Genomic DNA, 576,716 nt, shown 5'->3' with positions numbered 1-576,716 from the left:
ACATTTTTCTTCTGCATTTGACAATGGGCTAGCTAGAAACACCTACCAACCACTATTTGAAAATCATATGCCATATACCTCTTCCATTTGCATCAACAATGTGCCTCTCACCATTTGACATTTACACTTGGATGAAGGTACGTTGTTATTCAAAAGTACTTTGATCATTTTCCAATCTGGTGCTTATACTTTTTGTTTTAGGAATTTAGTATGGATGATGAAGTAATCAGGAATATTGACCAATCTTGACCACATTTTGTTTCTCTCACCTTACCATGGGGGTTAATCTTTATCCCTGGTCCAGCAGTACCTCCTTTGAGGCATTAGGGTTAAGGAGGGGCACTACTAGGAAAGACAATATTGATATAGTGTGTTCCATTCTTCTCTATACCATTCATAGCATTTTCCATGCCACATTATAGGCTTAATATCTCATCTCCATTATTCGGCTTCGAATTGTCACTAGTTCTTTGGAATTTGGCACTCATATGTTCACATACCTTGAGTAGGGCTGAATTTTTTTGCTTTAGTGGTTGATGCAACTAAAAGAAAAAAAATCATATCATGGCCACAATAAAAATAAATAAATAAATAAAAATCAAAAATTAGAAAATCAAAATGCAAAAGATGGTCAATACATAAGATTATCTCATGGGTAAAATCCTAGCATGAGCTCTACCCTCCTCATTATACATCATTTAATTCTTGAGCACATGATTTTCCATTACATCAAAAAGAAACATTGCATGTCTCAACCTAGATGAGCGATAAATTGTCTCATCATAAGGGATAATAAAAATGCCACATCATGTAAAGAAAGCTTTAACCTTTGAGATATATCGAGTAATACAAGGAATAATTAAGAAGTAAAAGGCACACAAGAGAGGTATAAAAATCAAGATGAGCAGGGTAACTCATGCCTCCATGAATGCTCCCTCCTTGCACATATACACTCAGGATATGAACATCCCATAAATTGGTCCCTTTGGCCCAGGAAATTAGCCATGAAGCCTTTTCCCCTTCATTATCATCATATTATACACTTACACCTATTAACTGAGGGGTGGACCCATGAATTGTCACTTCCCCTTAAGGGATAGAAACATTAAATAGGGTTGGCCATTAGCCACCCATACCAAAGGAGAAAACACCTTTGAGAGGACTTGGTCCTAATATTGGAAGGTGATCTTTGTTTGAAGTTTTAACTTTCCCTTAACATTCAATTTTGGTTCACTTAGATGCATTATTGATCTTAGTCCCTGATGGATGGTTGCTTTCACTAGAATCCATGTTGTTTGTGTTAAGTGGATCAACAACCTAGACCTTAAGGGCACCCACTCCACAGGTGCCCAAGCCTCTCAAAGAAGTACATGGCCTAAGTAGATGCAGCGTTGAGAGACTGGATCCTCCTGATAACACGAACATATGATGCATGTCCTAGAGTACCTCAAGGACTTGGGGCATTTGTCAACTTTTACCTATCTTTGAGGATTCTTCATGATGACACCATTAAACCAATATGCCCCCGGGATGGCCTTGACACAAATTTATGGGCATGAGATGATTCAGAGCCCAAATGAGTATGGTATTCCATTGAGAGACTAGGGAGGGATTTTTGTATTATAGGAATCCCTAATGTCAGAGAGGAGGAACCCTTGTATGACAGTTGGAGACCATGGAGAGCACTTGATGGTGCCCCAGTCACCCTTAGAACCCCAGAGGAGGATTTAAGGTAGATTTAAGGGCTTCCCCTCAAGTTTTAGATTATTTAGGAATATACACACATTTTGACACCTCAGCACACCTTGGCATGGAATTTGGAGCATTAATAATAGGATGATGTCAGCATTTAGAGAGGTTATGTCTCATGTGTGGGATAATTTGGTTTATTTTGACATTAGCTAATGGGTTGGATTGTAACGCAAGTTCGTTTAATATCAAACTTTTTTTAGGGGCTTCATTAGGTTAAATTAGGAGAGTTAAACCTCATATAATCATAGGTTAGTTTCATGTCATTTGTATAATCACTTGTGGATCAAGTTCAACCATATTAGAGATTTTGGCCTAGCTAAACTTCACCTTGTATCTTGTGGAGATGTGATCAATTCAAGATTTTACTTATGGATATATTATTTGGTATTGGACATGTCACTTTGGAGAAATAAAGGATTGATTTAAGCATTCTATATTGTAAGTTTTCCTTGTATTTGATAAATCTTTTTATTTTGTGGTTATTGCATGGAATGGTTAATTATCTATGGTTTATATGTGCTAGTTATTGTTGAGAATTATTCTATCAACTATTAGTAATGGTATTGTATGTATTTACCACTTAGAGGATTTCTATGACAATCCCATGAGTGAATCTTTTGACTAGCTAACATCATTTCCTATGCTCCCTCACAAAAATGATAGCTGATTGGAAAGTTGGGGTTTCGATATTCCCTTACTCTTTGTTAGGGTTTAGTATTTTCTCCTAAGTTAATAACCCCATAGACTCCATCACCCAAGGTCAAGGAACTGGCCTTGGTCAAATTTTTTATCACACCAAGAACTCAAATTAAATCACAAATTTCTTGCCCAAACCTAAATTTTGGCCTCTCGAGGAAAGTCACTAACTAGGAGGGTTGACCATATTACCTAGTGGATGGGTTCAACACTTGTTTGTGAGGTATTTTCCTCAAAATCAACTAATTTTAGTGTCTAATTCCTCTATTTTAGGGCTAAAGTCCTTTTCCTTAGGTAAACTTTTCCCTAGCTAAGCCCTAGTTTTTCCCTAAGCTTCAACTTGAGGCTTATTGAAGGCTTATGTGCCATAAATTGAGTGCATTCATCCATTTCAATCCTTTTCTTGGCCTTGTGACCCTAGACAAGCTTGTTTCCCTTGCTTATCATCTAACCCCGGGCAACATTGTGCCCTAAATAGGCATCTAGGAGAATGTGCATTGGCCAAATTGTGCTAGTTTAGCCTTGTTCCCAAGAACAACATCTCTTCTTAGCCTATTTTGTCACCTTTATCCCTTGGACTAGATATATCCTTAAGTGACCTACTATAGGGAAGCCTTCCTTGTATTGAAATTCCACTAAAGAGTCGGAGGTAGTGGTTGTGGTGATAGTGGACCACAATTCATAGTGTTGTATTTAGTGTATTTCCTCCTTGTGAGCTCCCCTCACAATACCTGCTATATTTTGAGACAACATGGATAAAGGATGTTATGCTTCCTGAATGCTCTTGAAATCTTTTTCAAATAGGCCAGTTGGGAATTTTCACTATAACTTTTGTTCTAGGATGTTTTAGATTGTGAAACTTTGAGGATATATATGTAAGATATTCATGTACCTATGGTTCAAGTTTCAAACCTTGATTCACAATAATTTCATATATATGGTCGAAGAAAGTTAGGCTTCCTGAATGCTCCTGAAATCTTCTTCAAACGGCCAAAAGAAACAAGTTTTGAGAGAAGTAGACTTGGTGAAGGAAGAAGTATCAGGTAGTCCTTATGACAGTAAAATTAATTAATAGAGCTAGTGAAGACAAAAGCAACAAGGAAACTTGGTGAAAGAAAAAGCAACTAATAAACATTGTGAAGAAGCAAGAAATCATTTTGGTGCCTACGAATATTTACAATAGAGGGGATCAGTGTCTCATGTAGGTTGGTGAATACAAAGCAATAGATGGAATCGATGTCTCTTGTAGGTTGATTCATGTTACCTGCTCAATTGTACTTAGCAAAATAATGAGGACTCCCTTGCCAAATGGACAAGGAACCTATCAATTTTTCAAGTTCAAAGGTCTAGCATGGAAAAAATTTTCCTTTCTTCTCTCTTTATTCCTCTATCTCCTTATCTCATTTTTCTCTATGCAAATTATGAACTCCCATAGGGAAGTTGAATAAAATGTCACTAGCATGATGAGCTTATGTAAAAGGCTTATACTCTTGAGACATGCTAGGAATTATTTATCTTTTTAGCGGAAATAATTAATTGGGTTTTTTCACTCACAACCTCCAAAGATGGAGCATGTCTTAATAACTAGGTCTTGAGTGTTATTTCTAAGTATAGGGTAAATGTGTATTACCATGATAGTAATTATCTTGAATCTCACGAAATTTCATTACGTTCTAATAGGATTTTTTAATAATTAAAAATTTCCCACGAGACAAAAAGTTTTAATTAATTTTTATGTAACAAATAAAAAGTGGAACTAGGAAATTTTGTATCGCATGTAAGTACTCGATTTTATCCCTAGAGTACCAACATTATCCTAGTACCCACTTTGGGGTGGAAAATATTAACTTTCTCTCGTGAAAAATCATTTTTACTAATAGAAGTGAGAAAAGACACAAAAAAATCATATATTAAATAATTGGGAACGTATTAAAAACATGTTTCCAGTTAACTAGCTCCTTAATCAATTAAATGAAGTGACTAAACGAATAATAGGGAGTTAGTATTGAGTCAAAGTCACACTTGGAGGCCAAGTTTGAGTCATCAAAGAAGGACCGATTTAGTTGATAATTAAGGAGGACGAGTTCCACCAATTGAGGGTCAAGTTACCACTCAAGAGAATGTAAGTTTGACACTCAAGTGAGTGGGAAGTTAACTAAAGGTTTAATGGAACAAAACTCCCACTCAATCCCACACTTGGCAACAAGATATATCTCATGTACTATGTTTCCCTTTCTCCTCACCTATCATAGCTCCACTTGGATTCATATGTAGCCTTGTCTTGGTTACATGTCTTGTCCACTTGGGGTTTCGTAGTTGGCATTGGGATCATCAATTCCTTGAGATATCCACCCTTTATTTTCTATAAATTAAACCTATCCTCTCTTCTTGAGTTATTATTGAAGATTGAGAGCTTGGAGGAATGTTTTTGTTTTGTAACTGTTCCATCTTTGATAAATAAAAGAAGCCTTTGGAGTCTTATGGTGTTGTGAATTCTGTTGTTCATGAGGTGGCCTTGTTGTTGTTTCAATTTCATTTTCATAGAGTTTTTAGCTCATGCCTTAATAGAGGAATTGTTGTCTAAAGGAGAACATTAGCAATTATTTGTTGTTATCTTGTTTATTTGCATTCTTAAATTGAAATTTAAATGTGTTTCTTGGTTGAATATTTTGTTTAATCAATCCATTATGCAAGGTACATCTATGGCTTCTAACTTCTTGGCAAGATCATAAGTTTTTCGTGGGTTCCTCAGGCTTGGATATTGAGGACCTCCTTGGTTAGAGCATCCATATTGTTTCGCAAACAAAGCATTATTCTCACTTAGTATCAAGTGCTTCCAAGTGCCTTTGAAGGGCCCAAACTCTCTTCTTTTCTCATATAAAGTTAAATAAATTACTTCAATAGTTCTTGGTTCTATTTATAAGTGCTTCATTGATAGATCTAGAATTGTAGAGGCTAAATAGGCTATTGTCCTAACAACAGTCAAATTAGCTAAGAAATAGCCAAATACCTTCACTTCTATTTGGTTAAATAGTTTAGAAGTTCATTTATTTAATTCCATAACTTCACTTTGTTTATTTTGGGCAAGTGTCCCAAAAGCATTTTGGGCACCTTTTGAGCTAATTTGATAGTGGATTTTTCATAGGCCTGTGAATTTGCAAGGGGAGGTTGTGATGCAGGAAAGTGTTCCCTCTGCAGACAGAGGCAACCCCTCTAGCCCTAGAGTGGGTCTAGTCACAGCAAAGACAGGACCTGAGGTGTACTCGAAGCAATAGCTGCACAGGTGGCCTCACGCTTATCGGACTTCTCCTTCTTCTTTGTCTTCTTCTTCTTCTTCTTCTTCTTCGTAGTCACCTGGTTACTGGATGTGGAACCTTCACCAGGCAAAGGAAGAGAGGAGTATGAAGAAACACAGGAAGAAGGCGAAGGCTCAACCTTGGAATCATCACGTCGTGATTCAAACGAAGGAGACGGTGGAATAGGAGTCATGACAATCAGGACCACCAAGGTTGAAAACAACCAAATAGGCAAACCGATGGTTAACCCAGGAAAAGACAATGTTGCCATGTACGGAGCACCGGCATTTCCAAAAGAAGGAAACGGACGAGGGTTCCCATCTGGGGGAAGACCTTGGCCGGTAGACTCGGGGAAAGCTGCCATTAGGAACAAGCCTTGAAAACACGCGAACTGTAATGAAGAACTCTAACTGTTACCAGGAATATTTCGTGGGCAGTAAATTTATGACGCAGGAACAAAACTTGACCTTTTCATGTTTCAAGAGTCGAGAAAAGGATGAAAAGGTGACTCTATCTCTTTTGAGGTTTAATGAGCCTGAAAGGACAAGTGCTCAGATGGACCTTTTCTTTTAGGGAGTCCGAAAAGGAATGAAAGTGACTACTCTGGAGAACTAGGCAAAAGGTTTACCAAACAACCTGTAAAACTGCATATACACCTTGGCAATCATATGAAAACCAAGGACTTTCTGTATGGCAGTCAATCTTCCCGAATGTTGTGTTCGGTGCGTTACAGTTTGCAAGGCGGTAGACATGGCTTCCTAAGGATATAGGATGATAACCTAGTGGGGTCTCCCAACATATACTCGATGGTACTGGGAGCGCAAGTCCGTGATAGCAACTATTCGATCACAGAAGGAGGAATCACCCAACCTTAAGTGAAAATAATAGAGACTAGGTTTAACGACACTGGAGCATATCTCTAGCCTAGACCTCTAAATAATGTGCATTATGTTCCAATGCGTTGTTAGGTTTGTTCAGTTTATTTTAGAGTTGATCTTGAATTATGTTTCAATTTCTAGGCCTCACCGTATGTATATCAAAACCTAGGATGCAACTAGAATGAATAAAGAATCTTTCACTTCGATGAACTCCTACTTACAAAAGGGTAGAGAGATCATTCCTAAACCAAGACAAAACCAAGATCAGCAAATGAAGTCACTCAAAAGACACAATGTATAAGCACATCAATCCCTATAGTGCATCGATACTACTAATGAGAGATTTAAAATTTGCCTTCTAATTTTTCAAACATGAAAATTTGGAATGCAAAATGTACTTTCACTTTCGTATACTAATGAATGCAATTTTTTGATTTTGATAACTTTGAATCCTAAAGAAACAAACAATCAAGCGTGAAACTGATTGATCTAAACAATTGTAATCTATATCTGGTAGTGAAACAATCGAATCAATATGGAAATTGGTTCAACAAATAACACTAAATGTTAATCAGCAAGAAACAAGCGATGGAAAAACTTCAAGCAAACCAACAGGAAGGTTGCGGATGAATCTTTGGACAGGACAAGTAACCAAGCCAAATAATTCAAAACTTGAAAAAACCAGGTCACAAAGTCAAAAAGCAAGATTCACTTCAATGAAACTGAAGAGTAAGCACCTTAACTAAAAGCAATTAAAACAAACCAATAGATAAGAGAAAGACGACAAGGGATTAACTAGACTGATGAATTCAAGAGGCAGAATTGAAAAAAACAATTCTACAGGAATCGTCACGGGTGTAAAACCAACAACTAGTGCCAATCAGCCACTAGCTATAGCAACAGAGCGATGTTGTCATGAAAGTACACGTCTTTCACTCAACAAGCTAATATCAGGAATCGTCACGACTGTGTGATAGGATTTAGCGACGCACAGACTTACAAAACAGATACAACGTGATGTCGACGCGACTGTTTAAATTTTTTCAGTGACGAACTCAAAAACAATAAATGGTAAATGAAAACTCCTAAACAAATACCAGTCTATCCTCACAGGCAATAAAGGGATTTCCCAGATTGACCTACGTAACCCAAAAGACTGATGGTTCAATCCCAAAATCCAAAAGACATTAACTCAAAATCAAGCAAAAGCAAACAAGAGAAAAACAAATGACAAACTCCCCAATGGAGTCGCCAACTTGTGATGTAGGAAAGTGTTCCCTCTGTGGATAGAGGCAACCCCTCTAGCCCTAGAGTGGGTCTAGTCACAGCAAAGATAGATCAACAATTGATTTACTTAAACAGTCATCGTTGGAGGCCTACCTCAAACCGGTGGTTGATGAAGTTCCATTGCGCTGCTCTAGCTTCCAATTCCTTCTCCTCAATGAGTGATCAACCTTGAACAATACAAAGAAAACACAACAAAGCACGCAACCGAAAAAAAACAATGATATATTTACTCACAAATTCAAGAAGTCATGAGCTATTAAGTAAATTACATACAAGACATAGGAAAACATCATTGATTGTATTAATAATAAATTAAGAGCAAACTAAAAACTGAGTCTTGAAATCGTAAGCCTTCTTAGAGGGTCCAGCCAGTATGTTTCTCAAGCACTCACTCTTCAAGGATGAATCTCCCAACATACAATGTATCTCTCTCACTCATAAGCTTTAACACAAAGTTAAGGGCACTCTACAACCTTCCACAAGCTATCAACAATCCCACACTTGTCACACCCACACCAGCTATCTATCAAACTTGAAAGCACTAGCAGCACTGCCCAACCAAAGGGACTACTTACTAGTTGATCACATCAAAGGTGAGTGCTTTAATAGGAGAAGGAGTCTCCATGAAATGTGGAAGGAAGAGCTCATCCTCAAGAAAGGTAGCACAAATGACGGAACTACCATACCAGAGGAGGAAGGGCAACCCAAACTATGCCAACAACCAGGTCTGGAGACATCCAAAAGACCGACTGTTGAAACGGATTCACCCAATCTGGATCATCGCGGGCTATAAACTAATACTGAGCAACGACATCACGAGGAGGCAATGAACGCAGACTCATCGTCGCCATATACAACTCATAACCTCACGTCAGGTCTAGAAATCCGATCGTCACGGGAAACAGATGTACACCTGCGATGGAGTCGCGATGAGACCATTATAGACATCGGAACATCATGTATATTAAGGTTTTACTTGCGATGAGGTAGAAACTTAGGGAATGAGGGTCAATTTTCAGCAGCAAAGAGCATTTGTTCAATCTTCTTATATCAGTGGGAAGATATGAACATGTTTATTTGACACATGACATAGCAGAGGGACTGAGATGAGGACAGTGACAAATTACTGTGTAACAGAGGTGCTACGAAAATTTGACCAAACTTGAAGATCTAAAGAACCTAAAGGAGACTTATAACCATCTACCTTGTAAAACAAGCATTTATTCCATCATTGTAACCTTGGAACCATCTTTTTCTCCCTTTATTCATAACAGATACCACCACTTGTCAAAGCATTGAAGTCTCTTGGGACCTAAGAGAGTCTCCTAGGAATTCCCCTACCCAGTGGGGACCTCTTGTGATCAGGAATGATCAGGAATGATCTGAATGATCTGAAATGGTCAAGGAGTGATTTGGAGGATCCAAAATATGCTCAAAGTTTTGGAAAATCCTCAAAACTCAAAGTTTTCAAATGATTTTAAAACTAGCTTGATTGCGTATATTTCGTCATTTTGAATCCAACACAACTTGAACGGCAGAAATCTGACTTCGTATGAATAAGTTATGTAAATTCAAAGTTCAAGTCAACTCAGGGTTTCGACGTTCAAGTTTCCAAGTTCATGGTTTCGGCTAACACGTGGCATATCCAAAGCTCAACAAGTGTCACTATCTAGTTGGTTGAATTTGGACCAATCTTGAGGCGACATGTGGCCCTATTGAAGGGCAACGTGGCCTCATAAGACTGGTCAAAAACGTTTTTGGATCAACCAGCGAACTGAAAAGATTCAATCCTGCAACCTACTCACCAAAAATCATGCACCTTACCACAACACCAACAAGATTACTTGTTATATATGGCAGAGAGGTTATATTAAAGTGGACATGCAGATAATGTTGGAGGAAGTTTGGCGGTGCCGGCAATTTTCGACAGCCCGCCAGCCTTAGCATTGGATATATAATATATTATGGAGGGGCACATATTATAACCAACATATATGGATAAGGCCACAGGGCCATAACTTTAAAATAACTCATTGTAGTATGGTAGGGTGGGATGGCGGGTCCATTGACCCCACCACCATATCCTTTGTGAAAATTTTAATATTTTCCAACTATGTACTATCACCTCCGAAGTATCATTTAAAAATCGTGCTCAGTGAGGATTGATCACCGAACCTCCTCTAGTATAATCAACGCACTCAACCATTGAGCCACAACCTATTTTATTGTTTGATTTACAGTGCCAAGTTCTTTTAAGTGCCGCAAATATATTTTAGAAATTTGGAGTCTGTTTTGAGCACAGAAAGAGTCGATTCAGGGATTTTGAGGCCTTCTGAATGCACTGGTGCCATTATTTTGATGAGCTAGAGCTCATATTTTGATGTACAAGCATTTGAGAATTTTAATAAAGAGGCGTCCCCACTAAAGACCGAGCCTAGAGATGTAGGCTTGAAGATAGCCATACTTTGTTATCGACATGCTGGTGTTTTTGTCTCTTGTGGTTTGTTTATTTTGCTACAATTTTCCATTCAAGTTTCCTATGTATTTTAAATTGAGCTTTTTTAATGGTGGTATTTGATTACATGTATACACTTTTAAAATTTTAATAAACCAGTATCAATTTAGATCAGGATTCATATGAATTGGTATCAGAGAAAGTTCTTGATAGTTTAGTTTAGGTGTGCATGATCACCATGAGAAAATCAAGGCGTGGTGAAGGAGAACTTGTTAAAGGAGATTTAGAAGTTGGCTTGAGAAGAAGGACAACTCAAGGAGAAGAGATGGTTGAAGAAGGAAGAGGTGATCATCCTTTTGGATCTAATGCAGACTTTGTGGATGCTTTCATGACCTTGTGATCCATGGTTGAGGAGATGTACCATGAGTTCAAAAAGGAAAAAGAGGAAGATAAGCCTAAATATGGGGAAGTTGAGGCATCACATTCCGAAAAGCCTAAAGATAAAGGATCATCTGATTCAGGTAAAAAGATAGAAATTGATGATGATAAAAAATACAATTTTTCTTCTCTTTTTGGTGGTCAACGTGAATCATATTCTCCAAAACCTTTGCTTAAATTGGATGTGAAATTTGACTTACCCATGTATAATGGTGAAATCAATGCTGAGAAACTTGATAACTAGATTAGACAAATGGAGGTGTATTGTAGTGTGCAACAGATTTTTGACGATGTGGTCAAGATTCAATTGGCTTTGCTTCATCTAGAAGGCACCGCACTCATCTAGTGGAAAAATAAGTTACAACATGGGACTCAACAAATTGGTAAGATTTTTCCATCATGGAGTGATTTTTTTTCTGCACTTAGAAAGAAATTCTACCCGTTGGGATATAAGGAGAAAGCCTTAATAGAATGGAAAAGTCTTAAAGTTAAGAAAGGACAATCAGTGCAGGAATACACAGATGAATTTTGCAAGAAAGCATTAATGCTTGATATTCCCTTACATACACAAGAAAATCTAATGAAATATATAGGAGGATTACTTAAATATATTTGTAATAGTGTATTCATGTTTAGTCCTACTAACCTAGATGAAGTAGTTGTTCAAGCAACTTACATTGAAGCAGGAAAATCTAGAGTTGGTGTATCATCGAAATCAACATCCAGAAAAGAGGGCAAAGGCAAGGGAAAAGCCAAGAGGACAAATTCCATTACGATGGAAGAGGAGAAGCTCTCTTGCAAGCATTGCAAGAAGGAAGGGCATGATGAAGAACATTGTTGGCAACTACACCCTGACAAGCGACCAAAGTGGTTTAAAGGAAATAAGGGTAAGAAAAAAGTTGCAGCAGCAATAGCACCAACAGATTTGGGTTCAGAATCAGGTGATGAGGCTCAAATTGCAATAGGTTTTCAAAATAAATATGATGATGGTAATGATTCTGATAGTTCATGTGATTTATAAAAATGCAAAATATTTCATATAAGGGTCAGTATGAAGCATATTAATATTGACACTTTGTTAGATAGCGGGTCTCAAGCTAATCTAATTTCTAAGGAAGTGGTTAAGTAGTTGGGATTAAAAACTAAAAAGCATCATAGACCTTACACACTAAATGGGATGAGAAAAAATCATAAATTGCCAGTAACTAAGCAATGTATCTTACAATTTGCAATCACATCTCAATTTGTGGATAAGGTAACATGTGATGTAGTGCTGTTAGATGCATGTGGAATGGTCTTAGGTAGCCCTTATTTATATGATTGAAAGACAATTTTCTATAGGGAACAAAATCAATATCATTTGTTTAAAAAATTAATTGAATATATTGTGCATTCTCATCCTATAAAGGCAACAAAATCTTTTCAAACAGTGGAACAGTTAAAAAGTGCATCTTATGCAAGTAAAACTATGTTTGTACCATCAATGTCACTTAAGCATAAAAATCAGAAAAATGTGCTTAAGAAATCTAATATTGTACAAGTATCATTGCATGATAAGTTGATTTATGTTCTAGTTATAGAGAGTTAACAAGGTACGATTTCATTTATGTCATTATGTTTAGTGTTGTTATTCAACTTGCTTCTTTTTAGCAGTATGTGGGTTATAACAGAAAACATGGATGTAGATATGAATGGAAAATGGAACAATGTGCTTTGAAATTTTATGTTATACTGATGATTATGTGGATGAGTATCATGTATTTATTCAGAATAGGTTGGCCCAAAGATACCAGGCAAGTGGAGAGACATTGTCCTCACCTTCAAACAATGTAGACAACCTTTTGGTGGTCCAAAAGGTCTTAGTGGGGAGAAATGATCAGGAATGATCTAAATGATCCTAAATGATCAAGGAGTGATCTGGAGGATCCAAAATATGCTCAAAGTTTGGGAAAATGCTCAAAATTAAAAGTTTTCAAATTATTTTTAAACCAACTTGATTGTGTATATTTCGTTGTCCTAAATCCAACGTAACTTGAATGGGAAAAATTTGACTTCGTATAAAGAAGTTATGCAAAGTCAAAGTTCAGGTCAAATCAGGGTTCCAACAGTTAGGGTTCCAAGCTCATGGTTCCGACTAACACGTGGCATCTCCAGAGCTCAACAATTGTCACTATCTAGTTGGTTTAATTTGGACCAATCTTGAGGCGACACATGGCCTCATAAGACTGATCAAAAATGTTTTTTTTGGATAAACTAGCAAACCTGTCAAGATTTGATCCTACAACTTGCTCACCAACAATCACACACCTTAACACTATACAATCGAGATTACTTGTTATATATGGCGGGGAGGTTATATTAAAGTGGATATGCTGATGATGTTGGAGGAAGGTTGGCAAAGCCCGCCATTTTCGATGGGCCTAAGATTTGATCCTACAACTTGCTCGCCAACAATCACACACCTTACCTCTACACCACCGAGATTACTTGTTATATATGGCGGGGAGGTTATATTAAGGTGTATATGTCAATGATGTTGGAGGAAGGTTGGCGAAGCCTGCCATTTTCAATGGCCCACCAACCTTAGCATTGGATATATGATATAGTATGGAGGGGCATGTATTATAACCAATAGATATGGATAAGGCCATGGGCCATAACTTTAACATAATTCATTGTATTATGGTATGGTGGGGTGGTGGATTCGTTGACCCCACCACCATATCCTTTGTGAAAATTTTAATATTTTCCAACTATGTACTATCACCTATGAAGTATTATTTAAAAATCACGTTCAATGAGGATTGATCAATGGACCTCCTCCATTATAACTTACAAGCTCGGCCATTGAGCCACAAACTCTTTTATTGTTTGATTTACAGTGCCAAGTTCTTTTAAGTGTAGCACATTGTGTTTTTTGCTTATTTTAGCCAATTGCAAACCGTTTTGAGCACGAAAAGAGTTGATATAGGGGTTTTGAGGCCTTCTTAATGCACTGGTTCCAATAGTTTGATGAGATGGAGCTCATATTTTAATGTATAATCATTTGATAATTTTAATAAAGAGACCTCCCCACTAAAAATCGGCCCCGGAGATGTAGTCTTTAAGATAGTCGAACTCCATTATCAACATGTTGGTGTATTTGTCTCTTGTGGTTTAGTTATTTTTCTGCAATTTTCCTTTCAAGTTTCCTATGTCTTTTCAATTGAGATCTTTCTAATGGTGGTTTTTAATTACATGTATACACTTTTAAAATTTTAATAAACCAGTATCAATTTCAATCGGGATTCATATCATCTTGTGTTGAGTCTCATCTTTTGTGGTTTGCTTTCATTGGGTTAAAATTTAACACTGCAAAACATTAGAGTAGGTTTCAATTTCATAGATTAATTTTTTTTTTATGCTCTTAGATTAGATTTAAATTTTTCAAAGAGTAACTAACCCCATTAGGCTCTATCAGTCTCTCCACCATTACGGGCCTAGCCTGATTCTTGCACGTGACTTGAAATATTTTTTCGGTGACTTAGTTTAATTATGGAAAACCAATTCTATTCTCCTTATTGTGAGAATAGGGGAAGGTAAAGGTTTACTTGTGAAATCAGGCTAGGAGCTAGATTCTCTTAGTGTTATATCTCCTTACAATTGGCCGACTTGTGAAATCTGGGGAGTCATTGAAGCTAGCTTCCTCCTTTGTTATCTCCTTTCATACCTCCGAAACCTAACGAGGATAGGGTTGGAAAAGGAACCACACCTTAGATTAGATTTATTTTTCTTTCAATCACACAAATAAATTGTGCACTCATACAGATCAACACATATCCTTCATTTCACACTCAACTAATTTATCTAAATCCAAGTAAAATATAATTCAATAAAATGTAGTAGAAGCACTCTCCAAAAAATCTCTCCAATATTCAACATTTAGGCCATTAGTTCATTTTCCGAATTTACTTTCAAGCAATATTTACTTTCAATATTTCATTTCCAAGTACAAGCATTTACTTTTTACAAGCACTCTTTATTTTGGCTTTAGTCTCCATTTTCTAGATCATTTGATTAAGATTATTTCATTCATGTGATTATCATTGTTATATCTCTTACTTAGGGATGGTTATTTGTGCGCTAATGATGATTTCATTTACTTGTGAAATTATTTACATGATTTAAAGTGATATGTTGTAATTCACATGTTGATGGTTGAATGAGATTTTGGTAATCCAATTAACTCCTAGGTCAATATTTTCTCATTTACTAAAGCTATTTAAGCCTTAGTTATGTCATTGGGTCTTCCCCCCTTCGCTCTGCTAGGAATTAGTCTAGACGAAGAAGTTGAGAATTGGGTGACTGTTACTCAACTCGAGACTTACCCCAAAGGCCACACCAAGAGGATTAAAAATTTTCTCCATGTTATCTTAGGTGTGGATTAGGTGGCAACATTTTTTGGTGTCATTACCAGGGATAAATATTTTTAGACCCGGAAATATGGCTTGTGTTTTCCCCCTTTATTTTTTGCTTTGTTTTATGCATGTAACTTTGGTTATTAGAGCTTTATTCGTGTCCTAGAGACTCCAGCGTTTGAAATATATACAAGGTATAATATGAGAAGAAGTTATCTTGTTTGATTAACCCCCTTCCTACAACTAAAAATGCTTATCAAAGGAGATTAAACAAAAAAATTTCTCATAGACTCCTTGAAAATCTTGGACATGAATCAATGCTTGATATCCATTTACTTTTTTAAGCAAAAAATTGTCAAGAACTAGAAATGGATAACTTGTTTCTGACAAAACCCTCAAGAAGTTGCCATCTTTTCAAGGACATAATGAAATAAATGTGAAAAAACACCTTAGGAACTTCAGCCTCTATGTCAGTAAGTGGTGCAACACCAACAATTGTGAAGATGTAAAGATGAAACTCTTTGTATTGCCTTTAGAAGAGGATGCCTTGGATTGGTTCATCACGCAGAATAATAACTCCTTCACAAACCTCAAGAAAATTATTGATGACTTCAATAGTAGATGGGGTAATAATAAATAGGATCATCACTTATTAGCTTCCTTGAGTGGAATTACAAAGAATGAACATGAGACCATGGAAGAGTTCAACAAAAGGTTCAATGATTTAATTAAGAGTCTTTGTGAGGATATTAAGTCTCTCAATGCTTCCATTCTCATGTACTATATTGACGCATTTAATGGTGACATGGCATATGAGCTAAGGGGTAAGGAATCAGGAACTTTATAGGTTGCACAAAGCTTGGCTGAGAAGATAGAGAAAAACATGAAAGCTTTAGGCAAGTCAAATCTTCGTAGTTTTACAATAGGAGCTTCCTCAAGGTCTCATGAGTAAAGTTAAAGCATAAATTAAGAAAGCATCATGTGACCCCATTAAAGAGTTGACGCAAATGATAAAAACTATGGAACTCAACCAGGATCAATTGATAAATACCATGGAAATCAACCATGTAAATCAGATGAATGTTATGTTGAATAAGTTGATTTCCATGGAAAGGTCACAAGAGAACAGATTCCATTCTATGCCTAACGATAGGTGGCAGAAAAAGGCTCCTCCTCAAGATTAAAGACCACCAAATCCTTTGGAATATACTAACTCAACTGATTAGGCCCTCCCTCATTGCAAGCCTTACCACAACTTCCATGAGGAATCCACTTGTCCCATATCTTGTCAAATTGTTTGAGGAGAAATGGCAGGACCTAGTTAACAAATTAACATGGTGGGTGTTGTCACTCACTGCATTATGAGTTCTCAGTTGATCGAATTTCAAAAGAGAAATTAATTTTGAAGCCATCTCCTAGGAGATAGGAGAAATTAAAGCCAAATTGAAACCTCTCCATCGCATAGTGCTTGCAACGAGCTTTCCAACAGTATAAGGAATTCCGAAAATGGACTTCTGGATCAAAGGTATGGCTTGTTACACTTCAGAGGTTTTGTTTCCTTTTAAATGGAAGGAGAGAAGGATATCGGAGGTTCGGTGCTCATCACAAATTGAAAATCAAGCTTATCAAAGCAGCACCAAAGATGAATACATCAAAAGTTGTGATCGGTCGATCATTGATATCGCAAATCGCATATCAGCGGGTTTAGTCCATCGACTTAGCAGGCATATCGGCAGGTCTGACATAGAGGACCGATATCGCATATCGGTATTCACAGGCACAAAGGGGTGGCACACAAGCACTTAGCCATGGAAATCATCAATCACTAATATCGCAAATCACATATTGATGGGACCAAGCTTATTGGTGATTGGACGTCCAGGAACTTATCCCAATTGCAAATCGGTGGGTTCTTCCGAAGTAAAATAGTGAGCGTGGTGAAATCTGCGATCAGCCAATCGCGATATCGCATACCGGCGAGTCCGATCTATTGCAATCAGAGGATCCAGGCTCCAATCTTATCAGCGACAGGTGGGCTCATCGCAATCACAATCGGCGGATCAGTGGGGGTACCACTCTAAAAACCTTGAAATATTGTGATCTTGCGATAATATTGTTAAATCACCTAGGAAGGCCAAAGTTTTATAACAAAGGAAATCCATGGAAAACCAAGGATAGGTGACCCCTTTCTCTCTCCTCGAGGAGGGGGCATGTGGTGCAATAGCATTGGCCCATGTGTATGAAATGGCAATTGACATCACAATGGCGTGGCAGTACAAAAAATGACATGGTAGTACCAAGGACACGTGTCACGTGGATTAAAAATTTTCAAGGTTCCTATGGGGGAATTTATGGGTGACACGTGTCACCACTCACAAGGTGACACATGGCATTATGACGTCACCCATCGCAATCACATATCAGCGATCACACAAGTTGATTCCCTCCTCCATCATGGTCCCTCCAAGCTTGCCATTATGATAAGGAGGGGGATTCTCCCGGGTGCGATATGTTATGTGATCTAGCCTATAAATTTTTCGCATATGGAAGAGTCAGCCAGCACTATAAAGAAAGGTAAAGGGCCTTCCCCTCCCACCATGTGATTGTGATACTTCCAGTGGGCCCAACCTCGTAGATCAGTGATTACATGGTTCAAGGGGAAATAACAGTGGCAACCCTCAGAAGCGCCAAAGTGTGGGATTTCAAGGATTAAAGGAAAAAGGCCCTAGCGAAGGCCTTAAAGGGATCTAGCACCCTCGAGCTAAGCCCCTGGTTCCATCCCTAGGTCATATAAAGAAAGTTACGAAAAGGAGCTAAAGTGAAAGGGGCTAAAGGGGATCAGGATTTTTCTATTTCGCAACATTTTTTTATAGCAAAGGGCAGCATGGGAAAGTCCTCCATATTCCCACTAAGAAAACATCACCAGGTATATCAGGGTGTCGATAGTGTAGGATAGGGCTTTAAAGGCGCGATGGGTCAGCAACTATGGATTTAAGGGAAACAAGTGGTGCATTCAAAACCAGTACGGGTTGATTCAAAAAGGCCCATTGTGACATGGAATCAGGGTCAGTGCTAAAAGTAGTGGAAAGAGACTTGGTAGTGCGGAAAGATTTAATTCTCAGGCATGGTGTTCCATAACAGAGAGAGACGAAGTACCACCTAGGGGTTTTATGTTTTAGTACAGTGGCATGGAGCTGATGGTGCCCACTCCCAGCTTTAAATAATGAATGGATTAAGGAGTAATGGAAAAAATGACAGGGTCAGCTGAGCAGCACAGGAAGCCAAACAATGAGCTAACCGCAACCTGAAGTAGAAGCGATTACAGGGATGGGCGTAGAGATATTTTACTACTACTTATTTCTGACGGTTTACTTATTTGATGTCATGTGCTTTTCCTCCCTTCAATGAGGCAATTAATTATGTAATATTTTTGGGCCACAGATCCATCCCCAGCCAAGATAGCTAGTCAATCTGACAGCTAAGACTCGGCCAAAGATATTTTTGTTGTAATGAATTTCCATGCTCCCTGTGGAGCTTAGTGAAAAGAAGTCGCCTTCACTAAGTGGGCCCGCGGACTATTTTTCGCGCAAAGTCTATTTTTAGACATATGGATCTTGGTCTATGAGTTGCAGGATGCTATTTGTGGATAATTAGTCATGTTGGTAAAAATAGATGGACTTCTATTTTTAGACATATGGGCGGAGTCTATTTTTAGACTGCCAGGCTAAAAATGGAACAGTCGAATATTATTAGCTCTTAATAACATTTGGACCATAAACATTATCTTATCCTCTTGGAGCACTTCAGTTCAAGCTACGGATGTGGCACATGCAACTGCCAGAAGGAAATACGCTTTTATTATGGGTCAGTTGAGCTATTGCATGATGGACTTCAGTTAAAACTCAAGTGATTGAGTTTGGTGGAGTTGATTGAGGAGTTGATGGAGTTGTGTTCAGTTTGACTTAGTTGAACTAGTTGTATTTAGTCTAACTGCCAAATACACTAGTGATGAGTGATGTGAATTAATTATTAATTAATTAACTAATTATTAACTCATAAATCAACTGAAGAATACATCAATTAACTCAATGCATGGACAGTTCAGTAGAGACAGGTGTTAAAGGTGGAGACTACTATCAGTTGTAACTATAGTTGTGCATGAGATTTTCACAATCAATGATTGAGATTGCCAATGAGGATTGCACAGTACAAGCCAAGGGAAAACGAGCTTGGATCATTCCTATTCTAACATTGGATTGTGTAGTAGAGGCAGGCAAACAGTGGAGGAGATTTGAACCTGTGACTTGATTCAGATCTGAGCTAGTTTGTGTGTAGCAGGTGGAGATAGTATTGAGTACTTGTGAGGAGTATTGTACTATGTATTGTTACATGTTCTCTATCATTATAATATACAGCTAGTTGGGGGTTTTCAGCTGTATGATTTCCCCAGTACATACTGTGTTGATATGTGTGATTGATGTTTCAATGTGCGCATGTGATTGTTTTTGATTCTACAAATTGATGATCAACATAGAGGAGGTTATGTATTATGCATGCATTCCGCAAATAGTGTATAATCAGGATAATCTCTATGAATAAGTGTTATATTATTCAAAATTTCTACATGGTATCAGAGCATGTTCCTAGCCCAACAGAGTGGTCAGTTGGGAGTGTTTTTGTTCCAAGTGTTGTTGGAGCAAGTGGACCGGGCAAATGTGTTGCATGCAGAACATTCCAAAGTTGCAGGATAGGGGTTGCAAATAATCCATATCTTGTTGAGAGGGAGTGTTGAAAATGAAACAAGATGATGGAGCTTAGTGAAAAGAAGTCGCCTTCACTAAGTGGGCCCACAGGCTATTTTTGGGGCAAAGTCTATTTTTAGACATATGGATCATGGTCTATGAGTTGCAGGATGCTATTTGTGGATGATTGGTCATGTTGGTAAAAATATATGGACTTATATTTTTAGACATATGGGCGGAGTCTATTTTTAGACTACCAGGCTAAAAATAAAACAGTCGAATATTATTAGCTCTTAATAAAATTTGGACTAGAAACATTATCTTATCCTCTTGGAGCACTTCAGTTCAAGCTACGGATGTGGCACATGCAACTGCCAGAAGGAAATATGCTTTTCTTATGGGTCAGTTGAGCTATTGCATGATGGACTTCAGTTAGAACTCAAGTGATTGAGTTTGGTGGAGTTGCTTGAGGAGTTGATGGAGTTGTGTTCAGTTTGACTTAGTTAAACTAGTTGTATTTAGTCTAACTGCCAAATACACTAGTGATGAGTGATGTGAATTAATTATTAATTAATTCACTAATTATTAACTCATAAATCAACTGAAGAATACATCAGTTAACTCAGTGCATGGACAGTTCAGTGGAGACAGGTGTTAGAGGTGGAGACTACTATCAATTGTGACTATAGCTGTGCATGAGATTTGCACAATCAATGATTGAGATTTCCAATGAGGATTGCACAGTACAAGCCAAGGGAAAACGAGCTTGGATCATTCCTATTCTCACATTGGATTGCGCAATAGAGGCAGGCAAACAGTGGAGGAGATTTGAACCTGTGACTTGATTCAGATCTGAGCTAGTTTGTGTGTAGCAGGTGGAGATAGTACTGAGTACTTGTGAGGAGTATTGTACTATGTATTGTTACATGTTCTCTATCATTATAATATACAGATAGTTGGGGGTTTTCAGCTGTATGCTTTCCCCAGTACATACTGTGTTGATATGTGTGATTAATGTTTCAATGTGCGCATGTGATTGTTTTTTATTCTGCAAATTGATGATCAACGTAGAGGAGGTTATGTATTATGCATGCATTCTGCAAATAGTGTATAATCAGGATAATCTCTATGAATAAGTGTTATATTATTCAAAATTTCTACACCCTCTCCAAATAAATAGGGGAAAGAAACATTTAACAAAGATTCATAAATTCTAAAGAAAACGCTACATGTAATTTTCAGACTGTATGGCTTTGTAATACAGATCCTATAGAATATCAAGGAAATGATGGTGGTTCCCCATTCAAGTATTACAGTATGTTGTCCCTCTGTTAACACCCATTTATGTTCATGTTTCTTTTTTGAATTCATGCAATCATAACTGCTAGAAATATTTCAAACTTCCTCATAGATTCATTTGTATTGATATGTTAATGCATGTGCATGTAACTTCATCACAGATTCATTTGTATCGACATTGTTAATGCATGTGCATGTATGGATCATTGAAATTATATCTTTAATAGTTGTGCTCCATGAATCGTAGCGCTCTGTCTCTCTATTGTCTATTATATCTACCTATAACTCAAATAAGTGTAGGAATTCTTAAAGCTGCAAGCTCTATGTGTTAAGCATAGAATTCTTGATGTTGTAAGCTCCATATGATGAGTTGCTCCTTCTCCTTATCCTCTATCATTTCTCTACAAAAGCTTATTAAACTATAATTCCTTGAACTACTCGGCCTCCACTGTTTTATGCATATTTCTGAGATTTGTTTATGTGAAGATGTACCAGAAATTCATGTCTTAATCCTTTAGGTGAATGAACCAACCCATTATATACACATATAGAATATAAGTGAGGTCTCCCTTTACTGAGAATCAATTAAGACACTCCAAATTTAGATGTGCCGAGGCACTGGTCTTGTAAGCAATTTGAGGCTATCTCTGGGACCTACAACATCTTCTGGCATTATTGTCAGGGAACGTATTGAAGGATTTTTCCCCTGGGATAGAGCAGACTGAGCACTCTTTGTGTAGGTGAGAAAAAAAGTTCTGATTTCATCCACATCACCTTGGTGACTACAGACACCCCATCATCATTTTATCATCTTGGATTTTAAAAGGCCTCACACTCACTCAGATACATCTCAGCAGAAAGCCCCATTTTTATCTGTCCCAGAAAGATTAATTTTTAGGAAAGTTTAGAAAGAGAAAACTCCCCCTACCTGCGCTACCATCTCAGCAGCCTTTGAAGCTTCCTCATCGATCTCTCAGCCCGCTGTTACTCACTACTCGGGATTTGTTCCTAAGGCCTTGACATACCTTGTATTCAGTTTAGCCACTCCTACCACTGTGTTTTTGGGCCAAGTTCCTTAGGGAAGTCTCAATCCCCCTCCATTAATCTAGATGGATATTCCAGGTTTCTTTCTAAAACAATTATAATTAAACATAATTAAAATAATAGGATATAAATTAAAACAACTATAACCCTAATCAAATAATAATTTTATAATAAACTTAATCAAATATAATTAAAGTAATAAGATATAAATTAAAGTAACAGAATATAAAGTAAAGCATTTATAAAATAAAGTAATAAGATATAAATTTACGACCCTAATAAAAAAATAATTCAATAATAAGTCATTTAATCCTAATATATTTCGACAATGCATCTCATATATCTATTTATTAAACTGAATAAAAAGACCAGTTTTTCATTAATCTTTCACATCCAGAAGATGAACCATCATTGCTGGTACGAAACGTCAATCAAAAGAAACCTAATGTGATGAATCTGGAAGATGATCTACACAAATATGTACCTCTTAATTTATCTCAGCCTCTAAGTGCAATTCCTTATCACTACCTAAAGCATCTGCCTAAGTTCAATGGGGAAGATGATAACACAGCACAGAGACACATTGAAACCTTTAGTGCCTTTGCTAAGAACCTAAATGTGGAACAACTGGATGTGGTCATGAGACCTTTTGTAAATCCCTCAATGGAGAGGTTAGAAAGTGGTTCAAAGCCCTACCCAATGCATCTATCACTACCTGGGAGGAACTTGAAAACTCTTTCACACAGAAATGAGGTGAAAACAGGAACCATGAGTACCTCCTCACAGATTTTAACGCCATAAAGAAGAAGATGAAAGAGGATATCTCAAAATTTATAAGAAGGTTCAATAAGCAGTACAATAACTTGCTAGCTAAGATAATGCCTCATCTAGCTGCTTCTCGAGTAGATTTTTTGGGAGCCTTTGAATCTAACTTTGGCTTTACTCTAAGGGAAAGGAAGTCTCTCACTATAGATCAACTCCAAATCGATGCGCTCGAGGTGGAAGCAAATTTTTCCTCAGCAGGAAATTCAAGAGGAAAGAAAGAACCCACTGAGAATAAAAGATGGAAAGGCATCCTCCTCTGGTCGAGATAGAGAATCATCAGACCCGAAGTGGGACAAACTGGACAAACTCATTAGGAGTTTATCACATAAGGTTGGAAAGCTTGAACTTGAGAACAAGAATCTCTCCAAATAGAATTCTCAAGCCAACAACCGGGGTTATAACCTGCAGTATAGAAAACCTCCATTGCAAATACTTCCAAGGGAAAGGAAGGAACAACTCGATCAGATCCCTCATCCACTATATTTAGAAGAGGATCCCGATGAGCAATCGTTGGATACACATGAAATGCAGGGAAATTTGTTTTTTGATTTTCCTGAAGAAGAACATGAGAATATGGCTCACCAAGAGGTCAATCATGATAGAGAAGCAACCGCAAATGAGGAATATTTTTTATTATTGTTGCAAACAGTTTGCAGATTTCATGCAAGCACAACCCCAACGTAAGTATAATCTAAGACCTTCAAATAAAAGGTCAAGATAACCAAAGAAACAAGAGGGAACTTCTCCCCAATTAAGTCCTCTAGTACCAGACAAAGGGAAAGGTAAGCTAAATCCTGACTCTTCCAAGATAAAAGTTTCTGCAAATAACGAAAGCAATAGCTCTGAGGGACACAAAGAAAAGGAGGCACTTGTTTTGCTGAAAACTTCCAGTGAGAAGGAAGAAGGAAAAGATCCAGGAGGTACAAAAAAAGTCCAACCCGCATTCGATCTCTAGAAGGAGAGATTGAAAAGGTAAAAATTATTTTTCCTCTAACTGATCTTCTGAAGAAGCCTAATTATAAAGCTCAAGTCCCTCAATTCATACGTCCACCTACCTCAGCACCAACTCGTGATAGTTTAAACCTCTAAGAGGAGAGGCCAATGGTTTTTTTTGGGCCACATGTGGAAGATTTGGATCCTTATACTTCACCCTTCTACGTGACCCTAGTAATCCATGACCTCTTACTACATAATTTCATGTTGGATTCTGGAGCCTCACACAACCTCATGCCATTAATAGTGATGGAACAACTGGGCTTGGAGATCACTAGACCATACAAGGACCTGTACTCCTTTGACTCTAAAAGAGTTAAGTGATTAGGGATGATAAAGGATCTGGTGGTAAACCTGGCTCAGATCCTTGTGAAGAGTGTGGTAATGGACATAGTGGTGGCTGATATTCCTCCTCAGTTCAGCATGCTCTTATTTAGATCTTGGGGTTCCAAGGTGGGGGGCTCTATCAAGTTAGATCTGACTTATGCCACTATTCCAACTTTTGGAGGTGAGCAAAGGAGGTTGTATAGAGAATCCAAGTTTGTAAAAACTGTGACCCCAGCTAAAGGCTTAGAAAACTCCCCAGTGCATGGGAAGGAAAGTGACATCTCCTGCCTATTCCTAGAATAAGATGAGACATTCATAGAGGAAACATCAATACACCTAACAATTTATTTAGAGCACCAGTGCACAAATGAAAATGTAGTATGGAAATTGTACTTCGATGGAGCAAACTCAAAAGAGGGAAATGAAGCTAGAATATTGTTGGTATCTTCGGAGGGTAGCCTGCTACCCCTCTCATTCAAACTAGAATTTGAGGTGACTAATAACGTGGCACAATATGAAGCATTGCCCCTTGGGTTACAAATGACAAAAAAATATGAATATTGAATTCCTAACGGTATATGGAGACTATGAGTTGGTTGTAAGGAAGATCAGAAATCAATGCTAGGTCAAACACCCTAGACTGAGGACGTACTGGAATGAAGTGTGGAATCTAATTGATAATTTCTTCTTGGCCTTTAATATCCAATTTCAGCCCAGGAAAGGAAACAGAATGGTTGGCTCTCTTGTTATAGCTGCAAGCAGTTTCAGGCCCCCTCAAAATCCACTCCTCAAGTAAAAGGCAGAAGTCAGATACAGACCTTCAATATCTAATAATGTCAAGCACTGGTAGGTATTCAAGGATGACGAGCAGGTAAAAAGATTCATAGAATTCATTGGGGAGTTCACCCACTCCACCATCAATCAATAAGAAGAAGAAGAAAATCAAGAAGCCACTTTGTGGAAAGACACAGTGGTTGGGCACAAAATTTTGCAATTGAAAGGAAATATCATCCCTCGCGCACTGGTCCCATTGAAAATGCTTTTTAATAAGGACGAGATAGTCTCCAAACCAATAGCCCCAGAGATATATGATCAAGTAGAAGACTGAAACATCATATCAGAGGAGGAACCCGAGATGATCAAGCTATCAAAAGGAATCCCTTGGAAATATAGACAAATATATTTAAATCTATTCAAAATTTACAAGGATGTATTTTCTTGGTCTTATGAGGATTTGAAAGCATTTGATACTAACATCATTCAGTATAAGATTCCTTTGAATATTGGAACAAATCCATGCAAACAAAAACTCAGGCAGATAAATCCACTCTTACTCCCCTCCATTGAAAAAGAGGTGAGAAAGATGCTACAGGAAAAGATCATAGTGCCTTTAAGGTACTCTGAATGGGTGACCAACCTAGTCCTGGTCCAGAAAAAGAGCAGAGAAATAAGGTTGTCTGTTGATTTCCAAAATCTAAATAGGGTGTTGCTGAAAGAAAATTACCCGTTGTCCAAGATGGATTATATATTGTAGAAGGTGGTTAGCTCAACCAGAATTTCCATTATGGATAGATTCTCTGGTACAACCAGGTGGTAGTCCACCTTGAGGATCAAAATAAAATTGCTTTCACCACCCCGTGGGGAACATTCATGTAAAGTCGCATGCCCTTCGGCCTTATTAATGTAGGGACCACCTTGCAAAGAGCCATGGACATAGATTTCGTAGGGGATCAAGACAAATTTGTGGTGGTCTACCTCGATGACATCAAAGTATTTTCTAAAACTGATGAAGAGAACATCCTCCACTTAAAGCTCACCTTTGAAAAATGCAGGAGGTATGGTCTCTCTCTGAATCTTAAGAAATCTCAATTCACCCTAAGTGAGGGGAAGCTACTTGGACACATAGTAGTGCAGGAAGGAGTAAAAATCGATCTCGAATGAGTCAAAGCCATCGTCCATTGTCCCCTGCCCAGAAATAAGAAATGCGTTCAAGCCTTTCTAGGGAGAATAAATTTCTTGAGGAGGTTCATACCAAAATACGTAGAAATTTTCAAGGGTATTACAAACATGCTAAAGAAGGAAAATGAAGTCAGGTGGAGCCCTACCCCCAGAAATTATTTCATCGGAATTAAAGAAGCTTTGGTCGAGGCCCTGGTACTAGTCAACCCTGACTATTCAGTTCCTTTCTACATCTTTTCTTTCGCCTCTCCACATACTATTTATGTAGTGTTGCTATAGAAAAATAAAGATGGTTACGAACAGCCCATCGCCTTCTTTAGCCAAGTCCTAAGGGATGTTGAGTTGCAATATAACATATTGGAGAAACAAGCCTATGCACTAGTCAAGGCTTTAAAGGAATTTCACATATATGTGATGCAATCAGAAATCACATCGTTTTTCCCAACGATAGCATTCAAGGACATCCTGGTGCAAGGAGAAAGTGAAGGAAGAAGGAGTAGGTGGATATCTAAGATACAAGAATATGAGCTAGAAATAAAGCCTACCAAGCTCATAAAAGGCCAAGGGTTGGCCAAGGTTTTATTTGAATCTAATTGCCAAGCTTTAGGAATAAACCTGATCACAGAGGAAGGCAGACCGGAGGATCATTAGAGTGGGATAAAAAAAATTGAGCAAAAAATCTATGCCAAATATGAGGGGTCACCCTGGTATAAGAACATCGTTCACTATCTCTTATTCCTGAGGTGCCCATTGGGGCTAGATAAATCCAAATACCTAAGTATGAGATTGCAAGCACAAAAATACATCATATCTAATGCTCTACTCTACTGGAAGGACCCGGTGGGGGTATTGCTATTATGTTTGGTGGAGGGTGAAACCCAAAAGGTGATTGAGGATTTTCACGAAGGAGTTTGTGGAGGTCACTAAATCTTTCTCCTCCCCCACTGATTCCAGTACATGTGGAAGAACCATTCAGACAGCGAGGATTAGATTTCATAGGAGAAATAAACCCACCATCCAGTGGTTGACACAAATGGGTATTGATGGCCACAAATTATTTCACCAAGTGGGTGGAGGCCATCCCAGCCAGAAATTCTATAGATGCAATGGTAATCAAATTTATGGAAGAGAACATAATGTCTCATTTTTGTTGTCCCTTCAAAATTATCACTGATAATGCTCAAGTATTGAAATCTTCCAAGTTTACCAACTTCTTCCATAAGTCTGATATCATCATTGGGCATTCCACTATCTATTATCCTCAAGGTAATGGATTGGCTAAGTCCTCCAACAAAACTATCATAAGGGTTTTGAAAAATACCATCACCGAAAATCAGAGAAACTGGGACTCCCAACTGAAGTTTTCCTTATGGACCAATGGAGTAACACCTAAACGATCCACAAGGAAATCACCTTTTGAGCTAGTGTATGGTAAGGTCGTAGTCTTCCTAATCAAATTAGCAATGCCAGTGGTGAGGTTACTACATGAAGCAGAGGAACAACTAAGTGCCTTAACACGAAGGATAAATCAGTTGATCGAGATTCATGAAAATAGACAATAGGTGGGGGGGGGGGGATTTTCAAATTACCAACAAAATATGAAATCCATGTTTGACAAGAAGGCTAAGGATCAATCGCTTCAATCAAGGGATTCAATTCTCCGTTGGGACGTCCGACGAGAAGACAAAGGCAAACATGGAAAATTTGATCGGATGTGGTTCATCCCTTTCAATATTGCAGAAGAGAGGAGAAATAACACATAAATGCTTAAAAATATGAATGGTGAATCTCTGGGACTGCTAGAAAATGGTCACTTCCTCAAACTTTATTTCCAAAACTAGAGGTACATGTCTCACACCCATTGTAAATATCAGTGTGTGTATTGTAATTGTTATATGTAATTTTCAATTTATGTTGAAAATTCCATTTGCATAGAATTATAGTTTGTTTAAAAATGACTCCATGCCCAATGGAAGGAAATCTACTGGTCTGCAGGTTCTCAGCACCTTGCCAGCACGACACCTCCCCAATTGGAGCCAATTTTGTCACTCACTCCATTATGAGTTCTCAGTTGATTAAAGTTTCCAAAGAGCAATGAATCTTGAAGCCATATTACATGCCACAAGAGCCCTTAAAGCCAAATTGGAACCTCTCCATTGCATATTTCCTGGAACGAGCTTTCCAATGATATAAGGAAGTCCGAAAATGGACTTCTGGATCAAAATATATGGCCTGTTAAAATTTAGAGGTTCTGTTACCTTTGAAAGGGAAGGAGAGAAGGATATTGAAGGTTCAGTGCTCATCGCAAATAGCAGATCAGTCTTACTAAAGTAGCGCCAAAGAGGAAGACATCAAAATTTGCGATCGGTCGATCGTTGATATCGTAAATCACATATCGGTGGGTTCAGTCCATTGGCTTATCGAGCATATCGACGAATCCGGCGTAGAGCACCGATATCGCATATTGGTAGTCGCAGGCGTGAAGGGGTGGCACACATGTACTTAGCCATGGAAATCGTCGATCATTGATATCGCAAATAGCATATTGGCGGGACCAAGGCTAGTGGTGATCGGAGGTCCAGGAACTCATCGATATCGCAAATTGGCAAGTTCTTCCGAAGTAAAATAAGGAGCGTGAAGAAATCTGTGATTAGTCGATCGTGATATCACATATTGGCAGGTCCAGTCTATCGTAATCGATGGGTCCAGGCTCCATGTATGACATGGCAGCTGACATCACAATGATGTGGCAGTATAGAAAATGATGTGGTGATACCAAGGACATGTGTCATATGGATTCGAAATTTTCAGGGCCCCTATGGGGGCATTTTTGGGTGACACATGTCACCACTGACAAGGTGACATGTGGCGGTATGATGTCACCCATCGCAATCACATATCGGTGATTTTACAAGTTGAGTCCCTCCTCCACCATGGTCCCTCCAAGCTTGCGATTGCGATAAGCAGAGGGATCCTCCCGGATGTGATATGTTATGTGATCCACCCTATAAATTTTTCACATTTGGACGAGTCGTCCAGTGCTATAAAGAAAGGTAAAGGTCTTTCCCCTCCCGTTGTGCGATTTTGATACTTTCAATGGGCCCAACTTCGCAGATCAGTGATCATAGGGTTCAAGGGGAAATATCAATGACAACTCTTGGAAGCGTCGTAGTGTGGGGTTTCATGGATTAAAGGAAAGAGGCCCCTGCAAACTCCTCAAAGGGCTTTATAACCCTCGGGTTAAGCCCCCAATCATATGAATAAATTTATGAAAAGGAGCTAAAGTGAAAGGGACTAAAGGGGATCATGATTCATCTGTTTTGAAACGTTTTTTACAACAAAGAACACCCTGGGAAATTCCTCCATATTTCCACCAAGAGAGCATCACCAGGTATATTAGGGCACCGATAATGCAGGACAGGGCTTTAAAGGTGTGATGGGCCAGCAGTTGTGGCTTTAAAGGAAATAGGTGGTGGATTCAAAACCAGTATGGGTTGATTCAGAAAGACCTATTGTGACATGGAATCAAGGTCAGCGTTGACAGCAGTGGAAAGAGACTTGGTAGCTCGGGAGGATTTAATTCTCAAGCATGGTGTTCCATAACCGAGAGAGACGAAGTACCACCCAGGAGTTTTTTGTTTCAGTACTGTGGCATGGAGCTGATGGTGCCCACTCCCATCTTTAAATAATTAATCGCTCAAGTAGTAAAGGCAGAAATGACGGGGGTCAGCTGAGCAACACAGGAAGCTAAACAATGAGCTAACTGCAACCTGAAGCAAAAGCGATTACAGGGATGGGCACATAGATAGTTTACTACTACTTCTTTCTGAAGGTTTAATTATTTGATGTCTTGTGCTTTACCTCCCTTCAGTGAGGCAATAAATTCTGTAATATTTTTGGGCCACAGATCCATCCCTAGCCAAAATAGCTAGTCAATTCGACAACTAAGACTCATCCAAAGATATTTTTTTTGTAATGAATGTCCATGCTCTGCTTTCCAAATAAATAGGGGAAAGCAACACTTAACAAAGGTTCAGAAATTCTAAAGAAAATGCTACATGTAATTTTTAGACTGTATGACTTTGTAAAACAGATCTTTCAGAATATCAAGGAAATGGTGGTGATTCCCCCATCAAGTATTACAGTATGTTCTCCCTATGTTAAAACCTATTTATGTTCATGTTTCTTCTCTGAATTCATGCAATCATAACTGCTAGAAATATTTAAAACTTCCTCATAGATTCATTTGTATTAATATGTTAATGCATGTGCCTGTAACTTCATCACAAATTCATTTGTATCGACATTCTTAATGCATGTGCCTATATGGATCATTGAAATTATATCTTTAATAGTTGAACTCCATGAATCATAGCACTCCATCTCTCTGTTTTCCATTATATCTACCTTTAACTCAAATAAGTATAGGAATTCTTAACGTTGTAAGCTCTATGTGTTAAGCATAGAATTCTTGATGTTGTAAGCTCCATATGATGAGTTTCTCCTTCTCCTTATCCTCCATCGTTGCTCTACAAAATCTTATTAAATTGTAAGTCCTTGAACTACTCGACCTCCATTGTTTTATACATATTTCTAAGATTTGTATATGTGAATAAGTACTAGAAATTCATGTCTTACTCCTTTAAGTGAATGAACCAACCCATTATATATTCATATAGAATATAAGTGAGGTCTCCCTTTAATCAGAATCAATTGAGACACTCCAAATTTAGATGTGCCCAGGCACTAGTCTTGTAAGCAATCCGAGGCTATCTTTGGGAGATATAATAGTGGGCAAGAGTTATACTCTCTCAATGGAAACTATTGAAATAAGTCAAAAAGTTAATTATGTGTTTGTTTCTTATAGTGTCAATAATATGTATAATGATTTTGATAATTTCACTAGGATTTTTGGTGAAAATCATACACGAGATGAAATCCTTGAGATGACTAGGCACAAAGGGGTGAATTATCAAAGAAAGAATAATAAATACCATGGTATAATGTAGCAAAACATTCTAGAGGATTTTAATTCTTCTACTTTAGACTTGAACTTTGATTTGGGTGGTTGGATTAGTAATGTAAAGGTTTTGGTCCCAATATCATAACTTCTAAAGATACCATCTCAAAGATCAAAATTATTAAAGGTTATATAGGTATTTGACGAAAGGGGTAGTAAGACGATTTCCAGGGATATTCCTGAAGAGGCTCCAATTATTTTGTAAAATGTGGATAGGGTCATAGGAATTATCAACATCAACCATGTTCATTTATTTGGTGGTAAATGAACACCTTGTGCATAATTGCATGCTAGATTTAGGTGCATCTTCTAATGTGATGACTAAGAGGGTCATGGAGCAATTAAACTTAAGAATATCAAGATCCTACCACAATATTTGTGCCATGGATTTAAAAAATATTGAAGTTCATGGGTTGATAAAGGATCTACAAGTACACCTAGAAACATACGTAGATATTTCAATCATTATGGATATTGTGGTAATATATGTACCTGATGCATGGGGCATGCTCTTATCAAGGAAGTGGGTCGCAGATTTGGGTGGTAGTATTCAAATGGAATTATCATATGCTATCATCCCGATAAATAATAACACCTTTTTCAATCTTAATTGGGAGCTTGAGAGAAGATATCATGTTGAAAACCCCATGGAACCAAATAATGAGATTATTTATGGATCATATGAGCATGGGAGTTATGCAGTGTTATCAAATTTTTCAGCACCTATAGAATATACAAGTAAGGAGGATAAGGTTGATAAGTTGGGCATATAATGACATACTCCAATGCATTGAATCTAATGGAAGTTAACACAGGATCAAACAATAAGGAAAATGACTTGACAGTTGCGATGTCCACACATCAACGCACAAAGGGGTCAACAAAAAATAAAATAAAGATGGAATTTATTTCCATATCATTAGTGCCTGAGAATATAGATCACGGCCATGTTTTATGTAAGGAAGAATAGATTTTGGATAAGCACGATAGAAATAAAAGGAAAAATAAAAAGAGAAATAAACTTGATGACCACATAAGAACAAGGATAAATCTAGATCCCAAACTTATCAGAATTGGAAAAGGTATATCAAAGAAATAACTGATGAATCTGTCTAGAATGGGAAACTACTCAAATTGTTCCTCACTAAAAACATATAATGCCCAAGGGGCATCCTTTGTAATGTATTTCTACCCTTTATTTCTTTCCATTTCTTGCTTTATCTTTTAACAATTTATTTCATCATTTTCATTTTGTAGAGTTCCATTATTTCTTTTTAGTTGGCAAGATGATCGTGATTTTTTATATATGGTGCATGTGCTTCTAATACTTTGCAACAAGATGTTTATGATCATTGTAGATTCTGCATTTGTTGCATGCTCTCCTAAAAATCAAGCACATGTCCCCACGTAGAGGCCAATGTTACATGCTTAATTATACTTAATAGAAAAAGGACTCCATTTTCCAATGGACAAGGCACCTATCAAATTTTCAAGTTTAGAAGTCCAATGGGGCAATTTTTTCCCCTTCTTCTCTCACTATTCTCCTATCTTCTGATCTCATCTTTCTCCATGAAAATTACATACCCCCACATGAGAGTTGTATAAAATGTCACTAGCATGATGAAATTATGTAAAAATATTAGACCCTTGGGACCTGGTTACTAAATAAGTCACTCTATAGTGTTTTTTTTCACTTAATTAATTATTTCAACTTTTTAGAGATAAAACATTAATTGAGTTTTTCACCCACAACCTCCATAGCTAGAGTGTGTCTAAATAATTGGGCCTTGAGTGTGCTTTATAAGTATGGGATCAATGTGTATTACCATTCTAGGCATTATCTTGAGTATCACAGAACTGCAGTAAGTTCTAGAAGGAATTTTTAATAATTAAAAATTTCCCTTATGATAGAAATTTTTAATTAAATTTTATGTAACAAATAAAAAAGTGGCACTAGGAAATGTTGTATGATATGTAAATACTCGATTTTCATCCTCATAGGACTAGAATTATCCTAGTACCCACTTTGGTGTGGAAAATATTATTTTTACCCCATGAAAATCATTTTCACTCATAAAAGTGAGAAAAAAGACACAAAAAATCAAAATTAAATAACTAGGAACGTATTAAAAACATCTTTCTAGTCAAATATCTCTATCAATCAGTTAAGTGAAATGACTAGGAAAATAAGAGGGATTTAGTGATGATTCAAAGGCACACATGGAGGTGAAGTTTGAGTCATCAATGGAATTTGAGTTTACTTGCCAGTTAAGGAGGACAATTTCCAACAATTGGGGGTTGAGTTACAACTCAATAGAATCTGAGTTTGACACTCAAATGAGTGGGAAATCAACTAAAGGTTTAAGGGTACACCACTCCCACTCAAGTTTCACTTTCTCCTCACCCACACAATGCAACTTGGACTCATACACAACCTTCTCTTGGTTGCTTGTCTTTGTTACTTGGGGATTCATACTTGGCATTGAGACCATCAATTCCTTGAGATATCCATCCTTTCTTTTCTATAAATTGAACTTCTACTCTCTTATTGAGGTAGTATTGAAGCTTGGGAGCTTGGGGAAGTGTTTTTGTTTTTTAATTGTTCTATTTATTCAATTCATTGTTCTTAAATTGCTTACATAAATTATCGACCGGAGTTGGTAAACTTGTGAGGTGCAAGTGCACTATATATGCTAGAAGCATTTCTGAGTTTATTAAAATAATGATTGTGGATGGTTTTAAGGATTTTCATGTTCCTATGTTCCTAATGAAAACTAAAGATTTACAATACAATCAACTCTTGAAAAGGAAAGTAAGACAATATATTATGATCCTCTTTAACTGACTACTGTTAGTTACTATGTAAAATGATAAAAACATAGCTACCTAAACTAATGTTCTAGAAAGATAATTACTTATACTCTAAAAAGAATTACTTCTATTCAAGGATAAAATTTATAAAGAAATCTATATTAAGATCTATGCACTACAATTAACAATCTTACTTGAAATAATAAAAACAAAAGCAGAAAGAATGCAATCTAAACAAACATATTTACTTATGAAAGGAAGGAGATTATGTACATAGTCCTATTTTAGAAAGCATACAAATGATTTGAAATCGACAGACAGTAAATGAAAATTTGTAAACAAGTAATTACAAAGAAATGAAACTACGATAATGCAATTCTGGAAATCAAAAATGAAATGAACTAAACTAAATAATAAGAAAATGAACCTTGACTATCTGTAGGGGCCCTCCACAAAACAACAGGTTTTATAACTTTATCTCAACAGCTAACTGTGCATGATATTCATGAGAATGCTTCTTCAATTAAAAATGAATAAAGTCATGGAACTTCAAAATGTCAATTACAAATTACATATATGTTTGTGTATTGTTTTATTTTTATAGATATATATATATAACATCCACGCTCAACAATTTTGAGACTTTCATGCCTTAAAAAGTTAAAACAATCATAATCTAATTGCTAATATCATAATGGAGATTTTAACATTTCTCGATGATTTTATATTTGGAAATAAAATCGGAGAGTCGTGATTGATTTGAACTCTCACTACTTTGTTCATCCACGTGTTGACCTTCTTCCTTGACTACGCCACTGGGCGATTACCTTGATGATTTGGCTTGGGAAAATAGGAGGAGATCAATCCCTATCTTCCCATGTAATTCTTTGCTTGGTTGGCATATTGGAATCCGTCAAACCATGAAGATAGTTGCAGAATCATAAAATAATTTCAGATTCATGTTAATTCTGTAGCTATTACAATCTTTAACTTAATAATAAGGCACATTAATAAATATGAAAAATAAGACATCTGAGTACCTTACCATGTCAAAATCTATAATTTTATTATTTATTTGATTTGATAGCAATGATAAAAAGAGGAAAAATGGATGGAAATAGTGTCAAAAACAAAAAAGTCATGAGACTCTGCATGTTCCATCTTTGATAAATAAAAGAAGCCTTTGGAGGCTTATGGTGTTGTGAATTGTGTGGTTTGATCGAAGCTTCATAAGGTAATTTTTTAGTTATTTCAATTTCATTTGTTTTGACCTTGTAGCTTAGGTCTTAATAGGGCCATTATTATTCAAAGTAGAAGATTAATTCTTTGTTGTTTTATTAGTTCGCATTCTTAAATTGAAATATACATGTGTTTCTCAATTGAATAGCATGTTTACTCATTTAATTATGCAAGCTACACCTATGACTATCAACTCCTTGGAAAGATCACAAGTTTTTCACAGGTTCATATAGCTTGGAGATTGGGGATCTCCTCGGTTGGAGCATCCATATTGCACAAATGAAGCATTATTCCTACTTAGCATCAAGTTCCTTGAAGTGCCTTTGAGGCCCCAAAACTCTATCTACTTTGTTATGCTCTTAACCTGCAAGACGATACCAAAATACCAAATATGCGAAGAAATATATCCAGAACATAGAATAATGAGAAATAACAGCAAGTATTTTATTATTCAAAAAGCAATGTTCACTTGCCTCTTCGAGGGGGCAACCTCCAATAGAGTTGAGCTCAATTAAAAAATAAGACACGATGCTCCTCGAGGGGAGTCTCTATCCTTTATATAGGATTCATACATGCAATACCATGGTTCTTACTAATACCATGGTGCATTTGCAACTAACCATGGTCCCTTCATTAAATGTGGGTTAACCACTTACAGTTATTAATATGGGATTTATTGACTCTTTACTTAACTATAACTATGACTCAATCCTATTACATAAATAAGGGGGTTAGGGTTGGACCCTAACGTGACCTTCCCCATAAGAACAGCCTTGTCCTCAAGGCTGAAGCTGCGGAAACTGCTGAAGGATAGTGGTTGGTTCTCAGGTTGCATATTCCAGAGAGGTCTATTTCCACTTGACGAGGACTTCCTTGATCGTGCAGCCACGCAGTTGTCGTTCTCGTGTGTTAAGAACCTGTTCAGGTTGGAGCCATATTAACCCTTCCTCATCCACTTCAGGTAGACCAGTTTGAATTCTGCAATGGTTCTCAATCACTTTCTTGAGGCATGAGACATGGAAGTCTGGATGGATTTTTGCAGTGGGTGGCAAAGCTAGCTTGTAGGCGACTTCTGCAATGCACTTAAGTACTTGATATGGTTCGTAGAATTTCGGAGATAATTTCTAACAACCCTTGTCTTTGAGTGATGTTTGCTTATATGGTTGCAGCCTAAAAAATACCTAATCCCCTTCTTGAAATTGGCGTTCTGAGCGATGTTGATCTTCCTGTTACTTCATGCGGTTTTGGGCTTGATGAAGATTCTCTCTAAGGTGGGCCAGCATGGTTGTGCGGTTCTGTAGGAGTTGATCCACGGCTTGTACCTTCGAGCATCCCTTGATATAAGAAGTAGGGGGAGGGAGTTGACCACAAACTGCTTCATATGGAGTCATTTTGGTGGTGGCATGACAGTTGGTGTTATACCACCATTCGGCTAGAGGTAACCACTGTACCCAGAGATGTTGCTTTTCTGAAGTGAAACACCTAAGGTAGGTCTTCAAACATTTGTTGACTGCTTCAGTTTGACCATTAGTTTGTGGATGATAGGAAGTACTGAGTTGTAGTTGGGTACCATGTAGCCAAAAGAGTTCCTGCCAAAAGTTACTGGTGAAGATTGGGTCACGATCAAACACAATGGAAGTGGGCATGCCAAATTTGAAGATCTGATCCATGAAAGATTGAGCGACTAAAGTTAGTGTAAAAGGGTGGGGTAGGGTGCAAAAATGAGCATACTTAGAAGTCTGTCCACAACCACCATGATGACTGACTTTTTTCCTAAATTTGGAAGACCCGTAATGAAATCCATAGAAACCTCCATCCAGATTGAGACCGGGATGGGAAATGGTTGTAATGTTCCTGGGGATTTGACTGTTTCTCCTTTGTGGTGCTAACAGATGTCGCATTCAGCTACAAAAGTAAGAACGTCCTTTTTCATGCCTGTCCAAAAAAATGATCTTCGAGTGCAAGCATACGTCTTCTGAAAGCCTGAATTTCCTACAGTGGGAGATGATTGCAACTCCACCAAAATGTGGCTTTTGAGGGTGGATGTTGGTGATATTACGACTCTGTCCTTGTAGTGAAGAATCTCATCCTACCACGAGTAGCCCGCTGTGGAATTTGGATCCGTCTGCAATTAATTACTGAGTTGGGAGAGCCAAGGATGTGAAAACCATTCCTTGCGAGCCTCTTTAATCCATTCTGGAATGGGAAGGCAAATTACAAGCATGGTACTTTCCTCCTCAAATTGGCGGGATAACGCATCTGCTATAATATTTTCGCGCCCTTTCTTGTAAATTATCTCATAATCATATCCCAGCATTTTGGCGAACCATTTATTTTTTTGTGGTGAGGATAAGCGTTGCTCCAAAAAATATTTAAGGCTTTGATGGTTTGTGCAGATTTGGAAACGTTGCCCCAATAAGTATGGTCGGCAGGTATCTACTGCATGTAAGATGGCCATCATCTCCTTCTCATAGGTAGATTGTCCCAGATTCTTTCCACTTAGTTGTTAGCTCGTGAATGCCAAGGGTCGACCTTCCTGGATTAAGACCTCCCCAATACTCGTACCAGAAGCATCACATTCAATCACAAAAGATTTGGTGAAGTCGAGTAGTGCTAAGACTGGAGTGGAACACATGGCATGTTTGAGAGATGTAAAGGCCTATTATGCTTCATCATTCCAGAGGAATGAATTTTTCTTGAGGGGTTGAGTGAGGGGCCTAGCAATGTGACCATAATTGTGAACAAATTTGCGATAGTAGCCTGTGAGACCCAAAAATCCTCTCAAGCTCTTTAAGGTCTTTGGTTGAGGTCAATCCTGCATTGCCTAAATCTTTTTTGGGTCCACCCTGACACCTTCACGCCCCACAATGTGGCCCAAATACTTAACTTCTTCCATGCCAAAAGAGAACTTGGACATCTTCACAAATAATTTATGCTTGCGGAGCAGTTGCAAGAGCAGATCTACATGTTGAAGATGTGTGGCCCAGGTGTGACTGTAGATGAGGATGTCACCAAAGAAAACAAGGACAAATTTTTTGAGATATGGTTTGAGCAAGTGGTTCATAAGGCTCTGAAAAGTGGATGGGGCATTACATAGACCAAATGGCATGACCAGGAACTCATAATGGCCTTCATGTGTTCGGAAATCAATCTTTGGAATGTTTACTTCTTTCATGTGAATTTGGTGGTAGCCCAAGCGAAGGTCGAGCTTAGTGAAGAATTGAGCCCCATTTAGTTCATCTAGCAAATCCTCAACACCGAGGATGGGAAATTTATCTTTGATCGTCAACTTATTGAGGGCCCTAAAGTCTAGACACATGCACCATTCCCCATATTTCTTGAGCACCATGACCACCGGCAATGAATATGGACTAATGCTGGGACGAATGACGCCTGTTTCCAAGAGTTCCATGATTATTTTTTCAATTTCATTCTTTTGGGCGAACGGATATCTATATGGGCACACATTTGGTGGTTGGGCCCCTGGGACCAAAGTAATGTTATGATCATGTTCCCCTCACGAGGGTGGGAGCTCATGAGGCTTGTCAAAGATTGGCAGATGGTTGTTTAAGATCTATTGCATCTCAGGATGAATATGAAGAGAATTGGGTTCGAAGGCCTGGATGGCATTAAATTGGACTATAACTCCATGGTGGCCCTTTTTTAACAATTTTTCCATCCGATGTGAGCTGATGATAGAGGGAGCTCCCGCTTGGTGTCCGCGGAGGGTATGTGTGTGGTTGTTCTGATTAAATCTCATATATAAATCTTGGAAATCCATTGTGATTGGGCCAAGTGTGCAAAGCCATTCAGCACTTAGGACAATGTCGCACCCTCCCATGTGTATGGCAAACATGTGGGTCTTTAACTGATAATCCCCCATTTGAAGTTTGACATTTTCACAGCGGCCTTCACATTTCATGGTCCCCCCATTAGCAATTTGGACCTGGAAGTTAGAAACTGCTCGGACAAAGCAATGCATTGCTTCTGCGACACTTTGATGGATAAAATTATGTGTACTGCCACTATCAATCAAGACTACTACTGGGCGATACTTAATAAAACCTTTGATTTTGAGAGTTTGGGGAGAAGAAATCCCTGCCAAAGCATGTAGCAAGGTAACTGGTTCTTCAAGTACATTGTCCTACTAGTTGTCCTCTTCTTCCTCCTCTGGTTCCTCAAGTGGTGGGGCTTCCTCCGATGAACTGTGATTAGTACCATCAATTTGAAAGAATTTGGGCTCCTTGCATTTATGCCCGGGGGAGTATTTCTCATCACAGTAGTAACACAATCCTTGCTTTCTTCTTTCCGCCATTTCTGCAGGTGACACCTTTTAAACCTTCAGTGTTTGGGTAGTGCTTTGAGCCTGTGTGGGGTGACCCTTGGCAATAAAATTTGGGCGATTAGACTGGGGCACTAATGCATGTTCTACTTCACGAGCTATCTTGCAAGCATGCAGCCATGAACTAGGCTGGTGCAATTGGACACGGGCTTGTATGGCTTCTTTAAGACCACTGACAAAACATTCCAGGTAGAACTCATCGTGTATACCTCTAGTGCGGAAAGCTAAGGCTTCAAATGCTATAATATATTCGTTCACTGTTCCTGTCTGTCGAAGCTTAGTGAGACAACCCAAAAAATCAGATTTATGGTCAAAGCGATCCGTAAGAGCTTTTTTGAATGTCTGCCAAGTCAAGGGCCTTCCATAGCAATGTTGATGCCATTGCCACCATTGCCATCTTTCATTGTCCAAGTACATGATGCCCACACTAAGTTGAGTCGCATCATCCAAGATGTAATTCAGTGTGAAATATTGCTCCATTTGGGCTATCCATGCAGCCGGGTGAGAGCCATCAAATTTATACATGTCCAACTTGGGTGGTCGCAGATGGGATTGTTCGTGGGTGCCAAAGAGGTGAAGAGACTGGCTAGACTTGCCCTCCATGTTTTCATTGCCAATATATGCCTCCGTGCGTTCCTCCACCTTGCCCTTAGAGAGTGTGTCATTTAAGTTCTTCAGCTGCAAAATGACATCGTTTAATTGTGATTCAAGTTTGTCAATCCTCTCATTGGCCATAGCTTGAGCTCTAGTTTGTACCATGCACAGATCCGATGTACTTGAAATTTGGGACCGCCCAAAATTTTTGGCACTAACAATTGAATGGTACCACCTTGCTCAGCTCGTCGACCTAATTCGTATGGGTTAAGTCACCAAAGGCACTTTTTCTTTTTTATTCCGAATAGAGTTTTACTCCTTGCTTAGGAATACTGCAGTAGTTGAATCCCAGAAATGTCAATGCTGCCTAAAGTCCTATGAAAATCACGCCCAGGTATAGGAACCCACACAATTAGTCAGATCTGGATGGCAGATCTTATTGTTGCGACAGCTACAAAGCCCAATCTGCTAGATCTGGATGGCAGATCTAAGAGATCTAAATGGCTGATCTGATAGATCTGAACGATGGAACTGATTGCTTCTGTGGATATGATGGATCTGATAGATCTGAATGGCTGATCTGATAGATCTGAATGGCGGAACTGATTGCTACTGTTGCGACAAAACCCCACCCGCGAGATCTAATCCGGCAAAGATTATGCGTGATCCCGAGATAGAGAAGGGAACTATGGTCGCAATATACATAAGGGTCTGATAGTAGCACTTGGCCCAATTTTTAAGGGCACTAACCAAGGAGGATTAACCATATACTTAGCCCTAAAACCTGACTACCCTATCGTACACGTGAGTAATCTCTCCGAGTGTTGTTCTCGATGTACTGTAGTAGCAAGACGGCTGACGATTTATCTATGGTGAGGTTTCAAGGGAGCTAGGGGGCTTTCGATATACCCAGAGGGTACTTGGAAGACAGTCCGTGTGCGGTTATGTCTAATGCGCTACTACTTGAAGGGGTACCCACAGGGGTTACAAGGGAGTCCAACAAGCATGACCACCTCTTATATTTCCTGCATGCATGCCTCCCCAAATCTGCAGGTTTATGCGCTCAACAACAAATCCCATGGTTTAAAGATGCCGGAACACGTCTCTAACCAAAAAACAATTTGCTAAAAACTAGGGATCCCATCGGCCCTGGAAAGTGCTCTGATACCATTTGTTATGCTCTTAACCTACAAGATGATGCCAGAATACCAAATATGCGAAGAAATATACCCAGAACATAGAACAATGAGAAATAACGGCAAGTATATTATTCAGGAAGCAATGTTCACTTGCCTCTTCGAGGGGACAACCTCCAATAGAGCTGAGCTCAATTACAAAATAAGACACGATGCTCCTCGAGGGGAGTCTCTATCCTTTATATAAGATTCATACACGCAATACCATGGGGCAATACCATAGTTCTTATTAATACCATCTACCTAATACCATGGCCCATTTGCAACTAACTGTGGTCCCTTCATTAAATGCGGGTTAACCACTTACAATTATTAATATGGGCTTTATTGACTCTTTACTTAACTATAACTCTGACTCGATCTTATTACATAAATAAGGGGGTTAGGGTTGGACCCTAACATACTTTCCCCATATAAATTTCTAAAATTTTCTTCAACAATTCTTGATTTTATTTATAAGTGTGTCATTGATAGATCTAGCATTGTAGAGGCTACATAGGTTGTTTTCCTAGAAACGGTCAAAGTAGCTAAGAAAAATCCAAATATGTTAGATTTTCCTTGGTTAAATAGTGTAGAAATTCATTTTTTTAATTCTCGCATTTCACTTGGTTTATTTTAGGTTTCATATACTAACTATTTCAAGTCATCAAAAATCATTTTGAGCACATTTTGAACTAATTTGCTTGTTGTTTTTTAGTAGGCCTGCGATTTTAGAAGGGGAGGTTCTGCCAAAATTTGACCAAAGTTGAAGATTTAAAGCACTTAAAGGATACCTATAACCATCTACCTTGTAAAACAAGCATTCTTACATCATTTTAACCTTGGAACCATCTCTTTCTCCCTTTATTCATAAGGGATGCCACCACTCATCAAAGCATTTTAATCTCTTAGTAGCTAGGAGAGTCTCCTAGGCATCCCCCCACCTAGTAGGGGAATCTTGTGTTGCGTCTCATCTTATTTTGTTTTCTTTCATTGGGTTAAAATTTATATAATACCATAAAACATTAGAGTAGGTTTCAATTTCAAATATTAAAATTATTTTACGCTCTTATATTAGATATCAATTTTGCAAATAATAATGAACCCCATCATGCTCTATGCCATTGCAGACCTAGCTTGATCCCTACGCGTGAACAAAAATAGCTTGTTGGTGACTTAGTTTAATTAGGGAAAACCAATTTTATTCTCCTTATTGTGAGATTAGGGGAAGGTAAAGGTTGACTTGTGAAATTAGGCTATGAGCTACATTCTCCTAGTGTTGGATCTCCTTGCAACTAACTAACTTGTGAAATTTAGGGATTCATTGAAACTAGTTTTCTCCTGATGGATCTCCTTGCGGCCCTTTCAAACCTAACGAGGATAAGGGTAGAAACGAAAGCACACCTAATATTAGATTTATTTTTCTTTCAACCACACATCTAAATTGTGCACTCATATGGATCACCACATATATGTCGTTTCACACTCAACTAATTTACCTAAATCCAAGTGAAATCTAATTTAATAAAACGTACCAAGAGCACTCTCCACAACCTCTCTACAACATTTAGCTTTTGTTGAATTTATTTTCAAGCAATATTTATTTTTGGAATTTCATTTCCAAGTACAAGCATTTACTTTCCACAAACATTCTTTATTTTGGCACCGGTATCCATTTGCTACATCATTTTCTTAAGCATATTTCATTCATGTGATTATCTTTGTTATATCTCTTTCTTATGTATGCACATTTGTATGCTCATGATTATTTCATTTACTTCTGAAGTTATTTACATGCTTTAAAGTGATATTATGTAATTCATGTGTTGATGGTTGAATGAACTTTTGGTAATCCAATTAACTCTTATATCAATATCTTCTCATTTACTAAAGTTGGTTAAGCCTTTGTTGTCTCATGGGGTCCACCTCCCTTGGCTTCGCTAGGAGTTAGCCTAGACAGAGGAGTTGAAAATTGAGTGCAAACTACTCAACTCAAGACTTTCCCATAAGGCCAAACCAAGTAGATTGAAGATTTTCTCCACGTTAGCCCATGTTTGGATTAGGCAGCAATAGTTCCTACAACCATGTAGAGGGTATTTTTGTCTTAGGAGTTGATTTTTCATGATTTTATATACTGGTAATTACTTCCAATGATTTATTCATTAGTTTGTCTTATGTCACATTCATGATTAAGAAATTATACATAGAAGATATTAAACATTAAAATAATAATGACAGTAATATCATGAAGAGTTAGCCAAAAACAAGAGACACAAAATTTATCTTGGGAAACTCTAACTAAGGAAAAACCCAACTACCATTTCTTAAAAAAAATTCCAATTCAACAAGAGATACAATCTAAGTTCTATAGAACAACCTAGAAATTCCTAGGGCTAGACAAACCCTTCGTCCATGAACAATAGTACAAGATTTCCTTCCAAGGTTTCCTTCCAACTAGGCCTTCTTCAAGCATAAATTTGGGCTTCTAATTTACCTTAGAAAAAACATAGATTTGTCATTTAAGTATAACATTGATTTATCCTTCAAGCCTGCCTAAGTCTCCCACAGATTCATCCTTCTGCCTTAGAAATTTCCCTTTCTCGCATGCGTGAACAGAGAAAAATGATGATCTGAATTGGTCACAAATGGAGGAGTGTGAATTTATAGTGATCGAAGATGCGCCAAAGTGATGTGTCTCTTGGGCTAGGCTAACCTATACTTTTGGGATCAACTTGATTTATATGTAGACAAATAATTTAAATTTCAATAATTGATTTTCCCTCTTTTGAAGCCAGCTTGAGATTCAAATTATTTATCATTTTCTTTCATACAAAGACCGATCATAGCTACAAAAATTCAACATCCTATAGGTTAGTGCCTATAAGATCTTTCATATTAAGATTTTTTGTGGTTTTCTTCTATAAGGGTTTCCACTTATATGTTGTGTTACTTGCTTAGTTTATGTGATTTATGCTTTATGATGATTGAATGGAATTAAATAAGTTAAAATTGTCATTATACTAATTCACCCCCTCTCTATATAATTGTGAACTCCAACAACCCTTACACTGCATATGCTTTAAGAAATATATATCCATTAAGCTCCAAGGAGGGGGAACTTCAAAATCCAACCACGATAAGTAATGAAGAAAGAAAATCCTTATATAGGTTTTAGCTCCATCTTCATCTACAATAAAATAATATATCCAATGTCAAACTCTAGATCTAACCTATGGAGGAATAAAGAAACAATATCCTCCAAACAACTAACTGACAACACATTAAATAACAAGTGGTGATCAAGACACATGTACAAATCCTTAATAAAGAATACTTCATGAAGGTGGGATGTCTTTATCAAACAAGAAATAAGATCATGGCATACTCCAATGTTCTCCATAAAATCCTCCAAGAGAAGTCGTCCCATCAATAGGTCCTTAGTAAATATGCAAACAACAACCTCCAACTAGCACATGATACTTGAAATATTCCTTCACAAAAATTTCGAAAACACCATAACTATACCCATATTTCTCAAAATTTTCTATCATAATCACAATTATGAAATGTCGTGGTCACTCTACATCTTATGCCATTGATCTAGAAAAAACCATCTAAGCATTCTATCAAAAAACAATTCCTCTAGAAGCAAGGATGCACTCCAAATATGCAAGAAAACCCTATATCTAGGGTTTGGAACCTCTATATCTCTTCTAATGTGAAACACCCTCATAATTGCATGGAAGATAGTGAAATGATAAAGTAAAACCCTCTAACAGTGGATATGTATCTCCTTAAGGTGAGATGTTCTCCTCTAATGATATATAAATGTGCAACAAGGGTTCTAAAGCGAGACATCCTCAACAATAAGCATGGATATGAGTGAGAGAAATCTCCTAAAGGTGGGTGTCTTCTCAAAATATACCATGTAAACATTCCAAATATAACAAGTGTGAGATCTTTGAATCAAACGTCCCAATGATAATAGATCTTTGAATGAAACATCCCATCAATAAAGAATGGAAAAAATTGCAATGCTACCTAAAATAGTGATGTGCACCTCAAATCAAATGCCAAGCAAGTGGATGCATGAAGCAAGTCATAACTTCGTAAAGAAAGGGGGAAGCCCCTCATTAACCAATAAAATAACACAATGCATCCACATGTGTGCATGATGCTCCTCCAAACATGGCACATGGGACCTTCCAATCCATCAAATCATCTTCAAGTATGTGGTGCTAGATCCATGAAGGAAAGAGTCAAATAAGCCATGTATCATCATCAACTATATGCCAAGCAAGGAAAAATTTAAGGGCTAATATTCATAGGTGGGTTAATTTTTCTTGCTTTTTCCAAAAAAAAAATCAACAATTTCCATTCTCTCGAAAAAAACTTTGCCCAAATTTTATAGCATAACATTATTTTAACTTAAAAATCGCCAAAATTTTATACAAACAAAAGCATTAGAAATTTGAATATTTATACAAAAATTTCACCGAACATTTTATAATTTGCATGTTAGGGACTAGTAAGATTCACCAAGGTTTCTAAACTTTATGATAAATTTGCATCCTTAAAAATCTCCCTAATGGCAACACATGTTAAAGTTGGAAACTAGGGCCAAATTCCACTTTGGACAACTCATTTGATGGAGATATTTATTGCATTGAGTTCCTCTTTTTTAGAGGACCAAAATCGACCTAAAGATCTCTAAATTTGGACAAGGGGAAATCTGTTTTTGAAGTGAATCGCACACATGTGAAAATTATCAAGGTCGACCACATCATCTTGTAGGCTCATGAAGCTCAATAGACATGTCTTTTGACCCTCAACGACTTGTATAAATAAAATAGACCTCCAACCTCATTTTCCACTTAATCAACTCATGCACTCTTCTCTCTTATCATCTGATTGGTTCGTACCCCTCATTGGGCAGCTGATATTTTCACACATGTGGCAAAAAGGAGGATGAATTTCAAGAGGCCAAATTTCAAATCTGTTGCAGGGTTTTACCAACATTGACCAAGGGCTATTCTACCTCCTTTGACTGTGATTTTTTTGGGAGAACTTCTCTTTGGGTAAGTTGAGTTTTTGGGCTTAGAAACTAAGGCAAAAGGAACACTTTAACCTGTGTTGACCACAGGCATGTTTGACCGCAAGGTTGACTTCAAGTTGAGTGAGTTTGATTGTTGATTCTTTTATTGTTTTGGGTTGACTTTAACCAGCAAGAGAGGTTGTGTTCCTCTCTCCTTTGACTGAGCTCCTTTGGAGATGTTTGACTAGACTTTGGTTGTCGTTGACTTTTTGGTTAGCATTGCTTTGATTTTTGTTGACTGAGGGAAGAATTGCAAATTTGACAGGGTTGTTTTGGACAGTGGTATTGGGTCATCAATTGGCAAGTAAATTTTGACTTTGACTTTGTATTATTGTACTATCTCTCTCTGTTGAACATTTGATATAATAATAAGAAGAATCGATCAAAGGGTTTTTCCCTGGCAGTAGCCAAAAACTGGTGTGCTCTTGTCTTGGCTTATATTCTGCATTTACTATTTATGTTCTATCTACAGTGACTGTCAATGTGATTAATGGTTTATGTGATTTCTATGTGAAATTAAGTGGAAATTATCATTGGGCTAATAAAAGGACATTGAAGTAATTATTGCAAGCATATAACATACCATTGTTATCTAAAATTAACATGGTATCAGAACCCCGATGAAGACAAATACCAAGCAAGAGAGAAAATCATTGACTAAGATATCTATTGGTCAAATATTATTAGTCAAGTCTCAATGGTTTCTACATCCTACTTCATGAGAATAACACAAATCAAGAATGGCCTACTATCTATTGGAGAATTTATTATTGGCAGGGAGCTTACTCTCATTGCACTTAGGGTTATTTCAAGACCATTCGATGTATTTACCACCACCATTCTCAACAATGACATGATACTTGGTTTCGATGAGTTATTGGCTAGATGCACTCAAGAAGAGACAAGGATGATGGAGAGATAATTCACATCCAATGGAAATGAACCAATTTCCTTCTCCGCTCGTGCAAAAAGAAAGAATAATGATGGTCCAAGGAGACAGGGTCAAGGATCTAAGAAGGGATAGAAAGAAGGAAGAAAAGGAAGGTGCTATAATTGCAACAGGTTTGGCCATTATTCTAGGGAGTCCTCACAAGAAGAATCCTCCAAGGGATGACGACAACAACAACAACAATTTCAAAGGAAATGGAAATCAAAGGAACAACAAGTTCAACAACAAAGTGTTATCAGGAGAACTAGTGCCCATTCAGAGCTGCTAGTCCCACTAAGATGGGTAGCTATCTTAGAAACAAACTAACTAAAGTCACTTGTGTTTTCCTTTGTGAGAGATAGATGAGAGAGAAGTAGAGAGTACCAACCTCAGTCTTTCTCTAGTCTCCTTGCTTGTTTCCTCTCTCCCTTGATAGAACTTTCGCCACTCCTTTCTTACTTGTTCCGCTTCAAAGAACTCTTGTAGAGTCAAAGAAGCAAAATACCATCAAAGCATAGAGATCTATAACCATAAACAATATAGGATCAGATGTATATTAACCATACAAATGCATACACAAATACAAGATTCAAAGATATACAAGTATATGGAGGAAAACTCAAATAGCTTTATTGATAGAAGTAGTAGAAGAGAGGATTAAAACCAAGTTGTTTGATCCAGTGTTGTCCTCCTAGAATGAAAGCCCTCTTCACCTCATGAAAAGCTTAGATCACCCAACAATACAATGTTTCATAGAGAAACCAACAACACTTCCTTACAAAATAAAAAATTTCAGCCTTTTCGATCTCTAGGATGAGGGATCCATATATAGATATTTGCAAGTGGGTGAGTCAGCTTCTGGGATTTTGATTAGTGTCATTTCACTGATATTTCTTGGTTCCACTTGGAGATTTCATGATCTCATACTCATCCCTGGGTGAGTTAAGAGAGGCAAGTGTCATATGAGCAGTTGTTAGAAGATTCTCTGGGTTTCCACCTAGCAAACTGCCCTTGCCATTTGTCTACTCTCGCCCATCGCACCCTACAGAAGGGCTTTTCAGTATGCATCGCACCCCCCATGTGTAATAGGTGAGATGCATTGCACCATGACCATGGAGCAAGTGAGATGGTCCAGTTTTGACCAGTTCTTAGCAATTTTTCAGGGAGAACTTCTGGGAAATGATGTAATCAGCTGACCTTGTTCCTTTAGGGTATGAAACAACACTTTTAGGGATTTGGAAGCCCTTGGTTTATGGACATATGTGATTGGGGTTGCAGTGCCCAAATATGTCTATAATAGTTGCCCCCTAAAGAATGAGGTCGCAAATCTTTTGATGTCGGGTGAAATGCTTTATCATGAGGATCCGAGGTTTTTCGAACTGGAAAGTGACCTGTAATAAGATACAATACAATAAATTATCTTCATAATATTTTCATGATCTAGCTGAGGTGGGAATTCCCATGCTCAGCTTTATAAATTCATTTTTATGTACATAGGACAGACAATCGTCTGTGTGGCAGACTGATGATTCTGGTAGAGCCATCATCCCTTAGCTTGGATGATTATTTGTGCAACTATGATGTACATTTGATGTCTTTATCTTTCCTGAATATATCGTAGCCCGAATGGATGAAACTAGATCTAGGGTCTTCAAAACTCGTTCAATCTTCGCCTGAAGTACAAGTCGATCCATGTGAAAATATGTTCTGATGTCGAACATGGAAAGACATCACCTGATTCCTAGCCAAAGATGTAAGCTGTTAACAGGTGCAAGAGAAATCACCGATAACGATAATGACCCTCAAGGTACTGCAGTACAATTCACGTGGTGTGAACAGATGAGTCGATGTTGAACACCATGCAAAATCTTTCAGTCGAAGGCCATTGATGTAAACCTGTCACCGTAACTGATAAACTTTCCATTGAGGTATGCAAGCTTCAAAGTAATGAAAGGGTTGTTCCTAAGTCGACTTCTTGGATAATGATCTGATGTCAACAAGAAGTTACCCATCGTAGGATGGCCTTAATGAATCCCACATCTACGACACGGAATGGAGCAAATGATTTTGTGGAGGTGAAAACTATCTGATGATACAAGGTTCAGGGTGGCGGTCATGGAAGAATGAAGTGTGAAGATATTGCAACGGATGAGATGTTAGCTGGGCTGGTGAATTCTCTGAGCGACTTCTCTTGAACATATCAACGACACTAAAATGGATTGGTAGCATTAACCCCAAAAATGGATGGTACAGTGAATGGAATAACCCAACCCGACTCAATCATGGTGATGGAGTGAAAGTGTCATGTTCAAGAGTGACCTGCTACCAATAAAGTTCTTCAAGTTTTCTTCCCAATTTTTCCCAGTCATTTTTGACCAGTACCTCTTTATTTTTTTCAAGCTTGAAGAGGATAACATATGCTTGTTCTATAATTTTCCCTTCGGGCAAACCTGTAGCTATGTTTTAGCGAGCCTAGCGACAGTGAAACTCACTCTTGTCTGTAATGGAAAAGTTTGTCGCTATTGTTTTAAAGAGTTTAATGACAAAGATAACTCAGTCCTTTTCAATTTTAGAGAGTCTAAAAAGAGATGGAAAGGAAACTCCAGTAATCCTTTTTCGTAGTATAATCCCTTAAGTCCGAAAAAATATAAAATAATACGAAAGGGATGACTTTTCCGATCACCTTAACAAGCCAAAAAAGACAAGCACTCAATCTTTTTGTGTAATGATCCCTCGGGTCCAAAAAGATTAAAATATAGAGGAGGGATGGCACTTCCAATCACTTTAACGAGCTGGAGAGGCCAATTGCTCGGCAATCTTTTTATATTTTACGAGTCTAAAAAGAGATTAAAAGAGACTCGTCTTTGAGGAACAAGTGATATTTTCAGGTAGCAGCTAGTTCCAAGTAAGGTTTGGAACTTTTCAATTACCGAAGTGTAAAGAAGATGGCTAACATAATCACTTGTAGTTATTCCTCAAAAGGCTAAACAATCAAGTGGAAGCGGATGATCGGCTAAAAAGTGGAGGTGATGGTAAGAACACGACCAAGGCTCAAACGCTGATAGTAATGCGATCACAAAGGTTTTTTACCAAAAGTGGGTTTATTTTTTAACGAGCTTGAACTCTAGGGGAACATATGCTCATAACTAGGTTTATTTTTTAATGAGCTTGAACTTTGAAAAAACATTACTTGTGCCAATCGTATAATAAGGATATCTCTCATCAGTAGGTTCATTTTTTGGGGAGATTTTCCCATGCGCAACTTTGCTCCGGAGCCTTTTGTGTGCAAGCTAGGAACGACCAACCTACGAGGTTAAAGGGTTGACAGCCTACAAACTAAGAAAATAAGCAACAAAATACAAAAATAAAAGGTCGTTTTTTACTTGCATTCAAAAGGTTTGCATGCCCCCAGGTATAATGAGAAGTAGAGTTTCCAGGTTACTATATGGAAGTTCTTGCATTAAAGCAAGATTGTTTCATCTGCATTTGCAGACAAAACACTTCCTTGGCTCTGTCCATCGAAATAGACAAAGGTAATGGTGGGAGCTTCCACTCACATAACGTTTGAAAAGGGAATCCTTTTCCAGTCTAATCCCATTTTCCTAAACAGATGGGTGTGTCAGACTAGTTATATATCCTACGCAGAAACCTACCTTATATCTGAGGTTTTCCTGCCGAAGCAGAGCAGGGTGCATGCCCCCTGGGTTTAGTCACATTCACCGAATCACTCGTGCTCATCAGGTGGACGGACTAGAGGTTGATGAGACATTTCTTATGCAAAAAGACCAATTAGGGGTGGTATTTGACTATTAGTCGTGTTTGGACCAGGAAATGAAAGTTGGTCAATGAGCTGAACCATTCTGCCTTCATACGGGAAACACATCACCCTAAAGAGTGAGGAAACAATAGCTCCCATGCTATAAATGTAGTCACATCCAAGGAGTATATTGTAATCTAATGGCCCTTGAACTACCATCACGTTCAGATAAACAATTTTCCTTCCCAAAGTTATAGGAAAATTTGGAAGTATCCTTAATGGTCGACTGGTTCCTTTGTTGAAGCCTGATAGATTTCGAATCTCAGGTAGAAGCGATGGCGAACCAAGCGCCTTCCAAGCAGTTGAGGAAAGGATACTCATGGAAGCCCCTTCATCTATGATAGTACCAGCCATGATCATTCTGTAAGCTTGTATTATGATTCGGAATGGTACATTAGATGGTAGGCGGGGTCTCCCTAGTAGATTCCAATCGAAGGAAATGACTAGATTGCTTAGAGGAGGGACCGAATAGGCGGCCGGATGAATATCTGACGAAATTCCTTCCTCAGTAAAGGAATGGGTAGATTGCCCCCAGGTTCATCGAATTTTGTTTTAACAAAAAGAATTTGAACGGTGTCGTTCTCATTCTCCTTGGTGACTGTATCATCCGAAGGTGGACCTTCTGAAGATAAGACTGGGTCGACTACCGTCTCGACCTGTTGAATTTGGTCTGATGTGGACTCAGAGGGTTCATCTTCAATGATAGGTGCTTCGACTGACAAAAAAGGTGTGTCAGTCAGATTTTAAACTAGCGATGGACTCGGCAAGGGTTTCTTGTATCCAGGAGGAACCGCAGCGGTGAAGTAGGACGATTATCCAAGACTCTTTTAGCTTCGTCTAGGAACGGACAACGGTGGAGGGCATGATCGCCTTCACACAGTCTATAAGGAAATTTAGATCTTCCTTTTTGTCTATTGACTCCATTTTCACTAGTTGATTGCATACTCTCAACATGATCGTCAGAGGTTGAGGACACCGGATTTTGCAAGCGGGGAGACAAGTCCCTTAAGATCCATGGGATTCCAGGACAATCTCGATGATAGTGGTCTCCTTTGCAAATGACACATGGAGATTTAGGTTTGAATGGTGCAGTGTGTGGATTTTTTCCAGATGATGCATGGTTGCCCCCTTTCTTTGTTGGCTTCTTCTTCTTCTTCTCAGTTACTTGTTTCTTAGTCTTACTAGTCACCAAGCGACGAGGAAGAATGAGAGGGAAAAACAAATGAAGTAGAAGGTTGGGGGGTAACTCTAGTATCATATGGTTGTTGATTTGATTGCTCAAGAATCATGGTGTTTTGAACGACAGAGGTCGAGAAAAGCCATACTGACAGGCCGATTGTAAGTCCTGGAAGGGACAAAGTAGCCATATGAGGTGCACCAACATCTCACCAAGAGAATAAGGGACTAGGATTTCCCCCGAGGGAAGGGACTAGGATTTCCCCTAAGGGGAAAGCCTTGGTTGGTGGACTCCATTTTCTCAACCTAAGACCAACGAGGGAATAGTGATTTTATTCCAATTAAAATAAATTTTATGACACTTTGACACAACTTGCTTTTTCAATTTTAAAGAGTCGAGAAAAAGCTAAAGATGACTCTGGTCGCCTTTGATTTTTAATGAGCTTGAAGTGACAAGTGTTCAGATGGACCTTTTCTTTTAAGGAGTCTGAAAAGGAATGAAAGTGACTACTTCAGAAATCTAGACAGAGGGATTACCAAACCAATCGCAAAACTGCAGAATTCTTTTTACGTATGGCAGTCAATCTTCCTAAATGTTGTGCTCAATGCATTGCGATCGATAGGGTGGCAAACACGGCTTCCTAAGGATAAAGGATAAAGCCTATTATGGTCTCCCAATATATACTCGACGGTATGTGGGAGCACAAGTCCATACTGGCACTTGTATCAAAGAGGAGGAATCACCCAACCTACGATGAAAACGATAGTTACCAGGTTTTACGACGTCAAAATACGTCTCTAGCCTAGACTTCTAGATGTTGTGCATTAGGTTCCAAAGCGTTTTTATGTTCATTGAAGTTTATTTTACAGTTGATCTTTCTTAAGAAGTTTTCCTTTAAGGTTCACCGTGTGATGTAGATATACAATTCCTAAATATGCAATCTAAGATGACAAATAGTCGTTTACTTTCTTATTGCAATGAAAATCCTAGCTACTAAGGAAAGAGAAGTAAAATTCTTTCAACATAGAGAAAATTGCACACACTAAGATGCACTATCCTAAATCAATTTCTGCATGCATTCTAAATGCAAATGCACATGCACGTATTTGTTTTTCAGTTTCCTTACTGTGTGAATGACAAAAGGAAACTAAGTACAGATCTGAATTATCTTTCCTCAAAGTGACACTTCAACAATTTCTTTTCAAAACGAAAGCAAGATTAAGACGACAGTTTCAATTTCGACTTGAAAACTTCTTTCGACACTTCAAAGAATTGATGATTCAAATAAAATACAATGGAAAAAGTGCAATCGACTATTTAAAGGAGGAAGACTTTACAACACTCTTTTCTTTGACTGAAAACGACACTTGCGACACTTTCAAATCAAAAGATGACAGTTCGATTAAGCTATTGTTTGCAAAGGAGAACTGTAAATGATGAAAAATACATTAAAAAAAAAACATTCAAAATTCTTTATCAATGGAGGCTGAATAATGTAAAAGAAGGGAGTTTCAACAGTGATATACTGATCATAGACAGCAAAACTACTGAATAAAGTTGAAGACAATGAAGAAAAAACCAAAATCTGGAGGCAGAAACAGTCTCACTCAATAATTGCACCTGTAACACAGGGAAATAGGGATGCATATCACCTGCAACACACGGGAGGTGCGATGCATCCAGGTTACCAATAAGAGATAGTGTGATGGTCCAGGGACGAGACTGAGCTTGGTTTTTTCTCACAGTTTGCAGCTAAGTTCAGGGGTTTAGGCTGAGCTAATGATAGGCAATAAACACAAGGTATAAGGGCTAATATAATGAGGTTATTTGAGCTACCACCAGGGCACTTAGGATGTTTGCAAGTCAGTTGTTCAGTTCATAAACAAACCCGGAGATGGACTAAAGCAGCGTTGATCCACTTTGCAGTTGCATAGCAAAAGCAGTTCGAAGGCTAGCTGGCTTAACTTCAGGCTATGTCTGTCGTTTATAAAGCAAACAAATAGAAACAAACAAACAAACTATTCACTCCCCAGCGGAGTTGCCATTTTTTTATCGAGAAAACTAGTGTCCATTCAAAGTTTCTAGTCCCACTAAGACATGTAGCTATCTTAGAAACAAACAAACTAAAGTCACTTGTGTTTTCCTTTATGAGATATAGATGAGAGAGAAGCAGAGAGTACCAACCTCAGTCTTTCGCTAGTCTCCTTGCTCGTTTCCTCTCTCCCTTGATAGAACGTTCACCACTCCTTTCTTACTTGTTCTGCTTCAAAGAACACCTGTAGAGTCAAAGCAGCAAAATACCATCAAAGCATAGAGATCTATAACCATAAACAATATAGGATCAGATGTATATTAACCATACAAATGCATACACAAATACAAGATTCAAAAATATACAAGTATATGGAGGAAAACTCAAATAGCTTTATTGATAGAAGTAGTAGAAGAGAGGATTACAATCAAGTTGTCTAATCTAGTGCCATCCTCCCAGCATGAAAGCCCTCTTCACCTCATGAAAAGCTTAGATCACCCAACAATACAATGTTTCATAGAGAAACCAACAGCACTTCCTTACGAAATAAAAAATTCTAGCCTTTTCGATCTCTAGGATGAGGGATCCATATATAGATATTTGCAGGTGGGCGAGTCAGCTTTTGGGATTTTGATTAGTGTCATTTCACTGATAGTTCTTGGTTCCACTTGGAGATTTCATGATCTCTTACTCATCCCTGGGAGAATTCAGAGAGGCAAGTGTCATATGAGTAGTTTCTAGAAGATTCTATGGGTTTCCACCTAGCAAACTGCCCCTGCCATTTGTCTACTCTCACCCATCGCACCCTACAGAAGGGCTTTTCAGTATGCACCGCACCCCCCGTGTGTAATAGGTGAGATGCATCGCACCCTGACCATGGAGCAGGTGAGCTGGTTCAGTTTTGACCAGTTCTGAGCAGTTTTTCAAGCAGAACTTCTTGGAAATGATGTAATCAGCTAACCTTGTTCCTTTAGGGTATGAAACAACACTTTTAGGGGTTTCGAAGCCCTTGGTTTATGGACATATGTGATTGGGGTTGCAGTGCCCAAATATTTCTATAACACAAAGGAAAAAGAAATGTTATGGTTGCTCGAAATAGAAATGGTCGACCTCCCAAGAGGACAAGAAATGCTAGATATGATGTCAGTAATGTTGTAGAAAAACAAGATGAGTTATATATTATTTCTACTCTATCTACTACCTCTCCTCTGAATACTTTGGATCATTGGCTGATTGATACTAGAGCCTCAAGGCACTTCACTAGATACAAGGAGGCCCTCTCAAATTTGGTTGAGAAGAAAAATAATTTAAAGATCATACTTGGAGATAATTCCACCTACCCCATGAAAGGGATAGGTATTGTCACTCTTCACTTGAATCAAGATGAAACCATGAAACTACAAGAAGTATTATATGTGTATGTGTTGTAGAGGCTACAACCAACCTCCAAAAATTTTCCTTAGCTTCGTTTTGGAGCCTCCCTATGAACCATCCTCAATAGCATGTCTTGCACTGTCAAGTACAAAAGCTTCATTGGTTTTCTAGTAGATTGCTAGCCTATGCATGATAACTTGTTGCATCCCCCTCACAGGTTGTTTCTTTGGACTTGGTCCAGCTGCAGGCTGAGAAGCCCCTCAAGAAATTGTGAAATTCTAGAGGGGAACCAGCCTTCCCTCCAGAAATTGTGCAATCCTGTCTGGCAACCTACTGGGCTTCAGAGTTGCATAATCTTGCTTGTCAACCTTCACTGGAAAAATTGCACAATCCAGCCTAGCAGGACTGCTCAGCCTAGAAATTGCGTAATTCTGGGCAGTAGTCAACTGCTCAGCCTAGAAATTGCACAATCCCTATGGGACATCCATCCCAGAAGCTAGCAAAAATTGTGCAAATCCAGCCAGGCAGCCTGCTGGGCTCAGAAATTTCGAACTATTGTCAGACATGCTTCCTTGAGAAAATTGCACAATCTGACCCAAGGCAGCTACTCAGCCCAAAAATTGCGCAATATACTATGTGAGAGTCACCTGTTCCTTCCAAGAATTGTGCAATCGCTCTGGGATAGCCATCTCTGATGAGCCCAGAAACTGTGCATATTTTCCCATCGGTCAAGTAGGTTGTTGCATGTGCCTTCAGGTAGATCGGTTACCTCTGGGACCAAGCAAAACTAATTTGCATGCATGGCCTGCTTTTCCCAAGGCAGCATGAAAAGGAATCTCTTCATTCAGGGATCTATTTTTAGCAGCTGGAGGTTACATGCAAGGATCATTTCAGAAACCTCCCGCTAAGTGTCGCTTTTCCTAGATTTGTGGCATGTGTGTCATAACCTTGATTTTATCAAAAATCACCAACTGGAAGCTGCAGAGATCATTCCTCACATAGACCTTGCAACTCTGACATCCCACATTGCATCTAGGAGTCGTCAGCACATTCAGCTCAGCTTTTTTGGGGTAAGCTCGTTTTTCATGTCTTGCGTTGTGTTTCTGTCGCTTTGTGTGTTTCACTTCATTTGAGTGTTGTCTACTTGATTTCAATGAGCACTTGTTGTCATTTCAATGTATGTTAGCTTGTAGAAGCACCATTTCAGTTTTTGTTTGCATCTCGCTATTGTCGCATGCATGACACAGTTTTGCACAGACGGTCATCATTGCGGCGACTCACTTCACACACATGCATGCTTTCCTGTTTTCTGAATGTTGCACTTGTTGTTTGCATGGATGATCATTCACCCTTGTTTCCACTTATCTCACCATGCATCCAGACTTCTCATGTTTTTAGTCGCCCATCGAGCGGTCTGGGTTGCCTTAGCCCGGACCGTAACCTGCCCGGCTAGCACTGCACATTTCCAGAAGCAAAGGCTCTGCCTTCCCTCTAGAAATTGCACAAGTCTATCCTAGCACTGACCTCTAGGATTGCATTTCACAATTCTTGGAGGCAGTGTCATGCTAGCTCCAGAAACTGCGCAATGTAGTTTGCTAGTTGCATGTCACTGCTGACTGAAATTGCACATTGCGCAGTTTTAGTCCTCAGCAGGCCATGCTGGACTATGCATTGCACAGTTCCAGCAGTCAATCAACCTCCTGACAGCCTAGGTTGTGCCTTGCATAATTATGGCAGTCAGTCTCATGACCTCCTGGCAGAAATTATGCAACCTTCACGATCAATCACACAGGTATCTTGCAAGTCAGTCCTCAAGTTTGTTTTGGTTTTCGACTAACAGATTTCTTTTCATGAGTGTTGCTATGTCTCCAGGCATCACAGGTTTTCATTTGTCTCTCAACATCACAAGTACAATGGTCTTCAGGAGAGCAAAGTCAAAGGACACCATTGAGAGCCCAACAGGTTTTGCAAGAAATCAAGTGTCTATGAGCTCGCCTACCTATGAAGACATCAAGTTGTTCGTAGACAAGGACATCAAGATAATATGGTAGCAACATTATAGCAAGCAGCACCATCAATAGCAACGGAAGGCAGCACACCTACACGCAATGAATGCAAGAATAATGTTGTTGATAACACAGAGGCAGAACAAAGTTGCAAGCTCAAGCAGATCCACTTGTGATGAAAGCAACTTTGGAAACTCAGGCTATGAGGTGATGGCGCGACATGAAGATCGCGCGAAGCCAAAGAATGGAATAGAGAAGGACTTGTATGTGCTGAAGTAGCAACTCAAGGAAGAATAAGAGATGCATAGATGAGAGAATGAGTTGTAGCGAGAACAGGTACAACAGGGGGCGCAACATGCATAGACAGATGAAACTGTGCCCGTACAAGTTATAGATCCATCCCAAAAGCTAGCACGAAGCAGACAAGGTGAGCATTATTGTTGATCACATGCAAGGGAATTCAGCAGCATGCATGTCATTGTGCGCATGCATGCGATCCCACCCATTTGGCACACTCACCAAGGCCAAGACAAGAAGCAAGTATGAATGGATCTATACGTGTATTTTGACAACTTTAGTCGCATAGTCACCAGCAGATGCTTGGAGATCAATGTATATGCTATGCATTAATATCTTGTTGGTCTGATCACACCTAGGATGACCATGTGCATGCTATCAGATGAGTTAGATGGAGGAGCCATATCAATGCACCCAGATGCAATGAAGTCAACAGTTTGCTTCAGCAAGATGTCATCATTCAGCGCACGGACACCATCACAGATGGCCAAGCTTGGCATCAGCTCACCACCTTCGACCATCACAAGGATGTCAAAGAATTTGTCTCACCACAATGGTCCAAGTGTTAGTGATGTCTCGCATGGCTTGCTTAAGCCATTTTGTCTCACATGGGCATATGTGCATTATAACGTAACATCTTGTCAATTGGAAGTTCAAGTTTCGATATTTGAATTTAACAATCGTAGAGTAGTTGAAGATTCTTGAGAATATATGAATGTTCTCAAAGGGGAATGTCAAGGGTCACCCCACCCTTTTCTATAAATAGTACCTCATAACTCATTGTATAGGCTTTTGGTTAGCCAAGATTCCAATAGGAGTATCTTAAAGAAATCTTGGATAGTATTGTAATGAGTCTTGGCTTCTCCACTGTGCAGAGCTAGTATATCTCTTTGGAGGAGCAGGCAGTTGTGGCTATAACTTTCTGTTGTCGAAACTAGTGGTTGGACATGGATGTATTGTATGACTAGAACTTACACTTATTAATATAACAGAGCCAGTGTGTTTCACGCTTATGTTGCATTGTATTTCAGCTATCTTGAGTACTCTAAATGATATATGTATATGTTTTCTTACGCATGCATGTGTAGCTATTTCTGTATATGTATGTATCAATATTTCTAAATGTGATGTTGGTTTAGCTATCACTTTGGATTGCTAGCTTACTTGCCTTCTATGTGGTGGTGAATCTTTGCTTGTGTGTCCCCTTCTTAACTCCATGTTATCACAGGTTTCCAAGGGACGCACTCACCTCATCCTCCATGTCTTAGAACCTCTCATGAACCTTCCTTCACTTACTAAACATGTCACACCCTTGCTACCAACAAGGACATCTTACTTTCCTCTGTGTGAAACCGCAGTCAAGGTATTACCGTACGACCCACTTCTAGGACTCCTACACCAAACGGTATGAGGTCTAATAGGGACTTCATACCAGGGAGATCCCCTGACATGTTGGCAGGTCCATCACCGTCAACATTTTGGCGCAAGAAGGAGGGCCAAATGACAAGCTGAGTCCTCACATCTGTTTTGAATCTCTGGATATCTATCATGACTAACTACAAAATTGCTCTTCCGGAGTATATGTCTTATGGAAACGACTTCATTATCACGGAAAATATCTCATATAATTTGTCACATAAAACATACGATGGTGAGGCCACGTAGCCTTGGTTAGGCATGTGTTCGGCGTTGTAGGCTTATGTGAAAGACATGGAATCTTTGAATAATACATGACCTGTGCATTGTTCGTCTACACACTTCAAGGGAACCCAACGCAGTGGTGTGCCACACTACCTAAAAATTCTATTCATTCTCTTGCTCATCTGGTCACAGAGATAGACCGTGCTTTCAATCACTTTAACTATAAAGCGCTCTATCAAGAAATTCTGAAATTACGAAAAGCACCCGATGAATCAGTTGAACAGTTTTACACACTCTTTTGTAATCTTGTATACCAATTTCCCGAAGATGAAATTGATTTGGAATTTCTTTATGGAAGATTTGAGTATCTTCTTCACATATTTGAAAAGCTAAAATTCTTGAAATCATTCGAACCTTGCTCAGCACACTTCGGTGATGGAGCTGCGAAATCACAGGAAGGCACAGTTGTTATCCCAAGTGACTATCTACCCTCACCTCATTAGACAGATCCACCACTGCGGAGTGATGTGCTAGATCATGCACACAAGTTTGTTGAACTGTCACATCCTCCCACCCCACCTACTCTTGATATCTTCACAGATTTGGCTTGCAAGCCTGTTGGTTGTCATGTGGATTCGTCCCTCAACCTCCGCCCCCATGTTTTGTTGATCCTCCAAATTGTATTGTCTTATGTTCTTCAATTCTAGACTCCTCACCTGTTGTGAATGAGGATCAAGTTGTCGATGGAGTTGGTGTTATTCAGCCAACATGCCCCATCATTCATGATTAGTGTGTGCAGGAATCTAAATAAGAACTTGCGTTGAAGGATGACTCCCTTCCAGAAGCACCTCGTTTTCTTTATCCTGACATCCCTTGTGATCTGTCCACTGTTGATTTCCCCTGTGAAAACTTATTTCCAGATGTTTATAATTCTGATCGTTCACAAGACACATCGAATGTCAGTCTATCATTACGTTGCAGAGAGGACACATCTTCCTCTGAGAATCCGTCCAATCTGTCATCTGTCATTTCTAAAAACACAGAGGGTGAAAATTCTTGCTTATCATCTACCCCTCTGCACAATTCATCAAATCATGAGGATGTCGACAAACATCTTGAATTTTCTAATCTTGGTTGTTGTGATCTCTCTACTTCTTCATCTGATCATGATGTTGATTCAATCATTTCTAATCTGTCTAAGACATTGGCCTGCGACAATCTATCTGTGGACGAAGTTGAAACCCCCCGAACTGTTGGAAATAATACTGAGAGGGGGGGGGTGAATCAGTATTATCAGATCAGATAAAACTTTTCAATTTCATACTCAGAAACATATACGCGACTTCAGTTAAGTGAACCCGCGTGTACACGCGACTGTGTCTAAAGCAACTAGCGTATATGCAGAGATCTTATGATTCAGTTAATCTTATCTTCAGTAAATGCATCAGGATATTATTAAGCATATTAACAGTAAACAGGTGCAGTATAACAGAATAGACCATCACACAAAAGCCACACACATGAACACCATGATATAAGGTGGAAACCCAATGTGGGTGAAAACCACCTGCTGCAATTTGTCTCTTTCTTCTTTAATGAGAAACTTCTTTTACAATGTACTGGTGCAGTCCTTTACCAGCACGCAGGCTACAACCTGCAGAGGGCTACAACCCTCTCTCGTTTTCCAACTACTTTTGGAAGGGAGCTACAACCCCCTCAGCTCTTGTACTAGCTGATCCATTTACTAGTACGTAGGTGCTGACCCTACAACCTTCAGGGACCACGTTTCATACATTTTCATACTGGATCCAAGAGTACAAAGCAAACATTACCGCAATACAATCATCAACTTATACTTGCATCATAATTCATTAAACAACCCAATACCGAATCACTGAAACCCTGTCATCAAGAACACAGAACCCAAACCAGAATCTAGAACTCTGCAACAACCACCAGAATCAGCAGCAACCTGAAATATTAACACTTATCATGCATACGCTACTTCACTGTACCAAAACCGCGTGTATACGCGCTTTCTCCAAAGGCAACCCGCGTGTAGATCTAGAAATGATTACTTCTGCCTTTGCTGTCAGATTCGACCCTTGCCAAGCGTCCCGAACAGATAACCAACAATACCAGATCTTCTCACTGCGTCAGACACCCACAATCCATACATCTTTGCCTAGTGATCTTCTCCTTATATAGCCTTAGGCCTTGTTCAATACCAAGAGCCAAAACCATAGAAACACAATACCATCAACCTCGAAACTAGGGATCAACACGTCCGTCGAGACATAATGGTCCGAAACCATAGGCACAACTTCCAAGGACTAACCGCCATGGACCAAAGGTACTTTTCCACATACACGCGCTTTTTCTGAAGCCAACCGGCGTGTACACGCGACTTGGTCTTAACAAACCTGCGTGTATGAACTTCCTTGGCAAGCTGTACTAGGATCTGTCTTCTGATTAAGTTGCCATCTCCTGTACCAACTTCTGAGCATCTGTACCAACCTCTGAGTGAGTTGCCATCAAGGACAACACTTGAATCATAATGCCAACATGAACTGTTGAGGCGCTTCAGCCCAAGCTGATGGTTATGTCAGTCCCTCGTTATCCTGAGTTTGGTTTCACTTCTGATCAGGAAATTGTTGAAACACACAAGGCTCCTCATCACTCTCTGCTTTGCATTAAAGATCAACCAAACACTTAGATTTCACTTCCTCCACTCAAACTACATGATCCCATTGCTCATGCATTGTAGGAATCTTACATAGCAAGCACACTTGCGAAATGTAAGTGGTCTACCTTTCTCACGTTTTCTTGCATGTCACAGTCAAGAGAATGCATCCACTTGACATCTGCACGCAGTGTAGCACAACACCATGGCAAGTCCATAGAGTGCATGTCATGCGCTTTCACTCATTTTTGTTATGTTGACGCTTGTAAAATCAAAGTGTCTTTGGATTCACTATTATATCTTTCTTGCTTGCTAGTTCACATAGTTGTCTTGTTCACAAACCATGCCTTCACCAACATGGGTCGACCAATGCGTCGATCGCTGCATTGGAAATATCACTTCACGTGATCAGATCCATGCATTGTTAGCTTAGGAGTAGGAGTAGTGATTTCTTTTGAGTTGTTTGCTTGCATGCATGTTTGCTTCTTTCTTTGTGTGTTATTTTGCTTACTTGCTTTTCTTTCACATTTGTTTCTGCTTCTTACATTTCCTTTTGGTTTGTTTGCTTGTTATTGTCCGTAGGTTAGCTTCGCATGAAGCGTGTGTGACTCTTGAAACAAGTTAGGTAAACTACAAGAGGACTTATACAACTATCAACATTTGGGTATCTGTTGTCCACTCTCTTATGTAAGAAATTGTTGTCTTTATTCCATGATACATCAATGGAAAATATGTACTCTTCGAAGTGAACTTTGGTGAAAACACAACGCTTGCACGCTAACTAGTATCACCTACTCTAGTCGGTTGTTTTTAGGTTAATCCTTGATAGCTGAGTAAAGCAGAGTAAGGTGATGGGGAAAACCTTAACAAGCATGTCAGAGGTATACATAAACTACTTCTCTGAAGGAACAACCTCTTCTTCTCTCAATAAGTTGGGATACCTCTTCCGCCTCTTAAATGAATAAGTGTTATGCACAGTTATGAATGTAGAAATTCTGACTGTAGATTAACCTAATTATGCAATATAACTAAAGAAAAATACTTAATCTACTTCTACAATCAAACTTGTGAAAGCTTAATAGATTTGAACAAGATCAAGAGGAACACATATAACAGAGAAGAAGAATCAATACACATGAAACACAAAAGAATACTCTAGGGAAAGCCTCAGCTAAAAACCACGCTATCTGTATTATCATACAAGTGGAAACATCTCAGGATTACACACAGCTTTAGCTTTCACAACTATCCATCTCTCAATGCAATCCCTCGCACTACTCATAGACAGAATAGACTGCTCATATGCCTTCTCCTCGACCCTCCAAACCTCCTATTTCCTTGCGTTGTTTTCCTTGGGTGATCCAGCTGTAACCTTGTGTGACACTGATCTCACACACTGCACCAACACACTGTAAAACTGTGCAAATCTCAAGGAATGAATTCCTTATGCATGCAAGAGATTTTCTTATAGGAAAATTCTTGCAACTGATAGTACACTATCCCTGCCTTTAATCTCAACTGGGTCTTTGTCTAAACTAACATGCATGAGTTATCAATGAGAAAATATTCAGTTATCTGGAGTACACTAGTTTGATGCATCCATGCATTAACTAACTGGACTCACAATTAGTTCCTCACATTGTTTGGAACTAATTTAACTGGACTTAACTTAGTTAACTGGATAGGCTGAACCATAGCTTGACTCAGTTGGTTCACCGCTTGGCAAAAATCTGGTCGTGTATTCACTAAATACATCAATGAACCCACAAGCTATCGATACACAGTAGCTTCTACTACTTCTGAGGTAGCATCCTCCTTCCTCCAGTTACCTGCTCGAGGAGTCTACATGCACTTGCACTTCTCCATGTGGAATCTCCTAAGTATCTCATTGGCATATTTTCCCTAAGACACAAACAACTCCCCATCCTTCTGCCACACTTCCATGCCAAGGAATTAGTGCATGAGACCCATGTCGTTCATCTCTTATTATCTTTCAAGTTCCTCCTTGCAAGACATGATCAACTGATCATCACCTGTCAATATGAGATCATCAACATAAAGTACAATGATCAACTGCTTACCTTCCACCATGGTGTGGTACAGGTTCGCATCCACTTCACTCTTTGTGAAGCCCAACCCGGTGAAGTAGTTGTCGATCTTGGTGTACCAAGCACGAGGTGTTTGGCTCAGCCTGTACAAAGCTCTCTTGAGTCAGCACACATGTGACTCACGATAAAAGGTCTCAAAACCTTCTGATTACTCTCAATATTGCCATTGAGGAATGCAGTCTTCACATCCATCTAATGGATCTTCCAACCCATCTGTGCTGATAGTGCCAACATTGATTTGATAGATGAGTACCTTGTTACAGGAGCAAAAGTCTCATCATAGTCGATCCCCTCAACTTGTGAGAAACCACGGGCAACAAATCTTGCCTTATGTTTCTCCACACTACCATCAACAACTTGCTTTACCTTGTAAAGCCAACGGGAACTCACAACTGACTTGTTCTCCGGTCTTGGAACCACATCCCAAACACTATTCTGAACTATGGAGTCATACTCCTCCACCATAGCATCAACCCGGATCAGCTACTACACTACTTCCTCAAAGGAAGATGACTCGGTCTCAACACATTCCCCAACAAGGGCCATGTATCCAGTGTACCTCTCAGATGACCTCCTCTGTCTGCACTGAGAAGATGGTTCTCCCACATTCTCTCTCGCATCCGATAATAATCTGTCAACTTCTCTTGTGCGCTTCTGTCCCTCTGAAATACTCTGCTTGAGTGGATGTCTCCACTCCTAGGACCTCTACATGCAGCTACTCCACATTAGTTTGAGGCTCCTCCTCCTTAGGAACCAACAGTTCCTCCACAACCTGTAGTTAGAGCTCCCTCTCAAGGGAAACTCGCATGGCCTTCTACTCATCAAACTTGAGATCTCTGTGAACCACTGTCCTCTGACTGGTAGGAAAGTACACCCAATAGTTGTGGGCTGTATCAGTGTACCCCACAAGTATCCCCAACTCTGTTGTCAGCTCAAGTTTCTTCCGGGCGTCCTTGGTCACATGGCAATATACTGATGAGCCAAAGATCTTGAAGTGACCCACATCTAGTCTCTTCCCGGAGAAAGCTTCCTTTGGTGTTTTCATCCCATGTATGCGATGCAGGTTTTTATTCTGAAAATAGACCGTTGTGTTGCATGCCTCAGCCCACAATTGAAGTGGTAGGCCTGGGTCATGCAACATCACCCGAGCTTCCCCCACAATCGTTCTGTTCTTCCTCTCGACCACCCCATTATGTTGTGGGTTATGAGGTGTCGTCAAATGTCGTTTAATTCCTTCCACTGCATAAAAGTCCTTAAACTCTTGAGAGATATACTCTCCACCATTGTCACTTCTCAAGGCCTTGATCTTCTTCCCTGACTCTTTCTCAACCAAAGCTTTGAACTCACAAAACTTTGAGAAGGTTTGGTCCTTCTTCTGCATGATATAAATCTAGCATTTATGAGAAAAATCATCAATGAAAATCACATAATACCTTTTCTTCACGGTGGATGTTGTCAAGAATGGTCCACACAATTCAATATGAACTTGCTCTAAGATTGCTTCGGCTCTACTGTCTCGATCATGAAAGGAATACTTGGCGTACTTTCCCAAGGTACAACCTTTGCATGTGTCCACTTGCTCAAGTTTACCTTTGGGAAGTCCAGTGGAGATCAGTTGCATTATCTTCAAGGCCCCATGATGCAAGTGGCCCAACCGCCTATGCCATAACTCGCCAATGTCTTGGTTTTGCACTAATTCTGCTTTTGAACTCAATGCAACATAGTCATCTACCTCTGTTTTATAGAGATTCTTCACTTGAATCCCAATCATCTTGGTCTGACCCGTGGCTATGTGTCTCAGGAATGAATTTCCTTTACTGAAGACAACATCGTAGCCTTTTTCCCCCAACATCGCAACTGATACCAAGTTCTTCTTCAGTCCAGGCACATACTTTACATCAGTCAAGGTGAGAGGAGCTCCATGCTCCCTCTGAAAAGCAATTGTGCCTTCTCCTAAAACACAGTACTTTCCATCATCACCCATCTCTATGCGCATCTTGAGGTCTTTCTCCTCCAAGGTACTGAATAAACTTTTATCACCAGTCATGTGGAATGAGGCTCCACTGTCAAGATACCAAACACAACCCACCATCGATGAAACCATGCATGTGATGAGGGTAAAATCCAATTCGAACTGAGAGGCTAATGCCTCACCTTCTGATCCTTTCAAGGATCCCTTCTTGGATTTCTTCAATGGGAAATTAGTTGCATAATGGCCCATCTCATGACAATTAAAGCATCTCACTTTAGATTTGTCAATCTTCTTCCCTCCATGAGAAGAACTAGATTTGGAATGGGAAGCCTTCCCTTTCCCTTTCCTTTCCTTACTTGCTAAGGCCGGATTTTCTTCATCGCCATGCTTAGATGAAGAACCATCTCTTGTGCTCCTCCTAATCTCCTCCCGTATTAGATCTGACCACAGTCATTCCCAATCTAGCAGTTTCTCTCTTCCATTCACAGAGTCCTGGTAGCTATTCCAACTCTTTGGAAGACCGAGGAGAGCAAGACTTTCCATATCATCATCGGCTGTAGTTATTCCCACACTACTAAGCTCATATTTGTAGGTGGTGAGCTTGTTCAGATATGTAGAAATAGTATCACCCTTCTCCATCTTGATTTTCCGAAGGCTATCCTTGAGTGCCAGTTTCCTCTGGTCGCTATTGTTCTGATAGATCTCCTTCAATGTCTTCCACATTGAAAATGGAGTCTCCTTCCCATTGAGACTCGAGACAATATGGTCTCAAACTCCATCCAAAAGAATCCATCTTGCCTTCACCACACACTTCTTCCATTCAACCAATTCTTGTGCATTAGTTGCAGCTGGCTTGGGGATTTCTTGATCAATGAAATCCTTCAAACCATTGTCTTCTAATATGGCTTCCATGCGATCTTTCCATGCTATGTAATTCGAGCTTCCATCCAAAGCATACTTGAGTCTCAAGCCATTGAATGCTATTGGTGAACTTTGAAGTATGATAAGAATTCAATTTTGTACCTGCAATTAAGAAATTTAAACTTCGAATTTCCCTTCTCAGTATACTGTTCACAACTTTGATCACCTTTGCTCTGATACCATGTAGAAATTCTAACTGTAGATTAACCTAGTCATGCAATATAACTAAAGCAAAATACTTAATCTACTTCTACAATCAAACTTGCGGAAGCTTAATAGATTTGAGCAAGATCAAGCAGAACACATATAACAAAGAATAAGAATCAATACACATGAAACACAAAAGAATACTCGAGGGAAAGCCTCAGCTAAAAACCACGCTATCTGTATTATCATAAAAGTGGAAATATCTCAGGATTACACACGGCTTTAGCTCTCACAACTATCTAGCTCTCAATACAATCCCCCACACTGCTCATAGACAGAATAGACTACTCATATGCCTTCTCCTCTGCCCTCCAAGCCTCCTATTTCCTTGTGCTCGATCAACGGTACACGTTGTTTCGTTGGATCACAGTCACATTTTCCTCAAGGTTTCTTGTGATACACTTCGTTGGCCTCCGCCGATGCGATATCGCTGATTTAATCTGGGTCGTTGATCTCATCAATCCGACGGCTCCGGTGTAACGTTACTTCAACCTTTGCTTTACTATGTTTTCTTCCATTCCTTAGTGTTTTCCTTTGCGATGGTGTTTTCCGATAGTGTGTGTGTGTGTGTGTGTGTGTGTGTATGAAGACTTAGACTTAGAGGTTTGATACAAGATCCATTTTGGATCACGCATTCCCACTAAAAAGCTTTTCGACCACCAAAAGTTGGCTTTTAGGCATCGATCAAGTGAGGGTACAGTTCCCTCACTTGTCCAGTTTCTATTCATTATGCCTTGCATGGATTTGAACCTTTGAGTCCTACTCTCAGGTACTCAACATCCCCTTGACGTGTAGTTCTTACCTTCCTATCCAAAACTGTGTCCTCTTATAACTCATTGAGATACTTAGGCAACAAATCCCCAATAGAAGGCAACTGACTTTGCTCTTCAGGATCTTCAATCAATGAAGGTTCATACAATCTCAAGTTTTTTGCATTAACGACTGAATAGATCTACATATAAGCTGGAAAATCAAGGCGAAAAGCATTTTCACCAATTTTATCAAGTATCTTGAAAAGTCCATACCTTATTGGTTTTAGCTTCTTACCTTCACCTTTCATTTTGTCTTTGTTGATGTACAACCAGACTTGATCACCAACTTGAAAACTATGCTCAACTCGATGCTTGTCATGTCTTGCCTTGTACTTGGCTTGACTTCTTTCTAGCTGTTCTTGTACTGCCTAGTGAATTTCTTGGATTTGTTCAATGAACTTGGTTGCTTTGTCCACATCACTGTGTCCATCAACTGCTATGTCTTTACCAAAGACAAAATCCAAGGGAGACTTTGGTATAAAACCAAAACAAGTCTCAAAAGGAGATCTCTGAGTAGAAGAATGCTTGGCACGGTTGTAAGCATGTTGAACATAACACAAATGCTCATCCCAAAGCTTGGGATGCTTGCTGCAATAGCCTCTGAGCAACTGGATCATTGTCCTGTTGACCACTTTTGTCTGACCATCTATTTGTGGATGAAATGTTGTGCTCTTCTTCAACCTGGTGTCCATCAACTCCCATAGATTTGACCAAAACTTCCCAACAAATCGAGAATCTCGATCAGATACAATAGAAGTGGGTAACCCAAAATGAACCCATACATTCTGAAAGAACAACTTTTCTGTTTGTTCAACTATAACCTGCTTGTTACATGGTATCAAAATACACATTTTACTGAACCTATCCACAACAACATACAAATAATAATGATGTTTCCTAGATTTTGGCAATCCCCCAACAAAATCCATGGAAACACTTTCCCAAGGACAATAAGGAATTGGAAGTAGAGTGTACAAGCCTAATTTTCTATTACATGGTTTGCTTGTAGCACACATTGTACATCCTTTGATATATCTAGAAACTGTCTCATGCATTCTTGGCCAATAACAGAACCTTTGCAATTGTGCAACTGTTTTACTTACACCAAAATGACCTGATATGATAGAAGTATGTGCTTCTCAGATTATGTTAACTCTTTCAATTTGTGGAATGCATAACTTTCCCAAATGATCTAAGAGTTGGTCCTTTACATAATAATCCAATTCTTCTACTTGCTTGCTATGACTTAAAGTTGCATATATATATATTTAAAATCTACATCTTGAGCATATTGTTCAATGTAACTTTCATGGATTACTGAGTTATGCTTAAGTATAGTAGATGCATTTATGATTGGTCTTGATAACATGTCTGCAGCCTTATTGTGTATGCCCTTCTTATATCTGATGACAAGATGAAATTGTTGTAGAAAACCCATCCACCTATAATGTCTTGATTGTTGCAATTTAGTTTGCGAGTACAAAAATTGAAGTGGTTTATGATCTGTATGTATGACTGTTTCTTTGCCCATTAGGTAATGTTTCCACTTTTTCACACTTTGTACTAATGCATATAATTATTTATCATATGTGGGATAATTAACTACCGCAAAAGTAAATGTCTCAGAATGATAACATATGGGTTTTCTGTGTTGCATCAACACTGCTCCCATGGCATAGTCACTGGCATCTATCTCAATCTCAAAGGGATGTTGAAGATCTGGCAGTGCTAGTACTGGTGTTGTACTGATTTTCTCTTTTAAGGTCTCAAAGTCTTTCTGTTGTTTGCCTCCCCACTTAAACACCTATTTCAATCTTGTTAAAGCATGTAATGGAGCTGTAATCAAAGAAAAGTTAGCAATAAACTTCCTCCAGTATTGTGCTACCCCTAGGAAACTCCTAACCTCTGTAGCAGATTTGGGTTTAGGCCAGTTCACAATGACTTCAACCTTATATGGATCTATCTTCAATTCACCACCTCCCATAATATAACCCAAATAATTTAAAGATGTTCTGCCAAATTCACATTTTGACAATTTTACATAGAGATTTTCTCTTTTTAAAACATCTAAAGTCTGCTTTACATGCTTTACATGGTCTTCCCATGTCTTACTAAAAACAAGAATTTCATCTAAATAAACAATTAGAAAGTCATCAATAAATGGTCTAAGTACATCATTCATGACTCTCATAAATGTAGCAGGAGCATTAGTTAAGCCAAAAGGCATAACCAACCATTCGTACAGTCCTTGATTTGTCTTGAAAGCAGTCTTCCATGCATCCTATTCTGCAACTCTGACCTGATGATAAGCACTTCGCAAGTCTAACTTAGAAAACTAAACTTCTTTCAATTGATCTAATAAATCATCAATAAGAGGAAGAGGATAACGATTCTTGATCGTTATTTTATTTAGTTCTCTATAATCAATGCACATTCTCCACAAACCATCTTTCTTTCTCACTAGCACGATTGGAGATCCACATGGTGATGTGCTTGGTCATATAAACCCTTTATCGAGCAACTCATGTACCTGCTTCTTTATCTCTGCATTCTCTAAAGTTGACAACCTGTACATTCCAATGTTAGGTAATGGAGCATCTTGCTATAATTAAATATCATGTACTATTTCTCGCTTGGGTGGCAGACCTTTTGGTTCTTGAAATAGAACATCATACTCTGAAACAACTTTAACTAAATCAGCTTTCTGTTTAGAATCACAGCCTTCAAATGCATTGGATTTTTTAGGATCCTTTGCCTTTACAAACATCAGTAAAAATTGCTTACTTGAATTCACAATTCTTTTCATCTGTCCTGAGTTTATGAGAGAACAGTTATCTTTGAGTTTATGAGCTCTTACAGTATATTCAATTCCATCTTTAGCAAGTTGAAACTTATTCTCAGCTCTATAGAAAATATCTTTCCTATCATACAAGTATGGGCTTCCCAAAACAATACCACATATATCCAATGGAACTATATCTAACTCAACCTCATCCACAAATGTTGATCCAATAGCAAACCTAAGTTTACATTGTCTCGTTACTTGTAGATTTGTTTTATCACACACCTAAACTAATGGATATGGCTTCTCATGATGTTTTGTTTCTAATCCCAACTTCTTTACAATTGTTTTAGAAATCAAATTTACTTGTGATCCACTATCAAATAAAGTATCAAACTTTTTGTGCTTGGAAATTACTCTAATTAGAAAAAGCTCATTTCTTTCCCTCTCATTACTTTCTTTATCAATAGATTTTGCAAAATTACTTGTGTATTCTTCAGAATCTTTACCTTTAATGCATGTGGTTGTAACTATTGTTTCATCGCCTGAATCTGATGCCAAGTCCTGCTAAATAGCAGCAACATTCTTTCTCTCCTTACCACCGAACTTCTTAGGTTTCCGTTCTGGATGAAAAAGCCAATAGTGTGCCTCATCGTGTCCTTATTTCTTGCAATTAGTGCATGAAGGTTTATCCTTCTTTATAGTGTTTTCTTTCCTCTCCTTCCATTTCAGTTTCTTCTTTTCCTTGCTCTTGCTTACAGAATATTTAGATGATCCCCCAACCTCTGGGTTTACATTCTTACCTCTAGCTTCTAGATGTGTGGCTTGAACTGATACATCATCTAAGCTAGTGGGATTAAACATGAGAATAGTATGCTTTAAATATCTATGAAGACCACCTATATACTTCAATAAAGTCTCAGGTGAATCTAATGATATACCTAGAGTTAAAGCTCTCTTTCTAGATTCCTGAGTATAACTGTGTACACTTTGACCCTTCAACTGACGAAGAGTTTGCCAACTCATCATTTCCTGTTGCATGTAAGCTAAAGGATAGATTTTCTTTTTAATAGCAGAAACAAATTCATTCCAGGTAGAAATTATTTTACCATGTTTTTGCATATCAACTTGTGTTTTGCCTTCCCACCATACTAGTGCAATTCCTCCAAGTCAAAGGCTAGCTAGTTGAATCTTCTTCCTTTCTGAATCAACGTTCTATACCCTGCAATAGACATCAATTTGTCCTATCCAATTATCTAGCTTTTCTGTATTGATTTCTCCATCATAAATTGGCAAATCAAACTTCACATCTAATTTGATTAAGGAGGTTTTGTTCTTCTTCTTAGAAGAGCTAGAAGATGATGAGGATGAGGATGATGATGGAGGAGATGGTGGAAGAGATGGTGGAGGAGTCATTCCTCCTTTTCCTTTGCCTTCTGGAGGGGCAACTAGAAAAGGTTCCTCTACTCCTTTGTCTGGTTTAGGTTTTGAAGTGCTTCCACCTCGACCCTTCTTAAATTCCAGATACATTTCTTCCACCATGGTTTGGAGTGTCTTAAAACTCTCTATAAATTGAGATTCTGATCCCAATGGAGCTTCTTCTGCCATTCTCCTCTGAGAATAGACTCTTCCAATCTCTGGATTAGCTTCAACAAGTTCTCCTTCTCCTAGTCTGAGCTTTAATCTAGTTAGCATTCAAAATCCAGCACAAGCTTGTCTAACCTTAACAAAACCAAACGCTATGATACCACTTGATATGTAAATGAGATCTTAAATCAATATTAAGGTATTACAGACTCATGTCCAGGAATGCCTATATTATTTAGTGCAATGGATCGAAAAAATTGCGAATAATAAAGACATTTAACAATTGGAAAACATAACAATTCAACACATCAACATAGTAAATAATCAAGGAGTTCACCAGACTTCCTGGCTATGTCTCCTGGTCCAAGATTTTAGCGCTGACCTCTATATTATGTCTTCAAGAGCAGATGATTACAAGTGTGAGCCCGAATAGAGTCTCAACACAATAGTGACAAAATACAGGGGATTCCCTCGAAATCCTCAAGTCTACAAGAGTACACAGCTGCTCCTTCTTGCTCTTTGTCTTCTGCTATCTCTTCAACTCTCTTCTGCCTATTTTGTCTGCCATAGAGTGGTTTTTAAGCCTCTCAGCCCTGTCTGTTCACTTCCATTTTCGGTGTGCACACGTTTTGTTAAAAATTCTTAAGGCACAAGAACATTTTCTTTTAGAAACGGAAGGATCAGCGAGTGCAGTGAAACCGACCGTTTGGTCTTCCTCCGCACAAATCCCCCGATATAATACATATTTGGGCCTTATTTCATTTTATTAGAAATACATTGAATACATTGAAAAACCCAACAAAAACATTTTATTGGAACTCAAATATCCTATGAAATGATGCTTATAATCCATGCAAGTCTCGTTACAACCCCGTTTAACGTTTGCGATGAGAATAAATCTCCGTCGTTGGTCTTCTGCCATCAGATCGATGACTGATGTCTTCCCAATCAAACAAAACTTGCTTGATAGACCTTCACCATTTATCTACAATTAGTGGATCCGACAGTCCACAGCTATTTCCAGTGAACAACTTGCCCGACACCTAACCAGCTTTACGAACCCAATGGGAGTTATAAACTCCTAATCTATTAAAGTTCGGGTCTGATTTCTTAATTAAAGTCTGATTACTTTTTCACCCAATATCCGTTGGATGATGAGATCTCTCAATCCTACAGCCTACGGGTATTTAACATACACACGTTTTAACTTCCCTTTGGTTCCATGCGATGTGATATTGGTAGTTGATCTGGATCATTGATCTGCGCGCTTGATCAATGGTTCACGTTGTTTCGTTGGATTGTAGTCGCATTTCCCTCAATGCTGCCTCTGATACACTCCGCTAGCCTCTGTCGATGAGATATGGCCGATTTAATCAGGATCGTTGATCTCACTGATCTGACAACTCCGGTGCAACATTACCTCAACCTTCGCTTTACTCTGTTTTCTGCCATTCCTTAGTGTTTTCCTCTACGATAGTGTTTTCCGATAGTATCTATATCTATATATATATATATGAAAACTTAGACTTAGAGGTTTGATACAAGATCCATTTTGGATCAGTTACATGTAAGGATCATTTCAGAAACCTCCCGCCAAGTGTCACTTTTTCCTAGATTTGTGGCATGCGAATCACAACCTAGATTTTATCAAAACTCACTAATCGGATGTTGCAGAGCTCATTCCTCACATCAACCATGTAGCTCTGACATCCCACATTGCATCTAGGAGTTGTCGAAACATTCAGCTCCGTTGTTTTGGGGTAAGCTCGCTTTTCATGTCGTGCGTTGAATTTATGTCGCTTTTTGTGTTTTGCTTCGTGTGAGTGTTGTCTACGTGATTTCAGTGAGCTCTTGTTGTCATTTTGATGTATGTTAGCTTGTGGAAGCATCTTTTCAGTTTTTGTTCACACCTCACTGTTGTCGCATGCATGACATTGTTTTTCACAGACGGTCATTGTTGCAATGACTCGCTTCACACACATGCATGCTTTATTGTTTTCTGAATCCTACACTTGTTGTTTGCATGAATGATCATTCACTCTTTATTGCACTCATCTCACCATGCATCTAGACTTCTCATGTTTTCAGTTGCCCGTTGGTCGGTCTGGGCTGCCTTGGCCTGAACCGTGCCCTTCCCGACTAGCACTGCATACTTCTGGAAGCGAAGGCTCTACCTTCCCTCCAAATATTGTGAAATTCTAGCCCAGCACTAACCTCCGGGCTTGCATTGCACAATTCTTGGAGGCAGTGTCGTGCTGGCCCCAGAAACTGCGCAATGTAATTTATTGGTTGCATGTCACTGCTGACTGAAATTGTGCATTGCGCAGTTTCAGTCCTCAGCAAGCTAGGCTGGATTATGCATTTCATAGTTCCAGTAGTCAGTCAGCCTCCTAATAGCCTAGACTATGCCTTGTGCAGTTTTGGCAGTCAGTCTCCCGACCTCCCGACAGAAATTGCAGAACCTTCACGATCAATTACACAGGTATGTTGCAAGTCAGTCCACAAGTTTGTTCTGGTTTTCGGCTAAAAGATTGCTTGCCATGAGTGTTTCTATGTCTCCAGGCATCACAGGTGTTCGTCTATCTCTCAGCCTCACAAGTATAATGGCCTTTGGGCGAGCAGAGTCAAAGGACACAGTAGAGAGCCCAACGGGGTTTGCAACCAATCAAGTGTTTATGAGCTTGCCTACCTACAAAGACATCAAGTTGTTCATAGAAAAGGACATCAAGATAATATGGAAACAACATTACACCAAGCAGCACCATCAGCATCATCTAAAGGTAGCACATCTACATGCAATGAATGCAAGAGGAAGGTTGGTGACAACACAGAGGCTGAACAAAGTTGCAAGCTTAGGCTTTGATGTAACGGTGTGACATGAAGATCGTGTGAAGGCAGAGAACGGAACATAGAAGGAGTTGCATGTGCTGAAGTAGCAACTCAAGGAAGAATAAGATCTGCATAGGCGAGAGAATGAGTTGCAGCAGGAACAGGTACAATAGGGGGCACAACATGCACAGACAGATGAAACTACGCTCGTACAAGTTATAGATCCATCCCAGTAGCCGGCACAGAGCAGACAAGGTGAGTAGTGTTGTTGATTGCATGCAAGGAAATTCAGTAGCATGCATGTCATTGTGTGCATCCATGCAATCCCATTGATTTGGCACACTCACCGAAGCGAAGACAAGAAGCAAGTCTAACTGGAGCTGTAAGTGTATTTTAACAAGTTGATGCGCACGGCCACCAACACATGCTTGGAGATCAACGTAGACAGTATGCATCAACATGTTGCTAGTCCGGTCGCACCCAAGATGACCATGTGCATGTTATCAAATGAGTTGGATGGAGGAACCATATCAGTGCACCTGGATGCAATGAAGGCAAGAGTTCGCTTTAGCAAGATGTCACCATTGAGTGCACGGACACCATCACGGATGACCAAGCTTGGCATCAGCTCACCACCTTCGACCATCACAAGGATGTCAAAGAGTTTGTCTCACCACAACGATCTGAGTGTCAGTGATGTCTTACATGGCTTGCTCAAGCCATTTTGTCTCACATGGTCACATGTGCATTGTAATGTAACTTCTTGCCAAGTGGAAGTTCAAGTGTCAATACTTGAATGTAATAGTCATAGAGTAGTTGAAGATTCTTGAGGATAGATGAATGGTCTCAAAGGGGAATTTCAAGGATCACCCCACCCTTTGCTATAAATAGTACCTCATAACTCATTGTATAGGCTTTTGGTCAACCAAGCTTCCAATAGGCGTATCTTAGAGAAATCTTGGACAGTATTGTAACAAGCCTTGGCTTCTCCACTGTGCGGAGCCAATATATCTCTTTAGAGGAGCAGGTGGTTGTGGCTGTAACGTTCCGCTGTCGTAACTAGTGGCTAGAAATTGAAGTATTGTATGAATGGAACTTACACTTCTTAATATAACAAAGCCAACATGTTTCATGCATATGTTGTATTGTCTTTCAGATATCTTGAGTACTCGAAATGATATATGTATATGTTTTGTTACGCATGCATGTGTAGCTATTTCTGTATATGTATGTATGAATCTTTCTTAAATGTGTTGTTGGTTTAACCATAACTTTGTATTTCTAGCATACTTGCCTTCCATGTTGTTGCGCATCTACGCTTGTGTGTTCCCTTTTTAACTGTCCTATCATAGGTTTCCAAAGGGCACACTCACCTCACCCTCCCTGTGTTAGAACCTCTCATGCACATTCTTTGACTTACTGCATATGTCACACCCTTGCTACCAACAGGGACATCTTACTTGCCTCTTTGGGAAACCATGGTCAACGAATTACCGTACGACCCACTACTGGGACTCCTACACCAAATGGTCTGAGGTCTAATTGGGACTTCTTACCAGGGAGGTCCCCTGACATGTTGGAGGATCCAACACCGTCAACGATATGCTTTAAAGAATAATTTGGTTTCTATTTCTGCAATGGAAGATAAAGGCTTCAAGGTAGCATTCATTGATGGAAAGCTACATATTTGGCATAGAAACCCTAAATATGCATTTACTCTTGGATTTAGGGTTGGTGGTCTCTATCTGTTGAGAAATATAGGGCATTCAAAGTTACAATATTTCTCTGCTTGATAATTACTTGTGATATACTTTTACTTCTTAACTTATAGTCTTCTCTTTATCAGCTTATTAATGTGTTCTTCTCATCAAGATAATTACCAATATGCACAATAAAAGACAACATAGTATGTAGACTTCTTAGCCAGGGAAAAAACCTCTCACCTCTTGAGAGTAAAACCCGATCAAAAATTCCTCTTCTAGATCTTTAATTGATAAGTACCAAGACCATGGCATAGACCCTTGACTCTAGTATCCTCCCAAGAACCTTGTCACTAACCTTTATGCTCTGCCTCTTCCTTTCTTATTGATCTTGAACTGCGCTCCTCAACTCCTTCTAGAGAACCTCGTGTTGAAGAATGGAGGGCAATGGTGTTTATTAATATTCTTCACACTTGATAACAATTTGTGATGCACTTTAACAATTTATCTTCTTCTTCTTATTAGTGTGTGTGTTTCATCAAACAACTACCAAAACAAAATAACAAGAACACAAAGTTTGGCTCTCTGTCAGGGACAAAACCTCTCCACTCTTGAGAGGAAAACCCTTGGTAAGTTTTCTCTTATTGAAGCTTCTTATTTGAACAACTACCAAACCCTAGATCTTTACTAGGATATCCTCCAAGGATAATTCAAATCCTTCCTCTTTCTGCACTATAACTTCCGACACAATAACCTCTTTCTTCTAGCACTTTTCTCTTTAGCACTTCTTCCTTCTTTTGTTAGTTGTCTAAGTTAGACTCTCTTCTTCTTAGGATAAACACTAGAAAATTAAGGCTTCTTTACTTCACTTTAGAGAGAACCTTCTTCGCTCTCCTTAGGAGACCTTGTAGATTTAGTTACACATCCGAATGAGGCTTCTAAATGTGTTGCCTTCAACTACTGTCAAACCCGCAAAAAGTACACTGCTGAAATCTTCGTACGCGTGGAAAGAATCCTTAAAACAATCCCCTTATCTATGTTGTCTTTTCCTTCCTTCCTCGCCGCCTTAGAAGTCTCCTTTTTATCGACTTCAGCTTCTTATATTTTCGGCTAGTTTCTAGCTCCTTTTATGCACTGAAAGAGAGATATGATTGATGTTCAAATGAGGAGTGGAAAACCTCTATAAATAGAGGTATGTCCCTCCTTTTCAGCTCGACTTGATTTTTTCATCATAATTCATCTTTTATTCATTATTTGGCTGCTTGGAGACTTCGTTGAAGCTAGGAGAGGATTTGACTTGACTTGGAGGTGTTCCCGTGACCTTGTAAATTGACATACATGATGTAACATGCCCTAAAAGGGTCTCATAATAATTACATTTTGACTTTGACTCTCTAGAATCACTTTAAAATGTGCTTGACCTATTTTCAATGAGCAAGAAACTCATTGAAAAATAATATAAAAATAATTTATCTTTTCTTGAATAAATACAAATATAAAAATTACATTTATGAAGACCTAGCCTAGCTACATTTTCTTCAAAACTCCCTCTTAACTAGGGAGGTAGGTATTCATAAACCATTACAAGGTGTTTGGCAATTTTCAATCTTGAAGAATTCACATAAGAGAAACCGAATTTGCAATCCATCTGTTATAACATCATATCCATCAGCATTGTCATACTATGAGGCCTTGACTAACAACTCCATCTCATCATGATATCATGACCTACAATGCTAGTGAGACCAATGATTTATAGACACCTTCATCATTGTCTCTCAAGGTACATACCCACCAGGGTGTTCACTAAGTATGACCTTATAGAAATATTCTTATCTTGGGTTCCCAACCCTCAAAGAATATCGGTCCTCTTGCCTATTCTTGTCTTGGTTTCCCTACACATCCTCAAAGAGTGTCAGATGCAAGATGATTACCTAATCCTCCCATTCTTTCTTCCCAAATAAAAACAAGAATTTTGTGTCTATCTTGTGTCTACATTTCCATGCATGGCCTTCATCTAGACTTATGGTTGTTAGTCCTGGTCTAGTGCATGACCCATGAAATGGAAAACAAAATTGTCGCTCCTTTGTAGTCAAGGTCGATCCAAAACTCCCTCTTGATCAAGGACCTGCCAGAGATCCCTCTTAACTATGGACTCTTTTCATTCATTAATAACTTCTTGTTTGGGGGTCCTTCAACTGCTTGATATCCTTCCATTCTTTGATGTCTTGAAGTCTTTGTTCGAACTTCTTCTAGGTAGGGCACCATCCACCGATCACTTTCCTTCCTAGTTTGTCATGTCATTGCTTCCTTCGTGGAAATTGGTTTTCATGTCATACATCAAGTTTTCTTGTCATCTTGTCCATTATTCGGAATTTTCTTCTCATGCATTCTTTTTTGTACTTTCTTGTTTACATGCTTTAACCTAGTAGCCCATTATGACTTCTTCCTGATATTGCTTCAACATTGCTTCTTCTTTTGTTGGATGGTTTCTTCATCACGACATCTTTGTAGAGTAGAATCAGTTATATGCACCTTTTATATCTCCAAGGCCTTCATAGGTGTCAAGGGTCCTTTCTTCCTTTATCAGAGTTGTATTCCCTTCTTTCGGGAGATATTTTCAAAGTATCTTGTCAGATAGTGATTCTTGGTGATCATGGTGTTCTTCCACATGCTTGATCTCTTTCTTTATTTGCTTCTTTTAAGATAGATAGGTCAACCATCTAATGCTTCTTGTGAGAGAATTCATTCATTGCTTGCTTTTAGGACTTATCAGCATTTCTTCTTGATTCTTAGTCAGCAATCTTAAGCTCCTTATGTGAGAATATTCTTTTGTTGACCTTCAATGTAGTACATGCCTTTGAGCACATGTCTATGGTGAAAGATATTCTTTCATACTTAATCATCTTATAGAACTATTACCATGACTCAATAATATACAAAAGGTAACATGACTTAGCTTTGATGCATACATACCTCATCTTGATTCTCCTTGATCATCTTAGCTTCATTTGGTTGTCCTTGGTGTGGCCCTTCTTGCTTCATCTTAGCTTGTCCGCATGTCATCCTTTTCTTGAATCCCATGAATAGGATTCCCAATGAGACACTTTGGTCCATGAACCTTCTTTTGAAGATTCCATCATAGGATCTTAAAGATCTTTTCCTTGCAAATGTTTCTTTTATTTTTGATGATGGAGGTCTTATAAGATTTTTAATGATCAATTTTTTCTTTCATCATGGATGAGGTCCTATATTAGGTATGCTTCTTGTACATGAATATCTTGAGCTATAACTGCCATGCTCCTATATTCTAGAAGATATTTCTACTCATGCATTTTTGTTCTTATCATGAATGCTACATGTTCATGAGTATCTAGAACTCTATGTACATCATGCTTTTAGATTCTAGAGGATGTTTCTAGCCATGAAATTTTATTCTATTCCTACATGCTCATATCCTACTTAAAACTTTGAAAAAAGTCCAGAATTAAATATTTTGACCTAGTCATAGTAGAGATGTCGAGGATCTTCCTTCTTTTGCTTTTTCCCTTATTCTTTCATCTCTTGAGTTATGTGAGCTTCTTCCATCTTCCTTTTGTTGTTGTTGTCCTTCTTAAGCTTAGGACAATTCCTTTTGTAGTGTCCATATTCTTGACATCCAAAACATTGGATTTTGGACATGTCTTTGTTGTTTGTTCTTCATGGACCAAACTTGCCAAATTTACCCTTTCTTTTGGCCATGGTAGCAAATTCTTGCTCCTTTGATCCCACATCTTCTTTTTCCTTAGGTCTGGTTTCATTTGTCCTGCATAGAGACCACATTTCACTAAGAGTGGTTGCTTCCTTCTTGGCATATATGCTTGATGTGAAGTTTCCCCACTCCTCAAGTAGAGCATTGAGTACTATAGTTGTCATCTCTCTATCTGACATGACTTCCCCAAGCTCTTGAAGTTGATCTCTCATTTTAGATATTTTCATGAAGTAGGGAGTTATTCCTTCCTTTTTTATCTTCATCTTATACAATTCATTCCTCGTAGATATTAATTCTCCAGTTGTGGATATCGAGAATAGATATAATATCTTATCATAGATTTCTTTCGATGTCTCAAATTTGGAGACATGGGGAATGAGAGAGTCTTTGATTGATTCTATCATAATCTTGTGATCTCTTGTCTCGTTCTTATTGTACTTGGATAAGGCTTGATTTTGTTCCTTATCAAGAATAGTGATATTCCCTTTGACATGTTCTATGGGATTCATTCTCATTGAGAAGTAGATCAGCCCTCTTCTTCCATGCAAAAAAGTTATTGGTTCCTACCAATTTATTACTTTCCTTACAAAAAGACATTGATTTATATTTGGAAGGGGACATGTACTTACTTGATAGATATTTGAGATGAAATGGATTTGCTTCTTTCTTGAAGACTTGAAGACTTTGATGGCTTGGTTTATAGTGTACGTCCTCCTTGATCTATTCTTCTTATAGTTGCCTCTGTACAAAAGGCTTCTCCTCTTGATTTGTAGTCTTCTTGTAGCTCCTTCTTGTCCTTGAGTGGATTGGATGCTTCAACCTTGTAGATGTTATTGAGTTTCCCTTCTCCTTGATGTATCACCTTAGCTCTAATACCATGTTGAAGAATGGAGGGAAATGGTGTTTATTAATATTCTTCACACTTGATAGCAATTTGTGATGCACTTTGACAATTTATCTTCTTCTTCTTATTAGTGTTTGAGTTTCATCAAATAGATGCCAAAACAATATAACAAGAACACAAATTTTGGCTCTATGTTAGTGACAAAACCTCTCCACTCTTGAGAGGAAAAACCTTGGCAAGTTTTCTCTTATTGAAGCTTCTTATTTGAACAACTGCCAAATCCTAGACCCTTGACTAGGATATCCTCCAAGCATAAGTCAAATCCTTCCTCTTTCTACACTATAACTTCTAGCACATGGACCTCTTTCTTCTGACACTTTTCTCTTTAGCACTTCGTCCTTCTTCTGTTGCTTGTCTAAGTTAGACTCTCTTCTTCTTAGGAGAAACCCTAGAAAATTAGGGCTTCTTTACTTCTCTTTAGAGAGAACCTTCTTCGCTTTACTTAGGAGACATTATAGAACTAGTTACACATCTAAATGAGGCTTCTAAATGTGTTGCCTTCAACTGCTGTCAAATCCACAAAAAGTATGTAGAATTTTCTCTACAAATCAGCTAACTCACTGATATCATATAGAAACTTCACCTGCAAATCCAACTAATATATGCAAAGTACTAAAGCATAATACTAGATCTACATCTACCATAAACTTAGCGGAAGCTAATCAACCATGAGAAACATCAAGCATGAACACATATAACTGATAAGAAGGAATCAATCACATAACACAGAATATATCATTGGGGAAAGCACCAGCATAAAACCCCAACACTGTATTATCAATCAAGTGGAAATCCTCAACAACATACAAAAAGAATCAGCTCAATAGCTATCCTACTCTCTCTGTATTCTGATGATCTATCTCATGAACCAATCTAGCCCTATATATAGAGGTTGCTCCTCTGGTCCAATCCCCTATTTCCTTGTGTAGTTTTGATTGGAATTCAATTACAAAACACATGTATATTGATCTAATCACACCTGCTGTGTCCTACTACACAATCCTTGAGGACACTAGTTCCTCCTGCATGCAAGGAATATTCCAAAGGAAGATCCAAGCATCTGATAGTACACTGTCCCACATTTGATCTCAATTGGATCTCTAACAGAACTGACATGCATCAGTTATCCATGAGTGAATACATAGTTATCTGAAATAATAGTTGTCACATGCATGCAAGAATCAACAAATTATATCTCATTAATTTAACAACCTATTAAATTAATCTAACTGAACTTGACTAGTTTAAACTATGTCAACTGATCCTCTCAATATATAACTCACCTTTAATTCCTCAATTAGTGGAGAAATTACTGCATGTTCACACAAAGACTTCAGTTTGCTTTTCCTTAACTAATTAACTCATGGAGATTAATCAGTTAATATTTTAAACTGTTGTTAAGACCAAATTTGATTTTACTTCCTATAGATAGGCCAGGAACTGCTATAAATAAGAAGGGACCCAGAAATGTTATTTTTAGAACTTTCTATTTTTAGCAGTTTCACCTCACACCTGAGGTGGCCAATGACCTCACTGGACAAACTACTATTTTTAGACATGCTATTTTTAGGACTTCTATTTATAGCACATTCTAAATTTAACATTTCTTGTTGCACATTTTTCAACAAAGTACACTGCATCTTCGCACATGTGGATAGAAACCCTAAAACAATCCCTTTATCTTCATTATATTTTCCTTCCTTCTTCCCTGCCATAGAAGGCTCCTTTTTATCGACTCGTGCTTCTTCTATTCTCAGCTAGTTTTTGGATCCTTTTCTGCGCTAAAAGAGACATATGATTGATGTTCAAATGAGGAGAGGACAACCTCTATAAATAGAGGTGTGTCCCTCCTTTTCAAGCTAACTTAACTATTCATTAGGCCGACTTGACTATTTCATCATAATTAATCTTTTATTCATTATTTAGCGGCTTCGAGACTTCATTGAAGCTAGGAGAGGATTTTACTTGACTTGGAGGTGTTCCCATGACCTTGAACATTGACATACATGATGTAACATGCCCTCAAAGGGTCTCATCATAATTACATTTTGACTTTGACTCTCTAGAAGCACTTTAAAATGTGCTTTACCTATTTTCAATGAGCAAGAAACTCATTGACAAATAATATAAAAATAATTTCTCTTTTCTTGAATAAATACAAATATCAAAATTACATTTATGAAGACCAAGCCTAGTTACATTTTCTTCAACACCTCGATCTCTATATTTTCACTGCTCCTTCTCGACTTTGCTTAGAGAATCTCAGCCTATAGGTCTTTACTGGTTTCCTCTAGAGAAACTCGGTCTCTATATATCTACTTCGACCTTTCCAGAAGAATCCCTCCTAGTTGTCGCAGAAGAAACCTTTCCTTTGCTTGCCCAGAAGAAAAACCCTTCTTCATTGCCCTAGAATAAACCCTTTCTTTGCTTCCCCGAAAGAATACTCCTTCGCTTTCCAAGAAAAATCATTTTCACATACCCAAAAGAAACTCCTTTCTTATCCTTCCTTCGTACTTCTCATTTCAACTCCTTCTTCACAACTCTTCTTCACCTTTTTCTTCGAACTTCTATTTGATCGAAGGCTTGTCAAGTGCTTGATTGAGTTATGTTCCTTTAAGTGAGGTCGAGTATGCTATATATACACTTCTTCCTATGACATTTAGGCTGGCATCATAGTTGGAGTTAGGCCATCTTAATCTAGAGAGTTCTTCCATCTTTGTAGGTTGACTTGAAGAGGATAGATGACAAGTTCTTGAAGGATACTTTACATAGACAAGATTGACCTCTTACAAAGTGTAACATGACTTCATCACATGACAATGACTCTAAAATTTTATAACTAGATGAAAAATAAATCCTAAAGACTCTCAATGGGAGTCTTGACTCAAAAATAAAATTCCTTGTTCATGAAACCCATGAAGCAAGTCAATATAATAATTTTTTTTATTACCAAAAAATTGATCATCTAGCCTAGTTTACTAGATGGATCGAAGTATAACATGTAAAGGCAATTTTACCCTAGTAAAATTGCTTTCGCTGTGAAAAATTACCTAATAAACCACCTTTATTAAGTAATTTATAGTTAAATCCATGAAAAATAATTAAATAAGTCATTATTTATTTGATTTTCTTCTAGGAATAATTAATTTAACCACTGTTTTAATATTATTCCTTGTCAAATTTGACCCAATCATGAAAATAAACAGATAAACCATTATTTTTCTTATTTTTCTCTAAGAATAATTAATTAATCACTAATTAATTACTATTCTTTGTTAAATTTGACAAAATCCCTTGGGAATAATTAAATAAATCCTTATTTGTTTATTATTCATTAACTAATTCATTGAGATAATAAATAAATCATTTATTTATTTATTATTTCTAAATAAAAGTTTAAATATTCTTTCCCTCCTAAACAAATATAATAAAATATTCCAAGTGGTTATTCCAAGAATGGGATCAATAATATTTTATTATTACTCATATTCGAGGATAACTCAATATTTTGTTATAAATAGAAGGGCTTTCCATTCATTATTCATTTTTTATTATTTTCATTGTTGCACTCACTGTTGTAACTCTGATTATTTTCATTGTCTCGCACCATATTTTTCCTGGGTTTATGCATTATAGAGGAGAGAGAATCTATAGAAGCTGAAGACATTTGATGATAGCCAAGAACCCATCCCATAGAGGGGGACTGGTAACATTTATCTGTTCTCTTCACAGGTGTTATTATAAAATTATTCTTCACATATCTGGTTTCCAATAGATGTTTTGGGGTTATTACTCTTTCTTTCACTGTTTAACTATGACTGCAGCATAGATCAAAATTTTGGCAAGTTTTGTTTCTATCAATAATTGCATATCTACAATGTTTAGCAGTCATTTCTATTGTTGAGATTGTTTTTCATCTACAATCTTAAGTGGGTTATTTTTGTACATCATTGAGAAGAAAACACTACGACAAATTGGCGACTCCACTAGGTTTTATACTTCAAATCTAGAAACCTAGGTGACCTTTGGTTTTCAGCTTAGGGTTTCTTCTTTTTTCAATTCTATTAATGTTTCCTAGTTTTTTAACCCTAGATCTGATAAATTTCTGACTTTCGTAAGCTTTCTGGTTGTTTCCGCAGGTCACAGGAACCAATCATGGCAAAGGCCACGCTTTTTTATGAAATTTGCAAACCGGGGGTCTCTGAGCAAAAACCACAGTTTTTAGCCCAAAAGGTGCGATATGGGCTCCAGAACATAGCTTTCTACCCAAAAAGTGTGATATCCTAAAACAAAAGGTAAGAACCTGTGATTTCTGGGTTTTAGGAGTTTTCTCAGATCTGTTTCTGGGTTTTGCTGAGAGTTGTCTGCTGGGTGTCTGACCTCTGTCTCGTCCTGCTTAGGCCTTGATATATTTTGTTTTACTCATCTAAGTTGAATTTAGCCTCCCCTAAGACTTCTAGTACACTTCCACCTTTCTAGGAGCAGTTTAGCTGAGTGAGAAGTCTGAGTTTTTGCATCACTTTTAGCCAAATTTTCCAGATATGTAACCTTTTGCTTCAGATCTAACAAGATAGGTTGCTACCATCCATAGTTTCACATTTAAACTTGTTTGGTCATTTGCCTCAGGGTCCCATCCGTTTCCCTGGGTGCTTCACCCATCTCCCTATCTTTTTGCAGCGATCTTCCCCTCTAGTTTTTTGTTGTTGTTGCACCACTTTCTAGCAGCTTAGAGTCACTTGATCCCAGTCACACCGACAATTAGATCTCTTAACCGTTTCAGTGTATTTTCCATTGGTTTAGCCACCAAGTAGCACAGTGTTTGTAAAACCAGTTTGGGTGGTGTTTAGTCAATTGTTTTGTTGTTTATTTTACATTATTTATTTTAGTTTATTTGCAGCAAGTTTTTTTCTTTTTTTACAAACACGATCTGGGCTTAATCAATAAATACACTTACACACACAAGCACACCTTAAGAGAATGGTGCTTGGTTTACACCGGCAAGCCAAGACTTAACATAATAAATTTATCACACCGCATCAGAGACGGAAGATATATTGTTGATCTCCCTTCACCATTTCTGTGTTCCGTGTGTCCTTCCATCATTGCGCCACAAAGGCATGAGTCGCAGAGACTATTAGGCCTTCATCCCTTGTTTCTGTTTGGGCGTATTACTCCTCCTCATTGGGTTTGAGTTCATATCCCTCTGAGTCCCCATCCCGACTCTTCTCCTAGTCCTTCTGATTCCTCATCTGATTCTGAGCCTCCTTCACCACATATCGTCACCATGTCTGAACCCGCAGCTGGTGCAGGAACCCAACCTTGTGGTGGAACCATTTCTATACTAGTGGTCACATTAGTAGGAACAGTCTCAGGAACCGTTCTGGCAACCCCCATGCTCCCCTTTATGACTGGGTTAAGTCTACCAGATCTTAACCAATTGATAAATGAACCCATACACCATGATGATAGTTGGCCCTCTATGCCGACTAAGATTCCCTCAGACATCCCAAAGTTTGAGGATATTGCTAGAGAGGATCCTACCAACCATGTCCAATCCTTCCACATTTGGTATTCGTCTAACTCCATAACCAATGACTCCATTCGTCTTTGGCTCTTCCAATGCACACTCACTAGAGATGCTAAAAAATGGTATGTAAACCAACCCTCCACCTCTCATTCCATTTTTGCGACGCTTACTAAAGAATTCTTATCATATTTCCAGTTACCTCTCTGATACGACACTGGTATGGAGCTATTGACCACATTTCGTCAGTCCTCCACCACTCGCATTTTTTACCATGTTCAAGAGTGGTGTTGAAGGAGGAGCACATGTCATGCCCCGCCTTTCGAAGAATGTGCTTATCTAGATTGGTTTCTCAATAGCATTTTATCCCCCATCACGAAAGATGTTGCATCCCATTTTCCTCAGAATGAGGAAGAAGCTCTCTAGACCGCTTTGAGATACGATCTAATCTATGCTCAATCTACTTAAGTCTATACCGTCATTCCAGACCTCCCTTGTCCTGGAAGTGTCAATGCATTGAGGGCATCTCATGCCACCGACGGTATCATTGGATCCTTTTCACACTCTTTTCCATACCCTCAACAAAGTTATGGCTACCCGCAGAGGAGCACCAATTCCTCCAACATTTATGCCCCCTTTTCTAGCAACATGTTTCCAAGGCCCCAACCCATCTACCAAACTGTTGCTCCTTCTTATGCACAGTCTGATGCTCCATCCCCTCAAGTATTAGCGTTGTAGCATCCCATGCATCCTCGGCCCCAGCAGTCACCCCCCCACCCTCAGGGAGAGGTGTTTACATAGCAGAGTGATACCAATCCCCCAAATTCGAAGAAAAAGAATAAGGGGAAGGGTAACTAAGGTAACTAGCCTTGTGAACCCCAGGGGAACCAGCCTAACACCAACAACCAACAACAAGGTGGTTAGCCCAAGCAGAACAAGTTTATTCGTACAAACAAGCCTTGTGCATGTTGTGGTGTACATGGCCATTATACACATGAGTGTCATCTTTTACCCCAGATGCGCGAAATGTGGGAAGCTCAAGCAACTTCTCGAGGTCAACAATCGCCTCAGAATCCTGCACCACCTCAACTAGTCGTGCTCACAAATCCTTTCCCTCAGCAAGGATTTGTTGCTGCTCAACCCCAACCAGGTCAAGCAGCCCACCTTCCCCAACCTTCTGGTCCTAGTGACTACCAGATCCTAATGATGAACTCTGATGAGGTTAACCCCTCCAATATCAACCTACAAACTCGATTGCATCAATATGACAAGCCCTCCACTTCGTCAACTGCCGAGTCCAAAACCAAAGTGTCCGTTGAGCCTCTTACGACACCAAATGGTCCTTTACAGATCCCTCAACCCAAAGTTGAGGCCATTCCCAAGATCCCAAAGGGACCATTACATCGTAACACGGCTTCTAACAAAGTTTCCCATACATACAGTATAGTAGACAACTTGGCGCAATCACATGTCGCCATGTCGACACTGGAAGTCCTCTAGTCATGCCCTTCCCAAAAGAAGGCTCTACTAATTTCCTTCGGTGCAGTGGATCCTTCTAACGATCGCTTGATTTTCTTCATGGTTGATACATCAGAGCACCACCCATTACCTTCATGTGTTGCTTTCCAGATACCAGTTAGATTCTATAATGCCATCATATCCAAATGCGTTATTGATGAAGGTGCATCCACCTATGTGATGTTCACTGTTGTTTGGAAACAACTCCACTCACCTGAGTTGTCCCCCTCCACCATCACTTTGTGTGTGTGGGATGGACACTCCTCCCATCCCCTCAGCATGTACCGCAACTATCCAGTGACCCTTACAAGCAAGACTGTCCATGTCGATATCGAAGTCATTTATGCCCCTTTGGATTACAACATCATCTTAGGTTGTAGCTACACATATGCCATGTCAACTGTCGCATCTATGGTGTTCTGCAAGATGTGCTTCCACCATGAAGGGAATATCATTACCATTGATCAGTTGACTTACTACGAGCCGGAATCCATGACCTCCCCCAAGTCCATCATCTCGTCGATGTCTAATAACCAGTCTTCAACTCCTTTCACAAGTGTCTCGCCCAGAGTCTATAAGGATTCCTCATTGTTGGGTGCCTTCCCTGGTCCTCCCCCTCCCATTTCTAAATCTACTTCCATGATTTTTTGCATGTTACAAGTGTCACAGGTTGCCCTTAAGCAGTCCAGGACACCTAATCAAGAGCCAGCTCCTCGGCATCCTGTTGTTGCTCTTCCAGTTGAACCCTCTGGACCCACTCCCCCAGGACCTCCTCCATTTGTGGGTGCCTCTCCAATGTTCTCACCAGGAACTATTCTTCCAGGTCTCAACCATCTAGGAGCTATTCCACTGGGACATTATCCTGTCATCCATATACCTTTCTTATTTCCCCCTTTGATAGTTTTTCCTGTACCTGTCATGGCTTCACTGGTCCTTCCTAACATGACTCTCAGGATCTTAGTATGGTACATTGATCCCCCTGCAAACATTTTGCTTGGTCAGCAAAGATCGTATCACGCTTTGACCCTGGTTCAACTGGTCCCCATGACTCCTGCCGCTACTTCAGTTTCATCACAACCTCAACAGGAACCAGCTCCTGTTGCGAAAGAATCTGGCCAGGGGGGCAAATCCAAAAGGAAATATTCGAAGGACAAGGCTCCCCAACCTCCTCCAGCCCCTAAGGCCCCAAATCCGACACCCCCATGTGCTTTGTGTGACGTTGTTGGGCACGCCACCAACAATTGTCCTGAACTTCCTCAACTTAAATCATTGGTTCATGAAGCGTTCCCTGAGTCAAAAATTCTGGAAGTCCATGATAACATATCAGTCCCATCTAAGAAACTCAAAACGCTTCGCACAAACCACAATTTTTCCCTTTGTGATCTTCATGGTCATTATTCCCATTATTTCCCTCGTCTTGATGAATTCTACGATTGTCTTGGGGTGATTCATGAATACGAGGCCACTCGTAGTGGAGCCTCTACTCCTCTACGTGTGGATTCTTGTACCAGTAGCCAACCCGAACAAGGAAACTCTGGCCCTACTATTATGATCCCTCCCCCCAATGTCGAGATGACGGACACCACAAGCCCCATTCTTTACGTGTCGTCATCCTTGAGTTCCTCGCAGGCAAACCTTTCTGAGGTTTCTACGCATGTTTCTATCGAACCTCCTTCAAAAGAATCCCATGCCTCAACATCAGTAGATCCTCCGTCTACCAGTCCGTCATCTACCATTCAAAACAATGTGTATGTGAACCTTATTTCTCAGGTTGATGCACCAGGTAATGCCGCCACATCATGTAGTCAGTCTTCCTCCCGTCCGCCCATCTCCCAACCTGATGAGGACACCATGGAAGCTATGTCTACCCCTGATTACCCCTACCCTTAAGTAAGGGGGAATTTCTTAAAGAGGATTTTAAAGGCCATCTCCTTCCTAATTCTCCCAATGCATTCTACCTCCATAAATGTTGCTCATAGCACATCCCTTTGATTTGCATGTCTTTATTTCTACCATGTAGTTGGGTAGATTCCATCATCTCATCCGTTGTCTTTTTCACCTTTCAAATGGATCCATCATCCACAATATCGGTCGTGCCGACAGTGCAAGTCGCTTCTCCTGGAATCTAGCCTCAACCATTTTTACCCCCTTGCATACGTTAGTCCTGCCAAACGGCATGTGCATTGGATTTGCCACCAATAATCAAGTCGAATATGATGTAGTGATAGGTTTGTTAGTTGATTCCCTTGCTCATCGCATCCTTCATCTTCATGTTAATTTAGATTCCTTGCTACTTGTCATGCAATTGAATGGTGTGTATCATGTGCATAACCAAGTCCTATTTAGAAAATATCTATGAGTGAAGATATTGATACGTGAATTTGAAACCATTACATTCATTCATGTGCCTAGAACCCAAAATCACTATGTAGATACCATTGCAAACAACATTCTAGATTGGCATTTATCACATGTATACCACAGAAGACAACCATAAATAAAACAAATGGTGAACCATCATCGTCATATAAAATTCATAATCATATTATGTATCATAAAAAATTTTGGAGCCATAGATCTAAATACATCCGACATACCCATAGCATGTTACAAAAATCACAATCGAAGGGACCCACATGTCCCTGCATCTAGTCACTATCCGGCGGATCTCGTCCCAAAGGCTCTGCTCCACCTGCATGTAGATCACTTACTGCTTGACTTGCCATTGCCATGTGCCGCACGATACCGCACCACTCTAAGGGAAGACTAGTACACTCATTTGTGTATCGATCCTCTAAGTCATGCCACCCGCGCTCTGAAACCCCGGTTAAGAATACATCAAACCTACAATGCAAATCAACAAGTAGCGCAGTGTCCTCTGGACCCTGCTGTGATGATGATGTCCCCTAGTCTGCAACCCCAGGTGTTGTGGCTCGGCCTACATATCATGTTGGCTTCACTGGTGCTACGTCTACATACAATATATTTCACTCCCAGTACCATATACATGTGATCAAAATATAAAATGCACCATAAAACATAGCAACTTAACACTTACCGTCTAGTCCCCATGTTCGCTCGGGCAGAAGTGGAAAGTCAAAATCCCGCTGACAGTTCATCTCGTTATAAGGGCAATCGTCAATGTAAAGGGGCATCTAGTCCTAGTGTGTGAAAAACTTGGGTCGGAATACCCGTCTGACCCCCCCTCCTCTCTGTAGTAGCTACCCCCAATAATGCATCCTAGGCTCCTATGGGCCCCCATCTCGGATCTGTACATGAGGACGGATAATGGGTATCTTCTCAAAGAAGAACGCACATAGTACTATACCAAAAGTGCAATCATGATTCACCTACCTCATACAAAGACTCAAATGTTGTTTCATCAATGACAACATCATCTGGGCCCACCCATAGTAGGTCCTAGCCAAAACACTCTCAACTAACATCATCTTCCCTCCAGTGATGTGGTGGAATGCTTGGCTTCCCAAGACCCATAGCATAGCTGCAGCAATAGCCTGTGTCTCTAGCCTCTCTAGATCAACAAGCGGGATAGTCATGCCCTTGACACGAACACCCCGTCGACAATGGCGCTCCATGAACTCAGTAATGTTCCTCCCACGAGGTAAGACGGGATGAATATCCCCCACCACTCTGAGGGGAGAAAGTATAGTCAAGAAGTAAATAACCTGTAATGTGAGCTTGATCTTATGCCCCTGCATGATAAAGACCTCCTGATCTGGATCCCAATAGCTCACAATTCTCGATAGCAAGGGCTCACCTACCCTCATTAGTGGGTTCTCTACCAACTTGAGAACCCCATAATGAGCCAATGCCCCTCGGACCGCCTAATGCCCTTGGATCTTGGATCGAAGAGCATCCAAGTCTTGTTCACGTCAGTTGATTTTCAACTCTGCCATATCTGTAGAACACCACATGTCTTGTCAATTCAGAAAAGAAAACAATAGGCTACATTGATCAACCTGCAATCCTCACCAAGCCAATAGACCAACCCTTCCTCCAGCCACAAATCACAGTTTTCATCCCAAAAAGTGCGAGCTCGCAGGTTTCTATCTGTTTCCTATGAGCCAGATAACATTTCAAGACCCAGAAAGTGTGATGCAACCATGAGTAAGGGTAAGGGTCTCTTAGGGAGCTTCCAGGTGCCATAGATCAAGAAATAAACCACTGAAATTGAAGAGATGAGTAAGGCCACCTACCTGAAAGTCTCAGATCCTGATTCTGACGGTCGGATTGTCCGCTACGATCTCCACAAGATTTAGGGTCTTTTCCTCCTCTCCAAACTCACCACAACTCACTTAGCAAATGAATCCAATTTGGACGGAAAACATCCTTTCATAGAAAAATCCCTAATTTTTCTGTCGCCCATTGCGACTAAACCGTAACTCAATTTGACGAACTGTCTAAATCGTTGGAAATCTCTCACCGAGCTCTAAAATGGGTCTTCCTCAGTTTTGATGATTTGACACTTCACTAGGAAACTATTTTTCCAAAAAAAGGTCACTTCGTCGCCCCTCAAAATCGACTTTCGTCATAAAGCGACACTTGTACTTTGAGGTCCACCTCCTCTAAATACTTTTCAAACCATAGGTCAATTATTGTCGTCAGTAACCATCATTTACTCATGTTTTCATGGTCCCCACTGGGCCTCGTCTGTGTGGCAGCGTCATCGAGTCACCTTGTTCAGAGCATCTGCAATGAGTCACCCTTCCATTCTTGGATTCTATTTCCTGTCCGATCATCTTATGTCATAGTATTCCATCCATATTTGTATCCCATTCATCCTGTGTTGCTCATTTTTTCCTTTAGTCATACTATCCCCATCCCCTCCGAAGTTGAGTCAGTTGTTGTCAGGTCAACCATGCACTTTATTCTTTGACAAGGGTAGTCCTTTGTTTGTCCCTCGGTCCCATTTCCCCATTATCCCTGGTGTCAGTCCATTAGCCACATTACTATTTTCCCTTGTGCTTTAGTTGAGGATCCCCACTACCTCATCTATCGCGGGCCCTATTTTGTCGACATCAACTCATTTATTCCAAAAGAATGGCTTAGAGGGTGGTGTATCTTGGTTCCATCTTCCATTCTGGTTCGGCGCCTTGGATCGAGCAGAGGGTCTCATTATTGCCCTTTGTCTTGGTCATTTCATGTTTGTGATCCATACACTTAACGGTCCAGTGATGTAGCAGACTATACCAGAGATTCCCGGGTGTGTGAGATGTTTTTAGACCTTAGGAGGGGGTGGCCCTTCAAGTAGCCCCCCACATGCCCAGATGCATACCTACCATGCTACAGCCTCAGATGCAGTACTACAGATTTGATGGTTTTGGTTCCTACCGATCACAGTGTTCATCGCATGCACATCTCCTCTAGATGATCCATTCAGTTTTGCAGAGCCCTTCCTTGTTTAGCAGGGCTTCTCTGGTTGTTCTACCCTCCCTCCCACCCATTTTTTGAGGGAATGGGTTGTGTATCTCATGTACTCAAATATTATTGCATTCAGTCCTGGCTCATGTTTTTACCAGGTGCATTGTGTATATGGGAGACATTGTATTGTTTTCTAGCTCTGTTATGCCAGCATGTCATGTACCATTCAGCATGTACTTTATTGCTCAGTTTCATATTTCTAGGCGAGCCATTATTTTTGTACTAAGTTATCTTGGCGGGTATGGGTATGCCTCCCCCGCCTCATTGAGGTCTGGTACCACAACATAAAAGGAGACTTGCAATAGTCTCGCCCCCTCTATCACTATTCTCTTTCAGCTTCAGCTTCATTGGTCTCTCTCTATCTCCCCTTGACTCCCTTGTGTTTTCTAAGTGATTGTGTCTTTACAACATACTTCGGTCATGCGTTTTTTTCCTAACACTCGTACGTTGGGGGGGCAATCTATTATCACCAAAAAATTGATCATCTAGCCTAATTTACTAGATGGATCGAAGTATACCATGTAAACTCAATTTTACCCTAGAAAAATTGCTTTTACTATGAGAAATTACCTAATAAACAACCTTTATTAAGTAATTTATAGTTAAATCCATGAAGAATAATTAAATAAATCATTATTTATTTGATTTTCTTCTAGGAATAATTAATTTAACCACTGTTTTAATATTATTCCTTGTCAAATTTGACCCATGAAAAATAAACAAATAAATCATTATTTTTCTTATTTTTCTCTAAGAATAATTAATTAATGACTAATTAATTATTATTCTTTGTTAAATTTGACTAAATCCCTTAAGAATAATTAAATAGATCCTTATTTTTTTATTATTCATTAACTAATTCATTGAGATAATAAATAAATCATTTATTTATTTATTATTTCTAAATAAAAGTTTAAATATTTTTTCCCTCCTAAACAAATATAATAAAATATTCCAAGTGGTTATTCCAAGAATGGGATCAATAATATTTTATTATTGCTCATTATTCGAGGATAACTCAATATTTTGTTATAAATAGAAGGGTTTTTCATTCATTATTCACTTTTGATTATTTTCATTGTTGCACTCACTGTTGTAACTTTGATTATTTTCATTGTCGCACACCATATTTTTGTTGGGTTTATGCATTATAGAGGAGAGAGACTCTACATAAGCTGAAGACATTTTAGGATAGCCAAGAACCCATCCCATAGAGGGGGACAGGTAACATTTATCTGTTCTCTTCACAATTGTTATTATAAAATTATTCTTTACATATCTGGTTTCCATTGGATGCTTTGGAGTTATCACTCTTTCTTTCACAGTTTAACTATGACTGCAACATAGATCAAAATTTTGGCAGGTTTTGTTTCTATCAATAGCTGCAGATCTACAATGTTTAGTAGTCATTTCTATTGTTGAGATTGTTTGTCATCCACAATCTTAAGTGGGTTCTTTTCGTACATCATTGAGAAGAAAACACTACAACATTTTTTTTTTTTTACATCTCATTATATAAAATTATATTTACATGTCATTATGAGGAACGAACCTAGTTACACTTTTCAACATTCCCTCTTAACTAGGGAGGTATTCATAATGGTACTTGGACTTTCTCAATCTGAAGAATCTCTTATAAGAAGAATTGTATTTGTAACTCATTTGTATAACATCATATCAACCAGCATTGTTATATAGAAAGGCCTTGACTAACAACTCTATCTCTCCACAAGATCAGAGCACAATGTTGGCGAGACCTTATAGACACACTCATCATTGTCTTTCTTGGAACATACCCCACCCAGGTTCTCTCAGGATATGCTCCATGAGGACTATTCTTTTCCTAGACTCCCTAGTCCCACAAAGAATATCTGTACTCCACGACTACTCTTACTGTTGGATGCCCTATCTCATCCTCAAAGAGCATAGGATGCCAAATGATTATGCAATCCTTAATTCTGTCTTCCTAGGTGAAGAACAAAATGACATGTCTATCTCTCCTTTTCAAACCAAGGGGACACATTCCAATAAAGGAATGTACTCATTCCCATCACAAAGGAATGTACCTAAGCACCCTGCTTAGGAATTTCCAAGTTTCTTCCAAGTAAGAAACTTCTTTTCAGGCTCCCTCTTAACCAGGGACCTATTGCAGCTCCTCATGTGGAGATCTTGAAACATACAGCTGCTTGAAGAGCTCCTTTCTTCAATGTCATCAATGTCTTCTTCATTAAGGATTCTTCATCTTTGGGAACTTCTACATAGGGCATAGATCATCCATCACTTTTATCCATGAGTTTAGTCATGTCCTTAACTCATCAGAAAGTGATCTATCAGATTTTTCATCTGGCTTTTCTTCATGTCATTCTTATTTCATGTCATATTTTCTGGAGGGACATTATATCCTTCTATATGGTCCACTTAGAAGTCATTCACAGATTTTGTTTTGGTAGTCCTACATAAGCCCATCCAGGTATCAGTTCAAAAATAATCAATGAACACTTCAAATCAAAATTACCTTTGTGACGATATTTCACCATGACATCTTCTTGTAATTATTAGCATCCTAGATGTGGATTGACACATCACCCACAAATATCCATTATCAATGGTCTCTATCTTTTTCGACTTCTATTAGAGTCTTCACATCTTTCCGAAAGATCTTCTATTCAAATATTCTTGGTCTTCAGATGTTAAATGCCTTCTACCTTTGTTGCATATCATCATGATCTATTCCCATCTTTTCACACTTCATTCCCAAGAGCTTCCAATCATATTTCCTTGATTGTTCCTCATCATTCATATGAGAACATATTATGTTGATTTCATCTAGTGTGACTTAAGCCTTTCTTCAATATTTTGGAAAAGGAGATTCCTTCTGCTCTTGAGTATATTTCCCAAGATGGAAATAGTGATCCATATTATTTGGAACCATATGACATGACTTTCATAATATCCATGTAGGCATACATGCCTCATCTTTCTTTCGATTATCCAAACTTCCTGTAGCAGCTTCTTTCAAAAAGAACTTTATCCTTTAGACCTTCTTTCATGTTATGTCATCATACCACCATCCCTTGAATCTCATGAGTTGGAATTCTTGATGAAACATTTGCTTCCTTTCTAGATCAGTGAATCCTTTGACAAGGATTCCATCAGAGAAACTTAAGGATCTTTCACATCCTTACTTGGCAGATGTTTTTTTTATTGACTATGATGATCCTAGTTGATGATGACCTCTGCTTCTTTCTATAAGTATCAATGAGGTTTCCTAAGAGCTTCTTAAAACAATTTATTCCAGACATATTTTTTTGTTTTCGTGTCATGAGTTGTTACTGCTAATGCTTCTATCACGATGTTATTTTCTAATCTGATGCATTCTATATTACTTACATTTCATCTTATCTATAGATTACAAGTGAAAGGTAACTTCTAGGGAAGAAGATCATCTCAGTCATAGTAGAGATATTTTACTTTTTCATTCTTAAGTTTCTTTGACTCGGGCTCTTTCACTTCTTCAGTAATGTGGGATTCTTCCCTATTCCTCTTGTCCTTACTATGGTTAGGACAATCTCTTTTATAGTGACCAAGTTCTTGACATCTATAGCATATTACTTTATCCATGTTACTTCTTTTCTTTTTGAAGGAAATTTAACACACTAAAATCAAATACTCACTAAAATAAACACTTAGAAATATAGAAACCATACATGGCAGAAAAGGCAGAGAGCCATCATGTGGTCTCTCATGCTCAGGTAATTCTCTGTTTTATTCAAATAATTTAATAGTACATTTAAATATATGAGTAAGTGGTCTTAAGATAGTGCATCTATCTTAGACTCACTTGGTTCAGACAATTTCTCAACTTACACACTAATTTAGGAGAGCTAGTTGGAGAGAATCTCTCATCCAAACTAGAATCCTTGGTTTGAGGAATTCTCATGATTTTATTTATTTAATTTAATAATTGGATTTATTATTGATTTTTAAGAGAGTGATTCTAACATTCCCCCCCTCAATGATAAATCCAAAATGAACAAGGAACCATCTTCCAAGTTCTCAAGTTGATCCTCAAAAAAATATTTGCCTAGAAAACCGCCAAAGTTGGATGCTGAAAAAACTCAAATCTGAAGAGAACATGAATCAATTGCATGTCTGATTCATCTCTGAATGTTGCTTGACAACTCCATCATGTGCCAAGCCACAAAAGGATCCAACTGTCCTTTTCTTGAAAATAACATCCGATGTCCACTGACACAATTTGATGAACGCCCATTGGCGTATTTGCTGATGATGATTTCCCACTGGATGATGAAGATGCCCACTGGCTGCTTCATTGATGTTGTCAAGACTTTCAGTCTAAGAACCACTTGTCAATTTCATTGACATTTCCCCCCTTTGTCAGCTGAAAGGAGAGGCAATCTTCTCCAAATTATATCTGAACTCTGAACTCCCCCCTTCAAGTGTAGGAGAGTTTCATTGTTGTACTCCCTCATTCAACTGCACGAGAGTACCATCTTCATTTGACTATTGGTTGCAATATGTGTGAGTGAATCCAATTGTAAAATTTGTACAATCTTCTGGCTGTGGATTACCATTCCCAGGGATCAATCCATGAATAATTTATCTTCAATCTGGCTGAATGTCATTAGTGGCAGCATTTCTCTGATGTATCATTAAACTTGCCACAATGGTGACAAGGAAGGAGATCAAAACATTGATCTTCCATAGGACTGGTTCTTTGACAATGAGAACATGTCGGTTTGTCTGCAACTTGAGTTTGTATAGATGTTTGTTTGTCTACAACTTGCGGAAGAACTTGTTGAGGTGATATGTTCAAGAAATATGGAACTGACAAACTGAATGGGCTTTGAATAATCAGGGATATGCAAGTTTTCGTCATCTTCGACATATCCTAAGCCGTGTCGATTTTGATTACTTTGGATTTCTTCCCATGGCTTGATGATGGGTTTGGAAGAAAGTTGCACTAGAACAACTTCAACACTTGAAGCTGGTTGGATGAATGAGCTTGAATGATCAGTTGTATCTGGAAAAGACTTGGAAGCAACACACTTCTCTTGCAACTCAATTCTCTACAGTTTTCATTCTAGTTGAAGGAACTCAATTGTTTCATGTGCATGTTGAATATGCACTTGAATGTCAGCAAGAGTGGTTTTGTTGATGTGCACCATGTCACAAGCTGATGATAACATTAAATTGTTAATAATTTGGGACAACTGAATGTGTGTTGCCATGTTGCCTTGCTTACTTTGAAGTCAGACTCGCTTGGTGAAGAAGTCGTGCTTGAAAATTGCGCACTTGAGTTGATCACTGAAATGACAGGCTTGCTTGTACTATTTGCTAATTTCTAATGCTTTAAACACTTGCTTCAATTGTTGACTTGACGCTTGCTTGATGACAATCACTTTGCTTGAAAGGAACTTTATGAATGATGTAATGAACTTTATGTTAGCCCCTTGTTGCAACAGGTGTTCATCTTTCATGATTGACAGTTGAAAGTGCCAAATATGTCATACTTTGCATGCTGCAATGCTCCATATTTCCAAAAGAGGCCAAAGAAGAGGCCATGAAAGTGTGTCAGTCTAAATGCCACTGCTGTATTCCAATTTTGATGAGTTATTCCTTTTTGAAGAATTTTATGTTAAGGGAAGGCCAAACAGCTTAATCTTGGCTTCCCTAGGTTTCAATTTCTTGTTCTAGAATGTAGAGAATGAAAATCTGTCCAAACAGTTTAATCTTGGCAGATTTGTAGATAGGTAGAGAAACAAAGGAGCCTAACTGCTTAATCTGGGCCCTTGGAAGAAATAAGTGTAGATTCAGATACGAGGACAACAAAAAGAAAAAAGGATAATCAGGGTCTGCAAGTCCAAGTGCACCCATGCAAAAAGAAGAAAAAATGTTAGGTAAGTATGTTGGGTAAGTAGTTTTGTGGTTGCAAAATCAAGCTAGGTGATCCATTTCATGCTTTTTAATGTTATAACTATTCAGATCACAGGTATAAGGCAATTCCCCTTTGGAAGAGATCAAGCGAGGCATGTCTAATTCCCCTTTCTTCTAAATCCCCAAATCACTTACTAACATCCCCTTGAGGACCTTGAGATCTGCCCAACCAGTCCTGTTATTACTTCATTTTTGTAAAAAACCAAGTCAGCCTTTGACTTTCTTCAGTGAAAAGAAGCCACATTTCTTGTGTAAACTCATTTCTCCATATCCCATTCAAGTCTCATGTCTAAGTTTCAAATCATAAACTTGGCATCATTCCCCTTACATTTTCATTTCACAAACTCATATTAACTCCTAACTCTACTATCTAGCACCCTAGATCATCTCCTTATCCCCTATTACACAAAAAAACTATATAAAAACCCCAAAAATATTACATATCCCACCCTATAGCACTATAGCTATGTACATACAGTTCTGGGATATAATAGTCCACCTGGGACTATTATGAACCCATCCGTGTCATAACTTTGGGATTGGTCAATAACCGATATCTACCCCTTCACCCTTAAAACCCCATACTTCTACCCCTCCACAGTCATTTTCCCAAGGTTAATGTTTAAATGTTTTATTAAACATTAAATTATCGTTTCCCCCCCGCTTAAACCTAACCCGCATAACACATAAAACCCCCATTTTCTAAAGTTTTGAACCCCCACGACATAATATTATTTTAAAATTTGCGCGGGCCCCGCTCCAAAGTTGCGCACTACCCCAATCCACCCACCAACCGTCCGATGCCTAGCGCTTCAGATCCAACGGTGGGTAGCTGTTTTCTTATGCCGATCCGTCGGAGGTTAACGTCCGGGGGATGGGTGGTTTCCCCATCGTACCCCCGCCACGTGGCAGCCTCCCGGTGTGTTCGGAGGCCCCTCCCCCAATACAGCCTGTGCCGAAAGGTGGTGCGGGGAAAACCGGATACTGCCTTCCGCCCTCCTACGTCAGCACCACGTCATCATGACATCGTCATCCTACGTCAGCCTCCTGCCACCGTGTCCTTGCCACGTCATTTCCACGTCGCTACCATCATACTGCCACGTCATCACCCCTACCGTACTGCCACGTCACCCAGACGTACTGCTGACGTCACCCTGCCACGTCATCGTCGTACTGGGAACCACCATTGACGTCATGCTGACGTCATCATCAAAAAGGGCGTGAAGCGCGAAATCTGCACCAACGGATGCCCGGAATGAAAAACCGAGGCAGTTTTGATGATCGCTAAGGGAAATAGGCCAAAATGGAAGCCCTCTCATGGCGCGGCTACCAACAGGGCCCGAAATTCGCAAATTCACAGGAATTTCTTCACATAGGTTTGGAAAAGGGGCAAAGACAATTCTAAAGACAACAGAGGGCCGAACAGCAGCCATAAAATGTCGATGGGACAGTTTAAAACATTCAGAAGACAACAAGGAGCTCAGGTTCAGTGAAAGTGTATCAGAGGAAGCGGCGAAGAGTATCAGTTAGTATTTTTGGTGGAAATCCGTATTTCCAAAGCAGGAGAACATTGAAGGCCCCAAGCAAAGTCAAAGAAAGTGGTGAAGCTATTTCAAAACTCTCAAATCACAGTTAATGCACATCAGAACCACTCAAGAGCAGGGGATCAAAATCCAAGGCACAGTTATGACTAAATGATCAGCACAGAGCCATAAAGACAACACATTAACTCTTTTTGATACAGCTGCCCCCAGCGTAGCTCGAAGATATTTTCTTGCATTTATTTCAGGCATATGTTAGGTTAAAGACACTTATTACAACAGATCTGTCTCAGATCTGATTCTTGTAGATATTTTGCTTATAAAACCACCCTAATTTACTATTTAAAGGGTTGGTTGGTTGATTTGCTCCACTAGAGACTTGCTCTGTATACTTGATGTTTTCATTAATCAAAGACTGCTGAAAAGCTTGGAGGATGAACTATCTGTTGTGTTATTAATGTTTTGAAGAATGAATATGGAATTCTTGTGCTGCAACACGACTCAATAAGTGATTTATACCTCTATTTTCCATTGATATATGCTCATATCATACATATGTCACCATCTAAATAGCAGATAAAAAGATTAGCTTAGAACTTGCTTGACTGCACTCTATGCTCAATTTTTGTTGTTTCTTTATGTTTTCCTATGAATTGGTAATGAATATGAATTCCCTTTGGCTCATATTTCTCCTAATTCACCCATGTTTGACAGTTATCTAGGGATTCTTTACTGCTCCTAGATAGAGCTCATTCACCTACCCACTGTTAAGCTGAAAGAGAGATTCTTCATTGCCTCTCATTCCTTAGCCTTCAATCCATCTCCATTTAGCTTGAAAGTTGTTTCATGTGTAGCTATCTCGCTCCATTTTCCTCTTGTGACCAAGAAAACGCACCAGTAGTCCTACTCCATGACTCCATGCCCAATGGTTTGAACTTATCATACTATGCATTGCCTCTCTACTTGAAAGCTTCATCCTTCCCACCAAAACTCAAACAAAACCCCTTGAACTCAATAACTAGCCTAAAATCATCATTAACAAAGCTAAATCATAAAGACAGAGCCCTCTCTGATTGCAGGTGGGCTAGAACCTGCAGTCCAAAGATTGGTTTGTAGTTACCTCGGTCGTATTCCCTTGGGAGTCAAAGGGAACAACTTGAGTGATAACATAATGGCGACTCCGCTGGGGATACCAATGAATTTTCTAATTGATGTATATTCCTTAAAACTACAGATGAAGCCTGAATGTCAGCCAGGGTGCCTTTGAAACTGTTCCTACTTTGCATTTACAGGAGTAAATAAAAGTTGCTTCAGTCAATCTTCATGCTAGTTTTAAGCTATAGATAGCTATTCCAAAACTTGATCAGTCCCTTGCTAATTCTAAAAACATTCACAGAAAATACCAAAACAAGTTCAGAATCTGGCTCCCAAAAGGAACTCATGTTATACAAGGTCAAATCCAGACCCAAATCCCCCAGCTATTTTTGAAAATCCCAATTTAATCCCAAGGAACCTCAGGAAACTAGAGCGAAGAGAAGATTTTGCTGATTCTAGTCCTGAAACAGTCCAGCCAAGCTGTGTTCCAACCCCTGTCAAAGTTTTATTTCGTTCAACCCCTACTTCCCCTTGTTCATCATCCACCTCTCAAAGCACTCCTTCCACACCTCCATTCACTGCACATACTCCCATTACCACTATTATTACCGTTGTTCCAGTCGTTCCATTAATCCCTGTTGTTCCACTTATCCCTGTGAATATGGCGAATAGATATGCTCCGTTACAGTTGCCTTCTAATCTAGGGGCTATGCCTCAGGATTACCAAACTAAAATCACATATTTCGATGGTACTGGTTCTTGCACAGCCCTTCAACATACCAAGAAAATGCAAGACTATTTTGAGAACTACAAGATAGATGATGATAGCGTGAGAATGAAGATTTTTGTCCAAAGCTTAACAGGAGATGTAAGACCCTGGTTTGGAAGCCTTGCTGCAAATTCCATAGCTAACCCAGAGGCCCTTTACCAAACATTTCTTAACAGATGGGAGAAAAATAAAGACCCCTTGCACATATTATCTTAATATGACACCATCAAAAGAGGCCCTCAAGATTCTGTCTTGGACTGTTGTGCAAGATTCAATAATTTTTATAATGCAATACCACAGAACTTAAGACCCCCACCTGATCTTGCTTTGTATAAATTCCCTGATGGTTTTGATACTGACATGGCTTATCAGTTAAGGGAAAGAGCCCCTCAAAGCCTAGCAGACATGCAAGATGTTGCTGTTATCATAGAGGCAAATCTGATTGCCAAAAGAAACAGAGCTAGAACTGAGAGAAGAACCACCTTTAAGGAAGAATCCTCAGCCATGGACCAAAAGCTGGATGTTATTATCAGTGGCATGCACAGGCTGGGAGATAGAGTGGAGAGTGTTGAGAGGAAATCATCATAGGAAGGACAACAACCTAATACCATAAGGAACCCAAATTTCCGGAAAACTCATAACACAAATGCTGGTAGGTCTAGTCCAGACCATGATATAAGGCCTCCTTTCCAAGAGAACTACACAGAAGCATCCACATCTAGTGAGCAGATAGAAGACACTCATATGAATTTAATGGATCTGAAGGGTCAGCAACAAATTTTCCTAACCAAAGAAGACCAAGATGAGCATGAATTTAATCAATTTCAAACTAAGTTTGGTGCGTCTTTTGATTTCAAGCAAGGTTATGATTCAGCTGTTTACGAGGTCCACAAACAGTATAAGCTGGGACAAGAACCATAGATGTGCCCAAAAAGGTTAAACCAAGTGATACCAAACAGCCTAAGAAGATCAAAGAAAAGGATGCCCTCATAGAAACTGTTGATAAAACAGTTCCAAATCCAAAGGATGTCACCATAGAGGATGTCACAGACATGCAGCCCTCTAATGATCACCCTCTACCACCTTCTTCCTCAAAAGAAGATTTGAACAGCTATCCTAAAAAAATTTCCAAATCAGAAATAGTTCAAGAAATCAACGAAGAACAAGAAAAAACCACTGAAAGTGCAATTGAAAAGGGAAAGTCTGCCAGTCCCAATACTAAATCACAGTCAGAAAAACCTTTTGATTTAGAGGCAGAAATAGGTCAACTGAAGATATCCATCCCTTTGTCTGAACTTGCCAAACATGACATCTACAGACAGCAGATCAAAATATCGCTGCAAATCCCAGAGAACAAGGACGATGTGAATGTTCTTGATGATCAGCCTGAACTACTATTCGGTCCAGAAGTTAATGGAAAATCAACATATGGATCTGTTCTACCCTTTTATGTCAGTTTGCACATACATGACAAAGTATTGCACAATGCTATGTTTGACTCAGGTGCCTCACACAACCTTATGCCCAAAGCTGTAATGGAGAAGCTAAACCTTGATGTTACAAGACCCTACAAAGACTTATTTTCCTTTGACTCAAGTCAGGTCAAGTGTTTAGGCTTAATCAAAGACTTATGTGTCTCCTTAGTCCAATATCCCAATAAGACAATCCTCATAGATGTGGTGGTTGCTGACATTCCACCAAAGTATGGCATGCTATTGTCAAGATCTTGGGGAGCAAAACTCCAAGGATCTCTCCAACTAGACCTCTCTTATGCCACTATATCTGTCTTTGGGCAACCAAAGAGACTGTATAGAGAAACACTGATGAAATATGTGGTAACTAGTGAGGACAAGCCCCAAAATTTTCCTATTTATTCAATCCATTCTGATATGTATTCTTTTATTTTATTTAATGGTGAAACAATTCCTCCCACTAATGATAAGCCGTTGGCTTTAGAACTGGACACACACATCAATGAAGAATTGGTTTCCCATACTTATGAAACTATCAAAACAATCAAGGCAACCAGCATACAAGAAGAACCTCCCCAAATAGAAAATTCAAATCTGCCCACTGCAAGAATGACTGAAACTCTTGATACTAACCACAAGCAAGAAATCACATGGTATTTAGAGTTTGATGGCTCTGTCAACAAGTTAGGAGCAGGGGCATGTGTATGGATTCACAATACACACAACAATCATGCAGAAGGCCATGCCTACAAACTAAACTTCAAATGCACCAACAACATGGCAGAGTATGAGGCTCTCTTTTTAGGCCTCAAACTGCTCAAAGCTCTAGGAGCTGCAAAAGTATCCATTCTAGGTGACTCAGATTTAGTCATACAGCAAATGAAAGTCAACTTTGTTACTAATGACAATAGAATGAGGGCCTATAGCACTGCTGCCACTAATATACTCAATGCATTCACTGAATCCAAGCTTGCCAAGATCTCAAGAGATCATAACATTCATGCACACAGCCTAGCCACTTTTGCTAGTACATGCAAGCTTCCCTTTGAGCCAAATCACCATTTCACTGCTGAGATAAAACATAGGCCTGCTATCCCAAATAATGTTAAAGATTGGCAAGTGTTTTAAAATGATGCCCAGATTAACAATTTCCTCACTCTTGAGCATGAGTTTTCAAATATTAACATTGACATGGATGCTATGACGGATGAACAACAGCAAACAAATGAAAATCAGCAGGCTGTAACAGCCGTAACAGCCAAACACATGCTGAACCCAACTGTTTTTGACAATGCAAACATAGAAGAGCTGAAACAGATGCATTTGGAGGAAATAGCCGAAACAGAGCCGAGATCGTTGGTCTAAAAGATAACTTTCTCCCTGCTGGCCTCACTCCGTTAGAAGATATGTTTGATGCAAATGATGTTCCCAAACAGCCAAAAATGCAGCCCTTAAACGCTGCTATAGAAGAACACAACATTGGGACAGCAGAGAAGCCCAAAATGGTCAAACTATCTCAATCTTTGCCACACGATCAAAAGCCCAAATATGTTGATTTGTTTAAAGAATTCCAAGATGTATTTGCTTGGAGTTATGAGGACTTGAAGTCCTATGACACCTCAGTGATCCAACACACCATTCCCTTAAAACCAAATCAAAAACCCTTCAAACAGAAACTAAGGAGAATCAATCCTGTGCTTCTTCCTTTGATTGAAAAGGAAGTGAAAAGAATGTTTGAAGCAGGTATCATAGCACCCATCAGATTTTCTGAATGGGTATCCAATATTGTTCCCATAAGAAAGAAGACAGGTGAGATTAGGCTATGTGTAGATCTAAGAAATTTAAACCAAGTCTCCCTAAAAGACCACTACCCATTGCCCAAAATGGACCACATCCTACAAAGAGTAGTGGGGTCATCTAGAATCTCTTTGCTAGATGGCTTTTCAGGTTTTAATCAAATACTGGTTCACCCGGATGACCAAGACAAGAAAACCTTTACCACACCGTGGGGAACATTTAAATATGTGAAGATGCCTTTCGGACTTAAAAATGATGGTGCTACCTTTCAAAGGGCAATGGATATTGCATTTGCCAAGGAAATCCATGATTTCTTGGCTGTCTATCTTGATGACCTTACCCCTTTCTCCAAATCTGATCAAGAGCACCTCAAACATCTAAGGCAGATATTCATGACATGTAGGAAATATGGCATTTCCTTGAACCCCAAGAAGTCTCTCTTTGGCCTTGAAGAAGGCAAATTACTAGGCCATATCATCTCGAAAGATGGGATTAGAATTGATCCTGAAAGAATTCAAGCCATCCTTCAAATCCCATTTCCAAGAAACATAAAAGAGTTGCAAGCATTCTTTGAAAAGATCAATTTCCTAAGGAGATTTATCCCAAATTTAGCCGAGCTGATAAGACTGTTAAGCAACATGTTAAAAATAGATGCTAAGATAAAATGGTCTCTTGAAACCAAGCAAGCCTTTTAGAGTATCAAATCTACCTTAACCCAAGCTCCAGTCCTCACAAGTCCTCAATTTGATAGGGACTTCATCATATTCTCATTTGCATCTGAGCACACCATAGCTGCTGTCCTTTTGCAAAAGGATGATCAAGGAGCTGAAAAGTCAATTGCCTTTTTCAGCCGAGCCTTAAGAGATGCCCCTTTGAAGTACCAAATCATGGAGAAGCAGGCCTATGCCCTTGTTAACACAATCAAAGACTTCAGAGTTTACATCTTATATTCACATGTGATTGCCTATGTCCCAAATGCTGTCATAAAAGACATATCAACCCAAGAGGGGTTAGAAGGCAAAAGAGGCAAGTGGATTGCTAACATCCTTGAGTATGACATAGAAATAAAACCAACCAAGCTCATAAAGGGATAAGGTTTAGCCAAACTGATGTCCGAAACAAACTTTCAAGCCTTAGACATTAACCAATTGGACAATGAACAGGAGCTGGCGACTCCACAGATCAGTGAAACCTTTTTGCAATCCCCATGGTATGCTGATATATGCTTTGTATTGTTAAACCTGTTTGCTCCCCCAGGATTGTCCAGAACCAAGAAAATATTTTTGAAGATGAAAGCTTCAAAGTTTTGTGACATAGATGGTGCTTTATTTTGGAAAAATCATGAAGGCATACTGCTTAATTGTTTAACCATGAATGAAACTAACAATGTCATGAAAGAATTCCATGCAGGGGACTGTGGAGGACATCTATATTGGAAGTCCACTACTGATAAAATTTTAAGGGTTGGTTTCTATTGGCCCTCTTTGTTTGTAGATGTAAAGAAGTTTGTTATCTCATGTCATAAATGTCAAATCTTTGAGGGCAAAAGAAAGTTGTTACCTTTGCCTCTTAAGCCCATCTCAACCGAGAAGCCTTTTCAACAATGAGGTCTTGACTTCATTGGAGAAATCCACCCCTCTTCCTCAGGCCAGCATAAGTGGATTCTGACAACCACCGACTATTTCACTAAATGGATTGAAGCCATCCCATGTAGACAGGCCAATGACTCCATCATTATCCAATTCCTTGAGACCAACATCCTTTCTAGATTTGGATGCCCTGAGAAGATCATTACTGACAACGCTGCTGCCTTCAAATCCAAAAATATGATCAATTTTTGCCATAAATTTCACATTACCTTGGGCCACTCCACAACATATTACCCTCAAGGCAATGGCTTGGCCGAATCATCCAACAAAAGCCTCATCAACATCATAAAGAAAGTGCTAGAAGAAAACAAAAAGAACGGGCATAGAAAGCTCACAAATGCCCTATGGGCAGACAGACTTTCAACAAAGAAATCCATTAGCATCAGCCCTTATGAGCTAGTGTATGGCGTGGAGGCCAGATTTCCATCTTCCTTGGGCATTCCTATCATCAAGTTGTTATAAGAGATCCAAGCTGAACCAAATGATGTTCAAAGAAGAATCAACCAGACTATTCATCTTCAGCAAACAAGAGAACAGGTCTATAACAGAGCTCAAATTTTGCAAGAGAAGCTCAAAAAGATGTTTGATAAGAGAGCTAACGCTGAAGATTTATGTGTTGGGAACAAAGTTCTAAGGTGGGACTCACGAAGAGAAGACAAGGGAAAACATGCAAAATTTGATTTTTTATGGAAAGGTCCATTTGTTATCAGCGCTGTGCAGGGCAATAACACATATTTCCTCAAATCTGTAGAGGACAACATAACTGAAGAAGGCCCTGTCAATGGCCGAATACTAAAGCATTATTATGATCCCTTTTGTTGAACACAACCCAGCTGTATTATATTTGTACATAAATACTTTTATTTTCAGCACTTTGTTTCTTTAGCAGGCTGGATAATGGAACAATGCAACAAAGTTTTTTAAAGGCAGAACCAAAGAAAGTCCTCCATTTAGATCTCTGTCATTGCATTAATCACAGCAAAAGAGCAGGCAATTTTTCAGTCAATAGTATTAAAAGAAAAGAGGATTTTCAGTTTACATCAGCACCCTTTTTCAATACAGAATCAAGGGAAGTGCTCCAGTTTTGTTCCCCTATGTTATGTCTATTTCAAAGGCAGGTTCTCAGGCAGAGGTGCACGTAATAATGGAGCACACAGAAGAAAGCAGGGAGTGCTGCTATTGTATAAGAATTCAAGCTATGAGAATGTTGTGTTCAGGTTTCAAATTTTCAAATCATTTGACAACCAGCACAAGGGAAGTTTCAGTCTACAGCAACAATAGAAGATCAAGGGAGTCTGACCTGCTGTTCTTGGCTTTTCACAAGGAAAAGCCATCCCCAAGTGGAGCCACTATGCAACAGGTGTTCATCTTTCATGATTGACAGTTGAAAGTGCCAAATATGTCATACTTTGCATGCTGCAATGCTCCATATTTCCAAAAGAGGCCAAAGAAGAGGCCATGAAAGTGTGCCAGTCTAAATGCCACTGTTGTATTCCAATTTTGATGAGTTATTCCTTTTTGAAAAATTTTCTGTTAAGGGAAGGCCAAACAGCTTAATCTTGGCTTCCCTAGGTTTCAATTTTTTGTTCTAGAATGTAGAGAATGAAAATCTGTCCAAACAGTTAATCTTGGCAGATTTGTAGATAGGTAGAGAAACAAAGGAGCCTAACTGCTTAATCTGGGCCCTTGGAAGAAATAAGTGTAGATTCAGATAGGAGGAAAACAAAAAGAAAAAATGATAATCAGGGTCTGCAAGTCCAAGTGCACCCATGCAAAAAGAAGAAAAAATGTTAGGTAAGTAGGCTGGGTAAGTAGTTTTGTGGTTGCAGAATCAAGCTAGGTGATCCATTTTATGCTTTTTAATGCTATAACTATTCAAATCACAGGTATAAGGCAATTCCCCTTTGGAAGAGCTCAAGCGAGGCATGTCTAATTCCCATTTCTTCTAAATCCCCAAATCACTTACTAACATCCCCTTGAGGACCTTGGGATCTACCCAACCAGTCTTGTTATTACTTCATTTTTGTAAAAAACCAAGTCAGCCTTTGACTTTCTTCAGTGAAAAGAAGCCACATTTCTTGTGTAAACTCATTTCTCCATATCCCATTCAAGTCTCATGTCTAAGTTTCAAATCATAAACTTGGCATCATTCCCCTTACATTTTCATTTCACAAACTCATATTAACTCCTAACTCTACTATTAGCTCCCTAGATCATCTACTTATCCCCTATTACACAAAAAAAACTATATAAAAACCCCAAAAATATTGCATATCCCACCCTATAGCACTATAGCTATGTACATACAGTTATGGGATATAATAGTCCACTTGGGACTATTATGAACCCATCCGTGTCATAACTTTTGGATTGGTCTAAACCTCTGGTTAGGTCAATAACCGATATCTACCCCTTCACCCTTAAAACCCCATACTTCTACCCCTCCGCAGTCATTTTCCCAAGGTTAATGTTTAAATGTTTTATTAAACATTAAATTATCGTTTCCCCCCTGCTTAAACCTAACCCACATAACACATAAAACCCCCATTTTCTAAAGTTTTGGACCCCCGCGGCATAATATTATTTTAAAATCCGCGCGGGCCCCGCTCCAAAGTTGCGCACTACCCCAATCCACTCGCCAACCGTCCGATGCCCAACGCTTCAAATCCAACAGTGGGCGGGTGTTTTCTTATGCCGATCCGCCGAAGGTTAACATCCAGGGGATGGGCGGTTTCCCTGTCGTACCCCCGCCACGTGGCAGCCTCCCAGTGTGTTCGGAGGCCCCTCCCCCAATACCGCCTGTGCCGAAAGGTGGTGCGGGGAAAACCGGATACCGCCTTCCGCGCTCCTACGTCAGCACCACGTCATCATCCTGCGTCGCCCTCCTACCACCGTGTCCTTGCCACGTCATTGCCACGTCGCTACCATCATACTGCCACGTCATCACCCCTACCGTACCGCCACATCACCCAGCCATACTGCTGACGTCACCCTACCACGTCACCGCCGTACTAGGACCCACCGTTGACGTCATGTTGACGTCATCATCAAAAAGGGCACGAAGCGCGAAATCTGCACCAATGGATACCCGGAATGAAAAATCGAGGTAGTTTTAATGCGCGATTAGCGCTTAGTGCTAATCACGCAACACTAAGGAAAATAGGCCCAAATGGAAGCCCTCTCATGGCGCGGCTACCAGCAGGGCCCGAAATTTGCAAATTCACAGGAATTTCTCCACATAGGTTCGGAAAAGGGGCAAAGACAGTTCTAAAGACAATAGAGGGCCAAACAGAAGCCATAAAATGTCGATGGGACAGTTTAAAACATTCAGAAGACAACAAGGAGCCCAGGTTCAGTGAAAGTGTATTAGAGGAAGCGGCGAAGAGTATCAGTTAGTATTTTTGGTGGAAATCTGTATTTCCAAAGAAGGAGAACATTGAAGGCCCCAAGTAAAGCCAAAGAAAGCGGTGAAGCTATTTCAAAACTCTCAAATCACAGTTAATGCACATCAGAACCACTCAAGAGCAGGGGATCAAAACCCAAGGCACATTTATGACTAAATGATCAGCACAGAGCCATAAAAACAACACATTAACTCTTTTTGATACAGCTGCCCCTAGCGCAGCTCGAAGATATTTTCTTGCATTTATTTCAAGCATATGTTAGGTTAAAGACACTTATTACATCAGATCTGTCTCAGATCTTATTCTTGTAGATATTTTGCTTATAAAACCACCCTAATTTACTGTTTAAAGGGTCGGTTGGTTGATTTTCTCCACTAGAGACTCGCTCTGTATACTTGATGTTTTCATTAATCAAAGACTGCTGAAAATCTTGGAGGATGAACTGTCTGTTGTGTTATTAATGTTTTGAAGAATGAATATGGAATTCTTGTGCTGCAACACGACTCAATAAGTGATTTCTACCTCTGTTTTCCATTGATATATGCTCATATCATACATATGTCGCCATCTAAATAGCAGATAAAAAGATTAGCTTAGAACTTGCTTGACTGCACTCTATGCTCAATTTCTGCTATTTCTTTATGTTTTCCTCTGAATTGGTAATGAATATGAATTCCCTTTGGCTCATATTTCTCCTAATTCACCCATGTTTGACAGTTATCTAGGGATTCTTTACTGCTCCTAGATAGAGCTCATTCACCTTCCCTCTATTAAGCTGAAAGAGAGATTCTTAATTGCCTCACATTCCTTAGCCTTCAATCCATCTCCATTTAGCTTGAAAGTTGTTTCATGTGTAGCTATCTCACTCCATTTTCCTCTTGTGACCAAGAAAATGCACCAGCAGTCCTACTCCATGACTCCATGCCCAATGGTTTGAACTTATCATACTATGCATTGCCTCTCTACTTGAAAGCTTCATCCTTCCCACCAAAACTCAAACAAAACCCCTTGAACTCAATAACTAGCCTAAAATCATCATTAACAAAGCTAAATCATAAAGAGAGAGCCCTCTCTCATTGCAGGTGGGCTAGAACCTGCAGTCCAAAGATTGGTTTGTGGTTACCTCGGCCGTATTCCCTTGGGAGTCAAAGGGAACAACCTGAGTGATAACACTTTACACAAACTCGCTTGTTGTGCGTTGACCTATCGCACTTGATTTGGTTATTTGACACGCTCACTTGATCTTAGTGCGCTTGCTGTAGACACATGTTTGTTTTGATGCTTACTTGAAGATTAGAAATCACGCTCGTTTGATGATGATTGCTTGCTTGATTGTTTTTACTTGAAATATTTGTTTGTTTGATTGTTTTTAATGACATGCTCGCTTATTGATGATTGTTTTACTTGCTTTAAACACATGTTGTCTTAAACTCTTGGTTGATTACTACACTTAGTGATGTACTGAATGTGCTGAAAAATGATGGGTGTCGAACACTGTCGAAAATGCACCCAAATGACAAATGATAAATTCAATGTTCAAGTAACAACTGACTTGAGTTACTGATGCACTTTAACAAATCAAATGAGAGTGTTGGTTACAACTGAAAATGCACCTGGACAATTCAGTGAAAACATTGCAAGTGATACAAAAAGTGTTCATAATGATGATGTCGTTTGGACTTGAAATGCTTGAGTCTGTAGCATCCTTAACTTGATGGCGTGAATTAGCTGTTGTGAAATGTTGTTGCAGAATATTACTGTTATCGAGTCGATGATGTGATGCTTTGTGCTTATGAACTTAATTGAATATGTGCATGCAAGTCGTTCATGTGTTGTATGCTACATGTGTACCATATTAGAAAGATACCACATGAAGGTTTAGTGTCAAAACCAAACACAAAGAAAAAACAATATCAAGAAGCATGCCCCATCACAAACATACACATGGTGTACCTAAGATCCCCTTATTCAATTTTGAGCGGATCTAGGACACAATCACTGCCAAAATATATATGTTTTTATTTAAGTATGGGAGTACATCAACCTTCACCTTCACAACATTGTGAATAAAATTTCTTAAACAATAAGCATGCTAAGCTCACAAATTGTTGAAGCAACTTGTCTTCAAAAATAAAAGTACACTCTGCTAAAAAACTTTCTTCAAAATACAAGAATGAGCTTCCTTTTAAAAATCATCACTTATCACTCCAAATTTAAAAAAAAAATGTTGTATCTCTCCAAAATAAAAGTTAATGCACCTGATGCACTAATCCTTTTTCTTATGTCATTGGATCTTCAATGTGTCGAGCGCATTCACTAAGTCTCCCATGCTCTCAATACGAACAATTTCATTCAGATTGAATTCAATATAGAGTATGCAATCTGATACAAAAAAACTCCATTGCTATCCCTTTGAAATCTAACAATTCAAATTCCAAGCATTTAATTACCCATCAGATCGATTTTTTCTCAACCATAAATACCCCATTACCATCGTGTTTCCAAGCTACATTTCTATTGATCCAGAGGCGCATTGCCGAGCAATGCTAGCTATGGCCCTCGGAATAGCAGCGTTGTCCATCTTTGTTCAGTGCAATTTGACAGGGCCACGTGCAGATTTTCCAAGATGTCCTGTTTGCTACTGGTTCAAGAGAAGATCCTTAATGAGAGGTCTCATTCCTTGTATGAAAAACTTCAAATGACAATGTGAGAGACTCTGAAACATTTCGGTCAAATTAAACAATGTAATTGAATATTAGGGGAACACATTAACTGAGACTGAGGCTTTAGATATAGTAGCAGCATCTAATTTAGAAACAGGCAGTCATCCACCATCAACTTCATCTTTTGCACACGACTTTCTGCATCTCCGCATTGGATCTTCTCATTTTATGCCCTTGTTCAGATCTTTGTCGCTATAGATTTTAGCAAACTGAAACTTGAAGCCAAAGCACTACAGCCTGTACGAGATTTTACAAAACTAAACTTCAAACTCGTGAGATTTTTTAGAAATTCATTGTTATAGCTTCAACAATTTGTACAATATTTTAACAAATTGACTAATTCTCTACAAAATCAGGAGGATTATCTTGAACTGGAAGCATTTCAAAGGAATAACATCACTTCTTGTAGCAAAGATTGATATCTCTGCAAATGAACATCCAAACCTCCAGGTCGATAGCTATCCTAGCCTCTTCTTTTAGGCGACCCATTTTGTAACGATCTCTTTTGTACTTAACTGTAGAAAAAAACTACATCTACCTGGTATTTTGGGATGCTCTAACACCACCATTGTGGAGTTTTGTTGGAATTCATAAGCATTGTGGGTTTGAAAACAAACATACAGTGGTTGCTAAGCGAAGTGCAAAGAACCGAGCAGGTACAGGGCAAGGCTGAGGCCATCTAAAAATGGAGTAGAGTGATGTAGCAGTAAACGATTCACTGCATCTCCTTTACGAAGTTGCCTCGTATTGTTACTAGAGTAGTAAATATGGTGACATAAAACAAACCAAAACAACTTCCAAAGAATTTTTGAACATTCTAGCAGATGTGGTAAAGTCTGTAAAAAAATGCACAAGGTAATGAAGAAATTAGCGAAACTACTTGCAAAGTCATGTGTGAGTATTTTAGTCCTCATGAAATGATGTTTGCACTCTCTGAGGCATTATCTTCCAGCCGCAACAATGAAACGTTAAGTTCTTTCCTTCCTCTTTTGCATGGTTTCACTATAGTAATTTTGTGAATTCAGCCGAGGCCTATGGAAAATATAAATGCAACATTGCCAATAGTTTTAAGCGCTAAAAAGTTGCGGTTTCGGAAGCAGCTAATGAGGACAATAAAGATGTTGTTGCAAGAATTTTTGAAAATCTGATAGCCATTTCCACATCTATGTGGGAAGTTTGTAATAAACAAGTGGTGGACGAGAAAAAAAATCAGCTCCAGTCCATCCTGGGTCTCTATGTATTTTACAAGAATGCGATTACGGATTCAGTGGCCAATGATGTCAAGGGTTCTCCATTCATGAATGCAGTAGTTAAAGTTTTTTGTGTTCATACAAAACCAAATTTTTCACTTCCATGGCAGCGCAAGCGTCAATTTAGCTCGAATAGTAGTGGGTTTATTATTGATGGACACGTAGTGCTGACAAATGTCCATTCGGTAGAAATAGAAATCTGGATCTTAATTAAAAAGCAGAGCGATAACAGTTTTATTACAATTGATGGCAAACATCTAAGCTAAATTTCTTCTGCCATTAATTTGAAAGGAAACTGCACCTTAATTTGAAATTTCATCTCAGATCGTTGATGAAGAATTTGTGGTGACCTATCGTTCTTACTTTGTTGAAGTAGCTTATGTGCCAATGGCTCCCTTTTTGCCACATACTCTTGCTACACCGTCTGACTGAATCAAATCTTTCCAAAAATATGTTATTCCTCTTATAGCTACTACAAACAAAAATGAAATTGGTGGCTACGCTGAAAGACTTTGTATTGCAGGTTACAGGTTCCACCGCAGGCCTTCCATCTTTATCTCTGCACTCTGATTCCTCACGACTGTTGGCTCTGCTGAACACTCCTTACACAGGTTCCCTCAAAAATCTCTAATACCACATGAAGGAAATTTAACACACTAAAATCAAATACTCACTAAAATAAACACTCAGAAATATAGAAACTAGACATGGCGGAAAAGGTAGAGAGCCATCATGTGGTCTCTCATGCTCATGTAATTCTCTCTTTTATTCAAATAATTTAATAATACATTTAAATACATGATTAAGTGGTCTTAAGATAGCGCATCTATCTTAGATTCACTTGGTTGAGACAATTTCTCAACTTACACACTAATTCAGGAGAGCTAGTTGGAGAGAATATCTCATCCACACTAGAATCCTTGGTTTGAAGAATTCTCATGATTTTATTTATTTAATTTAATAATTGGATTTATTATTGATTTTTAAGAGAGTAAGGCTAACACTTTTAAGGACCAAACATTCCAAATTTCCCTTTTCTTCTAGTCATAGCAGCATATTCTTGATTCTGCTCATTTAGTCCAACACCAATCTTTGCCTTTAATCTAGTTTCTTCAATCTTACAGAGTGACCATAAATCTTGAAATGAACTAGTCTCTTTCTTCCCATATAAACTTGAAATGAAGTTACCCCATTCTTCTGGTAGTTTATTTAGTACCATTGTGGTCATTTCTCTATCAGACATAACTTCTCCTAGTTCTTGTACTTGATCTCGAATTTCTGATATCCTCATGAAATATGAAGCTATTCCATCTTCCTTGGATATCTTTAGTTTGTAGAGTTCTTTTCTTAATGATATTACTTCTCCTGCAGTACTTACGGAAAACAAATCTACCAATTTGTCATATATATCTTTTCAGTATCCAACTATGATACATATGGGATTAGAGAGTCTTTTTATAGATTCTATAAGAATCCTTTAGGCTCTCACTTCTCCCTCCATGCATCTAGCATGTGCTTGAGTATCTTCCTTTGGGGGCCAGGTTACCAATCCCTTGATGTGATCCATGACCTCATTTTCAATAAGATTAATGTCTGTACTTTTCTTCCATGCAAGGTAGTTTACAACCCCAACCAATTTATTGCTTTCCTTGAAAAAAGACGTTTTGATATTATCAGATATAGTCATAGACATACTTGAGTGGTTGTTGCTTGCTTCCTCCTTAATCTCGATGTTGACAACGCATCTTCTTCTTGAGTTTTTGATGAGAGAGAGCTTGATTTGTGATCCTTCTTAAATGTTCTAGTCTTTCTTCTTTCTTGAAGATCTTCCACTCCTTTGATGATGTGATGATCTTTGAAGTGCTTCTAGGGTTTTGGTCTTTCTTCCTGCTTCCTTCTTTCAAGACTCTTGCTAGAATGTATTTCTTCGATCTAGGTTTTGCTTAGATCCCTTACTTGGTGTTCTTTGACTTGCTTTTATCTTTCTTTGAAGTTTGATTCTTGCTTTGAATTCCCCTTTTGTCTTCAGCACCTAAGCTCTGATACCATGTTGAGAAATCTAGGACATTTAAAGTTACAAGATTTCTCTGCTTGATAATTTCTTGTGATATAATTTTACTTCTTAACTTACAGTCTTCTCTTTGTTAGCTTATTAATGTGTTTTTCTCATTAAGACAATTACCAATATGCACAATAAAAGACAAGTAACACAGTACGTAGGCTTCTAAGCCAAGACCAAAATGTCTCACCCCTTGAGAGGAAAACCCGATCAAAAATTATTCTTCTAGATATTCAAATGATAAGTACCAAGACCATGACACAAACCCTTGACTCTAGTATCCTCCCAAGAACCTTGTCACTAACCTTGATGCTCTGCCTCTTCCTTTCTTCGCTTCTCTTTTTGATCTTGAACTTCTCTCCTTAGCTCTGTTAGCCTTAAAGGCGTTTGGCCCAAAAATGGATCCAAAATACTCCCAAAGTCTCCAAAGTTTACTTAAAATCATGCAAAGGGATCCAAAAATGCTCTTGAAATCTTCAAAAGTGCTTAAGATCATCCCAAGATTGAAACAAGTGAGGGACGAGAGCCCTTGGAAGGGCAGAAATGCACTATCGGGAGGCTAAAATAGTTCAAAATCAGTCAAAAACCCTTATCGCAGGCCTAAAACTCAAGAACACACAGTGGTCGTTAGATCTGGCTGATCAACGGCCTAGATCTGAGCGCCAAATCGCAAATCGGCGGTCGCAGGCAGTGACAATCAGCGCTGGACACTGTCGATCAGCGATCGCCGATGATCGAATCAGCAGGTCACAATCAGCAGAGGCAAATCGGCGGTATCGACGCAAACAATAGGGAAGTTGTGACTGCGATCGGCGATTAAATGTGGACCGTCGATCGCACGCGCGGATCAACAGCCCAAGTTACATCGTCGGATCGCTATCGGTGGAAACCAAAGGGGAGGGGCCTTTACATATATATGCATACGACTTGATAGCCGGACCCGATGACATTATATACGATATTTGATAAATTTTCAGGTCCGCGGAAAGGCCCGTTTTAATGCATTTTTCATATATTTTGTTATATAACAAAATACAAAGGGGAACAGGACAGCACTGATTGTGATGAAGCCTGGACCCGAAAGGGTCCAGAAATCGAAAAATATAATCTTTGAAGTTCGCAGGGAGGCCTGTTTTCAATACATTTTGTGTATTTTCATTGTTTAAACAATATACAAAGGATCCTTGGGGCATTGCGATAGCGATAAGCCTCGAGAAGCAAAATATATATGTTTTCAAGTCCGTAAAAGCCCAATTTTTAATGTTTTTGTGTATTTTCGTTATATAACGAAAATACGAAGGGATCATTGGCCAGCAGTGATTGCGATGAGTCCTAGACCCGAAAGGGTCCAAAAAGTGACAGATAATTATGTGAAGTTCGCCAAACCCATTTTCATGCATTTTTGAGTGTTTTCACATATTTCATAATACAAGGGAAACACACAGGAACAGGCCAAGTGCAACAGGCGACAGTGACCCAAGGGTGGACCCGATAGATAAAGAAAGCCATGTTTAAGGACTTTTTAAGGTCCTGAAAAGCAGAAATGGGTGGGTTTTTTGCTATATGCAGTGTTTTTTGTATATAACAGAAAAACACTCATTTATAAATGTTTAAAGGATTACACAGGCCCGAAGACCCTTTCCATTATCTAACAAAGGCTGAGAGACAAGGACAGAGGCCGGAAGGGGAATAGAAAGAGCCACAGCACGCGCAGCTCACCTCCAAAGCAAAAAATGATCATGGAGCATCAATAGACAGTGCAACACAGCCACATCAACCAAAAACAATCATGGAACCACAACACAACACAGCGAGAACAAATAGAATGATTGTGGGGGTATCTCTGGCATGAGAGAGCCCCCAGACAGCGCAACAAGCTATCCAAAATATCTGAAGATGGTTATTCCTCTGTCAGAAGGTGAAAACCTCTAAGCCATGCTTGCCCATAGAGGGAATCAAACAGTTAAGGGACAGATCAGACAAGATTAAGACTTCGAGCCTCTTAGAGCTCAGGAGCATTGTAAACAAGCTATAAATAGCTGAAAGAAAGATGTAATACGGGTTCAACTTCTGGAGATTATTCCTTCTATGTTCCTTCAAGCTTCTCATCTTCATTCTAGCAATATAAGCTTCTTTTGCCATTATATGTTTAATGTCCATTCTCTTTGTTGTTCTATGCTTGCACTTGAACAGTTTGTTCATGTTTTCTTTGTGTCTAAGGCCAGATAACTGTCATCTTACCTCTTCTTTGATAAATTAGATTTGCAAGATTCTTTGCTACCTATAGCTAGCCATCCATATGTGGTCATACATGCATCTACCAGTACATTCAGTATTCTCTTTTGCTGCCAGTACCTAGCCATTGATTTATGTTTATGTATGCATTCTGCTGGTATATCATTATTCTCCATCTATCAATTGAATTTATAAATTATTGACCATTAGTGGTCTACAGCCTTGTATTGGTGAGAGCATTCATGCATGCCTTGAGTGAAAACAAAGCTGAGATGGTTATCTAACTTGATCCAAACCATCATTTATTGCAATAGTTTAGAGAACAATATTGAAGATTATATGTTACCAGGCATCTCCGATCTACAACTTAGGAGAGTTTCTTGGGGAGTTAACAAGTTCCTTGTAGAGAACCTCGGTCTCTATCTTTTCACTGCTCCTTCTCGACTTCCCTTAGAGAATCTTGGTCTCTAGGTCTTTACTGGTTTCCTCTAGAAATACTTGGTCTCTAGATCTCTACTTTGACCTTTCTAAGAGAAGCCCTCCTAGCTGCCCTAGAATAAACCTTTCCTTTGCTTGCCCAGAAGAAAAACCATTCTTTGTTGCCCTAGAAGAAACCCTTTCTTCGTTGCTCCAGAATAATACTCCTTCGCTTGCCCAGAAAAATCGTTTTCAATTACCCAGAAGAAATTCTTTTCTTATCCTTCCTTCACACTTCTCTTTTCAACTCCTTCTTCGCACCTCTTCTTCACCTTTTTCTTCGAACTTCACTTTGACTGAAAGCTTGTCGAGCTGCTTGATCGAGTTATGTTGCTTTAATTGAGGCCGAATATGCTATATATACACTTATTCATATGACATTTAGGGCGACATGATAAATGGAGTTAGGCCAACTTAATCTAGAGATTTATTCCGTCTTTGTAGGTCGACTTGAAGAAGATAGATGACAAGTTCTTGGAGGATACTTTACATAGACAAGATTGACCTTTTACAAAGTGTAACATGACTTCATTACATGACAATGACTCTAACATTTTATGACTAGATGAAAAATAAATCCTAAAGACTCTCAATGGGAGTCTTGACTCGAAAACAAAATTCCTTGCTCATGAAACCCATGAAGCAAGTCAATATAATAATTTTATATTTTTTGTATCTCATTACATAAAATTATATTTACATGTCATTATGAAGACCGAACCTAGTTACACTTTTCAACACTATCGAGTTGGTGGAAGTCCTTTGGGACCTTTAGCGAGTGATACTTCTCTTCAATGTGAGCTATGGCACCAGAGATTTTCCCACTTACTTTACAAAGCCTTACCTAAGGTAAGGAAAATGGTCACAATTATGCCCGAGTTTAACATAAACCATGAAGAAGTTTGCCAGGATTTTGCAGCTGGGAAACATGCAAAGGGACCATTCCCTTCTAGTGAAAGCAAGACTACCGATATTATTCAATTGGTCAATTCCGACCTATCTGGCGCCCTTCTCGTAACCTCATTGGGAGGATACATATACTATGCAATATTTGTGGATGACTACTCACACAAAACATGGATCTATTGCTTGAAGAGGAAGGATGAAGTGTTCAAATGGTTTCATTCTTTCAAAGCATTGATGGAAAATCAAAAAGGGAAGAAGATCAAGATGTTGAGCACTGACAATGGAACCGAATATGAATCAAATGAATTATATGACTTTTGCAGAGAGGTTGGCATTAAGAGGGAAACAATTGTTCCATACACTCCTAAGCAGAATGGTGTTGTTGAAAGAAAGAATCGAATAATTATGGAAGCCACTCGTGCCATGATCTATGATTAAGGTTTATTGAAGTTCTTATGGGGACAAGTTTCCAACACTGCCATATATGTTCAAAATAGGAGCCCACATCAAGATTTGAATTTCAAGACACCCAAGGAAGTCTTCACTGGTAAGAAACCTGGTGTTTCTCATTTTAGAATATTTGGTTGTTCGGTATACTTTCATGTGCAACTACAGTTAAAATTCAAAGGCATATAGAATCTATGTACCTGGTCAAAGAGATGCAGAAGTAAGCCGAGATTTTACCATTGATGAAGACACTACCCTCGGGAAAGCCAAAGATCTCCCCATCTCAAGGAAGGATGTTCATGATGCTACCAGAAAACAAGATGAACCTCTTATGGATGACCCTATGCCCGATGTTGATGGACCTATGGATCCTATTGATCCAACTCCTGGTGATTCCTCTACCTCAAGGAAAAGACAACTATGGCTCAAAGATACTCTCGAAGATGATAAGAGACATACTTCTCCAGGAGGAACATTTCACGAAGGTAAGAAGCATAACAGGTATCAAGGGTACTTGGCTGCCATGAGTACTATTGTCCAAGCTTAACCTTGCACGTTCGAAAAAGCCGTAAAGCACCAAGTATGGAAAGATGCAATGAATGAGGAATATGAATCAATCATGAAGAATGATGTCTGGGACATTGTGCCAAGACCTAAAGACAAGTTCGTGGTTACCTCAAAATGGATTCACAAAATTAAACATGGAGCTAATGAAAGTGCTGAAAAATATAAGGCCATGTTCATTGCTCGTGGCTTCTCTCAAAAAGGAGTGGGCTATGATGAAATATTTGCCCCAGTTTCTCAATATGCCACTATCCAATCTATTATTGCTCTTGCTGCCAATCAAGTTTGGAGCCTTCCTCAAATGGACGTCGAAATTGCTTTCTTGCATGGCTCACTTAAGGAGGAAGTCTACTTGGAACAACCTTAGGAGTTTGAAGAACAAGATCGAAGGACACATGTATGCAGGTTGAAGAAATCCCTCTATGGGTTGAAGCAAGCCCCAAGGGCTTGGTATGAAAGCATTGACAGTTATCTTATAAAGTTGGGATTTACAAGGAGCTATGTTGATCCTAACCTATACTTTAAGGTTGAAAAGGACAGGCCTCTTATTTGGTCCTTTATGTTGATGATCTCGTTCAAACATGTGCAGACCTTCTCATTTATCAATGCAAGAGGGAATTGACTTCCAAGTTCAAGATGAAGGACTTAGGACTGATGCATTATAGCCTGAAGGTCTGGCAAAATCCAAGCGAGATTTTCCTTTCTCAAGGAAAACACATTGTGAAGCTACTAGAGAGATGTGGGATGAGGAATGCAAGTTTTTGTCTACTCCGATGGAACTCAACTTCAAGAAGCTATGTGGAAGTGTTGTTGGGCCCGAATTGGCAAACCCTTCCAAGTATAGACAACTTGTGGGGACCTTGGTGTTCTTAGTAAACCCTCGACCGAACATATGCTTCACTGTAAATACTTTGAGTCAATTTATGGTTGAGCCTCATCACATACATTGGATTGTTGCTACGAATCTCTTGAGATATCTTCGTGCCGCAATCAACTATGGGCTGAAATACACTATCAGGAATTTGAGGCAGCATGGATATTTTGATGCTAACTGGGCTGGCAATGTTGTGGATAAAAAGAGCACGTATGGATATTACTTATCATTGGCATCTACTTCGATTTCTTGGATTAGCAGGGAGAAAAAATCGGTTGTTGTGAGCACCATTGAGGTCGAATACAATGGGGCTAGTATGGCATGTTGTGAAGCTGTGTGGTTGAGGAAGCTCTTTAGTGAGCTATTTGAGCATGTGCTAGATACCACTGTTATCTATTGCGATAACCATAGTGTAATTTGCCTTTCATAGAATCTCGTGTTCCATAACTGCTCCAAGAACATTGATATCAAGTACAACTTTATCTGGGATATGGTACAACGAGGAGCGATAAGGCTTTAACACATCAGAACTGATACGCAGATTCTTGACATCCTCACGAAGCCCCTAGGGGAAGGTCAAATTCTTAAACTTTTGTGAGACACTTGGAGTCATGAAAGGACCCTCCCATGAGGGTCCCTCTTGAGTTGGACATTGAGCTTTGGGAGCTCCTAGGGGCTTGGGGTACTTCTTGGAGCTATGTGTGACCATAGAGTGAGTGGTTCACCTTCCCCTGTGATACCCCATGTTGATAAATGAGAGAAAATGGAGAGAGGTTCACCTTCCCCTGTGATACCCCATGTTGATAAATGAGAGCATAGGGAGAGTGGTTCACCTTTCCTTATAGCTAATGATATATGCATAGGATGAGTGGTTCACCTTCTCCTGTAGATGCCCCAGCGTACATCCTACAAATGTAGTTCGAGACTTATGGGAATGATCTGAATTAGATCCTAAATAGTAAAGAACTCTCTAAGTTTTCATAACTCGGTAAAATTCATGCCAAAGTTTCAAAGTCTTACAAAGGTCGATCTTATCAGAAATATCCTTGAACAGTTGTAATTTGTGAGCAGCGCCGAACAATGAGGACCCTCGATCAAGCATGCAGACCGTTGGCCCATGGTAATGCGCGCTACCACGAAAAAGCAAAATAGGAAGCCTTTTTTAGAAATGGGGGATGTTTCTGATATGCGATTAGTGACAAGTCGCTAATCACATATCGTCGGGCAAACTCCTCGAAGAAGAAAAAGCCCCGAGCGACCGGACCCGGAAAGTCAAAAACCATATGAAATTTGCTGATTCCATCAGAGGCAGATCCCACATGAAAACCGGTAGGATATCGGAAGGGCTTCAAGTAGTAAGCGGTTTCAACTGAGTCCTGCCCGATGCCAAACACTAAGTGCCACGCGTCCGGCGGAAGAGAGAGAAAACCACTCACATTGGACGGGTAAACGTCACGCAACTTACCCGCCCGATATGGACATAGACCGTAGGATCTGGAGGCTCTAGATCGACGGCAAACATGCAATCCGACGGATGACCGAATTCAACGAGGTAAACAGGCTGAGTTGTATAAAGTTTGAAGTCCAGCATGAATGATGAGTTGGCTGAGGAATCATGTTCGCGAGAAATCTAGGAGTTAAACGGAAATAACGACCATTCAAACATTTCCAAGAGAACTGACACTCAGTTTGTTATGAAACAAGTAGCCACCTCCATGTAAGGCATTACACAGTGATGATGACTCAGAACAGGGGAATTCAAATGGACAAACGCAGGAGAACCAGAGCGCCAGGAAGCGGAAATGAATAGTCATAAAGCAAATTGGTTTTAAAGCCACGAACCGACAGAAACAAAGCAAGCAAGGAGAGCTAGTCAAGGCAGAAAGCCAAGGGCAGAGAACAGAGAGAGGAAGTCGAGCTGACTTGAAGGCAGCATCGAGCCAACAGAGCCAGAGAGAGTCAGAGAGTCTGTGTACTCCCGAGAAGGCTTAAGAGGTTCAAGCGTCGACATAGGCCTGTCATGTATGAGTCTCAGATTGGGCTCATACTACTGTGACCCAGAGAGGTCTAGATTTCAGTAAAGAGAGTCTATGTACTCCAAAGACTTAGGGGATCCAAGTCCAGTTCTACTGATTTATATCTGTTGAGTGAGACTCAAATAGCTCACTGTTGTAAAAACTCTGCTTTGAAAACATAATAGAGAGGCCACCACTAAAGGCTGGACCAAGAGACGTAGCCCAGGAGTATTGGGTGAACTGCTTATTAAACTTGTCGTGTTTACATGTTTTCTTGTTATGTTTTCTCTAACTGCTTTAGTGTCTATTTATTTCGCAATCTTATCGATCCGTTGCATAGAGTAACATAGGCACATCCATGCACATGAGTCTGTAATACCTTTAATTCTTTGTCCTGGGTAAATTCCAGATCAAGTGGTATCAGAGATGTAGGTTACTAAGGTTAGACAAGCGTGTACTCGATTTTGTTGTCGAATGCTAACTAGATCAAAGCTCAAATTAGGAGAAGGAGAGTTGGTTGAAACTAACCCTGAAATTGGAAGAGTCTATCCTAAGGGGAAAATGTCAGAAGAAAGTCCCTTGGAATCAAACCCTTAGTTCATGGGTAGTTTCCTGACCATGAGAGCCATGGTAGAGAAAATGTATAGAGAATTTAAGTAAGGTAGAGAGGAAGATGTATCAAACTCCAAACGAGATAAAGGAGCAAAATAATCTCTCCTCCATGACCACTCTAGAGGCAAAGGGAAAGAAGAAAAACTTCCCACACCTCCTAGTAGCCCTGAAAACAAAAAGAAGACATCTTTGATTAAATTAGATGTTAAATTTGATTTACCAATATATGATGGAGAGTTGAATGTAGAGACGCTGGATAATTGGATCAGACAGATTGATGTTTATTGCAAAGTGCAGAGCATTGATTCAGACAATAGTAAGATTCAGCTGGCCAGCCTACGCCTTGGAGGCACTGCCTTGGTATGGTGGGAAGGTAAGACACAAGCTGACATGAAGAAGCATGGTAAAATTCTTTATGTCTGGAGTGAATTTGTTTCTGCAATTAAGAGGCGCGGATTGAGCGAACTGGAGGTACTGACCAGTAGAATCATAATAAAAGAGTGGACCTTGGTAATTCGGGTCCACAATGGGTTGCCCCTGGGCATCATACGGCCCCCCTCCTGGAACAGGACCAGAAGAGAGTTGAGCACTCTGTGCAGGATCGACGACTCCAGATGAAAGTTGTGGCTGGCCATTACTCACTTGACTGTGAGAAGGACCAGCACCATTGTTCGTAGATGAAGACGCTGTCACGACACTAACGACCAGAGTCGAGTACGCCACACAAACGGTTGGATTTATGGGAACCGAGGTAACAGGCGTATTATGGGGTTGTGAAACAAAGGGTTCCGTGGTGGCAATGACACTAGGATCCCATATAGTCGTAGAAGGACTCCTGGCAGCTATTCTATCCCTCATCGACTGATATCGTGGGGGGAGTGGAGAAGTAGCTGGAATGGGAGAGTCAATATTCGACACCACGGGTGTCTCACCTGCGTTGGGAGATGTCTCATCCATGTGGGAAGTGGACATCGGAGACGACATACTGGGAGGGGTAACAGGAATATCGTCCTCGTCGGGCTCCCAGATAGGGTTCCAATCTTCTTCATAATCCTCGTCGCCCGGGGCACGTACGTTGATAGGCTGGATACTCGGGATAACAGGAAGAGTATCGCTCACAACTGGTACCTCAGGAGCAACAGAAGATGGAGAACCTTGATCACTTGGACTGGGAGTTGACGAGTCAGCCAGGATGACAAGACCCCACACAAAACCTAAAGGAAACTAACGATAAAGACCCTACTCAAGCTAACGCACACAAGATCTAACCAGGTAGTGTTATCGTGGCCGAATAAATTTTTAAGACACAGGAACTAAACTTGACCTTTTCATGTTTCAAGAGTCGAGAAAAGGACGAAAAGATGACTCTAGTCTCCTTCGAATGTTTAATGAGCACGAAGTGACAAGACGCTCACTGGCACCTTTTCTTTTAGGGATTCCGAAAAGGATCAAAAGTGACTGCTCTGGAGACTCTAGGTAAAGGGTTTACCAAGCAATCCGTAAAACTGCTTATACACCTTGGCAATCGTATGAGAACCAAGGACTTTCCGTACTGCAGTCAATCTTCCCGAATGCTGTGTTCGGTGTGTTACGGTTCACAAGGCGGCAGACTCGGCTTCCTATGGATCAAGGATAAAAGCCTAGTGGGGTCTCCCTATATACGCGACGGTACGTGGGAGCACAATCCGTGTTAGACCACTATCGAGTCACAGAAGGAGGAATCACCCAACCGTAATGTGAAACAATAGTGACTATGTTTAAAGACGCCAGAACACGTCTCTAACCTAGACCTCTAGATGTTTGCGTTAAGTTCCAATGCGTTTTTAGGTTTATTCAGTTTATTTTATGGTTGATCTTGAATTTAAGTTTCGGTTTCAGGCCTTATCGTGTGATCTCTCACAATTACCTAGATGCAAACTATATGCCAAAGAACACCATTTAGTTCGATGAATTCTAACTATGAGAGGGTTAAGAGTTTTCAATCAAACAAAATGAACTCAATCAATCAAACAATCTAATGCAGCTAATGGCAAAGAAATGAGACTTTTCTTTTGAGAACACAAATCAATGAAATGCTCTTCTTTTCATTAACTATTGAATGCAAAAGATATTAGTTCGATTTCTTTTTCAATGGCACAATGCATTTAACATGAATTTTGAGAGACAGCAACACCGAGTAAAGAGAAACAAAATCACTCAATGAAAAACACAACAAGCGTGAAAAGGGCCGGTTGAACCCAAGCAATTGTGATCTATGTCTGGGTAGCGAAAAGTAATCGAAACAATCCAAAGACCGGTTCGATGACAATCACCTAAACAACCAAGCAAAGAAAGCAAAAGAGGAAGGTTTTCGCAAAAGCAAAAGCAAGTAGCAACGAATCTTTGTGAACGAGTGATAAAACAAAATCAATCTAGCGAAAACGGGATGATAACACTAGGTCACCGGACACAAAACAAGATCTGCCCGACAAGATTTCGCAAGCAAGTGTTTCACAGTTCAAACAATGAAAAACAAGTCATAAACCAAGTGGAAAGAGTAAGGGGCAGTCAAACCAACAGGTTCAGGAGGAAAATTTGAAGCAAATTGAATTCTACAGGATCAGCGCGGGTAGAACTCAGCAACAATGCGCTGACCAGAGGTCACGCGTAGCAACAAAGCGCTGTCAGCGCGGAAGCACACGACTTAGTCGCGCTGGTTCGTTTTTTAGAATCGTCGTGACTGTTTCATGTACAAGCACGATGACCACGGAGTCAAAGAGACAGCTATGCGCTGTCAGCGCGACTGTTTTGATATAAACCGCGCTGAGGCTAAAAAACAAGCACAAACAAGCCAAAAGCTCCCAAACCAAGGCAATAATTCTTTAAACAATTAAGGCACCTCCCAGATTGAACCAGGAAGGTTAAAGGCAGAGGACTAACCCCTAATCTTTGAAAAGAGAAGAACAAACAAACTCAAAACAAGAATGAACAAAAAGAGACAAAGGCCAGCTCCCCAGCGAAGTTGCCAAATTGTTGGAGAGGTAAATCCCCTCTACGGATAGAGGCGATCCCTACTAGCCCAGAACGGGTCTAGCAACAATCAGTCAATGCTACTATGCAAGTTCCTAATTGCAAGGAAAAGATAGGCAATGGACACCTACTTGGATTCCAACGCTATTGTTTGATGAAGAGATGCCGCTCTCGCTCCTTCGCTCTGGCCGGTCACGATCCTCCACGATCTCCGCGAATAGATACCTGCACACATGAAGAGAAAGACAAACACAAGCGTGAAATCTAATAAAAGCAATTATACATCAGTCAGAAAGGATGTAATTCACATTAACCATTACAAAGACAAATGAGAATGGAACCATAATAGTAGTCATCTATTATTAATCAATAACAGAGAAGAGTACAACCAAATGTTCTGACGTCGAATCCTTCTCAAGAGGGCCCAGCCAGCAAGTCTCTTAAGCATTCATCCTTAGAGATAGATCTCCCAAGACAAGAAACTCTCTCTCACACAAGCAACACTTTACAACCTTCCTTAAGCTATCTATCAATTCCACACTTATCACACCAACTACCTATTAGTAGCAGCAATCTGAGCACTATAAACTCCACACAATCCAAACTAGCTGCTCATGGCAATGGTAGAGGTTTAAATAGGAGAAGGAGTCTCCATGAAAGGTGGGAGGATGAGCTTATCTTCAAGGAAGGTGGTTTCAAATGACGAACAGACATGCCAAAGAAGGGAGGGCGATACTTACAAGGCCAACAACCAAGTCTGGAGTCATCTGGAAGGCTGGCTGTTGGAACAAATTCGCCCAAACTGGATCAGCGCGGGTGCATAACTGGACTGGAGCGCTGACAGCGCATCTGGATAACGGGACAGGCTGAGTCAGCGCGGCTTAATACAAATATGTGTTGCGCTTTCGCATGAAATTCGACCAGCGCGGAAAACCCGTGTGCTTCCGCGCTGGCAGCGCATCAGTTGTACTATCAGCCGCCAGTCAGCGCGGTTATTTTAATAACAGTCGCGCTGATCAAATAAACTTTGGCAAAGTGGTTCATTTGGCCAGATTAGGGAGCAGGAGCATGATCAAATGGAGTTCATGACACAGTAGGGAGACTGACAGGGAGACAGTGACAAATTACTGTGTAACAGATTGCCCCCTAAAGCATGAAGCCCGAGAGAGTGGGAGGGGTGAAATGCTTTACAAAACTCGCTGAACTGGAACACCACCAAGAAGGACCTGCACGTACAACTGATATCTCGATTACATGTAGTCTAGGCATGGGTGCAGCCATCCAGAAGACATACGAAGAAGGTCTGTGGTATGGACGCAGCCACCCAGCTGAAGAGACCATGATGATAATAAGGTATGGTCGCAGCCATCCTAAAAGACTCAGGCATGGGCGCAGCCATCCATCAATGAGTCATGCAATAACAATCCACAAAATCGCAACCTGGTGTGTAGCAGACAAAAACCAGGGTCTTGCGCTCCATCCCAATCCGAACAAAGTACAGGTTCAAGCATGTGAATACATGGGCTGAAGTCGAACACGCATGAACATCGTCTGATTACCAGTCAGTGATGAAAATTGTTAACAGACGCGAGAGGTACCACCAATAATGACAATGGTCCTCAAGGTACTTATAGGTACAATCCGCGGCGTGTGAATCAATGAGCTGGTGTCGAACACCCGCAGAATCATTCGATCGGAGGCCAATGATGAAAACCTCGCGTCGAACACGAAGAACCTGCCATTGAGGCATGCAGGCTCTAAGGCCCCTGAAGGGAGTCTCTAGGTCACTTTCCTGGATAATGAGTTGAAGTCGACAGGCAGTAACCTTGATCGAAGGTGGGCCATAATGTTTCCCACATCATCGACACGAGACAGAGGAAAATATTTTGTGTGAGACATCAGAGGGAGGTGGTAAGCTTGCAGAGGTCAACTTCTCTTGAACAAATCGGCGGCACGACAGCGGATTTGGCAGTATTTGACATCAAATGAGCAGAGGTCATGGTGACAAGGCAATGAGTAGATGAGAGGTCAAAACAGGGTAACCCAAACCCACGGAGGCTAGTGTGAAACAAGATGAGAAATCCCCACCCAGACACGAATGCAGACGAGTGCCATGTTCAAGAGCAACATACTGCCGACACGACCATTATTACAGTTCCATTTTCCCCACCATTTCTGGCAGGTACCCCGATTATTTTTGGATGACAAGCTTGACGGGGATAGCATATGCTTGGAAATTGTCATTTCGACGGTGTCCGATGTCATGAGGTTTTAACGAGCCTGACAAAGGAAGAGCTCGGCGTCTTTTCCTATTTAGAGAGTCTGAAAAGACAGCGAAAAAGAAAACTCCAGGGGGGGTCCTTTTTCGTAAAGTTGTGTCTCCCGAGCCCGAAAAAGTATAAAACGATGCTCGAAAGAACCGCCCGACCAGTGTGACCGAGGAGTACTTTTCGTAAGTAGTGACTTCGACCCGAAAAAGTAAAAAAGCGGTCGGAAGCACGTCGTTTTGGAGCCAATAACGAGTGCGAAACGACAAACACCCGGCAATCTTTTTAAGTTAAACGGTCGAAAAAAGAGCTTAAAAAGCGACCGCCCCTCGTTCCTCTTAACGAGTCGAGAGGAAACCCAGCAATCTTTTCTTGGTTTACGTCAGAAAAGAGCTTGAAGACGACATTTTTTGGGACCAAGTGTATATAGAACCGTCACGACACTGCTGGTTACGAGGACCTGCACAAGGAAACTACCCGCATAAACCTGTTCGATATGTTAAAAACATCTTAAAACATGCATAAAACACATAGCAAAGCGACATTGGTATCAAATACATGGTAAACATGACAAAAAACCCACATTTATGAGAAATTATAATGAATTATGAATTTTTTACCATAAATAGGGGGGTAAAAGAAAATTTTTACCATTGTTACCATTTTGAGCCGTGGAGAACGTTGTGGAGTTGTGAAGTTGACGGAGCGAATTCCATCCCGTGCGGGCACCATTCACCCAGCAGCTTGTTCCAAGTAGGTTCTCCTCCCCCTGCGCTTTATTTTGAGTCTTTTTGGGAGCAATTCCACGGTGGGAAGTGGCCCTTTGGGCAAATTCTTTGAGCTCTAATGCACTCTCGGTCAGCGCGGATATCCTCATCGGGTCCGCGCTGATCGATTTATTTTACACACACCACCACCCGGGTCAGCGCGGAAAACACGTGTGCTTCCGCGCTGACCCAGGGAAAAAAACACTGGGGCGCCATTATCAGCGCGACTGTTTTAAAAACAGCCGCGCTGACGCCGTGAAATTTGATTTTTAAAAAATTGAATGTACAAACTTCAACGGTCAGGGTCCTAATATTTTTCTATGGTCTTGCAGGACATAATGGCATTTGTTTGGCAAGAGATAGCTCACGATGACGAAGATATAGCCGCTTATGCCATTGCGGAGTGCCGAAATGCAATGCGGGCATGTGGGTTCCTTAAATTCTTCCTCACTCCGTGCCTGAGGGCGCAACCTGATCTCCTCGAGCTCTTAATCAGAGCTTGGAACCCAGTTGACGGAAAATTCACAATCCGTGGCCGAGACATTGAGTTTGACTCCACGGATATTTATTTTTTGACTGGATTGTCACGCCGGGGCGAGACGCCCATCCTGGAGGGGCAATGGCCCAGTGGCGAGACCCTTGACATACTTATGGCTCGAGTGTGCCCACAGGCACGTAAAACACGGAGTGGGAAGGTGGCCATTCCGACGGTGGACGACATCGTCCTTCGCACCATACTCTTCATGGTGACCCGGGCAGCGGGCTCTTTGGCCAATCATGAGGCCTCGAAGACCCATCTACTGCTGGCTCTCGAGTGTTTACAGCCCACCATTTTTAACTGGGCAGCAGCAGTGACGACTAGCATGAAGAGGCAACTGAGCAACTGTCGACGCGGAGAGTCGAAGCAGTTTGCTTATGGGTCGCTCTTACTTCCGCTCATGCTGGAGCAGGTGCCGGCCCTACAGCTATAGGACATGGTCGTGGATCCACCCAAAGGTCCCCGGGAGACGAGGGCCAGTCGATGGGGCCGTGTCATGCCGCGCGGAGGTGGCGGCCGCCCAGTGGCTTGGGGTGTATATTTTCGAGAGTGGCTGGATCGGCAGGTCATTTTCGTAGAGGACTGGCCATATGCCGGTATGGATTTCCGCGGCGACCCCGACATGCCACTGCCCGCAGGAGAGCATTGGGATGATGGAGGTATGACACTTGATCTCTTTTTAATGTTTTTTAATGTTTTTTATTTTTCATGTACATGTCTTGATAAATGTCATGGTGTGCAGATGTGGGACCCGTGAGACCCATTGGTCTAGCCCCGGAGGCACAGAGAGAGGGGCAAGGTGCTGGAGTCTTGGCCCTGGCTCCTTCGGGAGTTGATACGACGGAGACTATAGCTCACAACCTCGAGGGTTTACTGGCGGGGGTGCTAGATTACCAGGGGGTCGAGGAGGTCCCCATAGCTTCTCAGATCCACACAGTGGGGGTGGAACCCAGGATGCACCGCCTTTTGAGGCCGGTGGCACGGGCAGCTGTATGCTATAGAGAGCATAACCCAGCTCAGTAGTCATCTAGGTTTTATTTCCACTGATGTTTTTGAGAGACATATGTCTCAGATGTACTGAGGACACCAGCTTTACTTTAGACATATACACTTATTTTTTGAGCGCCTTGGTGCGCCGCGATATATATATATATATATATGATGTTTTTTGGATGGATCTTTTCACATGTGATGATGTTTTTATATGCTATGCAAATGTCTAATACAAATGTAATCTAATGTATCAGTTGCACAACACACGACCCATGTATTTTAATTTTTATGCAAGCTTAAAAGCACATATGCAGACACACATGCAAACTATGCTTGGAAAAAGATTGATTTATATACATATGCTTACTCTATGGTCTTATTATGCTTTCTATATCTTCTTGTATGATGTTTATCTGTTTCGCAAATGCCTGTCTAACACATGATTCGCCAATGCATCAGTTAACGTGTTTAATCGTCTCGGAATATGTTGATATGTGATATAATCAAAATTTCTTTCTAACAATCTGACACGTAGATACAACCTTAGAATGCGTTGGTCCCTGACGGAATATCGCCCGTTGAGTTGATGGACGACAAGCTGAGAGTCCAGGTTCACCACCATTGCATGAATGCCGAGATCAACTGCTTCGGCTAGTAACTCAATTACAGCACTGTATTCGGCAACATTGTTAGTGGTACGACCCAAGCACACGCCTTGAAGGTCTAGCAACTCTCCGTGAGGATCATAGATTGCCCATGCCGCAGAAGACAAATTGCAAGTACTACGGCAGGCGCCATCAGCGAAACCAACATAAGGTGCACTAGACATCTGCACAAGAAGCAGAAAACACAATAAGAGGCAAACACGCCTTCACACCAAAGCAAAACGTGAAATCATGCACACATAACACACTAAAACACGCGTATGTACAAGCTAGGTGCACGAAATCATGCATAGTATTTTTTCAAATAAAGCCCGTTGCGGGGCTTGTCGAGAGGATTTCCTTCGTAATCAATCAACTCATATGCGCCCTTCTGCAAAACTCTCTTCACGATATAGGGGCCTAGCCACATGGATTCGAGTTTGCCTGCCCCTAGCTTATCCTTAGCCTGATCGTAGAGCAGTACTAAATCTCCCTCAACAAAGGAACGAGGTTGAATGGTATTGTCGAAATGAGCCTTAACCCTTTTCTTCTGCGCTTCAATAGCTAGAGAAGCTAAGCGACGGGTCTCGTCTAGCCGCTCTAGATAAAGAAGTCGTTCCTCCACCAGAGTGGTGTTGGGAAGCAACTCGACAGCTAACTTTAACGAAGGAATCTCACATTCAATAGGAAGGGTGGCCTCCAGTCCGTAAACTAGCTGAAAAGGAGTGAAACCGGTGGCGTCCTTCACAGAGGTCCGGTAGGCCCACAAGGCAGGGAACAGCATCAGATGCCAATTAGACTTGTGTGCACCAACGGTACATTGGAGCATTGTGATCAAAACTTTGTTCACAGCTTCAACTTGGCCGTTGGATTGAGGGTAGTACGGCGTCGAACTATCTTGACGCAAGCCTAGTTGGGTCGTTAGTTCCGTCATCATGTGATTACGGAAATGTTTTCTGTGATCCGTGACGATAGCCTGAGGGACTCTGAATCGAGTAATGACATGATTAAACAAAAACTGCGCCGCTGTGTAACCGTCTTCGTTCAGTGTAGGCATTGCTTCGGCCCACTTGGTGAAATAGTCCACGACGACGATAATATACCCATGCCCCCCGGCCGAACGAGGGTTACAGGACGTATAATCGATGCCCCATTTGGCAAATGGACCTACGGTAACAACAGGGTGCAGTGGTGCAGGAGGTGCACGCATTTTCCGGTGGTAAACCTGGCATTCATGGCATGCACGGACGACAAGGATGCAATCCTTGAAGATAGAAGGCCAGAAGTAACCAGCACGGAGAATTTTCTGGGCGGTAGCATATCCGGACATGTGGCCGCCACAAGCACCGGAGTGGCAGTCATTCAACACCCGCTCAGCCTCCTCGAGAGTCAAACATCGGCGGAGAACAGAATCAGCGCCGAGGCGGTACAGGGTATCGCCCAAAATGCGATAGGGTTGAGATTGGTGACGAATCCGCCGTCGAGCATCTTTCGATACATTGGGACGGAAGGAAGACGTCTGCAAATATACTATGATGTCCCCATACCACGGGTCGAGGGTGCTGATGAGAAACAATGTTTCATCCGGGATATGCTCCTCCGAACGAGATGGTGCAGAATGAAATGGCAAGGAACAGAGCAATTCAGCAAAGACCAGAGACTTCTTAAACTTGGCCGCAGTAAATTCCAAGTCGAACTCTTGGAGGATTACGATCCATTTCGAGTATTTTCCCCCCAGTAGCTGACGCGACAAAATGTAGGTCATTGGGTTGCAGTCAGAAATCACGGTCGTGGTGCGCAACAGGATATAGTGCCGGAAACGTTGGACGGCGCAGACAGCTGCCAATGCCAACTTCTCGACATACGCGTAGCGAGTTTCCGTATCCAAAAGGTTGCGACTAAGGTAATAGATAACGTGCTCATTTCCGTCATCGTCATCCTGCACCAGAACCATGCCGATGGTGGTGTCAGCGGCGGCTAAATAGAGAATATAATCACGGTGGTAGTTCGGGGGTCTTAAGAGTGGAGCCGAGACAAGGAGGTCCTTGAGTCGCTCGAAAGACGCCTGGGCGATAGCATCCCAACGAAAGGGTGTGTCTCGCTTTAATAACCGTGTGAAACCCTTAGCCACCTCGGCATAATTCGGAATGAATCGTCTAAGGAAATTAGCTTTACCCTGCAAGCTCTGCAATTGCTGCAAAGAGGCAGGGGGAGGAAGATTCAGGATGGCCTCGACTTTGAGGGGATCCAGACGGATGCCTTCTCGGGAGACGATGAACCCGAGCAGTCGGCCTGATTCTACGCAGAAGACACACTTATGAGGATTGAGTCGAATACGGTAGTGTCGACAACGGAGAAAAATTTCGCGAAGATGAGAGGGATGGTCCTGACGCTTGACTGAATGAGCCGGAAGGTCATCCAGGTATGGTTGTACAATGTGACGAATGTCATGAAAGGCGTAAGACATTTCACATTGGAAAGTGGCGCCGGAATTCTTGAGACCGAAAGGGAGCTTCTTATAGGCAAAGGTGCCCCAAGGACAAATAAAAGCTGTCTTATGCTGGTCTGCAGGGGCTATGTTGATCTGGTTATAGCCAAAGAAGTCGTCCATAAACGAGTAAATTTCACTTCCTGCGCATTCATCAATAAGCTGATCGATGAAGGGCGTAGGGAAGTTATCCTTCGGATAGGCACGATTGATATCGCGGTAGTCAACACAGACCCGGATAGTGCCCTGCTTTTTATTCACAGGGACTATATTAGACACCCAATCCGTAAGGGGAATGGGGTAAATGAAACCGGCTTTAAGAAGCTTTTCGACTTCGGCCTTGATGGCTGCAGCCTTTCGAGGGTGCACTGGGCGTAGGCGCTGACGGACAGGCTTAGCCCCTGGGTACGTCAGTATTTCGTGCACCACGATACTAGGGTCGATGCCGGGCATTTCCTCGTAGGACCATGCGAAGACATCACGGAATTCGCGAAATAGAGCAGTATAGAGTTGAACCTCCTCTGGAGTACACGTGACTCCAATGTAAATTTATTCGACAATCCCTGGTTTGACAGAGATGTCGATGGGTTGGGTTTGCGTGATGTTGCCCATATTTCCCTCAGAAGACACTTGATACAGCTGAATAGGTGTTTGGAGGGGCGGGGATGGGACACACGAAGCAAACCGCTCGAGACATGCGACCATTTCCGAATGTGGAGGGAGAAACGAAGAGCGATGGTGGTAATCTGACCAAGGGAGCTCTTCGAGAGACATGGTCTCTATGATGGCTTCATCGGAGGGAAATATTTCCTTCAATGGATCCGAAGTAGCCTCATCTCCTAGCCAAGGGAAATGATCATATGAATCGGGAACACTGCTCGGAAGAGCAGGTTCAGCAGGGGGAGCCGATGCAGCGACAATCTCGACGTAGTTGAGCTCGGCAGGACTCAACGGCATCATATCACCCCAAGAGTCTTCCTGATTAGCGGGAGGAAGAACCCACGGATCAGAACGTACAGAGATCATGTTGATAGGGGCGAGATTCGGAGGTGGGAGAGGAAAGACTCCCATTAAAGCAGGATCTTTGAAAAGTCCAGCACCCACACTCTCTAATGACTTGGAGGTATGCTCCACAAATGGCACATTACCTTCAGAAGAAGAAGCGAAAAAAGAGAGCTGGTCCACCGTGACAATCTTCCCCTGGTGAGGGAAACGAATGACACGGAACAGGGAGGAAGCCACGGCTTGCATGGCGTATGTCCAGCTACGTCCGAGGAGGAGGTTGTAGGTGAGATTGGCGTCAACAACTTCGACCTCCACCTCTACGGTCTTCCCTTCTAAAGAGATGGGCAAGCGTTGGAGGATACCATAGGGACGAGATTCTCTTCCATCGAAGGCTTCTAACGTCGTAGGAGACTGACTCAAAGTAGGAGAACCAATAGCCTTCCAGCAAGCAACAGACATGATGCAGGTTGAGGCACCTTCATCAATAACTGTACGGTGAATCGTTTTGCTATTGATGATGACCTGTATAAGGAAAGCGACTTGGTGAGGCAGTCTCTGTGTAAAACCCTCGAGATCAAAAGAAATCAAATCTGAATCTGCCGGGTCGATGCCACCAATAGCTGATAGCAAGGACTTCCTCTGGGAGGGGCAGCTCTGGAGGACTTCTAACGCGGACATAGCAGACAGAGCCTGAGCTAAGTCCTCAACAATGCTATAATGCTGGGCAGCACGAGCATTAGGGTTATAAGATGACTTCCTGAGTACACCTTTTGGAGGGGGTCGGGGGATCGTCTTAGTGCTGGGCCGTTCGATGTGGAGAGGACCAGAACTGGACGGAGGAGCGCTGGAGGGAACCTCCAGCTCTTTCCCGGCATGAGATGGATAGTCTTTTGCTCGAGTTGAAACATGGATGGGGATCGTTCCAGCCATGAACACTTGAGAACCGAACGAGGAAGAGGGTTGAGACGGGTCTGCCACCATTTGAGTCTGCTGGGAAGGGAAAGGCTCTTTAAGCACAGCAGGAGGCCCAGGAGCACCTTTCAAAAGTCGACTAACTTCGGACCGCCTTGGGCAGTCCTTAGTGTAGTGATCCTCATCACAGATGAGACAAGGATACTTAGGTTTTCGTTTAGCTCCTTCCTCGGAGGGAGGCTTAGGGGGATCCTGCTTGGGCTGTCCAGATTTATCTTTAGCTTTCCCTTTCTTTTTCCCTTTTGAGGATTTATCCGCCGCAGTGGACTGAACGGCGTTTACCTCGGAGGTACTCCCAGAATTAGATTGGCCCTGAGAAGCATTTCCATTAGAAATGTTTTGTTTTTGCTTCCCAGGGTTCGCGGCCGATTTCTTCAATGACGAGTTTACAGAGCCAATGACTCCATCAACAGATGGTTTTGGCGGAGCCTTAGACTGTCCAGGCCTCGGGGCATCTGGCAAATAATCATATAAAGTACCCGACTGAGAGTACACTAAGTCGAGGTACTGAGCACGCGCGATCGCTTGCTCTTCAGTTACACAAGCTCCCATGGCGATGTCTCGCGCAATTGCGGGGACAAAGGAAGTTGTGAACCAATCGGTCAGGAGTTGATCAGGAATCCAGAATTTGATCAAGCGACGACGCCTTCTCCATTCATGTATATGATCAGATATGTGCGTAGCCGTGTCCTGTTTGAGAGACGTGAGGAGATGTGTCCCCGTCTCGTACCGAATGGGTAACTGAAAATGAGTTAAAAACGCCATAGCCAGCGAGTTGAAATCTTGAAACGTGCCGCGATTCAGCTCAATATACCACTTAGCGGCTGAACCAGTGAGAGTTCTCTGAAAGAGGCGGAGCCGGATAGAGTCATCAAGCCATGAGTTCGATGAACACCAAAGGTGATAGGTCATGACATGGGCTTGAGGATCTTCACCAGCTTTGCCATCAAATTTCGGACAATCACCGGGTATTTTAGTTGGAACTGGTGGCCAATACGGATTATGCAAAATAGGATCATTTGTCAACTTGGACACATCCGGAAGTTCCAACGTCGCTAAGAAAGGCAACTGAGGGTTAAAGGACATTTGTGGCTGCGGATTCGAGGCAGTATTAGGGTTCCAACCAGATGGTGGTTGCCCCCATGGACTCTGTCCAGATGGACCCGGCCCAAAAGGGCCTGGCCCATAGGGACCTTGCCCGTAGGGGTTCTGTCCATACGGATTCTGGCCATATGCGGACAGTTGTCCCTGGGTCTGCCCCCCAGCACCCCATGTATTAGCAACTTGTCCTGCAGGTGCAGCATACTGATAATTTTGGTAAGGGGTGACCTGCATCTGTTGATAATTTTGATAAGGGGTAAATTGAGTTTGCCCCTGGGGTTGCTGGTAGCCATACATTTGTTGAGCTCCATACTGAGCCTGATAAGAAGGCTGCGCTGGGTAAGAAGGTTGGGGCCGTGGCCCGCCTTGCATTTGATAACCCATTTGAGTTTGGGGCCCAGAATAATGTCCTTGAACTGGTTGTGCTTGGACCATCTGGCCGGAAGGTTGACCTGGTTGGGTTTGGGATGGACCTACTTGCCCAGAAGGACGTACTTGCTGGGTGCCAGGTTGTCCGTGAACCACCAAGGGTTGTCCTTGCGGAACAGATGGCCGAGCAGGCTGGACGGCTGGTTGACCTTGAGGTTGGCCAGCCTGTCCGGATGGATGATTAGGGCGGACAGTGGGTTGGCCTTACTGCATAGAAGGCTGGCCCACCTGCCCGGAAGGGTGCACGGGCTGAGCAGTGGGTTGGCCTTGCTGTATAGAAGGCTGCCCCCCTTGCCCAGGAGGATGCATGGATTGAGCAGTGGGTTGGCCCTGCTGTACGTAGGGTTGCCCCCCTTGCCCAGAAAGATGACCAGACTGAGCAGTAGGTTGGCCCTGCTGTATGTAGGGTTGCCCCCCCTGCCCAAGAGGATACCCCTGTTGGACTGCTGGTTGACCTTGAGGAGTATAAGCTTGCCCAGCTTGTCCAGAGGGGTAACCCTGCTGGAGACCAGGTTGGCCTTGTTGGATGTAAGGCTGCCCTGGTTGTCCAGTCGGGTAACCTTGCTGGGTACCAGGTTGCCCTGGGTAACCAGAAGGTTGACTCTGATAGGAAAACGACGGACCACCAACGGCCGAAGGTTGTCCCGGATAGGGTTGTCCTTGCGGGCCCCCAGATTGTCCTGGGTAAGACTGGCCATAAAGTGGTTGCCCTTGAGGGGCTTGCACATAAGGTGGCTGGCCTTGATTTGGCGGTCCTTGAGGCTGCCCAGGGATTGCCTGGCCCCCATGAAAAGAATGAGTACTGGCGTCCCAAGTGATGGATAACGGTACCGAGACTTCAACGAAATGTTGAAGAGGCGCGGATTGAGCGAACTGGAGGTACTGACCAGTAGAATCATAATAAAAGAGTGGACCTTGGTAATTCGGGTCCACAATGGGTTGCCCCTGGGCATCATACGGCCCCCCTCCTGGAACAGGACCAGAAGAGGGTTGAGCACTCTGTGCAGGATCGACGACTCCAGATGAAAGTTGCGGCTGGCCATTACTCACTTGACTGTGAGAAGGACCAGCACCATTGTTCGTAGATGAAGACGCTGTCACGGCACTAACGACCGGAGTCGAGTACGCTACACAAATGGTTGGATTGGTGGGAACCGAGGTAACAGGCGTATTATGGGGTTGTGAAACAAAGGGTTCCGTGGTGGCAATGACACTAGGATCCCATATAGTCGTAGAAGGACTCCTGGCAGCTATTCTATCCCTCATCGACTGATATCGTGGGGGGAGTGGAGAAGTAGCTGGAATGGGAGTGTCAATATTCGACACCACGGGTGTCTCACCTGCGCTGGGAGATGTCTCATCCATGTGGGAAGTGGACATCGGAGACGACATACCGGGAGGGGTAACAGGAATATCGTCCTCGTCGGGCTCCCAGATAGGGTTCCAATCTTCTTCGTAATCCTCGTCGCCCGGGGCACGTACGTTGATAGGCTGGATACTCGGGATAACAGGAAGAGTATCGCTTACAACTGGTACCTCAGGAGCAACAGAAGATGGAGAACCTTGATCACTTGGACCGGGAGTTGACGGGTCAGCCAGGATGACAAGACCCCACACAAAACCTAAAGGAAACTAACGATAAAGACCCTACTCAAGCTAACGCACACAAGATCTAACCAGGTAGTGTTATCGTGGCCGAATAAATTTTTAAGACACAGGAACTAAACTTGACCTTTTCATGTTTCAAGAGTCGAGAAAAGGACGAAAAGATGACTCTAGTCTCCTTCGAATGTTTAATGAGCACGAAGTGACAGGACGCTCACTGGCACCTTTTCTTTTAGGGAGTCCGAAAAGGATCAAAAGTGACTTCTCTGGAGACTCTAGGTAAAGGGTTTACCAAGCAATCCGTAAAACTGCTTATACACCTTGGCAATCGTATGAGAACCAAGGACTTTCCGTACTGCAGTCAATCTTCCCGAATGTTGTGTTCGGTGCGTTACGGTTCACAAGGCGGCAGACTCGGCTTCCTATGGATCAAGGATAAAAGCCTAGTGGGGTCTCCCTATATACGCGACGGTACGTGGGAGCACAGTCCGTGTTAGACCACTATCGAGTCACAGAAGGAGGAATCACCCAACCGTAATGTGAAACAATAGTGACTATGTTTAAAGACGCCAGAACACGTCTCTAACCTAGACCTCTAGATGTTTGCGTTAAGTTCCAATGCGTTTTTAGGTTTATTCAGTTTATTTTATGGTTGATCTTGAATTTAAGTTTCGGTTTCAGGCCTTATCGTGTGATCTCTCACAATTACCTAGATGCAAACTATATGCCAAAGAACACCATTTAGTTCGATGAATTCTAACTATGAGAGGGTTAAGAGTTTTCAATCAAACAAAACGAACTCAATCAATCAAACAATCTAATGCAGCTAATGGCAAAGAAATGAGACTTTTCTTTTGAGAACACAAATCAATGAAATGCTCTTCTTTTCATTAACTATTGAATGCGAAAGATATTAGTTCGATTTCTTTTTCAATGGCACAATGCATTTAAAATGAATTTTGAGAGACAGCAACACCGAGTAAAGAGAAACAAAAATCACTCAATGAAAAACACAACAAGCGTGAAAAGAGCCGGTTGAACCCAAGCAATTGTAATCCGTGTCTGGGTAGCGAAAAGTAATCGAAACAATCCAAAGACCGGTTCGATGACAATCACCTAAACAACCAAGCAAAGAAAGCAAAAGAGGAAGGTTTTCGCAAAAGCAAAGGCAAGTAGCAACGAATCTTTGTGAACGAGTGATAAAACAAAATCAATCCAGCGAAAACGGGATGATAACACTAGGTCACCGGACACAAAACAAGATCTGCCCGACAAGACTTCGCAAGCAAGTGTTTCACAGTTCAAACAATGAAAAACAAGTCATAAACCAAGTGGAAAGAGTAAGGGGCAGTCAAACCAACAGGTTCAGGAGGCAAATTTGAAGCAAATTGAATTCTACAGGATCAGCACGGGTAGAACTCAGCAACAATGCGCTGACCAGAGGTCACGCGTAGCAACAAAGCGCTGTCAGCGCGGAAGCACACGACTTAGTCGCGCTGGTTCGTTTTTCAGAATCGTCGCGACTGTTTCGTGTACAAGCGCGATGACCACGGAGTCAAAGAGACAGCTATGCGCTGTCAGCGCGACTGTTTTGATATAAACCGCGCTGAGGCTAAAAAACAAGCACAAACAAGCCAAAAGCTCCCAAACCAAGGCAATAACTCTTTAAACAATTAAGGCACCTCCCAGATTGAACCAGGAAGGTTAAAAGCAGAGGACTAACCCCTGATCTTTGAAAAGAGAGGAACAATCAAACTCAAAACAAGAATGAACAAAAAGAGACAAAGGCCAGCTCCCCAGCGGAGTCGCCAAATTGTTGGAGAGGTAAATCCCCTCTACGGATAGAGGCGATCCCTACTAGCCCAGAACGGGTCTAGCAACAATCAGTCAATGCTACTATGCAAGTTCCTAATTGCAAGGAAAAGATAGGCAATGGACACCTACTTGGATTCCAACGCTATTGTTTGATGAAGAGATGCCGCTCTCGCTCCTTCGCTCTGGCCGGTCACGATCCTCCACGATCTCCGCGAATAAATACCTGCACACACGAAGAGAAAGACAAACACAAGCGTGAAATCTAATAAAAGCAATTATACATCAGTCAGAAATGATGTAATTCACATTAACCATTACAAAGACAAATGAAAATGGAACCATAATAGTAGTCATCTATTATTAATCAATAACAGAGAAGAGTACAACCAAATGTTCTGACGTCGAATCCTTCTCAAGAGGGCCCAGCCAGCAAGTCTCTTAAGCATTCACCCTTAGAGATAGATCTCCCAAGACAAGAAACTCTCTCCCACACAACCAACACTTTACAACCTTCCTTAAGCTATCTATCAATTCCACACTTATCACACCAACTACCTATTAGTAGCAGCAATCTGAGCACTATAAACTCCACACAATCCAAACTAGCTGCTCATGGCAATGGTAGAGGTTTAAATAGGAGAAGGAGTCTCCATGAAAGGTGGGAGGATGAGCTTATCTTCAAGGAAGGTGGTTTCAAATGACGAACAGACATGCCAAAGAAGGGAGGACGATACTTACAAGGCCAACAACCAAGTCTGGAGTCATCTGTAAGGCTGGCTGTTGGAACAAATTCGCCCAAACTGGATCAGCGCGGGTGCATAACTGGACTGGAGCGCTGACAGCGCATCTGGATAACGGGACAGGCTGTGTCAGCGCGGCTTAATACAAATATGTGTTGCGCTGGCTCATGAAATTCGACCAGCGCGGAAAACCCGTGTGCTTCCGCGCTGGCAGCGCATCAGTTGTACTATCAGCCGCCAGTCAGCGCGGTTATTTTAATAACAGTCGCGCTGATCAAATAAACTTTGGCAAAGTGGGTCATTTGGCCAGATTAGGGAGCAAGAGCATGATCAAATGGAGTTCATGACACAGTAGGGAGACTGACAGGGAGAGAGTGACAAATTACTGTGTAACAAATACTCTAGAGGTTTAATATGCAGGATAGTAAACCGGTGAAGGTTCCTATTCCTGTAGGTGTGAGGTTATCTGCTGAACAGTGTCCCAAGACACAAGAAGAGGAAGAGGACATGTCCCGTGTTCCATATGCAAGTGCAGTGGGTAGCCTGATGTATGCAATGGTCTGTACTAGACCAGACATTGCACATGCAGTGGGAGTATTGAGCAGGTTTATGTCAAAACCTGGGAAGGAGCACTGGACAGCAGTGAAGCGGGTTTTTAGGTATTTGCGTGGCACTAGTGATTATGGTTTGTGCTACCAAGGAAGACCAGGATTGGACAGAGTGTTGGATATTCATGGCTTTTTTGATGCAGACTGGGCTGGAGATCTGGATCAGAGAAGATCTACAAGTGGGTATGTGTTTAACCTATTTGGAGGTGCAGTGAGTTGGATGAGTAAGAAACAATCTGTAGTGGCACTATCAACTACAGAGGCAGAATACATGGCAGCCACTCATGCAAGCAAGGAAGCAGTTTGGTTGCAGAGATTGTGTTCAAGTATGGGGTTAGTACAGGGAGCTATAAGAATAGACTGTGACAGCCAAAGTGCAATTTTCTTGGCAAAGAACCCTGCTTATCATTCAAAGACAAAGCACATTGATGTTCAATATCACTTTGTGAGGGATATGATAGAAGATAGAAAGGTGTTGCTGGTAAAGGTGGACACTTTGAAGAATACTGCAGATGCATTGACAAAATCTGTGAGCTCTGAGAAGTTCTCTTGGTGTAGAAGCAATGGGAATCTCAGGGCTGAAAAAATGACTAAGCTCTCCTGTGGCCCCCTGTGGAAAGAAAACAACAAGTGGGAGATTGTTGGGTTGTGTTATATTCTTTCCACGTAGTTAATAGGGGGTTTGAAGGGCACCCGTAACCCCACTTTATGGGGTCCGGGGCAGCACCCCAGAAAATTTTGGTTTTGGACCATATGTTAGGTTGGGCGGACCCACCTATGGTTTTGTGCATGATTTTCGCACATGTTTTTTGGACGCGATGGTTTTCGGTCCATGGTATTGGACGCGATGGTTTTTGGTCCATGGTATTGGATGCTTCGGCATGTATAAATATGTATTGTAACATTGAAGGAACATAATGAAAAATCAAGCTGGTAGTCCCGGTTTTGGGATCCAGGGAAAAATATCTGTGCATATGTGTTTTATGGGTTATGCTCTCGCATTGTTTATTTTCTTTGTTTAAGAATTCGTATGCAGGTAATTTCTGTACAGGGTTAAAACCTACATAATCGCATATTGTCGGGCAAACCCCTCAGAGAAGAAAAAGCCTCGAGCGACCAGACCCGGAAAGTCAAAAACCGTACGGAATTCGCCGATTCCATCAGAGGCGGGTCCCACACGAAAACCGACAGGATATCGAAAGGGCTTCAAGTGGTAAGCGGTTTCAACTGAGTCCCACCCGATGCCCCACACTGGGTGCCACGCATCCGGCGGAAGAGAGAGAAAACCTCTCACATCGGACGGGTAAACATCACGCAACTTGCCCACCCAATATGGATAGAGACCATAGGATCTGGAGGCTCCAAATTGACGGCGGACATGCAATCCGACGGATGACCGAATTCAATGGGATAAACAGGCCGAGTTGCATAAAGTTTGAAGTCCGGCATGAACAATGAGTTGGCAGAGGAATCATGTTCACGGACAATCTGGGAGTTAAACGGAAATAACGACTGTTCAAACATTTCCAAGAAAACTAACACTCAATTCGTTATGAAACAAGTGGCCACCTCCCTGTAAGGTGTTACACAGTGATTATGACGTAGAACAGGGGAATTCAAACAGACAAAGGCAGGAGAACCAGAGCGCCAAGAAGCGGAAAGGCACAATCAGAAAGCACATTGGCTTTAAAGCCACGAACCGACAGAAACAAAGCAAGAAAGGAGAGTTAGTCAAGGCAGAAAGCCAAGAGCAGAGAACAGAGAGAAGAAGCCGAGCTCACTTGAAGGCAGCATCGAGCCAAAGAGAGTCAGAGAGTCTGTGTACTCCCGAGAAGGCTTGAGAGGTTCAAGCGAACTCCTCAGCATAGGCCTGTCATGTATGAGTCTCAGATTGGGCTCATACTACTATGATCCAGAGAGGTCGAGTTTTCAGTAAAGAGAGTCTGTGTACTCTAGAGACTTGAGGGATCCAAGTCCAGTCCTACTTATTTATATCTGTTGAGTGAGACTCAAATTGAGCTCACTATTGTAAAAACTCTGCTTTGAAAACATAATAGAGAGGCCACCACTAAAGGCTGGACCAGGAGACTAGCCTAGGAGTATTGGGTGAACTCCTTATTAAACTTGCTGTTTTTACATGTTTGCCTGTTATGTTTTATCTAACTTCTTCAGCGTCTATGTATTTCACAATATTATCGATCCATTGCATAAAGTAACATAGGCACATCCATGCACATGAGTCAGTAATACCTTTAATTCTCTGTCCTAGATAAATTCCAAATCAGGGAAGTACCTCTCATCTGGCCAATGAGTTGGGAAAAATGGATAAGGACCATAGCACTACAAATGGATGCATTGTGTATTGTTGTACTCCCTATGTCTAAGATGCATGATGTTCAACAACTTGATCTGGGATCAAGTCCGATTGGGGTTCTACCCCTGGTTATGTGAACTGACTTTTATCATTGGAGAGTGGCAAGGTCTTGTTACTCTTTTGATCAATTATTCTTCATTATCTATATTGATGTTCAACATAGTTGAGACGAGATGCAGAGATGGTACATGATGACAAGATGGAATGATGATTGATGGTTTGATATTGGCAAGTGGAATTCTCCCTAGTTGAGAGGGAGTGTTAAAGTTGTTAACTAGGGCCAATTTCCACTTTGGACAACTCATTTGATGGAGATACTTATTGCATTGAATTCCTCTTTTTGAGAGCATGATGATTGATGGTTTGATATTGGCAAGTGGAATTCTCCCTAGTTGAGAGGGAGTGTTAAAGTTGTTAACTAGGGCCAAATTCCACTTTGGACAACTGATTTGATGGAGATATTTATTGCATTGAATTCTTCTTTTCGAGAGGACCAAAATCGACCTAAATATCTCTAAATTTGGACAAGGAGAATATGTTTTTGAAGTGAATCCCACACGTGCAAATTATCAGGGTCGGCCACATCATCTTGTAGGCTCATGAAGCCCAATAAACATTTATTTTCACCCTCAACGACTTGTATAAATAACAAAGACCTCCAACCTCATTTGTCATTTCATCCACTCACACATTCTTCTCTCTCTTCGTCTAATTGGTTCGTACCCTCATTGGGCAGTGGATCTTTTCACACGTGGGCCAAAAAGGAGGACAAATTTCAAGAGGCCGAATTTCAAATCTGTAGCAAGATTTGACCAGCGTTAACCAAGGGCTATTTGACCTCCTTTAACTGTGATTTTTCTAGGAGAATTTCAGTTCGGGCAAGCCGAGTTTTTGGGCACAAAAACTGAGGCAAAATGAGCACTTGACCTGCGTTGACTTTTAACAGTGAGGTTGACTTCAAGTTGACCGAGTTTGACTGTTGATCTATTGACTGTTTGGGCTTACTTTTACAAGCAAAAGAGGTTGGGTTCCTCTCTCCTTTGACCGAGCTCTTTTGGAGAAGTTTGATCAAACTTTGACTATTGTTGACTTTCTGGTTAGGGCTGATTTAACTGTTGTTGACTAAGGACAAAATTATAGATTTGACAGGATTGTTTTGGATAGTGCTATTGGGTCATCAATTAGTAAGTCAATTTTGACTTTGACTTTGTATTATTGTACTCTCTCTCTCTCTGTTGAACATTTGATATAATAATAAGAAGAATTGATCAAAGGGTTTTCCCCATCTTGGGGTTTTTCCCTAACCTTAGTTAAATACTAGTGTTGGCTTGTCTTGCCTTGTCTTTTGCATTTACTGTTTATGTTCTATCTATAATTACTATCAATGTGAATAATGATTTATGTGATTGCTATTGGAAATTAAGTGGAAAATATCATTGGTCTAATAAAAGGACATTGAAGTAATTGTTGCAAGAATAGAACATACCATTGTTATCTTAAATTAACAAAATATCTAAGTGATAAACCAACTCATCAAAGAGGGGGATGACCTCAATTAGAGGTGTAAAAATGTGTGCATGCCTCCACATATGTGTCAAGGAATAGGACTGCTTCATTTATGACCATGATCCACCTCATCATAAAACAATTTAAATGATAAACTAAGCCACATAATCTAGGGTGTTTTTATACCGAGGTTCCAATTTGCTAGAACATGTCAAATGACCCCAAATGAATGTAAGAACAAGTGAAAGCAAGGGGAAAGTGCTAAGCACCATGTACCATCATGAATCCAACCAAATCAAGATGCCAATACAATGTCAACTTAGCCCAAAGGTGCTAGCTAGGGTGTTCCATCAAGGGAGTCATATATCCTCATTTACCTATTACCATCATGTCCGAGCATAAATTAAAGCTAGAAAATCACATGACCAACTGCAATGCTATCTCTCTATGATAAATGAGTATAACAACCAAAACACCATCAAAGACACCAATGACTAGATCATCTCATCCAATTATCAACCAAGGTGTCAAAATCATTAAGTGACCTCACAACCCTTATGTCATCCAAAGCTCTATCAACCTATAAACTTGTCTTTGTAATAAAAATCACAAACATACAAAAATATTTCAATAATATAAGCCTCATGCAAAATGAGGGATAATAGAGACTAGCATAGGTGCTTCTATATTTAAATACAACTAGAGCATAGTTTTATCTTTCTCAATACATAATAACTTTAAAGAAACTTGAGCTTACTCTTTGTGATTAATCTGAATACAACTATAGCATTAGTTTTCTCTTTCTAAACGTTTAAAAGATCTTAAGCTTGCGACTGTAAAGATCAAAGATGTTTTAAGATTTTCTACAATAAAAATAAGATAAAGATCATTTTAATAATGTTTAACATATGACTAAGAAAAATATATTCATATTTCAAAAATACGCTTTCCAATATATAATATAAATCCAATTCAATCAGATTTATCCATGTTAGAGAGAAACCCAATAGCCCTAAAACTATAGGTTGCAAACAGAACTAGATACAAATAAAAGTATGTCATTTTTAATATCCAAAAAGATACGAGTATACCAATATATCACACAAGTGAATTACAAATAATTGAAAATATATATTAAAATTTCAAAATTTAAATTTTAATAAATTATAAACTTTGAATTTTTTTTATATATTACTATCTTGTGTTAATCCTAAATATTTATATTCCATAGGACTCTAAAAATATAATCTATTACAAATATAATATAAATGGTAAAACTTTAATATTCAAGTATTTCAACATTTTCACCAAATATCAATTTTACATATCTGAATTATAATTTCAATTTTTTAAACCAAATAAATAGAACACATTTTAATATAATATCAATTTCATCTAATTTCAATTCACTCTTTACATCTTCTAAATCTTTTATCAATGTATTCTCCAATAACTCATTATTATCCTGTGCTAGTTGAGGCAAATTTGTAATAGAAAGTAGATTATTAATGGTTATTAACAATTCCATTTTTTCCAAATATTATGAGTTGTGGGGCGTGCCCTAAAATAATTGAGATGTTTACCTTTATTTATTTTAAAACGAATCCAGATCAAGTTGCGTGGCTAGGGACGCCGAAAAGTCTTTAGGAATGCCTTTCCCCTGCCTCCTAGGATGTCTCCTATGTCCAATACGTGTACCCAACCTCAGGGGACGCGTCTCCTTGCTACTATTCCTAAAACAATGAGAGTGGGTTCACAAAATATATTGTTGATATGGGAGAAACTAAACAGACCAATCAGCAAATGATTTAGCAATGCGGGTGAATAAAAAAGTCACAAAAGATCTCAACTTTTAACATAAAAAATCGATGAAGTACATAGGCCTATTAGCATACCATCAATGAACAAAGCCAGATCATGCAACTCAAAAATTTATTCCGGATAGAGCTTTCTGAAAACTATAATTGAAGGAAGCTTACCTTCAGCCAAAACAAGAAGCATGAGCATTTCAACAAAACACCCACTGCTATGACTTGAAAACGAGATTTTAGATCCAAACTTTAGAATAAATCAGGCTTGCCAAAGAAGAAATGAACTTTTATTGTATGCAGCAAATTTACTCACTAACCCTGCAGATTCCAGATAATGGACCGAAAAGTAAAGGCCATCAATAAAGGTACAACAAAAAGAACAGCGCCAGTCTCATACAGGATATGTACAGACTACTTGTATTAAGCTATATAAAACACATTGAATATGTACAAATAATTGTGGATTCTACAAACATAGTAGCAGTATGTCCTTTGTCTTTATGCGAATCAATTTTCTTTAGTGAAAAGAAAAAGAAAATCAAACTGTAGGCTTTGAACTCTCCACACTAGGCAGAAATTTGTCTTGTTAGCACTAGAAAGCTACAAATTATTGAACGAAATCCATGATTTAAAGATGCCAACCTCGCAATGGTGAAATGAGAAATACAGATAAACCAGGCTTGCTTTAGAAGTCTGATCCCAATCCTAAATGCAAGGAATCTTCAGCTTTTAATCATCCTTCTGATTTTCTAACTTGCCATAATCTCAAATGAGAACTCCGAACCCTTTACTAACTCAAATCAAATCAGGAATCCTTGGCATATGTTGAGTCTTTTTGTACGGACCGAAAGTCCCACACATGGATACATCAGGAATTTTCAGATTCCATTAAACTTACAAGTTAATATGATGTAATCTCAAGCATAAATACATTCTGAGTCCTCAGCTTCGAGTAAGCCACCATTTTCTTCTAGAATGTGATAGCCTCAAGAAAGAATAGATCTAGAAGCTCCTCAAGGAGTTGCCTGCATTCATTTCTTGTGGTAAAGTAGTGACGACCATGTTATAGATGGACAAATCCTCTGCGTAATATACAGACAGCAGGCATAAGATTTGACAAAGCAGGGCTTTCCTCTTAAATGTGACAGATTAAGGAATCCATCTCCATATAACGTTGAAGCAGTCAGCATAAAATCCATGCTTGCAGGCGGAAGACAGGCACAAGAGCCATGCGTGGCTAATTCTTCTTGCCTTTATAGCTTTCAAAAGGCATGCTGAGGAAGTATAACTGACACCATAACCATTTATATGCTCCACTCCTTAGAAGGTTAAAATGTACATAGATCCACACCAATAATAACTATAACACAGCAACTTAATATTCATGTACATGCTGACGCTGAGAATATTCATATAGATGCTGGAGCTGACGATTCCATGAGGATAAGCTTAAAGGAATTACTGAATCTGGATGGTCTGTTCGTCTTCCTGCAAGCGAATAATAAGCCAATATCTGTGCTGGCTTCTCTGTAATTTCTTCTTCCAAATTAAAACCATCCGCTGTCACTTGAAAAGCTGGAGTAAACTCTATGTTCCAGAAAGGGCGCTCCATAGCTAGAAGATCAAATCCAGATGGCGTTGCATTGTAACCCTGAACCCAGATATATTTTAGAGACCTCAAGCTAAGCACTGCCACAGATAATGCATATTCACTGAAGCAACAACCCCTTAATTCAAGTTTCTCCAAATTTGGGCATCCCTTCGAGAACTCAAGAAGCCCAAAGTCAGTCTCTCCGACATAACCCAGAAGCATCCACCTCACATTGGTACTAAACTTTCCAATGTAACCAAGGCCTATGTCCGTCAATCCTCCAGGCCTTAGGTAAAATCCAAACCTCCTCAACTTTTGGCACCCAAGCAGCAGAGCCATGACACCATTGTCCAGTGGGAGGTCAGTTACTTGTTCTTTCTTGTCTAGCAAGACTAGCCGAAAATCCCTCAGATTTTTGCAAAATTTACCAACAGACTCTAAGGCTGAGTTAGTCATATCTGAAACATACACAGCAATGTACTCTAGATTGGGACAGCCTTGAGCTATAACTGAAAGCCCTTTGTGAGAAACAAAGTTTTGCTCACCCTCCAAACCAGCTTCATCTTCCCCACGCTCCACTCTAAGTCGCCTTAATTTTTTACAATTCTCAGCTGCTACTTCTAACCCTCTATCTCCAATCGCATTCGTAACCTGTTTACGTGCAAGCATTGAACAGCGGTTAGAAATTGAAGGAAGCCTTTATGTTTAAAGAGGGACAAGGATACTAAATATTCTGTGAACAAAACATTGCTCGTCAAAGGAAAAGTTAATATCAGCATATATGAATACATAATCAATAAAGCCTGAGAACTAACTGATTGAAAAAATGCTAAAGAACTGTTTCAAGACTGTTACTGTACATCAATCCCCATGGAATTCTTTAGGAGAATTTTCTTCATAGATCTATCATTTAATGAGATTAACTGTCTATCAAGAGCAGCATTTACATTATGCAAGGAGAGAGTGATCTAAACAAACATCTCTAACATCATTTTCATAGGGGCAACATGAGCCAAGGACAAGTTATTGTCAAAGAGCTTGAAAAGTTGTGCTTTTTAAAATATTGAATTGGTCACAGACACAAAACTATGTTAACTCTGGAAAATAGAAGATGATTAAACCAAGTTATTTTTCTATAAATGTTTCCAGAAGAGGGAAGAGAATTGGAAGCAATAATTTTCCTAGGGGAGCACAAGAGTTGCGGGATAAGAGAAGTGAAATACAAGTGTTTTAATTATCTATATAAAAGATGAAGTAATATGCCTTGTCGGGGATTTCTCATGATACACGCAGTGCTAATGAAGTCAAGCTGAGCTTCTCATTATCCGTAACACTAAGTTGCACGAAACGCCGAAACGTTTCGGAGTTTCCGAAACAGGTACATTTAGAAACGTCACCTCCCAAAAATGGAAACGCCGGCCGCAACGTCAGCCAAAACGCCATATATGTATATATATATAAGTGAATAACACATTATCTTGCAAGAAAAAAGGGAATAAGACCCATAGATGACAATTTAAAAAGAAAAACAAGTCTATATTAACTCTAATAGATGATTACATGATGGTCGAGTTTCGGCCAACATAGCTGTAACATTTCTTTGGCCTCTATATAGATCAATGGTACAGGAATCAGTGAGTAATATCAATACTTGCAAAAGTTAACTCGGATTGGGGCCAAAATTAGACAATTTTGCTCGTTGAAGTCGAACATGGCCAAACTTCCAAATGCACTATAAGATTTTGCCAATGTACCATGAGGACATGCCCTTGAGGGTTGGGAGCATGTCCCTATGTTCACCATGCTCTCTGGACTTGAGAACTTCATTCAGAATAGTCCGTGTTGGTAGCTCGAGTTGTTGGGAGCACCGTTTCTTCTCCCATCCACCCAGGTTCAAATTCAGCAGGCATGTTTGGCCTATTGTGAGAAGGCTCAAAGAGTTGGTGCCCCTGGCCACATGATGTCTCAATGCTTGCTAAGTCATAAGTTATCGGTATATCTTGCTCGTGGGCTGTTGGATATACTTTTGGTGATATAGTCGCAACCAAAAGATTTCACCTTGGGCCTCACCCAGATTACTCCAACATGTTACTGATTCACCATGGTTTAATAAAAAAAACAGAACTTCATTCAAAATATCCCCTATCATCCCTTGTATGCTCCCAGTGCTTGGGGAATTCAAAGGGGACTTCCCTTGCAGAGATGGGATACTCACGATAGTTGAGGGTACTTTGGGACCACCCAACAAGGTGCAGCGTTGTGGAAAAACATAAAATAAAAACAACAAAAAAGAATGTATGTTTTCATTTAAAGAAAGATAAAGAGTGGGACCCTTACCTTACCTTTTCCTTATATAGCAATCCCAAACCCTAATGTTTGTTGTTTTTCGCCTACAAAATGCTAGTTTGAGTACACTAAGGAGTTTGAAGTTGGATTTTCGTAAAAAAATGCTTTCAAAGGAAATTATGGATAACAAGGATTTTCTATGATTTCTCATGGGTGTTTCATATCCAGCAAAGCATTTTTCCAGTGAAAAAGTGGAGAAGCATCAATCCTTTTACAGTTCATTCACCAAAGAAGTCAGACCTACAGTTAGATTTGAAACTAGGGGTTGATTGTTTTAATACTCCCAGAGATGATGTTGATAATTGCCTAAAGCGCATAGATGAAGAGGCCTAATCAGAAGCAAATTGATCATGACTAGTAGTTTGAGTCTACTTCCATTTCTATTTTTTGTTATGATAGTCTTCATTCTTTACCATTTGATTTATTATGGATATAATTACATGACGTATCACTATTTTTCATTTTGATTTCAACATTGATGATTTTAAAACGAGAAATGAAACTATTTTCTTGCATTAAATACTGATTTCCGAAGTGTTAGCTGCCTATTGTTGAAATTTCTAAGTCTGACACGTTAGAAATCCTTATTGCATTATCTGATTTAATTTCTCCTACTTGTTCATTCCATTAACAAGTTATTTATAAATATTAATACTAAAATAAACACAAATGCAGCCTTAACTCATATAAAGATCAGCAACTGAAACACTGAGACAAACACACAAGGGACACCATTATTTTTGGACAATCGTCCCCAGAAAAACCCAATGCGGGAAAACCGGTGCAACAGTTCTGAGAGTTTTATTATTATGCAGATTCTTGAGTACAACTAGGGTGCCAGAAATGGCTCACCCAACAGAGATTGTTACACGGCAGTAATACCTCTTCTCAGAGACAGATATTCAGCCTCTCGGCTCTAGTCTGCCCCAAGAAAATCCTTCTGGTGTTTCCTCTTGGCCCTACGTCAGCCCTGCTCGCTTCAGCGTAGCTCCTGAAGCCTCTGCGTCAACCTCCTGGCTCTCTGCGTCAGCACTTGCCCCCTCTGCATCACCCGGGCAGGCCTCTCTACCTCTGCACAGTCCCCAACTGTCTCTGCGTAGCTCTAGCTGCCTCTGCGGCAACCTCTTCGGTCTTTGCGCTGACCTTCTGGCACTATCCCTACCTATCTGTTATGTACTCACTGCCCCTCGCTGCAACAAACCACTAGCTTGAATTTTCTCAGCAAGCAGAAAATTGAACTGACTAATCAGTTTTGGTGTGTCTCCAACTGACCCTCGAGCCTCCTCTTATACTTTTCCTATTGAGTCTTCAACAGCCAAGATTAAGTCTCTAGTCAATGGCTAAAGATTAGATTTGGCTTGATCCATGTCATTTAGAACATTCTCACACAGTTTTATATTAGTACCCATTAATATTTTAATTTTCCTAAGTTTAGACTTAGGAACCCCATTAAAAATATTAATTATTTTAATATCTCTCCAACCGGGTGGAATTTTCCCAAACCATTTCTAGGTCTTGGGGATCTTATGTGCCTTACCCTCTCCACCAATTTTCATGGCTAGAGCACATCCAATGCTACCACAAATCAACACTCCCTCTAAGTGAGGAATGTACTCTAGTAATGCTCCACCACTAAACATCACACTGATCCTTCCGCACCGATACCTGTGTTGATGCTTGGCCTGCTGCCTCACATCATCTGCACTGATGCTTCCTGTACTGTTGCCCATGACACTTCCACTGCCATTGCTACATCTGTACTGCAGCTCCCTTTCAATATGTTGCCCATGCTGCCCCTAGCACTGCCATTGCTAACTGTTGCACTGCAACTCAGTTACCGAGAAGTAAGTAATTGATCTACCCAATTACTGACATCCCAGTCAGTCTAGAAGCCTCAAGAAACTGAAGTTGCCTTTGCTGCTATCCTGTGCTCCCTCTGTTGCCAGTGCGTTGAAATGTACACCTCTGTGCCTCTCGCATTGCTGCAACTGATCCAGATTTAAACAGGAACGCAACAAATTACAGAGATAACCATACACACAAAGATGCAGCGGAACTAATACTTCATTTCATTAATGGAAAATACTGAAATATGCTTACAACAAGAAACGGAAATAAACCAGCTAGGGTGATGGTAACTTATCTCTGAGAAGAGATGTGGTGGCTACATGCCTCTGAACCGTGTTACAATGAGGCTCGAAGGCCTATTTATTGTTGAGAAACAATGGAAAACCCTAGGAGATGAAACGCCAAACTGTGGGCCCCGTTTGGGTAAATTGGTACATCAACTTCCCGGGGTCGTAACTTTGGCATACGATCTCTGTTTGACGCCTACAATAGCTCGTTAAGTCGTAACTTTGGCATACGACCTCTGTTTGACGCCTACAATAGCTCGTTAGAAAGATCTATCCGAGCACTACCACTTTGGGAAGGGCAACATCGGTCCATGGACCCATGTTGCCCCTAGATTTCCCAAAAAACATCGTTTAGGGCCTCAAAACGGCTCCAGAAGTTCAGGACCCGAAAAACTGCTAAAAATAGTAAGTTGTGCTACAATTAAGGAAACTAAAAATGCTGAGAGAAACAATGGTGGGGGTCCAGGTGGACTTGGCAGGTGGCCACCAATATCCACCTGGATCATTCCTCCCCCCTTAGGAAGCAATGGTCCCCATTGCGTTGAGTTCCTCCATGAGATGAGGAAACTTTTGTTGAACTTGTTCCCTGGTGAGCCACTTGCCCTGCTGAAAGAGTTGGCATGCTTTGACAACTCGATACAATTGGATATTCTGTGGCGAGTGTTCTTGATCTGTGTGTCCATGATCCGATCAGTTGCAGCTTGTTCCATGCAATCTGGATTTAATTCTGTGGGTTTGAGCTGTTTTGCAATGTCGGATGTGTCTAGCAATGGTGGAAAGTATGGCCGAAGGCGGTCCACATTGAACACTGGGTGCAGGCCAAGGAATGGGGGAATGCTGAGCTCAAATGCATTGTCTCCCATAGCCTTAGTAATGGTGTAAGGACCATATCGGAGTGGTCTCAATTTCCGATAGGCTCCTGTAAGGCGTTCCTTTTGCAAATGCAACCAGACTTTGTCGCCCACCTGAAACTTGTGTGGCACCCGATGTTGATCATGTCGCTGCTTGTACTTGGCATTTGATTTCTCAAGAATGTCATGGACCTGCTGGCGAATATGTTGGATGCGCTCAATGAAGCTGGTGGCCTTATCTGTTTCGGACTGGACATGAGCTGAATTTATGTGAGTAGCTGCAAGTGGCATGGCCACATCAATGGGGCATAGCGGCTGGAATCCCAAACCCACCTGAAAAGGGCTATGGCCAATGGAGCTGTGAAGAGCTCGGTTGTAGCTGTGCTGAACATAGGGGAGGCTCTCGGCCCATGTGCGTGGATGCTTTGAGTTATACATGCGCAGAATGTGCACAATCATCCTATTGACAACCTCTGTCTGGCCATCAGTTTGAGGATGGAAGGCTGTGGACTTCGTGAGTTTGGTGTCCAGCATTGACCAGAGACTGGACCAAAATGTGCTGAGAAACCGACTATCCCGATCTGAGATGATAGACTGTGGGATCCCAAAGTGCACCCACACTCGTTCAAAGAAGAGTTTAGCAGTGGCTTCTGCTATGATATTCTTCTTGCAGGGCGCCATAATGGCCATCTTCGAGAACCTGTCGACGAACACAAAAACACAGTCATTTCCATGCTTAGTGGAAGGAAGGCCTGACATGTAATCCATGGAGATGGATTCCCAAGGTCGACTAGGGGTAGGCAACGGGGTATAGAGGTCGTGCTTCTTAATGGTCGGTTTGGCAATGGCACAGGCAGTACATGATCTGATGTACTTCCCAACATCCTGTTGAAGATTCGGCCAATAGAAATAATTTTGCAGTACTGCCACTGTTTTCTCGACCCCGAAATGCCCAGCAGCCCGACTGTAGTGTGCTTCCCAAATCATCTTGGCACGCTCGCTTGAAGGAACACAAAGGTGACCCAAGTGGCATAACAGGGCATCCTGGAGGTGGAAATCTGGAACATGCCGACCCTCCAAGAGTGTCTGGTATGTGTGGCCGAATTCTGGGTCGCTTTTGTAGAGAAGTGGCCAACCAGAAGTCTCTTGCCCACAAGAGTTGAGCACTGTGGTTAACGCCATGATCGATGGTCGACTGAGGCAATCTGCAACATTATTGGTGCTGCCCTTCTTATACTTGATATTCAAGTGGAACTGTTGCAGGTATGTAGACCACTTCTGATGGCAATCATTCTGCAATTTCCCTTGGGTCTGTATGAACTGCAGGGGTCGGTGGTCTGTGTGGATGATCGTTTCCTTCCCCAAAATGTAATGCTTCCATTGTCGACAGGCCTGTACAATGGAATACATCTCTTTATCATAAGTGGGGTACTTCCGGACTGTGTCTGAAAGTGTTTCACTGTGATATGCCACTGGATGTCCATGTTGAGTAAGGACTGCCCCAATAGCATAGTCAAAGGCATCTGTCTCGACCTCAAATGGTTGTTGTAAATCTGGTAACGCGAGCACTGGTGCCGTGCAGAGGCGATTCTTCAACTTCATGAATGCCTTCTGTTGAGATTCAGACCAAAAGAATTTTGCTTTCACCCCTCCCTTGGTGACTTGACTCAAGGGCCAAGTAATATGAGAAAACCCCAACACGAACCTGCGGTAGAAGTTGGCAAGACCTAGAAAGCTGCGGAGCTCTGTTAGAGTGGTTGGAGATGGCCAATCCCGAATGACTTGGATCTTGGCTGGATCGACATGCACCCCCTGTTCATCAATGATGTATCCCAGATACTGAACCTGGGTCATGCCAAAAGTTCATTTCTCCAAATTGGAACATAGCTTGTGTTGCCGCAGTGTTTGGAGAACCTGTCGGATGTGGTGGAGGTGTTCTTCCCAACTCTGGCTGAAGATCAGAATGTCATCCAAATATACTACTACAAAGGAGTTGGTGAATGGCCGCAAGATGTCATCCATTAGCCTCATGAAGGTTGCAGGAGCATTCGTCAATCCGAAAGGCATAACCAACCATTCGAAAAGGCCCTCCTTAGATTTGAAGGCAGTGTTCCACACATCAGAGGGTTCGATTGGTACGTGGTGATATCCTGACTTCAGATCGATCTTGCTGAAATATTTCGCCCCCTTTAGTTGGTCCAGGAGGTCATCAATCCGCGGGATCGGGTACCTATTACGGACAGTGATCTTGTTCAGCGCCCGATAATCAATACAGAGTCTCCACGTCCCATCCTTCTTCTGTACCAACACGATCGAGCTCCCACAAGGCGATGAACTCGGACGGATGTGACCTTTCTGCAGGAGCTCCTGAATCTGCCTCTTGATTTCATTGTTCTCCAGAACGGAGCGCCGATAAATTGGTCCATTGGATAGCGGCACACCTGGGGTCAGATCGATGGAGTGCTTGACCTGACAGTGCAGAGGAACCCCTGCAGGGGAGGTGAAGATGTCCTCGTACTCCTCCACAACCTTGTCCATCTGTAGTTGTCGTGCAGAGGGTCCCCGTCTAGAGGCCGCGGCCACCATCTTCTTCTTTCCTTGAGGGCGTATCATCAGGAAAACAAATTTCCTGGTTTTGGAAATGATCTTACTGCATTGTTTTGCAGTAATCAAAGAGATGGCGGTAGGTGGTGCTACCTCTGGTATCCTGTACAATTTATTTCCCAATGTAATAATAACAGCACGGGGCCTTGATTCATACACAGTATGTCGCTTCCACAAGTATGGTTGTCCTAATAATACATCACAAACTTCAATGGGAGCAATGTCACACGATACCTCATCCGTGAAGGGCTTGATGTTGTATGGAAGGCGACACTGCTGGCTCACGCGAAGATCTCGTCCTTGGTGAAGCCACCCAATGGTGTATGGTTGTGGATGTGCTGTGGTCGGTAAGCCCAACCGCTTCACGACCTCTGCCGAAATGAGGTTCTTTTGACTCCCGCTATCAACAATGAACTGTATCGGGGAGCCCTTTACCCACATCTAGGAGTGGAAGAGACGCTCCTCCTCCTCTAAATCTTCGGGTTCATTTTTCTAGATCTTGGCGGTAGCAACAGTGGCGTTGGGATCCGCATCAATGATCTGCTTCCCTTTTTCATTCCCCTTATCGGGTTCTGACTCAGAGTCGGAACATGCATCTGATTTTGAAACCTTTAGCTCAGCCACCAGTGACTGCTTGGCCCGACACTCACTTGTGTTGTGAGTGGAGCTCTTATGGAACTCACACCATTTTCCAGTCCTTTTTCGGTTTCGCGGCGCTGTTCTTTGCTTGCAGCTTCAGCGGGTTGTCTGGGGCCGTCCCGCCTTGGCTTTGTCCTTTGTTCTGTGGTTTAGGGGCACCTTTCCCCTGCTTTGGATTCGCAGATCCAAAGTCTCGCTTATTTTGTTTAAACTTCTACTCGACCTTGACGGCATATCGGTATGTTGCGCCGAGCGAGGAGATGTTCAGGAATTGTATTTCTTCCTAGATGTACTTGTGCAGGCAGCCACGGTATTTGAGTATCAAATGTTGCTCCGAATCCTTGATACCCAACTTTGTGCGAAGGGTATGGAAAAGATTGGTGAACTTCGGCACGTCTTGGTCCCTTCCCTGCCGCAGCGTGGTCCACTTTATGTATTCATCCTCATAGCTTCCGACAGGGTAGTACTACTCCTTGATGGCATCCCGGAATGAATTCCAGGTGGGTGCGGCTGAAAATAGTGAGCCAGTACTTTCATCCTTCTGCTCGCAGTAGGTTTCCCACCAGACCTTGACGTGGGGGGCTGCTTTGAGAAGAGCAAAAACAATCTTTTCCCGACTCGAAAATTCATGAACAGAAAAATAACCCTCTAGCAGATTTAACCATTTATCTACAGCATCTGCGTCTATCTGACCCTCGAATATGGGGATTTCAAAATTAACTTGTACCTTAAAGGGCGTGGCGTTTCCAAAGTAGCTGCTGGAAGCCGATGCGTCGCTTCTGGGTAGCCGCTAAAGGATCTGGGCAAAGCTGTCCAGCATCGCGTTCCGTTGTCGCTCGAGGGCTTCTTCGAGCAAGATTTTGATGGGATCTCCTGCCCCCTCGTCTTTCTTCTCATCCGCCATGGGAGGCCGTCGGGATTTGCGAGGCTGGTCTTGCAATGGTTCAACCAGTTCAAGCCCTAACTCCTTATATCCCGACCTTGTTGGGGACATGCAAAGAAAAACAGAGAAAAAGCAGACCGCTCTGATACCACTGATCCGGATTTAAACAGGAACACAACAAATTACAGAGATAACCATACACACAAAGATGCAGCGGAACTAATACTTCATTTCATTAATGGAAAATACTGAAATATGCTTACAACAAGAAATGGAAATAAACCAGCTAGGGCGATGGTAGCTTATCTCTGAGAAGAGATGTGGTGGCTACATGCCTCTGAACCGTGTTACAATGAGGCTCGAAGACCTATTTATTGTTGAGAAACAATGGAAAACCCTAGGAGATGAAACGCCAAACTGTGGGCCCCGTTTGGGTAAATTGGTACATCAACTTCCCGGGGTCGTAACTTTGGCATACGATCTCTGTTTGACGCGTACAATAGCTCGTTAGAAAGATCTATCCGAGCACTACCACTTTGGGAAGGGCAACATCGGTCCATGAACCCACGGTGCCCCTAGATTTCCCAAAAAACGTCATTTAGGGCCTCAAAACGGCTCCAGAAGTTCACGACCCGAAAAACTGCTAAAAATAGTAAGTTGTGCTACAATTAAGGAAACTGAAAATGCTAAGAGAAACAATGGTGGGGGTCCAAGTGGACTTGGCAGGTGGCCACCAATATCCACCTGGATCAGCAACCTCCACTGCGATGCCTTAGATTCCTGCACCCAAGCACTGCCTTGCTGCTCCACTACACTTTTCTCCACCCGACCTCTATCATCTTGCCACTATCGTTAAGGGCTCCCGTAGCCAGATATGATCCAAGAGTTTATGCACCTCAAGGATCTTGCCCCTGGTATATAGTCCTCCTGACTACAACTCGATGTCTCCCCACCTCTTCTCTAGAGGTGCATAACACTATTCATTTGCAAGAAGTACTATATGTACCCGATATCAAGAAGAACCTGGTGTCCATTTCAGCAATGGAAGATAAAGGATTCAAGGTGGCTTTTATCGATGGAAAGGTACGTGTTTGGAAAAGAAATTTCAAGGACATTTTTACTCTTGGGTTCAGGATTGACACTTTGTATCAAGTTGGAGGAAGTCCATTAGGAGCCATGTCTTGCGACACATCTCTACAATCTGAACTATGGCACCGAAGGTTCGACCATCTTCATTATAAGGCCCTACCTGATGTGAGACAAATGGTGACAGGTATGCCCGAGTTCAAAGTAGAGCATAAAGGTGTATGTCTGAGATGTCCCAAAGGAAAACTTACAAGGGAACCATTCCCCTCAAGTAATAGCAAAACCACAGACATATTGTAATTGATCCACTCCAACATATCTGGTATGATGCCTGTAAACTCCTTGGGAGGATACTTATATAATCTCACCTTTGTGGATGATTATTCTCGCAAGACCTAGATCTACTTCTTGAAGAAGAAGGATGAAGTGTTCACCTGGTTCCGACACTTCAAAACCTTGATCAAAAACCGAGAAGAAAATCAAGATATTGAGGACTGATAATGGGACTAAGTACAAATCCAATGAATTCCAAGATTATTGCAGAGAAATTGGCATTAAGAGGGAGACTACAACGCCATACACTCCCAAGCAAAATGGTGTGGCTGAAAGGAAGAATCGCTCTATTGTAGAAGTTGTCTGTGCCATGCTTCATGATCAAGGCCTTCCGAAGTTTCTATGGGCTGAGCTACAAATACTGTCATGTATGTTCAAAACCGATTCCCTCATCAAGCATTGGACTCCAAGACTCCCGAAGAAATGTTCACTGGTAAGAAACCTGATGTCTCTCATTTTAGAATTTTTGGAAGCCCCGTATATTTTCATGTGCCAAAAGAGAAAAGAAGCAAATTAGATGCATCTGCGAAGAAAGGAATCTTTGTGGGCTATAATGAAAATTCTAAGGGATATAGAATTTATGTGGTTGGTCAAAAGGAAGTTGAGATAAGTCATGATGTCACCTTCGACAAAGATATGGCCCTCAGGAGGATCAACAACCTTCCCATCCTAAGGACAAAGAAGCTGACACCGGAAATCAAGGTGAAAAAGAGGACGAAACAATGCCTGATGTTGATGAACCTATGGATCCTATTGATCCACTCCCTCATGAGCCTTCCTCCTCCAAGAGGAGACCCTCATGGCTTAGGGAGACTCTCGAAGATGTTGAGAGGCACATTGCACCAAGGGGGACTTTCCGTGAAAGCAAGAAGTCGAACAGGTACCAAGGATATTTGACCGCCATGAGCACTATCATTCAAAATGAACCTTCATCATTCGAAGAAGCCATGAAGCAACAAGTATGGAAGGATGCTATGAATGAAGAATACAAGTCAATTATGAAGAATGATGTCTGGGATGTGGTCCCTAGACCCCAGGACAAATCAGTTGTCACTTCTAAGTGGCTCTACAAAATCAAGCATGGAGTTGATGGAAGTGCAGAAAATTTCAAGGCCCGCTTTGTTGCTCGAGGCTTCTCTCAAAAGGAAGGTGTAGATTACGATGAGATATTTGTACCTGTTGCCCAATACACCACCATCCACTCGATCATAGCCCGTGTTTTCTCGCAAGGATGGAACCTACATCAGATGGATTTCAAGACCGCTTTCTTGCATGGTTCAATCAAAGAAGCAGTCTATGTGGAACAACCCGAGGGGTTTGAGGTTCATGATCGGGAATCTCATGTATGCAGGTTGAAGAAATCTCTCTATGGGTTGAAGCGAGCACCCCGACTTAGTATGAGAGGATCGATAGCTATCTGATGAAGCTAGGATTCACTAGAAGTGAAGTCAATCTGAACCTTTACTTTAAGGTTGAAAATGATAAACCTCTCATTTTGGTACTTTATGTGGACAACATCTTTCTGATAGGTGCAGACCCTCTCATTCACAAATGTAAGAGGGAGTTGGCCTCTGAATTTGAGATGGACCTAAGATCAATGCACTATTTCTTAGGGTTGGAGGTCTGGCAAAAGCTAGGCGAAATTTTCCTCTCTCAAGGAAAATATGTTGTGAAGATATTGGAAAGATTTGGGATGGTGGACTGCAAGCCTGTGACTACTCCGATGGAACTTAACTTTAAGAAGTTATGTGGTAGTGTTGCTGGACCTGAATTGGGAAATGCTTCTGAGTATCGTCATCTCATAGGAGCACTGATGTTCTTGGTGAACTCTCGTCCGGACATATGTTTTGAAATTACCACATTGAGCCAATACATGGTTGAGCCTCATCATATGCATTGGATTGCCACCAAGAACCTTCTAAGATATCTTTGGGGCACAATCACTCATGGACTGAGATACATTGCCAGAAATGTGAGGCTGCATTGTTATTTGATCTTGATTGGGCTGGTACTGTGGTGGATCGCAAGAGCACTTCTGGATGTTGTTTTTCGTTGAGTTCTGCTTCAATATCCTAGATGAGTAGGAAGCAGAAATCGGTTGCCTTGAGCACCGCCGAGGCCGAATACATAGCTGCTAGTATGGCCTCCTGTGAAGTTGTCTGGTTGAGGAAGCTCTTCAGTGAGTTGTTTGGACGTGATGGATACCATCATGATCCTCTACAACAACTAGAGTGGGATCCTATTATTAGAGAATCCTGTGTTTCATGATCACTCCAAGCATATAGATATTAGGTACCACTTTATCCAGGATATGGTACAACAAGGAGCAATAAGGCTCCATCACATTTGGACTGATGAGCAGGTCGCTGATATTCTGACAAAGCCCCTATGGAAGGTCAAATTCTTGACCTTCCGAGAACGACTTGGAGTCATGGAGAGACCCTCATTTCCTATATGAGATGGACATTAACCTCTGGGAGCTCCGGAGGGCTTGGGGTACTTCTTGGAGCGGTGAGCAACCACGGGGTGAGTGGTTCATCCTTACCCTAGTGGTTCGCTGTGTACAGGGTGAGTGGTTCATCCTTCCCCTATGATACCCCTTGGCAACATGTAGGCAGGACGAGTGGTTCATCCTTCTCCTGCTAAGACATCCTACCCATGCAATCTGGGACTCATGGGAAGTACCTCTCATCTGGCCAATGAGTAGGGAAATGAGGATAGGGACCATAGTACTACCGATAGACGCATCGTGTATTAGCGTAATCCTTAAGCTAGGATGACCGATATTGATATGGGATCAATGGGAACTGACTTCAGGTCAGTGAGAGTAGTATGAGACACTCTCTTTTGATTGGGACTGAATTCAGGCCAATAGAGAATGGTATGATACATTCTCGATCACTTCTTCTTCTTCATAGTTCAACAAAGCAGAACAATGCAGAGCAGTGCATTGATGGTAGAGATAGTACAGATTGGCAGATGGATTAGCAGGTGGAGTTCTCCCTAGTTGAGAGGGAGTGTTAAAATTGGAAACTAGGGCCAAACCCCACATGGGTCATCTTATTTATGACAGTTGATATTTTTCTTGGATTCCTCTCTCCGAGAGGTGTAGGATTGATCAAGAGATCATCTGATTCTGACATGTACAAATGAAGTTATGAATTTATTTTGACTATAGACAAATTATCAAGGTTGGCCAGCAAACTCATGTAGGCTCAAAAACCCAACAGTCACGTCTATTCATCCTCAATGTTACCCTATAAATACATGATGCCTCATCCTCATTTGGACATACTCATCTTCACACATCTCTCTCTCTCCTCATATGACTGGGTACAGATTTCTAGGCAGCTTATCTCTCCACACGTGCGAAGGAAAGGACAACTAAATTTCTGTTTTGGACGTTGACCAAGTTTGACCGAATTTCCAAAAGAATGTTTTGGGCTGCATTGACCAAGCGTTGACCTGTTTGAGTGCGTTTTTGTGAGGATTATCTCTAATTGGGCAGGAAGCATTTCTGGGCACAGAAATCGAGGCAATCTGTTGATTGTTTGACCAACGTTTACTGTGGTTAGGGCTGGCCGCAGGTGGACTGTTTGGCCAGACTTTGACGGGGCTGAATTTGACTATTTTGAGGGTTGTTTCATCTTGTTGTTTGGAGGTCGAAGTTGACTGAAGTTGACCGAATCTTTGAGGGTCAAATTTGCCCTGTTGACCAACGTTGACTTTTATGGTTAGGGCTCTTTTGCTGCTGTTATAAATGATCAGATTTGTAAATTGTACTCTCTCTGCTGAACTATTGAAGACTAAAAGAAGAATTGATCAAGGGTTTCCCCACATTGGCGTTTGTCCCTTGCTGGTGCCACATCCTGTGTCCTCTTGTCTTGGCTTGTCTTCTACTGTTTATGTTTATCTTCTATCTACATTTTACTATCATGTTGATGTGATTGCTAAACTGCATATTGATATTGGGCTATTAAAGATATTGAGTAAAATTGCTCTATAGCATAGAACATACCATTGTTGCCTAAAATTAACAAATACAAATGATGAGATTTTATTTCTCATCATCACTTGGTTTGGACTTGTATTTCTCATGAGATTTTCGCTATTCCTTCTTGGTGGACAAAATTTTGGAGCATGGATGAATTTTGATGTATGGATTGTCTTTTCTTATCTTGGAGCTTCATGATTGACAAGTCTATTGGTGGTTGGATATATTCTCTTACATGTAAGTGCATATTTAATGCTATTATTCTTTTTCTTTGTCACATGCATTGATAATGAGATTTTTTCTATACTAGGGCTAGTAGCTGCAAGCATTTACTGCGAATTTTAAAATTATGTTTCTATATAGCATATCTCTATGTATGGGCCATGTATGTTGAACGAATTCTCCTAGGGATAATTCTATGGTTGAATTTATCTTGATAAGCCACTTCACCTTGCAAAACGAAGTATAAAAGCTTTTAAGGTCACTCTCCTTTTCCCTAATGACAAGAGAAGTTGATTTTAAGGCCTAGTTGACCTAGAAATGAAGTCTATCTTCATATTCTTCTTGACTCCAATCTGCCCAAAGGATTAGGCACTGGTCTACCACAAGGTGATCACTTAAAGAAACACTTTTCTTCACCTCTCCTTCTTTATTCTAGGTCTAAGCCACATTAGGGTCCCTAGGGCATCATTTTCCCAACAAAGTAGCCATACAAAAAGTTTGATCTCCTGGCCTCTATTGCGTTGGTGTGTCCTCAAGGTCTCCTCCAAATTTGAAGAAATTCCAACAGTGGGATTGCAAGTTATCCCAAGCCCTAGCCCTGAGATCAAACTTTTCCCTGGTGTTCCCTAGGATAGTACCTCATAAGATCAATTTGGCCCCTCTAAGTGGAAACTCTTGTTTTCATCCTTTCCAATTCCTTGTTTAGGCTAAGATCATCATTGGTTGCTAAACTCCCTCCCCTTAACCTCACCTGGGTCCACTTGGTCCCGTGTGGTCCCATACCTTTAAAAATTCAATTCTTCAAAAACCAGTCGAGAAACCAAGTTCAATAAGGATTTTAGGGTTTTGGAAGCTCCTTTACAATTCACACTCCTTGAACCTAGCCCTTAAATCCTCGTCCCCTTATACTAGAAAGCTTTGTACCTTGCTTAAGAAGCAAGCAAGTCCCATTCTTGAGCCTCCCCTAGATCACTTCACACCCATCATTACTTGATCTATCCTTTATAAGTGATTCTCTATATATCGGGTCTCCTCCCATAGGTGAAAGTCCATAAAGAGTAGGAAGCTTTAGCTATGGTGACAGTGGGCTTTAGCTTCATTGTTTCTCTTGACCTAGCAAGTGCCCCTCTAAGACCCCCTAGTAGTTTGAAAAGTAACAAGACCCTTTTCCCTAACTATATTGGCCTAGTGAGCACATTGGAGGGAATCCTCCCGTGCCTACTCATAAACCCTAGGTATCATATAGGTTTCTTTCTCGGCTTCTCTAGTGGAGCAAAAACCCTACTATGAAGAAAACTCATCTTGCAAAGTTCCTAGAGAAGCCTTGCCTCACCTTGGAAGTCTTGATCCTAGACATACTCATCATTATTGACTATCTGTAACCCTAAGTCTTAACTCTCCTCTTAGGTCTTTCTTTGAGAGCCTTTCCTTCATCGACCCATAATTGAGCCTCTCTTTTGAATGGGCCTTGGGAATCACTTCATACCTCATCATTGATACCATCATTCAAGTGATTTCCTCCATACCAAGACTCCTCCCATCAGTGAAAGTCCATAAAGAGTTGGGGCCATTGACTAAGGTGATAGTGGGTCTTTGTCCCATTATTGTCATTTGGTCTAGTAGTTGTCCCTTAAGTACCCCTGCTAAATTGAGTGGCAACATGGCCATCCTAGGTTCTTTCTTTTTCTTTTCGTTGCATCAACCTCCCAAGGTGCATTTCCAAGCCCTACCCAAGGTATGAGGATGTGTGCATGTTGAATCCCAATGAACCAGTGGTCAATTGACTCGAAGAAGGGAGGTGGAATAGGGGCTCATAATATAATATGGTAAGTGGTAAGCATGGAACAGGGATAGATGACGCTACACCTAAGTTGCAGGAAACGCAGGTACAGGGTCCGTTTCCGTACGGAAACGAAACGGAAACGCGTTTCCGCGTACCGTGGAAACGTGTTTCCTACGGACGTTTCCCGAAATGGAAACGTGCCCGTACGGAAACGCGTTTCCAGGCCGTACGGGCCCCGTTTCCCCAAAAAAAATACTTGTTTTTTAATTTTTTTTTTTTCTAATTAGTTTTTAAATTTTTTTAGGGTTTCTAAGCTGTTCTAGAAACCATTTCTAAAGTTATAAAAGAGCAGTGCCTCTCATTCTCTCATCACACAATTCAGCAAGGAGTTTCAGCACCATAGGATTCTGGCAGTGGAATTGGTGCATCATCTTCTTCAGCACCACCATCCACTGTTGAGCATTCTGCTGCTTCTATTTTTGATGAGGATTGTTATGATGAGGATTAGTCTTTTGTGACTTGTCTCTATAGTTCTTGCAGCCTTATAGTCTTTATTGTACTTGCAGCCTCATATACTAATATAAATAAAGGCTGATTTTGGATTTTCCAGTTCCTATATTTTTATTTTCATTATGTGATGACTCATGAGTAAATGTGATCATTGTGATGTAAATTTAATCTTAATCTTAAAATGTTTAAGTAAATGTATCATTAATGCTTTATGATTGCACATATATATATTAATAATTTTTAAATGTTTTTAATAATATATATATATATATATATATTATATATATTCGCGTTTCCCCGTTTCCAAAATTTGGGGAGGTCGCGTTTCGTTTCGCTTCCGCGTTTCGTTTCGCTTCCCCGTTTCCCCGTTTCGTGCAACTTAGCGCTACGCTATCTCAATCATGGCTTCCCAAGTAGTGCCCCTTCCTAAAGCCATGGGCCATTAGGGGAGGTCCCACTAGACTACGATAGAAAATTAACCCTTCATTTAAGGTGAGGGAACAAGACTACGACTAATACCCTTCTTTCTTCCAAGTCACCCCATAATCCATGTCAAAATTCCCAAATACAAACAATCATAAGCACCCGATTATATAATGAATATAGTATTGCATAACGACTATAGTATCTTTTGATCAAAAGCCCACCTTCCAACATGTGCTCTTGACAAATGGGTGAGGAAATATATGACTAATGTAGATGGCAGAGATATGAATGGCACATCGCATTGACTACAAAGTAGCTCTCAGGGGCTACAACTAGAAGAGATGAATAGGAGAAAAGTTTCTCCTAGAGGTCACCCACTTTCAGTTGTTAACAATGTTGAAGGAGGTCAAATCACACTTCTCTTTGGGATGAATTTATTCATGGTAGCTAAGTGCATTGCCAGGAAAATTATTCAATGAAGCCAAGTTCATCATTTCTCTTACAGGCCGAATTTACTTGGTATTTCTTGGGCTGAATTGCATTAACTTGAGAGGTCAGGTTGCTTGTATTTCTTGAGGGCCAAATATTCCTGAAGGAGGTCAAGTTCTTATTCCAAGGGAACGAGTTTATTGAGAAATCAAGTACCATGGAGGTTCAGATTCACCTTACACTTGAAGGTTGTTCTCTATTTCCCTTAATAGGCCAAATTCATATTTTTCTGGGGAAGCCCAAAGCCTATTTCCTTGGATGCCAAGTACGTATTCTTCTTGGAGGGTCAAGAGCACATTTCTCGAGGCCAAATTCTTCTTGCTTGGAGGACGAAATTGCTTGCCACTTCCAGATTTATTTGAGGTTGAATTAGTTCATTGGAGGGTCAAGTATATCCAGGACCGAGATCATCTTCTTGAAGGGTTGAGTTCGCTTAGAAGATGAGTTTATTCTGAGAAGGGTCGATTCATTCAGGGGATCCGAGCTAATCATATTTTGGAGGCTGGTACATTGACCAAGGAGAGAGAAATTGCTGAAGTTACAGTGCATTTGTTGGGCCAAAATCATCTTTTCCTTATAGGCTGAGTTGATCTATTATTGCTGGAATTATAATCAGGTTCAGCAAATTGATTTGTGCATTGTAAACCTTCAAATCAAGTTAATAAAAATTCTTTGTTTGCCTATCATATTTCTCTGTTGCAAATGTTTACTACTCTGTCCACAAAGTCTTTAAAGAAATGGAAGTGTTTGGCGAAATACATCAAAGAAAATTCTTAATATTCGTGGATTGTATTAGCATTTTCTAGCTTTGGTACATTACAAACACCTGGTTGAGAGGAAAAGAACCAAATTAATCTAAGAAGAATCCATCATTTAGACATTGGCTTGCTCATCAATCAAGCCCCATTAGGGGTGTTAACCAAGATGGCTACACATGTATAAATGCACGCATACCTACATATGTGCTTCCATAGCCATTCGGATGTTAACTATTTAGTTGCATGTCAGCTTGGAGGGTGTCCAATGCAATGGGAGTACTATAGGTACCCCTTCATTTGCCTCGTTTCATCATTCATGTCATGTATTGACATGTATTAGCATATTTGGCTATTCTTAGGTATTTGAAAGGAGATTGACCTCCTCGTTAAACAATAATTTCCACTGAAAAAGCATTATTGCCCATTTTTTGCACAACCACGTCTGAATTATGACATTTTAATGATACAAACCCCCATTCTCATACAACAACATGCAGTATTAATAGGTTAAGGGAGTCCAACGAGAACAATCTGCATAATTAAGGCAGCGATACAGGAGAGAAACATGCATTTATTTTATTGTTGTTTGTAACAGATTGCATATATTAGACTACAAAATAGTGTCATATTTTGGGATCAGACTACTTCCTACATATTTGGGTGAAATTGGACCGTTGCCAACTTATTTTCCAGAATGGAGATTGTGCACTACATATTTAGCAAGATTTTGGGTGGCAAAGACTCGTAACAATGCCCAAAAGAATTGATTGTTGAGCTTGACTTTATTATATTTTTCCTAGATTTCAGATTGTTATTAGTTATTTGCACTGTGACCTAATGCATGTAGAAATCATATGTTTTGGCTTCTTTCAATGTCCTTTATCTGCATAGCAATACATGTGGCTATTTAGTTGGACCCATGATTATACATTTTGGTTTTGATAATTGCATGTGTGCTTTCATCGTTGTAAATGATAGGAAATTATGCTCCATGAGTATTATTAAGTTTGAAAGCATCTTAGGCATAGATAAAACTTTGAGTCCACGTCAGTGACATGGACACAAAGCTCATGGAAATCATACATACCTGCTGATATGTTTGTATTTTTAATTGTATTTTTATGCATATGATATATGATTCCAGTATGTGTTGGCAACATGTCAGGGTAAATGAAATCCAACTAAAATGAGGGAGAATTCATACTTATAAGCCCAAGTTCCAACACTACGTTGTCTTTCCCCTTTGCGATAAGAGCTTTAAACCACAGTTGTAATCACGTGCCTGTAGCTATATGGTGAATGTAGCGACATGCTAGGTATCTTTTGCTATAAGGGAGATTGTGATGCCAATGTGCTATTGACCATTTAAGAAACTCCATAGTAGGTTAGGCATCCCATATAGCTTTCCCTACAAGTTATAGAAGATCCAATGCAAAAGGAAAACTGGAATTGATCTGCATACACCCATGGCTCATGGTTGCTTGAGTGGGGATGTATAAACACTAAAGAATAACTATCGCTATTTTTTCATTTTGTGCTTGTGGTATAGGTGTACAGAACAAGCCCTTGAACACAGTCTTCAAAAGGACGCATAAAAGCTACACTATCTGGCTACCATAATATTCTTCACATGTATGCTTGACACTCATATGTTCTATGTATAATACTTCAATTGTTCTTAATTTTCCATAGGGAGTGCGACAGAATGTTTAATCATTTAATACTTCTCCTGCACCCCATTTTCAATATTATGGATATCATGAAGTGAAATAAAAATAGTTTCCAGAATTTAAAGTCAGGAACTTGCCTCAAGAATTTCAATATTAATGCACGACTGTAACAACTGGCAATAGCTTTCTGTGCTCAAAAGTGTATACTGCAAATCCAGTTTCTTTAGTGAAGATGCTCGTGGAAATACAACTGGTAATTCAGTCTCACTCATGTAATTCAGTCCTGACAATGACATCAACTTTGTAGGGAATTTAACCATTTCATAAATATTTGGTTCTACAGCCCGCTCTTCACTGCTACTAAATGACCCACCACCAAACTCTTCCAACGCTGTGGCCTTCTTGAATACATTTCTTAAATCCAGAATATCACATTCACTTATCTTTAATGAGGTCAGAGATCGACAGTTTGTTGCTATCATCTCAAGGTCATTAACATTAACATTTTCCAAACCTGTCATGTAGAAGTTCAAAACTTCCAATGAAGAATTATGAAGAGCAAGCTCATGTAACCATTCTCCACCTTCATCTTCAATAGTACTTTCCTCTAAAAACAAGACCCTGAGAGATCTGCAAAGACAAAAGGATGTCGAGTGTAAATAATTATCTTATTCATGGGATTCAAAACCTGACTAACTTTTACAAGTCATAGATAAAATACATGCATAGAATATTTGATTCAAGTTTTCTAGCAGATATCTGAATTTGGAATTTTAGAAGTTAGGCTGTAGTCTTTGTTTCTAGTAAACAACTTATAGGAGATTCAATGATGTGCAATTTTCTCGTCAAGTTCTTACATATGATTTGCCTCATTGGATCAAATTCTGTAACTCTCAAACACAAATACACGCACAGGAAGTTCAGCACACAATTTCCACTTAAATGTAAATACAATGAAAAACAAAGTCTTAGATGTCTGACACCACAAGCACTACAATTACAAAGGATTCTTCTTTATACAGAAAATAAAATATAGAAACCTGGGCACTATCAGCATTGAGTTGAACAGTTACAAATGAATTTATGGTTGCCATAGTAGAGAAAAAATTACAAGTTGTATGGCCAGTAAACTGTCGACGACAAAAATTAAATTATGCATGTGCTTTTAGAAGCAGTATCAAGGATTGATTTGGGCATTCCTTCTCCTAGGCACTTCACTTCTTGTTGTGATGGCAATAACCTGGCTCAGATCCTATCCTGCACTTCTAGTATAAATCACTTGCCAATTTTCATTGTAAGCAGTTCTGCCTTTTCTAATTCTCTATAGATAGCATCACATCTGCTTACAACTGTTAAAATTTTGTAAGTACCTTGGTGTCTTCCTGAGAATCTTTCATCATTGTGTCAAACCCCCAAAATGTTTGCAAATCATATTTGCACTCTCATAAAGCAGAACCTGGATCAATTTGGTGTCAAAATCTGTAAGCTATCTATTACACCTCAGATTACATGAGGTTTCACCTGTTATTTTCATCACATGATAGAGACTTTACAGGATGACACAGACAGATTCATAGGGTTATGCATGCACATACTTTCCCCAGCACTTCCCTTGTGGTTTGTTCTTACCAGGGCTAATCGTAAGCGTGTGGTGTTTAGAGGGAAGTGGTTGATTACACATTACAATTTACATCTATTCATACCCCTAGAGCACATCATGGATGCACCATGTTTGATATTACAGCAATTGCTGTCTGGTATTACTATTGTGGTGAGACACTTAATGTATTAGTTTGTACTAAGGAGGTGTGTTCCATATGGATTCTATTACCCACCACCAGCGGGTGACCCTATAGGAGAATTTTTCTCCTAGATTTGTCTTCAGCCGGCAGCCGGCAGCCCCTGACAGCCACCTTTGTAGTCGATATTGTGCCAGATATCTCCGCTCCCTAATCCAGTCATATGTCCCCTGGCCCATCTGTCGAGATCGTATGTTTGAAGGTGGGACATCCAACCCTAAAGGTATGATTTTTCATTATGCAATTGGGTGTTTATGCTTGTTCTTCTTGGGCACACTTGGGTATGGATTATTGCGTGATGTGGAAGGAGGAAGAGTTTTGATTGAAGTCTTGTTCCCTTACCTTAACTGGAGGGTTAATCCTCAACCCTAATCCTGTGGGATCTCCCCTACTAGCTCATAGCTTTAGGATGGGCATTACTTGGGAAACCCATATTTTGGTAGCGGGGTCCCATTTTCCCATTCCACATTTTTCACACCCCTCTGCACATTACATGCCCTATTTTATCATCTTCCCTCTCTGGGTCTACAAGGCCATGGTATCTCCCTCCCCTTGTCCACATGTCTAGGTCGAGCCTGGAACAATGCCTCGGAGGTCGATGCATCTAAAAAAAGGATAAAAGCATAATATGGCCACATACAAAAGGAAAAATACCACAAAATACAAAAGATGGCCAGGACAATTAAATTTAGCATGTGGGAAAAAGCCAGTGTTGCGAACATCGCGATTTTTTAAGTCTGCCAATAACATCACCCGATTTTTATGAAGTTTTTTTCGAAAAAATCGTTGAAAAAATTGTGATTCGAGCAAAAAAATCGTGGCCCTCCAGGACAACGCGTTTTAAAAGCGATTTCATGAGTTTTATTTGTCATTTTTAGCAGACAACGGACTTGTTTGAGAGCTAAGGAGGAGAGGAAGGTGACTACTATGGAAGAGGAGGAAAAAAAGGGAGATTTTAGCATCCCAGGCAAGAGAAATTTGTATTTGGACCAAATTTCTTCGGCAAACCATGGTTTCCAAGTATGGGCACCAAATTTGGCCATTTTTTTTCTTGTTTTTGCTTGAGTTTTTATAACCCATTGATTATCAATTATTTTTGAGTGGATTTGATTGTTTTTTTTCATTGTTGTTGGATAGAGTGGAAAGGGTTCATTTTGGTCAAAAATGCAAAAACATGATTGTTAGATTTATTAGTTTAATTTTTTCTTGTGCTCTATTTTTTTTGCATCATTTTTTATTGGGTTTGAATATACATTTTTTCTATTATTGTTGGATTGAATTAAGGTTTTTTTTTTGTTTGTCAAAAATTCAATGTGTTGTGTCATGTACGTAATTTTTTATCTTTTTTTTTTAACTTTCAATTCTTCTTGTGCCATAGGTTCAAGTTTCAAGTTTCAACTTCAAACTTCATCTTACATTAAAACTCAAGAGTTCAACCAAGTTACAAACATGCCAAGGAAATTGGACCCTTTGTGGGAATTTGGTGAACCTGATGGAAGGTTTGATAGATCAAACTTGTTTTGCAAGTTGTGAGGGCATCATATGACGGGAGGGTTTATAGATTGAAGTATCACCTTGCACAAATCCCTGGACATGAGGTAGGGCCTTGCACCAATACAAATGTGCAAATCATCCGAAGAGCCCTAAGATAATTGGAAGAATTAGAGCAAGCCAAACTGTCCAAGTCAGATCTGAGGAAGCAACTAGCAAGGAGAGTGTTAGGAGGTGAATATGAAAGTGGCACTAGTTCTACTTCAGCATCAATATCTACAACCAACCCTGTAGCTACCTCATCATTTTTTGTTCCTAGAACCACGGCTGGTTCACAACCATCTATCTCTTCAATGCTTAAAAAAAAAGAGAAAGAAGAAGCTGACAAGTTGTTGGGCAAGTTTCTTCTTTGGAATGATATTCCTTTCAGCATTGCAAGGAATAATCCATTTTTCCAACCTGTTGTTGATGTTATTGCAATTGTTGGCCCAGGGTACAAAATCCGTTCTTACAATGACTTTAGAGGCCACATTCTTCAAGATGAAAAGGTTGATTGCACCAAAAGATTGGAGGAGTTTAGGGCATCATGGGCACAAACAGGATGCACTGTGATGTCCGATGGTTGGACCAACCAAAAGGGGAGAAGCCTTATAAACTTCATGGTTAATTTCCCCAAGGGGACAATGTTTATGAAATCCGTTGATGCATCTACACATATCAAAAATGCAAAATTATTATGTGATTTGCTAGATCTGTTTATTTTGGAGGTGGGTGCATAACGAACAATGTTGCAAATTATGTTGTTGCTGGCAAGATGCTTATGGAGAGGCATCTTACTTTATTTTGGACACCTTGTGCTGCACATTGTATTGATTTGATGTTAGAGGACATAGGAAAATTTCTTTTGTCAAAGATATTGTTGATTCATCAAAAATCATTACAAAATTTATATATGATCATGCATTTGTGCTTCATTTGATGAGAAAATTCACCAACAAGGAGTTGATGCGCCCTGCCATTACACACTTTGCCACCAGTTTCATATCTCTTCAATCCCTCTTGAGTTCTATGTGCAATGTGAAGAGAATGTTTCTTTCAGATGAGTGGCATGCTTTGACATTTAGCCGCAAACCAGAGGGAGAGACCATATGCAGATTAGTTTCATACCAAGAAAACTTATAGGCGGGAGTGCAAGAGGTGTGCAGCATGATTGAACCTTCGGTAAAGGTTCTTCGATTAGTTGATGTGACAAGCCCGCAATGGGCTACTTGTATGAGGACATGGACAGGGCCAAAGAATCCATTCGGGCCTACTATGATGATAGGGGAGATGAGGGGTTTCATAAACAACTCCTCCTATGGGAAGTGATTGATGAACTATGGAACAACACACTCCATCTTCCCATTCATGCTGCAGGGATCTACCTAAACCCCGCATTTTCTTACCCCTGTGGGTTCTTATTTGATGCTAAGATCATGGATGGATTCTTCATCTGTGTTCAGAGGATGGTGTGATCTCCAGCATGACATGCAGAAATCTCCAAAAAAATGGAGATATACAGCATGGAAGGTGGCACATTTAGCTTTGAGATGGATTTGGTTGATAGGAAGACTAAAATGCCAGGTATTTTTTAGTTTGTTTTAAATTTCTGTCTCTTCAAGTTCATAACTTCATACTTTGCTTCAACTTTCAAATTTCATTTTTTTCTTATGTTCATCTTACTTGTAATTTTGTTGTAGATGCATGGTGGAAGCTATGGTGCCAGAGTACCCCATCTGCGAAAGCTTGCCATTCAAATCCTCAACCAAACATGTAGCTCCTCAAGATGCGAGTGCAACTGGAGTGTATTTGAAAAAATACAAAACAAGAAGCGCAACACGTTAAACTTAAAACTTAAAATATTGCAAATTTTCAATTAATTTTTTGAATTCATTAAATAATATTTTTTTTTATAATTATTATTTTATGATCTTTGTACAAGATGGAGTCCCAGCGACTTAATGACATGGTCTATGTCTACTACAATCTTCGATTGTGGGTGAAGCAACTTGAGAGGATACCTGACATGGAGGCCATCTCAGTGGATGGGATTGACACCACTGTTGTATGGAGAGTTGAAGCCGAGAGGCCTCTCATGGAGTCTGCCGATGATTGGTTAGAGAAGGAGGTAGTGGAAGGCGTAGAGGGGGGGGAGGAGGAGGAGGAGGAGTAGCAACAGGAGGAGGAGGTGACACCACCTACGTAAGCTACCCCTGCCACCAGTAGAGGACGTGGTCTACCTCCTATAGCTCCCAGTTCTTCAGCTTCTAGAGCACAGCAAAGTCCACTGCCAACTCCACCGGCATCTACATTTAGAAGGAAAGGGAAAGCTATTCCATTTTCTCGCAAGAGGGGCAAAGGAAATCAGTAGTATTAGTTATTTGGTTCATTTCATTGTATATGACATTATGACTCATGATATGAGATACATTATTATATTTTTTGTTGATAATTTGAGGCTGAGTTGGGATTCAGGAGTCAAGACTTACTATTCAGGACATGATTCACTATTATGTGTGATGTAGCACTAGAATGATATTACACATCTTATATATTAGTTCTTTTATCATATTTATGTGTCAATGTATTTATTTTATGTTGTAGATGCTTTAGATATTAAAAAAAATTTAAAAAATGAATATTTTTGTATTTTCCAATTTTTTTCCGATTTTTACCGATTGTTTCCTGAGTTTTACGATTTTTTCCCCTCGTCAATTTAATCGCGATCGCGATTTTCGCAACACATAAGCTCTACCCCTTATCATTATGGCCATCACCCTGGTTCCTAGGGCCCCTATGAGTGCCCCATGTATCATTAAGGAACCCATGTATGTCCCAACCCCTGGTGGGCGATGAACTGCCCCACCTTAGGGGGGTGATCACTAATATCATATACATCATGCTCTCATCCCCTAGAGCCCCATGCAGTATAATAGAAGAAAAATCAATAAAAGGCAAAAGGCAAATGAAGAAGGGTAGAAAAACAAAGGTTGCGGTAACTCATGTACCACGATTGCTCCCTCCTACATTCATACACCCAAATATATGGACATCCCTCATCATTACCACCCTTTAGCCCATGTCATTTGGCCTTGAGACCCCTATGTCTCCATCCACCTCATCATTATCCACATGACATCTACCAGTTTTAGGATGTACCTTGGACATGTCCTTCTCTTTAGGAATTGGAAACACCTAATAGGGTGGTCTATTAATTATTCCTACCATGGAAGGTAACACCATTACATGCTCAAAGCCCCAAATCTAGAAGAGAAACCAACTATGAAGTTTCCATCTTTGCCCTTGATTAACAAGCTTATTCACTCAATTGCATTAATGAATTATTGTATCTGAAGGTGAGGATATACATTGGATCTTATACAAGACTGGCAGGGGGTTTCACTTTGGGCTTGGTCTCCCAATACAGGGTCCAAACCCACCAGAGGATCATATTGACACTTGTAGGGGAAGTGTTGAGAGGCATGGGTTTGCGTCATGTGTAGAGCATTATCACATGCCATGGGCAACCTCAGTACCTTCAGCAACTTGTTCATTGCCCCACATTATACGCAAGATTATGCACTCGGAACAGAAGTGCCCCCAGCCAATTAGCATTGTATACAAGGTTGGTAGTTGATCCAAGGCACCGAGGAGGTTTGTCTCATCCTTGAGACATGAGAGGGAAAGCACCATCTTCCATGCCCTCATTTGGAGCAATCTACAAGCTTATTTTACACGAGGAGACCCATGAGACCACTACTTTTGCCCAGAGCCAGTTTGGAGCACCACATGGTGTTTTACTTGGAGATCAAGGGGCCACCCCTTTGACCATCATTCATGGAACCCTCTTCTTCATCATGGCACTTGAGGACTAATCGGGCCTTCCAACGACCCTCCTACACAATTGCTACATCATTTCAACTTCATTTTGGATGGCTTAACTTACACTTTATGAGCTATTTGATGGGCTTGTCACCAAAGTGATGCTATTTTGCACACTAAAATATTTTTAGGGACATCTTAGGCTAATTCGAACGCTTAGAGGCTCATATAAGTAGAGTTAAGCCTCATTTGTATCAAACATCATCATCAATTGCATTTAATTCTCCTGAGGAATTTCACACTTTCCTCTTAGTTGTCTATTGGAGATCTCTTGATGCACTTCAATATATTTGGAGCTGAAATTCCGTTCTCCCTTGGAGCCATCTTCTTGATATAGGATTGGATATATCTCTTGTTATCTTGTAAGTAATCTTGTTGAAGATTTTTGCATGAAAAATGTCTAATGTGTGGAATTATTGCAACTAACTATTTCTTTTGTGCCCTAATTTATTGAATATCATAGTAAAAGTTGTTGGATTGTGAAATTGCACATGTTACTCATTGAATAACAAGTAGTGGAATGTTCCTAGTGGATTGAAATTTGATTTTCTTCCATGAAAGTCCATAGATCTTGGGTGGGTAAATGTTAAAGAGTGGTTGCTAGGGCATCGTTTAGCCTCCTTGAAGACAATTTCGACCAAATTTCGAATCACATAGACTCCTTAGCCCAAGGGCTAGGCACTGATCCAAGAAATCTGGTGATCACCCCTTTTTACCTTCTCTTTTTCTTCTACCAAAACTTTCGCCGTCCTTCGTAGATGGCTTAGCTAGGGCTGCATTTGAATTCCTTTAGAGGAAGAATTTTTCAACTCCATTTGGACAAGGTACTGCATTGGCATCTCCTCTAGGAATCCTCAAAGTTTCGGGCAATTCCCATAGTTCATTCTTGAGAAATCTCAAGCCCTAGCTCTAACTTAGAAAGCTCATATTGAGCGTCTTAGGTTGGTGATCTTCCAAGGGGTCATTTGCACATATAAGCTCAAAGAAGCTTCATCATTCTTGATCCTTTCCATTCCTTGCATGACCTAGTGTGTGCATAGGAAGAATTCCTCCCTCAATCAATCTCAAAAATCCTAGATCTCACTTGGATTTCTTTCTAGGTCTCTCTAGTTGAGCAAAAACCCTATTTGAAGAAGAATCATCTTGCAAATCCCCTAGAGAGGGTTTGCCATGTCTTGGAAGGCTTGATCCTAGGCATACTCATTATTATTGAATATCCCTAACCCTAGGTCTAGGTCTTTCTTGGAGAGCCTTTAGCTTCTCTTGAAGCATTGAGCACTAATTGAGCCTCTCCTTGAATGGACCTTGCAAATCACTTCATACTTTGTCATTGATCCCATCATTTTAGGTGATTTCCCTCATACCAGAACTCCTCCCATTGGTGAAAGTTCGTAAAGAGCAGGGGGCACTGACTGAGGTGACAGTGAGTCTTTTCCCATTGTTGTCATTTGGTCTAGTAGTTGTCCCTTAGATACCCCTGCTAGATTGTGTGGCCACAGTGCCCACTTGGTTATGATGTTTTAATCACCACACGACTATTATTAGACATGTTGGAGAGATTTGGCGGTACCTTGGCTTAGGAGATGAGTTCCCTCACATACATGGGTGTACTTTGCATATGGATTACATGTTAGCAAGATTGGCATTACACTTGTGGAGAGTGTTGGACTAATGCAACAATTTCCACATATTCCAAGGATTTCATGGGTTATATTTGGCCCGGTTTGATGTGCTTTGATGTGGTTTGAGCCTTCTTGTGGGAATGCCCTAGCCTATTTTGTTTTTTTAGACACATACATCAGTTCATTATGGCATGGACTATCAAACTTGATGAAGCACTCAACTTATTTACACATTGATGAAGTGGTTGCATCATCTCCAATGGCTACCTCAACCCTATTTTAACTAGATGGAGGCTTATTGCATCAACGCCCTATTACCTCTCTTTTAACAAGGGTACTCCAAAACTTTTTGGCCACGCCATATAAGCCCAAAGGATGTGCCTTATGACCTTGTAAATCCATGTCGGTGTGTGTTATCTTGTGAAAGTGACTCTTAGATCCCCATTTGTGTGGACAACCATGGCTACTCCCGATATTTTTTGTTTCATGATATGTTTGCCTCTGTGGCATTGTTGACTTCCCCCTGGTGGGCGGTAAGTCCCTACCTTGATGGGTATTCTTATACCCTGGGATGGAGTGCGGGTATCATGGATTAAGCATTACTAGGGCTCATGGTTTAAGGGAGCACTTCTGTCAATAAAGACTTGTATGGGTGATCACCATATGTACTTTTCCCTGACATTATCGCTTAGGATCCTGGTGCACCCTCCTAACCCACGTGTCATATATATTTTGCACTCCCCTTTGGCCTTGGCTCTAGATCCTGATAGTCTCACAATTCCCAATGCATTTGCATCTCCCGAGGCATCATGCTAAATCCTTTGAGGCAAAGAAGGTGGCAAATTGATTCTTTATGTCAAGATGAACCACTTGTCTTTTGAAGTAGTCAAAGCACCCTCACAAATCTCTAGTTACAACAGTGGACCCATTTTCAGTGCACGAGGGATTTCCCTGTGGCATTGCAAGCAACAATATTTGAAGGCAAATTATGAGGTAGGTAAAGAGAAAATATCAAGCAAGTATCATCCCCAAGCCAAATCAGCTCAATGCTCAAGCCAAAGTGACATCAAGCAAGCATTTATTCCACACGTGGGCATGATGTCATCATCTTTGGTGCTATTGGATGGAGTAAAAATAAAATTTAAGGACAAACAATGGAACGTTGAAACTTATTTTTGCAAATTAGAGCCCCCGAGAGATAATTATTCAAGTATCAACTCCAGATCACCCAAGGGAAAGGTCAAAATGTTCCAAGCCAGCCTAGTCGATATCATTCCAAGGGAGAAAAGGGAGGTCGAGCCTTCCAAGAAAGCAAAAGAGGCAGCCCCAAGCAATTCGTTGAAGGAAGAAATGAAGAAGTAAGCCCGCAAGAGGTAAATCAAGCAAAGTAATATCAAGTCAAAGACTAAATCCAAACATTTTCTCTCAAGTAAGGTAGCAGTTTGGAAGATTGACGACCAAGGAAGGAGGTTGAGTTGTCCTTAAACAAGATTAAGCCTTTTTCAAGCAAACTTAAGGAGACTTATGCGTGAAGGAGAGCCCCCAAGGGCTATTTCAAATACTTCCAAGCCAAATCAAGAGAGAATCCAAGGGAATGTTGCATCCTCAAAGAAAATTTATTTCTTCTATGTTTGACGTCACTTTATTTATTGAGGGTTTTATGACCAATTTTTGAGCTTGAAAAGTCATTCCCATGCCTCATGGAAGTGCCTTGACTTATAGTATAGGCATGGGCCTTCATTTAAGGCATATTTTGAAGGATAATAAGCATTATTTGAGCCTTTATTGGAGCTATTTTTTGAGGAGTCGTCCACCTTTCTCCTAGCCATTGGAGGGTCAATCCAAGGTCAAATCAAGTTGTTGGAGCACCAAATGAAGGACAAAAATTCAAGAAACATTACCATGCAATCACAAGTGGAATGTTTTTCATCTAGAATCAAAACAGCCCCTCTTGGCCACATCTATGTAGCATTTTGCCTATATTTGGGGTTTACTCAATTTAAATTTGAAATATATATATATATATTCTTAACTTAACCTCCAAGCATTTTTTCATCTATAGAATCAAAACGGCCCCTCTTGGCCACATCTATGTAGCATTTTGCCTATATTTGGGGTTTACTCAAATTAAACTTGAAATATATATAACTTAACCACTAAGCATTTTTTGGATGGCAAGTTACTTATTTTGTGGGAGACCAAGGAGGAAATTTTGAAGAGCCTCATCTATAAATATAGGCCTTCTCCTCCTTGGAAAATCATTGTAAACTTGTTGAGATCTATCAAAATGTGAATTTTTTCATGAGACAAAAGGGTTTACATGTGAATTTTCTTCTTTTGTTTGGTTGATCAAATATTTTTCAAAGGAAATTTTTGGAGCAGCAAAAAGTTACTACAAGGCTAAGCTAATTGATCCAAGAGGTCTAGGGTTCATCTCACACCTTCTCTTAATTCATTCAAGGTATTGTTGTTCTCTTTTGGGACATGATTCACTCTCCCCTCTAGAGGTAAATAACCTTATCTTCAATAATTGTTGATTGCTTGGTTGGAGGATTCTCTTCTTGGAAGGCCCTCCTAGTAGAATTTTGGTTCTATTACTTGTCTTGTGTTAGGGTTGTACTTTGGTGTTCCACCAATCATTCTAAAACTTCAAAGATTGAGATACCAAATCAAGAGAGGACATAATTCTTTGTCCTCGACTCTTGTGGAAGAAGGATCATATCCTTATTCTAACAATTTGCAATCATTTTATTTACAAATTTATATCTCAAAGTTTCTTGTATTTTTGTAAATTTGTAATTAGTTTTAAATATAAAAACCCTAAAAGAATCATATATTTCAAAAAATCAAAATTATTTCCTATAAAAAAAATCCCCAAAATATTTCGATAGTGAATATCTTCACTCGAGCATGGTTATTTTAAAAAATTAAATTATTTCCTATAAAAAAACTCAAAAAATATTTCAATAGTGAATACCTTCACTCATTTTTGGTTTACATTGCATTTATTGATTTATTCATTGGTAAAATCACCACAAAATTTGCAATTTTGGGAAGCCCTCGGCCCTAAATCTGTACGACCCTCATTAATTTACCTCATATTGTTGTACTAATTACATTTTCAAGTGAATTGAAGCTAATTACATGTGCTAGAAAAATTCCACACCAATTGAAGTGTTTGTAGACAAACCATGTCTTTGGGATACGTGAAAGCCAAAATAAAATCTTTTGTATGCATTCAAATTGATCTAAAGTGGTTCTTCATTGATTAATCATTATTCTTAGATCATATATTGACTATCCAAAAGGATTTGCAGGTCTATCCAAAAGGATTTGAAGGTCTAATCATTATTTTTGGCTAGGTCAATTTTCAGCCATCATGGTTGTGGGCTTATTTCTAGGAAGTTTCATTGCAGATTTAAAATCTTTCAAACTACTTGTCCAAATTTAGCGTTTTTGTACTCATTGGTAAGCTCTTTGATAGCACTAACATTTCCAACAAAGTCCCTTGAGTTTCAGGTTCACTAAAGGCTATTTTTCAAGCCCCTGAAGTGACCCTATGCTTGTTGATCTGCTACACATTTCAAAAGTACTAAATTTACAGGTCTGAACAACAAGTATTTTTTCTTCTTACAGCCATATAGAACATGTATAACAGCTCTATTTTGTCTTTGATCATGGTCAGAAGCTATCATACTCAATTGGTGGTGTTTCAAGCTCATTCTCTTAACATAATGAGTACTTTTTTCATTGTTGGTCTATGATATTAATTTGTTGTTATATCATAAATCAGATCGAAAGTTGGTTATTTAACTAACTCATATCTCTTCCCTATGTTTCATTTAGGCACGGGTCTAACATTTCTTGGTTGAGTTGTTGTGTGTAGGGATACTGCATGTGGCATTTAGTGGGAGTTGGCCTATAGCGAGAGGAATATGTTCAGGTGACATTGAGTGTACTCCTAATAGTGCTTACAGTGTAGCAATCTTGGTCAAACCTTGCCAACACTACTAATTTGAGTGGTAACACGCCCTACCTTACTGAGCTTTCTTTTCACCATTTATTGGGTTGTTGTGATATGGATTATGGTGTTAGGCAGAGTGCTCACCCTCTTGGCATATATGTTGAGGTGTTCACCTATTTTCATCATTATTTTATTACTAGAGAGGAGGCATCTCCTTACTTTATGGTATTCATTAGCCTTTTGCACATGGTTTGTTGATACTCTTAGGTGGTTGATTCCTTACTCTTGGGAGATAACCATTTGCACATGATTTCATAATTGGTTACACCTATAGGTTTTAGCCCTGTATGATTAATTGTTGCGAACAGATTCTTAAATAAACAGAAAAGATGCAATGGAAAACACATATATTATCACAGATTTTACCCTGGAAACCCAAACTGGGAAAACTAGAAAGATTTGTCAATATATTTATCTTCACATTATTACAATAGCATATATATCTATATATATATAGTGGCATCCATAAACCACCAATCCATTTACCCTAAATTAGAATACAATCATAATTCCTTAACTAAAACTACAAAACTATGGGCTAAACACCATGCACCACAAAACCACTAAAAGTTAAAACCGTGTTGAAAACCACCAAAAGTGGACACAAAAGACCACCCAAAATTGTTTTTTAGAGGATTGACCCCACTTTGCCCGATGCAACATACAACACATGGGGATACTCATGCAAACATATACAATACCCAACATTCTCCCACTTGTTTTCTTTGCACACAGGGCATCACAAGAGTACATGCTCAACAATACAGGGAAATAATGCCCATTGTTTCTTTACACCAAGAGAACTTCTCAATGCTCACAGATTTTGTTTATGGATCTACATCATTCTTCAAAGTGTCCACCTTCACCAGCAGCATCTTCTTTTATTAAATCATATCTCTCACAAAGTGACATTGAACATCAATATGCTTTGTCATAGAATGACTAGGAAGATTGTGAAATTTCCTTAAACTGCAACAACTGGAATTTATTCTCCTAACGGATTAGCAGTTTATTAATTTTTTTATTAATATCAAATAAATCACATTGGAATTCTTCAGAATAAAATTACGCAACAGAAAATAAACTAGAACTGAGAAAATAGATGCACATACAAAAAAATGACACTAATGTCCCCGGAAAAACCCCAAACGGAAAACTGGTGCAACAGATGAGGGTTTATTTTATTATATTATGCAACAGCAAAATCTGAGTAAAATAATCCGGATGCCAATCTGGCTATCCTCCAACAAAATAATCTGCCCAAATAATTTGTGAGACAATTTGTCTCACTCGACAATTGATCCGGCTCCAAGAACTGGCCCCAACTGAGCTACTCGAATGTCCCTACATTAACCCGTGCGCAGTGCTTGCGCAGGGTCTAATTGCACTGCCTGTGGAACTGCCTGAAATCCGTTATTCTACCTGACTTTGCCTCTGGAGATGACTCGCTTGACCTCCTACAAATTTTCCTAGCCTCTAGCACCTTAATCGACCTCCTCTTCAGCTGACTTGAGTTGCCCTCTGAAGCTTTTGCACTGCTTTTGCGCAACCTCGCTGAGGAAATAATGCGGCCCTCCTAGTACTGATTCTCCAGCACTAGAACTCCACTGGAAATCACTGTTGCTACTCCCTCTATCACTAATATCTAGCTCGAACTCTCTCCTGCTAAATCTCTACAACTGGATAGCCCGATCTGCCTAAGGAACTCACTCTCCCTCTCACTCGATATGTCTCTTGTGTGTCTATCTCCATCCCCGTCAACCTACTTCTATAATCTCTCTCATTGGATCACCAACAGCCATGATTAAATCATTATCAACGACTAAGATCATCTCAAACTCAATCCATGTGAGTTTCTAGAGCTTTCTCAATTTTCCTTAATTAATTCATATTAATTAACCAGTTTTAGGAAAAATTTAAATGATGGTTAATTGATTTAACTAAGGTGTTTCGCAAGCTTATCTCGTGAAACCTTTTCTAGGTTTTGAATATCTCGTGTTCTTTAGTCTCTTAGACACAAACTGAGACTAGAACACCTGTTCGATGCTACAAAACACACTCCCTCTTAGGGAGGAAGGTGTTCTCTCCCATAACATCTTCCCTCACGTTGTTGAAGTTTGACACCTGTGACAACCTATCACTATGCATCAAGCTACTGCGCAGACTCTAATTCATCTACTAACCCTATAGTTGAACCATCTTGCATCTGCATTGTTGCTGACAATGCACTATACCATCCTGCATTGCCTGCGCTGCATCTAATCTCATGTTGTTGTTGCTACTGCAACTGTTCCAACTAAGAACAATCTACTAATCCACTATGTCCCTATACTAGCTCTGCAATTGCCTCTTGAGTCTCTAACTACAACTAGCATCTACACTTTTTACCGAGTAGTTGTCTACGCCCTAACTGGTTATGCGCCCCTCTAGTAATTAACTACAACTAGCTCTACAACTATTCCTCAAGATCTGACTGCGCCTACTGACACTGATCCTCCTACTACTGAAAATTGTGGGCACCTGTAGCCAAGGTGATGATCCATGAGGAAACATTTCTCTGATGTTGTCCTCCTTGGACCCTACCCAATCCTACAACTCTGAAGTACTAGGCTCCACCTCCTTTTGGAGGTATAGTCGCTATTAATGCAAATGCCTCCAACCTAGAGGCTAACTCATCTATATCTATCGAAGTTGCGGTCTATTGCTCGCCCTTTTTGTCCAACTTTTTCTTGCGACACTGAGTGTTGTAGTGACCAAACTCACCACACTTGAAGCATGTAATCTTCAACAAATGCTCCTTCTTCTTCTCTCCTCCCTTTGAGCTTTGTCCTTGACCGGGACCTTTATTCGCCTTAACATTACTAGCAAGGGCTACATTCTACTCCTCCTTCTCGACTTTCGATCCTTTGCTACTGCTACTGGTAATGCCTTGAACAAGACTAAGCATTAGCTCCTCCTGTGTGAAATCAATCCAAAGATATTCCCAATTAGGCATTTTGTCTCATCCAGTAATTCCCTAAACGAACATGGCCCACTCTTTGGTAAACCCATCCAGATCAATTCACACTAGTTCATTATCCTCTAGTTTCTCTCCTACAACTGTTAGCTCATCTCGGACATCTCAAATTCTAGGGAGATATGGAGTTACGCCTTCACCCTTCATTATCTTTATGGTCCTCAGCTTCTCCTTGAGAACCATTTTCTGATTCTCAAATGGATCCTGGTATAACTTCACAACGGCATCCCACTTGTCCTTTGTCGTTGCTTTCTTTGCAATATGTGGAACAATATAACTCCATCCAAGGCCATCCTCTTTGCTTTAGCCATATCCTTCCTATACTCGCGGAACTGGATATGGTCTGCTGGTACAGCGACAACTGTTGTCACAAACTCCTTCAGGCCATGCACATCCAACAGGAATATCATCCTAGCCTTCCAGATACCAAAGTTTGAGGCTCTGTCAAGTCTATCCTGGTCTCTGAGACCTGTTGCGGCCATCTCTACAAAACTCAATAGTTGGGAAATAAACAGGAATCTCCTCCCTTTCATTCTCAACCTCTTTCTACTACTCCCACTCCCTTAGGAATGCGCAGATATGCTACTGATTGCCTTTGTAAGTCCTTCTCTAGTTCTCACACTACCTGCTACCTCAACTAGAAAACTCACTCAACCTTCCAAAATTCCTTCTCTAGAATCGACACACGATCTGCTGCACCTGAAGTTCACAATGGCTGACTGGAAAACTCGCACGACCTTCTGCCTCTCGAAAATTATGGATCTCCTCCTGAATCTAGATCTAAAAACCCTCTGAGACAACAAGTAGTCTCTTCCTTTGTGTGTTTTTCTCTTCCACCCAACGCTAATCTGTTGCTGCCAAACTTGTTGCAAATCAACTACGCCCAGATCTGCTCAATGAACTAACTAATCTGCTCACAGGAACCCTCTGTCCGATAAATCCACAACCTGCGTGTTGATTTGGAGTAGCATCGGATGTGCTCTAGCCATGAAAATTGGTGGAGAGGCTAAAGCACATGAGATCTCCAAGACCCAGAAATGGTTTGGGCAGATTGTACCCAGTTTGGGAGATATTAAAATAATTAATATTTTTAATGGAGTTCCTAAGTCTAAACTTAGGAAAAATAATATATTAATGGGTATTAATATAAAACTAGGTTAGAAGGTTCCAAAAGTCATGTATCAAGCCAAATCTAATCTTAGCCGTTGATTAGAGATTTAATCTCAGCTGTTGATGGACCAACGAGACAAGTATAAGAGGAGGCTTGAGATTCAGTTGGAGAATACACCAGAGTAATCAGTCATTCTATTCTCTAGAGCGGGGTTTGCTAAGAGAGAGAGAATCAGTGATCAAGAGCGAGGGGCAGTGAATACATAGCAGAGAGGCAGAGTCAGTACAGGAGAGAACGCAGAGCCCGGAGAGGCTGACGCAGAGGCAGCTGGGTGTTATGCATAGGCAGCAAGGAGCTACATAGAGCCAGGAGAGACCGGCGTGTGAGACGTAGAGTGTCTAGGGGCTGACGCAGAAGCTCCAGAAGCTGATGCAGAGGCTAGCAGAGCTGACGTAGGGCTAAGAGGCAGCACTAAGAGGATTTTCGAGGGGCAGACTGGGTGCTGGTGAGCCGGATAGGGTGACGCAGTCCCTATCAAAGTGACATAGAGCAGTGGAAGTTGCAATTGTTGTTGTGGGATCGTTCATCTAGTGATTATTCAGCCGGAATATCTGTCTCTGAAGAGAGGTACTACTGCCGAGGGCATTCTCTGTTGGGTGAGCCATTTTTGGAACCCTAGTTGTATTCTGAAAACTGCATAATAATAAAACCCTCTAAATAGCTGCACCAGTTTTCCCGCATTGGGTTTTTCCGCGGACATTGGTCCAAAAATAATGGTGTCACTTGTGTGCTTGTTTTCTTTCAGTTGATGATCTGTAGATGTTGATACTGTACTTGTGTTTATTTTCAATATTTACATGGTAAATAACTTGTCAAGTAATTAAACAAGTAGGCAAAAATAAACTAGACAGTACAGGAAGAATTTCTAAGGGGTTAAACTTAGAAACTCCAACATGGTATCAGAGCAAGGTTGCAGATCACAGTATAACTGAAGGCATCAGCTAGCAAAGTAGTAGCAGCAGATTCAGTTGTTTCGAGTGATAGAGTTGATCCGTGTAGAAGGCAACAAAGGAAGGAGTGACGCAGAGAGATTGTGTCATCATTTTGTGCCAAACAAAGGCAGCGCAGAGGCTAAGGGAGGCAGAATCAAGCTCATGCAAAGCCACTCAGAGGCCAGGAGGGCTGACGCAGTTGGCTAGGGGAGCTGATTTGCCGGTGTTGGGATTGCGTCGAGCCAAGTTGATCAATCCTTCAATTGCTAGGGTATAGGAGGCTGCAGGTAATTTGCAGAGCGAAGCTGGTGGGGCACTGTGGTCAGAACAAAACCTAATAGGGCAAGACCAAGGAGGAGGGATTTCCAGAAGGGAAATCGAGACTCAGAGGGAGTCGAACCAAGAACTTCCAGAAGGGAAGTTGAGAGACTTAACAGGAGTCGAACAGAGGACTTCCAGGAAGGAAGTAGAGAGACTTGGAGGAGTCGAAAGTAGAGCGGCATAATGGTCGTGAATGGACTGAGAGATTAGGATAGGTTGGACGGAGCATCCAACTTCGTGGTCTGGAAGGCCAGGATCTTGTCCATTCTAGACAGATATCGCATCAAGGACTTCGCCTTGAAAACAATAGCAATCCCAGTTGACCCAGCTGAAAATGAGAAGTACGAGAAGGCAATGGCCAGGGCGAACTGCATCATCCTTGATGGGGTCAAGGATCATGTGGTGCCGCATATTGCCAAGAAGGACACGTGAAATGAGATGTGGGATGCCCTGAAGAAATTGTACCAACATACTTCCGTGCAGAGGAAGATATTACTTGAAAATCAGCTACGATCATACCAAATGCAAAAGGGAGATCAGATAGATGTCTTCCTTAGTCGATTGAAGGAGATCTGTGACCAACTAACTTCCATAGGGGCCATGCCGTATCAGGAATTGATGGCAAGGACCGCACGTAATGCAGTTTCCGAGGATTGGGAGGTATTTGTCTAGAGCATACTGGGTAGGACGAGTCTTCCAGATTGGGAAGAACTGTGAGCAGCTCTTCGTTAAGAAGAGATCAGACGGCTGACCAAGGCGGGGAGTAGCGGCAAAGGGGTCAGGATCAAGAAGGAGGAAGAAGAGGATGCAGCTCTAGCATCTGCAAGAAAGCAGAAAAAGAGGAAGAAGAAGGACCTCTCCAAGGTCAAGTGCTTCCATTGTGGGGAACTGGGTCATTTTGCGAACCAGTGTCCAAGGAAGAAGAGTAAGGGCGAGGCTTCTGACTTGAAGGCAACGCCAGCAAAAGCGGAGAAAGAATTCGAGGAGGATGACGATTGTGCCATGAGTGCTCATGTGCCACTTGAGAAGAAGTGGGGAGACATCGAGTTATAGTCAGGAGGACTACAGGCGATGAGGAGCAGGATCCTTGAGGTACCCAACCTCTTGGATTATACCTTGCTATGGGAGCCCCGAAGAGGAGTAGCAGGACTGGAGGATGTCGGTAGAGACGGATGTGGATGAGGCGGCAGAGAGTGCTACAGTACAGGAGTCCCCGAGCAGCACGGGGCTAGCAGGCTGCAACAATGCGAGAGGCACGAGAGTGTTGCAACGGTGCAGGATGGCACAGAGAGGTGTGCAATAGTGCAAGATGCAGGGAGTTGTTGCAGCAGCGGAGAGGTCCGTAGAGGGAGCACTTGTTAGCGGCAGGGGGGGCTTCAGCATCGGGAGTGTTTCTACCCTGATAGGGATGTCAAAAGTTGGGTGGATCAGTTACTTACTTCTCAGTAACTAAGTTGCAGTGCAGTAGCACAATGCAGCATGATGAGAGGGGATGCAGTGCAGATGCAGTGTTGGGAGGATGGACCAACAACAGCACGGATGCAGAGGGAGTTGTTGTAAGGATGCAGCCGTGGCAGTGGCAGGGCCATGGGCAGCAGTATAGGATGCAGCAGTGCAGAGGATGTTGGGCGGGGAGGCCTAGCATCAGCACAGGTACCGGTGTCAGATAATCAGAGTGATGCTCAGTGAGGAGTATTACTAGAGCACAGTCCTCGCTAAGAGGGAGTGTTGATTTGGAGTAGCATCGGATGTACTCTAGCCATGAAAATTGGTGGAGAGGCTAAAGCACATGAGATCTCCAAGACCCAAAAATGGTTTGGGCAGATTGTACTCGGTTTGGGAGATATTAAAACAATTAATATTTTTAATGGAGTTCCTAAGTCTAAACTTAGGAAAAATAAAATATTAATGGGTAATAATATTAAACTGGGTTAGAAGGTTCCAAAAGTCATGGATCAAGCCAAATCTAATCTTAGTTGTTGATTAGAAATTTAATCTTGGTCATTGATGGACCAACGAGAAAAGTATAAGAGGAGGCTTGAGGGTTAGTTGGAGAATACACCAGAGTGATCAGTCATTCTATTCTCTAGAGCAGGGTTTTCTAAGAGAGAGAGAGAATCAGTGATCAGCAGTGAGGTGCAGTGAATACATAGCAGAGAGGCAGAGTTAGTACCAGAGGGACAGTGCAAAGCCCGGAGAGGTTGACGCAGAGGCAGTTGGGTGCTACGCAGAGGCAGTTAGGAGCTGCACAGAGCGAGGAGAGGCCAACGTGTGAGACGCAGAGGGTCTAGGGGTTGACGCAGAAGCTCCAGAAACTAGCGCAGAGTTGACGCAAGGCCAAGAGGCAGCGCTGGGAGGATTTTCATGGGGCAGACTGAGTGTTGTTGAGCCAGATAGGGTGACGCAGTCCCTATCAAAGTGACGCAGAGCAGTAGAAGCTGCAATTATTGTTGTGGGATCGTTCATCCGGTGATTATTCAGCCGGAATATCTGTCTTCGAGGAGAGGTACTACTGTCGAGGGCATTCTCTGTTAGGTGAGCCATTTCTGACACCCTAGTTGTATTTTGAAAACTGCATAATAATAAAACCCTTTGAATAGTTGCACCGGTTTTCCTGCATTGGGTTTTTCGAGAACATTGGTCCAAAAATAACGGTGTCACTTGTGTGCTTGTTTTCTTTCAGTTGATGATCTGTAGATGTTGATACTGTACTTGTGTTTATTTTCAGTATTTACATGGTAAATAACTTGTTATGTAATTAAACAAGTAGGCAGAAATAAACCAGATAGTACATGAAGAATTTTCTAACAGGTTAAACTTAGAAATTCCAACACTTCGAATTTCTAAACCTGAGGCTGATCAGCTTTTCTTGCAACCCAGATTTGGAAATTGAACCCTCTGCCTCTGCAATTCACGCTTCCTAGTGACCTGCACAAATTTGAGAAATTCGTGCTCCTTGCACAATTTCTCCTTCTTGCTACTAGGCCTTTTATCTGATCTTTAATGTTTCTCTGATACCATGTCAAATTTCCTTAAATCGCAGCAACTAAAATTTATTCTCCTAATTGATTAGCAGTTTATTAATTTTCTGATTAATATCGAATAAATCACACTACAATTCTTCACAATAAAATTACGCTACGGAAAATAAATTGGAATTGAGAAAATAGATGCACACACAAAAAAAAAAAATGAGAAAAATATTTTTGGACTAATGTCCCCGAAGAAACCCCAAAGGGAAAACCGGTGCTGCAAATGAGGGTTTATTTTATTATATTATGCAGCAGCCAAATCTGAGTACAATAATCTGGATGCCAATTTGGCTATCCACCGGCAAAATAAATCGACCAAATAATTTGTGAGACAATTTGTCTCACTCGACAAAGCCCACCCCTATGTCTTTCAACTTATCAACCAATGGGGGTTGGATCTATGGTGAGTAGCAAGGAATTTTTCACCCATAGGCAAAATTCAAATGTCATGATGACTTTTAGTGGAGACATAGGATCACCCTGAGGTAGTGGCCAAACATGTGGTTGCACCCAAAGAGATTATACTAAAAATGATCTTGTCACCTATGCACACATAAGTAAATGAAAGCCCACTTTTGTGCCTTTCAAATTGAAAAGTCCAAGGATGATTTGTAGAATATGGGGAATTCCCACACAAACCAACGCCTTTGCTCAAAATCCCAAAGATGGGTGTTGGCCTTGTGGAACTCAAGAGGTTGGCAGCTATCGCCTTATTGACTGTCCCGTGCACTTTAGACTCAAGAAAAGTTTTCTAGACAAGGGGGTTTCCTTATGGGTTTATTGGGATCACTTAATGTAGTAGGAGTGGGAGTAAAGAGATCTTAGTCACAAATGTAATGGAAAAAGGATGTAAATGTAAAAGATGGGCTTGGGTGATGAATCAACAGGAGACCAGTGCCTACTTTGCTTGGGTTATGAACTTATGGGGTAAACCTAATCTAATTTTGAGTGACATTCTTGTATCTTTAGTACTTGAAGTTACTAGCACCATGAAGGATTGCTTAATGAATTTCAAGCTTCGATACTTTAGGCAATATGATATTTTTGGGAAGATCAATCCCAAGAAGATTTAGCCAAGAACTACAACATGAAATTTAACTAAGCATAAAATAAAATAATAGAATGTTGGAAATTATATGCCCTACACAATAATTTAAGCTTAGGGTTTCACAAAAGAAAAGAGATAGGAGAAATCCATTACTCCAATGCATTTGCTTAATGTTGTGGAAGCTCCTTTTTCCTAAAAACCTACAAGAACAAACACCCTCTATTTCCGCTTTAGAACATATACTCATAATTGAGGCAAGTCTCACAAAAAAGCCTTTGTATGGCAAGCAAGTTCTTCCAATTTATTTCCAACCAATCCAATCCTCCTTTGCAAATGGAGTGAATAAATCCTTACATAGAGTTTAGCTCAGCTATCCCTTACAATAAAATATTATTATTAAAATATTTACAACTAAATAAGGGGGTGAAATAGGTCAAGAACCCATAGAAGAACACTTTGATACAATGTTCTAGTCTTCTAGATGATAGTGCCATATGTTTTTTTCTTCCATTCTTATCTTCACATAAAAGCAAAGTTTGGGTGCCAATTGCCCTCCTCATGTGCAAAAATAATAATAAAAGTCTTGCCCAAATAAGTAGGGTGAATTCCAACAAATGTGCATGATTGTCACGTGTAAATAAGAAATAACCACCTCCAAACAATAATTTTATTTGAGGTGGGAAAAATTCCATGAAAATTAGTGGTTTTCCATGTGTAAAGCTTCATTTATGAAGTTGTTCTTCTAGAAATGTATATCAATGTCAAAAGTCATGCATGAATTCACACCAAAAGAGATAGAATCTAGACTGAATGTGCCCTTGAAATGTGTCCAATTTGAGCAAGTCAACCTTGAAATTCTCACCCTAGAAGGGGTGCCCTTGACACTTCTGTAAATGGGTTTTCATCAAATCCATGAGACTTCGAAATATACCTATGTGCCCACTTTGACCAAGTCAACCTTGAAATTCTCACCCTAGAAGGGATGCCCTTTACATTTCTATAAATGGGTCTTCATCGTATCCATGAGACTTCAAAATGTGTGCATACAAGCACCCTTTGACCAAGTCAAACCATCACTAGCCATCCACATTGTGCAAGGTTAGGCAAAAAATGGATATAAACTCTTCGTAAAGCATACCACGTAGGGAGGTGTGCATGAGTGGATGAGGTGGATGGATGAAATGGAAGGTCAAAACCCTAGGGCACACGATATTAATTTCCCCTAATTAACTCAAAGCTAAACTAACTCCTCAACCCTCATACTAATGGATAAGAATAAAGCATGAATGAGGTTTAGCACAAGTGAACAAGGCTAAATTGAGGCAAAGACGAATTGGCCTTTTGTCATGTGTTTTGCCTCAACATTTGTGCCAAAGGGGGAGTATCTACTCTCATGAGAAGCACATGGACTTTAAGTTATAACCCCTAGTGACTAATTAGCAAGTAAAACTTAGGGAAAATGCCTCAATGAAGGATTGGAACAACAAAGTAATAATAGGCCAATATTAGGCACACAATCAAAGGTTTAGGTTTTAAATTTTAATTAAAATATCCTAAACCAATTAGGTGTGTGTTCACATTGGAAAAAGAGAAAATGTGAAATTTTGAGGGTTAATATGATTTAAACTTAACAAATTATAGAAAAAAGGTACCATGCACCTTATAAGAGATGAAGTGGAGTGAAATGTAGGTGTAATTGAGGATTTTACCTAGCAAAAAAGTTATGATGTGATGTGATACACAAATCACCTAGTTAAAACAGTGGAAGTGATGAAAATATATGCCAGAAGTGGATTTTACCTAAAGAAAAGTTATATTATGCTAACAATAAACAATTTTCCTAGGTAAAAATGTGGAAATGCCATGAACATGAACGGAACTAGGCAAATGTATCACCGTAATAAAAATTATCCTTGCAACACTAAGTGAAAGAGACTAGGATGTGACCCCATTATGAAGATCTAATAAAAAAAAGATGATACACCCCTGAAGCAACCTCTACCAACATTCTAACCTTTGGAAGGCTAGAATGATCCCATCAATCTACACAAGATCATGTTTACCGCTCATGTCAATATGAAGGGTAACATCACTTGCAATAACTGTTCAACTTTTTGAATCCTTGTGAATATGCCTTCAAGTGTTTTTTTTTTCAAAATAAACTGAATGCACAAACATCGTTTATTGTGAAGGACTTGCACTATAAACCACCAACTTGTGCATTTAGATTGGATTGTTGGTCCAACGATATTTTCCAGCTCAACCAAATCAAACTTGGGGTTGACCAGATTTGATTCATTCTACGCATGTTTGACTTGCAAATTGCAAGTTTAACTGGCCCCTTTGGCAGCCTATAAAACGGTGTTAATTGCAATATCAGTCATTTTTCTGCCCTCTTTCAGCAATTTTCGTCTCTGACAGTTCCCTGCAGGTGACAAAGTGAGGTCAAACAGAGCTTACAGAAGAGAAAGTGATCCTCAGAGTAATCCATCAGAGTAATCCATCTCGAGCTGCCACCAAAACAGAGGGGCTTTTCTCGAGGGTTTAGTTAACAAATCAAGCAGCCCAAGACATGGGAGAAACTCCTTCCTAGCTTCTTTTACTCTTTCGTATTCAATATTTATAAACAGACGCTTCTAAATATGGGATTACAGATAGCTATTTGTCCATCAAGTTGCTTTTACATATGGGATTACAGATAGCTATTTGTTGCTTCTATATATGGGATTACAGATACCTATTGATCTATGAAATGTTGGACATCTATTGATATTGTGCAATGTATGACAAAATATGAATGAAAAATGCTTTTCTTAATTGAATATATATATATATATATATTATTAATTATTATTTAATTTTAAGTAGTGTATAAGACTTTTTGTTTGTGAGACAAAAGGCACACCTCCGTGTAGATATTTGACTGCTAAGTCTACAAAAGTATACATATTCTACCTCTCTAATTTTAAACTTATAACCTTTTAAAAAAAACATATACTCTTAGCCATATATTTATCATTTTATATTCGCTGATTTTTGTTTGTCCATCCGATACAACTCTCCCAGATTTTGACAATTCCGAATCCCAGATTTTGACAATTCCGAATAATGATTAGCCAAGAAATAAGAACATCAATGGAAATCGGAACTTTTTACACCAGTCAATGGATCCTTAACCAAACGACTAGCCAAACCATGGTCTTTGGAATTTGGACTATCATTACTTTTGCCAATCATTCCGTTCGCTTGAAAATTACATAATAAAATCAATCTTCTAATATAATATTTTTATTTTTGAAAAATAAAAACGATATATTTCGAGATCAATAACAAATTGAGCAAGGGTTTGAGCGAACGCGCGATTTCTCTCTGGCGATGGTGAAACCCCCGAGCCCTTGACTGCACTCGGCAGCTCCGCTGCTGGGTCGCAGCTCCCGCTGCGAGCCTCCTGCTCCGCTTGCTTCCTCCCTCCCTGGGCCTTCCGCCCCGTCTCCCGCTGCTGCTCGTGCTGAGGCCGAGGGCAGCCTGCTGCTCCCTCTGCTGGGCCTCTTGCCTCTTCCCTTCTCCTGCGAACCGCCTCCGGCATGATGGGATCTCCTGATACTGGTCAGGCCGACATGGAGAAATCTTTTGCATCACTTATCCCAGAGAACAATCCAGAACGGATTCGACCCACGGCTTCAAAATTTATCAAGAAGCTTGATGAAATACCGGAGATCCCTCTCCCCCCAACCCTCCCAAGGAGATCCGCTGTTGCCTTGGCAGAACGAGGACTAGTTGGGCAGTTCACGGGGTTATGGCCGTCCTCCCGAACTGTCCAACGATGGGTGGAAAGAAATTGGAACGCTATGGTTCAGGGGAAAATTGCGATAAGATTCTGTGGAAGAGGCTTCTTCACCTTCCTCTTCGAAACTGTGGAGGACCGCAACCTAATCTTTAGGAATGGACCATACTTCATGGACACCAGAGGCCTTTACCTCAACCGCTGGACCCCGGACTTCGACCCAGAAATGGATGTCCCCAATGCAGTCCCGGTTTGGGTTCGCCTTCCGCATCTGCCGCTTCACTGCTGGGCTGATGAATCAGTTAGAGCAATCGGAAACGGAATAGGGAAATATGTGGACAGAGCGGAGCCAAAAGAGAATATGCACGCCTGCGCGAGGATCTGCGTGGAAGTGGATTTGGGCAAAGGATTACCAGAAGCTGTCAAGCTCAGAGTTGATCAGTGGACACACATACAGCAAGTGGATTACGAGCAACTTCCCTTCAAATGCAAGGTATGTCACGAATATGGTCATTTTGCTAATAGGTGCTCTAAAGCTAGAACAGAAGTCAATGCCAGCTCTGAACCCCCAGAGGAAACATGGGAAGTAGTAAAAAAAAAAAAGAAATCAAACCCTCCCCCTGAACCAGAGGTGCCCCACACTGATATCCCTCCCATCTCCGCCGTCCCATCAAGCATGGATCATTCCATTCCCTCATCCTCCAACCCTTTCGAAACCCTAGCCTCAGAAGAACCCTCATCCCCCCTCCATCCCCCAAGGGCAACAGAACCCCCCCCTCCTCCCCCCTCCAGGCTTCCCCCCCTCGCACAGTGGAAAGGATCCTAACAAGGAACAAAACAAAGGAAAATATTACAGCGACGGATCCACCAAGGAAAGTGGGAAGGAAATCGAATAAGGAAATAAGAGATGAGAATGCAGCAAAAGAGATGACCACAGGAACACAGCAACCAATAGACACATATCTTGACAAGAACAAGGGAAGCGGCGAAAAAACGAAGGAGAAAATCGGGCCTCACAACAAAATAGGTAAATGATGATTTTGGTCTCTTGGAACTGTAGGGGGATGGGCTCCTCCCTCAAATTAAACGCAGTCCGTGATCTCATGAACTCAGAACAACCAGACTTCCTCCTACTCCAGGAGACCAAAATTAGTGAACAAGAATTCCAAATCAGCACCTCAAAGTTTAGAAGGTATTCAGGAACAGCCGTGAGTGCAATAGGAGCATCAGGAGGCATAGGTGTATTATGGAAGAAAAGCAAATGGAATCTCATAAACAGCAATCCAAACAGGTGGTGGATTAGAATCGACATGCAAAGTCTAGATCTGAGGGAGGAATACACAATCTACAATGTATATGCACCACCCCACTTTAGGGACAAAGCCACTTGTTGGGAATCATTGAAAGCAGATATAGAGGCCTTACAAGGAAGGAAGATCTTTCTTGGAGGAGATTTGAATCTAATTAGGAACGCAGAAGAAAAACATGGAGGGAAGTACTTCACAGATCCATTCAGAGACAAATTGGAGGACATCATACAAGCTCACAAATTTATAGACATCCCCCCTCAAAATGGCCGCTTCACATGGTCTAACAAAAGGATAGGCAGAAACAATATCAAAGAAAGACTTGACCGAATTCTTGTTCAGGAGAGTGCAGCAATCAGCTTTCAAAGGGTCCACAGTTCAATCCTACTGGGCTTCACTTCTGATCATAGACCTGTAGCGCTGCACTTGGAAAAAGAGGAGAATTTGGGCCCCCTCCCATTCAAATATAACAAGACCTGGGATGCCATCGAGGACTTCAAATCTCTGATCAAGGAGACATGGAGGATAGAGATAACAGGCTCACCGCATTATGTCTGGGAATCAAAGATCAAACACCTAAGGATCGCCATAAAAAATTGGGCAAAAAACCACGCAAACGAGGAGAGGAGGACAAAAACCGAGTTGCAAAGAAGCTTGGAGGAATGGAATCAGGAAAGGGAGACAGTTCAAGAAACAGAAGAAGATCAAAAGGTAGAAGCGGAGATGCACAAAGCTTTATACAACCAGCATCGAAAAGAGGAGGAAGAGCTCAGGCAAAAGTCTAGATGTCTCTGGATCAAGTCGGGGGACAAAAATACCTCTTTCTTTCACAACTGCCTCAAGTTAAGGAGAGCTGGAAATAATATAGGTAAGATAAGGTTTAATGAGAAAGATTTAACAGAGAGTGAGGAAATCAAGGAGGCCGCGACAAATCACTTTCAATCCCTGCTCTCAGCTGACCCTCAGTACAAAGAAAACCCGACTTCATCAACATTATTGAAAGAAAGGTTACTGAAGTTCAAAACAGCAATCTGGATAAAGAAATCACTATAGAAGAGGTGGAGTGGTCCATCAACAGCATGCCCCTGGACAAAGCTCCAGGCCCGGACGGCTTCACGGTAAGCTTCTACAAAACCCATTGGGATATTATCAAAAAAGATTTCCTCAGAATGGTGAGAAACTTCCACCTCAAAAGCAAATTGGGAAGTAGTGTTAAATCTTCGTTCCTAGCCCTCATCCCAAAGGATCCAAGCCCCCAATCTTTTGATAGGTTCAGACCCATCTCCCTTTGCAATGTGTCTTATAAAATTATCTCAAAAATCCTAGCTAATAGGCTGAAACAAATTCTCCCTTCTATCATTTCTGACAATCAAGGTGGGTTCCTTCCCAAGAGGCACATAACCGATAATGTAATTATGATTCAAGAAGCAATTCACAGCAGTATAGCTAGAAACGAGAAAGGAATGATAATCAAGTTGGACATGGCTAGTGCCTTTGACAGGGTAAATCACGCCTTCCTGGAGACTGTGCTTGCAAAGTTTGGGGTTTCAAGGAATTTCATCAATAAGGTCATGGAATGTGTCTCTCAGAATTGGACAGCTCCGCTCATCAATGGGAGGCCTTGCAGAGCCTTCATAAGCACCCGTGGATTGAGGCAAGGTTGCCCCCTATCCCCCTTTCTCTATATTATAATGGCGGAAACACTAAGCTTGCATTTAGAAAACAAGAGAAGGCTGAAGGAAATCACTGGAGTGGACATAATCAGAGGAGCTAAAGGGATCAATCACTCCCTATTTGCAGACGACACTCTGCTAATAGGTGGAGCTTCAAGCCTTATGGCAAGGAGATTCAAGGCCATCCTTGATCTCTTCCTTCAAGCATCGGGGGGAAAACTAAACAACAACAAATGCAAAATATATACCTGGAATGTTCCAAGACATATAACTCAAAGGATTGCTATGATTCTGGAAATTCCAGCCCAATCTAGTTGGTCTCACTTCATGTATCTAGGACTCCCGCTGGCCAAAGAATCAATCAAACACGAAGTATGGGTTAATTTGATCGAGAAGCTTAGAGGCAAACTTCAAAGTTGGGGGATGCACTGGCTCAATCTAGCAGGAAGAACAATCCTTATCAAGTCCATCTTATCTGCCCTCCCTATTTATCAATTCGCCATAACGCTCGCCCCCTCAAGTATCCATAAACACATGGAGCTCATCCTTAGAAGCTTTCTCTGGAAGGGTGGAAAGCAAGAAACGAAGAAATTCAGTCTTGTAAAATGGGAAAAGGTCATCCTCCCCATAGAAAAAGGCGGGCTAGGAATTAAAGTGCCCAGATTGGCAAACTTGGCAATGGGATTCAAGTTAATATGGAGAATTCTAACTGAGAAAGACTCCTGGTGGGCAGAGGTCTTGAAAAAAAAATACCTAAGTGGAAGCAACAGCAATATCCTCTCCGACACAATCACAGAAAGACAATGCACCCCGGTCTGGAAGCTGATCAAAAAATCTTTAACTCTCCTCAAATCTCATATCTCCAAAGCGCCAGGCAATGGGAAGCAAACCAGCATATGGAAAGACAAAATAATGGGTCAGGAAGCCAAGGAAAAGCTTCCCCATCTGAGGCCGCTGCAGCAGTGGATGTCTGATAAAAATCTCACAACTCTCTTTGACATTTCAAATTGGGACCATGACAGCTGGAAAGGCTGGAAAATCAGGCATCTTCCTGATGGACTAAAGGAGCAATGGAACAACCTTAAACTCTCATTAGCAGGAGCAGCTCCCACAAGCAAGGGGAAAGAGGACAGTTTCATATGGGATCCAAATGGAGGCACCTACTCGGTTAGGGAAGGTTACAAAGCGCTCCAAAAACAAGCTGCATTGAATAATTGGCAATATCACAAGAACGCTTGGAAAATCGAAAGTATCCCGAAGATAAAACTCTTCAATTGGACCTTGCTTCATGGCAAGCTCCTAACAGCTGAGAATTTGAGAAAAAAGGGGATCCAGGGGCCTTCCATCTGTGTTATGTGCAGGAAAGAGGAAGAAAGCCTCAATCACCTCTTCATAGAATGCCCAATAGCATCGACATGCTGGAAGCTCATAACCAGCCCTCTAGAGACAGGGGAGGTTCCCAACCAGGTCTCTCTCCTTCAGAAAGGCTGGGGGAAACTCTCTCCCTTTCCAACCAAAGACACAACCCTCGCCAAGAGACTCTGGTCCAGCATTCCCTCCAACCTCTGCTGGCAGATATGGCTCGCCAGAAACGCAAGCATCTTCAAAGACAAAAAACCTAGGATCTCAAATATCCTGGCCAACACTGTTGCGCTTATAGCTGAGACTATTGAAGCCAACGGGATTCAACAAGCTGACCCGGAATACTCAACTGAGCAAGTGAAAGCATGGGTTCAAAGATTCAACTGCAAGCCAAATCCAAAATTCAAGACAATCAAGGGATCTGGACAGAGTGAATGGAAGATCAGAGGGTCAAAAGAGGAAGTTAACAACTGGATCCAAAGGCAAAAAAGGCACACACTACACTTCGACGGGGCCTCAAAGAACAATCCAGGCATAGCTGGAGCAGGGGGAGTTTTAAAGGACCCCCAAGGAAAAACGATGGTTACATATGAATGGAGCTTGGGGACTTTGTCAAACAACAAAGCAGAAGCATATAGCCTCCTTTTGGGGATCTCCATAGCGCGAAGGAGGGGAATTCATGACCTTCTAGTGATGGGAGACTCAGCAATCCTAATAGCAGCCTTAAACAAGGGGAACAACTTCAACCAATGTGCCCTGAACAGAACAAAAGACAGAATCTTTGAACAGGCCAGGGGCATGAACAACGTGACTTATAAACACGTCCTCAGAATACATAATAAGACAGCTGACGAGCTGGCCAACAAGGCCATCAAAAGACCCACGGGCCAGGTGAGGGAGAATGAGGAAATATATGATCATGATATCCCATAGATATATCTTAATCCCAATGCATCTGACTGTTAGTCACCTCAGGCATCTAACTCGAGACAACAGGCCAGCGAAAAAGAGATCTTCTGCTCTACAAATCGATCTCGACTGCCAAAACGGAGGGTACAGGACAGGGAATCGGCCTCAGGACCTGAACATGCAAGAAAACAACAGCATTTCTCTTCGACACTCTCCCGGAATCAAAGGAAGGCGTGATCATGCCCATACCTGTTACAGAATACAAGGACGGTCACAGAGCACCTCAGATCACTCGAGGACAGATATGATCAGTCACTCCGCCTCCATTCATGAGTGGGAGATCGCCCGTTGCATCCTTTTTAAACTCATCAAGAACCCAAAGGCCCTCACTACTCATCAAAACCATAGCGCGCGCAGGAGAGCCCTTCTGGATCGGAGGCAGTGCCAAGGTGGTTTTTTCTGCAGTAACAAGGCTAGCACCGGAGACCAAATACACTCTGAGATTCCCTTAATGAACGGCAATAGCTGGCTTTCCTTTGCGCACAGTGGCACCAGGCATCGAGCGCAAGCAAACTCCACGAGGGCGGACTTACCAGATCTCCATCTGAGCTGGGTAAACAATCTTCCCTTTATCTGTGTTCTTTTCAATACTAACAGTTGGTTCTGTGCTCCCAGCACTGCTCTCAATCATCAACAGGGCACTCACCTCAACTCTGCCTCACCAAAGCAATCCGGCTACACAAGCGGCAAGCCTCATAACTCCTCAGCATCTGACAAAGCCTTCACCGCTCCCAGCAAGATGGCTGACCAGAACAATCAGCAAGCTAACCAGCAGCAGCCAAGGAACCCGATGGATAACATATTCAACAACAGAGATTGCCATATGTGCAAGACACATGTCATTATGATCAACGCTCTGAAGAAGCAGGTGAAAGAACTCACTGAGGACTTTCACGCGGACAGAAACTCGAAGAGAAAGAAGCTGGAGAAGAGGAAAAAAGAAATCGAAGACCTTAAGGATCGCTGCATCCACATGGAGGCAGTCATTGACCACCTCCGCACCTTAACTGAAAGCCAGCAAGGAGAAGCTTCAACAAGAGTGAGCAAGAGGGAACCTCTCCAGGATGACTCGGTTACCCAACATCCCCCCTAACTCATGCAGTGTAGTTATAAATGGATAGGAGGATCCTTTGTAAGGCAATATAGCCGTTTAAATTCAGTATTAAGTGTAGTTAAGAAGAGCTTCGAGAACTATGGGTCTGCGAGCCCAATTTTGAATCTCAGCTCTTGGAATCTTCCTCTTATTGTAATAGTTTTCGAATCGCAAGTTTTATAATACACAAGTAGACGACTTTGTTAAAAAAAAAAAAACGATATATTTCGAGCTTTCTAAGAACTTTGTATTTATGAGCCTTCTTTTAATTCTTCATTGACCACAACATTTCTGATCCCTTGCGTCATTGTTTTGCAGGAAAATTTAAGTAATACGAGCAACCATTCTTTGAAAAAAAATATCATTTTTCAGGAAGTGAAAAAATAGAAGATGAAGAAGACGATTTTTCATTCTTTAAAAAAATATCATTTTTCAGAAAGTGAAAAAATAGAAGATGAAGACGACGATTTTTCGAGGGAGGGAAAAAGAGAGAAAATAATTTATACAGAACTTTTGGGCAGAACTCTGCATATATAATATCAGAGAATAGTCTATGGAAGTTATAAATTTGCTGGGAAATATGGAAATTCCAGTATATTTTTGACAAATTCTGGTAGAATTTTTGGTTACATCTATGAGTTATCGCTGTCAAACTTCAGGATTCTGGGTTACAGCTGTCAAACTTTAGGATTCTGGGTTACGGCTGTGAACCTTGGGAATTGATTTTTGGTTAAAGGAGATCTTTTTATTTTAATGGTACAGAATCCATTTCCATCCTAAAAACAATTGACTTTTTATTTTAATAATACTGAATCCATTTCCACCATAAAAAATAATTCATACGCTCTCATAATCTTATATACAAAACTTAAACTTAACTTATAAAAATGAAAAAATCCCCCAACTTTCTCTCTGAGTGCCTTTCTCTGAACGATACTATCATACACATAAGTGACGAAAAAGTTTTTTTTAAGCCAAAAACCAGTTGACTTGGATATTATGAGATGATTTTCATACTATAACCCGTAGCACTAAAAATAGAGGTTTTCTTTTTCCCTTTATTTAAGATAATTAACTCCGGAATTTTGCACAGAGTTTCAAAGAATCCTGGCATTCGCCTTAAAAGGAACGATTTTTTTGTAAACATGACAAAGAGCACTGAAAGATTTAATTCTTAATACTAACAGCGGCGTCATAAATCAAAACGGCGGCAGAATTTTTAGCCAAAAGAGTACCTGCTGTGAAATTATGTTGAATAATTCACAAAATCTAACTTTTGGTTTGAAGACAGATGATCCTGATCTTTTTCTTTGAAGAGAATGTGCAAATTACCTGCAGGACCGTGCGACTTCGAGAAGCCCGAGAGTCGTAAACCCCGAGCACTTCTCCAGCTTAAGAACCTGCAGAATGTGGCCGCGGGCGCGAGCCAGAGCCCTGAGATCCTCATCTGTAACGATCATTCTGCGCAAATGAAGAGCCTTTAAGCAGAGCAACGTCTGGGAAATCTCATTAATCCACGGCTCCGCGTATCCGCCCCAGTCCTGGGGAATCAAATTAAACATGGAAGCCCTGGGCTTTCCCTTCAATTTCAGCGACTCAAGCTCGGGGAACCGTGCGCCGAGATCCGAGGGGCTTATGGTGTAACAGAACGCAATGGTAACGTGCTTGCGAGTGAGCGCATCCACGCGGTACCACCTCTTGCAGACCAGGGAAACCGCACTGCGATCGCACGGCTCCTCCAGGTACCCCATCACGCACTTCAAAACCTCGTCCGGAATCGCATAGCGATTCACAGACGTCTTCGACGGCCTCTGCATTCTTCTGGCAGTTGGTTGCGTGACCCGACAGGGATCGAACGCGGGACCGAGCGTTTAAAGTATCATCCAGTATCTGCTTTGACTCAATGTATATTTAACGCTAATTTCCGAGTTCGCAAGATTCGATGTGAGAACGGCTGGATGAGATTGTTGTCTGATCATTGAGCCTTCCATTTATGGCTAACCAGAAGCGGTGGGCACTGCTTAGGCAGTGCTGTTATTACAGTAAAGAATATCTGGTATCTTGTGGTATCTTTCTCCGCCTTTATAACAGTTTATTTTTGCATTTGTCCCATTGAATTTTTTTAGTCTGGAAAAGATTTTTTTAGAAGTTTTTTCGTGGGTTTTTTTGGTCAAAATCGGGCAGCAATTTACTGGAATGGCAAGTTTGATAGCTAATTTTTACACAACCAAAGCATCCCAGGAGTTTTTCCAAAGCCCTGAATTTAAATATGTAATTAAAAAACCATTTTAAATAATACAATTTAAGATTTAACCTCAATTTTTTCACACTAAAAACAACTCCTCTGGAAGTTACTGTCTCACTCCCATGATTGTCCCTCTCTTGCCTGTCCACCTGGCTGGTTTTTTTGTCAAAGGCCATTGCTTTCGTCATCAAGATTCTCATTTTCATGCTTTTGTCGAATTAAGCCCATCAGATATGGCCATAACCATTGCCCACCCAATTTATTTAAGGGAATAAATCATGAATTGTGGATCGCACGATCGATTATTTCATTATACAATAATTTGAGAATTATCCATCCACTCTCATTGATGACAGGACAGATTATTTTGGTTAACTTGGTATATTTTGAGTGGTTGGTATTTTTGTTTTTTTTTCAATTTATAAAATCATGAAATAGATTGTTTCGTTAAAATGGTATATTTTGTGTCGTGGGTATTTTTGTTTTTTCCAGTTTATAAAATATAGGTTAGTTGGTCACTGTAGAGTTTAGTTTTATTAAATTTTAGGTTTAAATTGGGATTGGAATGAAACTTAATTTGTAAGGGATAAAAATTGTTTTAAAAGGTGTTTAAGCCTGTACACTTTTAATAATAATGTTGGTTAAGCACGTCATTTCATTAAAAGCTTTTCAATATTTAATTCATTATATTCATATTTTACATATAAAAATTTAAATTATATATGGTGAGTTTTCGGATTTTTTTGGACTCTTTTTTGTTAAAATATAATAACATTATTGCTATAAGATTATAATGTTCTAACATTAATTTTGATAAAATTATAATATTCCATCATTGTATTTTGTAAAAATAAATTAAATGTTTTATTAAGAAAAACCAATATACCTTTTGACTTAGATTTAATTATTTATATTTTATATATTTAATAATTCAAAATTATAAAATTTTTAATTTTCATTTATATTTAAAATTAAATTAAATTTCAATCACTTAAAATTGTTTCATTATCATAAGAGGTAGAGGATGAGTCTCATTAGCAAGGTGATCCAGGATCAAACTTTATAGGGGTGGTTGTGCCTTGTGTTAGGGGGAGGAGACATGCTAAAAAATCTAATCAGCTAAATGTTATAGCCCAAACCGAGTGCGCCGAGTGATTTTGACGCCTTAAATACCCCTAACTTGCAACTCTTTAAACTACAAATCAAATATAAAAGATCACAAACAACTTAATAAGAAAAATAAAAAATTATAAAATTTTCAACTTTTATTTATATTTTAAAAAATCACAATAAAAATAAAAATATAAAAAATAAAAAATAAAAAACACTCGTATACAATGACAGCGGCCTATTTCGGTACCTTGCACATGCATATTTTAGTGGTTCATATATACATCCAATATCTACTGGTTTTGTGTTTCGAAACATACCCCATTTACAATGACACATAAAACATCAAAAGTCAAATTGCCAATAAGGACAAAACATTTAACATATCTTTTTGTCCTTTCCAAATATAATAAGAAATTAAGAAAGTATGAGAGCATTTTTTTCGTGTTCTTTCTCAAATAACAATGCAAAAACCTGTCATAATAGTAAATAATAAAAAAAACAACAACTAATTTATTATATACATGTATATTGTATCAAGTTTTGGAAAATTATAACTCTCAAGTGATTTTCTAATCACATTTTGGATCAATCAACTTATTTCCACTCATATCATAGGTGAGCTAACTACTATTATTATAAATGAAAAAGTAGTTAATTTACTTATGTATAATACCATGTGAACCAGACAACACAAACAATAGAGCGAACACAAACAATGGCGCTTGTGACTTAATCCCTGCGTCGGTGCTCTTCGCGGAGTACGTCTGGTTGGGACCTCTCCGTGCCTTGATCACCATGGTTGAACCTCATCAGCGTCTTGGTGCCCAATCCTTCAAAGACATGGTAACTAGTCAGCCTCCAGACCAGGCTTCCTTCTTCAAAAAGTTTGGCTCCAACTTGGCCTTTTGCTCGCCAGGAGGAAGCTCTGACAAAGACAGAACTACACATCCACAGAAAAAATCGTTGCCTCAAAGAAATGAAAAAAAAAAAACGAAAAGGATAACTAAGGATACTCGAACAAAAAAGAGAAAGGCCTCGGACACGCCCTTCCTCATTGACTTAAAGCCTTCAAAAACTCGGGAGCAGTCACAAGAACAAAGGAAAAAGACAAAGAATAATTGCAACCCCATAGCCAAGAAAATCCTGGAACTGGAAATCCAGGATGCAAGTGTAGCAGTCTATAGAGAATACATGCAAGAACATGCAGTTATATGCAAGTTCATGGGCATCTGGCCAACTGAAAGAGCCCTGAACTGGTGGATACAAAGCAAATGGACACCCAAAGGGGAGATCAGACTTCAGCTGGGCTCCAAAGGATTCTTCACAGTCATCTTTGACCTCCTAGAAGACAGAGACAGAATATTTGAAGGAGGACCCTATTTCTACAATTCATCCAGACTATACATGAGATTTTGGAAGGACAACTTCACACCGGAAAAGGAGGATTTTACGAGAGTTCCAGTCTGGGTTCGCCTCTACTCCTTACCAACTGATTACTGGGCTCCTTCTGTCTTAAAAGGTATAGGAGACCAGCTAGGGGAGTACATCAAAATGTCTGAAGGCACTAGAACGGGTCACTATGTTTCCTACACCCAAATCTGCTTATACATAGATGTCTCTAAAGCCCTGCCAGAAGCAATAAAATTAATCTTCAAGGACAAAGTCTGGCTGCAAAGTATAGACTATGAACATATTCCCTTCTGATGCTGAAAGTGCCATGAGCACGAGCATCTCTTATGAGACTATCCTATGAACAAAACCCCTTAATCTCCAGAGCAAGCAAGTAAAACAAAAGATAGCGAAGGATATACTAAAGTCATCTCCAGGAATAAGAACAACAGGAAAAAGGCCATCCCTGTTAGAAAATTATATATTACGGAGGAATGGAACACATAAAATATTGCAGAAATATAAACACAGAAAACGCACAAAACAAGAGAGACACAGATATACGTGGTTCACCCAGTTTGGGCTACGTCCACCCCGAACAGCCAGTCCTTCCTTTCTATTATCCAGCAAAATGAAGAGACACAACCTACAGCAAATCCGTTGTAATATCCTCTGTTTTCTCTCACAGTCTCACCTCTCCGTTTCTCGCTCACAGAATACACATCTATATCTTAGCCTCCAATACAATACCCTCATACAAAGAGAGGGGTTGCCTTCTAGGGCAAAAAACCCTAAACTAAACATAAGTTCTACCGTCAGATCATCTGCCTAATGAACGGCCCAGATTGACTAGAAATTACTATACTTTTACAAGGCAATTTTACATTTGTTTTTAGCTTCGAGGGCACTGCCCCTGAGCCCCCGCCGAGGGACCGCTGGCCCCCGGACTCCCTAGCCGCCCCCCCGCCTGGAGGGGTGTACAAACTTCCTGGGGTATACATCCGGCTGAAACAAAGACCTCTGAACAATCATGCTCCACACACAACAATCTCCCACTTGGAGAATGATTGTAGAAACTCCACCGCTGCTTCATTTGCTGGACAATGACTCCTCTTTGGACCTGGCTGTTTCTCATCTTCATCGTCATCCTTGAAGACGAATTGAAATTGAGCATATTCTCAGTTTCTCCCTGGTTACAACTTTTGTTAGCATATCTGCAGGATTCTGGCTAGTGTGTATTTTTTCCAGCGTCAACTCTCCATCTTCCAACACTGATCGTATGAAATGGTACTTGAGTTGTAGGTGTTTAGTCCTAGAATGAAATGTTGAGTTCTTTGCATGATGAATGGCACTTTGACTATCACTGTATAACGTGCCCATATCATGCTCCTTACCCAATTCACCCATAAACCTTTGTAACCAAATCATTTCTTTACTAGCCTCTGTAGCAGCAACATACTCTGCTTCTGTTGTTGAAAGTGCAACAACACTTTGGATTTTTGAAACCCAACTGACAGTTGTTCCTCCAACAGTAAATACATATCCTGTAGTGCTCCTCCTGTTATCTCTGTCACCTGCCATATCTGCATCAACATATCCTTGTAGGGAGATGTTTGAACCACCAAAGCATAATGCTTTATTTGTGGTACCTTTCAAATATCTGAGAATCCATTTCACTGCCATCCAATGTTCCTTTCCTGGATTGTTCATGTACCTGCTTACAACTTCCACTGCATGTGCAATATCAGGCCTTGTGCAGACGATTGCATACATTAAGCTTCCAACTGCTGATGCATATGGAACTTTAGACATATAATCCATGTCTTCTTGGGTCTTTGGGCACATTTCCTTGCTAAGTTTGAAATGGCTAGCAAAAGGTGTACTAACTAATTTTGCATTGTGCATGTTAAATCTTTTCAGCACCTTTTGTATGTACTCATTCTGAGACAATGTTAATTTACGATTTTTCCTGTCTCTAGTTATTCTCATACCAAGGATTTGTTTTGCAGCTCCCAAATCCTTCATTGCAAATGAATTTGCCAATTTTCTTTTGAGCACATTTATTTCCTGCATGTTAGATCCTGCAACAAGCATGTCATCTACATACAATAACAATATAATATAGCTGCCATCATTTTGCTTTCTCAAATAAACACAATGATCAGAGTGACATCTAGTATAACCTTGTTCAGACATAAACTTGTCAAATTTTAGATACCATTGCCTTAGAGCCTGTTTTAAGCCATACAAGCTCTTCTTCAACCTACACACTAGTTTCTCCTTCCCTTTCACCTCATATCCTTGTGGTTGTTGCATATATATCTCTTCCTCCAAATCCCCATGGAGAAAGGTTGTCTTTACATCTAACTGCTCAAGATGCAAATCTTCAGCTGCTACAAGACTTAAAATGGTTCTGATTGAAGTCATTTTAACAACAGGAGAAAATATTTCATCAAAATCAATACCTTTCTTCTGTGCAAACCCCTTCACCAGAAGTCTAGCTTTATACCTCTGTTTTCCTCCATCTTCTTCTTTAAGCCTGTAAACCCATTTATTCTTCAATGTAGTTTTTCCTACAGGCAACCTGACTAAATCCCAAGTCTGGTTATGCATTAAGGAGTCCATCTCTTCTTCCATGGCTACCTCCCACTTCTTCCTGCTTTCAACCTGCATTGCTTCTTCATAACATTCGGGTTCACCAGAATCAGTCAACAATAAATAATATAATGAAGGAGAGTATCGTTCAGGGGGTCTACTTATCCTGGTAGATCTTCTAACACCACTTTCAGGTGTTTGTGGTGGTTGTTGTTGTTGTGGTGGTTGTTGTTGTTGTGGTTGTTGATTATTATTATTTTCAGGCACCTTTCCTTTTTCAGTGATTTCATCAAGAACTGCGTATTCCTTGTTTTCCTTTTCCTGTTTCTTTTCCTGCAACTGATTCTTATACAAGACCTTTTCATTGAATATTACATCTCTGCTCCTAATGATTTTGTGATTTTCGTAATCATATAAGCGATAACCAAAATCATTAACACCATATCCAATAAAGGTACATTTCTTTGACTTTGCCTCAAGCTTTGTTCTATTTTCTTTATCAATATGGACAAAGGCCTCACAACCAAAAGGCTTTAAAAATGAATAGTTTACCTTTTTACCTGTCCATACTTCCTCTGGAACACCACCATCCAAGGAACTTAAAGGCCCTCTGTTTATTAGATAAACAACAGTATCTACAGCATCTGGCCAAAACTGTAAAAGCAATCCTGCATGCAATCTCATGCACCTTTCACGCTCCATGATTGTTCTGTTCATCCTTTCCGACACACCATTTTCTTGTGGTGTTCTTGGAACTATCTTCTCTCTGCGAATTCCATGCTCTGAACAATACCTATCCAACTCTTTGCTGCAATATTCACCTCCATTGTCTGATCTAAGACACTTCAATTTCTTTCCTGTCTCAATCTCAACCAAAGCTTTCCATTTCTTGAAAGTATCAAATACATCAGATTTATTCTTAATACAATAAATCCAAGTTTTTCTAGTTACATCATCAATAAAAGTAACATAATAACGAGAGCCACCGAGAGATGATACCTGAGCAAGTCCCCATACATCTGTATGCACAAGCTCTAATTTTTCGCTCTTCTTTTCTTTCCCAACTCTGAGAAATCTGACTCTCTTCTGTTTTCCATAAATGCAATTCTCACAGAAATCCAAATCAACATTCTTCAAACCCGGCAACAAATTCCTTGAGTGAAGAATTTTCATCCCCTTTTCACTCATGTGTCCGAGCCTATGATGCCATAATGCTGCATCTGCTCCTTTGGAAGTTAAAGCATTAACAGAGTTAGAAATACCATTGCATAAATACAATGTACCAACCTTTTCGCCTTTTGCTATTACCAGGGCTCCTTTGGTGACCTTCCAAGCTTTATCTGTGAAAGTTGTCACACAACCTTCACTGCCTAACTGCCCTGTTGAATTCAGATTTTTTCTTTAGATCTGGACAATGCCTCACCTCCTTTAATAGCCATTGGTTTCCATTTTGCTGTTTTACAAGAACCTTACCCATTCCAACGATTTTACAGGGTTTATCATCACCCAGACAAACTTGTCCAAAATCTCCTTGAACGTAGTCATGAAAGTATTTCTTATCAGGTGTGGCATGGAATGAAGCCCCTGAATCTACCACCCAGGAATCAATAATATTTTCGAAAGAAAGAATCAAAGCATCTTGTAACACCTCACCTGTCACATTTGATTCATGATTGTTTTCTTGTTGTGCATCTCCTTCTTTTTCCTTCTGAGATCCACAGTCTTTCTTTAGGTGTCCTTTCTTTCCACATTTCCAGCACACTATCCCCAATCTGGACTTGGATTTGCCTTTCCTTGATTTATTGCGATATCCTGAGCTCTTTCCTCTTTCCATTTTTCTTCCTCTAGACTCTGCACTCAAAGCATTTCCCGATGTCTCACCGGAGCTTTTCCGTCGCATTTCCTCGCTAAGGATAGCACCGACAACATCATCAAACTTTAAAGTACTAGATCCAGAAACGGAGTTACTAATGGCCATTACCAAACCATTCCAACTTTCTGGTAATGAGCACAAGAATAACAGAGCTCTAACTTCATCATCAAAGTTTACCCCTACAGAACTTAACTGACTTGTAACTGTATTAAAATCATTTAAATGGTTTGAAACAGATCCACCTTCCGACATATTCTTATTAAATAACCGTTTCATAAGAAATACCTTGTTTGAGGCCGAGGGTTTTTCATATAGTTTTGACAACGTCTGCATCAAACCCTCTGTCGTGGTTTCCTTCGAAATGTTGAAGGTGACTGACGCAGCAAGGCACAACCGTATTGTTCCGAGTGCCTTTCTATCGAGAAGGTTCCATTCTTCGTCTTTCATACCCGTCGGCATCTTTGTTTTTCTGCCCAATGGTAGGTATAGATCTTTCTGATACAGATAATCTTCCATCTGCATCTTCCACAGCGAGAAGTTTTGGCCGTTAAATTTCTCGACCCTAAACTTACCATCTTCCGCCATTGCTCCCACTCGAACCAGGAACCCTTCTTTCCTGCGAGTTTATCAGCCAAATAGACCTTCGGCTCTGATACCAGTTGTTAGAAAATTATATATTACGGAGAAATGGAACACATAAAATATTGCAGAAATATAAACACAGAAAACGCACAAAACAAGAGAGACACAGATATACGTGGTTCACCCAGTTTGGGCTACATCCACCCCGAACAGCCAGTCCTTCCTTTCTGTTATCCAGCAAAATGAAGAGACACAACCTACAGCAAATCCGTTGTAATATCCTCTGTTTTCTCTCACAGTCTCACCTCTCTGTTTCTCGCTCACAGAATACACATCTATATCTCAGCCTCCAATACAATACCCTCATACAAAGAGAGGGGTTGCCTTCTAGGGCAAAAAACCCTAAACTAAACATAAGTTCTACCGTCAGATCATCTGCCTAATGAATAGCCAAGATTGACTAGAAATTACTATACTTTTACAAGGCAATTTTACATTTGTTTTTAGCTTCGGGGACGCTGCTCCCGAGCCCCCGCCGGGGACCGCTGGCCCTCGGACCCCCTAGCCGGGGGGGATCGGCCCCCTCGGGACCCCGCGGGGGGGACAAGTCCCCCCCGCACCCCCCCGCGTGGAGGGGTGTACAAACTTCCTGGGGTATACATCCGGCTGAAACAAAGACCTCTGAACAATCATGCTCCACACACAACAATCCCCAAGAAGAACCAATATAAAGAAGTAGGTCAGAACCAATTCAGTGCATTGAACAACACCCATGAGCAAATGGATCCCAACGACCTGATAGGAGATGAAGTAGGAGAAGACGAAACAAACCCGGCAGATAGATAATACGATGAAAGGGACACAGGCTACACCAACAGAGGGAAGGGGCATTCACAAGAGGATACAAAAATGGAGCAAATAGAGACAAAGGAAATGCCAGAGGAAAGCACCATGTAGGAAGCTTTGGAGGGAGTAGACTTAGCAACAATTGCAAAGGAATGGAAAAAAAATGGAATAAATGCCATATCAGAACACCAGCTACAAAAATTTGAAAGCGCTTATCTCCTCCAGGAAGATTTAAAACTCAAATCTCTCCAACCAGCACAAGAAAGCACAGCACCAAAGGGCATCTTATCAAATATTCCAGTAGGAGGACTCAACCTCAAAGGTTCAAGCCGAAAATGAGGTCAAAAGACTGCCAATCAGCACCTCAAGAACTGGGAGCCAAATTAATCAATGAAGGAAAGGTAAAAGCTCTGGCTCTAAACCCATCTCCATGTCAATGAATTTCATTTCTTGGAATATTAGAGGACTGAACAATCTTGGGAAGAAAAGAATCCTAAAAAACATAATCATGTCTGATCATCCTGATATCCTTCTAATTCAAGAAACTAAACTAGAGTCAGTTCACACCCCTCTCCTTCTCAACTCTTGTTTCAAGCCATACAGCTCATTAGCCAACTCGGCTACCAATTCGGCAAATGGTATAATGACCTTATGGAAAAACTCCAAGTTTGACCTCATATCCTCTCTGGCCACTCAGCATTCCATAACAGTGATCCTAAGAATCATTAGCAATAACGAGAGTATTTGTATAACTAACATTTATGCCCTGCACAAGGTGATATATTGAATAAAAATGCTCCAAAGCATCTCTAATCATCTAGATCCACTACACCTTCTTTTCAAAATCATAGCAGGTGATTTTAATATGATAACAAATTTATTTGAGAAGAAAGGTGGTATCTGGAAGCTTGACAAGGACTCTGAGGCTTTCCTTACTACCATTGAAAACCACAACCTCATCGACATTCCCACTAGCAATGGCATTTTTACTTTGAATAACAAAAGAGGAGGAGACCATCAAATTGCCTCCTGTTTAGACCACTTCCTGTTATCTGAGGCAACCTATCTTACCTGTTGGGAAACAGAGGCAAGAATCCTCCCGCAAGCAGGCTCAGATCACTGGTCAATCTCTCTCAAGATCCAAATCTCCAATGATCTAAAAAATAAGCCTTCTAGTTGCATCACCCGTACTTCATGGAAAAAATGAAATAATGGTGGACTTACCCCCCCCCCACTCCACCAGAACTGGCAACAAAATGTACAAGTTCCAACAAAAGCTAAAACATATCAAAGAGGAAATCAAAAAAATGGAACAGAGAATCATTCAACAACATCATCACGGACAAAAAAATCTTGGAGCACAAATTGGAATTTCTCCAACAAAACATAATTGAAGAAGGGCTTACGGAGAGTAGTAAACAAGAGGAACAAAGATTACAACAAAGCTAGGAGGAAAGAGCCATCCAAGAAGAGAAGTTGTGGCAACAAAAATCTAGAATCAATTGGCTGAAATGTGGGGAAAGGAACACCGCATTTTTCCATAAATCAATGATATAGCATAGGAGAAACAACAGAATCCTGGCTTTGAAGAACCAAGATCGTCATCTCATTCACTCTTGTTGGAAACAAATCTCACTCACTATTTCAGCTCTCTTCTTAAAGAGCCAAGGAATGACCAGGATCGGGACATTAAAAAGATCACCAATCACATCCCCAAAATCCTCACGGAGGAGCATAATAAAATTCTCCTTAGGAAAGTTTCCCTTTAGGAGGTGGAAGATGTGGTCATGGGAATTCCCAATGGCAAAGCCCCAGGTCTGAATGGTTTCACTGTTGACTTCTACAAAGCTTGTTGGCCCATCCTCAAATTGGATGTGCATGCCCTTGTGGAAGAATCTCGCATTCAGAAGTCTGTTCTAAAAGCCCTTAACTCCACTTTCCTAACTTTGATTCCCAAGGGAAATTCTATTGATTCCCCAGACAAATTTAGGCCCATATCCCTCTACAATGTCATTTACAAAATAGTCTCCAAAGTCCTCGCTAATTGGATTAAAGTCATCCTTCCTCTCCTTATCTCCCATCAACAATCTGGCTATGTGGAAGGAATGAAAATCATGGATAATATCATCCTTTCTCATGAGCTTATCCACTCTCTCAAATCCCAAAAAAAAAACTGGAATGATGATTCAGCTAGATATGTCCAAAGCCTTTGATAAAATTAGTTGGGATTATATGAGACAGGTCTTGGAAGCATTTGGGTTCCACAAAGACAGCATCAAGTGGATCATGGCAATGGTGTCGGGAGCCTTTTTCTCCATCCTCGTGAATGGTTCCCCTTTGCAACCCTTTAATCCTTCCAAGGGTATCAGGCAAGGGGATCCTATCTCTCCCTTCCTCTTTGTCATTATGGCTGAAGGGCTAAGCCGCTCAATCTCTGTTGCCTTGCATGCTAATAAGCTCACAGGTCTCCAGGCCCATGCCTCTGCTCCCCCCTCCACGCACTAGCAATTTGTGGATGACACCCTTCTTATGGGGCTCCCAACAATCAAAGAAGCTTCCTCTTTCATGTCCATTATGTTTGACTTCTTTGTTGCCTCTGGAACCACTATCAACCCCAATCCAAGTTGTTCTTCTTTAACACCCCACTGCCTATTTGTATGAACATCGCCAGACTCTTGGTCATTCCCATCAGCACCCTCCCCTCCATTTACCTTGGAGTACCCCTTACAGACAGACCACTCTCCCGAGCCACTTGGGAGGACCTGATCAATAAGTTGGAGAAAATAATTGCCAATTGGACCTTCAGATCTCTCAATCTGGCAGGTCACCTTGTCCTGGTCAAATATGTTTTACAGGACATCCTGCTCTACTTGTACTCGACTCTAGCAGCCCCAAAAGTGATTTCAAACAAAATGAGAAACTTGCAGAGGAATTTCTTATGGAGAGGCACAAAGGTAAAACAAAAATGGGCTCTGGTGGCATGGGAAAAAATTTGCAAGCCCAAAAAACACAGTGGCCTTGGTCTTAGAGACATAGACCTCCTGGAAAAGGCCCTGGGAGAAAAAACCTTATGGAGATGGATTGTAAACCCCAACTCCCCTTGGGGAATTCTATGGAAAGCTAAATATACCCCCCTCCCTCTCGCAGGAGCAAAGTATTAGGCTAAATGGAAATATCAAAAGTTCAGCCATCTGGAACCAAGCGTGGGAGAACAGGGATATCATTCAAAATCATAGTTTCTGGGAAATAAGCAACATAAACAAGGTTCTTTTCTGGGAGGACGTCTGGCATCAAAGGTTGGAACTTGATCAAGAACAATATCACCAAATCAAGACTGATATGCAAAATAGAGGGAAGACCAAAGTCAGCCAATACTGGAAACCAAGTGTCAAAGAGGACAGATGGATAATTTGGTTGGATCAAGAGGATTGGACTCCCCATATGAATCCTCAAGCCTGGTCACATCTCTCATCAGAACTTCAAAATAGACAAATCCTCCATGACTCTGTCGACGATCAAATCAGATGGGGTAAAAATTCAGCTGGACATTTCAATTTAAAAGAAACCTACATATACATTGCCAAGCTAGATCAACTTCAACCAGACCCGAAGTGGAACTCAATCTGGGACAGCAAGCATTGGCCAAAAATATCTATCTTTCTATGGTTAGTTGTGCACAGAAATATTTTAACGTGGGACAACCTAAGAAGAAAAGGCTTCATCGGTCCCTCAAGATGCCTTCTCTGCCAGCAAGAAGAAGAAAACCCCAATCACCTACTGAATGAATGCCCATACGCATCCAAATTGTGGGACTTGATATCATTGGTTTTCAATAGCTCAGATCGGGATCCCTCCTCCATTCAAAGCACCATCGCGAACTGGAGATCAACCTTCTCCTCACATCGTTTGGTTAACCGCGCATGGAATTTAATTCGTGGTCTGGTCTGTTGGGCACTTTGGAAGGAGAACAATGCAATAATCTTCTGTGGCATCTCCACTTAGGAGGAAATCATAATTTCGAAGATCAAAATTGCAATCCGGGGAACTGTGACTTTTCTACCACTCACACTTCCAAAGCCCCTCCCACTAACTCCGAAGCGAGAATTCTCTCAATGTTGGATCTCCTTCAGATCAAGGTACACGAAATCACCCCCCTCTCCAGGCATGAGAAACAAAAAAACATCTGGAGGTCGCCAGAGCAAGGGACTTACAAGCTCAACTACGACAGCGCTGTTAAACGTAATCGAGCCAAGCCGGTTTTGGAGGAGTCTTCAGAAACACAAAAGGAGAAATAATTTGGATTTATGAGGGCAACATAGGTTCAGCCACAAGCAATGCCGCAGAACTTCATGCCCTAGAAAATGGCATTACCATAATGCACAACCTAAAGCTCAGTCCTCTAATTGTGGAAGGAGATTCCACGCTCGCCACTCAGATAGGTGAAAAACTTCAGCAAGGCATCGAGGTGGATAAAATTAGGGAAAATTGGCACCTAAACAAAATAATACAGTGGATCAAACAGAGAATAGACAGCATGACAGGCCTCCACTTTCAAGCCATGAGAAGGAATGACAATAAACTAGCAGACAAACTGGCGAATGAGGGTACTGTAAGGACCCTACGCCTAAATTCTAGAGCTTGCTAGGATCTAGAGGATAGTGACCTCTGTCAGCACTACGCAAAAATCAATGTCGAAGATAGCCACTCCACCGAACAATAATTGTTCGCATACCCTTCATGATTTCAAGGTCGATTCCAAGTTCTGTAGGAAGGACAGAGTTGTGGCGCACACGCCCAGACCCATCCTTGGCTTGCCAGATACAAGAGCCCTCACTGCCACCTCCCTTCTCCCTTGTGCAGTCGCCGCCTCCCAATCACATCCTCTATGCTCAGCTCTTCTTCCACTGCCTCACATTCGATCTTTGCACGCTTCCCCTTCCCACCCCTACTCCTCGCTCCTGGCCTCCCTCCATCCCTCACCTCTATATATTTCCCCCTCTCCCTTCTCCCCCTCATTCTCCTCTCTGCCCTCATCTCTATTTGTTTGTCCTTCGCTCCTTTGTTCCTCTCACTCCCCAACCCTTCTGCTCTTATCATGGCCCCAAAGAATAGCTCCATCCCTGGTTCCAGTCGGGGAGGTGCACGCGGCCTCCCATTGGTAGTCATTGGGTTCAACCCCACTACTTGTGCGAAGACCTCCGCGAGGCGTGCAGCTCTGAACTACGCGACGACGATTAATCCTAGAGCTCAACAATGCATTATCGATTTAGAAGCCTAAGCTAATGTACTTCAAAGAGAGGTCACGACTGAGGAATTTGATGCTGACTTCGCCTGGATTTCGGATCCTGCCCTCACTCGAGTGTGTGAGAACCTCTACGCGTGAACTATCAAAACATGGTGGCAAATTAAAATCATCATGGGGCTAGCGATGCAGGAGCAGGAGGAGCGCACCAAGGCACTTGATACAAAGATTGACAGTGTGGCTGAGAAGTTTGTAATTTATGTCGAAGTCATCCACCACTGTTGTTTTATAACTCGGGATGCACCGCAGTACACTGATATCAGGAAAAAGTCGTTGGCGAAGGTCCATTATGCTGCTGAAGGCTCTCCGAGCATCAAGAAAGAGGTCATTGGTGCCTCTACTAGTCGTCCTAACACCACCGCACAACAGGAGGGGAGCACTCAGGGGACTCCCATTAGTCTGGATGAAGATCCGGTAACCAGCAACCAAGAATGACTTTGACTTCCTCCTTTTTGTCTCTCTTCCTCCGCAGAGGATTGTCTATCACGGAGGAAAACGACTCAAGCTTTGTCTGCTTCGCTATGGATTTTTTCTACACTCTCTGTTTCTATACTCTCTATTTTAAGAATGTTGTAAAGAGGTTTCTACACTGTTTCCACCTCAGGACTCAGAACCCATTTTTGCCTAGTCTGCATTGTAAAAAAGATAATACCATGGCCATTTCATGCATTTCTGTTGGGTCTTGTGTCGGGCTCTCTCTCCCACACAACCCAAACAATGTAATTTTTCAGTTCCTTCTGTAATATATTTTATCTTATTCACAAAAAAAACACCATGCATCCTCACCATCTCTTCGATTCATACTAAAGTGAAAATGAAAATAGATAAATCTAATCCAAAGAAAATCATTAATATTGATCCTTTGCCTTTCTAAAACAAGGACATCGCAATGAGTTTATTTGAACCCTAAGTATAATTTATCATATAGTTTGTTATAAAAGTGTTAATTAAATGAAGAGTTTGGACTACTAACCATTATGGTATTTTGTATTAATTATAGTTTATGATAATTTAATCTTTTAAATGTATTATTAAAAATAATAAATTTATTAATAAAATGTAAACTAATTTAATTTGAATGTAAATATGTGTGGCTATTTTTTATTATAAATAACTAAATATAAGATTATAACGCAATGTGAAAAAAGTAATGTTACAAAAAAATATTAAATATTTTTAAATATATCTATAAAATTAATGAAGTAATTATATTATTTATGATGTATTTTTATTAGTAATTTTATGTATTTTAGAGTGTTGGGTGTGTTATGAGCCTATAGAATTAATAAAGTAGTTATATTTTTTATAATGTAGTTTTATAAATGATTTAATCTAATGTAGTGGAGGGTTAATTGTGTTGTGAAGTGATAACAATTTGAATTTGCACGCGAAGTGCATGATATGATGGTGGGGGCTGTCGGTTGCCACGCTCCCCACCAGGTTTCGATCCCGACGCTGCGCAGCAGCATATATTTGATGTAATGTGGTTGTCCCGTTGTACATATGGTCCCGTTGTACAGACGTATATGATGTAATATGATTGTAACATGTGGCTTCTTCAGCGGGGATCCTCCCCCCCCTGAAAAAACAATTTGAATTTCACGTCATTCATTCAAATTTGGTTCTGAATAATGTTTGTATTATGTTTGTAAATTTTAAAAACATATTCTAAAAATGATAAACTCTAAATTTTAAAAGTGGTCTATTTTCTGTCACAATGGATTTTCCCGTGAGGAAAAGCCATATATTATACCAAATAAGAACATTATTTTTCATAAGTTCTTTCAAAATGATCACATCCATGTTTTTATTCATCATTTTGGACCAAACTAATGTATTCCATCACAACTATGGAGAGAATTTCAACATTGTTATGAATTAGAGACCATATATTTGATGTTTGTTTTAGAACAATTTTTTGTTTTATTTTATGTTAATTTGAGGCTAACTATTATTTGAACATCAAGAAGTAAAGTATACATTAGGAATTGAGATTGTTACAAATAAATGAAATTGAAGCTTTAACACTATTCAAAGGCGTTATATTTCTTAAAACTCAAGGGGCAATGAAAGCATCAACAATAAGAAACTCATTAATAGTTCTTGAAACAATTCAATATAAATATCAACCTAGATAGAATCTCCTTACTTGTATAGTGAACAAAATAATTTTAGAAGTGCAATTTTTTATTTTTAATCAAATTGATTTATTTTCATGTTCTACACCATCAAAAATCCTTGGTAGATTATAAAGAAAATTTGGGAATTGGTTTAAGATCTCAGGGTTAGTAATATAAATCATGGGCATTCTTTCCCCTACACTCCTAATGCATTTTTAGATATGATGGGAGATAACTTAAGTGACTTGGTAAATGTTCCCACTATCAATCAACAACATATTATTACTCCATACTGCTCCTTACCCTTATGTCAAGGATTATGAATAGAATGGCAACCCAATTAGAAATTCAATGTGGGTTGTTTAGGGCCCAAGACAAGAGTTTGCTTTAGTTTATTTCAAGAGTTTGGTTCCTCTTAATTTATGTTTTAGTTTCTTCTCTATGTTTAGAAACTCTAAGACTTGCAGAGAGCCCCTATCCCTTGGCTCTAAGTTTGTGATCCTACTTTTCTGGGTTAATATCTTGGTTGTGTTCTAGTTTCACCCCAATATTGTCCTGGTTATGTTTTGGTCGCACTTTCACCTATCTTTTAGTTGAAAGGAGGATGGCCCATTGTCACTACAACAAAGGGTGGCGTGCCCATTGCAAATTAGGAGAATTCAAGAAAGTCTCAAGTAGTGTATGAAGGATATTTGAGAAGCCCAATGTGGAATCATCAATCGAAGGATCAAATAGGAGTGATGGTAGGTAGAATTTGAACCAAAAACTTGGAAAAATAGCGTATCAAGAGATAATTGTGTCAGTAATATAACTAGACATATAGTATGTTTGAGGTGGAAAGAAGTGGATAAATTTATGGACATTTAGCTTAGTGGAAATAACGAGATCTATGTCCAAATAGATTTGGTAACATAGCACATGGAATGTGTCATGGTACACATTTGCATTTTGGATAATGTGGTGAACCAATACTTCCCATGTAAAGTCCTCCCCTACAATATAATTTTCCTAATCCTTTAGGGACCCATGTGTCACCCTAAGATGGAACTAAAACAAGGTAGTAGTCTTTCAAGTTGTTGATAACCAAGTGTACAATTCCAAGGCCTGTAATGATAATACTGCAAAAAAGTCTTAGATACAAGAAGCCCCACACATGCCAAGTACCTAGTATTCCTCTCTTTTGTGGATGTTTTAATCTATTTTTTCAATTTGTATATTTGTTACAACAACATGTATGGAAATATACCTAAAAAGGGAATAATGTTTTTTAGGGCAATATACCTAAAAAAGGAATAGGGTTTTTTAGGGCAATATACCTAAAAAAAGAATAGGGTTTTTTAGATTGTTAACCCTCTTAGGTAGAAATTTTCTCTATTTACTTTTCAAATATATAATTTTGACCTAACATTTATAATTTATCCATAACACTTACTTTTATTGTAACCGTTTTTCAATACAAACCATATCCATCATTATAAATTCAAATAAATAAATAATATAATTTATCAAACTAACTAATTTAACTAAAATAATTTAATTAAGATATTAATTGATCAAATATATCGTTCCAACTATTTATTAAAAATATATATTTGTTATTTCTTTTATTATATTTAATATGTATCCTACTAAAAACTAAATTAAAAAGAAGATTAAATAATCTATTGCACTTTATTTTATATTTAATTAAAAATCATTCAATATAAATTACATGCATGGGGTGAATGCATGGAAAGAAGGACAAGAGGGCGGGCAAGATGATTGTAATCCACAAAGCTAGACCATGAATCATCCTCTACTTAGCCCACGACATGTAGTACTAGGTGTTAATGGCAACTCATAAATCTTATAAAATGCCTCTTCCATTGGGGTGACGCACCGTTCATTTGCTTATTAACATGGTTTTCAAGGTAATTATGTGACGCAATGATTGAACAATGTGGTTGATTGACTAGTTTTGGTTACAGGGAATGTTTATTGCAGTAGGCTCGGTCCCTACATGCTATGAAGTATGGTTGTTGTCTCTTTGTAGTGATTTAGCATCTCCTCTCATATGAATTCAATTGAATTACTAAGGTGTTCTCCCTTTTCCAATGGCCCCTTGATCTAGCTACAAAGAGCGCCTTCTAATCCATAGAACTCGCACAAAGTTTATAGCCAGAGAGGATGCTCAATATTTTTTCAACTCTGCCTCCCCTTTGTTGAGAAATGAGATAAGACAACTAGAAATTGAGGTTACAATTAAGCAAGAAGTGATGGAGGATGAAGAGGTAATGAACAAGGTTACGAACATTCTCCCATAAATCAGTACTAGTCACACTCGCAACATGGAGTACCATAAAACATTTGAGCTATATTGGCATACCAAAATGTTGATTTCTCATGCCCTTTTCAGAGAGGGTGTAGAGGACATAGACCTGCAAGCGCAACTAAACAAAGTATAGAAGCAAGAGCAAGGACCTGAAAAGAATTTGAAGCAAGAGAAGACTATATCTCAGTAATGCAAGAGGTTATGATGCATAGACACTATCTCAGTAATATGAAGTTTCCTATTTTTGTGAATAGACTATTGCAATTCGAGTAGTCTTCTATCTTAGTGATGCAATAACACATGATGATGATATTGCTCTCTTATACATAATGGCATCTACCTTATTTGTACGATAGCATGGTGATGCATGATGTATGCTCTATGAGATATATAACAGTTATTACAGTACTCTTAATGGAAACTTGATAATCCTATCTCAATTTGACAATGAGGAGGCATGACTATGATCCATATATTACAATGACCTTTGATGTAACATGATCGGAACCTTCGTATAGTATTTGATTGGGTAGAAACCCTATATATGATAGTGCTCATGACTTATCTTCATGACATTACTCTAGATATGTGATAATGATGAATGACATGGTCGTAACTTAGTTCTATAAGAAGAATTGAGGAATGTGACAAAGTCTGAAAAGAATAAAGTGACAAATTTAGGTGAAGTCTTGAAAAACCATTACTCTGTGGATAGAAGTTTGGGATATGCATATAGCTTGTGCTAGAGACAGAAAATATTGTAAAAACAAACTTTGTGAACTACAGAGGAACTACACGTAGAATGATAAAGAGGAATGTGAAGGACACAATAAGCAACTTAAAGAAATATAGTTCGAAGAATCTGGAGCACCTCTAGAACAAGCCTTTGAAGAAAGAGTGACATCAATAAAGTTGACCTAAAGTTTGGAAGAAATGATGTTATCTATTTTGAATAAAGTTGATAAATGTCAACTGGAGGATCAAGACAAGATCTTTGCAAAGAAGGATAGGTAAAATTCAAAGAAGTATGTATAATCTATGTGCATTCCATGACCTATGTTAAGCCCTTTAGGTCATGGTGATGATCATAAAATGAGTCTTTATAAATATTAGAGACAGTAACATGTAAGATTTTGATGTTATGCTGCATATGAAGACTAGATCTTGTAATCTAATAAAAGGCATGTCAAACAGTATCATTACAGTTTTGCAACATTTTGCAATGTTTGGATTCCAAGTCTTGATGACTATGAAGGATCTAGGGTTTGCATAGGATTTGCAATTTCTAATGTAACAAGATTGTGAATACCTTAAAAATATGGTTTTGCAACTAACTCTCTTGTGTGATTGTAGAAATTTACAGTTTGTAAGTGATAGGTCTTGGCATCTAGGGGTTATAAACCCTAGAAAAGTATGGAATAAAAGGAGAAACCCTAGAAATAGAAACCCTAACTAATTGTTTCCGTTGTGAAAGGAAAAGGAACCTCGTTCTTAAGAATGAAAAGTATTATATCATAATGATGTGAAGACAAGGTTTGATGAAAAGGGGTCCAAGAAAAAGAGCGAGTCAACCTTCCACCAGAGATAAGTAAATTTAACATCTTCTTGATTATTACTAATGTTATTATCTTTATATTTTGTCTCCCTATTCTTTCCTAAGTCTTCTAACCAAGGTTAGAGGTCAAGGAAAGTTCTATCTAAAGCTTGACTAAGCAGATGAAAGACTTGAATGAACGTGGAAAAGAATGAAGATTGTGAGGGGAGGAGTAGTTTGATGACTATTAGATGGAAAAAAGTTTACTAACCTCAAATGGAAAGAGGGAGTTGCTAAAAACCTGATGATTATGATATTGAATCTTTTTTATTGGTTCATTCTAGATTGATTATTGAAATCTTAAGAGCATGAAGCAGAGATATGTTGCAATATGAGATAGACCATGCAAAGGAATGTTGATCTCAGAGGGAGCTAGTAACAGAATTTAACATAAAGAATCCCACACCTTGACTTGAGTCCATTATGATTTGGTAACTCCGATATTGATGATTTGTTTGAGATATGGTCTAGCTCCCTATAAAGATGTATTGTAGAAGTATATGCAAAGGTTGGAAAAATAGCAGTTGGGATAATTTGTTGGATGATATTGATGTACCTACAATTGTGTGGTTGATCATGGAACGCACGGATTGTGTGGATAACACTATGGATGGCTTGCAAGAGCATAAGGACATAATTCATATTTGGAAAGCTAATATGACCTTTTGAAGAATATGAGGCAGAACTATGTTGTGAAAAAAAGAAGGCATGTATGTGCTAGTAATTGTAAGGAAGTTTGGCTCCTTGAAGATGACAAATGAACTGCTTGATGACAATGTTGTTTGATGATTGACAACATTCAGAAAGATCAAAGTTTAATATGACATGATGTTGTTAGGAGCCGAGAAACCCTATCATAAAGATAAAATGTGAAAGAATTTAGCTTTGTAAAATGTTTGACATCCAGGAAGGTCAAAGCTCAAGTATGATGTATTGCAAGAAAGGAGCCTTGTAGCTACAACTATATCTCCACAGAAGAACAAGTAATTGATGTATATATGAAGTATGAGACAAGCTAAGGCTTGTGGTTATGTCTCTCTGGTTGAGAGGGAGTAAGGATTTCCTCCTTGGTTGAGAGGGAGTAAGGACATCCTCCCTGGTTGAAAGGGAGTCATAGAGGACGCCTTATTCTCCATATGTCATGCACTAGGGTAGAAACAATCATATGTCTAGTGAAGGCACTGGTAGGGAGAATGGAGGATTGGATAAGCATCTGGGACCAATACTTCTTGAGGATTGGGAATCCAAGATAGAAGTAGTCCCGTGGACCGACACTCTTTGAGGATTGGACAGGGTATCCAAGATAAGAGTGGTCGAAGAGGACCGATATTCTTTGAGGATTGGGAATCCAAGATAAGAATAGTCTTGTAAGGACATACCTGGTGAACATTCGGATGGGGTGTGTGCCTTTAAAGGTGGTTGTGGAGGTGTACAAATGTATTACTCTTAGCATTGTGCTCTAATCTAGTGGAGAGTTAGAGCTTGTTAGTCAAGGCCTTGCTATATTGCAATTTGACAATGTTGGTTATGATGTTGATGCTTGAAGATGGCTTATCAATCCAACTCTTCTTATGAGAATATTTCAATTTGATAGTATCCTTGTATTGGTTGTGTAATTATGAATACCTCCCTAGTTAAGATGGAGTGTTGGAAAAAGTAATTAGGTTCAGTCTTCACAATTGCACTTGTATCATTATGTATTTTATGTAAAAAAACAAAAAGAAAAAGAAGAAAAAGATTTATTATTATTATTTCAATAGTTAAGCATGTTCTTCATGCTTCTAGGAGTTTGTTGAGTCAAAGAGTCAAAGTCCTATTCGGACCTCTTGTAAAGAAAAAGGAAAAAGAATTTGAAAATGTAATTTGGGTAAATTCACCTCAAGAAGCCAAGTCGACCCTCCTGGACGACAAGTCGGCTCTCCCAAGAGATGTTGTTATGAAACCAGCTCAAGAAAAGATAGAAAAGATAGATCAACGCCTTAGAATTCAGCCTCTTCGAGGGGGCAACCTCCTTTACATTACATAAATGAACAATTCTTGGATGATACAAATGACAAAACCTCCTTTCTATATATAGGAGTCTAAGGAGTCACAATATAATCCAGCCGACCTAACAATAATAATATAAAGCCACAAAAATAACAATAGAGGGATTCTATGGGGCACAGAAATAACAATATGGGGGTAATAGGGGCACAACAATATAAATAAGGGGTATAACTACAATAGTAATGGGGTAATCACTAGTATTATAGGGACCCAACATGCCCCTCTCCTTCAAAAAAGTGTTGTCCTCAACGCTTGAGTAGTTCTGGATACTTCTGCATAAAATTCTCATCCTCCCATGTGGAATCTTCAGCGGATAAGTTCTTCCACTTGATAAGATACTCTGAAATTGATCGATTTCGTAGCTGTCGAGTTCTTGTTTCTGTGACTGCTTCCGGTTCCAATATAATTTTTCCTTCCTCGTCAAGTTCTGGCAATATTGTTTGAATTGGGAGCTTGTCACCTATAACCTTCTTTAAACATGAAACATGGAAAACTGGGTGCAATCGAGAAGCTGCAGGAAGCTCCAATTTGTATGCCATAGTACCAATCTTTTGCAACACCTTGTACGGACCATAATACTTTGGTGATAATTTATTATCCTTCTTAGCTTGCTTTAGGGACATTTGCTTATATGGTTGTAGCCGTAGGAATACCCAATCACCTACATCAAAACTTCTTTCACTGCGATGTTGATCTGCCTGTTGTTTCATTCTATTTTGTGCCAACACGAGGTTATCCTTTAAGAGTTGGAGGACTTGTTGTTGATGTTCGATGTGATGTTCCACTGCCTGAACCTTAGAATTTTCTCTTAAATATGATGTGATGGATGGTGGTTGATACCCATAAAGTGCCATAAATGGGGTCATTTTTGTTGCTGTATGGAAGGAAGTGTTATACCACCATTCAGCCAGAGGCAACCATTTGACCCATTGTGTCTGTTTATCAGATACAAAGCAACGAAGATATCCTTCCAAACATTTGTTTACTATCTCAGTTTGCCCATCAGATTGAGGATGATAAGATGAGCTATGAGCTAACTGAGTACCAAGACAAGAAAATAATTCTGTCCAAAAATTTCCAGTGAAAATGGGATCTCTGTCACTTACAATAATCTTTGGGTTTCCATGTAGCTTTTGAACTGTTTCCATAAATGCAGTAGAAACTGTACTGGCTTTAAATGGATGTGATAATGCACAAAAGTGTGCATACTTGGTAAGTCTGTCAACTACCACCATGATGACACTCTTTCCCTCAGACTTGGGTAAACCTGTGATAAAATCCATTGAAACCTCCTCCCAACGTTGGCTTGGAATGGATAAAGGTTGTAATAGACCCGGTGTCTTAATTGTTTCAACTTTATTTTGCTGGCAAACCAAACATTCCGCCACAAACTTTTGAATATCTGATTTAAGGCCATCCCAAAAAAATTCCTTCTTAACCCTGTGGTAAGTTTTTAAAAATCCTGAGTGCCCTCCTAAGGGAGAAGTGTGCAATTCCATAAGAATCTTTTGTTTTAGCTGGGAATTCTTACAGAGGTATAAGCGATCTTTGTACCATAACGAATCATTTTGCCAGCTAAATGTATCAGAAGTACTGGAATCTTGTTGTAGCTTTCGAATAAGTGCCCACACTTCTTCGTCATTCTTCCATTCCTCCCTTGCTTCGTTTATCCAATCTGGTTGGATAATAGAAATGGCACACAACAATGCTTCCACATCCTCATCCTTTCTTGAGAGTGCATCTGCCACCACATTTTGCTTCCCTTTTTTGTAGATGATTTCAAAGTCATAACCCAACATCTTTGTGACCCACTTTTGTTGCTCTTCAGAGGATAATCTTTGTTCTAAAAAGTATTTAAGGCTATCATGATCCGTTTTTACCTTGAAGTGTCTTCCCATTAGGTAGGGTCGCCATTTCTTAAGTGCATGGAGTATTGCCAACATTTCCTTCTCATAAATAGCTTTTCTTAAAAACTTTCCCTTGATTGGACGACTTTCAAAAGCAATGGGTCTTTCATCTTGCATTAGAACAACACCAATTCCATTTCCTGAAGCATCACATTCCACAATAAAGGTTTTTGTGAAGTCCGGTGTAGCTAAGACCGGTGCTTGGCACATTGCCTCTTTAAGATGTTCAAAGGCCTTTGTTGCTTCCGGAGTCCATGAAAATGAATCTTTCTTCAATAATGTTGTTAGAGGTGCTGCTATTCTCCCATAATTCTTAACAAACTTGCGATAATACCCTGTCAACCCAAGAAATCCTCGCAGATGCTTTATGGATGTGGGGATTTTCCATTCCTTAATGGCTTTAATTTTGCTAGGGTCTACCTTAACTCCTTCATGAGATACAATATGACCCAAATATTCCACCTCCTGGACTCCAAAGAAACATTTGGATCTTTTTGCATATAATTGTTTCTCCTCCAATAGTTGTAGCACCCTGTCAACATGTTCAACATGATCCTTCCAAGACTTGCTGTAGATTAGTATATCATCAAAAAATACTAACACAAATTTTCTAAGGAATGGTTTGAAAATTGAATTCATCAAACCTTGAAATGTTGAAGGTGCATTGGTAAGGCCAAAAGGCATGACCAAAAATTCATAATGACCCTCATGAGTTCTAAATGCCGTTTTCGGAATGTCTTCAATCTTCATTCTGATTTGATGATATCCCGAACGAAGATCCAACTTGGTGAAGTAAATTGATCCATGCAATTCATCCAGTAATTCATCAATAACAGGAATGGGGAACTTATCTTTAATAGTGAGCTTGTTGAGCTCCCTATAATCCGGACACATGCGCCATGATCCATCCTTCTTGTGCACCAATACTACTGGAGCTGAGAAAGAACTTTGACTTGGTTGAATTATACCAGCCTCTAGCATTTCTGCAACCATACGTTCAATTTCACTTTTTTGGACATAGGGATATCTGTACGGCCTGATGTTTGGAGGAACACTTCCTGGAATCAGATGAATAGCATGATCATGATCACGCATAGGTGGGAGACCTTTGGGAGTCTCAAATACCTTGGAATGATTGTCCAGGACTTTTTGGAGATCTGGAGAAATAGATGATTCCAATGTGGAAACATCTAGCGAACATAATTGTGCAATTACACCTCTTTGCTCCTTTTTAAGAAGCTTTGTCATGCCATTAGAGCTGATTATCTTTCCTGGTTTCCCTGCAATACCCCTTAATTCAACTTCCTTTCCTTCCGTAGAAAATTTGATGAAAAGTTCTTGAAAATTAAAAGCTATTGTACCCAAGGATTGTAGCCATTGGACTCCTAGTACAACATCAGCACCTCCCATTGGAATGGAAAGCATTGGGCTAGTCAATACATATTCTCCCATGGATAGCTTGATATTATGGCACTTTCCAGAGCAATTTATTGTTCCTCCATTTGCAATCATCACTTGACACTCTGGTGCTGGATATAGGAAGCAATTCAATTCTTTTGCTACCCTACAATGAATAAAATTGTGGGTGCTTCCTGAATCAATCAACACTATTACCTTTTTCTTCTTGATTTGTCCTTCTATCTTGATGGTTTGAGGAGTGGTAATTCCCGCCAATGCATTACAAGATATGGTCGGATTTATTTGTTCTTCATCTAGGCTTTGTTCCTGGAGTATATCTTCTTCTTTTGACCTTTCTTGCTCCTTTTCTTCTTCCTCTTCACAATCTATGTAGAATAATTTCTTCTCAGCACACTTATGACCTTTAGTGTATTTGCTATCACAACTGTAACAAAGCCCTTTTGCTCTTTTTTCTTCCAATTGTTGTGGTGTCAACCTTATAGGTTGTGGAAGACTAGGGGCAACAACACTTCCGTCTTTATAGTTGTGAGTGGTATGCTTCCTGGTTGCCATAATTTTGCTTTCCATTTTTCTTGCTAACCTGAATGCCTTCTCTAATGAATCAGGTTCCCAAAGGCGAACATCATGTTGGATATTATCCTTTAAAGACCCTATGAACACATCAATCCTATGCTCCTCTGGAATATCTTTTACCCTTATGTTCAATTTTTGGAACTCCTCAATGTGCTCCATTATTGAACCCTTTTGTTTGAGACTTATCAATTGGCTAAAAAAAGTGTTGCTTTTTGTATCTTCATAATGTGCTATCAATTCTTCCGTAAAAATTGCCCAAGTGATAAATTGTTTACGAGAGCAAAGCCATTGATACCATACAAACTGATTTGGTTCCAAATATACAATTGCCATACGTACCTTTTGTGTGTTTTGCACATTATTGAGATCGAAGAATTGCTCCATCTGTAATATCCATGTGGCGGGATCCTTGCCATCAAACTTCCTCATATCGATTTTTGGAATATGGTGATTCTTCGATCCAACATTAGCGTCTATGGAATCATGATTAACATTTCTTTTGTTCTCATCATGAGTTTCCTTTACTACCTTTTCACCATTAGTGACCCTTTCTTGTAGCAACTTCTTCAATTCTTCCATGTCTGTCTTCAAATCTATCTTCAAATCTGCCATCGAATCCTCCATCTTAGCTTCCATGCCCTTTATCTTAGATTCCACGCCATTTATCTTAGATTCCACGCCACTTATCTTAGCTTCTGTTAGCTTTTGTGAGCGTGACATTTGTTGCACTTGTTCTTGTAATTTTGATATATCATGTAGCATTTCTTCCTCTTCTTCATGAGTCATGCTAGAGCTTTCAGGTTCCTTACTAGGTGTTTGCATTTTCTTTCCTCGGGGCATCAGTTACCGATAATAATGCTTTACTATGCCCTTTGAATTCCGTTAAACCAAGCTTACACAAAAATTTAAAAAAAAAACTACACACCTTTTTTCACTTTATAGAAGCCTGATATTGAATCTGATGTATCTCTGTAATTTCGGATCATCCAGTTCTAAAATTGCTACCTGTAGTAGCCTTCTGCGTCCTCTTTCCAATGCCACAAGTCTGAGCCAAATTGGATTCTCCAAGGAAGAGTTATGTGAAATCTCCCACAGTGACTTGCTTTTAGACTGGTTCAGTAGAGCGAACTTGTACGACGTGCCACGAGTCACTGTTTCAACCTTTGAATCTGAAACACACACACAAGAAACTACAGTCCGTCCTCTTTTTGTACCTTCTTACGAAATTTCAATCCGATCCCCAGAGAGAAAGTTATGACGATTTTCCCCAGGTCACCTGTTTTGAATGTAATTCAGGAGTCTGCAAAAAGACCAACTTCCTCAGATCATATCTCCGTAAATATCGCGCGAAAAGCTCTGAAATTTGGACCCAAGGTTCAGCGCGATTTCTTCTCAAATGGGTTTTTTTGCGACTTCTGAAACGTCACAGAAAAAAAGTTATAGCGAAAATGCCACGATGACCTGTTTGGAGCAGCGAAACCCTAGAATCCAAAGCTCTGATACCAAATGTTATGAAACCAGCTCAAGAAAAGATAGAAAAGATAGATCAACGCCTTAGAATTCAGCCTCTTCGAGGGGGTAACCTCCTTTACATTACATAAATGAACAATTCTTGGATGATACAAATGACAAAACCTCCTTTCTATATATAGGAGTCTAAGGAGTCACAATATAATCCAGCCGACCTAACAATAATAATATAAAGCCACAAAAATAACAATAGAGGGATTCTATGGGGCACAGAAATAACAATATGGGGGTAATAGGGGCACAACAATATAAATAATGGGTATAACTACAATAGTAATGGGGTAATCACTAGTATTATAGGGACCCAACATATGTGACTTTTCACATATGAGAACAACTATATATTTGCATACGTCCTCATCCAATTTCGCAAGAAAATTCGGTGCTTTCTTTGATGGGTTCTGAGGTAGGAACATGCAAATTTCAAAGGAGGAGTTCTTGTAAGAGTTTCTGAGTTTTTGAGTTCATGCATATGCAAGGAAATGTGAGCTTCCTGTATCTGAGATGATGCAAGTTTTTTGTGATAATGCAATTTTCTCTGTGGGAAATTATCTAAGAATAATGTGAGCTATTGTAGCTAAATCTGATGTAATCTCATGTGAAAGAGACAGGACTAGAAATTTTTCATCGTCTTGGGTTTTGGATTTCTCACTTTAATATGATTCTATAAGAAGAGATTGATTTCTAGGTTTTCCCCATTGTGGGGTTTTTTCCCTGGCTTGGAGCCTAATCTTGTGTTCTTGTGATCTTTATGTTTTATAATTTTGGTAATTGTTTAATGAAAATAACATAATAAACATTAATAAGTAGCCAACAACATTCAAAAGCAATTATCAAAGAAGAGAAATCTACCCGAATTCTTAAGATCCCAGATTTCTCAGCAGTTATGGCTCTCTACAAGAGGACACAAAAAAGAAAGGAGGAATCCTTATCTCTGAGACCAATTTTAGTTCTAGGGAAATCCCTATTGACATACCTAAGGATGATCCTATAATCGTGGCTTACAACTAGGTTTAATTTCACTATTTACAATTTGGTCTATTTTGGGTCTAATCAAATTCTTAATTGCTAGAAATGGCAAGATCTCTACTCAAACTTTGAATTTTTGTGACAATAGTAACTATGTTAAATTTATGATGATGTTTGGTTTCCATAGGGGTAGGTTTAGAATAAAAGGTCTTGGGTTAAGACCATCTAGTTTTATAGTCTTACCTTTTAGATAGATATTGTGATGGTTATTGAGTTAGATGGGAATGATGTTGTCAGGGATTAGCACTAGCTCTATAAATTTACTTTGCTAACTATTAGAAATCTTCTAACTTACCAAAAAAGAAAAAAGAAAATCAATATAAATAAAATTTTAATAATATCATAAAAATGTTAATTTATATCATATCTTTCCCATAGAATTTTAATGGAGAATATTAAATTATTATTTTTATTTGTATTTATTTGGTTTTTATTTTGATTATAATTTATTTTATTTTATTTTATGTTGGAAGAGAATTATATTACAATTATAATTTTTTTAAATTAAATAGTAGAATCAAATTATATAAAACAATAGAAGAAAATATAGAAAAATTTGGAAATAAACAAGAAGGGGAGAATTGCAATGTCATACCCTGAATCCTATGATGGGTAACACTGGAATCCAATTCCAACTAACCTTCCAACCATCGTCTCTATTAAGGTTATTGAACACTTTTCAACCTCAATTATTTCTCTAACTTTTTGTAATAATGATGGTCAGTTTTGACCAACATTTTGGCTTCCTTAACACAAATATGATGCTTTGTCTTATTTGAGTGTTTCGCTAGTTTGGACAAACAAACCCAATTTGGCTTGATATCCATGTTGTCCTTGAATTCTAATATTGACCAGTGTCCCTCATGTAAGGTTTTACACATGAGAAAGGAATCATATAGACACCCTTTTTATTAGTTAGATAAATAGGTCCTTAACGCACTTGAGAGAGTTTCTAATTGTATTTAGGGGTTTGAAAGTTACACTAATACCTTTTTTCTTCAAAATGTTCATAATTCTATTTGCAGTCCCTTGAATGTAGGGGAAAAGGACTTTCAGAACCTCCTCAATGCATTCCTTGTTCCTAGATCCTATACAAGCATCATAGTGGCCTTTATTTGATGATGTTCCTTGTAAGTGTTTTCTTTAAAGACCTTGGAGACATGACATTTGTTTCTTCCAAATGTTCTTCATCCAAGATTCTAAGGGATTTGGTTATTAGTGTTAAGAATGCCTAGTTTCTTAGGATTGTAGTGGGACTTTGCATGAAGATATTGTTAAGTGTGAGTATTTTTCTGTAAACTGGGTGTAATGTAGACCTGTCTTGTTTTTTGCGACTCAAAAATCTAGAAAGAATATGCTACCATGAACTTCAATCTCCATTTTCAATTTTATGTGCTCAGATCATTTGTTGATGCATTCAATAAATTTGGCCAAGTTCTCACCCCCATGGAACTAAATGATAAATATATCATTAATAATCCTAATATGTAGCTTGAATTTTAGAGGGGAAGAGGCATGGGATTTACGTTCATAATCAACCATGAACATAGTAGAAATTGTAAAGGGAGAAAGGGGATATCCCATAGGCACCACATGTCTATTCATATAGTCCCCCCTTACAAACTAGAAAATGTTAATTATGTTAGACATCCCTACTACTAACTTCCATTTTTCTTTCAATATAAACTTTCATAAAGAGAGAGAGAGAACATCAAAACTAAAAAGAATATGTCATTTGTGTCTAAGTTAACATCCTTTAACTTATCAAAAATAAACGTGGAATATTTTACAAAGGAACTTGTAATAGCTAGCAATGGCTTGAGTTTATGGGCCTAATGTTTCACCCCTAGGTTGATCCCCCTATCTTGTCGACTATGGGTCCAAGGGGAGCTCCTTCCTTATGAATTTTGGGAATGCCATAAATTATTGACAGAAAGCTAACTTATTGCTTATATCACTTTACATGCTTGATTTAATTATGTTAGAAACCTCTTTTGAAATCTTATTAACGGGGTTTTTATTGAGCTTCTAATAATTCCCACTATTGTTTAGGTCGCCCAACATTTTGGCAATATAATCATTTTCTTCATAGTGACCATTACCTCAGCCTTATCAATTTTTAGAATTGTCACACCATTGTTGTTGTTAAACACCTTTAGAGCAAGGTGTTATTACTTTGTGATGTCACTCTTTGGTGTCTTTTCTTTTTGAAGAATAAGTGAACAATACTATTGAATCTCTTCAATAATGACATTATTTCATTTTCATTGTTACATAATATGTCTTTATTTGAAATCTTATGAACCGCCATTGCAAAGTTGAGCCCTTTCTCTAGAAACTTGTGGGATTATCATCTATATGGTGATTGGATAGGTTAACCACTAAATTTTTTCATTCACTAGCATTTATGGCTCTTTGGCTTTCATTAGTGGGTTGAGGCCCCTGGTATGAGTTTCCAAGTCACTATTATTAGTGCTCATAGAGCTTCCTAGCCATAAGTTTCCTTCAAGGAATTGGCTTATAGTTTGTTGGCACTAGCCTCACCTAGATGGCACCAATCAATTATCAATTCATATATATATATATAAGTAAATTATTTCCACCAAGTACATAGCTAAAATCACTCTAAAACCCTAGTTGCACAACAACTATGCTTAATACCTTTAAAATTAATTCTCGATAATTCCATGTTTTGGAAGCATTGGAATAGGTACGAAACATCCCCAAAGTGAGTCTAAACCATTCCAGAAGAGTAGGGTACTTCATGGAAACTTTTCAATTAAGTTTAAGGCATTCCATACACTAGTTCCTCACATTCCTTCAAAAGTCAATTTGGATCACATTTAATTAATGTGATTCCATTTCAATTTGAGGCTAGTTGGGTCATGTAAATGAATCCCATGAAATATATTTAGGTTGTTTAATTAAATATCCAAGCAAGCTACCCATGAATGTGATTCTTAGGTAAATTGAAAATTTAAGCCCACATCCTTGAAGTGTGACAAATTAAAAATGTGAGACAAAATGTGGTAACTTGAAGGCTATGATATCCATGAATATTGAACCATAATCTTAAACGAGAAATATCATATATGATATTTCAATTGGTTGAAGCAAATTTGAGGAGCAATTGCATAATCGATTGGATATGCAGTAGTGGAAGTAGTCTCAGACAATGGCATGAGTAATTGAGCAATGGTGGTAGGGTATCGTTAAGTGGATGCCAAATAGAAACTTAATAAGGTAGACTTTTCCTCTTAGACTGAGTTGTTTTTCCTTTTTTCATTCTTTTAATCTTTATTTTTTTTAAATCAATAAACTTGCCCCAATTTGTTATTAAATTATTTCACAATTCAAGTTTTAATATTATATATATATATATCTATATATATATATATATATATATATATATATATATAGTGAGGCTAACATATCATTTAAGAAATAATAATCCAAGTGGATAGAAACAAAGCTTTAATATAAAGGATTTTTACTTATTTATTTTTTATTTCTCCACTTAACTAAGATAAATTTCAAACCTCCAATTTTTTATAAAACAAAATCTTCAAAATAAGTAAAATTTATTTTGTTGTTCCCAACTTTTTAACATGGATGTTTTTTTAATGTCTCCACATAACTACCACAAATTTCAAACCTTAACTTTCATATAAAACAAAATCTTCAATGTAAATAAGTTAATATTATAGTAAATATTTTTAATTAATATACTTTAGGTAGAAATGTTCCCTTATTCCAAAATCTTGTACAACATGGCCTAAATAAATATCATATTCATTCATCCAAAAAAGAACTTTGTTAAAACTTTTTTCACTATTCACCTCTAATCGAACTCTTTTGTAACTTTTTTCACTATCCACCTATGTGGGATTAGAGTGTAAAGCTATAAAAGGTAATGTAAGATAAAATCTTTGTTCAAACATTGTTATTGGTTGGCAAATATTTTTTAAAGTTATGATTTTATTATGTAAATTATTTAGTCATGACTAACACCATTAAACCTCACTCTCGGAAGGAGTTTTGTTAGAGCTTGTTAGTATATTCATAAGTTAATTCCTCAAATTTTAAATATTGTTGCCTCATTGCACTCTTTAATTAAAGAATAAGACATGTTTCTTTAAGACAATGCGCAACAACAATAAATCAAAGAGTTTTGTTAGAGCTTGTTAGTATATTCATAAGTTAATTCTTGATTTTTTTAAATATTGTTGCCTCATTGCACTCTTTAATTAAAGAATAAGACATGTTTCTTTAAGACAATGTGCAAGAACAATAAATCAAAGTTCTAGAGAAAGTAAAATCTTCTTGAGATTGAAATTGATGCATCTGATTATGTCATTGGTTTTCCTCATACAAGAAAGAAGACCAACTACTTACCTTTCAAATATATTTAGTGGAACCACCATGAAGTATCACACCAACGATAAGGAGTTGATGACTTTGCATCAAGGTGTGAAACATCTAGATGGTTACATATTAGATAAGGAGACAATTAGCTGAGCCAACTAGAAGTCACTATGTGCTTATAAATATAGACAAATTGTTATCAATAAAGCATAACAACTAAATATTATATTTACAATAATTTAATCTTGTAGTTGTGAAGTATAAGAAAAGGTTACCAAAAAAAGTTTTTCTATGAAGATCTCCAAAATTAACTACTGCCCTCATTATAATTATGCAATCACAATGTAAGAAAAAGGTTAAAAAAAAAGTTTTTCATTGAAGATCTCCAAAATTAACTAGTGCCCTCATTATAATTATACAATCACAATGTTATAATGGGAAGAGAAAAAACTTCACTATCACATGTGAGACTCGTTTCTATGTCAAAATGAAAATGATAATATGTCTATTCTAAATAAAAAATGCAAAAAAAAAATATAATATGTCCTCGCTTTTGGTATTCCAAATGATTGGTGAACACAGGTGAAAGGAAATTTCACCAATCATTTTCCATTTTCCTCGAATAAATACTTGTACCTATCTCCAGGAAGGTGTTAATACTAGAGAAAATCCATCTTTGCAAGTCCAAATGATTGGTGAAATTTCCCTTCACCTGTGTTTAATTGATCAGAGGAAAATGGAAAATGCTCATAAGGACTAACATATCGTCGTTGTAGCGTTTGACTATTTTTTGGTCCAAACATAATTTGGACCCCTTAGTGTCAACCCAATGTATTACGTCGAACAATATTGAAGAAAGAGGGGGTAAGGAGTTTATTAAAAAAAATAAAAATAAAAGGAACAATGGTATTTTAATTAAAAAAATGAAAAACAGAATGTAAAAATGAAACGAAGTAGCTTGCTACTTAAACTTTTATCTCAGTGAAATATTTAAAAAGTAACTCTTATATCGTGAAGAATTTTGTAATATCATTTTATGAATCGGTAACTTTTTACTATTTTCTTAAATATTAATATTAAATTTGGAGTATTAATAATGATATTTAACTGTTTATATGACTGGTTGGATTCCAATTTTTTGTTTTTGAAAATTTTGTTGGGAAAATAAATAATATGGTTTTTAAAGTTTTGTTAGAAATAATAAATTACTCTCATATATTGCAGTTTAGAAAAAGACATGCGATTTTAGAAAAAACCACGAGTTCATGATCGTCCCAGGATTAAAGCAGGCAGCGATCGTCGCAGAATTAAAAATTAAAGGCCCGACATTTTGGGCAAAAGTTGCCACACAGTGGGTTCTGTGTCTGTGTTTTCATCGTCGGTGTCACCTACTTTGCAAAGGTCTATCAATTATAAAAAAATTCTGGTTTGTAAGTATCACAATGTTTTGGGTTTGGAAAAATTTCGGTGTATATGAATATGGTGCAGATTGTGTTTTACTTGTGTAAATATTAAAAGCATAATTTTTTTAAGAGCAATATAGAAAGAAGTTTCATGCAATAATGAAAGCAACTATAAGATAGAAGAAAGACAATAGGGTTGCAAAGCACGATTGAAGCAGATTAAGACAAGAAATCGAAAGGAAGAGCCAGCGTTCATAGAGGTTCTCACTGCAACGGAGGAATCTAAAAGACAAGAAGTTGAAGCAGAATAAATCAAGATGCATGGCTCTAGATAGATCTGGTAACATTGCCAAAATTTACTGGTAAAATTTTGATTTTGGGTGGTCAAAATGCAAAATTTTATTCCTTGTAAAGGGTTGATTGAGTACCAGTTTTATAACTTATTTGATGAAATATGTGATGCTTTAGTATTAAAACTTATGATTGAGTATCGGTTTTATAATTTATTTGATGAAATATGTGATGCTTTAGTATTAGATCTTATAAAACAGAGATTGGATGAGATTTTTTAATGTAAAGGTAGCAAAAGCTACATCTTCCCAGGAAGCATGGGAGATCCTAGAAATATAATTTGGTACAAAGGAAAGTGGCATGCAACCACAAGTTGTGTCCCAATCTGTTGAAGAATTAATAGAGAAGTTAGTTGCATATCTAAGATTAGATGAGCCAGACTCTGGGAGGACAACAGAGCTTAGAGAATCCCACTCAAAGGTGGGTGATGGTCATGAACACTGTAAAAGTGAAACCCATTATGCATTCATGCATATGGATCAAGAACACTCATCAAATGTTGTAGACAGAAGTTGAAGCCTTTGTGTGTAAAACAAAGCAAGAGCATATTCATGTGGATGGTCCCACTATGATGAGACACATATGGATGATGACTGCAAAGTGAAATGTAAATTGGTGAATTCAACAGCAATTGATGAATTTGGTGAAATTGAAATTGTTAATGAGGATCAGATATCCCATCATAGGGTGGATGAAAATTATGTTAATGACACTTTTGATATATTTTTTGAAACAAAGATTGATCGTGGCAATATGGAAAGTGCCATATTTGATGAAGAATTGAAGATTGAAGATGCCATGTAGCAGAAAATTATGAAACAGTTGGAAATGCATGAGCAGTGCGTGATCTAGTAATAGTTGATGATCAAGAAGAGGATAACGTGGTTCAAGAGTTTTTGATGAGAATATCCACTGACAACATAATAGTGGAAGATAGCCTTCATGCAGTGGAAGAACATGGAGAGTAGGAAGAGGAAGAAGAGAAAGCTCTCACTGCAGAGCATAATGAAAATGTTTTTAACATTATTTTTTAATATGCAGATGTTCAAAATAGCATGGGAGCAGAAGTTGAAAACAAAGTTGTTGATAAGTTTGATGCATATTTGAAGCTCATTGAAGAATGGATTGAGAATCCAATTGAACAAATTAATGATAGTCTTAAAGAACAATTGGAATAAAATAATTAAATGAAATGATGAATGAGGAAAAGGAGAGTGATTATGATTTTACATGTAAGCCTAATAATGATCCTGAGTGTGCAAATTACAGGAAAAAAACAACAAGGCTTGATGACGAAAGTGAAGAGAAAAACATAGAAATTTGTGGAGAAGAATAAGAAAATGTTGAAGAAATCTTTCAATTTTGGAGTTTTGAAGAAATTAAAGTTTGCTATGAGCTAATGTTATGGCAAAAGTCTAGTTATAAGGTGCATGATAGTGATCAATTGAATTTTGGTTATAAGCTTGATGATAGTGAGCATAAATGGCAGCAGTCCACAAGTAAGAAGATTATTGAAGAAGAAAATGGTGAGAATAGGTTCAAGAAGCTATGGGTAAGTCCACAAGTAAGAAGATTATTGAAGAAGAAAATGGTGAGAATAGGTTCAAGAAGCTATGGGTAAGTCCACAAGTAAGAAGATTATTGAAGAAGAAAATGGTGAGAATAGGTTCAAGAAGCTATGGGTAACTTTCAGAACGTTAACAAACAAATTCAAAGAAAAATTACAAGAGCAACAAGTAAAGAAATATGGAGCTAAGAGCAAGAAAGCTCAACTAAAAATAAAGCAGTTTCAAGGGTATATAATTTGAAAGAAATGAAAAAGAAAATCAAGCATTGTAAAGGTTTTGAGTCATTGTAAGCCTAGCTGTGACTTAGACTAGTAGGCGTGTTCAAGTTATGATTGAGACAATTTCTATTGTAAAGTATAGCGAGATTAGTTGCGTCAAGTTTGAGTTATGTTGAGTCATACGGTCGTAATTAAGGGGGAGTGTTATAAATAGTAAATTATGTAGAAATTTTGAATAATATGACACTTATTCACAGAGATTATCCCGATTATACACTATTTGCGGAATGCATGCATAATACATAACCTCCTCTACGTTGATCATCAATTTTGCAGTGTTCAGAAACAATCGCATGCGCACATTGAAGCATCAATCACACATATCAACACAATATATCACGGGGAAAGCATACAGCTAAAAACCCACACTATCTGTATATTATATTGATTGATAACATGTAACAATACATAGTACAACTCCTCACAAGTACTCAGTACTATCTCCACCTATTACACACAAACTAGCTCAGATCTGAATCAATCATAGGTTCAAATCTCCTCCACTGCTTGCCTGCCTCCACTGCGCAATCCTGCATGAGAATTGATGAGAATGGTTGATCCAAACTCGTATTTCCCTTGGCTGAACCACGCAATCCTCATTGGCAATACTCAATCCATTGATTGTGCAAATCTCATGCACAACTATAGTCACAACTAACAGCTGTCTTGCCCTTTCACTCACCTCTAACACCTGTCTCCACTGAACTGTCCATGCATTGAGTTAACTGATGTATTCTTTAGTTGCTTTATGAGTTAATAATTAGTGAATAAATTAATAATTAATTCACATCACTCATCACTAGTGTATTCTGCAGTTAGACTAAATACAACTAGTTCAACCAAGTCAAACTGAACACAACTCCATCAACTCCTCAATCAATTCCACCAAACTCAATCACTTGAGTTCTAACTGAAGTCCATCATGCAATAGCTCAACTGACCCATAAGAAAAGCGTATTTCCTTCTGGCAGTTGCATGTGCCACATCCGTAGCTCGAACTGAAGTGCTCCAAAAGGATAAGATAATGTTTATAGTCCAAATATTATTAAGAGCTAATAATATTCGACTGTTCTATTTTTAGCCTGGCAGTCTAAAAATAGACTCCGCCCATATGTCTAAAAATAGAAGTCCATCTATTTTTACCAACATGACCAATCATCCACAAATAGCATCCTGCAACTCATAGACCATGATCCATATGTCTAAAAATAGACATAGTCTAAAAATAGACTTTGCACCAAAAATAGCCTGCGGGCCCACTTAGTGAAGGCGACTTCTTTTCACTAAGCTCCATCATCTTGTTGCATTATCAACAAATTACTCCTACGTGTTGTGTAGTATATATTAGGAGTGTGAGTGAATTTGAGTCAGTGTAATATACATTTCCTAGCTGGATAGTTTGAGTTATGTTGAGTCATACCATCGTAATTAAGGGGGAGTGTTATAAATAGTAAATTACTCCTACGTGTTGTGTAGCATATATTAGGAGTGTGAGTGAATTTGAGTCAGTGTAGTATACATTTCCCAGCTGGATACTTCGACGGGGCGGCTCAGAGGGGCTTTTGTGGATGTGGGGCGTGGCTTTGGGTGGACCATGGCAGACACCACAAATGGGGTCTTGGTACTAATATGAGGGCAGAAGTATTGGCCCTGTGGGGCTCCTATGGTTCTCCAGATATCTGTCACTAGACAAAATGCATGTATTTGTAGATTCATGTGTTCTTATATATGGTTTGGCAAATGACTCAAATTTTTGCCCTCCACATCTCTCTAGATTTATTTTTAAGATAAAATTTCTCAAGTGGTCTTTCATATCCATCTCCTTTCAGCACATATTCAGGAAACAAATGTGACTGCTGACTTTGTCAAAAAAGGGTCTCTCAGTAGAAAAAGACAAATTCACTGCACTCTCCTAGAATTCGATACCATTAGAGAGGAAGGATTGATTCCATTGCCATAATTCATGGACACTACATCAGATTAGTTCAAGCTATCTTTTGTTTGAATCATAATGAAAGTTGTTATTCTGTGTTATTGGACTCAATATGTTTTTTTATTTTGGACTCAGACTACTGTATTTAGACTTACACTGTTGCTTTTTTATAATTTTTAGAGCAATCTCTTTAGAGACAATGCTGATACTTTCTTTACACAATCTATGCTGATACTTTTTTTCCACCATCTATACTGATACTTTTTCTCCACCATCTATGTAAATTTTTTTATCTGGGCTGATCTTTGACAAAATATATGAAATTATGGCAGCAAAATTTTTAGACAAATGCACTGGTATATTATATCAACCAATTTTTTTTTCTTCTAAAAAACTATGATTAATGGGCCATGTTCACTTGCTTGCTGAGCCGGAGTCTTCCATCACAGCTTTTTTCTGGGGAAATTTTAGCGGAGGTGGTAGGGGAGTCTTGCTTATTGAGCGGAAGTCTGCTGGAAATCGAAGGAAATGCTTACCTGCTGAGATGAAGTATTTTTGTTAACGTGCTAAAGCAGATCGTTTTCAAAGACCTGTGTATTCCCCCGACTCTGTTGCTACAACAAAAGTACAAGGAGTCCGTGATCTGTATGTGACGTGTATAATTAAGATTCGTATTAGGAAGCATTCGATTCATCGTTGAATCGAATTAGTTAAGCTTTGACTTTTCAATATAACTTTATTCAGTTGTAATGTTTATTATAAGGAAATCTAATAATATCATTTAATATAAATTAAAAATTATAATTTTCTAAATTTTTATTAGAGAAAAAGATTGAAAACTTATTTTAGCAAGGCTGATGTGTATTTATATTAGTATTTCGGTGGCATTGTGGACTGTAATTAAACAATTGTTTTATTTATGTGAAGAAGTTGTTTTGAATGTATACTTTAAAAATATTTCGAAATTCTACAGGGAGAATAATATATGAGTGAGACATTTTTATTTAAAATTAGAATTGATCTCACTGCTATTGGTCTATCCATTCACAAAATGATATATATATATATATATATATATAGAACCGCGTTCAGTTTTTAAATGTACATAGTTTTGTTTTTCATAAAACAGTATAGATTTATTTTAAATAGATTTAACTTGCGTGAAGAGAAATTTAATTTTTTCACTTACAATTTTCTTTATGAGTGGATATTATTTAAATATTTTATATAATTATTTATTTTATTTTTTTTAATTTTTATTTTGGTTAATATAAACATAATTTCAACTTTGATAACTACCTAACAAAATTACACATATACTGTAAAATAAACCTCTTATCTTAAATTTTTTTATCAATTATTAATATATACCTGCAAAAACAGATGTAAACTCATGATTTCTGAGAGTTCTTGACCTGCCACGCTGATGGACCAATGTACTCCGTGACTTGTGCAATCGAACCACGAGCACTCAAATCATTGTCACCCCCAATTTCATGAACGAGAACGAGTAAAAATTTACAATGGTCATACACCTGGGCGCCATGCAACGTTGAAGGGAAAAATTGATTTCTATTTTTACTGTTGGTTTGTTTTATCTTTAAAATATTTATTTTAGAAATATATATATAATTTATTTAAAAGAAATATAATTACTTAATAGAGTTAAAGTTCTATCGTAGCTGTCATATCATGTGGATGTGAGTGGATGTGATTGTTGATGTGTGTTTCTATATACCAAATCTACAAATTAAATTAATTAAAAGGGATTCATTATCCATTCTAATAATGGATTTATATTTTATTTTATTTTATATATATTAAAAAATATAATTATTTTATTACAATTTACTTAAAATAAAAAGTATATCCTATTATAGGGATTTTGTTGAGTGTGCATTAGTGTTCATGTACTAATCCCCTAATTAAATTAATTATCATAACAATATTTTATTGAATTTATAATTGTTGTTATGGATTTTATTGAATTATAATAATAGTTATGGATGTATTTGTATTTATATTTATTTTGTTAATTTAAGAGATGTTTTTTAGTTTAGTTGGAAAGAAATGTCATAAGGTTATGTTATGTAACACAAATTTGGAACTTTGCAAGCAATAATAAAGAAATTGTTAGGGATTTAGCTTTCTGGGAAATCCGTGACGGTAGTGCAGCAAACTTTTGGGATGATGGATGGCAGCAGCGGCGTAAACTAAATGAAGACCATAACCTTCATGAAGTTCAACAGTTAGGACAGAGAGCAGGTATGATACATATCAAAGATTATTGGTGCCCCGGAAATGTTCATGGTATTTGGCGAATATGGAAGCCGCCTAGGAATTGGGCTAATGGAATTAGTATGGATACAGAACATAGATATATTCGGGAAATGGATTCACGAAAAATCAGGATTCGAGGTGGTCATGATATCCTAAGGTGGGGTAAAACAACGCGGGGTATGTTCACTGTTAAAGAAGCATATCATTGGAAATCAAGGGGGGTTCGGGTTGCTGATCAACTAGAATGGAACAAGATCTGGAATGCTCAATGGTGGCCCAAAATTACGTTCTTTGTATGGCTGGTCTGTAATGGTCGGATCTTAACGTGGGAAAACATTCAAAAACGTGGTATGTATGGACCATCACGTTGCTATCTGTGCTCTCATGAGGAAGAAAATCTGGAGCATTTGCTCAATCGATGCATCTATGCTCAGAGCATATGGGAGGAAATCAGAGTATTATTTGGACAATCAAATCGGGATCCAACTAGTCTCAGAGGTACCTTTTTCCATTGGGGCAACGGAAATTTTCAGTGTAAAGTTGTTCGACGATTGTGGACTCTGGTGATTGGCTTTGCCATATGGGAAGTCTGGAAGGAGCGCAATCGGCGCATATTTAGAGGACAAGCCTCGTCACAGGCAATTGTTTGGGAAACCATATGTAGATCAATCAAGGAGACAATTCTATCTGAGGCATGGGATGAGAATGATTGGAAAGGACCCCAGGAGGAGCAACGAATCCTTGTAAGTTTGTCTCTAGATTATACATTGATTTTCCCTAATCTGGATCGGGGGGACCGACACTTAATCCACAGCCCAAATCACTTCAGATTGCCAGGGGATATGCGAATTAAACTGACATTTGATGGGGCATCCAAGGGTAATCCGGGAAATGCGGGATGGGGAGGCCTCTTCAGAGATAATGCAGGACGAACACGGTGGGTGTATGCGGAATGGGGTGGAGATATGACTAATAATCAAGCCGAACTCTGGGGCCTTTATAATGGACTTCGAATTGCAGTTCGTAATGGATATCTGAACCTTGAGGTGGAAGGGGATTCTAAAATTACAGTTGATATGATAGCTAAACTAAGGAATGGTAAAAGGTGGGAACAAGTTGCGATGAGCTGGCAAACAGCTGCGATCATACAAGACATTGCGGAATTGCTTGGTAGGATCGATTATATCATGGTTTCTCATGTTCTACGCAATGGTAATCAGGCTGCAGATTTCCTGGCTAACTGGAGTACTGAGGCATCGGGAAGAGTCATGGATGAGAGTTGGGATGTACACCGTGAGGATCCACGATGGAGCGCATTTCGGAATATCTTACAAAGGGATTATGATGAGGCTATGGCATTATAAGAAAATAATTAACTGTTTCCCTATTCTGAAAGGGGAGCGATCTGACAAGGTAGTTAATGTTCGGCAGGGGTTTAGGAACCGCGTGGAGTGTGATTATCATAAGGACGGCGATCGTGATCACCAAGCGAGTGAGATGTGTTTCCCAATGCAGGTAATGGGTACGTTGCCGAGGTCCCCAGCGCGATGTTATGAATACATTGGGTACGATTCAAATCATTCTAAATTTCATGGGGCAAGTGTTAAGGCAGGTGTCAGGCGAGTGGTGTTTATTAAGAAGGCGGGGTGGTGGATTAGGATCAGACATTCCTTCTGTAAATGCGCCAGGCATCGTCTGCACTTCCTAGTAAATTTTAGTATTCAGAGAGTGCGTGAGTGTAGCATGCAACCCACGGCCGTACCCAGTATGGATGGGCGAAGAGTACAGGAAGATGGCCGTCGGACAAGAAGCATGGGAAGGGTGGAAGACCAGCCAGTCAAAGGCCTGTCGGATGCTACAAGAAGTATGGGAAGGGTGGAAGACCAGCCAGTCAAGGGCCTGTCGGATGCTGCAAAGGGAAAAGCTATTGACGAGGAGTTCTTACCGCGCGTTTATTTGGAGATCCCTGATGGTTCGGAGGAGGAGTTTGATATTCATGAATATTTAGTAGATGACGATTTGAGGTGGGCGACAGGCGGGAAGATAGGGAAGAGAATCTGGAGGACAGACGATCCAGTAGACTCTGAGGAGGGCAGGGGTGGTCGCCGAGGAAGAGGACGGCCGCCGAAAGCTCGAGGAAGTCCACGGAGCATGGGAGTGAGTAGTGATGAAGGGGGTCGCGGAGGAAGGCAATCGCAGCGTCGGGTCCGAGGCAGGGCCAGGAGGGATATGAATAGAAAAATTAATGAAGCAGAAACAGCCTACACTCATGGCACTAGCCAACACATGAGAGCAGTTATAGATCAACTGGAAGAGGAAGCCATGCAGGCAGCTTCAGACCCAGAAATGGAGGAGTGGCAGACCTTTATCCCTGATCCAGGACATACTCGCGGAAGGTTGTCTTTATATAAACAATCTTTGCATGCTTATTGGGGCATGAAACGACTTCTGGCTAGGGCCATGGAGCAAATTGCAGCTGAAATGGTGGAATTAGTCCATGGACTCCCTACTTTTAAAAGAGAATTGAGGAATATCCAGATGACTCTCAATGTCCAAAATTACAAGTTGGACAAAATTCTGCAGTTGCTGAAGGAAAATGGTTTCGAAATCAAGGCGGAAGGTGAACCACAGATGAATACCTCAGCTCAATGATGACTGGACTATGCTGTCTACAGGTTTTCAAAGGCTTTGTTTGGCTTTTTGTCAAATTTTGTAATCTTTAATGGAATTGTCTCATACAAGATATAGGCTGTTTATGAATTTCATAGTAGACAATTTTGTATGGTTAGATAGGTTAGATATGTTCTTCTTATGGATGGCAGTTAAGAACTATAGACTGGTCCCGGTTTCCCTTCAGGGCGGGCAATGACTTTTTTATGTATCTAGCTAGTTTGTAAGTTTCACGATGTTTTTGAAGTAATAGAATTCCTTACTCAGTTTACAGAAAAAAAAAATAAAAATATTTTGATTTGTTTAAATTACATAAAAATAAAAATAAAAATAAATTAAAATGACAAAATATGATAATAAAATTAATAATTAATAATTATCAATAATTAAATCAGTTTAAATCAATTTTAAAACATCAAAATATTTTAAAAAACGCATATTTTTTTTTAAATTTTATATTAAAAAAATTTAAACTTTGATTTTTTTTTTTTTTAACTTAATAAATTCAAAATTAAAATAAATCTACACTAATCTTCAAAATATTAATATTAATAATTAAATATTTATTATTATAATTAATAATTAAATATTTATTAATTGATATTTCACTTTATAATATTATATATAGTTTTTTAAAATTTAAAATATATATTTTATATATGATATCATTTAACATAAATTAAAAATTATAATTATTTATATATTTTATTAAATAAAAAAAATTATTTTAAATTACCACACCATGTATTTATTTCTAAATCATAAATTAATTCACCAATCTAATCACAATAATACTACTCCCATGCCATCTTTTCATTGATAGTGACTCGCTCTGGCATGCATTTACTCCTAAATTTTGATTAGTCAACCAATGTCATGATGCATGTGCCCACAAACACGTTGATCATCTCACCTATGCTATATTTTCATTGATAGTTATCTTTGGAAGTAAAGTAACTCGAAAAAAATAAAACATCTGTAAAAGAGCATGATTAGTTTATTGGTGTTTAATTTATAGATAAATTGATTTTTTATGATTAATTTTAAATAAAAATTTATAAAAATTTTAAAATTTTGAATTTTAAGTTGTTTAATACATAGAATTTGAATATATTAAAGTGTTTTGAAAGTGATAAATTTATTTATTTATTTAAAAATTTATTTTGAATAATAAAAAATTATATTTTTATTTCAAATTGTATTACCAAATTTTAATAAAAAAATTATTTTATATTAAAATATACCTTAAATTATTTATTTAAATAATATTAAATTATTTAAATAATATATTAATTTACACTATTTTTTGTAATTAAATTTGGTTTAAGATATATTAAATCAAGTAAGTATTTTACTAACATATATGGGATGTTATTATTGTTATTATTTTGTTATATTTTATTACTCGTTATTTTTGTGAGATCCTGGGATCGAGAATGAACAGCCAGATTGGTGGGTAATTAATCCCACATGTAGCGGTTGGACAAAGCGGACGTGGCTTCTTAGTGTGATTACTTATCGACAAAAATGAAGCATGTATAGATCTGCTTGTATAGGTGTCCATCACCACGGAAAAATAACCAAATTCAAATTACGAAGTAATTGAACCAAAGTGAGTCCAAAATTTTCCCATTATGTTTATTTTTTTAATCAAAGTGTGTACAAAATTCTATATTATCATAAAGGTTAATTATAAAAAATTTCATTAAAATGTATATAGGTTGTTAGATTTTAATAAAGTAAGAAATTAATTAGAATTTTTTAACATTTTGTTTCTATATTCTAAAAGAGTGAGATAATTGTTTTTATATCACTATAATTTCATTGACTTAAAAGATCAAGAAGGGTGTTTGTGATAAATATTTTGAAAATTAGATCAAATGTGAGTATAAGATGGACAATCTAAGATAAAGTGTTTTTCATCTTCAACCTTCTTAGAATTACATACATGTGATAAACATTTTCATCCTCGTGGCATTTTAAGAATTGACCAATGCACAATTTCACTATAAGAATTAGTTATTATTTTAACTATGTTCATGTTATTCTTAATCCTAGTAAAGAGATAAATATAATTTTTGTTTAGGAGATTGGGGTTGATCACCTCTTGGTAATATATTAGTTTCATTTTTCTCTCTAACTCTTTTCTCCCCATAACTTCTCCTTAATTTTAGAAGAAATAATATTTTTAATATCATGCAGGTACTGCAAGATGATCTCCTCCTTATTGCTCAATGGTCCAACAAAAAACGGGTATCGATATGCCACCTTCACTTGAGTCGAAGGTGGGGGCTTTATTTTAAAATTAATAGCAATTTTAACTGACATCTTTGCATCCATGTTGCATAACTTCTTCCTATATATAAGATACCTAGTCAGGGTCATGCTTTCAATGGGGAAAAGTCTTGCTTCAATTAGGAGGATAAAGTAGCTAGTATTTTCTTTAATCTTCAGGTTGTAAGTTATAAACCGTTTTAGGATTTGTTCAATCTTTCTCCATGACACTCTAGATATACATGTTGGAATCACAATATTGGAAAATGAATTCAACTGTATTAAGAATGATGTAAATTGTACATATAAATACAACAATGAAACTGTTGGATTCAGTTTCCAGGTTTCTTGGACATGCATTAATTGTCCACTAGAACCCTGACAGATTAGGTGGCTAACATTCCCCCTCTAATCCATAGGGGTATATATGAGAGTCCAATAAGAGAGCTAAAATGCAAAAAAGCATGAAAATCAATGACTGAATAAGCTTTATGAAATGGTGCTTTTTAGAGAAAACCACAAACAAACCAAAAGGTGGGAGAACTCGAGGTCTCAACCAGTGGTGGTTTAAGGCTGACCACCAACTCTGGAACTATCAAAGCAATTCCTGGAACAATTCCTAATCTGGCTAGAAGTTGAAGTCTTCTGCTAGTGGAAGTGCTCCCTAATAAATAAACTATAGCAGAAACCAAAATCTTCTGCAAGTGGTGGTTTAAGGAAGGCCACCAATAAAAAAATCATGCTCATGAGGCATTGCTCTATCTTCGGCTACAAATCTGAATCTGGCTATGGTTATCTCTAGTTGTATGCTCAGACAACAGGTTTAGGTTATGGCTCAAGCTCACTTGATAAATCTTTGAATCATGAATCTTCGAAGCTGCTAACTGACCATCAATTCCTCCCCTATCATATAAGGTGAGAATATGAAGAAGTTTTCACTACAAGATTAGCCAATACTCGAGAACAAATTATGTGGTATGACCGATATATCTTCTTGCCTGTTGAAGACCATTTCCAAGAAGCAATCCATCCAAGGTGAATCTTCAATATTGCAAGAGTTTTGTTTTTGGAACATCTTTATGGATGATGAGTGTGCTTACCACAATGCTCACAAGGATGAAGATCAAAACACTGATCTTTCATATGGCCAACCCGATCACAATGTTGGCATTTAACAATCTATGGTTGTGGAACAGGAGCAAGTGAAGATGGATCATCCTGAAGGAATCCAACACTGTGAAACTGGATGGGCTTGGAATATTCTGAAATATGAAAGGACACATCCTTTTCATATCCGAGACCAGTTCTATTCTTGTTGTTCACAACTTCTTCCCAAGGTCTGATGAAGGTCTTGGGAAGTGCAGGTTTAACCTTCACATCTGCATGCAAATCTGCTCTTGAAATGGCTCCATTATTTTGATCGATCTTCTAAGGCTCAAACAGGTAGTTTTTCTGAACAAGAACCAATTCAGAATTACAACTCTTTTGTTGTAGCTCATCTCGTTGTAGCTGAGACTTGAGTTGAAAAAACTCAATCGTCTCCTCTGCATGACATAAATAGATTCGGATATCAACAAGAATTATTTTGTTAATATTCATTGTTTCGTTAGCAATAGAAAATATGAGATTGTTCAATAACTCTAGAACACTTTTAATTTGAGCCATTTTACAATAACTTATCTTTAGAAAATTAAGAGTATCGGCGTCAACCGAAAATTCACCCACTTACAAAGCAAATTCAAGTCAAATGTCAAATGTATGAAATGTAGAGTAGTTTTCTAGAAGCTCAACAAAACTCAAAAATTGATGTTTGACCATATTTAAATATATCCATAAGACTTTCTATTCTTGTTCCAATGAGAGACAAGTTCAATTCGATAAAAAAAAGAAGCTTTGTGCAAGAGAAAGTGTGATGGATAGAGTTCAAGGATAGTCAGACATCAATTTTTGAGTTTCGTTAAGCTTCTAGAAAACTATTCTACATTTCACACATTTGACATTTTACTTGAATTTGCTTTGTAAGTTGGTGCATATTCGGTTGAAGCTGGCACCCTCAATTAAGATTGCACTCACAGGGTTATACATTCAGAGGCAAGCAGTTCATGGCCTCACAGCGTTCAATTCAACGTTACCTACACAATCATCACTAAATGCAGAGAGGGGATCCCAACATGGATCTAATGTTTACAAGTAGGCCAATTCAAGCAAACCTTTACGATGAATATTAAACAAATGACAATGTTCTTGCACATAAAGTTGGATAAGTACGCTTGGTGAATATTCTCACAGAGCCTCGAAATGCTATAAAGATAGTGAAATCCTCATAACTCATAAAATCGTAGCTTATTCTTGACACAACCCGTTCGTTTGACAGTGCATAGATGAACAAAAACAATAGTTTGACGTCACATGTAATCAGAAAGCAGGGATGGAGTAGGCAATTTCTAACCTTTCCAATCCAAGTTTCACGCAGTGCATCACTCATTAGTCTGCAATTTCACTGCAACGACTTTAAACAATAGTTCTGAAAAATTCGTTGTGGCTGGCACACAAGATTATGCAACCTTGTCGTTCAATATATAGTTAGACGCCCACGATACCATTGCTACATTCAATTCCCTTGGCATATTGTTGTAACAAATCTGAAACATGTATGCTTAGATCTACTTCAAGCACGAATTCAATAGACAATTTTGAAAATAAAATCCAATAATCTTTACAAAAACACAACGTAAGAGTCTCCTTGACAACATGTAACAGAAATGAAAGAAACCTTTCACAACTGCACCAACCACGTACACCAACTCCCGATGCCATGGACAGACAACTAAGAAAGGAGCGCCCAAGAAGGCCACAAAATTAGTGGTTCAGTCTATTCAACATGGCCACAAAATTAATGGTTCAGTCTATTCAACATGGAAGATAAACCACTGCTCTGATACCACTATTGGAATCACAACATTGGAAAATGAATTCAACTGTATTAAGAATGATGTAAATTGTACATATAAATACAAAAATGAAACCATTGGATTTAGTTTCCAAACCTCATGCATTAACTATCCACTAGAACCCTGGGGGATTAGGTGGCTAACATGTACATTGTACATATAAATACAACAATGAAATTGTTGGATTCAGTTTCTAGGTTTCTTGGACATGCATTAACTGTCCATCAGAACCCTGATATATTAGGTGGATAACAATATTGCGACCCCAAACCTCACATCAATATAAAATAATAAGAGAGATGAGAATTTTAAAGAGGAGATTGTTCCTATCCCAGTCGACTTACAATTGTTTTCAAACCTATATTAAGCTTTTCAACCTCCAGTTATCAATTTTTCATTGTTATGATTCCACTTGAGCTTATGATGGATGTCGATTTCCATATATTTTTACAGAGAAAATTCGGCCAAACAATTGTCATAAATAAAAGTATAAAAAACTATCTTTTAAAAATTAATTATCATAACTTCTTTTTTTTGTCCATATTAATAATCATACCCATCTTGAAACAAAAATCTTAAAAGATTCTCAATTTGTTACCAAAATGGTGACAGGAAAACGAGTGTGCAAAGTTGTCCTACTCAACAATAAGTTGTGCTTTTTCTAGATGAACTTGCTAACCCATCGATTATCATCTTTCTCGTAGTAGCAAAGGGAGACAATTTGAGGTCCACTTCAAGCAGTACATTTTCTCTCTTGGACTCCATCTAACATGTATTGATACAAGAAAGTCTAAGAATCACGAGTGTCAACCATAGTTTTAAAAAACGGCCGTTTCGAAACGGAAACGGCCGAGTTGGTCCGTTCCATTGCCCTCCGGAGTGACTCGGTACAAAAAACGGCTCGGTTGGCCGAGTCAACGATGACTTGGCCAACTCGGCCGTTTCCCGTACTAACTCGGCCGAGTCACAAACAGCGGCCCGTAACCCACTAAAACAACGATTTAACATTATTTTAATGAAATTTTAAGGGGTTTGCTGATTGGTTTGGACTTCAAGGTGTTTTATGAATTAGCTAAATGTTATATGGGGTCCATTTCCCCCTCCCAAACCCTATTTAACACATTCAAATGCTCTCTACTATTGATATGCTATTCAAATTTCATTGTAATGTTAAATTCTTAAAGTAAAAGTGACATTCTCCTTAATCTTCATTTTCATCCTTTTACTTAAATTTTTAACATTACCATGAAATGACTCAGGTTGTTTGAGAGTGGTTTCGGCCTCATTGGATTTCATATGGAGAAAATAGAATTTTAGATTTCATTCAAAATCCAGCAGACTTATCAGTTTTTCAGGATTTCAGGATTGGAGGATTGCAATGTTTCCATTAAATTTTGTTATGTATTAGGGTATGGAACTCGTATTTAATCAAGAGCACCAATCCCTCTATGTACCTTGATGTTAGTGACATTGATTGTCAAACTCCTCTGGGATTCGCTCCCAAACCAGGAGCTTCTGAAAATGTCGCTCCCGTTTTCGCTCATGCTCCCAAGTAACACAAAGAAGAGAAACCGTTTGGATAAAAAACGGTTAAATGATCTAGTTTATGTCCAATACAACCTCCGGCTCAGACGAAACCATTTGCTGAACAAAAGACCTGATTCAGATCCCATTGTGTTGGAAGACATTGATCCAACATTAAATTGGGTAGTGGAGAGTCGTCCACGAGTTTGATCCCGATGAGGATCTTGATTTAGATTTAGATATCGAGACATCAGTTGAACTTGAACATGCTGTTCAGTTGAATGCAGATCCCAATCCACCAGCCTCAGTCTCACAGCCAGCAAGGACTCCAGTTGTAGGTGCTTCCTCTGCTCAGCCACAACAGAAGCACAACCGCATATCTACTCTATCTCAGCTTGCATCTGCTGTAGTTGCACAACCTGCTAGTGGTACCACTTCTACAGCTGCAGTTGGAGATGATGATGATGATGAGGAGCCATGGGGCCCTCTGTCTGACTCTGATGATGATCCAGAGATTGATCGACATGATCTTGGCTCCTCTGGCAGTAGCTACTAGCCAGTGGCTGTAGTACTAGTACTGGAGTCTGGTCACAGTTTACTTTTGTTGTAGAGGCCATTTCTAGCCTCCTTGGTTGTGTGTTTTTTGTTTTGAGTCTTTGATCATGTATGATAGTTGACTATGTATTGCCATTAGGTACCATTTTGATATAATGGATTGGTTCATGAGCCTACTTTGATCATATGTTGTCTTCCATCTATATTATAATGCTGTGTGTTTGGAAACATGAATAAAAATCTTTAAAATTATGTTTAAAATATTTAAAATTATGTTTTTTTATAAAAAAAATAAATATTTAATGTATTTTTTACAATGACGGAGTCATTGAAATCGAGCCGGCTGAGTCATTACCATTTCGGAGTCAGAGTCGGAGTCGATCCTCGGCCGAGTCGGAGTCGAAGTTGGAGTTTTAAAACTATGGTGTCAACAACCATTACACACTGGATCCGAACATATGAATTCCTGGCACGCGACACAGTCACAATTTTATTTAACCTTCTACACGTTGATCATGCTTCAAAAGTGAGTATGTATATTCTATTCCATATATGAAGTGGTTCTCTATAACTGTGCACAACATTGTTTAAGCCAAATGAAAATCATAGGAAGGACCACATTCCAACAAAGGAATGCAATGGACGAGTTCAGCTACTGAGATGCCATGTTTATTACAACGAGATTAATCTCGTTATGGAATTTCTGTTGAACTTATATGGAGTGCAAATTTCAAGAATATTTAGAAATCTGATGAATAACAACCAAATCAAATAATTGAATTGACCTCACTCGCTACAGTCTTTGAGATTCCTAAATATTTTCAAAATTTACAATAAGATCTCAAAATTTGCCATAGGAATAATCATACCCATGAATTTGAGGGACATGGATCAAGGTTGAACCAAATAAGCGAGCCCTGGAATAAAAATAACCTTCCCTATGGAGTGGATTCGGATAAGCAAATCTTTGAAGATGCAAAAAAAATTGATAAAAAATACTCATAATCAACAGTAGCTCATCTTGGAAACTCACGATGCAACGCCCAAGGATTAGCATTTAGTGCACTACTTACAAAATCATGTTGACTTCTTAGCAAAGTAATAATAGAGAACGGTATATGATTGTTCTCGACAAAAATCTTATGCTCCTTGATTATGCAAATATAAGAACTTGCTTCGTCTTCATTAGTATATCCTGTACATTGCTTTTCATCACCAAAATTTGCTTAAACTTGTTAATGTCTTTCTATTGGTACTTGCAAAGATGGATTTTCTCTAGTATTAACACCTTCCTGGAGATAGGCACAAGTATTTATTCGAGGAATTATGTCTTGCAAATTAGATGGAACCTTCACCTTTTCTTGCATATTAGGTTGATCCTTTTATTTTTCTATGTGACTAAATAAAAATCCATAATTTGATAGAGAAACTTCTTTGAAGAAAAATATGTTGATTGAGATCAGTGATACATTCGCTAGAGAGGTTGGGAAGGAGTAGCCATTGCTAAAAAAGACGTTGGAGGGACCACTCAGAAGTGCGGTGAATGAGCCATAGGGTAGCCATTGATTGGAGTGGAAGATTGAGAGGGGTTTGATATGGATTGGTCCCATATTAGAAGGAATATGAATAAACAAAAGCCCAAGTAAAGCTTGAGCTCTACCCCCAACTATGAGGTCATTTCTCCAATTTTTATGGAATGAAATACAAAACTAAAAATAAGTAAGTTAAATTATCCCAAACCCCAACGCAACGAAATGCATGTATAAGAAGAAGAGCTTTGTGAAACAAAGTTAAAAAGGAGAATACAAGAAAAAAGTAAGATAGGTGTAGTATGACACAGTGTCGAGGAAAGGGTAGCTCAATGCATAAGTGCTACATTTATAAAGATGCTCATGTGGACGAATACCTTATGTAACCTTGCATGTTAATGAAAACACCCATGAATTAAACCCCAAAACATAGTCATTACACTTACTCCTTTATGGGTTTCTCAAGAAATGATCCTCTTCTTATGTTGGCATACCTAATAGGGGTTAATGATGATTCTCACATACCTAAACTTGGAAAATTGCATAAATTCATGAGCTAGTGTAAAGTTCAAGATGATAACTAATGTGATTTGCTTCATGACTTTTACATTGACATTGTTGAACTTTCAAAATTACCATTATTTCACATCCTTTTCCTTGACTTTTAATTATTTTCCATTTGTTTGTAACTCTGTTAAAACCATTTTAATGTTTATATGTGCGATTAGGCACCATATCTTTTAATGCATTTGTTTTATTATTTTAAGTGATTTTATGATTAAATCTTAGTAAAAGAACATGTTTTCACTTATCCTTGAAAGTTGGACGAGTTTGGTGATGATTACAAGTATATTTGGAGATTCCAACAATGCACATTTTTACCACCTAGCCCCATATTCGAATTTCATCTTTAACCATTGAAGATTTGTCATGAATTTGGATCATCATCAAATATCTTGGGCGTGAAAAGAATCTTAGACCATAGGGAAATGTTGGCTTGAGGGGGCCTGACCCAGGTTCAACGTTAATTAGCAAAACAAATCCCTACACAACTTGCCCTTGCGGCATCAGCCCACGGATCGCGGACCGAAGTCTCACCTAAAGCAGTATGGGAGGATGCTGGAACCAAGTTTCTGCACCCTGAGATGGTTGTGATGTCGTTTGATTCCCTCTATCCCTGCCTTTGTGCAGGTCGCTTCACTTTAGGGCTTGCAAGACGAGCCCTCTATTCTGTCCCTCAATACATTCGCGAAAGAGTACAATCAACCTTCGCGCAGCCCTAACCTGCGACTCAGGTACTTTCGCACTGCTATGATAACGTACCATGCCGGTTCTCCAATTACTCTAAGTGACTAGCTTATCCTTATCAACAATTATAGTTAACACCGCGTAAACAGATATCCTTAACTACGTTCAGTTTTCCAATTCAATTACATTCATGCACACATCGTATAATCATAATAAAGGAGATTCATGCATAACATATCAAGATGCATAAACAGAACAAAGACACAGAAATTGCAGAATATCTCTCTTTATTAATATCTTCCAAGCGTTTACAAAATCTGTCAATTGCGCACTCAGTTGCAGACTTCTACCCTAGGCCTCTGTGCACTCAGCTGCAGAGCCTCTACCTACGCTATGACCCAAGACTTAGACTTCTAACTTCAGAGCTACGACTCTCTTACTTCATTCATCCTTGTCTTTCTTAAAACTACTTAGAGCTTAGCTCTTTTTATACAATCCCATAGTCTGTAGACCATGGGTAGATCTCTTCCAGCCAACTTTACTTTACAAAACTAAGGGCGGACTACCCTTTATGACATATGACACCTTCACGTTCCGTGACCACAAAATGCGGAGTCTTTACATTTTTATTACAACATTTGACTCAAATATGGGCTTTAAGCCTCAAAACTGCCCTTAGGGGATCCTGCTCCCAACAGGCCCCCAACACAAACATCGTGACTCGCCTTGCTGTCACTTGGTAGGCGTGGAAATTTTTGCACAAAGCCTGTCCAGCTCGACCTGGATGACTGCAACCTTGGCCATGCACTGAGTTGCCGCCTGCTTCGCATCTTCCACTGTCTTCTTGGTCACTGCTCCTGCACTGTTAACCTGAAGCTTTTGTTGCGTCGCTTGTAGAGTCGCAAGATTGCCTTCAATATTTCCTATGATTGCGTAAGCTTCCTCCAGCCAGGGCTTTAGTCTCGCCTTTAGCACTACTTCCTTGTGCAACGCTACGTCCACCTGTTCCTTCAGCTGCTTGGCCTCTTGCAGCTTGGCTAGCCTATGTGTCAGCGTGACGGTTCATGCTGTGCCCTTAACTTCATCGTAGCACTGTTGTAGCTCGCGCACTTCCGTCTCCAGCCTCTGTATATTTGGGTCCTCCTGCAAGCTTGTCAGGCCTTAAATGACTGCATGAACAACTGCGTGTAGTCTGCTATTGCACTCTCCACCACCGCTACTGCTTCTGTGACAACGGTTTCCTGCTCCATTTGGCCTCACTTCTGTTATCTTTTCATGAACAGTGACTGTAACGATCACTTTCCAGCCGACCTACGTGATTTCTCCCTGGGTAGCACAGCTCCCTCCATGCTGCCACGGACCCTGTGACACTTCCTTGCTTTGCACCATCCTCCAATCACGCAGCTCCCCAACCCGGGAAATGTAGTTTATAGTCCCGCGCCTCCTTTCAGCTGCTTGGAGCACTAAGACTATGCTACCTTCATCTAGTCACATGGCCAGACCGTCGGTGTATGGCTTCAACCCATTGCCATTCACCTTTCCTGGGAAGGGCTCTCCATTCAATTTGACCAGCTGTACCGCCCCTCCATCGGTAATTTCCTTAATGACATAGGGCCCTAACCAGTGCATCCTGAATTTCCATGGAAATTTATCAAACTTACTATCCAAAACCAGGTCATTTACCTTAAATGTGTGCAGCTTAATGTGTCGATCATGCCATGCCTTTTCGCATTGCTTTTGGACCTGTTGGTGAAATCCAGTTAAAAATATTTCTTCCTCCGGTTCATCCAACTGTGCGAGCCTCTCCTCTAGGGCTCCTCGATCCGTCATACCAGTGAGCGCTGCTATGAGCAGACTAGGCACGATATATTCCATAGGCATTACCGCTTCAACACCATAGACAAACCTAAAGGGGGTTTGCCCAGTCAACTTCTTGCATGTCGTTCGATAAGCCCATCGTACTGTAGGTATGCATAGGTCCCAATCACTTCGTTGAGCATTGCAAACCTTGGTCAACACATTTTCGAGCACTTTGTTGAACGCCTCCACTGTCCCATTAACCTGTGGCTGATAAGGTGTGCTCTTCTTATGATATACCTGAAATTCCTCTGTCAGCGCACTGATCGTCTCATTTAGGAAGTGCGTACCGCGATCACTCATCAAGATCTTTGGACAGCCAAATTGCGTTAGTACATGCTCAAAGAGGAACTTTGCAATCCTTCACAGGCTGTGCCTCCGCCTAATGAGTCAAATACTCGGTCGTGGTGATAATGTACCTTACTCCTGTCTTTCCTTGTGGCTGAATGGGTCCTACAAAATCTATCGCCCACTTCTCGAACGGTTGCAACGTCATTTGTGGATTCAAAGACATCTCATCCCTCCGCGATGGCCTACCAGTCCTTTGACACACATCACACGCCTCGCAATATGCTTTTGAATCCTGATGGAGGGTTGGCCACCACAACCCTGCGTGTAGAATCTTCTGTGTGGTTGTTCTTCCTGCATAATGTCCTCTCGCGACACCCCCATGAGCCTCCGTGAGGATGTTTCTTATTTCGAACTCAGGTACATACCATCGCAATATCTCATCAGTCCCCATCTTGTACAGATGCCCAGCAATGATAGAGAAATCTGCTGCGCGCACCACTAATTCCTTCTTTTGTTGGACAGTGTAGCCTTCCGGAGCCGTTCTTGTTGTTATGAAGTGTATTATATCCTCAAAATGACCATCCATGACGCGCACTGCAAATAGTTGCCCGTCAGGCAATCCCTCCTCCAAATTAGTGGGTTCTTCCCCCATTTCGATGCACAATATATGGTCTGGTCCCGCATTCAGTCATCCAGGCTTCATAATAACTTCAAAATCATATTCCTGGAACAATAAGAGCCACCTGCAGATTCTCCTCCCCCCCAACACAGGCTTATTGACCAGGTACTTCAGCATGGAGTGATCCGTATACATCTTAAAATGGCCTCCCAACAAGTAGTGCCTATACTTTTGGAGCACATACACCATAGCTAGCCCTTCGCGCTCAATGGTGGAATAGTTCTTCTCCGCTTTGGATAATATTCGGCTTGCGAACACGATGAGATGGTCCAAGCCTTCTCCGACAGCCTGTGTTAGTACTGCTCCCAGCGCTATACATGACTCCGTATCAATGTTCACTTGTTTCATTTTCAACAGCGTGGTTATATTAGGGTTCTCAATCTATGGTCCTTTAACCTCGCGTTGACCTTTTGTTTCCAGAATGTCACATTCCAGTGCGTTACTTAGCTGGGTAGCCCACTCAAGCTAATTCAGGTCCAAAGGATCCCATGGTATCCGAAAGATAGCTACTTTCACTTCTTGTAGCGCCTCATCAATGCAGTCAAACTTGTCTTCAAAACTGAATGTCATTACAAAGCCCTCGCGCAGAATATCCCATTCACCTGTACCATGGCGAAGCTCAGTTTCTACGTACCAATTCATTGGGACAACATCCAGGGTGTGATAGAATAAGTGCAGCCATTTAGGTTGGGACTTTTCTCCATAAGCCTGGGTCCATTTGGCCAAATGCACGCACAGATCATCTTGTCCATCATACTTGTCTGTCATTCACATCTTAGGCTTCCCAAATCGAGTTCTCATCATCCTCCTACATTCACGCTAATCATCAAAGCTCCCCTTATGTGTACCCCACCATCTTGCGGGCGTAGCACGCAGTGCCCAGTCCAATGCCTCAAAGTGCTGCTTTTCTGGCACCTCCCTTTCAAATGCATCCAAAAAGATATCTACCTCATTCAGGCCATCATAAGTAGGCAAATTTCTTACCTTTGAAAACACACAACGCAACGATCGGGTCATCATATTACAGTTTAGCGTAGTCACTTCGTGTAACCGATTCTGCTAGCGTTCTAACTCTTCATCGAAGTTCGAAGTGCAAGAACTCTCGCGATCCCATGTAATTCGTCCATCCACGGTGGGATTCACCCAATCTTGATCTCGCGCTGTTATTTTATAAATACAGTGTAGATCGTCATCACTCTCATAATCGTGGACTGGTTTCGTATAGCACGATCCTTCAGCCGGGTCTAGGGGTACTATTAGCGCAGCGATTTCTTCTCAATATAATCTTTCGCTTCTTTAGGTTGATTATCCCATTCATATCAGTAGCCCAATCAATTCCCAAGAGCGCATGATAGGGATTGTTCTCATCCAATATCTCTATTACTTCAAAATTAGTCAGCGCACTCGCACCTTCAATATCCACAGTCACCCCCTGCAGCCGCCCCATGGGGATGATCTTCTGCTGATTCGCCATCCTTAGTTGGATCGGAGACCATTGCAGCACAAGTCTCCCCATTCGTTCCCAAGTCTTCTTTGGCAAGACATTCACGTCTGACCCCAGGTCCAAAATAACCTGATCCATCTCATACTCTCTTATCTGCACGGTCATTCTCATCTCTCGTCCCGTCCTTGTCTTATGCTTGCCAATCTTTCGTACTACATGTGGCTCACCCGACGCGGTTCCAACGCATCTATTGATGAGCTCTTGTAACCCTTTCACAACCTTTCTGTCGCACAGTAACTTCATACAGGTCTCCAGGAAAGTTGTGAGCATAGAGGGGTCCATCTCCGGATCAGGCTTATCCTTACTTCCTGAGGTGGAAGCCTCAGTGAAGCTCTTCTTAGCTTCCATGAAGGTTTCACGTGCGTGCTCCAAATTGAACTTAGCCTCCTTCATCAGAGCTTTGCGGACCCACGTACTATCTTCTGGCTGTTTCCCCTTGTCATCTCCCATCGCGATTCCACTTATGAGCACTACATTTACGTTTGGATCCTCTTCGCGTGGTTTAAACCTCATCATCTGCAAGTTCTGAGTCAGCAGAGGTGGTAGTGCCCCTTTGTCACATATCCTAGCTATCAGCGTAGGACAGTCTTTCGTTTCATGATCAAATAGCGTGCAATACTTGCATGACGGACGTGTTGGGTTAGTGCAATCACGGGCATAGTGTCTGGGTCCTCCGCAATTGATGCAAATCAACTGTCCTCAACCTCTTCCAGGTTCTCCTCCGCCTCGACCTCATCCACCATCCCTGCGCTCTGGTCAAGGGGTCGCGTTTTGGTCTGAACCCTATAGGCAGGAGTTCTATCCATCATCAATTCATAACTCCTGCAATTATGCTCATCATGCCCTACCGACCTACAAAAGTTGCAAAACAGTTGTTGTGGTGTCTGTACATACTTATGCAGCAAATGACAATTATCTGTGGCATGTTTTCTTGCTACCTGACATATAGCGCGCCACAATGTAGGCCCTACACTTGGTCTTGCTTGAGCTTCTGGCCTCAAAGGCATCAGTCCTCCTCCTGCAATATAGTTCGCGTAACACTAGGCAATGGTCCTTGTCATGTCCTTGACTCTTGCATTTCAATCACCATACCTCCTCGCACACCTCGGGTCGAATCGTTCTATCCTGCTTTAGACTTTGCATCTCAAGGCACAGATTCTTCAACCGCGCATGGATATGCCAAACCCTTAGGTTTGGATCTTGCATCGAAGTTTCATGTAATCTCCAAGGCCTCTGCCTGAGTTGTTATCTTTTGTTGCAACAACGCAACCCTTAAGTGTGGTAGTAGCGAAGCCACAAACCATTCGCGATGCTGTCCGTCTGTCAAATTCATGTTGGCTTCACGGATTGCACACTTCAACCTCTGATCTAGTTCCCAAGGCATCTCGCCTGGTTGCATTGCGATCTCCTTGAATCCTACAATCGACTACGCCTCAGATTTAGGCCTATTGAACTCTCTATTTAGTGTTGTCTGGATGTCTTCCACTCCAGCATTCAGGTTATCATTAGAGTACTTGATATACCAGGTTAGCGCACAATCTTGCAGAGCACTAACCAGTGTCGCCTTCTTTATATGATCATCTGTAACCCCTTGAGCTTCCCATACAACTTTCACAACAAACCAGAATTGGTCTGGATCCTCATTTCCCAAGCCTTTGAACAAAGGAAGCTTTACTGAGTTTGCCATACTGAATTGTGGTGGAGGTGGAGGTGGTGCGGGTGAAGTTGGAGGTGATGGTGGTGAAGTTGGAGGTGGTGTGGGAGGAGGTAGTATTTGCGGGAATCCTTGTCTTATTAACTGAATAGCACTTCGTGGAGAAACCTTCGCTATCCCTTCCTTGTCACCTCGCGGATGTAAAATCAATGGACTATACTCCAGATCCTTTTCTCCTTCGTTCCTATAAGTTTTTCCGCTTCGCATAGTTATGAATATCAGGGTAGCTGCATAACCTGTTTTTCGCACAATAGCATTTTAATCCAGGTATTCAAAGATTTCATGTACTTACCTCGCGGTCCTTTGAAAAAGCGTCGCTCCACCTTGTTGTAGTTGATTGAGGTGTCGACCGCGAATTCAATCACAAATCCTTCTATGACGCAATCGAGCCAATGATCGACATTGTGGGCGATCTTGTCCTTAGATGCTTCCAATTTCTATATTAGCTCCAGGGTCCAAACAATAGGACCGTCAAGTTTCCACCTTCCTTGGCTATCTGATAGCTTCGCGATCCACTTGTATAGCTCAATTGGGAAGGAGCAGAAAAAGATCTCGTGGATCTCTGTATATAGGTATCTGTCCAACCACTGTTCCTTTGTCAGTCGCAGATTTCTGTTCTCTTGTGCTGCGAATTCATGGATCTTCCTATCCAACTAGTCTCTGATCTCCTTCTTAGTTGGATTCCAATGATACGACATCACACATCTCTTATGCAGATTCCGGTCCCAACAACGGAACCATTTGTTGACTTGTGGGGGCTTGACCCAGGTTCAACGTTATTTATCCAAACAAATCCCTACATTACTGGCTCTTTCGGCATCATCCCGTGGAGCACAGACTGAAGTCTCACCTGAAGCAGTATGGGGGGATGCTGGAACCAAGTTTCAGTATCGTGAGATGGTTGTGATGTCATTTGATTCCCTCTACCCCTGCTTTCGCACAGGTCACTTCACTCTAGGGCTTGCAAGACGAGCCCACTATTCCATCCCTCAATACCTCCGCGAAAGAGTACAATCGACCTTCGCGCAGCCCTAACCCACTGCTCAGGTACTTTCGCGCTGCTATGGCAGCGTACCATGCCAATTCCCCAATTACTCTAAGTGGTTAGCTTATCCTTATCAATTATTATAGTTAACATCGCATAAACAGATATCATTAACTGCATTTAGTTTTCCAATTCAATTACATTCATTCGCGCATCGTATAAGCATAATAAAGGAGATTCATGCATAACATAACAAGATACATAAACAGAACAAAGACACATAAATTGCAGAATATCTCTCTTTATTAATAACTTCCAAGTGTTTACAAACTTTGTCCACCCTGCACACACAGCTACAAGGATTCACGCACGCAGCTGCGGACTTCTACCCTAGGCCTCTGCGCACTCAGCGGCAGAGCCTCTACCTATGCTATGACCCAAGACCTAGACTTTTAACTTCAGAGCTACGACTCTCTTACTTCATTCATCCTTGTCTTTCTTAAAACTCCTTAGAGCTTAACTCTTTTTATACAATCCCATGGTCCGTGGACCATGGGTAGAGCTCTACCAACTGACTTTACTTTACAAAACTAAAGGCGGACTACCCTTTATGACATATGACACCTTCGCGCTCCGCGACCACAAAATGCGAAGTCTTTACACTTTTATTACAACATTTGACTCAAATATGGACTTTTAGCCTCAAAACTTCCCTTGGGGGATCCCGCTCCCAACAGGGAGATTAATTAATTTTGAATTATTGGCAAATATCTTATAATTATTTACTAATTGATTTTTTTAGTTTCAATTAATTAATAAAGGGTTGTAACCACAAGATATATTTGTTCATCTGGATAAATCATTGTTTATCTTATTCTCAAAACAACTTTATGTATATAAATAAGAGTACCCTATGCAAGCCCGAAGGGGTAGCTCAATTGGTCGAGTTCCCATTGTTAAGTACCTTTCCAAATGGGAAGTCACGGGGTCAAATCTCCTCGACACCCTTGGGGTTAGGCCTGACCAGATAAGCCAGCGGGTAGATCCCTTTGGGTGGATCTGCCTGGATTATTACCTGTGGATGTACTGACCACTCAGTGACCGTGAACCACAGTTGAAAAAGAGTATCTTATGCATTACAAAGGGCAGGACTTTTGAAGATATGTCCATGGAATAGAATAAAGGTTCTTGGTATTTCTCTTTACATAGTTTATTATTGTTTAGTTCTGTTAATGGTATGCTTTGATTTAGTTTACAATATTAATATAGAGTAGGTTTTTACCTTGCTCTTGTGAGAATTGAGTTCACTCCAAAAAGATTATGGTAGTATTTTTATTTAATGAGTGTGTTTCCTTTTACCAAAGCTTCCTAACGGTAGGAGTAATGATTCATGGAAAAAAATTCTCATCCATGTCAAAGGATAACGTGGGGACAACATGGTATGAGTAGCATGATGATATTCAAATACATGGTCATTGCTAAGATTGAATTATTTTTTTTGATGTTTATGAAGTTTGTTGTGTTTCATTTATGCAAATTGATTCTTAGCTAGAAGAACGCAAGTCCACTTAAATTGTTATTCAACGAAGTGAACATATTGTTGCATGAACACTATGATTATCAAAAGAGAAATATGGAGCCCCTAAAATTCAATCAAAAGCGAAATAGGGAGCCCCTAAAATTCACAAGGAAGGTATCCCCATTAGACCCATAGTCAATACCATTGGAGGTCCCACTTACCATCTTGCAAAACATCTTGCTAAGAAGCTTAAACCAATGGTAGGAACCACTAGCTCCTTCGTCAAGGACTCCAATCACTTCATTAATGAGATCAAACACATAAAACTAGACCAAAATGACATCTTGGTGAGATTTGATGTAAAAGCGCTCTATACCAACATTCCCATAGATGAAGCCATGGAAGTAGTCCACAAAATCATTGATCCTGACACAGCTAAATTAATAGGAATTTGTTTGAAATCCACCTTTTTCAGCTTCAGGGATGGTATATATGAACAAACTTGTGGTGTGGCCATGGGATCACCTATATCCCCCATCATTGCCAATTTGTTCATGGAACATTTTGAAGCTAAAGCCATTGAGTCTTCCCCTTTAAAACCTAGGCTCTGGAAGAGATTTGTCGATGACCCTTATGTCATTTGGCCTCATGGAAAAGAAAAATTGGACAAATTACTAAAGCACCTTAATAGCCAATCAAATTATATCAACTTCACAATGGAAGTGGAAGAGAATGGTTGTCTTCCCTTTATTGACATCCTAATCAAGAGAAACCAAGATGGCTCAATATCTCACCAGGTTTATCGCAAGAAAACCCACACAGAACACTATGTGCATGCTAACTCTCACCATCATTCTGCTCAAAAACTTAGGGTGCTCAACACTCTAGCTACCAGGGCGGTACGTATTTCAGATCATGATCATTTTGATCAAGAAAGAACCACCTCTTAGATGTTTTTGAAAAGAATGGATATAGTAGACACCAAGGAATCAAAGCTTTCAGAAAAGCAGAGAATCCTAAAAAGAAACAACCTATGGATAATTGTGCAGGCAAGGTTCACCTTCCCTACATTCTAGGCACCATTGATAAGATTTCACACATCTTAAAAAGGAATAATATAAAAACCACTTTCAAACCCTTGAATACAATTAGAAAATGTCTGAAATCGGTAAAAGATCCTATTAATCCTAAACACCATAAAGGGGTTTATTTAGTGCCATGTTCATGTGGAATATCCTACATTGGTGAGACTGGTCGTTCTATATTAACTAGGATTCAGGAACATGCCGCGAACATCAAACATAACCGATCCAAAACCTCAGCTTTGGCTGAGCACTCAAGCAAAACCAATCATCACATTTGCATCGAAAACTCTAGTGTTTTGGCCAAAATTGATCATTATCACCATAGAAAATTTAGAGAAGTTATCAAAATAGGAAAACACCCCAATAACCTCAACTGTGATGACGGTTGGAAAATAAGTGACAATTGGATTCCTACACTAATTGGGGATTCAATTGTCTCCTAGGTACTCCAGACCCCTTCATCTCTTGATAGTAGACCTATCCCTGAAATCATTAATTTAATATGTCAATAAGTTCATTTTAACCCAAATTGACCTAATCAAGAACTAAATAAAAACCAGAAACCTTTCAATTAGTAATATATAGAAAACCTAATTGGTTATATTATAAAATTAGAAGTTTTAATTATCCTGTAACAATGAAAACATTAATGTTAATACAAAATAAATTTAACATTAATAATTCAACAAACTAATCAATACTAAAACTTTTGGTTAATAGATTTATAACATTATAGTATGTAAAACATTATAACATTATAGATCATTATAATAATATTAATTAATCTCAAAATATTAATTAATAAAAAGAAATATAATAAACATTCAATTAAGTAATATATAGAATACCTAATTAGGTTATATTATAAAATTAGATGTTTTAATTATCTTGTAACAATGAAAACATTAATGTTAAAACAAAATAAATTTAACATTAATAATTCAACAATTTTTTAATATATAACATTAAGCATTATATATATAAAATTTTATGTAAGTTACCGAATCTAGTATTAATTAATAAACTAATAATCGACATAAAAATATAAACATACAAATATCAAATAAACTAATAATCATCCATAAAAATATAAACATTTAATAATAACAAAAAAAACTTAATCATAACATTTAATCAATTAGACTAAAATCTATTTATCAAACATGTCGGCTCCATTCATCATCATCCCATCCCTCTCCTATATTTATTACCGCATTATGATTTGACTTTTTCACACATCTGATCCTTCTGATCCTGATGATGAACCGCAGAGGTTGGTTCGAAATGTCGATACAATAAAATCATGAATGCGATGAATCCGGAAGACAACACCACAAAAAATGAAGATCGCAGAAGCCTCAAATCTATGATTTATAAATCTGCAATTCATGTAAATTCCTATTCAACTGAACGAAGTACTCTTGTATTGTAGATAATTTGTTGACTTGAACTTTACTTTGTAGTTTGGAGTCTTTTTCTATTAGATTGGAATTTGATTTTGCACATACAGTGTGTACATCTCACAATCTTACATGCCCTATATTGATGATTAAAATGTAACAAGATTTCTACATATAAATTGACTAACATTTTTGGATTCATTGCTGAGGATATGCTAAAGGAATTGGAGCATTCATAGCTTCATTCTTTAATTTTTCATTATGGATTTTTCATATGATTTTGTTGTGCCAACATTTACAACTTGGAGGAGGAGGAGACGTAAAAACTTATGCATTCACTTAGTGATTTTATTTGAGACCTCATCATGTTGGTAGTCTTGATAGCATGACGAGTTCAAGTATGTGAATTGCAGTGTGCTTTATTTCTCCAATATATTTCAAGTCATTTTAATTTCTTTCATTTTTGTTTTTGATGAATAAACCCCAAGGTAGAAAAGTTAAATTTGTGATAAATTTCAATCATTTCCATTCATGGCACTCTAAGAATCACTTCATCCACTAAATATTGGAAGAGCATGCATCTGAAGGAGAAAGAAAAAGTGGAGCTCAAGGAATGAGCTTAAAGAATGGTAATGTCTATTTTAATTTAATAAATTACTACAAGTTTTCTAAAGGCCAATTATAAGATTTGTGATGTGGATATTAGATATTTTTAGGGAAATGAAACCTTAACATCATAATAAACACAATCACCAAAAGCTTCATATACCCACATCACAATTTAGGAGAAAATGATCATTCTTGAATTTTTGTAGCAAATTGACTTTGAAAACCTCTTCAAAATAGAGTTTGGATAGTCAAAATTAGAGTGATGAAATGAGGGAATTTTCAGAACCTATTCCTAGGGGAGATAGCCCTTAAAATATAGTTTCCAACCCAACCTGAATCACCTAATTTGGATATCGGATGAAAAAATTATGCTCAAATTAGTAATTGCGTGTCTTAAATCTGCATTGTTAAACACAATTTTTTGGGTTTGTTCATAAGAATATTCTAGATGTCAAATGAATATATTATTAAAACTTGTTTCTAAGGGAAATAATCCTTCTAATATAGTTTCTACACCAACTTGAATCATCTCATTTGGATATCATATGAAAAAATTATTCTCAAATTAGCGACTATTATCTTAAAATATGATTGTTGAACTCTTCATTTTAGGTATGTTCATAAGGAGATTTTGTAATATATCTTATTTGCAAATATAATAAAAATAGAACAATGCCGAAGAAATAACACAATATAAGATAAGAACTTCAGATCTTTATTTATATCAAAACCCTTAAGGTAGGGAAACACCATACATTCACCCTTTAAGGAAGGAGAACACTCCATAAGCCATATGCCTGTCCATACAATACTCCTTCAAGTCTCTAGCCTCTATATATGATTCATACATACAATACCATGGGTCATTACCATGGTTTTCTCAATACCATATATCTAATACCATGGGCTTATCACATTATTGCTAACTACTTGTGATCCCTTACATGATGCGGGTTAACCACTTTATTTATTAACTATGGCCCATCCCATTACTACATTATTCCCTTGGGTACCTCCCTCTGTACCCCATACTATCCCCCCCTAGGTATACTACAGATTTGAAATACCAAATCATTCTCTTTTTAAAAATTGTTTATAAGGGGTAATATACTTGAGTTTAAATACTTTAGAATGCATGTTGTTCTATAACATATTTGACATATCACTTTAAGGAATTTGAAAAAAAAATTTATATTGGAGAGAGCCCTATGAATTCTCTTCAACCCATCTTTTGAATCACTGAAATCAGACACCAAATGAGGATTTTATCAATAAAATACCACCAAGAGGTCTAAGGTGGCCATGTAATGTCCCCAATTTTTATTTTTCCCTTTGAGGAGATCAATAGAGATTTTGTGGGTGGTGTTAAGCATAGCACAATTTTGAAATTCGGGATTTGGAGGCAATTTTGATATGGGAGACATGAAGGACTTAGGGGAATAGGAGAAATTTCAGCCTTGGTGGAATGTGGAGAACACAAAAAGAAGGCAATTTGACCCTTGAAGATAATTTTCACTTGTGGAGGAAGCGAGAGAAAGAAAGGGGGTGTGAGTTAGTGGAAAATGGGGCCCACTAAGAGAAAGATGGCCAACTTATATAAATAAGGCAAGGAGACCTCCATTTGATATCTTTTGATAATCTAACTTTGAACAAAAGTTTTCTTGAGCTGTTTAGCCAAGTAAACTAGTGTTGTTTAGTACAAGGAATTCCCAAGCAGGAATTCCACCTCTGCCTTCGGTGAAATTTGAGTGTCACCCTGGGAGAGTATTTCAAAACCTAGTCATGAGAGACTCACTGGAGTTCGTGGTACACATCAACTCTTGCTTAAGCTAGTTCGAACTTGCAGGAGGACATAGGGACAAAAATCAAACCAGTGATTTGAGGGAGTTTCAATGGAAATCCAGGCCAACGAATTTAGGATAAATTTCATTGAGGGTGGACCAACATTTGTGGAGAATTTTGGGGCTAGAAGTTGTTGCTGTTGGGAGAGCCAAACTCACCATTTTATGGCCTACGCGGAAGTATTACTAGGCAGAATTTGTGGGGCTGGATTCATCTTATTTGTGTCGGGTTTTGGAAGGAATTTCACTCACATCTTCCAGAGGAAATTTGCAAGGCAATCCTACAGCTAATTAAGAAGGAATTGGTGACATATCCAGTAGTTTGAATTGTGGGGGATGAAGAAACTGTCAAGGAGGGCGTAACACCAAATTTGGGTAATTCCAAGAGGTCGGAATTAGCCCAAAACATTTCTGGGTTTTGATGGACTAGCCTTAAGGAGTCTGGTCTTAATTTTGCATAATTTTTGGAGGAGCTTTGGTGCCCCAAAACATCAGGATTATTTAGCAGCGAGTTAGGAGGAGTGAGCTTAAATTTTGGGTCTCAAGTGATCTGTAGAATTTTCAAATAACCTTTCTGGGTTTTTCCTGGGCCTTTGGCAAGGACCTCAAATATAATTTTGTAGAATTTTCTGGGCAGATTTGAGGGGTCAAATTAGGGTCTCAACACAGGGAGTAGTGTTAAATTACTGGACCAATGCAGGTTTTCTGATAGATAAACTCCAGCAGCAGTTGAGCATTAGCATATCTGTCACCCGAGGCTTGTAGCTTGCCTTGTACAAGCCCAGGTGCACTCTCTCTGTTTCACATTGTACTCCAACAATTTATGTAGTAAAATTGCCCTTTTTTGGTGTGTTTGGGATAGTGTTGCAGGAAACGTCCCCCACCGGATCAAAACCCCGATCTCCGATCTGTACGTATGCGTGAGGGAAGCGTTGTCTGAAGCGTGTTTCAGGCTGATAAACACGCTTCCTGGAAATTTCTGAAGTGTGTGACCGAAACGCGTTTCGGATTTTCTGAAATTCACATCAGACGACGCTTCGGCCGTACGAAGCATACAGATCGCGAGCTTCCTCCATGTTTTTTTTTGTATGAATATTTTGAGCGATTCCAAGATGATGATGATCGTGTTGAGATGCCACCCCCATTTGGTCCCTTGGTTCCTAGGTTCCACAGTTCAACACCAACAACAAGGGGGTTCGTCTTCATCAGTTTCAGTGCCACAACTTCCACAGGCACCATCTTCTTCATTGCCACCACGTGGAGGCCCGCCGCCACGTTCTCTTCGTGGTGGAAGGAGGAGAGATTAGTAGATATTTTCACAATTTGCTGCTTTTGTCATAGATTAATCATTAGACTTGTAGGCTTGTGAATTTGAACCTTTTTGGTTTGGTGGTGACCAAGTGACCTATTTTGTAAACATTATTATTTGAATTTTGAACATGACAAATGTTGACAGTTGCTCACTTGCTAGATAAATCATAATATGCTCTATGTTTTATAATATGCTTAAAAATTTGATGTATGTTTGTAGTTGCTAGAATATAGATGGTTGATGCTCGAATAATTAATCATTGATGTACATACTAGTAACTACAATGGAATCATGGATGCCATATCTATCTTGATTTATGCAAAAATATGCATGTTTTCATGTCTTCTACAACTAATTTGGTATTTGAGATGTTTTTTTAAATATAAATGCAATATATATATATATATATAGATAGATATATATATATATATATATAGAGAGAGAGAGAGAGAGAGAGAGCAGACGCTTCGCTTCCTATATTTTTGGAAAATGATGCTTTCGTGTCCCCGCTTCCAAAAAAAGTCCCCGTTTCGTCCCCGCTTCGTGCAACATTGGTTTGGGAACATTTTTGGGTTGTTGTTGTTTAATGAAAACATTTATGTTATATTGTCTTGCATGTTTTTGTTATCACTGTAAATATTTCCATTAGGAATATTACAGAATACTTCTCAGCTTGTAAAAAAAATTCATGTCTTTGTTTATTTTTTCTTGAATTTGTTTCCAATGCACTATTGTATTCTTCTTTTTTTGCGTAAGTATTGGATGAAGAGAGAACACTCACCTCTATTTCTCCATTAGTTCACATTTAATTATAGGTAAGTAATATGTTTTTGCAAGTCCTAGGAGGACCAAAAAGGTCAATATATGCACGAGCAATTCTTGAAGCCAAAAATTCATGCCAAAGTGGGCATGTTCTCCATACATCCATCAAAGAAGACTTAACATTATATTTATTCCTTGCAATAGAGTTAGAATTGGTTTATGCTAAATGGTTTCCAGATTATGTAACCCCAATACAAATTTGGTAACCCTTGTCATCTAGTAACCCATATGGATTTTGTTTATACATGCTCCAAAATGGTTCTATGTTGATCAGATTAATTCAAGGCTAAACAAGGGCAATTCTATTTTGTGGTAAAACTTCATTCAACCACATTCAAAACTTCAAAATCCTTGGAGCTGCTAACAACAACAACCACAATATCCAAATTTGAAAATGGATTGAGATCAAGGCAAATGAAGATGAAAACTCGTATCAAAGAAAAGTCAAGTTCCATACCATGTCAAGTCACATCCACCATGCCATTACTATCTCAAGAATCCTTCTAAAATTCTATTGTTCATTATGTCATGGTATGCTCATATATTCCTTGAGCTTAAATACACATGCATATTGAAGTCAATAAAAATTCCTTGTTTATGTGGTTAACCTTCAAAGTCTAACATTTTTCATATGTTTTAAGATTCCCACATCATTAATTCAACATATATGTTGGGCGCAAGATCCCCCAAGGGATGTTTTGGGGCTAAAAGCCCAGATTTTGGTTAAAAGTTGTAAATATGATGTAAAGACTCCACATTTTGTGGGTGCAAAGCGCGTAGCTTGTAAATGAGTCATACGTTTGTCTGCCCTCAATTTTGTAATGTAATGTCGGCTATAGAGATCTACCCATGGTTCGCGGACCATGGGATTATATAAATAGAACGATGCTCTAAGTTGTAAAAGAATAGAATTTGAATGACCATGGAATAGAAGCATAGAGGAAGATCTAAGGGTAAAGTTGAGTCTTTGGGTCGTAGGGTAGGAGAAGGCTCTGCAGCTGAGTGTGCAGAGGCCTAGTAGTCCGTCGCTGAGTGCACTTGGGGAAATAGCGCAGATTGCTGCCATAGCAACGTGAAATCACCTCAGCCTCTGGTTAGGGCTACGCGAAGGACAATTATACTAGATCACGAAGGTATCGCAGTTCAAAACAGGGCGCGAAGTAACTTGTTCGAAAGTAGGCACAGTTGGAATAAATCGACTCCTCAGACATCTCAAGGGTGCGGAAACTTGGTTCCAATATCCCCCATACTGCTTCGGGTGAGACTTCAGTCCACGCTCCGCAGGTTGATGCCGAAAGGGCCAGTAGTGTAGGGATTTGTTTGGCTAATTAAATCTGAACTTGGGTCAGGCCCCTTCAAGCCAACTAATGGTTTCGTTGCTGGGACCGGAATCTGCATAGAGACGTTTGATGTCGTATCATTGGAATCCAACTAAGAAGGAAATTGAAGGCTGGTTGGACAGAAGAATTCATGAGTTTGCGGCAGAGGAGAATAGGAACTCGCGACAGACAAAAGAAGAGTGGTTAAACTACTACTTGTACACAGAGATCCACGAAATCTTCTTCGCATCTTTCCCTACTAAGCGTACGTGTGGATCGTGAAGCTAGCAGATAGCCAATGAAGGTGGAAACTCGACAATCCTATTGTGTGGACCCTAGAATTAGTACGAAGGTTGGAAGCATCGGAGGATAAGATCATGCGCGCCATTGATCACTAGCTCAATCGAATTATAGGAGGATTCATTACTGAGTTTGCAGTTGACACCTCAGTTCGCTACAGTGAGGTAGAGTGACGCTTTCTCAAGCAACTGCGAGGTAAGTACGTAAAGTCTCTGAATACATGGATTAAAATGTTATTGTGCGAAAAGAAGGTTATGCAATTACCTTGATGTTCGGGGCTACGCAAAGTGGAAAAACTTACATGAACGAAGGAAATAAGGGACTAGAAACTAGCCCCTTGATTTCACCTCCACGAGGGGATGAGGAAGAGCTCATGAAGGTCTCTCCGCGAAGTGCGATCCATTTGATAAGACAAAGAATTCCACGAATACCACCCCCCCCCCCCCCCCCCCCCACACTGCCACCAGCGTCACCGCCTTCACCTCCATCTTCACCCGTACCACCTCCACCACCACCGCGAGTCAATATGGCAAGCACGATAAAGTTGCTTGTGTTCAAGGGAGTGGGAAATGAAGATCCAGACCAATTTTGGTTCATCGTACGAGCCGTATGGGAAGTGTAGGGGAGTTACGGATGACAATATAAAGAAAGCGACATTGGTTAGCGCCTTGCAGGACCGCGCGTTGACCTAGTATATTAAGCACTCCAATGATAATCCAAATGCGGGAATCGCAAATATCCAAGTAGCGCTAAATAGAGAATTTAGCAGGCCAAATTCATAAGCACAATCGATCATTAGATTCAAATAAATCACAATGCTACCAGGCGAAATTCCTCGGGAGTTGGATCAGAGGTTGAAGTGTACGATTTGCGAAGCTAATATGAATATGAAGGATGAACAACATCACAAATGGTTTGTAGCGTCGCTAATGCCACATTTAAGGAGTGCACTATCGCAACAGAAGTTAACGACTCAAGTAGAGGCCTTAGAGATCGTGATGAGGCTGCATGAGACTCTGATGTAAGATCCTAACCTATGGGTTCAGCAGATCCATATCTAGCTTAAGAATTTATGCCTGGAAATGCAGTCTGAAACAGGATAGGACAGCTCAACCAGAAGTGCACGAAGAGGTGTGGTGCATAAAATGCAAAGGTCAAGGTCATGACAAGGACCACTGCCCGGTGTTCGCAAATTACCTTGCGGCAGGAGGACCAATGCTGTTAAGGTCAGAAGCACAAGCAGGACCTAGCACGATGCCTACTTTGTGGTGCACGATTTATCAAATAGGTGGAAAAGACGCTACGAATAACTTCCATTTGTTACAAAAGTATACACAAAATTCGCAACAATTGTTCTGTAACTTTTTTAGGTCAATGAGACACGATGAAAACACTTGTAGAAACTATTGGTTGATGATGGATAGAACTCCCACCTATAGAGTTCACGCTGAATCCTGGCCCTTAGACTAGAATGCAGGAGTGGTGCGAATAGGATTTCAGGGGCGCGGACGAGGCCGAGGCGGAGGAGGACCTAGAAGAGATCGTAGTCAGTTGATATGATACAATTGCAGAGGGTCAGGACATTATTCCCATGATTGTATGAATCCGACGCGGCCGTCATGTTTATATTGCACCTTGTTTGATCATGAGACAGAAGATTGTCCTATGCTGATAGCTAGGATACGCGACAAAGGAGCGCTACCGCCTCCCCTGACTCAGAACCTGCAGATGATGAGGTTTGATTCGCGCGAGGAAGATCCAAATGTGAACATTGTGCTCCGAAGTGGAATCACGACGAGAGATGACAAAAGAAAACAACCGGAAGATAGTACTTGGGTTTGCAAAGCCCCGACGAAAGAAGCAGAGTTTGACTTGGAGCGTGCTCGGGAAACCTTCATGGAAGCCAAGAAGAGCTTCGCTGAGGCCTCCACTTCAAGAAGCAAAGATAGACCGGAGCCGGAGATGGACCCATCTATGCTCACAACTTTCCTGGAAACATGCATGAAGTTACTGCGCAACAGTAAAGTTGTAAAAGGGTTTCAAGAACTCATTAACAGATGTGCTAGGACTATGCCAGGAGAATCACACGTGGTCAAAAGATTGGAAAGCATAAGACAAGGACGGGAAGAGAAATGAGGTTAACCGCACAAATTGGAGAATATGACATGGACTAAGTAATTTTGGATTCAGGATCGGATGCGAATGTTTTGCCAAAGCAGACATGGGAGCGAATGGGGAGACCTACATTACAATGGTCTCCTATTCAACTGCGAATGGCGAACAAATAGAAGATAATACCCATGGGGCGATTACAGGGAATCATTGTGGATATTGAGGGAGCGAGCGTGCTGGCAGACTTTGAAGTGATAGAGATTGTTGATGACAACAATCCCTATCTCGTGCTCTTAGGAATTTATTGGGCCACTGACATGAACGGGGTGATTAATTTGAAGAAGCGCAAGATGATTTTTGAGAAGAAGTCACTACGCATAGTTATACCTTTGGACCCTGCTAAAGGATCGCACTATACAGAGCCGATGCGCGACTATGAAAGCAATGATGATTTGGATTGCATCTATAAGATAACATCACGAAACTAGGGCTGGGTGAATCCCACTGTGAATGGACGACTTGCATGGGAGTGTGAGAGCTCCTATACTTCAGATTTGGATGAGGAAATAGAGCGATAGCAGAACCGATTACATGAGGTGACTACACTGAATTATAATATGATGACAAGGTCGTTGCGCTACGTATCGATAGAAGTAAGAGACTTGCCTACTTATAATGGCCTAAGTGAGGTAGATACTTTCTTGAATAAATTTGAAAGGGAGGTGCCAGAAAAGCAACACTTCCAGGCCTTGAATTGGGTACCGAGCGCTACCCCCGCGAGGTGGTGGGGTACGCACAAAGGGAGCTTTGACGACTGGCGCGAGTGTAGGGGAATGATGCGCTTACGATTTGGGAAGCCGAGGGTGTGGTTGATAGACAAGTACAATGGATAGGATGATCCACGTGCACATTTGACTAAATGGATGCAGGCCTATGGGGAAAAGCCACAGCCTGAGTAGGTACACTTGTTCTGTCATACCTTGGATGTTATACCATTGAACTGGTACATAGAAACAGAGCTCTGCCACGGGACAGGTGAATGGGATGTTCTGCACAAAGGGTTCGAGTGGGACAACATTGATGAAGCGCTACAAGAGGTAAAAGCAACCATCTTTAAGATACCACAGGAGCCGGTAGAATCGATTCATCCTGAATGGGCTACTTAGCTGAGCTACACGCTGGAATGTTATAATGTAATTGCTGAAGAAGAAGATGAAGATCCGCGGAAAATTAACATTCTAGAGACAGAAGGCCACCACGAGGTTCAAGGACCATAGATTGAGAACCGTGACATAACCGTGCTGATGAAGACTAGGCAGGTGAATATTGGTACGGAGGCGGAACCTAAATTTGCGAAGATTGGAGACTATTGGGATGGCCCGACGGTGGATAAGGTCGCTGAATTTCTCCGTGAATATCAGGACTTATTCCTGACCAAGTTTACGGATTTGAAGGGAATAATTGAAGATTTAGGGGTAATGAAGATCACGTTAAAACCCAACACCAAGCCAGTTAAACAGCGACTGTATCGCTTAGATCTGAAATACAAGGAGAAGGTCCGCGTAGAACTAGACAAGATTCTTGCGGCAGGCATCATCGAGCCTGTGGAGGAATTCGATTGGGTAAGCTCGATGGTGGTGCAATAAAAGAAGCAGTTGGAAGAAATAAGAATATGCGTGGATCTCAGAAAGTTGAACGATGCATGTGTACATGATCCATTCCCAACTCCGTTCACAGATGAGGTGTTGGACAATGTAGGTGGTTAGGAAGCATATTCTTTCATTGATGGGTTCTCAAGGTACCACTAGATCAAAATTGTGTCGAAGGATAGAAGCAAGACAACCTTCGCGACTGAGTGGGGTTGCTTTCAATATACTGTCATGCCATTTGGATTGAAGAATTCCCCTGCTATCTTTTCGCGCGTAGTTGTTGCGACATTCAGGGAATATATTCATAAATTCTTGGAGGTCTATTTTAACGACTGGACTGTATTTCGGTTGTTTAGGTGCCATGTAGTGAACCTGTGCTTGATGCTGGATACATGCCGAAGATACCAAATTGCGCTAAACCTCAAGAAGTGTACATCCCTTGTTCCTTTTGGGAACCTGTTGGGACATGTGCTTTGAAGACCAGGGCTGATGGTAGACCCCGTGAAAATCACGGTGATTCTGAATTTGCAAGCTCTGCGGAGTGTGAAACAGCTGCGCTCTACTCTGGGGTATACGGGGTACAACAGGAAGTTCATCAAAAGCTATGCCTAGATCACTGCGCCAATGGAAAAGCTGTTGAAAAAGGATGTCACGTTCTGCTAGAACGATGACTGTAAGAAAATCCTGGATGTATTGAAAGAAAAGATGGTCACTGCGCCGATTTTGGTCTTCCCGAGCTGGAAGAAAGAGTTTCATGTCCATGTTGACGCGTTGATTATAGCACTGGGGGCAGTACTAACACAGAAGGGTGGAGAAGGCTTGGATCACCCTATCGCGTTTGCAAGTCGCAGATTATCTAAAGCAGAAAAGAATTATTCAACCACTGAACGCGAGGCATCGGCTATGGTGTACACGCTCCAGGAATATCAACACTACTTGCTGGGGGACACTTCAAGATGTATATAGATCATTCTGCGCTGAAATACTTGGTCAATAAGCCTGTGTTGGGGGGGCGCATATGCAGATGGCTTTTATTGTTCCAAGAATATGATTTTGAAGTTGTTGTGAAGCCTGGACGATTGAATGCGGGACCGGATCACCTATCGCGCATTGAGACAGGAGAGGAACCTACTAGTTTGGAGGAAGGATTACCTGACGCACAACTCTTTGTTGTGCACATAGCAGATGGACATTTTGAAGATATAATTCACTTTCTCACGACTGGAACTGCGCCGAAAGGGTACTCCGTCCAGCAGAAGAAGGAACTAGTGGTGCGCGCGACAGATTTCTCTGTCATTGTGGGGCACCTATATAAGATGGGGAATGATGAGATACTGCGAAGGTATGTACTTGAATTTGAACGAAGAAATATCCTCGCGGACACTCATGGGGGCACTGCGGGAGGACATTATGCAGGGAGAGTGACCACGCAGAAGATTCTCCGCGCAGGGTTGTGGTGGCCGACCCTTCATCAGGATTCAAAAGCACATTGCAAGGCCTATGATGTATGTCAAAGAACAGGTAAACCATCGCAGAGGGATGAGATGCCTTTGAATCCGAAAATGACATTGTAGCCCTTTGAAAAGTGGGCGATTGACTTTGTAAGACCTATAAAACCTCAAGGAAAGATGGGCGCGAGATATATTATCACTGTGACGGAGGACCTAACTCATTGGGTAGAAGCGCAGCCGGCAAAAGATTGCACGACCGCGACGACTGCGAAGTTTCTGTTTGAACACGTCTTGATGCGATCTGGATGTCCGAAGATCTTGATGAGCGATTGCGGTACACATTTCCTGAGGAAGACGATCAACGCGCTGGCAGAAGGGTTTCAAGTGTATCATCAGAAAAGCACATCGTATCACCCACAAGCTAACGAGACAGTAGAAGCGTTTAACAAAGTATTGGAGACTGCGTTGACCAAGGTATGCAATGCGCAGCGAAGTGATTGGGACCTGCATGTACCTATAGTATTATGGGCTTATAGGACGACATGCAAGAAACTGATGAGACATACACCTTTTCGGCTTGTCTATGGAGTAGAGGCTGTAATGCCTATGGAGTATATCGTGCATAGTCTGCGCATAGCAGCACTCACAGGTATGAAGGATTGCAACGCTCTGGAGGAGAGGTTTGCACAGTTGGAGGAGCCCGAAGAAGAATGGTTTTTGGTTGGATTCCACCAGCAAGTACAAAAGTAGCAAGAAAAGGCCTGGCATGATTGACATATCAAGTTCTGCACCTTTAAGGTGAATGATTTAGTGTTGCTAAATGATATTAAGTTTGATCAATTCCTAGGGAAGCTCAGAATGCATTGGTTGGGACCGTATGTTATTAAGGAGATCACAGATGGTGGCGCGGTGCAGTTGTTAAAATAAAATGGCGAACTCTTCCCAGGAAAAGTAAATGGCAGTCGTTTAAAGCTATGCACGGGTGGTCCGGCCATTTGACTAGCCGCAGGAAACATAGTCTTAGCGCTCCAGGCAGCCGAAAGGAGGCGTGGGACTATAAACTACTCTGCCCGGGAGCTGTGCGATGACAGGACTGTGCGTAGTAGCAAAGTATCACAAGGTCCGCGACAGCACCAGAGTAGCTGCACTGCCGCGCAAGTTGGTTGGAAAGTGACTGTTACAGTCACTATTCACAATGTGATGCTTGGTTTGAGACCAAATGGAGTGGATGATAGGCATTTAAGGCGAACTTTATGGGCTAGATTTGGGAAAATCTGTCGCCAAGGGAGCATTAATGGACCGAAAGTGGGGGGAACAGTCGAATTCAAATTCAAAAGGCGCTATAAAGTGCAAAGGGCTGCCCAGCAAACAACACTTGGAAATTTGAGAATTGAGCTATTGCGCGCCCAAAGATTCATGAACCCCGATTTGTTTGATCTTTTGAAGTCGAAGGCATTGTTTAAGCACTTACCTGAGCCGTTGAGATAATCGTGGAATAACAGTATGGTCGCGCCAGAGGAAGCCATGGCTATTGGAGAGATGATCGCTGAGGAGGCCGTGCATGCCACAACAGTAGGAGAAGCTCCAGAAAGCATTGTGATAATCGCAGAAATCCCTAAATCTCCGTGCACACCGAGACCCAAGAAAGATAAGCAGTCTATGGTACCGGTGCGCGTGTCCCCAAGAATCCGTTAAGGACGAGGCTCACCATGGAAGAAAAGGGGAAGGTAATCAATTTGGAAGTCGATGACGAGGAAGAAGACTTTGAAGAAATCTTGGTAGAGGAGGAGGAGGACAAAGAAATGGAGGAAGAAACCCAGGGTGCGGACCCTCTGACCAGGCTACTTGGGTACGTTCCTCCGTGAAAGGGGAAAGCAAGGGTGCCCAAGGACCTAGATGAGAGCAAGAGCTCTCTACAAACTTTGCTGCTCCCCGATGACATCAATTTTTACAAAGCGCACTTGGGATGGGTGTCGGTTCTAAAATTTGAAGACTGGGATCTCGCGGACCACGAGAAATTCTCACATCTAGCAACCATGTAGCTAATGCGCCAAAAGAAAAACACACCGGTGGGAGTCATAGAGTTGGAACCGCACAAGTGGTTGTGAGGAGTAGAGAAAGCAAGATTGTTAAACCTGCTCTGGGTGTCGCATTACCATCACGCCCCAGTGACTATTTTTGTCATCAGGCAGCTGCTCTGCCTGGTACATGATTGATGTTTGTGGCTGGAGGAGCCCATCCCCATCACGGATCATTTGATTCACCGAATTACTCGGCTCCCTTGCAAAGGGGAGGATCCAGTGAACATATCCGAGGGTAAAAGTGATGATTTGGCCATCGCGAAGGCGATGAAGAAGAAGTTCAAGCTAGAGAAGGAAAAGAGAGGGTACGCGATCTCCAGTATCAATAATGCTGCGGTCAAAGTCGCGACACAGATATTGGCTTGGAAAGTCATGCGGAAGTGCCGCGGGGATGAGGTGCCCACGTCGGTGATTGCACTTGCCACGTAGTGCATAGAGGGGGTCCAGTTTAACTGGGCGGATTACTTGTGCAGAGAATTCCTGGAGAACTGCCGCGAGGTACAGGAGTGGGAATTTCCGTAGTGCTGGTGGCTTGGGAATTTCCCAAGGACAACTAGTTCCCAACGATTGCACAGGACCTTCTGGAGGTAGTGAAGAACGCTTCACTGTGGGCAACTAGAGATGCGCAGAGGATCAGAGACAGCAAAATATTTTGGGTGTTCATGGAGATGAACTTCAAAATGGGGATTAGCAGCAAGCCGCAGTTATCGCCCACTGTCTATAACAGTCTACAGAGCTTCACGGAGTTCAAGGCGGACTTTCATCACGTGTACATCAGCGCAAGGAAGGACCCCGCGAAGGCATGGAAGGAGCTACCTTATTTGGCGACGAACAATGTCATATTCGCCGTCCTTGAGTCGTGGCCGCCGGAGTGGCGTGCTCCAGCCAGCTCCGTGGTGGAAGCGGAGAAGTCCGCTGCACAGAGGAAAATGGAGGAGGCAAAACTATGGATGGCGCAGTTGGCAAAGAAGAGAAGGAACAAAGCAACAACATCTAAGGCGCAAGAGGCGCGCGACACTGCGAAGGCAGCAGAAGAGCAGCAGAGGGCAGTTGAGAAGGAGCACGAGGGAGAAAAGTCGCCTTTGCCCGAACAGGAGATAGATCCAGAGGAAGGTGGTGCAGACCTGCAGACAGCGTCCACACAACTAAAGTGACAACGCCCGAGAGAGCAGGTGGGGTCGTAGAAGAAGTTGAAGGCCTTAAAGACTTCTTTCGACCCGATCACCCTCACTGAGGGGGATCTCCATGATATAGGGGAGTTCGCGGAGGAAAACCAGATGGTGTTGGGGGCCCTCTAGGCACAGATACAGGAGTTGCAGGTGCGCACTCCTCAGGCTGGTACTCTGTCGACCAACCTCGCAGTAGGCATGGCCGCAGCTGAGGAAATGTTGTGTGCCCGCATGACCAACACTATAGTGCTGCCAGAGGGAGCACTGGTTATAGAAAACGAGGCCGATAGGCCTATGGTCAGTGCATTGAAGGGAGTTGGAATAAACATGGTTGCGCTCCCTCGGGAGACGCTCTATGTTCTGCAGGATGGAGTGATTGCAGAACTGCGAGCCAGGGAGGGTTGCGCACTCTAGGTCATAAGCGAGTAGCGAATCAATATGGAAAATTTGAGCTTACAGCACGATGAGGTAGTGGCGCAGAATCGACAGATTGTGCAGGTGTTTGAGGATGCCTGCCAGATGGTCCCGGAGTTGGCCATCCTAGCAGAAGACCCAGTGGAGGCACGCATCCGGAAACTCGCAGCAGGGGTGCGTGAGGTGAAGGAAGAGATGGCCAAGGTTCAGCTGGAGTTGAACCTTCAGATAGCCGAACTCCAATTGAAGGTGCAACCTTCAACTCCGCCAGAGGTGAAGGAACAATGTGCCAACGACCTTACAATAGGAATAACAGAGATCAACAATGCGGTGAAAGACTGCACCCGGCTATTTGAGGAGTCGTTCGAGGTTCTCACTACTCTGCAGGAGGACTCGAACATACAGTGCTTAGAAACAAAGGTGCGTGAGCTGTAGCAGAAGTATGACGAAGTCAAAGGGACCGCGCAGACGGTGGCCCTTACACAGAGGCTCGCGCGAATGCAGCAAGCAAAAGCGCTCAAGGAACAGGTAGACATTGCACAACATAAGGAAGTCGTTTTGAAGGTGCGCATGCAACCATGGATTGATGAGGTGTTCGTCATTACCGCCTCGATTGAAGCAAAGCTCACACAGATGTAGGGAACACAGGAACAAATTCAGGGAAGCAGTTCAGATACAACGGTTTCTGAACAACGCGTCCAGGAAGTGCTGCCGAACTTGCGCCAATCCAAGCAGAGTTGGGAGGTTTGCACGCAAAGATCTCCACACTGACAGAGTGACTTGAGGGCGAGTCACGATGTTTGTGTTGGGGGCCTGTTGGGCACAGGATCCCCCAAGGGAAGTTGTGAGGCTAAAAGCCTAGATTTTGGTTAAAAGTTGTAAATCCAATGTAAAGACCCCACATTTTGTGGGCGCGGAGCGCGTATCTTGTAAATGAGTCATAGGGTTGTTCGCCCTCAATTTTGTAATGTAATGTCGGCTATAGAGATCTACGGACCATGGGATTGTATAAATAGAGCGAGGCTCTAAGTTGTAAAAGAATATAATTTGAATGACCATGGAATAGAAGCATAGCAGAAGATCTAAGGGTAAAGTCGAGTCTTTGGGTCGTAGGGTAGGAGAAGGCTCTGCAGCTGAGTGCGCAGAGGCCTAGTAGTCCGCAGTTAAGTGCGCGGACCCCTGCAGCTAAGTGCGCAGGGCAAGTCGAGTTTGTAACTGTTGAAGCATTAATAAAGAGAAGTTTTTCATCAATTCTATGTATTTATTTCTTGTTTTCTGTATCGAATATATTGGGTATAAATTGTATTTTTGTTGTCTATATGGTGCGCAAACATAGATAATTGTGTAGGTTAAGTGAATGTGAGTTAAAGTGTCTGTTTATGTGAGGTTGACTAACATCTATAAGAGGATAAGTAAGATATGTGGTGTAACTTGGGGAAATAAAGCAGATTGTTGCCATAGCAGCGCAAAATCACCTCAACCCCTGGTTAGGGCTGCACGGAGGACAATTATAGCAGATCGCGAAGGTATCACAGGTCAAAACAGTGCGCGAAGTAACCTGTGCGAAAGTAGGCACAGTTAGACTAAATCGACCCCTCAGACATCTCAAGGGTGTGGAAACTTGGTTCCAAGACCCCCCTCATACTACTTTGGGTGAGACTTCAGTGCGCGCTCCATAGGCTGATGCCAAAAGGGCCAGTAGTGTAGGGATTTGTTTGGCTAATTAACTCCGAACCTGAGTCAGGTCCCTTCAAACTAACAATATATTTCCTTCATGAATTTGCATTCTTTCCTACTCCATCTTGCCTTGGCCCATGAATAAAATCACTCAACTCCCTTACAAAATTGTCTTACATTACATTATATCCTTTTCCAAATAAAATTTGATGGTGAAAACCCTTTTGGGTGCCACCAGACAATGGAGTGTTTGAAAACTAGCTTGCTAGCAGATAGGTTTTACAAATAGTGAAAGAAAAAACAATTTTTTTTCGAACTTATATTGCTTCTCATTTAAAAACTTATAATTCCATCAAAAGATTAATGATCTAGATCTCAATCTACCAAACATTATGTTACAAGATCCAAGTCTATAAGTATCACATGATTAAGGTTCTACAACTCATTTCAGTGTTTTGGATAGCTCAACTCTCCTTCTACACAAGAAGTCATATACTTATTATAGATCTCATGGAATTCTCAGGTAGGTGAAGATATTTTTATTTTCTAATTTTAATCAATAATTCATTGGATGCTAGAATATATGTACTTGGAAAATTCCCTGTTGCCTTTCTTGATTCCTTATGTGCTACTCTCATATGCCCTTTCCCTAATTGTCATATTTTTCTTGAAAGTGAAAAACAACTTTAGTTTTTTTTTTTTTTTTTTTTTTTTTTTTGGGGGGGGGGGTGAGGGTGTATTCATTTTTTTTTTAAATCCCATTCCTCACCTTACTCTCCTATAAACTTTTAACTCCTTCAGGAAGGATGGTGATCAACATATCTTTTCTCCATTTAAATGACGTTGTTGCAAAAAACCCAACACCTTCATTGGTTCACATAGCAACATATCTTCAAGTTCAAATCTATCACTTGGATGATGTTCTACATGATTAGGACATGTTTTAGTTCTTATTAGATCACAAGAAGCCTTAGGTTGAACTTGATGGAAAGCCATGTGTTGTTGTTGGTAAGAGTGACTTAATGGCTCTTTATGACAATCTATTTAGCCACCTTGATGTTGTGTTTTCTCAATTTCTCATAACTGGTAATGATTTCAAGGATCCAAACTTCATAAACCAACTCAAAAAAGTAGTAAACATATTTCTGAAGCATTGAGTGGTTCCTATATTAAATGGAAATGATGCAATTAGTAGAAGAAAAACTCCTTACCAAGGTTCCTATGGAATTTTCTAGGATAATGATAGTTTGGAAGCTCTCTTAGCCCTCAAGTTAAAGGTTGATCTTCTGATTCTTCTCAAAGAAGATGATGAAATTTATACTGAACCTCCAAAACTATCTAGCATATTTGCCAATAGGTGCACAACCTCTGCTCAACTTCTCTCCATATTGTTGTTGCTTTTATTCTTCTCTATTATACTTCACATTGCATCATTATTTGGTGCATCAATATTAGTTCTTATGTTCCCTGTATAGACATTTATCTTAGTAGGATGAAAAAATTATCAAGGGAAGCATTGCAGTGTACAGATAAAAGGAGTGGTCTCATGAATGAAACCTTGGATTCAATAGACAAATCAAATGCTATGTAAGGGAAAATATTTGAAGTCAAAAGTTCAAACTATTAGGAATGATGAGCTTAACTTGTTTAGGGAAGCACAATTATTGGGATTGTGCAACAACTTCCTTCTGAATAACATTCCAATCATTTTTATCATGCTTGTTTTTTGCATGTATACTTTGTTTGGTGGTGATTTGACATCTACAAAATCCTTTTCATCCCCCTCATTGCTTGCAATTTTGAGATTTCCACTCTTTATGTTCCCAAAATTGATAACTCAAGTTGTTAATGCTAATGTATCTTTGAAAAGACTAGAGTATCTATTTTTTATAGAGAAGAGAATATTGCAACCAAACCCACCCATACAGTCATCCCTACCTACTATATCAATTAAAAATGGAAATTTCTTGTGATGCAAAAGAAGAAAGAATTACACTATCCAACATTCATCTTCATATCTTAGTTGCGAGTCTTATTGTTATTTTTGGTAGTATAGGCAAGGGTAAAAATTCTTTGACATCAACAATACTTAGAGAGATACTAGTAGCAACAAGACTAATTAGGGAAATTCAGTTCTCATAAAGAAGGGAGAGTGCGAGGCAAAACTTGTGAGTTTGTTGTGAAAATTTCAATTGTTGTCACCAATTGGAAATCATTCTTCTAATTGTAAATTAATTAAAAAATTATTTTCCCACACAAACAACGAATAATTCAAAACTGCAATTTTGACCAAATTAAATTTTGCAGAAGATAAACTGAAATCTGAGAAAACACTGACACACACACACACACATAAATTTGACACAATTGTTTTTGGACAAAAGTTCCTGGAAAATCCCAACTTGGGAAAACTAGTGCACCAGTTGAGGGTTTTAATTAAGCAACAATGAGAAATTATGAGTACAATTGGATGCCAAAATCTAGCAATCCTACAGAGAAAAATACTGGCAAAAATCTAGTGACCAATTTTCCTCACCCCACGAGCAATATGGGTTTCGACTGACAACTCCAAGTGAGCCATCAAAATAGTTTATGTGTAGGCCTGCATCACCCTAGCATAGTCCCTTCCACGCTCTTCCTGAAACATCTACTATTTAAGCCATCTTGTTTGCTGCTGACTGAGAAACTATCTCTCCGACACTCTGGAAAAATCTTTCCGACCTCTGGAATTAAAACTCAGCTTCTCTCCAGCAAAATAGAATTGCCTCTAAATACCTCCGCGCAACCCCTGCATCATCCTCTTTGTGGCTACTCTCCAGTACTAGAATCTCTACTTCCGGACTCACTCTCCCTGCCCCTCTTTGTCTTTGCTTCCCTTCTCTAGCTCGAACTCTTCCAACAACCGCTGTTGCTCTCTGTAAATTTGAACTGCTAAAGGAAATTGATCTCAAGCTTATGTTCTCCATCTACCCATCGACCTCTGCTTATAATCTCCAGTTGGGATTCCAACGACCAAGCTTAAGACATAATCGATGACTGAGACCATTTCTAGATCGATATGTGTGAGTTTCTAGATGATTCACACCTTTCGCAATTAATACTGATTACTTAACCAGATTTCCTAAGTTTAGACTTAGGAAATGTTAAAAAATAGGCTAATAATCTAATTGAGACACTTCTAGGTGGAATCTCCATAAACGATTTATGGGTTATGGAGAACTCCTGTGTTTTAGCCTCTCCACAAAGTTTTGAGACTAGAACACCTTCGATGCTACAAAAACTAACATTTGCAAGTCCTTTAGGGATACAAAAGTAGATGCAAAGATAGACTCCCGCTACTTTCAGTGCCATGGAAACACTTCTAGAACACGAATATTTGGTGAATACTAGGGAACCTGACGAGCTTATTTTGGCATCACAAACAACATGTGTAAAACTCTATTTTCTGGCAGTCTCTCTTTTGAAACGCAGGAATTTCAACATTGTCAAATCTACTTTGTGGACAGTTTTTGCACATTTTTTGTAGGTAGTCGAGACATGGGTTATGTACCCAATATAACCATCAATATAACCATTTAGGTAACCATGTCTACAAAAAGAAAGTTTTGAAAATGCATAAGGATAGCTATGTCAACATGTTTGTGAGGAAGTTTTAGAATTTTTCCAATATGTGAAAAACCTAGAATTCAAGTCCTTTGAATAGTAGAAATTGATTTTCTTATATTTTACAAACTATGCATGGATGTTACGAAATTCGAGGAAGAATGCATTAAAGTAAGACAAGTAAACAAGGAAATTTTCAAGTCAATCCACTTCATATTTTTCGAGAAAATAGTCACAACCATTTTGATTATTTGTTGAGATTTGTACATTGAATAACTAAGAAATTTAGAGGATAAATGCATTAGAGTAATACGAATAAACATTAAAAATTCTAGGTCAATCCACTTCTTATTTTCAATAAAATGACCACCATCACCTATGGAATTTTGGTTATTTCTCGCCATCGGTGTATCTATCGGTTGCAGTTTTTGGTGGGAAGAAGCATAAAGGTAATACCAACAACCCCACAAAATTTACTATAAGCCTAATTGAAAAATTATGAGAAAATGGATGGCTAAATCTAGTACAGTCTACTTAAGGAGATCCTATGGCCACAAGATTCGGTAACCATTCATTATTTTGCATACTAGCCCTTCCTCAAACTAAAATATGCCACATGGGTTTCGTTTATTGATGTGATGAGAACCTATTCAAACAGTTCCAATCTAAATGAGAAGGGTGCTATCTCATGATCAAACTCAAAGTTATCTAGAAGCCACAACATTGAAATTTGGTTGAAATGTTAATTGTTGGGTTATGAATGAATGAATGCACATGGGTTTAATTTTCAAGTTTAAATTGGCTACACATAAGGTCCTTTTGTTACGGAAAGGAGGAGAATTAAAGGTAGGTGTTTCCACAAAAGAACCAACACTTACAAATTTATTGTTGTCACACAAGAACGAACAACAAGATGCTCAATTGAAATTCAAGACCAAAAGGTAAGTACTGGCACGCAAAAACTAGCACATACAAACTTGTGGTTGTCACATAAGAACCAACCACAAGAAAGCCAACTACAACTTAAGTCCTTCTAGCTTAATTTCTTAAAGGAAGAAGACCTAGTCACATAGTTCAAGAGAATCAGATGCAAGGATGCATTTAGACATGCAACATATTTAATTGGGGGAGGATGTTGAGTCCCCAAAATCACCATTATTTCACATCATTTTCCTTGACTTTTAATCATTTCTTTCTTGTCCATAATGGTCTTGTATTGAAACCACTTTAATATTTATATGTGGGATTAGGATTCATATTTTCCAATGCATTTATTTTAGTATTTTAAGTGATTTTATGATTAAATCTTAGTAAAATAGCATCTTTTCACGTATCCTTCAAAGCTAGATAAGTTTGTTGATGATTACATGTATATTTGGAAATTCCAATAATGCACATTTTCACCACCTAGCCTCAAGTTCAAATTTTATCTTCAACAATTGAATATTTGTCATTGATTTGGATCATCATCAAATATCTTGAATGTGGGAATAATCTTCGCCCATATAAAAGATTGGCTTGATCAATTTTGAATTATTAGCAAAGATCTTGAATTTATTTACTAGCTGAGTTTTAGTTTTTATTTATTAGTAAATGGTTGTAACCACAATAAGATATTTGCATATCTAAAATAACTATTATCTATTTTATTCTCAAAGCAACTTTATGTATAAATAAGAGTGTTGTCTCCATTGCGAAGGGGGTTGGGGGGATGGAGGGGGGACTCTTGGAGCATATGTCTAGAGAATGATGGAATAGAATAAAAATTCTTGGTATTTATCTTTAGATAGTTTGTCATTCTTTAGTTCTATTATTAGTCTGTATTATTTAGTTTACAATGTTATAGAGTAGGTTGTTACCTCATTATTGGGAGAATTGATCTCACCAAAAAAAACTATAGTAGGACTTTTAATTCATATATTTTCATTTGTTTTCTTTATGCATGTGTGCTTCCTTTTATCAAAGCTTACTAATGACAAAAGTAATGATTCATAGAAAGAAAAAGTCTCATCCATGTCAAAACATAACTTTGTGACATCAAAGTATGAGTAGCATGATGGTTTTTGAGTACAATCATTTGCCAAGATTGAATTAATTTTGTTTGAATTTTATGAAGTGTGTCATTTTTCAATTATGCAAGTTGATTTTAGCTATAAGAATGCATCCACTTAAATTGTTATTCAATGAATTGAATAACGTGTTGCATGAACACTCTAATTATTAAGAGTAAAAGATTGTAATGATGTATGGATATGCAATTCATGTAAATTCTAAGTCAAGTGAATGATGTACCCTTGTATTGTTAGATAATTTGTTAATTTGTAGTCTACTTTGCAATTTGGGGTCTTCCTCTACTAGAGTAGAATCTGATCCACCAACATCTCACAAGCTTCTGTAACCCAAATTGATAATTAACATTAGAGAAATTTTGAGGTCTAAAATGGGCCTTCTAAGAAATATTATGAAATAATAGTAGAAATAATAAAATAAGATTAGATTACCTCATCAATTTTTGGAGGGAAAAAAGAAAAAAGAAAAAAGAAAAAGAAAAATTCAATTTGTATTTTCAACTTATCTCCCTATGATTTTACTCAAATTTCGAGAAGGATCACTCGTTGCATGCATAATTTAATTTTGCATCTGAGAAGTACCCATGTTGAATACTTTCGATGGACCCTACTACACGAAAAATGTGAAATACATGAAAAAACATGATTCAAATCATGTTGTTCATGTATTTCACATTTTTCGTGTGGTAGGGTTCATCAAAAGTATGCAACATGGTTACTCATTGGATGCAAAAATAAATTATGCATCCAACAAGTGCTCCCGCTCGAAATTTGAGTAAGAGATAAGTTGAACAAATTAGTTGAAAAATAGTTTTTACTCCAAAAATGGTAAATCATCCCTCATGGTTGATATCATCATATTGAATCCTATTGGTTCTTATAAAGTTTATTTTTGTTGTACATTTTTATTTTGAGACCCATTTTAGACCTCAAAATTTCTCTAATGAATGCAATGAGATTTATATGTATAAATTGACTAACAAACATGACTCATTTTCTATGTTGCATTGAATTGTTTACATGCTTTAGACGATAATAGTTGGAAACCTGGAGCCCCTCTTTAGATGATGTATCTTAAATGGATTTGATAAGGACATGAGTCTTGGGTCCTTTAGAGGACATTGATGAGTCTTCTCCCACACTTGATTGAGGATGTTCCACACTTATTGGAATATGATGTGCATTATGATGATTTAGCATCAATGATGATGCATCCTAGCATCCATTGGAGATGACGCGACACCAGGGGTGGAATTTGACAGGAAAAATGCCCATCACGAGCCATTTTGCTCGTATTTACTGTATAAAAAATTGACGTGACTGTTTTTTGTGGTGTGCATTAAAGTTTATAAAACGTTATTTTGATAGTTTGTCTTTTCCCAAAATGTTATTAAGACATTATCTTAAGCTGTTGAACAATTAGACATAAGGTTTATCTTAAAATTTCGAGAAAAACTTAGAATATATTATGCTTAAGCTTTATTCAATTTTACTAATAATCAATGTTAAAAAAGTCAAAGTTTGAGTTTTATCCAATTTTGTTAATAATCAATGGTGACATACATTTTCTTTTAAAGTTTATTTTATTTTAAAAAAATTCAAAGTTTGTTTATAGTTTAAAGAATCAAATTTTATTACCCAATATTTCATTGTTATTCAATTTTGCCAATAATCATTCCTAGATATATATGTTCTTTTATGATTGACTCATAGTTCAAAATTGGCTTATAACCAACATAGACCCATTTTAACTCTGGATCTACTAAGCATCGAGGTGGTTCAAATCTCTCAAAATGCAAGTGTAAAACTTGAGGAAATATTTGCACTTCAAAGAGATTTGATTCCTCTCACTTCTTGGTAGATCTTGAATTAAAATGGATATATCTATCACACCATTAATTCAAAGTCACTAACATCGAACCAAAACTAAATGTAGATTACTGAAATAGAAGTTATGAGCAAATTAGCAATACGATAAGGATATTAATAGATGAAAGTTGAAATTTCTTCATTTGATTCGAATTTACTACCTAATTTGTCCCCCTGCGACCCACCAAAACCAAGTTGAGCTAGATAAAAACTCATTGGTGCAAAATAGACTAAGAGATGGGGCTTAAACCATAAGGAGAATGCAAACCCATGCACACCATGGTTACCAAAAGTGAAGAATTTGGAGTTTTTGAATGCGAAGGTACCAAATGTCAATGAAGATGTTTTCCAAGAGGTGAACTATAAACCCATGTAAATTTTCACGAACCCTATGTTGTGGAACAACAAACTTGCTATGTGGGGGTGGGAGCATGGTGATGTTGGTTCATTTCCTCTAGGAGATTGAGGGCGGGATGGTAGTTCTCCAGTTTTTGTTGTAGAGCTGAACTTGGTGGTCCCAACCATGAAGTGCTACAGGCCATCAATATTATGCAAGACCGAGTGAATAGACATTGTGCAAGAGTCCTCGACACCTCAACAAATGGAAGATGTGTGCATAGTGCAAGGGAAATTTGAACCCTTCACATCGAAAAGGTGCTAGGTAATTTGACCCTTTAATATTCTAACCCTCATGGCTGCCACCAAATGTGAAATGGGGTCGACAAACTTTGAATATGTTTATGGGATAAGTGTAGAGAGAGAACCAATCATTTGAAGAGAAGCCAAAGGAACCATCACTGGCCTTCTTATCTACAACATACAGTGACATGCATTTGTCAATAAATTTTAGAGAATAAGCGTGGTGGTAGCGGGAGCAGGAGGATGTAGTGGCTCGGTCCCTCGAGTGATAGGGGACACACAATGGGAGTTGTTGAGAATATGCTACTAGATTTAATTTCTGTAAATACCCTTTCTTCATCATAGGTATATATATTAATTACCTTTGTTCATCATATGTAATGTTTAAATCTATTCTTGAAAATTCACATTTTCTTATCTTCTTCCATTTGTATACCACTAATCCCTTCTCCATTCAAACTTAGCAGAGCAGAAATGAACGTTACTACATAGCAAGGCACAAAGGGTCGTCAGTTGTTGGGTTGAGTTCAATTCCATTGTACATTATTGATTTGTTTTTCCTTTTCTTATTATGCTTCTTTCTTCCATTGATGTTTTTGCTATGTCAATGGTTATTTCTCTATTCTTGTTCTTGCTTGTATGTTTTTGTGGAATTTGGGTTTTTTGTTTGGCTTTGATATTGGTGTTTTTTAAAGTTTTTTATTGTTTACATTTGGTATCCTATGGGAGAGAAGGTGATAATTTTATTGATTAAACCCTATAGTGGTGATTGATGTACATTCCACATTATGTGCAGTGGGTAAAAGATGTATGCATTGTTGCTTTTGGGTATTATTTTAATAAATAATTATGTTTATGTGTTTATTTTAGTTCATTTGTTTAATAATATTTTATGCATATGTAGGTGTAGAAAGATTGTGTAGCAGCTCCTCTACAGACGTTGGATTGTGTTAAGGAAAAAACCTATTGAGCCATTAAACGTACTTTTCCTATGATTCACACTCAACTTAATGTAGAGTCCTCAAGTTCAAGTGGTGAAAGACATTATATTATGTTTTATTAAAAGTTAGCATACTTATTATGGAAACCTAATTAGAGAAAATGAAATCCAACAACCTTACGTTATCTGATCTTCTCCTTGAAAGGCCTTTCCATTGGATAGTTATATAATTCTTAAACAAATCTTAGGTCAGCTCCCTCGCTCTTAACTAAGTTTTAAATCTCCTTTTCTCGGGTCTTGATTGTCCTCTGTAGAGACCACTACTTAACATGAACCTCTCTCTCTTTATTTTCCACAAATATGTTACATTCCATGGAGATGATGAGGATCTTCCTTTGATGGATTGATATTTCCCAATAGTGATGCCTAGTGTTGGTTTGAAGATAAAATATGGTTGGGAAGTCTATTGATTTTTGTTTTGGTCAAATTCGTGGTAAACAACCATTGAAAGAAGAAAATGTGTATTGAAAGATAAAGATATGGATGGGAGTAATACTAATATTGTTGTTGTACTAACAAAAACATACAAACAATTTGATTTCAGGGTTATGGTTATTTTATTGTGAGTGTTCCATGTAATTCCAAACCAAGATTCAGGACTCAATAAGTCATTTGTGTGTTATGGTCATTTTGTTATTATGATAAATATGTAAAAGAAAATTAACATCACTAAGTTATTGAAGCGTAATTTTTTATTCAAACTTGTATTGATGAAGGGTTAATTTATTATCAAACATCATTCTCGAAGGACAAAATTTTAAACATAACATTTCTTGACGAGAAGTATAAAGACCCAAAACGTAAAAAAGAAATTGTGTGATGGGAGAAAAGAATCCAAATTCCAACCCTGCACAACACCCTTATGATGAGACATTGCACTTTATATGATGGTTGCACAAATTTTGATGAGATGTCACACCTTTTGGGGCATGATATTGCGCTTGATGATGAAATGTTGCAACCACTAGAGCAACCACTTTACTTTTGGAGCTCATACACTTGATTTTAGAATGATCCATCCACTTATTGAGGTCATTTACGCCATACATGTGGCCTAAAAATGTATTTATGATGGATAAATTGGTGTTTGAACATCCTTACTTAATGTATAAGGAATCATTGGGAGTCTTAGTGACTTATCCATTCTTGTATAATGGATTTATGTGTTGTTTCCTTGTCTCTAGGGTTTGTGAGAGATAAAGGTGTTTATTTATGTTTTTAGAGTTTCTACTAGATGGTATAAGTGCTTAACCTATCATATAAATAAGAGGAGAAATTCTCACTTGTAAAGCAACTTACTAAGAAGATTGTTTTGAGGATGGATTTACTACATCATGGATGCTTATTCCTGGGATTTTGAAGGATGACAAATTTCTCAAGTAGTGTTCTCACTTTGTCTTGTGGTCATGTTTATGAATGAATGTAAGTAATTATACTTCTCTAGTGGTGGTGCTATATTTTCTTGGTTTCTTCTTAAATAAACTCTTATTTCCCAAAGTTTTGGAAGCTTTCTAGTGGAATACCTTCCTTGAATTGTTCTAGAAGGTACTAGGTGGATTTTTTAGGGTTTGTAGTTGACAACTTTAGATATCACCTATGTATATTTGCATCCCTTATGTAATGTACCTAGGGAAGATAATATGGGGTACCTAGGGAGGTACCCAAGGGAATAATGAATGTAATGTGACCATAATAATGGAATAGGCGCACTATATAATTAAAAGAAAATAATATAATAATAAGGGGTATTGGGCATAGGCCCTTAGCAATATTAATGAGAAAGTATAAATACACATAAGCATTGTATTATAGGTGTATTAGATTGTATTATCAGGTGTCAAGTCTGGCTTGTGGAGTGATTTTCTATAAAAAGTATTTAACGGTGTTACCTTCCTTAAGGTTTCTTCTCTCTATATTCTTGTTGTTTTTCATGGTGGATGTTTTTGTATGTTGGATGTTTGAGGGTTTATTTTGAAATTTTATGGTTTCTTCTATCTTGTATCTTTGAATTTTTAATACAAGTGGTATTAGAGTTCTTTCTTAACACTACGTGGGAGATTATTTTTTATTTTTGTTTATTTTTGATGAAAAAAGAGGAGGGAAAAATTCTGGTCAATTCATGAAACTATCTAATAACTAAATTCCTATAAAAAATACTCAATTTCAAAAAAACAAATCGTCCAAAATGACGTCCAAGAAGTGAAGTTATCCACAATTTAAAATTGGCAATTTTTAGGGATTTTCCCAATGACAACCATACATTTCACAAATTGAGTATCTATTGCTAGAGAGCACAAATTTCAATTAAAGCAATGCCAAAGGATCCAAATAAACTATGGTATTTCATAATTGGGGCCATAATATCCAATCAAAAAACTATAAATGAAGTTGTAATCATTTTACATTTTGGTTTTATTACCCACCAAAATGGTAGCCCTATGGAAGAAAACTTTTCTCCTACATTTGATAGGCATTTGGACAGCTAGATAACCAACAACCCTTGCCAGTTAGCATTCGTTGATGATATTCTATGTACCTCTGCTACTTGCAAAATCCTTTTGCTTCTCACCCATCTGGTATTAACACCTGTATAAAGGTGTGCTACCAGTCAAAAGGCACTTTGATCATTTTGCAATCAGGTGCTTATGACTACTTTTTTGGGGGCATTTCGTATGGATTATTGGGTGATATGGAATATTGACAAACTTTGACCACGATCTTGTTCTCTCACCTCACTTAGGGGGTAATTTTTTATCATAGTCTAGTGGGACCTCCCTTAAGGCCCTTTGGGTATAGGAGGGGCACTACTTGGGAATCCTTGATTGAGATAACACAATTCCTTCTTCCAATATATCATACTTAACACCTTCCATCTTACATTACAAGCCCATATCTCACCTCCATTTTTCAGGTTCAAATTGTCATTGGTTCTCAGGGATTTGGCACTCATATGTCCAAATATTTGGGTAGGGACAAAAACTTCTCTCTGGGAAGTTGATGTAGTTAAAAGAAACATAAAGAGCATATCATGGCCACAACAAAATTAAAAAAAGAAAAATTCAAATGCAGAAGTTGGCCAAGGACATAAAGTTTAGCACATGGGAAAAACCTAGCATGAGATCTACCTCACTCATATGGCCATCACCCGATTCCTGAGCACTTATTGCTCCATTACATCAAAGAAAGGAACCCTTGCATGTCCCAACCTCCATGAGTGATAAAATGACTCATCTTAAAGGGGTAATACAATTGTTATATCATACAAAGAAAGCTCTAGCCCTTGAGCTATAAGAAGTAATACAAAGAAAAATAAAGAAGTAAAAGATGCACAAGGGAGATGGAAAAAGAAAGGACGAGTTTGTAACTCATGCATCCATGAATGCTCTCTCCTCACATCTATACACTCAGAGTGTGAACACACCCATCAACTAGACCCTTTGGCCATGGCACTTGGCCATGAAGTCTTATCCCCTCAGTTACCATCATTATTATTCACCTACACCTATTAATTGAAGGGTGGACCAGGGAAATGTCACTTCCCCTTAAGGGTTAGAAGCATATAATATGGTTGACGTTTAGCCACCCCCTCCTAGGGAGAAAAAACAATTGATTAGAGTCCTAATTTTAAAAGAGATCCTTGTTTGAAGTATTAGATTTCCCATAATATTCAAGTTTGGTTCACATAGATGCATTCATGATCTTTGGCCCTAACGACTAGTTGCTTTTAGTAGAATCCATGTTACTCTTCTTAGGTGGCTCAAAAATCGAGCTCTTGGGAAACCACTCCATAAGTACCAAGCCCTTTGGAGAAGTTTATTGGCACAAACAGGTGAAACGTTGAGACTCTTTGGCCTCCCAACAACATCATTGGATGACACATGTTCCAAATCATCTCCAACATACAAGACATTGGAATACTTTGTACCATATTTGACGATTCTTTAGGATGACACAGTTGGACCCAGTATGCCCTATGCCCACAGGTCGATCTTGATACAAGTTGAGGGGCGATTCAAATCCTAGATGAGGGTGGTTTTACATAGAGATACTAGGGAGGGCTTAGTTCACTAGAGAGGCCTCTAACGTTGGAGTAAAGGAGGCCACTTTTAGTAGTTGGATACCCATGGAAACCACTTGGTGGTGCTCAAGCTAGACCTTGGGTCCCCATAGGAGGAAATGAGGTGGATTTGAGGGCCAACTATCAAATCATGGACTTGACATGCTTCTATGACACCTTGGACACCTCCTCACCCTTTGACATTACATTTGGAGCACTTGCATTGGATGACATCAACCCTAGAGAACTTACAACTCAGACGTGTGGGCTAATTATCGCATATTTTCATAAATCTAGTGGGATGGCGAAGTCTTCCTCAAACCTGGAGGAAAATTTGTCTATCTCTTGGGATGTTTCCACCTAGTTTTGCTTCTCTTTCTTGTCCTTATTTCTTTGAGGACACTGAGTACTATAGTGGCCAAACTCGCCACACCTGAAGCACTTGACCATAGATAGGTCCTTTTTCTTCTTCTTCTCCTCTCGTGAACCCTATCGTTGACTAGGACCCTTTGATGTAAGGGCCACATTATCTTCCTCCTCACCTTTCGATACCTTATTGTTGCTTCTACTGATGGAGGTATTCACTATTGCTCACTTCATCTCCTCTTGCTGCAGGTCTGACCAAATACTATCCCACCTAGGTATAGTATCTCATCCTAAGATGCCTTGGACGAAGATCTCCCAATCCTCCAAGACATTGTTCAGTGCCAAACATACAAGCTCTATGTCTTGAGGCGCCTCTCCCACGGTTGCAAGTTGATCCCAAATTTCCTGAATTCTAGTGAGAAAGGGATCAACGCCTTCACCCTTATACATCCTTATGTTTCTCAACTTCTCTTTCAAGAACATCTTCCACTACTCGGAAGGATTATGGTATAGTTGTATGAGAGCATCCCACATCTCCTTGGCAGTGTTCTTGCTAGATATATGTGAGACTATATGGTCCCAAACTCCATCCAGGATCATCTGCTTCACCTTAGCCATTTCTTTCTTGTACTCTTTCAACCGATCTGCATTGGTCGATACTACCACAACGCTCTCTACAAAGTTTTTCAGGCCATGCTCATCTAACAAGAAGGACATCTTAGCCTTCCAGATGACATAGTTGGAAGCTACCTCCAACCTAACCTAATCCCTAAGCCTAGTTGTGGCCATATCTAAAACTAGAATGGAAATATCCCTCTTTCAACTGCTCAACTACTAGCCCTGCTATTCACACTCCCTTCTAGAGTGAGAAAATCTACTTGTTTTACTGCCCACTGCAGCTGGAAATATTGGATTTATGAACTAGAAACTCTCTGAGAAAAATTCCTTTTGTGTGTGCACTTTCTCTTCCACCTGACGGTGATTTTGCTTTAGCAAAATTGTTGCAAAACCCTTCTACACCCAAACAAGGAATTTTCTCAGCGAAAATATTGATATGCTTTACCAGAATTTCTTCCTAACTTTATTACTTCCTGCTATCACTGCTTTTAGGCTGTGCGAATTTTTCCTGCCACCTGCACTAGAAAAATCAAACCCTTTGCCTAGTAGTTTGAACTGCCAAGCCAACCTTTGCGAAAATATAGAAATCAAACTACTAGACTCCCTCTAAATATAGACAATTTCTTCCTTACGCTTCTAAGCTCCTGTCTGATCAATTTTTCTCTAATACCATGTGAAAATTTCACTACTGAAATTTGTATTTCAACAACTGGAATTAATTCCTCTAACTGTAAATTAATTATGCAATTTATTCTATGATAACATCAAATTAATCATGTTACAATGTTCACAAATAATATATTACAGAAGATACACTGGAAACTAAGAAAAAACTGGCACACACACAACAAATATAACACCGTTGTTTTTTGACAAAATTCCCCGGAAAAACCCAATGTGGGAAATCTAGTGCAACAGTTGAGGGTTTTTATTATTAAGAAACATTGAGAAAATTCCGAGTATAATAAATGCCACCAAACTAGTGAATCAACCCAAGAGAACCACTGGAAAAAATATACTGAGGGATTTTACCCTCTCTCCGAGCAATCCCGACACTGTTTGACCTCTGAAAGTCCAAACTGGTCTGTGCAGGATCTGCGTCACCCCTGCGCTGCCTGCCAAATGTTGTGCGTGAATCAGCTACTAATCTAGTCATCCTGCCTACTGCTGATTGGGAAAATGCTTCTTCGGGCTTCTGGAAAATCTTCCCGGCCTCTGGAACTGAAGACGTCCTCCTCTTCAGTTGAATCGAACTGGTCACTTGAGGCTCTGCGCAGCCTCTTGGAGAATATTTTTGACCTCCTCGTTTTTACTCTTCAAACTGGAAAACTTCCTCTAGACTCACTGTCTCTTCCCCTCTCTGTCTCTGCATCTCATCTCTGGCTTGAACTCTTCCAACATAATGTTGTTGCTCCCTGGAAAGTCGAACTTCCCAAGGAAATTGATCTTAAGAGTATTTCTCCATATACCCATTGAATTCTTCTTATAACCTCCAGTTGGTACTCCAACGACCAAGATTAAGACTTAATCAATGGCTAAGATCATTTCTTAGTCCATCCATGTGAGTTTATAGAGAAATCTCACCTTCCTCAATTAATTGCTTTTAATTAATCATTTTCCCTAATTCAGACTTACGAAAATTTTAGTCACTCATTAATCAACTTAATGAAGGCATCTCTAGGTGGATTTTCCAAAACATTTTCTGGTTTCTGGAGTCCTAGTGTTTGTTAGCCTCTCTAACAACTGTCGAGACTAGAACACCATATGATGCTACAAATACTAACAAAACATTCCTCAAACCTATTAGGTAGAAGTAGTTCACACAATAGTTCATATTCTGAATAAGGCACATCTCAAAGCAAATTGTGATACGACACCATATGAATTGTGGCACGGTAAGCGAATCAATCAAACATTTTAAAGGGTTTTGAAGTAAGTGATATATCAAAAACAATGATGAAAAGTTAGGAAAGTTTGATTCAAGATCAAATGAAGGAATATTTTTGGGATATTCAAAAAAACGTAAAGGATACAAGCGTTATAATAAATGACTGCATAAGATTGTAGATTATATAGATGTAAAGTTTGATGAAGAGTTGTTTGACAAGAACAAAAGAACATGTTTTATCAACCCACGATATCATCACCATGTCAGTGAAGAAGGGAGTACAAGATGAAGAATCAGAAAAGACAGAGACTCATTCAAAAGATCCCTCAAGGCATGTACAAAAGAATCACTCTGATAGTCAAATTATTGGTGATAAAAGTGAAGGAGTTAAAACAAGGAAGCAACTTATAGAGAAAATTGATTAGGCTCAAATTTCCATGTTGTCAAAGATCGAACGAAGGAATTTTTTTGAAGCAATCCAAGACATACACTAGATGGAAGCTATGAATGAGGAGTTAGATCAAATTAAAAAAGAACAAGACCTGGGAATTGACACCAAGACCAACATGAAACAATGCCATAGGTACAAAATGGGTATTCAAAATAAGAAGAATGAACAGGAACATATTGTTGGAAATGGAGCAAGACTGGTATGCAAGGGTTACTCACAAGTAGAAATTATGGACTATGAATAAGATTTTGCACTAGTGGCGAGACTAGAGGCAATTAGAATGTTTTTTCTTTTGCATGTTATAAAGATTTCAATGTATACCATATGGAAGTGAAGTCTACATTTTTAAATGGAGAACTTGAGGAGGAAGTCCACATAGAACAACATGGGGGCTTCTTATTGTCAGATAATCCTAATAATGTATGCAGGTTAAAGAAGACATTGTATGGACTTAAACAAGAACCATGGGCATGGTACTCTAAATTGGACAAGTACCTTCAAAAGTAGGGTTTCAAGAGAGGAGTAATTGATAGTAACTTGTATATAAAGGCCAATGAAGATGAAATCCTAATTGTAGTCGTGTATGTGGAAAATATTATGTTTACAAGCAACAAAGATCATCTAGTACAATGGTTTGTTGATGAGATGAAGTCTGAGTTTGAGATGTCAATGATAGGAGAACTTACTTTTTACCCGAGGCTACAAATTTTACAAAAGTCAGAAGGCCTATTCATCTCTTAAGAGAAGTATCTAAATGATATGTTGAAGAAGTTCGAAATGGAAGATTGCAAACCTATCTCAACCCATATGACAGTTGGATGCAAGTTGTGTGTAGAAGATGAATCACTTGATGTTGACCAAAAGATTTACAGATCTATGACAGGAAATTTACTATATATAACAGCTTTTAAACCAGATAAAATGTTGGTAGTCGGATTGGTGGCAAGATATTAACCAACACCTAAATAAAGTCATTTACTAGCAACAAAGAGGATATTTAGATATTTGAAAGGGACTACAAACTATGGACTATGGTACCCAAACGAAACAAACTTCACATTGACAACATACACAAATGCATACTGGGCCAGTTGTATCGATGACATGAAGAGCACAAGTGGTGGTGCATTCTACTTAGGATTGAATCATTGGTCGTGTGGTTAAGAAAAAATAAATCCTTTGTATCTCTCTCTACAACAAAAGTCGAATACATAGCAACTGCTACTTGTTGCACACAAGTGTTGTGGATGAAATCGACTCTACAATATATGAAGGTAACTTCCAAGGAACCAATATCTATTAAGTTCGATATTACTAGTGTAATAAGCATCTCAAAAAATCTAGTGCTTCATTCAAAGACTAAACATATCCCTATAAAGTATCAATTCCTTAGAGAACATGTTGCTGAGCAAACAGTGAAGCTGGAATACATACCAAAAAAAGTGCAAATAGCAGATATATTTAATAAGCCACTTTCTAGAGAACCATTTGAATATCTAAGGAACAAATTAGGGATAGTCCCTGCTCCCTCTTCTCATTAGTTTGACTTCAAAGAGGAGCCTCAAAGGATTGTAGAGAATATGAAAAAGAATGCACTATCTAAGGGGGAGACTCTATAGAAGCCACAAAAGTATATGAACAATAGTAATGTTTATGTGTCAAGAATTTGAGGCAGTTGGAGAAGTAGCATGAAAAATACCAACTTGTATTTGCAGAACCAGGCCATCCTCATTATAAAAAGACAACATCCACTTGACCCATAATTCAAAAGTTTAACCTTTGAGACTATTTTTGTACAAAATTGTATATATGACAAAGTCAATAAGCATGTTTAGAATGCAAATGATTTATCATAGCCTATGCATACTTAATCAAAAAATCTTGAATCTGAGTCTAACTCATAGTGTATTTGTGCATCATTAGAACTCCTCAGCATTCTTCAGCCTTTGTTCACTAGACATATATGACTTATGCATCAAAATATATTGTATTACTCATGTGTTCAGTGGATATTCTCTGAACTATGAAGAAAACAAAACAAGAGATGAATATATATAAAATGAAAGCAAATGTGACGACATCAAGCCAAGAGAAGAAGAATCTATATCATCTTATTTATGTATGGTCCCTAGAAGTCTTCATCATGAAGTTTCATGTGATCAACATCTGAACCATGGTATCGATCTATTAAAGCTACAATGTACGCTGAAAAATTCTAGTTCAGAATATAACTACATACTACATGTCCATCATAGAGAATTGAAACAAGTAATGCTTGATTGAGAATAGATTATCAGGACAAACTAAATATACTGGAATTTTAGCACAATCAAGCAATTGGTCACACAAAAGAAACCATAATGTAATGGGGAGGACAACACAACATCTAATCGTGACTCAATCTTTGAATCATTGTTCAAAAGAAAAATTTCCAGATCATAGAGAAATATCAACCATCAAACACTAAAGAAATTGTGCAAGAGTCTAGTATTAAGTGTCATATGAGCTAACAAAAAAGAGAATCAACGTATGAAGAAAGAAATTCAGATGTAAAAACTTAATTCAAAATCCATCTAGTTGAAAAAACATTCCAATTCCTAACCAAGCTTTGAAGTCTAGTATCCAATGAAGTATAGCATTCAAAGATATATAAGCTAAAGAAAACCAGTGCACAAAGAAGAATATCACCAATGCATAACACTGAGATAGAGAAGCCCAGAATTATGTGACATTTCATTTGCATAATAAGCCAGCAAATCATTCAAAAAGGAGAACATTTGTAGAAGAAAATGAAACCAAGGAAACAAAAGACATTGTGTGAATCAATTATGAGCTATTCTTAGGATGCAGAGACTAGACATATACGAATACAAGAAATCGACAGACTGTTGGGAACAGGTCCCCTGGATTCAATTTTGGGGTAGAAAGCCCAGGTTTTTGTATAGGAAGGTAAAGTCTCCACATTTTGTGGCCGCAGAACGCAAAGATGTAAATAGTCATAAAGGGTTTCTGCCCTTAGTTTATGTTGTGTCGTCTTTAAGAGATCCACCCATGGTTTGCGGACCATGGGATTGTATAAAAAGGAAGTATTAGAAGAGTTTAAGGCAGTTCAATTAAGTTCAGTTGAGTCTTATTATGTTTTATGTGATGGGTTTGTGAGAGCTAAGAGCAAAGAGTCTTATCGTATGAAAGAGGCTCTGTAGCTGTGTGCACAGAGGCCTAGGGTAGAAGTTCGCAAATAAGTGCGCGGACCCCTGCAACTATGTGCGCAAGGTAGTTGGAGTCTGTAACGAGGATCTGAACATCAATAGAGAGAATTATTCTGGAATTATCTATGTATGATCTGTTTTACTTCTGCATATGATTATGTTATGATGAATATTAGGTTTATGTTTTAATGTTGTATTGATGCGCGAATCCATATGTTTTGCTTTGTTATTTGTGTGAATCAATTACGAGCTATTCTTAAGATGAAAAGACCAGACATATACGAATACAAGAAATCGACAGACCAAATAGAAATAATGGACATAGAAAATGTGTATATGTAATACTAAAGGAATGAATTGAGTGTCAAGAAAAGATTCAAAGGGAAAGGTAAGGCAAAGACAAAAATGATAGGGTCGACGGAAATAGAAAATGACATATCTGGAAGGAGATGACAGAGACATAGAGATAGGATGCCATGGTAGAATGAACAGATAACTACTAACATAGAGCAAAGGACATGTAAGGAACCATAATGTGGGTGACTGAGGATCCAGAAAAACAAATCATGCCAGAACAAAACAAAACATTGGACAAGTCGACTTAAGGAGTAATGCAATTTAGACCAAATAATGATCAAATGGATGTAACAGACAAGACTCATTTTGATTGGCCATAGGCATGTCAAGATAGAGCATCGTAGGATGTTAATATTATCAAAGGTGTGCATTGGATCTAGATGGATACCAAACAACCTATGTGTTGAAGCAAGAACAATTCATACATTGAGTTACGAGAAAACTTGAGAATGCAAGAGAAATACTCAAATCTTGTGTAGTTGTTATGTTATCGCGTGAGAAATGAAGTATAAAACAAATTTAGAATTGTTCAATAAGGTTCAAATAGGATTTTGAATATTTGGTTTCAGATGTCCTCTCTCTGGTTAACGACTGGACAATAGCACAATGAACCCCAAATTATGGCTCGAAATCTGAAGATGGGCACAAAAATCATATCACTGAAGGTGTGAAAATTTCTTTTGGAAACATTCATACTATAGGAATTAAAATCTGAAGATTAGAGGGGTAAGTCCAAGTTTGTGTATTGGAGCAAGTCTTGGCACAATGGTCACAATTTTTGAACTCCAATTCAAAAAACAAGCAATGATTACATTTCTTTCGTAAACAACAGTGGCACGGTGAATGTTCATGCTTCATAATTTGAAGATGTATAGTTGGGGTTTAGTAGCTTCGATATCAACATCATTTATCATGATATTCTCTATCTTTGGTTCGAAACCTTACATTAGTATGGATATGGTATGTGTACACTGTCTTTTGGCCTCTTGAGCAATTCATCGAAAACCATTCTTATAGTGATTACAGTGGTATTTTCATATAGAAGGAACAAGATTTGTTCAAATATAACAGTGGAATGGTATCAAAAATTTACAATAAAATAACAAAGATGTAGAGGTTGATTGCTTTCACAAGGAGCTAGTCCTTGTCAAATTCATAAGCAAAGATAAATGAAGAAAGGAAACATGAAGAGTGCTAATGGTGATGCTTGAATACTTCTTTTCTTCTCTTTAATAGCAGGCTATAAACATTATTCATATTTACTTACAAAACCCCTTGTCATTGATGTCAAAGGGGGAGGTGTTGGCAGGAGAAATGAGGACAAAAGAAAAAGTAATTCTCACGAGAAATAAGAAGGATGAATCTCAAGGGGAGGAGCATAATATTTCCATCAATGCCAAATGGGGAGAATGTTGGCAGTGTTGGCATTGATGTCAAATGATTATAGTCATGTTGAAGAGGTTGCTTGATGTTGATGAGTTTGTTAATGGTTTTCCATGTTGAAGAGGTTGCTTGATGTTGATGAGTTTGTCATATTGATAATGTTGCTTGATGTTGATGAGTTTGTTATGTTGATTGCTTGTTGTACAAAGGTTGATCAAAGTGATGTGCAACAAAAGGATGATTAAGTGATGTGATGTGCAAAGGCTTGGATGCTTGTAGTTGATGTTATAATTGATGATTGATTTGATGTTTATCCTACAAACAATATGACAAGAAAAGAGGAGAGAAACTAATTGTAGAACGGAGACAAAGACATGCATGTAACTAGAAAATTTGATTTGTAACTTTGATAAGGGGATTGTGGTCTCCTTCTAAGTTGTAGCTTGATAAAGAATAAGTTGTAGCTTGTTGAGGTAGGAGCCTCCTGTGGGTTGTAGCCTGCAGAAAATTTGTGGGAGTTGGAGATTCCTTGCAAGTTGAAGCTTGCAAAAGACTTGAGGTAGTAACCTCCTGTAGGTTGGAGCCTATAGAGAATTTGATGTAATAGGGTAGTAGGAGCTTGCCTTCACATCACTTTCAACCTAAAAATTTGTGGTTTTCTCCCTTTATGGGTGTCCTCATGTGTTGTTTGTTGAATGACTCACTTGTGTGAATGCTTTTGAATTCTGAATATATATATATAAAAATATCTCTCTCTAATAACTACAAAAGAAACAATTAATAGTTGAACATATACATAAGCCATTAGCTACAAAAGAAGATATTTGAAAAGGAAATTAAGTTGAATTGGTTAATTGAAAAGACACAATTATTGAGTCACCCCCCGTTTGTAATTGCCAAGTATTTACACCCAATGCTTTATGAGTTCACACAACATTTAGATGATTTGGCATCTACTTGTTTGAATATATCACCTTGCACACATATCTATATAATGGTTGAAGATGTCGACTTTAGTAGATGCCATATGTCTTCTGAGGAGGTTTCATGGTTCTCTCCCCTAGATTAAGGAGGAGGATGTCCAATTTTAGATGTAGCATGCACTTATGTCTATGCTTATGATAGAGGGAATCCAACTTTATTAGAGATTTGCTACATTTATATCTATGTTTGAGGAGGGTCTCTCACCTTGGAGAGCTACACATCCCACATTGGAGGAGATCTAAGAGGTTACATATCCTAGATCTATGTTTCATCACATATTTAAGAATATCCTAGGTCATTTTTGATAAAGTTCCCTGATTTGTACTAGATTGATGCCATTAGATGTAGGATGGTTGCAGGATTTTCAAATCATGGCATTAATAGAAAATTTGACAAAAAATGATGGAGCTCTAATGTTCTAAAAATTTACCATCAATTTTTTTTTTTTGGCATTTTGACCACTCATTTAGAGGAGAAACCCACCTTTATTTCTTGAGATCTTTGGTTATTTTGGGAAATTATTATTGATGTATGTCCATGGCAGAGAGCACCCTAGCTCATGAGGCCGCATGGCACACATATTTTATGAATTAATGATAAGGAGCTTTAGCCTTGAAAGCTTTATGGAGGTTGCTGCATAACCAACTGCTTTATTTTATGGTTGTTGGCTTGTCTCATGGAGTTGGTTACATGAGAGCATTATTCATTGTTTTCCTAACATTATTTAATGATTCTAATTGGAGAATAAAGTGGACCTCATCAAATCAATACTTCTAGTAATGGAGGTTGCTGAAGAGGTTATTTTATTGTATTCCTTAGACATATTAGTGGATCTAGGAAAACAATTATTATTTTATTGTAAAACGATATGGAGCTAGATTGAATTTAAAGAGTAACTCTAACTCTCTCCATTTGTAGTCATGGTTGATTTGTGAGGAGTCTTGTCTTGGAGCTTTATTGAATATATTTTCAAAGGCTTCTTGAAAGTTCAATGGTTCTCACTTATCTTATGTGAAGCTATTTATAATTTCTATTTGTTATTGATGGATGTTAGGAGTTTCTTGCAAAGACCTTGTTATGAAAGCCATAAAGAAGGGTTCATTTATCATATGTGGAAGGGATTTATTTGAGATCTTTTTCTCCTCTTAATTTCCTTTGATGTAATATTTTTGAATGCAATTTCTTGTAAATATCATCTTATTAAGAGTGATTTTTATCAATACTTCATTTTGGGAATCACTCTTGTAACATCGTTTGATTTGGATACCTTTAAGGACCCCTCCAAGTCCATTTCCTCATCATTTAGAAACAAGTTAAAGCTTTATGTGGCATGTCCAATAGTTCTATGTGCATTAATCATTCATGAATTGCTCTCTTTGGCTCCTCTTGACTCTTGGCCAATAATTGGATAGGAATTGGTCCCTTATCTTCTATCATCCTTTTATTCTCACTGTACTACAAAATGACAAAACCATTATTTTTCTAGAGTTATCTCTTCATATCACCTCTAAGCCTCATTGTTATAGTTTTAGTAATCTTGCTAGCTAGGGATATCCCCTTGAGTTGGAGAAGAGGTAACCAAAGTGCGAGCAAAGGTTTCCTTGGTGATAGTCGTGACCGTTCTAGTAGTTCCCCATTGGATTTCACCTTGTGGATTAAGAAATTTTATAATTAAGTGTGAATTGGGGAGGTAACATTTTGGTGTCATTGTTGGGGATAAGGTCCATAATCCAAAAAAAATGAGTATTGTACTTCATGACATTTTTGTGAGAGTGTTGTACTGAAGTTATTTTTCTCATGTTGCAACCCCATGAAGGGACAAAAACCTTGTTTGTTACAATTTTTTGAAGGATTTTTTGTATGTAGAGGTAAGCACACACAAAATCTTGACGACACTTTGAAAGTTAACCTTGACAACTCCACCATTTTAGTATATGGTATGAGGTATGATGATCGTGCATTGCAAATTTATTTCCAACATTATCTTGAAGAGTTAAAAATGATGTGGCCTTCATGGTTGGGTGATTGGTATGCTTTACTTTTGAAATATCCAAAGGTGTCCTAATGAGCTACTAAAGGTAGATTCAGATGTTATTCCAATGTTTCATGAACATAATGATTAAAACATATCTGACATTGCATGTTTCATGGTATTCATGTCACATCTTTATGTTATTCAGGATGATGTCGTGATAAGGTTCTTTTCACATTATTTTGAAAGAAATTCAAGGGATTGGTTTAAATATCTTGGTAAGGGATAAATATCATTTTTTGCAGGTTTTGTAAAGGCATTTTGCAAACAATGGAGCCCTATTGATCATGAGGAATTGATGCCCTACATTGAATATATCATGGTAATGTATGGTGTGATAAACAAATGAGATCATGTTGATGAGAAATGGCCTTATGATATCATTGGAGACCAAGTACAAGAAGAAAGTAATGGTGAAGAAGTAACCAAGCATTTGAACAACATATCGATGAAACACCTCATAATTTTGTTAAATATCAATAATGTGAAGAAGAACCTATTAGCAAAGAACTCATCAATCTATCTCTCCTCATGAAAATGATGATTTGGTAAGAAATGGACCTTCTCAAATTTCTAAATATGATGATCTTTATTGTAATGATGTTAGAGAAAAGCTCTTAAGTGATGATAAAATTGAGAATGTATTTGCTGGGAATGTGTTATATTCTTTGCACGACTATCCCCACGCACTGCAAAAATGTGCAATGTGCAATAGGGGGATCATAGAGGGGGTGACAACACCCCCTAAAAATAATTTGGGTGGTTTTTTGTGACTGCTTTTGGGAGTTTTCAACAAACACTTTTTGATAAAAGTGGCTTTGTGGCACATGGTGTTTTTGACCACAATTTTGTAGTTTCGGTTAATGAACTATGGTTGTATTGGAATCTAGGGTAAATGGATTGGAGATTCATGGATGCCACATGATATATATTTTACTGTAATACTATATGAAAGAATATATATCGATGAGATCTTTTTAGTTTTCCTAGTTTTGGATTTCCAAAATAAAATTTGTGTTAATATGTGCATTATCCGTTGTATCCTTTCTATTTTAATTAAGAATATATTTGCAATGATTAATTGTACAAAGTTAAATCCTACATTTGGTATTAGAGCAATTATGGCTTCAAGGGGATGCATTTGTGGCTAAGTGGCTTGGCTTGGGCCTGTGGTGGACCATGTTACAGTGGGAGATCTACGGAAGTGATTTTTGTGGTGAAAATGAAATGGCGATCATTTCAAATATAGAGATCGAGAAAAGAGCTTTGAATAATGAAAGCTCAAAATGGAGGATTTTTTGGTGAATATATATCGATGGATCATTGTGGATCCAAGTACTACACCAAGGATGTCAATCTTAAAGATTAGGCCAAGTTGGATCGAAAGGAAAAGAGAACAATACAATTGTGACTCTCAAATGTAGTATTATTGAATGTTTTAGGGGAACCTACAATAAAGGATTTGTGGGAAAAATTAGGGGCTTTGTACCAATCTAAGTCCTTAATTAACAAATTTTTCTTTTGGAAAAAGTTGTATAACCTTAGGATGAAGGATGGAGACTCAATGAGAAAACATCTAAATGCCTTCAATCTTGTAGTAAGTTAGTTATTATCTATTGATGTTAAGATTTCAAATGAAGATAAGTGCATCAACTTTTTATGTTATCTACTATAATCAGGGGATAGTCTTTTTGTTTCCATAGGTAGTAATGCAACTACTTCAAAGTTTGATGAAATAGTTTCATCCTTATTATCAGAGGAGATGAGACAACAAAACATGGAAAACTAGAACAAACATGCATTGTATATAAGAGAACACTCCCATAACAGAAAGAAAAATAAGTCCTTAAGTTGGAGATCTAAATATAGGGGAAGATCTAAATCTCTAGGAAAGTTTGAAAAGGTATGTTGGATATGTGGAAAAGAAGGGTGTTATAAGAAAGATTCTAGATATAACATTCATGAGAAAGGGAAAGGATCTGAAGATGTTCCCTCTGTAGAAGAGAAACCCACCTTAGATGAAGGAAGGGATGTGTACCTAGCTACTTCAAGTACACATATAGATCATGAGGCATGGTTGGTCGAATCAGGTGCATCCTTTTATATGAATCCTTGCAGGGAGAGGTTTTATGAGTATGAAAGATATGATGGTGGTGATTTTTTCTTAGGAGATGACTCGGCAACCAAAATCATAGGATGACGAAAATTCAAGTTGAAGCTCATGGATGGAAATATTATAATACTTCCTAGTGTTCTACACATCCCAAGATTGGCTAGAAATTTGTTTTTTTGTAAGCAAGATGAGCGATGCAGGTGTAAAAATAGTGTTCGAAAAAAATACCTACAGAATGGTTCAAGGAAAAATGGTATGGTTGAGGGGAGCTCAAGTTGAACTCTGTAAACTGTTGGGAGGCATTGTTACTGATGGGAAAAATAGTTTTGATATTCCTGAGAGTGGAGTAGAAGAAGAAAAAACTCTTACATCTTTTAGGGAAAATACTATGTTGTGGCATCAAAGACTAGGACATATCAGAGAGAAGGGCGTTCGAGTACTACACAATAATGGTATGGTAGAAGGTATGTCTAATTTATCTCTGAATATTTATTTTTGTGAACATTATTTATATGGGAAGAAAAATCCGCTAAGATTCACCTCTAGATTTGTTGAAGAAAGTGTAACTAGGTTTGGTCTTCATAAATGTAATTTTGACCTTTGTATTTATAAAAGAAAAGAAATATTTGTTATTTATATCAATGAGTTTCTTGATCATTGCATATGTCTAGCACATGTCAAAGTGCTATAGGGAAGTCAAAGAGTCAAAATAAATGTTGAAGACACTTAAGGGCATGTTACACCATGTATATTTATGTATGAGAGTCCAAGAAATACCTCCAAGCAAAGTCACAAGCCTCCTCCATGCAAAGACATCACAAAAGGAAGCAATCTGAAGCATAAAAGTCAAGTCAACCTCAAGTCATCAAGTTGGCCTCAAGTTGGCCTAAAGAAGGAGTAGACCTCTATATATAAGGGTCATTCCACCCCTCCAAAGTAACACAATTCACCTTTGAAATCAGCGAAGGAAAAGGACAAGTATAGGGTATGAAAAAGGATGAAGAAGGAGCCTCTAGTGCAGCGAAGAAGGAAGGAAGAAAATTGAAGTTAATAGGGTTTTCTTAGGGCCTATTACAATCACACATGCGAAGAAAAGGAGGCTCTCTCTGTTGTCATAACAACCCTCCTATTATAGTCATAAAAGTTCATTGGTTGGGCTAAGAAAGGAGTGCCTATTAGGCCTCTCACTCAAGCAAAGAAGAAGACCACACAAGCGAAGGAAGGAGAGAAATCTAGCATCAGTTTCTTGAAGGAATCCCCTCACACATGTGAATAAATAGGGCCACACTGCTATTACATCAGACCTGCAACTATATCTCAAGGAAGAGCTTGATTGTAAGAGGGATAAGGTACTCTTCATAAGGGAAGGAGTCTACTAAGGAACAAAGAAAAATATATCTTCTAGTGCAAGCATAACTAGGGCTGCTATCAGTTGTCGGAAGAAGAACGAAGTGCCGAAAGAAGGAGGACAAAGGCTTGACTTGTGCTTGGAGGATCTTCTTGTCAAGGGTCTAGGGTTTGGCATTTATCAATAGAAGCTTCAATAAGAGAAATTTCAAGAAGGGTTTTCCTCTCTAAGAGAGAGAGGTTTTGCCCTAGCTGAGAGCCAACATCTTGTGTTCTTGTCTCTTGTATTTTGGTAACTATTTGATGAAGTAAGAGAACATACACTAATAATAATAAGAAGAAGATTGTGTTAGAAATAAAAATAAACATACTTCACAAATTGTTATCATTGCAAGAATAATCTCATTATAACTCAAGTGCCCTAGATTATTCAACATGGGATCAAAGCTACAGTGGCACATCAAGAAAGGGAATCTCAAGCACACATACAAGGTTGAAGCATCAACTCCACAAGCTAAGGGTTTCAAATCCATCAAGGACAAGAAGGTCTATCATCTACTCTTCTAGATCCATCAAGGAAGACTATAAAGCAAGAAGAACAACCTTTCATATAAAGGCACCTAAAATAAGATCCATTAAAAGAAGAATCTACATCAAGTTACATCATCTTCAAGAAAAGAAAAGAACTCTAATTCAAAGAACTCTTCATCACCAAACAAGCAATTTGAAGATCACCAAGATCCAAGAAGGCAAATCATCAAATCTTCAAGGAAGGAGCAAGACTTCTTCATCATCAACACTATCAAGTAAGTACTTGTATGTCCTCTTCTGAACATATCACAATGTCTTTTTGCAAGGAAAGCAACAAATTGGTTGGGAGTGCTAATTTACTTGCATGGAAAAAGAGGACCGATTTACTTCTCAAGGAGAATGAACTTCTAGAACACATCAAAGGGAGTATCATTGTCCCTGCTAAGGAACAAACTCAAGCCCTAGCAAAATATAATAAGGATGAAACAAGGGCTCAAAGGATTCTAATAGAATCCATCAAGGACTCTCTCATTCCTTATGTTTCCAAACTTGAAACATCGAAAGAAATCTATGATAAATTGATAGAGCTATTCTTAGTTAGCACAGTTGGAGAAGTGATATCATTACGCAATGAATTGTACAAGATGAAGATATCCAAGGAAGGAATAGCTCCCTACTTCATGAAAATATCTGAGATGAGAGATCAACTACAAGAGCTAGGAGAAGTCATGTCTGACAGAGAAATGACAACTGTAGTACTCAATGCTCTACCTGAGGATTGGGGCAACTTCACATCAAGTATATATGCCAAGAAGGAAGCTACCCCACTAAATGAACTTTGGTCTCTATGAAAAATTGAGGAGACTAGACTCAAAGCCAAAGATGATGTGGGATCAAAGGAGCAAGCATTTGCTGCTATGGCCAAGAGAAAAGGAAAGTTTGGCAAGTTTGGTCCACGAAGGACAGGTAATAGAGATATGTCCAAAGTCCAATGCTTTGGCTGCCAAGAATATGGACACTACAAAAGGGATTGTCCCAAGTTTAAGAAGGACAACAATAAGAGGAAAAGAGAAGAAGCTCACATTACTCAAGAAGTGAAAGAAGAAGAGAAGAAGCAGAAAAAGGAGGACCCTCCAGATCTATACTATGACTAAGTCAACTTCTTTACATAAGTCTTCTTTCAAAGTTTTGGGTATCATAGGGACATGTAGAAGTAGGATAGAATGCATGGTTTAGGAAAAATGGCATCTTCAGGAATATAGGAGCATAATGTAGAGATAGCTTAGATAAAGATATTCATGTAGAAAGGATGTAGCTATTGAATGACCTCATCAATGCAGAAAGGAAATGATCATGATAAAATCTTAGAAAGCCACTATCATCAACAAAGAAGAAGCATTTGCAGGATGAGGACTACTAAGACCCCCTGTGGAATCTTCAATAGAAGATTCATAACTTTCAGAAAAAACAGATGTCTCGATAGGAATTCCACTCATGGGATTCAAGAAAGGATGATATGCAGGCAAGAAAAAATGAAGCAAAACAAAGAGGCAATCTCAAAAAGCTATCAAAGGAAGCAAAGATGATCAAGGAAATAGTCAAGATGAGGTATGTATGCATCTATGTTTTCAGTTTAAAAGTCATGTCATCATATGTATTAATGAGCATGAGGGATGGCTCTAAAAACATGGTCAAGAATAGGGAAGATCTCTTTCATTAATAACATGCTCGAAGGCATGATTTACACACCAATAAAGGTCAACATGAGAAATTCCCTCATAAGAAGTATGAGGTGGTTGACTAAACAACCTATGAAGAAGCATATGAGAAAAGAGATCAAAGATGAAAGAACACCATGGTCACTAGGAATCATCATCTGACAAATTCATTGAAGACATCTCCCGAAAGAAGGCTCGAGAACTCTGACAAAGGAAAAAAATCAAAGGACCCTTGACACTTAGAAAGGCCTTGGAGATATGAAGATATAGGATACTGATTCAAGTCAACAAGATGTCATGATGGAAAGCCATCTAGAAAAGTACTATTTCATTTAATTTTTGAGTAATATCGGGATGAAGTCATGCAGGGCTACTAGAACAAAGTATTGAAAATGAAAGTACAACTAAGAATTCATATGATGAATATTCCGGACAGAAGCATGATGAAAAAGAAGTAGCTATATGACAGAAGATCCAAACATGTATCAAGAAGGCCACTTTCCATAAAGGAATGACATGATGAACCAAGAAGGAAAGTGATCAATGGTTGATGCCCTACAAAGAAGAAGCTCAACTGAATTTCATGACATCAAGGAGAGAAGTTGATCAAGTAGCTGAAGTATTGACGAAGAAGAAGTTGCTAATGTGTAGAAGAGTCCCTAGCTAAAAGAGAGCTCTGACAAGTTCCTGATTAAAAGGGAGCTTGGGCAAGTTCCTGGTTAGAGGGAGCTTGGGTACATTCCTTCAAGGAATGGGCATATCTTCCCCAGTTGAGAGGGAGAGATAGACACAACATTATTGTCTTCACTTTGGAAGAAATAATGGAAGATTGGGTAATCATCTGGTATCTAATTCTCTTTGAGGATGTGTAGGGCATTCAAGACAAGAGTAGGCAAGAGGACCGATATTCTCTAAGGGCTGGGAACCCAAGATGAGAATAGTCCTAAGAGGTCATACTCAATGAACACCCGGGTGGTTAGGTACCTTGAGAGACAATGATGAAGGTGTCTACAGTCATTTGCCTTGCCAACATTGTGCTCTGATCTAATGAGAGATAGATCTATCAGTCAAGGCCTTGTTGTGGAAACAATGTTGGTTACTATGATGCTATAACAGATGGATTGCCAATCTGATTTCTCTTATGTGAATTCTTTAGATTGAAAATAGCCAAACACCTTGTAATGATTTATGAATACCTCCCTAGTTAAGAGGGAGTGTTGAAGAAAGTGTAACTAGGTTCGGTCTTCATAAATGTAATTTTGATCTTTGTATTTATAAAAGAAAAGAAATATTATTTTTGTTATTTATATCAATGAGTTTCTTGCTCATTGGATAGGTCTAGCACATGTCAAAGTGCTATAGGGAAGTCAAAGAGTCAAAAGAAATGTTGAAGACCCTTAAGGGCATGTTACACCATGTATATTTATGTATGAGAGTCCAAGAAATACCTCCAAGCCAAGTCACAAGCCTCCTCCATGCAATGACATCACAAAAGGAAGCAATCTGAAGCATAGAAGTCAAGTCGACCTCAAGTCGGCCTAAAGAAGGAGAAGACCTCTATATATAAGGGTCATTCCACCCCTCCAAAGTAACACAATTCACCTCTGAAATCAACAAAGGAAAAGGACAAGTATAGGGTACGAAAAAGGACGAAGAAGGAGCCTCTAGTGCAGCGAAGAAGGAAGGAAGAAAACCAAAGTTAATAGGGTTGTCTTAGGGCCTATTACAGTCACACGTGTGAAGAAAAGGAGGCTCTCTCTACTGTCATAACAACCCTCCTATTACAGTCATAAAAGTTCGTTGGTTGGGCTAAGAAAGGAGTGCCTATTAGGCCTCTCACTCAAGCGAAGAAGAATACCACACAAGTGAAGGAAGGAGAACAATATATCATCATTTTCTTGAAGGAATCCCCTCACACGTGTGAAGAAATAGGGCCACACTGTTGTTACATCAGACCTGCAACTATATCTCAAGGAAGAGCTCAATTGTAAGAGGGATAAGGTACTCTTCATAAGGGAAGGAGTCTACTAAGGAACAAAGAAAAATATCTCTTCTAGTGCAAGCATAACTAGGGTTGCTATCAGTTGTCGGAAGAAGAACAAAGTGCCGGAAGGAGGATGAAGTGTTGGAAGAAGAAGGACAAAGGCTTGACTTGTGCTTGGAGGATCTTCTTGTCAAGGGTCTAGGGTTTGGAATTTATCAATAGAAGCTTCAATAAGAGAAATTTCAAGAAGGGTTTTCCTCTCTAAGAGAGAGAGGTTTTGCTTGGCTGAGAGCCAACATCTTGTGTTCTTGTCTCTTGTATTTTGGTAATTGTTTGATGAAGTAAGAGAACATACACTAATAATAAGAAGAAGAATATTGTGTTAGCAAGAAAAGTAAAAGTACTTCACAAATTGTTATCATTGCTAGAAGAATCTCATTATAACTCAGGTGCCCTAGATTCTTCAACAAGGTCTGCAAGGAAAGAGGGAATATTACAATTGGTGAATCGTTATGTGTTTCTACTTATGTTGTTTCCATCACTTAGTAAATTTGTGTACTACGTCTTATTTATAGATGGCTTCTTGAGGAATATATGAGTTTATTTACTTAGGAAGAAATCTAAATTCAATGACAAGTTCAATGAGTTTAAGGTAGGTTTGTGGAAAATCAGATAGAGAAGAAAATTAAGGTGTTGAGAACAAATAATAGTGGAGAACTATGTGGGGATGAATTGGAAGGTTTCTATACGAAGTTTGATATAGCCATTAGGGGAATTTTGAGGTCTAAAATGCGCCTCCTAAGGAAAGTAATAAAATAAGAGTCATGAATTTTTAAAGAAAAAGAAAGGAAACTACTTTTTATCTTGAGGTAGAATAGATGGATGTGAAGACAACATTTCTACATGGGGATCTAGAAGACGAAATCTACATGAAGCACCTAGAAGGTTTTGTTGTGAAAGTAAATAAAGAGCTAATATGCAGGTTGAAAAGTCTTTGTATGGGTTAAAACAATCGCCAAGGATGTGGTATAAAAAAATTTGATACTTATATATTGGGACTTGGCTTCACAAGGAGAAAAGAATGTCACTATGTATATTTCAAATTATTTGGTGATCATGTTATTTATTTGATCTTGTATGTATATGACATGTTGCCGATTGGAAATGATAGGGAAATCATCTAGGAAGTGAAAAATTAGTTGTCCTATAAATATGACATGAAGGACCTTGGTGCTGCAAATTTTATCTTGGGCGTGGAAATTAAAGGGGATTGGGAAAACAAGAAACTATGGTTAAGTCATAGGAAGTATGTAGAGACAATATTGCATAGGTTTAATATTCAAGAATGTAAACTGGTAAAGTTGTATATTCTTGTAGGTGTAGAGTTATTTGCAAATCAATGTCCCAAGACACAAGAAGAGGAAGAGGACATCTCCTATGTTCCATATGCCAATGTGGTTGGAATATATGTATGCAATGGTATGTATTAGACCAGACATTACACAAGCAATGTAATTATTGAGCACAAGCAGTGGGAGTATTGAGTTGGTATATGAAAAACCAGGGAAGGGGCATCGGAAAACAATAAAGAAAGTTTTCATGTATTTGAATGGTACTATGAAACATGGATTTTTCTACCAACGAAGGCTAGGATTCAACATATATGGTTTTGTTGATGTAGACTGGGCCAAAGATCTAGAGCACAAAAGATCTACAAGTGGGTATGCGTTAAACCTATTTGGAGGTGCAACAAGTTGGATGAGCAAGAGACAATCTATAGTGGAAATCTCAACTACATAAGTTGAAAACATGGTATCCACTCATGCAAGAAAGGAAGCAGTATGGTTACAAAGATTGTTTTTAGGTATTGGGTTGGTACAACGATATGTAAGGATGGATTATGACACTTCGAGTGCAATCTTCTTAACAAAAAACCCAACTTATGATTTGAAGACAAAGCATATTGATGTCCAGTATCACTTCATGAATGATATTATTAAAGACAAGAAGGTGGTGTTGGAAAAAGTGGATGCTTTCATGTTGTAGATTAATTAACAATTTTTTTGACAACTGAGAATTTCTCTTGACGTAGACAAACAATGGCCATTATTTCCCTAGATTGTCGATCATGTACTCTTGTGACCCCTCAAGTGCAAAGAAAACAACAGATGGGAAAATGTTGGGTATGTGCTATATTATGTGAAAAATTATTCCCACGCACTGTAAGAATGCACAATGCATAATGGGGGGTCACAAGGGGGGCGTGGGGGGTTAACTTTTTGGGAAATTTTTTGCATCTGTTTTTGGCAATTTCAGTACACGGATTTTGCTAAAAGCAATTTTGTAGCACATGGTGGTTTTTCCCATAGTTTGGTAGTTTCAGTTATGGAACTATAGTTGTATTCTAATATAGGTTAAATGGGTTGATGGTTCATGAATTCCGTGGGATATATACTGTATTATAATACTATACAAAATATTATATATTTCAAAAATCTTGCTAGTTTTCTCAGTTTTTGGTTTATAGGATAAAATCTTTGTGTGTTTTACATTGCATATTTTTTGTTTTAATTAAGAATATGTTTGCAAAAACTATTTGTATAGGATTAAATCCTACAATATTTGCCTCTCCACTTAATGAAGATAAGGAACACCTATGTTGTTATGGTTTTGTATTTTTTAAAATTTCATCATGGATTGATAAATATTATTGGAGTTTTTTGGGAGATTATACCTATGAAACCTCTAGCGAAGAAAGTGCAATGTTTAATCCATTAGATATCTTAACGCAGTGGAGGAAAATTCACAAAATTTGCATGACAAATTCCAGCCATATACCCCTAATAATAATGCATATTTTAGACACATATAGAGCATTTTTTTATAAATTTATTTTAACCATGTACTCTCACTTATAAGACATCTTTGTTGCACAATTTTTATGGCAATTTCTAGTTATTGATTTTTTTATCTGAATTGGATGACTATATAAATTTTCATCCATCTCGATGCTTTTAGAGTGCAAAAATTGAAGGAATCAACTTACAAGAGAAACTTTTGTAGTAGGACCCAATTTTTAGAATTGGGGTCTAAAACTTTATGGGGCTAGTTTAAGGCCATAAATGAATTTTTTTGGGGTTAAAACTATGTTGCCTACATAGAGAGATATTTTCAATGGTCCAAGAAAGATATCAATCAAAGTTTAGGTGCAAAATTTATGCCTCCTGAAAGTTGACCTATTGTTATCGACCACCATAATTCGAGAGGATGCCACGCCAACCTCCGTTACTCATGGAAAGGGAGCTAGCCCCATGGAGAATATGAAGAAGACTCTAGAAGCATCAGAGTTGTAACTATAATTCAGAGTTGAAGGATTCAAACTAAACCCCTGGTTGGCTATCACGTTGTGTTATAACCGAGCCACTAGAAGGAAAAGGGGTTCCATTCTATTTACTTGCATTTTGTTCCATAATAGAGCAGAGTAATTAAGTGTGGATAGAGAGAGAGAGAATAATAGAGGGGATTTGTGTTTTTTAGCATCCCACGAGTCACATCTCTTTAGAAAATCCATAGAGAGTGCCTTGTCCTTCATATTTGCATCATTTTTATTCAATGAGAAGAGAGTAAAGTAGCCTCAACTTCCAACTAGTTTTACTACTGAAAGGGTTTTCCAAGTCATATCTTGGTGTTCACTATGATTGGTGTGTGTTTATAGTTCACTATTATTTATTTTTTGTATTTTATTTATTGCATGCATAAGCATAAAAACAATAACTAATAAATCTAGAAATCAAAGGAAAATTAACCCTCATAGTATAGATTTCATATCTACATCCATTTTTATCATATTTGATGGGACAAATTGTTCAGTAGAATATCTACGAAAATTCATAGATTAGGTTTAATGTAGGTTTTTCCTAGCATGTGGAACAAATTAGTGGTACTAAAAAGATAAAAAATCCAACCATCTTCTTCCTCATATATTGGTGAAATGATGCACGATTTTTCAATTAGAAAACACAATTTAGGAGTTGTAACTTGTATGGTACAATAGGGTTTTATTTACAATTTTTTTTAATCACCTATTTCTTTAATTACTTCTCATCTTTTGCAGATGCATTTAGTTGGAAAATGAAATTCTTATGTTGGAAATTATTTGGCGCAACAAGCATTTCATTCAAAAAGAAAGTTTCAAGCCCTAAATTTTGGGGCCATTTTTTTTTCTAAGGTTGAAATGTCATTTCATCTCTCACACATATCTTATTTGGAGGATAGTCTTGACACTTTTAGTTGTTTCATAGAGCCCCTTAATCATTTGTTGCTTGAAGGAAGTGATAATAATAGTGTAAGGGATGATGAAGAATTGTATTATGATGTTTTCAACCAAGATGATGTCTACTCTAGTGTTATCCAAGGTTGGATAAAAGAGCCTTGTGATGGTGCATTCTCTTCTTGGTATGATTTGGGTGTCCTTGGCCATCTTAAGCTAGGATGATGTTTACTTTAGTCCTATCCAGGATTGGATATAGGAGTCTTGTGATGATGCATACCCTTCCTAGCATGATTTTGGTTTCTTTGGCCATCTTCATAAGCAAATTTCAATCTTCATCCCTTATCTCGTGGAGTTCACAACTTGTATATATATACTTTCCATTTTATGTATCCTTCTTTTGGTTGGTGACCAAATACAAAAGAAGATTTCATGGCATTGATGAAATGCATAGGTGGTTGCATTGGATATATATTTTTCACCTAACATGTTCATTTTTCATATGTTATAGTAGATAGGAAAAAGAATAAGCTCACTTAAGGATTAAAATAGGAAGAATAAGATCAATAGGTGAGAATTAGATTTCTGTTCTATTTGGCATTGTTGGATTATGCATTATTTTGTAAGTAAAAATTTGAACTATTATGGATGTAATCAAATATGATGGACTTGGGTTGTGGTGTTTAGGGATTGACAAGGATCCATCATGCCGCATGTTTTTGTTTAATTTTGGTTGCATTAATAGTAGGTACATGTCGAGATATTCGGCTTCTCATGCAATCACAAGAAGAGTACATACCCCAAGTTTGGATTAAGTTGTTACCCCTCATTTTGCATGAGGCCTACACTAGTGAATTGTTTCACTATTGTTGTGATTTTTATTACAATGACAAGTTTATAAGTTGATTTTTATATGGATTAGGGGTTGTGATTGCATTTGATGAGACTATTAGTGATGTATTCATGCATGGCTTGATGAGGTGGATGCTTTGGTTGTCTTGGTGATTGCTTCCCTTTCATGTTAATAGACTTGGTTGTAAAACCCCCTTTGGTCATTGGATGGTTGATGGCACATGTTGATGTTTGACTCCTTTGATGGAACAATCCATCACTTTAGGTCTAAGCTATCATTGTGTTGGAATCTTCATTTGATTGACTTTATAATAGTGTAGAGTTCTTGTCATTCTCCCCTTAATATCACTCAATTTCATATTCATTTGGATTGATTTAACATGGTCTAATAATGATTGAAGCATTGGTACAAGAATTCCCTAGATTTCATGGGTCTATTTGGAATTGATATAGATCCTCCCTTTATTAGCAGAAAATTTCAAGAGAAAGCTTCTCACTTGTACTCTCTCCTAGGAGGATCTAGCACTTTTTAATGGCCATTTTTTTACTTGTTTGGAGCACTTTGTACTTGGATTCCCTTGATTGGTTTGAGATTCTTGGAACATGGGTTAATTATTAATGATGTGGATTACCATTACATGAGGAATGTTCCCTTGTTTCATTCCTTATGGCACATATATGGATACATAGACACACTTGACATCACATTCTAACTTGAATGATATGGTTTCTCCCCTTTCTTCATGAGTTGGCACATAACTTGGATGATTTGGCACGTGCTTGTGTGGATCTATCACCTTCCACACATGTCTATATTATGGTGGAAGACATCCACCTTAGGATAAGTCACATGTCTTTGGAGGAAGTTCCATGGTTTTATGCCCTAGATGGAAGAGGGTGTTTGCCTTTTTATGTTGCTTGCACTTATGTCTAAACTTATTATCGAGGACACAGACCTTTCATGGATATGTTTTGCATTGATATATATGTTTTATGATAACATCTCACCTTGGAGAGCTATATGTCCCACCTTGTAGTATATCTAGAAGGTTCCAAATCCTATATCTAGGATTTCATTACATATTTTGTGGATGTCCTAGCTTCAGGAGCACTCATCTTTTAGTAGGATTCCTAGATTTCCACCATATCAATGCCATTATATGAAAAGTGGCCAATAGATTTCCAAATTTTAGTCATAATAGAAATTTTGACAAAAGATGGTGGAGTTATTGTGTTTTCAAAACTTCTTGTCAAAAAGTTCTCACCATATTTTGACCACTCACTTTAAGAGGCACCCACCTTTACAACTTGAGCCATTTGGTTATTTGGGGAGATTATTGTTCATGTATTCCCATGGTGGAGAGTGCCCTAGCACTTTAGGTCGCATGACACACATTTTTATGAACTATTGATAGGGAATTTCTGCTTGGAGACATTTATGGAGGTTGTTACATACCAACGCCTCTACTTTATTACTTTTGACTTGTCTCATGGAGTTGGTTACATGAAAGCATTATTGTATTTTTTCCCCAATATATTTTACTAATTCTTTTTCAAAAAGAAAGTGGATTTCAACAAATCATTGCTTTTTTTAGTAATGAGGTCGTTGAAGAGGTTATTTTCTTGTATTCCTTGAAGAGATTACTAGATCTAGGAAACCAATTACCATTTTATTGTAAAAGGAGATGGAGCCGAACTCTATTGAAAGAGTAGTTCTCCCTATTTGTAATCATGGTTGATTTGTGAGGAGTCTCTCTTCTTAGAGATTTTTTGAATATATTTTCGAGGCTTAATGAAAGTTCAAGGGTTCTTCATTATCATATTTAAAGTCATCTTTCATTTCTAGTTATTGTTGGTGGTTTCTAGGAGTTGGTAGTGAAGACTTTAATATGAGAAACCATAAAGAAATGTTCATTTGTCATATGTTGAATTTGTGAGATATTTTTCTCCTCCTAATTCCCTTTGATGTTATTTTTTCAAAATTTACTATCTTGCATCTATCATCTTATTAAGAGTGGTTATTGGATCAATGCTTCACTCAAGGGCTTACTCTTGTAACGTTTTTTGAGTTTGGTAACTTTAAGGACCCTTCCAAATCCATTTCTTCATCATTTAGTAATAAGTTAAAGAGTATTATGGCATGTATAATAGCTCTATGTGCTTGGACCATTAATGAATTATTCTCTTTGGCTAGCCCTCTTGTTTCCATTAACTTATATTTGGATAGGAACTAGTCCCCTATTTACATCACCCTTTTATTCTCATTATTCTCATTACTTTTTTTCTAGAGATATCACTTCATATCACCTTTGAGCCTCATTGTTATGGATTTAATAATGCTAGTAGTGAGGGGTATTCCCCTTTTGTTGGATCCAACCAAAAGTGAGAAGCTAAGTTGCTTAAGTAAATAGTGGTGATTTTACTAGTAGTTCCCCCTTTGGTTGCACCTTGTGGATTATGGATTTTATCATTAACTGCAAGTTTGGGGGGGCGGGGGGGGGGGTAGCAAGGAGAAAGCGGGGATGATTTTTTCCCAAATACAAAATAATTTGTATGATTATCGGGGTGTAGTTAGCAAGCCAACCCCATTAAAGCCAATGAACAACCCACAATAAATAGCTAGACAAATCTCTGAATTATGGGCATGTAATGCTCATTTTAGTTAGTTAAATATTAGCTCTTCATCTAATTAAAGGTCTATATTAACATATAGAATAGTCAAAGGAATATTATATTCCACCTATTAAGAGTATGTTAGTTAACTATTTGTGTTTTAGTACTCACATCGTCCTTGTTGGAGACAAATATCGTCCATATTTAAAAATAGTATATTGAATCTTATATAGGTATATACAACTTGATTTATTAGCATATGTAAAGCACTGATATATATGGTGAGAAAAAAGAATATAATTCAAGGAGTTTGTGATCTTATGTGTGGTGTTGTGAATTGTTCTAGGTTTTACCTATGAAGATAGGTTGTGACCTATTTGTTCATACCAAAATCTCTCTCAAGAACCTTTCCATTGCTCCAATTGAATATTCACCTTTCATGTCTTCTCTCAAACATTTGATTATGATATCCATCTAATTTTATCCCTTTTCTTCCTCTAGACTAATGTTCTAACTTCACTAGGCATCCCCACCTTGACTATTCCAACATTTGTTGGTTGGATGCCTATTATACCTAACCACTTTCTAGTTTTCATGATTTTCTCCTTAAGGTTAGTTTTAATTTATTTAGCTCTGACTAACAACATATTCATCTCCTCAAGCTCCATTGTTTATTGGTTGGTCTGTCCTTCTAGATATAAATCCCCCTTTTGAAGTGTTTTCCCTTCAAGTTGTTTAATGCATTTTGCATTACTTAGGTTTTCCAACTCCTACTTGTCAAGGCAGAATCTAAGTGTCTAGATGGTTTCTTGTTTACTATGGACTTATGATTAAAGTTGTTGGATGTGCTGTTTGGATTTCTCCACCTTGTCTTCTATGCCCCAAATGATCTCTTCATTATTGTTGTTATCTACTTGAAGCTCTACTAATGTTGAGTTTAGTTTCTTTATTTCTTGCCAAAATGTCGAGGCTTCCACCTCAATCTAATCCTACCTCATTACGAGGATCATCGTGCAATCTATGTTTTCCCCTATCCCCTATTCAACATTTCGGTTTTCTATCACTTTTAGTTTATAAAGATTGAACAAGTCATCTTGGATTAGTCCTTCTTAGATTCCCCATTTATTTTCTACCCACATTACTAGTGCATATTCCACCTCCATAAGCTTATTTGCTATTACCATTGTGACAGGGTCTTGCTTTGTCTCCTTTATCATTGGTTATCTTGTCCTCATATCCTTCCTTATTCTCTTGTTTTTCCCAAAACCATACTATCTACTCACATAATCATATTTCTATTATGAGGCTTGTTATTGTCTATGCATAATGTTGATATGCATTCTTTAATCATTATTTTTTATTGTAGTCTTTGCATACAACATGTTATATAGAACCAAAATAGTATAGCGAAGACTACAATTTCATTTTTTCTAAAAGAAAAATGGAAATGGTTTTAATAATACCTTTTTGGACCCCTTTGTTTGTATTATGGACTCTCTTTTCTTGTGATTCAAATAGGTTTGCGGGCTCCCTCTACTTGAATTCTACACGAACTCCAACCAAAGTATGCTCGAGATTTGTTCCATCTGCTTCATTTATTAATGTCTCTGTCTTTTCACTAGTCTATATTCTGTAGTCTGTGTTCATTGTTCTATTTACATCGCTTGTGTGCAAAACCTTCTACTAGGTAATAACTAAAGACACCAACTAGTTAGGTCCTTGATGTCATTAGATTCTCTTTGCTTTGAATCCTTTATTGGTTCCAAGTTCATAGTATTTGTTGGTTCCAAGTTTCAAAATTCCATGCTAAACTAATTGCTCAATTCATTTGTTCTAAAGTTCTACTAGTTCACTCATGGATGGTTGAGAGAACACCCATAGTTCACGATATGGGTGAACATGAGGTGGACAAATCGATAACAAGTAATATTCCACTAACATAATGATGAGAGATATGGATGGCTACCTCACTAAGAAAAACAATAGACCTTTGTTTCTTAAAACATGAAGAAAAAAAAACTCACTTTGTAAGTGCAAAGCAAGCATAAAAAACCAAAGTCGAAATGGGGTATGTTATATGTAAAAGCACATTACTAATTCATATCAACTCGTTTCATCATATATCCCCACATTAAAATCCTAAATCTTTTTGTGTATTAAAAAATGCACTTGTAATTCGTCATTATACTACCATGTCATCTCATGGATATTATAACAATGTTGCAAATATCATGATACTATCATTGATAACTTGATATATCATGATTTATTCAAGCTTACAAAAACATCACAAATAAAAACCATGATTTTTAGCACCTTGATAATGCCATGATATATTTCAAAGATTATAATATTTTACTGATTTATTGTGAGTTGATTTGAGAGCCAATGGACATAATTTAGGGCATTCTAAGTGATCATGGACCCAGGTCAAGGGGTTTTCACCTCTAAAATTGGACCGATAAAGTCATGGAATACCCCAAATTGGTGCCCCAAGGGTTCAAAATTAGTGAAACTAGAAACCGACATCTAGATACCAAAGGGGAACATGGACCTAAGGAATCAACCAAAGAGCTAAACATCCTAGTGAGGTTTGGCATCTAGGATAGGGTAAAAGAAAGTCCAAGAAAGTGATCCATCATATTAGAGAAATAGTTGAGAAGTATCATATCATCATTAGGTAAGTCATGCATGAACAAGGCACAAGTGTGGACCACACAAGGTACCTTTTTGTGAGTAAAAATCACTTAGTCCACACATAGTTCACTGTAAAGCCAAGAATTTGACTTTTTAAACTTATTTTCAATATAGGTTGAAGGGATTTAGAGAAAAGGAGATATCCACCATTATCCTTCAACCTAAGGAGTCGAAATAGGGTGTTTTCATTTGCCATCAACCGTTTATTATGGAGTGGGGATGGATTTCTATCAACTATTTTGTATTTGTATGTATGTTTAACAATTTAAACATTTTTTTTAGTTTTTTGCAAATTTTGATAGATTTTACAATGTCCATTAGTTTTCCTTTTCTTGTTGATTTTTAATGGAAGTCCTACCATTAATTTAGATTTGACATTTTTTTTTTGTAGCAATTTTGTGCGTTGAATCTTGATTTCCATTTTATTTTTTATTCACCTTCCCAACATGCCAACACCCTCCTGCCCCCCAAACCCACCCAAGGTTTAATCATTGTTATTTGAAAATGACTATAGAATTGGATTTATGTGGGAATATGATGATCTAATTAGGCCTATTAATCAACAAAAGTTGAATTGCAAGTTGTGTGGGAAATACATGTTGGGAAAAATAGCCATTTGACATACCACCTTCCACACATTTTGTGGAATGAAATGGGTATCTTTCCAAATTCAACCCTAGAAATCATTCATATTGCCAATCGATCACTTCTAGATATGGAGGAGCTATAAGATCTAGGTTCATAAGAAGTGAGAGCTTATCCTCTTATCTTCGACCTCACCTACCACAATGCCCTTAACAACCTCAATTTTATTTCTTATGAGAATCATAGGTGGCACATAACCTTCTCTTATGTTAATGATTAAAATAAAAGGAAGAAATAAATAGACAAGATTGTGGATAAATGTTTTCTATAGAGTGACATTCCTTTTAGCATTGCTAAGAAAAACCGATTCTAGTAGTCTATGTTTGACATTGTTGCTGTACAAAGGCCCTAGCTATGACATGTTGAAAGGCTTATCTTCAAAATGAAAAACTCGATTTTACTCATATATTGCAAGAGATTAAGGAATTATGGGAAGTCACTAGATGCACCATGATGTTAGATGGTCTGACAAATAGGAATGGTAGAACCCTTCTTAATTTCTTGGTCAATTATCACAAGGGGGCAATGTTTATTAAATTTGTCAATGCATCTACACATGTTAAATATGTTCCATTATTATGTGAGTTGTTGGATGCGTTCATCCAAGACATAGGTTCGTAGAATGTTGTCTAAGTCATGACAAAAAATGTTGCTAATTATGTGCCATTAAAAATTTTCTTATGTTGAGGTACCCAACCTTATTTTGGAATTCTTGTATATCCATTGTATTGATTTGGTTTTTCAGAATTGGCTTTTTTATTGATTTGGCTAGGAGCATCACAAAATTAATATATAATCATGCATCAATGATTAACTTGATGAGTTAATTCACAAATAACCGGTAGAATTTCTCTTTAGCTTTTCTTGACTTATATGTGGGAGCTCAAGAGAATTTTCCTTTCAAATGTGTGGCATGATTTACCATTCAACACTAAACTAAAGTCATATACTATTCTAGGCTAGTGATCTGGATAGGATCTGTTAGAGTCGGTCTTGTCGCCCTCCATCAGCGATCAAAGCTCTTTGCATTTGCATAAGTAGGTGTCTCATCAGTGTCAATTTTTGCATCCCATTAGGCATGCCATAACCCTGATGGAGGAGCTGGTGTCTTTGTCCCCCTCTTGGCATTGCTGGATCAAGTCATTTCAGTCCTTCGTCACTTTCAAGCTTGTCTTGTCTTGTCTTGAGGTCAAATTCCTAGGTCTAGGGTTTTGGTCAAGTTTATTTACAAGGTCATGTCTCTGAAGGTCAATAAGTGCCCAGCAAGCCAGAGGGATGATTTCAAAGGTGTTTCTTCGCAAATTTCTATCTTGTACAGTAAATTTTCACCTTGGATTTAAAAACTCTGTTTTTAAAGCCAAGGTCATTTTTCAAATTTTTGTAAAAAGTGATGAAATTTCAAAAAACTTCCAAAGACAGCATGTAACCCTGGCTCCCTTGCCAAGATCCCTCAGATGATATCCCTGCAAAAAGTATCGAGCAAAAGCATTAAATGAGTCAATTTCAGGACAAAGGAAACCAAAATGGTCAATTTTATAAAGTGTCAAAGAAAAACATTAGAAAGTGGGTTTGGGCATGAAATTATTTCAAATCAAAGCTATAAAAGCCCAATCTCCCTCCATTCACCCTCATTGTGCATCTAACTCACTTGCAAGAGAGATTGGGCGAGTGTTTGAGCGAATTTGAGAGCTGGACAGGCGCGCGACCCGTCAGACCAGGTGCGCGACCCGTCAAGCGCGTTCCGGCAGTGTAATTTTTCAACAGGCGCGACCCGTTGGGTGAGGCGCGCGACCCGTCAGCGCCCTGCTTACCAAACCGACTGCAAATTTATCCAAGGACCCTCAGAAATCACCAAATTGCCTAAGGTAGGCTCTTCAACTTAAGAATGGTTGCTTGTTATGGTCAATGGGAATCTTAATTGCATTTTTAAAGGATCTCCATGTGCAAGAGAAAAGCTCCTTGTTGCTGTAGTTTGAACTTGTAAAAATTCCTAGGGTTTTATGCTGTTTTAAGAGTATTCCCTTGTAATCATTTTTTCCCCATTCCCATTTCTTTTTCCTTGATATTCCATGTAAATTTCCCTTGCTAAATTGTAAAGAAAATCCAAACCCTTCCCTTCTTCCCTAAAGAATTAAAAAATCAAGTCCTAACCCTACCTCTCATTATACCCATGTAAATAAATTTGTATAATGATGCATATGCAATGATTTTGCAATGTTTTTTCCCTAAAATCCCTGTTTTATATATTTATTCCCATTTTCCCTTTAAACGTGTCCCTCCCCTAACATTTCCCCCGTGCTCCTTGTCCCCTTGAAACAGCATCTCAAACAGTCAAAACAGCAGGGCATCCCATGGGAGGAGTTTATCTCTCGTGAGTTTTTCACAGCGCCATCATCACCCCCTGAGGTTGTTCACGAGGAGGGAGGACCATCACAGCAGCATGACATCCCCGTCACTAGACATGTCAGCTCCTCACCTTTGGTTACTTATCAGAGAGGCCAGAGGGCCTTATTTGCAGCAGCTCGGCGAGTACTTTCTCCACAGCATGTGGAAGGGGTCTCGCCTTCATCATCAGTTCAGCGAGTGTTATCTCCACATCAGGTGGAAGGGGCCTCGCTTTCTTCAGCAGCACAGGCAGCACAGAGGGGCAAGCAGCCCAAGATTGATGAGGGGCCATCAGGAGTTCCAGATATAGAGCTTGTTGATCTTGAGGTCAGTTCTCCTAGCCAAGAGTCAAAGGAGATCATTCAGCACCTTAGAGCTGAAAATGATGCATTACAGAAGAGACTAGAAGGGGCACAATGGACAATCTCATATCTGGAGCAGCGCAACAAACAGTTGGAGGATGAGAAAACTCTTGATGAGTTGTGGAGGATTCGTAGTGACCGCATCTTGAACCGAAGGAGGCCCGGTGATTTAGTGCCAGTTGAGCGGGAGACTATGCTTATCCGGGTCAATGCACACTTGGAGAGGCTGTTGGCTAAGGCCAACCAAGATAAAAAATTGCTGAGGAACATGAAGAACCATTATTGGGCGCGGATGCACGTGTGCAAGGCAAAGATGAAGGTGCTTCAAAGGCGGTTGACCAAGGCACTAAAACGGAGAAAGAGGCCTGATCCCCTCCACATCTTGGCCGAGGCTTCACTGAAGGACCAAGGCACTAAATAGCCTAGCCACAGCACAAATCCCAAGAAATTTTGAGCATTTTGAGTAAATTTTGGTTTTTTTCAGGCAATTTACAGGTTTTGTCCATTAACGGGTCTCACCCCCCGCCCGACCCTTCATCCTGGCAACTCCATTTTGCAAAAACTTAGCATTTCCAGATTTGTCATGAGAAGTTACATATGCTCATCAATGGACTTGAGATTTTATGAAGTTTTGGGCCTCCAGAAAGTCAAAAAACAAGCAAAAAACGACTTTCTGCCACATTTTTGAGACACAGAAAGCAGTCTTGGGAGATTGCAATTTTGGAGGGGCAAATGACCACCAAATTCAGAAATTTTAGTTGGGTTGGAAAGTAGACTCACAGACCTTTCCAACAAGCCTACTCTTGCTCAATTTGGACACCTGGAAGTGCCCCAAAAGTGGTCCCAAAGGCGCGCGACCCGTCAGGCAGAGGCGCGCGACTCGTCAGGCAAACTTCTGCAAATTTCATTGTACCGCTCAGAAAAACGCAGTTTGACCCTGTTTGACTTTTTGGGGTGGATTATTATGCTCTTTGATGTAATTAATGTACTTTTATGACACTTTTACTCTTATGTACCTCTTCTAGAAGATTCATTCATGAAATAGGTGAAAATTAAATGAATGAATTGGTTTCCTAGCTTATAGAGGCAAGTTGTTTTGACTGCCTAGATTTTAGTGCTCAGTTTAGAATTGGTTGAAATAGCTCCTAGAAGGATGAGCTCGACCCCTAGAGGCAAGGAAAGGTGTTAGCTTGCCTATATTATGTATTTTCTTAGTCATTTTCAAGGGTTGGAAGGTTGGACTCTTGAGGGAGAAGCTATCATTGTATTATTCATTGTATCTCTGCAATTTTTGGCTAAGGAAGACCAGGGTTTTGCAGTCTTTTTTGGGATTCTTGTGGTTACATGTATTGATGGTGTGTTTCTCTATGTACCTGTAAGTGTGTTATGTGAATCATTTCCTTTCTTTTCCTTCTGCACATTAAACAAACGAAGTGTTAAAGTAAGAATTCATGATTGTCATGCTCTGCTTTTAAGTTTGTTTAATTTCAATGTTTTCTACTGTTTAAGGAGAATTCAAAGTTATTGTTTGCTCTCCTTAGCTCCTCACCTATCATTGCTGACCATCCACCTCAATTAAAGGCATCAATACTGTCTCCTACCTCGCCCCAAAGAACCCCCTGCAGAAACTGTGTCCAATCCCCGCACCCAAAATTGCCATCCCCTCAATTTGCCACCAAAAACCCTAAAAACCCCAAATCAACCTTTTTGATCAGTTTACTAGCCTAAAATCAGTGTTACCCTATTGGTCATCTCATCCATTGAAGATTTCATCGAGATAGACCGGAGAGAGCCCTCTCCAGCCCCGTAGGGCTAGCTACGAGGCTAAGTGGTTTGATGTTGCCTTGAGGTTTACTTTTCTCAGCCTGAGGTGAAATTTCAAGCGCTAACAGGATCATTATATTATTTTTATCCATATTGATGCTTTCAGAGTGGAAAAATTAGAGGAATTCATGACCATTCCTATTGGCAGGTCCTAGTTTGTCAAACTGGGGTCTACAACCTTTCAAAGGCAATTTGAGGCATCAAATGACTTATTTTGGGATAAAACTTTAATGCTTAAGAACCACACCCACTAGGGTTATTCTATGCTCATACACCATTCCAAGGATGCAAAAAATACCTCGAACGAGGCATGTATGCAAAAGTTATGCCACCTAGAAGTTGAATTTTATGTTTTGACCACCATGATTCGAGAGGATTCCATGGCAACCCCCATTATTCATGGAAAAGGAGCTAGCCATGTGATCATGATGAAGAGGAATCTAGAAGATTCAATACTGTAACTCTAGTTAAGGGTTGAAGAAGTCAAACTTAACCACTATTAGGCTATTGGGCTTTGTTATAATTGAGCCATAAGGAGGAAAAGACACTCCATTTTATTTGTTTGCATTTTATTCCATAGGTGGGCAGAGTAGCCAAGAGTGGGTAGAGAGAGAGAAAACATATAGGGTTTGTGCATTGTAGTGGCCCATGGGCCATAGGTCTACATCCATTTCCATTCAGAGAAATAGAGAGCATATCAATTTTACCTTCCAGTTGGGTTTTCTCCTATAAGGGTTTCCCAAATCATATCTTGTATTCATTGTGCCTTGTGAGTTTTATATCATTGTTCTCTATTTTGCATATATAAGCATAACATAATAATAATGAGATCAAGAAATATAAGGAAAAATTAACCCTCATGGTGTAGGTTTTAGGTTTTTCAAATATATTTTGGTAGATATATTGTGACAAACTATCTAGTGGAATATCCATGGAAATTTACGAATCAACTAGTGTCATACCAGTAGAGTTTTTGGGTAAGAGTGGAGGAGGTGTGCACCATTAGCGAGTCTTTGGCAAGAGTTCAATTGGTTGATAGAGACAAGTGCACAATGGGCTACTTGTATGAGGCCATGGATAGGGGCAAAGTATCCATCTATACCTATTAAAGGAAAAGGAAGATGACCTATATGAGAAATGATTGCTTATATGGAGGGTTATTGATGAGGTATGGAACAAGACACTCCATATGCCTATTTTTTTACAAGGATCTACTTCAATCCCACATTCTCTTTCTCCTTTACTTCTAGATTTGATGTTGAGGCTATGGAAGGATTCCTCAAATGTGTTCAAGAATGGTGCGAAGTCCCTAGGAGTATGTGAAGATTTCTAGAGAAATGGAAATATAGAGGACAATTATTAGAACATTTAGCTTTAACATGGATGTTCAAGACATGGAAACCAAAATGCCAAGTAAGCTTCATTTTTCTTTCAAATTTCAATGTATCTTCTTCTTTTGTTTCAAATCTCAATTTAATTTCTTATGTTTCTCTTACTTGTAGATGCTTGGTGGGAAAGCCATGACATACAAATACCCATTTCACAAAAACTTTTCATTTCGGTGCTTAATCAAACGTGTAGTTATTGTGAGTGCAACTGGAGTTCGTTTGGAAAAATACACACCAAGAAGCGTAGCAAGTTTAAAAAACTCAAAATAAAATTTGAATTCATTATAAATAATAATTTATGCCCCATCACTCACTAAATTATGTATTATAATTTATGACCCTTATACATGTTGGAATCTCAAAGCCTTAATGACATGGTTTATGTATAATACAATCTCCTATTATGGGTGAGGCAACGTCAAAAAACACTTGACATGGAGGTCATTTCATCGGATGGGATTTATGTCTCTATTGCATGGAGGGTGGAAATTGAGAGGCCTATGATGGACTTGGGACTTGAGTGGTTACACGAGGATGCACAAAAGGAGGTGACAATGGGTAGTATGGTAAAGGAGAATGTTCTAGAGTAGCCACCTTTATAGTGTTAATTTTTGCAACTGCGGTAAAATTTCATCTTGGACAACTCAAAGGACCAAGATGATGATTGGATTAGATTTATCTTTTCTAGAGGACCAAAATCGACCTAAAGATCACCCAATTTGGTTAAGAAGAAGTTGAGTTATGGATTATTCTATTCATACATGTATTATGGAATGGGTCAGCCCTAACCACATGAGTAACTACTTAGGTCAGTCTTAACCCCAAGTGAATCCTCAGGAAATCCTATAAATAGAAGAGATATCAAGATCATTTAGACACATCTTCTCTTCTCTTTTGTCTTGGTTCACAAAGGTTTGACAGAAAGTGTTTGCTCAAGGGTCCAAAATCATAGGTGAAAGGTTCTCTCTGGGTTAGGGTCTTTTGGATATCAGTCGCTGCCACATAACAGGGAATTGTGGTCCCTGGATGTTGGCACATAAGCTAATGAGAGTGACTATAGACCCTTGGACGCTGACACATAGGCTTATGGGAGCGATTATGGCTTTAGAGACAGATCTGGAGATATTAGTCCCCGGTCACTCGCACAGAGTGGTCTTGAGAGCAACCAGGACATCTCGGTTGCTCGCACAACAACAATAAGGGAGAAACTTTGGGTTTTAGCTTCATTGTGCCATAGTCGCACGCATAAATACTTCTTGACAGTAACCCTGCAGTCACAGTCGCTCGCATACAGTGACCGAGAGATCAACCAAGAAGTTTGGGTCGCACACAAACAATGGTGGTGAGGGTGACCAAAATTCAGATATAGGGTTTGACATATTGGCTTCAGTTGATTTCCGTGATCTGGTATATCTGAGTTTCTCAGTACTGTTATACATATCTACAAATTTGAAGATCTGATTTGTTAGTTTTCATTGCAAACATATGTATTGGGCTCATTGAATATGACAACAATGCTCAACAGTGTTCGGCACAATGACAACAATATACATCAGTTGACATCAATTTGTGACAACACATTACAACCATTAGTATGAGGATTTTGATTGCTAATGTTAGGGTCCTATAATAATAAGATTCATAATTTTGAATTGGCTATGGTTAGTCTTGTTATATTGTACATACTTTTGCTTTTTGCAAAATGTTTTCCATATTAAAAATTAAAAAATGTAAAGAGGGTATGTCCTAAAAAAATAATTAAACGACAAAACAAAGAGAAAAGATAAAAAAAGTGAAAAATATGAACCCCAAAAAAGGAAATATAATAGATCATGAAAGTGTGCAAATTCAAATGCCACTACTTTTTACTTTACTATGCAAAATAATGTTGTGTGCAGCTTGTCAGAATTGCAACAATCCATGATGGTCAAATAGCTTAATCTTGACTTATTCATGCTTTAAATTTCATGTTGATAGATAGAGAATAAAGACCTAGCCAAAGTGTTTAACCTTGGAAAATCAGTAGTTAGGTAGAGGAATAAAAATGACCTCATCAGCTTAATCTGAGCCATTGGAAGTTATAAGGTTAGAATTAGATAGTTTGCTTGTTAAAAGAAAAGGAAATAAAGGGCCAGCAAGCTCAAATGCACCCAATAAAGTGAAAAAAAAATGTAAGGATAAATAAAGGGTAGGTAGAAGAAAGGTTGCAAATGTACAAGCTTGCCGAGTCAAAAGCATATTTATCATGCTTAATCTTATGTTTCATGTGCAGGAGCATTTATGAGAAAGAAAAGATGTTCACAAGCTGGTTTAACTAATTTCCCCTCACTTCACTATGCCCCCACATTCTTATTTTCTAATTTCCCCATTATCCCTTTATCATTTATAAATCCCCTTTTCCCATCATTTTGACCCTTACCCCTTGGTTTCACACATTTCCCTAGTAATTATCCTTCAAAAATCATTTCCCTATCCACAACCCCCTTTCACTAGTGTGAAACCCATTCTCCATTGCAAATATTAACTTCCCCCCTACTAATTTCCCTATTTCCCTTCAAAAACCCAAAAAACCCCCTTATCCTAAGTTTTTATCCCCACGCTTCATATTTCCCTGACAAACCCTTTTAACCCACCAACCCTTGGTGCAGTTAAAAAAGCCTACCACATAACCCCGGGTCCCACTTTATTAAACATGCTACTTATATCTAAATCCCTACCTTATTTACTAATTAATTACAATTTGTTGTAATTAAAACCCCGGGCCTCGCAAATCCCTTCCGCGATTCCCTCCGTGCAGCGTAACCACGCGACTGTTGTCTGATCTCCTACCCCTAGATCCGACGGTGCGCATCCATATCACGCGGGTCCACTGTTCGACCGATAACAGCCCAAGAGAACGAAAGGTTCATGGTTTTGCCTGGGCGCTTTTCTGCTACGTGGCGGCCCTAGGTTATATCGCGTGCTCACGAAAAATACTGCCTGCCCTCCAAAAGCGGTGCGATGGCCCAAAAAACCACCTCCTTGCCAGAGCTGAAAACTGCCCACTGTTCATTCATATTTTCAGCGCCAAAATGTGACTGTTACCAGTTAAAAGGCCAGAAAAGCCCCAATTCACTCTTTTCGCTTGTTTTCACTGTAACTGCTACTCAAGCCATTCTACGACACCTTGAACATCTGCGACCAAAATTGACCACTATCTGCTACATGAAGAAGCTCCGGACACCTAATTCAAGCAACCAGTTGACATTTCAAGCTACCGTACCCTCTACATTCACCGTTGAACCCAGTTTACAAGCCAGACCGCCAAATTCTAGGTATTCTTGAGAAAAAGTGGAACGACCATCTCAATTTGAAAAGTACAGTGCAATTGAAAGCTTAATTCATTCAAATTAATTAATAAACTTGCCTAAATTGAAGAGATATTTACTTGAATACCCCAAACCCCTCTTTTACAGACTGTAACTACCATCCCACTGTTCCAGGGCTTCCATACCTTACATCTACAACCACTACATGCCTAATTCATATCCATAAATTCAGTCATGACTTCCCAGACCTCTCTGGACATGAGACCTCTGTCAACCGCTCACTTGGACATTGACCACCTAGCATTAGCAGACATAGATTTTCAGATAAAGGATACTACTTCCCCAGCTTACCTTCTAAAGCTCCACTGATGGAGTAAGGACAGATTCCTAAACCAGAACGATGACATCCACCTTTGGGAATCTAATTTACCCAAGTATTTGTTCCCAGAAGTACACCCAATCCCTGACATCATCCACTTCTGTCATTCCTGTTACATTCCTAGCCAAAGGGATATTATCACCCCTAACCAACAACTATTATTGACTATCACTGCAGAGTCTATTAACCAAATGCTGCAGGTCCAACTAAGCCCTAATGAGACCCCACTGTCTATTGGAGACTTGTTAGACCTATATGTCAAGTTAGACCTGGCCAAAATAGCACAAATATTCCAGACTTTCATCATAGAAGACTGCCATACTCCCACAAATAGTCCTCTTTATGCTGCCACCATTTTTTTTCTTTAGAAAGAGGCAGACAGATTATTACTATGCTCTCTTGCATCCTAGGATATACCTCAGATGAACATGTGGATGAGGTTTCCTTGGCCTTTCTTTCCATCTTTAGCCCAGGCAAGCCTCCTACTGTCATTTACAATATGCTTAGTTCATTATAGACAGGATGCATGAACAGTTCACCAAACTACCAACTGAGAGAGTCTTCAAGTACTCCTCTGTGTTATTTTATATGTTTTTATATTATCAATTAGACAAATTCCCTGTCAGCATCTAGAAGTTGGATACCAAAGGGAATCCAATGTTAGTTATTTATTGGACACCCTTGATCAAGAAATACTCCACTGCATTCACGTATAAGGACTTCATCGATTCATTTTTCCATCCAGTCATGAACACGCTAACCAGTAGCTCTCAACGTAGAATCAGCCAAGAAATCAAAAGGGTGTTATAGTTGGCCAAGAACAGCAAGGTGGGAGACTGGTATTTCTACTAGAACCACACAGAGATTAGAATTTATGGATACCAACTTGCCCCTTACAAAATAACCAAATACCTCCCTATGAGGATATTTGCACTAGAATATTTTAGTCAGATCATCAATTCTGATGAAGTCAACTTCCTAGTAGCTAGGAAGAAAACCCAATTTAAAATGAAAATCAATTGGGCCCCTTCATTTGCAATAACAGAGAGGCTGGACCAGAGGCTGGCAAGGCAGGAAATGAAATTCAGGAACAACTTTATGTGGCAGTGTGAGTCCCATGGGGTATAAATAAGTTAAGAATCAAGGTCAAATTGGGACCTTTCATCCACCATCCTAGACCGGATATTGAGAGGTTTTCCAACCAATCAGAATGGTTGGAAAACACATTAATTGACATGGATAGCACAATAGTGGATGTAGAAAATACACTGATTGATGTAGAGAAACAAATTGATGAAAGTTCTTTCCTGCATGTTCCAAAACTAGGGGAACCCATGAATAATCCTCCTGTTTTACAGACCCCAGCAAATGAGGAGAGAAATCCAAAGAGAAACAGGGAGGAGGGTTCCAGTTCTGCTATGGAGACCACAGATGAGCATTTTGAGCTCAGGAAAAGGCCCAAGCTGAATCCTGTAACTGAACAGGAAGAAACCATTGAATCAGTGGAAATAACTGACACTGATACAATGGTGGAAAGAAGCAAAGCCACAGCTGCTTCAGGAGAAACATAACAACCATCAACATCTAATACTCAACTGATTGAGAGATAGCTCAGTGTTGAGGTTTCTTCTTTCACCAGGCCAACAGACAAGGAAAAAGATATCAAGGACAGGTAAAAGGAGATCAAGCTGAGAAATGAAAAGTTGAAGGTGAAATATATGCCCAATACTTCAAGCACACACCAGCTAATCAGAGCATGTTGATGTCAACTTTTAACATCAAAGCAGGGAAAATGCAAGTGTCTTTTATGTAGCCTACTATTCAGCAGCCAAAGACATCAATTGACTATAGGAAAACTGATTTCGAAGTGTTGGCCAGGGATGTTCATCCCATTGACCAGATAGAATTCCACAAGCAGGCTGGAGAGATGATTTACTCCACCTCGACAGGGAAGGCCATGGTTGTACATAAGCTACATAATTCATTAGATAACATTACAGCCTAATATAAATTGGAAAAGGCTTCCTCACAGGCCAAGGACAACAAGATCAAGTCATTGGAGGACTTGGTAATTGAGCTGGGACATGATCCCAGTGACATCAAAGTTGCTGAGAAGTTGATCAAGAAGAATAATGAGGACATTGCAGCTCTTAAAAAATAATTAAAACTTCCTCATTCAGAGAACCCACAGACAAAAGAGGTCCTGGAGAGCCAAACCAATCAGGAGAAGATGATGGACCTGGTGTTACAATTGAATGATCAGCTAAAGGAAATGGAAAAGGAGTTAGAAAACTTGACACAGGTGAAACAAGCTAGTCTGGAGATTGCCCCTGCCATTGTTATGCCAACAGTTACTACTATGATACCTTCCACTTTGGCAGCATCATTAGCTCCTACTGTTCGAATGGCTACAACATTGCCAGCTTCTACAACGTCTACATCAGCAACAGGGTTAACAACAACAAGGTCAACAGGTGAAGAGGCAAGTAAATTAGTCAAGGCAATGGAAGACATGTCCATTTAGACCATTGAAATGAACAAGCTCAAGAAAAAGGTGACTAGTGTAGAGACTAACTACAAGCTTTCCCAAATTAAGCACTAGGAAGAAGTGCAGAAAGCCACCAGGATGAATGAAAGAATAAAAAACTTGGAGAAGGAATTAACTTCGAAGGAACCCCTTGGATAGGATAAGGAAAAATTGTGGGCCAATATCATTGACTCTGTCAATGATATTTGGCCATCCATCCAAGTAATATTTGAGCAGATTGACTTAATAAAACAGGCTACAGAAACCATATAGAGAGTAAAAGCAGAATTATGAGACATCCCAGAGGAAGCTGCAAGGATCATTCACTTCCTCGACTCCAAAAATAAGTATGAATTGTAGGAATTAGAGATACTGACGGGATAGGTACAATATTAGAAGTAAAAAGGGTCCTCACCAAGAGGAATTTAATGTTAAACCTTGAAGATAAGTGCCAAACCATGCAACTGGCTATAGATAGATTCATGGTTAAGTTTGAAGTTTTGAGGCAAAAGGGTCTGCCCAATCCCTTGGTAATAAACGACAAATTAATGACACAGGAGGACTACAATAGAAAAATCAGAGAAGTGGCCAGAGATCAAGTGAACACATCATCTATGAAGGGGATGCCAATTGGAAAAGTCCTATACCAAACTTTTGAGAACTTGTTTTACCTCCAGCATGAGGTAAAACACCTATTTGTGAATAAGCCTACTTGTACCAAGTACACGGAGGCAAATGAGATTTATAGGAAGATGACAAATATCCAATTACCAGATGCCGAAACTTGGGAGAAATTAAATGACTCACTGTAGAAATACACAGTCAAAATGTAAAAATGTACAGTAAGATTGAAAGGCACAGCGAAAGGATAATGACATGCCACCTAGATGAAAGTGTATCAGTTGAAAGGTCAGAGTGAATAGAACATCCAGCGTGAAGACCAAATAGCAAAGCAGAGATTAAAAGGCAAAATATCAAAGATTAAAGACAACACAACCTAATAAACAGGGACATCAAACAACAGTTCAATAGCTGTCTCTATCTTCTTGCATGAAGATATTTCTTTCTCCTAGATTAATTCCCAAGACAGTTTGGGATATTTTGTAAATTATTTTTGTATAAATACTTCATAATTCGAAGTATTGAAGGTGGATTGCTATACATTTGTGGAGTTATTTTGATCATAAACCTAAGGGTTATTGTACCAATTTTTCAAGTCAGTAGACCGAACCAAGTAATAAAGAGATTGCATTACAGGATTCATGTGTTGAGCTATTACAGTGAAGTATTTTCTTTGTCAAATTTGTTATTTTTTTACGTTTTTCACAAACTTGAATGTTATCTAAAGTTGAATGAATTAACTGGAAATTTATCTCGGAATTTGTTTAAGTACACTCTGTTTTGAACAGTTGATCATTTACATGTTTTCTTCTGATATCTGGATCTCGGAATCCTTAATTTCTCTCCCATCCTGGTTGACCTCTATTACTTTTTTCATAATCCAGCCTAAGGAACCCTTAATTGCTCTTTGGATCCGATTGAAAACCACTTCACCATCCAGCCTTGAGATCTGAAGTAAGTCTGCTATCTTGCCCTGTGGACACTATTTTTAGAGCTTGATCCAACTTTGTTTGCTTGATATTTGACCCCATAGCCCAATGGTAAAAGACACCCCTCTTTTCATCTACGTAAGTGATTCCACCTCCAAATCCAAATCAAAACCCAAGTACAATCGCAACTAGCCTAAAATAAAAAAAATTAAAACAAAGTTAAATAGAAAAGAGATAGCCTTCTCTGAGAATTAGGAAGGCTAGATCATAATCTCCAAAGTTGGTTTGTGGATACCTCTAATCATTTCTTTCTTAAACAACTCAAGAGAAGTAATGGAGTGATAACATATTGGCGACCATACTGGGGACTTCAATCCTCAGTGTAATAAAACTTTAAGGAAACCTTAAATTTCATCTTGTGCCCCTTAAGGTCATTTTTAGAGTGTTGTTAAAAAGTTTCATAAAAACAATTAAAAAGTTAAAATTATGGCTCCCAAGAAGACTCACTATACCAGGGCAAATCCAGATCCAAACCCTACTACAATAGTTGACGACCCAAACAAGATTTTAAGAAAACCAAAAAAGGTAGAAACTCAAGCAAGTAGTAGCCAGTTAGTTAAAGCAAATTCACTCCCCGAGGAATTATCAACTTTAGAGGAAATTCCATTTGATTTGTCATTTGACCTCTCATTGTTTAGAACTAAATCAGAGAATGCAATTCATGAAACTGTGTTAGACCCTAATTTTATTCAATTCATTGAGTCAAAAAATGTGCCTATACATCTAGATTTAGATAAACTTGTGTTGGATACTTTTGACAAGTTAGAAGCTTTAACCTCCACATTTATATGCCATGTAGATGATGCTTACCTTCAACAATCAGTGGAATTAGCTACCCTCACTGTTGTTGCCTCTGAAATTTCTGCACAATCTTCAAATACTATAAATACACCTTCATTTACTACCACCTCACCAATTATATCCACCACAGTCCATTCTCCTAAACTAGTTATTCATCAGCTTCCTATCCAATCAAACTCCTCATCCTCATCTAGTTCATCTCCATCCATTTCAAGCCCTTCCTCAAGTGCCAACACTTTACCCCCTAGTCAAGCCAGAATCTCAGCCATGGCAGACATATATGCACCTTTGGTTTTACCAGCACAACTCCATGGCATGCCCCAAGATTATCAAAGCATAATCTTTTTGTTTGAAACTACTAGTCAGTATACTGCCCAACAGTGTGAACAAAATGACTGACTATTTTGAGTTGCATGAGATTGATGAATCTGATGTCCAAATGAGGTTGTTTGCCCAAACATTAACTGGGGATGTTAAGAAATGGTTCAAAGCTTTACCTACTAATCATATTGCAGACTTAGCTGCTTTTCATAGATTGTTTATTGATAGATGGGAGAGAAAGAAAAACCCTCTGCAAATACTTTCTGAATATGATAACATTAGAAGAGCTCCTAATGAGTCAGTTCAGGATTATTGTACTAGGTTCAATAGCATCTACAATGCAATCCCTACTAATATTAAGCCTCCACCAGACCTAGCATTAATCAAATTCCCTGATGGTTTTGACACTAATATGTCATACCAGTTAAGAGAAAGAAACTCTAAAACATTGGAACAAATGCAAAGAAATGTTGTTAGTGTAGAAGCCAATTTATTAGCTAAGAAAGCTAGAATGAAAAATGAAAATAGAGTTGTCATTAAAGAGGAAACTTCCATTTCTGATGGTAAAATAGATAGTTTAGCAAAGAGTGTAGAAAGAATAATGGATAGATTAGAAAACATGGAAAGAAAAACTCAGTGGGAAAATCAACAGCCACCCCTAATAAGAAACCCCAAATTCAGGAAGAATCCTAACACTGGAAAGAATGCAATACTAGATCAACAAATTAGACCACCCTTCTAGGAAACTATGCTGAGGGTTCACAAAATCATGAGGGAGAGGATGACACCCAGATAAACTTATTAGGGATAAAAAATGAAGATGTTGTTTTTCTTACTAAGGAAGAATAGGAGTTGTACATGTTGCAACGATTGCAATTAGAATCTGGAGAGTCCTTTGACTTTAAACAGGGCTATGAATCTGCCATATATGAGGTTCACAAACAGTATAGCCTAAGAAGTAAAAAGAAAAATGAAACTCCCACTAAGAGATCAATCCAGACCCAAACTAAAAAGATAACAGAAGCTCCTGTAACCAAAGTCCTGCAAATCCTCCCTAGGGGAACTCAAGAGACTTCTAGCCCAAAAATTGTAGATATAACTTCATCTGAAACTCAAACTGAAACTATTACTCAAATCATTCCAAATAAGAGAATTCAAAACAAACCGCTGAAACACAAACTGAAGTGCCTAATACTGAAAAAGAAGATAAAAACACACAAACCACATTCGCTAAGGAAGATCTCATCCAATCAAGCAAAACTCAATTGCCTTTCAACATTAAAACTGAGATAACAAAATTGAAAATATCAGTCCCTTTGACTGAGCTAGTGAAAAATGAATCATATAGATCACATATCACTGAAACATTGAATATAGGTGAAGGGGAGGATGCTGTGAATTTGAATGATGATCAACCTGAGTTATTGTTTGGTCCTAAAGTAAATGGCACCCATCAGCAAGGGGGCATTCCTCCTTTCTACATTAGCTTGAACATTCATGACAAAATATTACATAATGCTATGCTAGACTCAGGGGCATCCCATAACTTAATGCCAAAGGCAATCATGGAGAGACTAAACTTAGATATCACCAGACCATATAAGGACCTGTTTTCCTTTGACTCTAGCCAAGTTAAATGCCTCGGCCTGATCAAGGATTTGTGTGTAACTCTAGTCCAGTGCCCAACAAAGAGTATTGTGATGGACATAGTAGTTGCTGACATCCCACCCAAATATGGAATGTTGTTATCTCGCTCATGGGGAGAAAAATTGCAGGGATCTTTACAATTATATATGTCATATGCCACCATCTCTGTTTTTGGTCAACAAAGAAAACTTTATAGAGAGACCTTGATGAAATACATGGTGAGTAGTGCAGAAAAACCATAGAATTTCCCTATATACTCCATGCATTCTGATATGGACTCTTTTATCTTGTACAATTTAGAACATGACAAAAAGGAAATCACAGTTGTAGAAGAAAAATACAAAACACTTGATAGTGAAAACATTTTTCATGAGTCTCTATGGCATTTGGATTTTGATGGATCTGTGAATAGACTAGGAGCAGGTGCAGGAGTGTGGATTCACAACATGGAAAACAATCATTCTGAGGGTCATGCATTTAGATTAAACTTTAAATGCACAAATAACATGGCAGAATATGAAGCTCTAATCTTAGGAATACAAATGGTTAGAAAACTTGGAGCCAAGAGAGTTTCTATACTGGGATACTCGGAATTGATTATTAAACAAATCAAAGGTGAATACTTTGTAAATAATCCCAGACTGAGCCAATATAGAGAGATTGTCCTAGATTTGATCAAAGACCTTCTTGAAACAGACTTTGTTGCCATTCCTAGGAAATAGAATATGCAAGCCCATAGTCTGGCCACTTTTGCTAGTACCTGCAAACTGCCTTTTCAGCCCAACCACCAGTACACTGCAGAAGTGAGACATAGGCCTGTCATACCTAACAATTTGAAATATTGGCAGATTTTCTCATAAGATTCTCAAATTTATGATTTCATGAATGCTGAAGGTGAGTTTCAGAATTGTAATATAGATACAGATTGTACAATAGACAATGACATAGATAGTAGGATATATGTAAATATTTTAGATATAGGTAAACCCACTAATTTCGCTAAACTAGAAATATATAATTTAGAAAATGTAGAAATAGAAGAAATAATGAATGGTGATCCTGAAATTTTAAACCTTAAGAATAACTTTTTGCCTAAGGGATTAGTCCCCTTAGAGGATTTGTTTGATTCAAATGATGTAGCTAGGAAACCAAAAATAGAGCCTTTAAGAGCAGATATAGAAGAATGTAACATAGGAACTGAAGAAAGACCTAAGTTCATTAAAATATCAAAAGCCTTACCTCCATATGAAAAGGTTAAATATATAAGTCTGTTCAAAGAGTTTCAAGATGTCTTCGCCTGGAGTTCTGAAGACCTAAAGTCTTATGACACCAGCATAATTCCACACAAGATACCTATCAAAGAAGATCATAAACCTTTTAAACATAAACTTAGAAGAATTAATACAGTTCTTATGCCATCAATTGAAAAGGAAGTCAAAAGGATGTATGATGCCCAAATCATAGCTCCCATTAGATATTCAGATTGGGTCTCAAACTTAGTCACTACTAGGAAGAAAACAAAAGAAATCAGACTCTGTGTTGATTTCAGAAATCTGAACAAAGTCTCATTGAAAGATAACTATCATCTCCCAAAAATGGACCATATACTTCAGAGGGTAGTAGGTTCATCCAAAATTTCATTACTTGATGGATTTTCTGGATACAGCAAAATCTTAGTTCAACCAGAGGACCAAGCAAAAATTGCATTTACTACTCCTTGGGGTACTTTCATGTATTTGAAAATGCCTTTTGGATTAATGAATGTAGGAACAACATTTCAAAGAGCTATGGATATAGCTTTTGCTAAAGAAATCCATGAATTCCTAGTTGTTTACCAAGATGACATCACAGTCTTTTCCAAATTTGATAATGAACATCTAGATCACCTAAGAAGAGTTTTCATTAAATGTAGAAAATTTGGTATTTCATTAAATCCCAAAAAGACACTCTGGTCTAGAAGGTAAACTCTTGGGAAATATAATATCTAAAGATGGAATTAGAATAGATCCAGTGACAATAGAGGCTATCCTGACCATCACCCATCCTAAAAACATCAAAGAATTACAGTCATTTCTAGGCAAAATAATTTTTCTTAGGAGATTCATTCCAAATTTAGCAGAATTAATTAGAGAACTAAATAACATGTTAAGAAAAGATTCAACACTTAAATGGACAGTGTAAGCTAAACAATCTTTCGAGCCCATCAAACAAGCCCTTACCAAAACTCCAGTCCTCATAAGTCCTGACTTTCAAAAAGATTTTATAATTTTTCTTTTGCTTCAGAACGTACTATTGCAGCAGTCTTGTTGCAAAAGAATGATCGAGAATATGAACTACTCCTTGGGGTACTTTCATGTATTTGAAAATGCCTTTTGGATTAATGAATGTAGGAGCAACATTTCAAAGAGCTACAATATAGTTTTTGCTAAAGAAAAACATGACTTCCTAGTTGTTTACCAAGATGACATCACAATCTTTTCCAAATCTGATAATGAACATCTAGATCACCTGAGAAGAGTTTACATTAAATGCAGAAAAATTGGTATTTCCTTAAATCCCAAAAAGACACTCTTTGGCCCAGAAAATGGTAAACTCATGGGACATATAATATCTAAAGATGGAATTAGAATAGATCCAACGAGAATAAAGGTTATATTGACCATCACCCATCCTAGAAATGTCAAAGAATTACAGTCATTTTTAGGGAAAATAAATTTTCTTAAGAGATTCATTTCAAATTTAGCAGAATTAATTAGAGAACTAAATAACATGTTAAGAAAAGATTCAACACTTAAATGGATAGTGGAAGCTAAACAATATTTTGAGGCCATCAAACAAGCCCTTACCAAAACTCTAGTCCTCATAAGTCCTGACTTTCAAAAAGATTTTATAATTTTTTCTTTTGCTTCAGAACATGCTATTGTAGTGGTCTTGTTGCAAAAGATTGATCAAGGATATGAACTACTCCTTGGGGTACTTTCATGTATTTGAAAATTCCTTTCGTATTAATGAATGCAGGAGCAACATTTCAAAGAGCTATGGATATAGCTTTTTCTAAAGAAATCCATGACTTCCTTGTTGTTTACCAAGATGACATCACAGCCTTTTCCAAATCCGATAATGAACATCTAGATCACCTGAGAAGAGTTTTCATTAAATGCAGAAAATTTGGTATTTCCTTAAATCCCGAAAAGACACTCTTTGGTCTAGAAGAAGGTAAAATCTTGGGACATATAATATCTGAAGATGGAATTAGAATAGATCCAGCTAGAATAAAGGCTATCCTAGCCATCACCCATCCTAGAAACATCAAAGAATTACAGTCATTTTTAGGCAAAATAAATTTTCTTAGGAGATTCATTTCAAATTTAGAAGAGTTAATTAGATAACTAAATAACATGTTAAGAAAAGATTTAGCACTTAAATGGATAGTGAAAGCTAAACAGTATTATGAGGCCATCAAACAAGCCCTTACCAAAACTCCAGTCCTCATAAGTCCTGACTTTCAAAAAGATTTTATAATTCTTTGTTTTGCTTCAGAACATACTATTGCAGCAGTCTTGTTGCAAAAGAATGATCAAGGATATTAACAACCCATTGCATTTTTCAGTGAATCTTTAACAGATGCAACATTAAAGTACAACATAATGGAAAAACAGGCATTAGCTTTGATGAAAGCTATTAAAGATTTTAGAATGTGCATCTTGTATTCACACACCATTTCTTATGTTCCAAGTTTAGTAGTAAAGGACATTTTGACACAAAATGGGCCTGAAGGAACAGAGGCAAATGGATTGCCACTATTTTGGAATATGACATAGAAATAAAGGCTACAAAACTTATCAAATGCCAAGGTTTAGCTAAACTCATCGCTGAATCGAACTGTCAGGCCCTAGATATAAATTTCATTGGTGCCCTAGATGATCAGGAAGAGATGGTGACTCCACAGATCAGTGAACCTTTTATAGATTCACCTTGGTATGCAGAGATCATATTTGTCTTATTAAACTTACATGCTCCACCCAGTTTATCTAGAACTAAAGCTAGATTTTTTAAATGAAATCAATGAGATATTGTATCATAGATAATGCTTTATTTTGGAAAGATAATGGTGGTGTTCTATTAAACTATTTACTAAAAGATGAAGCTGATAAAATTATGCAATAATTTCATGCAAAAGATTGTGGAGGACACTTGTATTGGAAAACTACCGTTGACAAAACTCTGAGGGTTGGTTTTTACTGGCCCACTATTTTTGCAGTTGTTAAGAAACATGTGACCTCCTATCATAAATGTCAGATATTTGAGGGAAAAGGAAAGCTTTTACCTTTACCTCTCAAACCCATCTCCACAGAAAAGCCATTTCAACAATGGGGTTTAGACTTCATTGGAGAAATTCACCCAGCCTCCTCAGCCCAGCATAAATGGATTTTTACAGCCACTGATTACTTTACCAAATGGATAGAATCCATCCCTTCTAGACAAGCCATAGACTGTCATTATCTCATTCCTTGAAAACAATATTCTGTCAAGATTTGGATGCCCCCAAAATCTCATTACTGATAATGCAACTGCTTTTAAATCCAAGAAAAGGGTAGACTTTTGTAACGAATATCACATCACCCTTGGCCATTCCACTGTGTATTACCCTCAAGGTAATGGACTTGCAAAATCCTCTAACAAAAACCTTGTCAATATCATTAAGAAATTACTGGAAGACAACAAAAAGACATGGAACAAAAAGTTGGTCAATGCCTTATGGGCAGACAGACTAACTACCAAAAATTCCATTGGTACATCTCATTATCAGTTAGTAAATGGTATGGATGATGTTTTTCCATTCTCTTTAGGAGTACCAGTGATGAAGATCATCCAGGAGCTGCAGGTAGAACCAAATGATATCCAAAGGAGGATAAATCAAGCAATACACTTGCCGCAAACTAGAAAAGAAGTCTATGTCAAATCACAAGTAATCCATGATAAAATCAAAAATATTTTTGACAAAAATACTAAAGCTGATGATGTTTACATAGGTGACAAAGTGCTTAAATGGGATTCAAGAAGAGAAGATAAGAGAAAACATGGAAAATTTGATTTCCTGTGGCAAGGCCCTTATGTCATTTATGGTTACAGAGGTCACAATGCATTTTTGTTGAGAGAGTTAGATAGGAGAGATCTACCAGGAGGACCTGTCAATGGTAGAATGTTAAAGCATTACTTTTCCACAGATTAACAATAGTTCACTTTAATTTACTCATTGTATATAACATTGCAGAGTTTAGATTGGATTGGATGGTAATCTTTTGAAGTTGAAGCCCGGAGAGAAGGCCCTGAGCTTTAAAGGGTTCACCATCATATATATGAATAAAGCAGAATCACAGAAGAACAGTTTACAAGTTAACTTCAGTCAAGTTTCAAACGCTACTGATCTTAAATTTCTTGACATTTCACCACGAAATGGCATCCCCATGTGGAGCCACTATTAGGGTCTTATAATAATAGGATTCATAATTTTGAATTGGCTATGGTTAGTCTTGTAATATTGTACATACTTTTGCTTTTTGCAAAATGTTTTCATATTAAAAATTAAAAATGTAAAGAGGATATGTCCTAAAAGAATAATTAAATGACAAAAACAAAGAGAACAGATAAAAAAAGTGACAAATATGAACCCCCAAAAAAGAAATAAAACAGATCATGACAGTGTGCAAATTCAAATGCCACTACTTTTTACTTTACTATGCAAAATAAGGTTATGTGCAGCTTGTTAGAATTGCCACAATCCATGATGGTCAAATAGCTTAATCTTGACTTATTCATGCTTTAAATTTCATGTTGATAGATAGCAAATAAAGATCTAGCCAAACTGTTTAACCTTGGCAAATCAGTAGTTAGGTAGAGAATAAAAATGTGCTCATTTGCTTATAAGGTTAGAATGAGATAGTTTGTTTGTCAAAAGAAAAGGAAATAAAGGGTCAGCAAGCTCAAATGCACCCAATAAAGTGAATAAAAAATGCTAGGATAAATAAAGGGTAGGTAGAAGAAAGGTTGAAAATGTACAAGCTTGCTGAGTCAAAAGCACATTTATCATGCTTAATCCTATGTTTCATGTGCAGGAGCATTTATGAGAAAGAAAAGATGTTCACAAGCTAGTTTAACTAATTTTGTTGGGTCCCTATAATACTAGTGATTACCCCATTACTATTGTAGTTATACCCCTTATTTATATTTTTGTGCCCCTATTACCCCCATATTGTTATTTCTGTGCCCCATAGAATCCCTCTATTGTTATTTTTGTGGCTTTATATTATTATTGTTAGGTCGGCTGGATTATATTGTGACTCCTTAGACTCCTATATATAGAAAGGAGGTTTTGTCATTTGTATCATCCAAGAATTGTTCATTTATGTAATGTAAAGGAGGTTGCCCCCTCGAAGAGGCTGAATTCTAAGGCGTTGATCTATCTTTTCTATCTTTTCTTGAGCTGGTTTCATAACATTTGGTATCAGAGCTTTGGATTCTAGGGTTTCGCTGCTCCAAACAGGTCATCGTGGCATTTTCGCTATAACTTTTTTTCTGTGATGTTTCAGAAGTCGCAAAAAAAACCCATTTGAGAAGAATTGGCGCTGAACCTTGGGTCCGAATTTCAGAGCTTTTCGCGCGATATTCTCGGAGATATGATCTGAGGAAGTTGGCTTTTTGCAGACTCCTGAATTACATTCAAAACAGGTGACCTGGGGAAAATCGTCATAACTCTCTCTCTGAGGATCGGATTGAAATTTCGTAAAAAGGTACAGAAAGAGGACGGACTGTAGTTTCTTGTATGTGTGTTTCAGATTCAAAGGTTGAAACAGTGACTCGTGGCACGTCGTACAAGTTCGCTCTACTGAACCAGTCTAAAAGCAAGTCACTGTGGGAGATTTCACATAACTCTTCCTTGGAGAATCCAATTTGGCTCAGACTTGTGGCATTGGAAAGAGGACGCAGAAGGCTACTACAGGTAGCAATTTCAGAACTGGATGATCCGAAATTACAGAGATACATCAGATTCAATATCAGGCTTCTATAAAGTGAAAAAAGGTGTGTAGTTTTTTTTTTTTTTTTTTTATCTAAGCTTGGTTTAACAGAATTCAAAGGGCATAGTAAAGCATTATTATCGGTAACTGATGCCCCGAGGAAAGAAAATGCAAACACCTAGTAAGGAACCTGAAAGCTCTAGCATGACTCATGAAGAAGAGGAAGAAATGCTACATGATATATCAAAATTACAAGAACAAGTGCAACAAATGTCACGCTCACAAAAGCTAACAGAAGCTAAGATAAGTGGTGTGGAATCTAAGATAAATGACGTGGAATCTAAGATAAATGGCGTGGAATCTAAGATAAAGGGCATGGAAGCTAAGATGGAGGATTCGATGGTAAATTTGAAGATAGATTTGAAGACAGACTTTGAAGATAGATTTGAAGACAGACATGGAAGAATTAAAGAACTTGCTACAAGAAAGGGTCACTAATGGTGAAAAGGTAGTAAAGGAAACTCATGATGAGAACAAAAGAAATGTTAATCATGATTCCATAGACTCTAATGTTGGATCGAAGACTCACCATGTTCCAAAAATCGATATGAGGAAGTTTGATGGCAAGGATCCCGCCACATGGATATTACAGATGGAGCAATTCTTCGATCTCAATAATGTGCAAAACACACAAAAGGTACGTATGGCAACTTTATATTTGGAACCAAATCAGTTTGTATGGTATCAATGGCTTTGTTCTCGTAAACAATTTATCACTTGGGCAATTTTTACGGAAGAATTGATAGCACATTATGAGGATACAAAAAGCAACACTTTTTTTAGCCAATTGATAAGTCTCAAACAAAAGGGTTCAATAATGGAGCACATTGAGGAGTTCCAAAAATTGAACATAAGGGTAAAAGATATTCCAGAGGAGCATAGGATTGATGTGTTCATAGGGTCTTTAAAGGATAATATCCAACATGATGTGCGCCTTTGGGAACCTGATTCATTAGAGAAGGCATTCAGGTTAGCAAGAAAAATGGAAAGCAAAATTATGGCAACTAGGAAGCATACCATTCACAACTATAAAGATGGAAGTGTTGTTGCCCATAGTCTTCCACAACCTACAAGGTTGACACCACAACAATTGGAAGAAAAAAGAGCAAAAGGGCTTTGTTACAATTGTGATAGCAAATACACAAAAGGTCATAAGTGTGCTGAGAAGAAATTATTCTACATAGATTGTGAAGAGGAAGAAGAAAAGGAGCAAGAAAGGTCAAAAGAAGAGGATATATTCCAGGAACAAAGCCTAGATGAAGAACAAATAAATCCGACCATATCTTGTAATGCATTGGCGGGAATTACCACTCCTCAAACCATCAAGATAGAAGGACAAATCAAGAAGAAAAAGGTAATAGTGTTGATTGATTCAGGAAGCACCCACAATTTTATTCATTGTAGGGTAGCAAAAGAATTGAATTGCTTCCTATATCCAGCACCAGAGTGTCAAGTGATGATTGCAAATGGAGGAACAATAAATTGCTCTGGAAAGTGCCATAATATCAAGCTATCCATGGGAGAATATGTATTGACTAGCCCAATGCTTTCCATTCCAATGGGAGGTGCTGATGTTGTACTAGGAGTCCAATGGCTACAATCCTTGGGTACAATAGCTTTTAATTTTCAAGAACTTTTCATCAAATTTTCTTCGGAAGGAAAGGAAGTTGAATTAAGGGGTATTGCAGGGAAACCAGGAAAGATAATCAGCTCTAATGGTATGACAAAGCTTCTAAAAAAGGAGCAAAGAGGTGTAATTGCACAATTATGTTCGCTAGATGTTTCCACATTGGAATCATCTATTTCTCCAGATCTCCAAAAAGTCTTGGACAATCATTCCAAGGTATTTGAGACTCCCAAAGGTCTCCCACCTATGCGTGATCATGATCATGCTATTCATCTGATTCCAGGAAGTGTTCCTCCAAACATCAGGCCGTACAGATATCCCTATGTCCAAAAAAGTGAAATTGAACGTATGGTTGCAGAAATGCTAGAGGCTGGTATAATTCAACCGAGTCAAAGTTCTTTCTCAGCTCCAGTAGTATTGGTGCACAAGAAGGATGGATCATGGCGCATGTGTCCAGATTATAGGGAGCTCAACAAGCTCACTATTAAAGATAAGTTCCCCATTCCTGTCATTGATGAATTACTGGATGAATTGCATGGATCAATTTACTTCACCAAGTTGGATCTTCGTTCGGGATATCATCAAATCAGAATGAAGATTGAAGACATTCCAAAAACGGCATTTAGAACTCATGAGGGTCATTATGAATTTTTGGTCATGCCTTTTGGCCTTACCAATGCACCTTCAACATTTCAAGGTTTGATGAATTCAATTTTCAAACCATTCCTTAGAAAATTTGTGTTAGTATTTTTTGATGATATACTAATCTACAACAAGTCTTGGAAGGATCATGTTGAACATGTTGACAGGGTGCTACAACTATTGGAGGAGAAACAATTATATGCAAAAAGATCCAAATGTTTCTTTGGAGTCCAGGAGGTGGAATATTTGGGTCATATTGTATCTCATGAAGGAGTTAAGGTAGACCCTAGCAAAATTAAAGCCATTAAGGAATGGAAAATCCCCACATCCATAAAGCATCTGCGAGGATTTCTTGGGTTGACAGGGTATTATCGCAAGTTTGTTAAGAATTATGGGAGAATAGCAGCACCTCTAACAACATTATTGAAGAAAGATTCATTTTCATGGACTTCGGAAGCAACAAAGGCCTTTGAACATCTTAAAGAGGCAATGTGCCAAGCACCGGTCTTAGCTACACCGGACTTCACAAAAACCTTTATTGTGGAATGTGATGCTTCAGGAAATGGAATTGGTGCTGTTCTAATGCAAGATGAAAGACCCATTGCTTTTGAAAGTCGTCCAATCAAGGGAAAGTTTTTAAGCAAAGCTATTTATGAGAAGGAAATGTTGGCAATACTCCATGCACTTAAGAAATGGCGACCCTACCTAATGGGAAGACACTTCAAGGTAAAAACGGATCATGATAGCCTTAAATACTTTTTAGAACAAAGATTATCCTCTGAAGAGCAACAAAAGTGGGTCACAAAGATGTTGGGTTATGACTTTGAAATCATCTACAAAAAAGGGAAGCAAAATGTGGTGGCAGATGCACTCTCAAGAAAGGATGAGGATGTGGAAGCATTGTTGTGTGCCATTTCTATTATCCAACCAGATTGGATAAACGAAGCAAGGGAGGAATGGAAGAATGACGAAGAAGTGTGGGCACTTATTCGAAAGCTACAACAAGATTCCAGTACTTCTGATACATTTAGCTGGCAAAATGATTCGTTATGGTACAAAGATCGCTTATACCTCTGTAAGAATTCCCAGCTAAAACAAAAGATTCTTATGGAATTGCACACTTCTCCCTTAGGAGGGCACTCAGGATTTTTAAAAACTTACCACAGGGTTAAGAAGGAATTTTTTTGGGATGGCCTTAAATCAGATATTCAAAAGTTTGTGGCGGAATGTTTGGTTTGCCAACAAAATAAAGTTGAAACAATTAAGACACCGGTCTATTACAACCTTTATCCATTCCAAGCCAACGTTGGGAGGAGGTTTCAATGGATTTTATCACAGGTTTACCCAAGTCTGAGGGAAAGAGTGTCATCATGGTGGTAGTTGACAGACTTACCAAGTATGCACACTTTTGTGCATTATCACATCCATTTAAAGCCAGTACAGTTTCTACTGCATTTATGGAAACAGTTCAAAAGCTACATGGAAACCCAAAGATTATTGTAAGTGACAGAGATCCCATTTTCACTGGAAATTTTTGGACAGAATTATTTTCTTGTCTTGGTACTCAGTTAGCTCATAGCTCATCTTATCATCCTCAATCTGATGGGCAAACTGAGATAGTAAACAAATGTTTGGAAGGATATCTTCGTTGCTTTGTATCTGATAAACAGACACAATGAGTCAAATGGTTGCCTCTGGCTGAATGGTGGTATAACACTTCCTTCCATACAGAAACAAAAATGACCCCATTTATGGCACTTTATGGGTATCAACCACCATCCATCACATCATATTTAAGAGAAAATTCTAAGGTTCAGGCAGTGGAACATCACATCGAACATCAACAACAAGTCCTCCAACTCTTAAAGGATAACCTCGTGTTGGCACAAAATAGAATGAAACAACAGGCAGATCAACATCGCAGTGAAAGAAGTTTTGATGTAGGTGACTGGGTATTCCTACGGCTACAACCATATAAGCAAATGTCCCTAAAGCAAGCTAAGAAGGATAATAAATTATCACCAAAGTATTATGTCGTGTTGCAAAAGATTGGTACTATGGCATACAAATTGGAGCTTCTTGCAGCTTCTCGATTGCACCCAGTTTTCCATGTTTCATGTTTAAAGAAGGTTATAGGTGACAAGCTCCCAATTCAAACAATATTGCCAGAACTTGATGAGGAAGGAAAAATTATATTGGAACCAGAAGCAGTCACAGAAACAAGAACTCGACAGCTACGAAATCGATCAATTTCAGAGTATCTTATCAAGTGGAAGAACTTATCCGCTGAAGATTCCACATGGGAGGATGAGAATTTTATGCAGAAGTATCCAGAACTACTCAAGCGTTGAGGACAACACTTTTTTGAAGGAGAGGGGCATGTTGGGTCCCTATAATACTAGTGATTACCCCATTACTATTGTAGTTATACCCCTTATTTATATTGTTGTGCCCCTATTACCCCCATATTGTTATTTCTGTGCCCCTCTATTGTTATTTTTGTTTTTATTGTGTTAGGTCGGCTTATTATATTGTTAGGTCGGCTGGATTATATTGTGGCTCCTTAGACTCCTATATATAGAAAGGAGGTTGTGTCATTTGTATCATCCAAGAATTGTTCATTTATGTAATGTAAAGGAGGTTGCCCCCTCGAAGAGGCTGAATTCTAAGGCGTTGATCTATCTTTTCTATCTTTTCTTGAGCTGGTTTCATAACAAATTTCCCCTCACTTCACTATGACACCACATGCTTATTTGCTAATTTCCCCATTATCCCTTTATCATTTATAAATCCCCTTTTCCCCTCATTTTGACCCTTACCCCTTGGTTTCACACATTTCCCTACTAATTACCCTTCAAAAATCATTTCCCTTCCCACAACCCCCTTTCCCTAGTGTGAAACCCATTCTCCATTGCAAATAGTAACTACCCCCCTTATTAATTTCCCTATTTCCCTTCAAAAACCCAAAAAACCCCCTTATTCTAAGTTTTTACCCCCCCCGCATTATTTAATTAACTCCCCACTTCATATTTCCTTGACAAACCCTTTTAATCCACCAACTCTTGGTGCGGTTGGAAAGCCCCGCCACATAACCCTTGGTCCTACTTTATTAAACCCGTTGCTTGTATCTAAATCTTTACCTTATTTACTAATTAATTACAATTTGTTGTAATTAAAACCCCGGGCCTCGCAAATCCCTTCCCTGATTCCCTCTGTGCAACTTAACCACGCGACTGTCGTCCGATCTCCTACCCCCAGATCTAACGGTGCGCATCCATATCGTGCGGGTTCACCGTCCGACCGATAGCAGCCCGAGAGCACGCAAGATTAGCGGTTTCGCCTAGGTTCTTTTCTGCTACATGGTGGCCCTAAGCTAGATCGCATGCTCACGAAAAATACCGCTTGCCCTCCAAAAGCGGTGCGATGGCCCAGAAAACCACCTCCCTACCAAAGCTGAAAACTACCCATTGTTCATTCATATTTTCCGCGCCAAAATGTGAATGTTACCTGTTAAAAGGTTGGAAAATCCCCAATTCACTCTTTTCACTCGTTTTCACTGTAATTGTTGCTCAAGCCATTTTGCGACACCATGAACATCTGCGACCAAAACTGACCACCGTCGGTCGCCTTAAGAAGCTCCAGACACCTAATTCAAGCAATCAATTGAAAGTTCAAGCTACCGTACCCTCTGCGTTCACCATTGAATCCAGTTTACAAGCCAGATCGCCAAATTCCAGGTATTCTTGAGAAAAATGGGAAACGACCCTCTGAATTTGAAAAGTACAGTCCAATTGAAAGCTTAATTGATTAAAATTAATTAATAAACTTGCCTAAATTGAAGAGAGATTTACTTGAATACCCCAAACCCCTCTTTTACAGACTGTAACTACCATTCCACTGTTCCAGGGCTTCCAAAACTCACTTTTACAACCACTACAGGCCTAATTCATATCCATAAACTCATTCATGACTTCCCAAACCTCTCTGGACATGAGACCTCTGTCAACCCCTCACCTGGGCATCGACCACCTAGCATTAGCAGACAAAGATTTTCAGATAAAGGATATTGCTTCCCCAGCTTACCTTCTAAAGCTCCACAGTGAGAGTAAGGACAAATTCATAAACCAAAAAAATGACATGCACCTTTGGGAATCTAATTTACCCAAATATTTGTTCCCAGAAGTACACCCATTCCCTGTCATGATCCACTTCTGTCATGCTTGTTACATTCCTAGCCAAAGGGCTATTATCACCCCTAACCAGCAACTGTTATTTACCATCACTGCAAAGTCTATTAACCAAATGTTGTAGGTCCATCCAAGCCCTAATGAGACCCCATTGTTTATGGGAGACTTGTTGGACCTATATGTCAAGTTACACCTGGCCAAAATAGCACAAATATTCCAGACTTTCATCATAGAAGACCGCCATACTCCCACAGATAGTCCTCCTTATGTTGCCACCATTTTTTTCTTTAGAAAGAGGCAGACAGATTACTACTATGCTCTCTTACATCCTAGGATATACCTCAGATGAGCATGTGGATGAGGTTGTCCTGACCTTTATTTCCATCTTTAGCCCAGGCAAGTCTCCTACTGTTATTTACAACTATGCTCAGTTCATTGCAGACAGGATGCATGAACAGTTCGCCAGACTACCAACTGAGAGAGTCTTCAAGTACTCCTCTGTGTTATTTCATATGTTTTTATATTATCAATCAGACAAATTCCCTGTTAGCATCCAGAAGTTGGATACCAAAGGGAAAGGTCAGTTATTTATTGGACACCCTTGATTCAGAAATACTCCATTGCATTCACATATAAGGACTTCATCGATTCATTTGTCCATCCAGTCATGAACATGCTGACCAATAGCCCTCAGCCCATAATCAACCAAGAAATCAAAAGGGTGTTACAGTTGGCCAAGAACAACAAGGTGGGAGATTGGTACCTGTGCTAGAACCACACATAGATTAGAATTTATGGATGCTAACTTTCCCTTTACAAATTGCCCAAATACCTCCCTATGAGGATATTTGCACTAGAATATTTTAGGCAGATCATCAATTTTGATGAAGTCAACTTCCTAGCAGCTAGGAAGAAAACCCAATTTAAAATGAAAAATCAATTGGGCCCCTTCATTTGCAATAATAGAGAGGCTAGACTAGAGGCTGACAAGATATTGTAGGAAATGAAATTCAGGAACAACTTTATGTGGCAGTATGACCCTCATGGGGTCATAAATAAGTTAAGAATCAAGGTCAAATTGGGACCTTTCATCCACCATCCTAGACCAGATATTGAGAGGTTTGCCAACCAATAAGAATGGTTGGAAAACACATTAATTGACATGGATAACACAGTAGTGGATGTAGAAAATACACTGATTGATGTAGAGAAACAAATTGATGAAAGTTCTTTCCTGCAGGTTCCAGAACTAGGGGAACCCATGAATAATCCTCCTGTTTTACAGACCCTAGCAAATGAGGAGAGAAACCCAAAGAGAAACAAGGAGGAGGGTTCCAATTCTGCTATGGAGACCACATATGAGCATTTTGAGCTTAGGAAAAGGCCCAAGCTGAATCATGTAATTGAACAGGAAGAAACCATTGAATCAGTGGAAATAACTGACACTGATACAATGGTGGAGAGAAGCAAAGCCACAGTTGCTTTAGGAGAAACACAGTAGGCATCAACATCTAATACTCAACTAATTGAGAGATAGCTCAGTGTTGAGGTTTCTTCTTTTACCATGCCAAGAGACAAGGAAAAAGATATCAAGGACAGGTACAAGGAGATCAAGCTGAGAAATGAGAAGTTGAAGGCTGAAACATATGCCCAATACTTCAAGCACACACCAGCTAATCAGAGCAAGTTGATGTCAACTTTTGACATCAAAGCAGGGAAAATGCAGGTGTCTTTTATGCAGCCTACTGTTCAGTAGCCAAAGACATCAACTAACTACAAGAAAACTGATTTCGAAGTGTTGGCCAGGGATGTTCATCCCATTGACCAGATAGAATTCCACAAGCAGGCTGGAGAGATGATCTACTCCACCCTGACAGGGAAGGCCATGGCTGCACATAAGCTGCAGAATTCATTAGATAACATTACAACCCAATATAAATTGGAAAAGGCCTCCTCATAGGCCAAGGACAACAAGATCAAGTCATTGGAGGACTTGGTAATTGAGCTGGGACATGATCCCAGTGACATCAAAGCTGCTGAGAAGTTGATCAAGAAGAAGAATGAGGACATTGCAGCTCTTAAAAAATAATTAAAACTTCCTCATTCAGAGCACCCACAGACAAAAGAGGTCCTGGAGAGCCAAACAAATCAGGAGGAGATGATGGACCTGGTGCTACAATTGAATGATCAACTAAAGGAAATGGAAAAGGAGTTAGATAACTTGATACAAGTAAAACAAGCTAGTCTGGAGATTGCCCCTGCCACTGTTATCCCAACAGTTACTACTGCAGTACCTTCCACTTTGGCAACATCATTAGCTCCTACTGCTCCAATGGCTACAGCACTGCCAGCTTCTACAGTGTCTACATCAGCAACAAGGTCAATAGGTGATGAGGCAAGTAGATTGGTCAAGGCAATGGAAGACATGTCCATTCAGACCACTGAAATGAACAAGATCAAGGAAAAGGTGACCATTCTAGAGACTGACTACAAGCTTCCCAGATTATGCACAAGGAAGAAGTGCAGAAAGCCACCAGGATGAATGAAAGAATAAAAAACTTGGAGAAGGAATTAACTTTGAAGGAACCCCTTGGACAGGCTAAAGAACAATTATGGGCCAAGATCATTGACTCTGCCAATGATATTTGGCCATCCATCCAAGTAATTTTTGAGCAGATTGACTTGATAAAACAGGTTACAGAAGCCATACAAAGAGTAAAAGAAAAACTGGGAGACATGCTAGAGGAAGCTGCAAGGATCATTCACTTCCTCAACTCCAAAAATAAGTATGAATTGTAGGAATCAAAGATACTTGACGGGACAGGTACAATATTAGAAGTAAAAAGGGTCCTCACCAAGACGAATTTAATGTTAAACCTTGAAGATAAGAGCCAAACCATGCAATTGGCTAGAGACAGACTCATGGTTAAGTTTGAAGTTTTGAGGCAAAAGAGTCTGCCCAATCCCTTGGTAATAAACGACAAGTTAATGACACAGGAGGACTATAATAGAAAAATCAGAGAAGTGGCCAGAGATCAAGTGAACACATCATCTATGGATGGGATGCCAACTGGCAAGGTCCTATACCAAACTTTTGAGAACTTGTTTCACCTCCAGCATGAGGTAAAGCACCTTTTTGTGAATAAGCCTACTTTTACCAAGTACATGGAGGCAGATGAGATTTACAGGAAGATGATAAATATCCAATTACCAGATGTTGAAACATGGGAGAAATTAAATGACTTATTGTAGAAATACACAGCCAAAATGTAAAAATGTACAGTAAGATTGAAATGCACAGTAAAAGAATAATGACAGGCCACCCAGATGAAAGTGTATCAGTTGAAAGGTTAGAGTGAATAGAACATTGAGTGTGAAGACCAAACAACAAAGCAGAGATTAAAAGGAAAAATATCAAAGATTAAAGACACCATAACCTAATAAACAGGGACAACAAACATCAGTTCAATCGTTGTCTCTATCTTTTTGCATGAAGATATTTCTTTCTCCTAGATCAATTCCCAAGACAGTTTGGGATATTTTGTTAATTATTTTTGTATAAATACTTCATAATTCAAAGTATTGAAGGTGGATTGCTATACATTTGTGGAGTTATTTTGATCATAAACCTAAGGGTTATTGTGCCAATTTTTCAAGTCAACAGACTAGACCAAGTAATAAAGAGATTGCATTACAGGATTCATGTGTTGAATTATTACAGTGAAGTATTTTCTTTGTCAAATTTGGTATTTTCTTATGTTTTTCACAAACTTGAATGTTATCTAAAGTTGAATGAATTAACTAGAAATTTATCTTAGAATTTGTTTAAATACACTCTATTTTGAATAGTTGATCATTTACATGTTTTCTTCTGATATCCGGATCTGAGAATCCTTAATTTCTCTCCCATCCCAATGGACCCCTATCACTTTCTTCATAATCTGGCCTAAGGAACCCCTAATTGCTCTTTGGATCCGATTGAAAAGCACTTCACCATCCAGCCTTGAGATCTGAAGTAACTTTGCTATCTTGCCCTATGGACACTTTTTTTAGAGCTTGAACTAGTCCTGTTTGCCTGATATTTGACCCCATAGCCCAATGGTAAAAGACACCCCTCTTTTCATCTAAGTAAGTGATCCCACCACCAAATCCAAATCAAAAACCAAGTACAATCACAACTAGCCTAATATCAAAAAACTAAACAAAGTTAAATAAAAAAGAGAGAGGCCTCTCTAAGAATTAGGAAGGCTAGATCATAATCTCCAAAGTTGGTTTGTGGTTACCTCTAATCATTTCTTTCTTAAACAACTCTAGAGAAATATTGGAGTGATAACACCTAACATGATTAGATTTGTTTCATGGATATCATTATTGTTTTTCTGTATAGATAAAGTTATGGATCATTGTACTCTCTTTTGCTGCATCATTTGATGACAATCTAAGAACAAGAAGATTTGCAAGGGTTTTCCCCATAGTGGGGTTTTCCCTGGTCTTGGACCAATCCTGGTGTCTCTATGTGTGTGCATGATTTCTTCTACTATTTTGTTTATATTCCGCTGCATTGATGATGATGGTGATGTTGTTTCTTTCTATATAATTGCATGTGTTGATGTATAATGGTGTAGATATGAATAATGTAATGATGATATGGGGCGAACTTACTGTATGCAAATGTCATAGCAAAGAACAATGTCGCCCTATGAAAAATTAACGTGGTATCAGAGCTAGGCTAAAGAAAAGTCATGGAGATCACCCCGATGATGACACCTTTGATGGAAGCAAGACGAGGATGGTGGAGACCTAAAAGAATTCTAGGGTTTGAAGAAAACCCTAGGCATCTTGATAATTAGGATTTGATGGATTATATGACGAGAGAAAACCCAGGTTTATGGCTAAGACTTTAGATTTGATGTATGAAACTATAGCATGGTCTATGTAAAGATGCTCAGGCACTTGACAAAGATTCGATGAAGCCCTAGATGGGATAATCCCTAGAAGATCTGGTTTAATAGTCGAAGGCAACATTGTATATGGACCATGGATATTGATGGCTCTTCAAGATTGGTTCAAGAGGGAGAAGATCACCTCTCATTGAAGATACATATTTCTTGACTTATAATGCTTCTTACTTGTTAGATATGATGATTATGTTTATTGCTTGTACTTCTTGCATATGTATTTGAGTATATGGATGTTTCTAACCTCCTTGATGAGATGTGATGAGTAGATCCTTCTTGAGGATCACTTTGAGATGCAGATTTGGAAAGAGATAAAGAGGTGCTTGATGAAAATATGACAAAGTTCTTGAAGCAGCCTATGAATAATGAAAAGGTGCATAGGTAATACCACAAGGTATGCAAGGTATGTTTCAGTTATTGGCTCGGTAAGCCCTAAGGTATGATGAGAATGCCTCTTTCTTTAATGGCTCATACATGCATAGGAAAGTGACTTGGATATATGTCTCCTATGATGAAATTATTCACTTGGTGTTGAACATTTTAACCTTCTTGAATTCTATGAGGCTATCTAATGTTCATACATTGATACACTTGATGTTTGGCTAATATCTATGATCTATCCATTAAAGAAGGCTAGCACCTTGGCTCTAGAAAATGGTATTCTTGATACTTACCATGATGGATTTCATATAGAAGGATAGTTATTTGACTCCTATACATGAGTCTTCAGGTAATGCTTGTGATAAGTATGATGAGATCATATGAAAAGAGTGATTGAAACTCTTGTTGTTTTGATAAATCTTTGTTGAATGACCTAACTTGACCTTATTGGTCATGAGGAGCATACTAACCTTGAAATGAGAGGCATAAGTGTAAGATTGATAAGTAGATCTCTTACTAACTATGGTCATGCCTTGACAACGGATGGTTAAACTAAATTTCGTAACTTGATGAAGTGACTTGATAGAAAGTGCTATTGTGTTCATAATCATTGAGATATGATGTTGCATCTATATGTTGCTTTGAGTCTAATCTTTGATGAAATATTGGTTTCATGATGTTGATAGCCATGATATATATATATATATATATATATATATATATATATATATATATGATCTAATAAGATCTGTTGTTGCTTGACTCTAGTAGAGATAGGTTGATGATATGAATAAAGATGAATGATGCAAATCCCTAGTCAGAGGGAGAATATCTTCTTAAGACTCATGTTCATATTACTATTTGCATTCTTTGTTGCTGAAGTATGATTTATGTGCATCTAACAATGTTGATCTACAATAGAGTCTTAAATCCGAAGCACATACATAAATTAGGTTTTTTGCTCTAGTCGCATTCATAAATCTAGGAGATCTCGTCCTTGGATGCATGCATGCTAAGGCCTAGACAACGTCCAGGCAACTAAAGTCGCTCTCATGCTAACCTGAAGGGAGCAACTAGAGGTTTCACTATTGTTGACCATCATCTGAAGCTTTCTAAGCTTTGAATCATGATGTCCCTGACATATTCTGCCACTGTTAACTGATTTCTGAAGTTGTTGAGTTAAATTGTTGATCATATGATGAATTATTGTGCATGAAATTAGATGGTCACCTGGAAGATGTTAGTTCCACATATGTGTTGCAGATAGCAAGATCTGCAAGCAGGAAAAGCTTGAATGTTTTCCATAACATGAACATGCAGACTGAACTTGTGTTTGCAGGTGACTAGGACATACATATAGATATGTCACTATGTTTGTGCTACATGAGGTTGGCATGATTTGGCTTACTGATATATATGAACAATGTTTTGTCATGATGCTTGAAAAATAACTTTGAATTGGTGACTAAGATATGCTTTGATTATAGATCTCTCTATGATAGTGAATTTGGACTTGACCTGATGATTTGATTTGACGATTGTTGATTTTCCCTTATATCGATGCTATGTGGGCATGATGACCTATGTGGAGATTGGCCTCCTTATTCTTAGAAAAATGGTTGAGGTACTGATAGTTGTGATTCAACATGAAAATGGAACTTGCATGACTAATCCTTGGTGTATGCATTTGCACCTAGTGACATAAATGACTTGTATTATGATTATGAGAATGACTTGATCAAGTTCAGATTGATGATGCATGGCTGATGACAACTTGTTGGCATGATGAAGTCATGATTTGATATGAGCTCTACCTATCTCCTGGTTGAAAGTATTGATACTGTGATAATGATGACTTTGATAATGGTCTTGATCTGACTTCTAAACTCAGATGAGATGAATTTGTTGTTGTGATGATACAACATTGATTATGCTGGCTTAGTAAGATATTATGCTTAGAGCATTGCATGAAGCAAGCTCCTCGATCTTGATACATCTACATTTTATAGTTACTTGATGAAATAAGGATGATGAGTTCCAAGGTATGGCTTTGATTTTGATTATGGTTTTGGTTTTATATCCTGATGATCTACTTGTGATAGGTGATGAGCCTCCGATGATCTAAATTAGAGCGAGATGGTTTCTTAAGCCCGAAATGATGTATCAATTTCTGGAATTTGGGAAAGAAATTCCATATTGCAAAGCCATTGGAAAATGTTTTTGAATAATGAAAATGAAAATCCTTGGATACACTGATTTGAAGTTCCAGATGTTGTTGAACTTGACATGGCATCCGACAGTTGATTGAAGCATTGATGTTCTGTTTTTTTAACATATGTATATTTATGATGTGCATAGAACCTGACTAAATGATTGAGCCACTTCATTCACATAAAGTTGCCACTGAGCGTGCTTTGAAATCTCTGCATGAGGTGTTCTATTTTTGAGATATTTCTCCTATTGTATGTGTCTGCATAGATGTATTGTTGATATTTGAGATTATTGTTGATAAGCACATTTGGATGATGCTTTAGTATGAGATATGCCATGATATCTTGGATAAGAGGTCCATAGCATGACCGAGGTTGACTATGATGCTGCTAGCATGACTAGTTATGAGGCAGGCTACAGAAGATCCTTAGAGAGATGTTTGAGCATGATCTGGATATAACATGGTTATATATATATATATATATATATATATATAGTTGGGATCGAGATACTCTCATATATTGAGACAGTGCAGTTGTTCGAAACAAGCTCAAGCTTGTGGTTGGCACCTTCTTGAGAGGGAGGATGATTATGGCATCCTTTTGTGATTTATATGACTATATATGATCTGACATGATATTGGATTTGATTTTCTGTATGAAAAAGAAAAAACTGCTATTGAGACAAGCTGATGATGAGAGCAGCGTTGATCAAGAAAATTGAGCCAACTCTTCCCCCCTATTTGAGCTCCCAAGGTGAGGAATTGAGGGATAAGGGCTCTTGGGGTTGAGGGAAATTTGGACAATAGGGCATTACCCTTATTTGTTACCCATAGGGTTAAGGGCGTTACTCCCCTGTCTAGTCTTTGTAGAGTATACCCTAGTTTGCATCATACCCACAAGCAGGGCTTGTTGGGAATATCACTCCTCGTTTGGCCAATGAGTTGAGGGTGTGTTTGGGGTGTACAACCCAAGGCAATTATGATGCAAGTGTTTTACCACATGACTACCGAGATTCATTGTTGGGAAGATTGGTAGGCAATAGGATTCCAGGGTGAGGGTAAAGCTCCCCGATGAAATTCCAGGTTGAGGGTAAATTTCTCCATTGAAATTCCAGGGTCGAGGGTTTACTCCCCCGTGTGATGAGTTATCATATTGCTCAGTATGGGTGGAAGCTATTGCTCCTTGTTGTGGTTCCAGGTTGAGATGCACTCCCTGATGATATGCTCTCTGATGACAATCGATGATGATATTCCGGGTAGTAGTCTGATGCAGGAGCATGAGACTTGGAGGAAAAATCTTCAAACTTATTCCAAAAATCCAAAAAAATCTACAGGCAAAGGAATGGGGTCCTTTAGCCAATAATTTCCATGTTTTTTTAGTTTAAGATAAGGATAGAATTAAGAATAAATCATGCTGTAATAATCGCTTATGGATAAGCTATAAGAAGCTTTATGCATAATTGCTTTAAACTGATGTAAAATGCATGCTTTTGTATAGATAAGGATCGAGAGGGCTTATCTATTATTTATAAAATGAAATAACGGGACGCTTTGAGTTAGAGAGTGCCCGAAAGCATTATCATCTAGAAAAAACCTTTTTCTGTGCATCTGATTGAATGGTTCTCTGTTGACTCGTAATTATATGCGCGTATCAGTTTGATGGCTTTCTTTTGAGTCTGAATATCGATGAATTAACCTGATTTCCAATAAATATTTTGGTTGAAGTCTTTAGATTGTGTTTTCCATTCATATCAGCGAGCCTGGCTCTTTAATTGCTTTAGTTGAGTTCTGCAGGTAAAACTCTGTTTTACACAGAGAAATCGAGAAATACTTAGCCGGAACAGAGTTATGGACTTGAAGTTTTATTGCATAGAGACTATACTCTCGTCCGGTCCGAACCCTTTATCACATCGCTGAGTGGGAGCGGGACAAAACCGAACCGTTGGAACGTCGAACTTCGATAGCGCGACACTACCGGAGCCGAAACATTATAGGGAGGCTTTAATAACATATCGGGTTTGCAATTATTATCGCATCGCAAGACCAGAGCAGAGAAGCCTTGTATTAGGAGCGTTGAAATCATCGATTGCGACTTCCGATAACACTACGTGTTATCGCATCGGAAGTAGTAGCTTGAAAGGGCCGATATAAAGCATCAATAGTGTTAATTGCGTTCAAATGCATAGTTTGAAATATAAAGCGCCGATAGTTAATTGTTTAGAATTAACAATATTTTATAATAAGGCCCGATAGTGTATTTCCGGTTCCTTTGGAACGAAAGCCCTCCGCCTGTGTATATTGCGTTTTAAACGCATTTCACTTATTTTAAAGCAACGTTAGTTTATCTTTATAATTTCTATGGGATTATAATCCCAATAGAGGAAAACAAGCCTATGAGGTGATTTGTGCCCAATAACAAGGGTTGGGGTGATCAGAGGGAAAATTCATGAAGCAGTCAATCTAACATTAGATCACTGATACACCTGTTGAAGTAGAAAGAGGAATTCAGCTAGAAATTGAAGAAATTATATTAGGCTTCGGCCATTTGTCCATATCGCCTGCACCCAGGCCATCATTAGTGGTATCAAAGCAACCAGCTGACATTGAATTGAATCTTAGAAGCAGGAGAAGGAAAGTTAATATGGCTTTCAGAGTTGGAAGAGGACAAGGACGTGGTGGAAGAGGACGGCTTGTTGCAAACGCTGAAGTAATGGAAGTTGTGCAACAGATGCAAGCTAGATTGGATGCATTAACAATAGGCAGAAATATAGATGATGGAGATGTTAGTGAACATGAGGTTGAAGCTGCAGAGGAAGAAGCCGTAGCAGTTACCACTGAGATGAGATTCTTCCAGTCAGTGTTGAGATCCACAGCTAGGCCAAAGACCGAGGTTCCAATATATGAAGGAGGACTGAATCCAGAAGAACTGATAGATTGGATTAATGGTATGGAGAAATTCTTCGATTATGAAGAAACAAAAGATGAGAAGAAAGTAAAGTTTGTTATCACCAAGCTAAAAGGCCATGCAACGCTTTGGTGGGATGGTGTGCAAGCATAAAGAAAGAGACTTGGCAAGCAACCTATCAAGAATTGGAGCAGAATGGTAACAAAGCTAAGAGGTAAGTTTTTACCAAGTAACTATCAGCAAACCTTGTTCAGAAAGATGCAGAATCTTAGACAAAGGTCTTTGACAGTGAAAGAATACACAGAGGAATTCTACAAGGTAAGCATAAGAGCTAGAGAAACCCAGTATACAGATGAGAAGGTGGCTAGATATGTGAATGGCCTTAGGATGGACATTCAAGATGAGACAAGTCTACTCTCTCGTAAAACAGTAGAGAAAGCTTATTAGATAGCATTGAAAGTTGAATAAAAACTCATGAGGAAGCAGTCTACCAGAGGGAGAGGTACTTTCCGAGGAAGGGGAAGTCAAGGTGGTAGAGGGAGATCTACAACACCTAAATATGGACCTAACAGTAGCTCAACCCAACATGCACTCACAGGAGGTGATGCAAGAGGCAGAGGGAGTTTTCCTAGAGGAAGAGGAGGCAGAGGAAGAGGAAGAGAAATAAGATGTTACAGATGTAACAAGCTAGGACACAGAGCTTTTGAGTGCCCAGAGAATGCAGGAACAAGCCAAAGGAATGCAATTGTTGCTCCAGTTGAGGGAGAAGCACCAACAACAGCAGTGACAGAAGAAGAAAATATACCAGAGAGAGGAGAATCTTTGGTAGTTAATAAATTTTTGCTCAAGCCAGCAAAGGAGATAGTTGAACCATCACAAAGAAAAACTTTATTCAGAACAGTGTGTAAAGTTCAAGGGAAATGTTGTCAGATGATCATTGATAGTGGCAGCACTGATAATTTGGTCTCTACAGAAGTGGTGGAGAAATTGAAGCTGAAGACAATGAAACATCCAACACCTTACAAGGTGTCATGGTTGCAAAAGGGACATCAACTGTTAGTGAATGAACAGTGTGAAGTGGAATTTCAGGTGGGCAAGTATAAAGATAAAATTGTATGTGATGTGATGCCAATGGATGTGTGTCACATATTGCTTGGAAGACCTTGGCAATATGACAAAGGAGCCATGCATGATGGAAAAAGAAACACCTACAAGTTTGGAAAGGATGGTGTCAATCATACATTGTTGCCTCTGTAAGAAAAAGATGTACCAGGAAAGCAAACTGATCCAAAAACTCTGTTACTAGGAGGAAAGGAATACTTGAAGCAGATTGAAGAGAATGATGTAAATTTTGCTGTAATTTGCAAGCCCAAGGTAATAATGACTTCTACTAAAATTTTTGATTTACCCATTGAAATTCAAGAAATGTTGGAGAAATATTGTGATATTATTGTTGATGATTTGCCAAATGAGTTGCCACCAAGGAAAATTTTAAGGATGGAAAATTTTCTTGAAGTTTAAAACATTGGCGAATCTCACTAATCCCTAATATGCAAATTATAAATGTTTATTGATATATTTGTAAAATTAATCAAATTTATAATTATTTTATATATAGTCTCTATATAATGTTGGCGATTTTTAAGGTAAAATAATTTTATATTCTAAAATTTGGGCGAATCGTCTTTTATAAAATTGGAAATTGGCGAATCTTTTTTGTGGAAAAATCATGGAAAATTAGCCCACTGGGCGAACATTAGCCCCTAAAATTTTCCATGGTTGCCACCCATTAGAATAATTAGCCATCATATAGATCTGATTTCTGGATCAAGTCTACCTAACAAAGTAGCTTACAGAATGACTCCTATAGAAAATGAAGAGGTTAGAAAGGAGTTGCAAGAATTGTTTGACAAAGGGCTAATCAGAGAAAGCTTGAGTCCTTGTGCAGTGCCAACAATGTTGAGTCCAAAGAAAGATGGAGGTTGGAGAATGTGTATAGATTCAAGAGCCATCAATAAAATCACAATCAGTTACAGATTTCCTTTACCTAGAATTGAAGATTTAATGGATTGCTTGAGTGGAGCAAAGTATTTTTCAAAACTAGATCTTAAAAGTGGGCATAATCAAATAATGATAAGAGAAGGGGATGAGTGGAAAACCACTTTTAAGACAAATGAGGGATTGTATGAGTGGAGAGTAATGCCTTTTGGGTTGTCAAATGCACCAAGTACGTTCATGAGACTCATTAATGAAGTTTTTAAAGATTTTATTGGTAAATGTGTAATAGTATATCTGGACGATATATTAGTTTACAACAAGTCTAAGGAGGAGCACATGAGGCATCTGAATTATGTCTTACAAAGGCTGCAACAGGAGAAATTATTGTTGAATTTGAAGAAGTGATCATTCATGAAAGAGGAGCTAGTGTACTTGGGTTTTGTTATTTCTGATGAAGGGTTGAAGATGGATCCAGAGAAGATCAAGGCAATCATGGAATGGCCTTCACCTAAAAGTGTTTTTGAGGTAAGAAGTTTTCATGGTCTTGCTAGCTTTTATAGAAAATTCATTAAGAATTTTAGTAAGATTAATGCACCTATTATTGAGACCATAAAGAAGGACAAACAACCATTTAGATGGACTACTGAAGCAGAAAAAAAAAATTCAGTTGTTAAAGAAGAAAATCACTGAAAAGCCTATTTTGGTTTTACCTGATTTTAGTAAGCCTTTCTAAGTGAAGTGTGATGCCAGCGGAGAAGCAATTGGAGGTGTTTTAAGCCAGGAAGATAGACCTATAGCCTACTTTAGTGAAAAGCTAAATGATACCAAAAAGAAGTATTCTTCTTATGATAAGGAGTTCTACACAGTTATACAGTCATTAAAAAAATGGAGGCATTATCTAATGTCAAAAGAATTTATCCTTTACTCAGATAACCATGCACTACAATATATTGTGCAACAACCAAAGTTTATCCAGAAACATGCCAAATGGGTGGAGTATCTTCAAGGTTTCCATTTTGTTTTGAAGCATATAAATGGCCAATCAAACAAAGTTGCAGATGCCTTAAGTAGGAGGAATGTATTATTTCAAGAGAGTCAAATCCAAGTGTTGGGTTTTGATTTTCTTAAAGAATTATATGAAACAGATCCAGATTTTAAAGAGGCATTTGAAGCTTGTAAAAATCTTGTTTTGATGGATAGGAGTAAATAGTTGGATTACTTCTTACAAGATGGACTGTTATTTAAGAAAAATCAGCAGTGCATACCAAACTACTCAATGAGGGAGAATTTAATCAAAGAAAAACATAGTGGAGGACTTGCAAGACATTTTGGCACACAGAAGACTTTTGAACAATTGAAAAGATTTTATTTCTGGTCGAAAATGAAATCTGAAGTGGAGAAGTATGTGAAAACTTGCAAAGCCTGTCAACATGCAAAGGGAAGGAGCCAAAACACAGGTTTGTATATTCCATTACCAATTCTAGACAGGCCTTGGGATATGGTAAGTATGAATTTTGTTTTGGGCTTACCAAAGACTCAAAGAGGTAATGATTCAATTTTTGTTGTAGTGGACAGATTTCCAAAAATGGCACACTTTATTCCATGTTATAAGACTAGTGATGCTTCTCACATTGATAATTTGTTTTTTAAGGAGGTTGTATGATTGCATGGGTTGCCTAAGAGTATTGTCTCAGACAGGTATTCCAAATTTGTTGGACATTTCTGGAGGAAATTATGGAGGAAGCTAGGAACTAAATTAAGTTTCAGTTCTGCCTATCATCCACAAACTGATAGACAGACTAAAGTTGTGAACAGGAGTTCAGGCAATCTTTTAAGGAGCCTTACTGCAGAACATCCAAAGCAATGGGATCAAGTGTTAGCGCAAGCTGAATATGCATATAATGACTCACCTAACAGGAGTACAGGACAGAGTCCATTCCATATTGTTTATGGAATGCATCCAAGAGGAGTATTTGAGTTAAGAAACTTCGGAAAAGAAGAGATGAGAAGTGCAGAGGGTGAAGATTTTGCTTTAGAAATGCAAACAATACATGAACAAGTGAAATAGCAGCTACAGGATAGCAACATCAAATACAAAACTAGAGCAAACATGAGAAGAAGAGAGGTGAACTTTGAAGTTGGAGATCTGGTTTTAGCACATCTCAGAAAGGAGAGGTTTCCAAAGAGGGAGTATAACAAATTGAAGTTAAAAAAAATTGGACCATGCAGAGTGTTGAGAAAATTTTCTGCAAATGCCTATGAGATTGAGTTACCCCCTAATGTTGGAATATCACCAATTTTTAATGTTGCAGACTTGTACAAGTATGAAGGTGAAACTGCAGATGATACAACACAAGATCAAGAGACCCAAGAGATTGACTGGGTAAAACAGTTACCCACAGCAAAGAATTTGCAGCTAGAAAGAATTCTGGACAAGAAGGTGTTTAAGAAAACAAGGGGACAAGAATACTTCCAATATTTGGTAAAATGGAAGGATCAACCAACCACTGAAGCTACTTGGATTACAAAAGACATGCTACAGAAACTGGGCAGTTCTGTAGATGAAATCATGGACAGGAGCCCATGAAGAATTTTGTCCTCAGGAGTCTGATGCAAGAGCATGAGACTTGGAGGGAAAATCTTCAAACTTATTCCAAAAATCCAAAAATATCTACAGGCAAAGGAGTGGGGTCCTTTAGCCAGCAATTTCCATGTTTTTTTAGTTTAAGATAAGGATAGAATTAAGAATAAATCATGTTGTAATAATCGCTTATGGATAAGTTGTAACAAGCTTTATGCATAATTGCTTTAAATAGATGTAAAAGGCATGCTTTTGTATAGATAAGGACCGAGAGGGCTTATCTATTATTTATAGAATGAAATAACGGGACGCTTTGAGTTAGAGAGTGCATCTAATTGAATGGTTCTTTATTGACTCGTAATTATATGCGTGTATCAGTTTGATGGCTTTCTTCTGAGTCTGAATATCAATGAATTAACCTGATTTCCAATAAATATTTTCGTTAAAGTCTTTAGACTGTGTTTTCCATTCATATCAATGAGCCTGGCTCTTTAATTGCTTTAGTTGAGTTTTGCAGGTAAAACTCTGTTTTACACAGAGAAATCGAGAAATACTTCGCCGGAACAGAGTTCCAGACTTGAAGTTTTATTGCACAGAGACTATACTCTCGTCGAGTCTGAACCCTTTATCGCATCGCTGAGTGGGAGCGAGACAGAGCCGAACCGTTGGAACGCCGAACTCCGGTAGTGTGACACTTCCGGAGCCGAAACATTATAGGGAGGCTTTAATAACATATCGGGTCCGCAATTATTATCACATCGCAAAATTGGAGCGGAGGAGCCTTGTATTAGGAGTGCTGAAATCGCCGATTGCGACCTCCGATAACACTACATGTTATCACGTCGGAAGTAGTAGCTTGAAAGGGCTGATATAAAGCGCCGATAGTGTTAATTGCGTTCAAATGCATAGTTTGAAATATAAAGCGCCGATAGTTAATTGTTTAGAATTAACAATATAGTGATAATAAGGCCCGATAGTGTATTTCCGTTCCTTTGGAACGAAAGCCCTCCACCTGTGTATATTGCATTTTAAACGCATTTTCACTTGTTTTAAAGCAACCATAGTTTATCTTTATAATTTCTATGGGATTATAATCCCGATAGAGGAAAACAGGCCTATGAGGTGATTTGTGCCCGATAACAAGGGTTGGGCTGATCAGAGGGAAAATTCATGACGCAGTCAATCTAACATTAGATGACTGATACACCTGTTGAAGCAGAAAGAGGAATTCAACCAGAAATTGAAGAAATTATATCAAGCTTCGGCCGTTTGTCCATATCGCTTGCACCCAGGCCACCATAGTCCCCCAACAGAGATTCCAGATAACATCCTGATGGATAGAGGGTGTAGGTTGAGCTCCCCTTCAGTAACAAATTCTTCTTCTTCTAGATCCAAGAATGTTCAACATACAAGCAGAACAATCTAGATAAACGAAATAAGCAAAGGATAGATCGAGATGTACAATGATGATTTGTGATGGCGAGACACTTGAGATGGACATGGCACGATGACTACATGACAAAGGTGATCCATTATGATACGTGATGACACTTGAATATTCCATAATGGCATATTGATTGATGAACATATATTGGCAGGTGGAATTCTCCCTAGTTGAGAGAGAGTGTTAATTTTTTCAATTGCGGCAAAATTCCACCTTGGACAGCTCAAACGACAAAGATGATGATTGCAATAGATTCCTCTTTTCGAGAGGACCAAAATTGACCTAAAGATCACCTAATTTGGTTAAGCAGAAGTTGAGTTATGAATTATTTTATTCATACATGTATTATGGAATGGGTCAGCCCTAACCACATGAGTAACTGCTTGGGTCAGTCTTAACCCCAAGTGAACCCTTAGGAAATCCTATAAATAAAAGAGAACTCAAGATCATTTGGACACATCTTTTCTTCTCTTTTGTCTTGGTTCGCATAGGTTTGATGGAAGGAGTTCGCTCAAGGGTCCGAAATCATAGGCGAAAGGTTCGCTCTGGGTTAGGGTCTTCTGGATCTCAATCGTTGACACAAAACATGGAATTATGGTCCCTGGACGCTGGCACATAAGCCTATGAGAGTGACTATAGACCTTGGTCATTGTCACAGAGGCTTATGGGAGCGACTATGGCTTCAGAGACAGATCTAGAGGTATCAGTCCCTAGTCGCTCGCACAAAGTGGTCCTGAGAGTGACCAAGACATCTTGATCGCTCGCACAACAATAGTAAGGGAGCGACTCTGGGTTTTAGCTACATTGTGCCACAGTCGCACATATAAAGACTTCCTGAGAGCGACCGTGCAGTCACAGTCGCTCGCATACAGTGACCGAGAGAGCAACCAAGAAGTTTTGGTCGCACACAGACAATTGTGATGAGGGTGACCCGAATTTAGATCTAGGGTTTGACATCTTGGCTTCAGTTGACTTCAATGATATGGTATATCTGAGTTTCTCTCTATTGTTATACATATCAATAGATTTGAAGATTTGATTTGTTAGTTTCTGCTTACAAACATATGTATTGGGCTCATATACAGTGACAACAATGCTCAACAGTGTTCGACACAGTGACAACGCTATACAAAAGTTGACATCAATTTGTGATAGCACATTACAACCATCAGTATGAGGGTACTGATTCCTAACATGATTAGATATGTTTCATGGATATGATTTTTTTTTGCTGCATAGATAAAATTATGGATCATTGTACTCTCTTTTGCTGCATCATTTGATGACGATCTAAGAAGAAGAAGATTGCAAGGATTTTCCCCATAGTGGGTTTTGTCCTGGTCTCGGACCAATCCTGGTGTCTCTATGTGTGTGCATGCTTTCTTCTACTGTTCCTTTTATATTTCGTTGCATTGATGATGATGTTGATGTTGTTTCTTTCTATATAATTGCATATGTTGATGTATAATGGTGTAGATTTGAATAATGTAATGATGATATGGGGTGAACTTAATGTATTAATGATGAAATGCAACTATCATAGCAAGGAACAATGTCATCCTATGAAAAAATAACATATAGGAGGTGGCTATTGACACTAGAGTGCACCACCATCTTCACAAAAAAAGATAGTCACAAAGACAATGAGTTGGGATTAGCAATAGCACTAGCAAAGCACAAAAAAGTCTAGTTCCTCATTTTTCTTCTAGAAGACATCAAAGTCCAAGAATAATGCTAGGACCTTCTTTTAGAAGACATCAAAGTCCAATGCCAACCCTAAGGCCTTCTTCATATAAGAGAAAGAGTCATTTCCAAAGTCATTACCTTTTCTAGTACAAGGGGTAAAGAGAATTCTTAGTTTATTTATCTCACTTTTAAAAAATGGCTTATGATGATGATATATATTAGAACTTTAAAAATAATTTAGTATTGTTGTGATATATATTAGGACTCTGGAAATGATTCAATATTGATGTGTGATGTATCACAAGACATCTTATATATTTTATATATTAATTATTTTTTCATATTTTTATAATAATATATTTATTTAGTATTATAGTAGTTTGAGATGTTTAAAATTTTGAAAAAAATGAAACTAATATTTTTAAATATTTTCCATATCTTATTAGCAAATTATTTTCTAAACCTTCTATAATATATTTCTTCATTTATAACATTTCATTTTATCCTTATATTTCATAAAAGAAACCCATAATATTAAAAGAAATAAAAATATAAAGATTTTTCTTTCCATGAACACTATAAATACTAAAATTTCATATAAAAATTATTTAGCCTAGTGAAATCAGGAACTACCATATGAGAATCTCGCTTTTCAATTTTCAATACGGCATTTCCAAAGAATCAAGCCATCTCAGGGCTAACTGCCTAAGGAACTTTGAATGTTAGGAAAACTCCTGATAGTACGGGAAAGCCCCAGATCGAGGAAGAAACCCAATCCCCTTTTGCAACGAATCAAAAGAAAACGAAGGTAGCGGATGACGGAAAAGGACATGAATCTAATCCATCCCGCCTTCCGAACACTCCTGCCATCAAGAGGCAATGAATGAGACTCCCCAGTAGAATCTAGCCTCTATAAACTTGGATGTGGATGTCATTTCTAGTTACAGTGACTATAAACTTGGATGTGGATGTCATTTCTAGTTACAGTGACAATGTTAGGTGGATGTGGTCTAATAGTTAAGTGACAATTAGATAAAAAAAATTGGTTTCCACAAATTTTATAATCCCATTCGAAACCAAACTATAATTTCTTCCACTATAATTTCTTCCATTGAAATTTTTTTTCTGATTTCTTCGCTGAAAAAAAACTCAGATGCGATCTCTAAGACTCTTTAAGCACACTCCCCCTTTATCCGCAAAAATGGCATCCCCATCCCTCCGGGAAGTTAAGAATGCTGCTTCGCTGGAACTCTCTCTGGAGAATGAATGGCTGGAAGGTGAAAACAAAGATGGGTCAATCCATATAATCACGAATAATCATTGAAATTTTTTTTCTGATTTCTTCGCTGAAAAAAAACTCAGATGCGATCTCTAAGACTCTTTAAGCACACTCCCCCTTTATCCGCAAAAATGGCATCCCCATCCCTCCGGGAAGTTAAGAATGCTGCTTCGCTGGAACTCTCTCTGGAGAATGAATGGCAGGAAGGTGAAAACAAAGATGGGTCAATCCATATAATCACGAATAATCGGATGCTACAGGAATGCCCAGGAAAAGCCATGTTCAAGAAGACCAGCCGCGAAAAAAGTTTGCTATACAACGGGAGGAACCAGGATGATCAAAAGAAGGAAAAAGTTTGAGCCCTTAAAAAGCATGTCTTGTCGCTATTTTTTAATTCTGTTGTGAGGTACCTTAGGTTATAAATATTTACCCATTCACTTTGGAGAAAATGAAAATCATTTGGAAATCCTGAAAGCTATGAACTACCCCTGACTCTCTGAGGTTGGGGCTTACATGGATCGGAGAAGCTCAGTTCTATGTCCCCTTCGCAGGAATTATACAGTAGCCTTTAGACAAATAAGATACTGGTTCGTTAATTACTACTTGAAATTAAAAATATATAAATAATATCGGATCACTTGTTTGGAAGGTAATTTTACGTAATACCAACGATGATATAAAATAATTATTTTATTTCTTAAAACAAAATAAACAAAATTTCTCAAGAAAGATCCCTGAGCTTTGATTCCTTTTATGACTTGAACGGCTCTATTCTAAAAATAAACCAGTATAATATCAGCCATCATTTTACAAACAAACCAGTACAATATCAGCCATCACTTTAGAAACAGAATTTTCCTTATGTAAAATGAAAATGAAATCTGATATTAATATATAATTTTGTATAATAACAATGAGGTATGTTAAAATGGTTAAATTTTGTAATTCTCATGCATAATGAAAATAGAAAATGATTTAGGATTTAAAACTTATTGCCAAGGATGAAATTCTATTTTCTTGGTCCCTACTCTATGATCTTTACCGGCTCAAAAGTGGTAATAAAAAGTCAAAGTGAATGAGTTCCCCTAAAATTTTCAAAATAGAGAGAGATCTCCCTAAATTTAACCAAAAAAATACATCGCATAACACTAACAATGACACACAAAGAAAAAAAGGATTATAGGCAAACATAAAAATATCACTGAACTTTTTCTTTTAATTATTCAATGAACCTGAGCTTTTTCTCTTAATTCTTTAACGGTGGTGCTAGAAATCAAAATGGCCTGAACTGAACTTTTTTCCTTAATTCTCGACTGTAGAGTTATAATTTTTAGAATATAAATTTCTGTGATTCATAATGTTACAAGAGAATACTTTGGATAAAAAATCCACAACGACAAAAATTAAGATGTTAAGATGTAATTTAACAGAAGTATTCTCTCCCAGCAAAACTATAAATCAAAATAGCAGCAGGAATTTCAGCAGGAAGACCGTTATAAGAGAACACTTCGGATAAAAAATCCACAACAAAAATTAAGACGTTAAGATGTAATTTAACAGAAGTATTCTCTCCTGGCAAAACTATAAATCAAAATAGCAGCATGAATTTTAGCAGGAAGACTTTGGTTTAGCAAATCTCAAAGTTCAACTTTCATGGCTGAAATGCTTTTTCATTTTTGACCTTTTAAGAAAGGATTGTACAAATTACCTGCAGGAGCATGCCACTTCGAGAAGTCCGCGAGTGGAAAACCCCGAACACTTCTCCAGCTTAAGCACTTGCAGAATGTGGCCGCGCCCGCGAGACAGAACCCTGAGATCCTCATCCGCAACGATCATTCTACGCAAATGAAGAGCCTTTAAGCAGAGACATGTCTCGGAAATCTTGTTAATCCATGGCTCCGCATATCCACCCCAGTCCGGAGGAATCAAATTAAACATGGCAGCCCTGGGCTTCCCTTTCAATTTCAGAGACTCAACCCCGGAAAACCGCGCGCTTAGATCCGAAGGGCTTATGCTGTAACAGAACGCTATGGTAACGTGCTTGCGCGTTAGAGCATCTACGTGGTACCACCGCTTGCAGACCAGGGAAACCGCGCTACGATCCTGGGGTTCCTCAAGGTATCCCATCACGCATTCCAGAACCTCGTCCGGAATCCCACAGCTTGCCGAGGTCCTCCTCGGCTGCTGCATTCTTCTTCGCCTTCTAGGAATTTGTTTGCTTGACACGACGAGAATCCAACTCCGGACCAAGCGCTTAAAACCGCGTAAGTTTCAAATTAGGGTAGTTCCTGACTTAGCAGGATTCGATATGAGGGCCTCTGGATCATTATTGAGGCTTGCTTTTATGTCAACTCCAGTGGGCAGTACAGTGTCTTTCCTGCATCTGGTTTTTCGGTATTTTTGTATTATGCAAACTCAATCCTTTTTTCCCACTTTTGTGTTTGATGTTGTTGTTTTTTCTCCTGTCTATTCCGTCGTTGTCTCTCTCCTTTGTCCGTCTGATATTTTTTCAAAGGCCGTTGCTTCCGTCATTTCTCATATTTTTGTCAAATCAGATCAGCCCATTGTGAGGATAAGGCTTCACGAAATTCAATATTTAAAAGAATCGCACGATAGATTCTCTGATTTGCCAATCACCCGGTGGCCTGCCTTGCCTACAAAAGTCACTGGTCGGGCCGCTATTTTCACAGTGACCTGTCTTAAATTTGTGTTCGCATTTAGCTACAAATTACAAATTAGCATCTCGGAGAAGACCTGCGGAGATAATATTGCCGTAAAAGGGGCGAAACTTCTTGTCATTATATCACCTCGCTCCTGTCTATTTAGATCCCTTCTCACTGTATACGTGCCACGTGGTTGAACGAAGACCTATCCCTTTTAAATCAATTTCGATGCATTGAAATCCAAAATGTTACTTTTGTATTAATGGAACCTCTCCTATGCTTGTAGGATCTGTGCCTTTATCTATGGTAAAAAAATCTTAACAAAACAAAATCGACAACAATGAAAACCCATCACACAATTAGTTTTATATAGAATAATTATGAAAATTTTCGTAATATATCTATATATAAATAAAGTTGTTTGAGTTCAGAGTGTCTCTTAAAATTGTTTTTGTTTGGCTAAGAGTTTGTCTTTTTAGGACAGGTTAGGTTTAAAACCTAAAGGCATCTTGCAATAGCGAAAGCTGGTAATTCCAGGTAGCATGATTATTTTTTAATAACCCTCATGTGTTAACCTACATTCACTTACAACAACAAGTGATAATTATCACACTGTAATTACGATAAATTTTCCCACTCTAAAAAAAACATATATAAGTAAATGATTTACCATATATATATGTTTAAAAATATAAATAATTTATTTTATTACAGCATTAATTTATTATATATAATTATATATACCTTAAACTATTGAAATAATACAAAAACTTGTGTCTAAATAGATGTTTTACCTGATATATGTAATTTCTTTTAAAAATATAAATAATGTATTTTATTACAACTTATTTTATTATATAGAACTATATATACTATAAATCATCAAAATAATACAAAATATAATATATCCTAGTAAGAAAAAATATTATAAAACTTTTTTGGAGTAGCATGATCTGGATTATCCACAGTGTTGTGTTTATTCTGTGGACATTTCAAACCCCAAAGAGGGTCCATCATTAATTGATTTACTTATCAATTAGACAATTAGGGTTAAATAAAATTAAGCATTGAAAAATTTAGAAAATAATAATAATAAAATAAAAAAGAAATTATGAATAAAATTAATTAAAACTAAATTAATTAACTAATCAATTAAATTTAAATTAAAAATAATAATAATAAAATAAAAAAAAGTTTATGAATAAAATTAATTAAAACTAAATTAATTAACTATTCAATTAAATTTAAATTAATTTATATACTTAGGATTAATTAACTAAAATAAAAATAAAACAATAAGAATTTTAAATTAATTAATTAATTAAGCTATTTTATGAATTAAGTATATCAATTAAAATATTTTTAAATTCTTAGGTTAAAAAAAAAAAACTAACCTCATCTCTTTTATACATGTAATTAATTAAGTAATAAAAAAGAAAATTAATTTTAAAATAAAATAAAATAAAACTAAAAATAATAAAATTTCATCACATTATATAAATAAACTTACAATTAATCAGTTAAAGAAATCAATTCGAATAATTAAAGCATAAATAATCTAAATCAAAATAATTAACCAGAATTATTATAATAAAAAAAAAATTAAAATTAAAAATTAAAAAGAATTCATACAAGGGTTGGCTTCTTTATAAATCAAGATCTAGGTTTGTTTATTTATACTATGGTCAAAGATTCTTCTCTCAAGGAACTATCATTCATATTCTATCTTAGTCATGATGATGGATCCTCTTTGGGGTTTGAAATGTCGACAGAATAAACACAATACTGTGGATAATTCGGATCATGCTACTCCAAAAAAGAACTACCACAACAGCTTGAAATCTAACATTATAAAACTTTTGCTAGAAAACTTTGAACATGAGATTAATATCAATATATAAATGAGTTTGGTTGGGCTTGGAGTATATTTTAAAATTGTTTAATATATCAATATATAAATGAGGTTGTTTGGGTCTGGAGTATCTCTTAAAATTGCTTTTGTTTGGTTAAGAGTTTGTCTTCCTAAAACTTAAAGAAATAGGTTAATGGTCTAAGATCTAAAGACATCTTGCAAGAGTGAAAGTTGGTTCTAGGTGGCATGGTTATTTTTGACAAGTGATTATAGTCCCCACCATTATGGTTATCTTTGACAAATGATAATTGTCCCCACCATTGTTTAGACAAGTGAGTTATGATAAATTTTCCCATTATAGAAAAAGACTCATGTATGAATAATTTTCCCACTATTAATAAAATTTAATAGTTTTCAACAATTATTAAGATTCAATACCATGATAAAAATTATAAATCTTTAGACTTTATCTTTGATATGTTGAATATCTTTTTTAATTTTAGTTAATATATTTTTTTCACAATTGTATTATGTTAGGAGTGATGAAAGAATAATGTAGAATATTATCATCAAAATTATGTAAAACTTGAGGAGTTAAAACTCTATATTTTAAACAATTTCATCTCCACAATTAACTTCCATTCTCTATGAAATTTGAATTTAAAATAGTGTATAATTAATTGTCTAACTCTGCAACTACCTTTAACCCTTGTGGACATATAAAGTTTTTTAATAATTTATATACAAACAAAATAACCCTTCTGGACATATAAGTTTTTTAATAATTTATGTACAAACAAAATACCCCTTTCACATATGGATCAGTCAAACTTCAAGCAGACAATAAGGCGACAAGGTTGTACTTCAAAATTCATCGAGTTAAATGATTCTCCAGGTCACGAGATAAATTTGTCCTTTAAATTCTACTTAGTTAAATGATTCTACATGTCAAGAGAGTTTACCATTAGCACGTGCAAACAAAGCGTTCAATATATCGTCGCTAGACCATGGTATAATGGGGTGAGCCGCGGCCCTGCTCTGATTGAGGAAAGTCGCTTTAAGCCCATCAAGCTAAGACGTGGAAATAGCATGGGGCCACGCCGATGAGTCGTCATTTTTTTTAGCCCATAGGCAGAGATGTTTTTTGATAGCTCAGGACTAGCTAGATGTTTTTATATTTTTTAAGCTCATCATTATTAAATTAGGGCACGTTATACTTTGTTATGGTATTCCATCCTGTCACTTGGGAAACGAGAGCATAAAGCATAAGGTGGTCCTTCTATGTGCGTTTTAGTTAGATATTCTACAAATGCGTTTAGTTTGATTCCGGCCAATCAAAAAGTATTGAAACACATTTTTTTTTATCCCAAGCCCTCCGAGCATATATACATTAAACAGTGTTAAGCAAGAATAGATAACATCTTCAGGATAATTTTTCATTTGAGCTGAAATTATTGATGTGAATAGCATTAAATTGTGTATATAAAGAGAGGTGAATTTTATAATTTGCTAAGTGATGGTGAGCTTTAATTTATTTTTTTTTTTTTAATGCATTTTCAATGTTGAACATTAGTTTTAAATTATTAGTATAAAAAATTTCGCTGATGTATTCCCTCCACCACCGTCAAGGCTACATAGCCAGAGGAAATATATTAGCTTCTCTGCTCTTTCATCTTTCTGGTCTTGTCATATGTCAACCTCTCTACGATGGCTTTGACGAGCTCTAAAATCTGGTATTCGAAATACCTCATATCTGCATTTATGTTAATGTCGAGTATTATATGCTCTACAACTAGATGCATGTTGATCGTTGGACATATGTTTATTGTTCATCAATGGGGAGAGCCTGCTACATTCATGAGGCTTTTCCTATTTCCACTTTTATAGATTTATAAATGTTCTCTGACATGCAAGGGAAATACTGTTTTTATAGGTTTATAAATGTCTTTTGACATGTGAGGGAAATACTGTTCGTCCTCTGAGTGACAGCAAGCGAAGCACGCAAACCAATAAATAGAGCGTGGAGAGAGAGGACGAGTGATATATCCCTCACATGTCAGAGGGCATTTATAAACCTATAGAAATGGAAATAGGAACTTCCCATGATTCAACGCAGTAAAAGTGAATTCAGTAACCGATGCAAACGTCGTTGTTGAGTCCTTACTCAACTGCCACCATAAGCTTTGTAATTGAATTTCATGCCCAAAAATTAATAAATATATGAGCGAACGAATGCCACAACACCATAACGTGTGACATCATATATAAATGACAGATCTCCCTACACTATAAATGTATACACTTAAAGCATAAACACAAATCTAAAAAAATTGTAATTATTAGTACATGGTTTGGAATATTTAATTTTATTTCACATATGATGATATTTGTAAAATCATTCACCCCTCATATAATTTTATAATATTTGTAACATCATCCATGTGTCATGTAAGTGTTGATTATATATTCTTTTATGTAATCATGTAATAAGAATTCACCCTTTTCAATCCCCACAACATGGTTGGTGGAAGGAAGTGGGTAGGGGAAATGGATTCTTATCCTATAGAGTCAAAAAAAAAAATTATAATATTTGTAATTAATTTTTTTTTAAGTTTATTAAGATGGGTGGAATTGTCTAATTTTGATTAAAAGTTTTAAAATATTTAATAGTTAGACAATATCACTTTTAGCTATAACAATTTACAAATTTACTTATTTCATCTTTATGGGCTTAGTAGATTAAGAGTTAAGATAAATTTAGACTAGTACATTATTATTGTGTAGTAATTATTATATTTTTATTATTGTAATTTATGTACAATGTTACATTTTGAATTTGGTATCAAATATATTTTTACATTTTTTTGATTAAATTAAATATTATATAAAATGATTTTTGTTTTTTTTAATGACTATTTTTAATTTTTTTTAAATGTGGGTGATTCTTACACAATAAACAAAAGTCACTTAGAACCATGTGGAAAAAAAACAAAAGAAGTAACATTGTCACCTTCTTTTGTTTTCTAGAATTGCATATATATATATAAATTAAAAAAAACTAAATATAAAAAGCTTATATTAATTTTTTTATATTTAAAAAAAAATTGTAATTAAAATAAATAAATAATAATTTTAATAACAAAAATCAAAATTTTAAAATAAATAGATAACCATTTTAATAAATAAAAAATAAAAAACTAATGCATTCACATTCATGAAAAAGAATATCACACGGAACGATAAAAGTGCAAGGAATTACATGATAATACCCTACTATGCTCATCTTAGTGTCAAAACTCGATAAGAAAAGCTGAGCAAGAATATCGAACCCATGGAGTAGGATATATTTCAGACTTAATACTCAGCTAAAGAGAATGTTTTTTTTATTATAGTTTACTTCTATCCAAAAGATTTAGTTTGTTATCGATGTAAATAATTTTATCGATGCAAATAATTTTAACTTTGGTTAAGGTGTGTTTTGGTTTTTTTTTTTTTTTTTCACAAGGAAGAATTACATGTATTACTTTTTATTGAATATGTAATATTTAGTTCGGTTGTTATGGGAATTCATATGACTGTTATTATTTAAATTATATTTAAAAAAATATTTAATAGATTTTATATATATTAATAATTAAATAAAAATAAATTGTTTTAAGGGTTAGATTTAGTGGTCTAGAGTTAGAGGTAAAGTTTTTTAATATTGTTATTAATTGTTGTTGATTATAAGTTTGATTTTTTTTTTTAATTGGGGTGAGGCATTGTATTTAAGATAGACCACGAAGTATAGAATAAATTGTAATAAAATATATTATTAAGTCTTAAAAACTTCATAGCAAAAATCCAATCATATTAAAAACTAGTATGGTCAAAACTAGATACAATCCCAACTTAAATACCCTTAGATACCAATTTTCCAAACTAAAAATTAAACTTATATTCATCTCAAGATTCTCGACAACTTATTGAAGAAAAAATAAATAAAAACAAACTTAAAAATTATTTTACAAACTTATATTATTTTGAAACACTCTTTCGCTCGTGCTTAATTTTATAATGGTGTATATAAAATATAATTGTGTATATAAAAGACACTTAAAATTGAGGAAATATTTAATTATTAAAAAATATTTCATAGATTTATATTATTACTTAAAAAAGTTATTATATTATTTTATTTTTAGAAAATCGTTATTATTATATAATTTTTATTGTTATTTTATATATAGGGTATATTTTTCTATAATGTAAATTAAAATAGAAAATCTTATAAACTATACAAAGGAGATATTTCATAAGTAAATAATATTATAAAATAAGTTACAGGAAATACTTTTTCTGTCGAACAATAATTTGAGGATTCAATAAATAGAATAGTGGATGATTATAAACTGAGTGAAAATTAACTTTTAAGCAGTCATTTCGTCTATGCATTTGGTTAAGTATAAAATTACTTTATTGTTGTAGTTTAATAAAGTTATTTTATTAATAAAAAACCTATATTATTTATTATAAATTTTATATAATATGAAAAATGTTTATTAATTTGATTTAAAAAAATATTTATATGTGGATATTGTTTTAAAATCTATTATTTTATTATTAGGTTTATATTTATTCACATTTTTATCAGGTTGAATAAAGTTGCTTTTGTTAATTTTTTAATATTTTATTTATATATTATATAGTCATTAAAATTAATAATTTTTGTAAATATGGAAAATTATTTTGTGATTTATTTATAAGTTCACATGGGTATATTGTTTTATAAAAAATTATTTGATTATTATTTTTATATTTTATATCATCAACATATATATATATATTGATTTTGTTCAAAGGTAAGAGAGTTATAATTTTTTATGCTTAATATTGAGTTGACTAGTGTTTCTTTTAAAACAAAATATCTAGTTAATTTTAATTAAAAACATTATAAAATATCAAGAATCTCACTCTTAGTGTGCTTCTTTTGTTTGTTGTTTATATTACAACTAGTATGAAGCATCAATGGTTGACTAACTAACTTACAGGAACTAAAATGGCTAACAATGGTGGATTGATATTACAACCCACTATGGAAAAGTAATTGAAATTAAAAATTAAATTACTTCCGAATAAGAGTAATGTAAAGCTAATATGTGATGTAGGTAGTGATTGTGGTGAAGGCGATGAAGGCATGAACAAATGCACCAATACATTGTTCCACAGGTGGCGCTCCATAGACAAGTAACAATACTTGTTGCTTGTCCCACAAAATTTCAGTCTTACTTCCATATAATGTATTCCACGGTGGGAGGGGGAAACCCCTTCTTCTATAATGCACTGGGTGGAAGGCTTTTCCACAATGGGACGAAATCGACAGCTGAAGAAAGGCAGTAAAATCAACCCAATTACCGATCTTAGGGGACCAGTGGAAAAAGGGTATGAAGGGACAATGTATCTCCAAAGTGCCCAAGACACTAGATTCGGTATTTTGACAAAAGTGTTGGATGACCACAGAAAGTACATGAGAGATCATGCTTTCATATGCAACTTAATAGGAATATGGCCAATGGAAAAGGATCTAGAACAATGGATACAACAAAATTGGAAACCAAGAGGAGAAATTGACCTCAAATTAGGACAAAAATGATTTTTTACAGTCATATTCTCCAACCTCGAAGATAAAGCTAGGATCTTTGAGGGAGGTCCGTATTTTTACAATAATTTAGGCCTCTACATTAGACATCAGGAGGCCTGCTTCAATCCTGATAAAGATGAATTCACTGAGGTGTTAGTTTGGGTTAGACTATATTCCCTACTAGTGGACTTCTGGATACCTGAAATCCTTGAAGAAATTGGACAAGCACTAGGGCACTGTGTAAACCTCTCAGAGATAACTATCAGGGGAAAAATATGTCATATGCTCGGTTGTGTGTCTACATGAACATCCCTCAACCCTTACCAAACTCTATTGAGCTCGATTACCAAGGAGAAGTTTGGAAACAACCTCTAGATTATGAACATGTCCCATTTAGATGTCGTATATGCCATGAACATGGTCACCTAATCTGAGAATTCCCTTGGAGAAGAAAGGAAAAAACTGTAGGAGGTCTAGCTTCAACAAATGGTTTTACCAGAGTACAATCCAAAAGACAAAATAATAGAAATTGTCCCTTTAATACCCAAAGGATAATGGAGGGAAAAACCCCATTCTTTGCCTTAGATGAAATTGATGAAGATATACAAAGAGGGAAGAATAATAAAATGGAAATCCTTCAACCATAATCATCTCAAGATCAAAATGGGTTGAAACTTAAAATAGAGGAGGAAGAAACCATTCCAGCATGCTTTGATTTTAACTCACTGCCAGGTTTTGATGAGTTGGCTCCATTGTTGAAAAAGAAAGAAATCAATCTCTTCGAAGAGGAGAAAGTGTTAGTTTCCTTGGTTAATGACTGGGCTCATAAAGATCTGGGAGATTTAAGTTTAGAAAATAGAGAATTGTATGCAAGCACTTACCTCCGTTGGAAAACGAAGTAGTGAGACCTCTTAAATGAGCAAATTTCTCAAGCTTTTTAGATTTTAAGGAAAAGGGGAAGGAAATAATCAACAAAGAATCGAAGAAAAATGATAACAAACCAAAAAAAGAAGCTAGGAAAAACAGTCGTCAAAACCAGGTAAGTCAGGATACATTAGTTGTTTCGATGGATATCCCATCTACTTTACCTGACATTACAATATGAAGATATTGTCTTGGAATATGAGAAGGCTTAATAACATAGGGAAACAACATCATCTTAGGCATCGAATTAGTAAAGAGAACCCAACTATTCTCATTTTACAAGAAACCAAGTTAACATGAGATAACATGTCCAAAATTGCGGGCTTTTGCTGGAAAGGCTGTGAGATGATGTATTTGGATGCAAAATGAAATGTCGAAGGTTTAGCTATATGGTGGACCCCCAACGAAAAAGTTTTCAAAGAATGGTGGGCTAAAAATAGAACACTCATAGGAATATTTTGTTATGTAGGAACATCAACAATTGTATTCCTATCAGCAGTTTATGGGCCGACAAGCATGAAAGATAAATTGGCTTTCTTGCAACAATTATACAATACCAAACACCTCATAGGAAACTCCTTCTAGGTGGTGGGAGGTGATTTTAACGTCATCTGAATGTTAGAGGAGAAAAAAGGTGGTGTACATCGTCTAGATCAAAACTCAATGGATTTCAATGATTGTATAGAAAATATCCACCTTATAGAAATTCACACTAACAACGGTATCCATATTTGGAATAATTGTAGAGTAGGTTCAAAACATATTGCTTGTTGACTCAACCGCTTTCTACTCTCTAAAGAAATAAGGAAAAAGGATATCTATGTTGAAACTTCAATTCTGCCTTGTATGGGATCCGATCATTGGCCCATTAGATTAGAAATTGACTTGAAAGAAGCTCCTCCTAATCGGCCTTTTAGATTTGAGAGTTTTTGGTTCCATGATACTACCTTTGTGGAATCCCTTCGAAAATGGTGGATGGAAATCAAAGAAAAAGGTGTTAACAAAATGCATATGTTTCAGCTCAAATTAAGAGCTTTAAAACAAAATATTAAATCTTGGAATAAACAAGTCTTCGGTAACATATTCATGGTGAAAAAATAATTGGAGGAAAAAATATTTAGCCTCCAATACAAAATCATTCTAGAAGGTTGGTCTGAGACGTTAGCGATTGTGGAAGCTGAGACCTTACAAAAATTAGAGAGTAGAAGACAACATGAAGAGATATTGTGGAAACAAAAGTCGTGTGTCTAATGGATAACCTCTAAGTTTTTACATAATGCTATGTTACAAAGGAGACATCACAATATAATTTTTTCCCTAACAGTTCAGGATGGGGAAAGGAATCTCGAGCACTAGGAAATAGAAAAATAAATGGTTCATCATTTCCAAAATTTATTAACAGAGAAAAAAAGGGATCGTACATCTGCTATAGAAACAATGCTTCAGTATATCCCAAGAAAGATTAACCGAGCTCAGAATATACGTTGTTGATCCCTATCCCCCTGGCTGAAGTTGAGATAGTGGTGATGAGTATGCCAATGAACAAAGCACCTAGTTAGGATGGTTTCACAACAAATTTTTTCCAAAAGTGTTGGGATTTTTTGGGAAAGAATTCAGGAACTAGTGGAAGAATCTAGGTTGAGTAATTTTTTACACCCATCCCTCAATACAACTTTTCTTACTTTAGTCCCCAAGATCGCCCATTTTGAGAAACCAAAAGGTTTTCGACCTATAGCTCTTTGTAATGTTTTCTACAAGATCATTTCTTTTGTATTGGCAAATCGATTGAGACCATTCCTCCCTTCTATTATCTCCCTTTCTCAAACTGGATTTGTAGAAGGAAGGCAGATCTCTGATAGAGTCATCGTGGTTCAGGAAATATATATTCTCTAAGGTCATCCAAACGATCAGGTATGTTTATTAAATTGGATCTATCCAAAGCATATGATCGAGTAAGTTGGACATATTTGTTCTAGATTTTAAATGCCTATGGATTCTCCCAGCAATGGTTATCTTGGGTGTTCTCTCTCATTTCAATGGTATCCTTCTCTATATTGGTTAATGGATCTCCTCGCAAACATTAAAATCGTCAAGGGGCATAACACAAGGAGACTATTTGTCACCATTCCTTTTCATTATAGCAATGGAAGGACTTGGCCAACTATTTCATAAAGCTGGCAAGAGAGTTTTCATATATGGGCTTCGATTGTATAATGCAGACCTTTCAATCACTAATTTATAGTTCGTAGATGATGATATATTATTTGGGCTTCCTACCACCAAAGAGTTGAAAATAATAGGAGTAATTTTAGAAAATTTTATGGAGGCATTAGGCATGGAGGTCAATAAGGATAAAAAACAAATCTTTTATTTTATCTACCCAAAGATGGTCCAAACGCGCTTAGGAAAATTGATAGGCTATACTAGAGGTCAACTACTCGTCAAATATTTAGGTGTTCATCTCGTAATATTTTATAACCGAATTTACACATGGGAAGCTCTTCTGGAAAAGACAAGGCACAAAGTCAACAATTGGGCCTTCTAGGCATTGAATTTTCCAAGTCGCCTAGTCCTTACTAAAGCAATACTCTAAGCTATACCCAATTACCAACTTTCTGTAATGTCAATTCCATCATAAGTGTCAAATCAATTGAAATCAATTTGGATTATTTTTTTATGGAAGGGTTACGCAAATAAGTGAAAATAGGTGTTAGTGGGATGACATAAGCTATCAAATTTGAAGCTACAAGTAGGATTAGGTCTATGTGATCTTATCCATATTAATAAAGTGTATGCCATGAAATTGTGGTGGTTGTGGGTGCAAGGAGGCTCACAACTATGGAAATAGATTTGGTCCCAAAAATACCTATCTCTTTCCTTCCCAGCTGAGCAATTGCATTTTAATGCCAACATAAGAGGATTTGGGATTTGGAATTGGGCCCATTCAGACAAAAGAATTAGTTCAACAACATGCATTTTTGGAAATAAAAAAAGGAACGATGGCTAATTTTTGGGGGGACTTGTGGAACCTGTTGTCACTCCTAGAGATAGTCTCTGGGTTGATAGGAGACCAGTGCCTAGGATATCCTAATTAGTGCTATTGAATTTGTCTTAAGGACTTGTATCACCATATTTTTGCATGTAATTCAAATAAGATTGATTCATAACCATTCATAAAGATACACTGTATGAACCAACACACACGCAGGAATCCTCAGGAAATTATCCTCGATGGGTGGTAGCCAAATCAGATTGAGAGCTTGTAGCAAATTAGTTGTTAAGACAGATGTAATTGTAGAAGACAATAGAGGAGAAATCCATCATATAGATCTTAAACCTTAAGAATTTTGTATATATGGATTTAGAGAGAAACGAGAGAAAGGAAATGTTTATGGAATGCTAAGATACATGGAGCGCTTTTTAAAGACTTAATTTCCACATCCACACACACATTATCCATCAATAACTTGATTGAAATGAATCTGCATCTAATGAGAAATATATCTGGCAGCTACTTGGCAGGAAATATAAGAAAAATATTCAACATATATGAAAACACAAAGGGATATGAACAAACTACAATCCAATAAGTTGGAATCACCAAAAATCTCGCATTAATTTTCTGAGAAACATACATACATCGAGATTCATAACATTGTCTTCATGAAACCGGGAAAAGGTCCTTTACAAGAGTTCTTTCCAAAAATTATGAATCCTCTTTAAGTGTTTCTTCCCTTTTTTTATAAGGAGAGGGGGAGTTTTAAAAACAATTACAAAATATCTTAGTTGAGCTCCAGCTATCTGATCGACTAGTTGTCTCAGCGTGCGAAGGTTCTGCTACCCAAATCATTACAAAAGATTCGATTCCTTTCTTGAAAATGAAAAAAATTACAGAAGAATAGAAATAAAAAAAATTGAATGATGGTTAAGGAAAGTATCTCCGCGCCATTCTTGTGATGGCTTCTGATAAGACCACGTCTTTGCCATGGTGTCCCTCTTAAGTTACTCAATCGGTTCACCTATTACTTTCGCATTAATTGCTTGAATTCCCCACTTTCTGGAGTTGGGGGCGATCCACTGTGGTGGCCTTAGTGGTGTTCTAGAATCATAACTACTGACTCATCCATATTTTAACTCTTCTGCATTACACTATCGGAACCCAATATGTCTTGTAATATTACCATAGTGCTATATAGAATCTTCAACTCATCAGAACTTTATTTTTAAAGACATTACGAAAACATAGAGCTCTGATGTCCTTAACCTTCGATATGCCGACCTCTGATATGATGTCATCACTCCATGTGGCACCTCATGAGTGGTGACACGTGTCATCCATATTTGTCCCCATAGGCCCCTAAAAATACCAAAATTGCTTGCCATGTGTCCTGTCGTACCGCCACGTCATGCTGACATTGTATGCCACTGTAGCTTTATCAGAATCAATCATATGTTGCCATGTGTCTCGCTAGAGGAGAGAGAAAAGGGCTTGTCAACCTTTGGTTTTGCAATGAAATCCTTCGTTAATCCTTTATCAACGTTCCCCGACGCCTTCTAATATTATCGACACTTTATGATATCGCAACTTTTTAAAGGTTCTCACTTTAAGAAGTTTTGATTTTGTGATACGTCGATGTTCTGATGTGTCGATGCTCTTCCAACCTTTGATACAGCCTGCTCCGATGTATCAGACCTCCGATATTCCTCTATCACGATGTGTTGGACCTCCGATGTCATGATGCATCGATATGTCGGACCTCCAATATTGCGATCTTCGATATTCCTTCCTTCCTAAGGCTTCAAATCCTTGAAACTTTAGCAGACCATATCTTTTGATCCAGGAGTCCATTTTTGGACTTCCACATATCATTGGAAAGCTTGTTCATAACACTTTCCAATGGACAGGGTCCAATCTAGGCTTTGAGTCCTTTTGCTACTTGGAAGATGACTGCAAATGTCTCTTCTCTTTTGCACTCTTTTGACATCATTTGGCACCATTCAAACAATTTTGCACTAAGTGACAACATTGGCTCCAATTGGGACAATGCCTTGCTCGCAAGGTGTTGAGAACTTGCAAACTAGTAGCCTTCTATCCATTGGGCACGGCATCATTTTATTCAAATATATAAAAACAAAAATAGAAACATAAAGAAATGAAAGTATTACTGATATTTTACAGTGGCTCACCTGTATGTACAATGTGTGAGAAATGGACCTCTTAGTGCTGGAAGTAAAGCTTGAGGAATTGCCCATTTACAGGCAGCTCAAGCACTTCACCCTCCAAGTTTTCCAGCAAGAAAGTATTGTTTCCCCTTGCCTTAGTAATCTTGAATGGTCCAAACCATAAGGGAATCAAATTTGTCATGTTTCCCTTTGTCTTCTCTTCTTACATCCCACCTCAAAACTAGATCTACTGGTTGGAGAGGTTTGTCCTTAGCCTCCTTATCGAACAAAGATTTCATTTTCTGCTGGTAGATGATTAATGTGTGATTTACCTGCTCTCTGTTCTCCTGGAGCTCCACTAGTTGTTTTATCCTTCGAGTCAGGGAGTTTGGTTATTCTTCCACATCTTGTAATATTTTGGTAACCGGTATGGTAAATTGTATAGGAAATATAACTGCTTTCCCATAGACCAATTCAAAAAGGATATTTCCCCGTGGCTCTTTTAGGAGTGACCCTGTTAGCCCATAGGACAAATTTTAGTTGGGAGTCCCAATTTATCTGGTTTTCTACAATTTTTATCTTCAGAATACTTACTACCTTTTGGTTGGAAGACTCAGATAGTCCGTTTCCATGTGGATAGTAGGTAGTAAAGTGGCTAACTGTAATGTTGAATTTCTAACAAAAGCTGATAAATTTTGTAGACTTAAAAACCTGAGCATTATCAGTCACAATTTTCATAGGACACCCAAACCTGGCCAGGATATTTTCCTCCAAATATTTTATGACCATAGTGTTAGTTACACTTCGGGTTGGGATTGGTTCCACCCATTTTGTGAAATATTCTGTGGCTGTGAGTATCCACTTATGTTGGCTGCTGGAAGGGAGGTGTATCTCTCCAATAAAGTCTAGTCCCCATTGCCTGAAAGGATCTTCTATACAAACATGGATTAATGGGAGTGGGGCTAATTTCTGCTTCTTGGCGAACATTTGACACTGCTGGCAGGCCCGAACACGAGTGAACTTCTTTGAATAGTTTAGGCCAATAGAATCCTGCTTTCAATATCTTATGTGCAGTAGTCTTCCAGTTGTAGTGTCCCCCACAAACGCCACTATGGAAATCATCAATTACCCTTTGAGTTTTTGTTTCTACCAAACACAGAAGTAGTATTCCAACTGGGTATTTCCAATACAGTTGCCCATTGGATATAATAAACTTTTGGCCTTGTAATCTTAATGCTATATACTTGGATTTATCCATCTTCACTGGGCACCTTAAGAATAACACATAGTGGATGACATCTTTATACTAGGCAGATGTTTCGTATTTGATATGAATTTTTTGGATCAATGTTTTGATCATCGGTTGTTGTGTCCCTTCTTCGTCTTCTTCTATTAATAATTTAATCCCCAAGGCTTGGCAATTAGACTTTGATAACATTTTGGCCAATTCAGGTCCTTTGATGAGTTTAATGGGCTTGACACCCATTTTGTACTCTTGGATTTTGGTAATCCACTTACCTCTTTTTCCATCACTATCCCCTTGCACCAGGATGTCTTTAAGGGTCGATGTTGGAACATAAGCTACAATGTTAGAGTGCAAAACATAAACTCTGAATGCCTTCAAAGTTTTGACCAGGGCATACGCTTATTTTTCCAAGATATTATATTTCAATTTAGCCTCCCGCAACACTTGGCTGAAGAAGGCTATAGGCTGCTTGTGACCTTCATTATTCTTTTGCAATAACACAATGACTATAGTATGAGGGGAGGCAAAAGAAAAGATGTAAAATGGTATTGAATAATCTGGGTTGACTAACACAAGAGCCTCCGCAAAAGCTCTCTTGATCCTAGAGAAGGATTCCCGGGAATCTGGATTCCACTTCACTTCATTCTCCTTCTTCAACATCTATGTGATACCTTTCACTATCTCTATGTAGTTGGGTATAAATCTCCTTAATAAGTTAATCCTTCCCAAGAAAACTTGGACCTCTTTTTTATTTCTAGGCAGGGAAAGGTGGCTGATGGCTTCCACATGCTTGGGATCGATCTTCACCCCCTCCTGTGCTACTATATGTCCCAACAACTTACTTTAGATTAGAGTGAACTGAGATCTCTTTGGATTTAGAGACATCCCATCCTACATTTCTCAAAAATGAGTTTCAAAGGCACAATATGCTCCTCATCTATTTTAGAAAAAATCGTGATATCATCCAAGTAGACCACTACGAATTTGTCATGTTCTCCCACGAATGCTTATACATGGCCCTTTGGAAGGTTGCTCCTGCATTTATAAGGCCAATGAATGCAATTTTATTTTGATCATCAAGATGCACTGCTACCTGATTATACCCTAAAAATCTATCCATCATGGACATCCATGCTGAGCCAACTACCGTCTGTAATATATAATCCATTTTTGGCAATGAGTAGTTGCCTTTTAATGAAGCTTTGTTGAGGTTTCTGAAATCCACACGCAACCTTATCTCTCCATTCTTTTTCCTGACAGGAACCAGGTTTTCATCCTGATCTTGGCCTGAAGTAACTTCCTTACTTCCTTCTCAATGGATGGGAGTAAAAGGGGATTGATTTGTCTGAGTTTCTGCTTACAAGGCTTCATTCCATTCTTTAATGGAATCTTATGTTGAATAACATTTGTATCAAAAGTCTTTAAATCATCATATGACCAAGCAAATACATCTTTATAGGTTTTAAAGAGATTTAAGTACCTTTGTTTATATTGATGGGGGATCCCTTTTGACAACTTGATCATCCAGGGTTCGTTCTCCAAGCTGATGTTGCAATCCTCCACCTGTTCATCGACTCCCTATTCAACAGGTTTTGAGGCCACGTCGTTGGATTTGAATAATCTCTCCAAAGGAACTAGGCCACGGGGAATAATGTTTCCCTTTAGTTGCAGAACTCTATGCCTTGCTATAGTTTCCTCTCAAGCAGTTGGTTGTTCATCTATCACTTTTTCTTCTTCTTGGTCAATCAGAGAATTCGAGAATTACCCAATGACTTCCTTAAAGCGCTTGATTTTTTCATTGTCTTCGAACACCTGCCAATGTATAACATTATCAGACACTGAGGATCTGTACCTAACTTCGACTTCATATCTGAGAAGTGGATTTTGTGGTGGCTTAAAATTACTGGCAGCTATAGCCAAGGAGTCGATCATTCGATTTCCTTCCCTGGGTAAGAATTAGACATTAAAAGCTAGGAAGAAGTTGTCCATTAAATCCAAAACCTCATTTATATAAGCCCTTAACCTGGGGTTCTTAGTTTGACATTGGTTCTTGATTTTCTTTACCACTAGTTCCGAGTCTCCAAACATAGTTAAGCATTCAATGTTCAAATTCCTCGCTGCTTGTAGGCCTAGTAGTAATGCCTCATACTCTGCCACATTATTTGTTGCTTCAAATTCCAATTTGAACGAGAGAGGGACCAAGCTACCCTCTCGGATATCAACAACACCCCTGCTCCATTACCTTCCTTGGAATTAGCACCATCAAAATACAACTTCCAAAATTTGCTACAATCTTTGAGTTGCTGATCTAATTTGGCTATTGGTTGTACCTATGTTTCTTCTAAAATAAAATCATCTTCTTCTAGTAGTAAGCATGAGAGATCCATTTCTTTCCCATACACAGGAGCATTATTTGGGCAATCAACTTTCATAACTATTTTAACGAACCTTGATTCCCTATACAGTTACCTTTCTTCTCCACCAAAGATAGGGATGGTAGCATAGGTAAGATCCAGCTTGATGGAACCTCCAATCTTTGATCCCCAAGATCTGGACAAAAGCCTATCAAACCTTACAGGGATATCAACTACTACAATGTCCATTACTACACTTTTTGTTGGGATCTAGGCCAAATTCACCATTAAGTCCTTTATCATTCCCAAGCACTTTACCCTCTTAGAGTCAAAAGAGTAGAGGTCTTTGTATGGTCTGGTTACTTGCAAACCTAGTTGCTCCATTACTGATAGTGGCATCAAGTTATGGGAAGCACTTGAGTCCAACATGCAGTTATGGAGCAAGAGGTCATGTACTACTAGAGTAACATAAAAAGGTGTTGTGGATGGATCTTGTTCTTCAACATGGGGTCCAAAGACGACCATTGGCCTTTCTTCTTGGAGGTTTAAACTATCATGTGATTGGACTGAAGCAGATGAAAGCATGAACTGGGAAACTTGGGCCTTATAGGTGGGTTGTTTCAAGAGCTCAAATAATAGGACTAAGATTTTTACTTTCTCAAGCTCTTTTTGAAGATTAAAGATAGTAGGGCCTTTTTCTGCAGTGCTAACCTCTACCAGCTCTTTTTCTTTTTCACGGATGGGCCTAGAGGGGGGAGGTGACTTCTCTTCTTTGAGGACTTTGGGATTATAGAAGTTTGGATCTGAGGACTCCTTATTTTTTTGATTAATTGGATCTAAAGGCCTCTTCCTCTTGTCATCTGGTTTAGGAGGCTCTTGGGAGGAAGCACCTTCATTTTGGTCTTGTCCCCTCGATCTCTTTCTAGATGACTGAAGATCATATTTCTTATGCAACTGATCATGCATGAAATTAGTGAAATAATTGTAGCAATCATCAATCTCACCATCGTTTCGCAGTGCATCGAGATCATCCCCCTCTTCTTCATATGTTCTGACTTCTTGTTCTTCATCAGAGAAAGAGGAATATAGGTTCCCCTAAAATTTGTTGGCATCTTGTATCTGCTCCTTCGGTTCATCTTCTATATATAATGGAGGATGGATGTGGTCTTTCTATTCTTTCCTCTCCATTTGCAATATCTGTAAGGGAGGCTTTCTGTATTAGGGATTGAAACCTCGATTAACAACGTAGGAGTTCTGTCGTGGAAGGTTTTTATTTTCAAGCTCCAGTTTTATCAGTTTATTTGATAAGTTCATTATTAACTTATCCGTCTCCTCCATCTTCTGTTCTTGGGATTCTCTTCCATGACTTGAGGAAGCTGCCTCCACTTTCCCCTTTTTCTTCTCTCCAGGGTCAATTTTTCTTCTTGACTTCCTTGTTGAGGTAAAATTTTATTCTACCTCAAGAGCATCGATTTGAATCTGGTCCAAGGTACGGGATTTCCTCTCTCTGAGTGTGAAACCGAACTCTGATTCAAAGGCACCAGAAAAAACTACTCGGGCAGTGGTCTGTGGAGGTTTAATCTCAGTAGGTAAACTATTGTACAATTTATTAAACCTTTTTATAAACCCAGAGATATCCTCATTAGGTTTCTTCTTCATAGCATTGAACTTAGTAAGAATATATCCATGATCTCTCTTCTCTCCCCATTTCTGCATAAAAGAATTTTCCATCTCTTCCCAAGTGGAAATGGAAGCATCTGGAAAGGACTTGAACCATTTTCTGGCCTCCCCATCTAGAGATTGAACGAAGAGTCTTAGCACCACATCTAGGTGCTTGACGTTTAAATTTTCTACAAAGGCACATAAAGCTTTTATGTGTCTCTGCGCTAATGTGTCATCTTCTCCATTAAACCTGGGCAGGAGTTTGAGATAGTCCTATGGCATAGCACTTAAAGGTTGAGGTAGGTCTAAGGGAGCATATTTGTTTAACAGGAAACTTGGAACAACCATCTGGAGCAGAGGTGGTGGTGCTAGGTTTATTAGGGGTCTCTAAGCTATGACCAATTGCGAGACAATTGACTGGTCGTGACTTGAGAAACTATTCACACTATGGGTAGGACTACTCTTGAGGATATCTTTACTCTCCTCAACCTCAGGGAGGGGAGGAAATGGGAAAGAAGGAGTGTTGACTGAAACTTCTTCTTCTTTGACTTCTAGGGAGGTGGTATTAGTAGCAGACCAACTTTTGAAGGATATACCAAGACTCTAGGAGAAAAATTAGGGCAATGAATTATGGAATTTTGTGAGTTGGATGAGGATGTTTTAGGAAACGAGGAGACAACAACATCAATATTGGGGGATTTTTCCTTCCAAATCCTTCTGGATATTAGTCTTTTTGGATCAGATATAGATGGTGTTCTTCGTTGAGAGGTATATGAGCGGGTATGGGGCCTCCTGAAAGCCAGGGTGATGAACTTATGATTTGACAGTGGAGTCACCAAGGTGATAAATCTACAACCCACACATCTTTGCTCACCTTATCAAAGAGTATATGAATGTCGTAATCAGGGGAAGAAAATCTCTAATTCGTTCCCCGACAACAACACGAGAAAGATGTTGTCATTCCTAGAGACAGTCTCCGGGTTGATAGGAGACCAGTGCCTAAGACATTCTAATTAATGCTTTCAAATTTGTCTTAAGGACTTGTAGCACCATATTTTTTCATGTAATTCAAATAAGATTGATTCAAAACCATTCATAAAGATACAATGTATGAACCAACACACACGCAAGAATACACAGGAAATGATCCTCGATGGGTGGTGGCCAAATCAGATTGAGAACTTGCAACAAATCAGTGATTAAGACATATGTAATTGTAGAAGACAATAGAGTAGAAATCCATAATACAAAGCTTAAACCTTAAGAATTCTATATATTTGGATTTAGAAAGAAATGAGAGAAAGAAAATGTTTATGGAATGCTAAGATACATGGAACACTTTTTAAAGACTTAATTTCCACATCCATACATGCATTATCCATCAATAACTTGATCGAAATGAATCTGCATCTAATGAGAAATATATTTGGTAGCTACTTGACATGAAATCTGAGAAGAATATTCAACATATATGAAAACACAAAGGGAGATGAACATATTGCAATCCAATAAGTTGGAATCACCAAAAATCTCGCATTAATTTTCTGAGAAACATACATACATCGAGATTCATAACATTGTCTTCATGAAACCAGGAAAAGGTCCTTTACAAGAGTTCTTTCCAAAAATTATGAACCCTCTTTAAGTGTTTCTTCTCTCTTTTTATAAGGATAGGGGGAGTTTGAAAAACAATTACAAAATATCTCAGCCAAGCTCCAATTGTTTGATCAACTAGCTATCTCAACGTGCAAAGGTTTTGCTACCCAAATCATTAAAAAGGATTCGATTCCTTTCTTGAAAATGCAAAAATTACAGAATAATAGAAATAATAAAAACTAAATGATGGTTAAGGAAAGTATCTCCATGCCATTCCTATGATGGCCTCTGATCAGGGCACGTCTTTGCCATGGTGTTCCTTTTCAGTTACTCGGTCGGTTTACCTGTCATTTTCGCCTTAACTGCTTGAATTCCCCACTTTCTAGAGTTGGGAACGATCAACTGTGGTAGCCTTAGTGGTGTTCCAGAATCATAACTGTCGACTCATCCATATTTTAACTCTTCTGTGTTACACTAACGTAATCGAATATGTCTTGTAATATTACCATAGTGCTATATCGGAGTTTCAACTCATCGAAACTTTATTTTTAAAGACATTACGAAAACACATAGTTTCGATGTCATTAACCTTCGAAATGCTGACCTCCGATATGACGTCATCACTCCGTGTGGCACCTCATGAGTGGTGACATGTGTCATGCAAATTTGTCCCCTTAGGCCCCTCAAAATACCAAAATAGCCTGCCACGTATCGTGTCTTACCGCCACATCATGCTGAAGTTAGATGCCACTGTAACTTTATCAGAACCAATCATATGTTGCCACGTGTCCCACTAGAGGAGAGAGAAAAAGGGCCTGTCAACCTTTGGTTTTGTAATGAAATCCATCGTTAATCCTTTATCAGCGTTTCCCAACTCTTTCTAATACTATCGACACTTTATGATATCACAAATTTTTAAAGGTTCCCACTTTAAGAAGCTCCAATTCTGTGATATGTCGATGTTCCGCTATGCCGATGCTCTGATGTGTCGATGCTCCTCCAACCTCTGATATTCCACTATCGCAATGTGTTGGAACTCCGATGTCGTGATGTGCCGATATGTCGAACCTCCGATATTGCGATCTCTGGTATTCCTTCCTAAGGCTTCAAATCCTTGAAACTTCTGCAGACCATATATTTTGATCCAGGAGTCTATTTTTGGACTTCCACATATCGTTGGAAAGCTTGTTCAGAGCACTTTCCAATGTAGAGGGTTAGATGTAGGCTTTGAGTCCTTCTGCGGCTTGGAAGATGGTTGCCAAATTCTTTTCTCTTTTTCACTCTTTTGACATCATTGGGCACCATTCGAACAATTTTGTAAGTGACAACATAACCAATTTCCTAGATTACAAGAAGATCGAGGAACTTCAACCAATAATGAAGCTCTCTCAAACTCAACAGGGTTATAAGGTGGCACATTTTTGGAAAGGAAAAGAGAGGGATGAACTTTGGTATCAATGGAAATCTAAAAGTGATTGGGAATTAATAACTAATCTATGTATAGGACAGAACCAATGGACATAATTCCATTCGATTTTACAAAAGAGACTAATTCGGAGATAAGAGAAAATGGACATACTATGCTGGTGCAAGTAATCTTCGAGCATGTCCACGTTAAAATAATCGTATTCCATATTAACAAACACTCAATCACAAGCATGACTTAAGTTGTGGAATTATATATGGAAAGACTGTGACTAACCAAAAGTATCGAGCTTATTATGGTTGATTTCTTGGGGACGACTGCTTACGTGGGTAAGATTTCGGTCCAAAGGATTTGTAGGACCATCTATCTGTATGTTTTTCTTGCAAGGGGAAGAGACAACGCATCACATTTTATTTTCATGTCCTTTTGCACAAGATCTTTGGCTCTTCATTTTAAAGCAATTCAGGTATTCTATGCTTATCTCCCCCTCAATTATAGCATCGCTCAAAGAATGGTTTGAGAGAAAGACCAACCACCCCATGATCTCCAAAGCATGGCGACCAACACTTGGATTCACAATTTGGAATATGTGGAAAGAGAGAAATATTCGAATATTTGAAGGTAAGCAAAGGACATTACAGACCCTCCAAGATATTATTCTTCAAAATTTTAGAGAAACAGTCATGGTGTCCCCTCCGCCTATGATAGATTTGGAACCCAATGTGGAAGAGACAATTATTTAAAAAAAATTAAACATTCAAAATATTAGAGGAGTTACGCATCACAAGGCGTCAACTAGCAACAATTAATCAACTTGACATCCTTTATCCCACAACCTCAAGCTTTCATTGCCTTAAGCTTTTATGCTGCAACAAAAGGAAATCTAGGTAAAGTAGGTTATGGAAGAATCTTTCGAAAGGCAAATTCAGATCCACTGCATGGTTTCACTTATTCTTATGGTCAGGCCACACACAATATGGAGAAATTTATGGCTCTTGAGTGGGTTCTTCAAATTTCAAAGGAGAAAGGTTATAGATTGATATAGATTCATAGATATTCCCTGCTCGCCATTTCATGTATTAGGAAACTACTTCTTGGTCACCAACTGGATAGATCTATATAGAGTTAGCACCTAAAGGAGATGGTCACAAATATAAATAACATTCTAACAAATTTCAATTATATAGTCCTGTTGAAGCCCCGAAAATCGGGTCTACAACAAGGGGGATAACCACCCGGTCTAGACTTTGAAAGCAGCTCCTTTTCCATTTGGGATAGTGGCTCCGATTGGGGGTAATGGGACCAGTTTCCCAATTTTGTTTGTGATGATGCTAAGGGATGATGTTTTCCTTCCCAAAAGTTTATAAAGAGAATGCTTTTAATCTAAATCTAATCTAGCACATGCAATTTTATTCTAATGAACAAAAACATCTAATTCTAAAAAACTATCTCGGGATTAACTCTTCACTTGTGCGATCTAAAATAGTTTCCAACAGCAATCGGTAATAAAGAATATTTAATTGCTACGAGAAAAGAATCCATTAAAAGTAAATTGTTTCGTATATCAAATTAGCCGAAACAATTATGATAAGCATATCACACAATAAGTTATTCATACACTCAGCATAAAAAGAATAGTTACCACCATACAAAAGTGCAAAAATGATAACTGAACATTCAGGCCTTCATATATAAACAACTAAAAATAACATATCACTTGACGCATAAGCAGAAATCATTAAGAGATAAAAGTACCATTGATAATAAGTCCTACTCATGAGCTTTAGCAATATAGATTTATCTTCTCATAATTCAATATCTACTAAGAGTACAGAAGTGCATTTTAGTAGCATACATTAGACATAGATATAAATAAATCTCGTTCCATTCATTTATCAAAACCTCCTCAGCGGGGCAAAAGTGCACGTTCTGAAGAACTGTTTTTGATAAATTTATGGACCATTCTCTAAATACATGAGAGGGGTTTAAACACTACTAACTAAAGACTAAAAATAGTTATTACAAAAATATAGGAGGAGGTTTAAATGACCATCCTCATCTAAAGCAAAAATAAATTGAAATTAAACTGAAACTGTATCTAAAGATCAACTATACATCTGTTCTCTTAAGTCACAAGTATCCAGCATCGACTTCAGGAGTGTCGGTTGGCCGACCTCCAATTTTAATTGTCCTACGAAAATGAAATCAGCAAGCATTGGCGCTATCTTCTCGACAGAATTTGTAAGGCACTTCAAAGTCATACACTAACTATGTGGTTTCACCAAATATTGCCAGTAAGTGTCCCATTTTAACTTAGTTAACTTTTTGATTGACTCTACCTTTTCTTTAGCTTTCTGTCTCCAACTCGTTTGCAGTTGCTGCATTTTTGGAGAAATCTTGGAGCGGTTTCCGATATTAGGTTGGCTTTGTGCAGATTTTCATTGACACAGTCAATGATATTGCTTGCTGCTGTCGCCGCTTCTTCTGCTGCCTGTTCTGCTTTTTTTATCTGTGCATCCCATTTATTAAACATCATTTCTTTGTGAGATTCTTGGGCAACCCTGCTTTCTTGCCTTCCTCTGATTCCTGCCAATTCAAATAGTCAGAAAATTTCTTATAAATTAAATCATAATCAAGTCGCAAATCTACGACTTGACTTGTGATATTGTCACTCATTTCGCAGTGAGAGTTCCATTGCAATATTCTTTGGCAAAGCGTTTCTTGTTGTTGCAAGAGTTGATCATTCAGGGCAAGGTCTTTTGTGACTTTAGGGTCATCTTTGTGCATTTCTAACGTGGCCTGTAAATGCTGTTCTTTTTTAGCCAGATTGCTTTGATAACCCAGCTGTATTTGCTGGAAGTCCTGGTGTAACTTTACCAATTTTTCTTCTGCTTCCCAGCTAACGCTGGCCTGCTGTAACTGTTGCTGCAAAAATAGGATTTTATCCTCTTTATCTTTAAGCAATAGTTGAACTTTGGATGCTTTGTCAATAGTAGTAGAAGCATAAGCTCCTGCGATTTGGGATAATCTAGTCAGGTTCTCTATCAGATCAGTGGTAGGGTCTTGCCAAATGACATCCAGCGGCTCTGCTTCAGGTGAGAGCATGTTGTCTAGTTTTCGCTTCTTTCTCTGTCTCCTGATCACAGCTTTGTGCTGCAGATTGTAAAACACATCTAGAGGAGGGATTTCCTCTATCTTTAGTATAATTTCAGATGATGGAGCTATGGGAATGTGCTCGGTTTCTAGAGCATTGACAACTGTTTCAATCACCATTTGTTGGATTCTTTGGTGTCTCTATGTTTTGCTCCTCTGTGTTGATCAATTCATTAAAGTTTTCCCATTCTTTCTCCAGCTCTGTTCTTAATGGATTTGTTGGCTGGATGAGGGGAGTGGGAATTTCCACATGTTTTGGCGATAACACTTGCTGCTCAGGATTCTCCTTGGATTGGGCAGTATCCCTGACTGATCCTTCACTTTTGTTGTGATCGCTCTCTGACCGTTCAGACCTTTCTGGCGATTCTCTTTGAGACTTAGATTTAGACTTGTCTTGCCTCGAGCTTCCACTCATGCTAATGCTGGGAGTGGGTTCCCTCATTGGATCTACACGCAATTTGTCCAATGGGACATTTGCCAATCTTCATTTTCTGTATAGTTTAAACTCTTGGAGTTCTGCTGGGCCAAACTGGATTTGGGCCATGTGTAAGATGTCTCTGAGTGTGCTCTTCTGCTGGAAAACGTTGTCGAAGAGATCATCTTCCTTAGTGAACACCTTTATTTTAACTGTCATGGTAAAATTCTTTATCACATCAAAGGGATCAAACTGTCTCCCTGGGAACTTAGGCAATCGTAGACTCAACATGTTGTCTACTTCCCTAAAAGCGTGACCTAGATCAAACAATGCAAAAGCTCCACAGACCACAGGGAATTGCAGCTAGATTGCCTTTTTCTTGTCCTTAAGTTCTCTGCTCATCCCCCCAACCCCACAGGTTTGGTAGGTTATTTCCCGGGCCATCAATTTGTTAAGAACATACAAGGGAAATATATGAGGAGAGGTAATGCTTCCGAATACTCTGATATAAGTGAAAAATTCTTCGCTGAACCATCTTCCCACAGGGAGAATATCAATTTTGGCTTCAGGAGAAAATCTTGGGGCATCTGTATTATACAACATTTTGTGAATGGGTAGCATAACTCCATGGCAGATTTTATAAAAATATGGGGTGAACTTAGAATCCCACAGTTCCTTAAGGTAGACTTGAATGGGTAAGGGATTCTGTACCATCCATTTCCAACCCATGAGAGGAAATTTAGAAACAAAATAGATAACATCCATGACATAGGCAGCTAGAAAGAAGGGAGGATAAAACCTCTGAGAAAAACTTCTTTTAGTCCGATAATTCCAAATAGCAGAGGCTAAGTTATCAGACAATATTTGGGCCCAGTCCATTATTGTGGCGTTGGTGGCCACATCTAGTAGGGGTAGCCACTCGGATGAAAACTTATTGACATCAGGTTTTCTGAATAGCCTACATAACATTGTAGCAGCGAAACAATACGGAGAAGAGAGGGAACCAGTGCTGTACATACCATTTTTGTCCTTCTTTAACAATTCTTCCTTCACTGACCAACTTTTGGTGCATTCCACCAAATCTTCATTCTCCTTGGCAAATTTCTCCACGAACTGATTGTTATAGCTAGACTATGGCTCTGGTAAATGATACATGTGTCTTAAATTTTGTGGGGTAAATGACCCTATAACTTCCTGGTTCCATGACTTGAATTGCCTGTCTATTATCTCAGCATGGTCTATCACCCATTTGACCATATTTGTATAGGGAAGTATTTTTGGCCTTGCTGCGATACGGTGCAGGAATGAGCATGCAAGCTCTGTAAGTGATGCTTCGGATGACCCGCGTCCATCTGCCGTAGCTGTAACCTCCATGACTCGGGTTTTCTTCCTCTAGCAGTCTATACATGCCCTCCCAAGTAGATATCCCTACTTCTTTGGTACAGGTGGTGTCCGTGAATAATGGAGTCATCTTTGATTTTTCAGATACCGAAGCTTTTCCTTTCTTTCCCATCACGTTCTGCACACTGCTCTGTGTATTGTTCTGCGTACCGCTCCTGTAAGTTCACAAGTAGAGAACTAAGACACAATAAGAAAGATAACAAATGATGGTAAATAATAAGGTGACAGGAAAGCTCTTAATTTTAAAATCACATCAAATATATCACCTTGCGTGAAATAACCCTTTTTCTCATATCTAAATCATTTCTCATAAATAACCATCAATAAACCACTAAGTTGACATTAATGCCCATAACTCAGTATCGGATGACGAGAAATATTTCATCAAACTATGAGCCCTTTTGATCTGCGATAAAGCGATTTTGCGATTTGCTTCGCAATATCGCAGATCACAATATCGCTAATCCTTTTTCGTTAACAATCATTTGCTTCATTATGCGACTGCGAGATGCGATTTGCGAGATGCTTTATCACATTTCGCAATATCAGGACGTTTTATCTTAGGTGGCGCTGCGATATATGGGATCTACTATATGCGATGAATCTGTGTGGCTCGTGATCTCGCATCATCGTGTTTTCGCAATTCCGACAGTTTCTTTATATATGATGTCCTCCATTACCCTTTTGCGATGCGATGTTCATCATTAAGAGAACGATTTTATTTGAGACTTTTCATAATACTTAAGACTTTGCATTTGCGGATGTTTTTCCTAGCTTTTATGGTAACGTTGCAATTCTTTATAGGGAAGCTTTAATACTTAAATTTAAATGCGCACAAAGTGAGGAAAGATAAGAATCTTAAGTTTATGATAGTGTGTTTTACTAAAAGGGAATTCTAAGTGCTAGTTTTTTTATTTTAGAAGGGTCCCCATTTATTTAGTGTTATTACTAATACTAAATAAAAATGGGGGTTGATGCTCGCCACAACAATTGGCGATTCACTAGAAAGAAACAATTATCTCTAATTATCTTTTGAATTTTCTAAAACTTCCAAAACAGAAAAGTTTTCTAGAAAATCAAACTTTATTACAGAAATATAAAGTGTATAATGCTCTTTACCATTAACAATAGTTTGTTCTTTCCGTGTTAATTTTGATTATTTTCTTCCCAAAGCTAGTCATTGCATTTACATTAGTCACTACTTGGTTTATAAGGATAAAAACAAAGACATCTTTGTAGATCAGTTTTAAGTATGCTCATTTGTCATAGGTAGAGTCTCTGCTACCAGCAGGCTTTTATAGCCTCGACAGGGTTACCTATTACCCAACAATGATCCAGTATCCTACTTCAAGAAGTATACAAATTTTCAAAGATAAATCCATATTCACACTTATTTCTTTCATTTTCTTTTAGTTCTTAAAGAACAATGTCTTGGTTTGGTGGCCAAATTTTGACAGTGCCATTCACTTGATTTATAACTTTACTGAACAAGCTGGCTCGTCATGAGACCCCTTTTTTTTATTGCAACAATCTTGAGTCATTGCCTTGTTTTGGTATGCAACTTAGCAATGTCAGCTAGTTATAATCTTTATGATCATGATAAGCCAACTCTTGATGAGACCTCTTATTCTTTAAGTTTATAGTACATAGGTGGATTACTTTTTGAAACTTGTAATTCCCTAAGTGGGGAGGAAGCCATTGGTTCCTTAAGACTAGCTTTGGACAACAATTATAGAGTTTTTGAAGACAGCGTTTCTATAGAGAACCTTCGTTTTGTTATTGATGCTTTTTATGACTGATATAAAACAAATTCCCACTAAAGGTTGTTTTTAATCAAAATTTGTAAAGTTGAAATTAGTAAAATTTTCAGGCTTGTAGCACTTGACTATATTTTTCAATAATAATGATTAATTTTCCAAATCATTTCCATTTATAAAAGCGAAAAAACAAAATTTATAAGAGACACTAATATTTTTTGTGAAATCCAAAAGTAAACATTTACAACCTGTTTTATTATCAAAATAAAGCTATAAATAATAATTTACAAAAATAGAAGAGGTCATCTTCTATGGAAAGTATTTTTTAAAGATCTGTCCATTAACAGGTAAAGATTCTCTTTTCGCTGCTAAATCTTGCAACATGAAAGTCGATGGACCTATGATTTCAACAATTTGGAATGGTCCAAGCCACATCTGTTGGAATTTAGAATGTTTGCCTTTTTCTTCGTGAGCCTTATCCCATTTCAATACTAAATCTCCAATTTGAAAATCCTTCCTAGATACCATGTTTGAATCGAAAGAAGCCTTTGCTAATGATTGATGATGTGCATGGGTAATTTTGGCCTATTCTTGTTGCTCTTCTAGCTTAAGGATCTGCAATTGTCTTAGTTACAAAGATGTAGAAGGTGTTTCTTCAAGAAATTGTACTAAGGCTAAAGAAGGAATTGCTAGATGAGTTGGGAGAACTACTTCTTTCCCATAAACTAAATTAAAGAGAGAAGTGCCAATGGAAGCCTTTTGAGTTATTCGATCTGCTTAAAGAGCATACATCAAATATTTGTGCCAATTTCTATGATTCTGATCAATAGTTCGCTTAATGATTCTGATTAGGTTTTTATTTGTTGATTCAGCCAACCCGTTCCCTTGTGGGTAATAATTGGTAGAATACTTAAGTTTAAAACCTCTTTTAAGTGCAAATTCAGTCATAGCATTGCCAGAAAAATATGATGCATTATCAAACATTAAAGCAGAAGGTAAGCCAAACCTGGTAATTATGAACTGATCTATGAAATTGATGATATGTTCAGCATTAGTTGTCTTGAGAGGAACTGCTTCTACCCATTTAGTAAAATAATCTGTAGCTGTAAGGATGTACCTATGCTATTTAGAAGAGTGAGGAACAATCTCACCTATTATATCCAATCCCCATTGCTCAAATGGTTGGTCGATATTAACTGGTTGCAATGGCAATGATGGTTTCTTCTGTCTTCCAGTAGCAGTTTGACAAACTTGACATTTCCTTACATAGCTATGTGCATTTTTAAATAAAGTAGGCCAATAGTATCCTGCGGCAAAAAAATTTGTGTGCTGTTGCATCTCTTGCATAATGTCCACCTGCTGGTCCATCATGGAGTTCCTGCAACACTTTTTCAGCCTCAGATTTCTCAAGATAAATAAGAAGAACATAATCATAATTCATCCTAAAAAGTACATCGTTTACAAGTTGATATTGCTTAGCTTTCAATCTTAGAGCTCTTTTATTTGTATGATTCAGATTTGAAGGAGCATATCCATTTTTAAATAAAACATGATATCAGCATATCTTGATTCAATATCGTTTAGGCTTACCTCATACATTTGTACCTCTTGATTGGGAGATGGTATTTCTGATATAAGCGATGCTCCAGCCAACATTCTGCAAAAGCCTTGACCTTTTACAATATTTGCTGGCTTGATCTCAGCGTCGTATTCTTGTAGGGCAGTGACCCAATTTGCTCTCTTTTCACCCATGTCTTTCTGTACCAAGAGATTTCTTATTGCTGGAAATGGCACTATTATCTTTGTATGGGTCTTAAGAAGAAAGGGTCTAAAGTGTTTGATTGCTTTGAAAACAGCATAAGCTTGTTTCTCAACATCAGAATAATTTAATTCAGTCCCTTGCAAATTTGAACTAAAGAAGGCAATTGGGGCTTCCGCTTTGTCTTGATTGGCTTGCGTGAGTATTGCAGCATATGACTTCTCAGAGGCAAATGTATACAAAATGAAAGGATTAGAAAAATTTGGAGTCGCTAGGGATGGGGCATTAACAATCGCTTGCTTAATCAGATTGAACGCTTCATATTCTGCCTGACCCCATTTAAAGAGTGAATTTTTCTTGATCATTGCTTGTAATGGTGACACAATTCTTGAGAAGTCTGGGACAAATATTTTAACAAAATTAATTTGACCAAGGAAGGATTGCATTGCTTTCTTATTATGTGGTAAGGATATTTCAGAAATTTCCTTAATCCTATCTAGATCAATATGGATTCCAGATTTAGACACTATAAATCCAAGAAGTTTTCCTTCACTTAATGCAAAAAAGGACTTTTTTGGATTAAGTGAAATCCCATACCTTTGACAACGTTGAAAGATCTACTTTAAATCTCTGAGGTGATTACTACGTTTTTTAGAATATATTGTTATGTCATCTAAGTAAATCACCACTGATTTGTTTACTAATCCCTTAAATGCAATATCCATGGCTCTTTGAAATGTGGCGCCAACGTTAATTAGCCCAAAAGGCATCTTTTGATATGCATATGTACCCCATTTGGTTCTGAATGTGGTTTTTAGCTGATCATCTAGATGGACTAAGACTTGGCTGTAGCTGGAGAAACAATCTAAAAAGGACATCAATTATGATCTCGCAACTGCTTGTAATATTAGTTCCATAGGAGGCACGGGAAAATTATCCTTTTGGCAGGGTTTGTTAAGATTTTGAAAGTTAATAAAATTCGAATGTCTCTGTTTTTCTTTCTGACTAGAACCAGATTGGAAACCCATCTAGAATGTCGAATGGAAAAAATAATTTTGGCTTTCAACAATTTATTGAGCTCAGACTTAATCTGACTTTCTAGATTAGGATGGATCTTCCTCAGCTTTTGCTGGACTGGTCTTTCATCAGCTATCATTGGGATAGTATGCTGAATGATTGAAGTGTCGTAAGTCTTAAGGTCATCGTAATTCCAGGCAAAGACATTTTTATACTGCTTCAGGAGTCGAACAAAGGCTAATTTTTCTTCTGGGGCTAGACCAAGACCTAAGTTGATATTTTGCGGCTTAGTATCCGTTCCTAGATTTACTAATTCATATTTCAGAGTTGAACTCTGAAGTTTTGAATTGGTAGACCTTTTGAATTTGTCTTTTAAATCGTATAGGTCTTCTAACTTGACTACAGATTTTGGTATGGCATTATTGGTGCTCTCTTGTTGTAACTACTTGTCATGTTGGTCCTCATCAATTATCTGATTACTGTAAGATCCTTCTGAAGTCAGGAAACTTACAATATCAGGGTCATCGTTAAAAATTCTCCAGTTGGTAACATTATCAGGGATGGAGGGCCTAAAGATCAATTCGATTGAGAATCTGTCTAGGCTATAGTCTTCTAAGGGAATGAGCTTGGAAGCTACATTAGCTAGGAGGTCAGCACTAGCAATTTAGAGTTTCGGGATGGATGAAATATTGAATGCTATAAAATGTGCAGTCAGATCTTGTACTAAAGATTGATAATGCTTTAAATGACCTAATAGACAATGTATAGTATTTCGTACCTGTTTAATAAAAATCTCAGAATCTCCAAAGACTTGTAGATACTTGATGTCTAGTCCGATTGCTTTGTACAACCCTTGCACTAAAGCTTCGTATTCTGCAGTGTTGTTTGTGCAATAGAACTCGAGTCTACAGGTTAGCATGGTTTTATTCCCTTCTGGAATAATTAATACACATCCTGCTCCTGCTCCATCATTAGACTTAGAACCGTCAAAAAATAATTATCAAAACAAGGAGTTATTTACATGACTATCTACAAAATTAACGCATTTAGAACTGTCTGTTTGAGAAAAGTTTTCTACTTGAGAAAAAACATAATGTTCTAAATAAGGCGAAGTATGAGCATTAAAATTTCCTAAGAAAGAGTCAACAGAATAGTTTCCAATTATATTGTTGTTGTACGTTATAGATTCATTTTCTCCTTCCAGTTCCATCACTATGTATTTTTGGTGTCTTTCTCGCTCAACGTTTGTCTGATTTGGTTTACCATTGTAAAGGAGCCACATATGTGACCAGTCGGTTGCAAAGTATCCATAAAGCTTTTCAGACCAATCCCTGTTAAGAATTAAACCATAAAATTCATGACAGTTTGCACCTAAAATATCAATGACTTGACATACCTTTGGATTCGATGAGAGCCTTAAGGTCACTTGATTTAGTTCACCAATTACTTCAACTTGCAACCAGTCTCGCTGAACTATGCGTATTGCAGATTTTTGAGGTTGGACGTTTAACTTTTCACAAATTGTTTTAGGCAAAATATTAGATGAAGCACCTGAATCTACCAAACAATTATGCAAATTTTTATTGAAAATTTTGAAAGTAAGGAGGAATGGAGGAGTATGGGATTTTGACCTACCTCCAATTAAAGCAATATCATTTGGGTCAACTTTATTTGCCATGCTAGTTGGAGGTCTTCCCATTTCATGAGAAGCTTGTGAGATTACAGTGGCAGGAAGAGGTGCAACGGGTACTACATGCAACTCTTTCAAAAGTAGTTTCTGTTGATGCTTTAATTTACTTAGTTCATGAAAAGTAATGTTGACCCTAGTCTTCTTCATGTCTTCAACAATATTATACTCCATCTCATCGGAAACGATCAGTGTTTTAGATGGAGTTGATGACTCGGATTGGACTGGGTTTGTTTGAGTCGCTTTTGGTGATGATTTCTTACCTGCGACTTTATCCTTGGAAACCGAGCTTGCGTTCTTCTATTTAGAACTGGGTTGTGGAGGATCGAGTTGATTTCTACTTCTGGTACTGACTAGTGATGCCTCTTGATCCTCTTCATCTAGAAGAATGAAGTCCCACATTCCCTGTAGTTCTACAACCTCATCTTCATCAATAGGTTCTTCATTGGAAACTTCTTCTTCTTCTCCTTCAGATTCTGCATTTGTTATAGCATTGGGAGGATTTGGATCAGTTGAAGGGTTTTTCCTAAAAGGCTTGTAGGGTTTCTTAGAAGAAGTCTCTGCTACTTGTTTTTTAATGTTAACCATTTCGTTAGACATGGTTTTTAAAACTTTCTGTAATCCTTCCAAATCAAATGGGTCTTTTAATTGCTTTTTCTTAGGATCATCTCTAAAGGCAACCTTCTTAGATTTTCTTTCATCAATAGTGTTTTTCTTTCTAAAGCTAAGATACGCTTTTCTACCGCTATCATTTCCTTCATGTTTTCGGCCAATGTTGGCTTGGCGGCCCTATCAACAAAGATTGCTATATTCGATGGTAAAGCAGATATGTACCATTCACTTTGAACTTCTTCGCTAGGCTTGGAAGTGGTAGGGATTTTATTCAAGAGTTTTTTGAAACGCGAGTTGAAATCTTTGATAGGTTCTCTCGATTCGGTCTTAAGATTTGATAGATCATTGATCAATGTTACCGTAGACCTATCATCGCCGAACTTTGTCCAGAATTGCTCTTGGAAAATGTTCCAACTAGTAATAGATCCTGATGGTAATGAAAAATACCAGGACCCAGCCGCTCCTTGTAAAGTATATGGAAAAAGTCTAACAACAACGTCTTCTTCTGTAACTCCATTTAAATTTATTGATAACATAAAGTTATTTATGTGTTCTTCTGCTAGCATGCTTGTTTCAGGATTAAACTTGGGCAGCCATTTCTCAGGATGGGCCGGTAATTGACTCAAGGGCGCAGGCATTGAGACTGCCCCTGGATTGTTCCATGGGTTTTGAGCCATTGTTGAACTACTAACAGAGGAAAGTGCAGATGAAGTTCCTTGTGGTTGGGACGAAGATGTCGAAGTTCCAGTACTCTGTTGAACAACGATATGAAGTGGAGGAGTGGATGGTTGACTTTGCAATGGAGAAGATGAAATGGATGATGATGATGAAAGAGTCTCACTATCAGACCCTTGAGGTGTCTTCCTTGCTCTTTTCCTTTTAGGCAGAGGTAATTCGGTTGGTCCAATACCAAGTTTTTTCACTCTGTAATCTGGTAAGAGGATGACAAGGAATATATTGCGAAGTCACACTACCTTGAGATAATTCAGATTTATGCGGTGATATCGAAAATCCTTAAAGTTTATGGATCAAAGAATGAACTTCAGGGGGTTCGATAGTAGATTTATCAGAAATGTTCGGGTTTGCGGCAGTGGTTGTTGTTTTCTCAACTTGTCGCTTAAGGTTTAAAGACTCAAAATGCGATGGAGAAGTCGGGGGAGATGTTGAGGGTGATTTACTCTCAGAATGGGTTTTGCATTTAGATTTACTAGCCATTCACAGCTTGGGCCCTCCTTTTAGCGCCAAATATGTTGAAGCCCCGAAAATCAGGTCTGCAACAAGGGGGATAACCACCCGGTCCAGACCTTGAAAGCAACTCCTTTTCCGTTTGGGATAGTGGCTCCGACTGGGGGTAATGGGACCAGTTTCCCAATTTGTTTGTGATGATGCTAAGGGATGATGTTTTCCTTCCTAAAAGTTTCTAAAGAGAATGCTTTTAATCTAAATCTAATCTAACACATGCAATTTTATTCTAATGAACGGAAACATCTAATTCTAAAAAACTATCCCGGGATTAACTCTTCACTTATGTGATCTAAAATAGTTTCCAACAACAATCGGTAATAAAGATTATTCAATTGCTACGAGAAAAGAATCCATTAAAAGTAAATTGTTTCATATAACAAATTAGCCGAAACAATTATGATAAGCATATCGCATAATAAGTTATTCATACACTCAACATAAAAAGAATAGTTACCACCGTACAAAAGTGCAAAAATGATAACTGAACATTCAGGCCTTCATATATAAACAACTGAAAATAACATATCACTTGACGCATAAGCAGAAATCATTAAGAGATAAAAATACCATTGATAATAAGTCCTACTCATGAGCTTCAACAATATAGATTTATCTTCTCATAATTCAATATCTACTAAGAGTACAGAAGTGCATTTCAGTAGCAGACATTAAACATAGATATAAATAAATCTCGTTCCATTCATTTATCAAAACCTCCTCAGCGGGGCAAAAGTGCATGTTCTGAAGAACTGTTTTTGATAAATTTTTGGACCCTTCTCTAAATACATGAGAGGGGTTTAAATACTACTAACTAAAGACTAAAAATAGTTATTACAAAAATATAGGAGGAGGTTTAAATGACCATACTCATCTAAAGCAAAAATGAATTGAAATTAAACTGAAATTGTATCTAAAGATCAAATATTCCTCTGTTCTCTTAAGTCGCAAGTATCCAGCATTAGCTTCAGGAGTGTCGGTTGGCCGACTTTCGATTTTAATTGTCCTACGAAAACAAAATCAGCAAGCGTTGGTGCTATCTTCTCGGCGAAATTTGTAAGGCACTTCAGAGTCATACACTGACTGTGTGGTATTACCAAATATTGCCAATAAGTGTCCCATTTTAACTTAGTTAACTTTTTGATTTACTCTACCTTTTCTTCAGCTTTCTGTCTCCAACTCGTTTGCAGTTGCTGTGTTTTTGGAAGAAATCCTGGAGCAGTTTCCGATATTAGGTTGGCTCTGAGCATATTTTCATTGACACAGTCAATGATATTGTTTGCTGTTGTCACTGCTTCTTCCGCTGCCTGTTCTGCTTTTTTGATCTGTGCATCCCATTTATTAAACAACATTTCTTTGTGGGATTAATTGATCTTGGGAAACCCTGCTTTCTTGTCTTCCTCTGATTCCTGCCAATTCAAATAGTCAGAAACTTTCTTATAAATTAAATTATAATCAAGTCGCGAAATCTACAACTTGAATTGTGATATTGTCACTCATTTCGCAGTGAGAGTTCCATTGCGATACTCTTTGGCAAAGTGTTTCCTGCTGTTACAAGAGTTGATCATTCAGGGCAAGGGCTTCTGTGACAAATTCTGCAACTTTAGGGTCATCTTTGTGCATTTCTAACATGGCCTGTAAATGCTGTTCTTTTTCGGCCAGACTACTTTGATAACCCAGTTGCATTTGCTGGAAGTCCTATTGTAACTTTACCAATTTTTCTTCTGCTTCCCGGCTAACGCTAGCCTGTTGTAACTGTTGCTGCAAAAATAGGATTTTATCCTCTTTATCTTTAAGCAATAGTTGAACTTCAGATGCGTTGTCAATAGTAGCAGAAGCATAAGCTCCTACGATTTGGGATAATCTAGTCAAGTTCTCTATCGGATTAGTGGTAGGGTCTTGCCAAAGGACATACAGTGGCTCTACTTCAGGTGAGAGCATGCTGTTTAGTTTTCGCTTCTTTCTCTGTCTCCTGACCACAGCTTTGTGCTACAGACTGTAAAACACATCTAGAGGGATTTCCTCTATCTTTAGTATAATTTCATATGACGGAGATATGGGAATGTGCTCAATTCTTGGAGCATTGACAATTGTTTCAATCACCAGTTTTGTGGTTGTCTGTGCTGGATTCTTTGTTGTCTCTACATTTTGCTCCTCCATGTTGATCAATTCATTAAAGTTTTCCCATTCTTTCTCCAACTCTGTTCTTAATGGCTTTGTTGGCTGGATGAGGGGAGTGGGAATTTCCACCTGTTTTGGCGACAACACTTGCTGCTCAGGATTCTCCTTGGATTGGGCAGTATCCCTGACTGATCCTTCACTCTTATTGTGATTGCTCTTTGACCGTTTAGACCTTTATGGCGATTCTCTTTGAGACTTAGATTTAGACTTGTCTTGCCCCGAGCTTCCACTCATGCTAATGCTGGGAGTGGGTTCCCTCATTGGTTCTACACACAATTTGTCCAATGGGAAATTTGCAAATCTTCGTTCTCTATAGAGTTTAAACTCTTGGAATTCTGCTGGGCCAAACTGGATTTGGGCCATGTGTAAGATGTCTCTGAGTGTGCTCTTCTACTGGAAAATGTCGTCGAAGAGATCATCTTCCTTAGTGAACACCTTTATTTTAACTGTCGTGGTAAAATTCTTTATCACATCAAAGGGATCAAACTGTCTCCCTAGGAACTTAGGCAATTGTAGACTCAACATGTTGTTTACTTCTCTGAAAGCGTGACCTAGATCAAATAATGCAAAAGCTCCACAGACCACAGGGAATTGCAGCTAGATTGCCTTTTTCTTGTCCTTAAGTTCTCTGCTCATTCCCCCAACCCCACAGGTTTGGTAGGCTATTTCCCAGGCCATCAATTTGTCAGGAACATGCAAGGGAAGTATATGAGGAGAGGAAATACTTCCGAATACTCTGATCTAAGTGAAAAATTCTTCTCCAAACTATCTTCCCACAACGAGAATATCAATTTCGGCTTCAGGAGAAAATCTTGGGGCATCTGTATTATACAACATCTTGTGAATGGGTAGCATAACTCCATGGCAGATTTTATAAAAATATGGGGTGAACTTAGAATCCCACAGTTCCTTATGGTAGACTTGAATGGGTAAGGGATTCTGTACCATCCATTTCCAACCCATGAGAGGAAATTTAGAAACAAAATAGATAGCATCCATGACATAGGTAGCTAGAAAGAAGGGAGGATAAAACCTCTAAGAAAAACTCCTTTTAGTCCGATAATTCCAAATAGCAGAGGCTAAGTTATCAGACAATATTTGGGCCCAGTCCATTATAGTGGCGTTGGTGGTCACATCTAGTAGGGGTAGCCACTCGGATGAAAACTTATTGATTTCAGGTTTTCTAAATAGCCTACATAACATTGTAGCAGTGAAACAATACAGAGAAGAGAGGGAACCAGTGCTATACATACCATTTTTGTCCTTCTTTAACGACTTTTCCTTCGCTGATCAGCTTTTGGTGCATTCCGCCAAATCTTCGTTCTCCTTGGCAAATTTCTCCATGAACTGTTTGTTATAGCTAGACTAGGGCTTTGGCAAACGATACATGCGTCTTAAATTCTATGGGGTAAATGACCCTATAACTTCTTGGTTCTGCGTCTTTAATTGCTTGTCCATTATCTCAGCATAGTCTATCACCCATTTGACCATATATGTATAGGGAAGTATTTTTGGCCTTGCTGCGATACAGTGCAGGATTGAGCATGCAAGCTCTGTAAGTGATGCTTCGGATGACCTGCTTCCATCTGCCGTAGCTGTAATCTCCATGACTCTTTGGTTTTCTTTCTCCAGCAATCTATACATGCCTTCCCAAGTAAATATCCCTGCTTCTTTGGTACAGGTGATGTCTGTGAATAATGGAGTCATCTTTGATTTTTCAGATATCGGAGCTTTTCCTTTCTTCCCCATCACGTTCTGCGCACTGCTCTGTGTATTGTTCTGCGTACCGCTCATGTAAGTTCACAAGTAGAGAACTAAGACACAATAAGAAAGATAATGAATGATGGTAAATAATAAAGTGATGAGAAAGCTCTTAATTTTAAAATCACATCAAATGTATCACCTTGCGTGAAATAAACCTTTTGCTCAGATCTAAATCATTTCTCATAAATAACCATCAATAAACCACTAAGTTGACATTAATGGCCATAACTCAGTATCGGATGACGAGAAATATTTCATCGAATTGTGAGCCCTTTTGATCTGCGATAAAGCGATTTTGCGATTTGCTTCGCAATATCGCAGATCACAATATTGCTAATCCTTTTTTGTTAACAATCATTTGCTTCATTATGTGACTGCGAGATGCGATTTTCAAGATGCTTTATCGCATTTCGCAATATCGGGATGTTTTATCTTAGGTGGCGCTGCGATATATGGGATCTGTGATATGCGATGAATCTGTGTGGCTCGCGATCTTGCATCATCGCGTTTTCGCAATTCCGACAGTTTCTTTATATATGATGCCCTCCATTACCCTTTTGTGATGCGATGTTCATCATTAAGAGAACGATTTTATTTGAGACTTTTCATAATACTTAAGACTTTGCGTTTGCAGATATTTTTCCTAGCATCTATGGTAACGTTGCAATTCTTTATAGGGAAGCTTTAAGACTTAAATTTAAATGCGCACAAAGTGAGGAAAGATAAGAATCTTAAGTTTATGATAGTGTGTTTTATTAAAAGAGGATTCTAAGTGCTAGTTTTTTATTTTAGAAGGGTCCACATTTATTTAGTGTTATTACTAATACTAAATAAAAAGGGGGGTTGTTGCTGGCCACAACAATTGGCGATTCACTAGAAAGAACCAGTGATCTCTGATTATCTTTTGAATTTTCTAAAACTTCCAAAACAGAAAAGTTTTCTGAAAAATCAAACTTTATTATAGAAATATAAAGTGTATAATGCTCTTTGCCATTAACAATAGTTTGTTCTTTCCGTGCTAATTCTGATTATTTTCTTCCCAAAGCTAGTCATTGCATTTACATCAGTCACTACTTGGTTCATAAGGATAAAAACAAAGACATCTCTGTAGATTAGTTTTAAGTATGCTCATTTGTCGTAGGTAGAGCCTCTGCTGCCAACAGGCGTTTATAGCCTCGACAGGGTTACCTGTTACCCAACAATGATCCAGTATCCTACTTCAAGAAGTATACAATTTTCAAAGATAAATCCACATTCACACTTATTGCTTTCATTTTCTTTTAATTCTTAAAGAACAATGTCTTGGTTTGGTGGCCAAATTTTGACAGTGCCATTCACTTTATTTATAACTTTACTGAACAAGCTGGCTCGTGATGAGACCCCTTATCTTTTGATTGCAACAATCTTGAGTCATTTCCCTGTTTTGGTATGCAGCTTGGCAATGTCAGCTAGTTATAATCTTTATGATCATGATAAGCCAGCTCTTGATGAGACCTCTTATTCTTTAAGTTTATAGTGCATAGGTGGATTACTCTTTGAAACTTGTAATTCCCTAAGTGGGGAGGAAGTCATTGGTTCCTTAAGAATAGCTCTGGACGACAATTATAGAGTTTTTGAAGACAACCTTTCTACAGAGAACCTTTGTTTTGTTATTGATGCTTTTTATGATCGATATAAAACAAATTCCCACTAAAGGTTGTTTTTAATCACAATTTGTAAGGTTGAAACTAGTAAAATTTTTAGGCTTGTAGCACTTGACTATATTTTTCAATAATAATGATTAGTTTTCCAAATCAGTTCCATTTATACAAGCGAAAAAAACAAAATTTACAAGAGACACTAATCTTTTTTGTGAAATCCAAAAGTAACAATTTACAACATGTTTTATTATCAAAATAAAGCTATAAATAATAATTTACAAAAATAGAAGAGGTCATCTTCTATGGAAAGTATTTTTTAAGGATCTGCCCATTAATAGGTAAAAATTCTCTTTTCCCTGCTAAATATTGCAACATGAAAGTCGATGGACCTATGATTTCAACAATTTGGAATGGTCCAAGCCACATCCGTTGGAATTTAGAATGTTTGCATTTTTCTTCGTGACCCTTATCCCATTTCAATACTAAATATTTAATTTGAAAATCCTTCCTAAATACCATGTTTGAATCGAAATAAGCCTTTACTAATGCTTGATGATGTGCATGGGTAATTTTGGCCTATTCTCGTTGCTCTTCTAGCTTAAGGATCTGCAATTGTCTTAGTTGCAAAGATGAAGAAGGTGCTTCTTCAATAAATTGAACTAAAGCTAAATAAGGAATTGCTAGATGAGTTGGGAGAACTACTTCTTTCCCATAAACTAAATTAAAGGGAGAAGTGCCAATGGAAGCCTTTTGAGTTATTTGATTTGCCCAAAGAGCATACATCAAAGATTTGTGCCAATTTCTATGATTCTGATCAAGAGTTCGCTTAATGATTTTGATTAGGTTTATATTTGTTGATTCAGCCAACCCGTTTCCTTGTGGGTAATAATTGGCAGAATACTTAAGTTTAAAACCTTTTTTAAGTGCAAATTTAGTCATAGCATTGCCAGAAAAATATGATGCATTATCAAACATTAAAGCAGAAGGTAAGCCAAACATGGTAATTATGAACTGATCTATGAAATTGATGATATGTTCAGCATTAGTTGTCTTGAGAGGAACTACTTCTACCCATTTAGTAAAATAATCTGTAGCTGTAAGGATGTACCTATGTTGTTTAGAAGAGTGAGGAACGATCTCACCTATTATATCCAATCCCCATTGCTGAAATGGTTGGTCGATATTAACTAGTTGCAATGGCAATGATGGTTTCTTCTGTCTTCCAGTAGCAGTTTGACAAACTTGACATTTCCTTACATAGCTATTTGCATCTTTAAATAAAGTAGGCCAATAGTATCTTGCGTGCAAAATTTTGTGTGTTGTTGCATCTCCTGCGTAATGTCCACCTGCTGGTCTATCATGGTGTTCCTGCAACACTTTTTCAGCCTCAGATTTCTCAAAACATCGAAGAAGAACAGAATCATAATTAATCCTAAAAGGTACATCGTTTACAAGTTGATATTGCTTAGCTTTCAATCTTAGGGCTCTTTTCTTTGTATGATTCAGATTTGAAAGAGCATATCCATTTTTTAAATAAAACATGATATCAGCATATCTTGATTCAATATCGTTTAGGCTTACCTCATACATTTGTACCTCTTGAGTGGGAGATGGTATTTCTGATATAAGCAATGCTCCAACCAACATTCTGCAAAAACCTTGACCTTTTACAATATTTGCTGGTTTTATCTCAACGTCGTATTCTTGTAGGGCAGTGACCTAATTTGCTCTCTTTTCACTCACGTCTTTCTGTACTAAGAGATTTCTTACTGCTGGAAATGGCACTATTATCTTTGTATGGATTTTAAGAAGAAAGGGTCTAAAGTGTTTGATTGCTTTGAAAATAGCATAAGCTTGTTTCTCAATGTCAGAATAATTTAATTCAGCCCCTTGCAAATTTGAACTAAAGAAGGCAATTGGGGCTTCCGCTTTGTCTTGATTGGCTTGCGTGAGTATTGGAGCATATGACTTCTCAGAGGAAAATGTATAAAAAATGAAAGGATCGGAAAAATTTGGAGTCACTAGGGATGGGGCATTAACAATCGCTTGCTTAATCAGATTGAACGCTTCATATTCTGCTTGACCCCATTTAAAGAGTGAATTTTTCTTGATCATTGCTTGTAATGGTGACACAATTCTTGAGAAGTTTGGGAATACACTGTTATGTCATCTAAGTAAATCACCACTGACTTGTTTACTAATCCCTTAAATGCAATATCCATGGCTCTTTGAAATGTGGCGCCAGCGTTAATCAACCCAAAAGGCATCTTTTGATATGCATATGTACCCCATTTGGTTCTGAATGTGGTTTTTAGTTGATCATCCGGATGGACTAAGAATTGGTTGTAGCCGGAGAAACCATCTAAAAAGGACATCAATTCTGATCTCGCAACAATTTGTAATATTTGTTCCATAGGAGGCAAGGGGAAATTTTTGGTAGGGTTTGTTAAGATTTCGAAAGTCAATACAAATTCGAATGTCTCCGTTTTTCTTTTTGACTGGAACCAGATTGGAAACCCATCTAGAATGTCGAATGGGAAAAATAATTTTGGCTTTCAACAATTTATTGAGCTCAGACTTAATCTGACTTTCCAGATTAGGATGGATCTTCCTCAGCTTTTGCTGGACTAGTCTTTCATCAGCTATCATCGGGATAGTATGCTGAATGATTGAAGTGTTGTAAGTCTTAAGGTCATCGTAATTCCAAGCAAAGACATTTTTATACTGCTTCAGGAGTCGAACAAAGGCTAATTTTTCTTCTGGGGCTAGACCAAGACCTAAGTTGATATTATGTGGCTTAGTATCCGTTCCTAGATTTACTAATTCATATTTCAGAGTTGAACTCTGAAGTTTTGAATTGGTAGACCTTTTGAATCTGTCTTTTAAATCGTATAGGTCTTCTAACTTGACTATAGATTTTGGTATGGCATTATTGGTGCTCTCTTGTTGTAACTGCTTGTCATGTTGGTCCTCGTCAATTATCTAATTACTGTAAGATCCTTCTGAAGTCAAGAAACTTACAATATCAAGGTTATCATTAAAAATTCTCCAGTTGGTAACATTATCAGGGATGGAGGGCCTAAAGATCAATTCGATTGAGAATCTGTCTGGGCTATAGTCTTCTGAGGGAATGAGCTTGGAAGCTACATTAGCCAGGAGGTCAGCACTAGCATTTTGGAGTCTGGGGATGGATGAAATATTGAATGCTATAAAATGTGTAGTCAGATCTTATACTAAAGATTGATAATGCTTTAAATGACCTGAAAGACAAGGTATAGTATTTCGTACCTATTTAATAACAATCTCAGAATCTCCAAAGACTTGTAGATAATTGATGTCAAGTACGATTGCTTTGTACAGCCCTTGCACTAAAGCTTCATATTCTGCAGTGTTGTTTGTGCAATCGAACTCGAGTCTACAGGTTAGCATGGTTTTATTCCCTTCTGGACTAATTAATACACATCCTACTCCTGCTCCATCATTAGACTTAGAACCGTCAAAAAATAATTTCCAAAAAAAAGAGCTATTTACAGGATTATCTACAAAATTAACGCATTTAGAAGTGTCTGTTTGAGAAAAGCTTTCTACTTGAGACAAAACATAATGTTCTAAATAAGGCGAAGTATGAACATTAAAATTTCATAAGAAAGAGTCGACAGAATAGTTTCCAATTATATTATTGTTGTATGTTATAGGTTCATTTTCTCCTTCCAGTTCCGTCACTATGTATTTCTGGTGTCTTTTCGCTCAACCTTCGTCTGATTTGGTTTACCATTGTAAGGGAGCCACATATGTGACCAGTCAGTCGCAAAGTATTCATGAAGCTTTTCAGACCAATCCCTGTTAAGAATTAAACCATAAAATTCAGGAATGTCTGCGACTAAAATATCAATGACTTGACATACCTTTGGATTCAATGAGAGCCTTATGGTCACTTGATTTAGTTCACCAATTGCTTCAAATTGTGACCGGTCTAGCTGAACTATGCGTACTGCAGATTTTTGAGGTTGGATGTTTAACTTTGCACAAATTGTTTTAGGCAAAATATTAGATAAAGCACCTGAATCTACCAAACAATTATGCAAATTTTTATTGAAAATTTCGAAAGTAAGGAGGAATGGAGGAGTATGGGATTTTGACCTACCTCCAATTAAAGCAATATCATTTAGGTCAGCTTTATTTGCCATACTAGTTGGAGGTTTTCCCATTTCATGAGAAGCTTGCGATATTATAGCGGCAATGGGTACTGCATGCAGCTCTTTCAAAAGTAGTTTCTGTTGATGCGTTAATTTACTCAGTTCATGAAAAGTAATGTTGGCCCTAGTCTTCTTTATGTCTTCAACAATATTATACTCCATATAATCGGAAACGATCAGTGTTTTAGATGGAGTTGATGACTCGGATTGGACTGGGTTTGTTTGAGTCGCTTTTGGTGATGATTTCTTACCTGCGACTTTATCCTTGGAAACCGAGCTTGCGTTCTTCTGTTTAGAACTAGGCTGTGGAGGATTGAGTTGATTTCTACTTCTGGTACTGACTGGTGATGCCTCTTGATCCTCTTCATCTGGAAGAATGAAGTTCCACATTCCCTGTAGTTCTACAACCTCATCTTCATCAATAGGTTCTTCATTGGAAACTTCTTCTTCTTCTCCTTCAGATTCTGCATTTGTTATAGCATTGGGAGGCTTTGGATCAATTGAAGGGTTTTTTTTAAAAGGCTTGTAGGGTTTCTTAGAAGAAGTCTCTGCTACTTGTTTTTTAATGTCAACCATTTCGTTAGACATGGTTTTTAAAACTTTCTGTAATCCTTCCAAATCAAATGGGTCCTTTAATTGCTTTTTCTTAGGATCATCTCTAAAGGCAACCTTCTTAGATTTTCTTTCATCAATAGCGTTTTTCTTTCTAAAGCTAAGATACGCTTTTCTACCACTATCACTTCCTTCATGTTTTCGGCCAATGTTGGCTTGATAGCCCTATCAACAAAGATTGCTATATTCGATGGTAAAGCAGATATGTACCATTCACTTTGAACTTCTTTGCTAGGCTTGGAAGCGGTAGGGATTTTATTCAAGAGTTTGTTGAAACACGAGTTGAAATCTTTGATAGGTTCTCTTGATTCGGTCTTAAGATTTGATAGATCATTGATCAATGTTGCCGTAGACCTATCATCGCTGAACTTTGTCAAGAATTTCTCTTGGAAAATGTTCCAACTAGTAATGGATCTTGATGGTAATGAAAAATACCAGGACCTAGCCGCTCCTTGTAAAGTATATGGAAAAAGTCTAACAATAGCGTCTTCATTTGTAACTCCATTTAAATTTATTGATAACATAAAGTTATTTATGTGTTCTTCTGCTAGCATGCCTGTTTCAGGATTAAACTTGGGCAACCATTTCTCAGGATGGGCTGGTAATTGACTCAAGGGTGCAGGCATTGAGACTGCCCCTGGATTGTTCCATGGGTTTTGAGCCATTGTTGAACTACTAACAGAGGAAAGCGCAGATGAAGTTCCTTGTGGTTGGGATGAAGATGTCGAAGTTCTAGTACTCTATTGAACAACGATATGAAGTGGAGGAGTGGATGGTTGACTTTGCAATGGAGAAGATGAAATGGATGATGATGATGAAAGAGTCTCACTATCAGACCCTTGAGGTGTCTTCCTTGCTCTTTTCCTTTTAGGCAGAGGTAATTCGGTTGGTTCAATACCAAGCTTTTCACTCTGTAATCTGGTAAGAGGATGAGAAGGAATATATTGTGAAGTCACACTACCTTGAGATAATTCAGATTTCTGTGGTGATATGGAAAATCCTTGAAGTTTATGGATCAAAGACTGAACTTCAGGGGGTTCGATAGTAGATTTATTTGAAATGTTCGGGTTTGCGGCAGTGGTTGTTGTTTTCTCAACTTCTCGCTTAAGGTTTAAAGACTCAGAATGCGATGGAGAAGTTGGGGGAGATGTTGAGGGAGATTTACTCTCAGAATGGGTTTTGGTTTTAGATTTACTAGCCATTCACAGTTCGGGCCCTCCTTTTAGCACCAAATATGTTGAAGCCCCGAAAATCGGGTCTACAACAAGGGGGATAACCACCCGGTCTGTGTTAGAAAATTATATAGTACGGAGCAATGGAACACATAAAATATTGCAAAAATATAAACACAGAAAACGCATAAAAACAAGAGAGACACAGATATACGTGGTTCACCCAGTTTGGGCTACGTCCACGGAGAAACAACCAGTCCTTCCTTTTATATTATCCAGCAAACTGAAGAGATACAACCTACAACAGATCTGCTGTAACACCCTCTTCGCTCTCAATCTCCTCTCTCTTTCTCACTCAGAATACAGATCTACATAGATGCAATACAATTCCCTCATATATAATGAGGGGTTGCCTTCTAGGGCAAAAGACCCTAAATTAAACATAACTTCTACCGTCAGATCTCCGCTTAATGAACAACCCAGATTGACTAGAAATTACTATACTTTTACAAGGCAATTTTACATCCATTCTTAGCTTTGGGGGCACTGCCCCCGAAACCCCCCACCAGGGGGGGGGCTCCCCAAATGTCGTAGCCACCCCCCTGCAGCGAATATTTTACGGGCGGCGTTGCCGTTCCATTTCGAATTGGGGTCCAATGTGGCAATACCTTTGAATACATAAGATAATCAGGCTCCACACCCAACAGTCTAGACCTTGAAAGCAACTCCTTTTCCGTTTAGGATAGTGGCTTCGACTGGGGGTAATGGGACCAGTTTCCCAATTTTGTTTGTGATGATGCTAAGGGATGATGTTTTCCTTCCTAAAAGTTTCTAAAGAGAATGCTTTTAATCTAAATCTAATCTAACACGCAATTTTATTCAAATGAACAGAAACATCTAATTCTAAAAAACTATTCCGGGATTAACTCTTCACTTATGCGATCTAAAATAGTTTCCAACAACAATCGGTAATAAAGATGATTCAATTGCTACGAGAAAAGAATCCATTAAAAGTAAATTGTTTTGTATAACAAATTAGCCGAAACAATTATGATAAGCATATCGCATAATAAGTTATTCATAAACTCATCATAAAAAGAATAGTTACCACCGTACAAAATTGCAAAAATGATAACTGAACATTCAGGCCTTCATATATAAACAACTGAAAATAACATATCACTTGATGCATAAGCAGAAATCATTAAGAGATAAAAGTACCATTGATAATACGTCCTACTCATGAGCTTCAGCGATATAGATTTATCTTCTCATAATTCAATATCTACTAAGAGTACAGAAGCGCATTTTAGTAGCCATTAAACACAGATATAAATAAATCTCATTCCATTCATTTATCAAAACCTCGTCAGCGGGGCAAAAGTGCATGTTCTGAAGAACTGTTTTTGATAAATTTCTGGATACTTCTCTAAATACATGAGAGGGGTTTAAATACTACTAACTAAAGACTAAAAATAGTTATTACAAAGATATAGGAGGAGGTTTAAATGACCATCCTCATCTAAAGCAAAAATAAATTGAAATTAAACTGAAGCTGTATCTAAAGATCAACTATGCATCTGTTCTCTTAAGTCGCAAGTATCCAACATCGGCTTTAGGAGTGTCGGTTAGCCGACCTCTGATTTTAATTGTCCTACGAAACTAGAATCAGCAAGTGCTGGTGCTATCTTCTCGGCGGAATTTGTAAGGCACTTCAGAGTCATACACTGACTGTGTGGTATTACCAAATATTGCCAATAAGTGTCCCATTTTAACTTAGTTAACATTTTGATTGACTCTGCCTTTTCTTCAGCTTTTTGTCATACACTGACTGTGTGGTTTCACCAAATATTGCCAATAAGTGTCCCATTTTAACTTAGTTAACTTTTTTATTGACTTTGCCTTTTCTTCAGCTTTCTGTCTCCAACTCGTTTGTAGTTGCTGCGTTTTTGGGAGAAATCCTGGAGCGGTTTCTGATATTAGGTTGGCTCTGTGTAGATTTTCATTGACGTAGTCAATGATATTGCTTGCCGCTGTTGTTGCTTCTTCCGCTGCCTATTCTACCTTTTTGATCTGTGCATCCCATTTATTAAACAACATTTCTTTGTGGGATTCATTGATCTTGGACAACCATGCTTTCTTGCCTTCTCTGATTCCTGCCAATTCAAATAGTCAGAAACTTTCTTATAAATTAAATCATAATCAAGTCGCAAATCTATGACTTGACTTGTGATATTGTCACTCATTTCGCAGTGAGAGTTCCATTGCGATATTCTTTGGCAAAGCGTTTCCTGCTGTTGCAAGAGTTGATCATTCAGGGCAAGGGCTTCTATGACAAATTCTGTGACTTTAGGGTCATCTTTGTGCATTTCTAACGTGGCCTGTAAATTTTGTTCTTTTTCGGCCAGACTGCTTTGATAACCCAGTTGCATTTGCTGGAAGTCCTGTTGTAACTTTACCAATTTTTCTTCTGCTTCCCGGCTAACGCTAGCCTGCTGTAACTGTTGCTGCAAAAATAGGATTTTATCCTCTTTATCTTTAAGCAATAGTTGAACTTTGGATGCTTTGTCAATAGTAGAAGAAGCATAAGCTCCTGTGATTTTGGATCTAGTCAGGTTTTCTGTCAGATCAGTGGTAGGGTCTTGCCAAAGGACATCTAGCGGCTCTGCTTCAGGTGACAACATGTTGTCTAGTTTTCGCTTCTTTTTCTGTCTCCTGATCACAACTTTGTGCTATAGATTGTAAAACACATCTAGAGGAGGGATTTCCTCTATCTTTAGTATAATTTCAGATGACGGAGCTATGGGAATGTGCTCAGTTTCTGGAGCATTGACAACTATTTCAATCACCATTTATGTGGTTGTCTGTGCTAGATTCTTTGGTGTCTCTATGTTTTGCTCCTCCATGTTGATCAATTCATTAAAGTTTTCCCATTCTTTCTCCAGCTCTGTTCTTAATGGCTTTGTTGGCTGGATGAGGGGAGTGGGAATTTCCACCTGTTTTGGCGACAACACTTGCTGCTCAGGATTCTCCTTGGATTGGGCAGTATCCCTGACTGATCCTTCACTCTTGTTGTGATCACTCTCTGTTTGTCTAGACCTTTCTGGCGATTCTCTTTGAGACTTAGATTTAGACTTGTATTGCCCCGAGCTTCCACTCATGCTAATGTTGGGAGTGGTTTCCCTCATTGGTTCTACACGCAATTTGTCCAATGGGAAATTTTCCAATCTTCTTTCTCTTTAGAGTTTAAACTCTTGGAGTTCTGCTGGGCCAAACTAGATTTGGGCCATGTGCAAGATGTCTCTGAGTGTGCTCTTCTGCTGGAAAACGTCGTCGAAGAGATCATCTTCCTTAGTGAACACCTTTATTTTAACTGTCGTGGTAAAATTATTTATCACATCAAAGGGATTAAACTGTCTCGCTGGGAACTTAGGCAATCGTAGACTCAACATGTTGTCTACTTCCCTGAAAGCGTGACCTAGATCAAACAATGCAGAAGCTCCACAGACCACAGCGAATTGCGGCTAGATTGCCTTTTTCTTGTCCTTAAGTTCTTTGCTCATCCCCCCAACCCCATAGGTTTAGTAGGCTATTTCTCGGGCCATCAATTGTCAGGAACATACAAGGGAAGTATATGAGGAGAGGCAGTCTTCTGAATACTCTGATATAAGTGAAAAATTCTTCTTTGAACCATCTTTCCATAGAGAGAATATCAATTTTGGCTTCAGGAGAAAATCTTGGGGCATCTGTATTATACAATATCTTGTGAATGGGTAGCATAACTCCATGGCAGATTTTATAAAAATATGGGGTGAACTTAGAATCCCACAGTTCCTTATGGTAGACTTGAATGGGTAAGGGATTCTGTACCGTCCATTTCCAACCCATGAGAGGAAATTTAGAAACAAAATAGATAGCATCCATGACATAGGCAACTAGAAAGAAGGGAGGATAAAACCTCTGAGAAAAACTCCTTTTAGTCTGATAATTCCAAATAGCAGAGGCTAAGTTATCAGACAATATTTGGGCCCAGTCCATTATAGTGGCATTGGTGGCCGCATCCAGTAGGGGTAGCCACTCGGATGAAAACTTATTGATATCAGGTTTTCTGAATAGCCTACATAACATTGCAGCAGCGAAACAATACGGAGAAGAGAGGGAACCAGTGCTGTACATACCATTTTTGTCCTTCTTTAACGACTCTTCCTTCGCTGACCAGCTTTTGGTGCATTCCGCCAAATCTTCGTTCTCCTTGGCGAATTTCTCCACGAACTGTTTGTTATAGCTAGCCTATGACTCTGGCAAATGATACATGCATCTTAAATTTTGTGGGGTAAATGACCCTATAACTTCCTGGTTCCGCGTCTTGAATTGCCTATTCGTTATCTCAGCATGGTCTATCACCCATTTGACCATATCTGTATAGGGAAGTATTTTTGGCCTTGCTGCGATACGGTGCAGGAATGAGCATGCAAGCTCTGTAAGTGATGCTTCGGATGACCCGCGTCCATCTGCCGTAGCTGTAACCTCCATGACTCTCGGGTTTTCTTCCTCCAGCAGTCTATACATGCCTTCCCAAGTAGATATCCCTGCTTCTTTGGTACAGGTGGTGTCCGTGAATAATGGAGTCATCTCTGATTTTTCAGATACCGGAGCTTTTCCTTTCTTCCCCGTCACGTTCTGTGCATTGCTCTATGTATTGTTCTGTGTACCACTCCAGTAAGTTCACAAGTAGAGAACTAAGACACAATAAGAAAGATAACGAATGATGGTAAATAATAAGGTGACGGGAAAGCTCTTAATTTTAAAATCACATCAAATATATCACCTTGCATGAAATAACCCTTTTGCTCAGATCTAAATCATTTCTCATAAATAACCATCAATAAACCACTAAGTTGACATTAATGCCCATAACTTAGTATCGGATGACGAGAAATATTTCATCGAACTGTGAGCCCTTTTGATCTGCGATAAAGCAATTTTGCGATTTGCTTCGCAATATTGTAGATCGCAATATCGCTAATCCTTTTTCGTTAACAATCATTTGCTTCATTATGCGACTGCGAGATGCGATTTGCGAGATGCTTTATCGCATTTCGCAATATTGGGACGTTTTATCTTAGGTGGCACTATGATATATGGGATCTGCGATATGCAATGAATTTGTGTGGCTCACAATCTCGCATCATTGCGTTTTCGCAATTCCGACAGTTTCTTTATATATGATGCCCTCTGTTACCCTTTTGCGATGCGATGTTCATCATTAAGAGAATGTTTTTATTTGAGACTTTTCATAATACTTAAGACCTTGCATTTGCGGATGTTTTTTCTAGCTTTTATGATAACGTTGCAATTCTTTATAGGGAAGCTTTAATACTTAAATTTAAATGCGCACAAAGCGAGGAAAGATAAGAATATTAAGTTTATGATAGTGTGTTTTATTAAAAGGGAATTCTAAGTGCTAGTTTTTTATTTTAGAAGGGTCCCCATTTATTTAGTGTTATTACTAATACTAAATAAAAAGGGGGGTTGTTGTTGGCCACAACAAGTCCCCATACATACGAAGAGGGAAGGGAATAAGGTGGAAAGCTTGGGTAGCCAACAAGAACATGTGTACATCGACAAGCCATGGACGGAGTTGGCATAGAGAAGAGCAAGACAAGTCTAACACAAAGTCTTATACCCCCGATGGAGGTGTTTACGTGGTAACCCTTCTCTAAAGAAAAAAGTAAATGCATTTAGGTAGTTTTCCACAGTTCTGGCAACATAGACATCAATACATGGTGAGACACGTGTGTAATACAAATGGGTTGGGGTTTGGCAGTCCTCGAGGTAGGAAATTGATACCCTCGGATGTGAAGCACATGGAAACATCGCAGGCTGGTACACAACAACATAAGGCAAGGGAAAGGGAGATTAAATGCCCTCAACTACAGAGCAAAGTAATCGCATGTCCCTGGCTCTCAAGCAAGATCATTCCTTCTATCGGCCTAGATATGGAAAACCTCTAGAATGGCGGATTTGTTATCTGGTTCGATCACTCTGACAAAGGCTTTACACCGATTAATGACTTCATCGTGAAATTTTCTCTCAGGCTTGTTAAGCTCAACTTCATTTGTGACACTTTGAAAACAATGTGTAGGGTTCAAGGTTTAATCTCTTTTTATAATATCAGGTGCGTCATCCATGCAATGGTATTTATATACCCTCGAATGTTTGGGGAATTTTTTTTGTATGGTTCACACTAGAAAGCGACCCAACCGACCTTAAGAGGCATCCTACCAACTCAAGCGGGGTCGTCTCTCACCTCTTTCATTGTTCCATGGTAAAGGTTTAGGTATCCATCGTCTTCCCTTCGACTAGTTCTTTAGTGTTAACTACTCTTGTCGTCAAATTTCGTTACACACAATCCTGAATTGGGTTATTCATCAATGTTCTTTGTGTTGTTCTTACACAATACAAGAATTGGGTTGTCCTTTGAACTTGTGGTGGTCTTTTCACCAACCTCTCTGCAATTGTCTGAGCCATTTGAAGTGTTGTTTAATTGTCCAGTTCTTGTATGTGGGGTATGGTATTCTCGTTCTTTATATATCTGGTTATCTCTCTTTCTCCTTAGGGTTCTCGGGTTTTCCATTTATAATTTCCTTACTATGGCTTTCTACCCTCCAATCGTGTTCGCAGTCTCTTCATTCATGGTGGAGACAATAAACTCTCATATAGATACCACAATTGGGAAGTGTTTTGCCTTCTAGGTTTTGTTGGTAACTATAATAATTACATTTGTGTTTGAGTCAACCTACTCTCATCTAGGTACCAAAATTGGGTAATGTTTCGCCTTGTAGTTTTTTTTGTCAATTGTTTGCATTGCAGGTACACAATGGCTCCGAGACAAAGACTACTAGTGCGATGGGGTGGCTCATCGACTGTGTCTTCTTCGAGGCATAGGTGAATTCTTGCATGGGAATCTATCACCAATTTCTTCAATGCTGCCCCCCTTAAAGAGAATAAATAAATCTTAAATCTAGAAGCAAAGGAATTCAGAGACCATATATATTTATCTTATTTTGAGATAGCTAGAAGTACTGTGAAATGGGTACCAAACCCTGGTAAATTTAGAAGAAGAAGAATTCACTTTTTACACTCCATCACTCATCATCGCCAGATGGAGACACTATCAACATGGTGATATGAGACAAGCAGGTGGAAAACTACAAGCTCTTTGTAGGACAGGAGGAGATAAAACACATACTGCAAGATATCATATACAACCTTGATGATATTGTCGTTAGGTTAACCCATGTGGAGCATTTTATAGTCTCTAATTCAAACACTAATTCTAATGCTCAAAATGATGAGGAGGCAGTCATCAATGTTGTGCCTCTCAATGTCATTTCGGCCAACGTTGGTACGCCTCTGAACAATTCTCAAGTTGCAGACTCTCCTAGTTCGCCAGTGATGATCCTTGACTAGCTTTTGGTTCTCATATTTATATATAGTTTGTATTTTTTATACAATTATAGTAGCATACTTGTTGTTATGTCCTTGGTTGTAGTTTTGTTTTTTGTACACAAGTCTCCTATGGATATCTTGTATGTTGAATATTTGGAACAATTAGTCAAAGGTGCCCTTAATTGGAATGCATCTTCCACATAGTTACCTACCTTATGTATACGAGTTCGGTTTTTGAAAGCTGGTATTTGACTTATATGGTCTCATTAAGATGTAATCCGTACAAGCCAGGAATGTTGGAATTTTGGAAAAGTTCTCGTGCTAACAACAAATGTATTTCTTTTAGTTATCAATAGAACTTTGCCTATATACTTACAAAAAAAGAGAGACTAACATCAATTGGGGACTAGAACCTGTAAGTAGTGCCTTAATAATGCACCCATTCTCCATCAATCCAAGGCCCCATGAGCTAATATGTCTCATTTAAAAAGTAATAATAATAAATGTCAGTGTGGGTCATGAATCTAATATTTTAATATGCAGTGTTAATATCTATATATATATATATAAACTATTTTGTTTAATTTGTTTGTTTGTTGTTTTTTTTTTAAATAGAGGAATTGGCAACTCGTTTTTGTTTTTGTTATTTTAGGGGAATGAACAACTCGATATATATATATATATATATATATATAAACTATTTTATTTAATTTGTTTGTTTGTTGTTGTTTTTTTTAAAATAGGGGAATTGGCAACTCGTTTTTGTTTTTGTTATTTTAGGGGAATGGGCAACTCGATATGGGTAAATTTCTGTAGTGACCACTTGATATGGGTATATTCTTGCTACTACCACGAGATATAGGTCAGTTCTTGCGGCTACCACTATACCCTTAGGTGGACCATGCCATGATCCAACACAGTTCCGCACTATACCCTTAAGTGGACCATGCCATGATCCAAAACAATTCCTAGGGGTAAGCAACCTGCGATTTGAACTCGTGACCTTGAAATCATAACACTTTATATTTCTAGGGCTTTCCAAGTGGGGGGGGAGAGGGGGGAGAGGTTTATAATTACATGTATTTAAAACTATATATTTAACAAGAATGTGTACTTTTTCATTAAATCTACAAATCGGGAGATTTACATTGCAAGAGAGTTTTGAACATCATAACTAAATTGAGTTAGTTGTAGCATTGTCCAGATTACATACAAAACTACAGGACTTCCAAGTACTTTTATTTTAGTATTAGTATATATTCGAAAAAAATTAGAAAAAAAATACTAAACATTTAAAACTAGTCATCTATCATCAATCTTAAGCATGAGGGTTAAGAAGACTATTCATATCAATTTACATGCTCTCTTCTGCCTTAGGGGTGTTCAATTCATTCTTCTGGAGATAAAGATTCACCATGATGCTATTCTCTAGACTATTTCATCCCTTAAATAATTGCTAAATCTACAATTAAAATAAATCTATACTAATTTTAGGGTGATGTATTTACCATCTCTCGTGGTAATAATTTAGGGTGATGTATTTACGATCTCTCTGCGGTAATAATTTACGATCTCTTTGTGGTAATAATTTACGATCTCTGCGGTCATAATTTACGATCTCTCTACGGTAATAATTCACAATCTCTCTGCGGTAATAGAAAAACAATCTAGGGCACGTGCGTCTGCGGTCTAGCTTACTGATATTAGGTGCACACATTCCTTATATTTTTCTAATACATATCTGCTCATATATTTTCAAGTATGAATAATTCACCACAATCACCAAATATTACCAAAGGTAGACCTAACACAGTTACTCTACAGAGCCTCTATAAGTATATAGAGTCTTTAGAGAAATGTAGAGAAGAAAGAGAAGTCAAGCTACAAACAGAGTTAGTAGCCATGCTGGAAAATAAATTCACATCTCTTGAAGACAAGATCAAAAAACAAATAGAAAATAAAATAGAACTATTGGAGAATAAGATGGAGGCAATGGAGACTAGGTTGCAGGTTATAGAAAAACAAAACCAAGATATGAACCAAACATCCCAGAAAGTAGATGTTGATACTTTAGAGAGTCTTAAAATGAAGGACATGATTAAAGAGCTAGAAGAAAAAGTTAATAGTCGCCTCACCCTAAATAGTGTGGCAAGTAAACTAGATATCAAACCAATTAAAGATGAAATGAAAAAATTGATAGAATTAGACCATGAGCGTAACAAAAGGGCTTTGAACCTTATAATCTTCGGTTTGAAAGAGGAGGTAGATGAGGATACTTTAGCCATAGCCCAGACATAATTACATAACAGATTACAAAATGAAACAACGTGTCTCACAGAAGCAACAAGGTTGGGGAAAATAACCGAGAATAAAGGAAGGCTAATCCGAATAAAGGTGAGCTCTACTGACCATAAGTATGACATACTTAGTAAAACCTCAAGTCTAAGAGGAACGAGAATATTTATAAATGAAGATCTCATTCCAGAAGATCAAGCATAATTGAGAAAGGAGGTTCAAAAGGTAACGGAAGCTAGGAAGGAAGGAAAATGGGCAATAATTAGAAATAGAAAAGCCATTATTCGAGATAGAAATCAAAAAGATAATAATAAATAGCAATTCAACGTGCTCTAGATTCTTTCTTGGAACTGTCAGGGCTTTCCATGGAACAAAGGCCCCAAGCTAAGTTGGATCTTGAATGATGTTGATATTATTTTGCTTGTTGAAACTTGGGAGCACGAAGAATCTAAGGTCCCTAACATAGATGGCTTTACATTATGGTCTACCTGGAATAAGTGATCCTCCCGTAGAGGCATTGGGGGTATAGCTTGTTACATTAAGAAGAACATCTCTCCCCATGCTAGGATTTATAAAAACGACCCTTACAACCAATATAGTTGGATAGAAATTACTAACATTTATGATAAAAAGACCTACATAGCAATATGTTATCCCCCCCCATCAATTCTAACTTCTATAAGAAAAAGAATCTAGATAAAAATAGTCCTTACAATGGTTTAGAGAATGATATTTCTAGCCTAAGGAATGAAGGCAATATCCTTTTAATGGGTGACTTTAATGCTCGAACTTCAAGCAACCAAGCTATTCTTCTAAGCAATCATTCCAACCCTAATCCTCTTTGGTTAGACGAAGACCTTCCTCTGGCTAGCCGGTACAAAAGGAGCTCTAAAGACCTCAGGGAGAATTTGTTTGGGTTAGAGCTAGTCAAGCTCTGTAGTGCCCAGGATCTCATAATTTGAAACGGTCTAAAGAAGTGGTCCAATTCTAGCTAGATGACCTGCATCGATGGGCTTGGTAGTAGCGTGGTAGACTATGTTATCTCCAATCTCCCTCTATACAACGAAATAACAAATTTTGACATATTAAATGACCACAAGCCTGACTCTGATCATAGACCTTTACTTATAACTCTCAATTTTGTCATGCATAGAGATCCCATAAAAGATAATCCTTATAGCCAAAAGAAGTTAATCTTTGATAGAAATAAAAAAGATCTCTTTCTAAATGAATTAAAAACTAATTTGCTTCCTTTATCTAGTATAGACAACATAGAAGATCTCTATCATAATTTAATTACAACCCTCTCATATTCTATTAACAAGTTCCCAATTGAAGTTTCAAGTAATAAAAGAAATAACGAAACCAACCCATGGTATGACAAAGATTGTAAAAGTGCGAGGAGAGAAATTAAGGAAGTTGTTGATGAATCTCTTAAAATTGGCAAGATAAAAATATACAAAGCCTTAACTAAAAGGAAAAAAAACAGTGTATTCGTAAAAGACAAGAGAATCTCTTACACCTCTCTAAGGTAGCTCCTAAGAAATTCTGGAGGCAGATTCTAACTAGGAAAACTAAATATAATAATAAAATTGCTTTACACAAGTGGAATTCCTATCTTAAAAAGCTTTATGAATCTCCAAACGTCATGGATAACTTTGAAATCCTGCTCACAACGAAAGAAGTTTTTTCATTAGAAGACATTGATTCTGGGGTTAATTGCTTGGCTAATGGGAAAGTTAAGGACATTGAAGGTTACCAGGTGGAAATCTTAAAAATTGGAGGTCCTGTCCTCATCCCCCACATTCACAAGCTTTTCAATCAAGCGGTCAAGCAAGGGTTCCCTAAACCATGGACTCAAAGCCTCATTATCCCTATTTTTAAAAGTGGGGATACAAATAACCCCTCTAATTATCAGACAATTATGATCAACCCTCTCCTAGCCAAGTTATATGGTATTATTTTGGAAAGGAAGTTGAGCATATGGCTTGAAAGTGAAGGTAAGCGGGCTAAAGGCCAAGTGGGTTTTAGAAAGCAGCACTCAACAATAGACCACCTCGTTACGCTTAAGATCATTGTGGAGGAATGTCGTAATGATAAATCCAATCTCTTTTGTTATTTTGTTGACTTTAGAAAGGCTTTTGATACGGTTCCTAGAAACAACCTTTGGAACAAATTAGAAGAGCTCAAGGTTCCTTTTGAGTTGAGAGCTACTGCTATAAGGTTATACGAGAATGTAATTGCCAAGTTAAAGAGCAATGAGGGGTGGTCGAAAGATATTAAGTGTAATATTGGAGTTAAACAAGGTTTCCCCCTCTCCCCTACCCTATTTGGCATTTACATCGATAAGCTAGAAGGTTGTTTAGAGGAAGCAGGATGTGCTGGCACGATCTTAGCTGGGATAGTCATCATCCTTCTTCTCTACGCTGACGATATTGTTCTTCTCGCAAGGTGCCCATCTGATCTTGATAAGCAACTTATACTTCTTAAGGATTTCTACTCTACCATGGGTATGATTGTTAACACTGACAAAACAAAAGTTATGATTATCAAATCCAAGAAGGACACTTACGCTAATTTTATGTATGACAATAGTAACTTGGAGGAAGTGTCTTCCTACAAGTACCTAGGAATTGATATTCATCACAAGCTCAACTGGAACTATAGCATTGAGAAAAGGATTAATGGGGGATGGAAAGCTTATTTTGGTCTTGAAAATAATTGTAAAACGGAAAACCTCGTAATGTGGGATAGAAAGAAGTTCCTCTTTGAAACTTTAGTCACTCCGGTTATCTTATATGGATGTGAGGTTTGGGGTTGTAGCATCTCTAGAGAATCCTGGAGAAAGATTGAGCAAATTCAGAAGCGTTTTATAATGTGTAACCTCAAAATTAAAAGCAACACACCCTATCTTATTCTCCTTATAGAAGTGGGTCTTTCCCCTATCGAGAGCCTAGCTATGACTAGGATTCTATTATACAAGCACAAACTCAATAACATAGGAGACCATAGACTTCCTAAGCTAGCTTTAAATTCCAGCCAAAACCACCTAAGGCTCAAACGAGGTTGGTATAAAGACACCAGGGCCTGGTTAAACCATTGGGAGATCGACGTGAATGTTGCATTGCAAAACATTAATAACATTAAAAATATTTTTACTTCAAAGAAAAAATGTGGTGTGAGAAATATTTAGCAGCTAAAAGAAAATTAAGATATTATAAAGAGATCATCAACCCCACCCTAGAAGATCAAAAGTATCTCTCTGTTTTAACTAGCTCAAAGAAGAAAATTAATATAGTCAAGATTAGAACGAATTCTCATGAGCTCCATAGTGAAACGGGTCGTTGGGCAGTTCCTAAAACACCATGGATGGAAAGGTTCTGCCATCTCTGTGAGAATATGAACATTGAGGATGAAAATCACTTCCTCATACAGTGCCCCGCGTACAACCACATTAGATCTCAGTTTCAAAATTTTTGTTGCAATACTAACCTTCCTAGCCTTTTACGTTGTCAAAATTACAGTGAGCTCGGGAGGCTTCTCTCCAAGCTTTTTGAGCATATGAATAAAATCTTAAATCAAACTAAATAATTCGTTTCTTTAGGTCCGATATACCAAAGTTTGGTCTCAATGGACGTTAACCACCATCGCCACTATCATTATCATCATAAAAAAAATATTTTGTTATTATTTTATAATTTAATAATAAATTTACATACTTATATATCATTAAATTGGTTTGTTGAGAAGTTGAAAACATTGATAATAATACTTCACAAAAAAAGACTAAAGAAAAGCAATCTATCCCATAAACTATCTTTAATATATATATATAAAATTAGAAAAATTGAATGAATTAATTAAAAATACTAAATAAGTTCAATAATTCTAAGATGTGAGAATGCTGTAATAGGGTTTGTGATATACGTTAAAAAAAAAAAAAAAAGTTACTTGACCTGCGATTAAAGGTAACTTTTGAGGGAGCTATGTCTACATGATGGCTTTCCAATGGTCGCGAGATTATGATTGTGCCCGAGGGAACAGCTTCTCACCGGCGTGTCAGTTTCTTTAATATAAAGATAATAGTGATAAAGTGAATGGAGATAGAGTTATCTAGATTTTAGTTTAAAGTTATTAGGTAAAGAAATATTATATATATATATATTAAAAATAAAAAAGTTTTTATTTAAGGTGAAGTATATATATTAATAATTGTAAATTTGAATTATTAAATTGGTTGAAAATGAATATTAATTTTTTTTTTATTTTTAATTTTTAATATAGTAAAGGTATATTACAAATAATTAGAAATAATAATTTTATTTAAATTTATAAAAGTAATTTAATTGGTTATAATTTATTATGAAGTATATATATAAGATTTAAGGTTCAAATTTTTTGAATCAAACCAACTAAAAAATGAAAATGAATGGCCAAAATATATTTTTATTATGTAAATAAATTAATTTAAAAATAAAATAAATTTTCCACAAATAAAAATGATTTACCATAAAAATAAAATGGCTCAATATAAAAGAAATTTTTTTTTGTTTATTTGAAAATCACAAAAATTTAAAAAGAAAAAAGGGAGGAAGGGGAGGAAATAAATCACAAAAATATTAAAAAAAAAAAAAAGAAAAAAAAAGAAAAAAAAAAAAAAAAGAAGAAATTGATTTTATTTTAGAGATATCCATCAGTAAAAAGAATTGATCTTCTTTCAGAGAGTTATCCTGTCCGTGAGAACATCCTGAAATTTCAAAATTTCAATGTATATGATTCAGTCATCATTTTGCTTTCGCAAAATAATTACAGAAAATATTTTCATGAATTTTTTCCGAAACATGAACCTCTCCATTGCAACAAAAAAATTAAAAAACATTTTAACTTTTAAGGATGATCGAAAGAAATGAATCTGCATTTAGTGAAGAATCCATTCGGCCCGCAACCTAAAAAGAGAAGGAAACAGACTAATTGAGGATGAGGATGAACGAGAACCCAATCTTAGACATTGTTCTATCTACAAAAAAAACAAAGGATTTTGCCTAAGAACAAAGTCTTCACTACACCATGAGTGTGTAGAAAATTGATATGAAAACTTCAAGATTAAAAGATAATGGCGAGAAAAACAAAGCACAGGAGATTGAAAGATTGGATGAAGAAGTTAATTTTAAGGTAACATTCACCTTAATAGCAGATCTCAAAGGATCAACATGCATTCTTAAAAGGTCGTAACATATTGGTTGCAGTGGCCATGACCCAGGAAGTCTGTTTTCAATGATCTCTAACAAGATGGATGCGGCTATTCTCAAAATAGATTTGCAAAAAGCCTACGATTGCTTAGACTGGGGTTTTTTAAGAGTTATGCTGGCAAAAATTGGGCTAAAATCTCATGGCATCGACTGGATAATGTCTTGTGTAGAGAATGTCCGATATTCGGTTATCATAAATGGAATCCCCTCTTCTTTCTTTTCAGCGGAAAGGGGACTTCGACAAGGTTGTCCCCTCTCCCCACTGCTATTTATCTTGGCAATGAACTCCCTCAGCCTACAGATTAACAAGGCTGTAGTCGAAAAGAGATGCAGGCCAGTCAAGATATGCAAGGACATTGCTTTATCACACAATCTCTTTGTCGATGATGTTCTCATTTTCGCCATGCTCTGTAGGGCCTCCTGGATCTGCCTAAATGAAATTCTTGATAAATTCCAGAGAGCATCAGGGTTGGTCATAAATAAGGCAAAATCTTCTCTGTTTCATAATGACACAAACATGGAAATGATCTTATGGATTGCTGAGTTGCTGGGCATTGCTCCGATTTCGATCAGGGACGGGATGAAATATTTGGGATTTAATCTAAAGGCAAAGGGCTACTCGAAAGCAGACTGGCAATGGTTATTGGACAGATTCTATAAAAAGATATCAGGCTGGGAGTTCAAGTCTCTATCTTTGGCAGGCAGGTTCATTCTAGTTCAGGCAGTCCTATCTCAATTGGCGGTCTACTGGGCTCATATTTTCTTTCTCCCTGCAAGCGTCATAAACAAAATGAACAGTCTTGCGGCTAATTTCCTTTGGGGAGGAAAATCAATTCAGAACAAGTTTCATTTAGTAAAGATGGCAACAATTTCTAAGCCCAGGAAGCTAGGCGGATGGGGCCTTCTTGACATGCGCTCCTTTGGAAATGCGCTCCTATGTAAATCACTATACAGAGGTATTTTTGGTGATGGACTATGGAGTAAGGCTATAAGAAAGAAATACATGAAAGGTAGAAATTTAGAATTCTGGTACAGAAGAAGATCTATTGGCGCAAGAAAAGGCTCGGCTATATGGCTCAGCCTCAGGAAAATCCAGCTCTTCTTTTTGGAGAACTTAAGATGGAACCTCTTCTCTGGCTCCAGAATGCTAATTGGTATAGATCCTATTTTAAATGGACATGAGATTTTTTTTCCTCAATCCCTTTTATGCTTCCTTCATAGAAAGGGTTGTTTTACTTGGGACAAGTTGATTGAATCATGGAGAGGTCCTATTCCAGTGTGGAAGGATGCATGTGACCTGAACATGCCGGCCGCTCTGCTCCCGCTTTGGAACTCAGTCAAAGAAGATCTTTACAGCTTAGGAATTTTCCGTTCGGGGACCTGTGATCATCTCATTTGGACAGTTCCTAAGGCTAAGTCTCCTGCTCGTGTAAAGGACATTTATGCGAGCATGATTTCAACACTTTCTCCATGCTCCAACCCGCTTTTCCCTCCTTGCTTTTGGAAGGCAGGATGCCCTCTCAAAATGATAATTTTTTCATGGTTGGTCTTTTACAACAGGAACCTATCATGGGAAATCCTTCAAAGGAAAAGCTGGCAGGGGCCGAGTAGATGTGCCATGTGTCTTGCAGCTGAGGAAACAAACCTTCATATGTTCTTCCATTGTGCCTCGTCTCTCCAGATCTGGTATGATCTATCCATGTTTTTCGGTTTTCCTTACATTATTTTTCCCTCTGTACAGGCTGCGTTTCAATGGTGGAGCGAGCAAAGTCTTTCCTGGCGATCCTTGTTTATCATAACCTGTTGGTTTCTTTGGAAATGGAGAAATGCTCAAATCTTCCAAGAATCAAAGGAACCTCTCAAGTCATCCCTGCATCGCATATTGGCTTGCCATGACTCGATTCATCAGGACAATGTTCAGATTAAAAAAGTCTGTAAAAAAGTGCCGGAAGCCTCTTCTTTCCAGGTACCTGCTGCCTTCTTTGATGGAGCTGAGCAAAACTACAGCTGTGGTTGCGGAGTTCACATCATCATGGACGACAGCCTTCAATATTTTCTATCTTGGCATGGAGGGCATGGTTCAAACACTATGGCCGAGGCTCGGGCCCTTACAGGTCTGCTTGCTTTTTGTGACTTTTTTGACATCCAAGGAATTTCAACATATGGTGACTCAAAATCTTTGATAGATCATGTTAATGGGAATGGTCTCATTAGCAGTCCTCATCTTCTCGGATGGTTAAGCAGAATCAGGCATTTTCAAAACACTATGAAGCAGATTTCATTCCAACGTATTCCTCGTTCCAGGAATGTCCAGGTTGACCTTCTCTCCAAGAAAGGCCTTGCTATGAAGCCGGGATTATGGTCATTGAGAATTCTCCATGATGGATCTTCCTTTCTTATACAGGATTTCAGTATCAAGGGAATGTGACTTCTTTCTTTGGCTTATAAAGCCAGTTCATTGATCTTCAGCAACATGGGATTGTGACTTATTGTGACTTTTTGCGTTTTTAATATCTGTTCAGAATGTGTAGCTACTCATTCCTGTGTAGCTTTTTTGACTCTGATTTCCTTGGGATCGGTCAAATCCGTTCTATATGGTGTTATAGTTGGGCAGTTCTCACTGTCCCGAAACAATGTCTTGTTGATCTTTATATTATCTTAATATAAATCTATGATGATTTTTTTGTCTGAAAAAAAAAAAAAAAGAAGAAAAAGATTTAATTTTGTATAGTTGACTTTCTAGATTTTAAGGAATGGTTGATGCTCTATCGAAGAATGAACTTTCCTCTCAACATGATGTATGGATGATGAGTATTACAGTGGGCAACAAATCATGCCAGGTACATAATTCTCTCTTCACCTCGTCGTCAATGTGGTATGCATCTCGCCCCCACAATCTAGATTTTCTCTTCTTCGATCTTTTTTATCTATATTCAGCCATGTTTATTTGCTAATGCCTCATATTTTATCTTAATCTGATTCCGAACATACTGTACATTCTGATGAAGGTCTGTAATCTTGGGTTAATTAGAACACCCTCTATTTTGTTTTGATTTTGCTTATTCAGCTTTATCATGTGATCACCATATAGTCTTATGATGTACTATTTTATCACATATGATATTTAATAGAGATTTAGCTTTTTCCGTACTGAAAAGATTTTAAGGAATGGGCCGGTGAACACTCAGACAGCAGGAGTTGGACCTCCCTTAAATCATCTAATTTAGAATGGGGTAGCTTTCAATATGCTAACTATAGGAAAGTTATTTAGGTGTTGCTTTCCGATGAGTTACTGTATGTCAATTGACAGAAATTCTTATCAGACGGTGAAAAGCTTTCTGATGAGTTCTTGTATCTGTCAATCGACAGAAAGTTTTATCATTCAGTAAAAAATAATTTATCAGTAAATATATTCCGATGAGCTATTGTATCTGAAAATATTTCCGCTCAAAGAAAGCTCGAGTAAATTCTCTTCTTTTTCTCAATGTCCACGAACGGAACAATTGGGGAATAACGCACATGAAAATTTTGAGGAAATGCAGTAAAACGGAGAAGCACAGATACTGTGCAAAATGCCCTTTCAAAAAACGATTTTCCAGAGGACGACATATAAAATAAGCACGTCGAGATAACGGCTATTTTTCTAAATATAAATTAGAAGAGCAATTGAACTCGATACCGCTTACGGTTGGATCGGATCCTAGACCAGTTAAGAACATTTAATCCGGGGATTTTCGCAATTTGCTCACTAATATCCTCAATCATTCCCATTGATTCAGAATTTAACAGAATCAATCACGCTAAAATGATATTTTCACTTCTTCTAAAACAAAATAAACAAGAAGATACACTTCGAACTTTCGTACACAACTTCACATAATGTTTATCAAGATAAATTGTTCTGAACATTCTCTTCATAATTTGTTGAGGACGACAGACATTCATCCAAATAATGTGAATTACTTTTAAATAAAAAATATCTGATCACTTGCGTTGGCAGGAGATTTTAATGTAATGCTGGCAAGGATGCTAAAAGGATAATTTTTAATTTTCAAAATCAAGGGAAAAAATAATTTCTTCAAATCTTTGGCATAATACTAGCATTTGCATGAAAAATGGCAAAGATTTAGAGTAAAAATGGCAAAGATCCGTGAATTTTTTGTGTATGCCTTGAATAAATGGCATTATTATAAAATTAATTAAACTAGTTGTCTAAGGCTTCTGTAAAATGATTGGCATAAGCCTTCACTTCATAAAACACGGACATTTTATTTCATGCTCCTTTTAAAAATTAAATAAAAAATAAAAGATAAAAGAAGAAATTATTAAATTCGGACTTTGGAATACTGTGCCAAATACTGACATTCGCATTTATGGCAAGGATTCAGTAGATAAACATCACTGAATTCTTTAACCACGCATGGCCGCTGAATCTTAAGTCGAAAAGATTGGAGAAGATTACTTGCTTTGAATTTTTCTTGAGCAACTCACAGAACATGACTTTCAATTAAAGATGCAGATTTCTTTTAATCTACTAAAGATTGACATTTTCTTTCATGCTCCTTTTAAAAATTAAATAAAAAATAAAAGAAGAAATTATTAAATTCGGACTTTGGAATACTGTGCCAAATAGTGACATTCGCATTTATGGCAAGGATTTAATAGATAAACATCACTGAATTCTTTAACCACGCATGGCCGCTGAATCTTTAGTCGAAAAGATTACTTGCTTTGAATTTTTCTTGAGCAACTCACAGAACAGGACTTTCAATTAAAGATGGAGATTTCTTTTAACCTACTAGAGATTGGAAAGATGGCGAAAATTACCTGCAGAAGCGTGAGATTTCGAGGAGCCCGAGAGTTGAAAATCCGGAGCACTTCTCCAGCTTAAGCACTTGAAGAATGTTGCCGCGGCCGCGAGCCAGAACCCTGAGATCCTCATCCGTAATGATCATTCTGCGCAAATGAAGAGACTTCAAGCAGTGAAATACCCGGGAAATCTCGTTAATCCACGGCTCCACATATCCGCCCCAGTCCGGTGGAATCAAATTAAACATAGCAGCCCTTGGCTTCCCCTTCAGTTTCAGCGACTCAAGCCCTGGGAACCGAGCGCTCAGATACGAAGGGCTAACAGTGTAGCAGAACGCAATGGTAACGTGCTTGCGAGTGAGAGCATCTATGCGGTACCACCTCTTGCACACCAGGGAAACGGCGCTGCGATCGCGTGGATCCTCCAGGTTCCCTATCACGCACTCCAGAACCTCGTCGGGAATTGTATCGCTCGCAGAAATCCTCCACGACCTCTGCATTCTTCTTCTTTTATGAATTGCCTGCTAAACCCGACGGGAATCGAACTCCAGACCTGTCACTTAAAGCATTCTCCTGTGTCTGCTTCTGCTTAAGGTTAAGGTAGCTTTAGCGCTAATTTCTGACTTAGCAGATTCGATGTGAGGACTGCTCTATCATTATTTGGCTGCCATTATGCCGATCCCGAAAGCTTTGAGTGTCTTTATTACAGTTAGATATTCTCTGGTATTTCTGTCCACCTTTTTGTAGGCAACTCCACTTGTTTTCTCTCTCCTTTCTGTATGGTCTATTCCGTTGCTATTTCTCTCCTCTGTCCGCCTGATATTTTGTCGAAAGCCATTCTCGTCAGCAAATTAGTTGTCTTTCATGTATTGGTCGAATCAGATTCGCCAGACGTGGTCCGTTGGCGGAGATAATCACCGATTACATGAGGCAAAAAGTCATGGATCGTGGATCACAACCTCGATTACCTCAAATAAGCATCACCCCGCGGTCTGCCCCACCTTTATAAATGACAGCAACGGCCGCTATTTCTCTAGAAGCATATAATCTGGAATATAATCTGGAATTTGGTCTCACATAGGTTGAAGAACCATCAACAATTAAAAGGATCAAAGCCCTTCATCATCTGAAAATACAGACCTTTTACCTTTATATTTGGTATGTATCGGTCATCGTTTAGAACATCATTTCAAGAAATCAGTTTTTTTAAAATAAAGTTTGGAAAAATCTAGTAAGGTTACACTTTTGTTGGAGGGTGAAATTTGTGAAAATAAGCTTAGTGATTTTTTAAGAATTTTAATTTTAGGAGTGTTTAAATTTGTTTTTTTTAAGGGAAAAAATAGATTCAGCATGATTAAAAACTCATAAACACTAAAAATTTTGAAATTTAATTATTATAATTTAAAATTTTTAATAAATACTGAAATTTTTAATTTTTTCAAAACAAATTTTAATAAAATTATTAAATTTATTTGCTTATTAAGTTTCTTGTTTTCTAGCCTCAAGGATTAATTCAGTTGGTCAAAAACCGTGCTTGTCATTGAGAGATCACAGGATCGAAACCCTTGGGGTTAGGTCTTATCAATAAACCAAAAAGTGATTACTAATTAAAAAAAATTACATGCTCTCCTTAATTAATTATGATCTCCTTAATTATGAGATGTACATTGAAACAAAATAATTGTACTCTTAATGATTCTGTGACTCAGCACGTGCAAACAACATTCAAAATTATGGTTGCAAGCCCATCTGAATTAAAGTAACTTTTGAACAATGGGGCTAGGCAACATCCTTGTATCATGAGCAAAGTCCTTTCCGACCCATCCCTTTCACAAGGTAGGCGGTCATATTAAAACGTGGAAATAGGACGGCCAAAAAGAACCCCCTAGACATTAGGTAGAAGATGAGTTGTCATTTCTCGAGCATTGTGCACAAGCTAGTGATATGTTTTTATATTTTTAAATTTAATCCAAGAACGTTGTTATTATATTTTATGCTCACCAACTTTAGCTACAAGGTTGGTTGGTTTGTAAATAAAGTATGAGGATATAGTTGGGAATAAAGGTTTTTTTTGTTTTGTTTTGTTTTTGTTTTGTTTTGTTTTTTTTTTTTTTTTTTAAATTATAAGGATAGAGTTTGAATAGTTTTTTTTTAATGATGAAAAATAAAAATGTTTTTAATAATTAAATAAAATTTAATTGTTATAGATGTTTAATTTGAGGTTAGGGTGTATATTATTGCAATAAAATTCTTTTGTATATTTTTAAAAGAATTGGATGTATAGTTTTAAAAGAGTTGGATGTAACAGTAAAAAACAAAGAGTTTTTCATTATTGATTTTCAAGGTTCTTGAGTTGATCTAGTGGTTAAGAGCTTGTGTTTCCTCTTAAAAGGTCATCAATTCAAAACTAGAGGGGTGTGTTTTTGTAGACTTAACAAAGTAAAATATTTGATTATAGACAAAAAAAATTATTAAAAAAAACTATGTGATTGTACCCATAGATATTAAATGTTTTTGGTTGATCAAAACCTATACCTATTTTTTTCCAAATTAATTTCACCCCTACCTATATTATACAAAATTAAAATCCATCATAGACTAAATAATTGAAATTGAAATGTAAACTTTGGATGTGAAGTTATATTAACACTTCTAAGATTTTATGTGAGTTTCCTTGTTATCCAATTTTCAATTTAATTTATTAAAATAACTATATAAATTAATTTAGAATTTTTTTAAAAAAATTGAAAATTTTCCTTACTCTTATATATTTTAATTTTGTTAAAATATAAAAAATATGATAATTATGATGAGGATTAATGTCTATTGAAACCAATGAGGTCTATCTAACCTTGAGAAATTAAAAGATTAATTGAGATTTTTTAATTGTTTCTTTCTATGATCAAAGAGAAAGGAATGAAGCGTTTCTAGATCACTATAGTTTTGAAGGTTGGTAGTTGACAAATTCTTTCATCCCAATGTGTTTTGGGAATAGACTAGTTTCACTTCGAAATTCAAGAGAGCTAGTTCTTATTTTTGCAATGTTCATTTTGTTCTTAGCATTGGTAGATTCACTTAGAAGTTCAAGAGAGTTAGTTCTTATCTTTGCAATGTTCATTTTGTTCTTAGCATTGGTCAAGACAAAGAGATAATTCTCGTTAGCTAGAGTGGGGTTGATCACCTCCTTATAATATCTTTGCTTCCTTTTCCCCTCTAGCTCCTTATCATCCCACAATTTCTCCTTATCGTTCCACAATTTCTCCTTAAATTTGAAAGTAATAGTACTTTAATATTATCTTTATTCTCCAATATTATCTCTTCTTTTAACCGCCAATAATTGTGTAATAGTCGAGCCAAGAGTGGGTATCCTTGTGTCAACCTCTTGAGTTGGAGGTGGGAGTTTTGGCTAGAATTAAAAGTAATTTTGGGGAACCTCTTAGTTTCCATATTGTAAATCTTCTACTTATATATAAAATATCTAAACATAATGATAAATAAAGAAAGATAAAAAATATTATTTTTAATTTTGAGATTGTAAATTAATCTTAAAATTATAAATTTAAATATTTTAATATAAATACTAAATCTTGCATTGGACAATAAAATTGAAAATACAAAATATAATAATTTTGAACATCATGCGTCTCATAAAAATTGGTTTATTTAAATGTTTTTAATGTATAAAATTAAATCAATTTATGTCATTTTTAGATACACTATTACAATAATTCGTTTTTAATATTATATAATTAATTAAGATATGAACCCATTCTGTTATATATTTCATTTTTGTCTTGTTGTGAGTTATATATATATATATATAAAACTTTTAATAAACTATCACATTGCTTAATTCTTGTAATTAATTTCATACTTTTAATAAACTATTGCATGTTAATTCTTTAATTAATTTTTGTAATTAATTTCACACTTTTAATAAATTAGCGCACTGGTTAATTCTTTAATTAATTTTATAGATGTCATCTGATTTCAGTGTAAGTATTTATAATTTAAATCTTTAACATTCTACTATATATTGTATCTTTAATTATATTTTTAAAATTTTGTAATCCATTTTAATTTACTTTTTAAAAATGTATATGGATTTTTTTAAAAATATATATTGATTATTATTTAAATAAAAAATTATATTAATTATGAATTTAATTTTTTTCTTACTAACTTCGTATAACACAACAAATATTTTTTTAAAATAAATTTTTCATATATAATTTTAATTTTTTTTTTTTTGTAAGTTTAGGTGGGACCTTCTTATTTTCGAGTTTTTACATGTCCGTTATTCACCCCATTTCCAGGTAGGGTAGCACAAGAATCTAACCCAAAATCTCCGGTTCGGTGAGACTTCATTTCCACGGCCATTGCCACTTGAGCTACCCCATGCGGACAATTTTAAATTTATTTTTTTAATCATTTAATTATAATATAATAAATCAATTTAAAATTAATTTTAATTTTCATATATAATTTGATTTATAATTTATTTTTTAAAATTATATATTATTAAGGGTTAAACTTAATTATTTTTAAACGTGTTTGTTCGTAATAAATTAAATTTTTAATATTAAAAATTTAACTAAATATTTATTATCATAATAAAATAAAAAATAAATTAATGTAGGGTCTAATTTTATTACTAAATTATATCTTATGTAATAATATTATAATAAAATAAATTATATTGGACATATTAATAATAAAATTTGGTTATTATAAATAACTCTTATTTATATATATTTTTGAGTATAATGGGGTGGTGTTAGTACGATTAAATGATTCTATGCAATCAATATTGGTTCTCATGACACCAACAATATGTTGACCATGAGCTTGTACATGTTAGATATGGGTCATGATACCAACAATATATTGGCCATGAACTTGCACATGCTAGGCTTTGTCATAATACTCTTTCTTGTCATTATTTAATTAATCTTGTATTTTAAAAGCATAATAATCAAAATTTGTAAGTTGATACCACTTGTATTCATAGTAATTAACTTGATTCCCTGGCAAGGTGATTTTAGTTTCGTACTCTCATCTTTTTTCTACATTTTCAACTTTCCTTACATTTGCTTGGGCAATGGTTAATCTATTGGAGGTAGAGGAAGCTAAACTTAGCTTTCTTGTGTCCATTGCCACAATTTTAATTGTGAATACCGCTTTAGATTCCATGCTAATTTTTCATATTGTATGCTTTTGTTTTATTACTTGCTTCCTCTCTCTATCAATTGAAAACAATTCCAAGTCAACTACTTATCTACAAGAGTGGGAATAAGGTTATCACCTCATGTAACCATGCTTGAACTAGATAAGTACCAACAAAGTTTTTAATGGTGAAACATTCTTCCATTTGCCTTGGGTCTAGTTACTCTATGATTTCTTTATTGGTCTGCTATGCGAGTTCATTCCCTTCTCATGCGATATCCTTTGATAAACTATTATTTAGATTCTTTTTCCTTAGTTCTTCTTCAATTTTCCTACGTTCTTCAACTTCGACAATTCATTAGCATCTACATTAGCTTTGTTTTTTCTCTCCTCTTCTACTTCTTTGCTGCCAATTCATCTCTGGCTTTAACATCTACTTCCTTTTTCTTTGGCAATTCTTATTTCTTGGTAATTTTCTTTTATGATTGTTCTTTTTCTTTTGGCCTCAACTTCTACCTCGACCTTCTCTAATTCTTACAATCTTCTCTTTCCTTGTTCCTACCTTTCTCCTTGACTAGGTTATTTTTGAGCAACAACCCTTGCAACTCCTTCTTTATTTCTCCTTAGTAGTCATTTGCAAAATATTCAAAACTTTTGCATAAGTTAAGTTAATTTTCTCTTATAAGGTTTCTCACCCTCATTCTCTTAACGAAAAAAAGAAAAAACAAAAACAAAAAAACAAATGATATCCTCACCTTTAATATGTGTTTTGCAAAATCCCCAAGGGATCATGCATTTGATCTCTTTGTGAATTGAAATGATATGCTTCAATATTTTTCCTTCCATCCCAACTCAAATGGAATCTATTAGTCACTACATGCCTATATGCAGTGGATAATCTTAGAAAAACTTATTTTATATATATTTGATTATGTGGGAATTAAATCCATGTAAAGCTATTTGATATTTGATATATTAAATAACCAACCTATTTGGCACATAGGTTGGAATTGTGAGGCACTTTTGTGGCACCTTGAATCTTGATAAATGTAGTGTTTTATTCCAAATACCAGTATCTAATGTTTTCAACACCTTTAGTGTTTCTAGAGGTAATCTTGGGTGATGTTTGCAAAAAATTAGTTCATATAGTGGTGCCAAGAAACTATCATAAATAGGTGCATACTGAAATTGATACATCTTCTTCCATAAATACATGGAACAAAAATGAAGAGTTTGGTTTGGAGACCAATAGCACCCTAACCCCATGAATGTATTAGAAGCATAAATTGCATCTAATAGGTAGGAGTACATGTAGAAATATGTGGCTCCTAGGAAAGAACCCCATTAAGCTTTACGAATGGATTTTGCAACTGAATTAGAAAGGATATTAGCCTCATTGAAAATTCTAGCTCCTTCAATGATTTTATACATAATTAGGATCCAACATATCTTTACATAAGTTGAATCTCTTTCATGAAACATTATGTTGATCAATTATGTTATCACATGTACTCATTCCTAAGGTGCATGGTTGGGAAGGGTTTGCTACCTAGGGATTTGAAAGTTCACCCTTCCTCATACCCAAAATTTCATAGTAATTAGGTTCATGCATGAAAAATTTCAAAAAAAAAAATAATAAAATGAATTTAAACCTTTGATATTATAATAAAATTCAAAATGAGTGAATAATAATGATCCAATGCACCTTCCATTATCATTAAGAATTATCTTTGTGTTGACTTCTATGTGCTAGATTAGGTACTTGATTATTTTTGCACTAGGTGTAACTGGAGCACTAGTGTTGCATGGTGTATGAGGGATTTTTTAAATATTGTGTTATACAAATCTCTTTTCTTGCCTTTCATCTAAGTGTTCATCATATTTGAGCTCTTCCCTATTTTTGACTAGAATAAATAGCTCATTAACTTTTAGGCTCCATACAAAAGTATATAATGTGTCTACATAAGTGGGAAATTTAGCATTTCTAGTAGCATATGCTTCCATGACCAGTTTCTTACCTCTAGAAAACTTTCTTTCTTTTCTACTTGATGAATATACAGTTGTGGGAGCTATACTATGCTAGTTGGTTCCCGCCCCTTTAAAAACTCCATGTAACCCTTTGGTTGGATTTTAATTGATCCCTACCATTTGCCTTCCTTTTTCTCAACATACCCTTTAGTAGTCTTATAGAAATCCATACAACATAACACAATGCAAAAATGCGACATGCAAGGTGTAACTTATAAAATGCATAAATAAAAAAATTTAGAAGTTCAAACTAGAAACTTATTGAATGCACACATATATTGAGAAGGGGGGTAAATCAATATAATAATTTTTTTACTTATTTAAACATTCATGAACCATAAGAAAACAATCACACATAAGATCTATCAATTAAAAAACATGGAATACAAGATTTACATGAAAAACATTTCGAGAGAAAATAAAAAAAACTTATTTTTATAGATCTTTGTAGGCACAAAATTACTATTACAAATATTTGTAGGAACCAAACTACTAAAGACATTGATCCCCCCTACTGCAAATATCCGTTGAAAACAACCTATTGGAGATACTAATCCCCAGAATTGCAAACAATTGTAGCCACCAACCTACAAGAGGCACCAATCCCCATTGTTGTAAATATTCGTAGGCACCATCCTACTTCAGAGAGTTTGCTTTCTACTTCTGCCTTCACCAGGCCTACTAGTTGCTTTTTCCTTCACCAAGTTGTCTTGTTGCTTCTGCCTTCACTAGGTTTGCTTCTCCCAAAACTTGTTTTTTAGCCTCTTCCTAAGAACTAACTTATGCAACATGCCATGTTTCTAATTTTGAAAATATGATTATGAATTTTTTATCCGAGGAAATTTTGTATGTCTTCTTAGATCATTGAAAATTTCATAATCTGAAAAATAGGAGACAAAAAGTTAGAACAAAATTTTCATGCTGTCTTGTTTGAAGCTTATTTCCCTAAATTCCACAAGAAATATATCTGAAAGTATAGAAAAGAAAAAGTATTTTACTTGAGGTGCTACTATATGTCTCCATATGTCTAAAAAAATTTCATAGTCTAAAACATCATGGAAAAAAATTTATAGCAAAAATTCCTAACTAAATTGTTTGAAATTGCTTTCAAGACGATTCAAAAACTCTAAATTTCACAGGGAATATATATAAAATTATAATGAACCAAAGTATGAAATTTTTAGCTGAGGTACTTTCTATATCTCTATAGGTCTCTAAAACTTTCATAGTCTAAAGCATCCCAAAAAATAAGTTATAACCAAAAATCCAAATGACTTATTTGAAACTATTTAATGGTTGTCTAGAAACCCTAACTTCCATAGGGAATTTCTAAAGTATAACAAACCATTTCTTGAAATTTTTACCACATTTAAATGAATATCATCTCTCCATCTCCTTAGAGTTTCATAGTTTAAAACATCCCGAAAGAAAAAATATACTGAAAATTCCAAGATGACTCATTCGCTGCATAAGTCATTTTCTTGTTCTAGCTTTAAAACCCCAAGAGTATTCCCTAGCTTCTTTTATGCACCTCAGATTTTTTCTTTCTTAGATGGTATGCAAATGCACTAATCTATCCTTTATTTATAGTGTTTCTACATTCACTTATGGGGCTGAATTTTAAAAATGGTTAGACCATTTTGTACCTTCTAGCTCAGCCAACCTAATAGAATATTTCATATCTCCTCATTCTTGAGTTAGAAAGAGTGTCATATATTGTTCGGAAGGTCTCAAAATAAATTTTCAGCCATATATACCAAACTTCCATTTAATCTAATTATTTAGAGTAAAGATACCTTCAAAAATAGGGCGTCCAAACTTGGCATAACAAACTGGGTATCCAAACAATATTTCCAACAATATTTATAAATAATTATATTGGAACAATTAAATCTCATTCATTTCCTTATAGTCAAAACCTCATATTTGTAGGACCATAATATCACTGTGGTTCTCCTCTGGCGTGACAGCTAGGGTTCAACCTAGCCGACTTCTTCTTCCTTCTTTTTCAAACACTTAATAAATGGAGGTGTTTCTCGCTCTCTTGGCATCTGAATCCTTGATCTGTCCTGCATTCTCGACCATTGCCTCACTTCATTCTTCAATCACACCCTCCTTGAAATCTGTAATCATGTCTTTACTTCGAGTTACAAGTAAGAGTCTGCCTTTCTCCTCAACAATTGGCTCCTTATTGCCTTCGGCTTCAATTTCTAGCGCTTCCAAGGGTGTTCAAAATCCATCTGCATCTTTGTTGGATGGTTTAATCTTTCCTATGTATCTATTTGTGATGGTATACGCGTCGCTCCTCCCTCAGGCCAGGAGGGATCTCATCAGGCAGAGTCCGCCTTGTCCTTTCACAATTCATGAAATCTGCTTCTTGTAGTCTTCCCTCAGGGCCATATCCTTCCTATCATGTTGAACCTTATCTTTGGATCCTCTTCCTCTAGTATACATGTTCTTGAAGCTCCATCGATTGAGGTTCCTTTAGTGGCTGACAATTTACGTGAATAATTTTTTTCTTAGAGGTAGGCTTGATCTGTAGGTTCAATGGCTTATGGTTGAGGCTCGTAGACCTCTATTCATAGATCTTAGAGTATTGGAAGTCGTTAATCTATGATGATTTGAACATATACCCTCTGGTAAGAGGTTTCTTTATCATAATATTTGACAAAGTATAAGACTGATCATTGATTTCTGATTTTGGTCTGTGTTTTTGGGGTAGTGCAGGGCTCTCTTTGTTGTAGCTCTGATACCAATTGTTGTAGATCTGATCCAAATATATTATGATAATAGACTAAACCCAAGAAATAACAAGATAGAAATAGATAGAAATGCTTCTTGATTGATCAAACCCTTAAGGTAGGGAAACACCATACATTCACTCCTTAAGGAAGGAGAACACTCCACAAGCCATATGCCTGTTCATACAATAATACTTCTCTTCATCTTCATATCTCTCCATGTGGAGTCTCTAGCCTTTATATAGGCCTCATACATACAATACCATGCATCATTACCATGGTTCCCTCATACCATCAACTAATACCATGGGCCCATTACATTATTGTTAACTACTTGTGGTCCCTTACATGACATGGGTTAACCACCTTATTTATTACTATGGCCCATCTCATTATTACATTATTACCTTGGGTACCTCCCTTGGTACCCCATATTATCCCCCCTAGGTATATAACATTCCACCCCCCTAAACATGTTTCGTCCCCGAAACATGGGAAGAACATAAATAATAAGATCTACTCAAGAGAGTAGTCCACTGATACCATGCACGTGCATCTAGCCATCCAAGAGAAAGGTGAACCCTCGATCTTGCTGGTGCCTCGCTCGCTTGCGATGGAAGTTGACTGCGGTAGCTCTTCTGTGTGGAAGTGTAGTAGGTGGATCTTTGTTCCTCTCGATATGTCCTGCGGGGTTTGTTGTCCATGTGGCTAATTGGTTGCCATCTTGTTGGTTGTTTTCTTGCAGGGTGATGTGGGTGATGATATGTTGAAGTTTTAACCCACGGTGTCTTTTTCTTTAATTCACCTTGCTATGGTGCCTGTTGTCGTGGCTTCTTTTCTAATATGACTTCAACCACTGAACCCTCATCAGATGTGTCAGCACCTGTAACCTGTTCTACTTCAGCCTCTGTTTTTGTTTGATTGTCGACCATCAACTGCTCATCATCTGATATGTCAGTCCCTTGAACATCTTCTGCTTCAGCCTCCATGTGCTCTACCTGTTTATGGATGGAAATATCCTGTAATGTACTTTTCTTCTTTTTATACCATAGCTTCAGGAATTTCTTCTGCATATTAATATTGATAGTACCCACGGATTCCATCCAAGGGTATCCCAAAACAACATCCATGTTATCCATATCTGAAGCGTAAAAATCACCATGAAACACATACTTATCCATAGAAAGCTTCAAATCCTTGTACACTTGAACATCCTCATGATCAACCTGTGTATGTTCAATTTGTTTCGCTAGGACTTGCAATTTCTTTGCCAAGTTGACATTTATAAGATTTTGTTTGCAACTCGGATTGATAGACACAATGATTTTCTCCTTCTGAATCAATCCATGAACCTGCAATACAGAGATACCAGCCAAAGATAACCCTTTTGGTTCCTTGGTTTCCTTCTTTCTTGTAAAAATAAAAGCTTTGCTAGGCTGTGTGTCTGTCTGTGTGTGCTTATCCACAAAATTTGATTTACGGTCAAAGCGCTCTATAAGAGCTTTTTTGAAGGCATCCCAATTCTGAAAAGGTCCATTGCAACGCTGATGCCATTCCGCCCATTTGCATCTTTCAAGGTCCAAATACATTTCTCCCCTGCTCAACTGAGTATAATGATCATAGATGTATTCCGATTTGAAATATTTCTCCATTTGTTCTAGCCATTTAACTGGATGAGAGCCATCAAATTTATACAAGTCCCTCAAACTCCGATCTAGGCCCGCCATCACAAAAATATTGGTGAAAACTTGAAATGGTCACAGATCCGTCAATATTGCTCAGAATCTCTATTATAACCTGTTTTTAGAAACGGAACAACCACTCTGCATCTGCCCATGTGGTAGAAATCTTGATCCAGGCACTTGAAATTTCAGATCTGCGCTGCTACTCTCCCGCCGTCACCCAAAATTTCTGCAAAAAGAGCTGATTTTAATTCAGCGATATCTCCCTCATCCGGACTCCGATTCGACTGATTTTTTTTTTGAAATTATGTGTTTTTTCACAAAGATTCCAGATCTACAATTAGATCTGGCAGATCTTGCACCAGGACTTCTAGATCTGCGCCGCAAAATCGCTGCCCTGAAAATTGTCTGCAACCCCACTGATTTTTAAATCAGCGATATCTTCTTCATCCGGACTCCGATTTAACTGATTTTTTTTTTGAATTTGGGTATTTTTTCACAAGGAATACAGATCTGTAATTATATTCTACAGATCTTCCACCAAAACGTATAGATCTGATATGCAATTTCGCCACCCAAAAATCCCTGCAAAAAATAAAAAAAATTCTACACGGTTTGCCCAAGAAAGTGCTCTGATACCACTTGTTGTAGATCTGATCCAAAAAATATATGAGAATAGAAATAACCCAAGAATAACAAGATCTGAAATAGATAGAAATGATTCTCTTTATTAATCTCAAAACCCTTAAGGTAGGGCAACACCCTACATTCACTCCTTAAGGAAGGAGAACACTCCACAAGCCATATGCTTGTTCATACAAGAATACTTCTCTTCATCTTCATATCTCTCCATGTGGAGTCTCTAGCCTTTATATAGGCCTCATACATACAATACCATGCATCATTACCATGGTTCCCTCATACCATCGACTAATCCCATGGGCCCATTACATTATTGTTAACTACTTGTGGTCCCTTACATGACATGGGTTAACCACCTTATTTATTACTATGGCCCATCTCATTATTACATTATTACCTTGGGTACCTCCCTTGGTACCCCATATTATCCCCCCTAGGTATATAACACTCTTTGCAACCTTGGTTCCCTTCCTTTGATTCTTTCGGCATCAATATTGAATGCTCCCATTTGGGTAAGGATCCCCAACCTTCCTTTAAACATGTGGAATCTAGCTACTTTGACTACAATTAGTAACGCCCTAGGGAGATTGTATTGTTGAAGTGAAGACACAAATACTACTTGAAGCCCACATATGCTCGCATATGTGTGGAAATGAATTTCAGCAAAGGATTTCCTGCTAAAATTAAGTTAAAAGGACTTAGTTATTCATGGGTGCAAAAGTTGGATTATGAAAACATTTCTTTTCATTGTAGATCTTGCTATGAGACCAGGCATTCCCTCAAAAATTGTCCCAAAGATGGGAAGAACAAAGCAAAGAAAACCAGTCGAAACCAAGATGGTGGGAGGGTGCTAATTCTGAACATTATACAATCTCAAAGGAGGATCCTCCTCCAGTTGACTGCAATGAGGCATAGTTGCAAAAATACATAATATTATCATAGCTCAAGAATGATCCTCCTCAAGATCAAGGAGTTTCAACTATAAAACAAGTAAAGATAAGCAACAACGTGGATGTTTCCAATTCCATAGTTAAAGTTAGCAATTCAAATCTTTCTATGGAGATTTCTCTTAGAAAAAATACTATTAGGGCTAAAGACAAGGGAAATAATGTAACTTCAAATTTAAAATCCTCTAGGTGTGTTTCTTCAGAAGTCAACAATGAAAGGGCTCCATCTTGGGTTGATAAGACAGAAGCATAATATCCTTCTTTGGGTCCAAAGAAGGAAACTATTAGTAGAATTTCATCAAAGAAGGGTGATATGTTAGAATATGCAGAAATCTTGAGTTGGACCCAAGTGGGAAAAAAGATGAAAATAAATTCTCCAAGGAGAACGAGAAGTTATTCCAAGCTAGAATTTTAAGTTGTGAATGGATTGTAAATATATCTATATTTTAGGGATCTTTTGAAAAGTTTATAGCTATAATGGAATCAAATTTCTTGTAGTAAGGAGTTCTCTAGTAAGTTTTTGGCTTGATCTTGCATGTTCTAACCCAAATCTTCAAGGAATTTTGGCATTTATTGTTCTCAGAAGAATTGCAACTGCTTTGGGCCAAATCTCATCTTTATTAATATAGTCTTCTCTACTTGTTTCTTTTAAAAAAATATCTTGGACATCTATAGTCTCCCCATGTCTTTGACATCAATAGAAACAATATTTCTAAAAATCCCCCCTTCTTCAATGATGGAAACCCTTATTTAATTATGAAACATTATTGTAGTACTCCCTTTGTCTGCAACTCTCCTTGTGTTTGTAATTTTTCCTAACTATGAAACTTTCCCCCCTTTGACATCAATGGTAAATGGTTTCTCCCTTGATATTTTGCTTCCATTTACTGATTAAATGAGAGGGATGTCACTCTCAGCTTTTGTTTGATATATTCAAATATTTTTTTGGGAACGAGTTTGATAAAAATATTTGCAACTTGTTCCTTGTTGGCAATGTATTCTAGATTAACACTTTGTTTGTGTTAGACACCTAATCCTCAAGGATTGGGCGAGAAATTTGTAAATATGTAAATTTGGGAAAACTGAAGAGTTAGAATTGGAAGAGACCTGAAATATGAATCCCAAAGGTCATACCTCTTGATGTTACATAGACATGTTTACGCTAATGCAAATCAACATTCAGGAGTCATTCCTTGGCTTTCCATGGTATTAGAGCTAAGTTTAGATGTTTTTTCTTATTGTATATCCTTTTCTTGATTGACCTCCCTGCCATTACAGAAACACATCCGTATTTTCATCAATTTTTCCATTATGAGCAAAAATTTCCTATTATCTACCTTTTAGACATATGATCTATTGGGCATTTAATTGTTTTTGTTAGTCTCTGATCTTTGTCTGCTTGTCTCTCCCATTACTCTGACACACCCTTTCCATGCCAATCCTTTCTATTACTTTGACATGCTTACTTGGAAGATGAAATTCATAACTCGATTCCTTCTCATTGAATTATCCATCAAGCACTAATGTCAAACTTCCCACCAGAACAATCCATGTTGCTTGAAAAAATCCCCACCACCGCACATCGATATACATGCATCAACTTTCTTTGCCAAAATAACAACTCTGTCAACCAACCTTTTCCCACAAAATGCATACCACTCTATTAAGCTATCATACCTATCACTATAGCATTGAGCTATCACTCAATGCTTTTTTTTTATGTGTAATTTATTTATGAGAGAGCATTAATATCAAAGCAGATTATGGATTTCTACTCAAGTTTATGTGAGATGATTTTTCTTAGAAATGATAGTGAGTTCCCAGGAAAAGTATTTGAAGAAGTAGTCTTGCTTCTTTTCCATCTTATTCACATTTATAATTATCCTCAAATCTTCATACAATTTTTGCTCCACTACGAGGAGCCCCTTGTTTTTCATCAAGTTCATGTAGTAGTTGGTTTCTAGCTTCATAGACATTCCCTAGTTGTTTCACACATATTCAATGCCTTTGGGTTAGGAATTGCATCCAAGCACTTATATTCAACATGTGCTCCATGTTCCTGTTGGCTTAGGGGGTCCAGACCCAGGTTTAGAGTTAGTTGCGCCAACCAACAAAACCCTACACTATTGGCCCTTTCAGCAACAAGCAGTGTAATGCAGGCTGCAGTCTCACCCGAAGCAGTATGGGGGGATGCAAGAAGCAAGTTTCTGCATCCAGAGACTAGTGTGATGTCTTCCAGTGCCTCAGATCTTCCTTCACACAGATTGATAAACTCTTAGGGCATGATGCTGCAACTTTGTTAAAGCAGTCTTCAGACCTTCCTGAAGGTCTACGATTAGTCCTTGTGGACCTCTAACAGTCAATTCGCTTACTTACGTGCATCAAAGAGCAGTTCTAGATTAGTTTTCATGCAAATTTACTTTAGTCATTAGAAAACATAAGAGAAATCACTAGAGTCTTCGCGAAAGTATTTAAACATGCATTGCGTACATAATTAAGACTTATTCAAGAGAATCGCATAACATTCAATCAATATTTCGTAAGCAAATCATTTATCAGTAGTATACAACACTAACAAAGATTAATAGAATACTTAGGAATTCTTCGGAAAAAATGTCTTTATTGATCTTCAATTCAAGGTTATAGATTGAAACTGCCCTACGCACATAGCTGTAGGGGTTCATGCACCTAGTTGCAAACTCTACCTAGTTCTCTGCGCACTCAGATGCGGAGCCTTTCTTTCCCTATCTAAGCGTAGGAAGCAGAGCCTTCCTGCCCTAGCTCTTGTCCTAGACCCAAATCTCTATCTTTTCTTCATCTTGTTCTCCTTGGTCTAAGTCTCTATCTAATTGTCCTTCACTAAGACTCACTATTTATAGACTTTTCATATAATTCCATGGTCCGCGAACCATGGGTGAATCTAAAAACCGACTCAAAACTTTACATAAAATAAGGGGCTAAGCCCCTTTGACTCTTATTCATCTATGTGCTCCGCATCCAAAAATTGCGGAGACTTTACATTATTTACAAAAACTATTCCAAAACTTGGGTTATTGTAACCCCAAACTGACCCAGGGGACCCCATCCCAACAAGCCCCCAACACAAAGATCGTGACTGTTATCGGGAAATCTAGTGTCCACTCGGAGCTGCTAGTCCCACTAAGACTGGTAGCTATCTTAGAAACAAACAAACTAAAACTACTTTCGTTTTCCTTTATGAGAAGTAGATAAGAGTGGAACGAAGGACACCAACGTCAGTCTTGTGCTTGGTTCCTTGCCCGGTTCCTCTCCCTTCTGACAGATCCTTGCCGCTTCTCCTTCGTCTACCCATCTTCAAAAAGCACTTGTAGAATCAAAGCAGCATAATACTATCGGAGAACAGAGATCTACAATCATAAACAATATAGGACTAGATGTATATTGACCACACAAATGCATATATCATCAAACCCACAAGAATGTGGAGGAAAACTTGAATAGCTTTATTAATATCAAGAATAGCACAGAGGATTACAACCAATTGTTTTGACCCAATGTCATCCTCCAACATGAAAGCCCTTCTTTCACCTCATGGAAAGCTTAGATCACCCAACACTATGATATTCCACCAAGAAACCAACAACACTTCCTTACAAGATACAAAATTCCAGCCTCTGGATCTCTGGGATGAGGGATCCATATATAGATGATTGCAGGGGGGTGAGTCAGCTTCTGGGATTTTGATTAGTGTCCTCTCTCTGATAGTTCTTGATTCTACTTGGATATTGATGATATCTTACTCATCCCTGGGCGAATTCAGAGAGGCAAGTGTCATAGGAGAAGTTTCTGGAAGATTCTGTGATCATCCACCTTGCAAACTGTCTCTGCCATTTGTCCACTCTCGCCCATCGCACCCTACAGAAGGGATTTTCAGTATGCATCACACCTTTTCACTAGGCAGGTGGGATGCATCACACCCTTAGCACTGAGCAACCTGTATGGTCCAGTTTTGACCAGTTCTGAGCAGTTTCCTGTGGAGAACTTTTGGGAGATGATGTAATCAGCTGACCTTGTTCCTTTAGGGTATGAAACAACACTTTTAGGGACTTAGGAGCCCTTAGTTTATGGACATGTTTGATTGGGGTTGCAGTGCCCAAAAATGTTTATAACAGTTGCCCCCTAAAGCATGAGGTCGTTAATCTTTTGATGTCAGGTGAAATGCTTTATCATGAGGATCCGAAGTTTTTTCGAGCTAGAAGGCGACCTGTAATAAGATACAATACAATACATTATCTTCATAATATTTTTCATGATCTAGCTGAGGCGAGCATTCCCATGCTCAGCTTTATAAATTCATTTTCATGTACATAAGACAGACAACCGTCTGTGTGGGAGACTGATGATTCTAATAGAGTCATCATCCTTTGATTCGGATGATCATCTGTGCAACAACAATGTAAATTTGATGTCTTTATTTTCTTGAATATATCATAGCCCGGATGGATGAAACTAGATCTGTGGTCTTCAAACTCGTTCAATCTTCACTCGGAGTACAAGTCGATCCATGTGAAAGATGTTCTGGAGTCGAACATGGAAAGACATCGCCTGATTACCAGCCAATGATGTAAGCTGTTAATAAGCGCGAGAGGAATCACCGATAATGATGATGACCCACAAGGTACTACAGTACAATTCGCGTGGTGTGAATAAGGGACTTGGCTTCGAACACCGCGCAAAATCTTTCAGTCGAAGGTCGTTGATGTAAACCTGTCGCCGGAAGTGAGAAACTTGCCATTGAGGCATGCAAGCTTCAAAGTACTGAAAGGGTTGTTCCTAAGTCGACTTCTTGGATAATGAGCTGATGTCGACAAGAAGCGACCCGCCGTAGGAGGGCCTTAATGAATCCCACATCTACGACATGGAACGGAGTAAATGATTTTGGAGGTGAAAACGATCTGATGATACAGGGTTCAGGGTGGCAGTCATGAAAGAATGGAGCGTGAATGTATTGCAGCGGATGAGACACAGGTGAATTCTCTGAGCGACTTCTCTTGAACATACCGGCGACACTGACATGGATTGGTAGTGTTAACCCCAAATATGGATGGTGTGATGTACCAATGGTGATATGACCAGTGAATGGAACAACCCAACCCGACTCGGATGCGGAGTGAAAGTGTCATGTTCAAGAGCGACTTGCTACCAATAAAGTTTCTTCAAGTTTTCTTCCCAATTGTTCCCCAGTCATTGCGGACTAGTATCTATTTATTTTTTTCAAGCTTGAGGAGGATAACATATGGTTGTTCTATAATTTGCCCTTCGGGCAAACCTGTCGCTATTTTTTAACGAGCCTAGCGACAATGTAACTCATTCTTGTCTGTATGGACATGTTTATCGCTATTCGGTTTTAACGAGTTTAACGACAAAGATAACTCTGTCCTTTTCAATTTTAGAGAGTCTGAAAGGGACGTAAAGGAAACTCCAATAATCCTTTTTCGTCATATAATCCCTTAAGTCCGAAAAAGTATAAAATAATACGAAAGGGATGAATTTTCGGTAATTTTAAGGAGTCGAACAAGACAAGTGCTCGATCTTTTTGTGTAATAATCCCTCAGGTCCAAAAAGATTAAAATCTAGAGGAGGGATAGCACTTCCGGTCGCTTTAACGAGCTGGAGAGGCCAATCACTCGGAAATCTTTTCATATTTTACGAGTCAGGTGAAAAGACCTTAAAGGAGACTTGTTTTTTGAGGAACGAGTGATAATTTCGGGTAGCAGCTAATTCCAGGTAAGGTTTGTAATTTTCCAATCACAGCAGTGTCACAAAGATGGCTAACAGGATCACTCTTCGCAACTGTTCCTAAAAAAGGGTAAACAATCAAATGGAGGTGAATGATCGGCTAAAACAGAGTGGAGGTGATGATGAGAACACGACCAGGGCTCAAAAGCTGATGATAATGCATTCACAATGGTTATTTACCGTAAATCGGTTCATTTTTTAATGAGATTAAACTCTGGGGGAACGTTTGCTCATTGCTTATGTTTAATTTTTAACGAGCTTGAAATCCACATAAAAATTGCTCGTGATAATGGTCATCGATTTAATTTCACCATTAATCACTTTGTTCCTTCAAAGGTTGTACCGCTTGTTCAATTGCTTCATCAAACTGATTAGAAATGAACAATATATGTTTCAAAATGAGTTAAAACACTAATATTTTACTCGAATTACGTGAAAAGTAATTTAAAAGTGGCTTTTTACCCCTCATTTTACCATTTCATTTGAACCTTGGTTTGTTGGAGCCCTGGAGGTGCTTTCCCCCCTTGATTTTCACCAGCTGATTTCAGGAGATTCTGTGGACGATTCTCGGCGCCATCTAAACCAGGTAGGAGCTAAACATGAGCTCTTCAGTTGCATTCCTTCCTTTTTGAATTCTGTGCATGTTTCCCTGTTTTTCTGAGCCTCTGGGGTTTGAAAAATTCGCCCTTGCTCCATCGCACCCTTCCTATTTCGAAAGGTGCGATGCATACTGGCTTGGCCATTGGCCAGTCAGTATGGATCCCACCCAATACATTGCTGGGGGTGCGATGGGTGCGAAAAGGGAAATTTTTGCACTGTTTTCTCATGGGATTTTTGCCTGTTTTTTTCCAAATCAGGATCCTGACTCTTCTCTTGCTTGTTTTGCAGAGATTTATCAGAGAAAAATGGCTGTTACATGGTGAGAACACGAGCATGAAGAAGAGGACATGCTTGCTTTACATGATCCAGTTACAGTAATTGCACTGCGGAATTGTGGCATGTTCAAGTTTTTCCACATCTCTAGCACGAGGCAAAAAATCAACTTCTTGCAATATCTTCTCGATGCATGGGATCCTACCAACCAAGTGTTTTAGATCAGAGGCAAATCTATCCCCTTGACTATCGTGGACATCTATTTTTTGACCGGTTTATCGAGGCGTGGTGCCCCTCTTTCACTATCAGGTTCCGCCCGTGGGGGCGAATCCGTGAGAGATTATATTCGCCAGTATTGTAGAAAGGGATCTCAACTGAGTAGGGATGACAAGATCAACATCCGAGATGTCAATGACCGGTCCTTGAGGACCATTCTGTTCACTTTTGCTAGACTGGCTGGTAGTGCGGCTCCTCACGTGGCTAACAGGTCCTATATGCAGTACGCCTTAGAATGCCTTGAACCAAAGGTGTTCAACTGGTATGACACAGTACTCCCTGTGATGAAAGAACAATTGACCAAGGTAAAAAACGGAAAATGGAAGAACTTCAGCTATGATTCTATTTTGACTGCTTTCGCCTTGGAAAAGATCCCACTGATGTAGCCGCAGTACATCTCACTTTCCTTACCTCCACCGACTGAGCCACGGATGCAAAGATGGGTTGACCTTATGGCCCGATATGCGGGTCAGTTCCATGTTTCCTTTTCTGATACATTTTCCGAGTGGTTCAACCTTCAGAAGATGGTTTTTTCCGAGTATCCATATGCTGGTATGGATTTCTGGGGTGACCTGGATTTGGTGTTGCCGGCTGGTGAGCAGTGGGGTGCTATCGATAAATTCTCTGACCATATCTCTATTCATCATTTCTTTTTATAATGTTCTTGTGCTTTATTCTATCAGGACTAATCAAAACTCATGTGCTCATGCAGATATTGGACCAGTTCGGCCAGTAGTACGTCTAAGAGTACCAGCTGCCGCTCCAGCAGGAGAGTGTTGTTGGGAAAAGTATCCAATTCGGAATTTCCCTATCCCACTCTAAGGTGTGATAGTGCCTTAGCAACAAACAAGGTAAACTAATTGAGTATTCTTTTTATGAAATGTAAATGAGGAAGAAGGATGTAACTAACCTGTGTCTTCCGCTAGTTTGTCGATCCAAATCGCTCCTCTCTTCAGTAGCTCCCATTTTCTTGCTCCTTCACCGGCCCAGCTTCACCGAATTCCTGCAAGATCACAAGAGAGAGAAACTACACAAAGATACAGATATACATTCATAAAAAGCTCAAGATCAGATTAAGCTAAACATGTAAGCATAACAAAACATCATTGGTACACAACATGTAGGAGAAACTCAAATAGTTTATTGATAAGATAATAAAGTCCAAGAGGAGATACAACCAAGTGAGTTCCGATCCAGCATCTACCTCCCAGCAAAGGAATCCCTTCCTCTCCTCCAACAAAGCATAAATCACCCAATGTACTAATCTCAATCTCAAACCAACAACAATTCTCTGCAAAGTACAAAATTCCAGCCTCCTGAACCTCTGGGTGAGAGATCCATATATAGATGTAAGCAAAGAGGATGAGTCAGCTTATGTTTTGACTTGTGGCTTCTCTCTGTCAGTTCTTGCTTCCACTTGGAGGTTGAGAGCCTCTTACTCATCACTAGTCGAATTCATTGAGGCAAGTGTCATTGGAGAAGATTCTGGAAGCTTCCAGGGTCTTTCCACCTCGTTGAATGAGTTTGCCATTTGTCATTTCCCGCTCAGCGCACCCTGGTAGTGCTTCCACCTGCGTTGCAGTGCACCTAGCCAGTGTAGTCTCTGCATTTCAACGCAGGCAGCTAGTGGAGCCTCTGAATTGATCCTGAATTGACTGTTTCTGAGTGTTTTTTGGTGGAGAACTTCTGGGAGAAGCTGTCATTGGTTGACCTTGTTCCTTTAGGAGCTGTAACAACATCTTTAGGGACTTTGGATCCCTTGAATTATGGACATTTCATGCTTATAGCTGTAAGGCACAAAAATGTCTATAACAGTTGCCCCCTAAAGTATGAGGCCGTTTATCGGGTGAAATTCTTTATTAGGAGGATCCGAAGTTCATTCAATGCTGGGAGGAGACCTGTAACAAGATACAATACAATACATTATTTTTCATACTGTTTTCATGATCTAGCTGAGGCGGGCATTCCCATGCTCAGCTTTATAAATTCATTTTGATGTGCATAGGACAGACAATCGTCTGATGGTAGACTGATGATTTTGATGAAATCATCATCCTTTTGGTAGGATGATTATCTGTGCTGCAATGCTGTACATGTCAATGTCTTTATTTTTCCTGAATATATATCGTAGCCCGGATGGATGAAACTAGATCCGGGGTCTTCAATCTCGTCCGATCTTCACTCTAAGTACAAGTCGATCCATGTGAGAAATGTTCTGAAGTCGAACATGGAAGGACATCGCTTGATTACCAGTCAATGATGTAAACCGTTAACAAGCGCGAGAGGAATCACCGATAATGATAATGACCCTCAAGGTACTGCAGTACAATTCACGTGGTGTGAATAAAGGACTTGGCGTCGAACACCACGCAAAATCTTTCGGTCGAAGGTCATTGATGTATACCTGTCGCCGGAAGTGAGAAACTTGCCATTGAGGCATGCAAGCTTCAAAGTACTGAAGGGGGTGTCCCTAGATCAACTTCTTGGATAATGAGCTGATGTCGACAAGAAGCGATCCGTCAAAGGAGGGCCTTAATGTATCCCACATCAGTGACACGGAACGGAGCAAATGATTTTTATGGAGGTGAAAACGATCTGATGATATATGGTTCAGGGTGGCGGTCATGAAAAGAATGAAGGATAATGTATGGTAGTGGATGGGACACGGTTGACTTCTCTGGATGACTTCTCTTGAACATATCAGCGACACTTGTGTGATGGATTGGTAGCATTTACTCCAAAGGTGGATGGTATGGTGAGACCATGGTGATGTGACCGGAGAATGAAACAACCCAACCCGACTCAGGCACGGAGTGGAAGTGTCATGTTCAAGAGCGACTTGCTACCAATAAAGTTCTTTGAGTTTCTTCCCAATTTTTCCCCAGTCATTGCTGACCAATACCTCTTTATTTTTGTCAAGCTTGAGGAGGATAACATATGCTTGTTCTATAATTTGCCCTTCGGGCAAACCCATCGCTATGTTTTAACGAGCCTAGCGATAGTGAAACTCGTTCTCGTCTAAAGACAAGTTTGTCGCTATTTAATGTTTTTAACGATTCTAACGACAAAGATAACTCGGTCCTTTTCATTTTTAGAGAGTCTGAAAAGGTACGTAAAGTCAACTCCGAAAGTCTTTTTTCGTCATCTAATCCCTTAAGTCCGAAAAAGTATAAAACAATACAGAAGGGATGATTTTTCGATAGTTTTAACGAGCCGAACAAAACAAGCGCTCGATCTTTTTGTGCAATAATCCCTCAGGTCCAAAAAGATTAAAATCTAGAGGAGGGATAGCACTCCCGGATGCTTTAACGAGCTGGAAGGCCAAAACTCGGCAATCTTTTCATATTTTACGAGTCAGATGAAAAGAGCTTAAAGAAGACTCGTCTTTTGAGGAACGAGTGATAAAACGGGTTAGCAGCTTATTCCAGGTAAGGGTTGGAATTTTCCAATCACGGCAGTGTCACAAGGATGGCTAGTGAAATCACTCTTCGCAGCTGTTCCTCAAAATGGGTAAACAATCAATATGGAGGTGAATGATCGGCCAATGGAAAAGTGGAGGTGACGGTGCAAACACGACCAAGGCTTTAATGGCTGATAATGTTACATTCACGGTGGTTATTTACCGGAGGGTAGTTCATTTTTTAACGAGCTTAAACGCGGAAAAACACTGCTCGGTCTTATGTTTATTTTTTAACGAGCATGAAATATGTGCTAAAACTGCTCGATTAATCCAGTCAAATGATAAGAATGTCTCATGTAAGATTCCATTTTTTATGGAGCTTGCGCCTTACAAAGCTATGCCCCGCATCCTTTCTTTATGCAAGTTAGGAAACGACTAACCCAAAAAACAGATAAATAATCGCTCTTTGCTTGCACTCCAAAAGGTTTGCATGCCCCCAGGTATAAAACAGAGTTTCAAGGTTACCTCTACTTCACTTCCGCCAAAACAATTGTTTTACCGAGAGAGGCCTACCTCTTTCAGGTTACCCAAAGATTGTTTTGTTAATCTTTCAAACAAAACACTTCTTCGGCGATGTCTACCGAGATAAACAAAGGTGAGCGACGAGGCCCGCCAACTCACATAACTTTGACAAAAGAATCTTATTCTAGAATAACCCCTATCTCAATCACGGACGGGGTACAGACTAGTCATATTCTCCCGCGGAAACCTACCTTATACCCAAAGTTTTCCTGCCGAAGCAGACCAGGACGCATGCCCCCTGGGTTCCAGTCATATCCCTCCGAATTACTCGCGCTCATCGGGAGGACGGACCGTGGGTTGAGACATTTCTTGCGTGAAGAGACCATTTAGGGATGGTATATGACTATTTGCGATGCGTGATCCCAGAAATGAAAGCTGGTCCACGAGCTTGACCACTCTTCCTTCGTGCGGAAAACACATTACTCTAAAGAGTGAGGAGACGATGGCTCCCATGCAATATATATAGTCTCGTCCAAGGAGTAGGTTATAATCCAAGGGTCCTTGAACGACCATCACGTTCATTTGAACAGTCTTCCCTTTCAATGTTATGGGCACATTGGGGAGGATCCCTAAAGGTCGACTGGTTCCTTTATCAAAGCCTGTCAGATTTCTCATTTCAGGCAAAAGCGCTGGCGAACCAAGCGCTTTCCAAGCAATAGAGGAAAGGATACTCACAGATGCCCCCTCATCAATGATGGTGCCAGCCATGACCATTCTGTATATTTGGACGATAATTCTGAATGGTATGCTTGCTGGCAAACGGGGTCTGCCTAGTTGGTTCTAGTCGAAGGAGACAACTAGGTTGCTTGGTGGTGGGACCGAGTAGACGACCGGGTATCGCTCTGACGAGCTTCCTTCCTGCGATAAAGGAATGGGGGGATTGCTCCCGTGCTCGTCGGAGTCTGTGTTGATGAAGAGAATTTGGATGGTGTCATCTTTATCCTCTTCAGTGACTGTATCATTCGAAGACAAAACCTCTGAAGGCAAGACCGGGTCAACTGCCGCCTCGACCTTTTGACTTTCGTCGGGTATGGATTCAGCTGGTTCATCTTCAATGACCGACGCTTCAGCTGACCACTTGAGCGGGCCAGCTAGATTTTCAACTAACGAAGGACTCGGCAAGAGTTTTTTATATCCAGGAGGAAGTCGTAACGGTGAAACCGGACGATCATCCAAAACTCTTTTCGCTTCGTCTAAGAAGGGACAACGGTGGATGGCATGATTGCCTTCGCACAGTCTACAGGGGGATCTAGCTCTCCCTTTTTGTCCAAGGACTTCACTTTCGCTAGTTGACGGTATGCATTCAACATGGCTATCAGAGGTTGATGCCACCAGATTGTGCAAACGGGGAGACCAGTCCCTTAGTATCCGAGGGATGCAGGGACAATCTCTGTGGAAGTGGTCTCCCTTGCATATGACACATGGCGATTTAGGCCTAGTAAGTGCTGTGTGTGGATTTTTTTCAGACGACACTTGTTTGCTCCCAGTCGCTTTTGGCTCCTTCTTCTTCTTCTCTTTCTTCTTCTTTTCCTTCTTCTCCTTAGGAACTTGGTTTTTTGTTTTACCAGTTCCGTCAAGCGAAGAGGAAGGAGGAGAGGAAGAATTAGAAGAAGTAGAAGGCTGGTGGGTAACTCTGGACTGGTCTAACTGTTGATTCGACTATTCAGGAATAGTGGTGTTCTGAACGACATTGGTTGAGAAGAGCCAGACCGGCAAGCCAATTGTCAGTCCTGGAAGCGACAATGTGGCCATATGGGGCGCACCAACATCTCCCCAAGAGGAGAAGGGACTAGGATTTCCACCAAGGGGAATTCCTTGGTTGGTGGGCTCCATTTTCTCAACCTAAAGATCAACGCAGGAAAAAAGGGGTGATTGTTCCGTTTAAAATAAATTTTAACGACGCTTAGACACAACTTGCTTTTTCAATTTTAAAGAGTCGAGAAAAAGCAAAAGATGACTCTAGTCTCCTTCGATGTTTTAACGAGCCCGAAGTGACAAATGCTCGGATGGACTTTTTCTGTTATAGAGTCTGAAAAAGGCCAAAAAGAACTGCTCTGGAGTTCTAGGTAGAGGGTGTGCCAAACTTTTCGCAAAACCGCAGAATACTTTTTAAGGTACGGGCGGTCAATCTTCCCGAATGCTGTGTTCAATGCATTGCGATCAGTAGGGCGGCCGACACGGCTTCCTATGGATAAAGGTTTTATTCCTATAGGGGTCTCCCAATATATACTCGACGGTACGTGGGAGCACAATCCGTACTGGCGCTATCGTCTCTCAGGAGGAATCACCCAACCATCAGCGAGATCGACAGTCACCAGGTTTTACGACGCCGGAACACGTCTCTAGCCTAGACCTCTATGTTGTGTGTTAAGTTACAAAGTGTTGTTAAGTTCATTCAATTTATTTTAGGTTGATCTTTCTTAGAAGTTTGCCTTTTTGGATCACCACGAGATGTATGATACAATTCCTAAATGCAGTCTAAAGATGATAAGCAAGCTTTTATATCTTTTCAACAATGAAAATCCTAGCTACAAGGGGAAAAGAAAGACACAATCTTTTCTCAAAGAACATAGAGCACACTGTAAATGCACTTTTCCTAAATCAACACATACAAACTGTCAAAATGCAAATGCACATATGCATGTATTTGTTTTCGCTTTCTTAATATTGATGCCTAAAAAGAAAGCTGTTGTACAAATTTGAATTCGATTTCAAGTGAAAACATAAACAAGTTTCTTTTTGAAAACAAAAAGACGATTACGACACTTTATGATTTTGAAGTAAACACTTGTTTCGACACTAGAAATGCATAAATTCAAACCAAACGACAAAAGTAAAAGCTTAATCAACTGTGAACAGCAAACAAACTCACTCCTAAGATCAAAACGACACTTACGACAGGTCTAGATCTAAGGGCGACAGTATGACTAGTTTACTTTTGTAATGGGAAACTGTAAATGATGTAACAAATACACAAAGAACAAACACAGTTTCTTTATACAACTGAGGCGGAATTGAGGCAAAGAAAAGGGGTTTCAGATAGGTACACTGACTGATAACAGGCTGCAAAAAACAGAGATAAAACTGAGCAAAAGGAAGCAGGGAACCACAGCTGCACAAGGCAAAGGCTGATCAGCGCACCCTCAGCACAGAGAAACTAAACTTCAGCGCAGGTATCCTTCACGGGACCTGCGTTGAAATGCAGAACCTCTTCACAGAGTCTGCGCTGAAGCAGAAACGAGAATTGTTTCTGGGTTCTGGGTCACGGTTTGCAGTTTAATCTACAGTTTTTTGGCCGGATAAAAGCTATCAATTAGGTACAATTAGGAGGATGATTTAAAGGAGGACTAAGATCTATCACAAAGGGCTGTTAGAGCACTTGTGGATCAATTTGTTCAGATCATAAAAACAGGCCCAGTGAGTGGACTAGAGTGGCAGATCTCTACTTTGCACTTGAAAATGGCAAATGCATTTCGATTCGGCACTCCTGAGTTTATGAGAAGAACAACAATAGAAACACAAATAAACTAACAAGATACTCTCCCCAGCGGAGTCGCCAATTTGTTGTTGGGAAAAGTATCCAATTCGGAATGCCCCTATCCCACTCTAAGGTGTGATAGTGCCTTAGCAACAAACAAGGTAAACTAATTGAGTATTCTTCTTTATGAAATGTAAATGAGGAAGAAGGATGTAACTAACCTGTGTCTTCCGCTAGTTTGTCGATCCAAATCACTCCTCTCTTCAGTAGCTCCCAGTTTCTTGCTCCTTCACCGACCCAGCTTCACCGAATTCCTGCAAGATCACAAGAGAGAGAAACTACACAAAGATACAGATATACATTCATAAAAAGCTCAAGATCAGATTAAGCTAAACATGTAAGCATAACAAAACATCATTGGTACACAGCATGTAGGAGAAACTCAAATAGTTTATTGATAAGATAAGAAAGTCCAAGAGGAGATACAACCAAGTGAGTTCCGATCCATCATCTACCTCCTAGCAAAGGAATCCCTTCCTCTCCTCCAACAAAGCATAAATAAGCCAATGTACTAATCTCAATCTCAAACCAACAACAATTCTCTGCAAAGTACAAAATTCTAGCCTCCTGAACCTCTGGGTGAGAGATCCATATATAGATGTAAGCAAAGAGGATGAGTCATCTTATGTTTTGACTTGTGGCTTCTCTCTGTCAGTTCTTGCTTCCACTTAGAGGTTGAGAGCCTCTTACTCATCACTAGTCGAATTCATTGAGGCAAGTGTCATTGGAGAAGATTCTGGAAGCTTCCAGGGTCTTTCCACCTCGTTGAATGAGTTTGCCATTTGTCATTTCCCGCTCAGCGCACCCTGGTAGTGCTTCCACCTGCGTTGCAGTGCACCTAGCCAATGTAGTCTCTGCATTTCAACGCAGGCAGCTAGTGGAGCCTCTGAATTGATCCTGAATTGACTGTTTCTGAGTGTTTTTTGGTGGAGAACTTCTGGGAGAAGCTGTCATTGGTTGACCTTGTTCCTTTAGGAGCTGTAACAACATCTTTAGGGACTTTGGATCCCTTGAATTATGGACATTTCATGCTTATAGCTGTAAGGCACAAAAATGTCTATAACAGAGAGGCTGTGGGGAGAGCTATCCTTTGCGACCTTGATGTGGCCGAGACTCTTTCAGCATTGAAGGATCAGGTCGAGGGCCTCGCTCTTGGTATTCTAGACGTGAGGATCGACGAGCTGCCCCTGAGGTTGCAGCGACATAATACTGGTGTGCCGAGTCGATAGACTAGGCTTTTACGCATGATTGTACAGGTGGTGACTTGTTATCACCAGCATCATTAGACTAGGGTGCGCCCTAGCGTTTTGAGTTTTGGGTCATTTGACCGATTTTTTCCTGGTTACAGAACATTATGTATGAACCATAAACAGTTATATATATATTTTTGATTTTCGGAGCTTTATTTTGGTTGAGTTACGTGATCTTGATGCAAATATTTGATGAAATGCTTCTTTTATAAATGTTGTAAATGTCTATCTTACACATAATTTGCCAATGAGTCTGTTAATGTGTTTAATTTTATGGAAATATGCTGATATTGAATAGAATCAAACTGCCTTTCCAAAATCTTGACCCTTAGGAACATGTGATAGATAGCTGGATTCCGTACGGAGTAGATACCAGTGAGCTATAGGATGACGAGTTGTGAGTCTAGCCTGACGACTAGTCAGCGTATGCCATGCGTAATGGCATCAGAGAGGAGCTCTATCAATGCGCTGTATTCAGCAATATTGTTTGTTGACCGACCAATACATACCCCTCTGAAACTCACTAACTCGCCGCTTGGATCGAAGATGGCCCAAGCTGCAGAAGATAGTTTCCGCGAACTATGACTCACTCCGTCGGCATATCCAACAAAAGATTCCAATAGGTCTGACATTTGCAACAAATGTAAAAGCGGATCACTTAACCAAAACAATTACCCTTAACGAAAACAAAAATGTAACAAAAGCATAGGGGTTACTATCTTTAGTCAAGCATAGTAACGCTTAAGGTACAACCCGTTGCGAGGTTGCGCCAGTGGAATCCCATCATAATCTACTAACTCGTAGGCTTCTTTTGCTAATACATGTTTAAAAATATAGGGCCCCATCCATAAGGATTTAAACTTACCTGCTCCTAATTTGTTAGATTCCTGGTCGTAAATTAAGACTAGGTCACCTTCTGAGACGACACGGGGTTTGACATTCTTGTCGAACTTGCGCATTAACTCATTTCTTATGGGCTTCATTAGCCAAAGTGGCAGCACGATGGGTTTCATCCAATTGGATTAGTTCCAAGAAATGAGCCTCTTCTTTTGAAGTTCCGGGGAGAAGGTCGACTGCGAGTTTGAGGGACAAGATTTCACACTGAACCGGTAAGATTGCTTCCAAGCCTTACACTAATTGAAAGGGTGTAAACCCAGTTGCATTCCTCACCGATGTTCGGTATGCCCACAAGGCTAAGTACAGGATCAGGTGCCAACTCCTTTTGTGGACTCCAATCATCCTTTCCAGCATCTGTTTCAGGACCTTGTTGATTGCCTCAACTTGTCCGTTAGCCTGCGGATAATACGGAGTAGAGCTGTCGTGGGATAGTCCTAACTTGGCAGCCGACTCAACCATCATGTGATTGTGAAAATGCGATCCATGATCTGTGATTATGGCCCGTGGAACACCAAATCTAGAGACTACATGATTGAAAAAGAAGAGAGCAGCCATTTTGCCACTGTTGTTTAATGTAGGTATCGCCTCGACCCATTTGGTAAAATAGTCTACTGCGACTATGATATACTCATGCACCCCGGCCGAGGTGGGGCTACATGTCATGAAATCTATGCCCCATTTGGCAAATGGCCCAACAGCAACTACTGGTTGCAGAGGTGCGGGTGGTATTCTAGTTTTTCGATCAAAGATTTGACATGCATGGCAACTTCTGACTGCGGTTATGCAATCTTTAAACATTGTTGGCTAGAAGTATCCTGCTCGTAAAATCTTTTGTGCCGTAGCGTAACCAGATTGATGCCCCCCACACGCGCTTGAATGGAAATCATTCAGGACTTTTTTGGCCTCCTCGTGGGTGAGGCACCTCCGCAGAACTGTATCGACACCACGACGGTAAAGTGTATCACCGACGATCATGTAGTCTTTTGCTTGGTATCGAATGCGTCGATGTTCCGAGTGGGGGGTATTAGACCTATATGTTTGGGTTTAGAGATAGATTATTATGTCTCCATACCATGGGTTGCTTGAAGATATCAGAAACAAAGTTTCGTCCACGATTGCTTCTTCTGATGTTACATCGTTGGACGATGATGGGAGATCGCATAGTAACTCCGTGAAAACCAGGGATTTCTTTGATTTGAATTTTATAAATTCTAGATCAAACTCTTATAGAATTGCTATCCATTTTGAATATTTTCCCCCCAGCAACTGTCGCGACAATATATAAGTCATGGGGTTGCAATCTGACAGAATGGTAGTTTTTCGAAAGAGGATATAGTGTCGAAATCTCTGTATCGCTTGAACAGCTGCGAGAGCTAGATTTTCAACGTAGGAGTACTTGCTTTCTATATCATTTAAGTTTCTACTTAAATAATATATAGGATGTTCAATTCCATTGTCTTCTTGAACTAAAACCATTGCGATGGTTGTATCCGCTGCAGCTAGATACAGGTTAAAGTCTTTTTGATAATCAGGAGCATACATTAATGATGCTTTTATTAGGGATTCCTTTAAAGCATCAAAGGAAGCTTGCGCGACCTGATCCCAGATGAAGGGTACTTCTTTTTTCAATAGACGAGTATAACCTTTAGCAAGTTCGGCATAATTGGAATGAAACTTCTCAGAAAGTTTGCTTTCCCTTGGAGTTTCTGAATCTGAAGCAAATTTGAAGGTGGAGGCAAATTAATGATTGCCTGAACCTTACATGGGTCGAGACGAATCCCGCCCATTGAGACCACAAAGCCAAGTAAACGACCAGAATTGACACAGAATACACTTTTGTGTGGATTGAGTTGTATCTTGTAGTGTCGGCAACGTAGAAATATCGCTCTCAAATGCTGCAGATGATCGGTCCATTTTCTCGAATGAGCCGGAAGATCGTCGAGATATGGTTGAACAATGTTTTTGATGTCATGGAAGGCATAATTCATTGCCCTCTGAAATGTTGTCCCTGCGTTCTTTAAACCAAAGGGTAGCTTGCGATATGCAAATGTGCCCCATGGACAAATAAATGCAGTCTTTGACTGGTCCTGTGGGTGGATATTTATTTGATTATACCCGGAAAATCCATCCATAAATGAGAAGATTTCACATCTGGCGCATTCATCAATTATCTAGTCAATGAAGGGTGTAGGGTAGTTGTCTTTCGGACAAACTTGATTTACATCCCTATAATCGACGCACACTCTAATTGTTCCTTGTTTCTTCATTATAGGAACAATATTCGATACCCAATCTGTTAGAGGAACCGAGTAAATAAAACCAACATGGAGAATTTTTTCAACTTCTACCTTGATGGCAGCGGCTTTCTTGGGGTGCACCTGCTGTAGCCGTTGTCGTACTGGTTTGGCATCTGGATACATCTAAATTTTGTGTTCAACTATGCTCGAGTCAATGCCTGTCATTTGATCATACGACCAAGCAAAGACATCTCTGAATTCGCGAAAAAGAGCGTTATATATTTCCAGTTCTGAAGGAGAACAAGATTTGCCAACATGAATATTCTCTACAACATCTGTTTTGGTTGAGATATTTATGGCGATAGTCTCTTCAATATTGGACAAGTTTCTCTCAGAATCCATCGTGTTTACAGTATTTGATAGAAAATCAAAAACTGAGGAATGATGAAGGTCATTAGGAGTATCTTCTTTGTAATCCATAAGATGGGAACAATGGTGGTAATCTTCCCATGGTGCCCCGTCAATCATCATTGAATGAACAATTCCTTCGTTTGTATAATGTACTTGCGACCAAGGATCTAAAGGGGTACCATAATCCTTAGACCTATCTATCCAAACACTTGATGAGCATTGATTTGGGTTTGCCTCCCTTGCTGAAAACATTGATCGCTACAAGATTTCTATTGGGCTTGGAGGCAATACCTTCAGATGATCCGTTTTAATATCGTTTTCAGAGATCTTTTGAATAGAAGATATCATATTGCAGGTTCCCGTTGTTGCCACTTCCGCCAGATTGATTGGAGGGGGTAGGGCAAAAGTCCCCATTAATATAGGGTCTTTTAGTAGGCCTACTTTGATATTTTGAAGCGAGTGAGGGCTTCCGTGGATCATCGGAATGCTTCCCGTAACTTGTGAACTGTTGGGGAGAAATGTCTGTTGGTCGACGATTGTAATTCCTCCTTGAAAGGGAAATGCAATCTTCTTGAAGTAGGTCGACACAACGGCTGCCATAGCATATATCCAGGGCCTTCCCAGTAGGATGTTGTAATCGAGGTTTCCGTCAATTACTTTAACATCTATTTCTATTGTTTTACCCCCCAGTTCGATTTGCAAGTTACTTAAAATCCCGTATGAGGTGTATGTCCATCCATCAAATGCTTTTAATGTTGTCAAAGATTGCGACAAGGTTGGAGATCCTAAAGTTTTCCAGCAACTCATCGACATAATACATGTAGATGCCCCCTCATCAATAATTGTTCTATGAACAGTTTTGTTGAGGGCTTTCACTTGAATAAGGAAAGCTAGTTGAGCTGGTAACTGAGGGTCATATCCTTTGTGATTAAAGGACACAAGATTGGAATCCGTTGGGTCAATCCCACCTATCGTTGATAATAAAGCTTGCTTTTGAGAGGGGCAATTTTGCAGTACCTCAAGTGTCGACATAGCGGATGGCGATTGGGCTAGATCCTCCACTATATTATAATGCTGTGCTGCTCTAGCACGAGGATTAAATGTCGATTTGTGTACTACTCCCTTTGGCGGCTTTATCGTTAGTTCAGGAATGATGGGTGGCACAACTTCGGTCGAAGTTGTTGTCGAACTACTGGGTTGATCATTGGCCTTGTTGTCCGACAGCTGTGGATTCCCGTAATCTTTATTCCTTGTCGATATCAAAGCATCGTTTTGCTGCTTTGAAACTGACAACATTAGCACTTGGGAGGGGGAAGCATTATCAATAGCAACCAGATTTGTTCCGGATTTGGAAATGGATCAGTCAATATTGCCGAGGTTTTTGAATTCTTGAAGAATTTTCTAAGCTCAGCTTTATACGGACACTCTCTTGTCCAATGATCCTCATCACATATTAGGCATGGACCATTTGGTTTCCTATCTCCAGAAGGGTTTGCAGAAGATTTTTTAGGGGACGACTCCTCCTGTTTTTTCTTCTTCCCTTTATTTTTCTTCTTGCCTCCTGGTTGCTTGGTTTCTTTGCCTTTGTCAGTCGATACAGAATTTAATTCCGAGGCGAGAAGTTCTTCATTTGAATTTTTACCTGAAACCGTACGGCAGTCAATCTTCCCGAATGTTGTGTTCAGTGCATTGCGATCGATAGGGCGGCAGACACGACTTCCTATGGATAAAGGATATAGCCTATTGTGGTCTCCCAATATATACTCGACGGTACATGGGAGCACAAGTCCGTACTAGCACTTGTTGTCTCAAAGAGGAGGAATCACCTAACCAACAGCGAAAGCGACAGTTACTAGGCTTTACGACGTCGGAATACGTCTCTAGCCTAGACTTCTAGATGTTGTGCGTTAGGTTCCAAAGCGTTTTTAGGTTCATTAAATTTATTTTACAGTTGATCTTTCTTAAGAAATTTTCCTTTCAGGTTCACCGTTTGATGTAGATGTACAATTCCTAAAATGCAATCTAAGATGATAAACAATCGTTTAATCTTCTTTTCGCAATGAAAATCCTAGCTACTAAAGAAAGAGAGATGATATTCTTTCAACATAGAGCAGAGAGCACACACTTGATGCACTGTCCTAAATCAAACCAACAAGCAGTATAAATTCAAATGCACATGCATGTATTTGTTTTCAGCTTTCTTAATGCGTGAATGACAAGAAGAATGCTAAGTACAAATCTGAATTATCTTTTCAAAGCGATAGTACTAACAAATTTCTCTTCAAAAACGAAAGGAAGATAATGACGACACTTTACTATTTTGAATTGAAAACTGCTTTCGACACTTGAAAAACTACTAATTCAAATCAAATACAAGAGTAACTGTATAATCGACCATCAAGAACAATAGAATTCTTTTCTTTGACTGAAAACGACACTTGCGACACTTTCAAATCAAAAGACGACAGTTCGACTATGCTACTACTTTGTAAAAGAGAACTGAAAATGGTGGAAAATACATAAAAACATTCATAGTTCTTTGCATAATGGAGGTGGAATGATGTAAAGGAAGGGGGTTTCCATAGTGGTATACTGATCACAAACAACAAAACTCCTGAATGGAGCTGAAGGGAGTGAACACAGAAACCAAAATCTGAGAGCAGAAGAGGTCATGTCTGATCAGCGCACCTGTAACACAGGGAAAGTGCGATGTAGCGCACCTACCGCACACGGGAAGTGCGATGCATCTAGATTCCCAAGAGTAAAAGGTGCGATGGTCCAGGGACGAGACTTCAACTGGGTTCCGGGTCATAGTTTGCAGCTCAGTTCAGCGATTTAGGTCGGGAAAGTGATGTACAGTAAATAGAAATCACAGGGGCTGATCTAATGAGGTTACTAGAGCCACCACTAGGGCAATTAGAATGTTTCAAATAAATTGTTCAGTTTATAAGCAAAACTCGGAGATAGACTGAAGCAGTATTGATCTACTTTGCACTTGCATAGCAAATGCAGTTCGAAGGCTAGCTGGCTTGACTTCAGGCTTCATCTATAAGTTTATAAAACAAACAAATATAGACAAACAAACAATCTATTCACTCCCTAGTGGAGTCGCCATTTTGTTATTGGGAAATCTAGTGTCCACTCGGAGCTGCTAGTCCCACTAAGACTAGTAGCTATCTTAGAAACAAACAAACTAAAACTACTTTCGTTTTCCTTTATGAGAAGTAGATAAGAGTAGAACGAAGGACACCAACCTCAGTCTTGCACTTGGTTCCTTGCTTGGTTCCTCTCCCTTCTGACAGATCCTTGCCGCTTCTCCTTCGTCTACCCAGCTTCAAAAAGCACCTGTGGAATCAAAGCAACGTAATACTATCAGAGAACAGAGATCTACAATCATAAACAATATAGGACTAGATGTATATTGACCACACAAATGTATATATCATCAAACATACAAGAATGTGGAGGAAAACTTGAATAGCTTTATTAATATCAAGAATAACAAAGAGGATTACAACCAATTGTTCTGACCCAGCGTCATCCTCCAGCATGAAAGCCCTTCTTTCACCTCATGGAAAGCTTAGATCACCCAACACTATGATCTTCCACCAAGAAACCAACAACAATTCCTTACAAGATACAAAATTCCAGCCTCTAGATCTCTGGGATGAGGGATCCATATATAGATGATTGCAGGGGGGTGAGTCAGCTTTTGGGATTTTGATTAGTGTCCTCTCTCTGATAGCTTTTTATTCCACTTAGAGATTGATGATCTCTTACTCATCCTTGGGCGAATTCAGAGAGGCAAGTGTCATAGGAGAAGTTTCTGGAAGATTCTGTGATCATCCACCTCGCAAATTGTCTCTTCCATTTGTCCACTCTCGCCCATCGCACCCTACAGAAGGGATTTTCAGTATGCATCGCACCCTTTTCACTGGGCAGGTGGGATGCATCGCACCCTTAGCACTGAGCAACCTGTATGGTCCAGTTTTGACCAATTCTAAGCAGTTTCCTGTGGAGAACTTATAGGAGATGATGTAATCAGCTGACCTTGTTCCTTTAGGGTATGAAACAACACTTTTAGGGACTTAGGAGCCCTTGGTTTATGGACATGTTTGATTGGGGCTACAGTACCCAAAAATGTGTATAATAGTGAATTTCCGTCAAGTCACTCTGCTGGCACTGCGATATTAATGCGAAGACCCCTCAACTCCACCCAAATTGCTGCAACTTCAGGAGCGTTCTATGCCAGTGCCTGTTTAACTTCCTCGATCAATTTCTTAGTGGCTGGTCCTTATACTACTAGCCTCATCATTCACTAGGTCTGCTGCATTCCTTTAAGATTATCCTAAATGGTAGTTGTGACTTGATAAGCCTCCTCTAACCAAGGTTTCAACCTAGCCTTTAGTAAGTCCTCCTTCTTCTGTGCGTCCTCTACTTGTGCCAGTAGCAGTTTTCGTTCTTGTAATTTGGCAAGGGGCTATGTTGGTGCTAAGGAGCATGCAATCGCCCTGAACTCATCATATTGGGACTGTAGCTCCTTTACCTCTGTATTCAACGTCTGTAGGTTTGGATCCTCCTGTAGATTGGTCACTAGGTCCATATCTTGCTCGAACAGTGCCACACAGTCAGTGACTATGGAATCCAAGGTAGCCATGCCTTCGTTTATTGCAACTCTGCGCTACTCCTAGACCTCAGGCGAAGTTGTGGGCTTCAACTTTAACTGTATCTCTGCAATCTTCATGTTGAAGTCGAAAGTGACTCATCCAACTTATTCTTTAGCTTCCTGCACACCAGCGGTGAGTTTTCTAATTTTGGCTTATGGTTGTGCATCCTCCGAGATGTGAATCTCAGGCACTGTTTTGCATGCCTCCGCTACTGCTGACACCAGTCGTGAACTATGTGCCTGAAGTGCCTCCTTTTCCTTCAGAGCCTGCATCCTTTCAATGAACAGTTGCTGATTGTTGACTTTAAACTCATTGACAAAAATGAGTGCTCGATGTTCTTTGATCCTGAGTTCTTCCATGACTCCCTGAAGTAATGCATGTAAAGATTCAAGTGACAACACGGCAAGGTTCAGTCCCATGTTTGTGACTTTGTAAAGTAGGGCACACTGTTCATCTGTGTCGGGGCGGACTAAACCTTCAGGGAAGGGGAAGACTCTCACATGTTGTAACCAAGCCATCTTTGCAACTGTACTTTTTCCTCATGCCAAATTGCCTTGCGCGCCGCTTGCTTTCTCGACATCTTCTTGGATTTTGGTTGCTTGGAGCTGCAATTCACGTAGATCCTTCTTGGCGCCCCCAAGCATTTGAATGTATTATTGATCGAACTGCTGCAACACTTCTGTGGTGGTGTCATGAATTTTGTTGTTGATCTCATCGAGATCACCCTTTGTTAATACCATGGGATCAACCCGTTTTCTAACGGATTTTTTCTTCTTACGCGTTCCTCCTTGCTGGTCTGCGCCATGTGTTATCACTTAGAATTTTTCCCTAGAAGTTATCAGAAGAAGGAAAAGACCGAGGTAACCACAAACCAATATTTTAAGCATAGGCTCTAGCCAACCTATGGCTCAGAGAGCACTCTCTCTATATGATTTAGCTTTCTTTGCTAGGATTTTAGGCTAGTTCTTAAAGTTCAGGAGATTTTTTATTTGTATTGAACGTTGGGTGGTGGGATTCTTGGAATAGATGGATAGAATGAGGTCTTTCGGCCATTGGGATATGGAGTCAACAAATGGACAACAAAACTGGGTCAATTCATTAAAGGGAATGTCCACAAGGCAAGCTAGTAAAGGAAAGTGCAAGTTTTGGATCAGAGAGGTGGAATGGTTTGAATAAGGGTGAGAGAGCAATTAAGAATTCTCAGACTGGGATTTAAACAAGGAAAAAAGGGTAATCAGAAACAAAGGGAAATTAAGAATCCTTTTCTATATATTATAAAGAAAAACCTAAACTAAGGAGCAATTAAGAATTCCTTAACTTAGATATGAGAAGAAAACATTCAATATGCATAACAGCTAAAACAAAGTTCAATTAACCAAATTATGAGATATCATTCCATGTTATAGCATTCAGATTTTTAGAGATACAATAAAGATTGCTGAAAAATTTAAGGAAAATAGCATTGAACGTGAGAAAATACTTATTTGTGCTTTGTTTTACACATGAGTCCTGTGAAATATCTGGTCTTTATTCATTAATCCAGCTTGATGGTCTAGTCAATGATACAATAGATTTATAGACTTAAGATCAAGAAGTCTATAGAAATGTCTTGGAATCCACCCTACGTACTTCGAATTGTGAAGTATTTATACAAAAAACTATTACAAAATATCTCAAACTAACTTGAGATTTAATCTAGGAAAATAAAATATATTCTTGTATGAAGATAAAGACAGCTATTGAACTACTTTGATGCTGTCCCCTTTATTATGGCACTGCTGGCCTTTATGGTTAGTTTTATCCCTTTTAGTTGCCTTGTTGTTTGATCTTTCACATATGAGAGCCTTATTAACCTTTTACTTTCCTCTAATACTCTTTGACACTGATACACTTTGGCATGCTGACCTGTCTTCACCTGTTTACTTGGTTGTTCCACTTTTCACTGTATGGTAACCTTTTTACTGTACATTTCTTACAGTAAATCAGTGATTTTTTCCCACCATTCATCATTAGGTAACTTGAAATTCATCATCCTTCAGTATATCTCATCAGCTTTAGTATACTTGGAAAAATTGGGCTTGGTGATGCATAAGTGTTTTACCTCATGTTGGAGGAAAAATAGGTTCTCAAATGTGTTATATAAAACTTTGCCTGTTGGCAGGGCTTTAGTTGCTGAAGTGATATCTTGTTCTTTATCCAACTGCCTAAGTCTATTGTCATAGTCCTGTTGTGTCATAAGCTTTTCATTGATGACCAATGGACTGGGCAATCCGTTCTCCCTCAAAATTTGGAATTTGGTCATAAATCTATCAATGGCTACCTGCATGGTCTTGCACTTTTCCTCAAAGTTTAGCATTAGGTTCCTCTTGGAAAGAACCTTTCTTATTTCCAAAATAGTTTCAGTTCTGTCTTCTATGTCCAACTCTTGGAGTTCATACCTGTTCTTGCTATTAAGGAAGTGGATGCGTCTATTGGCATCCTCAGGCATGTCTCCCAACTCCTCCTTCACTTTCTGGATAGCTTCTGTAGCTATCTTTATTAATTCTATTTGTTCAAAAATAACTTGAATTGATGGCTAAATATCATTGACAAAGTCAATGATATTGGCCCATAATAGTTCCTTGGCCTGTCCAAGGGGTTTCTCTAATGTTAGGTCCTTTTCTAAGGCTTTGACCCTTTCACTCATCCTGTTGGCTTTCTGAACTTCTTCTTTTTGCATAATCTGGGAAAGTTTCTAATCAGTTTCTAAACTCGCCACCTTTTCTCTTAGTTTGTTCATTTCAGTGGCTTGGATGGACATTTCATTCATGGCCTTGACTAATTTATCTGCATCTTCTCTTGGCGCACCTGTTGTTGCAGACTCTACTATAACTGGTAGTGATGTGGCAGGGGGAGTTGTAGGTGCTAGTCAAGTTGCCAGTGTGGAAGGGACTGTTGTAGACACTGTAGGGATGACGTTTGTAGAATTTGATACAATGTCAGTTTGTTTCAATTGGATTAAGTTATCCAATTCTTTCTCGGTTTCCTTTATTTGATCGTTTAGTTGGAGGACCATGTCCATCAACTCCTCATGTTTTTGTTGGGTCTTCAAAACTTCTAGCGTTTGAGGATGTTGCAACTGGTGAATTTTCAATTGCTTCCTAATTGCAACAGTATCATCATTTTTCTTCTTTATGAGTTGCTCTGTAGCTTTAATATCCTTGGGATCGTGTCCCAATTCAATAATTAACTCTTCCAAAGACTTAATCCTGGTATCCTTGGCCTGTGAGGAGGCCTTTTCCAACTGAAATTGTGTTGAGATATTGTTCAATGAACTTTGTAAATTATGGGCAGCTATGGCTTTACATGTAAGGGTGGAGTATATAATTTCTCCAACCTGTTTATGCAATTCTATTTGGTCTATGGGATGAATATCCCTTGCCAATACTTCAAAGCCAACTCTCTTGAAATCTGTTATGTTTTGGGCTGCTATGTTGTAGGCTTGATAAAGGACATTTGCAACTTTCCCTCCTTGATGTCAAAGGCTGACATTAGCCTTGTTTGATTTGTGGGAGTGAGCTTTAGGTATTGAGCATATGTTTGGGCTTTAAGCTTCTCATTCCTTATTTTGATGTCTTTATGCCTGTCTTTTAAGTCCTTGTCCTTATCAGCAGGCTTGTTGAGTGAGGACACTTCTAAACTTATCTGCCTTTCCAATAGCTGAGTCTATGAAGTGGAAGGCTCCTGCATGTCAGAAGAAGGAGTGGTGGCCCTGCTTCTGTCTGTTTCTGTGGTGGTCACCTGTACTGATTCTTTTGTATTTTCCTGTTCAGTGACAAGATTGAGTCTTTGCCTCTTGTGTGACCAGTTTCACATTATGCCTCAGATGTATTCATAGGTGAAGTGGAGGCTTCTTCTCTGCTTCTCTTAGGATTTTTCTCCTCGTTCTGAGGAGTTTGCATGACTGGAGGGGTGCTCATGGCTCTTTCTTGCTCTTCTGGTACCTGCAGAAAAGAGCTCTCATCAAGCTGCTTTTCCAAATCAATCAGAGCATTTTCTACATCTACCCTTGTGTTGTCTCTGTCTACTAAGGTATTTTCCACCCAGTCTATCTGATTGGCATATGCCTCTATTTCTGGTATGGGGTGGTGGATAAAAGGTCCTAGCTTTACCTTTTGCCTTTTCTTGGTAATGAATTCTAAAGTGTCATATCTCCATACAAAAATCCTTTCGAATTTCATGCTTTGTAGGATCAGGTCCGCCTCTTTCCCTACCTCTCTGGAATTGCATATGAAGGGACCTAACTGGTCTTTGATTTTGAAATAGGCCTTCTTCTTGGCAGTGATAAAGTTGACTTCATCTGCATTGATGATCTGCCTGTAATATTATAAGGCAAACAACCTCATAGGGAGGTATCTTGGCAACTTATATGGTGCAAGCATGCAGCCATAAATTTTGATTTCTGTGCGGTTTTGGTAAATGCACCAATCTCCCACTTTGGTTTGCTTGGAAAGTTAGAGGACCTTTTTTATCTCTGGACTTACCTTAGGTGGAGGATTTCCAGTGAGCATAGTCATGATTGGATACACAAAAGAATCTATGAAGTCAGAGTATATATATGGTGATCCAAACTCATGGAAAAGTGGGGTCCAAAAAATGACAGATCTGAGCTGGCCCTTGGTGTCAAGCTTCTGGAGAGTAAAAGGAAAGTTATTCGACTGATAATGAAAAAAAAGATGGTACAATACAGAGGAGTATTTGAATACTCTCTCATTGCCCATTCTTGTGAACTGCTCATGCATTCTATCAGCTATGAATTTGCCAAAGTCATATATGGTTGCAAGAGGTTGCCCTAGGGTATAAATGGACATGAAGGCAAGAATAAGTTAATCAATGTATTCACTTGTAGTGTAACCCAAAACACATGATATCATGGTTACAATGTATTGGCCCCATTAGAGAAAATAGCTGATACATATGGAGGGGGGTCCTTAGGAATGTGTTTTTCCTCTCTAATGAAGGTTTGGAACAACTGGGCCAATCTTGATGGGCTTAGCTTGGGATATTGGTCCAATAGGTCTCCAATTGAGAGTGGGGTTAGGTTTGGCCTTGGTTGGAACTGTAGCATTTCATTAATGGACTCAGCTGTGATAGTGAATAGAACCTATTGGTCATGAGACATTATGACTCTATGGCTGGGGACATAGCATGCATAACACATATGAACAACTTCTAGAAAGATATGAACTTGGGGGAATTGGTATCTGGTTAAATTGGACTCCCAGAGGCCAATATTATCTGAATGGTTGAGGTGTCTGTCTTTTCTTAAGCAATGAATTTTGAGTAGGAGCTTTGTTGAAGTTGAATCTTTGATTTGGAAATCCCTATCAACCAGGGGAAGGTGGTCCATGTCCAAGTGTGGAGTGGTAATGGGTCTAACGTCCATGGCAATAGGGGTAGCCATAATTCAGTTCTTCTGGATTTGAATTAGGTTCTGGGGGTTTTATCAAAGGTTTTGGGACTTTCAAAGGGTTTAGGCAAGTAGCTCTTAAATTGGCAGTATTCTTTAATCAATTTTTTAAATTAAAACACTGCATAGGCTAAAGGTTTCGAAATTTGCAGGGGTAAGAGGTAATTCGTGGTGAAATACCTAGAATTGGGTGAATTGGCTCTAAAAATGATGGTTCACGATAGCTGCAGTGGTTGGCGTAGTCTTGGTACAGACTGAAAGGTCAGCTGGGTTGTCTGCAATGCCTTTTGGAGTGGACTTGGAAGTCTGTTTGGTAAATTTGGTGTTTGTAGGGATTGCAATGGTTCACAGAGTTTACAAAGAGAATGCGTGAAAAAAGGGCGAAAGAGGGCTTCGCGACCTTTTATGGAGAAAATGATTAGTTTTGGTGAGTTCACTTTTGGATGAATAGTTGACAGTTTTTCGGTTAAGTGGGGAAGTGGTTTTGGAGGGCCATCGCATCGCTTTTGTGGCGCGGGCAGTTTTTGGGAGGGGTCGCCTGATGTACCTTAGAGCGCGACAAGTAGCATTCAGGGGGTCGGGGAAAACCACTTTATCGGGTGGTTAACATTCAACCATCGGGCGTGGTCGATATGGCTGTACGTTGTTGGATGAGGGGGGGTGATGATCAAATGGTAGTCGGGCGAAAGAGCTGCGCGAGGGGAAATGAACGGGAGTTGATGAGGGGGCCTAGGGGTTTAATCATGGTGGTTTTTGGATTAGTTTAGGGATAAACCACAGGTTTAACATGATCGGGCCGGGCTTAATGAGGGATTAGGAAGTCGGGTGAGCTTAATACCAGGATTAACTTAAGTTTACTGGGATTAGGTAAACTAAGTAAGGTTATATCGGGGTATGGGTAATTTCTATTAGTTTTTATTAAAACCAAAGGTTGGGGTATTTTATACAGGGATTTAATTATTATACGGGAAAAGAGGTTTATAACGGGATTTATATAATAATGTTAGTGATTAATATGAAAATGCGATGGTGGAGTGGGTTTTCTCTTAGTACAAGGATAAAGTAAAACATTCACGCACTTAGCTTTATACTTAGGAAAAAAAGGCTATTTTGTGGGTTTTTTGTGCGAAAGGGTTTTATATGGGGGGGTATTACTTTTCTTAGGTAAAAGGTGTTTAAACCTTAGGAAAAGGGATTTTCTTAGGGTAATGAGGGGAAACGGATTTTATGAAGGGGGAATATGTTTTCATGAAGGGGGTTCTAGTACTTGTCCCCCTAAGTCATTAAGCCGAGGGTCTGGTCCCTCCAGAAGTCAGAGAAATGCTCTGAGCCTTTTTGACTTAAAGGATTTTAAGTACTTAGAGCATCTTGATGGGGGAAATTAATAAGTAAAAGGGGTGAGGTGAGTGGGGGGATGTTAATTAAAACATATTTGAAAACCATTGTGCCTACTTTGTTTACTATTTATGCACATTGAAAGATGTGTTTAAACATGACATAAGTGCTTTTTATGTAGTGAACTTGATATTTCTGCAACCTTTCTTCTACTTACCCATTCACTTACCCTACCATTTTTTCTTCACTTTATTTGGGTGCATTTAGGCTAGCAAACCCTTATCAATCTTTTTCTTTTCTTTTACAAAGTAAACTATCTAATTCTAACCTTATATCATCCAAGGGCTCAGATTAAACTGATGAGCTCCTTTTATTTTCTCTACATATCTAATCTGCCAAGGTTAAACTGTTTGGTCAGATTTTATTCTCTAACTATAAACATAAAATTCAAAGCATGAAATAACCAAGTTTAAACAATTTGACTATCATGGATTGTGGCATGAGTAACAAGCTGCACACAATCATTATTATGCATAAAAGTAAATAGTAGTGGCATTTTGACTTGCTCACTTTCATGGTCTCTTTTTGTTTTTGGGGTTCATATATTTTCATTTTTTGGACCTTTTCTTATTCTTTTGTCCTTTGATTTTTCTTTTAGGACATACCCTCTTTACATTTTTAAAATTTTTAATATGGAAAACATTTGCAGAAAGCAAAGGTATGTACAATATTACAAGGCTTAACATTAGTCATTCAAAATTATGACTCCTATTGGTATAGGAACCTAACACCATGTCTTTTCAAAATGAATGGGGTGCTCTGCCCCTCATGTCCTCTACCGCCTTGTCTTGAAATCTCTTCTTCCTCTGTCTCTGGCGAAGGTGACTTAACACCTTTCTAGGACTTGCGTTGTTCTTTTTCTTCTTGCTCTGTAACAAGCGTTGCTACTCAGTGCGAGCCTTTTCTGCAGATTCCTTCTTGTGTTGTTCTGTGAGGGTACGCATAGCTTGTTTAGTGACATCCTTTCTTTTTTTTGCAGCAGAATGTCCCACGCCAGTGCTTGTTCCAACACCTACTTCTAACGGGGTGTGCCACTCTGCAGGCCATGATGCTACAACCTTCTGCACATCCATTTCTAACACCAAATAAGGCAATTGGCGTCATTTATTCTCTAGATCCTTCCGTGCTTGGATATAGACTCTGTGGAAGTCAACCTTGAATGCTGCATAGGCTGATAGTTGTGTGAACAAGGTTGGGGACAACCTCAGATGCTGATTAATTGCCATATGGAGATCCATTTCCATAAGAACCCAAAATATCTTCGTCTCTGCAATTTGCGTGACATCCTTTGTAGACCATAAGGAAGCGAATTGCGCTACCTCCGGCAATCCTTCCTCGAGCAGAGGAAATTGGCTATCCTTCGGCAATTTCCATGCAACGAGCACAATTAACAGCAACAACCAAGCGTAGTGGAATGACTTGGTTTCATCCTCGGCTTTGCGACAGTTCTCTAGGAACTCCTGACAAAGGTATCTTGCCCAATTAAATTGTATGCCTTTCGCGCATTGTACAACAAGGGAAACCACTAGTGTCGGAACTTCATCCACACAACATTTTCTCATCACCTTCCCTGCTAAAATCCGGGCAACGAATTGAACTTCCTGGTATGTTATGGAAATAATGGAATACCGTCGCAACGTTTTGAGGAGGTTGTAATCCCTCTTCATCCTCTTTGCAAGATCTTTCTCCCCAGTCTTTCCGCCAAACATCTTAGCTGGGTTCGTGCCTTTGTAAGGCAGCTGTGTGATCTTGTGAATTAGCATGTTTGTAATGGGGACATGCCCTCCTAGCCATAAACACCTATCATGCACCAGTGTGAGGAGCTGGCACACACATATCGTATTAATGGCGGTGTGGTGATAATGTGGTACCCATAGCAAATTGAGCAACCCTGATTGCTCGACACTGCATACCATTCCTCTATTTCTAGTGTTGTAACACATGTTTCTTCATAATAGGTCCTTTGCATGTATTTTTCCATTGCCAAGCGTGGAAACTTAGCGTGGTCTACAAGGTCCCAATCCTCCATTTTTAACAATGGGATCCTTGCGAGCCGAGGGCCTTCAAAAGGGACCTGCTCAGGTAGTAGGGGCATGGATATTGTAAACTTCTTAGAACTTGGTTCCTTCATGACCTTTAATTTTCCCTTCCGCAGAGGGATATACTTAGGTAGCCTTGTTATGGGTTCCACCCCTTCAACATCAATATCCTCTGTTCCTTGGAATTATTCCGCCTCTAGGTCCACTACTCTCTCTGGCTACTTATCTTTCTTCTGCTTAATCTGTGTTTTGGTATGCTTCATTGGGGATGCATGCACCGACATCGACTTTTTTTGCTTTTCCTTTGCTGTGGGTTTCTTCTCTTTCATTGCAGGTTGTTTGTCTTTTCTGATGGTCTGTTTCGGCTTGGGCGACCTCGGCGCTGTGGGCACCGTAGGCGTAGTCTCTACACTTGACACTTTTTGTCCTAGTCCGTCAGACACAACCGCTTCCGAACTCAGGGCTTCAGTGGGGTTGGTGGCAGTCATTCTCTCCATAAAGAACTCGCAGGCTTCGAGAGAAATTTTTACGCGTGAGAAGAATTCTTCCCAAAATGCTCGACTCATAGGTGATAGACAACGAAATGCAGCAACAAATATGAGAGCACAAAGTGTTCTCTGTTGGACTGGCACCTGTAATTTATATGGGCTTTTGAATTCAAATCCGACTATTCCCCCTAATTTATGATAATAAATGATGTTTTGGTGGCATATCTTCAAATATTTTTGCCTTAAATGCCGCCACCCACTCCACTTAACCGTCTTTTGGCCGTCAAGTCATGAACAGTAACTCCAAGGATCACTTTTCTACTGTGTTGCGGGGTACCTTCCCCCATGACACAACTTCTTGAGTGCAACTTCGTAGGTTGTGACTCCATCAGTCTTCGCGCAACCTGCTCTCTGCGTTGTCCTCCCAGCTAGGCAGTGTAGTTTATAGTCCTGCGCTCCCTTGCAACTGCCTGGAGCACTAAGACTATCCTTCTGCCATATAGTCATTGTGCAGGATCCCTTGTATACAGCTTCAACCTGCTCCCATTCACTTTCCCCAGGAAGAGTTCCCCATTAAGCTTTGCGAGCTGAACAATGCCTCTATCTGTAATCTCTTTTACAATATATGGCCCTAACCAATGCATCTGGAATTTACCCTAAAATTTAATGAATTTTCTATCACATAACAGGACAAGATCATTTACCTTGAATGTGTGAATTTTGATGTGGTGATCATGCCATGATTTTTTGCGTTCCTTCTGCACTTATTGATGGAATCCTGCCAAAAATCGATCTTCTTCGAGCTCGATCAGTTGCACGAGCTGTTCCTCCGGCCGCGTGATCTGCCATACCCGTTAGAGCTGCTATGCACAGAATAGGCACAATGTGCTCCATCGGCATTACGGCTTCAACCCCATATACTAATATAAACGATGTTTGCCCTATCAACTTCTTACAAGTAGTCCTGTAAGCCCATAGTACTGCAGGTATGCACACATCCCAGTCATTCCATTGCGCGTTACAGATATTTTTTAGTGCGTTCTCCAAAATCTTGTTAAAAGCTTTCACAGTTTCGTTTGCCTGTGGGTGGTATGGTGAACTCTTCTGATGGTAGACCTGGAACTCTTCAGTTAACGCATTGATCGTTTCATTCAGAAAGTGCGTATCCCTGTCACTCATCACTACTTTCGGTCAACCAAATCTATTTAGGACGTACTCAAACAAGAATTTTGCTGCCATGTCTCCCATACAATATTTAACCGATTGTGCTTCCACCCATTTGGTGAGATATTCTGTCGCGGTGATGATATATCTCGCACCCGTTTTCTTTCCAGGGTGCTGAATTGGCCCAACAAAATTAATCGGCCATTTCTCAAAGGCTTGCAAAGATACTTGAGGATGTAGTGGTAACTCATCTCTTCGCGATGGTCTGCTAGTTCTTTGACATGCATCACATGCCTTACAATACACCTTGGAATCCTTGTGCAATGTAGGCTGCCATAGACCTGCGTGCAAAATCTTCTGCATAGTTGCCTTTCCTGCATAATGGCCTCCCATAGCTCCCCCATGAGCTTCAATGAGAATGCTATCCCGCTCAAATTCTGACACATATCTTCACAATATTTCATCTGCACCCATCTTATATAAATGTACCGAAATGACTAAAAAATCGGCCGTGCACACTACTAATTCCTTCTTCTGTTGGCTTGTATAGACTTCTGGTGCCATCCCCGTAGTCAAGAAGTGAATAATGTATGCAAAATGATCATCTACTACACACACTGCAAAGAGCTGTGCATTTGGAAACCCTTCCTCCAAATTATTAGGTTCCTCTCCTGTTTCAATCTGCGACAAATGGTCAGGTCCCACATTTAACCTTCTTGGATTCACAATGAATTCAAAGTCAAACTCTTGAAATAATAGCAACCATCTATAGATCTTCCCTGCCAACACAGGCTTGTTGACCAAGTATTTCAAGGCATAATGATCTGTGTACATCTTGAAATGGCCTCCTAATAGATAATGCCTGAGTTTTTGTAGCGCGTACACCATGGCCAATCCTTCGCGCTTAGTCGTTGAATATTTTTTCTCAGCCTTGGATAACTTCCTACTTGTGAAGGCTATAGGATGGTCCATTTCTCCTTCACCGACCTACGTCATCACTACACCGAACACAATGCAAGAGGCATCCACATGCACATGAAAATACTTTTTCCAATCAGGGAATATCAAGATCGACGCAGTGACCATATTTTCTTTCAACACATCTAAGCTGTGCTGACATTCTTCGTCCCAACAAAATGTTGCGTCCTTCTTTAGCAGTTTCTCCATGGGAACAATAATTTGAGTGTAATCTTTGATAAATTTTCTATAGTACCTCGTATGTCCCAGCGTCGCGCGCAATTGCTTAACATTCCTAGGGCCCTCCAAATTCACAATTACCGCAATCTTTGCAGGGTCCACCATCAATCCTTGCTTGCACACAATGTCACCTATAAAGATCCTAAAAGGAACATAGAATATGCATTTCTTCAAATTTAGCACGATTTGGTATCTGTGACATGTATCCAACATCAAGCGCAGACTTTCTACATGGCGCTTTAATAATCCAAACATCGTCTAGTCATTAAAGTAGACTTCCATAAACTTATGAATGAACTCTTTGAACGCTGTTATGACTATGTGGGAAAATATTGCAGGTGCATTCTTGAGTCCAAATGGCATCATAGTGTACTGAAAACAACCCCACTCCATTGCGAAGGTCATTTTGCTCATATCCTCAGGCATGATCTTAATTTGATGATACCAGAAAACCTGCCAATAAAGGAATAGGCCTCCTGACCTCCAACATTGTCTAACACTTCGTCTGTAAACGACGTCAGAAATGGGTCATGAACACATGCATCATTAAGCTTCCGCAGATCTACTCAAATCCTTATTTCACCCTTTTGTTTCTTCTCTTGAACCACCATCGGGCTCACCCAATCAGATTTTTCAACATGTTCTATGATGCTTGCCTCCAACATCTTATCCAGCTCTTGGTGAACCTTTTCCTTATATTTAGGATTAAGGTAATACAACCTCTGTTTAATAGGCTTCGTGTCCGGCTTCAGAGTGATCTTCATAACGCCCAAAACACAACTATGCCCTTCAAATCCGAAAACTTAGCGGGGAAGACATCCTGGTATTTGCAGAGTAACTCAACAAATTTATCCACTGTAGCTTCATCCCAATAATATCCAATTTTCATGAACTTCAGTTCTTTTTCAGTGCCAATGTTTACTTGCTTTGTCTTCAAAGGTGCAAAGATGTCTGGGTTTTCTATTTGTGGGCCTTCAACTTCGCGATTCTCTTCTGCGTCTGGAATATTAATGTTTCTCGGATCTTCATCTTCCTCTTAAATGGTTACATTATAGCATTCTAATGCATGGCACAACTAGGTGCTCTAGTCTGGTTGGATCCATTCCATAGGTTCCTTCGGCGTTCTGAAGATAACTGCCTTAATCTCTTGTAGTGCTTCATCGATGCTTGTGAAGCCATCTTCAAAGCTGAAGGTCAATAAGAACCCTTCCTTCAATATATCCCATTTCGTGGTGCCATGGCAAAGCTCCATTTCTAGATACCAGTTCATGGGAATTGTATCCAAAGTATGGAAAAATATGTGCACCCATTCTAGCTACGGTTTCGTTCCCCATGCTTTAGTCCATTTCGTTAGGTGATCATGTGGATCATCCCTTCCATTATATTTCTCAGTCATTTTGGTGTTAACACACCCAAACCGTAACCTCATCATTCTCTGGTAGTCTCGTCATCCAACAAAAATATCCTTATACGTTCTCCACCATCGTGCAGGCGTAGTGCGTAGTGTTAACTCTAATGCTTGGAAGAGGTGATCCTCAGGGACTTCACACTCAAATTCATCCAAAAAATTATCTATGTTAGTTAAACCATCATAATAGGGTAATTTCCTTACCTTTGATGAAACAAAGTGCAACGACTTCATCATCATATTGCATCACAGTGTAGGCACTTCATGCAAGCGATTCTGCCAGTGCTCCAACTCTTCATCTGAATCAGAGGTGCAAGAACTCTCCCGGTCCCATGCAATATGCCCATCTGTCCTTGGATTGATCTAGTCCTAGTCTCGCACTGTTATCTTGTAAATCTGATCCAATTCATCGTCACTTTTGTCATAATCACAGACTGGTTCAGTATATTGCGCCCCTTCTGCAGGGTCTAATGATACTATAACCCGAAGCGACTTCCTTTCAAAGGACATTGTCCTCTTCTTCAAATTGATGACTACATTCATATTAATAGTCGAGTCAATTCCCAAGAGCGCGGGGTAGGGATAGCTGTCATCGAAGATTTTGATAACCTCAAAGTCGGCCATTGTGCTCGAACCTTCTATATCAACTGTTACTCCATATAATCGTCCCATGGGGATGATTTTCTGTTGGTTCACCATTCTAAGCTAAATCGAAGACCACTGCAGCGCAATTCTCCCCATCCTTTCCCATGTTTGTTTCGGTAATACGTTTGCATTGGACCCTAGATCTAAAATGACTTGGTCCATCTCATAATCACCTATCTGCACAATGAGCCTCATCTAGTGCCCTGTTCGTTCCTTATGTTTGCGAATTTTCCTGACCACCCGATGTCCATCAAGGACCTTCTCCTTGCTGGTACATTTATTTATTAATTCCTCTAGGCCCTCCACAACTTTGCTATCGTACGATAGTTTTATGTAGGTCTCAAAAAACGTAGTGAGTACAGAGGGATCAACCTCTGCAGGCACGCTGATATCTTACATCTTGTCCTAGCTTCCTGAGGTGGAGGCCTCAGTGAAGCTCTTCTTGGCTTCCATAAACATTTCCTTGGCGTGATCCAGATCAAAGCCGACTTCTTTCTCTGGTGCTTTGCAGACCCATCCTTTTTCTTCAAGTTGTTTACCCTTATCAACGCCAGTCACCATTCCACTTCTTAGCACAATGTTAACGCTATCGTCTTCTTCGCAGGGCTCAATGCTCACCATTTGTAGATTCGGCGTAGGCTGCTGAGGCTATGTTTTCTTCTCTTGCATTTTGGATATTAGCACTAAGAATTCCTCTATAGTATGGTCAAACTATCTGCAGTATTGACATGACAGGTGTGTAGGATTCTGACACTCTTGCGTGTAATGCCTTGGCTGTCCACAGTTGTAGAAGATAATTTGACCGCGACCTCTACCAGGTCCTCCTCCTCCTGGACCCCGTTATTGACCCTGATAACCTCCACGTGGTCCTCTAGTGCCTTGTTATGGAGGCTGAGTTTCTACTCTCATCCATTATGTAGGTGCCCTTTCCATCATCAACTCATACCTTCAACAATGGTGCTCATCGTGGCCCACAGATTTGCAGAAGTTACAGAAAAACTACTCGGATGTGTGGACAAATTTTTGGAGTAAATTGCAATTATACGTCACATGTTGTCCAGTAACTTGACAAATAGCGCACCATAGTGCGGCCCCAACGCTAGGCGCTGTCGGGGCTTTTAGATTCCAGGGAATAACCCCCCCTCCTGTAATATAATTCACATACATTGGATAGTGGTCTTTACCGTGTCCATGGATCTTGCACTTCAAACACTAGACTTCCGTGCACACTTCTGGTTTAGTATCCTTGTCTTTCTTCGAAATATGTAATTCTAGGTGTAAGCTAGCTAATTGTGAGTGGATCTACTGTACTTCCATGTTTGTATTATGAATAGGTGATGCATGTAGCCTCATCGCAATTTCCAAGGCTTCTGTCTGGGTTTCTATCTTCTGTTGTGATAGAGCAATTCTCAAGTGGGGCAAGAGCGACACTATAAACCATTCACGATGTTGGGTATTTGTGATCTACATGTTAACTTCTCTGATTTGACACTTCAACCTTTGATCAAATTCTCAGGGTGTCTCATCAACCCTCATCATGATTTCTTTAAATCCAATTAATGACTGTGAGTTAGACTTAGGCTTATTAAATTCTTTGTTTAAAGCTGCCTTAGTCTCTGCTAGTGTTGCAAGAGGATTATCAGAACAATACTTAATGTACTAGGTTAGTGCGCGATCCTGCAAAGTGGTAACCAACTGTGCCTTCTTTATATTGTCATCAGTAATCTATTGCATTTTCCATACAACATTCACAACAAACTAGAATTGCTATGCATCTTCACTTCCTATACCCTTGAAGATCAGCATCTTCATCGTGTTCACCATGCTGAATGGTGGTGGTAGATGTGGAGGTGTGGGCGAAGGTGTATGCGGTGGAGGTGAGGGTGGAGGTGGAGTGGACAGATGATTTTATCAAGGAATTCCCTGAGTGATTAGCTGAAGAGCGCTTCAAGGCGTAGTCTGCCCCACCCCTTCGTCGTCACTTGGAGGAGGTCCAATCAATGGACTATACTCTAGTCCTGATCCTTCAGAATTTCTATAGAACCATTCACTTCACATAGCTCTGAACATCAAGGTAATGGCATCACCTATTTTTCACATAAAAACATTTTAATCTAGGTATTCAATGATCTTAAATACTTACCTTGCAGTCCTTTGAAAAATCGCTTTTTCGCTTCACTATAGATGACTAAGGTATCAACTAAAAATTCTGTAGCAAATCCTCCCAGAATCTGATCTAGCCAATGATCAACAGCCCGTGCGATCTTGTTTCCACCTTCCTTGATTGTTTATTAATTTAGCTGACCACTCATACAGTTCAATGGGGAAAGTGTAGAAGAAGATATCGTGTATCTCCGTATACAGTTACTTGTTCAACCACTCTTTCTTTGATAGGCACGGATTCTTGTTTTCCTGTGCCGCGAAATTGTGAATCTTCTGATCCAACCACTTTTCAATTTCTTTCTTGGTCGGATTCCAATGATGTGACATCACACATCTCTTTCAAGCAGATCCCTTTCTCGACAAGGTAACCATTTGTTGGCTTAGGGGGTCCTGATCTAGGTTCAGAGTTAGCTGCGCCAACCAAAAAAACCCTACATTACTGGACCTTTCGGCAACAACCCATGTAGCGCAAGCTGCAGTCTCACCCGAAGCAGTATGGGGGGATGCAAGAACCAAGTTTCTGCATCCAGAGACTAGTGTGATGTCTTCCAGTGCCTCAGATTTTCCTTCGCGCAGATCGATAAACTCTTATGGCATGTTGCTGCAACCCTGTTAAAGCAGTCTTCAGATCTTTGCAAAGGTCTACAATCAGTCCTTGTGGACCTCTAACAGTCAATTCGCCTACTTACATGCATCAGAGAGCAGTTCTAAATTAGTGTTCGTGCATATTTACTTAAGTCATTAGTAAACATAAGAGAAATCACTAGAGTCTTCGTGAAAGTATTTAAACATGCATTGCATACATAATTAAGAATTATTCAAGAGAATCACATAACATTCAATCAATATTTCATAAATAGATCATTTATCAGCAATATACAACATTAACAGAGATAAACAAAATACTCAGGAATTCTTCGGAAAAACTGTCTTTATTGATCTTTAATTCAAGGTTACAGACTCAAACTGCCCTACACACACAGCTGTAGGTGTCCACGCACTCAGCTGCAGACTCTACCTAGGCATCTATTCACTCAGTTATGGAGCCTTTCTTTCCCTATCTAAGCACAGGAAGCAGAGCCTTCCTACCCTAGCTCCTGTCCTAGATGCAAATCTCTATCTTTTCTTCATCTTCTTCTCCTCTATCTACTTGTCCTTCGCTAAGACTCACTATTTATAGACTTTTCATAAAATTCCATGGTCCGCGGACCATGTGTGAATCTCAAAACTGACTGAAAACTTTACATAAAACAAGGGACTAAGCCCCTTTGACTCCTATTCATCTATGTGCTCTTGTTACACAACATTTTGTCACTATCCCTATACTCCCCGTTCCTTGATCCTGGAGGACCTCTACAGTGAACCCTACATGCTTTCCCTTCATGAAGAAACTCCCATTGTGTCCCTCTTCATATGTAGAACAATTCCCTTTTGCATCATTTCCCCAAAATCTTCTGTTTTTCTGAGTTTACAAGACCAACGCTAATGGCCCTTGTCCTCCTCATGCCGATATGCAGGGATTAACACTATCCCTAGTGATGACCAGAGTGACTAAGCTTTGTTCCAGTTGTGTCAGTCCTCTTATGGAATTTTTTTTAAATAAAGAGTTGAAGCTTCCAGCGCTAGAAGCTTCGTAATAGAAGTCTGGTAAATGGTTTGGCTGGATGGGGTCGAGGATGTTAGTTTGGGCTCCTTTCCTATATAATGATGGAACTACCTCAAGAGATAAGAATTTCTCCCATGAGAAGAGGATCCATATCCCATCCATTCATGCTATACAAATCTCCCTTTTTCCCAAGCACAAGCTAGTGTTAGTGTTGAAGTGTTAGTGTTGGAGTGTTAGTGTTGGAGTGTTAATGTTGGTGTGCTAGTGCTAATTAATTTTGGAGTAAACAAGAAGCTATTCATAGTTGTAGCTCTCTAGTTGTGTGAGGGAGAAGTGTGAATTTGGTTTAATGTGAAGCCTAAAGGAAAGAGCCTTAAAACTATTATTGCTGAGGCCATCATGGAATGCTAGCAGAAGTGTGTGGGAACTTGGTTTTGTCAAAGGAGAACGACAATGTCAAGACAATGGTTGTAATCTCTTCTTGATTCAATATATATGCAACTATTGATTGATTTCCTACATGATGTGTCATCTTACATGTTCATGGCTTAATGTTTCTTGACTTGTTAAGTAGGTTGAATTACAATTTGTCTATTATCATGGTTGTTGTTTGCTATTATTTACTTGTTTCAGGTGTTTGAAAAAGGAAACGAGAGATAGCTGGAGCGAGCAAGCAAGGACATCATAAAACGAGGTAAGCGTACTAAGAGATAGGCCCTCTTAATTGGTTCTAACCTAAGGAAATATTCCATAGAATGTATCAGTTGTGGCTAGACCCATTATTGGACTAGAGGAATTGTTTGTGTCCGTACTCATAATTTTACTTCACCACAAATTGGTGACTACGTTGGGGAGCTAATCCTTCTGTTTGTCTTGTGGAGATTTCGTGATTTTGTGTGAAATTTTCTAGTTCCACTTTTCCCCTTTGGTTATGTTTCTTTTCCTTTGCTTACTGGTCTGAGGTTGAAATTCATAGTAGCAGATTGGGTCCCAGCTTTATTTTTTTAAATTTTTTTCTTGGCTTCCTCGCTCAACATGCTTAATTCATTGACATTCACGCTGATTAGCACGATATGATGAGAAACAGTCATGCCGACCTCCCTCTGGCGCTTGTTGTCAGTTAGGCAGTCACGCGGATGCTTGTAAGTGAAGATTAGGGTTCACCCCAAATCTTGGCCAGTGTGTCTTGCTCTCTTGATTTCTTCCTTTTAGCTTGTTTAGACTGCATTTTCCCTCAATAGAAAGCTCCATTTAGCTTGGTTTGTGTGCTTGATTGGTTTAGCCCACCCTTTGATGTGTTAAGTCTGGCCCTGTGTGAAGTTATTTTTTATTTTTTTGTTTGAATCCCTTGATTAGCGCTAGTTGTAAGTTAGGTAGTCGCGCCGATCAAGCTATCAGTGCTAGTTGTAGTACTGGTCAGTAATGTCAGTTGTGCCTATTGGCGCTAGTTGTCAGTTAGACAGTCGCTTCGGTCTCTGAGTTAAGAAAAAATATGAATTTCTCCCATTCCAGTGCCATTGTGTCTTGACCCTCAGACTCCCTTCTTTAGACTCCCATATTCATTGGTTCATTTTCATTTGAATGAGTGAAAGAGTCTCATTTGTTCTCTTATTTCGAGTGTCTCTTTTCTCTTTCCAAGCATAGATTACATTGCTTGGTTTCTCGATTGAAGCATTTATGTGTTTGGTTGGTTCGATTCAGGGAAGAAGTTGTTTTTAGTTTCATTTATCATGCTTTGGATTTGATTGATGCTTGTTTGTTCAGAATTGTGAAAATCTTCATTAAAGTGCTTTATGTGAAAGATTCATTTTGCATTTTATGAAAAGAAGAACATAATTCTAGTTTTCTTAAGCGAAAATATTGCATTAGTAGCATCATTGAGAAGCTAGAATTGCATCATCATAGGCATGGAAATGAAATGAAGCTTCTTTTGTTGTTAAAGGACGATTAAGTGCATTTAGGACATGTATTAGTGAAAATTTTCATTCTTTCATTGTTGCATTGATTGTGTGCTCTTTATCCCTAAATTAGTGTTAACTTTCATCGAAAAAGGATCTCTTTTCTCATATAGCTGCATGTAGGATTTTTTCCAGATGACAGTGGTAGAGCCTTGTAATTGAAATATAATTCAAGATCAACCATTAAAATCTATTGAATTCACCTAAGGAAACATTGAAACTTAACGCTCACATTTAGAGGTCTAGGCTAGAGACGTGTTCTGATGTCTTTAAACCTAGCAACTGTTGTTTTCTTCGACACTAGACAACACTAGTATGAACTTCTGCTCCCCGTACCATTGTGTATATAAAAGGAGAACCCACTATGTTGCAATCCTTTATCTGTAGGAAGCCGAGTCTGCCACCTTCTAAACATGATACACTGAACACAAGATTTGGGGAGATTGCCTGTTCGTACTTCTCGGTTCGCCAGGAGCTATTCTGTAGTTCATGGTTACCTTGTAATCCTTTATGCCTAGAGTACCCTGAGCAGTCATTTTTGATCTTTACTGGCTCTTTAAATTTGAAAAGATCATCGAGCGCTTTTCCTTTCAAGATTGTTTCAAACCGAAAGTGATAGAGTCACCTTTTGTCCTTTTCTTGAATCTAAAAATATGAAAAGGCAAAGCTTTGTTTCAGTGTCTTAAAATTAACTACTCACGAAATATTCGTGGTTAAAGTCATCTTCCTTAGTGTTTCTTTAAGTTCCAATGGAAACATTCCCAGAGTCTACCAGTCAAGGGTTCCCCTCGGATGGGAATCCTAGTCCTTTTCCTTCTTTTGGAAACACTGGTGCTCCTTATATGGTGATGTTGCCCCTCCCTGGGTTAACCATTGGTTTACCTGTTTGGTTATTTTCGACCTCGGTGGTCCCAAGCATCCCGACTCCTGTCCAAACATCTCATTCATTTGAATCACATCATGTTGATTCTAAGGTTGACCTCTCCCCTTCTTCCCCTGTTTCTTCCTCTTCCTCTTCTACTTGTCCTGGTGAAAGTTTGAAATCCAGTAACCAGGAGACTAAGAAGAAGAAGAAGAAGATGAAGAGGAAGAAGTCAGATAAACGAGAGGCAAACCGTACAGATATTACTCCAAATGCACCTCCTGTAGACAAACCTTCCAATCCTTTGTGGAAGGTAAAATTCCCTTGTAGGTTGTGTAAGGGTGACCATCTCCTTCGAGACTGTCCTGGCATTCCCAGAGTCTTAGAGGTATGGTCTCAAGACCTGAACCGACCATCCCCATCGACCTATGGAGATCATGTCGATGTTATGCTTGCCGCTAATGATGGTAAGAAGAAGGGAAAGATTAGATTCCCCTGTAGGTTATGTGAAGGGATGCATCTTCTTCACCTTTTTCCTCTTATGGACAAAGCTTCCAAACTTTTGGAAAATTTTACAGTTCCTCAACCCCAACTTCCTGTTGGTTATTAGAGGCTTGCTTCTAACCCTCTCTCGGTTGATAAAGAGATTGACTTGGATTCATCCCTTTCCCATCCTGCTCTTCCTGCGTGAGACTCTCTCGTGTCTATTCCCAACCATCCATTGGTCGAAAAGAGTGTCGACTTGCTTTCGCCACCAGTTGCTCACTCTGTTCCGGAAGAGAATGGTGATCATACTGCTCATGTTCTTCTCGCCTCCTCAGATTCTCATGAATCAAGGCATGACCCTCCCATCTTGGTTGTTCAGAAGAGTTCTTCTCCTATTCTTGTACAGCATGGGGGCAATCAGATGATACCCCCACCAAGTAGTTTTGTCGTCTCTTTCTATTGGGGTCCATTGACTATTTTCTGCCTCCCATCTTATGTGCCTTTCCAGATCACAGTACAAGCCTATAATATGGTGGTACATGCCAATATATTAGATGAAGGTGCATCTGTTAGCATCATGTCTTCTACTACTTGGCAAGCTTTGGGCTCCCCACAGCTTGTGCCTGTCACTCAGAATCTGTTGGCTTTCAATAGAGGAACCAATCAACCCTTAGGGGTCCTTCCGAAGTTCCCTATTACTTTGGGAGGAAAGACCGTCTATATAGACGTGATGGTAGTCCAAGGTCCATTAGATTTCAATCTTCTCCTTGGACGCGACTATGTTTATGTCATGGGAGCTCTTGTTTCTTCACTTTTCCGTGTGGTTTGTTTTCCGCATGAAGGGAGAATAGTGACCATTGATCAATTGTCGTTCATTGGTCACCAGGCGCCTCCTTTGCAACCATCATCCCCTATTAGATCTTATTTGCAAGCACTACCTTCCCCACCACAGGTCAATTATGTGGCTACCTATTCCATCTCTGCGTCTCCTGATGATCACACAGATGGTATAGTACATTATGTACTTGGGGCATTGGAACCCGATCTGTCTATGGTACCAATTGACATGTATTCCTCCAAAAGCGTGGTTCTTTCATCTAGAGAAGACCTCTTGGGAGCCATTTTCTCATATGGTTCATGAACAGATGTGGTGAGGATAGTTCCTGGTCTTGTCTCAACCTTGTTAAAAAATGAAACAAGGGATTCAGAGCATGGTTCCTTGTCTTGTGTTAAGCTCGTTAAGAAATGAATCAAGGACTTCAAGGATAGTTTATTCTTGTATCAACCTCGTTAAAAATAAAATAGATGTCCTAGGATAGTTCTTTTACTGTGTCAACCTTGTTAAAAAATGAAACAAAGGGTATGAGAATAGTTCCTGGTCTTGTGTCATGCTTGTTAAAAAATGAAACAAGGGTCTCGGGGATAGTTCTTTTACTGTGTCAACATCATTAAAAAATGAAACAACTCCCTTTTCCAAATCGAGTCTTTGATTAAGATCTCATTAAATCCCATTCGAGTCTTTCCTAGACCTCGAAAGTGAACCTTCATTCCATACTCCTAGTTGAATGAAGTGAAGCTTGGGAGACATGTACCTCGATTTGAGTCATTATGCTGGGGGGCATGCAAACTTATAACAAGCATAGTTTTTCGTTTCAAGCTTGTGTAAACATGAAACCGAATCCAAGCAGAGTTCTCCATGGTTCAAGCTCGTGTAAAAATGAACCCATGCCCAATTTACATCTCCTGATTTCCATTTTAATAATCTAATTTATCCTAGATGAGCCTTGGTTGTTTTATTCCGTCGCCACCATCTCTTTGGCCGATCATATGCCTTCACTTGGTTGTTTTTTCCTTTCCCGAGGAAACGCAGTGATGAGTGTTTTTGTTAGCCAATCTCTTAACCATTACATGTTTTGAGCAGTTCCACCATTGCCGGAACTAGTTGCTACCCTCTATACCACTCGTTCCTCCAGGCCAAGTAACATTTCAGCTCTTTTCTCAACTAGTAAAACTCATATGAAAAGATTGCCGAGTATTTTTCCCTTTTGACTCGTAAAAGAGAATAAAATGGGGGGTATGATTTCAAACTCTTTTCTGACCCTTTAAAAATGAAAAGATAACCAAGTCCTTGTCATTTCAAACTCGTTAACAGATGAAAAGCGTCGTGCGCCCAGTATAAGTTTACCCATTTTTCGGGCTGGGATGCACTATTTACAAAAAAGGTACTCCTTGACTGAAATGGTCAAGTGATTATCTCAAGTATCATTTTCTACATTTTCGGGATTGAGAGACACAAATGTATGAAAAGGGACCATGTGGAGTTTTCTTTTCCGAGTTAAACCTTTGTCAGACTCGTTAAAATATTAAACGACATCGGATTCGTCATCATGATGAACATGAGATTCTCCTTCCTAGGGATCATTAAACTTACTACGTCGGATTCGTCCGAAGGATGATCTTACAGATCCCATTCAAGCTTGCGATTAAAAATAATTGGGGCACCTGCCAGAAATGGTGGGGGAAAATTTGCAAATCTAATCAGTTGTGTCGGCAGCTCACTCTTGAACATGACACTTTTTTCTTGGTGTCTGGTTGGGATATCCTCCTTTGCATCATTTACCTTCTTGGGTTGGGCCATTCATTTTTTCCTTCCATTTGATCTCTGCGCGTCATCATGACCACCGATCCTATGGATCCAAAAGCTGCCAAACTTCCAATTGTGTCACCGATATGTTCAAGAGTTGTCCTTCTGCAATTACACGTACCCATGATTCTCTGTATCAACCAAAATAATTTTGCATCCTTTTGTCTTATGTTGATGATGTGGGATACATTATGGCCCTCCTTCAACACAGTCACTTCCTGTCGACTTCAGCTCATTATCCGGGAAGTTGACCGGGAGACTCCCTTCCACTGCCTTAGAGCTTGCATGCCCTAATGGCAATTCCTTTGCACTTGACGACAAGTTCACATCATTGGATTTCGATTGAGTGATTTCATGGGTGTTCGACTTCAGTTCCTCTATTCACATTCCGTGGATTGTGCTGATGGTACCTTGAGGACCATTGTCATTATTGGTGGTTTCTCTCATGCTTGTTAATAGTTTACATTATTGACTGGTAATCAAGTGACTTTCTATCATGTTTGACATCAACACATCTATTCACATGTTAGAATTTGTAATTTGATTGGGTCGTGTTGGAGCGCAAGACCCTGGACTCAGATCACAAAAGTCCAAATTGCGAAGTGATGTGACATGGTTATGTTGATATACATGTCTCTTTCAAATGGATGGTTGTGACCATACCATGAGTTATCTTATGTGATCCTTCTCATTATTGGATGGTTGCGACCATACCATGAGTTATCATATGTGCTCCTTCTTTAATGGATGGCTGTGACCATGCCTGGACCCATTCACATGATTGTTCTCTGGATGGCTGCGTTCATACCACAATTCATGTATCATTTGACAGAGTTTTTAGTTATCTATATGTATCTGTACTTTCTTTTAGGTTTTCCGACGAAAGACCACGGTTCCCCACATTGATTCAGAAAGAATTTCATCCCTCACTCTAGTTCGACCTTCACACTTGAGGGGGCATCTGTTACACAACATTTTGTCACTTTCCATATAATCCACGTTCCTTGATCCTAGAGGACCTCTACAGTGAACCCTACATGTTTTCCCTTCATGAAGAAACTCCCATTGTGTCCCTCTTCATGAGCATAACAATTCCCTTTTGCACCATTTCCCCAAAATCTTCTGTTTTTTCCGTTTACAAGACCGGTGCTAATGGCCCTTGTCCTCCTCATGCCAATATGCAGGGATTAACACTGTCCCTGGTGCCGATGGAGCGATTGAGATTTGTTCCAGTCACACCGGTCCTCTTATGGAAACCTTTTTATATAAAGAGCCGAAGCTTCCAGCTCTAGAAGCCTTGTAATGAAAGTCTGGTAAATGGTTTGGCTGGATGGGGTCGAGGATGTCATTTTGGGCGCCTTTCCCCTATAATGATGGAACTACCTCAAGATATAAGAATTTATCCCATGAGAAGAGGATCCATCTCCCATCCATTCATGCTATATAAACCTCCCTTTTTCCCAAGCACAAGCTAGTGTTAGTGTTGGAGTGTTAATGTTGGTGTGCTAGCGCTAATTATGTTTGGAGTAAACAACAAGCTATTCATAGTTGTAGCTCTCTAGTTGTGTGAGGGAGAAGTGTGAATTTGGTTTAGTGTGAAGCCTAAATGGAAGAGCATTAAAACTATTATTGGCGAGGCCATCATGGAATGCTGGCAAAAGTTTGTGGGACCCTGGTTTTGTCAGAGGAGAACAACAACGTCAAGACAATGGTTGTAATCTCTTCTTGATTCAATATATATGCAACTATTGATTGATTTCATACATGATGTGTCATCTTACATGTTCATGGCTTAATGTTTCTTGACTTGTTAAGTAGGTTGAACTACAATTTGTATATTATCACATTTGTTGTTTGCTGTTGTTTACTTGTTTGAGGTGTTTGAAGAAGGAAATGAGAGATAGCTGGAGCGAGCAAGAAAGGACATCATCAAATGGGATAAGCATATTAAGAGGTAGACCATCTGAATTGGTTCTAACCTAAGGAAATATTCCATAGAATGTATCAGTTGTGGCTAGACCCATTATCAGGCTAGAGGAATTGTTTGTGTCCGCGCTCATAATTTTACTTCACCACAGTTCTACATCCACAAATCGTGGAGGCTTTACATTATTTACAAAATATGTACTAAAACTTGGGTTATCTTAACCCCAAACTGACCCAGGGAACCCCATCCCAACAGTTCTCAAGTTCTAGTATTAAATCTACTTCTAGGTAGAGCCTGTGTACCATCTTCATGTAGTAGGAGGTAAGAGTAGCTGGGATGTAGCCACTAGTTTTGAAAATGAGATTTTCAATTAGTTGGTCGAGAGGCTTATATTTCATGAGGATATGGTCAGGCTCCACCAAATTTCTAGAATCATTAGAAACAAAGAAGGCTTCTAAGAACAAATATAATAATATAGAAAGAATGGTGAATAATTGTGTTATTTGTGGCCAAGTTTTGTGGAAGTATACATAAATGTGGATGCAATTTGCCTACTTTGCACACATCTGAATAAATAGATATTATTATTCCAACATTTTTTTATTCGCTTTGTTATCACCAAAATAGGACGCTGATAGGCTGCTGATCAGACTATCTCAGTGTAACTATTTCAAACCAATCTTTTAGCTAAGGCTTAGCCTCCTTAGCCTGAGAGGGCTCTCTCAAAGGGTTAATGATATTGATTAAAGATATGGATAGATGGCTAACTCTATGGTTTGTGATTTTATATGTTTGTAGATTGGAAGACGGAGACTTGCTACCATTGGGCTATGGAGTCAGTGACAGAGATAAGGATAACAAATAGCTCTTCTTACAAAACTGAGGCTTGTATATACTTCAATGAAAGAGTGACACATTCAAGAAATTCTCAATAACTTGAAGTTCATAGGAGTCAGAGCATGTGGGCATGAATTCTGAGTAATGATACATCAAGGTATTCAAAAGGAAAGAATTTAAAGTGATAGATCAGAGTTTAATACCTACATGGAAGTCAGGGCATTCAGCATTTAAACATTCAGAACATAAACTCATATGGGACCACACAGTTTATAAATGTATACAGGAAGTCAGAGCACATTTAGTGAATTCTGAGTGATTATACATCCATACCACTGTAAGAATTAAGGAAAGGACAACATCACATATTCTGAACATAAAAAATCCTTCATGAATCCTGAGTAATAAGCATTAAGACTATCCTGAGTAATAAGCATTAAGACTATGGAAGTAAAGCATTTCAAAGATAAAAGATGAAGCTCACTGAAGTACACTAAGAATCTCAGCTTCAGAAAAGTCCAACTGCTTCTGTATATATCAATCCCTGCATAGCATTTACAAAAGTAGTCTTTTTCTCTAACATTTTCCAACCCTTTATACCAAGACCATGCTTTTCCTTCTAAAGTGGTCATAAACATCCTCATGAGACAATCTTCAGGGAAATGAACCTTAAGACTGTGTACATGCATATGAAACCTAACCAAATGAAGAGCAGCATTGTCTTTCTTTTCATCTTTGAATATCGGAAGATCCTCTAACCAATCAACCTTTGGCATAGGATTTGGAAAACCAGGGATATGAGACCGATTCATAGGAGCATACCTGGCATTCATTCTTGCAGTGGAATTCATCTTGTAACTTCATCAAGCTACTGATCTTCTAGCAGTGGAGTCACCTTCCAATTTCTTATTCGATGTGTGGAGTCGCCAAGGTAGTTTTGCAGCCTCAAAATGATGTCTGAGCTCCTGCTACCTTCAGAAGTTCAGTCTCTTGATTTCGGGAATGAATAATCTTCAGACTCCCGGCAGACGCACCAAAATGTTATCTCAAAATCAGGCCCTGGAAGGCTGCAGACCAGGAAGACTTCAAGTAACTATTTCAAACCGACTTTAGGCTGAGGCTTAGCCTCCTCAACCTGAGAGGGCTCTCTATTGATGGGTTAATGATTTTGGTTAAAGATAAGATGGCTAACTCTTGTAGAACAACTGTGAAAAATATGAATGGTGGAAACACATTAAACAAAACTATCCATTGGGCTTATGGAGTCAACAACACCTCAATATAACAATGAACTCAATCTTACATGGAAGTCAGGGCATTCAACATTTAAACATTCAGAACATAAACTCATATGGGACCACACAGTTTATAAATGTATACAGGAAGTCAGAGCACATTCAGTGAATTCTGAGTGATTATACATCCATACCACTATAAGAATTAAGAAAAGGACAACATCACATATTCTGAACATAAAAAATCCTTCAGAAATCCTGAGAAGTAAAGTTCAGCATGTATATTACTGAAAATGAGTCTTACATAGGCCAAATACCAGCTTTTTCATAAAATTTCCAACCCTGATTACATTGCTGTTTCAGCTATATATAGAGCTCTTATTCTAACTGATCGAGATTCCTCCTCCAGCATGAGGGGAATTCGAAAACTACTTCTATTACTAACCACTCTTAAACTCTAACTACTTAATAAATACAACAAAGTGTTGACTGGAGTTTTTAGAGATCTAAATCAAGTAGGATTCTAACACCGTGTTATGCTAATAATAGCCTTGATTACAATGGTTCTCGTTCTTTGAGATCTGCTCCCCTTTAGTTTGGCTGTAATGGATGTTCAAGGCTCCATGTTTGATCTTTAATGACACATCTTTTCCATTGCCCTGAAACATAGGAAACTACCCCTGTTTGTCGGTCCTTGATTTGCCTCAAAATGTTCGAATCCAAAGAAGCATGCCTTTTATCTTTGATTACCCAAATAGAACAGATTGCCACGTCCATGATGTGCTGGCCACCCTTTTCATGTGTGAAGGCACCAAGCTGTTATGAAATATCTTGAACTGTGGTAAATATGTTCAATTTATGACAAAAAATTTAAAATTGGATTCGAATACATATCTTCTCCACCTGTCTTGCCCTGGTTTAATGTTAATAGTTTCAGATGATACCTTATATGCCTTATATATATTTCCTTTTCAAAATTCCCGCTTCAACTTCCAAACTGCTTGATTTATGTTGAAATCATCACTTTCAGCAGTTTCGTAGCGCGCTACGAAACTGCTGAGTTATTTAAAACAACTTGTTTTTAACCTGAGACCTTTATTAATCGAGTGCTTGATTGCCAAAAACTTCTTTAGACTTTCCAAAGGCCGAATAGGGATTTAGATTTCTTCAGAAAGATAAGATCAGGCAAACTTATCAAAATTTTTGAAACAGAATCTTACTTGAAATGAAAACTCATTTAGCAGGTCCTTTAAGCTGGCTTAACTGTGCCTTCAGCTCTTCAATTTGTTTCTTCATAACCTTATTCCCAGCTCTCAGTTGCATATTGATCCTGCTGATGTACTTGGCTTCTTTGATTGCTGGTACTGTCCAGGTGTGAAATTGTGAATGGCCATCAACCACTGAATTCAACTGGGCTTCTACAGTTGCATTCCCTTTCCATAGAGCTTTATAATAGTTTGCGTGTATGACTACATGTCTTCTAACAACTTTCTTTAATTTGGCAATCTCATGCTTATCTGATTCTAATTGGCTCTTCATGGCTGCTATATTATCTTCTTTAGATGTGATGACTGTTCTGCCTGTGTTTTTCTTTTGCCAACGTTGTGTCCCTTCCCCTGTTTCCTCTGTTCTTGACAGTGCTTCCTGTACTTGCTGGAATCTCCTTGTCATAGGTATTCTAGGTTTAAAAACAAACTCTTCAGCTGACTCATCAAATTTAAGCCTTTTTGAGGCCTTGGCTTTCTTGGTGTTTTCTTGTTCTGACTGTATCAACTCAATTTGAACTGGTAGAGACTGCTCAAAGTCAATAGCCTGTAATAAGGCATTTAAACTTCCCTTGGACACTGGACTTTCTTCGAATGCTACAGCTTTACCTTTTTCCTTATTCATCTGGCTTCTTGTTCTTATCCTTGAGACTACTTCAGATGTGCTTGTTTCAGGTACAGTCTTTTTACCATGAGCTTTTTCCTTAGTTGATTGCTGAGGTTGATCTTGGATGATGAGTGGCTTCACTTGTTTTCCTACTTGTGAATTTGGAACTCTTTTAGCTCTTGCTTCTGTTTGGAGCTCAGCTATTGTAGAATCTCTAACAGGTAGAGGAGTGAGGCCAGTCTGGCTTTTGAAGCCAGCCATAAAAATGAATGAATTCCAATCTCTGTCTATCTTTTGGAGCCCATCTAAAACCAGTAGTTTGATCAAACCATGATGAAACAAAGAGGTTTCACAATCCTCTTTCCTCAGCTGTACCTTATCACACATCTTACTCAAACTACGGAAAAGATAAAAAGGTAAGTCTATGGAGACCTTCCCGGTGAAATGCAAAAGGAGTTTAAAATGTTAAGAGTAAACCTTGTTATACCTTCCTTCACAAGTTAGATATTTCTGTATGCAGGTGAGTAAATGAGCATAATATTCTTTGACATAACTCCTGGGCACTGCCTTACTTAAATCTTCATTTACAAATTCATCCTTCAAAAACTCCTTGCAAGGATTCATGTCAAACTTGAAGTTTTTAAACCATTGCTCTTGTCCTCGTGGTATCTCTGTCACAGTAGATATCACTTCTGGCGAAACCTGCAATTCTATCATGGCTACTTTTGAATTCAAGCCTGTGAAGTTAAGTGCAAATTCTTTGGTTACCTGTGCGTGCCCTCCTTGTAACTTTTTGCAAAAATTCCAGCACCCGGCCTTTTTAAATGCTTTCTCCACCTCTTTATTTCTCAGCGTTATATCTAAGCCTTCAGGCTCAGTCCTTAGACATTTGCCGGATCTGTGCTCCTTTTTCTCCATTGATTCTTCCAAATCTTCGCAGACAATGACTACCAGCTCCGTTTGGAATTGTGATTCAGCTTCTATTTGAATTCAGCCTCGCTTGATTATCAGCCTCGCTTGATTATCTTTGCAGTTGAATTTTAGATTTTGCCGTTTAAAATATTTCAAGTTGTAATCTTGCAGATTTGTCATTTCATGCAAGACTTACGACCATCATTAAGTTTTACGCATAGTGGTCTTTCTTGGAAATGATGATTCATGCGTATCAACAGATCTAGTGGTGGTGATAGTGGCAATGAGTGGTGAAATGTGATAAGAGGGGTACATGAGCTGACATGAGAAGACACGGCCTATGACTCACCTAACGGATTTGACATTTCGGGAAAGATTCGCTGCGAAATGTACGAATCCATGATTTCGCAGCGCTGTCAGTTTTAAATTTGAATGATGCGCTGCGAAACTGCCTAATCATGATGCGCTGCGAAATTACAAAAAGGCACGGTGACTGACATAAGATAACAGGTGGCTATAAAAAAATGGTAGATGGAGGGGAACCAATGGGAGCTGAGAATAACTTGACTCAAAAATTCTTCAAAACTTCAGATTCTAAGGGAAGAAAATTAAAACAAAAATAAACTAGCACTGACCCTTGTCATCGGGCTAGGATGAAAATTTACATATATCAATTTTAGTTCTAAGTGATAACACGCTTTTTAGCCTATGTTCAAAGCTTTGTTGAAGATGAATTCTCTCATCTCTATTATTGGTTTCGTCTTCATTGACAAAGAAAACTACAAAGAATGGTCCAAAAATATCAGGCACACTCTTATCTTTATTGAATTATAAAAACACATCTATTAGGGAGAAGGTGGCAATGCACCTGTCAACCGCACATTAGATAAGGAACTAGAAGTTTGGGAGAGTAAGGAAAAAAATGCTTTTTCCTTGATTGCTTCTTTTGTAAGAGAAGAGGAAAGTCATCATTTTATTTCAATTACAAATGCTTATGATGTGTTGAAGAATTTGAAATACTTATATGACTTACACTTAGAATTGGAAGTAGTTCAATTGATGATTAATCTCTTCAACTTGGTGTTAAAGGATGATGACCTGTTGACCATATCCTAGGAGATTATAGCCATCATGCATGATGTAGAAGCCATTGGAGTTAAAATGGACATCCCTCTCCTAGCTTTGGTCAAGGCCCTCTATCCTATATACTATTACTATCTTGAATCCTTACAAGCTAGTGCCCAACTCAAGGATGTTATTTTTGACACTCTTTTGGAGATGTTTATAGAATGGGAGAAGGATTTTAGGAAGAGGAAGGAGACTTATTAGTGCCTTGAAGAAGCAGTATGCCTTGCACATAAAGTGAAGAATCAATCACAAGTTTGTCCTAAAGGAAGAAGCAGTAGAAGAGGATGTAGAAGAAAGGATCATAGAGGCAACAATAAACACCATCAAGGAGAAATATATGATCTCCACTGCATTTTCTATGATATAAATAGACATGATGCATCCACATGCAGAATCCATTGGGAATGAATGAAGCAATAATGTAAAGAAGGAAAAGGTAAAACACCAGATCCAACAAAAGGTAAAGCACCTGAATATTCTCATTAGGTTGTTTCCAATTACAATTTGGAGTAACCAAATAATTGTTTCATACTTCATTTACTTCTTGGAAAGATGCATGTCTTCTTGATATAGGTGCAACTTTCCATATGAACTTTCGAAAATACTGCTTTGAGGACCTCAATGAAAATGTATTGTGAAAATTCCTAAACCTAGAATCCCTACTGCAACAAACTGATGTTACTTCTCCTACTTGTTAATCCATACAAGTTATTTACTATGTTTTACAATAAATATCAAAGTAAATACAACTACAACATTCACTATTTAAAATAATATGCCGAAACAAGAAACTGAACAGGAAAAATATACAACACAATGACACAGTTATTTTTGGACAAATGTCCCCGGAAAAACCCAATGTGCAAAAAATGGTGCAACAGCTCTGAGGTTTTTATTATTATGCAGTCATAAATCTGAGTACAATTTTTTGGAAGCCCAAGTAGTTATTCGATATAGAGAGAAACTGGACAAAAAAAATAGTAAGATGATCTCACCCTGTCACAAGAAGAATCTGGCCCTAATCTTGCTAGAAGGAGGCTCTGCGTTCCTTCTGCATCAACCTCTCCACAGATCTACGTCAAGCCTACATAGTCTCTGAATCACCTCAGCTGGGGACTGTGTTTCTCTTCCTTTGGATCCTTTGTTGCCTAGAAACTTCGATTTCCAGCCTCCCGGTTTCACACCCTGGCTCCCGACTTCTAAAACTCGATTTCCTTAGTAGGAATTTGATCTTCCTCTAGGCTCTGCACTACCACTGGGTCAGATCTGTGTGTGCCAGTGTCAGCCTCTCCCTAGACATTGTTCTTCCTCTTTGCCTTGTACTCTCTGGTCCAGGAAAACGTTCCTCTTTCGAATACTATCTCTACCCTTCACTGCAAAAGATCAATATCGAAAATATCTGTGGTAGTTGCTCTGCTTCTGAAAATCAAACTTCTAATCACTCTTCTGTGTGTGTTCTCCAAGTGCCCATCAATCCTTCTCTTATAATTCTCTCGTTGATCAATAAATGACCCAAAAATGAGTGCAATTTGTTGGAATCCGAACTGGCTATTCGATACAGAGAAACTGGACAAAAAAAATAGTGAGATGATCTCACCCTATCACTGGACGAATCTGACCCTGATCTCGCTAGAAGGAGGTTTTGTGTCCCTTCTACGTCAGCCTCAGCACAGATCTACATCAATCCTATGCAGTCTCTATGTCACCTCTATTGGGTGCTACAATTCTCTTCCTCCGGATTCTTTGTTGCCCATAAACTTTGATTTCCAACCTCCCAATTTCACACCCTGACTCTCGGCTTCTAAAACTCGATTTCCTCTACAGGAATTCGATCTTCCTCTAGGCTCTGCGTTGCCACCACTTCAACTCTGCATGGGATAGTGTCAACCTCTCTCTGGATGTCCTTCTGCCTTCTCTGCCTTGTACTCTAGTCTAGGAAAACTTCCCTCTTTCGGATACTATCTCTGTCCCTCATGGCAAACGATCACTATCGAAAATCTCTACGACAGCTGCTCTGCTTTAGAAAATCAAACTTTAGATCTCTCCACTATGTGTGTTCTCCAAGTGCCCATCAAGCCTTCTCCTATAATCATCTCATTGATCAATCAATGACCCAGATTAGATTCTAACCAATGGCTAAGATCATATTGACTTGATCTCCGCCTTCTTCTAGAAGTTTCACCCACAATTTATATTAATACCATTTAATTATTTTAATTCTCTATATGTCGTTATGCCTTATCTTCCTTATACTCTCCAGTCCAAGAAAACTTCCCTCTTCCATATATTATCTCTGCCCCTCATTGCAAAAGATCACTATCAAAAATCTCTCCGACAGCTGCTCTTCTTCAGAAAATCGAACTTCTGATCTCTCCTCCATGTGTGTTCTCCAATTGCCCATCAAGCCTTCCCTTATAATCCTTTCATTGATCAATCAACGACCTAGATTAGATTCTAATCAATTGCTAGGATCATATTGACCTGATATCCACCTTCTTCTAGAAGTTTCTCCCACAGTTTATATTAATACCCTTTAATTATTTTAATTTCCTAAGTTTAGACTTAGGGTCCCATTATAAATAATTAATTATTTTAATAAAATTGTCTCCAGGTGGAGTTTCCCAAAACGATTTATGGGTATTAGAGAATACATGTGTCTAAGATTCCCTGCAAAATATGAGACTTAGAACACATCCGATGTTACTAGAAATCAACATGTATATGGATAAATTTACTTTGCATACAAGTCAAGTCTCAAGCCATCCGAACTTGGCACCATCATGCTTAAACTACATGGACTTCTTGATTCTCTTTTTCATGGTGTACTCTACTTTCCAGAACCGTAGAGAAACTTTTTTTTTTCCATTTTCCACATTCTTCAACATCGACACTCCATTCAAATGTTTAATGGAAAAGTTGAGGTAAGAAAAAAATTAGAAAACATAATTTTCATGACTGGAATAAAGGAGGAAAGATTGTTGAAGCTGCAAGGAACATATGCTGGAGGAAAAAACTTTGCATACAATTCTTAGTACAATGAAGGTACATTGTTATCTAATATTCTATGGTATGCAAGATTTGGACATCTTAATTATGACAAATTTCATTTGTTGAAATAATTGGTGTTTCTAGTTTGCCAATTATTTAGGAAACTGAAGCAATGTGATGCTTGTACTCTAGGAAAATATAGAAAATAGTCATTTCATGATTTTTCTTCTAGTGCATGTAGAAATCTTACATTAATTCATTTTGATTTATGTGGCCCTATCCCTATACCTTCTACAGATGGAAATAAATATATGATGACTTTTATTGATGGTTACACCAGGACGTGTTGGGTATATTTATTGCAAAGTAAATCAGAAGCTTTTGAAACTTTTAGAAATTTTCATTAATGAGTAAAAACGATGCTCAATCACATAGTGAATCTCTTTGTATTGATAATCGAAAATAATATACTTCTAGTGATTTTTAAAACTATATTCGCCAACATGGAAGTCAACATCAAAACATTGATCCTTACAATCCTCAACAAAATGGTGTAGTTGAAAGAATGAACATGACTATCTTAAATATGGTTTGCTCAATGATGCTCTTCAAAAATGTAAAGCTAATGTTTTGGGCTGATGTAGTTTCTATGTTTTGTATATATCAAAAATATGTGTCCATATGATGTTCTTAAAAACAAGGCTCCTCATCATATGTCGTATGACCACATTCCTTCAGTAAGGCATATTAGGATTTTTGTTTTCACTTTCTATGCCTCGATTCCTAAGAAACAAAGAAGCAATCTTGATGCAAGGAGTCGAAAGTGCATACTATTGGGTTATTCAAACACATCCAAAGCATATATGTATCTATAATGAGGTAAATAAAAGGTTTATATTGTCTAAATATGTGATTTTTCTTGAAACTTCCAAAGCTGACAATATTGTTGAGTGAAAACTTGATTGTTTGGATAGATTTAGTTATGCAAAAACTCATCATGAATTTGATAATGAGATTCCACATATTTAAGGGGGTTCCCTAGCTTGGATCAATCTATGGAATATCCTTCTGAAGCATTGTCTCCCCTGCATGAAGTCCTAGCCACACCGTCAAATCAAGAAGACCCTTCAAGTGATGTGATTGAGAGGATTGGAAGGATAAAGCTCGATACAACCCATCTTAATCAATAGAGAAACCTAGACCATCTCAGCAAGGTCCCCCAAAATGGCTCGCCAAAAAACTATAAAGTGTTCACCCTTATGAGGTCAGAAACATAGGAATTAGAAGTTCCACTAGACAAAATGGAGGTGATGTAGATTATTCCGATTCTTTTGATGATATGGATGTTTCATATGATTTTGAGATGAATCTGTTTACTAATTTTGAATCAAATTCCTTTAAATAAGTTTCTTCTCGTGATATTATGAAAATAAGTAATATGGGAGTATGATGCTCTCATAAAAAATGGAACATGGACATTGGTGGACTCTCCATTTGGAACCAAACTAATTGGCTGCAAGTGAGTCTATAAGGACAAGTATAAATTAGATGTCTCACTTCAAAAGCACAAAAAAAGGCTCTTCACAAAAGGATTTTCATAGAAAGAATGTGCTTATTATGAAGAAACCTTTTCCCCCATAACAAAATGGGCCACCATTACTCTATTTTCCTTGGTAGCTCATAATGGATGGAAAATCCATTAGATGGATTTGAAGAATGATTTGTTGTGTTGTCGCTCCCAGAGACAACCTCAGACTTGATCCAGATTTAAAAAAGAGCACAAAAAATTACAAAGATAACCAAAAATATAGAGATGCAGCAAAAATGATACTTCATTTCATTAATGTAAAATACTGAAACATGCTTACAAACCAAAATGGAAATCAACCAGCTAGGGTGATGGTAGCTTATCTCTGAGAAGAGATGTGACAGTTACATGCCTCTAAACTATGTTACAATGAGGCTCGAAGGTCTATTTATTGTTGAGAAATAATGGAAAACCCTAAACATCCAAAATCCTAACCCTAGGAGATGAAACGCCAAACTATGGGCCCCATTTTGGGTAATTGGTACATCAACTTCCTAGGGTTGTAACTTTGGCATACGATCTCCGTTTGACGTGCACAATAGCTTTTTAGAAAGATCTATCCAAGGAATACAACTTTGGGAAGAGCGATATTAATCTATCGCCCCATGTTGCTCCCAAATTTCCCAAAAAACGTCATTTAGGGCCTCAAAACAGCTCTGAAATTTTAGGACCCGAAAACTGCTAAAAATAGTAAATTGTGCTACAATTAAGGAAATTGAAAAAATGAAAGAGACAATTGCAGGGGGTCCAAGTGGGATAGGTGGGTGGCCACCAACATCCACCTGGATCATTCCTCCACCCTTAGGAAGCAATGTTCCCCATTGCGTTGAGTTCCTCCATCTGCTGAACTTGGTCCCTGGTGAGCTATTCTGTAATCTCTGATGTGTCCAGTAATGGTGGGAAGCATGGTAGAGGGCGGTCCACATTGAGCAGTTGGTGCAAGTAAAGGAATGGGGGAATGCTGTGCTCCAAAGCATTATTCCCCACAGCTTTGGTACTGGTGTAAGGACCATGTCGCTTCTTGTACTTGTCATTTTTCAGAATGGAGTGGTGATATATCGGCCCGTTGGGTAGAGGTGCTCTAGGAGTCAAATTGAATGAATGCTTGACTTGACAGTGCAACAGTACCCCTGTGGGTGAGGAGAAGATGTTCCTGTGTTATTTCATGACCGTATCCATCTGCTGTTGCTGCTGCGTGGAGGAACCCTTCGCAGGGGTCATGGATGTGGCTACGATCTTCCCCTTACTTTGAGAGCGAACCAGACAAAAAATAAATTTCCTAGTTTGGGAGATGATCTTACTGCCTTTCTTAGCAGAGATCAAAGAGGTGGCAATAGATGGGGCTACCTTCGATATCCTATATAATGAATTACCCAAAGTAATAATAACAACGCGAGGCCTTGACTCATACACAACAAGTCGCCTCCACAAGTATGGCTGGCCTAATAGTGCATCACAAACATACAGAGGTGCAACATCACATAATACCTCATCTCTAAAGGGCTTTATGCTGTAGGGAAGGTGACACTGTTGGCGGACTCGGAGATGTCATCCTTGGTGAAGCGACCCGATAATTTACGGCTGCGGGGGTGGTGTAGTCAATAGGCCCAACCACTTCACGATCTCTGCTGAAATGAGGTTCTTTTGGCTCCCACTATCAACAATGATTTGCAACGACGAACCCTTCACCCACATCTGTGAGTGGAAAAGATGCTCCCCCTCCTCTAGATCTTCGAGCTCATTCTTCTGGATCTTGGTAGTGGCAACAATGGTGTTGGGCTCCGCATCAATGATCTGCTTCCATTTGTCATTCTGCTTGTCAGGTTCTGACTCAGGGTCGAAACATGCATCTGATTCGGAAGCCTTCAACTCGGCCATCAGCGACTGCTTGGTCCGACACTCACTTGTGTTGTGAGTAGGGCTCTTATGGAACTCACACCAATTTCCTGTGTCCTTCTTTGACTTCGTGGTGTTGTTCTTTTCTTGCGGCTTCGATGGGTTGTCTTGGGTCACCCCGCCTTGGCTTTGTCCTTTTTTCTTCGGATTCGCAGATCCAAAGTCTCGCTTCTTTTGTTTAAACTTTTGCTCGATTTTGACAACGTATCGGTACGCTGTGCTGAGCGAGGAGATGTTCATTTGTAGTGCTTATTAATGCATGTGCCTGTGAGGAAGTATCAAATATTTCTAGCAGCTATGATTGCATGAATTCAAAGAAGAGACATGAACAAAATGGGTTTAAACAGAGAGATAACATACTGTAATAATCGAAGGGGGAATCACCATCATTTAATTGATATTTTGAAAGTTATGTATTATAAATTCATACAGTCTGAAAATAACATAAAACATTTTCTTTAGAATTTCTAGAGAGCGTGAGCGTTGAACATTCATTACATCAAAATCGTCTGGCCGAGTCTTAGTTGTCAGGTTGACTAGCTGTCTCGGCCAGGGATAGCTCTTTGGCCCAAAAGTATTACAAAATATTAATTGCCTCATTAAAGGGTGGCACATTTACAGGATAATAAATCAGTCAGTCAATCAGATGAACAATGCTAACAAAATATCTTCATGCCCATCCCTATGATTTTTTCTACTTTAGGTTGTAGTTTTCTCACGGTAGGGCCTCCTATGTTGCTCAACCAACTCCTGACATTTATGCCTTTACTGCATGAACCATTCATCCTTCTAAGCCGGGAGTGGACACCATCAGTGTCATGCCACAGTACTGAAGCAGAGGACCCATGGGTGGTACTTTGTTTTCCCTCTATATGGAGGCACCATGATGGATCATCAAGTCTTCCCAAGCTACCAAGTCCTTGTTCACTTCTGTAAGCGTCGATCCAGGTTCTGTGTCACAGAGGGTGTTTCTGGATCAGCCCATGTCGGGCTTGAATGATTCATATTCCTTATTAAATGCCATAGATGCCAACGCACCACGCCTTTAAAGTTTTGTACTACCGGGTTGCGAAGTTCTCATATCAAGATTTCTCATTGAAAAGCTTCTATAGGACAGGGCCTCTAGATCTGCTTTAGCCCCTTTTGCTTCATGTGACCGGGGGCTATGACCAAGTGGTTAGTCCCTTGGGTGCTAGGGCCTTTAGACTCTTGTCCGGGGGGCCTTTAGACTCTTTTCACTTGGAATCCCACATACTGACAATTCATAACACTTTACCTTTGGCATTTCCCCTTGATACTTGCGATCGCTGATCTACGAGATCGGGCCCACCCAGGATATCGCAATCGCACTATGGGAGAGAGTATTGAGGACAAGTGGTTTTCGGAGGGGGGCATGAGCAGTAAGTGGTAAGTGAGGGAGGGGGTGTGAAATGATGTGAGTAGGACACATAGCGGAGGTGCTTGACAGGGAAACCACTTTTTCAGACCTCCCCCCTGATAAAGGGAAACATGGCGGCGGGGTGGGGGGTGCAAAATGATCTTGGAGTTGTTGATCTGGTAGAGTTAATCTGGGCCGTCTGGAGATGAGGGTCATTTATTTGATGGCAGAGGAGGGACTGCGTGAGTGATGATGTCATTGGTGCCACATGGCACCTCATGAGTGGTTACACGTGTCACCCAGATACACCCCCATAGTACCCCTAAAAATGTTGAATTTGAATGCCACGTGTCCTCCACACTGCCACGCTATGTTGACGTCAGTTGCCTCATGGATTCTTAGGACCAATAGGATTTTTCCACATGGCCCCCCTGGAGGAGAGAGAAAAGGCATGCTTGCCTATGGTTTTGAACTGATTTCCTTTGTTAGACAAAATTGGCCCCTCCTAGTGCTTTTAACACTAAAGCCCAATTTTCAGATACTTTATGACCAAGTTCTTATGTTCACCCCTCTGCACATGCAATCACTGATATGCATTATCAATGCTCTACACTGTGAACAGTCGCTACGCTATGTGCCATGGGCCCCTGATCGCTGACTTGCAATTTGCGATATCGGCGGTCAACCAATTGCAGGTTTTGTTTCCTTCCATTATTGCTGTTCCAGAAAATCCCCAATTGCGATTTGTGATGAGCTTGAGCCTTAGCCATTTTTCTTTGTTTTTTGGCTTAGAAAGGGTATCTTCAATCTCCTCTAACTTCTAATATAGGAGTTTGTTTTTGGACTTCCACCTACCGTTGGAAATGTCGTTCTAAGCACTATGTCATGGAGAGGTTCCGATTTGGCTTTGAGTGCTCCTGAGACCTGGAATATGGCTTCAAAATTCACTTCTCTTTGACAACTTTGATCAACTCAAAACTCATAATGCAATGAGTGAAAACATGTTGAATGGACACTTGAAAGAAAATGTCTTCATGTATGAACCTTAAGGCTTTATTGTGAAGGGAAAAGAACAAAAAGTATGCAAACTCATCAAATCCTTATATGGCCCAAAATAAGCACTGCAAGCTTGGTATGAAAAATATACTGAGCATCTTTTGAAATGAAATGACAAACATTTTAATATTGATGATGCAAATTTATTTGTTAAGAAAGTTTTCAAAACTGTTGTCTATCTTGTAGTATATGTAGATGATTTGTTGATACTAGGGAACAATGAAAACTATATTGCATCCATAAAGAAAGAGTTGAAGAAAGGATTTTAGATAACAGATTTGAGACACCTTCACTACTACCTGGGCATTAAAGTGACACAACATCCAAGTTATGCATTCCTCTCTCAAAGTAATTAAAATGGGGATTTGTTGAACAATTTTGGCGTCGCTGAATGCCATCCTTTGTCCAATCCAATGAAACAAAATATGAAGCTAACATCTAGAGAAGGAAATGAATTTGGAACCAACCTAATGTTACATATATTTGTAGGCACCAACCTACAGTTACATATATTTGTAGGCACCAACCTACTATTACATATATTTGTAGGCATCTACCTACTTGAGACACCAAACACTCCACTATTGCAAATAGTCATAGACACCAATCTATTGGAGACACTAATCCCCACCACTGCAAATATTTATAAGCACCAACCTAATAGAGACACCAATCCCCATTGTTGAAAATATTCATATGCACCAACCTATTTCACCAAGTTTATTTGCTACTTCTCTCTTCACTAGGACTACTAGCTACTTCTACCTTCACCAGTTCATCTTGTTGCTTTTGCCTTCACCAGGTCCACGTCTCGTATTTTTTTTTGTTTTTGGCCTCTTCCCAAGAATGAAATTGTACAACATGCCATGTATCCAATTTTGAAATTATGATTACGCAATTTTTACCCGTAGCACTTTTGTTTGTATTCTCATATCTCTAAAAATTTCACAATCTGAAAAGTCCCAGAAAAAGTTACAACAAAAATTCCAAGCATACATGTTTAAAACTGATTTTAGGATCTTTTTGAAACCCTATATTCCACAAGGCATATCTCCAAAATTATAGTGAAATGAAGTTTCAAATATTTACTAGGTACTACTATATGTCTTCATAGGTATGTGAAAATTTCACATTCTAAAACATCTTAGAAAATAAGTTATAGAAAAAATGGAAAACTAACTTGTTTGAAACTAATTTTAGGATTATTTAGAAGCCATAAATTAGACAGGGTATATATTTGAAATTATAGTGAACGGAAGTCTAAAATTTTTAGTTGAGATGCTGCTATAAGTATCCATTGGTCTCTAAAAATGTCATAATCTAAAACATCCCAGAAAATAAGTTATAGAAAAAATGCCAAACTAACCTGTTTGCAATTGATTTTAGGATGATTTAGAAACCCTAACTTCCTTAGAGCATATCTCAAAAGGTATAATGAACTAATGCTTAATTTTTTTACCACATACACATGACAATATCACCTCCATCTCCTTAAAATTTCGCGGTTTGAAACATCCTAGAAGAAAAGTTATAGAAAAGATGCCAAGATGGCTTGTTTAATCCACAAATCACATTTTTTGCTCCACCTTTAAAACCCCAAAAATATTCCCTATATTCTATTATTCACCTCAAATATCTTCTTGCTTAGATGGTCTTCAAATGCACTCATATCTCCTTTACTTATAGTGTTTTTGCATTAATTTTGGGAATGACTTGTAAAATTGGTTGGGCCAACCTATACTATTTGGTTGGGCTAGCCTAACAGAATATTTCATATCTCGTCTTTCCTATGGAGTTCGAGGGAGTTCCATATATTGGAAATGTCTCAAAATAATGTTTTCAACCATATATCCTATGCTCCCATTTGAGTTAGGTATTTAGAATAAAAGGGCCTTCAAAGATAGGATATCAAAACTGGGCATAAAAAAAAATGGGTATCTAAACAATATTTCCAACAATATTCATATTGCAATATTTATCTTAGACATTTGTAGCCGACCCTATATTTGACATCAATGACAACAATATTTTGAAGAAAAACCAACTTTAAGGATGGTGATGTTGATCTTGACCAAAGTTGCATGCTATTGTTGGGAAGCTTTTAATTTAGCAGAGATTTATAGTTCAAACTTGGTTTCTCAATAATCAATTTGCAAGGAATAGAAATTAGGGCCGAGCACACAAATATCTAACTAAATTTACTAAGTAAAGTTCATATGCACATATTTCCATTGGCTAAATCAATGAAACAACTATCTATATGAACTGAAAAAATAAATTGTTGATCGAAAAGGAAAATTTCATAATTAAATACTTGGTTAGAGAAGGAAATAGAAAAGTGACCTTTACTAGGATATGTCATTCTTGAGTTTGTTTGGATATTTATAGCATTATGGAGGGACATTGGCTATTGCTTCAAGGCATAAACTATTTGAACAAATTATGTTTCATGTCTAATTATGAAATCTTAAATTGAAAATACCAAGTGTGAAATGCATTTATTCATAAGTTTGAAAGGGTGATAATTCAAGTTGTGTCATCATCATATTAGGGTAAGATGGGATGAATACTAAATTAGCAATGATGCATATTGAACTTCATATATTAAGTATTGAATTGAATTTTTTTGAAAATGAGGTAAAATGTGCAAAAATATTGAAGTCAAATGGGGAACACTTTGTGAATTGAGGTCTATTTGAAACTCAAGACCCCTCATCATCAATATTAGGTGAGGTTAGGCTTGATTTTGAAATTGGAATTGATCATTGAATCAAAAAATGAGTTTTTGTGGAGGATACCTAACTTAGTTATTGGGCCTTATTAATAAATCGATACTTTGTATCACCAACATTTGTAAATAAAAGGCTTCACCATAATCAAACTTCAAAAATGTATTTAAACATACAAAAATCCCAAATTGAGAAATTAGGACTTGGTTACTTTACATTTGTAAAGGGGAGTCCAAATTGGGATGTTATGGCTCTTGACTAAATCAAGGCCCATCCACACCAATTTAGTGATTGGAGGGCTAAATTTTTTATTTTTTACTTGATCATAGGATAAGGTTCGAAAATAAAATAATTAAGAAATGCACATCAAACAATTCCAAAAGTCCGTACGCTCCATATTGTTTGATTAGTGACATGAGGGCATAGTTTGGATATCAAGGTTGGTTTCCAAATTGAGCATGGAAACAACAATAATAATAAGGGAAAAATCAAGTTGATTGAGAAAGGACTTTATCACACTACATATGTAAAAATTTTAAGTCCAAATTGGGATGTCGGGGAAAATAACTAAATCAAGGCTCATCCATAGCAATCTAGTGATTGTAGGGCCCAATTTTGGAGTTTTCACTGATAATTAAAAAAGGTTCAAAAAGAAAGGAACCAATAAAAGTGCATCAAACAAGTCCAAAAGTATATATGATCTATATAATATGAATAGTGACAAGAGGGTCAGATGTGGATATCAATGCTGATTTCCAAATTGGGGTAATGCAAAAGAAACTAATTGAAAATTAGGTTTGATTTTGACATTAGGACCAATTAAGAAATTAGTCTATTAAAAAGGTTTTATCTCGGTCAAAGGTTTGAAAGATAAAAAGAAATTTTCAAGAGGGAGAAAAGATTTTGAACAGTTTGAAGAGAAGTCAAGACTTGATTAGGAGATTTAATTTGATTACAAAATTAGGACTTGTCCACAAAAAGTTATTGATTGGAGAGAATAGTTTGGAAATAACATTTGATCCTTAAAATTAGGTGCCTAATAAACTAGAACATGTGAATAAGATTTCCAATATAGATATTGAGAACCGAAGAGTTTGAACTAAGAAGAAAAAAATACCAAAATTATCTAAGGAATTAAGTTCAATAAAAGAGTTAAAATCCAAGCCAAATAAGTGAAACATGAATCCAATCAAAGTTGACTATTTAGGGAAATTAATCAATTTAACAAGGAAATAGAAAGTCAAGGGTGATATCTTACCCAACAAAAAGAAGTATATCCTAATTGGTGATAGTAAAGTGGGGCCGAAAGGTTTTCACAAAACATGGGGTGTTGTTGAGTTCTCAATAAAAGGTGACACGCTAGGTAAATCCACGTATCTCTAAGTCATTACAATTCCATCATATATTTTTACAAGAATCTAGAATATTTTAAGAAGGAAACATACATTTAGAATTCAACTGAGTGGTATCTTTAGGTCATTCGTTTGTGACTTGAATCCATGGTACCCCAATCATATAACTTCAATGAATTTACACATTTTCATAAATATAGAAATATGGAGTTAGTTTCCATTAGAGTTTTAGTTGACATTCGTTGGAACAATCATAATCACAATGATTTTAGTTAAGAAAGGATTGAATATTTTAGTAGATAGGTTGTTTCACTTTCCTTTATTGTTGCTCCATTGCAATAAGTGTCTGTAGAAATTCCTTGTAGATTCAAACTGCAGATTGTAATATGCTAAAATAGATGACTTGAATCTACTCTACTCATCAATGGAAACAATAATTGATCGATGAAATCACGAAGCATATAAGAGAAATAATTCAATCACACATAACACAATGTTTTTTCTGGGGAAAGCCACAACTAAAAACCCCTACTATCTGTATATTACATTAAACAGAATATATGAGAATTTTACAATGTTTTTCTCAAGCCCGAGAAACCTCGACACTATCTCTATCTATCTCACTGCTTCCCAGATAAGCTCATGCCAATACTGAGTCAAATTCTTGCTTGCCCAAGTCCCTAGTTCCTTGTGTTGTTCCCTTGGGAATTAACCCCTATTTAATTGGGAAATTCCACAATTATGAAGTTCGCAATCCTCATAGGCCTTCCTATGATTGCATGCACCATCAATTTAATTTAAATGATTTTACAAATAATAGTACATTGTCCCTGAACTCCAATATCAACTGGGTATTTCTTTGATTTGACATACATTTGTTAATTATGAGTGAGTCTTCAGTTTACTGGTATATCACTGCAGGCAACACCCCACTACTACATACTGCACCCCAGTATTGCAGGTTACACCCCATTACTGCAAGTTACACCCCACTATTGCAGGTTACACCCCACTAGTGCAAGTTATACCCCACTATTGGACCTTCCACTAATTCCTCATTAGTTGGAACTGGTTTAGCTGATTTTAATTCAGTTAGATTGAGTTAAATAATTACAACTAAAAATAAACTCAACTAGTGCTCCTAATTGTAGGGGACATTCTACATGATTCTAGTTGGACCCTCAACGTGAATTAACTGAGCTAACTAAATCAAATTAACTTAGTTAACTATTACAAGTTGTCATGAGACGTGCAATTACAATTTATTCCCAATTTAATTCAAGGAAAAAATTAAATTAAGATTTTCTTGTTGCATTTTCAACACTCCCTCTCAACAAGAAAGGGATTATCTACTACCCTGATCCTGCCTTTGTGAAACTCAAATTTTCATCTTGACAATGCCTTTGTCAAAATATTTGCATCCTGCTCCTCTTTAGGAATGTATTCCAGCAACATGATTATCCTCTACACACAATCTCGTAGATGGTGATACTGGATGTCAATATGCTTGGATTGATCATGAAAAAATGGATTCTCATAGAGTTTCATACAACTTTGATTGTCACAGTAAATCACTGTAGGATCCATTTGCTGACCAAATAACCCAACAAGGATCTTCCTCATCCAGATAGCCTCACAAGTTGATTGACTAGAAACCATGTACTCTGCTTCTTCTGAACTAAGTGCAACTGATCTATGCTTCCTGTTGTACCAAGAAATTGTTGCTGACCCAATACTGAAGATTTCCCCTGATGTGCTATTCGTGTCAGATGGACTCCCTGCCCAATCTGCATCTGTGAAGTCTTGAAGCTTCACTTCCTTTGTGTATCTGTACCAAAGATAAAAATGAGTGGTGCCTCTAAGGTAGCTCAACACATGTTTAGTTGCCTTCCAATAGAGTTTGGTTGGATTAACCATGGATTGAATAAGCTGGTTAACTACAAAACACATGTCGGGTCATGTGCTCACCAAATACATAAGTGAACGCAAAAGCTATCTATAAATAGTAGCCTCCACTACTTCTCCTGAAGTAGCATCTTCCTTCCTCCAATTACTTTCTAGAGGAGTCTCCATGGGTTTGATGCTCTCCATGTGGAACTTCTTCAGTATCTCGTTGGCATAGTTTACCTAAGAGACAAACAATTCCCCATCTCCTTGCCATACTTCCATACCAAGAAAGTAATGCATGAGCCTAGGTCCTTCATCTCTAAATCTCTTGCAAGATACTCTTTGCAATATTTTATCACCTTCTCATCACATGTCAAAATCAAATCATCGACATATAATACTATAATCAACAATTTACCTTTAACCACAATATGGTAAAGGTTTGTATTTACTTCACTTTTGTTGAAGCCCAACTCGGTGAAATAGTTGTCAATCCTAGTGTACCAAACACGAGGTGATTTTTTTAGTGCATATAACGCTCACTTGAGTCTGCACACACACGCTCTCTGTTGAAGGTCTCAAATAATTCCAACTACTCAATATACACCTATTCATCAATCATACCATTGAGGAATGCTGTCTTCACATCCATCTGATGTGTCTTCCATCCCATCTGCATTGACAATACTGGAATAGATTTGATTGAAGAGTACCTTGCTACTGGAACAAAGCTCTCATCGTAATCAATTCCCTCCACCTAAGAGAACCCTCTGAACACAAATCTGGCCTTGTATTTCTCCACACTCCCATTTGCTGCTTGTTTTACCTTGTAAATCCATCTGGAACTCACCACTAACTTGTCTATTGGTATTGGGACCACTTCCCAAACAATGTTTTTGATAATGGAGTCATACTCCTCAACTATGGAATCAACCCATACTGGTTTCTGCACTTCTTCCTCAAATGAGGATGGCTCAATATCTACACTTTCGCTCATCAGAGCCATGTAGCCAGTGCACTGATACGATGACCTCCTCTGCTTGTGTTGTGATGTGGGTGCTACCACATATTCTCTAGCATCATGCATCAATATGTCAGCCTCTTTGGTGTGCTTCCTTCCATCTTTGGAAGTCTCTGCATGAGTGGGTGCTTCCGATTTCTTCTCCTCTGCATGTGGCTGCTCCACATCATCCTGAGGTTCCTCCTTTGGAGATAAAATATCTTCATCTACATGTAACTGAATCTCCCTCTGAAGGGAACATCTCATGGCCTTATCTTCATCAAAATTCACATCTATACGAACCACTGTCATCCTATTTGATGGCAGGTACACCTGATATTTTTGAGGTGTATCAATGTACCCCAAAAATATGCCCAACTCAAATATTGACTCTAGCTTTCTCTGTGCATCCTTGATAACATGACAGTAGACTGATGAACCAAATATTTTGAAGTGTGCCACATTTGGTTTGTTACCTGATAAATCTTCTTCTAGTGTACTCATCCTAAGAATTCGATGAGGGATTATTTTATGAAAATAAACAACTGTGTTGCATGCTTCAACCCACAAGTGCAATGGTAGGACTTGATCATGTAACACTTCCCATGCAACTCCCACAACACTTCTATTCTTCCTTTTAGCCACCCCATTCTGTTGTGGGTTATGAGGTGCTATTAACTTCTGTTGAATGGCTTATGATGCACAAAAATTATTGAATTCATTCGACACATATTCTCCACCGTTATCACTTATGAGAGATTTAACTTTCATGCCAGTATATTTCTTGACAAGTGCTTTAAATTCACAAAATTTAGCAAATGTATGATCTTTCTTTTGCATGAAGACAATCCAACACTTACGAGAAAAATCATCAATAGATATTACATAATACTTGTGCTTGGCCGTGGAGGCTCTTGAGGACGGTCCACACACATATGAGTGAAATCTATCAAGGATTGATTGCACTCGAATGTCTCTATAGAGGTTATTGACCCGAAACCTGATCTGCTTCACCTACCCTGAGGCTATGTGATGAAGGAAAGCCTTTCCCTTGCTAAATATCACATCGTAGCCATGATCATCCAACATGGCAACTAAAACCAAATTCTTCTTCAAACCTGGAACCTACATGAAATATTTTAATGTGAGAGGAGAACTAGACTCCCTCTGAAAGGTAACAGTACCATTGTCGTTCATGCTATACCTCCCATCATCTCGCATCTCGATGTGCATCTAGAGATCCTTATCCTCAAAGTCACTGAAGAACTCTTTGTTTCTGGTCATATGGAATGAGGCTCCACGACCCAGGTACCACACACTACCCACCACTGATGTCACCATGCAAGTGATGAGGGTGAAATCTAGCTCGAATTGTGAAGAAAGAGATTCACCTATTGCTCCTCCTGAGCGATTCTTACCGACCTTCTTGTGCAGACACTTTGTGGCATAGTGTCCCATCTCGTGACAGTGAAAACATTTAATCTTCGACATGTCCTTATTCTTGCTACCCTGATTGGAATCTGATTTGGAATGGGATGACTTCCCCTTCCTTTTCTTTGCCTTTCCTGCTAAGGCACAATTCACCTCCTCATCATGCTTCAATGAGGATCTGTTAGTGTTAGCCTTTGTAGCCTTCCTCCAGTGATCAAATATGCTCTTACAAAGTGATTTTAAGGTGTCAAGGTCAATTTTGTCATTTCAAAGAGTCTTCAAGCAAAATTTGGTCACTAGGCATTAGGTCTAGGGTTTGCTTTCACTCCTTTCAAAGTTGCCCAAATGTCAGTCTATGTCACTATTCAGCTGAGTCTATCATCATTCATATGGTTGTTATCATCATATCAGGTTCCATTGGGTCATGTTACACCTTGTTCATGCTTCAGTTGCGCCTAGGCAAGGTTCATTTCCCTCTCCTAGGGTTTTGAAGGCAATTTCTCTTGAATGGTCAAATCATTAGCAAAACTTGTATCCAGATGTTCATACACCTTCCCCTATCCTTCATGTACCTTATTAAACACTTCCCATCACTGAGATCCCCCAAATTCCTCATTTTCGCACAAACCCTAGTTTCTTGCTACAACCTGGCAATTTTCTAGGTTGGGCCTGTGTTTTGCCCTTTTGGACCCCTTCCCCTCACTCAATCTCTGATATTCCACTTTCCCCTGCTTCCTAACATCCCTCCCTACTTCCCAAAATTTCCTCAAGAATTTAGAAGCTCCCTATCCCCTTCATTTCGCTTCATTTCGACAAATCTCTTGTTCCACACATCGGGGTAGGTTTTACTCAAATGATATTTCTGAGCAATCAAAGATAAATTTGGGAAAACTGAGAGAGGTTTTTTTTCCACAACAGGTCAAGGAAGAAAAACCTCCTTCACTTTTTACACAGGTGTCATGGTTTTAGATAAATGTCAAAAATACAATCACCCCCGGAGAATTGATGCACCTCTGAAGTGACCTTGGGAAAATCAGTTTTTCTCCTAGCTTGGTTGGCCAAATAACTTTTTTGATGAGTCAAAGGATACCTAGACAAAAATATATTTCCAATGAGCTATCATGAGCTCAATTTGGAGTTGAGGAAGGCATTCAAAAATTGACTGCAACAACACTTTGCCTTGAGGCAGCCTCATTTGGCACATTTTGACCAGTCTTGGGAGATTTGATTTTTGACAAGGAAAATGAACTCCAAATTGAAAAATTCCAATTTATTTAGAAATTGGACTCAAATACCTTTCCAACGAGCTATCCTGCGCCCGATTTGGACACAGGGAAGGCCTCCAAACGCCTCCTGCAAAATGGCGCTACGCATACAAGGGGCGCTACGCATATAGCTTCCCCTGCCTTTGCAAAATAACACTGGCGCTACGCATATAAGGAGCGCTACGCATTGGGCCAGAACACAAAATTTTTGCCACTGCTCTTCAAAATTCAAATTCTCTGAGTCTCCTTTGCCTCTTGTAAGTTTAAATCATCTTGCTATTATCTTTGGTCAGTGTTTGGAGTTGTTTGAAGATCGGTTGTAAGAGTATGAATGTTGAAAAACACAAACCCTACTCTCTTGTAAAGAAATGCCTCTTTAGGGTTTGAATTTGAAGTTTTAGAATTTGACTTTGGTGCCAAAACATTCCATATCTCTCTTGTATTTTCCTTTCCCCACTACTGTCATATCATGATACAATGCCTCCCTTTTCCCTATTCCCTTTAAAATCACTCTTATCACTTCGTCCCTCTCCTATTTCCCTATATCCCATCCCTAAAACTTGCCATTTGTTACCACTTTCCATCCTTCATATCAGTTATAGGTTCCAAAGTTCCATACATTCAAGTGACTGTGCTCACATCCTTAATTTCACTTGACTCAAGCATATTTTCTTCACTGAATTGAATCATGTTGTTCCCATAGGTCATTTTCCCACAGTCCACTATTCACACGGCCCTATTTCCCACAGTTCCTCCCACATTTGGCATTTGAAACAAAAGCACCAAATCCACATTCTTCATCTCATTTAAGCCAACAAAGATTTTGCAACATCATGGAGGCAGACAACAACACATCATACAACCAAGACAAAGATTGCACCATTGAACTGCATACACCAGGAGGACACTGAAGCGCCGTGAAACACCTGATCCACTCTGGATTTTGGCTGAGGCTTCATTGGCTGGGCATGATACATGATGGAGGGTCTTCGCTCCGAATTTGAGAAAATTCGGAGAAATTTTTGTCATTTTGAAATATTTTGGTCCCAAAACATATTTTTCAGCTATACGAGTAGCGCGTCGACGCGCTCGCTTATGATTGGGACACTTGCTGGAGGAAAACTTTATATTTTTGGGTTTTTCATGGTAAGTTATGCATGCTTAGTTATTTCCGAAGCATTTCCTCAAGTTCTGAATGATCAAAAGGCCCAAAAACACCATGAAAACCACCTTGCTGCCACCTTTTGCAACATCAGGAAGTACTTCTGGGAGAATGCAATTTTGAGGGGGCAAATGAGCTCCAAATTGGGAAATTCCACTTGGGCTAGATAGCAGACATCCAGGGATTTCCAACCAGCTATTTTGAGCTTGATTTCAATGTCGGGAAGTGCCCCAAAAATAGCCTAAAAGGTGCTCTACACATAGAGATTAGGGCGCTACGCATTGAGGTTTTTGGTCAAATTTTCATTCTCCAGCTCAGGAATTCGGCCAATTTTCACCAGTTTCACTTCTTGATGTGATTTTTGACCCAGCTTGATGTAATTTGATGTGTATGAGGTAACTTGGCACTTATTTACCTTATTCTAGACGATTCATTCACAAAATAGCAAAAATTTAATGTAATGAATCAATTTCCTTCTTTTTAGAGGTAGGTTGATTTGGTCACCTAGATTCTTGCTCCATGTTTAGAATTTGTTCAAACTGCTCCTAGAAGGAGGAGCTTGACCGCTAGAGGTTAGGGAATGGGTTGGCTTGATCTATATATGTAAATTTTCAGTCAGTAGCAAGGGTTGGACTCTTGGGAAGATTTTGGCACACTATTGTACATATTTTTCATATTTTGGCTAAGGAAAGATCAGAGGTTTTGCAGCACCTGTTGGGATTCTTGTGGCTTTCAGTTCTTGATGGTGTTATCTCTCAGTTATTGTAAGTTTATTCATGTTTAAATGTATGCCATTCCCTTCTTATGCTTCTGAAACTAAATGAATGAGTAAATGAGGTTGAATTCATTGTTTACAGTGCTCTTCCTTTAAATTGTTTAGTTTTACATGTTTTCGCCAGTTTGGAGAGGATCCATGTTCTCCTTTGCCCTCTTCAGCTCCTTGTCATTCTGATACATCCATACACCTGATCAAAGGCGTCAAGACTACTGCCTACCTCACCCCAACTCGAATTCTGCAAAGATCTGGCCTTATCCCCGGACCCAAAATTGTTTTTCCCGTTTCTCCAACAAAAAATCCAAAAAATCTAAATCAAACTTTCCTATCTCTTTACTAGCCTAAAATCAGTATTAATTTTGAGTCATCTCAGCCCCTTTGAAGACCTTTTGCGGAGATAGACCCGGAGAGAGCCCTCTCCTGTCCTCGTAGGGCTAGCTACGAGGCTGAGCTTGGTTTGATGTTGCCTTGAGTTTTGCCTTCCTCAGCCTGAGGCAGATTCGAGCACTGACATAGTGGCGACCATACTGGGGAAGAAAATGGTTTGCTTGTTGATGTCATTTGTTTTATAGCTACAGACGGAGCCTGAAGTTATGCCATGTAGCCTTCGAAACGCTTTTTCTTTGCATTAGCGGAAGTAGATAAACGCTACTTCAGTCAATCTCCGGTCTAGCTTGTAAACGTGACATTTAACTTGTTGATTACCCTAGTACATGTATCAAGTTCAGATCTGATTGTTGATGGTGGAAAATGATCAGACACTGGCAAGGCTGAAATCATTCACCCGGCGACTCTAAATCATTTTTGAGATCAGATCCAAAGACTCCACTGGAGGATGATCCCGACCAGCAAAAACATGAAAGGACAACATGGACAGATCAGGTATTCAAGTTGGAATTTCATCCAAGACATTTTGTTCTTTGTCATAAATTATTTCTTCTCTTTTCCCAAGAATGTCAAGAAGGCTTTGAAAAGTATATTGTATTTGAGAAAAGATCCCAGGCCTACATTTGATTCTTTCCCTTTGAGGATTATGAATACCAAAGATTTGCATGCCTTTGAGCTTGATCAGGATCCTTTTTCCGAATTTTGTGATGACCATCTTCAAATTGATGAACCTCAAGAGACCAAGACTGATTCTATACCTGTTGTACATACCCCTACACCTTGTAAAATTCCAGATCGGTATAAACCTCTTGTTTTACCTTCTGTTCTCCATGCTTTCCCCAAAAACTATGATCTATACTTGCCGAGGTTCGATGGTGAAAGTAAGAATGTCAACGCTGGGCAACATGTGCAGAATTTTGAGTCCTTTCTTGACCTTTTTGAAGTTGATGCGAAGATGTCAGTATAAAGCTTTTTTCTCTTTCTTTGCAAGCTAAAGTGAATAGTTGGTTCAAAGCCCTGTCTGATACGAGCATCTCAGATTTCCGACAGTTTGTCAAAGTTTTTCTCGACAGGTGGATGATCGGGCAAAACCTTTTCTTGATTGTAGAAGAGTATAACCAGCTGAAAAGACTACCAGGGGAGACAGTACAACAGTTTTCAGCCAGATTTAATCAAGTTTATTATTCAATGCCAGTTGAGATAAGGCCTACTCCTAGATCTGCTCTCTTGCACTATCCGGGTGCCTTTGATCCGAAGATGGAGTTTCAGCTGAGAGAAAGGGATATTGCAACACTTCACGAGATGCAAAACAATGCAGTAAATGTAGAGGCGCATCTGCTGATTCGACGGACAAGGTTGAAAGAAGAAGAGATGAAAAACATAGATCCGGCCGAATCAACATCTCTAGAGGTGAAGCTTGACATTTTGGTAAGTGCAGTGGAAAAGATGATGGACAGGACCACCACAAGGAATGATTATGACGTTCAAGCTCATGGCTTGCTGATTGAAGAAGAACAAGTTGCTGCTCCAGAACATTTTGTTTCTTATCCTAGTTGTCATAGATCTGATAATGATTGTTTTGTAGATCACCTTGGTGAAGAAAGAACTGTTGATATGACCTGCATGCTTGATGATATGTTTTATACCGATGATTTGCCTCAGTTTGATCAGTATGATGATGATTATGTTCTCCAAACAGAAGCTAATCTTGCAATCAAACAAGCAGCTAGTTTGTGGGAGGAAGAAGTTCATTTTCAGCAGCTTGAATACAATGTTCAGCCATCACATATCAGCTATAACAATGACGAGGAAAGTGCAGCAAATTTTGAAGTAAGTGAAGGATCTTTGCCTTTTTGTTTTGATTCATGTCAGTTCATCAAAGACAACTTCCATGCAATTAGAAATCTGCTGTCAACAAGTTTTGATTTGGACCATCTTGAGGGCAATGAACACCTTGTTCAAGACTTCTCATATTCAGCTTTGCAGCCCCCGAATGCCATTGATTTTCAAGTTGCAGATGAAGACATGGAAGCTGGCACATATGATCAAATGATACGAGAAGATTTCATACCATTTTTTTTTGAATCATTTCAGCTTTTGAAGGGAAAATTGCAAAGTAAATCTTCAGTAAAGAATGAGCAGCATGTAGGCAATCATGTAATCACATTGGAACCAATAGAAAATGGGTTGCAACAGTCTTTTCAAGTTTTTGATGATCCAATAGCTGATGTTTTGGATGAGGTTTGCAGTCAAAGTCTCTCTCCATTGACTATATGTGAGCTTGAAATGTGTATTGATACAAACTTGATCCGGTAGCCGGTTTCTTTGTCATTTTCAGCAGAGGTCTCGTCACAAGGCTCAGATCAAAGTTTGCATTCATGGTATGAGGAAAAGAGAAGTAATCCATTGGATGAGCTAAGTTCCAGTGTGCTTGAATTTCAAGATCCTTATGCAGTGTTTTTTGAGGTGGATAGAGAATTCATATCATTCCACAAATCTGTTTCTAAGTTATCATGGGAGCTGCCTTTCAGTGGTTCTCTCTTGTTGTTCATAAGTGAGCACTTGCGGAAAATTCGAACAGCAGATGGATTACTTACTTGGTTGCACTGGTTGTTTCATTTCACTTGATTAGGTGATGAATGAAACAGTTAGAGTAGGTTGTGATGAATAAGCTCCCCTTTGAGCATCATTTTTAGTTTGTCAGTTGCGTTTAAGTATCGCGTCAGTTTTAGGTTGAGTCATGAGTCATTTGTGAATCAATTTTCAGTCTTGTTGTTAAGTTAGTTTGTCTCAGTTTTCAATCATGCATTTCAGCTTGAGTTTTTGACTCCATTGCCCAATGGAAGAAGGCACTGGTCTGCTCTCCCAAAGATCTGCCATTCTTGGCACCTCCAAGGAGCTACCATCCCAATTGGAGCCAATGTTAGTGTCAGCCTTTGTAGCCTTCCTCCAGTGATCAAATATGCTCTTTCAAATTGATTTTAAGGTGTCAAAGTCAATTTTGTCATTTCAAAGAGTCTTCAAGCAAAATTTGGTCACTAGGCATTAGGTCTAGGGTTTGCTTTCACTCCTTTCAAAGTTGCCCAAATGTCAGTCTATGTCACTATTCAGCTGAGTCTATCATCATTCATATGGTTGTTATCATCATATCATGTTCCATTGGGTCATGTTATAGCTTGTTCATGCTTCAGTTGCGCCTAGGCAAGGTTCATTTCCCTCTCCTAGGGTTTTGAAGGCAATTTCTCTTGAATGGTCAAATCATTAGCAAAACTTGTATCCAGATGTTCATACACCTTCCCCTATCCTTCATGTACCTTATTAAACACTTCCCATCACTGAGATCCCCCAAATTCCTCATTTTCGCACAAACCCTAGTTTCTTGCTACAACCTGGCAATTTTCTAGGTTGGGCCTGTGTTTTTCCCTTTTGGACCCCTTCCCCTCACTCAATCTCTGATATTCCACTTTCCCCTGCTTCCTAACATCCCTCCCTACTTCCCAAAATTTCCTCAAGAATTTAGAAGCTCCCTATCCCCTTCATTTCGCTTCATTTCGACAAATCTCTTGTTCCACACATCGGGGTAGGTTTTACTCAAATGATGTTTCTGAGCAATCAAAGATGAATTTGGGAAAAATGAGAGAGGTTTTTTGTCCACAACAGGCCAAGGAAGAAAAACCTCCTTCACTTTTTACACAGGTGTCATGGTTTTAGATAAATGTCAAAAATACAATCGCCTCGGGAGAATTGATGCACCTCTAAAGTGACCTTGGGAAAATCAATTTTTCTCCTAGTTTGGTTGGCCAAATAACTTTCTTGATGAATCAAAGGATAACTAGACAAAAATATCTTTCCAATGAGCTATCATGGGCTCAATTTGGAGTTGCGGAAGGCATTCAAAAGTTGACTGCAACAGCACTCTGCCTTGAGGCAACCTCATTTGGCACATTTTGACCATTCTTGGGAGATTTGATTTTTGACAAGGAAAATGAACTCCAAATTAAACAATTCTAATTTTTTGGAAACTAGACTCAAATACCTTTCCAATGAGCTATCCTGTGCCCAATTTGGACACCGGGAAGACCTCCAAAAGCCTCCTGCAAAATGGCGTTATGCATATAAGAGGCGCTTCGCATATAGCTTCCCCTGCCTTTGCAAAATAACACTGGCGCTATGCATATAAGGAGCGCTATGCATTAGGCCAGAACACAAAATTTTTGCCACTGCTCTTCAAAATTCAAATTCTCTGAGTCTCCTTTGCCTCCTGTAAGTTTAAATCATCTTGCTATTATCTTTGGTCAGTGTTTGGAGTTGTTTGAAGATCGGTTGTAAGAGTATGAATGTTGAAAAACACAAACCCTACTCTCTTGTAAAGAAATGCCTCTTTAGGGTTTGAATTTGAAGTTTTAGAATTTGACTTTGGTGCCAAAACATTCCATATCTCTCTTGTATTTTCCTTTCCCCACTACTATCATATCATCATACAATGCCTCCCTTTTCCCTATTCCCTTTAAAATCACTCATATCACTTCGTCCCTCTCCTATTTCCCTATATCCCATCCCTAAAACTTGCCATTTGTTACCACTTTCCATCCTTCATATCAGTTATAGGTTCCAAAGTTCCATACAGTCAAGTGACTGTGCTCACATCCTTAATTTCACTTGACTCAAGCATATTTTCTTCACTTAATTGAATCATGTTGTTCCCATAGCTCATTTTCCCACAGTCCACTATTCACACGGCCCTATTTCCCACAGTTCCTCCCACATTTGGCATTTGAAGCAAAAGCACCAAATCCTCATTCTTCATCTCATTTAAGCCAACACAAATTTTGCAACATCATGGAGGCGGACAACAACACATCATACAACCAAGACAGAGATTGCGCCACTGAACTGCATACACCAGGAGGACACTGAAGCGCCGTGAAACACCTGATCCACTCTGGATTTTGGCCGAGGCTTCGTTGGCTAGTTATGATACATGATGGAGGGTCTTCGCTCCGAATTTGAGCAAATTCGGAGAAATTTTTTTCCTTTTGAAATATTTTCGTCCCAAAACAAATTTTTCAGCTATACGAGTAGCGCGTCAACGCGCTCGCTTATGATTGGGACACTTGCTGGAGGAAAACTTTATATTTTTGGGTTTGTCATGGTAAGTTATGTATGCTCAGTTATTTCTGAAGCATTTCATCAAGTTCTAGATGATCAAAAGGCCCAAAAACACCATGAAAACCACCTTGCTGCCACCTTTTGCAACATCAGGAAGTACTTCTGGGAGAATGCAATTTTGAGGGGGCAAATATGCTCCAAATTGGGAAATTCCACTTGGGCTGGATAGCAGACATCCAGGGCTTTCCAACCAGCTATTGTGAGATTTATTGAAATGTCAGGAAGTGCCCCAATAATAGGCTGAAAGGTGCGCTACGCATAGAGATCAGGGCGCTACGCATAGAGGTTTTTGGTCAAATTTTCATCCTCCAGCTCAGGAATTCGGCTAGTTTTCACCAGTTTCACTTCTTGATGTGATTTTTGACCCAGCTTGATGTAATTTGATGTGTATGAGGTAACTTGGCACTTATTTACCTTATTCTAGATGATTCATTCACAAAATAGCAAAAATTTAATGTAATGAATTAGTTTCCTTCTTTTTAGAGGCAGGTTGTTTTGGTCACCTAGATTCTTGCTCCATGTTTAGAATTTGTTCAAACTGCTCCTAGAAGGAGGAGCTCGACCCCTAGAGGTTAGGGAATGGGTTGGCTTGATCTATATATGTAAATTTTCAGTCAGTAGCAAGGGTTGGACTCTTGGGAAGATTTTTGCACACTATTGTACATATTTTTCATATTTTGGCTAAGGAAAGATCAGGGGTTTTGCAGCACCTGTTGGGATTCTTGTGGCTTTCAGTTCTTTATGGTATTATCTCTTAGTTTTTGTAAGTTTATTCATGTTTAAATGTATTCCATTCCCTTCTTATGCTTCTGAAACTAAATGAATGAGTAAATGAGGTTGAATTCATTATTTACAGTGCTCTTCCTTTAAATTGTTTAGTTTTACATGTTTTCGCCAATTTGGAGAGGATCCATGTTCTCCTTTGCCCTCTTCAGCTCCTTGTCATTCTGATCCATCCATACACCTGATCAAAGGCATCAAGACTACTGCCTACCTCGCCCCAACTCGAATTCTGCAAAGATCTGGCCTTATCCCCGGACCCAAAATTGTTTTTCCCGTTTCTCCAACAAAAAACCCAAAAAATCTAAATCAAACTTTCCTATCTCTTTACTAGCCTAAAATCAGTATTAATTTTGAGTCATCTCATCCCCTTTGAAGACCTTTTGTCGAGATAGACTTGGAGAGAGCCCTCTCCTGTCCTCGTAGGGCTAGCTACGAGGCTAAGCTTGGTTTGATGTTGCCTTGAGTTTTGCCTTCCTCAGCCTGAGGCAGATTCGAGCGCTAACAGGATCTATCTCTGGTGTTTTTCTGAATCTATTCTTGTACCAAGTCAAACCATAATCACTCCCACTCTGGTAGCTTCTCCCTCCCATTAACTGAGTCCTAGTAGCCATGCCAGCTCTTGGGAAGGCCTAGAAGTGCTAGGCTCACCATGTTGTCTTCACCAAATGTAACACTGACACTTCCAAGTTCATCTCGACATTGGGTGAACTTGGTCAAGTACTTTGGTATTGTGTTTCCATTCTCCATCTTGATATTTTTGAGATTGTCCTTTAGTGTCAGATTCCTGTGGTCACTGCTATTTTGAAACAGGTCTGTCAAGCCCTTCCACATTGAAAATGGAGTTTCCTTACTATGGAGGTTCAAGACAATATAATATTGAACTCCTTCTATGATAATCCTTCTTGTCTTTACCACACACTTTCTCTGCTATTCCAGATCCTTAGGATCAACTAGCTTGAGAATATGTTTGTTTATGAATTCCTTAAGCTCGTTGTGTTCCAACACTACCTCCATCCTGTCCTTCCAAGCAATATAGTTCGAACTATCTTCATGGGCATATTAAAGTGTCAATCCGTAGAACTCCATCCTGCTGGCTCTGAAGTATGATACTGCGATTTCGATTTTTCCTACAAAAGACCAACTCGTATTCTCATCTTTAATAGTGATTTCAGCTTTGATACTATGTAGAAATTCCTTGTAGATTCAAACTGCAGATTGTAATATGCTAAAAAAATTGACTTGAATCTACTCGACTGTTATAGACATTTTTGTGCCTTACAACATTGAGCATGAAATGTCCATAATCTAAGGGATCCAAAGTCCCTAAACATGTTGTTCCTACCCCTAGAGGAACAAGGCCAACAAACCACAACAATTCACAAAAGTTCTCCACCAAAAACTGCTCAAAACAAGTCAATTCAGGATCATTTCAGTAGCAACACTAGCTGTTTGCGCTGAATGTCAAAGCCAACACTGGCTACCTGCGTTGAATGTAACTGGAACAAAGGCTACCTGCGCTGAACGAGAGTGGACAAGTGGCAGGCTCATTTCTCAAGGTGTCAAAACCCAGGAAGCTTCCAAAATGACACTTGCCTCAGGGAATTCGACTGGTGATGAGTAAGAGGTTCCAAATCTCCAAGTGGAAGCAAGAACCTCCAAGTGGACTCAAGAATTGACAGAGGGAGAGGACACTAGTCAGATCTCAAGCTGACTCATCCTCTCTCCAAACATCTATATATGGATCTCTCCTCCATGAGATCTAGAGGCTGGAATTTTGTTATTGCAAAGAATTGCTGTTGGTTTGAGACTGGAACCATTGGGTGCTTAATGCTTTGAAAGGGGGAAAAGAGAGGAATTCCATTTGATGGGAAGGAGATGCTGGATTGGAGCCCTCTGGGTTGTATCTCTTCCTGAACCTTGTTATTCATCAATAAAGCTATCTTGGTTTCTCCTATATGCTGATGTGTTTTGATGTATGAATGTATTAGTGTATTTGGTTTATTTCTAATCCTAAACTAGTTATGAATGTGAATATCTGTCTTTGTGTAGTGTTCTTCTCTTGTCGCAAGTAGATGTTCTCTTGTGATCTTGTAGGTTGAAGCTGGATAAGCAAGAAGGCAGGTAGCTGTGAACACCCAAAGAGAAGAGAGACCGGATCGAGGGACAAACGGAAGACACCGGTAAGTCTATTGATCTCTCTTCTTTCACATTTCATAAAGGAAGAAACCAGTATAGCTGTACTCGTTTGTTGCTAAGGCACTGTCACACCTTAGGTGGATACGATCGTCCTGCATAGGCATTTTTCCCCACAACATATTGGCGACTCCGCTGGGGACATTTGTTTAGTCATTTTATTTGTGTTTCTATCATTGTTTGCTTCATAGACTTGACAGCAACAATCGAACTGCATCTTTCCCGGATGCAAAGTAGAAAGTTGCTGCTTTGATCCAATCACTAGACTTGTCTATGATCTGAACAATGGACTCATAAATGATTTGATGATCCTTGTGATAGATCTTAGTACCCTTCAAAGCATCCCTTTGATTGTACCTTGTTTGTTGCTTTTATTTGGCCTGAAACAGTGAATTAAAGAGCAAACTGTGACCCAAAACCTGTGGGAAACGAGAGTTTCTCCTTCAGCGCAGACCCAGTGAAGGGATTCTGCATTTCAACACAGTTCCCGTGAAGGTTACCTGCGTTGAATGTCAAAACCCTGTGTTGAGGTTGCGCTAAACCAGTTTGTCCTTGTGCAGCTGGGGTTCTCTGCTCTGTTTTGCCCTGTTTTGATCTCTGATTTTTGTAGCCTGTAACCAGCATAGGTACCAGTCTGATAACTCCTTTTCTCTGCTTAGATTCCGCCTCCTTTTGTACAAAAAGACTGTGAGTGTTTTTATGTGTTTGTGGCGTCATTTATAGTTTTCCTTTGCATGAGTGAAATAGTCATCCTGTAGCCCTTGATTCAGATCTGTTGATTGTGATCTTAGAAGAGAGTTCATTGGCTGTTTGCAGATTGATTATACATTTGCTTTTGCTTATTGGTTTGAGTTTGTCTCTTTTAAGTGTCGAAACAAGTATTCATTTCGAAAATCGTTAAGTGTTATAATCTCTTCTATCTTCTCTGATTTCGAAAAAGTAAACTTGTTTGTATTCGTCATTTAAAAGCAAATTCAAAGTTGTACAAAAAGCTTTCTTTGTAGGCATCAATACTAAGAAAGCGGAAAACAAACACCTGCATTGTGCATTTGCATTTGATAGTTTGCATGTTGGATTTAGGAAAAGTGCATTAGAGTGTGCTGATTGCTGTTTGAGAAAAGATGGTGTCTTTCTTTTCCCTTAGTAGCTAGGATTTTCAAAGTTGAAAAGATATAAAGCTTGCTTATCATCTTTAGACTGCATTTAGGAATTTGTATCATACATCTCGTGGTGAACCTTGAAAGGAAAACTTTAAAAAGATCAACCTAAAATAAATTGAATGAACTTAACAACGCTTTGCAACATAACGCACAACATAGAGGTCTAGGCTAGAGACGTGTTTCGGCGTCGTTAAGCCTGGTGACTGTCGATCTCGTGGAAGGTGGGTGATTCCTCCTGAGGGACGATAGCGCCAGTACGGATTGTGCTCCCACGTACCGTCGCGTATATATTGGGAGACCCCTATAGGCATAAAACCTTTATCCTTAGGAAGCCGTGTCGGCCGCCCTACTGATCGCAATGCACTGAACACAGCATTCAGGAAGATCGACCCGTACCCTAAAAAGTATTCTACGGTTTTGCGAAAAGTTTGGCACACCCTCTGCCTAGAACTCCAGAGCAGTTCCTTTTGGCCTTTTTCAGACTCTATAACGGAAAAAGTCCATCCGAGCATTTGTCACTTCGGGCTCGTTAAAACATCGAAGGAGACTAGAGTCATCTTTAGCTTTTTCTCGACTCTTTAAAACTGAAAAAGAAAGTTGTGTCTAAAGCGTCGTTAAAAAATTATTTTAAACGGAACAATCACCCTTAATTCCTGCGTTGATCTTTAGGTTGAAAAAATGGAGCACACCAACCAAGGAATTCCCCTTGGTGGAAATCCTAGTCCCTTCTCCTCTTGGGGAGATGTTGGTGCGCCCCACATGGCCACATTGTCGCTTCCAGGACTGACAATTGGCCTGCCAGTCTGGCTCTTTTCAACCAATGTTGTTCAGAACACCACCATTCCTGAACAGTCGAGTCAACAGTTAGACCAGACCAGAGTTGCCCACCAGCCTTCTACTTCATCTTCCTCTCCTCCTTCCTCTTCGCTTGACGGAACTGGTAAAAACAAAAACCGAGTTCCTAAGGAGAAGAAGGAAAAGAAGAAGAAAGAAAAGAAGAAGAAGGAGCCATAGACGACTGGGGGCAAACAAGCGTCGTCTGACAAAAATCCACACACAGCACTGACCAGGCCTAAATCACCATGTGTCATATGCAGGGGGGACCATTTCCACAGAGATTGTCCCTGTATCCCTCGAATACTAAGGGACTGATCTCCCCGTTTGCACAATTCGGTAGCATCAACCTCTGATAGCCATGTTGATTGCTCACCGTCAACTAGTGAAAGTGAGCCACAGGACAGAGAGGGAAAGCTAGATTTCCCTGCAAACTGTGTGAAGGCGATCACGCCATCCACCGTTGTCCCTTCTTAGACGAGGCTAAAAGAGTTTTGGAAGATCGCCCGATTTTACGAGCGCAACTTCCTCCTGGATATCAAAAACTCCTGCCAAGTCCTTCACTAGTTGAGAACCCGGCTGGCCCATCCAGATGGTCAGCCGAAGAACCTATCATTGAATATGAACCGTTTGGATCCATGCCTGACGAAAGTCAAAAGGTTGATACGGCAGTTGACCCGGTTTTGCCTTCAGAGGCTCTATCTTCGAATGATACCATCACAGAGGAGAATAAAGACGACACCGTCCAAATTCTCTTCATCAACACTGACTCTGATGAACAAGGGGGCAATGCTCCCATTCCTTTATCGCAGGAAGGAAGTTCATCAGAGCGATATCCGGCCGTCTATTCGGTCCCACCACCAAGCAACCTGGTTGTGTCCTTTGACTGGAACCAACTAGGCAGACCCCGGTTGCCAGCCAGCATACCATTCAGAATTATCGTTCAAATATACAGAATGGTAATGGCTGGCACTATCATTGATGAGGGGGCATCTGTGAGTATCCTTTCCTCTATTGCTTGGAAAGCGCTTGGTTCGCCAGCACTTTTACCTGAAATGAAAAATCTATCAGGTTTTGATAAAGGAACCAGTCGACCTTTAGGGATCCTCCCCAATGTGCCCATAACATTGAAAGGGAAGACCGTTCAAATGAACGTGATGGTCGTTCAAGGACCCTTGGATTATAACCTACTCCTTGGACGAGACTATATATATTGCATGGGAGCTATAGTCTCCTCACTCTTTAGAGTAATGTGTTTTCCGCATGGAGGAAGAGTGGTCAAGCTCGTGGACCAACTTTCATTTCCCGGATCACACATCGCAAATAGTCATGTGCCATCCCTAAATGGTCTATTCACGCAAGAAGTGTCCCAACCCACAGTCCGTCCTCCTGATGAGTGCGAGTAATCCGGGAGGATATGACTGGAACCCAGGGGGCATGCGTCCTGGTCTGCTTCGGCAAGAAAACTTTGGGTATAGAGTAGGTTTCCGCGGGAGAATATGACTAGTCTGTACCCCATCTGTCTAGGAAGAGGGTTATTCTAGAATAAGATTCTTTTGTCAAAGTTACGTGTTTGGCACTAAGGTCATTCACCTTTGTCTATTTCGGTAGATATCGCCGAAGAAGTGTTTTGTTTGAAAGATTAACGAGACAATCTTTGGGTAACCTGAAAGAGGTAAGCCTCTCTCGTTAAAACAAATGTTTTGGCGGAAGAGAAGAAGAGGTAACCTTGAAACTCTGTTTTATGCCTGGGGGCATGCAAACCTTTTGGAGTGCAAGCAAGGGGCGGCTATTTATTTTTTTAAATTTTTAGGACCTCTAACCCTTTAAACTCGTAGGATTAGTCATTTCCAAACTTGCATAAAGAAAGGATCTGGAGAAAAGCTTAGTGAGATGAAGCTCCATAAAAAATAGAATCTTGATGAGACACTCTTATCATATGACTGGGTATTCGAGCAGTTTTAGCACAAAGTTCATGCTCGTTAAAAAATAAACGCAAGATCCGAGCAGTTTTAGCACAAAGTTCATGCTCGTTAAAAAATAAACGCAAGATCCGAGTAGTTTTAGCACATAGTTCATGCTCGTTAAAAAAATAAACATAAGATCGAGCAAATGTTTCCACTCGCGTTTAAGCTCGTTAAAAAATGAACTATCCCGGTAAATAACCACTGTGAATGTAATATCATCAGCCATTAAAGCCTTGGTCGTGTTTGCCCGTCACCTCCACTTTTCCATTGGCCGATCGTTCACCTCCATATGTTTGTTTACCCATTTTGAGGAACAGCTGCGAAGAGTGATTTCACTAGCCATCCTTGTGACACTGCCGTGATTGGAAATTTCCAACCTGTACCTGGAATCAGCTGCTAACCCTGTTTATCACTCGTTCCTCAAAAGACGAGTCTTCTTTAAGCTCTTTTCATCTGACTCGTAAAATATGAAAAGATTGCCGAGTTCTGGCCTTCCAGCTCGTTAAAGCGACCGGAAGGGCTATCCCTCCTCTAGATTTTAATCTTTTTGGACCTGAGGGATTATTGCACAAAAAGATCGAGCGCTTGTTTTATTCGGCTCGTTAAAACTATCGAAAACTCATCCCTTCTGTATTGTTTTATACTTTTTCGGACTTAAGGGATTAGATGACGAAAAAGGAATTTTGGAGTTGACTTTATGTATCTTTTCAGACTCTCTAAAAATGAAAAGAACCGAGTTATCCTTGTCATTAGACTCGTTAAAATCATTAAATAGCGACAAACTTGTCTTTAGACGAGAACGAGTTTCACTATCGCTAGGCTCGTTAAAACATAGCGATGGGCTTGCCCGAAGGGTAGGTTATAGAACAAGCATATGTTATCCTCCTCAAGCTTGAAAAAAATAAAGAGGTACTGGTCAGCAATGACTGGGGAAAAATTGGGAGAAACTAAAGAAAACTTTGATGGTAGCAAGTCGCTCTTGAACATGACACTTTTCCTCCGTACCACAATCGGGTTGGGTTGTTTCATTCACCGGTCACATCACCATGGTCTCGCCATACCATCCATATTTGGGGTAATGCTACCGATCCATCGCATCAGTGTCGCCATATGTTCAAGAGAAGTCGTTCAGAAAGAGTCAACCGTGTCCCATCCACTGCCATACATTATCCTTCATCCTTTCATGACCGCCACCCTGAATCATATGTCACAGATCGTTTTCACCTCCATTAAAATCATTAGCTCCGTTCCGTGTCACTGATGTGGGATTCATTAAGGCCCTCCTTTGACGGATCGCTTCTTGTCGACATCAGCTCATTATCCAAGAAGTTGATCTAGGAACAACCCCTTCAGTACTTTGAAGCTTGCATGCCACAATGGCAAGTTTCTCACTTCCGGCGACAGGTATACGTCAATGACCTTCGACCGAAAGATTTTGCGTGGTGTTCGATGCCAAGTCCTTTATTCACACCACGTGAATTGTACTGCAGTACCTTGAGGGTCATTATCATTATCGGTGATTCCTCTCGCGCTTGTTAACGGTTTACATCATTGACCGGTAATCAAGCGATGTCTTTCCATGTTCGACTTCAGAACAATTCTCACATGGATCGACTTGTACTTAGAGTGAAGATCAAACGAGTTTGAAGACCCCGGATCTAGTTTCATCCATCCGGGCTGCGATATATATTCAGGAAAGATAAAGACATTGACATGTACATCATTGCAGCAGATAATCATCCTACTCAAAGGATGATAATTTCATCAAAATTATCAGTCTACCATCAGACGATTGTCTGTTCTATGTACAGAAAAATGAATTTATAAAGCTGAGCATGGGAATGCCCGCCTCAGCTAGATCATGAAAGCAGTATGAAAAATAATGTATTGTACTGTATTGTATTACAAGTCTCCTCCCAGCATTGGATGAACTTCGGATCCCCCTGATAAAGCATTTCACCCGATAAACAGCCTCATACTTTAGGGGGCAACTGTTATAGACATTTTTGTGCCTTACAGCATTGAGCATGAAATGTCCATAATCTAAGGGATCCAAAGTCCCTAAACATGTTGTTCCTACCCCTAGAGGAACAAGGCTAACAAACCACAGCAATTCACAAAAGTTCTCCACCAAAAACTACTCAAAACAAGTCAATTCAGGATCATTTCAGTAGCAACACTAGCTGTTTGAGCTGAATGTCAAAGCCAACACTGGCTACCTGCGTTGAATGTCAACTGGAACAAAGGCTACCTGCGCTGAACGAGAGTGGACAAGTGGCAGGCTCATTTCTCAAGGTGTCAAAACCCAGGAAGCTTCCAAAATGACACTTGCCTCAGGGAATTCGACTGGTGATGAGTAAGAGGTTCCAAATCTCCAAGTGGAAGCAAGAACCTCCAAGTGGACTCAAGAACTGACAGAGGGAGAGGACACTAGTCAGATCTCAAGCTGACTCATCCTCTCTCCAAACATCTATATATGGATCTCTCCTCCATGAGATCTAGAGGCTGGAATTTTGTTATTGCAAAGAATTGCTATTGGTTTGAGACTAGAACCATTGGGTGCTTAATGCTTTGAAAGGGGGAAAAGAGAGGAATTCCATTTGCTGGGAAGGAGATGCTGGATTGGAGCCCTCTGGGTTGTATCTCTTCCTGAACCTTGTTATTCATCAATAAAGCTATCTTGGTTTCTCCTATATGCTGATGTGTTTTGATGTATGAATGTATTAGTGTATTTGGTTTATTTCTAATCCTAAACTAGTTATGAATGTGAATATCTGTCTTTGTGTAGTGTTCTTCTCTTGTCGCAAGTAGCTGTTCTCTTGTCGCAAGTAGCTGTTCTCTTGTGATCTTGTAGGTTGAAGCTGGATAAGCAAGAAGGCAGGTAGCTGTGAACACCCAAAGAGAAGAGAGACCGGATCGAGGGACAAACGGAAGACACCGGTAAGTCTATTGATCTCTCTTCTTTCACATTTCATAAAGGAAGAAACCAGTATAGCTGTACTCATTTGTTGCTAAGGCACTGTCACACCTTAGGTGGATAGGATCGTCCTGCATAGGCATTTTCCCCCACAACATCGACTCATCAGTGGAAACAATAATTGATCGATGAAATCACGAAGCATATAAGAGAAAGAATTCAATCACACATAACACAATGATTTTTCAGGGGAAATCCACAGTTAAAAACCCTTGCTATCTGTATATTGCATCAAACAAAAAATATGAGATGATTACAATGGTTTTCTCAAGCCCAAGAAACATCTACACTATCTCTATCTATCTCACTGCTTCCTAGACAAGCTCAAGCCAATACTTAGCCAAATTCTTGCATGCCCAAGTCCCTATTTCGTTGCGTTTTTCCCTTGGGAATTAGCCCCTATTCAATTGCAAATTCCACAATTATGAATTTCACAATCGGTTTAATGTAAATGATTTTACAACTAATAGTACATTGTCTCTGAACTCCAATATCAACTGGGTATTTCTCTGATCTGACATGCATGAGTTAATTATGAGTGAATCTTTAGTTTACTGGTTGATCACTGCAGGAAGGACCCCACTACTACAGGCTACACCCCGCTACTATAGGTTACACCCCACTGCTGCATGGTACACCCCACTATTGCAGGGTACAACCCACTGTATATCAGGCAACACCACACTGTACATCAGACAACACCACACTGTACATCAGGTTACACCCAACTACTACAGGTTGCAGCCCAATACTAGACCTCCCACTAATTCCTTCATCAGTTGGAATTAGTTTAATTGATTTTAACTTAGTTAGACTAAATTAAATAATTACAACTCAAAATAAACTCAACTAGTGCTCCTAATTTTAGGAGACACTCTACATGACTCTAGTTAGACCCTCAACTCAAATTAACTGAGCTAAGTAAGTCAAATTAACCTAATTAACTATTATAAGTTGTCATGAGATGTGGAATTACAATTTATTCCCAATTTAATTCAAGGGAAAAATTGAATTGGGATTTTCTTGTTGCATTTTCAACAACGTCCATGGTCCTACTAGAGCCACCCTAACGTCACAAAACTTGCATTGCTACAAACAAGTGCCCATAGCCTTAATGATATTGTTTGTGTATCCCCCTTATAAACCAACTTCCTATCTATTGAGGCCACAACAACCACCCTATTTATTTTGATTGGTTAAGCTAAATAAAAGGGGATCCCTACCAAAATTTCTAGATCTAGTGATTAATCCATTACAACTGCGATTCTGCTATTTATTCTTTGAATCCTTAAATTTTCATTAATTGTTTATCTCTAATAGGTTTTTATTTCTCATGATATTTTTTTCTCCTGAATTTTGGATGTTCTTCATTATGCTTTTGATTTATGATTTTCTACATTAACCTTTTGAGGTAAGATTGACATTTTGTAATTTGAGCCTTTTCCACTAATTGGTTTTTATTGGATTTGGATGTATTTCTTCTCCCCTTTGATTGCAAGGCTAAATACTCTTTTTGATGTTTGAAAGGAAATTTTATGTAAAGAACTTATAATTAATTGTACGTTTCTTAAACATGGCCTAGGATGGTCAATTCACAACATCAAAAATGAATGAATGGTTATCTTCAATAAAAGGCTTATTATAATTTTTCATATTCTTGCATTTCTCATTGCATATATGTTTATTTACACTTATAAGGGCACAATTATACTAAGGAAAAGTGAAAGAAAATAAATAAATCACAATAGAAAAGCCTCACTAAATTACCTTTTGGTTCTTCTTGTATTTGTTCTAACAAAGCCCAAATTTTATGCATGTGATTAGGTGGAAACCCAAAATTTCTCTCGCCCTTTAATATGTGAGCTCATATGTGAAACCCTGAGATTTTTTAGAAACCAAAAACTTCTTTTGGACTTATGTGAATCCATTATTCACAAATTTACTCCCAACTTTTGGAAGTTTGACACATAATGGATATATTTCCTCATGGATTGTTCCACAAACAAATAAAATATGAATATATGGCTTATTAAATATCCAAATACCTTTCCAAACTTCCATGTCTAGCACATAACAAATGTATTTCCTCGTGGATCATTTAGTAAACATACAAAATAGAAATTGTCAGAATTCACTTTCACCATACAATTTTTGTTGGGTTGTGTTATATTATTTCCACGAGTAGCCCTAGTAGTTAAATTAGGGTGTTAGAGGGCGACGTTAGCCTCCCTCTACGGGGTCTAGGGTAGCACCTTGGGGAGATTTTTTTTGGACCCTATATTAGGTGGGTGGACCTACCTATGGTTTTGTGCATGGATTTCACACATGGTTTTGAGCGTGATGGTTTTCAGTCCATGGTATTTTGTAGATCTAGTCAAGGGAACTACGATTATGTTCTAATCTAAGGTTAATGGATTGGGGTTTATGGATGCTTCGGCATGTATATATATGTATTGTAACATTGAAAGGAACATAATGAAAAATCAATCTGGTAGTCCCGGTTTTGGGATCCAGGGGAAAATCTCTGTGTATATTTGTTTTATGTGTTATGCTCTCGCCATTGTTTATTTTCTATTTTTAGAATTCGTATGTAGGTAATTTCTGTACGGGGTTAAAACCTATAATTTTTGGGTTTTTTCTCTTTTCATCCTTTTCCAGATTCTTTTGCATTTTCTAACTTAGTCTAGAATCCATAAATCTAGTGTCTTAAAAATATTTATGTTATCATTTTTTTAAATCCGAGATTTTGGATGTGGAATTGCTATCTTCATAGGTGGAACCATAATGATACACTTGTCTTATTCTTATTCAAGTGGGCACTATCTTGGATTGATGTTTACATCATAATTTAGGAACGAGATATAGATTTTCTTAAAACACGATTTAGTCCATGTCAACTTCCACCTCATGACCTCCTATATTTTGCGTGGTGCAATTATATCTTGCCATTTGCTATACATAATTTTTTACCTGCTATTGAACATCTCGATATGGGGATTTCATCTTGTTATCTTTGCAACACCTATCAACTCACTCCATCCTACACGATATAAGACTTGTATTTTTTTAAGGTCTTTGGATTTGGATTTTTCTTTTATGGTGGCTTTTACATCTTTAATGTATCACACATCTAGATATAAACTTTTTGATTTCAGGATATCCATATTTCTGAATATCCAGATCCAACAAATTTTCAAATATTTAGATTTTGGTGACTTCCCTTTTCCATAGCACTTACTTGTTCTCTTACATAACCTCACATGATCTATGTTGTAACTTATTTTTGGCAATTTTTTTTCAAAATATTGTAAATATTAAAAAATTTGCACTTTGTAATAAGTTTTGGTTATAATAGCACTATATTGTATTAAAGAACTATTATAAATTTTGTTTGCAATAAATTTTATTATGAAAATTCAATAAAATGTGCTTTGTTAAAGAGCACACTATTTTCAACGACAATGATTGAACTCAAAAAATGGACTACCCAAATTTAATTGCGAGACACCTAACTCATTCAGACTTTAATGGGGGCGGGGCGGGGGGGGGGGGGGGGGGGAGTCAGTGGTTTGTGGATTTGTTAAAAAAATTGATGGGGTGCATGGTTGCTAGTAAATAGCAAACCCCCCCCCCCCCGCCCCCCGCACCTTTATGGATTTCAAAACAACCATACCACATTTGATATTTCATGGTGGTCTCATGTCAAATAAAGCATACATCATTTCCAACTTGGTGGAGGGACCCAACAAGTATCAACTAATTGTGCGAGGATTGTTGAGTAATTCATTTCCACCTGTCTCAAAAGAAAATGCCAAAGTACAAAAGTTAAATGGTTCACTGTTGGGCATTATTCATTGGTTACAAGTTGGAGAAGCATCAAATTCTAAAAACTATCAATAGAGAAAGTGTGAAAAAATAGTGTAAACTTCATTTCAGCTAAATCTTTTGTTTTTTTCTCACTGTTTTATTGAAAAAATATATTAACGCAACGAAAAAATGGATAAAGCCCAATTGAAAATGAAACCCTCGCATGAAGTTTTTTTAAACCTAGATGAATTACCATTGATAGATAGGGATGCATATGTAACTGAAACTAAGTGTGAATTTGACCTTTTCAAATTAAGAGATTGGGCATTGTAGTGTTTTTGGGATCAAAAAGACAATTTTTTGGTGTGGGAGTCTTTTTTAGCTCATTTTTTCATTCCTCAAGCCCACCATTTTCTTGAATTGATTAACTGGTGTTCTAAATTTTATCAACATGGTAAGCATGTTATCATATCTAAAAATGGGATTCGATTGTTTCATATTGTTGGGTCTCCAAAATGTCATCCACTTTTACCCACATTTCCATCATTTTACCCTCATTCCGTTACTCTATAGCCCCATAACCCTACATTAAGTAACCATTTTAACGACTATATGGGTTTATCGTTATTATTTTCCAAGCCATTTATTTTAAGTATTTTAAGTGAATTTGTGATTAAATATTAGGAAATTAACATGTTTTCATATATATATATATATATATATATATATATATATAAATAGTTATATAGTTTTGCGATATTGTAGGCCTACTTGGAGATTCTAGAATGATCCTATTTGGCCACCCAACCACAAATTCGAATTTCAAATTCCAACTAATGAAGATTTGTGGAATATTTGTGGAAGATATGGATCATTAACTATGCATATTCAAAGGAGAAGAATCATGGATGAGAGAATTTTGAGAGGATTTGTATGAAATTTCTAGGTCATTGGTTGTAACCACAAGAGATAAATATGGATTTATGAGAGATCTAAGGATCTATATTTATTGAATAATTATCCTCAATTTTTGTATAAATATGAGTGTACCCTTCATACAAAGGGTTGTTAGGTGTTAGATTTGTTAGTTTTAGTGTTAGTTCACAAGTTGCTAAGTTAGGAGGTAGAAATTAGTAAGTGGCTAGTTGATAGTTGGAGGTTCCAAGTTCTAGATTTTAGAGTTTCATCCAAGATGTAATTTGTAAAGTGAGGATAGAGAATTCTTGTATTATCTCGTAACTTCATTTTATGAAATACATACTGCCACTTTGATCTCCATGATGTGATTATTGTTCGGTGTGCTTGCTGAGGAATGGAGGGCCCCCATCAACCATAGTTTGCACATCTTTGTACATATTGGTAACATAGTGTAGTTAGGTTATTTCATTTATTTTTAGCAAGTGTGTTTTCATTTTATGCAAGCGTGTTTTTCCTTTCAGCAAGTGTGATTTCATTTCAGCAGGTGTGAGTGTGATTTAAATTCAACAAGTGTGATTTCAATTATGCAAGTGTGGTGTGAATTTCAATTATGAAAGTGTGGTGTGATTTCAATTATGAAAGTGTGGTGTGATTTTCATTTATGAAAGTGTGGCATGATTTCAATTATGCAAGTGTGGTGTGATTTCAATTATGCGAGTGTGATTTTCATTTATGCGAGTGTGGTTTAATTTCAATTCTACAAGTGTGATTTCAATTTATTTATGTTTGGGTTGGTTTGGATTAGATTGATCCAATTTGTTTTGTAATTAGTTTTTATTGCATTAGATTAAGCTTTTCTGATAAATAATCACCTAGTACATATAGTACACGTATACCTCGTCAACTCACAAATCTCGGGTTGACAATTAATGACAGGGATTTAACTCACAATTAAATCGCCCAACACATATCACTCTAAAGTCAATTTTGGGAATGCTTAATATTTTCATGCTATTGATGGTATTGGATTCCGCCAACATTTTAAGGGGATCTCTTCGATGTGAAGTCCCAATTAAACCTCACATCATTTGGTGTAGGAGTCCCATCTAGTCATACGACCTAGCCATCAGTGAATGGATTTCTAGGATAAGCCTTGGTTACAATCTGAAATAAGAGAACAAAACACCTTTTTGGTTCAATAAGAATGTGAGCGTTGTGAGACACCCAATGTAAGGTATATTAGGGATACTTACATAACTGTTGAGAGAAACAAGTCAACGATTAGAAAAGTAATAGTACTATCTTAAAGGGGGACCCGGGAAAAAGAGAAAGACTTGTCAAGTACCTGTAGATTAGTCCACATAGTAAACAACAATCATTGGAACATAACAACATTCATTCAATAAGAGACATAGCTAAGGAAAAAAATAGTTCATTAACTTAGTATGTGAATAAAACAACATATACCATACACATTACCAAAATAGTTCAACTACATCTATGATACATATATGAAGGAATGTAGGCCCATCAAACTTCTAATTATAAACATAAGATCCCAAGTACATTGTTACATGGATGAAACATTGTATCTATTTATGGAACACGAAGCCACGACTTGATTCTCCAAATAATAATCTATTTCCTATGTGGTACAATAGAAGCCAAGGCTAAGCCTCCCAAAAATCCTTTTGCTTGAGTTATGAGGAGATATTTATAGCAAATACAATGACCTTTGAGTTTCCTCATGACTCTTGAACTCCTATGACTTTTCATATTCACTATATGTCTCTTTACATTCCAATGTGTGGCTTTTCATATTCCACATGTGTCCCTTGGACTTCATTACATAACATTTATTACATAAGACAATCTACAAATGAGACGATGGCCTAATAAGTCAAAACTGCTAAAGGACAAAGACTCATTAAATAGATAAATCATTTTCTTCTTCATGGAGTTCATTTGTGATGTAAGTGTGCCATGCTATGAACTCCTTCATTATATCTTTAATACAGTTTGGCAAGTCCCCTTTGGGGTGCATATTCACCTTCAATGCCTCCATTAGTATGTTCTTGAGGCTTGACTGCATATTATTCCACAACCATGAAAGATTCATGTGTTCTTTGACTGGTGCAAAGGCATACTACTGAATAATATCTCTTTTCCCCTTCAAGCCTTCCTGTCCTTTTACTTGCTTGATTTATTCAATGTAATCCCCGATCTCCTCGAAGATGACCTCCCTGCCTCTAATTGCTTCAAGGGTTCCGATGGTTGGAATCCCATGTTTCAGTGTGAGAGAATAGAGCCCATTATGTAGTCTATTGTATGTAGCCATAGTACTAACTGACTGTGCTCCAAGATGATAGTAATTCTGTAGGTGGAATCTCAACTGAACTCTGTTAATCTTGGCAAAGACTTTGCCTTTCCTTTTCAAATGCTGTAGAACAATTGGATATTTGGCAACCCACTCTTGCATTTGATCAACTGATTGATTTTCTATCTGTATGATCTTCATCACTTCTTGCACATTCTTCTGAATCCTAAATAGAGGATCCATGACCTACTGTATAAGTATCATTTCATCATATAGTCATGCCATGGTATACTCCATTGGTCCCAATTACTATAGCATGGCTGACTGGCAATTTGCGGTATTGGTGCTCTGTGATGACAACTGCCAGTTGTAACAACCTCCTCCCACATCTACCTTGCAAGTAACCAATCAACCATGGTAAACATGTGACGAGAAGTTACTATGATATGATTCTTCCTCCTAAGTCACGTTAAGAAAGTGGAACCGAAAAAACACACCATACATACCTTCCACATAAGCAACAATATTCCTAGGAACCATCCCAACCTCTCAAGTAACCAGTCCCTGGGTACCACTGAGTTTTTGACCAATTAACCCATGCATGCTCCCATGATATGGGAATGCATGCATCCAGAAGGATTTGGATGCTCCCATAACATGGTATGCCAGTGTTCAGAGAATATTCTTCTCAGTGTGGTGCCATCGTCCCCAAGATTTGAGGCACTTTTTCAGGCCCAGAGGCCAGGTCACTACCCATAACTAAATGACACCTTCAGAACAGAAACATAAAAATTAAATGATGATACAATTACTTGAATAAGCCCTTGATTGGACCCCTAGTATCCATGACAAACATTTCTTCAAACATGTCACAAATATGTAATCTATGACTGCAAAAAACATATCTAAGCAATGGGGTGTCATACTCATTTGTGATTCGCTAAGAAGCATTGATGCCTCAACACATTAGCTTCAGTTTAATCCATTAATCCATAGATACATTGTTCATTCATTGACAAGTGAAAACATGATGAGATCCATACATCGGTACTGTCATATTACATGTTCATAACAAACATAATAACAATAGAAATACCAAGAAACAAAAGCCATATAATCCACATATAAACCAGTACAATACTCATAAAATAAAAAGGAGAAATAACCTCATATTAATGATGCAAAGGGACAAATAGTTGTGGGACTTATATGAACCACCTGACCATAGACATGGCTAAGCCAAAACTCTCTTCAACCAGTCACCCCCATGCCATATTCCATGCATGAATGTGGGATCTCTTAAACCACATCAATCCAAAATCATCCAAGGCTTCCAGAGGCCAAACACCTCAACCCATCAAATAGTGATTCCACCTCATGCTCAAACATCACAAAACCATCATAAGATTGGTCTCTATGCAAGCTTTCCTAGGATCTAGAGCATTTGTTCCAACCAAGGCTTCTAGGACTAGTAAATCAACCCACAAATTACTCCAGTCTTCCAGAGTGTTTTTCCAACCAGGGCTTCTGGGACTAGTAACTCAACCCACCAAGGTTTTCCAAAGCATTTGTCCAACCAAGGCTTCCAGGATTACTAACTCAACCCAAGATGTTACAGGGCTTCCAAAGTGATTGTCCAACCAGGTCTTCCAGAAACTAGTAACTCAACTCAAGCTAAAGGAAACATGAGAACCAACTAGAAAAAAAAACAGATCAACCAACAACACCATGGCTATCTAGGAAATGTCAAGTCTAGGAAAATCCACTGTCAATATAGGCAATCCCCCACGCCAGTGATAGATTATGAACAATAAACCACATGCATATGCCATGCATGCCAAAACTAGTGGGGGAACATACATGCAACTCGGTACCTGTACGAAAAACCCACAGTAGCTACTGATCCCGATATCCTCTTGCGCTTCCTGCTCTTTCTTTGTCTTCCTGCTCCAAAAATCCATGTATGCCACACTCCTCCAAGAGTGCTCCAAGAAAACTCTAAGTGTACAAGAGTATGAGAGAGAGAATAGAAGAGAGCTCTACCAAAACTTGTCAAAATCTTGCCAACTAATCCTCATAAGACTTTTTATCAATAAGGCCTCTATTTTCTTCAATTTCCATTATTTTCCTTCAATTTCCTCCTCACATGCAACCTGTGACCTTTCACATCCCTTTTCTCCTAATTTCCTTTACTTTCATAAATAAATATTCCAAAATGCCATTTTTCCTTTCCAAAGTCTTTGCCATTGCCTTTGCCAATTTTCTTAGCCATTCATCAATCACTAGTTATCCCCATCACCATGATTTTTCCTAACATTCATCTTGGAATACGTGTCCCATGACCGTGGTCTTATATATTTTTACATGGATTTTTAACTAGCGCTGTTACAGAACCCTCTCCCTTGGGGGAACACTACCCTTAGTGTTCAGTGACACCCAAAACCAACAAGACTACTGAAAGAAAAAAATACTACTCATGGAGCTTTATAACGTAGCTTGTTGCAACATTTACAATGACCATCTGCTAAAACATGACAAAAATACCATTTACTGGAGGTTTATAACACAACTCATTACGATATTTACAATAATAACCACATATACACACATACACATTTGCTTCACCTAACAAATAATCATACTGTCTATGGAGATTTATAAATCCATCTCGTTACAATATTTACAATGATATACACATGTACACATATGCACATTTTCTCAACCAATAAATAAAGGATACAATGCCTGCGTATTCAACAAGGGAATAAAGAGGCTCACACCTGTTGGGTTGTGTTATATTCTTTCCATGTAGTTAACAAGGGGTTTGAAGGGCACTCGTAACCCCACTTTATGGGGTCTAGGGCAGTGCCCCAGAAAATTTTGGTTTTGGACCCTATGTTAGGTTGGGCGGACCCACCTATGGTTTTGTGCATGATTTTTTCACATGTTTTTTGGACGCGATGGTTTTCGGTCCATGGTATTGGATGCGATGGTTTTCGGTCCATGGTATTGGACGCGATGGTTTTCGATCCATGGTATTGGATGCTTCGGCATGTATAAATATGTATTGTAACATTGAAAGGAACATAATGAAAAATCAAGCTGGTAGTCCCGGTTTTGGTATCCAAGGGAAAATATTTGTGTATATGTGTTTTATGTGTTATGCTCTGGCATTGTTTATTTTCTGTGTTTTAGAATTCGTATGTAGGTAATTTATGTACGGGGTTAAAACCTACATTTGGTATCAGAGCAGTTTTGGCTTCAAGGGGACGCCTTTATTGCTGAGGGGTTTCGCTTGAGCCTATGGTAGACCTTGTTCAGTGAGAGAGCTGCGAGATCGATTCTGGTGGTGAAAGAAGATGGCGAGCAGTGGAAAGATAGAGATCGAGAAATTTAATGGCCAGAGTTTTGAGTTGTGGAAACTCAAGATGGAGGATCTGTTGGTGGATAAAGATCAGTGGATCGCGGTAGATCTGGGTACTAAACCAACGGGAGTGTCCGATGAAGAATGGAAGAAGTTGGATTGGAAGGCAAAGAGCACAATATGATTGTGTGTCTTAGATTCAGTATTGTTGAATGTATCAGGGGAAGCTACAACAAAGGCTTTGTGGGACAAGTTAAGGACTTTGTACCAATCCAAGTCTCTGGTGAATAAAATGTTCCTGCGGAAAAAGCTGTATAACCTGAGGATGAAAGATGGAGACTCGGTGACAGAGCATCTGAACGCATTTGATACTGTGGTAAGTCATTTAGCATCTGTTGATATTAAAATTTTAGATGAAGATAAGTGCATCAATTTGTTGTGTTCTCTACCAGATTCGTGGGATAGTTTGGTTATTGCAATAGGTAGCAATGCAACTTCCTTACAGTTTGATGAAATAGTCTCAACATTGGTGATGGAGAAGATGAGACAGAAAAATATGGAGAGCCAAAATGGTGATTCCTTGTCTGTACGAGGACGGTCCCAAAATAGAAACAAAAAAAAAGTCATCGAGTCGGAGATCTAAATCTAAAGGGAGATCTAAATCTCCAGGAAAACCTGTAAAGGTGGTGTGCTGGAAATGTGGAAAGGAAGGCCACTTCAAAAGGGACTATAAATATAAAGCCCCTGACAAAGGAAAGGGATTTGATGAGGCTCCTTTTGTAGAGGCGAAAACCACCTCAGATGAAGGTGGGGATGTGTACTTGGCTTCTTCAAGTACACATGTAGATCATGAGGCATGGTTGATTGACTCAGGTGCATCCTTTCACTTCACTCCCCATAGAGAGTGTTTCTGTGAGTATGAGAAATATGATGGTGGTGATGTCTTCTTGGGGGATGACAGGAAGGCTAGAATCATTAGTCGTGGAAAAGTAAAGTTGAAGTTGCAAGGTGGAAGGGTTAGAACACTTCCGGGTGTTCTGCATATTCCTGCATTAGCCAGAAATATGATTTCTGTTAGTAAGCTAGATGATGCAAGTGTAAAAACAGTGTTCTAGAAGGATACCTGCAAGATGGTTCGGAGAGAACTAGTATTGATGCGGGGAGTTCGGATTGGAACTTTGTACAAGCTGCAAGGTAGCACTGTTGTTGATGGGTGCAATAGTTCTGTGGTTCTTGAAAGTGGAGCAGAAAATCTAGTGGTCTCTGGAGAGAAGACCATGCTGTGGCATCAAAGGCTTGGACATATTGGAGAAAAGGGCCTTCGGATACTTCATGGTAAAGGTATGGTAGAAGGTATGAGTAATATATCTCTGGATTTTGATTTTTGTGAAAATTGTGTATATGGGAAGTAGAATCGGGTGAGTTTCCCCTCTGGTAGTAAGAGGGTGAAACAAATATTAGAGCTTGTGCACAGTGATGTGTTTGGACTTGTGAAGGTTCCATCACTAGGTAAGTCTGTGTACTATGTATCATTTATAGATGACTTCTTGAGGAATACATGGATATATTTCCTTAAGAAGAAAACTGAAGTTTTTGACAGGTTTAAAGAATTTAAGGCTCTCATGGAAAATCAGACGGAGAAGAAGATAAAGGTGATGAGGACAGATAACGGTGGAGAGTTTTGCAGTAAGGAATTTGAAGAATTTTGTAAGAAGTGTGGTATAGCACGACAAAACACTAATCCATATACACCTTAGCAAAATGGAATTGTAGAAAGAATGAATAAGACATTGATGGAAAGGGCAAGAAGCATGCTCAGTGGTGTCGGGTTAGGATAGGAATTTTGGGCAGAGGCGGTGGATACTGCATGTTACCTGGTCAACAGGTCACCTTCATCAACGTTGGAGGATAAGACTCCACAAGAGGTGTGCACTGGTAAGAAAACCTCTCTTTCACATCTGAGGGTATTTGGATGTGATGCATATGTACATGTTCCAAAGGAGAAAAGAACCAAGTTGGATAGTAAATCTGAAAAGTGCATATTTATTGGGTATAAGGATAGTTTAAAGGGTTATAAGCTTTGGAACCTAGTAACAAGGAAGGTTGTGTACAGCTGAGATGTGGTGTTCAGAGAGGTGAAAGATGTTATTAAACATGAAGTCCAACCAAAGGAACCTGAGAAGATAGAGTTTGAGCTAAAGGAGGAAGAATTAGACTCTACAGTAGAGGAGGAATCAGAAGATGAAGAGCCACAAACTCCGGCTGTGAGAAGATCAGTTCGAGAAAGAAGGCAGCCAGAAAGGTATAGTCCATCTGCTTTCTATTCAAATTTTGCTTTGTCTGTTACTGATGATGATCCCAAAACTGTGAAGGAAGTAGTGGATTCAGAGGATGGAAAACTCTGGAAAGAGGTCATGGTTGATGAAATGGCATCTTTGCACAAAAATGAGGCTTGGGATCTGGTGGAGTTGTCAGCTGGAAGGAAACCCATTGGCAGCAAATGGGTGTTCAAAAAGAAGACAAATGCAGAAGGAAAAGTGGAGAAATACAAAGCTCGGTTGGTAGCAAAAGGTTATTCCTAGGTGTAAGGAATTGATTTTGGTGATATTTTTTCTCCTATTGCCAAGGTAACTTCTATTAGATTACTTTTATTTGTTGTTGCTGCTTTTGATTTTGAGGTAGAACAGATGGATGTGAAGACAACATTTCTTCACGGGGATCTGGAAGAGGAATTCTACATGAAGCAATCGGAAGGCTTTGCAACGAAGGGTAAGAAAGAATTGGCATGCAAGTTAAAGAAGTCTCTGTATGGGTTAAAATAGTCACCAAGGATGTGGTATTAGAAATTTGATACATTTATATGTGGACTTGGCTTCACCAGAAGCAAAGCAGATCACTGTGTGTATTTTAAATTAATTGGTGACCGTGTTATTTATCTGGTCTTGTATGTGGATGATATGTTGCTGGTTGGAAATGACAAAGAAATTATCCAGGATTTGAAGACCAAATTGTCCTCCAAATTCAACATGAAAGATCTTGGTGCTGCAAACTATATTTTGGGCATGGAAATTAAAAGAGATCGGGCAAAGAGGAAGCTTTGGTTAAACCAGAGGAAGTATGTTGAGAGAATATTGCAGAGGTTTAATATGTAGGATGGTAAACCGGTGAAGGTTCCTATTCCTGTAGGTGTGAGGTTATCTGCTAAACAATGTCCCAAGGCACAAGAAGAGGAAGAGGACATGTCTCATGTTCCATATGCAAGTGTAGTTGGTAGCTTGATGTATTCAATGGTGTGTACTAGACCAGACATTGCACATGTAGTGGGAGTATTGAGCAGGTTTATGTCAAAACCAAGAAAGGAGCAGTGGGCAACAGTGAAGCGGGTTTTCAGGTATTTTCGTGGCACTAGTGATTATGGTCTGTGCTACCAAGGAAGACCAAGATTGGACAAAGTGTTGGATATTCGTGGCTTTATTGATGTATACTGGGCTAGATATCTAGATCAGAGAAGATCTACAAGTGGGTATGTGTTTAACCTATTTGGAGGTGCAGTCAGTTGGATGAGTAAGAAACAATCTGTAGTGGCACTATCAACTATAGAGGCAGAATACATGGCAGCCACTCATGCAAGCAAGGAAGCAGTTTGGTTGCAGAGATTGTGTTCAAGTATGGGGTTAGTACATGAAGCTATAAGGATAGACTGTGACAGCCAAAGTGCACTTTTCTTGGCAAAGAACCTTGCATATCATTCAGAGACAAAGCACATTGATGTTTAGTATCACTTTGTGAGGGATATGATAGAAGAAAAAAGGTGTTGCTGGTAAAGGTGGACACTTTGAAGAATACTGCGGATGCATTGACAGAATCTGTGAGCTCTGAGAAGTTATCTTGGTGTAGAGAGACAATGGGCATTTCAGGGCTGGGAAAATGACTAAGCTCTCTTGTGGCCCCCTGTGGAAAGAAAACAACAAGTATGAGAATGTTGGGTTGTGTTATATTCTTTCCACGTAGTTAATAGGGGGTTTGAAGGGCACCCATAACCCCACTTTATGGGGTCCGGGGCAGTGCCCCGGAAGATTTTGGTTTTGGACTCTATGTTAGGGTGGGCGGACCCACCTATGGTTTTGTGCATGATTTTTGCACATGTTTTTTGGACGCGATGGTTTTCGGTCCATGGTATTGGATGCAAGGGTTTTTGGTCCATGGTATTGGATGCGATGGTTTTTGGTCCATGGTATTGGATGCTTCGGCATGTATAAATATGTATTGTAACATTGAAAGGAACATAATGAAAAATCAAGTTGGTAGTCCCGGTTTTGGGATCCAGGGGAAAATCTCTGTGTATATGTGTTTTATGTGTTATGCTCTCGCATTGTTTATTTTCTGTGTTTTAGAATTCGTATGCAGGTAATTTCTATACGGGGTTAAAACCTACAACACCTCCACCCTCAAAGTAATACTAGGATTCACCTCCTTCCTAGGAAGTCCAGAATGCACTGCAAGGTCAAATCTGCATCCAATGCCATGCTATACAATCCAGTGCCACTTTTCCTCTCAGTGAATAGTTACCGATTCATTGTTCTAGGGTAAAATCCCAATGTGCATTTGATTCCATCTAGCCATGCTAATGACCAAAACAAATCCATCCCCGACCTTCCCTTCTCTGCTACATAATTCTTCGGGAAATCCGGTCACCCCCTTCTGTGTAGTCACACACCTTCCAAGTTACCTTGGAAAGGTTTACTCACATTGGAAGGTCTAAAAACCAAGGCATACCCTTTCCTTATGACCATCATATCAGTCATAACATGATCGTGGAAATCAATGGACACTATTGGGTACCAATGTCCCATAATGGCCTTGCTCTTGAATAATTTACCAGTGTACTGCTGCCTATTTCAGTTCCTTTCATTGACACTGCTAATTCTTGTAGTCGACTTCAATCATCCAACCCAGAATTTTCATGCATTTCTTTACCAAGAAAATAACTTCCATTAGATTCAAAATAAATTGAAATTAACTTCAAATCATACCTCACTTGTGGCTCGTCAATAAGGTATACTTGCAATTCTGTTCGCTTCCTGTCACAACAAGTCAAACTAGCATCTTTGATCGAATCATCATGTACAATCATATCACATCAGGTTAGCTCATAAGACAACCATTATAGATCAAAATCATAAATCACATGTAACCATCATAAACCAGAATCATAGATCACATGTAATCATCATAGACTAGAATCATAAATCACATGCATAATAAAACTAAAATAAAATTCTGATACTTATCCTTTAATCAATCCTTAGTTTCTACCTTTTTCCTTATTCCATACACACACCATATCGGTTTCCACACCCGAAAACACCTAGTGATTTCTCCTAAAAAATGGGCATGTACACATAGTTTGCATCGCACACATACAACCACACACGACATACACCGTGAAATATATACACATACAATTGACATACCACACATACATTTACACCCAGTGTAAAACAAAATGAAATACATACTCCTACATATGGTGTACACCACAACACAATACATACACCTACACCTGATTTACAACACAATACATATACGTACACAAATTACAACACAACGAATACACATGTCATGATATCACGACTACACAATGCACCTACATATTACCGCATGTACACAACACAATATGCACGACATGCACATAATACCACATGTACAAAATGTACACAGTACCACCTATAAAAGCACCATTTGCACAACGCGTACACAACATCACATGTATATGACGTCACCTACACAATGTGTACACAACGTCACATGTACATCATACCATCTGTGTGACGTTGTTGTGGACAACAACAACCCCCTTTCTTATTTAGTTTTATTACTAATACTAAATAAGTGGGGACCCTTATCCATAAAATTCAAAGAATAAATTAGGACTTGTATTTCCTTTTTGAATAAATCTTAATATCATAAAACCTAGGAGAATACCCGAAAATCCTAAAAAGACTTAAGTTTTATGATAAGCATCACATCGCAAAAAGATAATAGATGCCTTCCTACAAGTGGAATCCTAAGATTGCGAAATCGCGATGCGAAATCACGCATCAAGGCACCCTCATCGCATCGCATGCCACAAATATCACTTAAGCTAAAATGCCTCAAACCGTTGATATGCGATGGTGCATCTTGCAAATCGCACTTCGTAGAAAGCACATTGTAATGGATGATCGCCACACGCAACGAATTTGCAATATTTCAATCTGCTATATTGCAATCTGCGATATTGCGAAGCAAATCGCAAAATTGCCTTATCGCAGATCTATGGGGCTGGTCATTCAAAAAAGATTTTCCACAAACCAATGCCCAGTTATGCACGTTAATGTTAATTTAATGAGTTAGTTGGAAATCATTAATGAAATATGGTTTTGATCTGATCAAAGAGCCATTTCACGTACGGTGATATATTTTATATGTTTTCGGCATTTAAAGCTTTCCCTTCACCTTTTTATTATCATTACTCTTGCCTCATTTGTAAACTGCAGGAGCGAAGAGCAAAGAAGTGTACATAGCAGTGTTCAAAATATTATGGGAAAGAAGGGTAAAGCTTCGAGTTCTGAAGATAAAGATATGACGCCCTTATACACAGACACCACTTATAAAAAAGATGTCGGTATTACTACTTGGCAAGGGATGTACAGTCTACTCGAGGAAGATAATCCCAGGGTAATGGAGGTTACAGCTATTGCTGGCTCACACGGGTCATCTGAGGCGTCTATTATAGAACTATCATGTTCATTCTTGCACCGAATAGCGGCGAGGCCCAAAATTCTTCCATACACGGACATGGTCAAGTGGGTACTAGATAGTGCTGATATCACGAATAGACAATTTAAGACTCAAAGCCAAGAACTTACGAAGTCGTTCTTTCCACAAAATTTAAGGTTTATATCCTCTAACAAAAAAACGCGCAAGAGGCGAAAAATAGCACCAGGGAAGCCCGGATCAAGGAACGGAGGCAGTTTTTGATGCGCGATTAGCACGCATCCCGAGGAAAAACCCCTCGAGAAGGAAAGCCTCTAATCGCTTAGTCGCCTGTAAGCCCAGAAATTTGTAGGAAAAAGTGCTAAAGGCGAAAGGCAAAACTTGAACTCAAAAACCAGTGGTATTTATCAGGGATATCCTCAAGTGGTATGTAAATATCTACCAAATGTACAGCATCTACAAACAAGTTGGAGATAGAAGGCTCATGAAAAAGCAAAGTCCATCAAAAGGTTGACCAAGTTGAATTGGGATTCTTACTAGACGTACTTGGTAAAATCACACAGCCAGTGCATGACTCTCAAATGTATCATTAATTCTGCCGAGAAGATGGCGCCAACTCTTACTGATTCCGTTTTCGTAGGACAGCTAAAGACAGAAGTCGGCCAGCCAACTCTCCTCAAGAAAATGCTGAATGCTTGCGACTACAAGGAACAGATACATAGATAGTTAGTTGTTAGTTTTAGTTTTAGTTTTGCTTTATTTTTGCCTAAAATGAGGACGGTCATTTAAACCATATCCTACATTTTTGTAATAAGTTATTTTTAGGTTTAGCTAGTAGTATTTAAACCCTTCTCATGCATTTAGAGAAGGGTCCTAAAATTTATCAAAAGATTGTCCTCAAAACATGCACTTTTGCACCCTTCGAGGAGGTTTTGATGAATGAATGGAATAGGATTTATTGATATATGCGTTTAATATCTACTACTGATGTTGCACTTTTTTACTCTTAGTAGATGTTGGATTAAGAAGAGATAGATCATTATTGCTAGAGCTCATGAGTAGAAATCGTTATAAATGGTACTTTTATCTCTTAACAAATTCTGCTTATGTGTTATGGTGATATTCATGTTCAGTTATTTATGTATGAATGCTTGAATGCTTGAGTTATCATTTGGCAGTTTTGTATGGTGATAGCAATTTATTTATGCTTAATATATGAGTGACTTATTATGCGATATGTTTTTCACAACTGTTCGGCTAAATTTTTATACGAAACAGTTCATTTTTATTGAATTCTTTTCTTATAGTGATTGAATGATCTTTATTACCAATTGTTGTAGAAAGTATTTTAGATCGCATAATTGAAAGATCAAATCCCGGGGTAGTTTTAGAATTAGATTTTTCTGTTTATTAGAATACAATTGCATGTCATTAAATTAGACTTAGAATAAAAGCATTTTACTTAGAAGTTATTAGAAAGGAAATATCAATTCTCAACACACACACACACATAAATTGGGAAACTGGTCCCATATCCCCAGTCGGACCCACTACACCAAATGGAAAAGGAGTTGCTAACCAAGGTCCAGACCAGGTGGGTATCTCCCTTGTTGTAGACCTAATTTTCGGGGCTTCAACAAACATGTACACAATGCCAGATGTACATAACATGACATGCATGGCGGGTACACGACACAACATGTACAAAACACCATATGCATGACATGTACACAACACCACCTGCACACAACACAATATGTACAACATTTACACGGCACCACATGCTCACAACACCACTTGTACAATCATACACACAACACCATATGTACATAGCACCACATATACAACATGCACACAACACTATATGTACATAGCACTCGATATACGACCTGTACATAACACCCTATGTACACAGCACTGCGTATCCAACATGCACACAACACCATACGTACACAAAACCACATATCCAACTTGTACATAACACCATCTATACCAACACTGGATATTCAATATTCGCACAACACTATCTGTACCACCCTATACATAACATTCCATAAACAATATGTACACACACTATATATACACAACACCGCATGTGCACAACATCACAGATGCAACATGTACAACATATACAACATATGCAGAATAGTAGAACCACACATCTAAAACCACACTATCTCTACTAGGCAACCTTGCTTCTGGTGTCTCTCCTCCATCGATGCTTATCCTATCATGCTATGGATCTCACTGTTTTCATTAAGCTAATGTATCCTTGAGAGTTACCTGTCAAAACATAAGCATAGGCATAATACAAACATACAATATCAATTCATATCCATATGATACTGACCTCATATATTTGTCATGACTACTCTCCCCACTTGATTCCCCATAAGACCAGGAACCTCGTCATGCCACTCACCTACATAAGCAATCATTCCTCCACAAGAATGATCACTGAAAACATTGTCAGATAGTGATATAGATACATAGGTACATACATACATATATATTCATATACATAAACATTAGCATAAAACAATCATGATCCATGATGACCCTGTCAGACACGACACAAACACACACATACATACGTACATACATACATATATAAACATCAGCATCATCATGATCATAACATAATTACCAGATAATGTAAGGTCAAGGTTAAGATAACTCCCTTTATCTGTGCACACCATGCACAACATTGAGAACAATCGTTCCCAAAATAGCCAAGGCATCTGATGCCTCAGATCCATTTACCTCACCTTTCCTATTACTTTTCTCATGACTGTACTTCCACTGTCCATTTAAACCAATAGACTAAACCAATCCAACCGATTGTCATATTCTTACATTCAACTTCCCTTACTCATGCACCAAGCTTCATTGAGGTCTTACATTAGCTGCTAGGTTTAATTCAACTCTCCTTGAGCTCCATTAATGATCCTCTTTCCCAACCAATTACCAAGGCCCTCAATACGTAAAAGGCAAGAAAAAAACCCAAACAAGAAGGAAAACATGAAAACCAATAAAAATGCGACACCACAAAAAAAGTGGTATGACCATACACTAGACATAAAAAAAGTTGCAAATCACGTGCAAACAAAGCACAAAGAGTCAAAATCACAAGACTCTCAATATACATAATGAATCAATCCCCATGGTTCCTAGTGCTTCCAAAGGAAAGCTCATTCTAAGCCTTCTTCATAATTTCATGGAAGTCTCTTTACCATGCAATCCACTGCATAATATTGCCATAAACACATAAATTTCAGTGCATAAATAAACATAAAAATACACTAGTTATCTTATCTTGTTATTCCAAGCATGTTGCTTGCAACTGAACACATCCATGCCATCTTTCAAGGGATTCCAATCCTTGGACAAATTTGGCCATAACTAGAACCAATTGTTATACCTGTGAAATATGTATTTATGAATATAACACATATCCTCATAATGTCAAACAAATTCAAGGTTAAGAAGACTTCTTGTATGGAAAACACTCATTCATTTGGAATTAGGGTTTCCAAACATAGCCAAATGAATTCTTGCCCAATGCCTTTCTTTTACCTTTTTACTTTGTTGCAATAGAGTCTTACTATGCACTCTCACATCACCCAACTGTTAGTCATATAACTACATCAACTAGTACCTTGTCAAGCTAATACCAAGCATGTTGCCCTACAACTACTCACATATGTCAGTCTCACATTCCAAATATCAAGACATCATGTATATTAATTTGAGATCAACCTTTACAAAGTCTAACAACAATGTCATACTCAACAATCAACTCACATTCATCAGTCATAATACATAATGCTACAACTATCACCGACTTACATTCAAGTACATATCAGTTGTCTCAACACATCTATTAATACAACCATCTTAAAGGAAGATCATTTGGACACATACTCATATTATGTAATTCATCAAACATTCAACCAACTTGCAAACATACCATGTTAAATAAATCAACTAGATGACATAAGAAACACCAAACACTCAAACACCAAA

The 576,716-nt window shown here is 38.7% G+C and overlaps 1 protein-coding gene across 3 annotated transcripts; it reads right to left on the bottom strand.

Annotated features, from left to right (window-relative positions):
- Nucleotides 1-151,589: 151,589 nt before the first annotated feature.
- On the bottom strand, nt 151,590-451,696 carry LOC149149352 (coronatine-insensitive protein homolog 1a-like). 3 transcript variants are annotated; one of them, XM_089445365.1, is made up of 3 exons: nt 451,037-451,696; nt 173,653-174,145; nt 151,590-153,437 (listed from the first exon to the last, which is right to left on the bottom strand). In XM_089445365.1, the coding sequence occupies exons 1-3, from the start codon at nt 451,516-451,518 to the stop codon at nt 152,571-152,573; spliced, it is 1,842 nt and encodes a 613-aa protein (XP_089301491.1). In that variant the 5' UTR covers nt 451,519-451,696; the 3' UTR covers nt 151,590-152,570. The 3 variants fall into 3 exon arrangements, with proteins under 3 accessions (XP_089301491.1, XP_089301490.1, XP_089301489.1); XM_089445364.1 differs by lacking the exon at nt 451,037-451,696 and adding an exon at nt 383,808-384,503; XM_089445363.1 differs by lacking the exon at nt 451,037-451,696 and adding an exon at nt 207,413-208,170.
- Nucleotides 451,697-576,716: the final 125,020 nt, after the last annotated feature.

Source organism: Pinus tabuliformis, chromosome 9, assembly GCF_031772625.1.
Source record: "Pinus tabuliformis cultivar Carrire ecotype Pingquan chromosome 9, CPIR1, whole genome shotgun sequence".
NCBI classification, from domain to species: Eukaryota; Viridiplantae; Streptophyta; class Pinopsida; order Pinales; family Pinaceae; genus Pinus; species Pinus tabuliformis.
This window is presented reverse-complemented; position numbering and strand designations above follow the sequence as displayed.

What these genes read in the sequence shown, in the direction of transcription:
- LOC149149352 (XM_089445363.1), bottom strand. Translation starts at nt 207,897, where the DNA reads ATGCAGAGGCCGTCGAAGACGTCTGTGAATCGCTATGCGATTCCGGAC. An exon ending in GAAGTCGCACGGTCCTGCAG is followed by an intron (nt 174,146 to 207,412) that starts GTAATTTGCACA and finishes TTGTCTTTGCAG; the next exon opens with ATCTCTCAGGGTCTTGTTTT. An exon ending in TTAATATTGAAATTCTTGAG is followed by an intron (nt 153,438 to 173,652) that starts GCAAGTTCCTGA and finishes GCACGTAAACAG; the next exon opens with GTTACGAATGCGATTGGAGA.